The 540,984-nt window shown below is 40.2% G+C and overlaps 15 protein-coding genes across 29 annotated transcripts; 8 read left to right on the forward strand and 7 right to left on the reverse strand.

Moving 5' to 3' along the window:
• The first annotated feature begins 9,610 nt into the window (after positions 1-9,610).
• Positions 9,611-11,517, forward strand: LOC129768082 (UDP-glucose 4-epimerase). The gene is made up of 5 exons (XM_055769497.1): positions 9,611-9,964; positions 10,032-10,279; positions 10,434-10,559; positions 10,628-11,166; positions 11,222-11,517. The coding sequence occupies exons 2-5, from the start codon at positions 10,040-10,042 to the stop codon at positions 11,370-11,372; spliced, it is 1,056 nt and encodes a 351-aa protein (XP_055625472.1). The 5' UTR covers positions 9,611-9,964; positions 10,032-10,039; the 3' UTR covers positions 11,373-11,517.
• Positions 11,518-12,085: 568 nt separating this feature from the next.
• On the forward strand, positions 12,086-55,557 carry LOC129771239 (homeobox protein 5-like). 9 transcript variants are annotated; one of them, XM_055774682.1, is made up of 11 exons: positions 12,086-12,587; positions 33,413-34,518; positions 34,798-37,043; positions 37,113-37,224; positions 52,264-52,451; positions 52,564-52,681; positions 53,146-53,618; positions 53,683-53,820; positions 53,882-54,131; positions 54,191-54,660; positions 54,724-55,557. In XM_055774682.1, exons 2-11 carry the CDS (start codon positions 33,573-33,575, stop codon positions 54,802-54,804), a joined length of 5,022 nt encoding a protein of 1,673 aa, XP_055630657.1. In that variant the 5' UTR covers positions 12,086-12,587; positions 33,413-33,572; the 3' UTR covers positions 54,805-55,557. The 9 variants fall into 9 exon arrangements, with proteins under 9 accessions (XP_055630657.1, XP_055630654.1, XP_055630655.1 ...); XM_055774681.1 differs by having other exon boundaries at positions 12,087-12,587; positions 37,110-37,224; XM_055774679.1 differs by having other exon boundaries at positions 34,798-37,224.
• Positions 15,591-20,251, forward strand: LOC129771241 (uncharacterized protein K02A2.6-like). The gene has a single exon (XM_055774686.1). It carries the CDS (start codon positions 15,914-15,916, stop codon positions 20,066-20,068), a length of 4,155 nt encoding a protein of 1,384 aa, XP_055630661.1. The 5' UTR covers positions 15,591-15,913; the 3' UTR covers positions 20,069-20,251.
• LOC129771243 (uncharacterized) lies at positions 55,519-57,032 on the reverse strand. The gene has a single exon (XM_055774688.1). The coding sequence runs from the start codon at positions 56,928-56,930 to the stop codon at positions 55,626-55,628; it is 1,305 nt and encodes a 434-aa protein (XP_055630663.1). The 5' UTR covers positions 56,931-57,032; the 3' UTR covers positions 55,519-55,625.
• A 1,675-nt stretch (positions 57,033-58,707) lies between these two features.
• LOC129771910 (signal transducer and activator of transcription C-like) lies at positions 58,708-62,475 on the forward strand. Its single transcript, XM_055776046.1, has 8 exons — positions 58,708-58,735; positions 59,184-59,371; positions 59,483-59,600; positions 60,064-60,536; positions 60,601-60,738; positions 60,800-61,049; positions 61,109-61,578; positions 61,642-62,475. Exons 1-8 carry the CDS (start codon positions 58,708-58,710, stop codon positions 61,720-61,722), a joined length of 1,746 nt encoding a protein of 581 aa, XP_055632021.1. The 3' UTR covers positions 61,723-62,475.
• Positions 62,417-80,627, reverse strand: LOC129771242 (uncharacterized). Its single transcript, XM_055774687.1, has 3 exons — positions 80,610-80,627; positions 79,957-80,183; positions 62,417-63,851 (listed from the first exon to the last, which is right to left on the reverse strand). The coding sequence occupies exons 2-3, from the start codon at positions 80,170-80,172 to the stop codon at positions 62,544-62,546; spliced, it is 1,524 nt and encodes a 507-aa protein (XP_055630662.1). The 5' UTR covers positions 80,173-80,183; positions 80,610-80,627; the 3' UTR covers positions 62,417-62,543.
• Positions 80,628-81,865: 1,238 nt separating this feature from the next.
• On the forward strand, positions 81,866-83,432 carry LOC129771911 (tyrosine--tRNA ligase, cytoplasmic-like). Its single transcript, XM_055776047.1, has 2 exons — positions 81,866-82,015; positions 82,842-83,432. The coding sequence occupies exons 1-2, from the start codon at positions 81,866-81,868 to the stop codon at positions 83,430-83,432; spliced, it is 741 nt and encodes a 246-aa protein (XP_055632022.1).
• A 7,409-nt stretch (positions 83,433-90,841) lies between these two features.
• Positions 90,842-92,341, forward strand: LOC129768315 (mitochondrial import receptor subunit TOM20 homolog). The gene is made up of 4 exons (XM_055769871.1): positions 90,842-91,113; positions 91,254-91,338; positions 91,772-91,892; positions 91,953-92,341. Exons 1-4 carry the CDS (start codon positions 90,987-90,989, stop codon positions 92,082-92,084), a joined length of 465 nt encoding a protein of 154 aa, XP_055625846.1. The 5' UTR covers positions 90,842-90,986; the 3' UTR covers positions 92,085-92,341.
• Positions 92,342-92,909: 568 nt separating this feature from the next.
• On the reverse strand, positions 92,910-120,749 carry LOC129767765 (roundabout homolog 1-like). 2 transcript variants are annotated; one of them, XM_055768947.1, is made up of 7 exons: positions 120,680-120,699; positions 119,643-120,027; positions 101,382-101,568; positions 99,638-101,318; positions 99,431-99,572; positions 99,323-99,374; positions 92,910-99,258 (listed from the first exon to the last, which is right to left on the reverse strand). In XM_055768947.1, the coding sequence occupies exons 2-7, from the start codon at positions 119,719-119,721 to the stop codon at positions 98,115-98,117; spliced, it is 3,285 nt and encodes a 1,094-aa protein (XP_055624922.1). In that variant the 5' UTR covers positions 119,722-120,027; positions 120,680-120,699; the 3' UTR covers positions 92,910-98,114. The 2 variants fall into 2 exon arrangements, with proteins under 2 accessions (XP_055624922.1, XP_055624921.1); XM_055768946.1 differs by having other exon boundaries at positions 119,643-120,749.
• A 1,544-nt stretch (positions 120,750-122,293) lies between these two features.
• LOC129771917 (uncharacterized) lies at positions 122,294-128,267 on the forward strand. Its single transcript, XM_055776053.1, has 3 exons — positions 122,294-126,244; positions 126,321-127,029; positions 127,078-128,267. The coding sequence occupies exons 1-3, from the start codon at positions 122,294-122,296 to the stop codon at positions 128,265-128,267; spliced, it is 5,850 nt and encodes a 1,949-aa protein (XP_055632028.1).
• Positions 128,268-137,468: 9,201 nt separating this feature from the next.
• On the forward strand, positions 137,469-141,198 carry LOC129769110 (transmembrane protein 145-like). Of its 2 annotated transcripts, XM_055771146.1 has the most exons (7): positions 137,469-137,704; positions 138,323-138,461; positions 138,560-138,715; positions 138,773-139,278; positions 139,331-139,455; positions 139,529-140,366; positions 140,432-141,198. In XM_055771146.1, the coding sequence occupies exons 2-7, from the start codon at positions 138,375-138,377 to the stop codon at positions 141,114-141,116; spliced, it is 2,397 nt and encodes a 798-aa protein (XP_055627121.1). In that variant the 5' UTR covers positions 137,469-137,704; positions 138,323-138,374; the 3' UTR covers positions 141,117-141,198. The 2 variants fall into 2 exon arrangements, with proteins under 2 accessions (XP_055627121.1, XP_055627120.1); XM_055771145.1 differs by lacking the exon at positions 137,469-137,704 and having other exon boundaries at positions 138,297-138,461.
• Positions 141,199-162,398: 21,200 nt separating this feature from the next.
• LOC129771931 (ecdysone-inducible protein E75) lies at positions 162,399-384,401 on the reverse strand. 3 transcript variants are annotated; one of them, XM_055776077.1, is made up of 6 exons: positions 383,787-384,401; positions 371,235-373,427; positions 242,448-242,536; positions 190,030-190,174; positions 172,833-173,068; positions 162,399-166,638 (listed from the first exon to the last, which is right to left on the reverse strand). In XM_055776077.1, exons 2-6 carry the CDS (start codon positions 372,001-372,003, stop codon positions 164,377-164,379), a joined length of 3,501 nt encoding a protein of 1,166 aa, XP_055632052.1. In that variant the 5' UTR covers positions 372,004-373,427; positions 383,787-384,401; the 3' UTR covers positions 162,399-164,376. The 3 variants fall into 3 exon arrangements, with proteins under 3 accessions (XP_055632052.1, XP_055632054.1, XP_055632053.1); XM_055776079.1 differs by lacking the exons at positions 371,235-373,427; positions 383,787-384,401 and adding an exon at positions 266,685-267,791; XM_055776078.1 differs by lacking the exons at positions 242,448-242,536; positions 371,235-373,427; positions 383,787-384,401 and adding an exon at positions 190,305-191,535.
• LOC129771933 (uncharacterized) lies at positions 326,891-331,000 on the reverse strand. Of its 2 annotated transcripts, XM_055776081.1 has the most exons (3): positions 330,515-331,000; positions 329,375-330,424; positions 326,891-329,290 (listed from the first exon to the last, which is right to left on the reverse strand). In XM_055776081.1, the coding sequence occupies exons 1-2, from the start codon at positions 330,898-330,900 to the stop codon at positions 329,524-329,526; spliced, it is 1,287 nt and encodes a 428-aa protein (XP_055632056.1). In that variant the 5' UTR covers positions 330,901-331,000; the 3' UTR covers positions 326,891-329,290; positions 329,375-329,523. The 2 variants fall into 2 exon arrangements, with proteins under 2 accessions (XP_055632056.1, XP_055632055.1); XM_055776080.1 differs by having other exon boundaries at positions 329,375-331,000.
• Positions 384,402-481,910: 97,509 nt separating the features above from the next.
• On the reverse strand, positions 481,911-487,790 carry LOC129771106 (uncharacterized). Of its 2 annotated transcripts, XM_055774439.1 has the most exons (3): positions 487,314-487,790; positions 482,028-484,510; positions 481,911-481,970 (listed from the first exon to the last, which is right to left on the reverse strand). In XM_055774439.1, the coding sequence occupies exons 1-2, from the start codon at positions 487,331-487,333 to the stop codon at positions 482,908-482,910; spliced, it is 1,623 nt and encodes a 540-aa protein (XP_055630414.1). In that variant the 5' UTR covers positions 487,334-487,790; the 3' UTR covers positions 481,911-481,970; positions 482,028-482,907. The 2 variants fall into 2 exon arrangements, with proteins under 2 accessions (XP_055630414.1, XP_055630413.1); XM_055774438.1 differs by having other exon boundaries at positions 482,028-487,790.
• Positions 487,791-523,745: 35,955 nt separating this feature from the next.
• On the reverse strand, positions 523,746-524,372 carry LOC129771929 (uncharacterized). The gene has a single exon (XM_055776075.1). The coding sequence runs from the start codon at positions 524,370-524,372 to the stop codon at positions 523,746-523,748; it is 627 nt and encodes a 208-aa protein (XP_055632050.1).
• Between the last annotated feature and the right edge of the window lie 16,612 nt (positions 524,373-540,984).

Here is a 540,984-nt window from a genome sequence, read left to right on the forward strand (position 1 = left end):
TAAATTTCAGCTCACTCGGAAATGATTTAGGGGTGCCTCAAAGCACTCAATTTTCATTTTTTGGCCACACAGGTTTTTCGGTCAAAAATTTTTATTCGAGATAACACCAGATCTCGACGTTTTATGCATTTTTAAGTCATTTGACATCGAAAAAAATTACCGAGCTCAACATTGAAAAACTCCTAAAACGTTGTAACGTTTCATCCCCTCTTTCACCATCACATTGTCAGTTTACTTTGACGTTTTGATTTGTATCGCGTAAAGTACAGTATTTTGCTATTACAAGTGAGTTTCCTACAATTTCAGAAGTTTATAAATTTTTTGTTTGCAATCGCAAAAAAGACTAACAAAAATAAAATGTCCGCTTGTAACACTGGCATCTCAGTCTCGGAGTCCGAGAAGTAAAACGTCAACATCATGCATTTATATGAAATGTCACGATATTGATGCTCGAAAATCAGAAAATCCAGATTTCTGCGTCGTCGGCTGTGTTCAGCTGTCACTATGCTCTCAATGTTATCATCATATTGTCAATAATATTTACCGTGTAAGGTCCGCTTGAGAGTAGTTTATTCTTTTCTATTACATTATGGTAAATTACACAGTAATAGCCATTTAGGCGTAAGGGTATTATATCTGTTCTTACAGCAGACCGGACAGCGGAGACAGTTGATATGATCATTTTTGTGATATTAATAGCACGATTCCCCGATGTTCCCTGCAGAGCAGAGCAGTTGTATGGATGAATCGATCTCAATCGCTGATGATCGTTCCGTGGACGTAGTTATTCTATAACAACACAAAGATGGTCTATTGACCGCGCAACCAATGTGGCTACGATGACTCCCCTACAAAATTTAAAAAAAAATAGAAAAAAATCGATTTCTTTTTCTTTCTAATATTGTTATCCACTCCACTCCACTCCACTATTATTCTATATTCTGACCTTCGTTTAGATTTTTCGAAAATTAACCATAATGGGAACACTTATTGCGCTCCCGTGGCCGAGTGGTTAGCATCATAACTAACATGCCGGGTGTTCGGGTTCGATTCCCGTTCTGGTCGGGGGAATTTTTCGTCAAAGAAATTTCCTCCGACTTGCACTGTGATCACGCGTATTCTAGAGCTTGCCACTGAGAATGCATTCAAGGCGTGTTATTTGGTATAGAAATCTCAACTAAGTACTAATAAAAATGACGCAAGTAATACTACGTTGAGACGGCGAAGTTCCTCTAGGAACGTTAGTGCCATTGAAGAAGAAGAAGAAGAAGAAGGGTACACTTATGATGAAACTCCAGGAACATTATTTCCATAATTGGTACATAGAAGTGACATTTTCAAACAAGCTTCTCATACAAATAGGCGATTAATCATCGAAATATATACACGTTCAATTTTATTGCACAACCAGCAAACATTAAATCGTACAAGTTTTGCGCATGCTAGGTCGCATACAAATTCGTATCAAATTACAATCGTATAAAATACAAGAACACGATTTTCTATTAGCGAATTCGTTTTTAAAACTGAGTCAGTGCCAAACTGACTCTGTAATAAAAAAACGTTTTCAGTTTCACGAATATGGTGGTTTGTTGGTCTGATTTATTTATATTTGCGACGAAAAATGTACAGTGTCGACGACTGGTGGCGATATTAGTGCTTGGGAGGTAAATTATTCTCTATCAGATCAGAAGGGCTAACTGCAGTGTAAAAATATAACAGTTTGAATGAAAATTTTTACTTCATATTGTTTGATTACCTAACACATGTAGTTTTGACACTCACTTAACCATTTGTCGATGCATTTTCTGTTTGTTCCATAAATAATTACTATTATTATATAAAATCATCATTAGACACAGTTTTTGTTCAATATGTTTCGGCGATATCGGAAAAAAAACCTCTTATTTCATCACATAAAATAAATATTCAATACGTTAAAGTAAATTTTCATTCATAATTTTGATTTGGAAAGCAGGTTTATTCAACCTGAATATCCATAATTATTTTCGCCTCCCAATGAAAGCGCACGTAGCTTCCCAGCGAACATTAAATCGCATAACAAGCGTATATATAACATCATATGTCCTAAAATTTGGTTGGCATATAATGCGCCTATGCATGCAAAAGTGGAGGCCATATACATACATAGCAAATGCTTACCGAATTTGTTTGGATGAATATGCAACTTTGACCGGCTATAAAGCGACTTTTGCCATACTCATATACGATTTATTACAGGCATAGGAAAAAAACAGGAAGTGGGTTATATCTATGGTATAACCGCAAGGGTGACGTAGGACTATCGTTGATTTAGAGATCATTTGTTTGAAGTTGAATCTAAATCCATTATGAATGAATGAATAAATGAATATTTGGAGGACTTCGAAAACGAGAGCGTTACGTTGGAAGCAAAAGGTTTTATGCATCCAACATTGGATACAAAAAAAACCTTGTTCTGAAGAATAATCTTCAGAAACTTTCCTGCTAACTGCACTTGATTGACAAATCACAAAACCAAATGTATGTGTTTGCAGTATTGTATGGATAGAAAACATGAAAATAAACTCTTTCGCTTGAATGTAATTTTCAATTCCAAGGGAAACTGGCAGATTATTTTTCAGCAACGATCACTTCTTTCCAGGTTTCTTCTCGATAACCAACAAACGAAAAGAGTTGCGCGCGTGTATGTGTGTGTATGGCGGCTGCTTCGATGTCTTCCCGGGGAACCGTTTTTCGTTGCTGATGCTCTCTTGGTCACCTTCTCTTCTCCTTCTGATCGATCGGCTTTTCTGCGCTCCCTCACAGTTAAAACAAACTGATTGCGTTTCAGGTCAGGTCAGGCCAGGTAATGAATCCCTCGATTCCTCGCCGTCCAGCTCGTTCAGTAATGATTTTGTCTTGTCGATGCCCTCTCGAAAAATGAATGCGTTTCACCACCAAAATATCGCTTAAGTATGCTTTTTGTGCGTGATCGAATCGAGAGTAGGTGTGGTTTACGATGGTAATTTGGAAGGCAAACTAGAGGTGAATGAACTTTCTGAGTTTGAAACTTTCGGCGAGTGAGCAACAATCAATTGAAAATTATATAATTTTCGCGACGCGAAACATTCTCCGTTGCGCGCGCATACAATATTGGATACGAAAATATCCTACTGATGGGGAAGAATAATCTTCAGAAGCTTTCCTGCTAATTATACTTGATTGAAAAATTACAAAATCGAATGTATTTGGTCGCTGTGTTATATGGTTAGAAAACATTAAAATAAACTCTTTCACATGAATGAATTTTTCAATTCCCAGGGGAACTGGCAAATTATTTTTCAGCAACGATTAGATCTTTCCAGAATTTTCTCGATGCTGAATGGCATTCAAACGAAGAGTTCCGCGCTTGTATGTGTGTGTGTGGCGGCTGCTCCGATGTCTTCCCGGGGAACCGTTTGTGGCATCACTCTCCTCCTGATGGATTCCCTTCTGGCCTAAGGTGCACGAACAGGCTCTTAGTGACAGCGTTCATCCGCGCTTTCATGATAAACGAAGAGCTTCACCACAACAGCGACAACATGCTCCAATTGCTGTTCAAAATTCAATGTTTTGAAAGCAATTTCAAGGCTATTGAAACAAGTTTTTGGTTCAAAAAGTAACAAGTATATAACGCGTAGACATTTTATCTTTCGAATGAAGTGTGTATAATACAATTTCGTTCAGTTGTTTAGGAGCTATTAACGCTCAAAATCTCGGTTTCCGGCGTAACGCTTTCGTTTTCGAAACTTTGATTTTACACCCCGGTATAGAAATGAAAGACGTAGTCCTACGTCAAAACAAATGGCGCAAAATATTTTCGTGAAATGTTTATTATAGCCTCACGAATCGCCATTTTTTTATATGAGTATTTATGTTTGTAGAAATAATAATTGTTTGATTGACTTGTGTTGGGAGTGGAATATGAATGTTTGAAACGGCACAGATTGATATTTGGTGAAAACTGCTCCGATGTGGGTTCGAACTCCGGTCGTCTGGATTATCATCCACCAGCTATCTCGCGCGGCTATCTGAAATTTAATTCAACAGCGGTTAATACTTTCGAGTGCATCAGCATTTCATTGACATTTCAATATGAAGTAATACGTTCTTTATTAGGATCTAATATGATTCACTGTTTCTTGATTTTCTTCAGCATGCAACACGATTGATTACAGTACTGAATCGATTTAAATTATACGCTTATACGACACACAAACTGCATCAGCGTAATATACGCATATGATGCGGCTTAAATATATTTTACGACAATGTGCATCATAAAATTGATGTTTATTATACCGAATTGCGACTTAATTTGATAATGGTATTTAAAATCGAGTTTTTACATTTAATGCGATTTCAAATATACACGATACATACTTTGATTGATATTATATGCGATTATGATTTATTCGGATTTCTTGTAAGACTTGGCACGTGCAAAATTATACGATTTAATGTTTGCTGGGTTAATACCGTCTACTCGAATATACTCTTCAAAATCAGAATCCGAATTGGATCACGATTCCAATAATACAAAAGCAAAAGCAGCTGGTTTTCCATTTATATTTCCATTTATTTTTAGATTTTCCAAAACAATACTCGGAACTTGACAGTTAGTATAGTTGTATTGGTGAACCCGAGTGCCAACTCATGAAACATCCCAGTGCGAAGCTAAAAGCTTTCGATTCGAACTAGTGTATACACACATTCTATTCATTTTATATAGCATTGTCGGGTCAAATCTCATATCAGTGGAATAAGCATCGTATATCGTTATATACGAATTTATATGCGTATAAAATGCGTATAAATTTATATGCGTAAAAAAAATCGATAATTCGATTCGAGTGCGATGTGTAGAGCAAGTGGTTGATTTGCCGGTCGTGGTTGATTGAAGTTTTTTCCTGTGTTTAAACCACTGCGCGCAACGTTAAACGCTCTATTTCTTTTCGCGATCTGATGCTCTAGCCGCGAAACGTGAAGTGTGGCTGCCTTGGAGGCTGTTTTTGTGCTGAACATAGAATTTGTTTTGTAACAAATTGTATCTCCAACGTCCTCCATTGTGTGGCATTGTGTGCAGTATAAAAGTTCATCTGCTCGAATTCGGATTTGTCAACCGAATGAACACTCGCAAACTCGCCAAAATGAACAAAGAAAAAACTCCATTGTCGCTCAGTGTCAACAACAAAAACAAAAACACAAAACGATCTCGAGAAGACTTGGATCATATGGAAGACCAAATGGAGAGCTTTGATGATCTACTGGCGAAGATGAAGGTGCTTATTGACGAGGGGAACACAAGAATCGAGCAACGTATTGATGCTGCAAATGGTGCTTTGGCGCAGGAAATCTCCTCCCTCCGTGAAGATGTAAAGAAGCTGAAAGCCGACTGTACCCGTGATTTCAACCGTCTGACTGAATCGTTCGCGAACACGGAAATCGACGTTCGTCAGAACAGGAATTCTATAAATCGCATTGAGAAGTGTAAGGAACTAATCATCGTTGGAGTACCCTACAGCCCAGCAGAGAAGTTAGACGTGCTCTTCAAAAATGTTGCTGCCTCTGTGGACTATTCGGAATCGGATGTCCCAGTTGTCTATCCCAAGCGGTTGGCCCGGTTCCCCGTCGCAGTAGGCGCTACACCTCCGATTTTGATTGAGTTCGCATTCAAAGCAGTCAGAGACGAGTTTTTTCACCGCTACCTATCGAAGAGGAATCTCAATCTTCGTCACTTTGGATTTGATGTCAATAAACGGGTATTCATCAATGAAAATCTATCCGTGTCTGTGCGTCATCTCAAGGGAAGTGCAGTGAAAATGATGAAGAATGGATTGCTTCGTAACGTTTTCACCAAGGACGGTACACTTTACGTCAAGCCGAACGGAGATGTTCCTGCAAAACCAATCTACGATGTCGACCAGCTACGAGTTTTTGAAGCCAAGCCGAATTAACCTTTCCTTGCTTTTTCCCTTTCCTACCGTATAAATCCATGCATCCTTTCCCGAAGATTCCCTTGTTTTCATCCTCGCCTTAAAGTTATTCAGTTTATAACCTTTCCTACAAATTTCTCCTCTTCCTTCCTCAACGTATCCATGTTTCACATCCTTATGAATCCATGTTATCTTCCCTCCTAAAAGTAAAAAACTTTGTTGAGCGGATGAATTACTGCTGCTGTTGCTTATGAAGCTGCTGCTGTTGTTGCTGTTGGGATTGGCCGTGGAAAGCTGTCGACTGGTTCGGTGTGCTGCTGTTGCATTTAAGCTCAATCTTCAATTGACTACGTTTGCGTAAAAACTTAATGGTTTAGTATTGAACAAAAAAAAAAAAAAAAAAAAAATGATTATGAATTTGTATATCTTCCCATTAGATTATTTCTTCCAATTCGCCAGCCAGACCTCACGATTGTTCTCTCTTCTGTTTTTCGATGTCGGTTAATCTATTTGATGATGTTGTTAGTATGAATGTAGGTATTGCGAATATCCCACGAGCTGTTATGAGTGCGGCACTTAGAAATGATAAAATCAATGTATGTCACATGAATATTCAAAGCTTGTGTGCCCGGCATATGAGTAAATTTCATGAATTTAAACTATGCTTTATTGATAGCAAGATCGACATCATTTGTCTAACAGAAACTTGGCTAAATGAATCGATTTCTGACAGCATGATAGCTCTTGAAGGATACAGCCTTCTTAGACATGATCGTAGTTACAGTAGAGGTGGTGGAATATGTGTATATTTTAAATCTGATTTAAAATGCAGGGTTATGTCTTCTTCGAACTTTTTGGGTGGGGTAGATGACAGCAATCGTGTAGAATATATCTTCGTAGAAGTGCAGGTAAATCATGAAAAAATTCTTCTTTCAGTCTTCTATTGTCCGCCAAGAGTTGATTGTGCTGAAACTTTGGAACGTAAGCTTGTTGAGTTATCACTTCGTTACTCGAACATAATTTTATTGGGAGATTTCAACACGGATCTAAGAAAAACATGTGCCAAAACAATCCGCTTTCGCAATGCGTTTGAAAACCTCGGCCTTAGTTGCGTTAACCAGGAACCAACTCATTTTTATCCTGGTGGATGTTCGTTAATTGATTTGCTGCTTACTAACAACAGTGATCTTATTCTCAATTTCAATCAAGTTTCTGCACCTGGATTTTCGAAGCACGATGTAATTTTTTCATCAATAAACATTTCTCGTGAAACTTTAATGAAATCTACATTTTTCCGTGATTATGGACGTATTAATTTCGACTCCTTGCAAAATGCCATGAATTCTCTTGATTGGAGCTCACTATACAGCATGAACGATTCAGATCTAGCAACTGACTTTTTAAACTCACGCCTATTAGACCTTTTTGATAGGTTCGTCCCTATACGTGTTTTAAGACAAAGGCGTACGACTTTTCACATGAATGATGAAATACTTAATACAATGATTTCCAGGAATATAGCATACAGACAATGGTTAATTACTAGAAATGCTTCTGATCACTCTCACTACAAAAGACTTCGCAATCGTGTTACCCATCTGATCAATCAAGCCAAGTCGGACTATCTCTCTTCGGTATTTAGAACTACTGATTCTAGCAAAGCGCTTTGGAAAAAATTGAAACAGATAAATGTTTCCAACTCTTCCATCAATTGTGAACAACTCTCCAGCACATGTGAGGAAATCAATGAACATTTTAGTGAAAATTTTACGCGTGATGATGAGCTCTTACCAATTTTTCCGACTAATGACAATGGGTTGAAATTCAACATGTGTAATGAGTTAGATGTATCTTCTGCAATTTTTTCCATATCTTCTAATGCTGTTGGGCTAGATGGGTTACCTTTGAAGTTTGTAAAGTTAATCTTGCCATATGTCATTTCTCCTATTACTTACGTCTTCAACCTGGTCATTTCAACCTCTAAATACCCTCGTATATGGAAATCTTCTAAAGTTATTCCAATTCGTAAACGACCCAGAGGTTCTGATCTAAATAACCTTCGTCCGATAAGCATTCTTTGCTCCCTATCGAAAGCATTTGAAAAAATTGTTAAAAACCAAATTCAATCATTCATTAATAGCTTTGATTTGATCAGTCCTTACCAATCGGGTTTCCGTTCAAATCATAGCACTACTACAGCACTTCTAAAGGTTTATGATGACATTCATCGAACCATTGATAAGAAAGGTACAGCATTTCTGATACTGATCGATTTTTCCAAAGCATTCGACAGGGTTTCTCACGTAAAACTTCTGAAAAAATTATCCAGTCAATTTGGATTCTCTAGTGCTGCCGTGACTCTCATTGAATCATACCTGTCTCGAAGGACTCAAGTCGTAGAAAGTGACGGTAAGCTCTCAAGTCAAACCAACATTTTATCAGGTGTTCCCCAAGGATCGGTCCTGGGACCATTATTATTTTCATTATTCATTAATGACTTACCGGCCGTGCTTAGAGTGTGCATGATACACATGTTTGCTGATGACGTACAGCTATACTTCTCCGCTCTCAGTTCATCTGTAGTTGAGATGTCTCAACTTATTAATGCTGACCTAAAACAAGTCTTCATTTGGTCAAAGTGTAATCTTCTCCCCATTAACACGTCTAAAACTAAAGTAATGTTTATAACTCGTCAGCCGAGGCCTTCAAGTTTACCAAATATTACTCTGGGAAATGATATTTTAGATTACGTTGATTATGCTACCAATCTTGGAGTAATATTTCAAAATAATTTAGAATGGGATAAACAAATTAATTACCAATGTTCGAAAATATACGCTAGTTTACGCCATTTAAGGCTCACGGCTGGGATGTTGAAAATTCCAGTAAAAATAATGCTTTTTAAATCGCTGCTCCTCCCCCATATTACATACGGCATGGAATTGACTTCGAATGTATCAATAACAACATTGGACAGACTGAGGGTGGCTGTGAACTGCTGTGTCCGATGGGTATTTAATTTATCTAGGTTCTCAAGAATCACTTCATTTCAAAGCAAACTTCTTAGCTGCCCTTTTAATGATTTTATTAAACTCCGTTATTATTTGACAACCTATAATATCATTCTCAAAGGGCCTCGGTATCTATTGGAAAAGTTTGAGCCTTTTAGAAATACAAGAACCAGAAATTTTAGTCTGCCACATTTCAGCACATCTAATTATCGCAATGCCTTCATTGTACGAGCAACTATTTTGTGGAACCAACTTCCCGTCGCTATTAAAAATATTCAGTCTCGAAGAAGGTTCCATCTTGAGTGTCTTGGTTGGTTAAATGGAAGAAATTAGTTGTCTTGAAATTATGTATACCTTAGTAATAGAATTGATAGTATAAGTTAGTTTCTTTTTCGCACAAACATGCAACTTATTGTAGAAATTGAAAAGGAGTAGTCCTTAATCTACAAGTATTGTCCAATGAAATAAATATAAATAAATAAATATGTTTAAACTAAAATGTGGCATATAAGTATACAAAAAGTGTACATAATCATTACCCTTCATTTTTTATTTACCGGCCACACTCTCCTAGATACAGTGCCTCAACCGTGGATTTTGATTGTCTCTCAAACGTCATTGCTCATTTTGTTTACACATCCATTCCTCTTCATCAGCGAATTTGCACGCTAGTGAAGTGGCTGCAGCGGTCTTCTGCAGCGGCAGTTAGTATTATTTTTCTTCCAGTCAAAAATTTGTGCTATGTTCGTTCATTATCAGCAAAAGAGAGCAATTGTACATTCGTCTGTTTCGGTGGCAAATACTTGCATTTACAAGAAGCAACATCGGCAGTGATATTTTTGTAGTTGTTTACTTGATAAGATAGCGGGCGTTTTTGCTCCCATGATGAAACTAGGCACGAGTCAGCAATGAGTCAAGTGATTATACGTGTCGTTCGTTTGTTCAGTACTCACCCTTCTGCTTGTCCAGAACACATGCGGATTTAGTGTGGAATTTGTGAGAATGTTTTTATTAATATATAACTTTTCATTTATATTCACATTATGTGTTTTCCGTTGCACAGGCGCAGCAATGGTTCTCAATATTCTTGTGACCGGCGGAGCTGGTTTCGTTGGATCGCATACGGTGCTGGAATTGCTGAACGCAGGTCATCGGGTAATCTGTGTGGACAACCTGTGCAATGCGTATGAAGCGGCCAATTCTAAGCTGCCGGAATCGCTGAAACGGGTAGAAAAGATTACGGGTAAAACCGTCGATTTCTATGACGTGGACATCCGCGACAAAGACGCACTAAACGAGATATTCAAGAAGGTGCGCTAACTGAACGTGAATTTAAACAAACATCGCATGTCTAAACAGCTACATGAAGGTCATAAACTGCAAGCTATCATCATTATATTGCTGTCGGATTGATAACAATGATTGTTTGATAATATGACACACACCATTAACTTTTTTTTTTCAGAATAAAGTTGATGTGGTAGCGCATTTTGCGGCACTGAAAGCGGTTGGGGAATCATGTCGCATTCCACTTCAATATTATCAGAACAATATAACCGGAACAAGTGTCCTACTAGAAGTGATGGCAGAGGTAATCAGTATTCTCTAATGGGCATGACTTGAAATTTAACTAAAGGACCTGTTTTATCTTTAATTCAGGCGAACGTATTCAACTTTGTGTACAGTTCTAGTGCCACTGTTTATGGCGAACCACAAAAGCTTCCACTGGACGAAAACCATCCAACCGGTAGCTGCACCAATCCGTACGGGAAGAGTAAATATTTCACCGAAGAAATACTTAAAGATCTGTGCAGTTCGGATCCCCGCTGGAAGGTAATATCGCTACGATATTTCAACCCCGTCGGAGCCCACAAATCGGGGCTCATCGGGGAGGATCCTAATGGTGAACCCAACAATCTGATGCCATACATTGCACAAGTGGCTGTTGGGCGCCGAGCCTGTTTAAAGGTATTCGGCAACGATTATGATACCCCGGATGGAACTGGAGTACGGGATTACATTCATATTGTGGACTTGGCCGAGGGTCACGTTAGTGCCATTGGCAAGCTAATGAGTGGTAACTTAACGGGTTTTGTTGTGTACAATCTTGGCACAGGCCACGGGTACTCGGTACTAAAGGTGGTAGAAGCTTTTTCCAAAGCATCAGCTAAGACCATCAAATACGAAATCGTGGAGAGGTAATCAATTAGAGAAAAATGCACATATATGCTTATTTTAAAATTCTTTTATCAGACGCCCCGGAGACATAGCAACAAGTTATGCTGATGTAAGATTAGCTGCGAAGGAACTTGGATGGAAAGCTAAACGTGGGCTAAAGGAAATGTGCGAAGATGCCTGGAATTGGCAAAACATGAATCCAAACGGGTTTGCTGGCGCGAGCTAGAATCGTATAGGCTATCGAATGACCAAAGTGGAGGCTTTTTTACAACGAGCAATTTGCATTTTCTCTAAGCTTTTCCTGTAAACAGATGCCATATTTTAATTTAAAAAGTAAATTTAATTGGACCAAATAAATATAGCGTAATTTATTAAGTATGTCTAATAATGTAATGAAAAGAATAACGGGAATTAAAACAAAATGTGTTAAATAAAAATAAACGTTCTTATCGGCAAGCAAATGTTGCTGAAAATAAATATAAATATTTTATTCTGAAACATTTTTCTCTTATTTTAAGCACACAAAAAATGTTTAAATGTATTTATTCCTAATTCAAATTTTCAGTTTGCCTTTATTTTGCTCAGCTAAATCTCGTGTAGCAATGCAGGATCGTCTCCACCGGCAATCAAACCCAAAATTCGTGTGATTTGTATTGAGACCGCTAGATATTCGATCATTCGATTATTCAATGCTAATGATTAAATTATTTTAGTATAGCATAGAATACGGGCATCAGTGAATTGCATCAACAATTATCGCACTGTTTTGTTTTGGAAGCCGCATTATCGCTCATGTCAGCGGCATCCATGACACATTGGCTTCTCTCAACCACCACGAGGTGTCGCTCCACAAACTCAATCGGAATGAAAATTATCGCAAGGAGCATTCGTTTCAAGCCATTCGCCTTGCGGGTGCTACTTGCGTGAATGTGACTGGCGAGAAAGAGACATAAGCGAGAAATGGAAAAATCGCGGCGGACATTTTGAAGGCAAAAGTGAGTTTGAAGGAAATTTACTGCGCTCGCAGTCGGATAAATATACGCCAAAACTGGAACAGATATCAACCAATTAAAGCTGAAATGTGCGAAGAATCTGTGGAGTATGTTAGTTTGTTCACAAGTGAAGTAATTAGAACGAAAATTTGAACAAAAGAAAAAGCCAGCAGGATCGTTTGTCGCGGATTCAGTCGACGACGCAAAGATTTTTTTTCTCATCACTTTTCCGCTCGCGCCCGTTCTGTTATGTGTGTGTTGAGTGTAGCGAAGTATTCTTGAAGCAGCCTAATCAATCAAAAAGTAAAGACTTGAAGACGATTCAACGAGAAAACGACCGGGCGAGGCAATTTTTAAATTCAGACGCCAAGCCAAGGATACATCCCCGGTCCCGAGGAGACATCGAACGTAGAAGATCGTTTCTCACAACAGCCAGTGTCCGAGAAAAGGTGACTATTTTCAAACGCGAAGCAATTAATCAAATCATACACATACAAAATATGCTCACGACTGATTTGAGCTGCCAAAATGCGGGAGATGGTGCATATATGAACGCAAAACACCGATAACCCTTCCCGTTCTTACCCATGGGAGGCTCCGTTTAGTGTATCAAGTGGCTCCTCGAATGGCCATAATATAGTTCTGTGTGTTTGTGCATCGTATGTGCGAGCGCGAGTATGGGTGAGAGACATTTTGCGTGATCTAGTGCGACCCCAACTCGCGGTTCGTCTTTTTTTTTGCGCTGTGGTACGAATACGCGAACTAAGCGAAGGGATGGGGAAAAGCAGCGCGACATAAAAAGGAAAACAACAACAGCAACAAGAAAAACAAGCATTGTTGGGGATGGGGACGCTTTGTGGGAAAGAATAAAGGATGGCAAAATATATGCTGTTATGTGGAATCGGTTTATGCGAGTGCGAATATGTGTGGAGACAAATATAGGTGTTTGTATGCCCAGAAAGGTATAGAGTGAGCAGAAGTATGTGTGTGAGACATTGTTTGAACAAGAATGAAATGCATCCAGATCAATAGTGGCAAGAGAACCGATAAAAGTTACGGCGAAAGATAACAAAATGTGCATCGAGGTTGATCACAGTAAGAAAAATTTCCGATGCTGCGATTTATTAAAAGTGATTTTTTAACCACGACAAATTGTGAAATGAACACCTTACAAACATTACGCAAAACAACGTTGTCTTTCAACGAAAGTTGTCTAACATATAAACGGAGCAAATATTAGAACGACTCTGAATTGTTGCAGAAGTATCTTATTCAAAACCTCTTCTGTTTGTTTCCAGGGATTGATTCTAAAAATTCAGTCTCCTTAGCACGAATCGTTTTCAGAATGCCATAATCTCCGTATTAAAAATATTTCTGTCTAAAAAAGTAACCCTATCAAATAGATTTCGACTGAACCAATTTTCAGTACATCATCTAAAGTTCAAGATTTACATCTTCTATCCTTTCATGAATGTGTGCAACTTGAAGCGGAAAAGGGTGCTTATAGGCTTAAATTTGCAAAACATTTCCAAGGAGACTTCAATGAATGTTCACAAATCTTGAAAGATTGTCAACTGAACACTATAGTAAGCTTCAATAAAGACTGGACCGAAACAAAGACTAAATTCAGTGTTCACTTCAAAGTGATTGAATTCAATCCCAACGTTTGGGAAGAAGGTGGTCCCTAAACTCGTCTAGGATCACTCGTGTTTTTTTTGGTACCGATGAATCTTTGGGAAAGTATTCTAACCTTGAAACAACTAATTGCAACTAACGATCTTTATCTATACTGGGATGCGATCTTTTATCAGGACTTAATTCATCAACTAAATTTCGTCCAGCCTAAGCCATTTCTAGATTATCTACATGCTGTCTGAATCGGAGCTCAGAACCTGGGAAATACCGATGATTGGTGCCAATTGTAGGACTCTATATACACCAATAGCACGAAAACAAGAGGTGGTGGAGTACTTATCGCCGTCTCAGTTTCGCTGAACTGCTGCTGACCATCGACACTGACCATCCCGCCTTATCAGTCGAGCTTGAAGTTCCTATTCCAACCGTATTCGAGCAATATACAAACGAACCCGAGTTGAACTACCAAAAAGCTGACTATAACACGCTGAGCGAAGTTTTTCACAAAACAAATTGGACGTTTTTAGAACAATCAACCAACATCGATCAGGCTGTGAGTCTTTTTTCATGTATCGTTAACACTGCTTTAGCAGAAAATGTACCTACACGCAGACCATCTCAAAAGCCACTCTGGGGAAATGCACGTTTGCGATGCCTGAAACGTACAAGGTCGAGAACACTTCGGAAGTATTGTAGAACTCGTTGTCCCTTCTATAAGCTACAGTTTGCACGCGCCAGCAACGATTACCGAATTTACAACCGATATCTGTACAAACGTTACACTATTCGTGCACAAGACAACCTACGGAGTAATCCGAAGCGGTTTTGGTATTTCGTAAACACTAAACGGAAAGAAAGTGGACTACCGGTAGAAATGTTCCTGGATTCCGAATCAGCTCGATCCCCTTCTGAAAAAAGCGAGTTTTTCGCTACACATTTCAAAAGCGCAATCAATTGCTCCATCGCTACCGATGAACAGGCAGATGTTGCTTGTAGAGACACACCAAACAATGTCTGTGAACTGACAGGTATTACTGTTACCCATGAACAGGTAGAATCTGCTATTGCCAAGATGAAATACTATACATCAGCTAGCCCGGATGGAATTCCCTCCTGCGTTTTGAAACGTTGTTCAAGCGCATTGGTGCATCCATTAACACTGATTTTTAATATGTCGCTTCAAGAAGGCAGATTTCCATTTAGTTGGAAGTTGTCTGTGATGTTCCCCGTCCACAAAAAAGGTGATAAGCAGAATGTTGAAAATTATCGAGGCATCACCTCTCTATGCGCTTGCTCGAAAGTATTTGAGATAATAGTTAATGATATATTGTTCCGGAGCTGTAAAAATTATATATCAGTTGATCAACATGGATTCTACCCTAAAAGATCTGTTTCCACAAATCTGGTGCAGTTCACTTCATTTTGCTTAAGTAGTCTAGATGCCGGTTCACAAGTTGACGTGATATATACTGTTGGGGTTAACTGGCCACCCTAACCAAACATAACCACTAGGCTCTCCGCTGACAGCCTCGACTGTCTGTTCGGTTGACGTCAAGAGGTAGAAAGCCATTATGTATTATTGTATTGTGATGTAGAATTATATAGTCACGTTTTATCGTTCTAAATACAGTTTAGTTTTAACCCGCGATTTTATTGCCCTAATGGGCCACCTGAGCAACATCACAAAAGTGGCGACGAGTGTAAACGTTTTTTTTTTGTCGGTTTCTCCGGTTTCGAGTAGCGAAAACGCGTCCGAAAATTCACCACCACCACGACGCCTCCAAGGAAGAGGAGAAAGCGCACATATAGCGTAATGGAGGAGCAGCAGCAGCAGCAAGCTTCGGGAGTCAATTCACTCGGACAGGACCAGAATGGGCATCACCAGCAGCAGCATCCTCCACCGCAGCAACAGCTTCCTCCGCATCAACAGCAGCATCCTTTACCGCCTCAGCAACATCCAGCACCTCTCCACAATCAACCGCAGCTTGGCCTTCCACACGATGCCCTCATTCTGCAAATATTGCAGCAACTGCAGCATCAGCAAGCCATAACCAACCAGCTCCTTCAGCAGCAGCGAGAGTCGCAACAGCAACAACAACAGGGAGCTTTCCAGCAGCAGCAGGAAATCTTTCGGAGCGCGATGCAATCCATCCAAGTGAACGTTCCTCCCAATCCGGAAATCATCCTGGACTCGTTGGCTGCAAACATTAAAGAGTTTCTGTACGACCCAGAAACTCATTCCACATTTGGTTCGTGGTTTGCGAGATATGAAGACCTATTCGCGAAAGATGCGGAACGAATTGACGACAGTGCAAAGGTACGATTGCTTCTCCGTCGGTTGGGAACTCAGGAACATTATCGATATGTCAGCTACATCCTGCCAAACACACCGAAAAATTTCTCGTTTTTGGAAACAGTGGAGAAGTTACGAGGTCTATTCGGTACAAAGGAGTCAGCAGTGAAAAAGCGGTACTCCACACTCACCATCACGAAATCACCCACGGAGGATTATGTGTCGTACGCCTGCCGGGTGAACAAGATGTGTGTGGAATTTGAACTGTCCAAGATGTCAGAAGCACAGTTCAAATGCCTAATGTTTGTTTGTGGCCTTAAATCCGAGCGCGATTCGGAAGTGCGAATGAGACTGCTTTCCAAGATCGAGGATAGCAATAATGCCACCCTGGACACGCTCATCGAGGAATGTCAACGGTTGATGAACCTCAAAAGTGATACAGCCATGATTGAGAATCCGGTTCCCTCTACAGTTCAAGCCATCAAGGGAAACCAGCAACACCGGAAGACATTCAAGAAGCCGTTCGACAATCAGCGTAGTTACCAACAGCAACAGCATCAGCAGCGGAAGAGTGGTCCGGCATCACCTTGCTGGAATTGTGGTGCGATGCACTACGCAAAAGAATGTAGCTTCATCAACCACAAGTGCTCGTCCTGCAATCAGTCGGGGCACAAAGAAGGATATTGCTCCAGTGCCAAGAGATCAGCGAAGAGAAGAAAACCCTACAATAAGCAGTTTTCCACCAAAACCGTGGTGTCCGTCAACAGTGTGCAAGGCAAGCGGCGTTTCGTTTGGGTGAAGCTGAACGATATTCCGGTTCGTCTTCAATTAGACACAGCATCAGACATCACGATTGTGTCGAAGCAGATATGGGAGAGAATCGGTAGGCCAGCGGCAGTGCCGACAGTTCAAAGTGCCAAAACTGCATCAGGAGAGGACCTTCGTCTCGAATTTGAGTTCTCTTGCACAGTTTCTCTAAACGAGTCCGTGAGTACTGGTCATATTTACGTTTCTAATAACTCCTTGAATCTTCTGGGAATCGATTTTATCGACAAGCTGAACCTCTGGTCTTTACCGATGAACAAATTCTGCAATCTCGTTAGCGGTGAGGGACCAATCGATGCAGCTTCATTGCAGAGGGACTATCCCAGACTATTCAGTTCAACTCTGGGACTCTGCACCAAGACAAAAGTTAGTTTGGCACTCAAGGAGGCATGCAAACCAGTTTTTCGACCTAAACGACCAGTCTCCTATGCGATGCTACCCATCGTCGATGCAGAGCTAAATCGTCTAGAAGGCCTGAACATAATCTCTCCTGTAGATTTCTCGGAGTGGGCGGCTCCAATTGTCGTGGTGAGAAAATCAAATGGTAGTATCCGTATATGTGGCGATTATTCTACCGGTCTAAACGATCGCCTACTACCGCATCAGTACCCGCTACCCTTGCCACAGGACATTTTCTCGAAGTTGACTGGCTGTACAGTTTTCAGCCAGATCGACTTATCAGACGCTTTTCTGCAAATGGAGGTCGACGAAAGCAGTCGGAAACTACTCACCGTTAATACTCATCGGGGCTTGTACCAATATAACAGGCTCCCTCCCGGAGTGAAGGCAGCTCCTGGCGCATTCCAGCAAATGATAGACATCATGTTGGCAGGACTTAGCTTCACGTCGGGCTATCTGGATGATGTTGTCGTCGGTGGTAGGACCCCTGAAGAACATCAGCAAAACTTGCACGCAGTACTTCAGCGCATTCAAGAATTCGGGTTTACGATTCGACCAGAAAAGTGCTCTTTTGGACGGGAACAACTCGGATATTTGGGCCTTTTGCTCGATAAAGACGGACTTCGCCCGGATCCGAATAAAATCAAGGCAATCCAGGACATGCCTCCTCCTCGCGATCTGACCGGTGTCCGTTCATTCCTGGGAGCCGTGAATTATTACGGCAAGTTTGTCCCGAATATGCGCTCACTGAGATACCCGTTAGACGAACTCCTCAAGACATCGTCACCCTTCAAGTGGACAAAAGAGTGTCAAAAGGCTTTCGACGACTTTAAAGCGATTCTGTCTTCTGATCTTCTGTTGGCACACTATGATCCACAACGAGAAATTGTTGTAGCAGCTGATGCATCATCAATCGGCATCGGAGCTACTATCAGCCACAAGTACCCGGATGGCAAAATGAAGGTGATACAGCATGCTTCGCGAGCACTAACATCCACCGAACAAAAGTACTCGCAACCAGACCGTGAAGGATTAGCAATTGTATTTGCGGTAACTAAGTTTCACAAATTCATCTTCGGCAGACGGTTTCGTCTACAAACGGATCATGCTCCACTATTGCGGATCTTCGAATCAAAGAAGGGTATACCGGTGTATACAGCTAATCGCCTCCAACGCTGGGCCCTTACACTGTTGTCCTATGACTTCTCAATGGAATATGTCGCAACGGATAAATTCGGGAATGCGGATGTATTGTCGCGTTTAATTGATCAGCACATCAAACCCGATGAAGATTTTGTAGTAGCCTGCACAAACCTCGAAGAAGACCTAAAATCTGTAGCCAACAGCACAATCAGTCAGCTTCCACTCAGTTTTCGGATGGTGGAGCAAGCCACAAATTCCGATCCAGTTCTTCGGAAAGTCTACCGTTTCATCAAACACGGATGGCCGAAAAATCGTGCCGAAATCAAGGACCAAGAGTTATTGCGCTACTACGACCGCCAGGAAGCGCTGTCCATCGTCGAAGGTAGTATTATGTTCAGCGACAGGTTGGTTATACCAGCACTCTACAGAAAGCGATGCCTGAATCAACTGCATAAGGGACATCCAGGAGTCCAACGGATGAAGGCCATCGCGCGCAGCTTTGTATACTGGCATTGTATGGACGACGAAATCACTAGCTACGTTCGAGCTTGTAACAGTTGCGCCTCCGTAGCAAGATCTCCGCCAAAAGCAACACCAGTGCCATGGCCAAAGCCCACGGTTCCATGGCAGAGAATTCACGTCGATTATGCTGGCCCACTGGAGGGCGAGTACTATCTCATCGTAGTGGATGCATATAGTAAATGGCCGGAAATTCTTCCGACTGAGTCCATCACAGCGAAGGCTACAATTAACCTGCTACGAAGTGTGTTCACCAACAAGGGGATGCCAGAAGTCTTAGTGTCCGATAATGGCACGCAGTTCACAAGCGCCGAATTCAAGGAGTTCTGCGTTGAAAATGGAGTGGAACACATGACAACAGCACCATTCCACCCACAATCCAACGGCCAAGCCGAAAGATTTGTGGACACCTTTAAGCGGGCGGTCAGGAAGATTCAGGAGGGAGAAGTTTCCATCAGAATGGCATTGGATACATTCCTACTTACCTACAGAACCACGCCAAATCTGAATACGCCAAATGGAAGATCACCTGCGGAGCTGATGTACAATCGTCGACTCAGAACATCTTTGGAACTTCTACGTGTACCGCACAACCAAGCACAACCAATGCAGACTGATGCTAATCCTCAATCCAGGTCGTTCGTTCCGAAGGATACCGTTTACGCCAAAGTGTACATCAACAATAAGTGGACTTGGGCGCCAGGCACGGTAGTGGAAAGGATCGGCTGTGTAATGTATAACGTATGGGTCGATAATAGGAAGTTGATCCGTTCTCACATAAACCAGTTGAAGAGCCGAGGTGCAATGACCCATCAAGGAAGCAAGAAGCAAAGTATACCGCTAGACATCCTGCTGAGTGAGTGCGACGTGAACACGCCTGCAGCAATGCGTACTCCGATTCAGGACACACCCTCGCTGGAACACCGATTGGAACCATCGGATCGGGTATCGTCCAGTTTGAAGTCATTTCCGTTACCAAACGAAACAAATTCGTCCTGTTCAACAGCGACGTCATCGACGACAGCAGCTGAATCTTTGCCAGTGGTCCAGGCCCCTCGACGATCTTCTCGTGTCAGAAGAGCGCCGCAGTGGTTCAACGCTTACCAGCGAATTTAAGGAGGGAGATGTTGGGGTTAACTGGCCACCCTAACCAAACATAACCACTAGGCTCTCCGCTGACAGCCTCGACTGTCTGTTCGGTTGACGTCAAGAGGTAGAAAGCCATTATGTATTATTGTATTGTGATGTAGAATTATATAGTCACGTTTTATCGTTCTAAATACAGTTTAGTTTTAACCCGCGATTTTATTGCCCTAATGGGCCACCTGAGCAACATCACAAAATATACCGATCTCAAAGCAGCGTTCGACCGAGTCGATCATAGGATACTACTTTTAAAACTGAATAAACTCGGAATCTCTAGTGATCTCATCAAATGGTTCGAATCATACCTTACAAACCGCAGACTATGTGTCAAAATTGGATCGGAATCGTCAGAATATTTTTCCAACAAATCCGGCGTTCCACAGAGAAGCAATTTAGGCCCACTCCTTTTCTCAATTTTTATGAATGAATTATCGGAATTACTACCGCCAGGATGCCGCCTTTTCTACGCAGACGATGTCAAGATATACATAATAGTAAACAATATTGAAGATTGTCTTCTCTTGCAACAATGGATTAATACTTTTGAAGAATGGTGCTCCAAAAACCTATTAATTATAAGCATTTCGAAATGCAATGTAATATCGTTTCATCGGAAATTGAATCCGATTACCTACGACTACAACATCTCCAGCCAACCTCTTGTACGCGTTAATCATATACGTGACCTGGGAGTTATCCTTGATTCAGGACTCACGTTCCGCCTTCATTACGATGGAATCATCGCAAAAGCCAATAGACAATTAGGTTTCATTTTTAAAATAGCCAACGAATTTCGCGATCCTCATTGCCTTCGATCACTGTATTGTGCACTTGTACGCTCGATTTTAGATTCAAATGCTATCGTGTGGTGTCCATATCATAGCACCTGGATAAATAGAATCGAGTCAGTACAAAGAAAGTTCGTGAGATATGCTCTACGCAACCTTCCTTGGCGAGATCCCGTTAATTTACCACCGTATGAACATCGATGTAGGCTGCTTGGACTTGATACACTGGAACGTAGGAGATCTGTCGCTCAAACTGTATTTGTTGCAAAAATTTTGTTGGGCGAAACCGATGCAGCGGAAATATTGTCACAATTCAACGTTTACGCACCGGAGAGAGTTCTAAGACGAAGAGACTTCCTACTACTTGATGCACGTAATGCAGGTTATGGACAACACGACCCAATCAGATTTATGGCGGCAAGGTTTAACGAAGTTTATGAGCATTTCGACTTCAATACTTCAGCGGCAATATTTCAGCGCAGACTGTTGAGCAGAAGATATTAACTCTACCGTTTGATTTTATTTTTTGATCACTTGATGTGCAATATGTTTTTATGTATGTTCTAGTTCAACTTAACTGTTTATTGTAAATTTATTGTTATTTTATTGTTTTTCAAACACGAAAAGATATGAGGTTTTTATGCCCTCATGAGTACGTTAACTCGAAAGGGCTTTTCCTCATCATGAAACATTTCATTAAGGCATCAAGCTAGATGGAAATAAATAAATAAATAAAATAAATAAAACAATCCACATTGTTCATTACACATTGTAAAAGAGTTATACACAGACTACCCAGTTGGAATAAGGCAGATTTGAATATATTGACCGGACACTATCCCATCACCCAAAAATATAAAAAACTTGATAAATTTTGTAATTTTGAAGCTGAAACTTCGGAACATTCACTGTGTCAACGCAGTGTATTGAGTCAGCGGAGACACCAGATTCTTGGAAAGATGTTCTGACGCCTGAATTAAAAATAGGTAAGGATCTACATAAACGAAGCCATACCTTCCTGGAGGGAGATCCTAGTGTGACTGTCAATTATTCCCTCAGTGATGGAACGAACTGGCCGAAAGCAATAGATCAAACTAATGTTCGCAGTGGTTCTAAGCTCATACAGAAGAGTAAAAAGATTAAATTATTTTTTCATGAGTAACATTCGGAATGTCAATGCTCATTGAACGATAAAACAGTTAAATTCGTATCAAATCAACATAGACTTGTTGTACTCACAATTATACGTTCTACACAAATACGTACGTAGTGTTCATAAATATGAACAACTAAACGATAATATTGTATTAGGTACATAACATTACTCTTGCTTATACCCACAGATGGCTTTAGCGTACAATATACAGCAAAACTGGGCATCTGTCAACATTATTCCAAATACAGGCAAACTAGTTTTTTGGCGATCCAAGTTTCGATTCGAGATACCAAGATACCAATAATTTCTAATTACATCTGACATTTTTTGTAGCTCATGGAATGACATTTTTTTCATTTGAATTAGAAGCACACCATCCTACGCGAATATTCTGAGGTGGTGGAATCTTGGAATTGACCCATCTGGTCATAGGAATCATTTTAAAATTTCAATAAATTTACGAACATGGTCATTTTTTTTTCTCCAAATATATATTATATTAAGGCACATGTGGCGTTAGCCTGACGGGGCCGGGAGTCCAATATTTTGACAATTTTTGTCTTACAACTATGTTAGTAATATGTAACCGATTACTCGCGGTTGGCTCGAGGTTAGTATTACAAGTGTTCTCATAATTGGTATGTTGCAGTCTTCGATGCTCTGTACGTGTGCCCGACACGGGATACTTCCTATTGGGATGCAGCTAACCATTAATCAACAACGCCCCCCCTAGTCTGTACCCCATATCTAGCGTGTACGTCTTTCTCGACTCGAGGAATCCAGGATAGAATGGTCACTAGCCGGCGCAAACATCAGCTCGTGTAGAGTTGTCATGAGCGGTACAACCTTTGGCTCTTGTTGAATGATCAGTGGACTGCACAACCTTCGGCCCGTGCATCTGTAAAGAGTGTGTGTATGTATTGCCGCGACTAAGTAAAAGTTTATCGATCGGATAGGAGGGATATGAAACGGGGACGCAACGAAGGAAACATCATTAAACGTTGACATCGGCGTTTCTGAGGAACAGGTATAGATGAAACAGAAGATCAGAATCACGGCTACCTAAGATATCCCGGACGGGGATATCCGATTGTCTGCCTTGTGCTCTCAGTGCTCTAGAGAGCTGAGAGCGAGCAGCATGGAACCGGATACACGACCAGACAACATGCTCGATGTCGTGGTAGCCGTCGCCACAATCACAAAGATTGTTTGCTGCGAGCCCAATGCGATAGAGATGCGCGTTTAGGTTGTAGTGATTGGACATAAACCGAGATATCACGCGAATGAAATCACGACATACATTCAATCCCTTGAACCATGCCCTCGTCGAGACCTTAGGGATAATCGTGTGTAACCAACGACCGAACTCATCTCCACTCCACATGCGCTGCCAACTTACGAGCGTATACTGACGAGGAATGTGGAAAAATTCATTGTAAGCAATTTGCCTTTCAAAAAGTGTGCCTTCTAAAGCGCCCACCTTAGCTAGCGAGTCCGCTTTCTCATTCCCCGGAATCGAGCAATGAGAGGGAACCCATGCTAAGGTAATCTTGAATAATTTTTCGACCAAAACACTCAATAGTTGTCTTATTCTTGTTAGGAAATAAGATGAGCGTTTACCAACTTTCATTGAGCGGATTGCCTCTATTGAGCTGAGGCTGTCTGAAAAAATTAAATAGTGGTCGATGGGCAATGTTTCAATGATCCCTAATGCGTAATATATCGCACCCAGTTCAGCGACATACACGGAACAAGGATCTTTGAGTTTGAAAGAGGCACTGGAATGTTCATTGAAGATGCCGAAGCCAGTGGACCCGTTTATGAATGAACCGTCAGTAAAGCACATTTTATCAGATCCAACTTTCCCATATTCTGCCGAAAATATCGGCGGAATAGAATCGGAGCGTAGGTGATCTGGGATTCCATGGATTTTTTGTCGCATGGACAGATCAAAAATGACAGAGGAATTGCAGAAGTGAGGGAAGCAAACTTGGTTGGAGATGCCTGGTGAAGGGTGCACGTCGTGGGTAAGGTACTCATGGTATAAAGACATAAAACTTGACTGAGGAGTCAGTTGGAATAGATTTTCGAAGTTATCAATCACCAATGGATTCATGATCTTGCAACGGATGAGAAATCTGTAGGATAGTTCTGTGAACCGAAGAGTAAGCGGGGGTACTCCTGCCAAAACTTCGAGACTCATCGTATGTGTCGAATGCAAACACCCCATTGCTATACGCAAGCAACGATATTGTATTCTCTCCAGCTTGAGAATATGAATCCTGGCAGCTGATCGGAAGCAAAAACTGCCATATTCTAACACTGATAATATCGTTGTTTTGTACAACTGAATGAGGTCTCCTGGATGGGCACCCCACCATGTTCCGGTAATTGTTTGGAGAAAATTGATTCTTTGCTGGCATTTCTGTTTCAAATACGCAATGTGTCTCCCCCAGGTACACTTAGAATCAAAATATACACCCAGGTATTTGAAAAACATAGAGTGTTGGATCGTTTTGCCGGATAGGTGAAGCTGGAATTGGGCGGGTTCGTGCTTCCTAGAAAAAACGACCATTTCAGCTTTCTCCGTAGAGAATTCGATACCCAGCTTGAGGGCCCACGTGAACAGATTGTTCAGGGTATCTTGCAACGACTTTTGCAGAACGACGGGATTAGTACCCGTGATGGAAATAACTCCATCGTCTGCAAGTTGTCTCAGCGTGCAGTCTCTAGTTAGACAATCATCCATATCATTGACGTAAAAACTGTACAAGAGGGGGCTTAGGCAGGAGCCTGGTGGTAGGCCCATAAAACTGTAACGAGAAGATTTCGAGCTGCCATGAGAGAAAATCATGTGCTTTTCTTACAGGAAATTGTTGAGAATTGGTGAAAGTCCACGATTATGAAGCTTCTCTGAGAGAATTTCCATGGAAACTGAATCAAATGCCCCTTTGATATCGAGAAAAACGGAAGCCATTTGTTCTTTGCGAGCAAATGCGATTTGGATTTCAGAAGATAGCAGCGCGAGACAATCGTTCGTCCCTTTACCTCGGCGGAAGCCAAACTGCGTATTTGACAGCAAATTGTTCGTTTCGACCCACTTGTCCAAACGAAGTAGAATCATTTTCTCTAACAATTTACGAATACAGGATAACATTGCAATCGGCCTATACGAGTTGTGATCGCAAGCCGGCTTGTTGGGTTTCCGTATGGCTATCACTCTCACTTGTCTCCAGTCATGCGGGACAATATTCAGCTCCAGAAACTTGTTGAACAAGTTCAGCAAACGCTGTTTTGCCAAGTCGGGAAGATTCTTCAACAAGTTGAATTTAATCTTGTCCGACCCCGGAACTGAATTGTTACATGAGAGAAGGGCAATTGAGAATTCCACCATCGAAAAATTCTCATAATCGCTTTGAAGTGGAATGTCGCGTACGACGTTTTGTGCAGGAACGGTGTCGGGGCAAACCTTCCTTGCAAAGTTAAAAATTCAACGGTCAGAGTATTCCTCACTTTCGTTTGTATGGTTCCAGCCACGCATTTTCCTAGCCGTATTCCAAAGAGTGCTCATAGCGGTCTCCCTTGACAAACCATTGACGAACTTCCGCCAATATCCACGCTTTTTTGCTTTAATCAGACCTTTTAGTTTGGCTTCTAGAGCTTGCTACTTTCGAAACCATTCCACTAATCCAGTTTTCCTGAATTTTTTGAAAGCGGATGATTTTTCAAGGTAGACTTTTGAACACTCCTTGTCCCACCAAAGTGATGGAGGACGACGTCGGAAAGTGGTAGCCGCTACACGTTTCTTTTGAGCTTGAAGTGCGCTTTCGTAAATCAAACTCGATATAAAGTTATACTCTTCGAGTGGAGGAAGTTCATGCATTGAAACAATTGCTTCAGATATTATTTCCGCAAATGTTCTCCAGTCAATATTCTTCGTGAGGTCATACGAAATATTGACTGGCTCACGAGAGCTTGATTCATTAGCGATCGATAAAATTATTGGTAGTTGATCACTACCGTGGGGATCTTGGATTAATGGTCATGTCCTATGGCAATTATTTTTTGTAACCGATGGAATGACAATTTTTTCATTTGACAATTTCTAATTAGAAATTATTGATATCTTGGTTCTTTCTTGCCTTTGCGAGAACAATACACTAATTGGTCATATGTCGCAATTTGTTTTTTTTTTATAAATGCACGCATTGCACTGAGTATTTAACGAGAGGCATCTCCCGTGCATCGTCAGTCAACAAGCTTCAAACACGCTTCTAACAGATGCACACAGTTGCAGCGATAAAAAGGAAACATCGCGAGAATGACCGTTTATGAAAAATCGTTTCTCGACTCTCGGTCAAAACCGTCAACAAAGCTAGGAGCTTGTCGCATCAAAACCAGGGGTTAGACATCAATTGAATATAGGCTACCCAAAATCAAAATCAATATGGCATCATTTGTTTGCCAACATATCATTTGCGAGGATGGAGGCTATCTGACCTAGTGGTCACATCCATGCCTCTCACGCTAAAGGTCATGAGTTCAATTCTCATTCCCGACATTCTTCCAAAAATGGAAGTAAAAGTGACGAACCAGCCAAATGAGTTGAAAATCACTATGTGGCAGTATTTCCCTTTTCCATATTCTTTCTCACATCTTCATCCCATTATCCCTATCCATAAATAGTCCTTCTCATTTCACATTAAATGAACCCAATCTCCCAAACCCTCTTTAAGCGCAGGCCATAAAGTATTAGTCATCCGCTATACGATTTATGACTGCGATGCAACATTCCCATGCTGTAAATAAACACCGCACTTGTATCAACATGTTACGCAAGTGGCGGTTGTATTATTTACATTCCATTGAGGCTACGTTTGCGCTAGGCAAAGCCTACTTTTCCTCATCCTCACTTTTTCTCTTATACGTAATTCACCAAATGCGATGCTCCGCCCAGCTGAAAATGTTTGAAGAGACAGGGTCTCATCAGAAGCAGTGATAGTTTGAAGTTGAAGGCAGACCACGGTTCGTGTTGGACCGGGGTCCTGCGCTTTATATAAATAAAGAGATCTTTATTTTGGCAGTCAAACACGGTGTTTCATTAAGGATGTTACAACTATAATACAGATAAAAAAAATTGAGGGGTTGTATTCGAGATACGACCGCTTTGGACGTAGAACTACGCAATGTTTTTTTTTAAATTTGTTGGTTTATCATTTCGGATGTTATTTGCGAATACATCGAAATTTCATAAATAATTCTTTAGTAAAAAGTTCCGAGGACCCTGAAAAGGTTTAATGGCTTGCGTGGTTTTGTAGAATCATTTCGAGAAAACGATTCTTTCTTGCCTTTGCGAGATTAATATACTAATTGGTCGTATGTTGCATTTTGTTTCTTTTTATCAATGCACGCATTGCACTAAGTATTTCACGAGAGCCATTTTCCGTGCGTCGCCATTCAACAAGCATTCGCTAGCGTTCATAACTCGGAGGGAAACATAAAACACAAAAACACATAAAGCAGAATGAGCGACCTTTGTTGTTTCGGGCACAGAAAGATAATGAGAATTTTTCTCAAAGGAGATGCAATACTTATACGCTAACGACAGCTTACTTACTATGCAAAGGTCGAGCTTACTTCCCAAATATTCTCTTTTCGCTTTTCACTAAGTTGCCCGTTATTGACAGCCCTGTTCGGGAAGGCACATGGACAGGACAAATTTATGGGGAAATGAGAATGCTTCCAATTTTCATCAATTTAAACCATATACGGACTGTGGGATTGTAATGTATAGCATATAAAACAAATCTTAGAAAATTTCCGATTCGATTGGTATGCAAATCGGTAAAATCCGTTCGCAGCAAAAGTAGTTATTAACGTTAACTTTATTTCATAAATACGCGACTTGTTTTCTGATTTGGTACCCTTAATGTAAGACGTAGTCCTACGTCAAAAAAGCCTAGAAGCACGAACGGAAAAGTGACGTAGGACTTTGAGAACATTTGCTTTTGAATTGAGTTCAATTATCTTCGATATCACCAACGTACTCAATATTATGATAGAACATGATAGAGACGTGTTTTGAGCATGATATGATTAAACAACAACCTTTCTAATAAAATCTTGATCGACGTTTTACTCTTTAAACCAGGCTCTCGTCGAAACTTTTGGGATAATAAGGTGTCGCCATCTCCCAAGTCATCTCATCTCCTTTGATTCTGATAAGTGCTTGCTATCGGCAAATGGAGAATTATTTTTAATATACAACGACTCACTTTGTCTGTCACGAAAAAACAAGTACAGGGGAATTTCGATATAACGTACACATTTCCAAAGTGTAAAGGAGAAATTTTTTGAATTTTTTTTTCTGAAAGAACAAAGAATTATCTTTATTGTGATGCTAAAACATGTTTTGTACTTTTGATCAAACAGCTGGTTTTGTGATTCCGGATTTTAACTGAATCAAGCTTTAATCAACAGTACGAAGGGAAACATCATGAAAGAGGCCAGGTTCGTCTTTTATTTGATTTTTTTTTATTGAATTTATTCAGTGTGTTATAGACTACGTTTGTGAAAACTTTATTACGCTTCGATATAACGTACAATTTTGAAAGTAAAATACGTACGTTATATCGAAGTTACCCTGTATGAACGTATAAGAAAACCAGACCACGGAGTAGAGCTATTCAGTTCACTTTGATGAACGGCACAGTCACTAACTGTTCACCTGAGTGAATCAGGTCGTTTGAACCATTATTTCGATCTTTCGTTCAGCGGTATCAATACTGGCAACAAGAACAACATAGAATGTTAGCTAAAACCCTACAACCATAGACAGCTAAACAGATATCCATGTCCTGGCATTGATATTTTTAGATCAGATAGGACATTTTCTAATTTTAGTGGATTTTTTTAGTTACTGGAGAAAGAGAAGGTGCTTCTTTTCTCGTATATTGCATGTAAAAATATGATTCCCACCCGATAATGCTGTGTGTAATTATTTAATTCGCTTCATTTAAAAACTTTGCTGCACCTTCAATTGTGACAGTGCAAACGCAGTCAGCTGTATGTGAAGCGATCACTATTACTAATACGCTGTGTTGTGCAGAAATGATATTTGATGTTCAAAGTTTTCTGCTGAACGAAGTCGATGGAAACGATAGAAAACACATACCATTGTTGATTGAACAGGTAGCTCACTTGGTCACGCGTCCCCCTGATTCCCTTGAAGTCATTGATACCAACTTGCTATCATTTTCAAGATAGGATTGCATTGACCATGAAGATATAGAGTGTAAACAAAACACTGGAAAGAAGACATGTAACGAAGAATAAGAGATTTTGAACGCTTGTTTCTCGAGCATTTTTTGATAGATCGCAGACATGTGTGTTCGATTGGAAACATCACGATCACTTCTATCAAGATGACAAAAAAATATGTTTATTGAAACAAACTATTCAAATGATAACATGTGAGGCATTATCTAAACGGGAATCCCGCGTTCTGATTGGTCCATTGGCACGAATTATTTGTGCGCCCCCAGCAAGTTTCGTAGCGATTGAATCAATTCCAAATGGTCACTTTCTATTAGCCAAACCGAACAGGACATTATTCGGAAATTGTTGAGAGCCCATATTGGTATTTTTTTAACAGTTTCGACCAGCGGAAGTTGAGTATAGATCTCTGAGGCTATTGTGAAATCCATTGAGTATATAATCCCCCTTATTCTACGCGGCGAGTGACGTGACATAGCAAAGTTTCTCGCTTCATTGTGGAAGCTACCTTTTTTTTCAACTTATTTTTAATATCCGAGTCGATAACACATGAGGACATGACTTCAAATCTCACCTAGTGACAAACTATAGTTACGCCGTTCGCCTACGGGAATGCAGTGACTTGAGCCATCTCACCTCATTCTCGCCGCGCGGAATAAAGGGGAATTTGTATGTTTTTAGAATCGGCTCAATCGGATGAAGTTGTGTATCGATCTCTGAGGTCATTTTAGAACCCAAAATTGCGACCTCTGGTGGTTAAATAAAACGAACCATAGTCGGAAATGGCTGCGTAAAAAAAATAATTTTTCGAAATGAAAAATTTCGAAAAAATAATTTTTACTTTACTAAGAATAAAAGGGGAAACTTCTGGTACACTGGCTTAAACAGGACAGGAAATAAACTAAAAATCTAGTCATATTATGGAAGCCTTACTCGACGACTATAGCATGAGCAAGAGGAATAATTTCAGGTACAATACCCGATTAGTTTAGCTGGTGGGATAGCACATTCCAGCCAGACTCCAAAATAAATTTTCGTGTTGTCATTGAGACATGAAGTTTGGCGTTGCTCTAATGGAACACGACGGCTATCGCATTGGCTAATTTTGGAAGTTCCTTTAGTTTGTTGCGAACAGTAGTTGTAGGATTTTATCGATTGTTTGATTAGTAGAAGCTCATAATGGAGCTTCGAGAATAATGAATAAGTTCAGTTTCGAGATCAACTTCGAAAGCTTATGCTAATGATGATGAGTTTTCACAGTAAGAATGAGAACTACGTGTTTTAAGTATTCAAAAAATAACAGTAATTATTTTCATTCAAAATATAACGTTTTGAAATTGCCTTTTGGGTGTGCTAATTTAATAGAGTATCTTTTTTTCACGCCAAATTCAACTTTAAGCAATGTCGATAGGGTATCTTCGATAAAGCGATTCGCTTCGGAACATATAGATAATAAACAAAAAAAAAAAGATTAAAAATTATACAAGTGCGTACTGGAGACACTTTTATGTAAGCTATTATGACAATTCTCATTTCCAACCAGGATAACTTCGTATTACGGATTATTTTCATTATAATAAAGTAAAAAATACAAAATCTGGGAAAATCAGGGTCATTTCAGAAAAATCAGGCAAAATTGAATGTTTGTCTGGGAAATCCTGAAAAATCAGGAAGGTTGGCATCTCTGCTTGTAACACACCCTGGTCAGATCTGCGACAGCTGCACCAATATGATTGAGGCACTTTCTATTCGTGAAGACTTTCCATGCGTCCGAAGTACTAAGCGGTGGATAATTTTCGATCCTTTCCAAAATATATCGCATGACCAGAAATGGTATCCTGGCCAAGAGGCTTTATCGAGCATTTCGTCAATCAACTGCTGAAATACAGTCAGTGCACTAATGGTAAATCATAGTCTGCCTCCTACAACGCATGAGGTTGCAACAAACGGTGAATCACTAAGGGTTTCAAAAGTCCATCACCGATGCATTGCTGCAGACGCGATTTGTACATACAAGATGGGCTTTTCTTTCAGTAAAGCCCACTTATGTCAAAGTTGAAGACTTGATAAAAATTGTATCCCCTTTTCTGAAAAATACTATACGGATATCGATCTCGATTGCTGAAGTCCCCACAAGTTTCCACATTGTGAAGAGAGTCTTTTCAAAAAATAAAAAAGACACCCAGATCTAGCATTAAACGACTTATTTCTGTCACTCTTGCTCGAAGATGTTTTTTGTTTAACAATGACGTTGTATAGACGTAATACCTTTTCCCTGATAATTGAACAACCCTGTGAATGTCTTCTCAGAGTGTGTTCTTCCACAGATTCAGCGCCTTTTCCATCTTTTCAACCAAGGATCTTGAATATACAATGAATTCGTTGCCATCACTACATCGTTAATTGTTTTCTCATTCTTTTTTTATCGTTCTTATAGTAGAATCGTTCAGGTTGAAGTTCTTTCTGATAAAGTTTCAAGATTTCTGCCAGAAATGCTTACCTACAGTCTCAGTAGCAATAGGCAATAGCGTGCCTTTATCGCCTGGGCTATTAATAAGGAATGGGTTTTAATTGAGAGCTCAACGCTTTTCCGAGAGCTTCCGGAACATACATAGATAAGGAAATAAGCACTTGAGCTGACCGCGCCCAAATATCTGAATCCCAGAATAATTATAGAGTCACATGGTGAATTTTGTACGACTAAATGTATGTAGAATTTCTACCGAAACATCGCTTGTTGAATTTATTCAATCGGTTTCTGGAACATAATATTGTTCCAGATGATTGGAGACAAGTACGAGTTATAGCTATTCAAAAACCTGGAAAGCCCGCGTCCGACTTCAATTCGTACCGCCCAATAGCAATGCTGTCTTGTATACGGAAATTGTTGGAGAAAATGATCTTGTTTCGCCTTGATCGATGGGTTGAAACGAATGGCTTACTCTCAGATACACAATATGGGTTCCGCAGGGGCAAGGGGACGAATGATTGTCTTGCGTAGCTTTCTTCAGAAATATATGTTTTCCTTAAAGATATCGATCTTCGAGTGTGATTGTTCTTACATTCTTTCCCCCCCCCATTTTCCCCTCCTTTTCGTCCTTCGCGAGCTATCGGTTCCCTAACATTAGAATAAGTTAAATTGTTAATACATATTAGATGTGAGGATAGTTTAAGAATTCAGTGTGATGTGTGAGTATGAATGTGAAAGTGAGTGTGAGTGTGAGTGTGAACATGGTTACAATCTCCTTACATCCCATCCTTTTCCTAAGGAAAATGTGTCACCCTTCTAAACTCGAGTCGACCGCGAGTAATCGGTTTCCTATTTCATTAACCGTAGAATTAAGAAAACATGTTAATAGTAAATGTATAGTTGAGAGTTTGGCTTCTTTAAACCTATGTAACTGAGCCTGTACAAATAAACGAATTATAAAAAAAAGAAACATCTAGAAATATGTTTCTTTAGTTTTTCGAATACCGATTGATTTCCTTCCGTAAACCATAACAAGGTTCGTAGTGTAACATTTCCTGAAAATAAGATGTTATTTGCGATTACTATTCCTAGAGGCGAATTTCAGTATCACTCCAGCCAGCGGATGCCAACAGTTTTGTTAGGTCTGAGAGTTAATTTGAAAAAAATCAAATTGATTTTCTGTTTCTGCGCCGTTTTGCTTTGCGTTCGCGTGGCTCCACTAAAGAGTTAATTATGATATTTAATTTATTTCTGAGACAATACTCGAAGTGATGAACAGGTGAATTGGATAACATAAGTTTACTCTTTATATTTTTATTAGAATTGAGTTAAGCGACATGTTGACACAAGCACAGCCAAGTCCTTGCTTCAACAAGTTTAATAACCATGTAATGGTTGAGGCTTCATCATACTCTTAAAATATTTTTTTCTGATTAAATATAAAACCCTATTATTCTCCAAGAGATTCTCGAAAAGCTGTAAAAGCTAACGTCCTGTAATTATAACTTATAAAAGCATAACAATGTTGATATCTAATGTTTGGCAATGTATAGTGCCGTGTGATGTTTTGTTCCCATATACAATATATGACCAAACATTAACATATATATTTTGTTGATTCACAGATAACTCGATGTCCCTCCGCCTCTCCATATGAAGCCATCAACTTCATTTTGGTTCAGCAAAGATTTCGGACGGATGAAATACCGACGCAGACAACGTATCACCTAAACTAAGAAGCAGTGGCGACATTGTGAGTTCATTTCAACTTATTCTCAATCTAAAATGGATCCAGTAGGTCCATGGTCGTACACCTACAACCGGCAGCCAGGTGCTGCCGGTGGCGAATTCCACCACCACCTGGCGACGGCAGCCGCAGCTGGTGGTATTGGATTGGCTGCTCATAACACAACCGTTGGCGTCCCATCGACTACATCGCAACTTCTGCTACAAGCGGCACATACGACATCCCTTGGAACCTCGACGGGTCCCTTCAATCCACCCAGTTTCCTATCACCGCCAGGAGTAAGTTATGATGCGGTTTTTACGCCGCTGTTTCACCCAGCAGCCAATCCAAAGCCAGCACACTACAGTTCAACCATAAATCAGCACCGTGTACTGGCACAAGCGCAGGCCCAAGCTGCAGTTAAACAAGCCAGTGAGTCAGAGGTGTTACGAGACAATTACACAACCCATCAAACATTAGCTGCAGCTGCCCAAGCGGCTAATTTTTTTGAACAACAACAGCAGCAACAGCAACAACAACAACAAACTTCGAATACCAGTGCAGCCAGCAGTGGATCTACTCCTAGCAGTGGCGCTTGGCAAGGAAACAACCAGCTTCCAAGTCCGTTCGGTATTATGCCACACGAGAACGTCGTCCAGTCGAGTCCTGTAACATCGACCACCTCGAAAACCACCAACTCTACGTACGAGAATTTTAACGCACACTTCACCAATCTGAACCAACAGCTGAACTCGCAGCTAGCAGCTAAAACGTCAGCACGGTCGGCATCTCCAGCAGTGAATAGTAGCAGTACTGGCCCAAGTAAACCCACTACCAACTATTTTGCATCATCAAATCCTAGCAGCAACTCACAGCAATACGGTAGTGTGAATGAAACATTATCAAACTATTCCAACCCACAACTGCAGCAACAACAACAAGCCAGCAAACAGCACCTGGACTATGGCAGTGCTAGTAAGTCATTGTCGTCTACATCTGGTACAGGTAGCGGTTCGTCTTCGCTTCAGCAGACTTCTTCATCTTCTTGCATTGTTATTACTCCGGTTTCTAGCTCCGCAAATTCCACACCTTCTTCCCTGTCATCTCCTACTTCTTCCGCGACACAAAGCTCGAAGGGATACAAGTATGAATCCCGTATCATACCATCCCAAACGCCACTTGTTAACTCTTCAATTATCTACACGTCTCGTAACCACAACGCACATCACGCATCAGTCGCAATCAGCAGTCAGACTGATTCGAAAACTCGATTGTTATCGCCAGGTCCACAGCATCAGCCTCAACAACATCAGCAGCAACAACAGCATCCACAACAAATATCGCACCATCAGCAGCCACAACATCATCCACATAATTTGCTGCAGATGAACAGCTTTATTGTGCCTCCGACTGCTGGATCACCGCCAACATCGCTCAACAGTAGCGCAGTTGTTCAAAGGCCACCATCACAATCGAAAACAATCGGTGGAGGCGTGGGTGGAAGTGGATCGGTTCTCACAGCTATCATCAAAAGTGATGGACAGCACATAGTGATCAGTCATCAACCACAATCGTCACCGATTAGCTATTCAATCACTGACAACAATGGACGGATGAGCAGCTCGTCTGTTTCGTCGTCCTCATCTTCCACGACGGCTACTAGATTAAGTAGTCCCATTAATCGTGTCAATAACGGTAGTAGTAGTAATATATCTAGGACTAATAGTAACAGTAGTAGTAATCAGCAGCAGCACCAGCAGCAATATCAACTAAACAGTGCCTCTAGTAGCTATAGAACTAATTATAATCAGTTGAATGTATCTGGTAGCAGCACAGAGTCTGTCGATTACGGTCGAATTAAACGCGAACCTCAACAGCCACAACAACAGCAGCAACAGCAACCCCCGCCCCAACAACAACAGTATTCAAACGGTCCCATCTTGTCAGTACCTCGCAATCATATGCCGCCATCATCTCCTGCTGCATCCGATTACAGCAGCTCTTCATCCGCAACAATTGCAAGACGTCCATCTCCCCCAGTTCACCCTCATTCTCAAGCTTCCCCCATTAGTCACGTGTCCAGTCCCGTTTATCCCATGTATCATAGCCCCATGAGCAACACCTTATCATCCCCGCAACATCACAGTCAAGTGTCTTCTCTTCAATCGTCGGCAGCAAGATCACCATCTGCCAATCTTTCACGGCAAGCTCAAACTCAATCTCAATCCCAACAACAAATACAGCAGCAGCATCAGCAGCAGCAACATCCTCCACCACAGCAAGTAGCATATCCATCGGTTATAACGCGTACCCAACAACATCCGATTCAAGTATCCACACATAACACACATTGGGACAATCGATGTACGAATGAGCGACTACAACCGGAGCGTAGTGACCCAATGGTCATAGTGAAAAATTTGCAGCAACCGAGTATTATATCGCCCCCACCACAAGAACGTCACGTTGCTCCATCGACAGCAGCTGAGAAGACTGAATCTAAATCGAGACGTAAGAAATCCGACACTCCGACGAGAATTGTGCCGGTAGCGAGCGTAGCTAATGGAGAGTTTAATGCGAACTCAGCGGTAACAGCTGTATCCCCCAGCGCTGCAGGATCTTCTCTAAGTGGTGCGAATGCGAAAGATCAGTCGCTGAATGGCAATGCGTTGGACTTTGATCGGTGGACTTTGGCACCTCCTCCAGCAGGAACTACTAAAATGTTTCCCAATAGTAATTTTATCTCTCAGCCACCCTCTACTTCGTTCATTCCCCCACCCCATCCCATCTACTATCCCACGTTTCATGGTCCCATCCCATTGATACCAAACGAGATTATCAGCAATACCCTGGCGGCGACTGCTGGAAGTAATCTTGAGATTCCAACCTATACCACTTTGTTAAGTGCCTCTGATAGCACTAGTAGAACCATACCCGGTAATGGTACAAATACAAGTCGCGGCAGCGAAGACGAACGACCTCCAACCAATGTTGATAATAACAGCAATAAGGTCGTAGTTCCCAATATAGAGGAAGAACTTGGATTTCTTACAGAAACCTCGAGGCAGCCACAACAGCAACAACAGCAGTCTCATCAACCGCATTCCCAACATCAGCAACAAACGAGCTCGGCATCATCTGAAGGCGCTACGGCAGCAGTCTCAGGGAACAATGGACTTGCGAATAATCCGACCAAAAAATTCAATGTTCCTGCCAAGGATAGCAAAGGATTCATGGGCAGCTATCTGAAGTTTTTGCAGGGCGAGCGGGACACATCCCCACCACCGGCCGCAAGAAGCAATCGCAAGACAACTTGGTCGCGACCTGCAGGTAACAATGCAAATGCAGCTAATAAGAATACCGCTGCTAACAACGCTGCAAATAACGCAAATAAGCAGACGGCTTCCAGTCAGCAGCAGCAGCAGCCACAGCCCCAAGCACAACAGCAAACGCAAGCAACTCAACCACAACAGGCGCTTCAGTCGCAGCAAACGCCGCAAGCTCAGCAGACACAGTCAATAAATCAAAACGTTAGTAACGGTATGTCACCTGCTGAACAATACATGTCTAATTTCCATATTCCAAATCATCTGCAGCAGAAACAATCGGACCATTTACAGCAAACGCAACCGCAGCAGCAACCGGATCCAAGATATGCTTCATATCCGCTTGCAAAGGATAATCGAAAGCGCAAATTCGACGCAAGCGAAGGTAATAATTTAACATTCAACAGCACTGCTAGCGAAGCTACTGCAACCTATAACTCAGTTCGCAATAATAACACAGCAGTAGCGGCGGCCACCGCGGTGGCTGCAGCAGCTGCCGCAGCAGCCGAGTTACAGCTGCAGGTGGAGCGAAATCAAAAGAAAATGCAAAGTCCCCAACAACAGCTGCATCATCATCAGCAACAGTTGCAACAACATATGCAAACACAATCTCAACAATCGATGGCTAAAACGACAAAAGCCCTCTATCCGGGTGTCTCGCGTTCGCCTACCGCTGCACAGCATCAAACATCATCAACAGTCACACCCTCAACTTCATCCACACCATCTTCTGCGTCATCTCAGCAAACACAACAACAGCAACTTTCCCAACACGCGCAGCATCAGAGTCAGCAGCAAAATATTATCATGACTCCAACGGCTCAACATCTTCTCACATCCGCAGCCGCAGCGGCCGCTCTCAATCCCAGTAATCTCCCAGTAACTCATCCTTCCCATCCCCATCATCAACAGCTGCAGCAACAATCGTACTATCATCATGCCGCAGCTGCTCCCCAACCCGATGAAGGCGCTTTCAGTTTGTTTGATCTACATCTCAGGCGACAACGGTGGTAACTTTCCCGTCAATCAAATCATTCGCACTCGCCTCCCTCCCTTGGTTCTTTCACATTGTAACCTCTCACATTTCGCGTTCGTTGAGTGAATCGTGCCATTAGAGTTGTTTTTCCTCTCAACCATTTTCTGAGTGGGGAATGTTGTGTACAAAATGGAAAAAGTAACACGCAAAGAAGAGTACTGATTTGTTTTAGTTGTGCTGTAAAAAATATCCTTCAAAAGGATGTAGTTATGTATGGATAGAAGTAGTAAGATGTCGGCCGGGGTGCTACCAGATTGTGTATTTTCTCTTATTTTAGATGTGCATATGTAACACTTTTTACCTTAACCATAGGCAGAAATTAATGAATTTGTAGAAACTGAACTCACGATATGATATGAATTGCAAAGTTATTTTCTCAGAAATGCAACGCAGTTAAGCAGAAGCAACCAAATATCGTGTGACCATAGCGATGTATCAATGCAATAGCGAATATCAAACATTTCAATCGTAAAAGTTCGCCAAAACACATGAATCATTTTCACCATCGTTCGCTACATGCTAGAAGGGTGGTTGGTATCGACAATAATTATTAACATCATGGTTTTAAAGTAACTCCAATTTTCCACTTGTAAGCATCTTCATCGGTTGTCACCACCAATTCAGATACAATTGAACCCAGTCTATTGTTTTCTTCCTGTATTCGCATTTTTCAATTAAGAATCTCTTGCAAACATAATTGGTAAGTGCTCAAAACATACGAGGCATGGTAGATGAGATGAGAAATATATCGATAGTAAAAAAAAATTCAAATGAAGCAAAAATTAACACTCGTAATTTTAGCGGGTAGTCTCTGTGATATGAAACTCTAGGTTTGCGCTTAGATTCAAAATCAAAACTTGGAAATGGAGAAGTTATATACATACAAAGGCACAAACACAAGAGAATGAAAGGTCCCGCTGTTGTAATGCTACTGTTACTGTTGATCAGTCAAGGTCGGAATCGGTTTTGATAGGCAGGAAGAGAAAGCGAGAAATGACAATTTTGTAAATAGTTTGTATCATATTATATATAGTATATATAAAAAATATTACTCTCACACAGGAAAGGACAATGTTAGTAGTAGTTGAACACAATTTTTAGTTCATTGAAGCTCCCTTTCTGTTGTTCAGCAGTTGGCAGGAAATAATTGAGTAACAATAGTGCGTAACATATTTTGTATAAAGCAGAAAACCACAACAAAATAGATGACAGAGAAATTGAAGTAATTTTTTTCACCACAGAGGAATTTTGTTACACAGGAAACGACAGTGGACACAAAAAAACGCAAATATTATGAATATGCCACTGTGTAATGACAACAGTTAATTTAGGATATTTCTAAGATCCAAGAGCTATGCTGCAGTGAGGATGACTTTTTCTTCTGTGGCACAATGCGATAATCAGTTTACGTAAAATGAGTTGTGATGTAAGATTGCATTGGAAAATGTGGCTAACAAACAAATAGATTATATTTTTCCATCGGAGCAACAGTTTCATTTGTACTCAAAACAGCTTTAAAACTTTGAATTTTACTCAACATAAGCAGCAACGGCCGGGTAGAATACTAACAGATACATTTGCGTTTTGAAAAGTCCACAATCAAAATAAAAAATGGAATGAAAAAAATGCAGAATATAAATTACTTTATTACCGAAGAGCAACGTTTGTTTTTCTTTCATATATCCCTTTTCAGCCTGTATTATTATTGGTTTAGTTTTTAAGGAAAAAGAGAGTAGCACAGAGGTAGCACCCACGACTTGGCACTTATGCAATTGATAAAAGCAAAAACATTGCTGATGGAATTTAAAAACGAGAAATTGTTAAACTCAATGTCAAACGACATGTTATACAATTAATATAAAGAATTTGTAGCTGGAAGCGCATACAATTATTTGCCTTCAGCGTGGAACAACAGCTCTGGTGTACACCCACAGCTGATTTCAATTTCAGTCAATGATGGCATTTGCGACAAAAATAAACTAAAAACAAAGTGCGATTATCGCCTAATTCACGAACGACTCTGAATGAATGATCAAACAAACTGGAATGCCTCTGTCTGCGCCCTTTTTTCTGTGCGTGGTTTATTTTCCAACAAACCGAACGAATCCGACTAACTTATTCAGTCTCAATGAGTTGTGTGTTGCACATGGTGAAGCAAATCAGCTGCTGCGGGTGAAAACGAGTGGGATGTGAGTTGATAACAACTGTTGCTGATGATATGCATTGAAAGTAGATTACCTGAATATTGAAAAGGACTTTGCGTGAATGTTATGTAGAGAATACATATGGAAGCTCAGCCTGCTAGTAATACAATTGCCAAATGTAAAAAGTTGAATTTGTTCAACCGTGATAGATTCTTTTTCATATAACACCGTATTGAACCTTACGAAAGTCGTTTTAAAAGTCGCGTATTTAGGTTATGTACAGTTAGTAGCATCTTTTGGAAGAACACATCAAGTTTCAGCCTGATCGGTCTGTTTCTTTTTTTTTTCATTTGCTCGGATCATGAAAGTCGATTGTTTTTGTTACCAACAAGCTTGGATCCTATCCCACAGTTGCTGCTTATTCTTCGACTTCTCCGTGTGCACCCATCTTTTCACGACATCTCTATAAGGTTCAGATCCGGTGACTGCACTGGCCACTTCATGACGTCGACTTTGTTATCCTGAAACCACTTTTGGTCTTGATGGTGTGCTTCGGATCGTTATCTTGCATGAACTGTCATTTCAGGGGCATCTCCAACTCGGCGTGTGGGATAATAACATCCCTTAGGATTTAGGCGTAGATGTACTGATTCATGATCTTATCCACCCAGTACAGGGCAACCCCGTACCAGGAGAAGCACTCCCATACCGTAATGTTCCCACATCCATGCTTGAATGTCTTCGTGGTATACTGTGACATGTAAGCCCAGCCTATTGGGCGATTGACCCAAGTTTTTCCGTCCTGTCCGATGAGGTTTACCTTCGTCTCATTCGACCACAGTATACTTCACCACTGCTTTTCCTTCTTCGGATCGATCCAATCGAAGTGGTCTTTCGGGAACTTCAGCCGCGCCTTCAGATGCTTCGACGTCAACATAGGGACCTTCCGGGGGCTTTTACCGCCTAGCTCTGCTGCACCAGCCGGCGCTGAACTGCCCGGGACAAGTTCAGTACGTCCCGGTTCTTTTTCGAGTTTTTGAAGGGATTTTTCTTGGAGGCACGCTTTATGGCTGAGTCATTCTTCGCTGTCGTTTTCCTTGGGCGTCCAGTAGTTTCGGTCATAGAGGGCATTAAACACGAAGGTTTTGGATCGTCCAAAGTACTCCGCGATTTGGCGTTGGCTGCTGCTTGCTTCGGACATTTTGCGGATGACCATCCGCTGTGTTTCTTTTTTTTAATCTGTATTATAGTGATTTTTAACTCATTTGACTTGTAGAGTGAAAATCAAACACGTCTGTCTTTAGTAACAGTTAACAGTGGAATGAATCATTATTGAAAAATTCAGAACGTCAAAGCCTCGGATTATCAGCGGTTGCTGTGATCTTCAACACTCCTCCCTAATCCGAGACACCCACAAGTTCGCAAAAACGATGCTGCTTCTGGACGGCCAAGGGCTTCGTAAAACCATCAGCTGGCTGCTCGGTCGTCGATACGTAGGACAGCTGCGCCACTCCTTCCTGTAGGCTATCGTGCACGAAGTGATAGCGAATGCTCACGTGCTTCGTGCGAGGGTTGTATGATCCATTTGTCGCCATGCTGATTGCATATTGGTTGTCGCAATTTAGAGATATCGGATGCTGTTCCTCGAATATCTGCGACTGCAAGTTGTTCCACCACATGGCCACCTGAATTGTACGCGACAGGGCCATATATTCTGCTTCACAGGATGACAAAGCGACGGTTGGCTGCTTTTTAACATTCCACGATATGGCTCCTCCTTGTAGCGTGAAAACGTAGCCCGTCGTCGATTTCCGGGTATCTGTATCTCCTCCCCAATCGGCATCTCTGTAGCCAACTAGCTCGGTAGATCCTTGCTTGGAATACTCCAACTTCTTCGTCGACGTTCCCTTCAAGTAGCGAATTATCTTCTTCACGGCTTCCCAATGTTGACGACCTGGACAGGCACTGAACTGACTAACAGTATTCACCGCAAAAACAATGTCCGGACGAGTCACCTGAGCCACGAAAGTCAGACATCCAACGGCCTCCTTGAATGGAATTTTCTTCGTCTCCTCGACTTCCAGCGGATTCTTTGGTCCCATCGATTTGTCCAGTCGTACCCTTGGATCTGCAGGCGTTGAAACAGGGTGCGCTTCGCTCATGCCAAACCGTTCGATGATTTCCTCAACGTACGCTTGCTGATCGAGTCCTAGCTATCCTTCTGCTTGATCTCTCGTAATTCGGATACCCAAACAGAACTTGGCTTCACCGAGATCCTTCATTTTGAACTGCTGGCACAAATACTTCTTCAGCTTCCGTTTCAGATTCCGATCGTTGGTGAAGATCAGAAAATCGTCAACGTAAATGGTGACGAACATCAGTTTGTTTCCACGAATCATCTAGTACAAGCAACGGTCAACTGAAGAACGATTCAGCCCGAACTTCTGGAGCACGCTATCCAGCTGCGCATTCTATACTCGGCTTGACTGCTTCAAGCCATAGAGCGCTTTCTTCAAACGGCACACCTTTCCATTTCGTTGGTCGATCCCCTGCGGCTGCATCTTGTAGATCTCCTCATCGTTCAATTCTCCTTGCAAAAATGCCGTAACGGCGTCCATCTGATCGATGTCCAGATCGTATCTGACCGCCAGCGCCATGAGGTAACGAATCGTCGCATATCGCACCACGGGAGAGTACACCTCGTCGTAATCCATACCTGACCTCTGCGAGCATCCTTTCACGACGAGACGAACTTTGTACCGTTGAATGGTCCTATCAGGACCACGCTTCGTCTTGAACACCCATTTGTTCCGAATAGCTTTTCGCCCTTCCGGTAGATCCGCCAATACCCACGTGTTGTTATCGCTCAGTGACACCAACTCATCGTTCATCGCTTGAATCCAATGGTCCCTGTCAGGCCTTTGCAGAACTTCGTCGTAGGATTTCGGGTCGTCCATCTCAAGTTCCCCGTCGGTTTTATCAGGAGGCAACTGGGGGGAAAGGCTATCACCAGAATATGCTCCATAGCTAATAAAATCATTGTACTTGCCTGGATAACAGCGCTTCCGACCGCTGCGCCTTGGCCCTTGCTGCAAATCAGCTGGCCTTTCGAGTTGCGGCGGAAGCGCATTTTCAGCTGCATCTGCAACCTCTTCGTTGTGGATAGTATCGTCGGCGTCCTGGTATTCATCGTCCGAAATTCCACCAACTGGTGCTTCTTGCTGGTCTTGTAATTCTTGCTGACCTTCATCGGCTGCACCCACAGTGCTTCGTGGTACCAGCAGGTCTTCAAACTGAAGCTCCATGAACTCCACCGGCTGTAGATCTTGGTCACACGCTGCTCTCGCATTCATCGCACCTTCTGCAAGGACCACAATATCTCGACTGATTTCGAACTCACCATTCTCCGGATTATAGAGACGGCAGCCTTTGGTGTCCTCACAATAGCCGACGAAGATAACCTTTCTGGCTTTGGGGTCGAACTTCCTCCGCTTTATTTTGGGCACGTGCTTCATTACCTGAGAACCAAATACCTTCAGGTGCTGTAAATTTGGCTTGCTTCCGGTCCACGCTTCCTCCGGCGTTTTGTTACCCAATCGGGCAACGATTCACCAGATAGGCAGCTGTTGAGATTGCTTCCGCCCAAAACTGCTTACTAAGCTTGGCATCGTTAAGCATACATCGTGCTTTCTCCACCAATATCCGGTTCATACGTTCCGCAACCCCATTCTGTTCGGGCGTTTATGGACATGTGGTTTGATGCCGGATACCTTCACTTTCCAGGAGATCACGGAAACCTCGGTTGATGTACTCCGTCCCATTATCTGTACGCAGAATCTTCAACTTTTTTCCGCTTTGTCTCTCAATTTTAGCTTTGAATTTCCGGAACGCACCTAAGGCCTGGTCCTTCCGTTCGAGAAAGTACACGCCTACCTTCTTACTGGCATCGTCCACAAAGGTGATGAAGTAGCGACTGCCTCCAAACGATGGCACCTCTACCGGGCCGCACAGATCGGAGTGCACCAGTTCCAGCAATTCCTCCGATCTTGAGTCACTGGAAGGAAACGGAAATCGTGCCTGCTTACCCGTGAGACACGATTCGCAATCAGCGAGGGCTTCATTCTTGAAGTCGATTCCATCTGCCACTTCCTTGAGTTTCTTCAAGCTTCCGACATTCAAATGGCCGAGACGTCTGTGCCATAGCTCCACGCTGTTGACCAAAAACGATTTCTCCGACCCGCTCACACGATAGAGACCACCTTCTTCTATTCCGGTGATGACAAGCTCTCCGCTTTCATCCCAGACTTCGAATCTGTCCGCCATGAACACCACCTTGTTTCCGCGCTTGCAGATGGTGCTAACCGACAGCAGGTTGGTTGCTAGGTCCGGAATTTTTAAAACATTGACAACGTCCACACTTCCTTCCAAAGTTTCCATCGAAACCGTTCCCTTAGCAACGGCCTTCATGTTGCTGTTGTTTGCTGTTCCGACATCGTGATCCATATCAACCGTGTCAACGAAAATCTGGTCCGCCCGCGCCATATGCATGGTGGCACCGGAATCGAGATACCATTCGTCGGTCCTAACATCTCCCATAGCGAGGACACTGCACAAACCTTTCGACTTTCCTGCCTTCACCGTCGACTTCTTGGCATTGGGACATTTGGCTGCAAAATGCCCGGGTTTTTCGCAATTGTAGCACAATTTCTCACCTTTTCCACCGTCCTTTGGTTCTGTGGGCTTCTTCCGACTTGCCTTGCTGTACAGAGCACCTTCTGTGCTGCTGCTGACCGGACCGCGGTCAAGTTTTACGTCTTGTAAAATTTTCGTCTTAACTGCGTCCGCCGTCAAAGCCGTTCCAGAGGCCTCGAGGCTCATGATCATGGGTTCGTACTGCTCAGGAAGACCCATCAGCAAAATAGCCGCAAGCCCGGAGTCGTCCACCTTAAAACCAACGGATGCTAGCTTGTGACTCGTGGTCATCAATTCGTCCACGTATGCCTCAACGCTAGTGCAGTTGATCAGCCGGACCGACGTGAACTTCCGGAGCAGTCCGATCTTTCTGGTCAACCCGCTGTCCTGGAAAGCGGATGCCAGTTTCCTCCATGCTTCCTTCGCGTCCACTGCGTCCTGCACCAGGCTGTAGTTATAGCTCTCCAGACTTAAACAAATCGTGGCCAAAGCCTGTAACTTCACGTCCTCGGGAACGCCTTCATCATCGCCATCAACTGCAGACCAACTTCCTTCGCGGATTAAAATCATCCGCATAGCAAAAGACCACGTCGAATAGTTCTCCCTTCCTCTGAGCTTTTCAATTGCCGGCAGCGCAACGGAACCTCTGCCGACTCGAACGTTTCCAGCTTCAGCCCTGCCTCTTCCGTTGCCATCTCCAGCTCCAGATCCAGCACCGGGAACGGAACTTCTGGCCGTGGATTTTTTTTTTTTGCTTCAAATTAAAATAATCTTGAAAAATTTCCGTGCTCTGGGTCCATAACCACTTTTAGAGTGAAAATCAAACACGTCTGTCTTTAGTACCAGTTAACCAAGGAGCTGGAATTGACAGGTGGTTCGTTTTCGACAGTATGATGATAAGGCATGGAAGATGCGAGAGGGGATAAAAAATGACAGCGACTATTTTTGTTTATAAACAAAGCAGGTCTAATTTTTATGCTACATAGCGGTCCACACCAACATATACATACGCTGGGCCGGTTTCAATCGAACTAGCTGTTCTGTCTCACAACCCGTACGATCAGGTGAGTCTCCAACTAAAGCAGCTGTCGCCGGGAAACGATATGCATGGATATCCACAGCGTATCGCTATCACTCAATCCTAATGGGTCGCCAACGACTAATTCCACCAAAGCGAATGGAACTTAGAGCAGTACGGCACAAGCCCGCCGGTAGTGACCCTTTCATATACCCACTAGCAAAGCTCCCACAATCGCTCCAATCCCAGCAGCAACAGCAACAACCCTCACGTTCCGTAAAACAGCAATGCAGACAACAACTTGCAGCAGTCACCGAAACACAACAATGATGCCAACAGCGTAAACAAAACCAACGTTTATGCGCAGCAAACACATAGCGGTATGCACTCATCATTGCATGCCATTTGTTATCCTCTTTCTCGGAAAACTCTAGCCGTTCGTTTGGTCGCTGTCAATTCGAACTCAAGTAATGGCTGAACAGCAGTTCTGACATAACGTTCCACCTTACTATACCGCCTTGCAGTTAACAGTGGAATGAATCTTTATTGAAAAATTCAGAACGTCAAAGCCTCGGATTATTAGCGGTTGCTGTGATCTTCAACAATTTGGCTGGTTCGTCACTTTTTCTTCCATTTTTGGAAGAATGTCGGGAGTGAGAATTGAACTCGTGACCTTTAGCGTGAGAGGCATGGATGTTACCACTACGCCAGATCGCCTCCACAACCGCTGTGTTTCCGCGTGACCCATTTTTCGTTTAATTATTATTTAATTAAAACCTTACATACTTCTTGTTTACATGATAACTACTTACCAGAATCTGAAAAACACAAAATACCACCGAAATACATTCAATTTTTTTCAAAAATCGGTCGAAACAACAATCGAAACAGCCGAAACGAAGAATTGGCTCTAAATTTTGTCGCGTCATTTTGGTTGTTAATTATGCTTGAAACGCACTTTTTATTGAATAATTATTGTTTCAACTAAAGATGTTATAAATTTCTTCGAATAATGCAAATAAATTATTGGATTGGATTATTTTTTCTCGAAGTTTTGTCACTTTCTTTCTTTGCTTGAGCAGCGGTCTTAATGCTTTGTCCGACACTGTATATATGAATCGTTCAGGCTCTGTAAAAATTAGTGCTACATTCTGATTATAACTCTATTGCACATTTACGTGTTTACTTAGTCTTCGGTTAACAAAGTGGGGAATCGATTACCCGCGGACGCATCGAGGTTAGTAGGGTGACATAGGGCCCTATTCCAGAAAACAAGACGATAGGACGAGCACTCGTCTCGTTTGTTTTCATGTGCCAGAAGCCGTGCTCGACTAATAACAGACGAATAGCTCGTCTGACCCGACCCTTCGGCTGCGCTCACTGAAGAATCGGTCGAGTCGTTGTCTGGGTTGGTTTGATGTGTTTTCGCCTTGTTGAACTTCATAACCAGGGATGCCAGGTGTTTGTTTCAAATCTATTAACACGGCACGAAAAGTGTCTGCATAATTATATTGAACAAAAAAGAATAATTCATGAGTCAATCTCTGTGATGTTTCACAGTTTATTGCTATGCAATAAAATGTATTTCTCAGAATAAAAACATGTCTTCACATCTGACATCACTGATCATACCGAGATGCAGATCTTCCAATGCAGTCTTGAATAACCGAGCACATAGCAGAGCAGTTTTTATAGCAGAAATATTTGACGGAGCATTTGCATTTTTGAATCAATAAAACAAATCTTATTTTCATTGACATTACCCAACTGGGAACAACTGTATTTCGGTTGCGCATCGCAGTTACACTACATCTGAACCGGAGAAAACAGAATAAATCACTATATGTCCAATGAAATTAAATTTAAGAATGTTTTTCATCAAGGCGGGCTTTTAAGTGGGAGCATTTGCTATAAATTCGCGGAGCACAAATTTGCCGCGGAGCACCATTTGAAACCCCCTGCTATAGAGGTTTTAAACTTGAAAGTTCAATCACCTCTAGTATCTGAAATGACGATTTTCCCAGGCTCCTCAACTTAGTACTAGGGGAAAGACGGACACCCCTGTGTAATTGATAAATTACATTTTTGTTTTAAATTTTAATGATGTACAAACTTGCAATACAATGTATCAATACCTTTGACACTTACTGTGTACACCTAGCTGGCTTTGTTAAAATTTTCAATAAAAAACAAGAAGTGGGTTATATCTGTGATATAACCGCAAGGTAGACGTAGGACTACCGTTGGCTAAGTAATCATTTATTTGAAATTTCATCTGAATCAATTCCTAATGAATGAATGAATGAATATTTTGAAAGATTGCTGAAAGTTTTTCTTGTTAGTGTGTGTATGTATGGAATTGTTATTAGCACAAAATTCAACTCTTTCGAACTTGTTGGTGGTCTCGAAACGAACCGATGGAATTTGAGTAGCCTTGTAAAAGCAACTGAAGATGTTGGATACATGATTCATTTTTGTTTTCGTGAGAATAACACGAGATTTTTCATGATCACTCCATGCGCAGAATAGAAACTGAGGGCGCCATTTCACGGTGAAAACGAGATAAAGTATATATAACCTTGCATAAAATTCATTTCGTTTTTATCGTGATGTGGCAATTTTTCATGACTGTTCCATGCGAAAGCAGAAAGAAACTAATGCTATTGGATTGCATCACGGGAACACCAAGTCGAATGCGTAAATGGGTGCGAATATTCCTTAGCTCCGACGCATTCACACGCAAACAATTTTTCAAGGCTGTTCCATGCGAAAGCAGAACAGAAACTGATGCGAGTAAAACTACTCACGCCTTGCATATGTCCGCTATGGTTTCCCAAACACTAATGCAAACGAGCGAAAAAAACCACAGCTTGCATGTATTCGCTATGATGGTTTTATTTTTTGCGTCCGTGTTCGGGAACACATTGCGATCATCAATCATCATCAATGAGCTAGATTGTTATGATTTCAATAGCTTACTTTCAAAGCAATTTTTAAGCTATTAAAACGATTTTTTGGACCAATAAGTGACAATCATAAAACTCGTTGACATTTTATCTTTCGCATGAAGTGATTATTATACCACTCCATTCAGCCGGTGAAGAGGTATTAACGTTCAAACCCTTGCAGTCCAGCGTCACTCTTTCGTTTCCCAAACTTTGAACTTATAACCCGGTACAGAAATTAAAGACGTAGTCCTACGTCAAAACAAAAAACTAATCTACAAAGAGCAGCTCGATTTAAATTTTCGTCTGCAAAAAATTAGGTTCTCATTCTTATCGAGTAATTTTTGGTGTATTTTTCGATACGTGAGTGTTTTACCATCACTTCTCTTCCAGATTGAAATTTTTTCATTTTTACTCCAGAAATATTGATGAAAATAAAATACTAATCAAGCGGGTAAGATGGACACCACCGAAGGGAAAGGCAAACATTTTGTTTTGAAAACAATTTGATTGTATCCTTCTTTTTTAACAGATGCTCACTAACTACGTTTTCAGGTGCAACCATATATCATGGACGAATCAGCAGAGCGGTTTTTTAAACGTAATCTGAATTTGTCATTCCGAATACCGGAAGCTATTTTAGACAACAAAAATCAGAAAAGTTACAAGCCCTTATAGGTGATTTTAGTCTAGCCTTCTTGTTCGATCATTTTGAAGGCCAAAAGTTATCGAGTTCATAAAATTGAATTTTCAGTTAATGCCCATCTTTCCCACCCCAGGTGTCCATCTTTCCCGGCAAGTGTCCGTCTTTCCCAACTAAATCTAATTTTTCTCAAAAATGCCGGACACATTCATTTTGCCAAATGTCTGCCTCAAAGACAAATTTTATTATAAAAGAAGACCTAGACTATCAATTTGTGGTGAGATAGCTATATATTTTTTGGGAAATTCACGAAAAAAACCAACGTTTACTTAAGGTGTCCCTTCCCCTACTGTTAGTGAAACATATTTTGGTCTGCAAGCGAGCGAGTACAGAAGTACCCGCCGCCTGAATTTGCAAAGCAGATTTCCTCAGGCACCTTGGTTTTGAAGTCTATGTTAGGGAACACGTTTCGGTGGGAACAAAATTACCCCGTAGTTGCATGTATTTGCAATGCCGATTTCCATAGACTCCTTGGTTTTGACGTCTGTGTTGGGGAAACCTTAAACCGGTAAAGGTTACTCAATTGTTCATCTCATTAAAGATAACATTTTATTAATTGGGATGAATGCGTATTGATATTTCCTATCAATTGATGCAAACATCTTTTCGATCTATTAAGAAATGTTCGAGTTATAAGCATTCGAAATATTTAATTTAGGTATTCATTTTACCCCCCATATATTCCGGTGAGACGTAGCAGATGTTGACAAATAAAACGGATTTAACCCAAACAGTTCAGTAGTTTGTAGTTACGCATGGGCTTTTCAAACGACCCTCGTATTTTCACACGGGCTTGGAATAGAGTGTTGGAAATCAATGCATAATATTTTTCAAATTAATTACGATACGAGATTTAAATGCTCTTAGGCGCCGTGCACAAATTACGTAACGCGATAAGGGTTGGGAGGGGGGTCGAGGTTGCGTTACTTTCTGTCTAAAGGGTGTGTCACATCAAACTGCATCACGGAAAAAACGCTGTAGAAATTTAATTTTTAGGAATTATATCTTCAGCTTTCGCTTATAATCAGATAAGAGTGTATAGATCACGTTGGCCATGCTTCACTGTCAATTTTTCGTAAATTTGGAAAAATGTCGTCGAACGAAAAAGAGCGCCGTGAATTAATCCTGTGCACTCATTTCGAGAATCCGGAGTTGTCACATCGGGACATCGATAAGATGCTGGGAATCGTCCAATCCACGGTCAGCAGAGTACTAAAATGATACTTCGAGAACCTAACCATCGACTGGAAGGTGAAGAACGGCAAAAATGGATGCTCCGTCAGTGAAAAAGATCACAACGGCGTAGTTAAGCAGTTTAGACGTGATCCGAGAAGTTCGGTCCGGGATGTCGCCAATATGCTGAATTTGTCAAGTTCATTCGTCCAGCGGACCAAGCAGCGGGAGGGCCTGCGTACATACAAGGTTCAGAAAGCTCCTAACCGCGACGAAAGGCAAAACATGGTGGGGAAGACGCGAGCCCGGAAGCTGTACACCGAAATGCTGACGAAGCCGCATTGCCTGGTAATGGACTACGAAACCTACGTCAAAGCGGACTTTCGTCAGCTGCCGGGCCTGTTGTTCCTCTCCGCAGAGGACAAATTCAGCGTTCCGGAGGAGATTCGCAAGCAGAAACTATCCAAGTTTGCCAAAAAGTACATGGTGTGGCAAGCGATCTGCTCTTGCGGAAAGCGGAGCGCCCGCTTCGTGATGACCGGCACGGTAAACGGGTAGGTTTACCTTAAGGAGTGCCTACAGAAGCGCTTACTACCACTATTGAAGCAGCACGAGGGCCCGACCATCTTCTGGCCGGATCTCGCTTCGTGCCACTATTCAAAGGACGTGTTGGAGTGGTACGAAGCCAACGGGGTCACCTTCGTGCCAAAGGAAATGAACCCGCTCAACGCGCCGGAGCTTCGCCCAATAGAGAAATATTGGGCGATTATGAAGCAGGCCCTCCGGAAGAACCCAAAAGTTGTCAAATCGGAGGCGGACTTCAAGAGAAAATGGATTTCTGTTCAAAAAAAACTACAACCTGACGTTGTACAGAACCTTATGGACGGGGTAAAGAGGAAGGTGCGAGCATACGGGCTTGGGCTCGAAGTATGAATAAAAAGAAAATGCCAAAAGTTGTTTAATAGTTTTTATTTTACTGTCTAAAATTTTCAAAAGGATCGGTCTCCTGGGCGAATTTCTACAGCGTTTTTTCCGTGATACAATTTGATGTGACACACCCTTTATTAGAGATAGAAAATTGCGTTACGAAGGGGGGTAGGGGGTCCCAAATCCGGATTTTAGCGTTACGTAATTTGTGCACGACGCCTTATCAAAATATGTGGTTTAACTCTAAACAACAGCACATATTGGTAACTATATTTACGAGAAATGGGAAAATCCCAAAAACATAGGCTTAATGATGAACGGGGACAAATACACCTGCAGTAATAATTTATATCTCAAACAATAATATTCAATGATTCAGCATGGTATTTCAAAGAATTTAACATCGTACGAAACAACAGATTAATCTATAACCTAGAAATCAACAAGTATTGGTCTATGTATGGGAGGAAGCTTTTATTTCAACCCTATTCTAACTGTCGAAAAATTTGTAATCATCTATATTCCAACGGATTGTTAGGGAGTGTCCATCGTTGTTGTAAAAATCTCGTAAATCCATCAAGAAAAGACTGAGCAATAAACGCTCAAAATTGAACAATTATCGTTACTCGACCGATATTCAACTTTTCAATTTGTACCCTCAATATGTTTAACTTAACTTATAGAATAGTGACGTTCGACAGAACCAATATTCGACGATTTATTGTTTTCATATTCCGCAAACCTCATGTTGAGTTTCTTTTCCAACTTCATCACCGACCGGTTCAGTTGCCGATCCTTTAAATGTCCCTCAGCGTCGACAGACTTCGAACAGGAAGGCCAAATCTAAAACTACCAACATCCAGCAGTTGATCGGACGTAGTCCAGGTAGTACCGCTGGGTTGGAACAAGTGGAGGAACCGACGGATTTCGCAACCGACTCCGACTCCGATCCTGCGTGGACGCCCCAAGAAAAAGTATGTTATAATATAAATCGACACTTTTTTTTTTTGCTTCCATTACTTCAAAACTGTTCTTTCTCTCTTTTTGTCTGTCGATTATCGAAACATTCGTCCTTTCATCTAATAGCAGGAAGATGATGAAGAAGAACAAGATATGATGGGACGCAAGAAAGCGAAAAAGCCCAAAAATGTTGTAGGAAACCCACGTGGCAAACAACAACGGCCACGATCAAACATCTTATCAGGTGTGTACTAAAAAAACTGAAAAAAATAGCTCACTATCATTCTCTCCTATTTGTCAGAAAAAAATCCATACTTCATTTATCTGATTACCATTCCATGCTGTGTATATATTTCATTGTTGAATGCTTGTTATTTCTGTATTGTTTCGTATGAAATCTTTGTCATTGTGCATATGTGCTCTTTTTACCCATTTTATGTATGAAAACAAACGCCAACACCATTCAAACGATATCCCATCTATTTCTCATCCCGTCGTGCCATGCCACCTCAAATGTTCAAAAATCATCGCCAAACATACTCGGACCACTAACCCAACCGAAATAATGCCGCATTGAAACTCTTTAAATCACCAAACCAATGGTAATTGCCATCACAATTATAATGCTACTCGTATATTCCATTACGATCACATGCTCACGGTTTTGAATATCGAGAAACTTAACGCTGAGTGTATATACTTTTCTAGTGGCAGCTGCCGGTGCCGGAATTGCAGATTATGATTACGAAAGTGAAGAGGGGAATAATGCGCTAACGGCGGGAACAGGTAGAGGGGGACCGACTTCGGCAGGTATTATTCATCCTATCAGCAATCCGTCACCCCAGCAACAGCAGCAACAACATCATCAGCAGCAGCAGCAGCAGCAACAGCAACAGCTTCAGCAACCTTCAATACAACAACCAATGATTCAACAGCAGCTGCAGCATCAACAAATAATTCAACACCAACAGCAGCAACATCAGCAACAACAGCAACAGCAAATATACCAACAGACAACGGCTATCGGTGGTAATCAAATCATACAGAATCAATACATTCAGCAGCAGCAACAGCAACACCAACAAATTCAGCAGTATAATTCCGGAGCCATGGTTAACCAACAACAGCCTCAATCACATTCGCAGCAACAACAAGCCGTCAACAGCAACGATGAGTTTCAGGTATTTGTTTAACATATAGTTGCGGATATTAGCATGGATGTCAATCTAATGTACATCGTTATAGACTGGCGACTTCGTTGTAATCCGCTCGGAACTAGTACAGGACTATCCTTCCATCTGGAGGGTGGACGGAAAAACACTACTGCAGAAGTACGAGCCTTTCGATCAGAACGGCAAAACGCTTCATCGCAATGTATCGACGGTGAGTTTGACGCGTACCTATTTGATTCTCTATATTCGACTGGTTGATTTCCAATTCCCAGTATGCTGCATGGAATGCCGAAAGTAAAAAGCTGTACGTGAAAATACCGGTCCGTTTTCGGGTGCACAACCACATGGAATCGGTGGTTGAGTTCATGCGGAACGAGATGTCCATCGACGACACCGAGCAGTTCCTGGAGAAGTCGATGAACGAAACTAAAATCTATCAGGATGTGTTCGAAGTGTACATTCAAACATTGATATCGCAAGCGCTTGATTCCAACTTCTTGAAGGAGATCTTCCAAGAGCAAGGTAATTTGACCTACATGGAATGTACTCGTTGACTGTTTGATTTATTCCTCTGTTCATAGACGACTACTTCCTGTCGCGGGTACAGACGATCGATAGTCTCACAGACGATCGGAAGCGACGATTAATTCAGATAACGCCGTGGTCTCGGAATATGATCACCTCAATAGCAACGTTCCCCGCGTACGATATCATGACCGAGCTTGGCCATACCAACATGAATCATCCGGTGTGTGTCGCGTGCCATCAGCCAGGAATTTCGGTCCGAATTGTACTGCAGGGCCAAACCTACAATACCGCAACGTTGGCTCCATGCCAACTTCAGGACACTCGCATTCAGTACGAGAAAAACTTCCTTCTCTGTCGCATTTGTTCGTCGCGATTCGAGCTGTTGCACAAGATTTGCCACCAGAAGTACATGATGTTTGTGGAATGCGCAAAGCGCGTCAACCAACAGATTTCACATGATTCGTCCAAAGCTGCAACCATTATTCTAAACGAACTGTTAGCAGATGAACACTGGCTGACGATGGTGGGTTTTGACATAGTATTCATTGCATTGTGATAATCATCAAATCGTTTTAATTTTTCACAGCTTTTCAAAGAGGTTCGCGGAATTTGGGCCGAGATCGAAAATATGGAACGTCAATACCGATTCCATGTGGCCTCACAATGAGGAAAGGATATTAAAATGCAATAAAATTTAAGCATACTGTAGAAGCACCGAGTATGCCCATAGGACAAAACGTCCTGTAAGTCATCCAAGATGAACGTAGAATGCATAACTGCAACAAGTGAAAAGAGCCCATATTATCCTTTTTTTATGAGAACGTACGATAGTCATTATCTCCCCCCTTAGTGCTCCCCATATGTAGGTTTAACGATACACTCATACACTCACAATACTAACAAAAGAAACCACATTTAAAGGAGCCGAGCTTGTGAACGGCAAGCTAAACTAGTATTTGTAGTAGGATTTAAACATACAAACGAGATATAGCAAATAGCAGCAGCAGCCTTACTTTGGAAAAATATTCTATTTTTGAATTCACAGCTGTTTTTAAGTTGCTCGGTCAAGTATTTGCTTCCATTCTCCATTTGCTACACATGTATAATTTTTCATCTTTGTACTAGACTCTGGATAGGGATAGCTTTTGTTACGAAAATTCTTTTCTCGGATGAACTGAACGCGAGCGTAAATACTGAATTCGCTTATCGTTAGGTATTTTTATACGAAAACAAAACAGAAATCCTAAACTCGTCTATGTCCTGTAAAAAGTATAGTATATAAAACCAAGAAACTCAAGATAACTATGAGCAGGAGACTGTGAGGGACCTTTCTTTCCGATGATGTATCACTCCCCCAGACATTCAGCATAGCTGGTATAAATAGAGCTTTTATTATAATAATGATAAACTTAACAATTAACTATATAGTTCACTGTTGATCGCAGAATTCACATTCGTCCCTTCTCTAATCAACCAACCCAGCATAATTCACTTATTTACAACCTTCAGCTGTCCGTTCTCTACGATATCAATCTTGATGTCTCTCATGTTAATATTCTCGAAGAAGAGACCTTTCTTCGTAACACCAACCGTGCTCGTCTTCACTGCCGTATCGGGATAATTGTTCGGAGCATTGGCCAGTTCTTTCGCGAAACTGACATACGATTTATCAGCTGACCCGTCACACGGCTGTCCATTTTGTGCTGCACCGAGCTGCTCTCGTTCTGCTTCCCTCTGCTCTGCTTGTTCAAGATCCGTGAGGATGCGGAAAACGGGTTTGGTAACTGGTGATGAGTAGGGGCTATCACTGGATTTAGCTTGCCGAGAGGTGTAACGACCGAGCGTAAAGCTTGCCTTTGGATGGGAAATCAAAAGCTTTTTCGAGTGTGTATTGCTTTCAATATTCGGAGATTTGATGGGAGCAGTTTTGCCGAACTTACTGTCTAGAATGACAGTTCTGGTTGTTGGCGGTATTGGGGAACTTTGATTGCTTTTCGAAGGAATCGAGTTACTGGACTGTGGTGACAGTTGAGCTGATTGCGATGGTTCTACTAACAGAACTGGGCTTTTTGTGACTGTTTTTGGTCCATCAACAATATCTATATGTGAAACATAGCTTCCTTGTCGTGTAAGGGTCTTTATTCGAGAAGGTCTTATGGCTGCATATCCACTTTTCACCTCTGGTGATAGTATTTCATTCCTAACGCTACCGCTCCGGTTCACGTTGACATCGATTTTCAGCGGACCAAGGGGCTTAACCTTCCTCAAGGTGCCATACAGAGCAGCTCTCGAATTCTCAAACGTGCTAATTTCTACTTTTAGTGGTTCTTTAAGTTCCTTTTTCAGCAGATCATCCTTTTTCGTATTATTGAAATGCATTGCTCGTTGCGGCTTAGCTGGCGGTCTTTGTAAATCGGTGGTGTTTACAAGGTCCAACTTTTTCGTACTCATATCAGCTTTCTCATCAATGCTCGGTCCGTACCTAGAAAGTGTTTTCAACAGGACAGGGCTGGATAGAGCTGGTTTATCATCAACTATATTTTTCCGTGCAGGAGTAGGTGACAACTTCGGTGGGTTAGTGTTGAGCTTCAATTTAACCTCCGTTCGATTATTTTGCATCGTTTTCTCGATCTCCAGCTGTTTTGTGCAATCGCCTCGCTCAACGTCTTGTACTTTGACCTTGCGACTTAGTGTGTTTCGTAGTTCGTTCTGAAGAGCGTCCTTCATTTCACCAGCGGCTTCAGAACACTCGCTTGTGGACTGCAACGACGGTGTGGATGGTGTCGATTTCATGCCCTGAAATGGTGATACAAAGAGGAATGTTGAGTATATTGAGTGTTTCACGACGTCGTTCGAATAACTGAATGCTGTTAACTTAGTCAAGCCGTAGGTGACGAATGATAATATAATCTAATCTTTCTTCGTTCTCATATCATGTCGGTATTTTTTGCTTGGAGTCTCCTACATTCAATCACACACATATAAAAACAATCAACATGATATTACTCACTAATCATCAAATGTGCCTCTACAATGTTTCATTTGTTTCGGAATTGGATTAAAGGGTGTGTCACATCAAATTGCATCACGGAAAAAACGCTGTAGAAATTTATTTTTTAGGAATTATATCTTCAGCTTTCGCTTATAATCAGATAAGAGTGTATAGATCACGTTGGCCATGCTTCACTGTCAATTTTTCGTAAATTTGGAAAAATGTCGTCGAACGAAAAAGAGCGTCGTGAATTAATCCTGTGCACTCATTTCGAGTATCCGGAGTTGTCACATCGGGACATCGGTAAGATGCTGGGAATCGTCCAATCCACGGTCAGCAGAGTACTAAAACGATACTTCGAGAACCTAACCATCGACCGGAAGGTGAAGAACGGCAAAAATGGATGCTCCGTCAGTGAAAAAGATCACAAGCGCGTAGTTAAGCAGTTTAGACGTGATCCGAGAAGTTCGGTCCGGGATGTCGCCAATATGCTGAATTTGTCAAGTTCATTCGTCCAGCGGACCAAGCAGCGGGAGGGCCTGCGTACATACAAGGTTCAGAAAGCTCCTAACCGCGACGAAAGGCAAAACATGGTGGGGAAGACGCGAGCCCGGAAGCTGTACACCGAAATGCTGACGAAGCCGCATTGCCTGGTAATGGACTACGAAACCTACGTCAAAGCGGACTTTCGTCAGCTGCCGGGCCTGTTGTTCCTCTCCGCAGAGGACAAATTCAGCGTTCCGGAGGAGATTCGCAAGCAGAAACTATCCAAGTTTGCCAAAAAGTACATGGTGTGGCAAGCGATCTGCTCTTGCGGAAAGCGGAGCGCCCGCTTCGTGATGACCGGCACGGTAAACGGGTAGGTTTACCTTAAGGAGTGCCTACAGAAGCGCTTACTACCACTATTGAAGCAGCACGAGGGCCCGACCATCTTCTGGCCGGATCTCGCTTCGTGCCACTATTCAAAGGACGTGTTGGAGTGGTACGAAGCCAACGGGGTCACCTTCGTGCCAAAGGAAATGAACCCGCTCAACGCGCCGGAGCTTCGCCCAATAGAGAAATATTGGGCGATTATGAAGCAGGCCCTCCGGAAGAACCCAAAAGTTGTCAAATCGGAGGCGGACTTCAAGAGAAAATGGATTTCTGTTCAAAAAAAAACTACAACCTGACGTTGTACAGAACCTTATGGACGGGGTAAAGAGGAAGGTGCGAGCATACGGGCTTGGACTCGAAGTATGAATAAAAAGAAAATGCCAAAAGTTGTTTAATAGTTTTTATTTTACTGTCTAAAATTTTCAAAAGGATCGGTCTCCTGGGCGAATTTCTACAGCGTTTTTTCCGTGATACAATTTTATGTGACACACCCTTTATTAGAGATAGAAAATTGCGTTACGAAGGGGGGTAGGGGGTCCCAAATCCGGATTTTAGCGTTACGTAATTTGTGCACGACGCCTTATCAAAATATGTGGTTTAACTCTAAACAACAGCACATATTGGTAACTATATTTTATCGTCGTAGTTGTTCTAAATTTACCATTTTAAAACGAGAAATGGGAAAATCCCAAAAACATAGGCTTAATGATGAACGGGGACAAATACACCTGCAGTAATAATTTATATCTCAAACAATAATATTCAATGATTCAGCATGGTATTTCAAAGAATTTAACATCGTACGAAACAACAGATTAATCTATAACCTAGAAATCAACAAGTATTGGTCCATGTATGGGAGGAAGCTTTTATTTCAACCCTATTCTAACTGTCGAAAAATTTGTAATCATCTATATTCCAACGGATTGTTAGGGAGTGTCCATCGTTGTTGTAAAAATCTCGTAAATCCATCAAGAAAAGACTGAGCAATAAACGCTCAAAATTGAACAATTATCGTTACTCGACCGATATTCAACTTTTCAATTTGTACCCTCAATATGTTTAACTTAACTTATAGAATAGTGACGTTCGACGGAACCAATATTCGACGATTTATTGTTTTCATATTCCGCAAACCTCATGTTGAGTTTCTTTTCCAACTTCATCACCGACCGGTTCAGTTGCCGATCCTTTAAATGTCCCTCAGCGTCGACAGACTTCGAACAGGAAGGCCAAATCTAAAACTACCAACATCCAGCAGTTGATCGGACGTAGTCCAGGTAGTACCGCTGGGTTGGAACAAGTGGAGGAACCGACGGATTTCGCAACCGACTCCGACTCCGATCCTGCGTGGACGCCCCAAGAAAAAGTATGTTATAATATAAATCGACACTTTTTTTTTTGCTTCCATTACTTCAAAACTGTTCTTTCTCTCTTTTTGTCTGTCGATTATCGAAACATTCGTCCTTTCATCTAATAGCAGGAAGATGATGAAGAAGAACAAGATATGATGGGACGCAAGAAAGCGAAAAAGCCCAAAAATGTTGTAGGAAACCCACGTGGCAAACAACAACGGCCACGATCTAACATCTTATCAGGTGTGTACTAAAAAAACTGAAAAAATAGCTCACTATCATTCTCTCCTATTTGTCAGAAAAAAATCCATACTTCATTTATCTGATTACCATTCCATGCTGTGTATATATTTCATTGTTGAATGCTTGTTATTTCTGTATTGTTTCGTATGAAATCTTTGTCATTGTGCATATGTGCTCTTTTTACCCATTTTATGTATGAAAACAAACGCCAACACCATTCAAACGATATCCCATCTATTTCTCATCCCGTCGTGCCATGCCACCTCAAATGTTCAAAAATCATCGCCAAACATACTCGGACCACTAACCCAACCGAAATAATGCCGCATTGAAACTCTTTAAATCACCAAACCAATGGTAATTGCCATCACAATTATAATGCTACTCGTATATTCCATTACGATCACATGCTCACGGTTTTGAATATCGAGAAACTTAACGCTGAGTGTATATACTTTTCTAGTGGCAGCTGCCGGTGCCGGAATTGCAGATTATGATTACGAAAGTGAAGAGGGGAATAATGCGCTAACGGCGGGAACAGGTAGAGGGGGACCGACTTCGGCAGGTATTATTCATCCTATCAGCAATCCGTCACCCCAGCAACAGCAGCAACAACATCATCAGCAGCAGCAGCAGCAGCAACAGCAACAGCTTCAGCAACCTTCAATACAACAACCAATGATTCAACAGCAGCTGCAGCATCAACAAATAATTCAACACCAACAGCAGCAACATCAGCAACAACAGCAACAGCAAATATACCAACAGACAACGGCTATCGGTGGTAATCAAATCATACAGAATCAATACATTCAGCAGCAGCAACAGCAACACCAACAAATTCAGCAGTATAATTCCGGAGCCATGGTTAACCAACAACAGCCTCAATCACATTCGCAGCAACAACAAGCCGTCAACAGCAACGATGAGTTTCAGGTATTTGTTTAACATATAGTTGAGGATATTAGCATGGATGTCAATCTAATGTACATCGTTATAGACTGGCGACTTCGTTGTAATCCGCTCGGAACTAGTACAGGACTATCCTTCCATCTGGAGGGTGGACGGAAAAACACTACTGCAGAAGTACGAGCCTTTCGATCAGAACGGCAAAACGCTTCATCGCAATGTATCGACGGTGAGTTTGACGCGTACCTATTTGATTCTCTATATTCGACTGGTTGATTTCCAATTCCCAGTATGCTGCATGGAATGCCGAAAGTAAAAAGCTGTACGTGAAAATACCGGTCCGTTTTCGGGTGCACAACCACATGGAATCGGTGGTTGAGTTCATGCGGAACGAGATGTCCATCGATGACACCGAGCAGTTCCTGGAGAAGTCGATGAACGAAACTAAAATCTATCAGGATGTGTTCGAAGTGTACATTCAAACATTGATATCGCAAGCGCTTGATTCCAACTTCTTGAAGGAGATCTTCCAAGAGCAAGGTAATTTGACCTACATGGAATGTACTCGTTGACTGTTTGATTTATTCCTCTGTTCATAGACGACTACTTCCTGTCGCGGGTACAGACGATCGATAGTCTCACAGACGATCGGAAGCGACGATTAATTCAGATAACGCCATGGTCTCGGAATATGATCACCTCAATAGCAACGTTCCCCGCGTACGATATCATGACCGAGCTTGGCCATACCAACATGAATCATCCGGTGTGTGTCGCGTGCCATCAGCCAGGAATTTCGGTCCGAATTGTACTGCAGGGCCAAACCTACAATACCGCAACGTTGGCTCCATGCCAACTTCAGGACACTCGCATTCAGTACGAGAAAAACTTCCTTCTCTGTCGCATTTGTTCGTCGCGATTCGAGCTGTTGCACAAGATTTGCCACCAGAAGTACATGATGTTTGTGGAATGCGCAAAGCGCGTCAACCAACAGATTTCACATGATTCGTCCAAAGCTGCAACCATTATTCTAAACGAACTGTTAGCAGATGAACACTGGCTGACGATGGTGGGTTTTGACATAGTATTCATTGCATTGTGATAATTATCAAATCGTTTTAATTTTTCACAGCTTTTCAAAGAGGTTCGCGGAATTTGGGCCGAGATCGAAAATATGGAACGTCAATACCGATTCCATGTGGCCTCACAATGAGGAAAGGATATTAAAATGCAATAAAATTTAAGCATACTGTAGAAGCACCGAGTATGCCCATAGGACAAAACGTCCTGTAAGTCATCCAAGATGAACGTAGAATGCATAACTGCAACAAGTGAAAAGAGCCCATATTATCCTTTTTTTATGAGAACGTACGATAGTCATTATCTCCCCCCTTAGTGCTCCCCATATGTAGGTTTAACGATACACTCATACACTCACAATACTAACAAAAGAAACCACATTTAAAGGAGCCGAGCTTGTGAACGGCAAGCTAAACTAGTATTTGTAGTAGGATTTAAACATACAAACGAGATATAGCAAATAGCAGCAGCAGCCTTACTTTGGAAAAATATTCTATTTTTGAATTCACAGCTGTTTTTAAGTTGCTCGGTCAAGTATTTGCTTCCATTCTCCATTTGCTACACATGTATAATTTTTCATCTTTGTACTAGACTCTGGATAGGGATAGCTTTTGTTACGAAAATTCTTTTCTCGGATGAACTGAATGCGAGCGTAAATACTGAATTCGCTTATCGTTAGGTATTTTTATACGAAAACAAAACAGAAATCCTAAACTCGTCTATGTCCTGTAAAAAGTATAGTATATAAAACCAAGAAACTCAAGATAACTATGAGCAGGAGACTGTGAGGGACCTTTCTTTCCGATGATGTATCACTCCCCCAGACATTCAGCATAGCTGGTATAAATAGAGCTTTTATTATAATAATGATAAACTTAACAATTAACTATATAGTTCACTGTTGGTCGCAGAATTCACAATCGTCCCTTCTCTAATCAACCAACCCAGCATAATTCACTTATTTACAACCTTCAGCTGTCCGTTCTCTACGATATCAATCTTGATGTCTCTCATGTTAATATTCTCGAAGAAGAGACCTTTCTTCGTAACACCAACCGTGCTCGTCTTCACTGCCGTATCGGGATAATTGTTCGGAGCATTGGCCAGTTCTTTCGCGAAACTGACATACGATTTATCAGCTGACCCGTCACACGGCTGTCCATTTTGTGCTGCACCGAGCTGCTCTCGTTCTGCTTCCCTCTGCTCTGCTTGTTCAAGATCCGTGAGGATGCGGAAAACGGGTTTGGTAACTGGTGATGAGTAGGGGCTATCACTGGATTTAGCTTGCCGAGAGGTGTAACGACCGAGCGTAAAGCTTGCCTTTGGATGGGAAATCAAAAGCTTTTTCGAGTGTGTATTGCTTTCAATATTCGGAGATTTGATGGGAGCAGTTTTGCCGAACTTACTGTCTAGAATGACAGTTCTGGTTGTTGGCGGTATTGGGGAACTTTGATTGCTTTTCGAAGGAATCGAGTTACTGGACTGTGGTGACAGTTGAGCTGATTGCGATGGTTCTACTAACAGAACTGGGCTTTTTGTGACTGTTTTTGGTCCATCAACAATATCTATATGTGAAACATAGCTTCCTTGTCGTGTAAGGGTCTTTATTCGAGAAGGTCTTATGGCTGCATATCCACTTTTCACCTCTGGTGATAGTATTTCATTCCTAACGCTACCGCTCCGGTTCACGTTGACATCGATTTTCAGCGGACCAAGGGGCTTAACCTTCCTCAAGGTGCCATACAGAGCAGCTCTCGAATTCTCAAACGTGCTAATTTCTACTTTTAGTGGTTCTTTAAGTTCCTTTTTCAGCAGATCATCCTTTTTCGTATTATTGAAATGCATTGCTCGTTGCGGCTTAGCTGGCGGTCTTTGTAAATCGGTGGTGTTTACAAGGTCCAACTTTTTCGTACTCATATCAGCTTTCTCATCAATGCTCGGTCCGTACCTAGAAAGTGTTTTCAACAGGACAGGGCTGGATAGAGCTGGTTTATCATCAACTATATTTTTCCGTGCAGGAGTAGGTGACAACTTCGGTGGGTTAGTGTTGAGCTTCAATTTAACCTCCGTTCGATTATTTTGCATCGTTTTCTCGATCTCCAGCTGTTTTGTGCAATCGCCTCGCTCAACGTCTTGTACTTTGACCTTGCGACTTAGTGTGTTTCGTAGTTCGTTCTGAAGAGCGTCCTTCATTTCACCAGCGGCTTCAGAACACTCGCTTGTGGACTGCAACGACGGTGTGGATGGTGTCGATTTCATGCCCTGAAATGGTGATACAAAGAGGAATGTTGAGTATATTGAGTGTTTCACGACGTCGTTCGAATAACTGAATGCTGTTAACTTAGTCAAGCCGTAGGTGACGAATGATAATATAATCTAATCTTTCTTCGTTCTCATATCATGTCGGTATTTTTTGCTTGGAGTCTCCTACATTCAATCACACACATATAAAAACAATCAACATGATATTACTCACTAATCATCAAATGTGCCTCTACAATGTTTCATTTGTTTCGGAATTGGATTAAAGGGTGTGTCACATCAAATTGCATCACGGAAAAAACGCTGTAGAAATTTATTTTTTAGGAATTATATCTTCAGCTTTCGCTTATAATCAGATAAGAGTGTATAGATCACGTTGGCCATGCTTCACTGTCAATTTTTCGTAAATTTGGAAAAATGTCGTCGAACGAAAAAGAGCGTCGTGAATTAATCCTGTGCACTCATTTCGAGTATCCGGAGTTGTCACATCGGGACATCGGTAAGATGCTGGGAATCGTCCAATCCACGGTCAGCAGAGTACTAAAACGATACTTCGAGAACCTAACCATCGACCGGAAGGTGAAGAACGGCAAAAATGGATGCTCCGTCAGTGAAAAAGATCACAAGCGCGTAGTTAAGCAGTTTAGACGTGATCCGAGAAGTTCGGTCCGGGATGTCGCCAATATGCTGAATTTGTCAAGTTCATTCGTCCAGCGGACCAAGCAGCGGGAGGGCCTGCGTACATACAAGGTTCAGAAGGCTCCTAACCGCGACGAAAGGCAAAACATGGTGGGGAAGACGCGAGCCCGGAAGCTGTACACCGAAATGCTGACGAAGCCGCATTGCCTGGTAATGGACGACGAAACCTACGTCAAAGCGGACTTTCGTCAGCTGCCGGGCCTGTTGTTCTTCTCCGCAGAGGACAAATTCAGCGTTCTGGAGGAGATTCGCAAGCAGAAACTATCCAAGTTTGCCAAAAGGTACATGGTGTGGCAAGCGATCTGCTCTTGCGGAAAGCGGAGCGCCCGCTTCGTGATGACCGGCACAGTAAACGGGTAGGTTTACCTTAAGGAGTGCCTACAGAAGCGCTTACTACCACTATTGAAGCAGCACGAGGGCCCGACCATCTGCTGGCCGGATCTCGCTTCGTGCCACTATTCAAAGGACGTGTTGGAGTGGTACGAAGCCAACGGGGTCACCTTCGTGCCAAAGGAAATGAACCCGCTCAACGCGCCGGAGCTTCGCCCAATAGAGAAATATTGGGCGATTATGAAGCAGGCCCTCCGGAAGAACCCAAAAGTTGTCAATTCGGAGGCGGACTTCAAGAGAAAATGGATTTCTGTTCAAAAAAAACTACAACCTGACGTTGTACAGAACCTTATGGACGGGGTAAAGAGGAAGGTACGAGCATACGGGCTTGGGCTCGAAGTATGAATAAAAAGAAAATGCCAAAAGTTGTTTAATAGTTTTTATTTTACTGTCTAAAATTTTCAAAAGGATCGGTCTACTGGGCGAATTTCTACAACGTTTTTTCCGTGATGCAATTTGATGTGACACACCCTTTATATGGCGACGATTCAACTTTTTCCTTAAACGCAGAAGACGGTACAATGGAGAGCATTTGTCCATTAGGAACGTTCTGTCGCACTAGATAAAACATTTTTCGAGAATAGTGTGGCTTTCGGATAACGCTTTAGGACAGTAACGTAGAAAAAAACAGATCAACGATTTAGAACTACTTTCCTGTAAAAAGGCTAGCGCGTGTACTGACTCCCAAGTAGAAGATGTTGAAAAGAAAAGAAAAACTGCGTCCACTATAGGCTGACTTCTCTGAAAGCCTGTCCACGTTAAATTTCGGACACCAAGAACAAAAATTTACGTAATACAACAAAACCGATTGTTTATTTCAGTAAAATAGACTTATATCTAAAATAAGGAAAGCTTACTTCGATGTTAATTACGTTGTCTGTAAAATTCACGAACTTTCTTGGGAACATCTGCCATTAGGTTCCGTACGGTATCCTCAGATATGCTGGCGGTGGCGCTTTTCCATCTCCTCTTGAAATCATTAATGCCATTCGCTTTCTTCTTAGTTTCGAATAGCTTTCGTTTAATCAGAGCCCAGTACTTTTCCACTGGGCGAAGTTCTGGACAGCTCGTCGGATTTGCTATTTTTGGCACATATTTGACCCCATGTGCATTATACCATTCCAGGATGAATTTTGCATAGTGACAAGAGGCAAAATCTGGCCAAAACAACGCTGGAGAGTCGTGGCTTCTTGTGAATGGTGCAACCGCCCCTGGAGACATTCCTTCTCATAGACATCTTTGTTAATAGTGCCGGTAGAAACGAAAGAATTGGATTTTCTGCCACAACTGCATATGGCCTGCCAAACCAAGTACTTTTTGGGGAACTTAGACTGCTTCTTGATCCGGAAACACTCGGCTACGGCATTCCCTCGCATTGCAGTATAAAAAGCGATACCCGGAAGCTGTTTGAAGTCTTCGAGAACATAAGTTTCATCGTCCATTATGGTGCATGAACATTTTTGCAAAAACTGGGTGTAGAGCACCTTAGCACGGCTTTTTGCAGTAAAACTTTGCTTATCATCACGATTGGGCACCTTTTTCACTTTGTACGCCTTCAGTCCATGCCTTTGCCATGCCTCTTTGTACATATGATTTTGATTTTCCAACCTTTTGAGCCACATTTCTAACTGAAAGTTTGGGATGTTTCTCAATAATGGCAACCACCTTTCGGTCCATCTGTCGGGAGCAAACTTTTCGATTTGTTCCGCTTCCAACCTTCCGATCCACAGTTAAGCGCTGGTCAAACGATTTGCACACACTAAACACGGTACTCTTCGGCAGTTTTAGCTTTTTGGCGAGATCGCGAACCGACAGTGTTGGATTTTGCGCAAATGCGTTTGCGTATTTCCACTTGATTCGACTCCATTTTACCAAACTGAAGAAGTATGTAAACATGTTGGACATCGAAATAAAGAGGAGGATTTCAGCTGTCATGTAAGTGAAATATTTCATTGATTTGTGAAATATTTCATAAACTACCCTGAAAGAAAAGAGACTGAACGACCTAACTTGACTTGAGCACTTAGAGCAATTTTGTCGATACGTGGTGCCAAAAACGGCAAATATCCTATACTCAATCTGTAGGCATCTAGTTATTCAAGTAATATTATGTCGAAACGGTAAGGTTCTTCTGAAAAATGTTGGTGCCAATGAGAAAATAATTACTTCAAGACATCTTTATAGTAGAATAATGACTGATTTATAAGATTCCTATGCACATAAATTTTAAACAAGTGAATATAACAATACTATATAACAACAATAACAATGCTGTCGAACAGACCAAGTTCCCTCGAATGCTTGGGGAAGGAGCCACCATATTTTGTAAGTGGATGGCACTACTCTTAGCGATCCGACAGATACAGCGAACACGCTTGGGGAATATTTTACGGAATTGTCCTCAATCTCCGGATATTATCCCGAGTTTATTCGGCGACAAAGAGTGGGCACTAGTGCTATCAGTAGCTTCGTGGTCCCGGTGATTCCTTATCCTGATAAACCCTACAACAGAAGTTTCTCCATTGATGAGTATAGCACGGTACTGATTTCGACTTTTGGAAGCCCCTCGTTTCGTTATTTTGATATTCAGAAACACAATCTCTCCTGTGTGGATCTGATATTCTCTCTTCTTTCTATGTATTGGATGTATGGCAACGCGAGTGCTTCTCCTCTTTTTAGATTTAAACAACTTGCCATAATGGACACCCTCATACCAATACACCCGAAAAACTCATGCTTTCCTTTTTTTCATTTTTTTTTTCGTTTGGATATTCCCCCAAACAGCATAGCCTTTCGGCGGGGGTTTTCTTGTTCTTGGAACCACAAAAACCTGGCAAGCGACTCGATTTGAACTGCACTCGGGACGTTACAGGTGGTCACCCGAGAATATTTGGATATGAGACCGATGTAGGGACAAGGGCCGTAGAACGCTGAAGATTCGTGGTATATCGCTCGACCACAACCTAAGCTTCCAGCGCTAATTGGAGGAAGTTAAGAAGAACTTGCTTGAACAATCCCCAAGTTTAATCAGAGCGTGGATCTGAGAATTCGTGCAAAAAGAACAAGCTTCTATAAAGAGCTTCGCAATTCTGTTTGATCTTCATCACATTCCTTGTGTGGACACCGACTGGACAACATCGTTGCTGGACGGGCTGGACGGCGAGGGATCGTGTGCCTTTCTCAAGGCAAGAGGGCGGAGGTGGTAGCGCTGGAGTAAAATAGAGTAGTGTTTTCAAAGGGCCTTTCTCAAGGCTAGAGACGAATGAACTGAAAAAGTTTAAAGTCTCTATAATACAATACCATTACCATTACCATTTGATCTTGATCTTGTAAAATCTGAAACTCTATAAATGAATTCCATACAAACGACCTATTTCAACTTCCGGAGTTTTGAAGAAGTTTTCTACTTATGTATTTGAATCAAATTAAAAATAATATGCTGTCGTTTTGAGGTCAAACAAACAAACTACAAAGTTAACGGAATTACAGGAATTTACGTTTACACCAGGAAAAACTGGATAGACGATCAAAAATACTCGCGTGCTTTCCGAACAATTAACGACCACAAGTTTGACATCGTAACGCTGCAGGAAATCTGCTGGAGAGGATCAACAACATATTTTTTTCGTTATGGCCATACCAGAGCTGCAGCAGCATTATTAACACGTTGAGTGCCATGGTTTTATAGCGAATCTATAGACAATTTAAGCGTTTGTAGCGTTTTAGAAAATTATGGATTTACCGTCGTCAACAATGAGCCAACACACTTTTATTCGAGTGGAAGTTCATTAATTGATTTATTGATAACAAATGACACTGATTTCGTACTAAATTTCAATCAAGTTGCTGCTCCTGGTTTCTCTCAACACGATATTATTTTCTCATCCCTCAACATAATTCGTAGTGATGAAGGTCATCAGAAGTTTTTTAGAGATTATAATCGCATTGATTATTCTTTGTTACAAACCACGCTGGTAAATTTTGATTGGTCCCGACTATATAGTATTACTGATTCCGACTTAGCTCTTGACTTTTTTAATACGAATATGGTAAGTTTCTTTGAATTTTTTGTCCCTCTACGACCAGTGAGGATCAACTCAAGAGCAAAGTGGTTTAACAATGACATATTGAACGCAATGATTGAGAGAGATGTTGCGTACAGACTTTGGGTCACTTCAAAAAATGAACAAGATCACATGCAGTTTAGAAGGTTACGTAATCGTGTAACTCATTTGATAAACAAGGCTAAACGTAACTACTTAAGTACTTTCATGGAATCTGCTAACTCTAGCAAAGAGATGTGGAAAAAAGTAAAGCATTTGAATGTTGTTAGTAGCTCTAATTACAGCATAAAGTTTAACAATTCTCCCGATGAAGTAAATACATTTTTTGGGGAAAACTTCACTATAGACTGCGAATTACCAGCGATACCATATGAGAACGCTGATGGTTTCAATTTTTCTCCTTTTAGTAACTCGGAAATTGTGGCGGCTCTCTCATCTATAACTTCCAATGCTATTGGCTTAGATGGAATTCCCTTAAAATTTATTAAGCTAATCCTGCCCTTCGTTATAGCTCCAATTTCCTATCTGTTTAATTTGATTATATCAAGTGGTAAATTTCCTCGGGCGTGGAAGATCGCGAAAGTAATTCCAATTAGGAAAAAAGCAACAGGCACAAATTTGAATAATCTTCGTCCCATTAGCATCCTTTGCTCTTTGTCTAAGGCTTTCGAAAAGATCCTTAAAAACCAGGTTCAAGAGTATATAAATCGATTTGACCTGCTCAGTCCCTACCAATCAGGTTTCCGATCAGGGCACAGTACAACTTCTTCATTGCTCAAAGTTCACGATGATATACACAAATTTATTGATAGAAGGGGAGTTGCCTTCTTAATAACTATTGACTTTGCCAAAGCATTTGACAGGGTTTCTCACGTCAAACTACTGGAAAAATTATCCCACCAGTTCGGATTCTCTCGTAAGGCTGTATATTTGGTTAAATCTTATTTAAGTGCTCGTTCTCAGGTGGTTGATATAGATGGTAAACTCTCTGCACCCATCAGTATACTATCAGGTGTTCCTCAAGGATCAGTGTTGGGTCCAATTTTTTTCTCTATTCATCAATGACCTTCCCTCAGTGCTACAAACCTGCAGGATTCACATGTTTGCAGATGATGTTCAATTATATCATTGCTCAATTGATGCATCTGTCGACGAAATGATCTGTTCAATCAACAATGATTTGAGAAATGTTTCGCTATGGTCATTAAGGAATCTTCTTCCAATAAATTCATCCAAAACGAAAGCCATGTTCATTTCCAGACGGCATCTACGTATTGAATTACCAAGCCTAATTAATAATGATATTATTGAATATGTTAATAAAGTTTCTAATCTCGGTATAATTTTTCAGCGTGATTTAGAATGGGATTCCCAAGTTAACTCCCAATACGCGAAAATCTATGCCGGATTGAGACATTTAAGGCTTACGGCTCGTATGTTATCCATTTCAACAAACGTGAAGCTTTTCAGTTCACTTTTGAGGCCACACTTTTTTTTACGGATCAGAGTTAATTTTGAATGCCTCTGCTAGTGCTCTAAATCGTTTAAGAGTTGCCTTGAATCATTGCGTGCGTTGGGTTTTTAACTTATCAATATATGACAGTGTAAGCCACCTACAACAGCAGCTTCTGGGCTGTTCATTCTTTGATTTCATTAAAGTTAGAAGTTGTGTTACCTTATTCAAAATTATCCATCAAGGTCCAAACTACCTCTCTGAAAAGTTGCAACCATTCAGAAGCTCTCGAGTAAGACACTACATCGTACCGCAACATAACTCCTCTCACTACAGTAGTACCTTCTTCGTTCGTGCAATTACTTTGTGGAATCAGCCTCCAACCTACATTAAAACTATACAATCAGCTGCCAAATTCTATCGTGAATGTATGGAATGGATAGGCAGAAGGAATTAGGCAGAATGGAACGGGCATATATGATATATTTAGTTGTTTAATTGTTTATATGTATATTTAATTGTAATCAGTTAAGAGTTTTTTTTTTATTTGAAATAATGTGGTTAGAACAACATAGACACCGATTGTAGAAATTTACAAGATAAAAAATCTTACTTTACAAGTATAGCAATGAATAAAATGAAATGAAATTTAAAACATATTAGGGCCAACGTTTCTCATCGTAGTGGAAGGTTTTTTTGTTCGAAAGGGAATGCTTTTAAGCTTATATGCTTATAGGTAACTAACTTCATTATCATACGTTATACTGTCAGTCACCGGTTACAGATGCAGCCTGAGCGAAAACTCGGTGCCAGTCACCGGTGACTGTGGCGGTCAACGGTCAACATTTGCAACAATAAAACACCAATATTAATTTATCAGTCCATATATAAAACGCGAGGGAAACATCTTGAAACGATAGGAAGAAACATTTTCTAGTTGAAAAACATGTTTAAACACAATTCATATTGATAAAAGTGGATTAATTCAATATTTCACAACGATTGTGAATTTCCACCGTGGAATCGAGATGTTGGTGAACTCACCATAGTTCACCGACTTCGGTGAACGTGAACGTGAAAACAGTGGTGAATATAGACGTCAAAATGTTTCCCCGTTCATGTTCACGTTTGAATGTCCCAAGCCATTCTGAAAATTATTCCACCGTGAACTGTAAAAGGATATATTTAGCGATTCTCAAGTTTTCAATGAAAATTTTGATATGGATACAATTTTATGCAATCGGATCTTTGCGCGGGTTGAAAAACTTCGTTGGTTCGGGTTGATTCGTGAACCACTGTATTTTTTATCCGAATTACTTTATTGAAGATCGATGTTTATTTACTTCTCGTTTACTGCCGAACTTTTAATATGAACGTGAACGTGAACAAAATCATTCTATTCACCACGATTTTTTGAGTTTGTTCGCAATGTAGTTCACCGTGCAATGATCGTACTATTCCACCACCTGTTCAACTTCACGTTCACGGGAACTCTAAACCAGGCTTGATGGGGTAGCACTTCGATGAACAAGCATAAGGACCAAGCAGAGGACCAAGATAAAGATGGAAGTAATAACGTTGGTGGGGTAAATAATGAAGATGTATCACCCCCATGTATGATTCAATAACGAAAACCATTACGCTTTCCAAAAATTGGACCTTTATGTGGACTATTCAGTGAATCTTGCCTGTACCTCGAGCTATGAAGAATAAGAGATGAAAATGACTTCCCCGGGAAGCCGATCACATTTTTTTTTTTTTTTTTATCCCAAATATATATTTTATTAAGGCTCATATGGCGTCAGCCTAACGGGGCCGGGAGTTCAATATTTTGACAATGTTTGCTTAGACTATGTTAGTAATATGTAACCGATTACTCGCGGTTGACTCGAGGTTAGTATTACAGGTGTTCTCATAATTGGTATGTCGCAGTCTTCGATGCTCTGTACGTGTGCCCGACACGGGATACTTCCTATTGGGATGCAGCTGACCATTAATCAGCAACGCCCCCCTAGTCTGTACCCCATATCTAGCGTGGTGCGTCTTTCTCGACTCGAGGAATCCAGGATAGAATGGTCACTAGCCGGCGCAATCATCAGCTCGTGTAGAGTTGTCATCAGTGGACTGCACAACCTTTGGCCCGTGTATCTGTAAATAGTGTGTGTATGTATTGCCGCGACTAAGTAAAAGTTTATAGATCGGATAGGAGGGATATGAAACGGGGACGCAACGAAGGAAACATCATTAAACGTTGACATCGGCGTTTCTGAGGAACAGGTATAGATGAAACAGAAGATCAGGATCACGGCTACCTAAGATATCCCGGACGGGGATCTCCGATTGTCTGCCTTGTGCTCTCAGTGCTCTAGAGAGCTGAGAGCGAGCAGCATGGAACCGGATACACGACCAGACAACATGCTCGATGTCGTGGTAGCCGTCGCCACAATCACAAAGATTGTTTGCTGCGAGCCCAATGCGATAGAGATGCGCGTTTAGGTTGTAGTGATTGGACATAAACCGAGATATCACGCGAATGAAATCACGACATACATTCAATCCCTTGAACCATGCCCTCGTCGAGACCTTAGGGATAATCGTGTGTAACCAACGACCGAACTCATCTCCACTCCACATGCGCTGCCAACTTACGAGCGTATACTGACGAGGAATGTGGAAAAATTCATTATAGGCAATTTGCCTTTCAAAAAGTGTGCCTTCTAAAGCGCCCACCTTAGCTAGCGAGTCCGCTTTCTCATTCCCCGGAATCGAGCAATGAGAGGGAACCCATGCTAAGGTAATCTTGAATAATTTTTCGACCAAAACACTCAATAGTTGTCTTATTCTTGTTAGGAAATAAGATGAGCGTTTATCAACCTTCATTGAGCGGATTGCCTCTATTGAGCTGAGACTGTCTGAAAAAATAAAATAGTGGTCGATGGGCAATGTTTCAATGATCCCTAATGCGTAATATATCGCACCCAGTTCAGCGACATACACGGAACAAGGATCTTTGAGTTTGAAAGAGGCACTGGAATGTTCATTGAAGAAGCCGCAGCCAGTGGACCCGTTTATGTATGAACCGTCAGTAAAGCACATTTTATCAGATCCAACTTTCCCATATTCTGCCGAAAATATCGGCGGAATAGAATCGGAGCGTAGGTGATCTGGGATTCCATGGATTTTTTGTCGCATGGACAGATCAAAAATGACAGAGGAATTGCAGAAGTATGGGAAGCAAACTTGGTTGGAGATGCCTGGTGAAGGGTGCACGTCGTGGGTACGGTACTCATGGTATAAAGACATAAAACTTGACTGAGGAGTCAGTTGGAATAGATTTTCGAAGTTATCAATCACCAATGGATTCATGATCTTGCAACGGATGAGAAATCTGTAGGATAGTTCTGTGAACCGAAGAGTAAGCGGGGGTACTCCTGCCAAAACTTCGAGACTCGTCGTATGTGTCGAATGCAAACACCCCATTGCTATACGCAAGCAACGATATTGTATTCTCTCCAGCTTGAGAATATGAATCCTGGCAGCTGATCGGAAGCAAAAACTGCCATATTCCAACACTGATAATATCGTTGTTTTGTATAACTGAATGAGGTCTCCTGGATGGGCACCCCACCATGTTCCGGTTATTGTTTGGAGAAAATTGATTCTTTGCTGGCATTTCTGTTTCAAATACGCAATGTGTCTCCCCCAGGTACATTTAGAATCAAAATATACACCCAGGTATTTGAAAAACATAGAGTGTTGGATCGTTTTGCCGGATAGGTGAAGCTGGAATTGGGCGGGTTCGTGCTTCCTAGAAAAAACGACCATTTCAGTTTTCTCCGTAGAGAATTCGATACCCAGCTTGAGGGCCCACGTGAACAGATTGTTCAGGGTATCTTGCAACGACTTTTGCAGAACGACGGGATTAGTACCCGTGATGGAAATAACTCCATCGTCTGCAAGTTGTCTCAGCGTGCAGTCTCTAGTTAGACAATCATCCATATCATTGACGTAAAAACTGTACAAGAGGGGGCTTAGGCAGGAGCCTTGTGGTAGGCCCATAAAACTGTAACGAGAAGATTTCGAGCTGCCATGAGAGAAAATCATGTGCTTTTCTGACAGGAAATTGTTGAGAATTGGTGAAAGTCCACGATTATGAAGCTTCTCTGAGAGAATTTCCATGGAAACTGAATCAAATGCCCCTTTGATATCGAGAAAAACGGAAGCCATCTGTTCTTTGCGAGCAAATGCGATTTGGATTTCAGAAGATAGCAGCGCGAGACAATCATTTGTCCCTTTACCTCGGCGGAAGCCAAACTGCGTATTTGACAGCAAATTGTTCGTTTCGACCCAAGTGTTGAACAAGTTCAGCAAACGCTGTTTTGCCAAGTCGGGAAGATTCTTCAACAAGTTGAATTTAATCTTGTCCGACCCCGGAGCTGAATTGTTACATGAGAGGAGGGCAATTGAGAATTCCACCATCGAAAAATTCTCATAATCGCTTTGAAGTGGAATGTCGCGTACGACGTTTTGTGCAGGAACGGTGTCGGGGCAAACCTTCCTTGCAAAGTTAAAAATCCAACGGTCAGAGTATTCCTCACTTTCGTTTGTATGGTTCCAGCCACGCATTCTCCTAGCCGTATTCCAAAGAGTGCTCATAGCGGTCTCCCTTGACAAACCATTGACGAACTTCCGCCAATATCCACGCTTTTTTGCTTTAATCAAACCTTTTAGTTTGGCTTCTAGAGCTTGGTACTTTCGAAACCATTCCACTAATCCAGTTTTCCTGAATTTTTTGAAAGCGGATGATTTTTCAAGGTAGACCTTTGAACACTCCTTGTCCCACCAAAGTGATGGAGGACGACGTCGGAAAGTGGTAGCAGGAACACGTTTCTTTTGAGCTTGAAGTGCGCTTTCGTAAATCAAACTCGATATAAAGTTATACTCTTCGAGTGGAGGAAGTTCATGCATTGAAACAATTGCTTCAGATATTATTTCCGCAAATGTTCTCCAGTCAATATTCTTCGTGAGGTCATACGAAATATTGACTGACTCACGAGAGCTTGATTCATTAGCGATCGATCAAATTATTGGTAGGTGATCACTACCGTGGGGATCTTGGATTACCTTCCACATGCAATCCAGGGATAACGAAGAAGAGCATAGAGATATGTCTAGCATGCTTTCCCGTGCAGGAGGGTTGGCTATCCTAGTTGCTTCCCCAGTATTCAAAACTGTCAATTTGAAGTTGTCGCACAGATCATAAATCAAAGTGGCACGGTTGTCATCGTAGAGTGATCCCCATGCTGTTCCATGGGAGTTGAAATCACCTAAGATTAACCGCGGCTCCGGCATTGCCTCGATAGTATCAAAGAACTGATGGCGGCCTATCGTAGTTCTGGGAGGGATATATATCGAAGCAATGCAGAGGTCTTTGCCATTGATTTGTGTCTGGCAAGCAACAACTTCAATGCCTGTCATCGATGGGAGAGTGACTCTATAGAAGGAGTGACATTTTTTAATCCCCAATAGTACGCCACCAAACGAGTCATTTCGATCGAGGCGAATAATGTTGAAATCGTGGAAATTCAGCTCATCGGCTGAAGAAAGCCATGTTTCACAGAGAGAAAATACATCACAGTTAGAGCTGTGAACTAAAAATTTAAACTGATCTAGTTTAGGAATGATGCTTCTGCAATTCCACTGTATTACAGTGGTCAAATCCTTGACCTCTTGCACTGAATCAGGCATCGAGGGAAATGAACGCTGCCAAAAAACCACATTTTTCTTTCAAAAATGTTCTCACAATCGGAAGCAAACATAATACTGTGCTTTTAAGAGGGTCGTTTATATTTAAAGCATTTAAAATGTTGTCCACCAGGTCAGAAAGCGCAAGCAAGCCAGATTGTGGCTGTGCCTCGACCGCGAAAAAGGAGCAGACGTGTTGGGTGCTGCTCCGGGAAGTGCTGAGGACCCCTGGTTAGTAGAAGAACCGCTTTAACCAGGAGGTACTTGCTTCGGTCTGTTCTCAGCACGTTCGATTCGAGTTTTCATTCCAACTTGGGAAGTTTCGGTTTTCTTTCTGGGGAGTGATGGAAAGTAGGTAATTTTTCTTTTCCTGATGGCACCCTGCGATGTACCAGAACATCCTGCATTGGGAGCGTCAGCGACAGGCTCGTCGTTCTGCAGAATGGAGTAGGGATTGTCCTGAGTCGTTGGAACGGGACTCTTAAGCATTTCTGCATAAGTCCGCTTGGAACGTTCTTTTAAGGAACGCTTGATTTTTTCCCCTCGTTGTATGTACACCGGGCATTGAGTAAGATCATGAGGAGTCCCGCCGCAATGAAGACACTTGCGTTCTTTCGGGCAAGGATTCTCATCATGGCTCTCTCCACAATCTGCGCAACGTTTTTTGTTGCAACAATAGGCGGCCGTGTGACCGAGTTGCATACATTTGTTGCATTTCATTACCCGGGGTACAAACAACCGAACAGGTAAACGAAGTGCACCTATTGCAACATAGTTAGGAAGGGCGGAACCCTCAAATGTCACACGAAAAGAGTTTGTCCGATTGAGGACTCTTTTGTCATTTTTAAGTGACACAGATTTCAGTCGATCGCATGCAAAAATCTTCACACTTTTAAGTGAAGAGTTCTTGAAGCGACCGACACCATCGAGTATCTCTTTTCGAGTCAAACCCTTTTCGTTTACTACACCGTCTATTTCAACGTTGCAACAGGGTACGTATACGCGATACTCGATCGCAAAGAGATCACAGCGCGTTATTTCATTCGCTTGGGTTCTGCTGGAGACGACAACTCGTAATTTGTCTGGCCCCATCCGTGTAATCTCGGTAACTTCGGAAAATTTCTGTGTCAACTCTTTTGAGATGCGAATGACGTTAAGAGGTTTGGATTTTCGTCTAAAGTATACGATAAATGGGCCCTTGGCGCCATCAGGGTATTCTTTTAGACGAAAATCCTGCTTCTCGTCTTTTTCCTCATCTTCAGAGCTTTCTATCTCGTAAACAGAATTTTCCTCCTCATCTTCTGTTTCATCTTCCTGCTCTTCAGGAGGAGGTTCATTATCTGATATATTCTTTGGCGTGGATGGGGGATCCTCCCCGCCCTCTGCCATATTAATAAAAACGAAGAAGTAGACAACCGTTCGATATGAACAGAATATAATAATTTGGAAAATATAAATTAGTAAAAGAAATTATATTTTTATATTAGTTATTGTTGAAAATTTTATTTATTTCAATTTTTGTTATTATGTGTAATTTGAAAATGAAAAAAGTTCCAATAATAGTTCAACAGTGATGTATCAAAATGGACACCCCTAATGCCAACGCTTGCCGATTTGGTAAACACAAAGTTTAAACAATGGTATAAATCGAGCACAGAAGCTATACAGAATGATGGAAGAAGAAAGAGGAAAATAAACTTCTACTTGCCGCCGCTGTGTAGCGTGTGTGATGATGTGTCTTGCTGCCGGATTTTCTCGATAGCGCACCACTTTTTATGAGCTTTACTTCGCTCGCAGCGCACCAGATGAAAAAATACACACTAGAAACGGATGTAAAAAAAAAACACCTGTATCGGATCAAATATAGGTTCGACCGATCTGAATTGATGTTTGTAGAAAAAAAGTTATTTTAACAATGAATGAACGTATGTGGGCTGCGATTTTAGCTTAAACCGACGCGGTTTCAAAGCTGCAACTTTGGAATGAAGAGTAAAAATCGGCCAGGCTCCCTTGACAAGTTTGAATACGTAAAATATCAAGTGTTATCAGATAGAGATTCCTAAGTAGCGCCATCGTAAACGATGAGCAACCACTTATGTGTAGAAAAGTATAAGTAAACACTTTAGTTTGTCGTCTTGGAGGTGGACGAGTGGACGACGAACTTTGAGAAGTAAGATGGACAATAAGATCTAAATTGATTTTGAAAACTTTGAGAAAGTAACACCAATGCTAATGCAATCAAAACCTATCCCACGATCAAGAGCGTGAAAACAAATCGATTGAATCACTACCTTTTCATCGCGACCCTGTTGCTGCTTCCAACAGTTAAGTCATTGAATGCTTTCCCAACAGAAACTAGATAAATTGGCTGGCTCATGAATTGTTAAAAGTGGATTGTCAAACACCTCGAATGGGTCAGAAAAGGCGAGTTTACACTTGCCGCAGTATTACTGTTTTCCATCGCAAACAAAAAAAAACAGAGTTGATTCGTTACAACGACTGATAAAATACAATGGAACTAGCTTTTTCTTTGCAAATATTGTGACTGTACAGATGAAAATAGCTTGTGTCAAGTAGTAAACATTAGTCTATTTGAAGATTATTGCAATTTACGCATATATAAAAGGCCTTATCGCGCACAATGTGCTGAATCAATGACACATTTCAAATAATCGAGGTCGAATTATGGTTTATCTGCGTCGATACTTGGCGAAATGTGTGATAAACAGCCTTTTATCTAATGGCAATCAAGAACCCGTGTATTTACATCAAGATGTGATCGATTTAATTGAACTAGAATTGTGATTTCATTGAACACATTCCCCAGCGATGTAAACATTTCCACAAATTGACTGTCTTTCGTTGGTTGAGGACTGATAAAAATGGCAAAATGTTTGGGGGATATGTATCTCTATAAAGGCTTTCGTTTATTTTGATACGCACCACGTAATGATTATATGTTTTGGAGACTGTTATCTTAAACGTGATGTAGGTGGTTGAGATTTTCCAAAATCTCATGCTATGAAAGCAATTCAATTCTCAGGGCTTATCAACTTAGATGACATTGGAACAAGACTTATGAGCAGCTATTAAAACATATACTTTATAACATGTCAAGAGAAAGGAGTCTGACATCGCTCTAATGTCTTCATTGTCAACTTCAAACTGTGAAAATTTGCAAATTATACCACAGTGAACAGAATCATAATTAGTGTGACAATAGTTTGAAATATACAGAAGCAACAAAACAACGAACCAACTGGACCAAATGTTTGCTACAGTCTGCTTTCCCATTGCATTGCGCACTAATTGCCACCTTCATCGAATAAATCTCTCAAATTTTGAGTGATTTCGCTAATCACTGCCTTTCACGGCATCTTAAACGATCAACAAAGTGGTCCAATGAGCGATGATAAACTGAGACCGAAATGAGATACGGTTACAAAAAATGACTGTTTTTTCTCTTCTCATTATACTCCGCCGTCAATAACACACAATCACAATTTCAATTCATCCGAACCGTGAAGCGCGGAAAAGAGCGACAAGACACCTGTATAATACCGCGTATAGAAAACAAAAAGTTCCCACCGAATTCGCGCATCATGTGATGACATTGAGCTCGACGATAGATAATAAGAAAAACCTTAACATAAACTCTCTTAACTTGCGTTTGTGTGTAGTTTGCTAAGCCATTGAAGACGAATTCTCAACAATAAAAAATCTTCGATAGTATCTAGAACTGATGAGAACTTACGTTGTGTTTTTTAATGTAAGCCGGTGTACTTTTATCTCTAGTTTTAGTCGGTTTCAATGCGATTCCGTGGCGGATATCCGCTAGCAGTTGATCATGTCCAGTTCCTTGCGTGTTTCTAGATTTTCTCGAGCTCGATTTCACTGACAAGAACGTTGGGAGTGGTGGAGGAGGTGGCGCTTGCTCTCCTCCACATTCTCCTCTATCGGAAACCACCATATCGATGAAATCTACAAAATCTACAACAATCACAAATAATGCGCACCTTATCGGAATTGAATGATCAAGCAAACTAAGTTAGTTATCTACATCAAGCGCTGAATCAGCCACCAATGCGATCTTGCGGTCTTATCTTATCTAAATACGCGATTTCGCTAGCAAATGTTTATCGCATTCCAGCCACATAGAGATGGTTCTATTTCTAGTCGACTTGCAGCACGATCAAGCATCCGCACGAAAAATGAATCAATGACACGTGCCACTCTGGACCACACCGAAAGTTAAACTGCGATCGGCGCTCCCTTTAATGAGCCAATTAACTGACCACGGGTTTGCAGAAGAAATGACTCAGCAGCGAGTTGGTTTGATTTTTAGGCTATTGGCCATGGTGTCATAACTTCACCGCGCGGACGTTCGCTTGGAACCGTGTGACTCACAATCGCGACTAAGCACTTGCACCTTGCCTCGACCAAGTGTATTGATATACTACGATATTGATGCGGTGTGACCGCAGCGATACGCGAACTGATTCCGTTGAGCGGCTTGACGAGTCAGTAAACGTGAGATGGATGGGGTGCATCAAGGTGTAGATTAATGAACGAACTCATTGAATGAGTAGTCGTTGAGCAAAGAGACTATCTGGCGTAGCTACTAGCTTCGATTAAATTTAAGCAATAATTGTAATCGAGGTTCAAAATACGCTGTCACTAGATAAGAAGGACTCTAGTGCTGTGTTCATTCAAAAACAACAAAATCAACTGCGAACGAGTCGAATGATTAAGTGGATGTTACGGAAGGAATAGGGGAGGCTATTAAGTGTGTGGTCGATGACGTAATTTGTCATGCTGTACGTGAATCCTCTACTACAAGTATATATATATTCTCTTGACATTGGAGACTCTGACCACAGAATGTCTGATTAGTTATTGTTTTTGTTATTGCTCGGTTCAATAATGTTCCACTTGCAAATTAAGATGATTCAACTTGAACTGACTAAGTTGAGCTCTATGAGAGAACAGGAACTCGCAATTAATTGCTTTGGGTGACATTTTGTATAGTGGGAAGATAAGTTCCAATTTTTTCATCTGTCTGAGAACATAATTATTATTATGTGCAGCAAATGTTTCTCTTTGCTGTAAATTCCTAACAAGTAGTGCAAACTTTTCGCATACATATTTGAAAACCTTATCAGTATCTGATATCAAAAAAGATTTTGATAAAACATCAGATGAGTCTGCATTATCGTATGCGATTGTTCGTATTTAGGTCGGTAAACTTAAGCGTGGTCGCACAAGTGTTTTGGATGGTGAACGCACTGGAAGCCCAAATAATGTGACACTACCAGAAATGGCCCATTCCGATCATCTCTGAGACTTAAAACGCAATTCCATTGAGACGACACAGGCCAACATTTGATATGATACTTGTTGATTCTTGGGCATTTTTTTATTTTGTTTCTCACCTCAGCCTCCGTACAGTAGCATATGATCGTCAATAAATGACATAGATCCTTTAATATTTTTGTACACGTCGTGCTAAGATCAGTTCGAATCCGAAATCACTGTTCATTTCATAGCCGCGGTCGTAGTAGGCGTATCTGGAATCTTTTGACAGGAAATTGTTTGAATTACTTGTTTCTTTTGACTGTAAATATTTCACGTTGATCCGTTCTGTTTTGAAAAGGTTATGCAATATGGAAGCCGACATCGTCAAAATCACAACTATAATCCAGGTACCATCCGGAGAATCTGTATACGAACAGGTTATCGCAATTTCCGTGCCCGCAAGCAACAAAACAGATGCTGAGGCAAAATCTGAAGGCCAAAAGATGCTCTCGGAAATTGTACGACAAGGTTTTGACGAAATACGAAGAATACATACAGCTCCCATGCCTGAAATTCTATAAGACCACTGTCATAGAGGAAGCGCCATGCAAATTTGAGTTCGTTTTCGCTGAAAAATTTGCCAGGAAGTTCTTGATTTGGCAAGGGATTTGCAGCTGTGGACAGAAAACCGAAGTTTTCGTCAAAAACAAGACAATGAAATCGAAAATGTATAGGGAAGAGTGCCTGCAGAAACGTCTCTTTCCGTTTATTAAGGCTCACTAAGCTCCGATGGAGTTCTGGCCAGATTTGGCAAGCTTCCACTAAAGTCGTGAGGTACTTCAGTGGTTCCGTGACAATGGGGTTGATTACATTGAAAAATCAATCCTCCCAATTGCCCCCGATTCCGTCCAATCTAAAACTGTTGGGCAATTGTTAAGCGGATATTTAAGAATGGTGCTAAGTGACTTGGGATGCAGTAGACATAAAGAGATCGTTGAATAAAATGGCCGCTTAGGTTGACAGAGAGCCCAAACTTCGATGGAGGGTATCCGAACAGGAGTACGAAAATTCATCAAAACTGTAACGGAATAGTTTTTTTTCTGAAAAAAAAAAACAATAAATTATCTGCATTTAAATATAAAAAAACATTTTTGTACCTCTAACTACTCCCGAGATGCAACTGGTTTTGTGATTTCGGATTCTAAATGAAGCAAGCGCCACACCGATCCACAGACTATTGGATCATGCCGACATTGCTCGACAAGACCGGTTATGTCAAAAAATGATGCACTCCAAGAAACAACAATTGACTTATAGCATACATCAAGTTGCTTTTTTTTTTAGGCATTCGATAATGATTTTCATAGGAAGCTCACCGAACGAGCTTACCCCACCAGAGGTGGTGGAAATAAGAAGGCAGCTGCGCAAGCTACCGGTGATAATACGCCGGACAAGATGGAACTTAAGGTTGGTAAAATCATGGAGGCGAATATACATCCCGACGCCGATACGCTTTGCATCTTGAGTGTGGATATAGGCAGCGACACGAAGAAATCGATCGTTAGCAATTTAATGGCTTACTACGGGTTGGAGGATCTGAGAAGTCGCACCGTGGTGACACTCACCAACATGAAATCATCCAAAATAAGGGGCGTGGAAAGTGAGGGTCTTGTGCTGTGCGCCTTCAACCAGGACAAGTACGAACCACTGATCGTTCCGGAGAGTGCAAAGATTGGTGAACGGATTATCGCGGAAGGATTCAATAATACTAAAGCCGAGGTTGCACAATTGAATCCAAAAAAGAAGGTCTGGGAAAAAATCCAAGCAGAACTAAAAACCAACTCGGACGGAGATGCGTTGTGGAAGGATTTCTCCCTGCTAACAATGAATGGCGATAAGATAACCAGTTCACTTAAAGAGTGCAACATAAAGTGAAAACTCACATATGGATGTTAAAGTTCGACTATATTAGTTTCCGCCCACGCCACTCTATCAACTGTTACGGACACGAGTTATTTAGTTTATTTTGCATTTATGTTACGTAATAAATCTCTACCTGCAAATATTAAAAAAAAAAAATCAAGTTGCTTTGATGGAATCACGGCTTTATTTCGTCTTCTCTGATGGAAGAAATATAATGAATAAGAAGAAATTAGCGAGACAAACTCTGCACGAATCACTTTTTGTGAAGTACATTAAGAACAACATTTTATTTTACTTTTTGTATTAAAAAGGCAGTTATAATTTACAGTGCATTCGGCTTTGAAAAAAGCACAGACCATTAAAAATAAAAAAGGATTCCCATTGGTCGCGTCATAACTAGTTGGTTGTTTATCTCAAACACACCCTATATCACACAGGGTTACAGCAATATTGTTTTCACATTGGAAAGTTCAATGTGAAAATTGTCGTCCGGTTCACGTGTCAATTATTTAGTGACCTCTGGAAACGCATACCAATTTTTTATCTGGATAGAAATGTGGCATTTGAAGTTATATTTTGCGTCAAAACACTGTGACTGTTCGTGGAGGTGAACGTGTGAGACATACGAAATTCCCAGCAAACATTAAATCGCATAACAAGCGTATATATAACATCATATGCCCTAAAATTTGGTTGGCATATAATGCGCCTAACTGGCATATGCATGCAAAAGTGGAGGCCATATACATACATGGCAAATGCTTACCGAATTTGTTTGGATGAATATGCAACTTTGACCGGCTATAATAGCGACTTGTGCCATACTCATATACGATTTATTACAGACATAGAAAAAAAAACAAATGGCGCAAAATATTTTCGTGAAATGTTTATTATAGCCTCACGAATCGCCATTTTTATATATGAGTATTTATGTTTGTAGAAATAATAATTGTTTGATTGACTTGTGTTGGGAGTGGAATTGAATGTTTAAAATGGCACAGATTGATGTTTGGTGAAAACTGCTCCGATATGGGTTCGAACTCCGGTCGTCTGGATTATCATCCACCAGCTATCTCGCGCGGCTATCTGCAATTTAATTCAACAGCGGTTAAAACTTTCGAGTGCATCAGCATTTCATTGACATTTCAATATGATGTAATATGTCCTTTATTAGGATCTAATATGATTTACTGTTTCATGATTTTCTTCAGCATGCAACACGATTTACTACAGTACTGAATCGATTTAAATTATACGCTTATACGACACACAAACTGCATCAGCATAATATACGCATATGATGCGGATTAAATATATTTTACGACAATGTACATCATAAAATTGATGTTTATTATACCGATATGCGACTTAATTTGATAATGGTATATAAAATCGAGTTTTTACATTTTATGCGATTTCAAATATACACGATACACACTTTGATTGATATTATATGCGATTATGATTTATTCGGATTTCTTGTAAGACTTGGCACGTGCAAAATTATACGATTTAATGTTTGCTGGGATTAGCGCGTTTTAGTTCGCGAATTTCGATAAATCACCGTCAAGAAAAAGCTAAGCCAATCAATAAATCACCGTCAAGAAAAAGCTAAGATGCCAACACCCGCCAACAGATGTCATTGGCCTTGGCCTGGATAGGTCCGAAAATGTGAATTCGGACCTGTAGTGAGGGATCATAAGGGTAATGACCGGGTCGAGAGGTTGACGACCACGATTTAATAAGTATAAAGGGAACTTGGAAAGAAACCTTCAAACGGGACGGTCGAGTTTTTTGGAGTTTCGCGTGCGAAAGCCGATTGTTCACGCGAATAATAGGAAATATTCGAGAAAAAAGTGGCGGAATCAATCCAGTTTGAAGAGGAAAAAGGTGCGATCGTGCGTTTACCGCGAGTGCTTGCGGAAAATTAGGAAAGTACAGAAACTCGCGAGTGGAATTTCCCAGAAGACGGCCAGCAAGGCCTGTACAAGTACCCCTTGACTAGCGGCCTGATTCTACGCGGCGTGTGAGGTGAGATGACAATTGTCACATCACCATCACGCAACTTTCCTCACTTTATTCCTACAGTCGTATCGGATGCCGTGAGAGGTTCATTTTATGTATGTGAGAGGATGAACAGCAAGTGACAAGGTATTCATTCTGCTGGTTGCCAAATCAGATCAGAGATGCTGCATTCGCACATATGTCTAAGAATTTGCAAACATTTAACTTTTGTCACAACCTTTTATTCCTGCTTTAGGCTGTTTAAAATAGTAACAAAACATTATTGGTTTCAAATGATAAACGAAACTGGCCAGTTTTGCAGACGCTAGTACATATTTACAGATATTTCAGATTTTCATCGCATAAATTGGAGAAAAAAGCACCTGGCATCCCAGAATTTTATTTATTTCGCTCAGAGAGATCAGACCATTTGTTTAGGATTTAGTTCGTCCAACAAGCAGACGGAAACGGTTGTTAGCATCATACAGAGTTTAACGCTTTCGTTTGTTTTGATCGTAATTGCTGCTGCTTCCTGCGTACTCACTGTTTAATTGTTGCTCCGGCTCCGGCTTCGATGTTTGCCACGGCTTCTGGAATGGATATGTAGTTCGGTGTTGATGGCTCGCTACTAGATAGATTAAACATAACACCCATGTAATAAATATATTGTAGAAAAAATAAATTCATTTCATATAATGGAAAGATTTCCGGAGTGCTCATTCTCCCGATCGAGAGATACTCACTACCGCTTTCACAAGAAATACAAACTGCTCGCAATTCGTCACACGTATTGTGAAAATTAAATAAAAATGGAATATATACAATCGGCCTGATTCTACGCGGCGTGTGAGGTGAGATGACAATTGTCACATCACCATCACGCAACTCTCCTCACTCTATTCCTACAGTCGTTTCGGATGCCGTGAGAGGTTCATTTGATGTATGTGAGAGGATGAACAGCAAGTGACAAGGCGTTCATTCTGCTGGTTGCCAAATCTGATCAAAGATGCCACATTCGCACATGTGTTCACGAATTTGCAGACATTTAACTTTTATCACAACCTTTTATTCCTGCTGCAGGCTATTTAAAATAGTGACAAAACATTATTGATTCCATATGATAAACGAAGCTGGTCAGTATGTCAGACATTAGCACATATTTACAAATATTTCAAATTTTTATCGAATATATTTGAGAAAAAACATCTGGCATCCCAGAATTTTATTTGTTTCGCTCAGAGAGGTCAGATATTTGTTTTACTGCAGTCAGTACCGTATCTATAGATCTGATTTAACCTGGCCTGTTGTTAGTGTATCAGGACATTCTGCCGAATTTGCAGGTATTTGATTTAGATTTGGTGAAACAGTTGATTGCATCCTGTAAAGTTTAGCAATTTTGTTTGTTTTGGTCGTAGTTGCTGCTGCTCTCTGCACTCTCAGTGTTAAATTGTTGCTCTGGCTCCGGCTCGGGCATATACCACGGCTTCTGAAATGGATATGCAGTTCGGTGACGATGACTCGCGGATAGATAGATGAAACACAAGATCCATGTGATAGATACATTTTAGAGAAAATAAATAGATTTCATGAAATGAAAATAATTTCGGTGTGCTTATTCGTCCAATTGAGGAATAACAGACTCACTACCGCTTTCACAACAAAAAAAAAACAAACTACTTGCAATTTGTCTCTCGTACTGTGAAAATTGAAGATAAATTGAATTTATTGATACATATAATACCATTACAATCGATTCTATACGACCCAAAAAACACTTATTATTCCTCTTCAATTTTTCATTTGTTTTCATGCACTGTCGACACCTCAAGACATGTCGACGATTGTCACCTAGAAATCCCAGTTCATGTGACAATCGTCACGTATATTTGAGAGCGGGAATAAAGTGAGAGTTCATTCAAGTGAGATTTCTCACGGCATACGCCTGGTGGAATCGCGTGACATAAGTGACAATTGTCATCTCACCTCACACGCCACGCAGAATAAGGCCGTAGGAAGTGGGTAGTAAGGCAACGTAGCCTAACGCGAGGTTTTTCCCCGAGCAAATAACAGAGCGTATGCCGAGCCTGAGGCATTTTTTAAGGGAGCTTCTTCCGTTCCACTGAGCACTGAACCCTCAGTTACAACACTGAAATGTGCGGAACTATCATAACTAGTCAACCACACCGAAGATAATTTTTTCATTCACGATAATGAAGAGTGACGATGATAAGATAAAATATTTCCTCGCACTACCAATTACGCATATAAAGTTGGGTAGGACTGCATCGTACAAAAATCTACACACGGAATTTTATATTGCGCTTCGATAAGGATGACTGTCGTAAAGTGGAGAAAAGTAATTCTCAAAATTCGCTGGCTTGCCCAAAGGTAATCCGAAGTTCGATGACGTGGTCTGAATATGATCTGTCGTCATGGGTACCATATTATTGCCGACCAACAGCAGATTCTGTTAGTTACTTGTTCATTTTGGCTTAAAGTCTTTACAACATGGCCTGATTCACAATTTTCCTCCAACTAACTCGGTTCGTGACTGTCTCTCTCTACAATTCCGCAGGCACCATGCCCGTGCTCACCACTTCACCCGTGTTCCACTTGGTCTATCCTCCTTGCTCGCTGTGATCCTTGTCTCGTATCAGTCACATTTCCGATGAACACAATTTTTGCAGGGTAGTTGTCCGGCATTCTTGCAACATGTCCTGATCAGCGTATTGTTCCAGGTAAATAGGATAAATAACCACATCTTTCTACTCCTCCGAAAGCTGTTCTGGTTTCTCAAAAGAACCTTGATGCAGACCATTAGCCAACTTTTCCGGGCCCATCTTGATATATTCCACTAGGATACTAACTTTTCCAGTTGATTTGTTGTTTTTCAGCTGTTTGATGACATTCTTAACTTTATGGATCGATAACTAGATTATTCATGGCACCAACCTAATCGCTTCCATTGTTATCTCGTTATCCTCTGCCTGTACGCCACTCGTCCCGTTGTCTTTGTTTCAGGTGTCCTAGGATGTTCTCTGCTACGCTGTTGATGGCTGTCTTGACCATGTTTCAGCAGTCCTCAAGACGAGCTTGGTTAAGTTCGTCCGCAGCATCGAGTGAATGCGTGTTCTTTCGGTGACATCTGCTTGTTTCAATCGCGTAAGATTTTATCGTCGCGAGCATCGGTCCCGAATGTTGAGTTTTAGGCGTATCTTAACCCACACTAGGTAGTGGCCCGAACGTCGCTAGGTAGTGGTCTAAGTAGTGGAACCTTCACTAGGTAGTAGTCCAGCTATGGGTTGATGGGCCACCACTCAATAACACGCTTCTACGTATTGCCCATCACAATGAAAGCAGTGCCGAGTCTCTCCAGCATACATCCGGTAGCACTACGTTGTTAAACCTAAAAAATCGACGGCTTGTATCCGAGACACGACCGCTTAGGACATAGGACTACGCAATCTTTTTTTAAAATTTGTTGGTTTATTATTTCAAATATTATTTGCGAATACGTCGAAATTTCATAAATAACTCTTTAATAAAAAGTTCCGGGGACTCTGAAAGGGTTTAATGGCTTGCGTGGCTTTGTAGAATCATTTCGAGAAGCAACGATTCTTTCTTGCCTTTGCGGGAACAATACACTAACTGGTCATATGTCGCAATTTGTTTTTTATATCAATGCACGCATTGCACTGAGTATTTAACGAGAGGCCATACAACAAGCATCAAACACGCGTCTAAGAGATGCACACAGTTGCAGCGATAAACTTCAAGTGAATATTCGCTAGCGTTCACAGCTCGAGGGGAAACATAAAACACAAAACGAGCAGAATAAGCGTCCTTTGTTGATTCGGGCACAGAAATATTCTGAGAATTTTACTTCTTCTTCTTCTTCTCCTGCCTCTTCTTCTTGAATCAAAGAGACTTTAAACTCATAGAGTTCATTCGTCTCTCCAAGAATTTTCCTCAGAGGAGATGCAATACTTATACGCTAGCGACAGCTTACTTACTTCGCAAATTTTCTCTTTTCGCTATTCCCCTTCGTTGTTTCTATTCTTCTTCTTCTTCTTCTTCTTCTTTTCCTTTGTTTACGGAGACTTGAAATCCAACGGTTCATTCGTCTCCGACTGTTTCTATTCTAGTGGCTGCAAAATTGCTCGTTATTGACAGCTCTGTTTGGGAAAGCACACAAGTGGATAGAACAAATGTATGGGGAAATTGGAATGCTCCCAATTTTCATCAATTTAAACCATATAAAGACTATGGGATTGTAGCGGAAATTTTCTAAGATTATATGCTATACATCATATAATCTTAGAAAATTTCCGCTTCGATTGGTATGCAAATCGTTAAAATCCATTCGCAGCAAAAAATAGTTATTAACGTTAATTTTATTTCATAAAAATGTGAACTGTTTTCTGATTTGGCACCCTTAATGTAAGACGTAGTCCTACGTCAAAAGACAATTCCACAATTCCTAGAAACACTCTCGAATTTCCAATCGTTAGTTCATTTTCGTTCGATTTCGATTAGTACGATTCAAATCTTCTTGTGTATCGTTCGTAACTTGCGGTTCCTGTAGTGCGGCTGGCAAGGCCTGCAACCAACCCCACTATCTCGCAGGAGGACCATTGTGTCTGTTGTATGTCTCGAGTACCACCAGGACTGGTCAAAGAAGCCTATCTTGAATGGTGGTAATTTTGGTAATTTTTTGGAATACGCATGAGCTCAATGCAAGTCGGAAGAAATTTCTTTAACGATTCCTTAAACGACCAAACCACCAGTACGATATGTGTGACGCTATTAATTCGCATACAGGAGCTGTTTTCGGGCTTTTGTGGCTCTTCTTGGACTGACAATACATAATACAATTCACTATTTCTACCGCACACGAAACATACTTCTTTTATTCGTTAAATTGTTCGCTTGTTTTGACTATCTTCTTATGTGGAAAAATAAAAATACCTACGTGAAATTTTTGTTTAATAATCAAAAAAATATATCGTAAGAACTATTTTGAGTAATGAGCTTTTGAAATCTCTTAAACTTTACGTTACATACCCGTTTTGGGTGGCACCCATATATAAAAATTTTAAGATGTAATTCGCGAATTATATACAATCGTTTTTTGAAGTCGATAAAAATATTTGTTTACGTTTTCGTTTGTATGATTTTGAAAATAATCGAAAAACGAGTAGTATTTGTAAAAACCTTAGAGAGGCGTCATTTGCTAGAAAAATATACATCTAAAAAAAAACACTTCACAGAATATATCACTTTCTTATTTATCAGTCGATATTTTTAATCGGGCTAGCTGTTGTTTTTATCGTGAAACACGGAGCACATATTTTTTTCGCATTGGGCTTTCGTTGTCAGCGACAACACGAGGCGACGGCTGTCAAAGTTACATACAAATCGGTGAAAAAAAAGTGTAGTGTTACGCGAGTGAGAGTTGATCGTAGTTCGATTTTCGGAGGAAAGAAAAAATATTTTCTGTTTCCTTCGCGGTTTAGCCCTTGGATATCATTCGCTTGTGGTTGGAAACGACTCGGAATAATGGAGATCAGCAAAACAACGATTGGAATAGCGGCCGGTGTAGCCGGAACGCTATTCCTCGGTTATTGCCTTTACTTCGATCAGAAGCGCCGCAAAGATCCGGACTTCAAGAAGAAATTGCGTGAGAGTGAGTTGAGATAATAGAATTATTTCATCCTCTTGTTTGCTCGAGAGTGATAATGTTACAGGGAGTGATGTTGGTTTCTAACGGTGATTCTTTTTTTTTTGTTTCTGCACCATGTCCGGTCATTTGAATGATATTTACAGGGAGGAAAGCGAAGAAAGCGGCCTCGGCTGCTGGAGGACCACGGTCCAATATGCCCAACATGGCTGATCATGAAGAAGTGCAGAGGTAAGTTTTGCGACTTATCAAATTCGATATGCGGGACGAAGAAGTCCTTCTATTGATTTTTCCTCCACACTTCCCCTTTCCTTGAAAACTTGTTATGTTTTTGAGCGTTTATGTAATCATGTTTTCTAAGAACGGAAAGAGTGCACAGCAAAAACTTAAATTGATCAGTATACCATGGCGTTGGCGATGAGACTTGCATTCGTTTTACCATCAATATATAGCTAATATTTATCGTCATACTGATTGTGTAGATTATATTCTGTTTATAGTTGTCTTTCGATAATTTGAAGTGTATAGCATTTTCGATCGATCAAAAAAGTTTTTCGACTGCTTTACAAGACACTTACTCTTATTTCTGATTCATTAGAATTGTAGTATATTCACTGAAGTATGAATCATATTTTATTTACTCTCCTCTATTGCCTGTTTTTAGATTCTTCCTACAGGAAATCCAAATGGGCGAAGCCCTCATCTCGTCCGGTGACATTGAGAATGGCGTGGAACATTTGGCCAATGCAGTTATCGTGTGTGGCCAACCTGCACAACTTCTACAAGTAAGACCTATCTAGTTCACTATCGATAATGCGGATAATTGCTCTCGGTTTATTTTATAGGTCCTCCAACAAACCTTACCAGCCCAAGTGTTCACACTGCTTATCAGTCGCATGCGACAGTACGGAAATCAGAGCAGTGGAGGCGAAAGTGAGCGCGCCAAACTGCAGGACCTGAATGATGATCTGGAATAGTTTGCGAATACAACTGTTGCGGATTACTAAATGGTGATACCAAAAATCTGGCAATAGCGCATGCAGTTGAATGTACCGATAGCATAGAGAGAACAGCAATAACAAAATGAAAAGTCCTTCTAGATGGATACAAAACAGAAGATAAATCCATTACAATGAAGATGAATTTGAGCAAAGAATGAAACAGGCTCCTGTATGAATATGTTTTGTTCTTTCTCCACCCAATACATTCAAAATCCTCACGTTAGAAAACCAAACATTTTTGTTTCATTTTACATATTCTGTGCTTGAATTTTTGCTGATATTGAGCTCATGCTCATTTCTTCTTCGATGTTTCGAAATATATGTTCATGCAGTTCCTCAAATCAACGAATGACGGTCTCTACCAACAACATCGAATGTGAAGGGAATTTGCATACATTTCTATTTGGAAAAAGTTAGTGATTCACAGAAATATAATAGCTTATATTGTAACAAAAAAGTGTTGAAATTTTACTGAACAAAGATTCAATAAAACGGGTTTTAATAATAAAAGAAAATCAGACATTTCTTTCGCAAAATGAATTCTAAGATGCGAATTTAAACCCGAATCCAAAATATGAGCACATACTTTTCCATGGCCATCAAATTGCGTTAAAGTGGAAATGTTGTATGCTATTATTCCATGAGGTTTATACAATGCCGCGACATCTATACGTGACATTTGAACAAACTTCCATTTGACTCATGCCATCTGGCTCTAAAAACCTTAAAAAGGGAATTTCTTTTGCTCTATTTTAAAAAAATTGGTTATAAAAGTTGTTAATTTATCAATGGAAAACTGCTAACCTGCTCATTTTATTTCTATTTTATTTGTTTCACTTGTTTTAAATGTTTTTTTCCTCTTTCAAAAACTAGTCTCTAAAATTTCTCAAACACAAAATCAAAAGTAAAATATGGCCAAAAACCCTCTAGCTTTGTGTTCTTTTTTTGTTTTTTCTTTTTTCCCCTACTTATCTAATATTCTTCCTCGTTTTTTTCGTCCTTTACTTTTGTTTATGGGTTTACTATATATATTCAATAGAGATAGCGTTTAAAGCGAACAAATGCGAATAATATGGCTTCGAGATACATACGCGCGTATTGGTTTTTTGTTTTCTCCCCATTCCTCTCCTCATGAGTAGATTCTGTCGACATATGAATGTATTAACTGATAACTTTTGCTTAAAAACTAATTTAGATGTTTGTCGGTTTATTGGGTCTGTGTGTTCATTCAAACCTGCCTCCGAAACAGAAATCATTGGCTTTTGGTGAGCTTTTCTCTTCTTTCCCTTTCATTTTTTCTTCTTTATCTTTGGTGAGAAACTTTTTTTTTACTTCTACTGATCAACAAAATGTCAATAGCAAGTAGTTTTTCATCTTGCTTGTCAACCTTACTTAAGTGGAAATTATTGTTTTGTTATTTGGTTCCTCGCCGGTTCCTTTCTTCTTCTCCGCCCGTTGCGAAATAAGTTTTTCTTTGCTAAACGACACGCTAAGTTTTTGTTTGTTTGTTTGCTAAACGGCGCGCTATTGGATTATGAAGAGAGATAAAAATGTGTGTATGAGTTTTGGTGTTGCTACGCGTTATGACCACCGATGATTCGTTTTGATGAGTGAATGAATGGATTGAGAGTAGTTAGGAAATGGCTTCGTGGCTAGCATTTTGCTACTGCGGGAGTATATAGATAGTCGATTTTGGTTGGTTTGTTTGTTTGTTCGTTTTTTCTTGAATAATAGAATTAAATTGTTTGTTTTGTTATCTTCTTTTTAGTTTAGTTTTGTATTGTTTTGTTTTCTTGTTTGTTGTTTTATCGTCTAAGAATCTAATATCGCTAATGATATCCGCTAATAATAATGTAAAATAAGTCTTCTCAAGTTTTTTCTCTCTTTTTACTTCCTATACTGGCTTACATGTTATTTTGTCGTACGCTATAATTAATAAGTTGATTATGCTTGGATTATTGCGTTTAATACATATAATTTTGCTGCTTTGTATTCTGTTTCCCCTCATTTCTCCCCACTTGTTAATGTGTCGTAATAGCTACTGTTAAGGCAATAAATTAATTAATATAATTATAATGCATTGTTATGTCCTCCAGTTCTCCTCATATATATATATGTATATATATAATATTTTACTTTCTTGTCTTCCTTACTCTTTACAATAATATCCTTCAATAATGTGCAATAAAAATCTTTGTGAAGTGAGATCAGAGTCCTGTGTAACATTAAACTCCTGTACTTTACTCATTTTGCCCGTTTTCCTTGCATGTGAGTGAATGGATGTGTTATTTTTACCTTGTGTACTTTGTAAGTGTAGTAAGTGTTTTATGTGCTTGTTTTCACTTCTTGATTTTGCCTCCCTTCGTCCTTTAAAGTTAGATATAGTTACTCAATTATTTGTGTTTTTCTTCATTATTTTAGTTTTTTCTTATCACAGTTGATATTTTTGCGTCATTTGTGTCATATGTTTTGATTTTTTTCCGTTCGCTTGCGTCAGAATTTTGAATGTGGATCTGTTTGTTTTACACTGGCTTGCTTGCTCGCTCGCACTTTGCTTTGTTTGTAAACATCAAAACTCGAAACTGAAATACCTGCCCGAACCGAACATTTCCCCTTCCATTTACAGAAAACCACAAAAATGAAGACACATTTTTCTGCCCGTTTTTTCACTCCTTCTTCATTCCATTGTCTTACTCGTGACACTATCAACTTATCGCAATAAAAATAAATATGCTTTGTTTTCTGTTCTTCTTTCGTTTCATGTAATTCAATTTATACTACTAACAACGATATTTTCATATCTTCTTACCTTTGTTCCACTGCGTTTCCACCTGTTAGTTTCTTGTTTTGTTCCGGTCACCGTCTACTCTCTTGCTCAAGGGTTTCTCTGTACACTTAGTACTCGTTCTATGTGGGGTTGGATGTTTGCTCATACAACAATCCACAGCTCACGTGATTTTCATGGCACAATTTGACTGTTAGTTTTTGTTTACTACTAAGTTGTTCTGTTTGTGAGTGAATGTTTTGTTTTTTGGTATGATAGTGAGAAATTAGTTTTATTATAGGGGTTCTTATTGTTGTGAGTTGTTAATCGATAGTTCTACTACGGCTTGGCTACATTTTGTTCCTCTGGTGATCGGCTCCAACGACAAAAGGGAGAATGTAAGTTGGCTCAAGTCTTGCGGAATTTGTATATACGCTTATCATCTAATTACTCGCAAATTGTATATGAGGCGCACTTCAACTCTTCGATCGTACTTTCACGAACATTAAGTATAATAATTTTGTACAAATATGTCGACGGCAGTAAAATGTTGAACGAATAAGGTTGGATTCAGTTAGATCCGGAATCATTGCGACGATCGTGTTTTACTGTGTGAACCAAATGCTGAACCAGGAGCACCGATTCTGGTTTCTTTCACACCATCTGTCCTCCAGTCGATTCAAAGAGATTGGTTTTCGTCTCATCAGTATAAATGACCTTGTTCCATAACTCCTTAGGTCTGTTCAGATATGCCTTGGCAAACTCTAGTCGTTTTTTCATATTCACCTTTGAGATGAAAGACTTTTCACTGCCAACACGACCGCTCAGATTGTTCCTGTATGATACTCTCCGGACAGTGTCTGCGCTGGCAGGACTGTCAATGGTGCCGGCTACTTCGGTAGTCAATTTAGGAATGTTTGTTTCAGGGTTCTTTCGAAATGTTCGCATAATTTGTTTGTGTCCTCTACCCGAGAGATTTTCCGTGGTTCCTTCGTACTTCCACTTGTATATAATTCTTTTTACTGTAGAGTGGATTCTTCCGACAGTAGCTGTTATTAATCGCAATGGTTTTACTCGGCAAGTTATACTTGTTAGTATTGTATTTGTAACAATATCTATTTCTTTCCTCTCACTTGTCATTTTGATAAAAAAAACTTTTTCAAACATCAATAAAGGGCAAAAACCAACACTGCCTAAGCAGTGGTCGGGTATCGTATCGTCAAGTAGCATGTGTATACTCAATTTTGCAACATGTGTTAATAAGAAAAAAGAAAAAGGAACGCTATGAAATGATCTAATATTTTTAAATTATTCGAATTGGGAGTTTTTCCTGTGTATTTTATGCGCATTACTTTCACCTCAGATAACTGACACTTCCCAATGGGTTCATGTATATTAAATTATTCGGACTTTTCGATGAAATGTGCGTAGAATTGTTTTGACTTATCATAAATCCCAGTTTCCACCACTATACGTGATAAACTTTGTTCAAAGTAAATACAGTAGGACCCCGATTATACCCCGGAATAGTCTAGCAAGATCACCGCGTTTAACAAAAATCGCGGATAAAGCAATAAAGGACTAAAATCGAAATGAAAACACGCAATAAAGATATTTTACCACAAAAACTATGCTTTATCAATACAGAAAATATTAAACAATCCATCTATAAGGTCGTGTACACCGCTGGCAAGATAAGGCGAAATCCATGGCCAAAACAAAAGAGCCTACCCTTCACTGACATATTTCACATATTCGCAAAATGGATAAGTTCATAGATCAATACCGCTACACTACAGAGTCTAACGAGTAGTAGTTTGTGTGGAAAGCAAAAAATAAGAACCATACAAACGACCAAAAATGTCCAATCTGGCTAGCAGAAGTTCATGTATTAATTTCTGTTCGCTTAAATACCTAAAACGTAACCTAAAATTTTGAATTACTACAAAAAAGGTGCCTTCTACATATCAGTTCTAGATCAACATGTCAAAAGGGCATACTTCTTTGGTCGATTCTCTTCATCTACATTCTCTTTCATTAATAACTCGCCAGTAATAGCATTTCCTGATATGTTTGACGATAAGGAGTATGGAAGGGAACCTCGATTATCAAACTACATGGCAAAACTGGAGCGAAATCTGTCTGGGAGCCCATGATTAACGAAAGAGAAAGTCGATGAAGAGAATTGATCAAAGAAGATAGACCCTTTTGACATGTTGATCTAAAGTTTTAAATGCTGGAGATGCGTTGAAACGATAATTGTCGCTTCTGAGACTACGTTGTGAATGAAGTGATGTAATTTTTTACAATTCTGTAAAAAAAATAACTTTAAATTTCGTTCAAAATTGTTTGTCTAAAAATTGCATGTTTTAGTGTTCTTTTAGTTCATCCAAAGACTTCCACACTCTACCTCAGTTCGTTAATCGAAGAATTGAAGGGCAACAACATTCCCGCTATAGCTAAAGGAAGAGTAATCGAACCTTCGGCCATCCTTTGATGTTACCTATCTTAGCTTAATTAAAATATTTTTTCTTCAAAACCCTACTGCGCTATTCAGGAACAATTAAACATTTGTAACCACCCCTAGTCTATCTACATTATGCGCCGCAGCGCATCCTATCCGAAAAAGAGTGCTATATATTCATGTCAATCAGTCATTTGCACATAAAACCTACTCATATTGAACCTAAATTGTGCGCACTGCATAAACTAGAACAAACGAAAAAATAAATAAGCGGAATAATTAAACCTCTCTTAACCTATCACTTTGAGCCTCTGGTTGCTTGTCGGAACTTCCAGCAAGCCTGAAAGCCAACTTTCAACTATCCCTTCCGTGGATTTGGAGCCGCGACGCCCGCTAGAGCTTTCGGTTATTTTCCTAGCAACTGTCCGCTGATTTTGTGAGGAAATCTGCCTCTCTTACAGTTTCACCGTTCATCTTCCGGCTACTGGCCCTCTAAACACACCAAAGAGGGGGTTATGAAGCGTGTGTGAGAATGAGAGATTTTAGCTCCAATAGGGTTTGCTTTCGTTACGTGTTTTTTGTTTGTTTGTTATATTTTAAAGGTAAAAGGTAATGATGCTACTAAGAGAGATAGTTTTTTTTTTGCTTTTGCCGTTTTCGCACGCTGCTTTGTTTGATTACTTAGAGAGAGATGAAATTTTACGCCTTATTCGTTTATGTTTGATAGAGCTTAAGTTTAGTTTTTGTTTGTTTTAGGTGTGGTATAGAGTGGGTTATTTTATCGAATGAGAGTTCGATTGTATTTTCTATCGCTACTTTTCGACCTACTTCTACTGCGTTTCGTCCGGGCCGGAGCCCATCGGTTGTCACTGTCACTTTCGGAGCTTTGGCCAGCGCTGTGCTGACTATTGTAATTATTGCTATTGCTGGTCACACTGTTCGGGTGGTGTCCCCGAGTTGTTGTGTTTACACCTACCTTACGCGATATGATGGGACTGTCCGCGGCACCACCTGCCAAGTATTTGCTATTGAAGGGAGTTTCAGGACATGGCGCCGGTGGACTGGCCGGTTCGAAACCGATGTCCTGAGCAAACTCCATATTCATGTGGCGGTAGAACTCCTCCGTTGGTTCACCGGCATGGCTGAAAAAATGACTGCTGTTGCTGGGTGGTGGAACCAGTGGAGGCATCTGATCTGGCCGGTAGCACTGTTCGTACAGTACCGACCCACTCTCGTAATCGTTCTCCGAGTACATCTCGGCATTGTTCATCGTGAGGGCCGGATTCATGTGATGTGGGCGGATCCAGTTTTGTGGGAAGCTCGGAATCGGCGGCGGCATTGTATCCCAACGATTCGACATTGGTGGTGGAGCATGATTTTTGCGCATCATTTGAGGCGATAAAGCAGCCGGATTAGTTCGGATCGTCATGCTGGTCGGTGGGCGATATGTACCATACGGATGATCCGGTGGAGGTGGCAGTACGTCTGATATGTTGATTGGTTCTCTAAGCGGTGCATTATACTCGCTGGACACTGGACTGTTGGCACACTTCATGCACGATTCTTCAGCGATAGTTCCACCCCTTTGAAGGGTCACAGTTGCATACGGCTCGGGAGGGATGCTGTTGCTAGCCTTAATATGTTGGGTGTTATTTGTTAACTCGGCATATTCCGAGGTACTTGGAGGATCCAAAGAGTGCGAGGGTTTCACAAGAGTGTTTCCATGCAGCCAAAGTGTATGCTGTTTATCGGGAATGATAGTGGGTACGGATGGACCCGTGTAGGAAGCTTTGACGCTTTGTTTCTTCCTTACAGTCCAGAAGATAGCAAAGACAGCCCCACCAATCAGACACACACAAAGTATCACCAGCGCCGTGCCGGACATCCAGGAAGACATCCAATAACTTGGAGTAGGATCCGTTCTAGAAGCAAAAAAAATCTCATCAGTATTCAATTGACTAGCGGAAAAGTGTGTATTTTGGGTACCTGACGATGTTCTGCGGATCCATGTGTAGTGGTATGGGCGAACTGTAGGGACCTACAAGAAAATTATGTTTAAAATATTTCTTGCGTGAATTTCAACCAAAAACGAACCGATTCCGCCTGCTGTTAAACTGGCCACCTTGGCAATATACATCGCTCCGGGAGTCAAACTGTTAATAACCACTGATTGGGTTGTCGAATTTAGCACCATCTGACCGAGGACTTTATTTGTAGCATTCGATTTGATTTGAATCTACAAGCAATTTATTCATTTTGTCAACACAAATAACCAACATGGAAAAAAATTATTGATATTACCTTATAACCGGTCAACTCCCCATTGAGCAAATGCGTCGGTGGCGGAGACCACCGCACGAACGCCGCGGTGGTATTTATCACTCCCACTCTCACATCTGTGGGTGGCGCCGACGGAGGACCATCCAATGTTTTCCCCCGTCTAATGTTTGAAACTGAACCGGATAGCCCTTCCGGTATGCTAGCAAATATTTCATACTCCGTATAGGGTCGCAAATCGTTCAGTGTGAACTCCTTCAAATTACTCGTAGTCACTTCGCTATCGAAGGATGAATTGTAGAGAAAGTGACTCATCGGTTCGTTGGCAATTCGATAGTACATCCGAAGAGGCATCTTGGTCGCACTATCCGTCACATCCCACGATATTCCAATCGAGCTGGCTGAGATTGTGAACACATTATTTAACACTATAAACTGCTCGCTAACCCAGAGACCCTGGTCGTAGGTGTGAATTTGCTCCTTCCTGGCCTCTAACGATTCGTCTTTGTCAAGAACCTTAATGAAAATTTTCTTCACAATACTGCCGGCTTCGTTAAGAGCGGCACAAGCATACCATCCCTCGTCCGCTTTGCTAACAGCTTTCAACGTAAGTCCTCCATTATCTTCAAATTGGATAACACTGTTGCTAATCAGAGATGGAATTGTGCTCGAAATTGCTTCCAATTCTATATTGCTCTCAACAGATTCTCGTTTGCTTCGAACGAGATGCGAAGTGTGCGGCAATTGGAACAATTGCTTCTCCGACACTGGTTCTATCTTTATCGTCCAATTGCCAATGGACTCTGGTGCAAATGAACGCACGCGATTCTCCGATCCCTTCAATGAAACGCTTCGCTTGGATTTCTCCGCTGGCTTATCGATCGGTTGCTCTTGGATTGATTGCTTATTTGCACTATTATTTACATGAGCTTTATCTATTCGGTCCCAAAATATGCGCACACCGGGTCGACCCTTCGCTCGACAAGGCAGTGTGATTCCCTCTCCTTCCCTGATGACAACATCAACTGGTGCTTCCATGAATGTGGGAGCTTCATAAACGTAGAGATACACGGAAATAGTCACGTTACCGCCTTCGTTGTGACCCTCGCAGATGTACTTCCCTTCGTCATCCTGACGAGCATCCTCTATCCGCAGTGTATTGTCTAACAGTTTTCTTGATCTTCCCTCTGGAAGACGTCCGCTCTCCTTACGCCACGTAACAACCGGCTTAGGATCTCCTGCTAACTCACATGGAAGATCAAAACCTTCCCCTTCCAACACCTCCGTGTCGTGTGGACTCTTCAGAATCGTAGGCGGAGCCAGTACCTTCAGATACGCCGGTGCGGTAGTCTTGGTACCGGCCATACTTTGTGCCGAGCACTCATATTTCCCCGTATCGTTTGGCTGAATCTCCGATATCATTAAACTGCCCGAATCCACCATTGACAATCGTTTCCCACTGATATCCAACAGTTTTCCGTCCTTTATCCATAGCACCGATGGTTCTGGAATGCCTCGAGGAGGCGTACAGTTCAGAATAACCGGCCCACCAACCAACGCTACGGTGTCCTTCGGAACAGCTCGAAAGTCATCCTTCAGCATCGCAATCTGAAGGGTGGCGTTCCGACTCACAGCCACACCTGCTGAATTTTGAGCTTCACAGTGGTACACGCCAGCGTCCTGCTCGCGCTTATTTTGCATAACTCTGCAAGATAAAACGAAAACGTTATGTTGTGAACAATATTTTAGAACGCAGTGTGAGAAATACTTCAAAAAGAATAGCGATCCTTCTGGGAGGATCACTCGTCGGTCCGAGGGTCCCAGCGGGGAGCCGTTGTGGTACCAGGTGATTTCTGGCGGTGGCCGACCGGCGGCTTTGCAGTTGAGTGTGAGGGGTTCCTCCTTGGCGGCGACTGCATCTGCAGGATGCTCCAGTATTCGTGGCCGGAGTTGGGCTACGTTTAGGGGAAAGGAAAAAACATAATATTAACGAAATGAATGACAAATTTTGCAAATTGAACCTATCTCAACATGCTTGACAAACATGGGAAGACAAATCTTTGTATTCAGAAAACTAGCCCAGAATTCCTATTTTCGTTTCTGTCTGTTGTTTCTGGGTTGTTATAATTTGCTGTTCTTATTTCCGTTTGGGGAAGCGAAAGCACAAATATTACACACAGCATGAATGAGGCTAGATTAAATATTTAAGTTTCATCTAATCTCCTCATGTATCATTGCAATTCAGTTTGTTAAATGAATGATGATTTTTAGAAGATTCGTTTTTCATTTTCAAATAAAAACACACACACACACACAAATTGCACAATGGACGTAAAAATTTCGGTTTAAGTATTTATTATGGTTTGGAAGAACGAACTAATTCTCAAACAAACAAAGTTCAACAGAGAACAGAGCACACCTGTTAGCGAATGCTATTGAACTGCAGTTTTATGCATAGTTCTAACATGTTACTTTTTGGCAAATTTCACTTTTCCTCATAAAACGATGTTTGTTGTTAACAGTTTTTAGAAAAACAACATCAAGTTCAATTGTCCCACGTTGATATTCTAGGCATAACTGTCCCACCTTGAATTTTAAGTCCGTAATCAAGCTTTATTGATTCAATCTTTTCACATTTCATTAAACACTAGTTCAGCGCTTATAACCCCGGTGTATTGCTAACCTGAAATGCTTGAAGCTTCTGGTAGACAAATATGGCAGGAAACTTAGATTGCGTTTTTCTCAGTTGCTGATTTTGGTACATGGGACAACTATGCGTGGAACGGCAGTATAGGTGTCAAATCACAGGATCCAGAGGCCCAATTTATACACAACACAACTTTAAACAACTTGAGGAAGCGATCGTTCAGCTTCAGTTCTTGAACGGGAGGCCTTATGATTGATTCATACAAAACAAAAATTATCTATGCGGTCGAGTGATACAATCCCAATTATTGAGAACGGCGATGAGTCGACAATTCACGGTCCTCAAACAATACTGACGGCTACTAACAATATTCTCCTTCTCTGTACATAGTTTGCGAACACGAGTCGATAGTTTGATGTCCAACAGAGAGAAAAAATTTGAAGCACTGTGGCTCGAATGGTTTCAGTTAGCGTAACACATTTTCCATAAAGCTCACATTTTCATAATGAAATTCAATGATTTATAAACGTTACTCAAATGTAAGTCTCTTCACGATGAAACGACATTACAAATTGAGCATTGTTTACTATGGCACATGTCACAAATCATGCGTTTTATCTCTTCGGTTCCTCATCCGGTGTATGGTTATGAACCCATTGGTGATCGGAAATTTTGAGCAACTGATCGAGCTTAATTTTCAATCTGGATTCATGAATTCATCTCAATGCAGGTTGATCCTTCTTCGTATATTTCCAAACAAACCTGACTACATCAATTCATCTGTGCATTTTGATCTGTCCATGGAGCAGGATATTCATGGAAATCCGATTATCTTCGATCGAGGATCGTTCCAACGATTTTCAATGCAAAGTATGGGGGTATCAATTGTGATACTATGTACTTTACTGATGGGTCCTCTATGAATAAGTCCACAGGATTTGGAGTGTTCAACGATTTTTTAGCACCTCTCACAACCTTCAGTATCCTTGCTTAGTGTATATTGCTGAATTGGAAGCGATTCACTGGGCGCTGGACAGCGTCGCCTCAAGACCTGTTGAACACTATTACATTGTAACGGATAGTCTTAGCTCTGTCGAAGTTATCCGTTCAGTGAGGCCGGAAGAGCACTCGCCGTACTTCCTTGAGAGAATACGAGAAATTTTGAGTGCTTTATCCAAACGCTGTTATGTCATTATCTTTGTCTGGGTCCCTTCACATTGCTCAATTCCGGGTAATGAAAGAGCTGACTCATTAGCAAAGGTAGGTGCAATTGAAGGCGATATTTATCAGCGTCAAATCGCCTTCAATGAATTTTATTCTTTAGTCCGTAAAAACACCATCGCTAACTGGCAGCGCAAATGGAATGAAGATGAATTGGGCCGGTGGCTTCACTCGATTTCACCTAAGGTTAGCATCAAACCGTGGTTCAAAAGTCTGGACTTGAGTCGGGATTTTATTCATACCTTCTCCCGATTCATGTCCAATCACTGTTCGTTAATGCACTACTCTTTCGCTTCACTCCTGCCAGCAGCAATCTTTGTGGCAAAGGTGGCAAAGGTTATCGAACACGTTGTTTGGCCGTGCGAGGTGTGTCTTGTCGCCAGATCGAATTTAGAAAACTCCCTTCGGGCCCGAGAAAGACAGCCCAATGTGTCGGAGAGAGATGTGTTGACTTGGCTAGGCCTTCATTACATGTCCCAAATATATGTTTTGCTTGAAGCTATCGATCTTCGTGTGTGATTGTCCTTAAACCCTTATCCCCTCCTTTTCTTCCTTCGCGAGCAATCGGTTCTCTTCTTACTAACAATAGAATAAGTTGAAATGTAAACACATAGTAGATATAAGATAGGTTTAAGAATTGAGTGTGATCAACAACTTTGTTACAATCTCCTTATATGCCATCCTTTTCCTGATAAAAATATGTCACCCTTCTAACTCGAGTCAACCGCAAGTAATCGGTTTTCTATCTTATTAACGATAGAATTAGGGTAAATTGTTCATAGATATATAGATATATTCATATGTTTAGTTAAGAAATGGGCTCCTTTAAACTTATGTAACTGAGCCTGTAAAAATAAACGAATTAATAAAGAAAAAAACAAATCATGCGTTTCGCAATATTGGAAAAAACGAATTCCTGAAAACACTCACTCTGTAGGGGAAGTAGGGACATAGTGGTCACCATTAGGAATACGCCCATTTCCTGGGTCCATAAACCGCTTCAATCCTCGTTTTTCGAAGAACATAACTTAAGTTATCGTTATTCAAGATACAAACGGTTTTCACTATAAACATTAAAAATATTACATTTTTCATGAATAGAAGAAAAATGAAAATCGATTTTTTTTTGTGGGTGGAGGTGGAGTGGTCACTTGCACAAAACATGCTAAATGGGATAGATTTATGCGTTTTTCGGTCCAAATGTGTTTAAATCATTATTAAAATAGTAGGTACATGTATGAAATAAGTTTGGCCTATTAATCTAGAGTCGTAATTGAATTTTTTTCATACATGCAAAAACTTTGTAAGAAACACATAACGTTTCAAATAATAAGGTTTGGTATTGATTGGTGTGGCATATTTTCCAGGGTCAGAACAAAAAAGGGACCCCTTCAAGAGTAGAATGTGATAAAATATATATCAGCTTCAGTAAACAGAACATTGTAAGTCGTTACCCAGTGGTGGCCCATTTTGCCACCAAACATGAAAATAATTTGTATGCGAATAATTCGCTGAGATTGTACAAAATATCTATTCACCTCTCCTAGAATATGTGAACAGTCGTCCAAGCTGATAATTTGTCCAAGATATTAGATTGAATAAACTAAATTTTCTTGTAACCTATGCGCACAAAACAACGGCCGAATTATTGCCATCGATATAATATCTCAATAGTTCAATAGTTCTATTACAAAACAAGCAGATGACCACTTTGCCGGCGTTTACTGGGTCGATTTCATGACGATTCAGCTAAGGTACCCAATGAGGAACATCCGAGGTAAGATTATTGATAATTGAAGAAATACAATTGATTACTAAGTCAACGGCAGTCCTACGTCAACCTTGCGGTTATATCATAGGTATAACCCATCCATAGTTTTTCGATAAAATCCGATAGAATCCTTATTCCGGAATTCGATTAGATTTGAAATTAGCACAATGTTGCATCCTTCAGTCTGATCGAGCCAAATCCTAACGGGTTGTACAAATGTTGCAACCTTGGATTGCAGAATGCAAAAGTTGATATCGTTCGGATTGCGATATGTCAAATCCAATCGGGTATCAAAATATTGGTTAATAGGTAGTTCATACATGGAAACGTTTTTCGTACCCATACTTATCAGATGCTCATGAATGGTGGTTTTATACAACGAATCTGCTAATTTATTTGTCGTGTACCAATGATTATTCTTAAGAAGTGTTTCGATTTGTTTGTCATTAGTAACAGCATGGACTTTTCAGACAACCCAAGAAACAGATCTCCAGAGATACGGTCCGTGCACCTATGGAATATTTTTTTGTTCGTTTCAAAACCTTGAGAGATGTGGAAAAATGAAAACGAAGCCGTTTTAAGAGCGGAAGCTGAATCGAAACCCGCACTTAAGTCTTGATTTTCAATACTACTAAAATTCCACAATTTTTTGTATCTTTGGAAGTATTTATCCTGACGCAATCTATGGTCCTCTATTACCGATTAAAATAAATTGACCGATCCCAGTTTATGTGCGTTTCTTTCAGAATATACATTTCAGGGAAAAAGTTAAATCTTATGAAAAAATGTGGATGTTTGACCAGTCAGCACTCTCAGTCAACTCAGTCTTTATATTGATGAATACAGAATGTCCAGGCTGGGCATATAGTTTAAATAATATTATAAATACAGAACAGATTTACTTAAAAATGTATTTGAAGATTCCACGTGGACATTATCTAAACCTTTGTTGTTTTATTGCAACCAGTCTTTTTAAAGATCTGAAATATCGTGCGTGAAAAAACTACTTTCGAAAAAAAGGTGTTTGAAGTTTTGAGTCAAGGCCGTACTAGATAAGATACCGCATCACTGATATAGTTATTATTCGGTAAACATTGTAAACAACTAGAATACCCCCTTAAGAGCGCTCGATTTTGATATAAAAAAGTCGGCGATCACGGCCCTCTAGCGATCACCATTGACGTTGATTGGCTATTATTCGTTAAAATTCGATTGTAAATATTCTGTGTTTTATTTGTTCAGAGCTCGAAAGAGCGTTCGAATTTCGTACATCTACAAAAGGATACCCTTAATGTGGGTTTCAACAAGACGGTGCACATGCCACGCCGTTGGACTATTTTTCGTGGAGCTATGTAAACCTTCTGGTCTACGTCGATATATCGCAAATAATGGAACCTTCGGGGGGCACCCACGTTATCAGTAGTCTCCATTGCTACAAGGAAGATCTGAACTTGACCCACTGATTGACTTTCATCTGACCCAGCCGAGATAGCAATATAACAGAAGTTGTATTCAAATGAAAATGGCAAAGAATTATATTTCTAATAAAATCAAATTCCTAACCACCAAAGCATTTATCTTTTTTTTCCTTCCAATAAGTCTGGGTTAAAAACTCTTCGAAAGCTGTGAGCAATGTGAAACTCACAACGTGATGCTCTCCGATCTGTTATCACTTTTACTATCGCTTCAATTTCGTTTAGAAGCGAAGCGTTTCCCAGCAAGTACTTGTGTCATCGATCAAAATAGATGGTAATCGGATGAAACTAAACATAGCTGGTGGTCTACTATACGAAGACGCCTCAGTCGTTTCCTCGTCCGGACGGAGTGATATTTGAATTTCCTTTGCTAGTTTCCGTTTGATTTTCACGCAAAGCTTAACACAAATAGACCATTTACATGGGTAGTCAACATCGTGATGGAGAATTAGCATCATATGCCGGAAATCATATTGAAATAAAAATGGCAACGAATTCTCTTTGAAATGAAGCCACATTCATGACAACCAGGGTTGCCACATATACAGAGTATTCTGTATTTTACAGATTTTTAGCCAAATTTCAAATACAGAATCTGTATATACAGAATTACAGATTTTCAGTAAAAATACAGAATTTACAGATTTTTTTTATAAATTCAATTTTAAATATTGAATAAATTACAGCGCATACATAGAAACCTTGATTTATGAAAAAAGCAGAACGCAACGGAACGAGTAGTGATCCCCGATAATCGTTCGATTAATCGAATACTTCCAACAGAAATCGATTATTAATCGAACGAATACTGCGCAACCAATAATCGAAGCGAACGAATAATTTACGACGATTAATCGATTCAAACCCACAGAAAAAAAACGTACGGCCGCTGCAGTTTTATCCTGAAATTCAATCATAATCTTCGACGCTCCCTTAAACTCGTAAACGAAACTCAATGCGGTCAACGCGAATTAAGCTTCGTTTACAAGTTCAGGGGAGCGTAAACGATAATAATTGAATTTCAGGTGGAATGAACACTTTTAGATTCCAGATGGCTTTTTAGCAAATGAGAAATATTAGTCTAACTAATTATTCCTCTCAGTATGATGATTAATCGATTAATCGAATATTTGGAGCGAATAATCGTATCGAATAACAAACTGCTAGAAGTATTCGATTAGCTGATGAACGATTAATTTAAAAAATCGGGGATCACTAGGAACGAGATGATTTTCATAGCAGGTAGTTATTAGTCGAAATCTTGAGCTATTTTAAGAGCTCAAACTATTCTTCTCGTTCCAAGATAAGTATGACCATAATCAGTCCACCAATCGTATATTGACACAATTAAACGATCCTATGACTAAACCGGTTATGCTGTTCCTAAACTTTGTTCTACCCCTAATCAATGATGACAATTGCACTTTGCAATCAGAAAGTTCTCAATTTTGCGAACTTTATAATGAGACAAGAATGTTGTTGTTGTTGATCGTGTTGAGTAATTTATGTTTGGAGAGCTACGTGCAACGATTCGCTAATGCTGACTTTGATGTGAAAGATGTTGAAAACATTCTGGAGAAGCCTGAGGATGTTTGCGTTGGTATCAATGCAGAAGCAGCTGAAAAAGGATCGGATGCAGCTAGAAAGTTGATCTTCAAATCGATTTGTCGTGCCTTCTATATTGAATTGGTGAAACATAACTGCGGACTTGATAAACCCTCAAAATTTCCTCACTTCGTTGAAGCAAGTAATAGACAATGCTTGGATGGCAAATTCAGACTACTCAAGTCGAATCTTATGGGGCAAATAATGAGTGACTCGGATATAACATGGTCCCGGCTGTTGGATGTCAAAAGGCGTGATGAGAAATTTTTGTTTCCATTGCTATGGTCGTTTGTAAGACTCTTTTTCAGCGTGTGTTGAGCGAATATTCACGCTTTACAATGCCAACAAAATAAAGGCCAGAGATCGGTTGACACCCAAAATTATAAAGCTTCAAGAATGAAATTGATGAAAAATTTAAAGGCACAGTTCAACTAAACTTATTGATAAATACGAAATATAAGTTCAAAGTGAAAATAAACCTTTATTTTCATTTTTTTCCCTTAACTTTTCGATACAGATTTTTTATACAGATTTTTTGGCTAAAAATACAGCTATACAGATTTTTTTAGAAAATTTTACAGAATTAAATGTGGTAACCCTGATTACAACTGACCCTATATAAAAACACTCTGTAGTGCCCGGAGTTTTGATATCATTTACGAATATGAAAAACATATTTGAGTATACAAGTACAGAAGATTCGTAAGAGCCTATATACGTCTTTCTTTCTAAAAGAGTTGAATTTATGGAACTGTGTTTTGTTCATGATCTTTAATCTTCAATCATCTACAAAAAACACGTCTTCAGCCAATTTATATCAGCCAACACCCAATGTTTTTGGCGTAATTGATGGTGGAGGAAATGTGTTGTTCACCTTATAACCCCATTTTATGATTTTGATACGCCTCTTCAACCCACAAAAAGCGTAACACGCATACTAACCGATATGCATACAATTATTATCACACTTCTGTAAGTGTCTCGTTATCCAGTTGAACGCAACGGTTAATTGAATCGTTTTTCATTCGCTGGAGGACAGCTCTCTACATTCGCCCATTTACCCATTTATGCATGCGTATGTCCCGGCTGCGTATGACGATGAGGAGATCGGCCACTCAAAATGTTGAAATTTCCTCATCATATCATAAACATACAACATTAATAGTATGCAACCGAGAGCACCGCAACGGGTTGCCACTACCGCCAATAATCGGCCTCGCCAACCGAAACGAGTAGCCATTGCATTGCATTTATATGGCGCGTCAAGAGCATCAGAGAGCATCGAAAGCATGATTGCAATCGAACCAACAAACGAGGAAAGTGAAGTGTGTGTTGTGTGCTGTGTTGCATGTTTTCGTAGGAGGATGCGAGCGAGGATGCAAGAGGAAGACAGATAGAATCGGAGCAGCACTCCCGAAAATGGTGCCGAAATTTATGATATAAGGTATAAATATTTTTTTTCTCCATGTGTGTTTTGGCTGTCCTTTTTTTTGGTCTCTGCCGTTTTGAGAACTCGGTTGTGTCGGGTAATGTGGTCTTTTTCGGGAAAAACCTCTTCATCGCACCATATGTCTCTCATGATGAGATGTTGCCGGCTCCACTACCATCATGCTCTCTGTTGTGGTCTCCGGCTCCGTTGATGCGCTCTCTATATGGGCTAAATGGCTATGGGTGAACATTGGATAGAGGTAGATCGAGTGGGGCAATGGGAGGACACACGAAGGGGGTTTATATCTAGAAAGGGAATACGATGTGGTGGGTGTTTAATTGTACGAAACGATCCGTCTGAGACCGCTGGAGTGTTATATGCTTGCTTTTCGGGATGCTAACAAAACCTGTGACAAAATGTTGAATAACATTGCAGATAGCTAATATACGGTTGCGTCGTAAGATGGAAGGTGTATGAGGTGTACCTAAACATTCGAATACCATACTATTCCAAACGAAATAATTGAATTATAAATTCCAGATGGGTTATCGGTTAACAATTTATTGGGCGAATATGTTGGGAAATGTTCAAAAATGGAAAGAAGTATTGTGAAATTGACATGCCATTGAACAGAGGGCACATTTTTTATTAGTTTGTAGGGAAAGGTGGTCCTAAGCAAACCATGGATCTAATGACTATGTTGCCTACAGAATGTTCAGCATTGTCGAATGAAAGGTGTCAATTTGGTTGTATAGTGACATTTTTCCTGCTTCCTTTTATCTATAGTTTTAGCGTCATCTCGTGTTTCAACAAGGGAAATAATTGATTTCTGACCTTATAGAACTTGAGTTAAGTGTGCTGTTAGATTGCGAAAAATTCCGTATTAAGGCATTTTTGAATTCTAACGGAATATTCGGCAACACACGATATTTAAATTGAATGGGCTCATTGGCTTCGCTACATGGCAGGTCGATGCATGGAAAATACGGAGTTGTGCGAAATCAATCCCCTATTTTGTGATTTCTATTATTTTTGAGAGGCAAAGTGTAATGGAAGTGAGTCTAAATAATCTCTGACGATATTTGATCATGGATTTTCAGACATGGGACAAATATTCAAGCGAAAAGCGAATTTACAACCCCCAAGATGCAAATTATGACGCTAAATCTATAGAGTGAAGGAAGCAGGTTACATACAGCCAAATTCTGTCCTTTGTGACATATTTTCTCCGGCACTTTTGAAATATGGTAGGAAATATCATTCCTGAGAGTAGTAAAAGATCGGCTTAGAACCTTTTTATTCTGAAAAAATTATACTGATTGGGCCTTTTTATTACCTGTTATTCAGTCTCCATAAAACAAATATATAAATACAGGGTTTTCCATTTCGGGCCCTGCGCTGACAACCGTTTGACATAGCTGTCAACCAAAGCGTCATATCGTTAGTTGAATGTCTGCCATTTTACAATATGGATCGTTTTAGCATCGCACAACGTGTTAATTTTGTTAAGTTATACTATAAAAATGATGAAAAACCGACAAATGTTTTTCGAGCATTACGGACGGATTTTGGTCGTCATGGACGGCCTACAGAGCACACAATCGCTAATGTAGTGCGTAAATTCGAACAAACTGGATCCGTAGCGGATATCCTGTGCATCATCGTAATGTGCGTTCGGCCGAAAATATTGCTGCTGTTGCTGCCAGTGTGGAGGATGACCCGAATGTTTCGATTCCACGGCGTGCTCAGCAATTGGGCCTGTCAAACACATCATTGTGGCGAATTTTGCATTTGGACTTGCACCTACATCCATATAAAGTCCAACTGTTACAAAAATTAGAGCGTGGTGACCATGGCATGCGTCGGGCATACGTCGATTGGGTGAACGAACAACAGCAGCAAAATGCTGAATTTTCGCATCAAATTTTGCCTTCAGCGATGAGGCACATTTCGAGCTCGGTGGCTATGTGAACACCCAAAATTTCCGTATATGGGGCTCAGAAAATCCACACGTGATTGTTGAGAGGCCATTGCATCCGCCAAAAGTCACTGTTTGGTGCGCATTATGGTGTGGTGGAGTCATCGGGCTGTATTTCTTTGAAAATGAGGACGGCGAGACGGTAACTGTGAATGGTGAGCGCTATGGCCGCATGTTAACCGATTTTTTTTTTGCCACAAATTGAAGATATGGATGCGGATGACATGTGGTTTCAGCAGGACGGCGTCACGTGCCACACAACACGACCGAACATGGCCATATTGCGAACGAAATTTGAGGGACGCATAATTTCGCGTTTTGGTGATGCCAATTGGCCGTCCAGATCATGCGATTTGAACCCGTTAGACTTTTTTTGTGGGGTTATGCGAAAGACCGTGTCTATGCCAACTCTCCGCAAACTCTTGAACATTTGATAGACAACATTCGTGAAGTTATGACCGAGAGACCGCCCCATATGTGCCGAAAAGTCATCGAAAATTACCTTTTCCGGATCAAGGTGTGCGAGGAAGCCCTAGGTGGACATTTGAATGATGTTGTATTTCACACATAATGGCATAAACCAAACTTTAATTTGGAATAAAAGTTTCATCGAAATTCGAATTCTAAGTGTGTTTTTTTTCAATTTACTTTCGGAATTTAAAGTTGGAAAACCCTGTACTTTAAAGCCTTTTCAACCCCTTTTGTTTTATTGCTACGATTGATCTCTCCGACAGTATACCCCACAATAACCATCTCTTCCATTCCATGGTGCACATAGTTTCTAGTTAAACCTCTAAAACAGCTAGAGAGAAATTCCTCTTTGAGATCACAATTTATTATAGGGAACAAAAAGAAGTCGCCAATATAACAAATAGGTAAATTTATTAATTTTAGAATTGGTTTCACGTTATTTCTGGTAATTAGACTTTACCTTCAATGAACTGCATCTGTCCAAAAAAAAAAACAAAATATACAAACATGCAAGACATAGTATCAATGAATTTTTCCAACATTTTTGTCGGTTCTGTCCTCAATCTTCTGATTCGATCAAATATCATTTAACGGCATCATCTTTGTACACGGATTGAAGCATTTCAAACTCTTCAATTCCTGATTTCCCGAGCCGGATGCAAAACTAAGCGTCATCGCCGTATATTTTCCCCCTTTCACCAGAAAAAATCATGAGAAAAAAAAGTAAACTTCCCTGAATTTCGTCAAGACTGTATAAGATTACAGCGGGCATTTTTCTGAGGAGGCTTTACGAGAAAATGCGGAATACAGGTGGATGTTAAAACGTAGTACAAGGTCATTCGAATAAACTCCTGGACAAAAATTGTATACCTTCGAACGGCAAAGTGCTCTAAAAAACTGCAATTTTAAAATGAAAAGTTCCTATTTTTTTCATGTTCAGCATTGTCATTCAATCTCAAAGGGGACGTGGACATCGAAAAAGTGAAGAAACTTTACCAAACCCAAATCAACGATCAGAAAACAGAGAACTCGAGCAGACAGTGGTTTTATAAAGCTATTTAGTTGATACGGTTTGTTGTAGGAAGATTGATGCTGAAAATACGTTTATGTTATCTGAGGCAAGATTTCCAGAACTGCGATCAGGGCTTATTCATTTCGGAACTAAGACTAAAAGATTGTTTTACTTGTTCCTTTCACTTCAGCCACAGTCATTATCGAATTATTTATTTCAGTCTATCGGGATGAAGTGAAATCGGTATATAACTGCAGAAATATCGATTCTCCTGTTTCGTTTCCATTGAATTTGACTCGAATTGATTTGAACTTCCTCGAATTGGCAATACTCATTATCATCATCAATGAGCTCATTTCGCATGCGGAAAAATGCTCGTAGCATTTCACAAGAATGGATTGTCCCTGACTGTCTTCCAAAAAATATTATGGGCCTAATCACGAACGCCACTTCATGGTGAAAACGAAATGAAGTGTATATAACCTTGCATACAATTCATTTCGTTTCCACCGTGAAGTGACATTCGTGGCTATGTATTAACACGTTGAGCCCCGAAATGTTCTTGCTGCGCCTTCCATTCAGCCCGCATCAAAAGCGTTTGCACTATATCAGTGCAGGTTTCAGCTTCCAAAGATACTTATTATATCAATAGGAAATAGTGAGAAATTCGACTAGAAAGTAGTCACATTTTGTAAAACATCCGAAAACAAACCATATATATTTTTAATTTCTTATTTTTTACCTGTCACTCCCAGTCAGTCAGCGATTTCCTACCAAAAAACGTGTTATAGGAGACATAAGAAGGCATAGCAGTCACGCTTACCGTTACAACACCAGCGCCGGTAACCCACTACTCATACTGGCTTACTACCAAACTTTTCACTTCGTCGTTTTTATACGTTTCAGTGGTACGTTTCGAATACAAAAACGAAATATCTACTTCTTGAATATACACTGATGGGTGTGAAAATCCACCTTCATTTGAAATCAAAGTATTCCATTGTTAAAAGTTTCGAACTTTTCGATATTCCAGGAAATACTACGTTAAAGTAAATAATTAGTAGACCATTTTGCCACTTTTTAGGGTATGACATAAAAGAAGCCACCTGCGTAAATTTTTTTTATCGTGTTCTCTTCATCGATGCACCCTTCGGTTTTGAAAGCTGGTTGTTTACATCTGACACAAAAATAATTTGCGTAGCCGTTCAAAAAAAAACACGAGGGTATCACGGGCACGGTGGTGGAAGAATCATGGTATTGGGTTGTTTCTCGTGGTGTAGAGGACCGAACAATCTTGGGCTTTTCTTTGGGCAACTAAAACACGATCGATCCTCTTAACCCTCTACAGCCCAAGCCCGCCTTCATACGGGCTTCGCGGATTCTCTTTTTTGAAATTATTCAGACATTATTTTCATAGTTCGCCCCCACTTGAACGTCTTTAGAATATTTTCATCTATCAAACATACACATTGTTTTTATGCTGGCAGCTTTCTGCTAGGAGTATTTTATGTTGAAAGTCGGAATTCGAGATAAAAGTGGAGTAGGTTTTTTTAGATAAATAAAAAACTTAGGTGGTAGAGGGTTAAAATTAACCTAACACTATACATTTTATCAAATTAAGTCGCGCCTGGAAAAAGGTAAGGATTGTATCCTCCAAGTACCTTTACAAAATGTTTAAGATTAGGGGCGCTTCAGTGGGCTGGAGGATGACTACACCTTCCAGCAAAATAAAGCAAGCATTCTTCCGATCGGTCCGGATCAAACCAATGGTGTGGCCACCCCATCTATCGAGAATTTATGGGCAAATTTGGACAACAAGGTGGACAAAACTGATGTTACGAACAAGCAAAACTATGGTGCTGCGTTGAAGTAGCTTGAGGCGAGCTGGACTCCCAACACCTCCGGTGGAGTGTATGCTAAAGCGATGTCAGTTAGTTATCGAGGCCGAAGGGGGTCATAATGACTATAAATTATTTGTTTTTAAATAAATAAGTGTGGTTTTTTATATCATACCCTAAAACTACCCATTTGGGAACAAAAGGATAGATAGATGCAGAAATATATTGAGGCAGCATGAGAAAACTGCAGACTGGTTCATTACGCATTTTTTTACTACTTTAGACTCCCTTTTCTCTATCTACATGTAACAAATGGTAATTTGCATAAAAATGTTTATATTCAGTTGGATTTATTTCTAAACAAGTAGTATTCTTGATGTTATTGTTTCGTATATTAATTCCTAGTATGTAGTGACCACTTCGTGTGTATTAAACTACTCTCCCACATCTCAGGGTATCAAAACCCTTTTTCCTAAATGTTTATATGTAAACCGTTCAATTTAGTGTTTCATAAATCTGTTGTAGGTCGTTCGAAAAGCAAAATTGCACATTTAACTTATGATAGTTCCGAGTTTCTACTTATCCCGCTCTTTGGACAAGTTCAAACAATGCGTATGAAAACTAAACGTTTTCAAAATAGATATTTTTCGAAACATCTAGTGTATATCCCTATTTTATATCGAAAGTCATCTGTTACACCTGGTATATGCTGCAAACAGATTTCAATTTAGTGATATACTGATTTTTTATGATAATATTCAAGTTGAACTTCGAAACAATCGTTTCAACTTGCCCCGGTGTACCTTATACTTTTATTTCTCAAACCGTGGTTTGACAGAGACAATACTGTATGGCAATCCGTACCGATCCGTTGACAGTCGGACAAGAGGCGACACTTTTCGAGACATCAGTTATGTAGAAGGATTGGATTGTCGCATCACATTGCCTCGATGGAAAGACTATTTGTCGCGTGCGGAAATGCCTCAGGCTTCAAATTTCCCAAAAGTTACTTCATTGGAATCCAGAATGTATATATGTACTTGCGTTGAACATGATTTGTTATTTCAAGACATATCATAGTTTTTTTTTTTTTTTTATCCAGTTCATTTATTTGTAAGGCTCAATCGCATAAGCTTTGCGGAGCCGCTAATTCAAGGTTTGTTTATACAAAGTTTCAACTAATTTCTATGTTTAGTAGGATTCGACCGAATACTCGCGGTTTACTCGAGGTTAAAAGGGCAACATTTTTGTGGGACGGGTCAGGTTGGGGATATGGATATGAGGTATCGTTGTCTCAACCGAGGGTTGCCGCACGCACTGTAGCATTGTGCATAATGACCAGGGATAGCATCTGGTGTTCGACTAGCTGTCGAGGGTGGGCGACGGTGAGATGGGGGGACAAGACAAACAAACTAATAACGAAAAAGAAAAATACAAAAGCATTAAATACTTATACTAGACCGTTTCACAAACATATAGATCAACTGCATATAGCAGATGTCGCGAGTTCCCAACACGTCTCTAACAGGAACATAGGGTTGTCTTCCTTGGACCTCAAGGGCATTCAAAAGGTACTCTCTGGCTGCGTAATTATCCGTACATTGCCAAACTGCGTGATCGATGTCATCGTAACCGTTTCCACACCGACAGACATTGCTTTGAACAAGATTTATTCTGTGGAGATGCACATCTAGCGAGTAGTGGTTGGACATAAGTCTACTCATTACACGAATGAAGTCACGACTTAAGTCCAAACCTTTGAACCACGCTCTCGGTGAAATCTTTGGAATAATTGAATATAACCACCGCCCAAGAATTCCAGTGTCCCAATCGGTTTGCCAACTCAAGAGGGAACTCTGACGCAGTAATTGGAAAAATTCATCGTATGAAATCTGTCTATCAAACAATTCGCCTTCCTGGGCACCCACCTTTGCGAGAGTGTCCGCCTTCTCATTGCCAGGAATTGAGCAATGAGAGGGGACCCAAACAAAGGTTAACTTATAAGATCTTTCGATCAGTGCACTCATCTGCTGTCTCACTTTTGTGAGGAAATAAGATGGGTGCCTACTAGTTTTCATCGACTGGAGAGCCTCAAGCGAACTGAGACTATCCGAGAAAATGAAGTAATGGTCTGCAGGCTTGTTGGAGATCATCCCCAATGCGAAGTCGATTGCTGCCAGCTCAGCAACATAAACAGAACAAGGTTCCTGCAGTTTACGGAAGGCGCTTGAATTTTCATTGAAAACACCGAAGCCAGTGGATCCATTGAGGCGAGACCCATCAGTGAAGTATCTTTTCATGCAATTGACTTTTTGGTACTTTCGGTTAAAAATACGGGGAATGAAAGTTGGTCGAAGCTGATCTGAAATCCCAAGTATTGCTTGTTTCATCGACAGATCGTATTCAATTGAGGAACTGTTGATGGTGAAGTGAGCACGGTCTGGAGTAAACGATGGAAGACAAATATCTGATGAAATATAGTGATGATAAATTCTCATAAACCGAGATTGTATATTTAGATGAAGCATTTTATCAAAGTTTTCAATCACAAGTGTGTTCGTGACACCGCATTTCACCAGTATTCTGAGAGAAAGTTCCCAGAATTGGTTCTGTAGAGGAGTTACTCCTGCCAGAACCTCGAGACTCATGTTATGCGTTGAGTGCATACAGCCGAGAGCTATACGCAGACAATGATATTGAATTCGTTCCAATTTTAGAAGGTGACTTTTAGCTGCTGAGAGAAAGCAGAAAGAGCCATACTCCAGAATAGATAGAATAGTTGTTTTATAAAGCGTTATGAGATCTCCCGGATGAGCTCCCCACCACGTGCCGCAAATCGAGCGGAGAAAGTTGACTCTTTTTTGACATTTTTGCTTCAAATACGTAATGTGGGTATTCCAAGTGCATTTTGAATCAAACCAGACACCAAGGTAATTGAAGGTCAATGATTGGGTAATGTTTCTCCCCAAAAGCTTAAGTTGCAATTGGGCTGGGGACCGCTTTCGAGTAAACACTACCAGTTCTGTTTTCTGCGGCGAGAATTCTATCCCTAAGTTCCTTGCCCAAGAAGACAAGTTATCTAGGGAATTTTGCAATGGTCTTTGCAAGTTTTCGGCATGGGGACCTCTGACAGAAACCACACCATCATCTGCAAGTTGTCTTAGCGTGCATTGTACTGCCAAACAACTGTCAATATCTTTCACATAAAAATTATAAAGAAGGGGGCTGAGACATGAGCCTTGGGGTAGACCCATATAACTATTTCTGGAAGTTGTCAGCTGTCCAAGGGTGAAGTTCATTTGCTTTTCTGACAACAAATTGTACAAGAAGTTATTCAAAATTCCAGGAAGTCCACATCTGTTCAGATTGTCTGACAGAATTTCTATGGAAACTGAATCAAAAGCTCCCTTAATATCCAAGAATACTGAAGCCAGTTGCTCCTTGTGCGCAAAGGCCAGTTGAATATCTGTAGAAAGCAACGCTAGACAATCGTTTGTTCCTTTGTTCTTGCGAAACCCAAATTGTATAGTTGATAGCAAATTATTTGTCTCGATCCATTGATCGAGTCTTCGAAGGATCATTTTCTCCAGCAATTTTCTAATGCACGAGAGCATAGCAATCGGACGGTATGAGTTATGATCAGACGCTGGTTTGCCAGGCTTTTGAATTGCTATCACTTTGACCTGTCTCCATTCGGGTGGCACAATATTGTTTTCTAGTAGAGTATTGAATAAGTCTAGCAAGCGTCTTTTCGCGATATCGGGAAGATTTTTTAGAAGAACGAATTTAATCATATCGCTTCCGGGTGAAGAGTTATTCAATGAAAGAAGAGCCATAGAAAATTCCAGCATTGAGAATGGTCTGTCCAGAGGTCCACCGCTCGGAGACGTTTCTCGAAGAATATGTTGGGCTGGAACGACATATCATAGTTAGGATATTCTACGCTTTAAGATCTGCGAAAAATAGCGAACAAAAAAGAATTCCAGCGACCAGGTTGTATATCAATTTGAAATGATCTTATAGATTCTGTTTAAGCAATTAACAATTAACGTATACCTAATTATTTCATACGGTTGGCTTATGCAACACTGGTATCATTTTCGAACAAACCGCTATCAACTAGAGGCTATCTAATCAACAACCAAATAACAAAACACAAATTTTAGAAGAGGAAATGCTCAGATTGTGGCAATAAAAGTATGAATAACGTCTAGGTAATTACAGCTCTTCGTCTCCAGTCCGATCTTTACCAATACGCAAAACAGTCCTTTATTCGCTTCACAAATGACTCCATTCGGTAAATCTCCTGCCACCCATTTTCCGCTTTGCACATTTCTTGTTTTGTCATACATTTTGAAAGCACACCGATAAAATATCGATTTTCGGCGAGTGGTTGAGGCTGTGCTGGTTTATCTCCCCTTTTGGGTTTTTTTTCTACCCCAAAACGGGTGAGTCAAGGAAAAAAACATTCGCGGGCGAAACAATGCTTTCGTCACTGCGGAATATGCTTCCACTGTATGTACCCCACCCGACACAAGATTGACTTTTAAGTTTGATGAAAAATATGAATTAGTTTCATTACCTTCAACTGGATTATATAAACCGCCGAGGATAATCGCGCTGAACAGAGCAGACACGAGCAGACTTGAGCATTGATCCATATTTTCTGCTGATTTTGTTGTTGCTGCTTCTAAATAGTGCTCCTTGGGGCTTTTCCCCTTGAATGTGTTTTCCGTCTCAACGAGATCTCTTGACTAATGTTGCGGCGAGCACACAATATGATAACTTTTCTTTTCGCTAAGATGTGTTTTCACTTAAGATATGTAGGATACACCATTTTTTTGTAAACTTCAGACTTCCTCATAACCAATTGCGTGGGCGTGGAAGGGAAACAAACTTTTGCTTATTCCGTTTGATTCAGCTTAAGCTCACTATTTTTGTCACTCACATTTTCGTGATGTTTTCATCTAGCCATTTAAACAGCATTCATAATTGGTTTAGGGAAATTAGAAAAGTAGATCGTTTGAAACGCCCGAAAAATAGTCACACACCACACACTGACGGTAGGGAGTTCGAGAATTCCCGAATAGAGACACATAAGCAAATTTAGCAACGGACCGAAAAAATAGCTGCTCATCGAGGAAGGATGGTTTCTGCCCTTGCAAGTGCTGAAAGTTAGAAAGCAACTCGAACAGCTATTTGAACTCTTTCCGCCGTCTCTCAAACGTGGGGAAACATGAATCTAGGAACGATACACAGCAGCGATGGAAGAAAACTATCAAACGAGAAGACACCCCAACAATATGCTCATAATGCTGGTAATGCTGCTGCTGCTGCTGTCGAACATTTGCCCTTTTTCCTTAAATTTGTCTCCTCTCACACACTTTCCCCACCGCACTTTCTTTCACTGCTCACTCGAAAAAAATAAACTTCCTATGCGACTGGAGTGTGGCCGAAAAAGTTTTCCAGCATCGAATTCATGCATCAATTTTTCACGATTTTCACACTCTTTTCAACCGAACTTGGCACTATTCAACTCGTTTCGGTAAACGCGTTTTTGGCGAAACTAATGGTACCATTTTAGTGGTCTAATTTATGACTAAATAGTGAAATATCTACTTTTGAAGGAAACACTCCCAAAACAACATGAACACTCTTTTTCGCAGTCAAAATTGTTCTACGAACAGAATAGGAGGGCGCCCTGAGTGAAAATGTGTTGGTGTACCAGTTGTGAAGAGACACAACATGGCAGCATAAGCATTGCCGATGTGTTTGTATTGATTTGAGCATCATGCTTGTTTATTCTTGACAATAGTGTGACAGACAAGGGTGTTCAAAAACCATAGTTGAACTGTGTGAGAAGTTGTCTAGAGCAAAAATAAATGAAAATATTTTTCGTAGGGTGTTCATACACTGTTTGACCGAAGCCAAATATTTTACTTTTAACACTTCTCGGTTGAATTATTGTTGGACATTTATATCTTACAGTCCGTCATTTCTTCCGGATATTTATATATTTATTTATTTTGGTTTAAAGTCTTTGCAACATGGTCTGATTCACAATTTTTCTCCAATTAACTCGGTTCGGTTCTCACCATGTCATGCTCGACCTGGTCTAACTTGGAAAAGGAAGAGAAGGAGGAGAGAAATAGTGAGAGAGGAGAAAATATCTAAGAGAAGAGAGATGAAAATGAAGAGAAGAAAGAAGGATTCGAGCTTTGAAGGAAAGAAGGAGGACTCGACTCCTTCTTGGCTCACGGACCGTCGAAGAAATTGAAGTTACTTGGAAGTTGGAAGTGGAAGTGGAAATGCGAGAGAAAATAGGGGCCGGAAAGTCGCAGCTCCTAGGAACCGTCCACACCGAGTGACATCCGCCCTCCTCGCAAATATCCGACGGTGGAGGTACCTCGAAAAAGTGCCGGTGGGCAACGAGCCCCAAACGTCATCGTTAACCCAAACGCGTTCGGGTGGGTCGATCGGAAGTTTTGGAGGTAACAGTGCGGTGAAAACCGGGCTAAACCGATGAGATCGATCACCATCTGCTCTCTCTCTTCTCCGTATCCGACAACTTACCTGCGTTCCAGCAGCTCCTGTTCGGCCGCATCGTTGAACTAATCCTATTAACCTGGAAAAAATAAAAACCCTAAAAACAATATATACATATAATACTTACCATTCTTTTCTTATTATACACAAATCCTATGATATAGTTATTCTACCTTCTACCGCATAAGCCGTGTGTACACACCGCTACGCACAGTCGACTAAGGCCTACCTGCATGAGCTAACCATCTTGCGACGAAATGTCAAAAAGGCACCAGAGTGAATAAAAACAGTATAGAAAGGAGAAAATAGATAAACAAAAGGCAAACGGATGAATTGAGTTGGATAGTTTTTGAAAGTGTATTGAAATTTACAGAGAAATCGTTAGAATTTATAAAAGGAATTTATTGGTAATATTTTAAAAATTGTATAATTAAAGAATAATGTTGACCAATCGATGTTTTGATAGCCGCTGATAGCCAAATAACTGCTGGATCCTGAGAGACATGAAAAAAAGAAAAATATTGTAAAATTAATAAAGAAACTGTAAAATGTAAGTAGAACCTGAAAAGAAAAGAAATGAGATTAATTAAATACATAAAATTTCAGTTTCAAGCTGCGAAACAAGAAAATTGCTGCTTTGAAAATTAGTTTGTTGTGACGACCCCGAACAAACTTGAAAATTTTACAATGGCAGAATTGACCCTTTCACCCGAAGCTGCCGAAAAGACGGGTTACAATTGTGCCGCTTGTGAGCGACCGGATCACGCAGAGAAGGATATGGTGTTTTGTGACCAATGTCAAAACTGGTATCATTTTGGATGTGCCGGTGTAACGAATGCGGTAAAGGACGATTCATCGTGGATATGCGGCAAGTGCATGAAAAATGCCGCTGGTAGTTCCGTGACGTCAGAGTTGGAGCAAGAATTGAAAAGGCTCGAGGAAGAAAAAAGAGTCCAACAGCTAGCTATGGAGAAGGAAAGAGTCCTGCATAAACGGCGCCTGGAGCTGCAGCAGGAAATGTTTCTGATGCGACAAAAACTGGAACAGGAGAAACGCGAAATGGAGTTAGCCTTCGAAAAAGAGCAGTTGGAGAAGGAAATCGCTGAGGAAGAATCGTTCCAGAAGAAAAGTGAGCAGATGAGAAAGGAGATGCACGGTAAATTGAATAAGCTTAGACAGCAACGGAGCAAGGATTTCGATAGTGGTGTGAAAGAAAAAATGGAAGAAGCTGTAGGTTGTGAAGATGATTGCTCGAGTGACAAAGAAAAGCCGAAGCAGTCGGGACTGGAGAAAACAAAGCCAGGAAAAGCAGAAACCGAAAAAAAAAGGTCGGAAAAAGGCAAACCTGGGAAAATGGATCTGGTCGAGACTGGCAACGGAGATTTTCGAGGAGCATATCAAAAATACTCCACTCCAAAAACATGTTTAGTTCCGTTAGTCACATCGCCATCATTGGAGGAAATTCCGCCTGTCGACGCGGAATCCGTAAAAGGTGATACACAGGAAAAGATCGAAAGTAAGAAGAACGACGCGGTTTCAAATGACGTGCGAGAAGCAAATGAGGACGATAGTGAATCCAGCGAATCAAATGAGGATCACGAATCGGTGACAGTACAAGCTGGCCAAAACAAGCAACAAAGATGTCGTCGAGGACCTACCAAAGCTCAGCTGTCCGCCAGGCAGTTCCTGTCGAAGAAGTTGCCGGTATTTTCCGGAAAGTTAGAGGACTGGCCGATGTTCATCTGCAGCTACGAAACATCTAGCGAAGCTTGTGGGTTTTCGAATGTCGAGAACCTGGCTCGACTACAAGAGTGCTTGAAGGGCCAAGCATTGGAAGCAGTTCGTAGTAGGCTCCTACTTCCAGACGCAGTTCCACAGATCATTGAGACTCTCCGGATGTTGTACGGTCGCCCGGAGCACCTTCTAAATATGCTATTGGTGAAGGTGAGAAAGGCTCTCCCACCGAGAGCAGATCGTTTGATAACGTTCATCAATTTCGGGATGATTGTCCAGCAGCTTGCAGATCACCTGGAAGCAACGAAGCTTACTTCTCATCTTCTGAATCCCATGCTGATTCAGGAGATTACCGAAAAGTTGCCCGCAAGTACACAACTTGAGTGGGTGCGGTATAGAAGGAGAGACCGTGTAGTCACGATTCGAACTTTAGCCAACTTTCTGTCCGCAATCGTGAAAGACGCCAGCGAGGTGACGTCATACTGTGAAGCACCTGTAGTTGTAGACCACGCCAATCGAAAGTCCAGAGGAAAGGATAAAGAGCACGAAGGTTTCCTCCATGCCCACTGTGGACAAGAAAACGCCAACAAAACTCAGGCGCCGAGGGTGAGAAAGCCATGTATGATTTGCGACCGTACTGATCACCGGGTAAGAAATTGTGTAGCCTTCCGGAACCTCTCCGTACTACATCGTTTGGAAGCGGTGCGTAAATGGAAGTTGTGCTCGATGTGTCTCAATGAGCATGGAAATGCCCGCTGTAAGCTGAATTTCCGCTGTAATGTCGGGACCTGTAGAGAGCCTCACCATCCTTTACTCCACGCGGCAGGCCCGGAATCGGGATCGAACTGCAACTTTCATTCGTTTCAACGCAAGCAATCGGTGATTTTTCGAATGATTCCGGTCACATTGCACTGGGGAAATCATACAGTGAACACAGTGGCTTTCCTGGACGAGGGGTCGTCCTACACATTGGTGGAGAAGTCGGTGGCTAGCGCTCTTAGGACGAATGGTGTAACGCAACCACTTCGTGTGACGTGGACGGCTGGAATGTCCCAATTGGAAAGGGACTCGCAGAAAGTAGAACTGTATATTTCGGCTCGAGGTTCAAGTCGCCGGTTCCACATAAAAGCAGCTCATACCGTGGATAACTTGAGGCTTCCCCAGTCGACGCTAGCCCTGACGGAAGTAGTCAAGCAGTATCCCCATCTTCAAGATCTATCCGTGGTGGATTTCCAACATACTGTTCCGCAAATTCTGATCGGACTGAAAGACGTTCACCTGTGTGCACCGTTAGAATCACGAATCGGGAAAGCGGAAGAGCCAATCGCTGTGCGGTCCAAGCTTGGTTGGACCATATTCGGACCTGCAAGCGGTGGTATTGAGTCGAGCATCGTTGGTCATCATGCGTGCAGCAGTGTTTCGAACGAGGACCTCCACGATCTGTTGAAGAGCCACTACACGCTAGAAGAGTCTGGCATTTCGGTTGCGCTGCTACCGGAAAGCGAAGAGGATAGGAGAGCGAAAGATATCCTGACGCAAACGACGGTAAGAGTAGGTGATCGTTTTGAGACGGGGTTATTATGGAGATATGATAGTCCGTGCTTCCCCGACAGCTATCCTATGGCTGTGAAAAGGCTCAAGAGTTTAGAGAGACGTTTATTGAAGGACAATGAACTGTACGATAAAGTACGGTGCATGGTCTCGGAGTACCTAACCAAGGGCTATGCGCACAAAGCTTCAGAGTTGGAGCTAGCAGACACCAACCAGAGTAAGGTGTGGTATTTGCCATTGAACGTGGTTATTAATCCGAAGAAACCGGGTAAAGTCCGCCTTGTTTGGGACGCAGCTGCGGCTGTAGCTGGGGTGTCCCTGAATTCAAAACTCTTGAAGGGTCCCGATATGCTGACTGCTCTCCCAGCAGTTATTTGCAAGTTTCGAGAGAAAAAAGTGGGTTTTGGTGCAGACATCAAAGAGATGTATCATCAGTTGAAAATTCGAAAAGAAGATAAGCAAGCGCAGAGGTTCCTGTTCCGAGAGAATCCAGCCAGCGCTCCGGAGGTATTTATTATGGACGTTGCTACCTTTGGGGCGACCAGTTCACCTTGCTCCACCCAGTTTGTGAAGAACATGAATGCAAAGGAGTTCGCAGGGCGGTTTCCAGAGGCAGCGAGAGCGATTCTAGAGAACTATTACGTCGATGATTATTTCGATAGCACGGAGACAGTCGAGGAAGCAGTGAAGCTGGCGAAGGAGGTAACGTTTGTTCATTCAAAGGGCGGCTTCGAGCTTCGAAATTGGGTCTCTAGTTCAGAGGTGTTCCTGCGAGAAATGGGGGAGACAAAAGAAAATCAATGTGTTCATTTTAATCAAGACAAGGAAACAGGGCAAGAAAGGGTCTTGGGAATAGTGTGGAATTCAGTAAGCGACGAGTTTACGTTCTCAGCAAGGTTACGTGAAGATTTGCTGCCGTACCTGATAGGAGAGAGGCGGCCCACGAAAAGGGGGGTCATGAGCTGCATCATGAGCTTGTTCGATCCCATTGGGTTTTTGGCTTCCTTCACTATTTATGGAAAAATGCTTATTCAAGATCTTTGGCGCAGTGGATGTGCCTGGGACCAGCAGATCAACGACGAGTGTAGCGAGAAATGGAATCGTTGGGTCGGTCGGCTTCCAGAAATCGAAAGAGTGCGGATCCCTCGTTATCACTTCACGGGAGGATTATCTGTGGACTACAGTACGTTGCAACTACACGTTCTTGTCGATGCTAGTGAGAATGCATATGGTGCTGTTGCATATTTCCGTGTCATGACTGCTTCTGGTCCTATTTGTTCGCTTGTGATGGCACGTTCCAAGGTTGCACCTTTGAAGCAGCTGTCAATTCCGCGCCTGGAACTACAGGCCGCGGTACTAGGTTCTAGATTGCTAAATTCCATCATCGATAACCATTCCGTAGAGGTGAAACAGCGGTTTATTTGGACAGATTCGAGGACAGTACTTTCTTGGATCCACTCGGATCAGCGATCGGATCTACAAGCAATTCGTTGCTTTCCGAATTGGTGAAATCCTTAGTCTCACGAAGCTCGATGAATGGCGGTGGGTTTCCACTAGAAACAACATCGCTGACGACCTAACCAAATGGGATCGAGGACACAATCTAAATTCGAACGGTCCTTGGTTTCGGGGTCCACATTTCCTGTTCCATCAGGAAGATTCCTGGCCAGAACAGAAGCGCGTAACACCGAATGTGCCTGAAGAGATACGTGCCCACATACTGTTCCACGACATTTCACTGTCAGAACCTGTAATCGATCCGTTGCGTTTTTCAAGATGGAAGGTCTTAGTTCGAACGATAGCCTGCGTCTACCGGTTTGTTTCGAACTGCAAGCGAAAAAAGGAAGGATTGGCCATCGAAGGTGTACCAACGACCGATGCTCTCAAGAGAAAAGTAAGGGCAAAAATTGCATCTACGGTAGTTCCTTTGCAACGAGACGAATACCAAAAATCAGAAGCATATTTGTGGCGATTCGCACAAGCGGAAGCATACGGGGATGAGGTGAAAACTCTCCAGAAAAATCTTAAAGTGGGGAACGAGAAACAACGACAGCTGGAAAAATCGAGCAGTCTATACAGTCTGAGCCCATTTTTGGATGCACAGAACGTTCTTCGGATGGAAGGGAGAACCGCACAAGGTACGTTCTTACCGTTCGAACTACGTTTCCCAATTATACTCCCTAAAGGACATCCAGTTACCGTTAAACTTCTGGAACATTATCATCAGAGAGTGGCACACGGCAATCAAGAAACGGCGGTAAATGAAATACGACAAAGGTTTTGGATTCCCAATCTCCGAGCGGAACTCAAACGTATTTCAAGAGCTTGCATGCGATGCAAGGTGAGGAAATGTGAGCCAGGTCATCCGAGAATGGTTCCTCTTCCGATTTCGCGGATCTCGCCTGGGTTGCAGCCGTTCAGCTACACAGGGGTGGATTATTGTGGTCCATTGACTGTCTCCGTCGGGCGCAGATCAGAAAAAAGGTGGATTTGTTTGTTCACGTGTTTGACGACGAGAGCTATTCACATTGAGGTTGCTCATAGTCTGACGACTCAATCGTGCCTGATGGTCATACGGCGATTCGTGAGCTACAGAGGAGGTCCTCTTGAATTCTTCTCAGATAATGGGACGAATTTCCATGGCGCCAGCAAAGAAATTGTTAAGCAGATGGAGATTAATTGTGAAGATGTGTTCACCGATTCGAGAACCAGATGGAATTTCAATCCGCCTTCCGCACCTCATATGGGTGGGGTGTGGGAGCGAATGGTGCGCTCCGTTAAGACGGCGTTGAAAGCGTTGGATGATGGCCGCCGAATGACGGACGAAGTACTTCTGACCGTGTTGGCAGAAGCGGTGGATTTAATCAATTCTCGGCCACTGACATACGCTGGCCTGGAACCTGATGCAAAGGAAGCGCTAACACCAAACCATTTTGTTCGCGGCGTAGGACTAATGAGTTCTGAGTCGTTTATAAGACCTACCAATGAAGCAGAGGCACTGCGGGACAGCTTCAAGCGGTCACAGTTTTTGGCTGATTGTTTGTGGAAACGATGGACTTCTGAGTATCTCCCGACGATCAATTATCGCAGCAAATGGCACTCTGAAATGCCTCCTATTGCAAAAGGTGATCTTGTGTATATTGCGGACGAGAATATCCGAAAGCATTGGGTTAGAGGGGTTGTAACCGAGGTATTCAGTGGTGCTGATGGTAGGATCAGACAGGCTTTGGTGAAAACAGCAAAGGGTGAGTTCAGGCGGCCGGTGGTGAAGCTTGCGGTGCTTGAAGTCCAGGGTCGTAAATCTACTGCGGCTGACGCTTTCGCACCAGAGTTATGGGGAGGGGCTATGTACACACAGCTACGCACAGTCGACTAAGGCCTACCTGCATGAGCTAACCATCTTGCGACGAAATGTCAAAAAGGCACCAGAGTGAATAAAAACAGTATAGAAAGGAGAAAATAGATAAACAAAAGGCAAACGGATGAATTGAGTTGGATAGTTTTTGAAAGTGTATTGAAATTTACAGAGAAATCGTTAGAATTTATAAAACGAATTTATTGGTAATATTTTAAAAATTGTATAATTAAAGAATAATGTTGACCAATCGATGTTTTGATAGCCGCTGATAGCCAAATAACTGCTGGATCCTGAGAGACCTGAAAAAAAGAAAAATATTGTAAAATTAATAAAGAAACTGTAAAATGTAAGTAGAACCTGAAAAGAAAAGAAATGAGATTAATTAAATACATAAAATTTCAGTTTCAAGCTGCGAAACAAGAAAATTGCTGCTTTGAAAATTAGTTTGTTGTGACGACCCCGAACACCGTGAGTCCGTTTCGTGTTTCTGGTGAAGTGCCGACCCTGAGGTAACAATAGCCTCTGAGCTAGCCGCTACCACAAGACTGTTTTTCTCAGCTAGTCGTGAATTGATTTTGACTGAGAAATTTGAAACTGGGAGATATGTTGGCATAAAAAATGTAGCCAAAATCAATACAAAAGCCGAGACACAAAGCCCAGACAAAAACCTAACGAGCCGTCCGTCTCCGTCAATTATTCTTTTTCTACAAATCCTGCGGGCCGTTTTCGTTAAACGTATGCTGAAGGGTCGTTACGTTGCCGGTGTATGTGAATGTTTTCATATGAATTGCATGGTAGAATAACTGACGTTACGGAACGTGACAGGACGTGAACAGGGAAGCCGTTTTTGTCCATGATTCTCCATAGCTCTTTTCGTGTTATTGAATCGTATGCGGCTTTATAGTCGATGAATAGATGGTGCGTGGGGACTCGGTACTCATTGCATTTCTGGAGGATCTGCCGCAAGGTGAAGATTTGGTCAGTAGTAGACCGACCTTGTCAGCGGCGATAGACGACAGAAGATGATTTGGGAAAGCACTTTGTAGGCGGCATTCAGGACGGTGATTGCACGAAAGTTGTCACAGTCTAGTTTGTCCCCTTTCTTGAAGATAGGGCAAATAACCCCATCTTTCCACTCCTGTTCTGTTTCCCAAATTCTGACAATTAGCCGATGCAGTGTATTGCCGATCCAAGTGTATTGGTGTAGGGATTTGTGTTGGAAGAAGGTACTGCGTACAGTCATATTAGAGGTGGCGAAATCTATGAGTCTTAATCGTTAGTCGTTTTCATTTGTCAACTGGTGTGCACTGTACATACCGATACAGGTTTGAACTCCTCCTCTTTACCGATCTGGGCATTGAAATCTCCGATGATGATCTTGATGTCATGTTTTGGGCAGCGTTCGTATTTGCGTTCCAGCTGCGCGTAGTATTCGTCTTTGTCATCATCGGGACTTGCAAGGTGAGGGCTATGCACGTTAATGATGCTGATGTTGAAGAATCGGCCCTTAATCCTCAATCTGCACATTCTTGGGTTGATTGACTACCAACCAATCATTCGCTTCTGCATATTGCCCAACACGATGAAAGCTGTACCTGACTCGTTAGTGTTGCCGCAGCTCTGGTAGATGGTACGACCATCGCAAAATGTTCGTACTGTAGATCTTCTCCAACACACTTTCTGCAGCGCTACGATGTCAAACTTGCGGTTTTTCAATAGTTCGGAAAGTATACGAGTTTTTCCGATGAAATTGAGAGATCGACAATTCCACGTCCCGAGTTTCCAATCGTTAGTCCGTTCTCGTCGCCTGAGTCTATGTTGATGAGTCCGGTTCAAATCTTCTTGTGTATCGTTCGTTGCTTGGTGTTTTAGTGGTGCGGCTTGCAAGACCTGCGACCAACCCCACTATCTCGCAGAAGGACAATCGTGATACTGCTGTTTTACGTCCCGAGTACCACCAGGACTGGGCAAAGACGCTTATAGCGGCGTCAATTCGCTTAAAGGAGCTGTTTCCGGGTTTTTGTGGCTTTTTTGGGGACTGGCAATGCCCAATGCTCATCCCACCACACCCTAGACAGTTCCCTTTTACCAGTGCAAGCCAGAAAAACGATATATGACGATAGAATTTCTGACCCTAACGGGAATCGAACCCGAAGCCCCCATCTTGGCAAGCGCAACACTTACCACTAGGCCATGGGGACCATATCTTCCGGATATGCCACATTTATGATTCGGGTACTTAGGTATTAACGCCACCGGAGGGCAATTCCGTCAACTATTCTCTCGAACTTTTTTTGCCGACGTCGAAGTTGCCGTTGATGGCGTATGTGAATGCGACCATACGATTTACATAGGAAAATGTTTGATGTTTCATTACTTTACGTTGACTTCACTGTGACGGGACGTTGTATGTGTAGCGCACGTAATGCTTACCTTACAAATCTGCAGGTGCAGATGAGTTTTTTCATCCTTGATTCAAAATAGAGTATCAGAGCTAACTCCACATCCAATCGAAATTTTTAAGGCAAGTCTGATACTAGAGCACATTCCCAGCAAACATTAAATCGTATAAATTTGCACGTGCTAAGTCTTACAAGAAATCAGAATAAATCATAATCGCATATCATATCAATCAAAGTATGTATCGTGTATATTCAAAATCGCATAAAATGTAAAAACTCGATTTTATATATCATTATCAAATTAAGTCGCAATTCGGTATAATAAACATCAATTTTATGATATACATGATATACATTGTCATAAAATATATTTAATCTGATGCAGTTTGTGTGTCGTATAAGCGTATAATTTAAATCGATTCAGTACTGCAGTAAATCGTGTTGCATGCTGAAGAAAATCATGAAACAGTAAATCATATTAGCTCCTAATAAAGATCATATTACTTCATATTGAAATATCAATGAAATGCTTTAACATTGACAAGTTTCATTTCATAACAGCAATGTCTGAACACATACGAAAGAATAAAATAATTAAATTTAAAAAGACGGGTGGGTAATGTCGGGGACATAACCGGAGTGACGTAGGACTATACAAAGGGGACAGCTTTTGTTAAATATATATTTTAAATATATTGTTTTATTTTCTTCTCTTACGTGAATACCTACCTATCTACCTGAAAAATGGATTAGTTTACTGTTTACTCTTTATGAATATGTTGATGGTTCTGAAAAGAACCTTTGGTGTTGTGTTTTTGTTATCACTCGATATTCCCATCTTGTTCGGTTAAACCTTCCGGTTTAGCTATTGCGTTTGTCACTCGCCACAGCTTTCACAGTTGAAAAATTTCTTCCCATCCAGCTTGTGACATGTTGTTCAGTAAATTACATTTAATGCAACGTGCCGGAGAAACACTTTGCCACTCACTGAAACTAATTGTTGCCTTGATGAGCGCCGAACCGAAGCTGCTCTGTTCTTGATGCGGGTTTTCTGATTGTCGTGAGCAGCTTTGCAAGCCAACTCGAGCACTCCAACGGCCGAAACTCTATAATCGCTGTTAGGTATACTGATGCTCCGGCACCAATCCGTTCGGCCTAGTTACCCTTGCGGAGCAATCAGTGAATGCGAGCAACAGGGAACTGGAGACTTGCACGGTTCGAGTGAGACTTTGCCTTTCCCTTAACTTGTCCTCCTTTGTTACGTCCACGATGCCGATGCCGTACAACCACACGGGTTTACGGTTTGAAAGAAAATAAGATATTTTTTTGGGGTCCGCGTGTTTTATATTCTAGCGGTACACACTCACAGGATAGAGACAAATCGGCAGACTCAGCCAGAGGGGCGAGTCCAACGAGACGAACGAGTGAGCGTTAAAAGGGAGCGATGGCAAAAAAATACATTCATTACGATTTGTTCGCTCGTTGGATTCACATGCAGGCTAAAAAGGGTCCTTTTCAGGATCACAAAATTATCTTCAATCTAAAGAGTTTATTGTTTTGTTATCACTCGATATCCCCATCTTGTTCGGCTAAACCTTTCTGTTCAGCGATTGCATTTGCCACTCGCCACAGCTTTCACAGTTGGAAAATTTCTTCCCAGCTTGTGACATATTTTACAGTAAATTACATTCAATGGCACGCCGCATTACCACCACTCAGTATCGGATTGGAGGTAATTTTAACCTGTAATTGAACATTTGCGATGACAGTGGTACAGTGTCGACTTTCAATGTGGGGTCATAATTTGGACCCCGAACTCTATGTTTACAAAAATGTCCAACTAAATATGTCGCATTACAGGTCCGTCCAATTAGCTAAATGTCGAGATAAGTGTAAATTACTGTACTTTCAATCTAGAAGCAATTTAAGAATTGGTGAAAATCAATAAGCTCAGAACAACTGCCAAATTAACATACTCATCATATCCTGGCAAACAAATTATGAAAAAATCAATTTGTGTTTTATTATTATTTTGGATATTGTTTTAGAAAGCATTGAACTGTATTTCCTAAACTCTTTTTTGGAAGGTTTAATGGCCCTGAAAAGCGCCTTGTTTTATGGAATGGTTCCAATTTAGAAAACTTAGTACTCGTGGTTTTGAAAAAACCCATTTCGAACGCCCTCGTTGCCGCCTTGTTCTGGATTTGCCACCAAAGCAGTTTGTATGAAGAACAAACTTTTTTCTTCTGCTACCTGATGCCGTTTTGCGATTGCGTTTGCCACTCGCCCCTCGCTGCAACTGCCTGTTGTCTTGATGTCCACCGAACCGAATGTGTTCTGTTCCGAATGCGGGTTTTCTTATCATCACAAGCAGCTTTGCCGGCTAACTCGATCACTTCGGCGGCCGAAACTATATAACGCCGGCTAGGTGGACTGGTGCACTGGTACTAACGCGCTCGGCCTAGCTACCCTTGCGGGGAACTCCAGATCAACACGGTTCGAGCGGGATTTTGCCTTTCCCTTCACTTTTCCTCCTTTACCATGTCCAGACATGACTGCTTGGGTTGGTTTGTTGATGTGTTGTGATGCGAACCGATGTGGTGTACGGTTTGAATGAGAATGATCGTTACGGCAGCGGAGCGGGGATTTTTAAGCTGACTGGCTGGCTCGAGAATTACGCATGTGTGAGACTGCGACCAATGTTTCGTTCATTTTTTTCTTTTTCCTTTCCAATCGTGCTTCATTCTATTTCGCTGCTGCTCTGGTTGCCCGTTTTGGTCGGTACGATTTGAGGAGCACAAAATGGACCAATCAAAAATGGGCACATAGTGCATTTTGACAATGCTTGATATTTCACAATTATTCAATTATTTATCTCAAGAAAAATGAAATGTTATTCATTATGATAGATGCGTAGATATATTTCCTATCAATTGATGCAAAAACCTTTGCGATCTATTGAGAAATGCTTGAGTTATAAGCGTTCCAAATCTTGCATTTTTTCCTACTTGTTCAGTGCCTAGATTTCCATTTCACCCCCTATATCTTCCGGTTAGACGTAGTCCTACGTCAAAAAAGTGGCTCTTATATGGCTCGGAAACCAGGAATGATTAATCCTACTGCATATAATGTATCAGGTTATATCATATCGAATCATATGTATGAATTTTAACCGCTGTTGAATTAAATTTCAGATAACCGCGCGAGATAGTTGGTGGATGATAATCCAGACGACCGGAGTTCGAACCCACATCGGAGCAATTTTCACCAAACATCAATCTGTGCCATTTTAAACATTCATATTCCGCTCCCAACACAAGTCAATCAAACAATTTTTATTTCTACAAACAAATACTCATATATAAAAATGGCGATTCGTGAGGCTATAATGAACATTTTACGAAAATATTTTGCGCCATTTGTTTTTTTTTCTATGTCTGTAATAAATCGTATATGAGTATGGCAAAAGTCGTATTTGGTGCTTTGACAATTCATGAATATATTCATATTAGATCGCAATTCAATTTCAATATAATCGCTATTATAGCCGGTCAAAGTTGCATATTCATCCAAACAAATTCGGTAAGCATTTGTCATGTCATGATGTATACGCTTGTTATGCGATTTAATGTTTGCTGGGTTCCTTCTATATGGAGGCTTGTTGAAGTGGTTTTCATTCCAAAAACGGGGAAGCATGATTGAAACGATTTTTTCGAGGTTCAACTTGAAAGTTATCTTAAGAAATCACTTCAAGGTATGACAGATGTCTTTAGATTAAAAATAGGGATTCACACTGGATGTTCAAAAAATATCAATTTTGGAAATGTTTAGTTTTCAGATACATTGCTTCAACTCATCCCGTAGAGCGGGTTATGTTGGAACGCGTAATTTTCATGAGTTCAATATGTGGTTTTGCTTCTCGAACTATCTACTATCTATCTGATTTATGGAACACTGAATTAAAGGAATTACAAACAAGCAATTGGAAAAAAGGGTTTTGGTACACGTGAGATGTGGAGGAGTGGTCTGATAAATGCAAAATGGACACTACATACTAGGAATTCATATATATGAGTTACTACAAATTTTTTGATTTTACTCACACTCACATCCCTCTAAAACGACAAAAACAGCGTTTGGCGTTCGCATCAGGGATGCCAGAAGTAAAGACATGTCTCCATTTCTAGAATATTTAAAAATATGTGAAGATATTGATAGACTTTTGAAAATTGTTGGAAAAACTAATAAAAGCATACTATTTTATCGTGATTATCTTCAAATATTACTAAACGCAATCGAGGTTATTTGGTTTTGCAGGCTAGCGTGACACACACACGATTTTTTTTCTTGAAAACAAGAATATATACCATTCATGGGTTAAAAAATTAGAAGACACTTCCATATGCCCTGTGGCGTTATCATAAATTGCCACCCTAATTCGCATCATGGAAGGTAGAATGTCTACATCAATTGGAGATCAAGTATTTGTAAGCAAATTTCTATATCAGACTAGTATGCTCGTATGTTTCGATGTTATTTGACTACATGGTCCTAACCTTTATCTAACCATTTTTCTTTAAATTTTGTGATATTTCTTATTATTATTATTTCATATTACTCATATCACTTATCATTATAATATAAAATCATTATCAGGCACAGTATTCGTTCAAAATCATCGCTTGCAAGGAAGTATTGTTCTATGAAATAGAATATAATGAAAATCCACTAACATTTTCGGGCTGTTTTTGTGACCTGCCTATAGAGTAGTCGATATCTTCGCTAAATCATCAGTTTGGATGACTGTCCAAATATTTCAGGTGAGGTGAAAAGATATTTTGTTTAATTTCTGTGATTAGTTCGCATAGGAATAACAAAGTGGGCAGTGGTGGATAACGACATAAAATGTTATGTTTGCTCACATTCTGTTCTGGAAGGGACCCCATTTGTGGTTTTGACCCTGGAAAAATATGCCACGCCTACTAAACCAAGCCTCATTATGTGAAACGTTATGTGTTTCTTACAACGTTTTTGTATGTATGAGAAAATTTGAAATGCGACTCTCGGTGAATAGCTGAAGGTTGTTTCATACATGTACCTACTATCTCAATAATGATTTAAACAAATTCGCACAAAAAGAAAACATAAATCTATCCCATTTAGCATGATATGTGTGAGTGACCACTTTGTCTCCAATAGGTGACCACTCTACCTCCACGCCAAAGAAATGTTCGATTTTTCAACTTTAAAAAAAAATATTTTTTTTAAATTTTTATAGTAAAAACCGTGTGCTATCTTGAATGACAATAAGTTGAACTACAATATTCTTCCAAAAAAGGTGGTTGAAGCGGTATGTGGGCGCAGGTAATGGGCATATTCCTAAGGGTGACCACTATGCCCCCACTTCCCCTACTCTGCAATTGCGAAGCTCTAACAAAACGCAGACTTCAACATGTTGATAAGGCTATTCTGGAGCCCAAGGAGGTTTGGTTATATTGGCGATCAGGATAATGAATTTCCTCAGACAGATTATTCTTAATTGACATCTATCTCGCTATAGCTTTTAGGCTACTCCTTCATCAATAAGCAGTGGATAAGCTTGAAAAGTAGTAGAAAAAATGGGGCATACCACAATAATTCAAAACAATGGACAAAGTGGTTCACACCCAACAAGGGAAAAAAGTACATCATGTACAAAGCCGAGAGTGAGCGAGACGAACTTGTACCAAGTCACTGACTGAACTATTTTCTTCCAAGAAAATGATGTACACAGATGTAGAGTTGTATGATAAGAGAGCTTTTATGACCCATTTCTGGCTTTATATAATGCGACGATACCAATAATCACAGGAAATAGATGAATTCAATATAATCTGTAATATTCAAGCTGGTATTATTGAAGTTTATTGGATCCGATTTTATTCTAAGATTGATAGCATGCACTGAATACTATTTCTAAATAGACGATCGTATAAAAAATGCAATATCAAACATAGCCGTTTTGTCATTGTTCATAGTTCTCTTTGACTAACCCATGATCCCTGATGCTATTCTCCAACTGCATTCGATGGAGATTGTATAACTATTTGATAAGTGAACTGCAAATAGCAATCATTAGAACGATCGACATGTTCAACATATTAAAAACTGTGCAATTTGACGGTAACTACATGGATAGGACATGAAATCTGTTCGCTACTAACCATTCAACCACAACCAGGTCAATGCTAGTCTTCGCTTTTTAAAAGAAGGGGAATAGGCAAACATTTGTATTACATTTATTGTTCATTTTGAATATTTGGACAGTTAATATACTTTATTTAATTCATAGAACTATTGAATTCAATCCAATCTCCTGAGATATATAAGAGCTCTGTTGAAATGATGCTTATATGGTAGGTAAGTAAATATCTTCATAAATGAGAGTAGTCCAGTAACCTTTATTGTTTTGATCATACCAACGCAAACGTTATCAAATCACACCAGGAGCCAATGGTTATAGTACCAATTAGCATAGGGGAACCACGGGTAAGACGGACAGTGGGGGTATGGGGGTATATTTCAAAAGCCAGTATATTGAACTGTAAGAAACTGCTTTTATGTTTTGGAAAACATGAGTTTCCAAAGATACAATTGAAGTTTTCCTTAACATGTCCGTCGTACCCCCATCTCCCCTACGAAAAGTTTTGTTAGGAAAAAGTTGTGGCAGAAATCGGCGTGCGAGTGGAAATCACGAAATCAAATTCAATAGAGCGCTGTTAGTTGAAGTTTATACAACTATTTATAGTACATTTCATATCAATAACATAATCTAGGTTAACTCATATCGAATGACCAGGGTTCCGAAGACTCTACACTGAATTTGTGAATAGATATTAGAGAATTATAGTTACAACAACGTACGTGAATTAAAACGTACAAACTATTGTTTCTTCAGCTTTCAAGCGTCGTTTATAATTTGTTTGTTCTGACGATTGGATAACTGATTCACAGTATAAACACGAAACATTCATAAAAACGAAATAAAGGTTGTTCATAGCTATAGAACCGGATGTAAGTTTATCACTTCTTCACTAAATCAACGCCAATTTCGCATGATTTGGAGCAAGTTAATAATTCTCTCCCAGATTGATTTTCTCCCCATTAGTTCATTTAACAGTAGTTTCAGATTCTGAACCGGGCAGCCTGCTCAACAGATCAAAATCCAATCGAGGTTAATGGATTAATGGATGAAGGTAATCTGATTGAGAACAGACGTGTTGGCCGACACTTCACGCACTTACTAACTCAAGCGAAATTGTGGTTCTATAGATGAGAAATATCGTGTAGTTGTAGGAATATTTCCAATGTTAGTATTTATAACCTCATTATTTCCCTATAAAACACTTTTATAGTAACGGATGCTAAACAATCTTCTTCAAACTATTCTGTTTATAAAAACAAACATATGCAAATTACTGCCGAATCCAATGTAAACCTCCTTTCCTCGTCCATCCCCCGAACCCATTCGGTTCGTACCGACGGTCAATGCCGTCCTAGTTTCATTACACAAGGATAAATAATGCAACGTGTCCCTAACAACGGTTTCGCCGAAACAGGCAAACAAATCACTCCTTCCCATCAGTGGTCTAGCGAACTAAGTGAAGAGAGTATATTCAGTAATCTTTTTAGTGAATCGTGATTATTTGTCTTGATATTTAGCAATTTTTGATAGAGAAAAATTATGCGCACTTTAACTCTCCTCAGCCTGCTTTGGTTATCGAAAGGAATTGTAGCAAAGTATGTTGAGGGACACTTGAAAACGAGTGCTGTAAGTACCAAAAACTCGATTTGTGTCGATCGAATGTGATTTTTTCCACTGTTTCATTTGAATAAGTGATTGTCTATCGTTGTGGTTTTTATTTTAAGGATTGGGCATTCCTAGCGAGATTCTGCTTTCTGTCCAACCACGGGAGATATCAATACGAGATCGAGTATGAAAAACGCTACGGCGAGTTGAAACTTTTGCTCTACTATGACGACAAAACGCAATGGCCCGCAGTGTATAAAACCGATAACCCGTTGGTATGAGTGCACCTCGGAAACAAAGCTATGGTTACTAACGAAATTGTCTTCCCGTAGACTTGTAACGAGAAACTATCCGTTCTGAGTGTGGTGGATAATCAGATCGTTCCACTGTCACCCAGGAACCATGTTTACTCTGGCTGCACTCTGCTGACCCAAGGCTCGAAGGATGGCGGAAGTGTAGTGAAACGACCAGCTCCGCCAGATGGCAGTACCGGACGAACATCGCCTAAAGAGGATGATGATGGATTTACGTATGACCACTTCTTGAAAACAAGCACCACTGAAACGAGTGCAGCAACTGAGAGTTATGAGTTCAACATAACCGAGATTGATTTCTCGACAGTAGAAACTAATGGAAGCACCGTAGATGGGGGTGGTGTTGTGATTCAAACCATTAATAGTTTGGAAAACGGTACCGATTATAAGGTGTTTGTAGAGGAACTTTTTCAGGATTTCGAGGAAGGAATGAATAAGACCAGAATCAGGCGATCAGCGAAATTTGAAAATAAATTGATTGTTAGTTGTTCTAATCATGGAACGTTCACAAGTTCTCGACAAAGGTATGTCCTGCGGTGATAATTTGGATGCGTATTTAATTCATTACCATTCCAGGTGGTGGTATATTGCAATTTCTAACTGTGGTAGTAACAAAGGATTGGATGTTTGGTACAGATTCAAAATGACCAATGGTGCTCCAGGAGATTTCTGGAACGAACATTTTTCTGCCGATGAAATATGTGGGTATTCAAGGATGAAATCGTAATATTAATGAATGAGTTGATTCAATGCGTTTTCCATTTTGGTTTTCAGATATTCCACCCCTTCTGCTGGTAGAATCAATCGCCTATACCTTACTATTGCTTGCCGTGTTTCTTTGTGCGGTTGAACTGAAAACTCGTCATTTGTATCACTGTACCTACCGATTGTTCGCCCTGAGTGTGTTGTTACAGTGGTTTGGATTTCTGCTGCTAAGTGTTACTTGGGCTAAGTACGCCATTTCTGGAATCGGTCCTTTCACGACATTCGGAGGATTCTTCACCAGTGCAAGTGAGATAACATTCCTCCTTCTGTTGTTACTGATGGCCAAAGGATATACAATCACTCGTGCTCGTTTGAAGACGTGTGCCACGGTGAAGATTACCGTGTTCACAAATTTATACGTAATTGTTTACATTTCATTGTATTTGTATCAATTGGAAGCTTTTGACCCAGGAGAAGTATTAAATTTGTACGAGTCCCCAGCAGGATTTGGTCTCGCCGGACTTCGCTGTGTCAGTTGGTGTTTCTTCATCTACTCGTGTGCCGCCACTATTCGGAAGTTCACCGAGAAGGGACCCTTTTATTACCCTTTCAGTCTATTGGGTTCTATCTGGATAATGAGCGGTCCAATATTGACGGTCGTGGGTGTCAATGTGCTCGATCCTTGGGTGAGAGAAAGTGTTATGCATGGAGCTTTGGGTTTGGTGGCATTTTGTGGTCATTCCGTATTCCTATGGTTAACTTGGCCTTCAAGAGCGAACAAGAGTTTTCCGTACCATGTGAGAACCAATCATGTTGGCATTTCAACCATCGATGACGGGGCAAACTATCCTAGACATACATATGAACCAGCCCCGCCAGATGCTGGAATAATTATTCCACTATCAGGGTAATGTTTCGATAAAATACAATATGAACTGGAGACATATTTATTCTTGGTATTTTACATTTTAGGAACACTGCTACACTCAATGGAATATATGACCAATATTTACGCGAGCGGGATGTCTACAATAGTACGTCATCTCCAGTCAGCTATGTGTCATTTCCAGCAAGCGCTAAATCCGTCAACCAACCAAACCACTACCCTAACAATCATAGTTTTGCGAGACAACGGCCAGCAATCAGTGGAGACTCGACAGCGATTGAGGACAATCAACGCACTATCTACAGTCCACCCGATAGTGCCCCGCAAAGTTTGGCCATTAATCACAACACGCATGGCAATCGCAGCTACAACGGCAATGACGGAAACAATAACTATGGTAACGACACTTTGGTCGACTCGGGACATCCCTCACTGGATATATCAATTTCTGCGAGTCCACCGAAGGTTGATTCGACAGAGTCGCTGAATAACAGCTCAGGAAGTGTCGACAAAATTACCCGACCGTCATCGGGGACGGATAGCATTGTACCTTCTGCTCCACCCCTGCCTGAGGATCATCGAGGTAACAGTCCGAAAGTGGAGCCAAAACCTTTCAATCCATTCATCGTTGGCGCTTCGTTCGCGGCCGCAGCCGAGGAGAGACGAAAGCTGTCGAAAAAGATTATATTGCCTAGTTTGGAGGGGCAGCATACTGAAGGAACTGTTCCGAAGCACCTGTTCGCTGCCAAGAGGGAGGAGAGAGCTAGTTAAATCGGTTATGAAACAAAAAATAAAAATTTAAGTTTCTAAACCTTGCAACACGTGTGTTTTAATAGCATATATTTTCACCAGGTTAAGCACACGTATGAATAAATTTAGCAAACAATTAGTAAGTCATTTCTCATGAATTCGAATGTGGATATCACCATGTCAATAGTTTTCCTGAGGTTGAAGCAGTGTTCAAGAACTCGCATTTTTTTTCCAAAATTAAAAAAAAATTATGCTTGCTTTTGAACACTGCTCATAGATTTGAACATAGTCATAAACATCTAATTTTACAATAACTTTTTTAGATTTCCTTCTTATCGCTAGATGAGCTTTGTCGAAGCGTGATTGAAGTCGAATTGATTCAATATCCTATCGTGTAAGCCGATTCGATTACATTGAATCCAACAACTTTCATTCATAGCATGATTAACTACACAATGCTGATCTTTTTCAATTTCTAACTTGCCAACGAAATAATTTGGAGAAATTTGCGTTATCCGATTGCTGGAGACAACAACGAACCGGTTCGATGATGAATTCGCCTTTGAATCTGTAGAGTTGTTTGTAATCTCAAAATTGGTGAGTGAAGTATACGAGGTCTGTTCAAAAAGTTACGCGACTTTCGAATTTACGCGGGTTACGTATATTCGATTCTAGTTTTTTTTGTGGCTAAAGATAGGCAATATGCAAAAATCGAAGATAAAACAAAACACATGTAAGAAAAGCAGTGGTGGTGTGCTGTGGAATTTTTCAACAATTTTTTTGAATAGTATCTCGATTAGATTCATTTAAAATATTTTTATAATTTTAATGTTCATACTGCGATAGATCATGTCAGAAGTCTTCAAAAAAACTCTTTCGATAGAATGTCATTTCCAGTGATTCTATTGTCAAACAAGTTTCTTCAGATGTTATTTCATACATTGTTCGATTATGGGTTATTGATTCAGCTGTTCCAATACAACTGAACAGTGGAAGGAAGGTATTGTATTATAGTAACGTGACCAGACGTCCCGCATTTCAACAAAATGTCCCGCGTAAGATTACGTCCCGCGAAACGTCCCGCATTTGGCAAAAGAAACGAAAATGTCCCGCGATATCAGTATATTTCAATATCACAATTTGATCATGTTGATTTTCTTAAATGGATGAACCTCAAAAAAACTTTTATTTGGCAGACTATTTAAGAGCGCTTCTAATGCATCCTAAGACTAATACGTTGAGCTGGTTTCATCGCACCGACGGTGGGCTTTTTGTTTAGAGAGTGTCAACTGGATGCGACAGCAACAAAAATGGAAAATGATTTTTATAATAGTCCCCTATTGATCCGCAGGGACCAACCAGGGGTATGACTAAACCATCAAATCCCTCATATTGCCAGTGTACCCAATATTGCTGCGGTTCACTGACATTTTGGTTCTTTTTTTTTCCAAAATATATATTTTTATCAAGGCTCATATGGCGTTAGCCTCACGGGGCCGGGAGTTCAATACTTTGACAATTTTTCTTATTATCCATGTTAGTAATATGTAACCGATTACTCGCGGTTGGCTCGAGGTTAGTATTACAAGTGTTTTCGTAATTCGGATGTTGCTGTCTCCAATGCTCTGTACGTGTGCCCGACACGGGATACTTCCTTTTGGGATGCAGCTGACCCTTAATCAGCAACGCCCCCCTAGTCTGTACCTCATATCTAGCGTGGTGCGTCTTTCTCGACTCGAGGAATCCAGGATAGATATTTTGGTTCTGTCAATTACTGTTGGTTACAGCTCGGTCCGGTTATATAGTCGAATAGTGGCTAACTTTAAACTCCATGTTAAATGTGAACACCTCCACCTCCAAACCGAAATATGAAAATCGCTCATGCAGTTAGGAATAAAGCAGCACTATCTCCGTGATTTCAACGATTTCTATCCTCGCAAATGATATGTTGGTAAACACGCCATATTGATTTTGATTTTGGGTATATTCAATTGATGTCTAGCCCCTGGGACCAACGCGAGCCAGACGAAAAGATCATCGTTGGTCCCCTAGCTCGGTCAGGGCTTAACGTTTTAAATAAGCCGGAAGAACTAGTGTATACTCGACAGGAAGAGGGAAGGTTGTTTGATGAAGTATCGTGAATGAAGCGCTGGGCGGTCTTACGGAAGTTGGCCGGACCTCAACCATGGCCGATGAAAAGATGTATGTCGGCGCGCTTTCTTTTACATTTTCGTGGCTTTGGTGGTCGACTGTCTCTCCATTTTGGCCATTTGCCCAAAAGTTTTAAACGGTCGCAGCTGGGAAGTGTTGAGAAGGTTGACGGTCTTCGCGATAATGTTTATCTCCAGCCGTTCCATCCTCTAGTGATCTTTTGGCATAATGGGTTGATCCCAGGTTCGGCATAAAGAACACAACCACCTTCGCAACTTCCGGCAATAACTTCGTACTATATATCTCCCCGTTCACCATATGACTCGAAAGAAGAGCGGCTTGGACATTCCTTTCACATCTGTCAGAGAAGGACCTTCTTCGAGAACTTGATGTGGATGATATATTCGAAGTCATCGCTTACTTGGAGAACGTAAAGATCCCGATCCCCTGCCATTCGTTAGCTTCAAGTACGTCTCGTCTTTCATTATAAGCACGGAAACTTCTATCGCCGGAAAGAAGTTTTTCACCAGCACCTCAAGCTACTCCTTCTGAGTGATTGCCTGCTGCTCAGATACGGCCGGTCTCGTCTGACGCTTCCACATAAAAATGTCCAGTTTGGCCAGATTCTCCTTCATCGTTTGGCCGGTTGCTTCGATCTCCCGGCTTAAGGAGCAGCAGGGAGATGATGTTGTGAATACTAGATCAGCTATATCTGGCGGACACAAAGTGCCTCAGGATGTCCAACTCCTTCGCTGTGGGGTGGAGCTTGCAGTATGAAAAAATCATCAAGCTGCTTGACAGTGCTGCTGCGAATCAACAGCCTTGAATCATTTTTGTAGTAGGCTTAATAAACGTAAGATTTGAGAAAAATTTGTACCATTAAATTATCTTTCATCGTCATCCGAAATTAGTCCACTTTTTTTGAATGCATACGTTAACACTAAAATCGATGAAAAATGGAATGGAATTCTCGAGCATTCCATTCGGTAATATTCGTAATTTTTTTTTCAAAGAAAATTGTAGAATTCGAATCGTGCTTGCCAGGCGTAAATGCTCTGATTGGGCGAGTGATTTTCAGGCGTATACAAAATCTAAACCACCGAAAAATCACAACTGAGTGCCGATACTTAGAAATAAATAATACATATCACTCGCTAATCTATCGTATATGTTCACATAACGTATATACATAACGTTTTGTTATTTGTGTCCCGCGTTAGACCTCTGACCATCTGGTCACTTTAATTATAGAGACTTTAAACTTTTGCAGTTCATTCGTCTCTAGCCTTGAGAAAGGCCCTTTGAAAACTCTACTCTACTCTACTCCAGCGCTACCACCTCCACCCTCTTGCCTTGAGAAAGGCACTCGATCCCTCGCCGTCCAGCTCATCCAGCAACGATGTTGTCCAGTCGGTGTCCACACAAAGAATGTGAACAGTGGTACGGAAGAAATATACTCATAAAGGGAGACCCCAGTCAGGAAGGTAGAAAAAATCCAATTTTTTATTTTTGCATTTTTGGGAATCTTATGCCCTCAGGAATGTTGTCCTAAAAGGATTTTTCGATATTTGATTAGATTTAGAAAGTTAGGAAAAGTTAGCCGTCCTGCACAAATTACGTAAAGCGAGTAGGGGGGAGGGGAGATCGAGGTTGCGTTACTTAATATGACAAAGGGGGGGCGGTGGGTGCTTAGCCGTGATCGTTACGTAACAAAATTTCGTTTCTATTCCTAAATAAACTCACGGGCCCCTTTATGCTTGAGCAGCTGGCTTTGATTCTTTGACCGAATGAGATGTGTTTCCTGAACCAAGATAATAAAGCACGTGTTTAAATGGGTTTAACAGTAGCCAGCAAGCAAGCACCGATAGATCGAACAGGGTTACCATATCTACATAATAATCTGTATTTCTACAGATTGTTTAGACTTTTTTAAACCAAGAATCTGTAGATACATATTACAATGTTTTCGGGTATCATACAGAATTTACAGATTTTTTTCAAAATGACGTTGCAATAATGACTTGAGATTAGTAATATTTTTTCTCATCTCACCTAATTCATTTATATAGTGTTACGATAAATTACGTTTATCTTTTTCTTACAAAGAGAATGTAAATTCCAAAAGTGCACTCATACTGTCGTGAAAACTCATTTTCTTCGAATGTTTATTTTTCAAATGAATTGAAAATGCACAGCCTCAAGCGAAAAGAAGGAATTAAATCAGTTCAGGAAATATTGAAGCTCGAACCATTGAAAATGCCGAATTCGCCCGCTCTCGCCGGAATTCGTCGTTAAACATAACCGAAACAGATTCAACTACGACTAGAATCCTATTTTACCGTTTTTTAACTATGTTTTGCTATTGATTGTTGAATTGAGCAAAACAAACTTGTTGATCACAGCGACAATGAAACAACATTCGATGAACTTCTATCTCTACGTGGTTTATTTCAATGAACAGAAGTTATAAAATTCCTGTGTATAAATTAAGATAGTTAAGCTAGGCTAATTAATCATAATTTCAAATTTACTTTTAGTGTTTTTCGCTGTATTAACCTTGTATACAAATGTGCGTTTTGTGATTTTGTGAGTGGTTTCGGTACAGAAGAACTTGTTTGTATATCTGTTTAGTTGTAGGAATATATCATAAATTACGTTTAGGATTATGCTTTAGTTTTAAGTTATTTTCTCACCTATTTTTCCGAAATGCAGAAAAGATGGCGGTATGCTAGTATCAACACTAGAGTTGATAGATTTTAGATTGCTATTTTGAAGTTTAAGTTCATTCATAGGTTAATAATCAAACTTATTTACTATTTCGCATATTTCTCTTAGTATAGCAAATAAGATAGATAATAAGATAAATTGTATATATTTTCACTAGTTTTAAGAAGTAGTTTCAATGTAGTTTAAGGAGTTAGCTATTTCGATTGTTTCCTGATGTTTTTTGACTTTCTTTGTGTTTTTATATGTGTTTGTAAATCAGGCTTCATTGCACAATAGTCGCGTGAGATCCCTCGCATGTGAATGGGTGTGGTACTTTCAGCGGTCGATAGTGTAGATTGGCGTAGGGTGCAGCCGGAGCACTTTCCGACGTGGCGTAAATAACAAAACTGAAACACCTGTATTCACTCAGATTAATTCGGACACCAGAACACTCTATTTCCCTTTCTTGAGTAATATATGCCAAGAATAACACATCAAATCTGATGTTCCAGGACCAGACCTTGAAGATTTAGAAAAGCATTTGAAGATGTCTACGTAGGAATTGAAGATATAGAAATAGAAACTACTGAACCGGGCGAAAACAAAACAATGGCTTTGAGGACCATCTGCTGAACCATCAAATGGTTGGACGACTAAAGTTTGAATAAAAAATAGAAATTTAAATAAAAACATACCCGATTACATTGTTTGGAGTGAAAAATTCCTGTCCTGTCTATAACCTAACCATTAGCTATATAAAAACATTATGTGCCCTTCTCAAGCGTTGACAGTTCTCCAGTTTAGCCTTATTATCCTAGCTTTTAATTAATTACTAGCATTATATTTTTGTGTGTACGTTGCCCAATGTGAACAAGCATCTCACTTTTTGTAAAAGATGCCCAATACGCAAACTCGATTGATGCGAAGGAATCAACCATGTGAATCTGGATGGGCACTTTACTGGGCTGAAGTAAGAAAAAGTGTCGAGTGAATTACCCTTGTTCCTGGAACAAACTGAATTAACTGCCTTCGCACTAATTCCCTACGGAACGAGCCACGAACGGAAGCTAACCAGTGTTATTCCTTTCAACAAATTGAACTGACTGCCTTCGCACTAATTCCGTACGGAACGATCAACGAACGGGAAGGAAGGAAGGTATTGTATTATAGAGACTTTAAACTTTTGCAGTTCATTCGTCTCTAGCCTTGAGAAAGGCCCTTTGAAAACTCTACTCTACTCTACTCCAGCGCTACCACCTCCGCCCTCTTGCCTTGAGAAAGGCACTCGATCCCTCGCCGTCCAGCTCGTCCAGCAACGATGTTGTCCAGTCGGTGTCCACACAAAGAATGGTGAACGAACGGGTAATCGGTTATCGGTAATGAATTAGAGAGACTTTAAACTCTGAGAGTTCATTCGTCTCTTGCCCTTGAGGGCGGGAAATTTGATAGAAAGGAAAACTAAGAAAAAATTACTGCAAAATTCATTATTCTCGCTCGACCCAGTACTAGCAACCGCTATGGATGTATGTCGTGTTGCCGCACCCTACACGGCTCTGGGGTCAAAAACACAACCAAACAAATGGAGCAGGGAAAAAGCCCCTTTTAGTGTGCTTGACGAGCTCGCTTCTAAAAAGGGCGTAAAAAACCTGCTCATCTTTTGCTGAAATTAGAAGAGAAAACAAACGTAGTTTTATCAGTATAGGTAGATTTAATAATTTGACATTAGATCTGATCGAATAAACCTGTATCCTTTAGGAACTCGATGGTCCTTTTTTGCTCGACGGCGTCGTCCGATAGTGCTGTCCTTATGGTGTCTGCAGCCTGAAACTTTATTCTTGAAGCATTAAATTTAGGGCATGTGATTAATATGTGTTCCACCGTGAGTCTTACATGGCACGACTCACATAGTGTTGGTTCCAATCTACGCATGATAAATTTGTGTGTTAAAGATGTATGCCCGATACGTAAACGTGTCAGACATACTTGAGTAGATCGGAGAATACTATCCTTCCAGGGAAGGGTAGTATTCTTGATCCTTCTTAAGAAGAGGTCCGGGAAAAAAACCAACTGTTCTCCCAGCTCAATCTGAGGGATTGCATGACCCATTTGATGGTGTCATTTGCTGGGTGGGAGGTGGTCCATAGTTCGGAGAGCCTACCCTCCTTGGCGAGACGATCAGCCTGTTTATTACCCTGGATTCCGCAGTGCCCTGGGACCCAGCAGAAAGTGATGTCCTTCCCTGTAATTTTTTCCTCAATGCTTTGAATCCAAGGGTGTTTACTATCGTCGCTTTGTAGCGCCCGTAATGCACTATAGGAATCCGAGAAGATCACCACTTTACTGTCGTTATCACAAGGAGAGCGACAAGGAGAGCGGCAATTTCGGCGGAGTATACCGAACATATGGAAGGCAGTTGGAATTTTAGCTCCGTGTTATTGGCAAAAACTCCAAACCCTGTTAGGTTTCCATCAAAAGACCCATCTGTGAAGATTTTGTGGTGGGTGTGATACTTGTTATGTAGGTGGTTATTAAAACAGGCCGTGACAATGCTGCTGGCTTCCCCAGCCCTAACAGCATTTTTGATTGACCAGTCTATCTTTGGCGGATGTGCATGCCATGGGCGTTGACCGACTCTGCTTAATGGGGCAATAGTCGGGAGGGTGACTTGGTTAATATTTTGCAGTCAAATGTTGGCTCTGGAGTAATTGGATAGAAGATCCGGGTATTTCTCGGACGTCCGGATGGCTTTAGTGGCTAGGATATTTGTGAGGAAGTGTTCGAAAGGAACTACGCCAGCCTCCACAAGCAGAGCGTTTATTGGGCTGGTCTGAAGGGCTCCTGATGCATATCTAATCACATTATGGTAGACAGGTAATTCAAGTGAGCCCAAGAGGCACGGCTGAAAAGTTCGATGCCGTAACGAATTTTAGAGAAGATAATGCTTTTGCCTATGTTGCAGATGGTTTTACGAGAACTCAAGCGGCATCGGCCACCTAAAGCTTTCACCAGCCGCAGGCGGCACTTCATACTAGCTTTAGCATTTCTGAGGTTATGTCCGAAGGATAGTTTACTGTCAACTAGCACTCCAAAAATTCGGGCTGAGCTGACTCTCTTAATAGGCCTGCCATTGATTAGACATGTTCTAAACCTTTTCCTATGACCTTTACATTTGCAGCAGTGCATTATATTGGACTTCTCTGCAGAAAACTTAAACCCAATGGAATTTGCCCAGTTACTAACAGCCGAGATTCCTTCCTGCAGTCTTCTGCGGGCCATTTCTGGGAAAACATTTCTTGCCATCAGCAGTAGATCGTCTGCATAGGCCAGTACCTCGGTGTTTTTAGGGATAACCTCTAGAACCGACTGCATAGCAACGAGGAAGAGGGAAACTGATAGAACCGAACCTTGTGGTACTCCGTTTTCTAGGCAACGGTGATCCGAAAGTACTCCTCCGAAGTAAACTTGAAAACCTCGATTGGTGAGGAAACAGCGAAGAATGTTGAAGAGGGAGCCTTCAAAACCCCATCGGTGGAGTTGATCGATAATGTTATGGCGCCATGTGGTATCGTAGGCTTTGGCTAGATCAAGGGAAGCGATTTCGCTGTGTTGGCCCCTTTTCGATAGTTTCTTGAAGGAAATGATCGAGTTGACTGAAGTAGGTGCCCGTACCTTTACCTCGGCGGAAGCCATGCTGTCTGGGGTCTAATAGTTGGCATTCTTCAAGGGCCGTCCTAAGTCTTCGATTGATCATTCTTTCGAAGACTTTCCCTAAGCAGTTGAGAAGGGTTATGGGACGGAAGTTGTTCGCGGTCCGTTTACTCTCCTTCACCTTTGGGATAGGTATTACCAAGCCCGTTTTCCATGTATTTGGGAAATAGCTGTTAGCCCAACATTCGTTGTATATCTGAAGGAGTAGAATTTTTGCATGAAGAGGTAGATGCTTGATCATCGGATATTCGATTCCGTCTGGGCCAGCTGATTTGCTTTTGGATATTTTTATTGCCCATAACAACTCGTCCAAAGAGAATTTATCGTTTGATTTGTGGACCTGTTCCGAAGCAGGAGGAAAAACTTTAAGTTCCGCCTCCGCCTTAATAGCCTTGAATTCGTTAGTGTAGTTGGAGGTGGCTGAAATAGTGGCAAAGTGTTCGGCTAGGTGGTCGGCTATGATGCCTGGATCTTCGGTGAAGGTGCCATTAATCTCGAAGGAATAGCAATTTGAAGCTTTCTTGCCACTAAGAGAGTTGACCTTGTTCCAAAGTTCAGATGACGAAGTATTAGGGTTGATGCCATCAAGAAATTCCATCCAACTGTTTTGCTTGGCTTCGGTTATTACCTTCCTGGCTAGAGCTCTAGCCGTTTGGAAGTTGGTTAGGGCAATCATTTTGCAAGCGCTTCCATCAGGAAGGCGTCGTAGGAGGAATTTTCTTCTCCTTTTGATGGCCTGTGCAACTGCATCGTTCCACCATGGGACAGCCTTTCGGCCGGGTTTCCCACTGGTACGGTGGATATTTTGTTCAGCCGCCAAAACGATTGCGTGGGTAAATTCTTCCACGGAGCAGCTTTCATGTTCAGAAAGTAAACTGTTGATTGTGGATTCGAAGCCTTCCCAGTCGGCCGACTGGTATATCCACTTCCTGCGCAAACGATTGTTTGGGTTTCTTGACAGGGTTCGGATGTGGATGGGGAAATGATCAGTACCTCTGAGGTCACTATCAACGGTCCAGCTCAACCTGGGGGCGAGATCCCAGGAAGCAATCGTGATGTCAATGGCCGATGATGATCCGCGATGGATATCTATCCTGGTATGACGGTGATCGTTAAGTATGATGAGGTTTAGCTTTTGGACGATTCCCAAAATTGTTTTACCTCTTTTGTCACATTTGTTTCCTCCCCATGAAGAGTGGGAGGCGTTAAAGTCACCCATCAGGACGAATGGGTGCGGTAACTGTTTGATGGCATCCGTAAGTTGCGTTTCAATGTCATTACTGTGCAATGGGGGAATATAAATGGAAGCAAGGGTTACCTGTAGAGGTCCCTTCAGTTGTATCGCACATATTTGTAATGATGATGTTATGGGGATGACGGTATGAGGAAGGTCCCTCAGGACAGCGAGGCAGGCTCCAAAAAGCCCCGAGGATGGCCCTTCCTTAAAATACCATGAAAATTTGCCGCTAAACGCCCGCTCTAAGAGCGATACGTTGATTTTTTTAGCTTCTTGAAAAGCCAGTGCTAGTGGGAGATGTTGTTCCTCAGCTAACATTAGCTTAATTTCGTTCATGGAAGTGGATAGACCACGCAAGTTCCATTGAATAGCAAGTTTTCGGTTGGGTGTTTGGTTACAGGACGAAGGGTTGCTGTTACTAGCTAGAGGAGAGAATTTTAAAAAAGAGAACAAGGTAAGTGGGCTGAGGTAAGTAAATGGGGGTTCGAAGATGGGAGAAGGGTATGAGATTAGGAATGGGTAGATTTACCGGATTTGTTCTTCAGTCTAGGATCATTTTTGGAAACGTTGGCAGTTGGTTTGTTGCCAAGTGGGGTGGGTTTGTTTGAATGGTTGGATTGGTTGGAGGTTTTAGTTTTGGATGCGGTGGTTGGTTGGAATGAAGTGGATGGTTGGGGGGAAGTGGATGGTTGGAGGGAAGTGGATGGTTTGGGTTCGTTGGATGGTTGGGTTGAGTTGTATTTTTGGTTCTTGGATTTCTTCCTATTGGATTCTTTTCCTCGAAAAATTTCCTCTTCTGATGATTTGAATTCATCTGAGGTTGATCTTTTGTTGGTATTTTTCCTCTTGTTGGAGGGGGTTGTTTCAATTTCCATTGAAATGTCTGGGTCGGATTCTGAATCTGACGAGGAGGTGCTGAGTTCCGATTCCTGTGGATTACTGGACGGGATTGGAACTGCTTTTACGGAAGAAATTGGCTTAGCCTGAGTGCAGTTGCACTTGCATTGAGAACAACCAGTATTCTGAATTTTCTCTAGTCTTTCTTGCAGCTTACTTGCAAAGGAAGGACCATTTTTGTTCTCAAAAATGGATTTAGCTTCCTTGTAAGACACACCTTGGTCAATTCGGACTCTGGTGATGTTATCCTCTGCGATCCACGCTAGGCACTTCCTACTGGTTGAGGCGTGATTTCCCTTGCAGTTCACACAAGAGGCAGGTGCATTGCAAATAAAATTTTTGATTTTGTCTTTATCATTAGTATTTGTGTTAAGTTCGGGGTGGGCTACACCACAGTTGCGACAATGTTGGATTTTTTTAGCGCACTTTTTGGAAGTGTGGCCGAAAGCGAAGCATCCGAAGCATTGCATCGGGTTTGGATAAAAATTTCTGGTTGGCGCACGGAGGAATCCGAAGTTAATTGCTTCAGGGATCACTGTTCCGTTTATGGTAAGGATCATGGTAGAAGTAGGAACTCTTTCCTTCATGACTGGGTCAAACCTTAAAATTTTCTTAACACCGATCACATTTTGGTCGGCTAGTTCAGATAGGAGGATATCTCCATTTAAAAACATAACGTCACGACAGGACACAACACATTTGCGTTGGTTCAAGGTGGGATGGTATATAATTTCAATGGGTGTTTCGTCGATCAGCGACTTTGTACCCAGAAGCAATTGGACGAGTTTTTCATCTCGTAGATGTAGCGCATATTGAAGGCGATTTTTATCGTCGCGTTGAGGTTTAGCATCTTTGAATTCCTTAACGATCACTCCTTGGATCGATTTGGAAACCGTAAAAGGATTCGATGGAAGAAGATTGCCTTCAGTGGCTCTCAAAAGTAAAATTTGTAAATTGCCACCAAAAGGGTCAGCCCATCTGGGCAAGGTACGAGTGGTGGTAACACCGCTGTAAATATTGGTTGGCCTTCCGGCGCCGGAGCTGCTGGAAGCCATGATCGGGGCCTGGCTATATCGAAATACAGCCAGGCGCGGAAAAATATTCACGAACCAAAGTAGACTATACGACGTGCGACGGGGGACGAAAACGGCGGAGGACAGTAACGGCGGGGGACAATGCCAACGCAGTTACAAGAAACAAACACCGAAATCACTTGGCGGAAAAACACTGTTTTTAAAAACACTTGGAAAAAATCACTTTTAAATGTCTGTTAAATTAAAATCAATTTGGGATATGTAGTAAAAAAAAAAAGTTTAACCTATACCCTTTGGGCGTCCTATTTCTCAGTAGCTCCTGGTATAAAGAAAGGTTTGGTCACTCACCGATCGTGTTGAAGAACCACTCCGAATTCACCACCTAATGGTAGTGGGGTAGCGGGGAAGGGACCGGATACCGCCGACGGCAGGGCAATCGCCGCAGCGATTCGAAGCGACGAAGCGAAGAAGACCTCCTTTCACACCGCCTGAGTTGCTGATGGCTGAAGAGCAGAAATTGCGCCAAAATCGCGCGTCACTGGCAGGAAAACGATGTAGATGAGACGGGTGCAAACAGCGGGACACGCAAGGGGCAGTGAAAACTGCCGGTCAAAGTGGCCAATCCGACCGAACCAACTTCCTGAATGGCCGTTGGGGGCTTCTCGGCTGCTTCCTCCTTTCCTGGTATCCGGACAACTGTTGCTGAAAAAAAAACGTTATATTTAGGACCGAAAATAGCTTTGAGAAAAGCTTTGCATCCGATTGTAGGAGAAAACTTGTATTTCTATTATTCTCTTTTAGAATGGCGCTAAAAACATAACCGTTCAGATCGAGTGTCAGTAGCACCTTGTGTGGGCAGATACATGGAAGGAAGGTAGGAAGGTATTGAATTAGAGAGACTTTAAACTCTGAGAGTTCATTCGTCTCTTGCCCTTGAGGGCGGGAAATTTAACTAAAGGAAAACTAAGAAAAACTATTGCAAAATTCGTTATTCTCGCTCGACTCAGTCTTAGTAACCGCTATGGACGTATGTCGTATCGCCGCACCCTACACGGCTCTGGGGCCAAAAACACAACCAAACAATTGGAGCAGGGAAAAAGCCCATTTTAGTGTGCTTGAAGAGCTTGCTTCTAAAATGGGCGTAAAAACCTGCTCATCTTTTGCTGAAAATAAAAGAACAGAAAAGGAAAATACTTTTAATGTGTATTCATTTCGATATTATATTATTAAATTCTGTCGAATAAACCTGTATCCTTTAAGAATTTTATGGTCCGGTCCTCTTCGATGTTGTCTCTTGCTAATGCAGTTCTGATGCTGTCTCCAACCTGAAATTTTGTTCTAGAGATGTTAAAAACTGGGCAATTGATTAACAAATGCTCTACTGTGAGCCTTACATTGCACCATGTGCAGCGCGGTTGATTTGCGATCAAGAAATTATGTGTTAAGAGAGTATGTCCGATACGCAAGCGTGTCAGGCATACTTGAATGGGGCGCTTAGTACTGTCCATCCAAGGATGGGTGGTATTCTTTATCTTTCTTAGAAAGAAGTCATTAGAGGTGTTCCAATTTATATCCCAACACGATCGTAGGTTGTTATCAACCCATCTGATGATGTCTTCGGACGGGGGGATATCAGTCCATAGTTCAGAATTTCTTCCCTCTTTGGCAAGACGATCAGCTAATTCATTTCCTTGAATTCCGCAGTGTCCCGGGATCCAACAGAAAACGATGTCCTTTCCCTTGATTCCAGCTTCAATGCTTTGGGTCCAGGGGTGCTTATTTTCGCCACTCTGGAGTGCAAGCAGGGAGCTGTAGGAATCGGAGAAAATCACCGTTTTCGTGTTATCATCACATAGTGATATCGCAACGAGGAGGGCAGCTGTTTCTGCTGAGAAAATTGAACAGATGGATGGTAATTGGAATTTTATCTGAGCATTGTCGGAAAATATGCCAAATCCTACTTTATCACCATCAACAGATCCATCTGTGAAGATTTTGCGATGGAAGGGGAACTGTTTATGTATGTGATTGTTGAAGATAGCTGTGACTATACTGTTGGCTTCACCAGCTCTAACAGAGTTTTTAATAGTCCAGTCAAATTTTGGTCCTTGGTCGTACCATGGTCGAGGGCCTTCTCTAGTTAGAGGAGCGGCTCCCGGGAGAGTGATATTGCAAATGTCTTGAAGCCATTTGCTAGCTCTCGTGGTGGTTGATGTGAGATTTGGATATTTCTGTGAGATTCGGATGGCTCGATTGGCCAAGGCTCTGGTGATGAACATTTCGAAGGGAACTTGGCCAGCCTCCACAAGCAAAGCTTTTATTGGGCTGGACTTACAGGCTCCTGAGGCATATCTGATTACGCTATGGTAGCAAGGTTTTAAATGATCAATTGATTTCCAGGATGCACTGCTGAAGAGTTCAATCCCGTATAGCATTTTTGTGAAGACGATACTTCTACCGATTTTATAAATGGTTTTACGCGCGCTTAAGCGGCTGCGACCACTTATTACCATCGTTAACCGGATACGGCTTTTGATATCTGCTTTTGTCTTTTTGATGTGGTCTGTGAATGAAAGATTTTTATCTATTGTAACACCTAGAATTCGAGCTGATTTAACTCGTTTCACAAGTGCACCATTAATTTTGCATGGTTTGAATTTTTTCTTGTGACCTTTTAGACTGCAGCAATGAAGTATATTGGATTTTTGTGCTGAAATTTTGAAACCAATTGAATCTGCCCAGCTGCTGATAGCAGAGATTCCTATCTGGAGTCTTCTGCGTGCAAGTTCAGTGAATGATGCTCGGGCCATAAGCAGTATATCGTCAGCATATGCCAGTATTTCGATGTTTGGTGGAATAACATCGAAAACTGATTGCATTGCTATTAAGAAGAGAGTTGCCGAAAGAACAGAGCCCTGTGGTACTCCGTTTTCTTGAACTCGGCTTTCAGATATTGACCCTCCGAAGAAAACTTGAAAACTTCGGTTGAGGAGGAAACTTTGAATGATTTCGAAGAGGTACCCTTCGAATCCCCATTGGTGGAGTTGATCTATGATATTATGCTTCCAGGTGGTATCGAATGCTTTGGAAAGATCAAGCAAAGCAAGTTCATTGTGTTGTCTCTTCTGTGTGGAGTCATGAAGAAATTGGTTGAGATGGCAGAAATATGTACTTGTGCCTTTTCCTCGACGGTAAGCATGTTGTCTGGGGTCTAGTAGTTGTTGTTCTTCGAGGGTTGTTATCAGTCTTCGGTTAATCATCCTTTCAAAAAGTTTCCCTAAGCAGCTGAGGAGCGTGATAGGGCGATAGCTATTCACATCACGTTTGTCCTCCTTTGCTTTGGGGATCGGGATTACCATGCCAGCTTTCCATGAATCTGGAAAGTATCTGTTTGTCCAGCACTCGTTGAAAATCTGCAAAAGCAGGATTTTCGCATGGTGGGGCAGGTGTCTTATCATCGGGTATTCGATATTATCCGGGCCGGCTGACTTACCTTTGGACCTTTTAAGGGCCCAGAGCAGCTCGTCCATGGAGAAAGGTTTGTTGTATTCGTGCTGTTGACCTGTAGCAGAGGGAAACACTTCTAGTTCTGCTTTGGCTTTGATATTCTTAAAGGCATTGGTGTAATTCGAAGTGGATGAAGATTTGGCGAAATGATCTGCCAGATGTTCGGCTATGGTACCAGGGTCTTCGGTAGTAATACCGTTGATCTCAATGGAATAGCAGTTAGAAGCTTTCTTGCCACTGAGAGCGTTGACCTTGTTCCATAGTTCTTTTGAAGATGTTGAAGGATTAAATTCATCAAGAAATTCAGTCCAGCTTTGGGTTTTTGCTTCGGCTATTGCTTTTCTGGCATTAGCTCTAGCTTCCTGAAAATTGGATAAAGCAATCCTTTTGCTGTTGTTTCCATCTGGAAGACGTCTGAGAAGACGAAGCAGTTTTCTTCTTTTTTTGATGGCAAGAGCTACTTCGTTATTCCACCAGGGGACAGCCTTACGACCGGGGTTCCCACTTGTTCTGTAGATATTTACTTCTGCAGCGGAGAGAATGGCTTGAGTAAAGTCATCAACAGAGTAGCTTATGTGTGCTTGAAGTAAGCTGTCAATTGTAGATTCGAAGCCTTCCCAGTTGGCTGATTGGTATTTCCATTTTCTGCGAAGAGTAATATTGGGATTCCTTGTTAATGTTCTGATGTGAATTGGGAAGTGATCACTTCCTCTGAGGTCATTGTCAACAAACCAATTTAGTCTGGGTGCCAGTTCCCATGATGCGATCGTGAGATCGAGGGCAGACGTTGATCCATAACGTGGATCGAGTCTGGTATGTTGATGATCGTTGATGATAATGAGGTTCAGTTTTTGGATGATTCTAAGAATCGTATGACCTCTTGCGTCACATTTTTTTCCTCCCCAGGAAGTATGGTGTGCGTTGAAGTCACCCATGATAATAAATGGGTGTGGTAATTGTTTGAAAGCATTTACCAAATCAACTTCAAAATCATTGATATTGTGCTGAAGGGATATGTATATTGAAGCAAGGGTTACCTGGAAAGGTCCCTTGAGTTGGACTGCACATATTTGTAGTGGTGATGTTATGGGGATCACAGTATGAGAAAGGTGACTTAGGACAGCGAGGCATGTTCCTCCTTGTTGTGAAGATAGTCCGTCACAAAAATACCATTTGAATTTGCCTCCTAGGGCACTATTCATGTCTGTACCAGTCGGTACTTTAGTTTCTTGGAAAGCTAGGGTTAGTGGGAGATGTTTCTCTTCCGCTAACATTAATTTTATTTCGTTCATTGAACTGTAAAGCCCACGCAAGTTCCATTGAATGGAAAGTTTGCGATTAGGGATAGGGTCTCGAGACGATGGTGTATGATTAGGTGGGGGATTGAATGTTAAGATTGGAAGGAGGGAAGTGGGCTGAGGTGTGGAGGATAAATTGGAGATTGGTGGAGTAGAAATCAGTTGAAATTAGTTGTGGTTGGGTTTTTCACCCTTGGATTGTTTGAGTTTTAGTCTCGGATCATTTTTGGAAACATTAACAATTGGTTTGTTGGTAGTAGGATTGGGTTTGTGTTGGGTAGTAGGTGGATTGGATCCAATTGGTTGGGTTGAAGTGCTGGGTTGTGATAGGTAGTTCTGGTGGGATTGGGTCTTCTGTAGGGTTGGGGTCGATTTCTTATTTTTAGGTTTCTTCCTAGAAGATTCCTTCTCAATTGGTTGTTCATCTTCCGATGATTTGAATTCATCTGAAGTTGTTGTTTTCGAGATGATTTTTCTTTTGTTTGAGTAAGTTGATTCAGAATCTTCCTCAGAGTCAATTGGTATGATGCTGGATCCCTGTTCAGATTTTTTATTGGCCTGAATAGAAACAGTCTTATTCGATTTAATAGGAGCTGACTTTGTTTGTGTACAGTTGCACTTGCATTGTTGGCATCCTGTGTTTTGGATATTGTCAAGCCGCTCTTTTAATTTACTAGCGAAGGAAGAACCATTATTGTTTTCACAAATGGATTTAGCTTCCTTGTAGGAGATTCCTTCATCAATCCTAACTCGCGTTATCTTGTCCTCGGCGATCCAAGCTGGGCACTTCCTGCTAGTGGAGGAGTGATTTCCCTTGCAGTTCACGCATGAGGCAGGTGCATTGCATTGAAAATTCTTCGCCTTGTCTTTATCGGTTTGGTTTAGTTCTGGGTGTGCTACACCACAGTTACGGCATAACTGTATTTTCTTCATACACTTCTTGAAAGTATGTCCATAATTATAGCATCCGAAGCATTGCATCGGGCTAGGATAGTAGTTTCTGGTTGGTGCGCGAATGAAACCAAAGTTAATCGCTTCGGGAATGACTGTTCCGTTGATGGTTAGGATTAGGGTAGAAGTTGCTACCTTTTCCTTTTTAATTGTATCGTATCTAAATATTCTTTTGACACCGATAACTTTTTGCTCAGAGAGTTCAGTAAGAAGTACATCCTCTGGCATGGAAACAACATCCCAGCAAGATACAACACACTTGCGTTGATTAAGAGTGGGATGAAAAATTATTTCAATTGGGGTCGAGTCAGTTAGCGACTTCATACCCAGTAAAGGTTCAACCTGTTTGACGTTGCGTATTTGTAGAACATATTGAAGGCGACCTTTATCATCGCGTTGAGGTTTTGCATCTTTAAATTTATCTCCGATCACACCTTGGATCGATTTCGATACAACGAAGGGGTTGGGTGGAAGAATATTACCATCAGTTGCTCTTAACAGTAAAATTTGCAAATTTCCGCCAAAGGGATCAGCCCATTTGGGGGAAGTGTGGGTGGTGGGAACACCATTGTATATATTTGTTGGCCTTCCGGCGCCGGAGCTGCTGGAAGCCATGTTCAAGGCTGGCTATACCTAGGTACAGCCAGGTAAAAAGTTTTTAAATTTTCTTATTCTATGTACGTTGTGCGTCGGGGGACAATAACAGCGGGGACGAAAACGGCGGAGGACGGTAACGGCGGGGGACAATGCCAACGCAGTTACAAGGACGAACACCGCAATTACTTGGCTGAAAAACACTTGGGGCAGAAAAGCACTGTTTTAAAAACACTTGGAAAAGTCACTTTTAAATGTCTGTTATATAAAATTAATTTGGGATATGTAATAAAAATTTCCTAACCTATACCCTTTGGGCGTCCTATCTTTCACTAACTCCTGGTAAAATGAAAAGTTTGGTCACTCACCGATCGTGTTGAAGGACCTCCTCGAAGATCACCACCTAATGGTAGTGGGGTAGCGGGGAAGGGACCGGACACCGCCGACGGCAGGGCAACAGCCGCAGCGGCTCGAAACGACGAAGCGAAAATAACCCCCTTTCACACCTTACACCTCCTGAGCTGCTGATGACTGATGAGAAGAAGATTGCGCCAAAATCGCGCGTCACTGGCAGGGAAAACGCCGCTGATGAAACGGGCGCAAACAGCGGGACACGCAAGGGGCAGTGAAAACTGCCGGTCAAAGTGGCCAATCCGACCGAACCAACTTCCTGAATGGCTGTTGGGGGCTTCTCGGCTGCTTCCTCCTTTCCTGATGTCCGGACAACTGTTGCTGAAAAAGAACGCTTTATTTAGTACCGAAGACAGCTTTGAAAAACGCTATGCAGCAGATACATGAAAGTAGGGGGAGCTTTTATTCTCACCGACATGTATTCCCTAACAGAGATTTCAAATCCAAGGTGTCTGGGGGAAATCAGCATGTAAATACCCTCGTGGTCGATAGTTTAACTAACGACGCGCACAAATGGATAGTGCTCATGTCAAGCAAACCATTTGTCATGACAATTGTCATGCGAAATTGCGAAAACAGAATAGAAACTGAGAGAGGTTGGCGTCGACATCATGCCTCATACCGTTTGTTTCTATTCTGTTTTCGCATTTACGCATGACAAATGGTTTGCTTGCTCATTGTAACTAGCGTGGGCATTGCTGATTGCATACGTGCTGGCGGATAAGTTCGGAGTGATGAACGAGTTTTTTTTTTTGTTATTTTCGTTCCAATAAGAATCTATCGATAGGTAGATTGAAGAATGATGTTTCAATGAGCTGAATAGATCTTATGCTAGATGGAATATAAATAAAATTAAAATTTGGAACTTTTATGTTGGTTGCTTCGTGAAATTTCATATCAATGACCGATCATGTATTTTGAAACTTTTAGCAGAACTGTAAGCGTAAAATTGTATATGGTAGCTATTGTGTTAAAATGACTTGAAATATGAAACTTTTTTTTTCTCCCAACGAAAGTTCATGCGACAAGCAAAATTGGAAAAATGAAGGAGTATTCGAAAAAGTGATTCCACATATGCTCTATATATCGTATTGGGTGCTGTTCGCTCAATTGAAATTCGCCTTGAGGCATGTAGAATCGTGTTCCGTTGGGTTTAAAGCGAAAAGGAAATGGGTTGAATAAACACTCAGAAAAAAAAATTATAAATGAAATTACCTTTTCCATTTCAAATATATTTTCTCTATACTAAAGTAACACTTTTTTTCTGGTGATAAAATTTGTGTTCGATGATGATTGATGAGCTTTTTTTTCTTTATTTCATCCATACATTACACAGGAGCCATCTCGTCCAGGAATACAGAGGGCGGCTTTGGTACGTGATACGCACTATCTAATGACTAATCACCATCCTTCTATCATTACCACTCGGTTATGGACACTGGTGGAGTGAACAAACATTTCCTAACAACCAGACAAAACTGACCCAAACCATCGAACGTAAATTGAAGAATGATGTTTCAATGAGCTGAATAGAACTTATGCTAGATGGAATATAAATAAAATCGAAGAGTTTTACAATTTATCCAAAATCAGCATGCAGCAGATAGCCTAACGGAATCCTACGTCAACTATGCGGTCGTGTCTTGGACGCAACCCTCCTGTGAATTTTTTGGTGTATTCAGAAGGAATACTCTATTTTTTCATCAATTGGTTTTCAAAATCGCTATTTTTAGAAATTTAATGGTTTCTAAATTTCCTACACAGATAACTTCCTCCGTTTTTTACTGGGATTGATGTCGGAAGATTGTGGAGGAATCTCAATAACTTTTGAGCAATTGTAATCTAACCAAAAACTTGAATCCTCGATTCCAACCCATTTTGTTGACACTTTGCATAATATTTTTCCCTCCAGGATTCGAATTTGAGTCATTGTAAGGTTATACGTTCCGGAAGATGACACTTGAGTGTTATTGTCATTTGCATCACTTTCGTCAACAAACACTGCAACCTATCAGCCACGATGTTAACGAGTGCAAGCAAATGCAGTGTAGGAGCGTAGAAAACGATGTAATCCGGAGTTTAATGCTTCAGTAAAATCATTAAATTCTGTAAAACAAAGTAACTTTCATCTGCTATGTTCAAATATATGTAGCCCGATATTAAAATCGTTTTATCACCGACGATAATAGACTGCCTTGTTTTGTATGCCGAGTGAACCACTTCCGTTCCGTTGACGATAATAACCTACAGAAAAGCACGTGGTTTCTTAAACCCAACTTCCCACTGGGATTTGATTTTTGCCTCTACTGTCAAAGTTGGAGGGGAAGTTCGTTTCGTTCAAGTCTGTGGAATATTGCTTGCAACATGTGACGACAGAAACTTGTGTACTGTTTCGTTTCGTTTAATTTTGTTCTAGTTCTAGCAAGTGCACACAGATGTCGTTGAATTTGGGCGACGACTAAAGCCGACACAAAACTTTAACCTATCCATGACGCCAGCCAGTCTGACCAAATTTTACCACATTCTACAATCAGACTACATTCAGAAAAAAAGTTCAGCAGTGGACTATACGAAAAGGAAAAAATTTCTTTCACTGTTCCAATAAAAACTCATTGCATTTTTTTTTCATATTAATTGCAACAATGAAGCAATATTTAATACTTTATTTCGTTCAATCATTCCTCAATTCAACTGATTTTCTTTATTCTGTGTGTTTGTGTTTTGTTGTTTTGTTACCTGTTCTGCAAAATGTGTTCAGTATCCGGATTTTCTGTCCTGCACATTACTATCTGCTTGGGTGTCCTCTCTGTTTCTTACTTTTTATTATCCTTGTTTTCGTATTATTTACTTGTTATATGGTTGTTTGTTTTTTTAAATACAATAATATGAATTTGAGTTGTTTTTTTTGTTTTTTTTTTTGCTTATATTTTTTTATATTCGCCCGCTTTGCCTCTTTTTTGTGTGTGTTTTTTTCTTCAATTTTCAATTGTTTTTCTTCATTGTTCTCCTTTAAAGTTACACAGCTATACTTCTAATTCTATGCCTTCCTGCTTACACTTGTAGGTTTTTTTTACTGTTGCACATTTTTCACGATTTGTTTTCTGTATTTCTCTTCTGTATTCTCTCATTTGCTTTCATTCTCTGCTCAGTAGTAATATAAATTGATAGAATCACTCCACATTTTCATGCTTTTTTATTCCGCGATCGCATTCAAGTTTTTAAACTTAATTCTTTTTTGTGTTATTTTAAAATCATTGATCCTTATGTCATACTTTTGATAAAGGTATTTCTGCTTCCTTTAATAAAAAAAATAACCATAATAATAAGAAAAGGAAAAAACTAATTGTCTTGATTAAAATGGTTCTGTTTTAAATTAAAACTTGGTCTCGTTTGTGTATCTATGTGTGTGTTTTTTAACCCTAACATGTTATATTTAACATTTTCTATTTACAGTTGCTTGTTGTTTTTTGGAGGAAAACACAAAAGACAAAATGATGGAGAATAATAAGAAGGATAATAAGCAAGTGTTTCAATAAATAAAAATCTGCACGTTTCATTAAAAATAATCATCTAATTACACTATTTACAACGTTAATTCGCTCCCTTCCTCTCAATGATCGATAGTTTTCCACCCAAGAATATGATGGATGGAAAAGGAGAGCTCCTCGAGTCACTTAACTTGCTAGCCTTATGTAAAAGTAGTTCCGAATAATAATTCTCTTTTGCGATGAAATTAATAAGAACGGATTGTGTATTCCACTTACTTCAAAGTACGATCTTCTGTAATTCATCTTTGCTTAAAACAAATTCTTCTCACTTTTAGTTTCATTGTTTTTTTCTATCTTTCTTTGCAAATCATTTCCTCAAACATTCTGACACACACACACACACATAAACGCTCGCAGCACACTGAAAATTGTGTTTGGTAAAATTTGGAATTTTACATCCTGCTTCCATTCCCCCTCTGACCGATCTCTTTTCTCAAGATTACGCTCCACCAACTAAATTTGTTGCGATAAATTCCTTCTTGAGGCTGTTGTTTTTGTTTGTTTGTTTATAACTATTTACAATTACAGCTTCCCTATTGTTCCATTCGAATGTAATGCTAGATCATTCAAACTTGGTATTTTGTTGCTGATAAAGGGCCTTCCGCCGCCCGCTCTCAATGGATGCAATTTTAATTGGAACATCTTTGTCGCATCCCTGTTCTCATTTGCCCTATCTGCTAAAACGTATTTTACTTTCGTCTGTGTTTGGCTTGGTTTTATGTTTTTTTTTGTTGCATACTCCCGTTTTTTATTTCACGCACAATGATTCTAAAAATGGGAGGGAATCCGGTTCTGTCCCCGCCGCGTTTCGCTCGGCCAGCCAGCCAGCCAGCTTTGTTCCTATACTCTCGTTCGCTTCAAACGCTTCAAACGCTTCAAAGTAGAATTTAAGGGGGGAAAATAGAGATCTTCATTTTGTTATAGCTTTGTTTGTTTGTTTTTTTTTTGTTATAAAATATCATCCATTTCCATTTTGTGTTACACACATCATTGCCATTCCCAGATTGATTTCCTCCTCCTGCATCACATCATTCACACACCCACACAGCAGCATTCTGTTTGAGTTGGGTTCTGTTTCTGCCTTTGAGTTATAAAATACTATCATACTAGAATAATAGTTGTTACTCTTACAGTTTAAGCTTTGTACAGTTTGTGTGTGTAAACTGATTTGCCTCTTTATCTGCTTGTTTGTTTTTTGTTGTTGTGTTGTGAGTTGGTTCGTGTCTCCACTCCACTCTCTTATGCTTCCAGTAGCACTTTGTGGATGGTGCTTGTTGCGGTGGCATTCGCCGAGGCATTGCTGCGGGCGGGCGAGGGAGAAGGGGATTTCTTGGAGAGGTTCAGCGGGGCATCGGTGTGGCCCACCGATGCGGTGCCTCCAGCAATGTCAACTTGAAGCTCCAGCAGACGAGGTGATGGGGAAGGAGCAGACACTGCTGCCAAGGGTTGTGGGGAACCGATCGAACCGGTGGTCGTGCTAGCCGGTGCCATCGCTGCTACTGGTGGGGAGATCGATGTCGAATGTGGCGACTGGAAGTAGCGAATCGAGCTACAGCTGGAGCTACTACTGGAAGAGGACGAAGTGTCAGCACTGCCGGTGGAATTTAGCGATGGGGAAGGCGTCTGTTGACGAGTCGTGGTGATGACACTTGCTGGGCCACTCTGCCATCGGTTGACGACGACGTTGCTGTTACTGCTGCCGTTTGCGTTTGAGGAGGTGAACGGACAGCCCCCATTCGAGCTGCTGCTGCTACTGCTACTGCTACTCGAAGTCAGTGGCGATACGGAGGACGAACGTGGACTGCACACCAACAGACCACTACGGTACGGACCGTGGGATTCCGGATGCTGTTGTTGCGGCTGCTGCTGGTGGTGTTGGTGATTATGCTGAGCATGTTGCGATTCCCGCATGATGTAGTTGTGGATGATGTCGGAACGTTTCATCTGTTCCGGTGTCATCGTTGGTTGTTCCATCAATGATTTGGCCAGAACTGAGTGCGTGCTGGAGAGGGAAGACGACTGATGATGGCTTGCGGGGGGTGTTAACTGATGATTGTGAAGATGGTGATGGTGATGATGAAGGCTTTGGTGTGGCGATTGATGCATTGGCCTTGTTAAATGCATGTGAAGTTGGGATTGTGGCTGCTGAGGAGGGGATTGAGCTGCTCCCGAACTGCTGCTATGCGACGAAACCACCGCCACCGAACTTGGCGATGATGACGACGAGGATGATGGTTTGGGAGAATGTGATGAAAGTGTAATTGTTGATGAGGACGAAGAGCTTGGAGCGGGTTCGGCTTCACTCTCCCGATGACGCATTGCTCGGAACTTCTTGTGGGGTTTGTATGCTTCGTCCATTAGGCTGTTGGTATCGTACAGTGGAGGCGCCTGAAGGACTCGCTTCAACACTGGCATATTTTCCACAATGTGACGCTTATCGTCCGATTGGTCCTCCAGCGAAGATCGCGGACTGGAGCAAGAAGATGATCCACTGCTGACCGGTTTATGATCGTGCTTCTCGTTACCGGATTCGATGCCAGAATCGGTGGGCGAATCCAGCTTCCTGTACCGCACATGGTGAGTTCCGCCTACCGAACGTATCACTGGAGTAATCGTCAGTCCATTTTGCGCGAGATGCGCTGCGCCCCCGATAATATCGTCTTCAGCCGATGATCCGGAACTGGCCCGATGCCGGATTGGGCACTGTCCCGAAAGTGTTGCGGCCAGTAAAGGTGCCGAAGCGCTTAACGAAGATGTTGTGTGCGAATAATCGGACGTAGTTTCAGCCGATTCGGTGCTTGACACCGAACTCATCGGACTCTTCGCCACATCTTCCACGTTATTGCCATCACAACTCCATGTGTTTGAGCCCGGACTTTTGGCGAGTTCTTCCTCGGCACTCCACATCTGCTGTCGCAACAATTCTTTGTGTTCCGTCCGAAACACTACCAGCTTCTCGGTGTGCAGAGTGCTCAATGTTCTCAAATCTGGAAGTGTTCTCAGCAGTTCCTGCATGAATTCCGGTTTGTCTGGTCGGTTCTGCGAAACGATGGACTGCAGACAGGCCTTCAGCTTGCTGTACATCCTCTCGATCAGCTCCACATTCCGCAGACCCGGTCTGTCGGGCGTGATCAGCACAATGGCACAGAACAAACCAATCTCCGCATCGGTCAAGTTCATCGAGTTCATTCTCTCCGCAAAGTTGAACGTCGAGTCCACTAGGAAGCGCGCATTGGCACCATTCTGGATCGTATCCCGGCGCATCACCTGACCATTGAGACAGATGATCGAATTGATCTGCGAGTCGAACATACATATCAGCCGCACAAACAGCGCATCGAACAAACCCGCTTTCAGCAGCGTGAATTTATCGTCCTGGGTTAACAGCTGGAAGCCGGGGATCATACCGGCGAAGTCGATCACACCCCGAATAACGTGTGCGAACCGCTGGCTAAACTCCTGCTCCGATTGCAGCTCTGGGGCCGGATTTAATGGACAAGCCTGGAAAAGATAGAGAAAGAAAAAGAACTTCTTAGACATGCTTAACAAGAACAAGAAACATAATTTCTACGTAAGGAATCAAGGGAAGGGGAGTTCAACTGACGCAATCAACCGAAGACGACAGCCTCACGGAAGTCCCGTTAATCAAAGTATTGCATAAACTTTTTCCCTCGGTGCGAAAACCATTGACGTGCGTCGTTTGTTCTGCTTACGTACTCACTCTTACTCATTCTTCCACCCGGAGAAAAGTGATTGCGCTCACCCGTTGAGACATGTGTGCGTGTGTTGGTGAGCAAAACGCTTCCTCATGCTGACCTTGAAAATAATTGATACGCTCTGTGTGTGGCTGTTTTCCCCCTTCCCCCCTTCATTGCGAGGAGGAATTCTGCCAGCGAAAACTATTTTTGACCGTAGCAAGGTCAGCGCGGCTACAATGTCAGCGCCGCGAAGACGTAACAACTCTTCTAGCAGACGACGACAAACAGCGATATTGCGCCGCAAGAATTTTCAATTTTTGTTTTGTTTTTGTTTTTGTCTCTTGCAGCAGGCTGTGATTAATTATCAACACCCGATAAAGCGCTATTTACTCCGTATGCGGTGTGGTGTTTTCATCAGAACACACAGTAGGCGCGCGCTCCTGTTGATGACCGCCGCCCCGTTGCTGCTGCTCGGCTCTGGTGAGTGATCTTCCAAGTATTGGTGCGGATCGATATGACGTCGACCTCGCGCGAACAGTGTGGGCAACCCAAGCGCGCGCGTGTGTCTGATCTTCTTCCCGCGCGTCCCACCGCCGCCGCCGCCGCCACAGCTGGTGCTCTAATCGCTGACAATCAAGCTGTGTGTGAATGTTCTTCTTCTGCAGCTCCTGCCCCGCCAAACACACGTTGGTGTTTTGTATCATTTTTTTCTGCTCTGTTCCTTCGCATTTTGTTATTCCGTTCGGAGAGTGCGCGAAAATACCAAACACGTCAAGGTCGACGAACTGAGTTCAAGGTTTCGGGGCAATTTGACGGAGCGGCATTCTGGGGAAGCGCTTCTGTGTTTTTTTTTCTCCTAGGCAGAAGGATGGGGAGTGTTGGGAGAATGATGATGCATTTTTTTCTGTCTCATCACTGGCTTTTCTTAGAACGTGTATGTTTAGAAAGCGAGGTAATTTTTTCTTGATTTTATAATCGGCTGAATTACTGCTGCTCGTGGCAAATTTCAGGGAATATTCCAAACAGGAAACCAATATCAGACTGAACGGGAAATACATTGATTAATCAATGGAGGACTTATTGAGCAAATTCTTCTTACACCACTTCCTAATAATCAATGCCTGAAGCAGAAACGACGCAGAATCCTTTTGAAGACACAAACTTTTTTCTCCAAATAATTCCTTGGCACGGCGCAGCGAACGGTCCTTGATGATGTGTTATAAGTAGTAGTCTTTGTTAATTTTCACACCTCTATTGATTCGTCAATTCATTCATAGCACTGGCAACTATGGTTTTTCTATGGTGGGTATTGCTCTCCAAATCATCAATGCTGAAGCATTCTGAAATCGTTCCTCTTCTCTTTTATCAGCCGGAATATCACGAAGAGGTGTTTATTTTTCTTGTTCAATGCAGCAATTTTTCATCCGAAGAAAAATATTATGTGAGCAGCGTGCGCCTTCAGCAGAAACCGTGAAACTGGCAACCCTGTCGGCAATATTTTTGTGATAATTCATGAATCTTTTGTTTCTTAAATTTATAATGATACTACATCCCATTGAGAGATTAAATCTTCTTAACAATTTTTCGCCAATAATCCCGATCCATGGCTGCAGTTCGACGACTGCTAAGATTCTTGCTAAGTCCTTCTCCACTCCCCGGCAATCTTGCCCTGCCCAGCGCACTCGTCTATCCTTGGTGACTTTCTGCTGGGTTGCTGGATTCGCCGTAGAGTTGCGCCAGTTCGTGGTTCATTCTCCTTCTCTATACTCCGTTTTCCTGTACACCACCGTAGATCATCGTTCTGAGCGCTCGGCGTCCGAAAGCACCAAGAGCTTGGTTCGTGCCCATAGATAACAACCGGTCGAATTAGGGATTTGTACATGGTACACTTCGTACGGGGTCGGAGTTCTTTGGACCTTGAGCATTTGCGGAGCCCATAGTAGACACGACTTCCATTGACTATGCGTCTTCGAATTTCACGGCCTTTGTTGATGTCAGTTGTTATCAACGAGCTAAGGTAGACAAATTCCTCTACCATCTCGAACTCGTCGCCGTCGATCACAACACTACTACCAAGAATAATCGGACCGTGAAGAAATTATCACCATTGAAAAGGCATCACAGAAATGGCCACTACTGGGTCCACCGCTGATTTGCGTAAGCTTGTGGTTCATCCTTCGCCTCCATACGCCGTGCTTCTGCACACCACCAAATGTGGTTCCTAACAAACGTCGTTCAAGGATTTCGATTGTTTCTGCGAGCATCATTCCCCTTTAGAGGATAACCGGTCTTATGAACGTTTCGCCCAGGGAACACTTCGCACGATTTCTAAATCTTTTGACTTCCTGTGTTTGTAGAGACCATAAAAAGGAGTGTATCGAAAAGTAACCCAGTAACGTTCAATTGGCCGCAGCTGGGGACAGTTAGGTGGGTTGAGGTCTTTTTCGACGACATGATGTTGTTTTTCGAAAACCATTGTATAATTGGCCGATGCCAAATCCGACCAGAATAAAGAAGGAATCTCGTGCTTTCTATAAAATGAAAGCAATCTCTTCTTCAAGCATTCTTCCACATAAATTTAAGCATTTATAGTCCCTTTTGTGAAAATAGTTGACGATCGCATGCCACACGTGCAAATGGCTTACCAAACGAGCCCTTTTCGGCCGAATTTTCCCATCGCAACAGTCGTAGCCGCTAATGGTGCACTCTCTCCAATCGATTTGGTATGAAATTGAAGTCCCGGCAGCGTTCTGGAATCTTCTTTGACATATGTCTCGTCATCCATGGGAATACACTGGTTAGGATTGTTCAAAATACGCTCATATAGCTTTCAAGCTCATGTTTTAGCGCAATCTTGCTGCTCCGGTGTTTGTTTGGCTACTTTTTGCTTTTTATAGATCTTTAGACCATGTCTCTGTTTAATCCCAACACTGGTTTTGAACTTCTTGACCAGATCACGTATAAATGCAGACCTGTTCTTCTGAATATAATTTACAACTTTTCGATCCAATTCGGGATTACTTGATCCGGGGTTTCGTCTACTTCTGCTGAGATCCTTGAAAGAACACTCATTATTGAACTTTGCGACGTTCAGTTTAACACTTTCTGGTCAAACTTCGAATTTTTTTCTATTTTGTGGTATGTAACACCATTTTCGGTGCACCAATTGTGCAGTATTTTTCATTTTAGTTTCCGCAATCTGTGACATTTCGGAAACAACTTTATGACCGCAACTAAATGACTTGTATTTCGAAGTTCGACATATAAACAAAGCGTGCTCTGATTACACGACAGAAAAGTTCACCCGTTTGTGTGTAATAACGTGTTAAATGTTTAAGACTACTTTTCGATACACCCCTTAGGCACGACTGCCATTGATGATGCGTCTCCGGTTGTCAGTCATTACCATCGAGCCTAGGTAGATAAATTGATCTACTACCTCGAACTCATCGTCTTCAATCCACGAACTACTGCCTCAGCGGGCCCTTGTCGTGCTCAAATCCGGAAGCCAGCATATATTTGGTTTTACATGCATTAATTCTCAGTCCAACTCTCTCTACTTCGTACCTAAGTCTAATGTTATGTCCAGCTACCGTCTCAAGTGTTCTGCTGATGATGTTCATGTTATCAGCGAAGCAGATTAATTGACTGGATCTGTTGAAAAGCGTTCCATGCTCATCTCATAGCTCCCACTAGCGCAATGTTGAATGACAGACAAAACAGCCCATCACATTGCGGAGTCACTCTGCAAGTCTGGAATATCCCGACAATCCACCTGAGATTCACGAACAGCACTGTATTCTATCAATCGTAGCCTTAATCAGTCTTGTCAGCTTCCCAGGGAAGCTGTTTTCGTTGATGATTCTCTATAGCTCGTCTCGTGTTATTGAATCATATGCGGATTTAACGCTGATGAATAGATGGTGCGTAGGGGCTCCACTCGCATTTGTGCTCACGGCATTTCTGGGGGATCTGCTATAAGGTGAAGATTCGGTTAGTAGTAGACCGACCTTCGATGAACCTGGTCTGATAACTTCCCACGAATCTGTTCGTTAATGGCGATAGATGATTTAGGGAAGCAGCATTCAGGACGGTGTTAGCACGAAAGTTTTTACAGTCAATCTAGTTTCTCGTCTTTCTAACTCAACCTTTCCTCTCCTCTGGTAGTTGTTCTGTTTCCCAGATTCTGACAATCAGTCGATTTGTTGATCTTCAGCTATTTGATGGCATTCTGAACATCTTCTATCGTCGGGGGTGAAACGTCTTTTTTTTACTGCACCAACGTTATTGCTTCCGGCGTTATCTTGCTCGTCTGGTATTTATCGAAGTGTTGTCTCCACCTTTCGGTCGCTTCACAATCGTTCGTCGAGATACTTCCTTTCTAGTGAAATTATATTGCATTAATATAGGTCTAACTATTTTGATACAGTTACTAATTCGCCAGCAAAGCTAGAGTTTGGAAGTAAATTAATCATCAATTCGTAAAATAATCGTTTGAGTACCCAAAAATAATGCCCAAATATTTCGGAAAGTCGGAGATCTTGGACCGGAACAGGTGTGATTTGAATTCATGGTCACTTCGTCATATGATTGTTTTTGAAAAAGACCGAAAATGCGCTCAACGGGCTTCGAAAGGGGTCAAATTTCTCGTTTACCCAGCCACTCGCAATCGAGGGCAGTGAAATTCCACGAGACAAATGATAAATTGATGCGATGATTTCTCTGCCGTGGTTTGGTAATTTCACAGTTTGACTTTCTTTGCTGCTCGAAAATACAACCACTAAAGGTCGATCCAAATCAACGGCTTAGCGGTATTTGTCAATGGGAGATCCTCGTCGTCCGGTGTCCTTTGTTTTCAGCTGTCTCTTCCTTCGGCCACGCGCAGCGTAATTGACAAATTGTGCGACATTCAATCGCGATCAATCGATCGCGTTCGACCGATCATGAACCTGGACGCCACGAGGTTCCCCCGGTCTATTCTCACCCCTTGGTTTCGAGTTCAACTTAAACTCTCAAAACCTCAGTCTGACATTTAGTGGATGAGGGGGAAAAAATCAGACGGCGTCACTCACTCCAACCATTCTCAATACCGATATTCACGTATACATGTGTATGAGGCAGCGTTCGCAGCAACGTGTTTTTAAATTAATAGGCAGCGTCAGCATCCATTCGAACATGCATTTCAAGGCCCTATAACCGTATATTCTAGCAGTAGCTATTTATTTCCGCATTATTCGTCTGGCAAGGTGTTGCGCGTTTCGCCTCTCATATATTTTTTTTTACTGCTGCCCCATGATTATGGCAAATAGCTAGCAAATCGTAGCAAAGCAAGCGCTGGCGGCAGCGGCGAGTGAGCGCTCGGAGAGCACGTGGAGCCGCCGCCGTCGACATCGACATCGAAGCGCGCGCACTCATCATCACCTCGTAAAGTATTCGCGTATTGCACGGCTTATTTTGCTTGCTTGCTTACTTCCGTACCCGCGCGCAACGATCTCGCTCACCACCACTCTCTCGTTTCTCCACTCGTTCTGCCTTGCCTTGTGCCTTGTGCTGAGAAGTTTGTTCGCCTAGTTCTTGTTTTACTTTTTTTGTGTGTTCGCCACTTCACTGCCGCGCTGTACTCTTCCCGTCTTCAAGGTCAATGCCGACTGGTAGTTATTCTACTACCACTACTACTACTACTATTACTGGGCAAATACGGTGTGGTCAGCGGCCTGAAAGATATGGATAAGCGTTGCTCGGTTGTAGTTGTGAGCGTGCGTTGTTCTGATTGCAAAATATGGCGAAGTTGTGAATGCGAGCGATGACCTTGAAAAAGTTTTTTTTTCTCTTCCGATGACCGATGTGACGACGGCTGCTTGGTGACAAGACAGGGTTTTTTTTCGGAGGGCTATCGCCTTACTGATTAGTTCTAATAATGCGATACAACATTATTATCACACGAGTTCAAATGTTAAAAGGCAGTTTGTTTTTCGTTCGCAAAGAATCGATACTCACCAAAGTAGGCATAGAGTAGGTCGGGCAGTCGCGAGCCCGCTGTCGCATGGCGCCGACTTTTTCTTGGGTAAATTCGCACGTTTCCATATGTGCCCGCAAAACGGCCGCCAGCAGGCGTGGCTGATCGTCCAGTTCGGTGGCCAGTGCCCGCTGGTTCCCTCGGTTCTGGGTGCTTTGCTGCATGGCCGCCAGAATGCGGGCCTTTTCGCGCTTCGGCACCCGACCAAACCTGACGGCTGTAAAGAGAGTAAATGAAAAAAAAAAACTCGTTAGCGATACTTCAACGGACGTTGGGACGTTTCTATCTGAGCGATGACCCACTTCCTCAGCGCATACACACACACACACACACACACACACACACACACACACACACACACACACACACGAAAAAAAACTATCGAATATCAAAGTCAAGCGTGATGACCCCATCCGAATGCAGTAGACCATGACCACGACCATAACGTGACTCACTGGAAAACAGCGCGTTTTCGGTGGCCACCGGAGAACCACCGACAGTGAAAGGGTTAACCCTGTTCTCGTTTTGTGTTTCTGTCGTTCTTCAACTTCACTTCGGATCGGCGGAAGTGTCCTCGAGAACAAACACAACACATCCACACCACCGATTCATTCAATGGTACAAATTTGTGAATGCTCGCTTTTGGCCGCTCTCGGGGTGGCTATGAAGGATACGCAATGGCCTTCTATTGAACTAGCGTGTGTGTGTGTGTGTGTGTGTGTGTGTGTGTGTGTGTGCAGTCTGCTTATTCCTCAGCCATGGTTTGTCGCAGCACCTCTGATTCGCAAACAAAAAAGAAAACAAAACACAAACAAAGGCGACAAGACGATGAGGTCGACTTTGGCATCGTTTTCTCGGTGCGTTATAACCAATTTAAGTCATTCAGTTCCGTGTCATTCGCGAGAAGCGAAAGCCTACTATGACCTACTAAACGAGCAAGCGCGCGCTCGCGCCCATTCGCTCTCCTTTCCACTCCGTCTGCTTGATGCTGTGCGCAAGGCTGTGCTGACTCTGTTGGCTACAAGAGTCGTCCGCCGTGAGGAGGTTGAACGACCCCCAAACAATCAGCATTGGTGCGCGGCGGATCTACTCCCGAAAAAAAAAGGCCGATAACACACTTAGCCTTAACGAGGCTCTTTTCACCCCAAACGGGGGGGAATTAAATCGCGTTTCATCACGTGCAGTGAGATGAGACGAGGCGATAGACTCGTTCGTCGTGGTTTCAAAATTCACTTTTATTTATCCTCTTTTCGTCTTGAAGCAGAGCGACCGCTCGGTGGAGAACGGGTGCAAGTGGAAAGTGAAAAGCTGCCTCTGCTACTACTAGCCCAAAATAAACCAGCCAACCAGGCCAGCTCGAGCTCGAGGCGCCCCCTCGCAGCGGCGGCGGACCCAAGTGGAGGTGGATATTGAGGAAGGACGCAGCGCGGAGATAAATAAAAGAAAAGTGTGTTACTTTCACGCGCGCCGCGCAGCTGATTTGCGCGCGCACGGTGGCGAGGGGGAGGAGTTCGCGATGCGAGAAATCGAAAAGAAATGCACGAATAATGAAACAAGGTAGACGACGGCGACGACGACGACCAATCGACTACGCGCCGCTGTGGAAGAGTTCAAATTTGGAACTCTCGACGCACACCCCGGGCGCGATGGACGCTTCGATGATGGAACAAACAGCGCGCGGCGCGAGAGAAATGGGGGTATGCGCTTAATGGAGAAATTATAAACAGTGCCCCGAGAAGTAGGCACTGTTATTTTGGGGATCCCAATTTCGATCCACAGTGCTCCGTGATGCGGGTCCGTGGGTTCCGCCAGTTTTTCACACGGCGAACCAGGCAGGCTGCTATGCATGTAATGAAACGAAGGCGAGAGTTATGCGTTTCCTCGTTTCACTTTCGTCTACGAGGCCGCACGGCGATAGCATGCATAGTAGTAGGCTAAGCGTGAGAAACGCAAAAGACACAATTCGAGCAGCGGAGGAAAGTGATATTGACTCATTGGAATGGGGTGAATATGGTGCGGGAAAGAACTTTTATCCGAAAAAAAAAAAAGGAATGATTCAAACTTTCCCCCCCGAAATTTTATGCGTTATAGGATTTATTTTTTTTTTTCGCAAAGACCGCTTTCCCTCTCCCAATACTATCCGGTCGTTTGTTCTCTGAATGCGGCACCGAAAATGCTCTCATTCGCTCACCCGGCGAAAAGTACAACCACCGCCTGCTGCCTTGACAGAGACTGAAGAATCAAGGTCAAAGATCACAATTATGCACACAAACACACGCACACACTTTCCACAGCGAAAAGGTCAAGTGCCGGGGTGAGGATGGGGGCACTTGGAAGTAGAGAAGTACAAACGCCTACTCGGATTTGCTCATCCCCCGGGCGGGAAGAAGCTTTTGTTATCGGTGAAATGATGGCGAAATGATATCGATGAGTGGATAGAAATTATATATATATATATATATATATTTATATTCCTCCGAATCAACCTACGTGCGTTGTGATAGGAGACAACTCCCTTCAGGATGCCTTTCAATATTGGTAATTCTTCGCTCATTTTTTCTTCCTTGAATTTGTGTTTGCTTGTGCTTCCGCTTGCAATTGGAACTTTTTCTTTGGTACAATTTTCACTGTGCTATTTAGTAATTATTTCCTATATATATATATATACTTCTTGTTTTGCGTTTTTTTTTCTCACTAGTGCACACTTAACAGACTTGTGTTGTCGTCAATTTTGTGCTTTTCATATTGTTTCACTTGAAAATTGATTTTCACCGTCGCCACCGCCGTAAACGTCGAATTGCGTTTCCAATTGCGATCCATCCAGTGCGAAGGAGAGGAGGCGCTGGGGGAATTTATGCGGTACACTCTCTAGCCGCAGTAACCCATGCCAACCAACCAGCCAGCACACTTTCACTAGCTGCTGCCGCTGCAAAGCCTACTTGTTTCAACTGCTCTGCTTTTCCCTCGTGCACACACTCTCTCTTCACGGGGTTTGTGTATTTTCACTATGTGAGAGTGGCTGTGGCAGCGGCTTCTTCTCTAGTGGCTTGTTTTCATTTGCTAACTCACTACTAATCACAGTATGCTTAGGGACACGTTTTCCCTTTATTTTGCTTTTCCCCCGCGACAACGGAACACGATGCGATATCGTACAGGTTGCTTCGAGCGCAGGAACTTATCTAGAACAAACACTAGCAGCACACACGCACAAATGACACCACACTTCCTCCTCAACTCAACTATAATGAAGTATTTTTTGGCTCCGAAATTTGTACCCTTGAGAATCTATCACTTCCTATTGTCCTCGCGACGCAAGCGAGAGATCGATTTCTGGTGGTCGATCGCGCGGCGATCGTGATCACGTTTCTACGAGCAAAAGCGCGTCGTACACTTGTATCCAGCGGAGCGACGATTGAAATGCGACCGCCGACACCAACGAACTAACTGTAAAGCTCTGTGACTTGCCTTGCCGAGCACCAAAAGAGCCCTCGTATCGATACTCACTCCGGATCACTCACTCGCACACACACACGCACAAACACACCAAACATTCGAAACATGGTTCACTCGCGAGTTACGATATCAACATGCGGAGAATAAAAGCAGCCGAAAGCCGGAATCCATCAAACATGGCTGAAATTCGGCGCCTCAAGCGGCAGTTTAACTAATGGAGACTGCTTACGGCCCTGAAACGGCGCAAATGGTTGACCCTGAGCGAACAAGCGATGCCGTCGAGTGCCGAATTCTTGGGACATAGAACCCTCGCCACAGCGGGACACTCACCGCACACACACACACACACACACACACATTGCAAGCACAACGACGGTGGTGACGATGATGGCGTGCGCACACATTTTTGCGCATCTGGAGTCTCCGTGCGGCGGCAGCGAAGAGCTGCCACAGTTGGCCTTGAACTTATCCGAATTGAATGTTACCACCGGGTATAGCTATGTACACACACACACACACACTTCTCCCATCTCTCCTCTTCTGCGCCCCGCTATCCTATCGTTCCTTGACCGTGTGCTTTGCTGCTGCTGCTGTGGAGTGGTTTATTTTTGTACATACGACGCGCATACATACAACTCCCACACCCACACCCGGCAGCGGTGGGTTGTTGTTACCTTGTTCTTGACACTGTGCTAATGCTTTCCTGCCATCGCCCTATCTCTCTACCGCGCTAAACAAATCGATTATCCGATCGTAGCTTATTTCGGATGTTATCGGGTGGTGATAACCTCGAGCATAAAAAAAGATATGTAATTGGCGATCATTATCTTCTGATCCCAACCAGCTCGCGTGTGAGCAATCATACAACAATAGCAGCAGCAGCAGCAGCAGCAGCAGTCGGAATTGATACACATCTGACGGAACAAAATCATTCTATCGCAATAACCTCGCGCCTCGGAAGAATGAACGCAAACCGAATTGATGGGGAGCGATGGACGGTGGTCGTAGGTGGGGGGTGGGAGGTAAGAGCGAAAAAAAGCGCTGTCCTTGACTCGTGATAACCTTGATTCACCCCCTATATTTATTTCATATTTGCGCTCGCCGCCTGCTGCTGCTCTCTTCTATGTATCGAAACAACAAACGTCAGCGTCTGAAACACGGGGGAAAGAGCACACGATATGATGGTGTTATTGCACTCGCGAGCATGAGTTCAAGCAGCGAGTGCAAGCATCTGTGTGCGTGTGTGTTGACTCCAACGATGGTGAGCGCTGCACTCAGCTAAGATAGCGCCATCGAGAAGCTCTGTTGCGTGTTTCGCTGTTTGCAGCAATCGAGGCAAACTTGAAAGCAGCCGCAGCGAGCTTACGTCAGCTCGGCATGTTCGCTCCGTAAGCACGGGTAAGCTTTCGAGCAGTTTTACGGGGAAGCTTTCCCACGGCTCAAATTGTGCTGCCATGTGTGTGTGTGTGTGTGTGCGTGCGTGCAAAAAGGTCGCTCATTCGGGCTCGATTGGTTGAACTTTTGCTTCCATCGCGAAGTAGAACATTCTACTCCGTTGAACCCTAGGCTCTCTGGTTGCTCGATGTGGGGTTCGTTGACTGCTGACTATGCCGGGCACCGTGGCAACGCTGATGGCTGCGCTGAGTGGGGGTGCGGAGGCTTTTGTGGGTTAATGTGTGTGGAGTGAATAATTTCTATGCTGTTTCAACTGCAAATCCGGGTGGGGGAAAAAGGTTCTTGACTTTTTTCGTTTTTCCATGTTTTATTGTTGAAATGAAGGCGCTACTGGAATGAAGCGGAAATACACTCGAAGATAGCCATGATTTTTCTAGAACTCTTCGCGCTGGTCGCGGATTACTTTGTAGTAAAATGCATTTGGAAGAAAATGAGGCTAAAGATAGCAAGTTTCCACGAAGTGCTTATCGCTTCGACAGCTGTAAATTCGCGAAAAAAGCCCAAATATATTATATGACAATGGAATGCCCAACCATACCGTTGTTCTGCGGACATCGACCTCTGCCGAATCCGTTAACCTAATTTCGTCTGTGTGTAAACACAAAGACATGTTTTCGATATTTTCACACTTTTATCACTGCTGGCAATTGGCAGCACATAATATTACATGATTAAGCTTTGTTCGGTACACACACACACACACACACACACACACGACATACGTGTTAAAAACATTCAATCTGGCGTGTCTCTTCTCCCGGCCCCGCGTCTGAATCTGGATGGTTGTTGTTAATATGGCGATTACGACACAACGTGTCTCATACGTTTTATATAGCTGCGCTGCCCAATCGCCGCGCGCCGAATATCCAATTGCAGCCGCCGCCGCCGAGCCGAGAAGTGAGAGTGAGAGTGACGGTTCCGGTTCGAGCTATGGGTGGGAAAAGTGGCCCACTTTTCGGTGTGTCTTCCATTGCAGCAAAAACAACGACTCGCAGTACGTATCATCACATGGTATCCGAATTTGGAAAGTGTCCAACTTTTAAATCACTCCCCGCGCGTTTGTGCACTCGAAGCTAACGGCAGAGACAGTGGAGAGGGTCGAAGTGAAATTGTGTCTATGACCCCGTCGACGACGTTTCACTACACAACATTCAAATCTGTCCGCTTTCCGCTTCTGTTTGGTCCGATGGTGGTGGGGCGGTGGGTCTGTGTAAAAATGCCATCAACCGCCAAAGAGTTCAGTCACCCGATGCCGCCGCGCCGGTTTTCGAAACGAAATCGAAACTGAAAAACACTTTCACCAGCCACAACAGCAACTGCGGTGGAGCTCGTGCTCTACGCCACCGCGCTGAGAGGTCCGGATTCGTAAATTTCGTTCGGGGTATCGTAAAATACCAATAACAATAATAATAATAACAATAACAACAACAACAGCGATGGAGACGAAGACGGGGCGCGTAACAATGAAGAAAAGTGCGCTAATTGGGAAGGAAAGTGAGGGTCTGTTTTCACAATCGCGCGAGCTCTTCGGCGGAGTAATAGTAGACGATCGTGAGATGTTTGTTCGTTCCAATTAATTAGCGCCCCGAGAAAGGGAAGGTGATCTTCAAATCGCCCTGGGAACGTGCTTCGATTTATGCTGTTTTTTTTTCGCGATGCTCTGAATGTAATGTCGTGTCATAGAAATGGTGAAATGTGGTGGGTAAATTTCTATCACGTTTTTAGAGTGGATTAATCATTGGAAATTCCAACGTAAGCTGTCGAAGAAAATAATGCAATGCCTACTGCGAGCAATTCTATAGAAATGAACAGGAGCATCCAGTCGGAATCGTACACTAAAGTTAATATGTTCATTAGAAAATTCATTCGACAAACGGCATTTTTTGTAAATGGTTCAGAAAATATACGGTAATGGGATGGTATACAAATTGTTAAACGAAGGCAAAGAAATGAAATCATTTTGCAAATATCATCTGACTCAGTAAATGAATACTGAATAAATAAAACAGGATTTTCAAATGAGCCTATTTTTTAAAATTAAAAAAAAAACAATTATGTATACACACATAAAAAATAAATTCGATTGTTCGACGGAAAACGGGGAGGATCAAAATCAATGTTCGAAACGCTTGTGGTACATTTAGGGTATGTTCGTAAATTTATTTGAAAAAAGGGGGTAAAAATATCGTTTCTTTGAGCGCTGGGAAAGTTGTACACGTAAGTGCTCTCTAAAAGACGGTACAACACTGGCGGGACAATTTTCCCGGAAACTATACGGTCGACTCAGCTGAAATTTGTCTGCAATACTTAGAAATTTATTTTCTAACACGTAGCATAGAGATTTTTCAAAATTAAAAAAAAAATCAAAATAACTTGTCTTGGAAGGCGCTCACGTTCCGATAGGAAGTTTTGACGTCTAAACGTAGTTACCAACTGGCGTCGTTTATTAACACTTAGTTGCGTTTTCTCCCGACAAATAAAACGCATTGAATGTATACTGAGTGGCAAGCTCTAGAATACGCGTGACCACAGTGCAAGTCGGAAGAAATTTCATTGACGACAAATCTCTCGACCAGAACGGGAACCCCCGGGATATACCTAAGCAAATATCGAAAAATCTCTTCAACACAACATTTTTGAAGGTTATAAACAACATGAAAATAGAGGCAATCCGCTCAATGAAAGTTGATAAACGCTCATCTTATTTCCTAACAAGAATAAGACAACTATTGAGTGTTTTGGTCGAAAAATTATTCAAGATTACCATAGCATGGATTCCCTCTCATTGCTCGATTCCGGGGAATGAGAAAGCGGACTCGCTAGCTAAGGTGGGCGCTTCAGAAGGCACACTTTTTGAAAGGCAAATTGCTTATAACGAATTTTTTCACATTCCTCGTCAGGACACACTCGTTAGTTGGCAGCGCATGTGGAGTGAAGATGAGTTCGGTCGTTGGTTACACACGATTATCCCTAAGGTTTCGACGAAAGCTTGATTTAAGGGATTGAATGTCGGTCGTGATTTCATTCGCGTGATATCTCGGCTTATGTCCAATCACTACAACCTAAACGCGCATCTCTATCGCATTGGGCTCGCAGCAAACAATCTTTGTGATTGTGGCGTTGGCTACCACGACATCGAGCATATTGTCTGGTCGTGTATCCGGTTCCATGCTGCTCGCTCTCAGCTCTCTAGAGCACTGAGAGCAAAAGGCAGACAATCGGATATCCCCGTCCGGGATATCTTAGGTAGCCGGGATCCTGATCTTCTGCTTCATCTATACCTGTTCCTCAGAAACGCCGATGTCAACGTTTAATGATGTTTCCTTCGTTGTGTCCCTGTTTCATATCCCTCCTATCCGATCTATAAACTTTTACTTAGTCGCGGCAATACATACACACACTCTTTACAGATGCACGGGCCGAAGGTTGTGCAGTCCACTGATCATTCAACAAGAGCCAAAGGTTGTACCGCTCATGACAACTCTACACGAGCTGATGATTGCGCCGGCTAGTGACCATTCTATCCTGGATTCCTCGAGTCGAGAAAGACGCACCACGCTAGATATGGGGTACAGACTAGGGGGGCGTTGCTGATTAATGGTCAGCTGCCCCCCAACAGGAAGTATCCCGTGTCGGGCACAGGTACAGATCATTGAAGACAGCAACATCACAATTACGAAAACACTTGTAATACTAACCTCGAGCCAACCGCGAGTAATCGGTTACACATTACTAACATAGTTATAAGGCAAACATTGTCGAAATATTGAACTCCCGGCCCCGTCAGGTTGACGCCATATGAGCCTTAATAAAAATATATATTTTGGATAAAAAAAAACATGAAAATGCAAAAATTAAATTTTTTTTTTCGATTTTCCAGGTCGATTTTCCATTTGGTGGAAGTCGGCAGACAAATCCAGTTATCAATGCCTCTGCGGCAATAATAACTGGCAGTGAAAGAAGGAACTTTTTGAAACTTTGTTTCTAATAACCCAGAGTAAAGTTATGCATGATCCGTAATTTTTAAAAATTGATGAACACTCAAATAGTTTGGTCGTTTGAAACTAATCTATGCTGTTTTGTTTTGATATATTGAAGCCGAATTAGTAAAATGTTATTAAAAATGAAATAAAATGATACAATTTCTGAAAAAAAAAATGTATGTGCGAGAAGTTTTAGAGTTATAACATATTGTAAAGCTGTTGATAATTGTACAACACAATATTTCTATTATTCTTGAGTAGATTCGGGAGTCAGAGTAGAATATACACTGGAGTCGCTATTTACGCGGGGGATACGTGCCGCGAAAATTTCAAAATTCGTGTAAAAATCTAACAAACAGTGAATTATTAGTTTAAAATGCAACCTATATTCTAACAATTTATTAACTGGTTTCTGGCATACTACAATCAAATACTATACTATAGGAATTTCACCGTCTCAACGTAGCATTTTGCGTCATTTCTATAAGGACTTAGTTGAGATTTCTATGCCAAATAACACACCTCGAATGCATTTTGAGTGGTAAGAATTAAAACACGCGTGACCACAGTGCAAGCCGGAGCAAATTTCTTTGATGATAAATCCCCCGACCAGAACGGGAATCGAAGCCGAACTTCCGGCATGATAATGTGTGACGCTAATCACTCGGCCACGGGAGCACTTAGAGTGAAAGAGCAGTTCAAGTATTTTTTGTCAGCTGTTTTTTTATGTTATAATTTATAATCATCAAGGGAAAGTCAATAAATAAAGGATCTAATTTAATTGTATATTTTTAGCCGCGTGAGTAGAAATGTTGAATTTTTGAGTAAGCCTTGTTGCAATTGTATTGTATTCATAGTATAGTTCTCTTATAAACTGAGGAGGCGCTATGGTGTAGTGGTAGCATGGAATGTTTTTTTTTTGTCAATTAGGGATGTCTTTGAGGATGACGCACTTCATTAGTTACCATATTGTATCTTGAACATAAAAGACAAATGTCTTAAGTTTGTGAGAATAAATGATAATAATAATAATAATAATAATCCGTTCCCCTCATGCTAAAGATCACGAGTTCAATTTCTACTCTCAACTTTCTTCCGAATTGGAAATAAGTGTCGAACCTGCCAAAAGTGTTGTAAAACAGAAAAAAAACATGAATAACAGTTATGTTTTCGAAACAGTAAATCAATTGAAAGAAAAAATAAAGAAGCGTCTCTTGCCTTTTTTTAAGAATCACAAAGATCTAAATTCATTTTGAACTAATCTAGTGTCCTGCCAATACGCTCGAAACGTGTTTTATTTATTTATCCTCGTCTTCGATTTAAAATCGTACAGACTGAAACTTAAATTATGCAATTATCAAGGAAATCATTGCCCGAAGCGCGGGTTTTAACGAGAGACTACACATTTCACACCGCATTAAAATTAAATTTTATTTTTTGCACTGCGTCGGTTGTAACACAATCATACGGAGAGTGTTTGTGTATGAGAGAATCACACGTAGGCAGTGTCAATTCCATGCGTTTTCAATGTTAGATGATGGTGGTGGAACAAATCTAGAATTCCATGTGACTGCAGTGTATGTCATCTGTGTATCTAGCAGATACTGAGAAACAAGGATAAACATCTCAACATATTACACGCTTCTGTTTTGTTCTCGCGAGAATAGGAATGAATAATTAATCAAACATCTTAGCTGTTTCCCCATAAGAACGCAAAACATCGGCCCTTTTAGGGCAAGACTTTCTACTAACACTAGTCATTTTGACTGCTTTCCTATTTCAATTAGAAAAAAAATATGACACAATTTCTTAAAAAGCTGTGACTTCTTGTACAACTTATTGAGAAACGTATTAATAAGTTGTACAACAAATCACAATTTTTTGACAAATTGTGTCATAATGTGTCATCATTATTTTTCCAATTGAAATTGAAAAGCAGTCAAAATGACTTGCATGGGCAATCTAGTGTTAAAAAGTTAGTTCAAAAATATCGATGCATTCTAAAATAATGCTCGAAGTAATGAGAAACGAATTGATTGAAATAACTCTGTAGTCCTACTTCAACAATGCGGTTGTGTCCTGGACATCATCTACAGTATTTTTTTCCTTTTCGTATGATGATTAACAAATTTTAATCATGCTTAATTTTGTTATTCATTAAAAAAAAAGGTTGACCCAAAAAATTGCTTTGATTTTGGTCAAATCTTGGATATTGTTTCCTATTAAAAAAAAATCAGACAGGCGTTTTTTTTTAATTTGCCCCTAGGAACATAATTCAGAATTGGGGTGGCCTGAAAACTTCGCTATTTTGCCAATACGAAATACGCCAATACCGCTCAACGAATTTATGTGCAAGCCATGCTTAAGTGACAACCAGATTAAGCGCAAACGAAATATATTCGAATAGAATTCTCTGAAAAAAATTAATAACATTTGGGGGTACGTCTATTTTTCAACGAAAACTTCAGAAACTTCGACAAAAAATAGTGGAACAGAGTGCGAAGTCGAAATTTTTTAGTGTTTTTTTTAAAACGTTGTGACTTCGTGAAGAACCAATGCACATCATTTAATCTTCAAGATTGAAATTTTGGAATATTGTACGAACACATTTTTATTTTAGTGTGTGTAGTGGACAAAAATATTGGGAAGAAATAAAAATCGGTTTATTTCTATTTTTCGAATACACAATTTATCAAACAGCTTTTATTTGATTCCTAGAACGTTTCTGTAAGACCTTTTAATACAGAGATAATCAAATTAAGAAAGATAGAAGTTAGGCGTCAATGAATAAATTGTAGAGCGGTTGAAGAACTTCAATTTAGTTGATAGAAGCAGTCTAGTTTAATATAAATTTTTGGGATAAAATTAATAATAACACATTAAAAATTATTAGCTTTTAAGTTTTTCACTTCCAAAATGTTATTAAAATCCACTAATTTAGTTGTTCCACTACTATATCCTGTACTAAATTTTCTCATCTTTCAAATGAAAGCATCAGAATCGTCTTCCGTAGCATAATTTTTAATGTAGAGCTAGTTTGAGGCAACAGAGTCTGAAACAAAAAAAAATTCTATAACTCTGTCATTGTTGAAATTCGAACATATGCGTATGAGGATTTTTTTTTCATCAAATATGATCGTCTATCACCTCCTGAGATAATCTGGATAAATTTTTTTTTTCATCTGAGAAAGGTGTTTTCTGACTTTAAAGGGGATGAATCAAAAATCAAATTCTTCTTTTATTTTCAAAAATCGAAAAATACATTAAAAAAAATAAACAAAAAAATTTTTTTTTCGATTCGATTATATACAGTGAAAAGAAATCAAAAACTGTATATAATCGAGTCCGCGCTGTATATGAATTATTTTTTAAGCACTACTTCTACACCAGATATTTTAAATTTAAGATATAATATGAAAGTAAAAAAATCTCATTTTTAAAATTTTATATTTTGCTCTGCAAAATAAAAAAAAAATTGTCAACCCATATTAGGTCAAGCGTTCGAAAAATCGAACAGCAACTTTGAACATTTTCATGGTTTTGGCATCGAATAATGTTAAGTAAATGAGTTTAGTTTATAAGCTGCCACTATTAATTTCATTCAGTTTAAAAAAAAATGTTTTACAACTTATTCGTTAATAGGTTAATAAACTGCCATTGATGAAGAATAGTATAACGCCATAAAAAAATTAATATCTTATAATGATGTTGTAAAAAGCCGCTTTGTATAGCAGGCCATCTTCGATATAACGAACATTTCACTTTCAAAAATTGTGTGTTGTATCGAATTCTACGTTATATTGAAGCGTAATAAAGAACACAGAAACGTAGCTTATATTATTTTATTGTGTTGCTGTTTAGGTGAGGATAATGAATAAATTCAACTAGAAGAGCCAGCCTTCCTCATGATGTTTCCTTTCGTACTGTTGATTAAAGATTGATTCATTTAGAATCCGGAATCACAACACCAGTTGTATTTCGGGATTGATTAAAGGACAACATGGTTTAGTATCAAAATACAGATAATTTATTGTTCTTTCAGAAAAAAAACCGAAGGAAACGACTTGGGAATCGATACGAGTTTTGATTGGGGATATTCTCGATACGATAATCACTTTTCCTAATTAGTTTTTCCTTCGGCGAAACCAGTAAAAACCAAAAAGCTTATTTATTTTGACCCTGCGTATGCAGAGCATGGGGCCCCGGCTTATCACCCCCACCCTGCCCCGGTAATCTATGCCGAAAGGTCACTGAAACTTGTAATGTCCGGAAAAGAACTAAAGCAGCCACTCGAATACGCTCTAATTAACATCATGAGCACCTTCCCACCCACTTTATTCGGTCACACAATCTCGTCCCACTGATTATCATTAGCATAAGTATCATCATCATCATTACCGTGGGGTTCTCCTTGCTGCCCTGGTCTGGCGTAACGACGACGCTGCTAGCAAATGAGCGCAATTCGCCATGAATATTCCTTCCTCGAGATAAGCCTGTGTGACGTCGTCGTGTATTATACACAATAGCGCGCGCTCACACACACGCTCATTGACCTACAATTGCCGAGCTAGGTGAATAACCTTTGCAGCAGCGGCAGCAGCAGGCACAGAAACGTTCTCTCCACCACAAACTCTGCGTCGAAGACGGCGGCAGTGGCAGCAGCAGCACCCAGCGAGGTGGAATGAAAAGTGAAAACGACCGTCATCCGTCGTTCGTCGACGCACAGAAGTCTGCTGCGCGCGCGACCGGGGGAATAGGCAAACCATTCGGTAAGTTCGTTAACCTCCGGATTTCTATCTCTCGCGTGCTCTCTGCCCGGGGCATTTTTGGGATCTCTCTCTCTCTCTCACGGTCGGTCGGTGAACGACCCCCGGTGGAAATCGCAAATGGCTCCCCGAGAGCCCAAACCAGTAGAGAAGTCAACCTTTTTGTCACCCCACCATCGCACAAAAAAAAAAAAAAAAAATCACGGAAAACGAAAGCTGATAAATTTGGTTCAAAAAACCGCAAAAAGCCCCCCGCTCAAGTGAAAGTTTATTTTCTGGGCAAACGAAACAATTGAGATCTAGTAAGCTGTGATGCGAACAAAAAAAAATGGATGCTTCATCGAAGTACCCATTGTTCGCCTATTTCGCAAAAGAGCAACTACGGTAACGGATGATGATGATGATGATGATGGGTGGCACCTAAAGTGACAAAGGAAATGTGATACACGAAAGCGCCGTCTGTCCGATGACGCATTGTGGCGTCTCGCGTTCGCATGGGGATTTTTTGCACACTCAGTTTCTTAACCTATTAAAACGAAATTGGTAGCGAAGAAACAAACACACCACACGAGTAAAAAAAAAAAAGCGATCTGGGGAGAGGTATCACACCCGAAATGGGAACGCTCGGCGCGGTGAGTGTGCAGAGATAAGAGCCGCGAGCTGCGAGGCAGCAGCGGCGCACAGCACATGTGTGTGCTGGTTTCAATTTTTGAGGTCATTTCCCGTCCAAAATAAGAAGTCGATCAGAGCGGGCAGTGGCAGCGTATCGAAACCCAATTTTGGGACCGTTCAGGACCACGTTTCGCAAGAGCATCAACACTCCCCGCTGTTAGAAGTCTAATCAGAAACTGATTGGCACACTCGCAGCATCACAATATGGTGCTGGTGATGCACAAGAGCATTTGCATGCATGCTGAAAAAAAGTCTGTGAAGGTAAACGTCAAGCAACAGCGCGCGTACAGTGGGAAAGGAAGGGCGCACACACCACCAGCAGCAGCAATGTATAATCGTCTTTTTCATGAATTGTAAAACAAGTGAACGACCGTGCATGACCGAATTAAGAGTCAACGACATTGCGCGCAAATCCATACACACACACACGTACACTACCATTAAACGAGCAGGCAAAGGCTGTCTTGTTCCCTCATTTGCAATCCTGCCTTGCAGGCGGCTGTTGCTCGGTCTCGCTCGGTCCTCGACCCGGAGAGTTTTATGTAAGCAACAGTGAGCGCCCGCTCATTTGGGTGGTGTGAGTGCCTTGAATCTGCTACTACCATCATACACTTTCGAAAGTCAGCCAGCCAGCCAGCAGAAGGCTAGGCCAGCCGCGCGTCCGTGCGCGTTGGTGCGAGCGGGACAGCACTAGGGCAACGACCGCAAAACTGTCCTACGCGGAGGAACAGTTGTTGCGAAATTTATCTCGTTTCGGTCAGTTTCGCGATCAATCAAATATGTATGTGAAGGAATTTAAATAGCAAATTGTGTCGAGGGGCATCCCGTCTCGCTCTGGCCAGTTGCGACATTCGACGATGCTTCCGTCATTGCTGTGCTCTAGCCATGGCTTACTACTGATGAACAACAATGACACACAAACCAGGGGGCTGCTAATTTGTTTTTTTTTTGCTGTCAGTGCATATACATTTCTACTAACTGTAAAATTTGGATGGTGGATAATTCGAAAACGAAAGTTATCGTGACTTTTAGCGCTGTGATGTAATGAAGGTACTAATTTCTAACGGTATAGCGCTGCGCGCGTGTGGTTGTTGAATTTCCGGTACGAAACATAAAATTTGCATTTACCCGGAGCGGCTCCGTACGCCTGAAACCAATGCCTGAGCGAGGGGAGAGGGAGCCTAGATTTGCATTTCACATTCATCGGATGGCGCGCCTGCAATCATCAAAAGGTGATTGACATTGTTCTCTTTCTCCCTCTTTCTCTCGCGTTCCCATCGTTGCTTTCCTTTTGCCACCTTTTCCTTCGGAGACGGTTACGAAACAAGAAAGTGAAATTTTAGGTTCCACACGCACCGTTTTTATGCTCCTCTTCGCTTCAGCCTTCGCACCAATACATAAGCCGCGGCGAGGTGGGGTAGGAATCACGCTAAGCGCACAACTCTTTCATAATAGTGCTGCGCTCGTTTGGATTGGATTTGTATGCTGCCGCTAAAAAAAGTTGGACGAGCTTTCGTGACGAAGCTGTTTGCTGGCTGCTAGTTTTGGTTGAGTGGTGTGTACACACATCACCCACAAAAATTGGACCCGAGGACACCGTGGAGGCCCCAAGAAGACCTCCACCGAGAAAACAAACAGATAGTAAAAAAAATCCGCCACACAACTCGGGGAGGGACAATCGAAAATGTTTACACTGAGCTTGCCCAACAACCAGCAAAACAGCGACGCGATGCTACCTTGAAACAGTAGAAAAAATAAAAGAATGAAACGCAAACATCAAACGCGATGGAGGTCTTTGAAACTTTTAGCTGCACTCGGCAAGAAATGCACACTGAGCCCCACTAGGGTCAGCAACACTTTGGTTCCACAGCCCTTTCATGCTGACTGGACAATGTCAATTAACTTTATGCACTTACGGCGAAAAAGCTTGCGTTAAACAAACAACCAAAAAAGTTTACTCTACACGCTGCCTGCGTTAGCACAAAATTTCGATTCGCACACCCCTCTCAACAATGTGTCAGGGCCTCGAACGCCATCAACAGCAGCATGAAGAAGAAAAAAGCGCGTTCTCCAATGCCCCCAAAACCAAAAAAAAAAAAAAACGCCACACACATCGGCCAGCTCTGGCGCGCAATGCAAACGCCGAGGCAAAAAAGCGAGCGAGCGAACGAAGAGCAGCGGCGGCAGCAGCAGCCAGGCACAAAGCGAGCGAATATTTTTCTGACCTAAATAGAGTTCAAAATGATTATGCCCTAGTTAGACGGTCAATGAACTTCGCTTTAGCCTCGACGACGACGACGACGACATCGTTACCGTCGTCGTCGTCGTCGTCGTCGTCGTCGTCGCTTGTTGCGGTGGTGGTGATATCACTTTCTATTGCGCACGCTCAAAGTGTGCGAAAGCGCAATACGACCTCTCTCGGGCCGTTGGTGGAAGCGAGAGAGCGCACATCACGACGACAATAGTGACGACGTTTTGCTGTGTTACTGTGGTGGTGTGTTTTGTCGCGATTGAACCGTAGCGCTGTGGGATGACAGGGCTGCTGGTAATTGGAACCCAGAGCCGAATGAACGTTTTTCTCTCGTTCGTAACGCTGGGCCTCTGGGTATGCAACAGAACATTAAACTCTTTGTTTCGTAATACCAATTTTCAAGGACTTTCGATGGCTGGCAACACTGTACGCGGCGCGCGCTCATGACGAGCGGGCGCTATTATTTGATCCGACAGGCCTCCTCCCACCCCGAAAAACGACCAACTCAAGCACACGCAATGAATCAAATATATAAAAAAAACTAAATAAATGCAATATAATGAAAAAAAGTAAGGTCCTCTAGGTCTCTATTACTCACCATCGCGACTCATTCCAACGGCGATGCATTTTTTCAGCCTACAATACTGACAGCGATTACGGTTTATTCGTAGTATACTACACTGCTGGTTTTTAGTACAAGGGCGATACTGAATTTTCTGCTGAATCGAGCGCCTGAAGAAGCCCTGTGAGTGAGAGAGAGAAAAAGAGAACGAATTAATTCGAAGGTTGACCACCAACCAGTTGGTTACTATTGCTAGTGGAGCAAATGAAATGTCCGAAGGAAGGTTGTAGGGTGATATGGAGTGAACGTACATGATCTTCGCATAGGTTCTCCTCGAACTGCTTGCAGAGATCATTGATCAAATAGTCTGAGCAACAGTCGCTATTGCTATTGCTGCAACTGTCATCACTGGTGGGCTCGGGGGAAGCTGATAACGACGAATGATCGGAACTTTGGGAGGACTCTCGACTCCGACAGCTAGCGGTGCTGTGGTGTTGTTCAGCTGTTATGGCACAATATCTACGCGTTTCCGCCTCTTCCGTTGCTGATTCTGATGAGGTCTTTTCCTGCTGTTCCTGTTGCTGCTGTTGTTGTTTCTGGAGTTCCTGCTTGCAGGCACTAATCCACTCTTTGGCGATCGTGGTCTTCTTCCACGGACAAAAATCAATCTTCGGAGTCGCTTTAATCTTCATCGCGGGAGTATCTTCCGTTTGACTACTGGTACTGCCACTCTCAGCACCAGGACTATTCGCTAGAACACATATTTTCGTTTCCTCCTTGGAAACAACTACGACTTGACTATTACTATTATTATGATTACTATTATTACTGCCACTACCCCCAGCACCTTCGTTGAAGGGATTTTTCCTAATCGAATTTGAACTATTCAGAGGAGCGGCTTCAAGAATCTTAACTAGTGCACTGTGGGCTTTTTTAAGATTGTTGCTGCTACTACTTTTGCCGCCGACAATGTTGGTTTGGACCATAATGCTGCTACTATTGCTATCATTAGGACTCTTCTTCAAACTGCACTGATTGCTTGGAACTTTGAGACTTTCAGTCTTGAGCCCCGCCGCAGCCGATGATTTTTCGTTGCTGGCGGGCTCCTGCTGCACTGCACATCCCATTTTTTTTGTGTGCTCGTAACTTCCAGTGTCTCTCTCTCTCTCTCTCCGATCGAGCGAAGTATCCTGAAGCGCGCGAACCAACAAGAACCAAAACTGCCTTCTTGAGGGAAATACTTCTTCTATTGCACTTTTAAAAGGGCCATCTTTTCGCGCGGCACACTCATGGAACGTTATTCACCACTTTGCACACTTTCAGCACAAGTTTCAGACGCACAGACGACGACGCACTGACGGCGGCGACGACGACGGAGACGACGACGACAACGGCTGCGACGACTTGTAGCATACGATCGCTCGGCGGACGATGCTCACATTCCAGAGTTTAATTTGCGAATGAAACTTGACGAAAACAGTATACCAAACAACTCACACTCGTCAGTGATTGTGTGCGTGCGTCTCTCAAAGCGCGCTCGAGAAATATGTTTTCGACTCGAGCCAGTATTAGCAGCAGCAGCAGCAGTTTGCGTGTATTTCGTTTGGGGCTTTTACTTCTGCTCCCTCTCTCACTCTGTCGATGCTCGAAGCTCTTGTTCACTCGCTCGCCGTCGTCGTCGTCGTCGTCGTTGGCCGAGGCCATTTGGTTATTTGAGAAGGTAGAGCAGCAGCAGCAGCAGCCCTACCACCGTTATTTCTGATCGCTTGCTTGCTGTATGCTATTTCTACAGCACACATGTTCAGAGGGTAAAGCGACAGCAGCGACACCGTCGCCTCCGTCGCCGTCGTCATCATCTGCTCCGACCCCCTGCTCGGTCCCGGGGAATCGTGGGACAGCACCAGCTGAACGCAAAACGGGTAGCAGCTTCCTAGCACAGCGGGTTCGGCCAGCGCTGGCCGAAAGTGGGTGATATTCTGGTAGACAAACTGTGTTGTTCCAGAATGTTCTGTAGAATGAGACATTCCACAACAATTTTACTACATAACGTTGAACATTTTTCACTCAAAAATTTTCCGCGCTTCAGGTACCGTTCTGAAGCATATTTCGGACGCTTAAGGCATATGATGCAGAAAACAGATCTAAACTTTATGCACAGGTATTATTAGGTTGATATTTTTAATGAAATAGTTCAATATGCTTTTAAACTTTCTGCTTTGGTACCTAAAACATAAAAAAAAACTATCGAATAAAATGCTTTTCAAATGAAGCGAATAAGAATCAAACTTCGGACACTAAATCAAATTTCGGAAACTTTATTTTGTAATTTTTTGGACGAAAATTACATTACACTTGATTATATTTCATAGTCATCTGCGAAACACTTACCAAGCAATCCCAGTAATCTGTTAACGATGATGAGAACTGATGAAACACGGGAGAAATTTAAATATTTATGAACGGGTAAATTCTACGTGCCCACGCTAAGGAAACGTCAAACACAAACGATAATGAGTAGTGTTGTAAGATTTCTGCTGATTATGTTATAATTCAAATGTAGTTCTCATGTGAAATGATAGTGAAACCAAGGGATTACTCTGAAGAAGCAATTGTGATATTAATTTTATAGTTATATCATCAGTGCATTAAGCATTTTAAGATATTAGAACAAAGTGTCCGAAATATGATTCAGAACGGTACTGCTTGTTGTGTTACTGAAATACGAAAATACACCATCGTCCCCCACCAAATCAATTACACGACCAAACGCCTCCTTACTTTGTGTCATTATTTAAAATTCTCAAATCGTTTTTGATGGAGACGCCTAGCCATTAACACGTTGAGCCTCACGTCAGTCCCTTGGGAATGACACTGAGTTTTTCTTCGGGTTCGCACCGGTCTCATCGGATCAACGGTGTACTTTTTGTTTGGAAAGCGTTGGCACAAAGGGCGACAGTAAAAAAATTAGAAAAAGATTTTTAGAAAAATCGGTCGACAGGGACTGATTGACAAGTTCTGCATCGCAAAATGTTGGCATTGACAAGCTCTAAAAGTTGTATAAAAGTAGAGTACAGTTTTGATGTAGACTTTGAAATATAAAAGTTAAAGCAAAAAAACCGTTTTTTCATGGTTACCCTAATGCAACTTAGATAGAAAGCGCCAAAAACAACTTTGTGGGAGATATTTGTTCTTTAGACAAAAACTGTCTTGAGCAAAGTTGTTACATATGATAGAGCGCTCATTTTTATGTTCTCAAAAATAGTGTGACCAAAATTGTCGATGAAATAAAAAATCTAACTTTCTTATCCTTATAGATAGAGATAAACATAGTTCGACAATGTTGTAGCCCAAGTTATTTTAAACAACTTTGTAGAACGAAGTTTTTTTCTATCTTTTGATATAATCGATTTAGCGCTTTTTTTTCTCAGTTACGTTAGGGTCATCATGAAAAAAACTGTTTTATTTTTGCTCTAACTTTTTTTTTAATTCTACATCAAAACTGATTTCGTACGACTTTTAGAGCATATCAATACCAACATTTTGCGATGCAGAACTTGTCAATATCTTTATCCTACTTAAAGTTATTATTTTCTACCCAAAAACTCATGATTTCAATTTTAATTTACTCAAACGCAAAAAATAACATAGTGTTGATAATCACACATCATGTAGAGTGACATATGCTCTTTCAAATGCCGTCAATAAACATTTTTATGTTTGCCCCAGGAAGAACGACAAACAATTGAAGAGAGCGTATTGTCGAGTGCTTGTGGTGAGAAGTTTTGGCGTTGCAATGCTTCAAATAATATCATATCCGAAGTGAACTCCGTTCTCTTACTTGGTGTGCGTTCGTGGGTTCGATCCCACTGATTTTTCTTTTCTTATTTTTCAAGACTACATGCGAAAAAGTTTCGTAATCCAAAGCCTCTATAAAACCAAGGAAATCAATCAATAAATGAATTCCTCAATGACGAACGTACAGTGTCGTGTCTTATCAGACATCAATTCGTGAAGTTCCCGCATTTGCAAAAAAAAAAAAGTGTGTACTGTTAAATCGAATACATAATCGGAAATTTCTTTCCAAACTTTTCTATTTTCCTTCAGAATTAGCACGAATCCGACGATCGTTCTCGAGTGATGCGCGGACTAAGAATAGGGTAATTGTTTTTTTTATATTCAGTAGAACCTCAACTATCCATGAAAGCGAGTTCCATAGTAATTAGATACAGCCATTCCATGCCAAATCGATATAGTGGTTCTCAGATTTTCGTGAAAATTGGTAGTTTTGTTCAAACATTTGACCCGTATTTTCTCATGTTTTCCATTAGGGTGAACATTCCCATTTTAGGGTTGTTTGAAAAATCAGCTTTTTACTCTTTTTCCAAAAATGACTTTTTTTTTAAATTCATAACTTTTGACTAGACCGATTCAGGTGATCGACATATCAAATTAAAGCCAATCATCTGGTCTTTTTTGAAAAAATACTATACCTGCAGAAAATTCTAATTCTGCTCTCGTTATTATTGATTGTATTCGTTTTTTATTGTTTTCATAGTCTCGGGACCAAAGGCGTTATATTTTTTCCTGGAAAGCTGAGGATTTTTCACATAATATATGTCGAAACCAGAGAGGCGTTTTTTTGTTACTGAGTTCTAATTTTTCTAAGTTAACTTTTCTAAGTTGATGGTTCGACAAATCAATTTTCCCTCTTTTTTTCAACACAAAAATTTATAACTTTTGATCTACTGGACCGATTAAGATGATCGATACATAAAATTAAAGCCAGTTAGATAGTCTTTCTTGGAAAATATTAGACTTGCGAAACAAAATGGATTTTGATTTCGTAATTATTTACTGTATAGGCTTTTTATAGTTTACATGGTTTCGGGACCGAGGATGCTATATTTTTTATATTTTTTCTTGAAAGCTGAGTTGTTGTACCTGAAAAAAATGAAAATCGGGGTTTTCGAATTTTTGTTTTATGCCAAATGTCTTAAAATTGCATTACTTGTCAAGATTTATTGTTATCATGCAATTTTAAGTCATTTGGCATCAAATTTTTTTTTTTCGAAAACCCCGATTTCCTTGCGTGATTTTTCGATTTTCAAAAAACTCAAACATTGGCCGTTTTGCGCCACTCTCCCTTAAGTCCGATTGAGCTGAAATTTTGTATAGGGTGTTTTTTCGAGGTGGTGTACATTTTGTATAGGGTAAGTTTTTGAAATTTTAGGATCGATTTTTCCCATACATTCATTGGCACCTCAGAGTGCATTCTGCAGAGCGGTTCCGTGTATGCTAATTCGTCAAGAGAATTATTCTGACCATGAATTCGGGCACGTTTTACAATGAGTACTCAACACACGCATACTTTCGGTTGTGGCTGTAAAATGTTTGGAGCAAAAATCGAAACTTTTTTTAATCTGGTTAAAGTAACTTTAAAGCACAAAAAAAAAAAAAGATTACATATAGTTGTAATACTGCGGAAAACGGTTTAGAAGTTGCATTCTATTTCTTACGTGCCAGAATGCGAATTGTCAGACGTTAATTGCTATCCTAGAAAAAAAAATTGTGGCGACCGTGACGGATTTTGATTTTTCTATCAAAAATTTTCAAGATAGATCATATCCATTCTATCTTGAAATTTTTTTTCCATTCTCGAGATATAATCAAATTGATTATATCTCGAGAATGGCTAGTCTTAGGATAAAACGCTTTATATATTTTTTATAGATTTTTTTTTTACTTTTCTTAAAAAGTTACAATTTCGCAAAGCCCTATGCAAAAAACTAGTTTCTGTCTATTTGTGTTTGGGTGGATCGTATCATGAATCAACATTAGAATTTGGAATTTAGAGCTTTGCTCTTGGACTGTTACATTTGATGACTTAACCACGAAGAATATGATGACTTACTGGATATAATGTCTCCCAAAAAATACTGGTACAGGTAAACTTCGATATAACGTACATTTCACTTTCAAAATTGTACGTTGTATCGAATTGTACGTTATATCGAAGCATAATAAAGTACATCATTGTGATGCTGTTTTAGTGAAGTTAATGAATAACTTCAATCAGAAGACGAAGCCAGCCTTTCTCATGATGTTTCCCTTCGTACTGTTGATTAAAGCTTTATTCATTTAGAATCCGGAATCACAAAACCAGCTGTATTTCTGGATTGATTGAAGGTACAAAACTTGTTTTAGCATCACAATACAGATAGTTCATTGTTCTATCAGGAAAAAAATATTGAAATTTTTTTTTCCTTTACACTTTGGAAATGTGTACGTTATATCGAGGGTACGTTATAACGAAGTTTCCCTGTAATATGATATCGAGAGCAGTTTCTTTTTCACTGTTTTCACTTTCAATCGTAGAGCACTGTGTTTATAGAAATTCGACAAACGAATACTTATGAAAAGCACATATATGTTCATGGACTCGTCCCATACAACACAAGAATCTAAGTAGAACTTTTCAGTTCATTGTCGAAATTCGTATTTTTCGTATTTTTGAGTCATTCGCCTCGGATTCTGGTTTGTCCGAATTGGGATGTTTTTACTCAACTAGTAAATGCAAATCGACTTTCCTTCATGAAAATCACATATAATCGATACGAGTTTGGGTTTGTTGAAAAGCCCCAAGTCTCTAGTTGCTAACACTACCATAAGGCGTTGAAATTTTTCAAATTTTTACGTTTTTTAACGATTTTCCTCAAATAGAAATTATGATCATGGTTTGTCCGGTTTCAGAAATCACAATTGTTTGATGAAAACATTCGAATTCTCAAATAGATGTTGCATTTATCATTGCTTGAGTTTACGGTCATCATATTGATCCATTCATAATTGAGGCATTCTGCAGAATATTGCCTTTTCTTGGGCATCTTAAAAGTGTTCACCTCAACACACTCAACACAGAGACTCTTTATTTCTGCTATGCGCGAAGGACACAATAAACAAACTGCAGCGCGCCAAGCGGTTGCCATAGAAATTATGTGGACAAAACAACATTATTGAATTGGACAACTCATAATCAGAATTGAGTTCATCAAAATGCGTTAATTTAATGGTTTAGCTATGTAAATCTGGTACAAATGGTGTGCAAGCATGATGTTCACAATATTTGTAAGTGTTACAATCCAGAAAAAGTCTGAATACGTGCCAAATAATCATCTGTTGGTTGATTAAAAGTTAACTCAAGTGAGGGGCGCATTGATACCAATAGGATGGTGTATTTTATAATCCCTTTAAAACATGTTATTCCGTAAAAATATACCACAAAAATACTGTAAATCATGAAAAAGACAATTTTATTTATATGTTTTCAAACATTCGAATGCCTGATTTGACAAAGGTGTGCTGAATTAGAGCAATCAAAAATGTGGACAAACCATGATCATATTTTCGACTGGACAAACCAAAATCATTTACCTTAGAAAATCCGATGAAAATTGAAATGATTTCGAAAGCAATTAGGAAAACATTGCCGCGAAAATGCAAACGTCACATGGTGAAACATTTCAGTTACCATCGTATTCTATAAAGGTCCATTTCAAGTGAGTGATCCATTTTATCCTATATTTTATCCTATAACACGACAGTTGAAAACGCGGGTTGACGTATAAGCAAATAAAGTTCAAAAAGTTAGTCTGTTATGATCTGTATCAATGTTCAACATTGTTTATATCGATTTGTTCAAATTCGAACGGCGTGGGTGGTTTTTTGGAAGAAAGTATTTCATAGTTCGATTGTTTTATGGTGACGTATGCGAGTACAAGACAATATTGTGCGAATTTCGCTGTGAGTATAATCAACTGTCCAACAAAGAACACCAATTCGGCCAGTGTTCACGAAGATAATTCGAGCACCGCGCCCGGAATCCGCTCCCTTGATTGATCCCCCTCTCGAGCCCTAGCTCCGGTGGGCTGCCTGGCTTGCTGCTCTACCACACCTCCGACTGGTTCGCTTCGTAACAAAGGCAGTCAACGCAGCCAGGCAAGGAGCAAAAGCAAGGCTCACCAGGTTCAACGACCTGTCATTGCCGTCGCTATGAGCCCTCCACCATCGCTGGCTCCATCTCTTTCATTCTCCCTTTCCCGTACGATTCGCTCTTTCTCGCTCCTGTCCACCCCTAGAGCATCCACTGCATCCTCCCTGACATTATACCTCACAAGCGTTTTTTTTTTCGATGATTCGCACACGCTAGTGGGGTGTTTCACCACCCAGCCACCCACCCAATCGCTCGCACCCCAAACACACTGTTGTTAGCTGCTCTCAACTCGCTCGCTCTCTCGTTTGCTCACTCACTTACTCACTCGCACACACAACCAAGCGCCAGCGACACGGCCATCGCTAGAAAACGGAACGGGGTTGCACGTTTCGAAAAAGCAACCAGACCTCGTGCCACACGTTTCGGCGCTCGCTGGTATAGGTATGCCCTCGGAATGTGACGACTGTGTTGGTAGGTTTTTTTCGTGACCCAATTTTTGGTCATCTACCCCGGCTCGAGTCGAGACTCGCGTAGAGTTCGATCGGTCGGTCGGTCGGTCGCTTGGAGCTTGGAGCTTGGAGCTTGGTCGGTTTGTTGGCTGCCATTTTTTGGTGTGTGATTCAACACCATGCCAGGCACGTCAGTGTTGTTCGTTCGCTGGTGTGTGCGTTGTTATTGCCGATTTATCAGCGAGCGGGGGAAGGAGACCTCTCATGCTGGTCCGTTCGCGCTATGACTGTTTGGCAATGTGCGCGCGCGCGCGCGAGGAAGAGGAAGCAGAAGGGCCCGAGGGTGGAGGGCAGGTTTTTGGCGAAGAGGTTCGAACCAAGCGAGAGGAAAGTGAGAGGAATTCACAATATGTACACAATCCTAGTGTGCCATAGTGGGTGGCGGTGGCGGCAGCAACAACGAGTGCGGGCAAATTGAAGGAGATCAAGCAAATGATGAAGAAACAACTGCCAGGGCAAACAGATAGCAGTGAAACAGAAGAGCCAACAAACAAAATAAAATAGAAGGATAAAAACACAACATTGGGATGTGGACTAAGCCAATGACGAAAAATTTACACTCGCGCGAAGTTTTGGCCACCGTTGGGGATAAAGATACTCTGGTAGGGGTTCATAGATCCCGCGAAGCGCGTGAAGTAATGATGTTGATGGCAGTCTCCTCATCAATTTCAGACCCTTTTCCGTTATGCGCTTGACGCGTTTGAGTGGTGACTGTGTCGTTTAATGAGTTTGTTTTCATATGGTTTATTGTTTGGATCGGGGTATTTAAATTTTCGGAAAGACCTGGGGATCTTACTACTAATTTGTAGTAAAAACCTCAATCCTAGTCAACCCTGTTTTTTCTGGAACCTATTACTGGAATTAGCATGATTGTTAAAACTTGTTCTTGTTAAACACCTACATTGTTAAAAAATTTCACTGTTTGGGTCATCGCTATTGAAATTTTATTGAGATTCTCTCTCTCTCTCTCTCTCTCTCTCCAAATAATGCACCTTCATTGTATTTTGAGTTGTAAGTTCAATGATATGAAGAATTCCCCGGATCTGACAGCGAATCAAGCCCAAAGTTCCTAGCGTGATGTGTATGACACCAAATAATCGATCACTCAAAACAGACACATTACAAAATGTTTAATTTTAAAATATATAAATGATTGATTATCAGGTTTGCACATGATGTTGAATATTAAAATAAATATAAACAACTACTTCAAAGTTAGTGCACATTCAAATTCTTGCTAAACTTTTTGAGAAAAAAGACGGATGGGTAATGTCGGGGACATAACCGGAGTGACGTAGGACTATACAAAGGGGACAGCTTTTGTTAAATATATATTTTAAATATATTGTTTTATTTTCTTCTCCTACGTGAATACCTACCTATCTACCTGAAAAATGGATTAGTTTACTGTTTACTCTATATGAATATGTTGATGGTTCTGAAAAGAACCTTTGGTGTTGTGTTTTTGTTATCACTCGATATTCCCATCTTGTTCGGTTAAACCTTCCTGTTTAGCTATTGCGTTTGCCACTCGCCACAGCTTTCACAGTTGGAAAATTTCTTCCCATCCAGCTTGTGACATGTTGTTCAGTAAATTACATTTAATGCGACGCGCCGGAGAAACACTTTGCCACTCACTGAAACTAATTGTTGCCTTGATGAGCGCCGAACCGAAGCTGCTCTGTTCTTGATGCGGGTTTTCTGATTGTCGTGAGCAGCTTTGCAAGCCAACTCGAGCACTCCGACGGCCGAAACTCTATAATCGCTGTTAGGTATACTGGTGCTCCGGCACCAATCCGTTCGGTCTAGTTACCCTTGCGGAGCAATCAGTGAATGCGACCAACAGGGAACTGGAGACCTGCACGGTTCGAGTGAGACTTTGCCTTTCTCTTAACTTGTCCTCCTTTGTTACGTCCACGATGCCGATGCCGTACAACCACACGGGTTTACGGTTTGAAAGAAAATAAGATATTTTTTTGGGGTCCGCGTGTTTTATACTCTAGCGGTACACACTCACAGGATAGAGACAAATCGGCAGACTCAGCCAGAGGGGCGAGTCCAACGAGACGAACGAATGAGCGTTAAAAGGGAGCGATGGCAAAAAAATACATTCATTACGATTTGTTCGCTCGTTGGATTCACATGCAGGCTAAAAAGGGTCCTTTTCAGGATCACAAAATTATCTTCAATCTAAAGAGTTTATTGTTTTCTTGTCACTCGATATCCCCATCTTGTTCGGCTAAACCTTCCTGTTTAGCGATTTGTTGCCACTCGCCACAGCTTTCACAATTGGAAAATTTCTTCCCATCCAGCTTTGTGACATGTTGTACAGTAAATTACATTCAATGCGACGTGCCGAAGCGCCACTCAGTGTCGCATTGGAGGCGATTTTAACCTGTAATTGAACATTTGTGATGACAGTGGTACAGTGTCGACTTTCAATGTGGGGTCATAATTTGGATCTCTATGTTTACAAAAATGTCCAACTAAATAAGTCGCATTACATGTCCATCCAATTAGCTAAATGTCGAACTAATTGTAAATTACTGTACTTTCAATCTGGAAACAATTTAAGAATTGGTGAAAATTGAATAATCTGGACAGTCCCCAACTATTAATAAGCTCAGAACAACTGCCAAATTCACATACTCATCAGATCCTGGCAAACAAATTATGAAAAAATCAATTTGTGTTTTATTATTATTTTGGATAATGTTTTAGAAAGCATTGAACTGTATTTCGTAAACTCTTTTTTGAAAGGTTTAATGGCCCTGAAAAGCGCCTTGTTTTATGGAATGGTTCCAATTTAGAAAACTTAGTACTCGTGGTTTTGAAAAAAACCATTTCGAACGCCCTCGATGCTGCCTTGTTTTGGATTTGCCACCAAAGCAGTTTGTATAAAGAACAAACTTTTTTCTTCTGCTACCTGATGCCGTTTTGCGATTGCGTTTGCCACTCGCCACTCGCTGCAACTGCCTGTTGTCTTGATGTCCACCGAACCGAATGTGTTCTATTCCGAATGCGGGTTTTCTTATCGTCGCGAGCAGCTTTGCCAGCTAACTCGATCACTTCGGCGGCCGAAACTATATAACGCCGGCTAGGTGGACTGGTGCACTGGTACTAACGCGCTCGGCCTAGCTACCCTTGCGGGGAACTCCAGATCAACACGGTTCGAGCGGGATTTTGCCTTTCCCTTCACTTTTCCTCCTTTACCATGTCCAGACATGGCTGCTTGGGTTGGTTTGTTGATGTGTTGTGATGCGAACCGATGTGGTGTACGGTTTGAACGAGAATGATCGTTACGGCAGCGGAGCGGGGATTTTTAAGCTGACTGGCTGGCTCGAGAATTACGCATGTGTGAGACTGCGACCAATGTTTCGTTCATTTTTTTCTTTTTCCTTTCCAATCGTGCTTCATTCTATTTCGCTGCTGCTCTGGTTGCCCGTTTTGGTCGGTACGATTTGAGGAGCACAAAATGGACCAATCAAAAATGGGCACATAGGGCATTTTGACAATGCTTGATATTTCACAATTATTCAATTATTTATCTCAAGAAAAATTAAATGTTATTCGTTATGATAGATGCGTAGATATATTTCCTATCAATTGATGCAAAAACCTTTGCGATCTATTGAGAAATGCTCGAGTTATAAGCGTTCCAAATCTTGCATTTTTTCCTACTTGTTCAGTGCCTAGATTTCCATTTCACCCCCTATATCTTCCGGTTAGACGTAGTCCTACGTCAAAAAATGAATGACACCTCGAATGTCTTTTTTTTTATACGAAAATTTCAAAAATGTTTTGAAAGAGTTAAAACCCACGATGTTTCAATAAGGAGAAGTGATATACGAGAGCAACACCAAGGTCTGGATGATCTTAATGCTTTTTGAGGAATGGATAATGCAATTTGACGAAAAATTTTCCAATGGAAATCGAAAGGTATTATTTCTGGAATTAAAGGGTGTGTCACATCAAATTGCATCACGGAAAAAACGCTGTAGAAATTCGCCCAGTAGACCGATCCTTTTGAAAATTTTAGACAGTAAAATAAAAACTATTAAACAACTTTTGGCATTTTCTTTTTATTCATACTTCGAGCCCAAGCCCGTATGCTCGCACCTTCCTCCTTACCCCGTCCATAAGGTTCTGTACAACGTCAGGTTGTAGTTTTTTTTTGAACAGAAATCCATTTTCTCTTGAAGTCCGCCTCCGGTTTGACAACTTTTGGGTTCTTCCGGAGGGCCTGCTTCATAATCGTCCAATATTTCTCTATTGGGCGAAGCTACGGCGCGTTGGGCGGGTTCATTTCCATTGGCAAGAAGGTGACCCCGTTGGCTTCGTACCACTCCAACACGTCCTTTGAATAGTGGCACCTCCCGACCGAATACGAGAACGCGAGCTCTTTGAGACACATTGTCAGTCGGTTTTCTCTGTCTTGGAAACCGCTAAAGCAACAGATGAAGTCATCTTAATGGGCGACTTTAATCTTCCAAGAATTTCGTGGAAGAAATCCTGCAACGGCTTCCTTTATCCGGATTTGGCTCATTCGACCATCCCTCCCAATGCTTCTTTCTTGCTTGACAATTACAGCTTAGCCACTCTCTCGCAAATCAATTACGTTACCAATCAGAATGACCGTAGTCTGGATCTCTGCTTTGTGAGTGCGCAGGACACAGCCCCATTCCTATGCAGAGCTCCTGCTCCTCTTGTTAAGCACACTCCTCATCATCCACCTCTGGTGGTTACCGTTGGTACTAAGTTGTCACAGGATTTCGATATCTCACCTGTAGCAATTTCTTATGACTTTCGTAATGCCGACCATTGTGGTATCAGCCAGTTACGCTCTAGCTTCAACTGGGACGATATACTAGACACCGTTAACGTCGAATCTTCAGCTTTAACATTCTCCAACGTTCTGGCATATGTTATCGATAGATATGTGCCGAAAAAGAAATGCCACCATGCATCCCGCAAACCATGGCAGACCTGTGTGCTTCGACGACTGAAATCAATGAAGAGGGCCGCCTTGAGAAATTTCACCACACACCGCACACAAATTCCCTCAATATCAATATGCGCGAATCAATCACGAATATAAACGTGTTGCGAAGCAATCTTTCCTACATTATCAGCGTCGTGTACAGAGAAAACTCAAATCACATCCCAAACAGTTTTGGAAATTTGTCAACGAGCAGCGCCATTCAGCCGGTTTGCCATCGTCTATGGCATTGAATGGAATCGTGGCCTCTACGCAACGGGATATCTGCAACCTTTTCTCAGATAAATTTGCCAGCGTTTTCACCGATGAGAGTTTGAGCGACGAACATATCAGGCATGCTGCTGGCTACGTCCCTCTCTCCAACCAAACCCTGAGTAGAGTTGACATCAGTTTGGAGATGATTTCTAGGTCGTTCTCGAAACTCAAAGCGTCGTTCAATCCGGGACCTGACGGAATCCCATCAGCTTTTCTCAAAACGCACATGAATGACTTGTTGACCCCGCTGCTCCAAATATTCCAGCTTTCCGTGTCTACTGGCGTTTATCCGACCTGTTGGAAACTATCGCATATGTTCCCAGTCCATAAGAAAGGAAATAGACGGGACGTCAATAATTATCGTGGCATTACTTCGCTTTGCGCTTTGGCTAAATTGTTTGAACTCGTTATTATGGAACCGCTCAACGCTCTCAGCAAGCCGTACATTAGCACTGACCAGCACGGATTCACGACGGGTCGCTCCACCACCACAAATTTACTGTGTCTCACCTCCTACATTACCAATTCTATGTTACAATACGCTCAAACGGACGCCATTTATACAGATTTGACTGCGGCCTTTGATAAATTGAACCACCGTATAGCTGTTGCCAAACTCGACAGGCTTGGGATTAACGGCAACCTTCTGCAATGGTTCCAATCATACCTCACTGGCCGCCGACTAGCCGTCGTTATTGGCGACTGTCAATCCTCTCTATTTGCTGCTACTTCTGGCATACCACAAGGTAGTCATCTGGGTCCGCTGATTTTTTTGATCTATTTTAACGACGTAAATTTGGTTATTGAAGGACCACGACTGTCATACGCAGATGATCTGAAAATTTACCTTCGGGTCTGCTCAATTGAAGATTGTCACTTCCTTCAGAGACAGTTGGATGCTTTCGCCGATTGGTGTATGCTCAACCGCATGGATGTAAACCCCGCAAAATGCTCCGTCATCTCGTTCTCGCGCACGAGAAAGAACATATTGTATACGTATGTCTTGCGTGACTCAGAAATCGAGCGCGTTAGTGAAGTCAAAGACCTAGGGGTAATATTGGACACGCAACTCTCGCTCAAACCGCACATCTCGTTCATTGTCAATAAAGCGACCAGAACTCTTGGATTCATCTTCAGAATTGCCAAAAATTTCACTGACATCTACTGCCTCAAATCTCTCTACTGCTCTCTATCTCGCTCTGTTTTAGAGTATGGTTCTGCAGTTTGGACTCCTCACTACAACAATGGCGTCGAAAGAGTTTAGTCTGTTCAACGGAGGTTCGTGAGATATGCACTCCGCAGATTGCCGTGGACGGACCCCTTCCGATTACCGAGTTACGAGAGTCGTTGTCAGTTGATTAACCTGGAACTTTTATCGGTCCGTAGAGATACAGCCAGAGCTCTGTTCATAGCTGATGTTTTGCAAGGACGCATCGACTGTCCCGTTCTCTTGGAGTACATCAATATCAACGTCCGACCTCGAGCTCTCCGGAATAATGCGATGCTAAGATTGCCCGTACAACGTACGAACTACAGCATGTTTGGTGGATTTAGTGGTTTGCAAAGATTATTCAACAGAGTGACCATGTTGTACGACTTCCATTTATCCCGAACGCTTCTTCGCCGGAGGTTTAGCTCTTTTTTTCTGAACTAGTTTAATTTACCATAGGTTTTTAGTTTCGATGTTAGTTTTATTATGTGACGAACTTATGTGGTGTAACATTCATGTTTAGATATAAGTAACATCATTGGGGCCTTCACCAAGGATGGCTCCAATCATATCAACGAGCGCTCGTTCAATTCTCTTATTTGATTCATTCAACGCACACAATAATATGTTTTAAATCACTCATGAAACAGAAAACTGATGTGTCAACGAAAACACTGAATGAACACAGCGTGAGAGTCATCGGTTGGTATTTGTGCGCGTGTTCATCGATGCTTGCTTGTATCATTTTATGATTCGTTCGTTAGTTTCTGCCGTCGCTTTACTTTCGTTTCCTGATCCGATTGGGTGCTTAACCTTGGAACTTTGGATCGAATCGCTTTGTGATAGAGTGGTGTCGCTCTCAGAAAAGAATTGAATCGCAAGGCAAAAATGCGATGCGATGAAAATATAACTTTTCGATGTGCTAATGCTCGCAGGTGCGCACCTAACAGTTGTGGTCTAATAACTTTTAAAAGGAAAGCCAATAGGGTTCAGTTTGCTCACTAAATAGTAACTATATATAACCTTCGAAACGCAATCTATAAATGCTTCGAGTTTTGCTTGTCCAGTATTTATTATAATACAAATTGTCAAAAGCGGATTTTTGTCCAATAGTGGAGGCACAAGTTTGCAGCCTATGGGGCAAACGATCGCACTTATTGAAATAAGCTTTTGAGATAACTTGTATCAAAAATCAATGATTTATCATTGGTAGCGTGTGAAAAAATCATTAATAGCGTGTGTAGGCATCATCCAAGAGGGATGGGTAGTTGATTACTTGCTGGCTAGACTGATTTGTTGTAAATTTCGAAAAGGCATACGATGCATCCTCATGAAGCTAGATCTCGTCCCTCTAGTTTAGTAACCTGGTTGTATCCGCGCTGGACTTTGATGGCTTTCGCAAAAACACAAAATCTTTGAAGAAATCGTTTTGTCCAATGGTCTGCAATGGATGATCAGTTTCTCAGACTGCTCTCGGTAAACGTAAAATAACTATGATTTGCACTGACTTATTTGTACAAAGCAGTATCTTAGCCACAAATTGACTAGCGCCCCATGGGGGAGGAATAATGTTTTGAAATTCGAAAAAAAACATTGCCTTGTTACAGCTCATGAACCAAAATATTATTCAAATGATCAAGTCCAAATACAAGCAAAAGCTTGGCATCGAAGAGCCAAGGAGAGTTCGATGAAATGGTTAAGCGAATCAACATTAGGGATGCTATGTTTTGGGTGGCCGAGGCTTGGGACGAGGTACTGAATGATTCCATTGATCCCGTTGTCGGCTGTAAAAGAACGCATGAACGCATGCACGGTGATTCTATGGTTTTCGGAAGACTCAAACTTTGGCGTCTTTACGACAACAGTAAGTAAAGTCTGAATGAGCTAAAATGTTGTATAGTGTATTTTTTCGAGGTAATCATTTTTTTTCAGGAAGTCCCATTCGTAAATTTGAGATGACCATTCTCATTGGCACTCTAATGCACTCATGAATTTATTTTTAAACCAAAATAAATAAATTTGCAAGAAAAAAATTAAATTAATTTAAATCTATTCTGCGATAATATCGTAACATATGAAGATGCGAAATTGACATCTTTTGAGGATCCAATAAATCAAAGGACTATCCAAGCGGATTCAAAGATTAATCACTTATTTTGTATTCTTTGCAACAATCTCAACACTCCTACCCCAACTTTTCCTTTTCCTTACTACATCCATGATTATTCGAAAGATCATATGATGTACTGTTGATAACCGAATTAAAACATACTAAACAGACACTGCTCATCCTAACTACATCCATGTTTCATTAAATTATCATATTAGGTATGTTTAAATATTAAATCGATGTATTCATTTAAATTTGGAATTGCCAACGTATATTAATTTACTGCAGATAATCGAAACTAGTTGTATAGACCAACCCCTTTTCCAGCTCTCTTCTCTATCTAGCTTCGTACAAATTTGTTCAAATAATCATATTTATAAAGTATATTAACAAATTGTTCAAAACATTCGATCAAAAAAAATCAAAACCAAAATACTCCGGATGATCGAGTCTAAAATTCCGGATGATCGAGCCTCCGGATAATCGAGTCCGACCTGTACTTACTCTTTCTTAACTTATATTAAAATTATTTCAATATAACCCCAAAAAATCATAATTGTAACCTTTTCTGTTATTAAGTTCTTAACAGAAGAAAAGCTGTTCAATATTCCTTGCACCATACGTGATAATCTATTAATATGTGTTCTTCGCCTTAACTCAGTTTTTAAAGTGATTTAATTCATCCTCTTTAAAACAAAATTATTGATTATCGGTCTGGGAGACCATTTGCGCGAGTATATTAGGGTTAAAAACAGGTTAAAAACGTTTTGTAGGGAGAAGTAATGGATACAATCTGGAACGTAACGTTATTTGATGGTGTGAAAAGTTCTTTCGGACTTACATTAGAACTTCGTTTCTTTCCTGAAGAAACATTCCGCAAAAACTGAAATATATATATTCGGAAGATTACTGTATCGTATTTATTTTCCATCGATTGGTGAAACGTTATACTCCATGCGAAAACTGGTAAATATTGACCATCCGGATAACATAAAAATTCATGCTATCAATGCCATATCATATCTGTGTGTATATTCTCATGCACCATCCTTTTTTATTCGATGTTTTCTTCTTTACGTTACGTTTTTTTTTGGTCGTTAAAGTTACTTGCTGGTGGTTTTCCAATGTCCTTTATGCTGCTATTCTTCGGAAGCAAACTACCACAAGCATTTACAAATCATAACATCTTTTATCGCATATACAATTAACCCACATTAATCTGAAATATGTATTACCCCTGATAAATTTAAAGAATAAGTAGGGGACATTTAAAAACAACTGATCGAATAAAAATCGCCGCTTTGTTCCCTGCTTATAAATATTTGTGCGGTATGCATCACAATATACAGACATTTGCTGCATTAGCCCTTAAAACGCTTGCTGTCGGTATGATAATTGTTCAAATGAGTACAATCACGGGAAAATTATCGCTTGGCGAACCTTCTCTGTCTCATCCGCACACAAATCCGTTCGACGGAGAGTGAATCATTGGTCGACAGAGCTGCTGTTCTATCTACTTACGAGACAGAATGAACTTGTCTACCACATGTTTGGATTCGCTCACTCACTGAGTGGTATCGTATGATGCGAGACGAACACATTGATTGAAGAAGTTGTTTTCACATGCTGAAAAAAGTTGGATGCTTTCGTCGATTCTCTCGTCAATCACCAACATTGGCCTTCACAGCCTGTTGATGAATAGACAATAAACAATGAAGAAATGTGACGAAGCGAGATCCGGCCAGAAGATGGTCGGGCCCTCGTGCTGCTTCAATAGTGATAGTAAGCGCTTCTGTAGGCACTCCTTAAGGTAAACCTGCCCGTTTACCGTGCCGGTCATCACGAAGGGGGCGCTCCGCTTTCCGCAAGAGCAGATCGCTTGCCACACCATATACTTTTTGGCAAACTTGGACAGTTTCTGCTTGCGAATCTCCTCCGGAACGCTGAATTTGTCCTCTGCGGAGAAGAACAACAGGCCCGGCAGCTGACGAAAGTCCGCTTTGACGTAGGTTTCGTCGTCCATTACCAGGCAATGCGGCTTCGTCAGCATTTCGGTGTACATCTTCCGGGCTCGCGTCTTCCCCACCATGTTTTGCCTTTCGTCGCGGTTAGGAGCCTTCTGAACCTTGTATGTGCGCAGGCCCTCCCGCTGCTTGGTCCGCTGGACGAATGAACTTGACAAATTCAGCTTATTGGCGACATCCCGGACCGAACTTCTCGGATCACGTCTAATCTGCTTAACTACGCGCTTGTGATCTTTTTCACTGACGGAGCATCCATTTTTGCCGTTCTTCACCTTCCGGTCGATGGTTAGGTTCTCGAAGTATCGTTTTAGTACTCTGCTGACCGTGGATTGGACGATTCCCAGCATCTTACCGATGTCCCGATGTGACAACTCCGGATTCTCGAAATGAGTGCACAGGATTAATTCACGACGCACTTTTTCGTTCGTCGATATTTTTCCAAATTTACGAAAAATTTACAGTGAAGCATGGCCAACGTGATCTATACACTCTTATCTGATTATAAGCGAAAGCTGAAGATATAATTCCTAAAAATTAAATTTCTACAGCGTTTTTTCCGTGATGCAATTTGATGTGACACACCCTTTATGGCCGATTTTGAATTACTTTTTCACGTTGTATTGATTTGACTTTATCTATTATCAGGATATTAACCAACATTTATAGGTATCAAAACAACATTGATGTTCAGTAAATTTGTTTTTTTTTATAATGAAGCGTTCGGAATATGAGTTAGAACGGTAAATATTACATTTAGGTTTTTCGACATTCGACATTCGACATCCGTTTCCATGTTCTATTGGAGTAAATAGTATCCGGGTCGCCATGTTTCTCGTATATACTCTGGAATCTCGCTGTGTTGTATAGATTTTTCATCTCCGATCAATTGAGTTAAAACTATTGAAATTGGGTTTCGATATTCGTTCCGATGGATAATTTTCCGTGAATGAACTCTTTTGTGGACTACCATGAGTTCTCGCTAGTGTGAATACCACTTCATCCATGGGATACCCAATGATTGGAGTAAGTTTATAGTCGGAGTAGATAGTTCATCATAACCCTTAGTAGAAATCAATTCAAAAATTCCTTCTAATAATAAACCTTGGGTACTTTTCAAGTGAGTAGTACATTCGAATTTATAGGACACTAGCTAACCCGGCAAACTTCGTCCCGCCCATTTACTTGATTAATTCTCGAGTAATGCAGAAATTTGTGTTTATTTTGTATGGCAGCCACCCCATAAGAGAGGGGGGAGGGGTATCTAACCACCATAGAAACATTCATTGCACCCTAAAGTGTCCATATGCCTAATTTGGTTTAATTTGCTTGATTAATTCTCGGGTAATGCAAAAATTTGTGTTTCATTTGTACGGCAGCCCCCTCCAAGAGAGCGGGAAGGAGTATCTTAACACCATAGAAACATTTATTGCATCCTAAAAGCTCCACATGCCAAATTTGGTTTCATTTGCTTGATTAATTCTCGAGTAATGCAGAAATTTGTGTTTCATTTGTATGGCAGCCCCCCCTTTGAGTGGGGGAAGGACTGTCTAACCATCATAGAAGCATTTATTGCACCCTAAAACTTTCACATGCCAACTTTGGTTTCGTTTGCTTGGTTAATTTCCGAGTAATGCAAAAAATTGTGTTTCATTTGTATGGCAGCCCCCCCTTTGAGTGGGGGAAGGGGTCTCAAAATATCACGAAAACCTTCCCCGGCCCCAAAAACCCCTACATACCAATTTTCATGTCGATCGGTTCAGTAGTTTCCGAGTCTATAAGAATCAGACAGACAGACAGACAACTTTGCAGTTCATTCGCCTCTAAGGATGTCTTTCTGACTTTTGTGAATGAGTTGCTGGTAGATGTTATAGAATTGATCAGAAAGTCAAACTGTCGTAAATACTTTTGCATATTAAGTATTAAAATTAGCGATTTGTAATTAATTACTTTACGTTTCCTCTAGGCCTTTAAACCTATAATTGAGTATTCAAATCTGGCGAATGATAACCAAAAATCACCCAATATATCAAATGATACCAATTGAAAACAGTGTGGAATACTAGAAAACATGAACTTTCTCATTGAACGCATCTTTCCGGTTTATTCACCCTTTACACTGCTTTCCCAAAACTGCAAATAAGTGTTGACTTGAATGTAGGCAAATTCTAGCAAAATATTCATCGTCGCTAATTCCCCGCTCGATGAATCACTCTTCGCGGATAGCGCCCCCCAACCGAGGACTTTATCCCCCAGTATTAATAGACCTCTCTTGAGGAATCCTTACCCAACCGACAAATTATTCCACATCATGGGACAAACAGAGCCACACAAACACACACACCCACATCCAGAAGAGTCTAAATAGTTTAAATTTATTCACATTTCCTCCCATTTCCCCCCCGTTGTGATCGCCTCGATCACCCTTTTTTCCTTCCCGCCCCATGCGCAACATTAACATACGATACGCGTCCGGGAGAATGACTCTAACGAAACTCAGTCAATCATCACATGTCGCGCGCTGGGTCTCCGGTCGAACGGTCGAACGGTCGAAACCCCGGGCGGGGACGGATAGTTTTGAGCCCCAGGCCCCAGGAGTCCGCGAGTCCAATTCCAACAGTTATTTTATTTCAACATTATGCAACACACCTTCGCGACTCACACTGCACACCGTTTCCGCCACTTCACCTCTCTCTGTCTCTAGGGTTCCACTTCGGTGTTACCCACGAAAGCTTGTTGCATGACTGGAGTAGCTCGACTCGATTCGAGAGAAAGAAAGAGAGAAAGAGAGGGAGCGGGTGAAAGATATGTTCTGTTTGTGTTTTATAAAGGTTCATTAACCCGAGCATCGCAGTGTTTTTTTCTCCACCTTTCTCGTCGGTGTTTTGGGTTCAGGCTTTGGGGAGGGAGACGCTGTTTAGTATTTCCTGGGAATTTCTTCAATATTTTCCCTTGTGCAATCGACCTATTGATGAGTCATGAGACATTACATAAGTTTATTTTTTTTTTTGCAAAAATAAACCTAAAATATGTTATGACCGTGGTATGCGAAAAAATGTACTGAATCCCAAATGTGACCCAAAAACAAACAAATAAATAAATAGGTCGACCTCAATTCTATCAGCTCGAATCGGTGGTTTTATGCGGGAAGTGATTAAGCATTAGCTCGATGATCGCAAGCAACGACGAAGAAATGGGAATGCGAGATCAGAAGGAAAAATGTAAAGATCGACGGTGAAAAAGGCAGATAGAGGAAGACCCATCAGGGTAAGAGCAGTGACGACGGACAGTGGCGGGCAGAGGGGAGGTGGGGGTGAACGGTGGAACTCAGACTGGGTTAGGCTGTTGTTTAACAACTTCTCGTTCCCCTTCCCTCTCGTCGGGAGCTCCTCCCTAGTGCACTTGTCTTTTCTGTGCTCTGTGTCCCCTCTTGTTGTTTTCCCTGCTCATTCTCTGTTGACTGTCAGTTCATTGACCCTGCTATGTGAAGAATCGCATCACACAACGGCGCGCAAAACCAGGAAATCGGAATGACGTCATGTTTCGGGGCTTTCGTCGTCGTTTCGTGCTTTTCTTTTTCATCACACTTCGCGAGGGAGCAGTTCAGCACAACACCGCCGCCGTCGCTTCGTTCGTTTTTGTCGTCAAAGTCGCAAATGTGTGTGGCGTGTGGCCGGTCAGGACAGGACGGGTGGAGGGGACACTATCAGAGGCCAACGACCAGAGAAATTTGCAGCGCGAGAGGGATCAACACCGTCGGTGGGGGTGGCGCAGTGGCGGGCGGTCGTAAAATCGCGACTCGATGTGTTACAATTTATCTTTCGAATGCACTCCGTCAGTCCCTTTGTTGAATGCAACTCGCCGAGGGCGAGAGATAGGGCTTAAAAAAACGTTCGACCGCACTTTCTGCACTTTGTCGTTTTTTCGGGGGGAAGTCCAGAATGTTCACGATAACAGGTTTTTTTTTCCTTTCTGGCCGACTGCATTCTCTCCAGCGGTTCGCTTCGAGAACTTTCTTCTCGAGTTGTGAGATTTGCTGCACACGCGGAATGAATGTTCCAGTGTGCATTTTCACTGCTTTTCTTTGTTGGCGATGAACCCTTTTCTGAGGTCTCTACTACTAATACTTTTTTGGCATCAAACTCGCAAAAAATAAAACCAAAAATGCCATTTTCTTGCTCAACGTCAAATATCCAAGGCAACAACATCTAACGACAGAGAGATTCATTTTGGAACTGCTGCCGATTCTCAACTACGGAGTGAGTTGAAAAGATATGCCTGAACGATTTAGCGTTTTCATTGCCTTCATAAATATTCATCACTAGCTAACCCGGCAAACTTCGTCCCGCCCATTTACTTGATTAATTCTCGAGTAATGCAGAAATTTGTGTTTTATTTGTATGGCAGCCACCCCTAACAGAGGGGGGAGGGGTATCTAATCACCATAGAAACATTCATTGCACCCTAAAGTTTCCATATGCCTAATTTGGTTTAATTTGCTTGATTAATTCTCGGGTAATGCAAAAATTTGTGTTTCATTTGTACGGCAGCCCCCTCTAAGAGAGGGGGAAGGAGTATCTTAACATCATAGAAACATTTATTGCATCCTAAAACCTCCACATGCCAAATTTGGTTTCATTTGCTTGATTAATTCTCGAGTAATGCAGAAATTTGTGTTTCATTTGTATGGCAGCCCCCCCTTAGAGAGGGGGGGAGGGGTCTCAAAATATCACGAAAACCTTCCCCGGCCCCAAAAACCCCTACATACCAATTTTCATGTCGATCGGTTCAGTAGTTTCCGAGTCTATAAGAGTCAGACAGACAGACAAACATCACTCCATTTATATATATATATATATATATATATATATATATATATATATATATATATATATATATATATATATATATATATATATAGATAGATAGATAGATAGATTTCACGTTATTTCGTAGAATTTTTTTTAAAGGCGTCTCACATTTCTTCTGGTATGAAAAAGAATGAAATATATCGGGAGATGAATATAAATTAGCGTTTTCATTGCCTTCATAAATATTCATCACTAGCTAACCCGGCAAACTTCGTCCCGCCCATTTACTTGATTAATTCTCGAGTAATGCATACAAATATAAAAAATTTGTGTTTCATTTGTACGGCAGCCCCCTCTAAGAGAGGGGGAAGGAGTATCTTAACACCATAGAAACATTTATTGCATCCTAAAACCTCCACATGCCAAATTTGGTTTCATTTGCTTGATTAATTCTCGAGTAATGCAGAAATTTGTGTTTCATTTGTATGGCAGCCCCCCCTTAGAGAGGGGGGAGGGGTCTCAAAATATCACGAAAACCTTCCCCGGCCCCAAAAACCCCTACATACCAATTTTCATGTCGATCGGTTCAGTAGTTTCCGAGTCTATAAGAGTCAGACAGACAGACAGACATCACTCCATTTATATATATATATATATATATATATATATATATATATATATATATATATATATATAGATAGATAGATAGATAGATAGATAGATAGATTTCACGTTATTTCGTAGAATTTTTTTTAAAGGCGTCTCACATTTCTTCTGGTATGAAAAAGAATGAAATATATCGGGAGATGAATATAAATTTTATCATAAATAATCCAACAATATTATGAATTTATTTTGATGATTTTACTATCGAACATATTTTCTCTCGTTCTTTTTTCACTTTTTCCAACATTTCAACTGATTGCAATAATTATTCTAGGTTCATCGAAAAATAGTATGTATCTGTCGAACAAGTCTTGAGCGATTTAAACCCTTTATCAATGTAAAGTTGTAAACTGTATGACCTTTGTTTCGCCCTCAGGGCTCTATCTCTATCTCTATCTCTATCTCTATCTCTATCTCTATCTCTATCTCTATCTCTATCTCTATCTCTATCTCTATCTCTATCTCTATCTCTAGCTTTGTATATTTCTGCAAAATGTAAATGCGATCCAGCCTTGATCAGGTGCTATAAACTAGTTCGTCAAAATAGGGAGGATAGTAGACCGATAACTTTTATATCGTTCAAATTGAATGTGCCTGAATTGTTGGAAAGCTTGATAAATTCCAAGAATTTCTGGCCATCCGGTATTTCGATTAGTCCTTTTTTAGAGCATCCGCCAGTGCGTGCTCGCAGAAATCTAACGACTCCTTAAACTCAACATCAAATCAATGTCCAACAAGTCCGTCGGTTGAGCCCGAACAGTACCCCAGCGCATTCGGAACCATTGGCCAATCTAGACCCGCAACGCGCTCTCCCTCGAAGAGTACCACCCCCTCCACCGCAACTGAACATTTTGAGAGTAACGAGAACGAGTCTGGTGTGAGCTATCAACTTCTGATTTATTATCAGAATGTAGGTGGTATGAATACTTCAACGGCTGATTACTATCTCGCCTGCTCCGATACCTTAAAGGGTGCGTCACATCAAATTGCATCACGGAAAAAACGCTGTAGAAATTCGCCCAGTAGACCGATCCTTTTGAAAATTTTAGACAGTAAAACAAAAACTATTAAACAACTTTTGGCATTTTCTTTTTATTCATACTTCGAGCCCAAGCCCGTATGCTCGCACCTTCCTCTTTACCCCGTCCATAAGGTTCTGTACAACGTCAGGTTGTAGTTTTTTTTTTAACAGAAATCCATTTTCTCTTGAAGTCCGCCTCCGGTTTGACAACTTTTGGGTTCTTCCGGAGGGCCTGCTTCATAATCGCCCAATATTTCTCTATTGGGCGAAGCTCCGGTGCGTTGGGCGGGTTCATTTCCTTTGGCACGAAGGTGACCCCGTTGGCTTCGTACCACTCCAACACGTCCTTTGAATAGTGGCACGAAGCGAGATCCGGCCAGAAGATGGTTGGACCCTCGTGCTGCTTCAATAGTGGTAGTAAGCGCTTCTGTAGGCACTCCTTAAGGTAAACCTACCCGTTTACCGTGCCGGTAATCACGAAGGGGGCGCTCCGCTTTCCGCAAGAGCAGATCGCTTGCCACACCATGTACTTTTTGGCAAATTTGGATAGTTTCTGCTTGCGAATCTCCTCCGGAACGCTGAATTTGTCCTCTGCGGAGAAGAAAAACAGACCCGGCAGCTGACGAAAGTCCGCTTTGACGTAGGTTTCGTCGTCCATTACCAGGCAATGCGGCTTCGTCAGCATTTCGGTGTACAGCTTCCGGGCTCGCGTCTTCCCCACCATGTTTTGCCTTTCGTCGCGGTTAGGAGCCTTCTGAACCTTGTATGTACGCAGGCCCTCCCGCTGCTTGGTCCGCTGGACGAATGAACTTGACAAATTCAGCTTATTGGCGACATCCCGGACCGAACTTCTCGGATCACGTCTAAACTGCTTAACTACGCGCTTGTGATCTTTTTCACTGACGGAGCATCCATTTTTGCCGTTCTTCACCTTCCGGTCGATGGTTGGGTTCTCGAAGTATTGTTTTAGTACTCTGCTGACCGTGGATTGGACGATTCCCAGCATCTTACCGATGTCCCGATGTGACAACTCCGGATTCTCGAAATGAGTGCACAGGATTAATTCACGACGCTCTTTTTCGTTCGACGACATTTTTCCAAATTTACGAAAAATTGACAGTGAAGCATGGCCAACGTGATCTATACACTCTTATCTGATTATAAGCGAAAGCTGAAGATATAATTCCTAAAAATTAAATTTCTACAGCGTTTTTTCCGTGATGCAATTTGATGTGACACACCCTTTATTTGATGTATTCGCTTTCACTGAAACGTGGCTCAACGATAACACGCTGTCGCAACAAATTTTTGATTCTTCGTACATGGTATACCGTTCAGATCGATCTGCTGAGAACAGCAAGAAAATAACTGGGGGTGGAGTTCTGCTGGCAGTCCGCTCAAATATAAAATCCCGTGAATTATTCCCCCCCGATGGGCGCACTATTGAGCAAGTTTGGGCAGCTGTTTCGTTGCACAACCGTACGATTTTTATTGGTGCAGTTTACATCCCTCCTGATCGAACCAATGATTCAGCTGTAATAGATCAGCATATCGTGTCGCTTCGCTGGATCACACAACAAATGGAATTAAGTGACAACATAGTCTTGCTCGGAGATTTTAATTTACCCGGTATCGATTGGACACAGAGCGCCTCGGATTACTTGTATCCAGTTCATTCACATTCTACTCTGAATCGTTTGTCGGAACGGCTTCTTGATAGTGTCAGCACGGCCGGTTTATGTCAGAAGAATCATATCTTCAATAACAACAACCGCATTCTTGATTTGTGTTTCATCAGTTCAGAACTCGCTCACAACACGGTAGTCATTGAAGCACCCGCTCCTCTGGTGAAATTATGTCGACATCATCCCCCACTTCTGATATCTATATCTATTTCGCCACCGCTCATCTTCGCCAACACTGCTGAATCAACTTATTGCAATTATCGAATAGCTGATTACTCGTCAATGAACCGTTATTTTCTTGGTATCAACTGGAATGATATTTTGGAGAACGTCAAAGCGGACTTTCGTCAGCTGCCGGGCCTGTTGTTCTTCTCCGCAGAGGACAAATTCAGCGTTCCGGAGGAGATTCGCAAGCAGAAACTATCCAAGTTTGCCAAAAAGCACATGGTGTGGCAAGCGATCTGCTCTTGCGGAAAGCGGAGCGCCCCCTTCGTGATGACCGGCACGGCAAACGGGCAGGTTTACCTTAAGGAGTGCCTACAGAAGCGCTTACTACCACTATTGAAGCAGCACGAGGGCCCGACCATCTTCTGGCCGGATCTCGCTTCGTGCCACTATTCAAAGGACGTGTTGGAGTGGTACGAAGCCAACGGGGTCACCTTCATGCCAAAGGAAATGAACCCGCCCAACGCGCCGGAGCTTCGCCCAATAGAGAAATATTGGGCAATTATGAAGCAGGCCCTCCGGAAGAACCCAAAAGTTGTCAAATCGGAGGCGAACTTCAAGAGAAAATGGATTTCTGTTCAAAAAAAAAACTACAACCTGACGTTGTACAGAACCTTATGGACGGGGTAAAGAGGAAGGTGCGAGCATACGGGCTTGGGCTCGAAGTATGAATAAAAAGAAAATGCCAAAAGTTGTTTAATAGTTTTTGTTTTACTGTCTAAAATTTTCAAAAGGATCGGTCTACTGGGCGAATTTCTACAGCGTTTTTTCCGTGATGCAATTTGATGTGACACACCCTTTATATGAATAAACATGTAAGGCCAAATGTGTTGCTAAGCGCGAAACCCGATAAACGAATCGTCCGATTCGAGCCATCTTTATCTTGATGTATTCGACTCTGCCCGCAGATCAATGTTATGGAGAGAAAAATCGGAAAATTTTCGGAAAAAATCCTGAAGGAAGTTTGTAAAATTCGGTAAATTGAATTCCCATATGTTCGAAAATTACATCATGACAAGCGTTGTTAGTCCATTCGATGTTTGCGCTAACAAAATTGATCTTTGTTTGAGAGTGGAACTGGATTTTCAGACGAAATAATGCTTTCTATATAAATAAAAAGGAAGGACAAATGTGTTGCTTATCGCAAAATCCGAAGAAGGAAAAGTCCCTTTTGAGCCGTCTTCATTTTGTTGTATTTGTTGTATTCCGCTCATAGAACAATGTTATGGCAAGGAAAGGTTAGAAATTTGTTCTAAAGAATTCATATCAAAACAATAATTTGGGGCGGAACGAAGTTCGCCGGGTCAGCTAGTACAAAATTCAAGTATCCAAAATTAGCATTGCTTTAAGCACAGCCCATCAGAACAATTTTACAAACGATAAGAAATTATATTCGATACTCTTACGATCTCACCTCTAACATAACTTCAAATAAAACCCGATCGTTTGTAAGAGTATGCATCTTTCGCGGTAAATTTGGGATAGCGTAGCTTTTTTTTTTTTTTTTTTACAACTTAAATGCATTTTTATTCAGATGTTTTGCTATTTGAATACATATTTTACAGTTCAAGTGACACAGTCTGGGCTTTACATCTTTGGTTCAGCTTTTGGATTTAAAATCATACTGTTGAGCAAAAGTACCTTATTTTTAATTTGACAGTTGTTCACCATTTTAATGGTATTGTTTGAAATTAAATTTGAAAGAGACTACTTATAAACTACTAACTAACTAACTAATAACCAACTAACTAATCTACTATATACAAATTTTTTATCAGGTCAAATTCAGAGGATCTAGATTTCTCAACAAATTTAGCTTTTGTTTCATACATAATTGCATCTAGTTTTTGGATATTAGCCTCTTGGTGTAGATCCGAGATCCTTGTGTCAAAAGGACGATCAAGAATCAGCCTCAATGCACGATTTTGCGCCACTTGGAGTCTGTTCCTGTGAGTCTGAGCACATGACCCCCACACCACAATTGCATAAAGGATGGCAGGAGCTATGATTTGATTGTAGACGGCCAGTTTGTTCACCTTTGAGAGACGGGATCGGCGACAGATCAGAGGGTACAGAGATCGAACCAAAGCGGAACACCTATTCAAATTCTTCTCCACGTGCTGACGGAAGAGGAGTTTCTGATCTATCACTAGCCCCAAATATGTTACTTCAGCGGACCACTCAACCCTTGTGCCATTCATCACCACAACGCAAGATGGAGGAGGTTTGAGTTTGGGAGACTGCCTGTGCAGGAACATGATTGCTTGGGTTTTGGAGGCATTGATTTTAATTTTCCATATGTTAGCATATTCAACAAAGGCGTCAAGGCATCGTTGAAGCCTGTTTGTAATTTCACGAGGCATCCTCCCCTTGACGGCAATTGCGGTGTCATCTGCGAACAGAAAGGACGCGCAGCCATCTCCCAGGGGAGGAGTGTCAGAGGTGTAAAGGCTGTACAGCAAAGGTCCCAGCAGACTTCCCTGCGGGACCCCTGCCTGGATGGAAAATGTGTTTGACAAACAGCCATTCAACGATACCCTGAACGACCTTTGCTGAAGGTAACACCGGATGATTTTCACGAGATAAATTGGAATGTTAAAGGAACAGAGCTTATATACAAGCCCGTCATGCCAGACACAGTCGAAAGCCTTTTCGACATCCAACAGTGCCAAGGCTGTGGACTTGGATACAGCCCTGTTCCTTTGGATGGTGTTCATCACTCTCACTAGTTGGTGGATAGTCGAATGCCCCCGTCTAAACCCAAACTGTTCAGGCAGGAGGATGTTGTTGACCTCAACAAATTTTTGCAATCGGAATAAAATGATTTTTTCAAAAAGTTTGCCCAGCGCTAAAAGGAGGCTGATAGGTCTGTAGCTTGAAGGTAGAGTTGGATCCTTCCCGGGTTTGCGGATCAGCACGATCTTCGCTTCTTTCCAGATGCTTGGATAATAGTGCAATTCCAAGCATCGATTGAAGATGTTGCTGAGCAGCGAGTAGACTTTGGGAGTGAGCCTTTTCAGGATCAGGTTGAAGATTCCATCAAACCCGGGAGCCTTCATATTCTTAGTGGCCTTCAGCGCTGAGCAAACTTGTTCTGCATTGACCTTATCTTCCCGAGGTATGGCACAAGGGGAGGTAGGATAACGTAGCTTTACGTCATCTTATTATTATTTGCACTTTTCTCTATTTACTGTCGTAAATTACGACTATTCTAACTCGCTAACGCTAACTCAGCTTCTTTATCATCGTGCCTAGGAAAATTGCAACAAAAAAATGAATAAAACGTTCGAAAGAAAATACAGAAATCGATGATCTTAGGATTTCCGTGAAATTGTATCGAACATGTTGTAGGAAAGGGGATGACACATACTAAGAATGAAGACGACCACATGAAAACGACAAATTCCGGGGTAAATTTAAAAATCCATCTCACTCTAGAAATCCCAGAATCCAGTGTCAACATTTGTCTTTCGTTCCCCGTAACCCAAAACACGTGCCATCACTTGCCCGAAATTCCCATTCTGATGACAGAGCAACGTTTCTTAGAATGCGAACCGCGCGCAAAAAAAAAAAAATCTAGGTCAACTCCCCCAAACGTGCCACGAGCCTCTTCTCTTCTGGACCGGGCCACACTCCACTCTCGCCCCCTTCCGACCGATGGAATCAAAACAACGCACAAAGTTCAAAGACCCGGAACACTAGAATACCATCACAGGCCAGGCGCTTTCATCATCGCTATCACCGTCATTATCAACACCACCACCGAGTGCTCTCACTCCCTCTTTCTCCTCTCTGTTTGGGAATCGAGAGTATTCTTGGCTCCTGCCAATAGCTCGGTTCGCCCGCCGTCTTTTGTCTTGACTGTGTGTGAAGACAAGAACGAACCGCGCGAAAAATGACGACGATCTCCATCATTGTCATCGCGATCATCATCGTCACTGTTGCTGCTGCCGTCAGATGATAATAGGGTGGAATGGTGGAATCGAGAGCCGAGAGTTCAGTGACACATGCGCACATCGTTTCTCGGTGCCCCGGTGAGTATGCAACTCCGATGACGACGATGATGATGATGATGATGAGCAGCAGCAGCAGGGAGCAGTATGAGCACACAATAATAGCAGTCAACAATGATGAGCCCTCGTCGTGATAAAATTTACTTGGCCTACTACTGTGCGCGCGTATCTTGTGCGAGGGGCGAATACGAGTGTGTGTGCGAATTTCAAAGTGCCCTCCGAAGGTGGCTGGGGGGTGAGAAGGAGGTGAAAGTGGGCCGCGCGCAGTGCGAGACGTCGATAAAACAAAGACAGCATGCGTGTGTGTGTACGGATGAATCCCGTCATATCTTCACCGTCATTGCCAAATGTGGCTCGGTTCGAGAGGGTGGTGACAGGAGCAGAGTGCACGAGGGGTGCACGAGATGGCGGGTGGGAAGACGTGTGTGTGTGTGTGTATGTGTGTGTGAAAACGTTTGTTTTTTTTTCTCGTGCTCATTCGTGTGTTCTTTTGGTACCTTTTGGTACCGCGCGCGCGTTGCAAAAGATCTTTGTACCGAGAGAAGCACGTTTACGAAAACGGGGGGAAACAATAATAGCGAAAAGTCATTGCTCTCTCTTGACATCGGTGCATCGGCCAGGTCGCGGGGGCCACAATGGGACGCGAGTGACAACCTTGGGGAAGACGGGTTCGGAAGAATGTGCGTAACTTGCGAAGAAGAAGGCGAAGAAGGAAAAAAATGGGGGAATGAGTTCTTGTTTGCTTTTTCATCCCGACATTTCTTTCTTCTTTTCTGGAGCTCCGGAACGTTGTTGGGTTGATTTATTCCGAAATTATTCACTTCACCTATTTTTTGAGGAGTGGTTTATTTTCGGAGAACACATTCCAACGTAAAGTTTTTTTTTTGTTATATTCAGGTATGCTTTCCGTCGTTCTATTTTCGTCACATTGAGGGCCAATTACCGTCACCAGAGAGGCGATCTCTTCCTATCAGATTCATCAACACACGGGATGGGGTTGAAAACAGGTCACCTGAGAGGTGTACGGAAATATCTAGGTTGGATCGGAATGATTTTCAGGATAAGAAGCTCTGGGCCAGCACTGAAATCCATTGACGTAAACGCGATTCGGAGCGAACAGCGCACAATAGGCGCCCACCCCCCCCCCCCCCATCGGATGGGTGATTGAACTCTTGCTTCGTTTGTTTACATTTGTGTTTCAGTATCTTCAGCACAGTGCATCGGTAAAAATAAACATTGTGTTCGTTTTTCAATGTCTGTAAAATTTAGCATGAACGCGAGTGATTCGTTCACCCAAATCGGGGTGGAGAGGGTGGTGGGATTTCGAAATCGCTATGTTCCTAAGCCAAGATCAATACCCTCTCAGCAGGGAACAAAAACCCCATTATGCGGTTCGCAAGACTGACATTCCATATGTTTGTTTAAGAATAACTGTCTACCGTCATCACTATACACGGTGCAGCATTATGAAACCGCTCAGGCTGTTTTTTTTTGTGTCGGTTTCACCCATTTTGGCGTATTTATGCGCCTTTGATATGAATTCATTGCTAACCAAGTGACACAACAGTTACAAGTCAATAGCCTCTGACTGTGGCTGGCAGAATGTGTTGTGTCCACTCCGTCTCTGTCGCACGCGTTGTTGTGTGTGAGCTTCTCGCTCGTGCGCCCGAGTCCGACAGTTCGAAGCCCACTCTCTATGGTAACCTTCCAGCGAACCAACCAGCTGACGACAACTTCTAGAAGGCGAATCGTTCTCGCATTTCGAACCAGTCAGCCAGCCCGAACTGCCCACGTGACCCACACGGCTGGGTTTTCAAAACCACTCACATTGCTCGCTGCAGCGTCCCATCCACCCCCTCTACCCCCCACTCAAAGTGACAACATTAGCCCAAGTTCTAGAAAAGTCATATTTATCCGTACTATAACCTAGTATAACTGCTCCCCGATACTGCCCCTGCCCTTTCACGCCCTTGTTGTGAACATAAACCGAAAACAAACTGCAGCCAACATTCGAGCGTTCCTCCACTGGGCCATAGTTTGCCTTTCTTGCGAAACTTCATTGAAGGTTCATTGCACCTTCGAACTAGTTATACACACAAAGCATACGGCCAATGGGACAGAGTGAGAAGCAAAATGTACCATCGCTTCACACGCTGCTGCTAGTGTTCGTGACATCGGGTGATTCCGTTCGACTGTGTTGGTAGCCGTGCAGCCGGTTGTCTCGCTCTGGCGGACGGCTCGCGAAAAAAGAACGCTGTGACTGAATATTTATATCTGTTTATGTATACAAATATAGCATTGACACATTAACAGCGCATAGACCTTTCGGTTAACCCCCACGATAGCGAACGTACTTTTTGTACCTTGTGTCACCGAATGCCCTTGCTTTTTAAATGACAAGTGATCTTATCAGTGTTCAAACAATTGGTCGATTCTATTGCAGCAGCTATGGTTGTGGGGACTTTTCGCAACAAGCACTGAACTTCAATTTGGCATGTGACACAATTACTTCCGAATTCATATGTTATTTACGAAATAAATGTCAACACCCATTCGCAGAACCCAGTGCTGATTGAAACATTTCCACTTGCAGTTCAGTTTATTAACATCGGTAACCTATATGTAAGGTTGATGACCTAAATTGCTCGATTGTATCTCCCTGGCCGACTACCCCCCGGCGCACCCTCTTGCTCCATCGACGAAATCAGAATTGTAGAACATTCGCATGTATCAACATTAAAAATGGCCACATGCTCTGTCTTCTTCGCTCGTTCATGTCGCGCAGAAACGCGTACAAGGCTAGCTGCGGTTGTGAAAGTATGCTGTTGAATGAGAATGCTACTATCCTCACACACACACTCCTCTTTCACCCAATTCATCTTCCATCTCTGTTCACCCTATCGACGTCCGAGCGAGAGGGAGCATGTTCCCGAAGAACGTACGAACTCGTCGTGTCGTTCTTTACTGCATCTAGCTCGCGGGGCTCTCGGTCGGTCGACCGTTTTTCCGCCTCTCGTCAACCAAACCCGCTGCACCACAGTAACGTATGAAGAAGGCGAAGATGACGACGACGTCGGGCGCACATGTGCACACACTTGATCGTCGTCGTCATTGCACGAACGACGGGGCGCGCGCTATTTTAAGCTCTCGTCACTCGCCGCGGCCTGAAGAATAGTAGAACAAAACAAAAAGGAAGGTGATGAAATAGAAGAAAAGTAGCATCAGGGGGCATTGCACTTATCAGCGCGCAGCGCTAGTATTGCGATTGGCTTGTGGTGACTGCTACTGCTGGTTTCTTCGATCTAAAAAAGTTAAACTAAATTGATCATTCTGTTTAACCAGGTTTTTTTTTTCACAATTTAGGTAGTTTCAGCTTCGAGAACGTTTTCAAGGACACATTCGCGACTCGCGCGGTCCATAAAGATTTTTTTTGTCTCTCTCGCTCTCTCATTGGCTAATGCCGAGCGTGTTTGTGCGATCCGGATCTTAAACGCTTGCCTCTCGTGGTTTCTAGTTTCGCTACCGAATGTAGAACGAACACCGGTTCGTCGTTCTCTACTCGTGCGATGGGGTGTGCAGAGAGGGGAGGCGGGGGTCGACGGCTCACATTCGGACCGGGTCAGTGTACTATACAATGTCAAACTCGAGAAGAATAAGAAGGAGGAGGAAAGAAAACTCGCTCCCTCCGGTTTGAGTGCCCATTTACCTCCTTATGGTATCGCACAGCTGTGCAATCAAGAGTTCGTCGCGATGGACACGAGAAGATGTGGTGATTGGCTTTTTTATTCTATTTGATTATACACACATTTTATGAAATTTATTTTGAAACATTTGACATCCGTTTTTTTTCCAAATGGATTTGAGAGTCTTGAAAAAATCTCTTTTCTTATGCCAAGACGAGTATACTCGTTCTACTTCAATAATATTACAACATGTAGGCTTTTGAATTAGCAAATTTTTTGTGGCCACAAACATAAATATAAATATTTTGGTTTTCCGCTTGTAAATGATTATGTATGATAATATGTCCTCTTACCAAGAAATAACAGGGTTTTGGTAAACAATAACACTCAAAATATAAATGGCAATGGGGATGACTTCATATAATTTAGGTTTGGTATCGAGTGAGTTAAAAGGCTTTTCCTTAAGAATATTTCTGAGGAAGTAAATATATATGTTAATAACAAAAAAAAAAAAAAATCAAATGAGGCTTATATTTAATAGCCTATTTTTATTTTCGCTGTTTCCAAAATTTGTTATCTAATATTTTTTCGAACTATTCACACATCCAGAGTGTGTCAATTCAATTTGGACTGTAAAAATGAACTTCTGAACAAATTATTTTAATATTTGTTGTCTTTACTGTTCGGAATAGTTTCCTCGAGCTTCAATATACTTTCTACGTTGATTCAATAGCTGTTCCAATGTGTTTTCAAGCTCATTTTAAGGAATTGCGCTTAACGATTCGTTTGAATGGTCCTAATGTTGTCAAACAATGTTCTTTTCGTTTATCGTTCAATGTTGGGAAGAGAGAAAGGTCACCAGATGCACTTTTGCCTAGTGTCGAGTTAATTTGAATAACTTCTTCATGTTCCGTGTTAAGTTTTCAACATTAATGAAAAAACGTATTTCCGGAAAATACCTAGCAAACATTAAATCGCATAGCTTGGCATATTCTAAGTCGCATATAAAGTGGGATCGAATCAAAATCATATTTAATGTCGATTTGTATCCTTTATTTGTATGTATTTTTGTGCACACCTAGAATCGTATAAAATGTGAGAACCTCGATTTTAATCATCACCACAGATTAAGTCTCAATTCGGTGTAGCAAGTATCGCTTTTATGACATACACTGCCGTATAATCGATCTATACAAAATCATATATGCATATCAGGCTGATGCAGTTTGTGATTGTGATTGTACAGTGTCGTCGCCTGGTGGTGATATGGTGATTTAGGGAGGCAAATTAGTCTCTATCAGATCAGCTGGCACGAAAGCAGCTGTAAATTGGTAAAATTTGAATGAAAAGTTTTTCTTCAAGTAATTTGATTACTTAAAACACGTAATACTGAACCTTACTTGACCAATTATATATATACATTTCATAGCTGTTGCTTATCATCCTTACAACCGGAGTTCGAATCCCATCGCAACAATTTTCTTAACCATCACCACCACTCATTTTAAATATTTGTTCTTCCCTCCTACTAAAAGTCAATAAAATATACCATACCATTCAAAACATGAGATATATGATGCTGCATATACGCTAGTTATACGATTTAATGTTTGCTGGACATTGATACGTTTGTTATATGACAAGAAACTTTAATTGATGGCACACCTGATTGAACTCTCAATAATTGATATTTAAATACGTTAGAACTTCTGGTTGGTGAGATATATCTGAATCGGTCCAGTAGTTCAAAAGTAATACATTTTTGACAAAAAACATTTTTGGGTAAAAAGGGAAAATGATTTTTTGGACCATCGGTTAACTTTGAAAAATCATAACTCAAAAACGGAAATAAAAGCCTCCCTGATTTCGGGATATAATTTGTGAATTATATGTGATTCGATTATATACAATTTTGGACTCGATTATATACACTTTGAAAAAAAATTATTGTTTTTAAAGTTCAAATATGACTTATTTCAAGAAAACATGTAACTTATCAACGTTAAAGTGAAATTTAAGTGACTATTATAAGTACAGTGGGGTAAAAATCGCTATTTTTAAAGATTTTGCTTGAATTTTCACCAGAAATTGTTTATATCGATATTGCATCGAAATTAAGAAAGATAGAAGTTGGGCGTCAAAGAACAAATTGTAGAGTGGTTTGAGAGCTTTAATTTGATTGATAGAAACAATCATGTTTAATATGAGTTTTTGGGATAAAATTAATAACTATGCATTAAAAATTACTAACTTTTATATTTTTCACTTCCAAAATGTTATTTAAATACACTAATTTAGATAATACTACATCCTGTACTAAATTTACTCATCTTTCAAATGAAAGCAACATAATTGGCTTTCGTAGCGTACTTTTTAGTGTAGAGCAATAGCTCTGCGAAAAATATTGAGGCAACAGAGTCTGAAACAAAAAAAAAAGTTCTATGATTCAGTCAGTGTTGAAATTCGAACCGTAGAAGGATTTTCTCCATCAAATATGATCATCTTCCACCTCCTGAGAGATTCTGGAAAAAAATTATAATTCTTAAAAATTGGTTTGGTGACAATATAAATGAGGTAAATTTATTCAAACGACAAGACAAATTTAATCTCATATATAAAACAATGTTCTTTTCGTACGTATAAATCAACATCGCAAGAAAAAGAAAGATAAGATTTGAGTTATCGCTATTTCATTGTGTTCGTCTCCAACCGAATTAGAATAATGCTGAAGTAAAATAAGAAAATTCAAGAAAACAAATTATATCGCATATGTTCTGTGGTGAAGAGTTTGTTCAATTGCAATTCATTCCTCCAATTGGAACTTACATTGACGACATTGAGCTTCGTGTTCCGTTATGGTGAAAATAACAAGATTACATGCCGTAATAAGATTAATAGAATCACACACAAATATACATATTCAAAGGCAAATTCCCCATCGAACTGGGTCGTTAATCTTGGTCAGGAAACAGAGAACACAAATTTATTTATATAAAAATTTCTTAAAATTTACGAACTTCACGAACACAATACCTAGGTCCTGCTGTACCAAAACGACACTTAAAAATCTCAGTGTCCTTATCAGAGTGAATAAACGTTCGACTGAAGGTCATGAACGTCAATGTGATGCCCCCACAATTGATCTAACATTTGATTGGCTCGAACTCTTAACTCTACTTTGTAAGATAAAAGGTGTTTAAGAATATAAATTTGACAGTTATCACTTGAATTGGCTTAAAATTCTTCGTCATACATGGATGACGTTAAGTATACCCTACTGTTATTAGATCTGATAAATATTACATACTGAAACGGAAACCAAAGTACACAACTGCGAAATTGAAGAATTTGACCGCAATTTTCTAGACTTTTCAAATTCTGGGGCCTTCTCATTCCTGCCTAAAACGAAGGCTGATGTATTTGAATGTTTTTCAAGTAGTTTTTTTAGGTTTTCGGTAACAGTAAAGCTGATCAGAAATATTGGCATTTTGCTTGCAGTCAGAGTAAATCGAATACTTAAAATCAAATAGTTGAAACATTCGGAGTTCTCCGAATTAATGAAATCGTTTTTGGAATAAAAATATTATCTTTTGAAAGCAACAATATAATTGCGTGTAGTTTCATAAGAAAATTTAAAAATTATTGATAGTTTTCTACAATTGCCGTTTTATGTTACACTGATTGATACTGTTTATGTCTTACGTTACATTGATTGTTATAGATGAATAAAATCTATTTCAAAATTTATTGGACGAAATTACGAAATTAAATCTAAAAATAATGTTTGATATTTTTCAGTTCGTTCAGTTACAGGGTACCAAATACTCATAGGTAATCGAAGGTCTACAGTAGTCACCCAATAAATGCGTTTCTTTTTGCAATCGTAATATTTTGAGACATTGCTGAGGGGCTATTGCGAGTGCAAGTAGAAGAACGAGGAAGTTTTTGAAAATGAAAAAATACAGAAAAAAATGTTTTAACTGATTTTAAAATGATGTAACTCTCAAGCACCACAATTAATCGTGTCCGTAAACCTCGCTCCCATAGCACATTTTCCTACCAACGTGAGCGCGAGGCGAAGTCGAAACAACTTTTCATCGTCGGTTGTATTTTCTTGCTGCTGATAACAAAGCAGGCTAATAATAATGGATCCGAGCATGTGCAGCGAGAAAGGGATATGCGAATTTAAGAAAAAAATGCAATAGAGCGGGCGGGCGCGAGTGCGACAATCGCAGGCGAACGTGAAGTGCGAACAACAGTTGCGGGAACAAACAAAACTCGGGCGGTTATGCTACGGAACTCGTTTCAGCGCCAACTGTGCGCTCGACTCGGTTCTGTGGTAGTGAACTCAAAAATACCAAGATGGCAATGGCTGGTGCGATGTGCCCCCCGCGCACTAACTGCTCACTCGGTTCACTCACTCGCAGCACTCGGTTGCGCGCTCGGCTGCTAGGCTGCTATGTTGCAGAGCTAGTTCCAGTCAATGACCGATCAATGAAGTTTATCGGCCTTTGAGTTTTTTCACTTTTGACTTTTGCTGGGTTTAGAAGAAGTTGTGGTGGAGCAAGAGCAAGCGAGCGAACGAGTGCCCAACTAAAGTCCGGTTGTTGTGCGTTATTAGGCAGCGGGTGTGCGTGCGTGTGTGTGTGTGTGTGTGTGCGCGAGGGTCGAAGCCTGTGGGCATTCAGTCATTGAACTATGAGTTGGTGGAAAAACTATACACTATTAGTAGAATGAGATATCGCACATTCAGTGGTCAATAAATAAACATAATTTTGATGGTCACCTGCAAGATACCATACCACAGTAGGCGATGGGTAGGTTTCTTCGCGGCCTCGAGTTAAGCGAGGATTGATTGGGTAACTCTAATTTTGCACGCATTTGGCTCTAGCAAATGTGTGGCCACCGATTCGTCGGAGGAAATTGCGATGGCTGAGCTTGCCTAAAGATGGTGTGGTGTTCGATGGAACGGAATGTGCAGATAAAGATCGCTTCGGGGGTACGAGAGTCACGCCAAAAGGTTTGGTGCCTTCAGCGCTTCCGAAACTTTGCTTTATAGTGTGGTTTTCGGCTTTTTTTTTTTGAAAAAACTGTTGAAATCGAATAAGGAAAATGTAACATGTATAAAACTTCGGTTGACAATTTTCACGAATTAGTTGTTTCAATAGAATTTGGCCTTTCCATTCACTCTTAGCTGAAACCTGAACTTCCCCATCATTTTTCATAAACCAGTTTATTTTTAAAGACCCAGTTACATAGGTTTTTATGAGCCAAATTCGTGGCTATAATTCTAAAGCTATTATACACTCGACAAAAAAATAAGAGGAACGAAGTGCGAAGTCGGAAATTTTAAGTGATTTTTGACATGCTGTAACTTCGTGAAAAATCAACGCATATATATACTTTCAGGTTTTAGAGTATTTTACGTACATGCTTCTATCTTGGTGTGTGTAGGTGTGGTGGGCAACAATATCGGGAAGACATGAAAAATGAATTTTTCTTTGTTTGTTTTAGAATATTCTGGGCTAACAAAATTTCTTGCTAACCAAATCAATAGCAAATCCAGTTAACCCTATCAATCAGCTTCCATTTGGTTCCAAGAACGTTCCTGTACGACCTTCCCACACAGATATATTCCAGTTTGAATGAAAAATTACCCCTAAAATTATCAGTCTTTGATGATGAATCATTCAATAAACAACCATCGTATCGCAAATCGAAAGGTAGTTTTGAAAACTCCAATAAATTCTGCACAAGGATATTTTGTTACTTTGACGAAAAAAAATTATCTTAATTTTCTGCATCGATTTCAAAAAAAGTGTAAAAAACAGAATTTCTATAGTGCTTCACAAATTTACTGTAATTCTGCAAATATCGCAGTAAGTTCTATTGTTTGCAGGCAAATTTTTAGCCTAGTGTATTCCCTAAACATTATATATTATTCGAATACCTGAAAGTTGTAGCTGCAAAATAGTGCGCATCCCATCGATATGCGTTGATTTTTCACAAAGTTACAGCATGTCAGAAATCACTTAAAACTTCACACTCTGTTCCTCTAATTTTTTTGTCGAGTGTATATTATCATTTTTACTTAATTCTAGGGTAAACTCGCGGTATAACCTATAGCATTAATATTGTACAGAAGGAATATGAGAATAAGTAATTAATTTGGATTTTTATACCCATCAACAATTTTTATCATACCTGGTATCATAAATATTCGAGAAAAAAAAAACAAAATAACTACTTCTGGCAACACTTTCGATAAAAATGTCCGCTGAAAAGTCTTTTAGTTTTTTTGGTGCCATATGTGGAGCGCAGATCTGGGAAATCGAACGATACGATTTAACGCTATTTTTTTATTTTTTGCATAAATATTCCGACTAGACGTGTTTTGACACCTCTGCGTTCTAGTGAAAATAGTAGTAGGAAAACAAAATTTGAAAATATATATATCCAGATTCTTGACTTCAGTTCCGGAGACAAATTTGCAAATTTCGGTAGCAATTGTAAACTTCAGATTTTTCGCTTTTGTATTCAAGTAAACACATTTGATTCTAAAGGGTGTGTCACATCAAATTGCATCACGGAAAAAACGCTGTAGAAATTTAATTTTTAGGAATTATATCTTCAGCTTTCGCTTATAATCAGATAAGAGTGTATAGATCACGTTGGCCATGCTTCACTGTCAATTTTTTCGTAAATTTGGAAAAATGTCGTCGAACGAAAAAGAGCGTCGTGAATTAATCCTGTGCACTCATTTCGAGAATCCGGAGTTGTCAAATCGGGACATCGGTAAGATGCTGGAAATCGTTCAATCAACGGTCAGCAGAGTACTAAAACGATACTTCGAGAACCTAACCATCGACCGGAAGGTGAAGAACGGCAAAAATAGATGCTCCGTCAGTGAAAAAGATCACAAGCGTGTAGTTAAGCAGTTTAGACGTGATCCGAGAAGTTCGGTCCGGGATGTCGCCAATAAGCTGAATTTGTCAAGTTCATTCGTACAGCGGACCAAGCAGCGGGAGGGCATGCGTACATACAAGGTTCAGAAGGCTCCTAACCGCGACGAAAGGCAAAACATGATGGGGAAAACGCGAGCCCGGAAGCTGTACACCGAAATGCTGACGAAGCCGCATTGCCTGGTAATGGACGACGAAACCTACATCAAAGCGGACTTTCGTCAGCTGCCGGGCCTGTTGTTCTTCTCCGAGGACAAATTCAGCGTTCCGGAGGAGATTCGCCAGCAGAAACTATCCAAGTTTGCCAAAAAGTACATGGTGTGGCAAGCGATCTGCTCTTGCGGAAAGCAGAGCGCCCCCTTCGTGATGACCGGCACGGTAAACGGGCAGGTTTACCTTAAGGAGTGCCTACAGAAGCGCTTACTACCACTATTGAAGCAGCACGAGGGCCCGACCATCTTCTGGCCGGATCTCGCTTCGTGGCACTATTCAAAGGATGTGTTGGAGTGGTACGAAGCCAACGGGGTCAACTTCGTGCCAAAGGAAATGAACCCGCCCAACGCGCCGGAGCTTCGCCCAATAGAGAAATATTGGGCGATTATGAAGCGGCCCCTCCGGAAGAACCCAAAAGTTGTCAAACCGGAGGCGGACTTCAAGAGAAAATGGATTTCTGTTCAAAAAAAACTACAACCTGACGTTGTACAGAACCTTATGGGCGGGGTAAAGAGGAAGGTGCAAGCATACGGGCTTGGGCTCGAAGTATGAATGAAAAGAAAATGCCAAAAGTTGTTTAATAGTTTTTATTTTACTGTCTAAAATTTTCAAAAGGATCGGTCTACTGGGCGAATTTCTACAGCGTTTTTTCCGTGATGCAATTTGATGTGACACACCCTTTAGACTGTTGAATTTCATGTTGTACATTTGAAGTGTTTGAGACAGTTTCGTAGTCTAATCTAAATATGGAATTTGGCTTCTCCAAAAATAAAAATTTCAAAACTATATTAGACGTTCTATTCACTTCACTTCAGATTCTAGAAATACATTTTTGCACATGTTAACGCTGTTTGTATCCCGATTTTATGCACAACCAAGCGCCGTTTGACACCTGTGCGTTTCAGTAAAAATAGCTACAAAAATATTTGTATAAAAACAGCATATTTTTTTCATAAAACAATTTCATGTTTTATTCGCAAAGTTTGTCTTCACTCCTTTGATAGCAATGTAGTCTATTGATTCATTCGTTCATTTCAAAGTTTGTGATGCAAAGCTCCCAAACCCAGAATCCAGATTGTGGAAACAGATATGAAAATTCATTCTCCAGATCCAAATATGTGGATTCACGATCCGTATATTTCCAGATAATAGATTCCATAGTCCAGAAGCAGATCGTAGCCTTTGATTGCAGTTATAGTTTCTGGTCTTGACTTGTAGATCACTGATCCGCATCTCGGAACGCAATATTTCAGATTCTCGATTCGATATACTGATCCCAGATTTCGAACGTCAATTGGAGATATAAAAGCACATTGAGAGTCCGGATTTAAGAGATTTGATTCATTGAAAATTTTAGATTCCAGAGCTAGATTCGGATACTGTAATTTCATTGTTTTATTTTATTTTTTACGTTTTAATTCCACTTTTTTTTTACACAAAATTTCACAAGATTTTTTGAGACTCTCGTGATCTCGAATTCAGTCCAGCAGTTGAATCGCAGTGATACAAACGTAGCTTTGAATTAACCTCACAAAATACGTTGGACTTGTGTTATTTTTCATGGAATTCCAAGTAAGTTCTGATTTGAACATGGATACTTTAAGAAGGCAAAGTTTGTTCAAGAATGTTAATACAATTTGAGAAGAAAAAGAAGCAGAAAAAACTCCCTAATCGTGAATGTATATTCAATTTGTAGTCGAGCTTCATATTTAGTTTCCAGATTCGGATGCATATTCTATTTTGAATTTACGAATTTACTTTAGAGGCGAATGAACTGCAGTGTTAAAAACTCTTAAAAATAAAGAAAGAATCAAAGAATTTACTTGAAATATTTGCTTGGATTCAGGGTCACAATTCATATTTCATATCCAAATGTAGATTAGAGATTAATTCAGATCTCAGCTCGCAGATTCTCTATCCGCAACTCGAACACAGATTAATGATTCTGATTGATCTCAGATCGATGGATTCCACTTTCAGACTCAACATTTCGGTCTCAGAATACATAGAATAATTTTGCATTTTCTGATTTGTTGATTAGAATGATTCAATGCACTTTTCTTCCAATGGAAACAGAAAATCATAACTTCCCACGGATGGTGCTTATTTGCAACGAAACTCGACGTTTTCAACGCAGTAAGAAATGAACTTGTTGTGCAAAGCTTGTGAACTTGTGAACAATATTTGGTTGGCAGATGTCAACATTTCACGATTCAGAAAAAATCAGCTGTTTCCGTGGACTATTTATATCACTTTGGGCCATCTTGTGGAAAAGGAAGGAACTAAATTGCAAACCCAATCCGAAGTGATAAACAAGTTAATTGAATCAAAGAAGTTTGTAGTCCTGGGTCGATAATGCGGCCGTGTCTTGGATTTAAACAACTGTGTTTTTTTCGGAAGCTTCGGCTTTTTTTGCGTAACAAGTTGATCAGGAAACCAATTTTTTCTTTTTTGAGATGTATCATTTTCCTAATTTCTATGTTGATTTTAGAAGTATAAAAGAAAACTTTAACGGATCCTTCGATCTTTTCACAAAAAAAAAAGAATCCATCGAGACCATCGAAAATGTTTGTTTTTTAGGGTTTCCGAAATGTCGGACTTAAAAATCTGTTAGGTGGTTGGAGAGATACAATTTCAAAAATGAGTATATTTTTCAGAATCATTTTGTAGGTCTTAAAGTTTCTGAGTTAAGATTTTTCGAAAAAAAATTTGAAAAAAACTAAAAATTTCAAAACTTAAAACTATAAGACCTACAAAATGTTGATTAAGGATTGTAATGTAGGAAATTATTTAAGTTTTCATTAAAAATATCAACCATATTTTTTTAGTTCTGAAAAAACTGATGTGAATAGCCCTTTAAATTACCAACAAGCCATCCATACATTGGAAGATGGGCTATTTTACAGGGGAAGAGATTATCCAACAACAACTTTGTCATGTTTTTTTAAAATTACTTTTCATGTTCAACTCGTTACATTTTTATGTATAAGTTATCGCGATTTACATGTTCTGAAAAACTTTTTTTTTCCATGTAGAAACATGTCAACAACATTTCAAACGCGAAAATTCAAACACCAAAATGTAAAACATTATTTTTTCAGGAGTCTCTATACAAAAATGTCGTGTATTCCAAAAGCTATAAAGGATAGCAAGTTGATGTCTTTGACAAAAGTTCATATTTCAATAACATCTAAAACTTTGTTGAATGAGCTATATAGCTATCTTGACTTTCAACAAAATTGGGATTGGTAGTATCTTTTTCAAACAAGACATGAAAAAGTTGTTGGAAAAACTTTTTCCATGTAAGAGTGCCCATCTTCCGATGTATGGGTGACTTGTTGATAATTGCAAGGGCTATTCACATAACTTGTTTTAAAAATTAAAAAAAAAACGTTTTTGAGAAAAAAATAATTACAATTTTTAAAATATTTTTTTAGTGTAATTTTTCTCTAAAATTTATTTAGTATTTTTCAATGAAAATTCTATAACTTTAATTTTGTATCTATATATATATAAATGGATTTCTATCTGTCTGTCTGTCTGTCTATCTGTCTGATTCTTATGGACTCGGAAACTACTGAACCGATTGAAATTGAAACTAAATTGGGCATATGGAGGTTTTAGGGTACATTAAATGATTCTATGGTGGTTAGACTCTCCACCCTCCTCTCTAAGGCGGGGCTGCCATACAAATAAAACTCAAATTTCTGCATTACTCGAGATATAATCAAGCAAATGAAACACAAATTTCTGCATAACTCGAGAATTAATCAAGCAAATGAAACCAAATTTGGCATATGGAGGTTTTAGGGTACATTAAATGATTCTATGGTGGTTAGACTCTCCACCCCCCTCTCTAAGGCGGGGCTGCCATACAAATGAAACACAAATTTCTGCATAACTCGAGAATTAATCAAGCAAATGAAACCAAATGTGGCATGTGAAGGTTCTAGGGTGCAATAAATAATTCTAGGGTGGAGCTACCATACAAAATTAAACGGGGTCGATTAGAAGTTCAATCATTGAACAGTTCTGCGATTAGACCCATGAACTTGCTCATAGTAGGATTACGTTAATGTTTGAAGGTATTGATAACAAAAAAAAAATTTTGGCGGGACGAAGTTTGCCGGGTCAGCTAGTATATTATAGTTTTTAAGTTATTTTTTTTTTGTAAAAATAAAATGAAAAAAAAGGCCCTTTTCAAAAAGTAGTCTAATTCTCTTTCGAAGATTTCAAGTATGCAAAGTTGCTTAAATGACCAATGTCTTTAAACCCACAAGCAGAGATACAAACCTTCCTGATTTTTCAGGATTTCCCAGACTTTTTTATACGTTCCCTGATATCCTGACAAACACTCAATGTTGCCTGATTTTGCTTAAATGATCCTGATTTATCCTGATTTTGCACTTTTTACTTTATTAGAATGAAAATTATCCGTAATAACTATACGAAGTTTTCCTGGTTGGAAATGAGAATTGTCATAATAGCCTACATAAAAAAGCTCTCCAGTCCGCACTTGTTCAATCTTTTTTTGTTTATTATTTATATATTCCGAAGCGATTCATTTTATCGATGATACCCTGTCGACATTTATTAAAGCTTGAAGTTGGCCGGAAAGAAAGATACTCTATCAGACTAGTATTCCCGAAGAGAATTTCAAATCGTTATATTTTGAATGAAAATAATTACTTGTTTCTTGAATACTCAAAACACGTAGTCCTAATTCTTACTTTGCGACTTTGTTTATACATTTCCTGATATTTCCACAAAAACTCATCATCATTAGCATAATCTTTCTAAATCGATCTCGAAGCTGAACTTATTCATTATTTTCGAAGCTCCATGATAAAATGTTTAAGCAGAAAGATCGTGGAACAAAACTGTGCACATCAACTTGAATAGATGTATGTTTGCCTATAGAAATCATGCGTTTGTGTTGCCAAAAATCGGTTCATACTTTCCGGACAACACAATATGCGCTATCCTGATTTCTCCTGATTTTTATTTTAACTTTCCCTGATTTTTGAAAATAATAGTTGGCAACCCTGCCCACAACGTTTCACTGCTATCTGAGATGGTGCTGCCAACTCCTATCACGAGTTGGCATGAAATTTGTCGAGCAAAAGCGTTAACGACATACTGTAATGTTGATTGAATTTTGGTTGAATGATTATTCCTTTTCCGTTTGATATTGTTTAGGGAAAGGTTCGCAAAAGAGATATTTTTTTTTATAAATATCCAAAGTTCCGAAACTAGATCTATTATCACTGGTTAGATAGTAAGTACTACATGATATGATTGTGAAGCTTTATTAGAAATCAAATTTAATTTATACAGATTAATTTCAAACTCTCATGAAATGCTTTATTATGGAAGACATTGATGGCGGTCTTATAGAAGTTGGACAAAGTGTGGTAAACTCATTAATTAGTTTTGTATTATCGCAATTGCAAGAAAAATTGCGGAAGTTGAATTATATAATGTCAAAAAAGAGCCCGGAATCGATCGAATTCGGAACGAAAACTGAATTCGATTCCGGAAAAAAGGCGTTTGAAAAATGTTTCAACGGCTCGATTGTCGGCATTGAAGTACGGTTTCAGAAGGGAAAATATTTGGAGACGGTGTCATGAATTTTCACTCTGGGCCTTATTCCCGAATACACTACACGTGAAAACAATGTGTAGTGAGTACAACCTTATTCCGGAATACACGCCACTGTAAACATTTGGTAGAATTCATTATCAATACACCGAGTTCATCCACCGATGTTATTCTGATTTACACTTCACGCTCTCTTTTGTGTAAACAGTCATACACTCTCCCGAAAAGTTGGTATATATGACGAGCTTTTTGGTAAATATTACCAATATTTAATAAATGTTTGCAATACGAATTCTTCGTACATATTACACGATATGATGTCAAATCGGCCAGTATAACCCTAGTATAAGCAGTCGGTTCAACGTTCGTTTAACATATACAACATGTTATATTAACCCTACCTTTATGCATATATTGTTATGAATTTATTGAGCTTTTGTATGCATCTTTATTCATTTATTGAACTATCTGAACTATTTAAAATATTTATTGAACTATCTAAATTATTTATTGAACTATCTAAACTATCGACATCTGATCCTGCTTCGATTGGGTCTGATTCATGGCTACAAATTAGGAAAAAATACACAGTTATTACTATGAATAGCTACGACAGACTACTCAATTCTCACCATTACCCTCTCCCAGGACCAGCTTGTAATTACTTCTCAGCCAAACACATTCGGGAGATATCATGACACTGACAAAACCCAGATGGCATTAAGTGAAGCTAGCTTTATGCCCCGTTGCAACATTGACTTGACGCGCAGGATACGGAACCTGCGTCGTGACGAATCCGGAAAACATCTAATTGATTGAACCACCGATCACAATCGTTTGCAAAACGTTTATGAAGTTGTCCTTGACCGAATCCAACAGGTAGAACTAGGACTCGACAGGGCTCGTTTTTGTGTATCGAAGTACCCAGATTCCTTACTATTGAAGTAATGTCTTCGCATTCTCCCGCAGCAGACGAGCACAAATCATTGCTATCCAATATGTATAAATATCAATTAAAGAACATAAATTGAATTGATTTTCACGAATATTACTTACCTATCCCGAATCTGAGTTAATACGACCTTCTTCTGTGATGAAATCAATATCGGAAAGTAGTGCCTTGCAACTCAATTAACAACTCGGTAATTACGCTAATAAATTTATTTTCTTCGCGGTTGCCAGTAATGACAATCGTAAAAGTTACTAACACCGCGAAGTAAAATGAATCAATCGTTGGTAGGGATGTGTATTGCATCTGACATTCATTTTACAAACGATTGGTAATATTTACAGAAAATATGTACATTCTACTGTTTGAATTACAAAAGATTTGGAAGCTTTTTTTTAGTAATCCATTTTCTGGGTGTATCGACACAACTCGAGGATAAACAAAACAAAATACTACTGACGTTTCTATTATGGTGGGTATAGACAAGTGTGAAAAAATAGGATGTGATTTATAGAAATCTCATCAACCGTTTACACTTACGCGAACTTACATGCTGAATATATTCATATTTTCGATGAATTTATTCACCTGAAGTAGAACTGTATCCAACTTTAGTGATTTCTCACCAAAGAGAAATTCACCAGCGTTTACATATGCCTGAATTTATTCTATTCATAGTGGTTATATATACCTCGAAGAACTGTATCATATATATTCTCACCCGTTTACATCTATTTTCGTGTGAATAAATCCATCTATAGCTATAGATCTACCAAATGTAAGCGCGCCATTAGAAACGACATCGGAAATGAACACAGGGTCATTTTGGTATCCACTCCACATTCTACACGAAGTTCATTTTTACACTTCACGATCGGTGGAAACGCAAAAAAGTGAAGTGAGATGTAAGCGTAGTGGAAACGTAAGTGTAAGTGGATACGGGAATAAGGCCCTCTATATGTAAACTGTAAGTAGGCGATGAAAATTATATTCGTATTGAAAAAAAAACAAAATCCAGACGTTTTTCTTCGCTCTGAAGAAGAATCTAGAATCAAGTTTGAAAATTGAGGAAACTTGTTCGGTTTGAGCGACAGTTTTCCGAAGATTCGTAACCCATTCAGCTAAGCTAAGAGCTACTACGAGCTAAGAAAACCCTCTTACCGGCAGTGGAAAACCGAAAAAGAACGGGTAATTCCAATGAGGTACATATAGAGGTGAAGCAGTAGGCGAAGTGTATCTGTATTGGCAAGCCAACTATCGTGTCGTAATTATTTGCATTCAATATGGAATGTATATGGAAGAAACAAAACAATGTTGAAAGTACTTACGGTTGCATGATAATTCGAGCCAAAATTCTCATGAAATCATTCAACTGGTTGGTTTTTAACAGATGACAATTATACCGTGGCTTATTTCGATTATTCATGTGGTAAAAAGGTCCAGAGAGCAGTCGTATACTTAGTTCTCGAAAGCAGTAACATTTTCGGTGAAATTTTGATTAATTGGCGATTATTATCTCACAACACACACACCGACACTGAGAGCCTTCGAAACATCAACTTCATAACGGTGAAATAACGAAACTTCGTTTGTTTCTATGAACGTGGGGGAGTGAAAATGGCACATGGAAATATCACTTCTATCCGTCTTTTTCGACGTGATTTAAAAAATTTTCACTTCACGCTATCACATTAGCCTCATATTCAGCGGGAGCTCTACAAAAATGTATGTTTTTAATTGATAAATTATTTCCTGGAAATAGCAATTTTACATGGGCAATGCGGTGGGCAATCAAAGATAAACACAACGACTGACGTCACTATTTGCGGGATAGTTATGGCAGCGCATGCTATGTCGCTCGAAACTCGACCATCTTCATTACGTTTTTTCTAGGACATTGGGGTAATTCCCAATCAAGAAGATATGATGAGGTGAAGCAGTAGGCAGAGTATGTTTGGATTGGTAAACAAAATATGGTGTCGTCATTATTTGCATGCAATATGGAATGTATATGGAAGAAACAAAACAATGTTAAAATAACTCACGGTTTGCTGATTTAATGAGCTAATTTCCCATGAAATCTGTATTCTGAGTTCTAAGGAATAGCAGCAGTGCTTACTGGTAACGTGGGGATAACAAACTTCAGTAGCCTCTAGGCGAATATTGGAGAATACTTTTAGAGTTTAGTTTCTTTGGACGCATTTTTGATAGAATATGTGAATTCATTATTCTTCAAATGAGCTTTCCGGAATTGAAAACTTCGATTATCTGTTACTTCAATATTTTTTAAATGAAATTATTGCCATTCTAGTCCATAGAAGCTATCGTTCGTTTCGATTGTTGAATCTTACGAAGATAGATTAGAGGCCCAAATTCTTAGAAGACGTTCCAGTTTGGTCCTCGGACTTGGGAAACAATTGGAACTTCCAGCGCGAAGCATAACGTTAACGATTCCACAGAACGCGAGCCAACACCAGAATCTTGATAGGTGCTTCGAGACTTCCGGTCAAGACCCTCACATTTTCTATCCGCATCCACTCAGCACAACTCCGCTCAACTCCGGGGGTGAACGAACACAACACAACTGGAGAAAACGCAAAAGAAAAGTGGGAAAAAAGCAGCAGCAGCGGCGGCGGCGGCAGGTTCATTGGTGGCCACGGCAAACGCGGGGCCGGTCACTAACCTACGCGCAGAAGTCAACAAACTGTGATTAAACAAAGTAGAAGCAACTATACCTCACTGTTGGCTCCGATCCTCTCTCTCTCTCTCCCTCCCTCTCGCGGTATTTCGTGTCGTTCCGCCTTTTGCACAGCCGCCTAGCGTCGAAAAAATCCGCGTCCCAAAGCACCTCATCCAATCCACCTAACCGCGTGCTGCGTAACCTCGATTCTGCTCAGTAAACACACCATCAGAACTCGCGCGCGCCATAGCAGCATTAAGCGAAATAATGTGAAGCAAAAAAAAAACCTTCGCTTGATTTGAGGCCAGTTTCAAAACAACGCACGTCTAATGATTCATTCAAGGGTATTTCCATTCGTTCACCCCGTTTCGGGCGGTTCAATCATCGTCATTGGCCGAGGCTTTGGCGCTGCGTAATGCGTTTCTTGCGTTGGTTCAAACGCCGCGCAAACATCTGGGGTTCCCATCGTCTTCCTCCTCCCTTGAACCCAACCAAACACGACCCTCGAGGGTCCATATGTTTGCGTGTGTCAGTCGGTAGAATGCGTTCTTCGCCCCCGACCGTCATCGACATATTTTCTGTTCCTTGTTCATGCCGTATGCGCGAGCGAGGAGCCGACACATCGTTAAGCAATAAGTCATCCAATCCACTGTTGAAGCAGGCCATCAGTCGGTCAATGTGCTCATTTTCTTCGCGGACTTCTACCTCTGTTATTTCCCCCCTCCGATGATGGTGATGATGAGGATGATGATGATGATGATATGCATTCGTCATCGTTCGTTATTCCCTTGAACCGTGTTATAGCGGTTCGTCGCTAATTTGTTTGTTTCGATACACAACAGCACACTTACCTTGCAACCTTCACAGGAATGCACACCGTAATGGAAACCGGAAGCTTTGTCCCCACACACACGACACAACACGGTGGTTCCGTCAAACTCTGCAGGTGAGAAAGAGAAGAAGAGGAAACAAATTAGGAAAGGTTAAACGCAAAGTTCAAAGACCTGTAGATCGGAGATTTGGCATATATTAGGACAGAGGGAAAAGAGCGCGGCAAAATTGCACGAATCGACATTTGCGCCTTCCGCAGCCGTGGTCATTCAACTTTGTGCCTCGGCCTCGGCTATGGTCGTACCCCCCTCCGCGGTGGAAAGTAAGTTTCACTTATTTTATGGGTCCATTTGGGACATGTTTGAAATCAGTGAAAGCTAGGTGTAATTATCAAAAAAAAAAAAAAATAGTGTTGCTAAAGATGATCAAATATTCTCATGTCTCATGTAGTCGAGTGCATTGTCCCTGGTTACCCTCAGCTATGCACTTCCGCTTTGGCAATGCAATGCGTTCATTGAAAGTTGCTACCGAAGATTATGCATTAGTCGAAAGGCTGTAATAATAGCGAAAGTGAAAATTGCTGCAAGAGATGCAATTGCGAACAAACACATCCCTCCCCTTCCGAATGCACCGCACCTCTCATTCACTTGGCGGCTTTGTGTGCAACGTTGTGTGGCGTAGAATCAATATCAGTGCAATGTGTATTATTTTTTTTTTTTTTGGTTTCTTTTGCTCGGGGTCACTGATGCAATGCAGCGGACGTTGTGAACACACATAGTAGGCTGATGTGATTGAACTGTACCAAACCACATTCCACTCCCCCCTATTGTCCCCTTATCCATCACCACCGCCGCAACAACGATTCACTACGGTTACTATGATCGCACGATCGCAACGACGAAACAGTGAGAGAGAGAGCGCGCGCGGTCATTCACACGCTTCGAAGAGTCAAGTCTATCCGCGCAACCACCGGTGAAAGTGAAACGAAAAAAAAAAAACGAACGAAAAGAAAGTGGAGAAATTTCTTCCTCCGCCATTCCCTGCCCCAGTCTGGGCTCTCTTGGGGAAGGGTCCACGCGGTTTCTGTTTTTTTCTGTGATCCGTCTCACATTCATCTTCACCCAACCCGACCCCGATCCTCATCATCCTCATCGATCCTCCTCCTTCATCTCGTATGCTGCTGTGGTGCACAGGTATAGAGTAGTAGTTACTCATAGCTCTACAGTTTCCCCTCCGCTCTCCGTTGTTCAACTTTCTTCTGCTCCACAGCGTCCCTTCCGTCGGCGGTGAAGATCGCTTCCTCTCGGTTTGTGCTTTTTTATATAACCATCATATCTCGCAGTGGCAGCAGCTGTGCCTGGGGGGTTTGGATCTTATATAACATTGTATAACGAACGAACGAGCGCACATGCGATCGCGATCGCGAGCGTGTTCGAGAGAGAGAGCGAGAGAGAAAGAGATAAACAACTTTCACCGCAGTTTGGAAATTCTCCGTCCCGTCTTCGGGATCGATCGTGCGCGCTAATTGAGTGATAAATCAGCGTGTGCGCACTCACTCACTCGCTGGGGTCGGATAGTGCTTTCTCCTCTTTCTTTCTCCTTCTTCTTCTTCTTCTTCTTCTCCTGAACTGAACGCTCGATCAATTTCCCGATCCACCACCGAGGAGTAGCGCTGAGTGCTCTAATCATTTTCGGAGAAAAGTAATCGGAAGAAAGTGATTTGTAATTAGGGTAGTAGTGTGTGCAAATAGGGTGGCTTTTCATTTCATTTCGCGGGCGCGCGCTGTGATCGCATCCAATCACTCTCTCGAATTGATTGTGTATTTGGGGTCGCCTCCAAGCAAAATGTTCTTCATTTTGCTTTGGTCGCATTCTTCGAATTGGCCGAGATTTGATGGAATTCGTTGATGATGATGTTCGTTCGTTCAATGTGAGGTGATTTTGGAAAATCGCGAGGAAAGTCACTTTCTTCGGCTGGGTGGCGGTTTCACTTTCTGTGCGATTGGAGTTGAATTGGGTGTTTTCGTGAGTGGCATTGAGACAATACAAGCCGAGAGACAATACAATTGTTGTCAATAAATTGTTCGTTAGTTTTTATTGCGTTTAAGCTCACGATAAAATAAATCATTGATCTAATTGGTTGATTCACTCTGTCCAATTTCCAGTTGAATTTCGCCTATCAGCTGTCACGTGAGACAAAAACATTTTCAATTCAAAACTACAGGGTGGGCCATTTAAAGTGGAAGGATTTGTTTTTGCAATAGCGAAGTAAAGAAGTGGAATTTAAAATATTTTTTTTTGAAATTCATTTATTTTGGTCCAAGGAGATTTGTTCTAACTACTTTTTGATTATGATATCTCGCAAATGACCGCCTCTGGCCTTGACCGCAAAATGTGCCCTTTTTTCGGCATTTTCCATCACTTTGCCCAATGTTTCGGCCGATATGGCAGCAATTTCTTGTCGGATATTGTCTTTCAGCGCAGCCAGGGTCCTTGGTTTACCAGTGTATACCTTGGATTTTAAATATCCCCATAAAAAAAAGTCAGGAGGCGTCAAATCAGGTGATCTCGGTGGCCAGTCATAATCGCCGTTTTTCGATATTAATCTTCCGGGGAACATTTCGCGCAATAATTTGGTCGTGGCAGCCGCTGTATGGCATGTAGCGCCGTCCTGTTGGAACCAGTAATTGTCCAATTCATTTTCACGAACAAATGGCAATAAAAAATCGGTTATCATTGTCCGATAACGCTCCCCATTCACTGTTACCGTTGCTCCATTTTCGTTTTCAAAGAAGTACGGGCCGATGACTTTATCGGCATAAATGCCACACCACACAGTAACTTTTTGGTCGTAAAGAGGTTGCGTTTCGATGGATTGAGGGTTTTCAGTAGCATAAAACCGACAATTTTGTTTATTCACTCCTCCATTCAAGTTGAAATGCGCCTCATCAGACATTATGATTTTTTGCCAAAAGCCACGTTCATTTTTGGCCATTTCGATGGTCCATTTCGCAAAATCAAGTCGACGTGGTAAGTCAGATGGGTTAAGTTGTTGAGCCATTTTAATTTTATACGGAAACATTTTCAAATCAACACGAATTATGCGTCGGAGAGTGGTTCGAGCGATGCCTAACTCTTGCGAACGATGGCGACCTGATGTCGATGGAGTCTCTGCAACACTGGCTCGAACGGCATCAATATTCTCGTCGAAACGTCTTGGTCGTTGTCTGGACAGATGACTGGCATTACCAACACTACCAGACGATATAAATTTGGCATATAATCGACGTGTAGTGTTGTCTCCAGGCGATGTTTTAACTTTATTTTTATTTTTCCACGCACGTTTAGTTAACACAATTGAGAAGTTATTTTGAATGTACAGCTGAACAATTTCAGCGCGTTTGTTTAGGTGTGTATTGTTCCATGGTTAAAATTGTACTGAAATGACGCTTCCAACGCGGTATGACATTTGTTAATCTGACATCTCTGTCAAAAGTTATGGGGTTGCCAGATGCTTCCACTTTAAATGGCCCACCCTGTAGATGTGTTTGCACTGGTGCCAACAAACGAATTTGTACTGGTGCGCGGCATAAACGAATGTTTTCGGTTGTTTTGTATAAGACTACTTATCTGTTACATCGTTACAAATTGTTTTTGAATGAGAAATTTTCAAAATTCCAAAGGTAAATGTGTTTGCGGAGATAAAAAAGTCACAGGAGGGTTGTGTCTGAGACACGACCGCATAGTTGACGTCCTTTAGGCTATCTGTTGATTTTGGATATGTTTGAAGAATTAAACTCTTTGATTTTGATTTGGTGGTCCTGAAAAGAGCCGTTTTGTTTGTGAGTGTTTATTCAACCCAATGCGAATTCAAATTGGACTAACAACACCTAATACTATATGTAGGGCACTTTTCTAATTTTTCTCGCCTTATAAACTTTCCTTGGGTGAAAATGAACACAACAAAACAGACAGCTTAAACCAAACGACCTGTTCTCGAGCGGGAACACACCTTGGTTTTTACTTATGAAAGTTGAAACAAATAGTTTCATATATGAAGTCATTTCTAACACAACTGCTACAATATACAATTATACACTTACACTTGTGAAAAATTTTTCACAATACAGGAAAACCTTTTTTTGTGCCGGGAATAGGGACCGCACAAAAAAGTCGCATAAAAAAATCGTGCAAAACTTCACCAGCAGCTTTAAAAAATCGTGTTCGGTACCGTTTTGAAAAAAACTTTTTTTGTGCGGTAGATAGGGACCGCAGAAAAAAAGTTTCCCCCAAGAAAATAACTCAAATCCACGCCATTCACCGTTCAATTTCTTTTTGTTTCCCTGCTTTTCGATGGGACACTTTGCCTTTTCGGTTGCGCGTGACTGTTTTGTGCTTTTAGTTGCATGTCGAAACGTGGTACTGTTAGAAATCATGTCATGCAAAAACTTAGAGCATTTGTTGAGCGGAGGGGAATGATTTCAGAAGTGGATAATTGAGATGCAAATATGCTTTTTTCGCACAGAAATGCATATAAACCTTCGAAAAAAAAACTAAATGGACGATAACTTCGTCAAATATGCTTCTTTTCATACACCGCACAAAAAAATCGCACAAAAAAAATTCGCACAAAAAAAAAACCGCACAAAAACACGATCGGTCATTGATATGAAAGTTAATCGTATCATTTACTTCACTTGAAATATCAAAAAGGTTGGTTTTGATGTCTCTGTTGGGGAACACATTTCGGTAGGAACAGAAGTTCCCCCTTCTTTTATGTATTTGCAATGCCGAATTCCACCAGGCAGATTGATTTTTGATGTCTCTGTTTGGGACCCGCCGCATGGGTCGTCAATTTCAACCAATCAAAAGTGAGTGAAATATGCTCTTTCAAATGCCACCAATAAACTTTGCTTACGTTTGCCCCAGAAAGAATGACAAACAATTGAAAAGAGCATGTTTTTTGGGAAGAAATATCAATAACTTTGAGTAAAGTTGAGATATTGAAAAGTTCTGCATCGAAAAATGTTTGTATTAGTTAGCTCTAAAATTCTTTCGAAGACAGTTTGCATGTAAAATTTGAAATATAAAAGTTAGAGCAAAAAAACAATTTTTTTCATGGTGACCCTAACGTAACTTAGAAAAAAGTCGCTATGTCGGTTATTTCAAGAGAGAAATTTTGTTCTACAAAGATGTCTCAATTAATTGAAGCTACAACATTGTCGAACTATGTTTACTTCTATCTATAAAGATAAGAAAGTTAGATTTTTTATTTCATCGACAATTTGGGTCACCCTATATTTTGACAACATAAAATCGAGCGCTCTATCATGAGTAACAACTTTGTCTAAGACAGTTTTTGTCTAGAGAATAACTGTCGAGCTCTAAATGCTAATTTCCACTTAAATGCATTTCCTGGACCATTGTGCAATGGCGACAACGTACCTAGAGAAACTTCGCCAAGTCAAAGCAGCATTACCTGCGTCATTTTTAGAAGAACTTCGTGGAGATTTCTATGATACACTAGCTGACCCGACAAACTTCGTCCCGTCCAAAATTTGTTTTTTGTTATCAATACCTTCAAACATTCACGTTTTCTTACTATGAGCAAGTTCATGGGTCTAATCGTTGAACCGTTCATTGATTGATCTTCTAATCAACCCCATTAAATTTACCTTTTATTATAAAATTCCTAGTATTTCTAACAAAACTCATCATTATAATATCAGATTATTTTCAGACACAATTCTCGCTCAAGATTTTTCAACCACTTGCCAATAACATGTTTCTCCGTTACATGGAATAAATGTTTTATACAGAAAATATGATAGAATAAAGACAGCCCTAAATCGGACAATTCCTTCCTCGAGTTCTGCTCTTATCAACACATTCGGCGATACTTTCCGAAAAATTTCAATTGTCGTGTTTGGTTGTATTTGGTATGTATGCAGAAATTGGTGTTTGTGTGCCCCCTGTAATTTGTGTTTCATTTATATGGCAGCACCCCTCATCCACCCCCCCCCCCTTAGAGAGGGGGGTGAAGTGTTTAACCACCATAGAAACATTTATTGTACCCTAAAACCTCCATATGCCTAATTTGTTTCCATTTTCTTGATTAGTTCTCGAGTTATGCGGAAATTTGTGTTTCATTTCTATGGCAGCCCCCCTCAGAAAGGTGGGAGAAGTGATGAACCACTTTAGAATTGTTTCTTGCCCCCAAAAAACCTCCACATGCCAAATTTGGTTCATTTTGCTTGATTAGTTCTTGAATTATGCAGAAATGTATGGTTCTTTTCTATGGCAGCCCTTAGAGAGGTGGGGGGGGGGGGTATTAGTCTAATCAACATAGAAACATTTATTGTACCCTAAAACCTCCATATGCCTATAATGCCTAAACGCCGTTTCATTTGCTTGATTAATTCCCGATTAATGTAGAAATTTGTGTTTAATTTGTATGGTAACCGTCGCATTTGAAGAACCCACAATTTCGCTATTTCAGCATTATATCCGCCCTAATGTTCTATGCGCTCCTACAAATAGTATTGATTAAGGGCAATTACTTAGTGCTTACTGGTTACTTGGTTCGAAAATTGTGCTCTCTATCTGGTGGATATCACTTCGAGCTTTCGATTATGACATTACTAATTTATTTGAGTCATGTATTGCGCGAAAAACGGGCGGAATACAATAAAAGTCACAACGAAGTTATCCGTCGTCATGACAATGCTCGGCTTCATGTCGAAAAAGTTCTAAATGTGAAAGTTTTACTGCCCCACCGTATTTTTCGGACATTGTGTTCCGAAGGAAGCGGCATAATTCAACAGGTTACCCTTCAATTTCTCCATTTTTCTCATTTCACGCCTTGAGTGGCGAATTCGATTCCTATGACGAAAAATCAGTCTTCGAACAGAACGAGGATCTATCCCGTGTTTCGTAGAGAACCGAGTAAAATTGGTTCAAAGATGAGTTATTTTTTTTCAAGATGAATTTCGAAAAGCGCTCAAGCGATGAAAAAAAAGGTAGTAACAATTTATTTGTTGCTTTATCTTGTTCTAAGAACGAAATAGGGAAAACTTTACTTGACGGAAATCGAGGGAAAGTGCGACTTCAGAACACCTAAATGATTATAAAACGCTGCAACTTCTTTATAAATGAACTAGCTAACCCGGCAAACTTCGTCCCGCCCATTTACTTGATTAATTCTCGAGTAATGCAGAAATTTGTGTTTTATTTGTATGGCAGCCACCCCTAAGAGAGGGGGGAGGGGTATCTAACCACCATAGAAACATTCATTGCACCCTAAAGTTTCCATATGCCTAATTTGGTTTAATTTGCTTGATTAATTCTCGGGTAATGCAAGAATTTGTGTTTCATTTGTACGGCAGCCCCCTCTAAGAGAGGGGGAAGGAGTATCTTAACACCATAGAAACATTTATTGCATCCTAAAACCTCCACATGCCAAATTTGGTTTCATTTGCTTGATTAATTCTCGAGTAATGCAGAAATTTGTGTTTCATTTGTATGGCAGCCCCCCCTTTGAGTGGGGGAAGGACTGTCTAACCATCATAGAAACATTTATTGCACCCTAAAACTTTCACATGCCAACTTTGGTTTCGTTTGCTTGGTTAATTTCCGAGTAATGCAGAAATTTGTGTTTCATTTGTATGGCAGCCCCCCCTTAGAGAGGGGGGGGGGTCTCAAAATATCACGAAAACCTTCCCCGGCCCCAAAAACCCCTACATACCAATTTTCATGTGGATCGGTTCAGTAGTTTCCGAGTCTATAAGAATCAGACAGACAGACAGACATCACTCCATTTTTATATATATATATATATAAGATTATTTTTACATTCATTGCCTTCAACCAGCCTTCGAAGCCTCCACCGAGTTTTTTGAAATGTAATTTGACACAAACGTTCTGTCAATACATTTTCATCATGCGGTTTTTTAACGTAAGACTGCATTTTTCAGTAAGGGTGCCAAATCGGAAAACAAGCCATGTTTTTATGAAACAAAGTTAACCTATTTTAGCTGTGAAATGAATTTCGATGATTTGTATCCCAATCGAATTGTAAATTTTCTTAAATTTGTTTTATATGCGTTTCCGCAGTCCAAATATCGTTCAAATTGACCGAAACTGAAATCATTCTCATTTTTCCCTACATTCGTTTTGTTCATTTTTGTACTGCAGAAATTCATTGTCCTTCTGTAGAATTTTTTTCTTTAACTTTGTGACGCAATATTCCTGCTAACACTCTGCTGAGGAACGAAATTTTTAAATCCTTTGCCAGTTTCAATAGTCATACCTAGCTGCCACTATTTGAAGCGTTTTTTTCATTAAATCATTCGGTGTCAATGATTTAATGAAAAAAACGCTTCAAATAGTTTTTCGGATCGAATACGAAAAACCTTTGGAAAATGAAAAAAAAACAAAGTACCGGAACATACTATTTAAGTATTTTTGCATTGATACCGATTGTTTGTCTTTGAATTGTTGAAATGTCGTAATTTGAGTAATTCGTATCGTTTAGTTGTTTTAATGGACGAAAAAAGATCAAAAAATATAATTCTAATATTAATAATATAGAACATCTATAATACAGGTCGGACTCGATTATCCGGAGTATTTTATTTTTGTTTTTCGGAAATTTGAATAGCTAATATGAGTATCAAACGAAAGGGCTTGACTAGTAGAACACAGTTATTTATGAAAAATGCAAATCCAAGATGGCGTCCACTACAAAATGGCGTATTTCATATTTTCTCAGAACCCCATCAATATGGGTATCAAATGAAAGGACTTGACTAGTAGAACACAGTTATTTATGAGAAATGGAAATTCAAAATGGCCGCCATCACAAAATAGCGAAATATGTATTTTTTTCAAAACCCCATCAATATGGGTATCAAATGAAAGGACTTGACTGGTATATTTATGTAACATGAAAATCCAAGACGGCTTCGGATTATGATTTCATCATATACTCAACGATTTTATTTGAGTCTCATTAATGTTTTATATAAGGGATTCTCAGACTATTTTGAGCAAGAGACCCCTTTATAGAATGAAGTGATATCATCGACCTCTATAGCCAAATTTCTCTAAAAATTGTATCTTTTTCTCGTTCATACAAAATACTTATAGGCATAAAATTCAGTAAAAATCAAGTGTAATTAATAATTATTAATACAAATTACAACATTAATATTTCTACTAAAATATTTGTCATTCTTATAACAGGTTGGTTCATGTAACATTCTACCCTAAGGGGTCAATATCGATCTCTTCTAGATTAACCCTTTCACCTACAAAATCGAATTTTACTCGTGGTGTACTTGCATATCATAGGGCGCTAGTACGCTCAGAAAAGTAGTGAAATTATTCGATGTGGACCCATCGAATTGTTTGCATTTGGTCCATTATTTTGGAAATTCAATCATAGGCCGAGGGGTTAATAAAGGAAGAGGTTACTTGTCTAATAATTTCTTAGCTTTCAGTACATTATTTGTTTGTTTTTATGTTGAATCACAATGAAACCGTTTAGCTTAAGTTTGTTCTACTTATTTTTCAATAATATGTTTGCTACAAGAGCTCATTTGTTACAACGTCTTTGTTAGCCAGCTAACGACCAGCTGTTCGAAAAATCTAACAGCAACATTAATAATTTTTCATGTCTTTGGAAAGCAATCATATTATAAAGTTTTTGCACCAAATGATAGTTTAATTTCTTAGCTACCAAATACCATCAATTTAATTTCGAATAACTTTATTGGGCAATAAATTCGATTTCAAGCAATGAAGTACGGAAGAAGTTTCAATTTCAATAAAAGAAACCTAATAAAATGCAAAAATACCACAGCACTTCTTCGATGAAAAAAACACACATTGTGATGTAGGACAAAACCATTCGATTAAACCTCCTATAGAAAAAATTGGTGGAAAAATAAAATGTTCGATAGATCAAACAATGACATTTTGTTTCTGTTGACTAATAACCAAAAAATCTGCGACCGCAGCGCATTCAAGATTATTTACTTCGAAAGATTTTTTCATTTGTTTTTGCATTTCCTATTGTGAATATTTATATGCATCGATAAATCTAAAAAAAAAATTGATGAAAAGTTACGTTTTCGTTCGCAATAGCCTTAGGTAATGGCGTTCCGTACAATTTAGAATGTGGTGGAGCTGGAAGAAATCATTGGGACAAGGAACGATGGTTTCAATAAGATTGTTGGTGCGAGTATTCTTCCGCCGGTCCCGGTGGGCCATCTCACTGATGAATATTTCAGCTCAATGCTGAGAAGTGCCATAACTCTATAATAATAATAATAATAATAAATAATAATAATAATAATAACACGTTTTTAAAATTGAAATTATGAATGAAAATTAACTTTTCCGTATAGACAAAATTAGTATTCTATTGCAATGAAAAACACTTTTTTGCAGGTGGTGAAAAATTCTCATACGAAAATTGTGTTTGAAGGCAATTTTATATCCTAATGGAAAGTTTCTATAAAACTGTCGGGAATGTATAGCGTTATAGTCAGGAAGTAGTGTTTCGAGTAGTTAAATAACATGATGTAGAAATTTTCTTCAACTGTTAAGATTTTTAAATTGCCTTCGTTCCTGATGATCTGACAGAAATTAGACTATCGAGTTTGGGACCCGAATTAAAGGTCGCCACCAGACGCCGACACTGTACCACTGTCATCACGAATGTGATCAACGAAAGTGTAAACAGAAATGAATAAATGAACCTAACGATTGATTCTCATTCTAACAATCCTCTTCAAGTACAGGGTGAAAGAGATGGGAGTAGTTAGTGTGAAAGTATGTAGGAATGAGATGCAAATCAAGCATTGAGCGTGTTCCTTCAACAATTAAATCTCCCGACTGATGATTCGTCATGTTCATGTTCGTCATGATGATCAGTTCCCGTGATTATAAAAAAGCTGTGTAATGAAATTGATTTCGGAGCTGGTAAAACGATTTGCAGATCTTGAGTCAGACGAATTGGTAGCCCAATCAATACTGCTAGATCCGCGCTTCAAGCAGCAAGGTTTTGGGGATAATATAAAGTACAACAATGCATACCAGTCGTTGATAAGGACGCTAAAAATGACATCCATAGAATACACGCCTGCAGAACCAGCACCAATCGTTGGTGATGAAGCGCGGTCATCTGTATGGGAGGAGTTTGATGCATTGGTTGGCAATCTTCAAGCTCCACATGATCCAGAAGCTGCTGCAATAGCTGAGTTAGATAAATATTTAGTGGAGCCATATTTGCTGAGAACAAGCGACCCTTTGCTTTGGTGGGAGGTAGGGAAATCTATCTATCCGCGGCTCTACGAAATTGCTTTGAAAATATTATGTATTCCGGCGACTTCAGTACCATGTGAGCGAATTTTTTCGAAAGCAGGACAAGTTTGTAGTGAAAGACGTAGTAGACTTACGTCAGGAAACATTGAAAAAATAATGTTCATAAATCAAAATGTTTAATGAAGATTTTTTAATTGAAATATATATGAGAAAACCTTCTGTGAAATATTATTTTTTCTATTCTCTGCACTAATTATTGTTTCAAGCTTAATTTTTTACGTCCCATACCCGAATAAACTGCTTCTTGAAAAGAGCCGCCGAGCCGCTCAAATGAGCCGGCTCTTTTCATTGAGCGCACGGCTCTGAGCCGCTCACTGAAATGAACCGTTTTGCCCTAGGTAGTGCGGACTGAATCAAAACGGCTGTCAAAAAAGATCCAATTGAAATGTCAAAAGAGATCCAACGATTAGGAGTGTTATTTTTCTTATGATAATCAACACTATAAAAGAGGTATTGTTGTCAAGGGCAAAAATAATTAAAATTATAAAATGAACGAACTACATTTTTCCGTCAATTGTTCAATTAACCATTGCATCTCTGAAAGAGCGTCTCAGCCTTTCACTGAGCAACGCATTTTTAATGTCCCCTCTCTTTGACATAACGTTTTTCCGAACGAAATAAAAACAAACGAAGTCAGAGTCACGTAAATGTTTACTCCTGCGATTTGAAAATATTCGATAAAAAGTGGAAGGAAGAGATGCCAGATGATTTTAAAAAAAAGTCTGTAAAAATATGTGAATGTCTGTTAAAAATGTGGAAAAGTCTGTAAAAGTGTGCAGATCTATAGAAATGTCTTTTAACGTTAATTTTCACATATTCATTAATACTTTGTACATCGCGATGCACGTAAGATTGTATTTTGTATACATATACAGCCATTCCATGCCAAACCAATATAGTGGTTCTCAGATCTTCGTCAAAAGTGGTAATTTTGTTCTTTATCGCAAAACATTAAACTCGTGTTTTTTTATTTTTTTCATTCGGGTGCCCATTTCCATTTTAGGGTGATCCAAAAAATTATTTTTTCCACTTTTCCCAAAATGACTTTTTTCAAAAATTTATAACTTTCGAACCACTTAAATCGGTTAAGTGGTTCGAAAGTTATAAATTTGATCGACATATCAAACACATATCAAATGTGATTGACATATCAAATTGAAGCCAATGAGCTTTAATTGAGAAATATTGAACTTGCAGATAATATGGATCCTATTGTCGTAATTATTGATTGTAGTCGTTTTTTAATGTTTTCATGGCTTTGGACTTGGGGGCGCTATATTTTTTTATATGTTTTCTTGAAAGCTGAGAGTTTTTTACATAAAATATCTCAATATCAGAGATGCTATTTTTTTCGTTTTTGAAATATTCAGAACTAATCGATGGTTCGAAAAACAATTTTCCCCATTTTTCCCACTACAAAAAGTCATAACTTCTGAACTATTGGACCGATTCATATCATCGACATATCAAATTGAAGCTGACGAGTTATTTTTCTTTGAAAAAATATTACTTTTGAGAAAAATTTAATTTTTGTTTTTGTAATTATTGATTGAGTTAGTTTTTCATAGTTTTCTCGGTTAAAGATAGGAGCGCTCTATTTTTTCTTATATTTTTTTATGGAAAGCTGAGGATTATTTACCAAACATATCTCGACATCCGAGATGCTGCAATTATCGTTTTTAAGTTATAATTTTGTAAATTTAACATGTTTTAAGTCTTCGATCAATATTCATATGTGACTAAACTAGACCTATGCTACTAGAATCCAATCTTCCCGCAAGTGTGATATTTTTCAAATTATGCTTATTGGCTTCAATTTAATATATCGATCATCTAAATCGGTTCAGTAGTTCAGATGTTATGATTTTTTGCGGAAAGTTATTTTTGGACAAAGGGGGAAAAATGATTTTTCGAACCACCGGTTAACTTTGAAAAAATCATATCTAAAAAACGAAAAAATAGCATCTCTGATATCGAGATATGATATGTAAAAAATCCTCAGCTTTCAAGAAAAAATATAAAAAAATATAGCGCCCTCTAGTCCAGAGTCATAAAAAAATAAAAAACGACTACAATCAATAATTACTAAAATATAATAATTTTTTCGCAAGTTAAATATTTTCCAATAAAAAAATTGTCATTAGTTTCAATTTTATATGTCGATCATCTAAATCGGTTCGGTGATTCAAAAGTTAATAATTTTCATTTGTCATTTTTGGGAAAATGTGAAAAGAAATTGATTTTTCGGACCACTTAATAACTTATGTGTTGTAAGTGTGTTTAAATATTTCAACGATCTACACATACATACGCGCTGTTAATTTTTATAAAAATCAGTATTTCTTCGTTGATATATTGGACATCCACCAAGGCTTGCGGTCTTATCGTTGATGAAATTTATAAGAAAATGCAGTGTATATTTTCCATCCGCCATGCAAGGCTATACAAGTTTTAGATCACCACACGGCCATGAATCATGTCTGTGGTTACAATATCGAACAGTAACCCATATTTCGTCATAAGCAGACCCGAAAGCGAATGTAAGTTGTTGAAAATAGAATGAAAATTTTTATTCGATGTTGTTAAAATACTCAGAAGACATAGTCCTGACCCTAACTTAACTATTTTTCAATAAATCACCTTGCATTTCAGCAAAACAATCTTATCTAGAACAGAATATAATTATCAGAGACAATTTTCGTTCAAGATTTTTCCTTACCTGCAGAGAATGAAATTTTCCATTAATTGTGAATAACCGTATACTCTCTTTCTTCTGTAATAATGTCAGGGCAAAAGTACTTATGTGTGTGAGTTCCAAACTAAACTATGGAAAAATGTCATATGGTGAGTGAAATATCTTTGATGTGATGAATAGAGCCTCTTATTTTTTCAAAAACCTGTGAAATATTGTTATATCCAAAAAGTCTACAACAAAAATAAGTGTTTTACAGATATGTCTGTAAATTTACAAACATGTTTGTAAATCTGGCATCCCTGGTGGTCTGAAAATTTATTGCAAGAAATCGCTTGAAAACATGCATGAATTTGCTTGAAAATGAAGTGGATTGAGTCCGCACCACTTAGTTGGGTACACTGGCAATATGAGGGATTTGACGTTTTAGTCGTACCCCTGGGAATTACAAGGCTTTCATCGGCTATTTGACAGCGCGAGCCTTGTAATTAGTCGTTATATACCGCAAGCGAATGCTTTTCGTTTCGCTCCAATTTCAATATCCGCCGAGCCGCGAAAATTCGCTTTCGTCGGGTCATAATGTTGTTGTTGTTGTTGTTATTGTGTGTGGAAAGTGAAAATTTCCCATGGCTAAGTTCGGTATCACTAGGTTAGCCCGCTTAATCGTCGTCGTCGTCGTCGTCGTCGATGCCGATTCGTTGTTCGCTGGGAAGGCGGGGTGAATGCATTCCCATGGTGCTGTCTCTCTGCCACTTTTGATGAGATGAATGACCCAGCTGCTGCTGCTTTTCACAAAACGGTCAACGAACCCCGCTCAGCAGAAAGCCGATTTCACTAGAGCCGTGTACCACCTTGTTACTACATTACAGAAAGAGCAAAAAACAACAACATTTCGGTAGCAAGTGGTGAAAACTGTGAAACCGAGAGTTTTTCGACACCCAAATTGGAGAAATAAAATGATTTCCATCCATCATAATTACCCGAAAATAATAGTAGTACACGAAAATAAACACACAAAAAAGCGAAACCCACAAATATGTATCCCAATAAAAATATGTTCGTCTCGCTAGGTACCACTAGCCCAAATAGCATCCATCACTGCTATCGCAGCCGCCGGGTGTCTCCGAAATATAAACCCACCACCAACCCGAAGATTGGTGTCATTACCCTCGCTTCGCTTATTCTTCTTCCTCTCACCTCGCTCTTTTCTTCGCGCGCTCGGCTCGCTTTCATTCAGTCGCTGTCTGCGGCAATGCGATCGTCTCCAATTTCCAATAGACCATAGCAAAAACAACAACAACAACAACAAAAACGCAGAGCCTAAATGAAAGTGAAAAGTAAAAGTTTTTTTTTTTATATTTCGTTCCGACTCTCCGAAATATGCACAACCGCCGCAGCCGCAACAGCAGAGGCAGCACCCGGCCGACCGGCTTCAGATCTGACCCTCCCCCCATTTTGTGTGGCTGTTACTGCTGCTGCTTCTGTGGGCTTCTCGCAGTTTATGTTGACTTTCGTTTTTTTATGTATTCCGCCGAAGTGCGACTCAACGGACACCGAGGTCTTTGACATCACAATGGCCTCCGGCCAATGATGGTTTTTGCGCGCTGCTGAGAGATAGCCCAATCGCTCAATCGTCCCAAACCGGATCAAGCTGGGCTCTCTAGGTGTCTCTCGGAGGAAATGGACACGTGCAAAACGTTGCCAATTTTTTTTTTCGAAGACGAAGGCACATATCCCTTTCTTATCAGGAGGAACGTTTTCCACCCTACTCTACCCTGCAAGAAGCCAATGACTCTCTTCCCCTTCTCTGGAAAGTTCGTGGGTAAGATGAGTCACCACCAAGATCTGCATCTGTATCGGCAGAGGAAAACGTGAGTGAGAGCAGTGTCGGCCAACAATGTTTCCGAGGGTCATTGACTTGCAGCATTTTCACTGGCGTTTGGAGATCCCCTTGCCCATACCTAAAGACACAATCGTGGGTGTCACGGGTATTCGTGTGGTGGTGGCGGCGGCGGCGGTGAAGACAGGGAAAACTAGAAGCATAGTTGAAAGGCAAGAGTGACAGGGGGAGAGATTAGATGCACCCTAGGTCTATCGAACCTCGCGTCGTTCGGATTGTAACTTGGTGTAAAACATCGTGAGCGAGTATTGAAAGTTGAAAGATCGAAGGAAAATCGAGGAATTGAACGAATAAAGTTGAATGTTTGAGATTTGTTTGTGAAAGTTGCTTACTATGATTGCGGGTTCATCGTTTTTCGTGTCACAAGCTGCCGTTTTGCCTGCGAGAAGCGATTTCACTTTCACCCTGTTCCGTGCGAAATGTTTTTCGGTGTTTCGAAGTCATCATGACAAAATTCTCACATTATCAGGCCAAATCAAACATAAGTATTTCCTGTTTCCTCGGTTGCCGCTGTAACGAGATAGCCGAAAACGGTCGTCCGTGACTCGGGTGGAGACCTTCAGTCAGTCAAAAAAAAAAAAACATGGGTCCGATAAAATCCGCAACCTTCCAGCTTCGGTATTCAAATTGACTTTTGGTTATCAGCGCGCTCGAGGAGCACCGTTAATTTTGCGCGCGGCTGCGACTGATAATTCGGAGCAGCCTTGATTCGTTTCGTTCCGAATCGTGTGTTGCGTATCAGGAAGATCATTGGCAAGGGTGAACGTCTTTTGAATGCCAAGGCAGAATCGATGTCGATGTTCATCACACGGGACAGGGATGGAGGGAGGAAACAATAAAACTGTACATATCAGCGCACTAAACGGCGACAACGCGTTAGCGTCAACGTCCCGTGCCAAGTTCAACGCGTGCACTTGAAATCGTCTGTTTACAATATGTCACAAAACAACGGTCTGACTGACTCTCGCTCTCTCTCTCTCTCTCCCACTCATTCATACTCGCGCGAATGGGTGACATTCTCACCACTCCCGCTCTCATTCTCGCGCGAGAAATTCTGACTCTTCCGGCTGGCTATCCGTGAACCCGTCGTCTTCTTCCTTCTCTCGCAAGGAGAGTTAACTGGCGTTCATGATCGGTTCTTGCAGTGCTGTTGCTGCTGCTGCTTCTACACGCATTCTTTGCACGCGGCAAACGACCTCACTCTCGCTCACATGGTCATTCGCAGCACCAGCAGCAGCAGCAGCAGCCAATCGCCTGCTTATCCCAATATGCAATGACTAGGGATGTCTGGTAGTCATTCGACAATTCGTTTGAACGAATACTTTCTACGAAAATTGATTAACAATCGAACAAACACTGCACTATGGTCCAGGAGGTGCATTTAAGTGGAAATTAACATCTAGAGCTCGACAGTGATTCTCTAGACAAAAACTGTCTTCGACAAAGTTGTTACATATAATAGAGCGCTCATTTTTATGTTATCAAAAATAGGGTGACCAAAATTTACGATGAAATAAAAAATCCAACTTTCTTATCTTTATAGATAGAGGTAAACATAGTTCGACAATATTGTAGCTCTGGTTATTTTAAGTAACTTTGTGGAACAATATTTCTTTCTATCTCTTCAAATAACCGATATAGCGCTTTTTCTCTAAGTTGAGTTAGGGTTACCATGAAAAAAACGGTTTTTTTGCTCTAACTTTTATATGTAAAATTCTACATCAAAACTGTCTTCGAATGACTTTTAGAGCTTTCCAATCCACGCATTTTACGATACATAACTTGTATGTATCTTAATTCTACTGAAAGTTATGGATGTTTTTTCCCCGAAAACACGACTTTTTCATTTGCTAGTCGTTCTTTTTGGGGCAAACATAATAAAAAATTATTGATGGCATTTTAAAGAGCACATTTGATTCTACATAAGGTGTAACTTTCAAAAGAGTGTTATTTTTTGTATTTGAGTAAATTAAATTTTAAATTATGAGTTTTTGCATATAAATGAACAAGATGCAATTTTTAAATGCATATAGTAAGCGTAGACTTTAAAGCAGCATCACTTCAGTTCAGTCTTATAGCCACTCAACATATGGAGGTTCAAAGAAGACACATTTTTGTTTTTGTTTTTGGTGGACGAAATATAGAAGACGTTATACAATCATTACGAGAAAAATGCCAAGATATATGTGTTTTGAGTGCCAGAAAGTGCCTGAAATTTGAGAAGTTAAAGTTCTCAACACGGTGGTCGAAATGTGCTCGTACACGCTCCCGATTTGAACGGCAAAATGCCACGTGGCTCGAAGTAGTCTTGGTTTTCTCAAAAATTACCTTTTCTAATACTGCTAGAAGGCAAGAAAGAAAGCTGAGTAAGAAAGGAAGCTCTGAGCTGGGCCAAAAGAATGAAGTGTAACCGTGTTCGGGAGATTACAGAAAAAAAATCTGCTGAAGAACTGGGCTTCGCAACAGCTTCCGATCCAGTATTATCTCATAGTAATAGGCAAACACCAGAGTATTCCGATCCTCTGATTCCGGAAAATGCTAAGCATTTGATTTTGTAGTTTTTTATTTGTATGATTTTTAATTATTACTATGAACTTAATTTCCATTATAACAACTAAAACAGGTTAATATGTACATACGGAACATTATAAAAATAAATTTAAATAAAACAATAGGAACAACAAAAGTTTGGTAAAATAATGTCATCAATCAACTCATCGCCAGTAAAATATGTCAATACATTACTAAAAAATAACACGTCGAGCCCCGAGTTGTTCTTTATACGGTTTCTATTCAGGAAGCATTTGATAATTTGTCGGTCTCCGCTTTTCTTTTTATACAATAAATATATTTTATTGTAGAAAAAGAAAATACAGGGAAACTTCGATATAACGTACCCTCGTTACAACGTACCCTCGATATAACGTCACTCGATATAACGTACATTTTACCTCGATATAACGTACACATTTCCAAAGTGTAAAGGAAAAAAAATTTCAATATATTTTTTCTGATAGAACAATGAATTATCTGTATTGTGATGCTGAAACAAGTTTTGTACCTTTAATCAATCCCGAAATACAGCCGGTTTTGTAATTCCGGATTCTAAATGAATCAATCTTTAATCAACAATACGAAGGGAAACATCATGAGAAAGGCTGGCTTCGTTTTCTGATTGAAGTTATTCATTAACTTTACTAAAACAGCAACACAATAATGTATTATAGACTACGTTTGTGAGTACTTTATTATGCTTCGATATAACGTACAATTCGATACAACGTACAATTTTGAAAGTGAAATGTACGTTATATCGAAGTTTACCTGTAGTCAGAAATTTTATTTCGTCCACCGAAAAATGAAATCAACAATGTGTCTTCTTTGAATCTCCATGTTGAGTGGCTTTAAAACTGAACTGAAGTGATGCTGCTTTAAAGTCTACGCTTACTATATGCATTTAAAAATTGCAACTTGTTCATTTATATGCAAAAACTCATAATTTCAAATTTAATTTACTCAAATACAAAAAATAACACTCTTTTGAAAGTTACACCTTATGTAGAATCAAATGTGGTCTTGAAAATGCCATCAATAATTTTTTTTTATGTTCGCCCCAAAAAGAACGACTAGCAAATGAAAAAGTCGTGTTTTCGGGGAAAAAACATCCATAACTTTCAGTAGAATTAAGATACATACAAGTTATGTATCGTAAAATGCGTGGATTGGAAAGCTCTAAAAGTCATTCGAAGACAGTTTTGATGTAGAATTTTACATATAAAAGTTAGAGCAAAAAAACCGTTTTTTTCATGGTAACCCTAACTCAACTTAGAGAAAAAGCGCTATATCGGTTATTTGAAGAGATAGAAAGAAATATTGTTCCACAAAGTTACTTAAAATAACAGAGCTACAATATTGTCGAACTATGTTTACCTCTATCTATAAAGATAAGAAAGTTGGATTTTTTATTTCATCGTAAATTTTGGTCACCCTATTTTTGATAACATAAAAATGAGCGCTCTATTATATGTAACAACTTTGTCGAAGACAGTTTTTATCTAGAGAATCACTGTCGAGCTCTAGATGCTAATTTCCACTTAAATGCACCTCCTGGACCATAGTGCACTGTGCAACCGACAATCGAAGCGAACGAATAATTTCCGTCGATTAATCGATCGAAATTCAGAGAAAAATAAATATTGAATTTCCCATATAGCGTCTAATTCCTCCTCGGTTTGCAAGTTTCTTGTAATTTGACTTTTACTTTGTCATTCGTTATTTCGTGATGATGGCACTGACTTCGTTTGCACCATTTGGGAAGCGAAAATTGATTTTTACACGAGTAATGAATTTAATTTCATGAACAGTAAAATAGCGATCTGCAGCGCAAATATTTTCACACATTTGGTCCCGTCTAAGTCGATCGCAGTGACCTGCGATGCAATTATGGCATTACAGGTGTTTGAATGGTTTTTCATGGACTAGAATATCTAGTTGATGGTAGAAACGTTAACTCAAACGCGAACGTTATAAGCTCGGAATCAGCAAACAACTCTCCAATATCAACGGTTTCAAATTAAGTTCAAAACGGCTGGCCTAGTCACGTTAAAGATAAAAATATCAAAAAATTATTATTCGAAAAGACATGAACTTAATTCTGAGTCAGGAAGCTTCAAGACAGAATAGTTATAACACCTTAAAATCACTCCGATTATTACACTCGATCCATAGGGGAATTCAAAAAATGAAACAAACCGCCAGAAGAGTTTTGAAAAATATATGTTAATTCATATAAAAAAATGTCAAATTTCAGAAAGTGGCAGATGTCCTCGGATTTATGGGAACTGGCCAGTAGCAAAGAAGCCTTTCGAAAGGGTTCACATATATATTTTTCGTAAATTCAATCGTTCTTTTCTTATACTAGATGATACCTACTCTAGATGGGGAGGCGATCAGGCGTAGTGGTAACATCCATACTTCTCACGCTGAGATCACGAGTTCAATTCTCACTCCCGACATTCTTCCAAAAATGGAAGTAAAAGTGACGAACCAGCCAAAAGTGCTGAAAATCACTATAATACAGATTGAAAAAAATACTCTAGATGGATTGAAATACACAAAATGACCAAAACTAACGCAGAAAATGTTGCAAGAGCTCGATATTTTCGCTATATAAGGATTTGCCGCGGTTTTAGTAAGCAACAATGGGCCACCATTCAACTGTTTCCATTTCAGTAAATATTGTGAATCACGAAACATTGGACATGTTCTCATTCCACCCTACCACCCTGCAATGGGCTGGCAGAAAGAGCAGTGTAAACCACAAAGGCTGTGTTAAACAAACTAATCGAGAGCAATCTTTTTCACAATTACAGATAGCAATGAAGTAAACAAATTCTTGCACCATCATCGACAAACACCTACCACGAAAGACAACATAATCCCCAAAAGAACGCATATTTTCTTTTTTCCCCTCGAAAAGAATTATTAACCCTGAAACCAAGTAAAAAATTGTTCAGTGGAGTTAAAAATTCTCAAGTCAATACAGAAGATTAATTATTAATGATGAAGATTAATGAAAAAGTAGTTTACCCTTACAAGGCAAATGGACGAGCAATAGTATTGAAAAAAAATTCAAATCTAACGTATTCAATCAAGATAAATAATGATACCCGAACTGCACACAAAAATCAGCTGAAGTGGACTTCTCAAACTCCATTTATTTTGAAAAATTCTGTAGATAAAAATTCATCAAATAATAAACAATTTTTGTAATGTTAGGTATAAAAGAAATGTATAAGATTTCGCAGAGCTAATTGGACTGAATTACACAAGGTCGGCAACGTAAGAAACATCTTTTTTTTTTTGCTGTATAAAATGACGCTTCCTCTGCGGCGGGAAAAAGAAACACATCTTCAGGAACAAAATTATGAATGAAAAACAAATTCTCCGTATCAAATTATTATTCTATGTAAAAGTGTAACGAGTTTTCTTGACGTTTAATTTGCTAAAGCTAAAGCGAAAATAGTGCCTAACAATGATTTTTCTCTCGTTTTCTCAGGAGCCATTATTGGGAGAAAATGCAACCTGCAGTGTACTTGTAGATCTGGTGAATATTTTAAACTTCGCTGCCGAAGCAAACCGTTTAATGTAATTTACTTGGTGGAAGGAAATTAAACGCGCCGATATGAAGATTTCACACACGATTGCTTATCACTGGCTAGAGCTTTATCCTTGACCATTGAAGTCATTCGAGGTTTTCGATGAAAGGTTACCATATGCCAGGTCAATATTTTGATTTATAATCAGGAACAAATACACAACTCGAGCGACACTTGGGTTCAGTGTTATGTTCATATTTTTTAGTATCATTAACATAAGCAATTTCCTTATTGTTTGGGAAATTGGGGGTCCTTCTAATAATGTTAATATACGGGTCAGGACTATGTAACCTGTCAATGCAAACAAAATTGCAAACAAAATAATTTTTATTCAATGTTTTAAAATTTACAACTGCACTCGAGCATGCCAATCATAATGAAGATACTCTTATGTGGTTCTGTATTGTGTATCGGAAAATAAAACATCGCTTCAGTAAATTCGACTCTACCACAACTTGTTTGTATGCTTCATAAACTCCAATAGAATTCATGAAAAACACGGCACTCAGAGTACGATTGGAAAAAAACACGTTTGGTTTACAATTGCATCATACAACCATACAATTCGATAGCTAGCGACACCGTACCTTCTATGCCTCGAATTCACTTCTGACCTTTGTGGATAGTAGAGAAAAGTTGAACACCAATGAAATAAAATAATCAAAAATTTTCTCCACCCTAAATAAAATCAACAGATATTTTATTTTGCCTTTTTTGGTTGAACCATTTCTATAATTTTCTGCGGTTTTTATCATCAAGTTAACCCAGACAAAAACAAATTGAAAAAATAAACAGATAACGTTGCCTTTTTTTGGAATCCCTTTTGAAAGCGCTGATAGCTATACTATTCATAACAGTTTTTGGATAAATTTCGCAATATTCAAGAATTTTGCATCAACTGCAAGGAACGTTATATCCTATAACAACGAATACATGTTGATACGTAAAAGTCAACTTCCATCCATAAATTTCAATTTTTATATAATTATTTTATTGGGAATAAAAATAATCATAACGGTCAAAAATTATAGGAAATAAGTACCGTTAGTCTAACTAATCATTTCCCTCAATGTGGCGATTTGTCGATTTGGCGATTAATCGTATCGAGTACCAAACAGCTAAAATATATTCGATTAGTTGATGAGCGATTAATTTACAAAATCGGACATCACTAGAAATGGCTTTGAGCGCGAGGCCAATCCGCCTCTCGGTGTAGAGCAAAATGCAGACATTTGGGCGTTTTTCTCCCTCTTTCACCCACTGCCTCCCACGGGGAAGAAAATGTTGGATTTGTGCGTCTCGACTGCAGCGCATAAGGAAGGGAAAATCAAGGGCATCTCGTCCCATACACTGTGCTTCACTTCCTCTCGTGTGAGCGCATCCATGGCAAAGGAGGCGGGGGGGTTGAGAGAAAGGTGGGCGCAATTATGTTGTATTTGATGAGGGGAGGGTTCATTCTCTCGCAAGAATTTAAGCGAGGGACTGTGGGCTGATGCAATCAAGCAGCGCAGTGATCAATTTTATGAAACGATGCATTCCGGAAGTGAGTGTCGGCGAGGCTGCAGTGCGGGAAGCTAAACATAATTGAAAGTGCTGCAGAACTTTTTTTTTCTCGATTCAGTTTGGTTGCCCACTGTTGGGAACATTGCATCCAGCAAGCAAGCAAGCAAGCAAGCAGGCAGGCAGACATACATAAGCAAACATACAACAAACTGTGTGAGTCTCCGGTCTCCGGTTTGCTCACTGCCATAGAGCGAGCAGTGGATGGATGGAGTTGGAAGAGAAAGGTCAACGACTCACGGCTACGAGGGCATTGGCTTAGCGCGCTCGCTTGCTCGCGAATGAATGGAAGGGCAATGCACTGGTGACCGTGTACCGACTTGCCGCCGCTACTTCTGCAGAGTAGTTTTCTGCTGCTGCTGCTGCTGCTGCTGCTGTTGCTGTTGTTGGCCGAGGTGAAATTTTTCGAGCAATTTCGATCAGATCAGATCCACGCGATCATCTCATCGTTTTGGCCCTTTAAAAGATTTCATTTGGGACTCAGACTCTCGCGCTCGAGAGATAGAGATTGACAATAGAAAGGGAAAGCATTTCTTTTTCTAATCGGTTCAGACATTACCTATGTTAAGATCTGGTTCGCCCTTGGAACTGCTAGCAACACTATTATCCATAATAAGCGGTTGTTTCACTGGAGAGGATGGAACCGCCGCTTGATGATGAGTTGGAACTGCTGATGCTCCTGAGAGCATATGATGGGTTGTGGGTTGTTGCGGCTGATGATGCTGTAAATGGTGGCTGCTTGGCGAAGAAGGTGTAGGATGCGAATATCGGACACTATCCTCACCGCTCTTCTGGACGTACACAACAGGTCCCTTGGGATACTGAAGTTGATGGGGCTGAGGGAAATAATCTCCCACAGTTCCGAGCATTTGCTTGTGCTGCGGAGTATTCTCCAGCACGATATTTTTCATGCTGTTGATAATCTTAGGATGGTTGGTATAGGTTGATTGCACTACTGTAAACTCCTTCGGCGGTCGAACCTCCTCGATTCGGCCCACCGTGGTACTGTTCGGGATACACGGTTCCCCCGTTGCCGAGCGGTAACTGATCACCGGTGTCTGCGATTGGGAACACTTTTGCACCTGTACCACACTCATCGTATTCTCCTTGATCACCGAGTTTTGATACGATACGTCTGATAACATATTTCCTCCGTAAATTTAACTTTTCTCTCCTCACAAACTCATATCACCAGTATTTTTCACTTTCCATTAATTCCAACTGCTTCTTTGACAAACACAAAAACAATATATTCTCCCTTTTTGTTTTCCAAATCCTCAAAATACCTGCTTCCGCTGGGTAACGACTAATCCACATATACACAATTTCCAATTTTTCCAATTATTTTCTCACAAATCCGGGCCAAACTTAAACAACAAATCGCACTGCTCGTCGGGGCGTCGAAGGCTTCGTAGGCTCGAGTTCGAAGCGCGCCGCCATCGGAAGGAACCCGTCGTCGTGACAACCAAAAAACATCGACCGCCGATTGTCGAGCGATATCTTCGAATAAAATCACACGACGCAACGTAACGCGGACCTACCGCGGCTTGGAATCGCGACGACGACGACGACGACGATGATGACGAGTAGCAGCAGCAAGCAGCGCGAATGTGAATCGCAAACCCAAATAAAAAAGCACCAAGCACAAGAGAAGCAGCACGCGCGCTGAGATACTAACTGGTGCTGGCGTTTTTTCAGCCCAAGACCAATGAAAGGAAAATTTGTACTGGTCGAGCCTACGTCTAAGCGGCAGCGTAAAACATCAACATCACACACCGCACATCAGAAATTGAAGGTCATGTGGTGGGGGATATTGAATGGACGGAAAGAGTGTAAATAAACATCCGAGAAGGTGAGCACCGAGAGCGAGAAAACGGTTCTCCCATGCTCCCGGAAAGGAAAACTATTGCACGATATCGCTCGACGCCGAGGCGGAGAGCGAGAGATTCATCACGCGTTCTGTCTCCGTGGCTCTCACAGTTGCGGCTCGCGGCGCTCAGAACGCAGAGCGCAATTGGGAGTGAGGAAATGATCGCGCGTTCCACTGGCCGCCATCGATGACGTTGTTGACGTTGGGTTCTGAATTCTTCCCCTTTTAGCAACAAGTCGCATGGGGAAAACTTTTTCTTTCGCACATACACACACACACACACACACACACACACACACACACGGGTACACACAAACTACGCAAAGTTTGCATAAATGTTACATTCGCAAGACTCGTTATGAAATCTTGGATGAGACGTTTGACAGATGACAGAGTGCCGCAGCAGCAGAATTCCAAGACACGGAGGAGAACTTGTTTTTTCGGTTGCATAAAAGGCAATGGATTTGTATGTTTGTAATCCGGCTACGATGTAGGTTCAAAGACATGTGGCCATCAATGGCTATGTGAATGAGCTCATTACAAGGAATGACGGTTTGACGGATTAGCAGATTTTAGGTTTTTTACTACATTGAGAGAAGTAGGGAAGGTGGGGATAAAACGGACATGTTAAGGTGAAGGTGGAAGCTAGCCACAAATGGCTGCCACAATGGCGCTCATTTCTTTCATCTCCCTCCCTCACCCCTCGCCCGAAAATCAATAATTTTGCGAAACAGTGTGAAGAAAATGATCGTTTTCGCACACTTCCCATGAAGTAATATCAACCAAACTCTAATCGATTACTCACAAGATATTAAATTTTCACCTGCTGTCGCACTGTATAGTGAAAAACGTCGGAAAACTCGAGCAAGTGCTCTGAAAGTTAAATTTTCATTTTTCAATCTTCGGCAATGGTTTTGTTTGTGTTGGTGAAAGCATCGTTATTTTTTTGACACTGATGCCAGACAACATCATCGAAACAGCTATCAAAACCACTCAATAAAATGTTATTCCTGAGTCATAGCCTTTCATGTCATGAAAATCAATAGAATAAAATAGTGTTGATATCAATACAATCATTATTTTTACGTTTAATGGGTCTATAATGTAAGTTTTAGCAACTTTAACATTGGGTAAGAAAATTGTATTGCAGAGCTCGGAACACTGCCACGGCTGCCTATGCTTTCAAAAACAATAAACGGAAAAGTATTACATTCAATCAAAATGTCTCAGCCAACGAAGAGAAGGGTTAAGGTTCTCCAACGTGAATATGTGAAAACAATACGACCAACGAAGGAAAATATTGAGGAATTATCAGCATCGAGTTACTATGCGGAAGAACTTGTCAATATCAAAAGAGTCCCAATTCGCATGTGTTATAAATTTGCTCATGTTACGCTCGCGTATAATCAGAATTTTACTTCATATTCAAATGCACCTTCCATATATATTTATGTTTGCAATCGTTCATCGGAACATATCGTTCATACATTTAACTTCAGTGTTGAATTGTTATTTTTTTTCAAATGTATTCAAAGACTCGTGTCAATGAAGCGCCACCAATGTACTGGAAAAAAGGTAATGAAGATGGTAGAGTTTCGAGCGACATAGCATGCGCTGCCATAACTATTTCTCAAATAGTGACGTCAGACGCGGTGTTTATCTTTGATTGCCCACCGCATCCATGTGAAAATGCTATTTTCAGGGCGTAATTTATCAATTAAAAACGTATATTTTATTAGAGTTCTCGCTGAATATGAGGCTATTGTGATAGCGTGCAGTGAATATTTGTGAAATTACGTCGAAAAAGACGGATAAAAGTGATATTTCCATGTGCCATGTTTACTCCCCCACGTTCATACAAACAAACGAAGCTTCTTTATATTAACGTTATGAAGTTGATGTTTCGGAGGTTCTCAGTGTCGGTGTGTATGATGTGAGAGAATGATCGCCAGTTAATCAAAATTTCACCGAAAATGTTACTGCTTTCGAGAACTAAGAAAACGACTGCTCTCTGGACCTTTTTACCACATAAATAATCGAAATAAGCCACGATACAATTGTCATCTGTTAAAAACAAACAGTTGAATGATTTCATGTGAATTTAGGCTCAAATTATCATGCAACCGTGAGTACTTTCAACATTGTTTTGTTTCTTCCATATGAATTCCACGTTGAGTGCAAATAATGACGACACGATATTTTGCTTGACAATACAGATATTCTTCGCCTACTGCGCCTGCTGCATGTATCTCATTGAAGCGCCACACAGTCTGATAAGTGAATTGATCTATTTACATGTGCTTTGCTCTTCTCTCACAAACACTATTACCCCATTTTTACACGTGGGTTTACCTATACTACTACAATGGCTAGCTTCCACCTTCACCTTAAGAAGAACTTCAATTATATCTTTGGAAACTCATGTTTCCCAAAACTTTGATGCAGTTTCTTGCAGTTCAATATACTGTTTCTCTATCTAATTGGTCAAATATTTTACAAAAAAGGGTTTTCCAATGTTTTTACTGAAATTAAAACAGACCGAAAAGTACAACACTTTTTTCGATGCGGATAATATGGACATTTTTTTTTTGTACTAAATTTATTTTCAAATGGCTCAGCAACATTAAGTAACAATGAGCCGAGTTAATGAATAGGGAAAAGCCTATTTGAGTAGAACAATTCCAATGTTCTTTCTCAAAAAGGCATAAAAACCCTATTATCTTTTCGCAAAATGTTACAATATGGATAATGACAAAATTCACAATAACATAATATTATAGGCTTCTTGTTACAGAGATGTCCATCTCCTAGGAACTTGCTATCTCCTTGGGACTGAGGAAGGGATGAAAATCTGCTCACTTTTCGAATTCTAAAGAAGAAAGTTGCAATAGAGAAAAGGAAACGCTAATAATAAAAATCAAAACAATAAAGGAAAACTAAACATATATATTCATATTTGAAAGTGTATGGATTTGAGAAAATCATAAATTAAAGAAATAGCATCAATATTACGAGTAGCCAGAACGTCGCGAATCGGAAAATTAAGTGGCATTCCCTTATTGCGAAAATTTTCTATTAAAGATAACCTGTCATTTTGAAACTCAGAACAAAACCACACAATATGATCAATATCCTGATATCCTATACCACACACGCATAGGTTACTATCACTGATGTTAATTCGAAAAAGATGTGCATTCGAAGAATAATGGTTAGACATGAGTCTGAACACTACCCGTATAAAATCACGAGAAAAATTATATCCTTTAAACTATGGTTTGAGAGAAACCCTAGGAATGATAGAATATAGCCATCGGCCTTTATCACTACTATTCCAACTTGACTGCCAAGATACAAGTGCCCGTTCACGAGGAAAATGAAGATATTCATCGAAAGTAATAGGCCTATAGAATAAGTCTCCTTCTATAGCGCCCTTCTTAGCAAGAAAGTCTGCTTTCTCATTTCCTGATATCTAACAATGAGACGGAATCCATACAAAAGTGATATTAAATGAACTAGTTATCAGAGCACTTAAAAGTTGATGGATTTCAGATGAGAAATACGACGCATATCTAGTTCTCACTGAACGGAGTACCTCTAAAGAGCTGAGACTATCAGAAAAAATGAAAAAGTGATCTGGGGCCAAGGTCTGAATATGGAGTAAGGCCATGTATATTGCAGCCAATTCTGCAACAAACACCGAACAGGGTAAACTAAGCCTACGGAAAGTGAAGAAGTTGATATTGAATATACCAAAGCCTGTGGATCCATTAAGACTAGATCCATCAGTAAAAAAAGATTTGGTTGGGTCAATATGTTTATACCTTGACAGGAATATCGCAGGTATAACTAAATGGCGGAGATCATCTGAAATATTATGCACATAATCCTTCATTGACAGGTCAATAGTAATAGAGGAATTGAACAAAATTGAAGGAATGATCTGGAAACCAGATAAAGTAGATGGACTTTCCAAAGTCATAAATTCATGATATAGAGACATTCGCCTAGATCGAAAGCCTGAGCTCAACATTTTTTCAAAGTTTGCTATCACCTTCGGATTAAGTCTTTCACACCGTATTAAAAAACGGAATGATAACTCGAAAAAACGTACGGAAAGAGGAAGTATGCCAGCTAGAATTTCTAGGCTCATTGTATGTGTTGACTGCATACATCCTAGAGCAATACGCAAACAGCGATATTGAATCCTTTCCAGATGCAAAATATGCGAACAGGCAGCGGACCTGAAGCAAAAACTACCATACTCCATAACAGATAAAATGGTTGTTTTATACAACCTAATCAAATCCTCAGGATGAGCTCCCCACCAAGTTCCTGTTATGGATCGAAGAAAATTTATTCTTTTCTGACATTTTTGTTTCAAGTAGCCTATGTGTTTACCCCATGTTCCTTTGGAGTCAAACACAACACCTAAATACTTGAATGACATCGAGCGACGAATAGGTCTATCCAAAAGTTTAAGCTGTATTTGTGCAGTATTATGTTTTCTTGAGAATACAACCATCGCTGTCTTCTCAGTAGAAAATTCAATACTCAATCTACAGGCCCAATCAACCAAATTGTTAAGAGAATCTTGCAAAGGATTATGAAGATCGGTGCTGTCTTTGCCCATTACCGATACTACACAATCATCTGCAAACTGTCTCAAAGTACAATTTCCCGATAAACAAACATCAATATCATTTACATAGAAGTTGTAAAGAACTGGACTAAGACATGAGCCTTGAGGAAGACCCATAAACAGAAAACTATTTAATTTCTGGGAAAACCCATTTCGACGAAGTTTTTTAAAAAGAACTTCAATGGAAACAGAATCAAACGCACCTTTGATATCTAGGAACACTGATGCCATTTGTTGCTTACTACACAAGGCAAAGTCAACCTCTGATGAAAGAAGCGCAAGACAATCATTGGTTCCTTTGCCTCTACGAAACCCGAACTGCGAAGGCGAGAGAAGATTATTAGATTCAACCCAGCTGTCTAAACGATGGAGAATCATTTTTTCTAGTAATTTGCGAATGCAAGATAGCATTGCAATTGGTCTATAAGAATTATAATCAGACGCAGGTTTACCAGGTTTCAGAATAGCTATAACTTTAATTTGTCGCCACTCATGCGGAACAATATTCTGCTCAAGGAAAGCATTGAACAGTTTCAACAAACGTCTCTTCGCATTATCAGGTAGATTTTTCAACAAATTAAATTTGATCCTATCTGACCCTGGAGCCGTGTTGTTGCAAGAAAGAAGAGCAAGAGAAAAATCAGTCATACTGAACGGAGGCTCAACCTCATCAGATGTCTCTAAGAAGGGAGAAGGTGCGGGGGCAGAGTCTGGACATATCTTCTTGGCAAAGTCAAAAATCCACCTTTCTGAATATCCAACTTCTTCATTTGAATGAGATGAATTTCTCATTTGTCTGGCAACTCTCCAAAGAGTGCTCAAGGAAGTCTCTCGTGAAAGCCCATTTACAAAATGACGCCAATAGCCTCTCTTTTTAGCTTTAATGAAGCTTTTGAATTTACGCTCCAGATAAATGTAGTTATCATAACGTTCAAGGGTGCCCAATTTTCGCCAATCCTTGAACGCATTCGATTTATATTTATAGAGATTTGTACATTCTTGGTCCCACCATAGATTAGGAGGACGTCTACGAAACGAATTACCAGGAAAGCGCTTCGTCTGAGCATCAATAGCACTGTCAAGAATTAAACCAGTTAGAAAATTATATTCTTCCAGCGGGGGTAACTCATGAACTAATGCCACCGATTCTGAAATAATTGAAGAAAATCTCTTCCAATCAATGTTTCTAGATAAATCATGCTGAATATTTGTTGTTTCAGACGATTTTGAATTATTTGAAATGGAAATAGTGATTGGCAAATGATCACTTCCATGTGGATCTTGGATGACATTCCAATAACATAACAATCTAAAGAAAAAGAGGAAGAACACAGGGACAAATCTAAGCAACTAGAGCGGCCTGAAGATGGAGCAATTCTTGTTACATCACCTGTATTCAAAATTGCCATGTTGAAGTCCTCACAAAGATCATAAATCAAATTGGTCCTTCGATCATCAAAAGACTCACCCCATCCAATTCCATGAGAGTTGAAATCTCCCAAAATAAGATTAGGTTGCGGTAAAAGTTCAACAATATTCACAAGATTTCTATAATTATGCATAGTTCTTGGAGGAATATAAATAGAAGCAATGCATAAATCTTTACCCCTGATACGAGCCTGACACGCAAGAATTTCAATTCCTGTGACTAAAGGCAGGGGAATCCTGTAAAATGGGTAGCATTTTCTAATACCTATGAGAACTCCTCCATAGAAATCATCACGGTCTAAACGAATAATATTGAAATCATGGATGTTTAACACATTGTCCGAACGAAGCCATGTCTCAGAAAGAGCAAACGCATCACAATTCAAAAAATGGAGCATTTGCTTGAAAGAATCAAGTTTAGGAAGAATACTTCTACAATTCCACTGCAAAATAGAGGATTTTCGTGGCTCATCCAATAAATTAGACATCGAAATTAATGATCGAGAGGAGGGGCCATTTTGAAGTCATTTGTTTAGCTATCTGGCTGATAGAAGGAAGCCAAGCAAAAATTAAACCTTTCATTGAATCTGATATACCGAAAAAATCAAGAATCCATTGAACAATTGATGAAAAGGATATACCTCCTGAAAAAGATGAGGATTCAGGAACCGATTGAGAAGTAAATTGAGAATGGCTTGACAATTCAGGGAAATGAACGTCATAATTTGAAGATCTCCAATCAGGAGGGTTATTCTTGGGTGGAGCAGAATAATTTGAAGATTCTGGCTTGTTAGAGATCCTCTTTTTTTAGATGGCTTAGAGGAAGAAGCAATTTTCCTCTTCCTGACTCTTCCTGTGATTACTGGATCAAATTGAGAATCCTAATCATCATCCTCTGATAAAACAGAGAAAGGATTTTCTGAAGCCTCGGGTACCTGAGGTGAAGCTGCCTTGAGCATATCAGCGAAGGATCGATTAGAACGATCCTTAAGTGATTGCTTGAGTTTCATCGAACGTAATTTGTATTTCGGACAATCCTTAATTGTATGAGGAACATCTCCACAAAAAATACATTTATCAGCATCTTTGTTACAAGTGACTTCGTCATGGTCGTCACCACATTTTGAGCATTTCATTTTATTACAACAGTAGGTTTTAGTGTGACCTAACTGATTGCAATTTAAGCAAGTCATTATTTTAGGGGTATATAACCGAACTGGAAGACGAAGTTTGTCGATAAGCACATAATTTGGAAGTGCTGTGCCTTCGAAGGAAATTCTAAAAGAGCCAGATGGATAATACTTTTTTTCTGTATCCTCAGATATCAAAGAGCTCAGAGATCTCACCTCCAAAACTTAAATATGTGGAATATTTGCATTGTGAAAGATACCCTTAGCTTTTACAAAATCTTGAAGTTGAAGAGATTTTTCCGTAACTACACCATCGATTTCAACAATGTGAGCCGGAATATAAACTCTATATTCATTAGTGAACAAGGAGTTTTTCACTATCGCGTTAGCGTCTTTGTAATTTGAGAGCACAACACGATGTTTATCTTTATTGACTTTCGTCATTTCTAAGACACCTGAGTAGTTAGACGTCAGGTCTTTGCAAATTTGAGATACTCTTAGAGGTTTCCCTTTCGGACGGAAAAATACCACCCAACGGTTTTTCGATGATGCCGGGGCGTTCTGGTATTGTCTAATACGTGGAAGTTGAGCAGAATTAGGCAGAGATTGTGTCGAAGAGTGAGGAACAGAGTCACTATTTGGTACAGACGAAGAGTTTGACTGCGATTGTTTTTGTTTTTTTCCTGAAGAAACCGTAAAATCATCTGGAGGAGGGTCTAAGACCCTCATTTCAGCATCGGAGGGTTCATTACCCTCCATTTTAAAAGAAAAAGAGTCGAAAGAGTCGTAAAAATGAGAGAGAAGATTCTTTAGAACACGTAAATATTAAATGATAAAATTAAAAAAAAAATAATAAAATGAAATATGTGTATGTATATGTATATGTATACGTATGCGTGAAAGAAAAATAAAACGAAAACTTATCTTAAATGTATCTAGATGAATGATAGAGAACTTCTAAAATCCTTGAAGCGGGTCCAATGGCAACTTCACACTCCAAAAAAACACTTGAAAAATAATTCCGACTTCAAGAAAATTCCTTTCTTCTCAGTATATCGTCCCGGCTTCTTTCGAAATACCGTCAAAAATAGTCTTGAATATAACTGAAAATCACAGAAAAAAAAGGAACGGAAAATACGTTTTTATTCGTGATGATTTGAAACATACGTCACCTTATTCCCAAGGCTTGCTGCTATATCAATATGGACATATAGTGGGGAAATATGAACAGGTTTGTAATATATGAAGCGTAGAGGTTTATCGATCGCGAGAGGAATTATTTTACCCAACCAAGGTCTGAACTCATTACGAATGTCTGTAAAATTATGAAAAAATCGAAATAATCTACCTAAAAGTGATATCGTGCTTTTCAGCAGTATAAACGAACAGACCCTCAAATATTTTTCTTTTGGTTCCATTTAAAGACGCAGAGCATTCCTTAGGAACACATTAAACAGACTTTTCACAGTCCATCTCACTCCCACTGGCAACTGACCGTTTTACCCCACCAGTACAATTATTTCAATATTTTAATTTACATACCTAATATCGCTTCTCTGTTAACTCACAAACCGAAATATAACCATCAGCGAATTGAATTTTGATATCAAACCACTCAAAATGCTTAATATCGAAGCAGCTAAAATTACATCCACACGCGGAATCATGTATGATTTTCGGTTTTTGTTTCCCATTTTTTTCCACTTTTGATCAGTGTTCATTGCCATGGGGTGGCTTAAATATCATAGAATAACATGTAGAAGGTGTTCTCATTAACAGAAATCTGAAATTCAAAATGTAACTATACAAATCAACCACCTGTCCATATTACCTCCACTGTCCGTATTACCCGCGGTTCCCTTACATTAAAGGGTGTGTCACATCAAATTGCATCACGGAAAAAACGCTGTAGAAATTCGCCCAGTAGACTGATCCTTTTGAGAATTTTAGACAGTAAAATAAAAACTATTAAACAACTTTTGGCATTTTCTTTTTATTCATACTTCGAGCCCAAGCCCGTATGCTCGCACCTTCCTCTTTACCCCGTCCATAAGGTTCTGTACAACGTCAGGTTGTAGTTTTTTTTGAACAGAAATCCATTTTCTCTTGAAGTCCGCCTCCGATTTGACAACTTTTGGGTTCTTCCGGAAGGCCTGCTTCATAATCGCCCAATATTTCTCTATTGGGCGAAGCTCCGGTGCGTTGGGCGGGTTCATTTCCTTTGGCACGAAGGTGACCCCGTTGGCTTCGTACCACTCCAACACGTCCTTTGAATAGTGGCACGAAGCGAGATCCGGCCAGAAGATGGTCGGGTCCTCGTGCTGCTTCAATAGTGGTAGTAAGCGCTTCTGTAGGCACTCCTTAAGGTAAACCTGCCCGTTTACCGTGCCGGTCATCACGAAGGGGGCGCTCCGCTTTCCGCAAGAGCAGATCGCTTGCCACACCATGTACTTTTTGGCAAACTTGGATAGTTTCTGCTTGCGAATCTCCTCCGGAACGCTGAATTTGTCCTCTGCGGAGAAGAACAATAGACTCGGCAGCTGACGAAAGTCCGCTTTGACGTAGGTTTCGTCGTCCATTACCAGGCAATGCGGCTTCGTCAGCATTTCGGTGTACAGCTTCCGGGCTCGCGTCTTCCCCACCATGTTTTGCCTTTCGTCGCGGTTAGGAGCCTTCTGAACCTTGTATGTACGCAGGCCCTCCCGCTGCTTGGTCCGCTGGACGAATGAACTTGACAAATTCAGCTTATTGGCGACATCCCGGACCGAACTTCTCGGATCACGTCTAAACTGCTTAACTACGCGCTTGTGATCTTTTTCACTGACGGAGCATCCATTTTTGCCGTTCTTCACCTTCCGGTCGATGGTTAGGTTCTCGAAGTATCGTTTTAGTACTCTGCTGACCGTGGATTGGACGATTCCCAGCATCTTACCGATGTCCCGATGTGACAACTCCGGATTCTCGAAATGAGTGCGCAGGATTAATTCACGACGCTCTTTTTCGTTCGACGACATTTTTCCAAATTTACGAAAAATTGACAGTGAGGCATGGCCAACGTGATCTATACACTCTTATCTGATTATAAGCGAAAGCTGAAGATATAATTCCTAAAAATAAATTTCTACAGCGTTTTTTCCGTGATGCAATTTGATGTGACACACCCTTTATTTCATCCAAAACATAACTCATTAGTAGCCGGATGTAGACTACGTAGAATTTTTGGCAGCATTTCCAGTTGTCAGAACTGGAACCTTTTGATAGTGTTTCGTTCCTTGTAAACAGACCTTCATCGTCAATTTTTCAGTTGTCAATATAAGCACGGCATAAATTTGCGGAAAAAAAGTTGATTTGATAAGAGAACTAAAATTGTGGCAAGAAAATTGAAGTTTGATAAAAAAAAAAAATTGAATAAGGAACCGGAAGTGGCATACGTTGGGTCTTGAGTCACTAGGCTTCAAAATAAAGATCATTGGCGCTCAAAGCAGGGATCACTCAATAATATACGCTCGAAACGAGAATATGTTTTTGAGTAGGGGTAGTGGGGGCAAATTGGTCTCCTGCTTGTTTGGTAGTATAACTATGAACTATTTTTTTTTATTTATTATTTTATTTTATTGTCGTCAATCTAAATTGTAGACCGATACATTCTTAATACTACTTAAAACTACTTACTTAAAACTAAAAATCTAAAGAGAGCTGGCTGGATAATTTATTCGTTTAGTTTAAAAGACGATTTTAACAAGTTACAGAATCATTTTTTTTTTATTTATTTCGTCAAACAAGCGTAGACTAAATATGCTGCCCAAATATTACAGTGAAATTTAACGATATCTTATGCTATTCAGATAGTCTTTGAGCATTAATCTTGACATGGTTACATCAATTGTTTCACTGTGTTCCTTAAAGCTATCGATCTTCGTGTGTGATTGTACCTATGTCCTTATACCCTCCTTTTCATCCATTGCGAGCGATTGGCCCCCTTGGTATAAACAGTAAAATAAGTTGAAATGTAAATATACAATAGATATACGAATAGATTTAAGAATCGAGTGTGATCATCAACATTGTAACAATTCCCTTATATCCCATCCCTTTCCTGAAAGATGTCACCCTCTAAACTCGAGTAAACCGCGAGTAATCGGTTTTCCACCTTACTAACCATAGTGTTAGGAAAATTATTTATGTATAGTTTTAAAACATATACTTAAGAATTCGGCTCCTTTAAACTAATGTAACTGAGCCTGTAAAAATAAACGATTTATATAAAAAAAAATATATATATACAGGATTTGGTTGAATACAGTAAAAATAAATCGGAGACCTTGGTGACACAGTGGCACAAGTAATACCTATGTTGAGACGACGAAAGTTCCACTGGGAACGTTAGTGCCATTCAAGAAGTGGGGGCTTCTGTCGTGAGCAATAATCGCAATGATTTGAAATTATTACTAATTATTAAATATGTTTCTAGTATAATTTGTTATTGTTGAAAGAAACCTTTGCTGCACCTCAACTCAAAACTTTGGTACCTTCGATATCGCGAATGTACATTATAATGATTTCGGCTTCATAATTATTGGTCCCAACCAACCTCTCATGGGAAAGAAACCCAGCTAATCATTTACTCCCATCAAATTCGCCAAAGCGCACCGCAATTGCTGATTTTTTTTTGCGCTGCTTTCATTTCCAGAGTTCATTGGAAACCTCTTACTCTCGTGCTATGCTATGCGGACCGCCGCTGCTCCAAGTGTCATCAACCCTTAATCCGGAGCACAATTTCTCAAAATGTGAACGTACGCAGATCGGTCTCAGGAGACATTGACTTTTCTGTATGCACACCACGTCCTCATCGTCATCGTCGTCGTCGTCGTCGTCGTCGTCGTAGTCTTCGGCCAATGCTCAGTACTCAACAGCAGCAGCGGCAGCAATCCTTCCTTTGCGTTTCCCATCCGCGCGTACAATTGTTGTTGTTATTGTGGTTGTCTTGGAGATCTTGGTGCACTTATATTTTGGTACACGCACTCCAAACGAAACGATGCAAAAATCTGTTTTTCAAAATGAAAACAGCAAGAAAACAATCGGATGCGTGAAAGAGAAGGCGAGAGAGAAAGGGAAACATGCGCGCTGTGGCATCAGCGTTCACATGACTTGTTTCACTTACTATTTCCAAACTCATGCCGGGGTCGAGATTCTCGTGTTCGAAGGGGGTGGTGCGGTGCGGGGAGATTCCATCCGCCCAACACATTGCCCGCATGTAAATATGTTGGCAGGGAAATGGTTCATGAACGAAAAGCCGACGTGAAAACGCCGAACCAGATTGACAAAGGGAGAAAGAGCGAACGAAAGAAAGAACAGAGGAGAAGAAAAGCGCAGCAAAAGTAAATAAACTGTGGTACATTAACCCATCGACCGACCGCGCGCTGCAGAGGAGAGCTCAACAATAATCGCGTTCATACTTCACTTTACCAACACAACACAACACACAGCGTAGATTAATAATAACGATAATATTAATAATAGCGACAGCGAACACTCGAGCCAAATAAATTCCATTCCCGCACACAGACACAGCCGTAGACGAATATTATTGTTAGATCGCGCAGACAGTGGATCGAATTGTTTTCCACTGCACAGGCAGCAGCAAGAGGGGAAGGAAGGCACGGGCGGCGGGCGGATGAGATAAGGAAAAGTGAAGTGCTTTAAAGGGAAAGCAGTGCTGTCAGCGGAGAGCATATTTTTTATTTTGACGTAGGACTACGTCTAACCGGAAGATATAGGGGGTGAAATGGAAATCTAGGCACTGAACAAGTAGGAAAAAATGCAAGATTTGGAACGCTTATAACTCGAGCATTTCTCAATAGATCGCAAAGGTTTTTGCATCAATTGATAGGAAATATATCTACGCATCTATCATAACGAATAACATTTCATTTTTCTTGAGATAAATAATTGAATAATTGTGAAATATCAAGCATTGTCAAAATGCACTATGTGCCCATTTTTGATTGGTCCATTTTGTGCTCCTCAAATCGTACCGACCAAAACGGGCAACCAGAGCAGCAGCGAAATAGAATGAAGCACGATTGGAAAGGAAAAAGAAAAAAATGAACGAAACATTGGTCGCAGTCTCACACATCCGTAATTCTCGAGCCAGCCAGTCAGCTTAAAAATCCCCGCTCCGCTGCCGTAACGATCATTCTCATTCAAACCGTACACCACAGCGGTTCGCATCACAACACATCAACAAACCAACCCAAGCAGCCATGTCTGGACATGGTATAGGAGGAAAAGTGAAGGGAAAGGCAAAATCCCGCTCGAACCGTGTTGATCTGGAGTTCCCCGCAAGGGTAGCTAGGCCGAGCGCGTTAGTACCAGTGCACCAGTCCACCTAGCCAGCGTTATATAGTTTCGGCCGCCGAAGTGATCGAGTTAGCTGGCAAAGCTGCTCGCGACGATAAGAAAACCTGCATTCGGAACAGAACACATTCGGTTCGGTGGACATCAAGACAACAGGCAGTTGCAGAGAGTGGCGAGTGGCAAACGCAATCGCAAAACGGCATCAGGTAGCAGAAGAAAAATGTTTGTTCTTTATACAAACTGCTTTGGTGGCATATCCAGAACAAGGCGGCATCGAGGGCGTTCGAAATGGTTTTTTTTTCAGAACCACGAGTACTAAGTTTTCTAAATTGGAACCATTCAATAAAACAATGCGCTTTTCAGGGCCATTAAACCTTCCAAAAAAGAGTTTAGGAAATACAGTTCAATGCTTTCTAAAACATTATCCAAAATAATAATAAAACATAAATTGATTTTTTCATAATTTGTTTGCCAGGATCTGATGAGTATGTGAATTTGGCAGTTGTTCTGAGCTTATTAACTATCAATAAGCTCAGGGACTTTCCTGATTATTCAATTTTCACCAATTCTTAAATTGTTTCCAGGTTGAAAGTACAGTAATTTACAATTAGTTCGACATTTAGCTAATTGGACGGACATGTAATGCGACTTATTTAGTTGGACATTTTTGTAAACATAGAGATCCAAATTATGACCCCACATTGAAAGTCGACACTGTACCACTGTCATCGCAAATGTTCAATTACAGGTTAAAATCGCCTCCAATGCGACACTGAGTGGCGCTTCGGCACGTCGCATTGAATGTAATTTACTGTACAACATGTCACAAAGCTGGATGGGAAGAAATTTTCCAACTGTGAAAGCTGTGGCGAGTGGCAACAAATCGCTAAACAGGAAGGTTTAGCCGAACAAGATGGGAATATCGAGTGATAACAAAACAATAAACTCTTTACATTGAAGATAATTTTGTGATCCTGAAAAGGACCCTTTTTAGCCTGCATGTGAATCCAACGAGCGAACGAATCGTAATGAATGTATTTTTTTGCCATCGCTCCCTTTTAACGCTCATTCGTTCGTCTCGTTGGACTCGCCCCTCTGGCTGAGTCTGCCGATTTGTCTCTATCCTGTGAGTGTGTACCGCTAGAGTATAAAACACGCGGACCCCAAAAAAATATCTTATTTTCTTTCAAACCGTAAACCCGTGTGGTTGTACGGCATCGGTATCGTGGACGTAACAAAGGAGGACAAGTTAAGGGAAAGGCAAAGTCTCACTCGAACCGTGCAGGTCTCCAGTTCCCTGTTGGTCGCATTCACTGATTGCTCCGCAAGGGTAACTAGGCCGAACGGATTGGTGCCGGAGCACCAGTATACCTAACAGTGATTATAGAGTTTCGGCCATCGGAGTGCTCGAGTTGGCTTGCAAAGCTGCTCACGACAATCAGAAAACCCGCATCAAGAACAGAGCAGCTTCGGTTCGGCGCTCATCAAGGCAACAATTAGTTTCAGTGAGTGGCAAAGTGTTTCTCCGGCACGTCGCATTAAATGTAATTTACTGAACAACATGTCACAAGCTGGATGGGAAGAAATTTTCCAACTGTGAAAGCTGTGGCGAGTGGCAAACGCAATAGCTAAACAGGAAGGTTTAACCGAACAAGATGGGAATATCGAGTGATAACAAAAACACAACACCAAAGGTTCTTTTCAGAACCATCAACATATTCATAAAGAGTAAACAGTGAACTAATCCATTTTTCAGGTAGATAGGTAGATATTCACGTAGGAGATGAAAATGAAACAATATATTTAAAATATATATTTAACAAAAGCTGTCCCCTTTGTATAGTCCTACGTCACTCCGGTTATGTCCCCGACATTACCCACCCGTCTTTTTTTTATTTTTATTTATTTATTCAAGATGCGGAGCACATTTACGGCTATTTGCATCTAAACCAAGATGGATAATACAATACATTTTATACATTTATAAAAAAAAATCACTTAATTCTACCTAGATATAACAATATACTAAATTACATTATAAAGATTTGATTCTTTAAGGAATTTCAGAAGATCATTTACTCTGTCAAAATTATTCCTCAAACTCTGGCTATTGATTTTATATTTTAGTCGAAAAATTGCATATTTTGGACAGTGATCCATTATGTGTTCTACAGTTAGTTGTGTTTTGCAATCCATACACTGTGGAGGAGCCTCACGCTTAAAAATATATTTATTCGTCAGTTTTGTATGACCGATTCTAAGTCTAGTAATGACAACTGAGTCCTTTCTTTGCAAGGAGTACGATGTGTTCCACTGTGATGTGTTTGATTTTATTAAGCGTAGTTTATTGTTTTGAATGTTTTCCCAGAATTGCTTCCATTTGCCTCTCACAGCGTGTTTTGAAGCGCTCATTAGATCACTATGTGTGGTTCTTGTTTGCGTTTGAGAAAGATTTGTGGTCTCTTTGGCCAGTTCATCTACAGTTTCATTTCCAGGTATTCCCATGTGGCTTGGAATCCATAGGAATTTAACTGTCTTTTGACTGTGATTGACGCGTAGCAATAGTCCATGTATTTTTTGGATCAATGCATTTTCAGAAAATGGATCTTGTATTGCTTTAAGAGAACTCATAGAATCTGATATGATTAGGAATTTATAATGAGAATTATTTTCAATAGCATATTCAATGGCACTTTTTATTGCGAATAGTTCTGCTGAGAAAATTGATGTTTGATTGGCCAAGCGTTCCTGCTTTCGATGTTGTAAGCTAAATACAGCATAGCCAACGTTACTGGCGAGTTTCGAGCCATCTGTATAGATAAAATAGAAACCATCATATTTGGAGGCTTGGACCAAAAATTCTTTTTGGGCCATCAGTGGAGTTGCACTTGTTTTAAACGCCATTTTTAAGGATAAATTTATTTCAAGTTCTCCCACAATCCATGGAGGTTCAACGTGGAATCTACGTTCGTAGATATTTCCAGTCTCTGTACTGTATGAATTGCATAAGCTTTTGAATCGGTGTATTAAGGATTTGGTCCTTCCTGATGGGCTCCATCTATTTGAATCAGTCAGTTTTGTGTTTAAGGGATGTGAAGATGAGGCAATTGATTTGATTCCATATGCTAATGTTTGGGAGTCTCTCCTGAAAGATAATGGCATCATACCTGCATCACAAGGGATACTAACAGACGGGCTTGTATTGTAAGCTCCAGTTGCTAATCTTATACCTAGGTGATGAACTGGGTCTAATTGCTTCAAGCGTGTATTTGATGCCGAGTTATAAATAACGCTTCCGTATTCCAGTCTTGACAGAACAAGTGAGTTGTGTAAGGTAAGGAGAATTTTTCTATTCGATCCCCAGTTTGTATTGGATAATGTGCGAATTATTTTTACTGCTCCCATGGATCTTACTTTAGCATTTTTCAAATGTCGAACCCAGTTCAGTTTTCTATCGAATGTCATTCCCAGAAACTTGTGGGTATTCACCACTTCTATTTCCTGTCCATATAGAGTCAAGTAAGATTCGGTGTTACAACTAGTTTTACGACAAAAATGGATGACCTTCGTTATACTAACCGAAAAACGAAAACCAGTGACTTTGCTCCAATTTTCTAAATTTTATAATGTAGTCTGCAAAAGTCGTTGTACTTCAACTAGAGTTTTCCCGGATGTATATGCTGCTACGTCATCAGCAAATTTGTAATTCTTAACATTCATTGGAATAAAGTTTTTCAAGCGATTCATTGCCACTAAGAACAAGGTTACGCTTAAAACAGACCCTTGCGGAACTCCGTTTTCTTGTGTAAATTTTGACGAGTACGTATTTCCAATTGCTACACAAAAGGATCTATCTTGGAGAAAATTATTGATGAACCACAACATATTGCCTCTAACTCCGTAAGAGGAAAGTGTTTTCACTATTTCAAATCTCCATGCAGTATCATATGCCTTTTCTAGATCGAAAAAGATACATACCAGGTGTTCTTTATTTTGAAAAGCTTCGTGGATATCATTTTCCAAAACAGCCAAATTATCAATCGTGCTACGATGTTTTCTAAAACCAGTTTGAGTGTTATCTAGTAAACCATTGGATTCGAGATACCACGTTAGCCTACGATTAACCAAACCATCAAAGACTTTGCATATGCAGCATGTCAACGATATTGGTCGATAATTCGTAGGGTTCAATGGGCTTTTATTGGTCTTTTTAATTGCAATGACTATAGATTCTCTCCATTGTGCGGGGAACTTGCGTTGGGTCCAGATATTGTTGAGCATTTGTAGGAGGTAGAAGTATGCATCAATCGGTAAGTTTTTAAGCATTTCGTAATGAATATTGTCCGGTCCAGTAGAGCATCCCTTGCAGCTCTTCAAGGCCATTTGCAATTCTTGCATTGTAAAATTCATGTTCAATTCTTCAAACAGAACAATATCATTATTTTCCGTGTAGTTCTTGTATTGGATGAATTCTGGGGAATAAGATGAAGAGCTGGCAATCAATGAGAAATTTTCACCCAATTTATTAGCAATAGCTATTGGAGAATGAATCAATCCTGACTCGGATCTAAGGCAAGTTATCCCTTGAAATTTTGTTTTTCCTGAAATTTTTTGTACTTTGGACCAAACTTCTTTCATCGGTGTTGAGTTATCGATTGTAGATGCATATTTCTGCCAAGAGTTTCGTTTATGTCGACGAATGGTACGTCGGGCTGTAGCTCTTGCGATTTTATATATTTTTTCCGATTCGGGGTCCATTTTCCAGTTGAAAACCTTGAGAGCCTTTTTCCGAGCCCTGATGCAATCTGATATTTCTTTACACCACCAGGGAGGTTTACATTTTTTAACAACATTCGATGTCTGTGGAATTGATTGCTTTGCGGCGTTTAAAATGCTTGAAGTGAAATGATCGACTTGATGCAATGAATCTGTGGGTTGTTGTTCGTTCAAATTTGAGTTTACATAATTCTGATATTCATTCCAATTAGCGAATGATGTTAACCATCGAGGGCGTCTCGTGGTATTTAACATTCTTGAAAGCGGAGAAATGATAATAGGAAAATGATCGCTTGAACATAAATCAGTGTGTACAGTCCAATTAAAATGGTTTGATAGGCAGGCAGAACCAAACGAGATATCAATATTCTGTCATAGCTATTGTTTCCAACACTGAAGTGAGTAGGTGAGCCATCGTTGAAAATATTCAAGTTCCAGTCATTTATTATTAATTCGAGTATTTTCCCACGTGAATTATTCTGACAGCTTCCCCATAAAATATTATGGGCGTTGCAATCGGTGCAAACCAGAAACGGAGTAGTAAGTTGATGAAAAAGGTCATCTATGTCTGCTCTTTGGATCTGTTGGTCGGGAGGTAAATATAGTGACACAAGTGTAAATTCAAGTGGATTGAACATTTTGACTGCTACAACTTGAAGATTTGTGTTAAGATTCAATTCTTCCGCATGAAATCCATTTTTTACACATATAGCAACTCCTCCTGATGCTCGTGTATGGAAATGGTCTAGTTTATAGTAAATTGAATAGTTTTTAAGCGTGGGTTTCCTTGTATGGTTGAAATGACTCTCTTGGATGCAAATAGCGAATGGGTTGAAATCATTCATGATCATCTTTAACTCGTTATAATTATTATAAAATCCGTTAATATTCCATTGTAATATGCAATTATCCATAATGAATATATGTATAAAGTATGCCAAGAGATATGATTGTTTATAACTGAATATCATCTGTTTCAATATCATCAACGAAGATCGACTGTGAGATTGCTTGTGACAAGGTATGGAGATTTCTAGTTTCTGTCGTTGCGTTTGTAGTATTGGATTCATCTGTGTTTTTCTGAAGCTTATGGCTATTGTTAGTTGGGTTAGTACTATCATCGAACTTATCGAACTGATTTGCGAATTATTCATTGGACTTTCATTGGACTGGTGGAGATTATCTGCATTAGCTGTGGGGTTTTTCATCTCGTTGCTGTTAGTATTAGTCGTTGAGTTCTCTTCGACTTGGTTAGTGGTCATTGTAGTATTCATTTGAGTTTCTCTTTCCATTGTTTCACCTGTTACGCATGGTTGTATTTGTTGAACATTTTGTGAGTTCTCGTTGGTTTTTCCTGTATTATTGTCTCTAGTAGTGTTCACTTTCTTGGGTTCGCCTTCAGATGTATTTTTATAATAATAAGATGATGATGGTCCCACCTCATAACCCTACAATGGTTTGAGCAGGACGATTTATCATTAAGATAATTTTTAAAGTTTAACAAAGCACATCTGGAACCAGTATGCAAAATAAAACGAACTGGTTCTGTTGCAGACATAAATTGATATCATAAGAACATTAAAAAAAGACGGAAACCGAAAAGTAAAGATATAATCCCAAGGCATGTCGAGCAAATTTCCAACCCGGGAAGATCCTTGACTGATCGGGAATCGAACCCGATATCCTCAAGTTTCCACTAGATACTTACACTGAGATCTGCCGCGGTACAGAAAAAAACTCGATATAACCATCTGCTAATACGATAGTTTACAAGTATTCCGTCTGGGCTATCCCTGGTTCGAATCCGGTTTCCACTGAAGACCCTAGAACATTTCATTGTATAACGATTTTTGCCAGTGTTCAAAATCAAGTTATCTATGTCTACCGAAACGCGCGCGTGGCTCAAGCTTTTGTAGACTACTCATTTATTTTTTTTTTTTCAAATCTAACTTACAACAACAATAATGTAACAAAAATCCATCATCATCAATACGAACATGATAGCTTATGCAAACATAGAAACATTGAAACATTTTTACAAGTTCATAACACAGATTTCACATGTGACAGACACAATTCTTTGAACTCAGCTATTGTTGCCGCTCGTTTGATATTTCTGGGCATCGAATTGAAGAATTTTAATCCTTTATACAATAGTGAATTTTGGGACCTGCTAAATAAAAAGTTAGGTGTTCTTGCATCAATCGCGTTTCTTGTATTATATCTATGCAAATCACTTCCTCGTTCAATTCGATCACACAAGTATCGAGGCAGCATATCATTCAAAATTTTAAAGATGAACACCATTGTCAAGTAATAAATCCTTTGCTTCACAGATAACCACTGTAGCGCGTCCAACATTATGACAGAGGAAGTGTACCTATGACATCTTAAAATTAATCGCATGATTTTATTTTGTAACCGCTGCAATCGCAATAGTTGTGTATTATTTGCAAGAAACAGGATGGATGAGCAGAAATCTATGTGTGGTGAGACGAGTGATTTATATAGTTTGACTTTACTAATTGCGTTTAACTCATTCTTCAAACGACAAATGACGCCGTACTTTTTAGCAACCTTTTTGATGACATTATCAATGTGAGACTTAAAAGTTAGTCTGTCATCAATAACTACTCCCAGATATTTTATTTCTTTAACCCGTTCAATAGTCTCACCATCGATTTCAAAATTACCGTTATATCTGGAGTTTGCTGAAGAAATGAGCATGTATTTTGTTTTATTAACATTCAACTTTAATTGTTTGAATTTCAACCACCGAGCGAGAGAATGAAGATCTTCGTTCAAGTGCTCCGCGATTACATTCAACTCCTTAGCTGCGATGAACAGAACAGTGTCATCCGCGAACAAGTTGATATCACAAAAACGTAAAACCCGCCGCATATCATTAATATATAAAATGAATAAAATGGGCCCTAACACACTTCCCTGTGGTACACCAAGTGTGTTATCGATGGGAGTAGAAATAAAATCGTTGAAACGAGTCTTTTGAGTTCTATCACACAAGTAGCTTTCAAACCATTTGTATGATGTCCCTACAATTCCAAAGCGCTTCAATGTTTGCAACAATAAGGCCCTAGAAATTGTTTCGAAAGCGCGTTTCAAATCCAAGAACACCGCAAAAATAGTTTCTTTAGCCTCGATATTCTCTTTCCATTTTGCCAACACCAGATTTAGTGCGGTCTCACAAGAGTGTCCCTCTCGATATCCCGACTGTTCCGGTATCAGCAAACTGTTATTGTCAATAAATTTCATCAGCTGGCCTTTCACAACAAGTTCTAAAATTTTTTCTAATGTGTGCAACATGTTAATGGGGCGGAACTCTTCGGCTTTATCCGTCCCATTAACTTTGGGGATGGGAACCACAAGAGATTCCTTCCAAACTTCAGGCACGTGCCCAGTTTGCAATGATTCATTTATCAGGCCTAGCAATTCGTGTCCAATAACATGAAAGCAATCTTGTATCACTTTTGCGTTGACATTGTCGATACCAGCCGATTTATGCAAAGAAAAACAAATATCTCTCAACTCTGCAAATGTGATGGGTAGAAAACATTCTAATCTGCAATTGCTGCTTATCGGCTGTATTATTTCGTATGGCTCACTGACCAATTCAATACTTTGATTGATCAATTGAACACTATTCACGAAATAACTGTTGAATTTTTCCGCAATGATTTGTTCCGAATGTTCTTCTGAACCTTCAAAAGTTATGGACCGCGATAAACTATTTTTAGTGTTAAGTAAACTTTTTAGTATTTTCCATAACTCCTTGCTGTTATTCTGATGTTGATCGATTTTCCTCTGTATATATTCACATCTTGTCTTTTTCAAGGCTTGTGAATATATATTCCGCGCGCAGGTGTACCTTTTCCAATCGTTTTCTATATTACTTCTACAAAATTTTGAGTACATTTTATCTCGTTTACGTTTGAGACGCAAGAGTGATAAAGTGTACCAGCTGTTCGAATTTTTCAAATTGATTTGTTTCTCAAAAACTAGGCTATTGGTACACACTTTCAAGATATTAGTGAGAACAGCTGCTTTCAAATCCAGATTGTCCGTTATTGCAGTAAAATCCAGGTTTCTAGCAACAAGATGAGACAGTGCTTCCTTTGAATACTTGTTCCAGCACTTGATTTTAACTCTATTTTCTTCACGTTCACTCTGTTCGTTCTCAATATAAATAAAAATTGTCTCATGATCCGATATTTTCAATTTGGCCTCTATCAAAGAATGAACTGTATTAAAATTAGAGAAAACGTGGTCTATCAAAGATCTACTGTTTTTCGAAATTCTTGTAACTTCTGTTACAGTCTGTTTCAAGTTGTAAAAATCAGATAGTTGCTTCAATTGCTTCGAATTCTGCACGTTGAGCCAGTCAATATTGAAGTCACCAGCAATTACATTCAATTTACTGGAGTCAATGAAACTCTCCCACCAGTTTTCTAAAATTTCTAAAAATCGCTGATCACTAGAACTGGGGGAATGATACAAAATTCCAAAATTTCCCATCTGCATACCTCTTTCAACTGAAATTGCCAAGAACCAATTATTTTCAACAGATTCGTTTAACCGAATGTTGAATTTAATCGATTCTTTTGCGTAAATAGCAACTCCTCCAGTGTGTCTGGAATGTGAAAGGCAAAAAGCAACTTTGTAACCCGGGATGCCATATTGATCAAATGAATTCTCATCAACAATATGAGTTTCAGAAAGAAAGACTAATCGTGGACGGAAATTTTCTACAAGTTGGCGCATTGCCACATAATTTGTAGAAAGCCCAGCTATATTGAAGTACAACATTTCAAACTTCCTATCACATCTTCTTTCCTTGGGTTGCTATTTACTAGAAAAAATGTTGCTTTTTTTCTTTTCTAACAGCCTCCGATACACTGGACACTGTGTACTATAAGCTGGGTGGTTTATGTCCAATTTAAATTTTTGCTCTTGATTCACTTTTAAACAATTTACGCACTTAAACTCAGTTGACGAGCATCCAGATGTTATATGTTGTTCATTACATCTTGAGCATTTATCTTCATTACTACAAACTTTGCTCTTGTGCCCGAATTCTCCACATTTGAAACAACGTAGAACAATAAAGGCCTCAGCAACTGAACACTTATCCCATCCGATGCTTACTTTACGAGTACTCATCAGACATCCATAAGTGTCATGATCTACTTCAATAATCGTATTATATTTGTTGTACTTTAAACGTGGATTTTCATATTCTGCAACAATTTTAACATCGCCAATCTTGATGTCATCATTTTGACTTTTTAAAAGATCTACGAAAACGTCTGAGGAATATCGATCACTCATTCCTAATATCTTCAATCTTGGTTTTAATGGTTTGGGAACAACAGCGCTAAACTTTTCTCCCAGATTACTTTCTATGTTATTTTTCAAGTTTTCAATGTTATCCCCTGCCGCACACTCAACAATAATCGAGCCGTCTTTCCCGTTCCTAAAATTGCTAATTTTATGGATTCTTGGATTTAATTTTTCTTTTAAAAATTTTCTGGTTTCGTCATTATTTTGCGACTCGACAGGTTTAATCACGATAACAGGGCAAACCTTACGTTTTTTTACGGATTTTGAACTCTTTAATACACTTGCATACGAGCGTGCATTGTTTTCAACCTTTTCGTCATTTCGTCATTGAAGTGACTAGAGAACAACTGTCTCAGTCGTGGTGGGTTAGGGTCCGGTGCTTGTAGTCTTCTCTTTTGTCTGGCTTCACGATAGGTAATCTTTTCGGTGGTCTTCATACGTTGAATTTCGAGTTCATCGGTGTACACTGGGCAGTCTTTAGATAAGGTGTGGTGTCCTCCACGGCAGACAACACATCTTCTCTCTTGCTGGCATTCAGTTTTGTCATGGTATAAATTCGCGCAGTTGGCACAAGTCTGATTTCCTTTGCAAACATCTTTCTTATGACCAAATTTTAGGCATTTCATGCACCGCAGTGGGGGTGGGATGTACTGTCGAACCCTGCACAGATGAAAACCTACATCAATAGAATTTGGGAGGGTTCCCAAGTTGAAGGTAAGGATGAATGCTCCTGAGTCTTCCAGCTTTGCACCGTTCCGCCGCTTGATTCGTTTTACATTGATAACATGTGCGTGTTTCAACTCCTCTGTGATTTCCTCGTCTTTATGCATATTCAGATCTGGACAGAAGATGGTTCCACGGGTTGTGTTCATTGTAGGATGTTCCATTATTGTTGCATTCCAAGTTGAATCTGTTTCAAGAGCTTTACTGCTTGCTGTCTGTTTATGGTTTTCAGTAGCAGTCCACCATCCTTCGTTCTTCCTATCGTGATATTGGATGTGATACTGTCCATTGCCTTTCTGATGAAAAACGGGGAAACAGTAGCCATTGTCTTTCCTTCGTCCGTGCGTTTTAAAATCAGATAACGTGGTCCATTGTGAACAGCTATTGTGTCCACTTTTTGTTGTTTAGTAAATTGATATTCCTGGTGTGTTGCTCGAACAGCTGTCCTTTTGTTTCCTTTGTTTCCTCTATTGTTTCCTTTTGTAAGCGTTTGTGTGTTATCCAATTCCTGTTGATCCACGTCCAAACTACTGAACCTAGATCCAAAGGTCCAGGATGGCCCTCCGCCATCTGAATCCTCCGTCATTGTCCAACGACCTCCCTCGTGACTTCTTTTTAAATTCTCCTGCTACGCGTGAAACTTAATAGAAATCGACTATGATCTGACGAGCTACAGTGGAACGATGCTTCTCTCTCGGTAGCTTAGATCGAACTGAGAGCATATTTTTACGATGACATTCCGTAGTTGCGCTTGCATTCTGTTATTGATCAGCAAAAGTGAAATTGTGCAATGTAATGAACAACAAAGAAGCGGAAAAATGTGGAACTCTACTGGAAGTGTACTAATTTTGGTCCCTTTATGTTAAATAATGGAACTATGCACAAAAAAACACTATTTGAAGTAGAAATTGATTTTTTTATAATTCGTTTAGTTTTACAGACTCAGTTACATAAGTTTTAAGGAACCGAATTCTTAAATATATTTTTATTCCTATACATAAACAATTTTCCTCAATTCTATGATTAGTAAGGTAGAAAACCGATTACTCGCAGTCGACCCGTGACTTATTTTCTTCAGGAAAAGGAGGGGATACAAGGATATTGTAACAATGTTGATGATCAAATTCAATTCGTTAATCTAAATAGTTGGATATCTATTGTGTATTCACATTTCAAATTATTTTATTTTTTATAGCTAAGGGACCAATTACTCGCAAAATCTGTAAGGAAAAGAAGGGTATGAGGATATAGGGACAATCAAACACGAAGATCGACAGCATGAAGAAAAAAAATATATATTTAGAACATGTGATCAAGGTTTGACCGAGTCAACACATCTCTCACTGGCACATTGGGTTGTCTTCCTCGGACCCGAAGAGAATTATAATTAATAGAAGAAGCCATGAAACCATGAAACATCTCTTATTAATTCTTCGAATCAAGAAATCAGAATGAATAGTTTGCAAGAATTTTTGAAACAGCTCAGAAGATGGTCAACATTTCTCTGAATTCTCTCGTATTACAAGCTCTACAAGCTCCTATAATATTTTGAAGGTAAGATTGGAACATTCAAACTTTTGCCAATGTGTTTCTCACGGCAAAAACTAATTAGAACATTCTTTCACATCTTCTAATTAATTTATCAACGTCTATGCTAAAGTACCGAAATTGAATGTTCGATGTCAATTACTACAGCCATCCGGAACTTTGAAGTACTTTGAAGTTGTTACATTAGTTTTATGTTTTGTTGAATTGAAATTTGGAAAAATAGTGATGGTTTTTTATTTTTTTATTTTTGAATGGCGTTAACGTTCCCTGTGGAACTTTTGCCGTCTCAACATATGCATTAACTAGCGTCATTCATTAATACTTAGTTGAGATTTCTTAAGCCAAATAACACGCCTTGAATGTATTCCGAGGGGCAAGCTCTAGAATACGCGTGACCACAGTGCAAGTCTGAGGAAATTTCTTTGACGAAAAATCCTCCGGCCAGAACGGGAATCGAACCCGCACACCCGGCATGATAATATGAGACGCTAACCACTCGGCCACGGGTGATGGTGGAACAATTATATAGTTGCCTGTGACCGAGTATGTGTCAACTGAGAAAAAGACCGCCACGATAGCTGTTATAACTATAATATAAAAATACTTAATGCAGAACTGGCAATGACCAGGTTGTGTGCTTCTCTCGCGAGGAAAAGAATGAGTCATAACATCTTCAGCTGATTGTACACACACTCTACCCACTTTTTCCGCAGCACTAAGAATAGTTTCAAAAGAGTAATTTCTAAAATTTCAAGGCATGCTAACATAATATCCACACGATTTGAATAAACTATTTTCGTAGACCTACGGTAACAATGTGGTCTTACGTTGGACAAAATCTCCTATAACCATTAATGGAACAGTGAGCTTCATCAATAGTTTAGGTGACACCTTTTCAATGTTTTGTAGCGGCAATCCACAAATAGGTCTCCGATTTCTTTTCACTGTATATTATCGAATCCTGTATATAATCTGTTGGTGATAATTCAATTAAAATCTTCGAAAATCGCGATTTTTGCTCCTCTCACTGTATATAATCGATTTCAAAATTGTATTCAATCGAATCATTTATAATCGAGTCCGACCTGTATACTCAATACAACATAAAGGAGCAAAAAACAAACGAAGTGAAATGCAAAAAAATGGGATGATAAATTAAAAAAAATAATACCGTAGAATCAATATGCCTCCTGCTTTGATTCTCGTGCTGCTCTCGAAGATGAAGACACCATTAATACATTAACAGGGTCTTGTCTTTCGTATTTGTATGATGTGATTGTAACACAAAAAAAATTAAAAATTTTAATGTTTGAGGCTCGAAAATGCGATTGAAAGAAAACATGGTGTAGTATTTTATAGAAGTTTTTCTTCGCCGAATGTGAGCTGTTTTTTCGCGTTTATATGTTTCGTTTGAGATATTAGAGTTGAAAATTTGGTAAATATGAAAATTCAATACTTTAAGGAAATATTTCTTTCTGTGATAAATGAGCTGCTCTTTCACGCTGCATCGAATTGATTTTTTTATTTACCATTCTCTCCGAACAAAATATGGTGTCGTCATTATTTGCATTCAATATGGAATGTATATGGAAGAAACAAAACATGTTTAAATAACTCACGGTTACACGATGTTATGAGCAAAATCTTTCATGGAATCTTGTAACTGATTGTTTTTTTTAATAAATGACAATTGTATTGTGACTTATTTGCATCATTTAAAAAAGGTCTATCGAACAATCGTATTCTTAGATCTCAGGAATAGCAACATTTTCAATGAAATGTTGCTTAATTGTTAATTTGTTTGTTTCAATGAAGATGAGAGAGTGAGAAATACACGCAAAAATATCATTTTCATCTTCATTGACATGATTCTACAAATATCCACTACACAATGCCACATTATACTCATATTCAACGAGAACTCCAATAAAATATCTATTTTTAATTGATAACAAACTTACTGAATATAGCGTTTTTACATGGATGTGGAAGGCAATTGAATATAAACACAAAAGTTGACGTCACTATTCGAGAAGTAGCTATGGCAGCGCATGCTATCACGCACACGACAGTCGCAAACCATCTACCATCTGCTCCACTTATAATTCCTGCTCATGGCATTCTTTTTTTCGCGAAAATATTACACGGTTCAGTGAGTGAGTGAGCGAGTGACTGAATGAATCAGTAATAGAGTGAGTGACTGATCGTCTGAATCATTTCCGCCTTCTGCCATTATCTGCAAAAGCGTTGATATGAATTCTAAGAAGAATAAAATTATTTTGCAACCTCTTTTATCCAGTTGAACCTCAAGAAACTCTTGCGCAAACTTCGGTTCAATATATTGTCATTTTGACTTTTAACAAAGAGCTACGTTAAATAGGAAGACAGGATGAATTGAACATGTAACGAAATGAAGAAAGATTTCAAACACTTAGAGCTCGACCATTTCTTGGTAGATCGCAGAGATGTTTAAGTCGATCCATTGTAAATATTTATAAGCAACTATCACAATAAAAACATTATTTGTTGTTGAAACAAACTATTGAATAATTTGATGTAAAGCATTACCTAAATGAAAATACGCTCTGATTGGTGTAATTGGTCCAAACAGTGCCGATCGTAGCAGTGAGGTACAATTTGAATCTATATTATTACGAACAAAAAAATTTAGCTAGCCATCGTGTATGATTCTATCCATCAGATAAAAAAAAGAACACAATTAATACTGCCTTCGCTCAGTTTCTGTTTAGTTTGTTTCATGATGCATTCTCAGAATATATCCAAAGCAAGCTCAATACAGATTTTGCGGTGATGTGCAGAAACAAAGCAGAAGAGAAATATTAACTAGACTACGCGTGTATAAAAGAAATCCTTTGAGTTTTTAACTCTAGGTTCGCTTTAGCAAACAATCACACACAAAGGTTCAACGCGCGATTACTCTAGCCATCAATTCCAGAGATGGTTTGCCTCCATTGGAGGAGTATAACTTCCTTTCTCGTTTGATATATGACAGCGCGGTTCGCGCTCAAACGAAACCCATCCCAGGTTCCACCATTCGCCGAAGGCCTCCCAATCCATGGTGGGATAGCCAATGTTCCAAGCTTTATCAGGATAAATCAAATGCATTTAAAGCTTTTCGAAAACGTGGAATCCCTGAAAATTTTCAAACGTATTTAGCCCTTGAGAATCAGTTCAAAAATTTGATCAAAGGGAAAAAACGTGCTTATTGGCGAAATTTCGTGGGAGGTTTGTCACGAGAAACGTCAATGAAAAATATACGGAAGGTTTGTCCCGATTCCGCTCCTGTACAAAAAATTGTTCGAGATAAAGGGTGTGTCACATCAAATTGCATCACGGAAAAAACGCTGTAGAAATTTGATTTTTAGGAATTATATCTTCAGCTTTCGCTTATAATCAGATAAGAGTGTATAGATCACGTTGGCCATGCTTCACTGTCAATTTTTCGTAAATTTGGAAAAATGTCGTCGAACGAAAAAGAGCGTCGTGAATTAATCCTGCGCATTCATTTCGAGAATCCGGAGTTGTCACATCGGGACATCGGTAAGATGCTGGGAATCGTCCAATCCACGGTCAGCAGAGTACTAAAACGATACTTCGAGAACCTAACCATCGACCGGAAGGTGAAGAACGGCAAAAATGGATGCTCCGTCAGTGAAAAAGATCACAAGCGCGTAGTTAAGCAGTTTAGACGTGATCCGAGAAGTTCGGTCCGGGATGTCGCCAATAAGCTGAATTTGTCAAGTTCATTCGTCCAGCGGACCAAGCAGCGGGAGGGCCTGCGTACATACAAGGTTCAGAAGGCTCCTAACCGCGACGAAAGGCAAAACATGGTGGGGAAGACGCGAGCCCGGAAGCTGTACACCGAAATGCTGACGAAGCCGCATTGCCTGGTAATGGACGACGAAACCTACGTCAAAGCGGACTTTCGTCAGCTGCCGGGCCTGTTGTTCTTCTCCGCAGAGGACAAATTTAGCGTTCCGGAGGAGATTCGCAAGCAGAAACTATCCAAGTTTGCCAAAAAGTACATGGTGTGGCAAGCGATCTGCTCTTGCGGAAAGCGGAGCGCCCCTTTCGTGATGACCGGCACGGTAAACGGGCAGGTTTACCTTAAGGAGTGCCTACAGAAGCGCTTACTACCACTATTGAAGCAGCACGAGGGCCCGACCATCTTCTGGCCGGATTTCGCTTCGTGCCACTATTCAAAGGACGTGTTGGAGTGGTACGAAGCCAACGGGGTCACCTTCGTGCCAAAAGAAAATGAACCCGCCCAACGCGCCGGAGCTTCGCCCAATAGAGAAATATTGGGCGATTATGAAGCAGGCCCTCCGGAAGAACCCAAAAGTTGTCAAATCGGAGGCGGACTTCAAGAGAAAATGGATTTCTGTTCAAAAAAAACTACAACCTGACGTTGTACAGAACCTTATGGACGGGGTAAAGAGGGCTTGGGCTCGAAGTATGAATAAAAAGAAAATGCCAAAAGTTGTTTAATAGTTTTTATTTTACTGTCTAAAATTTTCAAAATGATCGATCTACTGGGCGAATTTCTACAGCGTTTTTTCCGTGATGCAATTTGATGTGACACACCCTTTATACCACAAGATAGGCGCGATCTTGATTCCGAGTTTTCGATGGTAGAATTCTCTCTTGCTCTTCTTTCATGTAACAATTCTGCTCCGGGATCGGATAGAATTAAGTTCAACTTGCTGAAAAACCTCCCTTATGTGGCGAAACATCGCTTGTTGAATTTATTCAATCGGTTCCTGGAGCATAATATTGTTCCAGATGATTGGAGACAAGTACGAGTTATAGCTATTCAAAAACCCGGAAAGCCCGCGTCCGACTTCAATTCGTACCGCCCAATAGCAATGATGTCTTGTATACGGAAATTGTTGGAGAAAATGATCTTGTTTCGCCTTGATCGTTGGGTTGAAACGAATGGCTTACTCTCAGATACACAATATGGGTTCCGCAGGGGCAAGGGGACGAATGATTGTCTTGCGTTGCTTTCTTCAGAAATTCAAATGGCTTACGCCGAAAAAAAAAACAAATGGCTTCAGTATTCTTGGACATAGAGGGGGCCTTTGATTCTGTTTCAATAGAGGTTTTGTCAGACAAATTACACTCTCGGGGTCTGCCGCCTCTATTGAATAATATGTTATATAACTTGCTTTGTGAGAAACATTTGAACTTTTCTCACGGAGATTCGGCAGTAAGTCGGTTCTCTTACATGGGCCTCCCCCAGGGCTCATGTTTAAGCCCCCTTTTGTACAACTTCTATGTAAGCGACATCGAAAATTGCCTTACACAAAATTGCAGCCTAAGACAACTTGCAGATGACGGAGTGGTGTCTGCCGTAGGATCAAACGAATCCGACCTGCAAGGACCCTTACAAGATACTTTGAACAATTTTTCAACCTGGGCCATTGGGCTAGGGATCGAATTCTCCACGGAGAAAACAGAGATGGTGGTTTTTTCTAGGAAGCAAAGACCAGCAAAACCAAAGCTTCAACTTTTGGGTAAACCGATCACTCATGCTATGTCATTCAAGTATCTTGGGGTCTGGTTCGACTCCAAATGTACTTGGGGGGCCCATATTAGGTATCTGAGTAAAAAATGCCAACGAAGAATAAACTTTCTCCGTACAATTACCGGCACCTGGTGGGGAGCCCATCCCGAAGATCTTATAATGTTGTATCGAACAACTATTCTCTCAGTGATGGAGTATGGCAGTTTCTGTTTTCAATCAGCTGTCAAAACACACCTCATCAAACTCGAGCGAATTCAGTATCTTTGTCTCCGTATCGCGTTGGGATGTATGCCCTCAACGCATACCATGAGCCTCGAGGTTTTGGCAGGCGTAATCCCACTAAAAGATCGCTTCAATTTATTATCTCTTCGGTTCTTCATCCGGTGTAAGGTTAGGAACCCATTGGTGATCGGAAATTTTGAGCAGCTGATCGAGCTAAATTTTCATTCTGGATTCATGAGCTCATATCATGAATTCGTCTCCATGCAGGTTAATCCTTCTTCGTATATTCCCAATCGTGTTTGTTTTCCTGACTACATCAATTCCTCTGTGCATTTTGATCTGTCCATGAAGCAGGATATCCATGGAACATCAGATTATCTTCGATCGAGGATCGTTCCAACGATCTTCGATGCAAAGTATGGGGATATCAATTGTGATAATATGTACTTTACTGATGGGTCCTCTATGAATGAGTCCACAGGATTTGGAGTGTTCAACGAATTTTTTAGCACCTCACACAGTCTTCAGAATCCTTGCTCAGTGTATATTGCTGAATTGGCAGCAATTCATTGGGCGCTGGACAGCGTCGCCTCACGACCTGTTGAACACTATTACATTGTAACGGATAGTCTTAGCTCTGTCGAAGCTATCCGTTCAGTGAGGCCGGAAAAGCACTCGCCGTACTTCCTTGAGAGAATACGAGAAATTTTGAGTGCTTTATCCAGACGCTGTTATGTCATTACCTTTGTCTGGGTCCCTTCACATTGCTCAATTCCGGGTAATGAAAGGGCTGACTCATTAGCAAAGGTAGGTGCAATTGAAAGCGATATTTATCAGCGTCAAATCGCCTTCAATGAATTTTATTCTTTAGTCCGCAAAAATACCATCGCTAATTGGCAACGCAAATGGAATGAAGATGAATTGGGCCGGTGGCTCTACTCAATTATCCCTAAGATTAGCCTCAATCCGTGGTTCAAAAGTCTGGACTTGAGTCGGGACTTTATTCGCACCTTCTCCCGACTCATGTCCAATCACTGTTCGTTAGATGCGCTACTCTTTCGTTTCAATCTTACCAGTAGCAATCTGTGTTTGTGGCCAAGGTTACCACGACATCGAGCACGTTGTTTGGTCGTGCGAGGTGTATCTTGTTGCCAGATCGAATTTAGAAAACTTCCTTCGGACCCGAGGTAGACAGCCAAATGTACCGGTGAGAGATGTGTTGGCTCGGTTAGACCTCGAGTACATGTCTCTAATATATGTTTTCCTTAAAACTATCGATCTTCGTGTGTGATTGTCCGTACACCCTTATCCTCTCCTTTTTTTCCTTCGCGAGCGACTGTTTCCCTTCTGACTAACTATAGAATAAGCTGAAATGTATATACATAATAGATATAATAATAGATTTAAGAATTGAGTATGATGAGCGTGAATGCGAGTGTGAACATTGTACAATATCCTTATATCCCCTCCTTTTCCAAAAGAAACTATGTCACCCTTCTAATCTCGAGTCGACCGCGGGTAGTCCCACGTCAGCCTTGCGGTTATATCATAGATATCACCCACCCAATTTTTATTACACATTACACTATTCCGTTTTGCAAAAATTTCCCCAGCTTCAAATAGAGACCGTTCTGTATGCAAGCATTCGATTAATGATCACATACATTGATTGCTTCGAAGCATTTTAGCTTTCTTTCAATGAGGTGAAATAAATATTTCCCTCTCGTAAAATAACCGCCGACAACACTGCCCTCCAGCCCCGTGGAAAGCGAAAATCGTAACTTTTTCCTCTTCTGCCCGCTGCTTGCTGCTCGTTAGAGAGTTTGGCTGTTACTCCATTGGAATGATTGTGGCCCCGGCGCGACACACCGCGAGTCGCTGTGAAAGCACCATTTGAAGCACCACCAATACCGACCCGAAAACATAATGGATGGAAACCCAACGACGAAATCAACAAACGGCGGCCGTTCCGTTCCGTTTGGTCGGTCGGTCGGTCGGTCGGGAGTTTGTATGCGTTAGAAGGAAGCAATGGGGAATGGGGAAGTCGGCCGGCGGAGGGCACCGCGTCATGATGATAGGGCTATGACCTTGGTTTATTTTATACTTTGCTTATTTAGCTCGCGCCACGTTCGGGTTTCGCCTCGCAAGTCAAGGTTTTACGGCAGTCCAGTGCAAAGCCCTCGGTGTGAAACGCGCGTTGGCTGAAACTCCGTTCTCGGCTGCTACTTTGCTGTATTTATATGTACATTTATTAAAACTCATGTGCACTGTTGCTGCTGCTGCTGCTGCTGCTGTTATTGGGGTTGTTCTGGACTCTTTTGTCTTTCCTTCCTTTTTTTTTTGCTTACGTGACTTGGAGCCATTTTTGCTACCCACATTCGATGATGCTCGTATTATTACCGCGCTGGAGTTGTCTGGTTCATTTGACTTCCACTTCGTTCTACTTATGTGGTTGCGCTTGTTTGAATTTTTGCTCGCTTGTTTTCCCAACCGTTGAAACTGAGCCAGGAGAATGGTTAAAATTCAGCCTGTATATACATGTAGCCACATACACACAGACAGAACGAGAAATTCGTTCTAATTGAGCAATTTCTTGGTCGATATTCGGGCTAATTCCTGAGGCGTAAATAACACTTCCTCGAAATGGTTTCTTCTTCCATGGCGTGCCGATGGGAATAAGCTTACAGGTGGTGTTGGGATTTTTCGTTCCATTTCGTCTGAGATGAATCATTTGACAACAGTAGTCTTAGTAGAACATAGTGTAGGTGTACTTTTTGCTGCATTCCACAGAAAAGTTAATCTTCCCAAGATCAAACAACGGATTCTGATACGATGAGTTGAGAAACCTCCGAAAGGATTACCTCCTACACCGCTGTCAAAAACCGTCCTTCACAGGTGTCATTCTTCCCCAGCAGGGCAAACAAACTAAAGCCCCATTATTCCGCTGCCATACACCCAAATCGATAAGCGCTAAAAATGCGGCAATCGTGATTTCAGCGTGCCATACATGGCCATCTTGGTTGAATCGATCGCAAGAATTTCTGCCTTCTCTAGGATTAAACTAACGGCGGCCAGTCAAAAGGCTCTCGCAGTAGGCCGCGTACGAATGAGTGAACGAACGCGCGCGCGCGCGGTTGTTGACGCGAGGAAGCGAGATTAATAAACGCGGAAAGGTCGCCAACCGATTCCAAAGTTGCGCGCGCGGACTGAACTGAGCACCCACATTATGGCGCACGCGGTGCGATCCTGCCTAACGGCTCTCATTCCCGTTCCAAAGCTTGCCGCCGCGATATGATGATGATATTGATGACGCGGCGAATGACACACACTCACACGTGTGTGTGTGTGTGTGTGTGTGTGTGTGCGATTCACAGCTCACTTCCTTGATCCTTCCTCTTAGCGAGCGGAGCGGTTATGACGGTTTGTCCGACTTCAGGGTCAAACCCGTGACTGCTACTAGTGCCATTGTATTATTAGGTTTCTTCTTGCGTTCGAGAATTCACGCCTCGCAAACGAGAATATCGCTGAGGAGAACACACCACATTTCGAGCGTTCGTACGGAACCACGTTCATGGTCGTTCAAATTAGATTAAATCTGCCTCTGTTGTTCGATGACAACAGAGAATGGCTGCTGCAGAGAAGATGTTTGTTACCATGACGGCGGTGGTTTTTCCGCACAGCATTTTCGGGTGAACGCCAATTCGAATTCAAGGACTTTGCCTTTGCCCCGAGATGAGAGAAAATAAGTAGAAAACGGAAGAAACGTGCGGTTAATCGTAGTCGCCTATATCCTGGGGGGAGACTCGTTAAACCTTTCAAGGTCGTGTGGGGTGCCTACGAGAAGCTCGTTCGTGTTGAGTAACATTGATGACGTTACGTGTGGCGGTTTAGGAGAGTTTTGGTTAGTTCAGTTCTAGCATGGTATTTTTTTTTATCTGTCATAAAACATGAATGGTAACATACAGTATGAACGAGTGAATTTTGCATCAATGCGTCCGAAGCATTGCAAATTGTTGAGTAGTTCAGGTAATCATAACGTTTGTGTTTGTGCATTCCATGAAAATGTAAATCTCAAGCTTCATAGTCTCAAAAAAATATTCCTTTAACATTGAATGCAAAGAATATATGGAAAAAATACTATGTAACATATCAAATTTATCAAAATACTGTTACCTTCGTCAATGTAAAAAATGCCCAACAATGGACGAGTTTGGAAACTGGTTTCTAGATGAGCTTCCGGAACGCAATTTAATTGAAATCACTTATGCACAATGGATTTCTACTGATCGATGCGACATAGAAACTCATGTGAAACCGGTGGAAGAATTAGTATCTTATTTTTGCGAAAAAAATAGAAAAATTGCTTACTCATGATTACATTAAAACACAACAGTCCACATTTCTTAACAATATAAAAGCTAATTTGCAAGAAAATGAGGTTGTTGTGATTTACGATTTTTCCGAAAATTATTCATTTGTGTTTCAAGATGAAGTTCAAAGTCATCACTGGAACAATGATCAATCAACAGTCCATCCATTCGTTGTTTATTATAGAGATGAAAAAGGTTCTCTGGCAAATTTAAGCTTTGTAGTTATATCTGAAGTTTTAAGTCATGACACAATAGCTGTGCAAGTATTTATTTCTAAATTGGTAACATTTTTGAAACAACAAATGCAGGTAAAAAGAATAAAATTCATGTCGGGTGGTGCTGCATCATAGTATAAAAATAGGAAAAATTTTGCGAGTTCATGTCAGTTTAAATCGAAATACGACATTGACGATGAATGACGTTTTTTTGCAACATCACACGGCAAACGACCTTGTGATGCAATTGGTTGTAAAGGGTTTTCCAACTTTAAATTCCGAAAGTAAATTGAAATAAAACACACTTAGAATTCGAACTTCGATGAAACTTTTATTTCAAATTAAAGTTTGGTTTATGCCATTATGTGTGAAATACAACATCATTCAAATGTCCACCTAAGGCTTCCTCGCACACCTTGATCCGGAACAACAATTTTCGATGACTTTTCGGCACATATGGGGCGGTATCTCGATCATAACTTCACGAATGTTGTCTTTCAAATGTTCAAGAGTTTGCGGAGAGTTGGCATAGACAAGGTATTTCGCATAACCCCACAAAAAAAAAGTCTAGCGGGTTCAGATCGCATGATCTGGACGGCCAATTGTCATCACCAAAACGCGAAATTATGCGTCCCTCAAATTTCGTTCGCAATATGGCCATGTTCCTTCAATTACCTTCAATTACCATACCTTCAATTTGTGGCGAAAAAAATCGGTTAACATGCGGCCATAGCGCTCACCATTCACAGTTACCGTCTCGCCGTCCTCATTTTCAAAGAAATTCGGCCCGATGACTCCACCAGACCATAATGCGCACCAAACAATGACTTTTTGGCGGATGCAATGGCCTCTCAACAATCACGTGTGGATTTTCTGATCCCCATATACGGAAATTTTGGGTGTTCACATAGCCACCGAGCTCGAAATGTGCCTCATCGCTGAAGAAAATTTGATGCGAAAATTCAGCATTTTGCTGCTGTTGTTCGTTCACCCAATCGACGTATGCCCGACGCATTCCATGGTCACCACGCTCTAATATTTGTACCAGTTGGACTTTATATGGATGTAGGTGCAAGTCCAAATGCAAAATTCGCCACAATGATGTGTTTGACAAGCCCAATTGCTGAGCACGCCGTGGAATCGAAACATTCGGGTCATCCTCCACACTGGCAGCAACAGCAGCAATATTTTCGGCCGAACGCACATTACGATGATGCACAGGTCTCACAATATCCGCTACGGATCCAGTTTGTTCGAATTTACGCACTACATTAGCGATTGTGTGCTCTGTAGGCCGTCAATGACGACCAAAATCCGTCCGTAATGCTCGAAAAACATTTGTCGGTTTTGCATCATTTTTATAGTATAATTTAACAAAATTAACACGTTGTGCGATGGCAGACATTCAACTAACGATATGACGCTTTGGTTGACAGCTATGTCAAACGGTTGTCAGCGCAGGGCTGTATACTTTCGGAAGCCCGAAATGGAAAACCCTGTATATTAAAACGGATGGCAACAAGAGCTAGTTTGGCTAGGCAGCATGAACATCCGATTACGAGTGCAAAAACGTTATTTGACTGGGCTAGCAAGCGAGAAGAAGACTATCTTACAAAATTATCATTTTCATATATGTCACAAGAAGTATATGATCAGTGTGTGAAAGAGTTGAGTAGCATGTATGATAACACCAAACAAATTCCAGGTACCCAAAAGTATCATTCTTTTGTATCTGTATCCGAGAATGAAGTAGCAGCAAAGTTGCACTCTAACGACAATGCAGCAAGTTATCATAATGTATATAGAAATATAAAAAAATAATGAAAAAGATAAATTATATACAACAAAATTGTTAGTTGATAAAAGTAAATGTTGATAAAAAATAAATCCAAAAAATTCTAGTATTATTATTAGTATCTCTTAAACTCCGATAAATATAGGAATTATTTGATCAAATTGTAGAGAATTATATTTTTTCCTTTTATAAATATTGTGTTCTGTTGGCGCAACATGTATAACATGTTAAAAGTTGTATTAAGATAAAAAAAACATTTTTTAATATCGCTACGTTTTATATTAACCCACATGTGTTCAAATGATTTTCAACGTAACTCCTAAACATATATTTTTACCATAATGATGTATTTGGAAAAGTTGTTGGAAATTATAAGCAAATTCATAAAATTTCCTGAACATGACGGTATAACACGACAAACATATTAAAAGGGAATATTTACTATAAAAAAGACAATAAATTGGAAATATGTTTCAAAATATATCGAGAATGGCTGCATTTAGAAGGAGATTTATAATGAGCTTTTTTATTCTAAATCACATCAGGAACCATAATTTGTGGCTAAAAATGATTGTTAACATACAAAAATTCGAAGTTTCGGAAATTCATAAAAATTCGATGTTCCACAAAGTTCGTCAAAAATAGTTTTACCATCAACCCAAACGGAATACAAACTTTCATTCAATTCAAAAATACTCATGTTTTGTCATTTGTCGATTTAATTTGGAATTGCTCAGATGCCTTCTCAACGTAGTCTTACTCGCGTCATTTTTAATAAGTTCTTAGTTGAGATTTATTTGTCGAATACCACGCCTTTAAGGGGTATTCTAGTGTTGAGGCACGTTTGTCGAATTCTGAACAAATAATTGCACAGTAGCTATTTAGGCCTAAGAGTATTCCTTCTGTTCTTCCATTGTTCAGTTAGACCACCGAACAGCGGAGACGGATGATATGATCAATGTTGTGTTTTTAATAGAACAACAGCCAGATGTTTCTTGCAGAGCAGAACAGTTGTGTGGATGAATCGGTACTATTTCGACCGTGAACCGATTTCCATCGATGATGATTGTTGCGTGGACGTAGTTATTCTGTAACAACACAAATATGGTCAATTGAGGGCTCTGAGGTTTGAACTCACGATCGATCGCTTACTAAGCGAACGCGCAACCATAATTAATAATTATTGTATGAAAAGAAAATAGTCAGAAATTCGACGAGTGACACCTTACACATCGTAAAACATCCTACAACAAACCATTTTTATGTATTTCCTTATTTTGTAACTGTCAACCCTAGTGATCTGAGTTTTCCTAATGAAAAGTTCAATGTCATTGGTTACTTCACAGATCGCGGTAACAAAGGAGATGGGAGTAGCTTTTCCAAATTCGTAGTGTCCTTTATTGTTCAAAGTTCGGATCACTTTAAATTCCTGTTCATAATACAATGTTTTTTTCATACATCAGCAAGCCGTGGAATAAAGACATTTCAGCGTTTTGAAAACTTTTTCCGGAAGAAATAGTGCAGTAACTGGACCCATTTGTTCAGCGAGTGAAATTCCTCGAAGAAGATATTCGATTTTTGCATTCTCAAGTACTTTTCGGTGTGTGAAGCTGTATTGAACCTTGGAACAGGATTTTTGAAGATCTCTGGAAAATTTAAACAGCTAAGTTTTTGTTTTGTTTTATTCTATTTATCTGTTTCTTTATTTATTTATTTATTTATTTTTTTAATACATATATAATTATTTTATCTTCTGTACGTGTTAGACATTTTATGCTCTTTCTACTCTCAGTTTAGTTTCATAAATTTTTCTAAATGGAGGGGAACGAAACCTCCGATGTTGATATGTCCATCGTAGATACTCCTCATGATTGTTTTTCTGAAGTTCGTCCTTCAAAGAAAAAGAAGAACCAATCACTGTCAAATTCGACACCCAACCCAACAAAAAATTCGACACAACCAACAAATGATCCTGTTTCACTCAATTCGGTTCAAAATCCAATTAATTCTCTTCAGCATTCAATCATTGAGAATGTTCCTTCCAAGAATCTTTTTCGCATTCGACAATACCAGAACGTTTCGGGATCATCGAAAACACGTTGGGTGGTATTCTTCCTTTAAGGGTGACCCAAATTTGCAAAGACTTGAAGTCTAAGTACTCAAGTGTCTTGGAAATTACAAAAGTGAATAAAGACAAACTTCGTGTTGTGCTCTCGGATTGCAAAGACGCTAATGCGATTGTTAATCATTCTTTGTTCACTGCTGAATATCGAGTGTATATTCCGGCACACATTGTTGAAATCGATGGTGTGGTTTCGGAAAAATCTCTCCAACTAAAAGATTTCGAAAACGCAGAGGGTATTTTTCATGATGTAAAACTTCCTCATGTGAAAATTTTGGAAGTAAGATCCCTGAATTCATTTTTAATGGATGGTAACAAAAAGAAATATTTCCCATCTGGTTCTTTCAGAATCTCCTTTGAGGGCACAGCTCTTCCAAATTATGTGCTCATTGATAAGCTTCGTCTTCCAGTTCGATTATTTACTCCCAAAATTATGACATGCACTAATTGCAAACAGTTAGGTCACACTAAAACCTTCTGTTGCAATAAAATTAAATGTTCTAAATGTGGAGTCGACCATGATGAAAGCACTTGCAATAAGGATGCTGATAAATGCATTCTTTGTGGAGGTGTTCCTCACACAGTTAAGGAATGTCCAAATTCAAATCCCGTTCTATTAAACTTAAACAATCACTTAAGGATCGTTCTAAGCGAACCTTTGCTGATATTCTTAAGGCATCTTCACCTCAGGTATCCGAGGTTTCTGAAAATCGTTTCTCTGTTTTATCAGAGGATGATGAATCGGACACTACTTTCGATCCAATAATCGCGAGAAGAGCTAGAAAGAGAAAAAATACTTCCTCCTCCAAGCCTGCTAAAAAAAGAGGGTTATCCTCTAATCAACCAGAAGCTTCTTCTCATTTTTCTGCTCCTTCCAACAATAACCCTCCTGGTTGGGGATCCTCTAACTATGACGTTCATTTCCCTGAATTGTCATGTCATTCCAGATTCGCTTCTCAATCGGCTCCTGAACCCCAATCATTTACAGGAGGTATTTCTTTTTCTTCGATTGTTGGATGGATCTTTGATATTTTCGGAATTTCAGATTCAATGAAATGTCTCATTTCTGCTTGGCTCCCTACTATCAGTCAGTTAGCTAAGCAAATGCAAATGGTTTCAAAGTGGCCCCTCCTCTCCTTCATTAATTTCGATGCCTAATTCATTGAATGAGTCAGAGAAATCTACTATTTTACAGTGGAATTGTAGAAGTCTTCTACCAAAACTTGACTCTTTCAAGCAAATGCTCCATTTTTTGAATTGTGATGTGTTTGCTTTATCTGAAACATGGCTTCGTTCGGACAATGTGTTAAACATCCATGATTTCAATATTATTCGTTTAGACCGTGATGATTCCTATGGAGGAGTTCTCATAGGTATTAAAAAATGCTATCCATTTTACAGGATTCCCTTGCCTTTAGTCACAGGAATTGAAATTCTTGCGTGTCAGGCACGTATCAAGGGTAGAGATTTGTGCATTGCTTCTATTTATATTCCACCAAATACAATGCTTAATTATCGAAACCTTGTGAATATAATTGAGCTTCTACCGCAACCTCATCTTATTTTGGGAGATTTCAACTCACATGGAATTGGCTGGGGTGAGTCTTTTGACGATCGCAGAGCTAATTCTATTTATGATCTATGCGATGAATTCAACATGACAATTTTGAACACAGGTGATATAACAAGAATTGCTCCATCACCAGGCCGCGCAAGTCGCTTAGATCTATCCCTTTGTTCTTCCTCTTTATCATTAGATTGTTATTGGAAGGTTATTCAAGATCCACATGGAAGTGATCATTTGCCAATCACCGTTTCTATTTCGAATTATTCTGAATCGTCAGGAACTATGAATGTTCAGCATGATTTATCTAGAAACATTGATTGGAAGAGATATTCTTATTTCAGATATAATTATTTCAGAATCAGTGGCATTAGTTCATGAGTTACCCCCGTTAGAAGAGTATAATTTTCTAGCTGGATTAATTCATGATAGTGCTATTGATGCTCAGACGAAACGTTTTCCTGGGAATTCGTTTCGCAGTCGTCCTCCTAATCTGTGGTGGGATCAAGATTGCACAGATCTTTCTAAAGAAAAATCGAATGCGTTCAAGGATTGGCGTAAATCGGGTTCCTGCGAACGTTACGACAATTACATTCATCTGGAGCGTAAATTCAAAAGTTTCATAAAAGCCAAAAAAAGAGGTTATTGGCGTAATTTTGTGAATGGGCTTTCCCGAGAGTCTTCTTTGAGCACTCTTTGGAGAGTTGCCAGACAAATGAGAAATTCTTCTCATTCAAATGAACAAGTTGAATATTCTGAAAGGTGGATCTATGCCTTTGCCAAGAAGATATGCCCAGATTCAGCCCCCGCTCCACCTCCCTTCCTGGAGACATCTGATGATATTGCTCCTCCATTCAGTATGGCTGAATTTTCGCTTGCACTTCTGTCATGTAACAATTCGGCTCCGGGGTCAGATAGGATCATAATGCGAAGAAACGTTTGTTAAAATTGTTCAACGTTTTTCTTGAGCAGAACGTTGTTCCACATGAGTGGCGACAGATTAAAGTTATAGCTATTCTGAAACCTGGTAAACCTGCGTCTGATTATAATTCTTATAGACCAATAGCAATGCTTTGTTGCATTCGCAAATTATCAGAGAAAATGATTCTAAGTCGCTTAGACAGCTGGATAGAATCCAACAACCTTCTCTCACCTTCGCAGTTCGGGTTTCGTAGAGGCAAAGGAACTAATGATTGTCTTGCTCTGCTTTCATCATAGGTTGACATCGCCTTATGTAAAAAGCAACAAATGGCATCAGTGTTCCTTGATATCAAGGGTGCGTTTGATTCAGTTTCCATTGAGGCTCTTTTTGAGAAACTTCATCTAAATGGGGTTGCTCCAAAATTAAATAGTTTTCTGTTTAACCTAATGCGTGAAAAACATATGAGTTTTTCCCATGGTTCTTCACCAGTTTTACGGATTAGCTACATGGGTCTCCCTCAAGGCTCATGTCTTAGTTCAATCCTTTACAACCTTTATGTAAATGACATTGATGTTTGTTTATCAGGTAATTGTACTTTGAGACAATATGCAGATGATTGCGTAGTGTCGGTAATGGGCAAAGACAGTATTGATCTGTATAATCCCTTGCAGATTTCTCTTGATAATTTGGTTGATTGGGCTTGTAAATTGGGTTTTGAGTTTTCTACTGAAAAGTCAGAGATGGTTGTGTTTTCAAGAAAACACCATCCTGCTCAACTGCAACTTAAACTTTTGGGTAGAACAATTAGGCTCTCTTTGTCATTCAAGTATTTAGGAGTTGTGTTTGACTCCAGAGGCACATGGGGTAAACACATAGGCTACTTGAAACAAAAATGTCAGAAACGAATAAATTATCTTCGATCCATAACAGGGACTTGGTGGGGGGCCCATCCTGACGACTTAATTAGATAAAACAACCGTTCTATCTGTTATGGAGTATGGAAGTTTTTGCTTCAGATCCGCTGCCCGTACTCATATTCTGCAACTGGAGAGAATTCAATATCGCTGTTTGCGTATTGCTCTAGGATGTATGCAGTCAACGCATACAATGAGCCTAGAAATTTTAGCTGGCATCCTTCCTCTTTCTGTGCGCTTTTTCGAGTTATCATTCCGTTTTTTGATACGTTGTGAAACACTCAATCCGATAGTGATAGCAAACTTTGAAAAAATGCTAACCTTAGGTACTCAATCTAAGCGAATGTTACTATATCATGAATTTCTGACCCTGGAAAGCCCATCGGATTCATCTGGTTTCCAATCCATTCCTTCAATTTTGTTCAATCCTTCTATTAATTTTGACTTGACAATGAAAGTTTATGTTAGTGGTATTTCAGGTGATCTCCGCCAAATAGTTATGCCTGCAATATTCTTGTCAAGATATAAACATATTGACTCAACCAAAACTTTTTTTACTGATGGATCCAGTTTTCATGGTTCCACAGGCTTTGGGGTATTTAATATTGACTTTTCCACATTCCGTAAGCTTAGTTTACCTTGTTCGGTGTTTGTTGCGGAATTGGCTGCGATATACACTGCTTTACAACATATTCAGTCCTTGTCACCCGAACATTTTTACATCTTTTCTGATAGTCTCAGTTCTTTAGAGGCACTTCGTTCGGTAAGGTCTAGATATTCTTCGCATTTCTTGTCTGGAATCCAACAGCTTTTAAGTGTTTTGATGAGTAGATCATTTAATATCACTTTTGTATGGATTCCCTCTCATTGTTCGATACCAGGAAATGAAAAAGCAGATTTTCTAGCTTAGAAGGGCGCTATGGAAGGAGTCTTATTTCATAGGCCCATTACTTTTGATGAATATCTCAATATTCCTCGTGAACGTGCACTTGAATCTTGGCAGACAAGTTGGAATGGAAGTGATAAAGGTCGGTGGCTGTATTCTATCATTCGAGTTAGGGAGAGAAGAATGGATGTAAAATCAAAGGTGCCATGAAATTCATCGAGTTAGGGAAAATATCGAATAATCGAGGAAAATATTGACTGTATATTAGGGTGCCAATGAAAATGGCCATCTCGAATTTCAAAAAGTTACCCCATAAAATATGTTCACCACCTCGAAAAAACGCCCTATGCAAAATATCAGCTCAATAGGACTTGAGGAAGAGTGGCGCAAAGCGGTCAAAGTTTGAGTTTTTGGAAATCGAAATACCATCCAAGGGGGGAGTAAAGAAAATCGGGGTTTTCGTAAAAAAATTGTTGATGCCAAATGTCTTAAAATTGCATAAAACGTCGAGATCTAGTGTCATCTCTAAATTTTTTTTTTGTCAAAAATCGGCACTCTGGGACACGATTTTTTTAGGAGTATGAAATGTATTGTATTGGGTGCCAATAAAAATAGTTATCTCGATTTTTCATTCGGAACTTGCTGCGAAGTGTTGATTTGCACGATAATATACCCTATGAAAAATATTAGCTCATTCGGACTTCATTTACTGGTGTCGCTGATGCTTAAATTTGAGTTTTTTTTTTTAAAACAAAAAATCACCGAAAATGTAGGTTTTCAAAAAAAAGTCCCAGAGTGCCGGTTTTGAAAAAAAAATTCGAGATGACACTAGATCTCAACGTTTCATGCAATTTTAAGACACTTGGCATAAACGTTTTTTTTTCGAAAACGCTGATTTCCTTTACTCCCCCCTTGGTTGATTTATCGATTTTCGAAAAACTCAAATCTTGGCCACTTTGCACCACTCTCCCTTAAGTCAGATTGAGCTTAAATTTGGCATAGGGTGTTTTTTCGAGGTGGTAACTTTTTAAAATTTTGAGTGGGATATACAAAAAAAAAGCATACAACTTCATTTATTTTTTCACCTACGGCCATTTCAATGATAATTGAAGAGTTTGAGGATACATAAAACCCGAGAGAGCATCCGGGTTTTCCTTTTTTGCAAAATTGATTTTCTCACTTGTTTCAATAGTAATTGCTGCTATTTCATAGCTATTTAAACTCGTAAAGTATAGGCTGAGTGTGAATTGTTATGTGTAGCGTCTAAAAATTTTATTTTGATTCGTTGAAAGTATGTTTCTTCACCACGCTTAAAAAGAACACGAAAATGCTATTCAGAAAAATAATAATTTTTATGCGATAAGCGATTCGTTGAGAATCATTGACGAAAATGAACATCAGAATTATTGAACATGTCATTCAAAAAAGGTTATAAACTTGATTACATAAACCCTCCAAAAATTTATGTTTGTTTTCAGTAATACGTTTCATCAATTTCACCCCGGTGATCTATTGACGTAGGATTACGTCTTTCGGGAACATATTGGGGTACAAATTGAAAATCGAAAATCGAGCGCACCGTGAAAATTGTCCAATTTCAAATGCTTATTGTTCAGCCATTTCATGATGGATTGATGAGATTTTTGCGTCAATCAATTTCGGCACTCCATAACAATTTTTTACATTGAATAAAATAATATATGTCATGAAACTAACTATCGAACAATTGAAAAATCCCAACCCATATCCTAACGGAAATACTCACTTCTGATAGGTCGAAATTGACGACATATGCGGCGGGTCCCAAACAGAGACATCAAAACCAAGCTGCCTAGGGGAAATTGGCATTGCAGATACATGAAAGTAGGGGGAGATTTTGCTCTCACCGACATGTATTCCCTAGCTGAGATTTCAAATCCATGGTGTCTGGGAGAAATCAGCATGTAAAAACCCTGGACAGTTTAACTAACGACGCGCACAAATGAATAGTGCTTATTGTAACTAGCGTGGGCATTGCTGATTGCATACGTGCTGGCGAATAAGTTGGGAGCGATGAACAAGTGTTTTTTTCCGTTCCAATAAGAATCTTTCGATTGAAGAATAATGTTTCAATGAACTGAATAGAACTTATGCTTGATAGAATATAAATAAAAATTAAATTTGGAACTTTTATGTTGGTTGCTTCGTAAAACTTTTAGCACAACTGTAAGTGTAAAATTGTGTATGGTAGCTATTGTGTTAAAATGACTTGAAATATGAAACGATTTTTTTTTCTCCCAAGGAAAGCTCATGGGACGAGCAAAATTGGAAAAATGAAGGAATATTCGAAAAGGTGATTTCACATATGCTCTACATTACATGGGACTCCCCCAGGGCTCATGTTTAAGCCCCCTTTTGTACAACTTCTACGTATGCGACATTGACAATTGCCTTACACAAAATTGCAGCCTAAGACAACTGATGGAGTGATGGATGTGGTGTCTGTCGTAGGATCAAACGAAACCGACCTGCAAGAATCCTTACAAGATACTTTGAACAATTTTTCAACCTGGGCCATTGGGCTAGGGATCGAATTCTCCACGGAGAAAACAGAGATGGTGGTTTTTTCTAGGAAGCATAAACCAGCAAAACCAAAGCTTCAACTTTTGGGTAAACCGATCACTCATGCTATGTCAATCAAGTATCTTGCGGTCTGGTTCGACTCTAAATGTACTTGGGGGGCCCATATTAGGTATCTGAGTAAAAAATGTCAACAAAGAATAAACTTTCTCCGTACAATTACCGGCACCTGGTGGGGAGCCCATCCCGAAGATCTTATAATGTTGTATCGAACAACTATTCTCTCAGTGATGGAGTATGGCAGTTTCTGTTTTCAATCAGCTGCCAAGACACACCTCATTAAACTCGAGCGAATTCAGTATCTTTGTCTCCGTATCGCGTTGGGATGTATGCCCTCAACGCATACCATGAGCCTCGAGGTTTTGGCAGGCGTAATCCCACTAAAAGATCGCTTCAATTTATTATCTCTTCGGTTCTTCATCCGGTGTAAGGTTAGGAACCCATTGGTGATCGGAAATTTTGAGCAGCTGATCGAGCTAAATTTTCATTCTGGATTCATGAGCTCATATCATGAATTCGTCTCCATGCAGGTTAATCCTTCTTCGTATATTCCCAATCGTGTTTGTTTTCCTGACTACATCAATTCCTCTGTGCATTTTGATCTGTCCATGAAGCAGGATATCCATGGAACATCAGATTATCTTCGATCGAGGATCGTTCCAACGATATTCGATGAAAAGTATGGGGGTATCAATTGTGATAATATGTACTTTACTGATGGGTCCACTATAAACGAGTCCACAGGATTTGGAGTGTTCAACGAATTTTTTAGCACCTCACACAGTCTTCAGAATCCTTGCTCAGTGTATATTGCTGAATTGGCAGCAATTCATTGGCGCTGGACAGCGTCGCCTCACGACCTGTTGAACACTATTACATTGTAACGGATAGTCTTAGTTTTGTCGAAGCTATCCGTTCAGTGAGGCCGGAAAAGCACTCGCCGTACTTCCTTGAGAGAATACGAGAAATTTTGAGTGCTTTATCCAGACGCTGTTATGTCATTACCTTTGTCTGGGTCCCTTCACATTGCTCAATTCCGGGTAATGAGAGGGCTGACTCATTAGCAAAGGTAGGTGCAATTGAAGGCGATATTTATCAGCGTCAAATCGCCTTCAATGAATTTTATTCTTTAGTCCGCAAAAATACCATAGTTAACTGGCAACGCAAATGGAACGAAGATGAATTGGGCCGGTGGCTCCACTCGATTATCCCTAAGGTTAGCCTCAAACCATGGTTCAAAAGTCTGGACTTGAGTCGGGACTTTATTCGCACCTTCTCCCGACTCATGTCCAATCACTGTTCGTTAGATGCGCTACTCTTTCGTATTAATCTTGCCGGCAACAATCTTTGTGTTTGTGGCCAAGGTTACCACGACATCGAGCACGTTGTTTGGTCGTGCGAGCTGTATCTTGTCGCCAGATCGAATTTAGAAGACACCCTTCGGGCCCAAGGAAGGCAGCCCATGGTGCCGGTGAGAGACGTGTTGGCTCGGTTAGACCTTGATTACATGTCCCAAATATATGTATTCCTTAAAGCTATCGATCTTCGTGTGTGATTGTCCTTATACCCTTAGTTTTTCCTTTTCCTTTTCCTTTGTGAGAGATCGGATCCCTTCTTAAGAATAAGATGAAATGTAAATACATATTAGATATAAGATAGGTTTAAGAATTGAGTGTGATGAGTGTGATTGAGAGTGTGAGTGTGATCATTGTCAACATATCCTCATATCCCCTCCTTTTCCTGAAGAAAATATGTCACCCTTCTAAACTCGAGTTGACCGCGAGTAATCGGTTTCCTATATTATTAACATTAGAATTGAGGAAAAATGTATATATCCTAGTAACAATACAGTAAGGAGTTCGGCTCCTTTAAACCTATGTAACTGAGCCAGTAAAAATAAACGATTTAAATAAAAAAAAAAATATGCTCTACATATCGTATTGGGTGCTGTTAGCCCAATTGAAATTCGCATTGAGGCATGTAGCATCGTGTTCCGTTGGATTTAAAGCGAAAAGGAAATGGGTTGAATAAACACTCAGAAAATAAAAAATAATGAATGAAATTACTTGTCATTTCAAATATATTTTTTCTATACTTAAGTAACACTTTTTTTCTGGCGAGAAAAATTGGGTTCGATAATGATAATTATCTTATATTGCTTTGATGAGCTTTTTTTCTTTATTTAATCCATACATAACACAGGCGCCATCTCGTACAGGACCACAGAGGGCGGCTATGGTACGTGATACGCACCATCGAATGCCTAATCACCATCCTTCTATCATTATCACTCGGTTATGGACACTGGTGGAGTGAACAAACAATACCTAACAACCAGACAAAACGGACCCAAATCATTATCGAAGAGTTTAACAATGTAATTCTTCAAACATATCCAAAATCAGCGTGCAGCAGATAGCCTAACGGAATCCTACGTCAACTATGCGGTCGTGTCTTGGACGCAACCCTCGTGTGACTTTTTTTTGCCCTCGGATAACGGAACGGCTAAGAATTTCCCATGATTGGTTCAATTCACTCTATAAAATGGTTCAAAAATATGATGTCTTTTCGTTTTTTTTCTTATGTGTCCGTTTTTACTCTTGAACTATTTGGTCAGCCTACCTATGTATTTAGATTTAACTGTAGATCTTTATCATAATTTTTTGGTAAGTGGCCACCCAAAGCAACACTCGATGCGTTCAAATTACTGCTAGGATTCTCTTTCCCAAACAAGTTGATGAAATCTGAAGATTAAGTATTTGTTCCACGCATCCACGCAGTTATTGTCTACGTGACGAATTAGGTCCCCACATTCACGTGATGCGGGAACAACAGAGATCGTTAATCAAACTATCGCAGTGTGCTGACCTCTCCGATGCAGTTTACATTGTCTGACTCCTTCTCCCTCTTATCAGCTGACTCGGGCTAATAAAAATAATGAATCTCGCGATAACAGCGTGGGCTGATTCCAGCGAATGCATAATTCCGAAAATTTCACTTTCACGATCAACAATTGTGTCGGTTCGTTTTCATCTACGAAATTCCCCTTTCCATTGCGTTTTCTGTTCGTAAATAGACCAAACGAAATTATGAAAATCATTTATACGCCGAAGCGTGAATCAATCATCGCATCCGAGCGTACAAGCGCGAACGGGGGTGCGTGCGATGGGGCGTTTTTTTTGTTTCTCATGCGAATTCCTCGCCCAGTCTCGCCGTCTCATCCTCCCACACCACATGTTTTTCGACTTCCTGCTTTGTCCCACAAACAGTGGAACGAATTTTTATTACGCAAAAACACAGTCGTAACAAAAATTCGCGTAATACATCTTCTCCTTCTCCCTCCGTAGCTCCCACACACGCACGCACACCCACACATATGTGGACCCGAAATATTCGAATTTTGGGCGTTCTTCACAACACAACAAAAAAAAAAACATAGAACTCATTTACGTGTCCATGGGGAGCACAATGCTCCCCATGTGGTGAGAACCCACGTTCCAGAAGTTCCGCCGGCCTCCACTCATCTCTTCGGCCATCTCAAGAAAAAAGCTGTAATCACACAAGCCAAGACTCAACAACCATCGACCGAACGACCTACCCCCCCCCCCCTCCCCCCGTTCCAGCCTCCCTCCGGGTACCCACCAGAGGACGTAAGTGGAAGTAAAGAAGTTGTGAGTGAGTGAGTGAGTGTCAGTGTGAGTTCGTTTGTTCGATTGCTTACTCGCGCTTGCTTTGGATGGCGCAGAGGAGGCAAAGTCAATGACCGACTAACCTTGAATTTATATAAAGGCAGTCCTCACGCTGCTGCTGCTGCCGTGGAGGAGAGCGCGCAAAATGAAAACAACAGCAAGAACAAGAACCGAAATCGGAAGGTGATTCGTTGGGTAGCCGAAAATATATTCTTTTTGTTTCCTTTCTTGTGAGAAAGAAAAATAAATACCACCATTTGTTGTTTTCGCTGTTGACTGTTGATGATAATATGTGCATAAATATTCTCGCAATTAGATTATGGCTATCGAGTGCGGTGTATACAAATGCGGTGATGCAGCTCGAATTACGAAACGCAAGCTGTCATTATCGCGGGTGGAAGAGAAATGGGTCACTAGGGAAGAACCTAACCACTTTTGGGGAACCAAGTTCTTTTTCCACGTTCAGCTTTCGCTTCGCATCGCAACACGGGTAGGCAAACGCTTAAGGAACGCGGTGCGATAGAGTAGAAAGTGGGGAGCGGCGGAAATTGCGTGTGCTCCCATGACATACTTCGTGCGCCGAAAAATGTGTGTGCGTTGGAATTGAAAATCGATAGCTCCAGCAGCTATCGCGCTATGCTTCCTCGTTTCGTCTACGCAGGCAGGAAAATGTAGTTCACCCACCATCACGGTCTACTGAAGATAGAAGAATGGGTGCGCGCACGTGACAAGAGCGCGCGGGGCGGCGATCGTTGGTGGCTGCGTGCGATTAGGGAAACGCTCTCTCTCTCTCTCTCTCTCTCTCTCTCTCTCTCTCTCTCTCTCTCTCTCTCTCTCTCTCTCTCTCTCTCTCTCTCTCTCTCTCTCTCGAAGGGACCTTGATAATGAATGTCGCGTGTTAGAATTCTATCGAGATCACATGCATCATTTGGATTAAAGTCTGCTTCATTTAATATTGGAACAAATCCTTTTGCTCATTGTGGCGCTCCTAGTGGACGGATTTGGAAACTTTTTTCACCCACGTGTCGGGAAATTCATTACCTTTCACCATGTATTTATGTCAAAACACCAAACGATAGCATTTTGTAAACAACCGCCATGGAAGCCGAACGGAGAGATAAAAGTTTTCTTGAAAATCCATTGTTGTCGGCATCTAAGCTAGCTAAACAGCTTAAAATGCCCAGAAATACCGTATGGCGTGTTATCAAGCAGTACAAGGAAACATTGACGACGGCTCGGAAGCCGCATTCGAAGCGTCGGAGTGGAACTGTCGACCGGAAACAGCGTGGGAAAGTCATCAAGGCCGTCAAGAGGAATCCCAATTTTTCAGACCGCGATTTGGCCAATAAGTTCCAGGCCGCTCACAGTATGGTGCGACGAATTCGTCTCCGGGAAGGAATAAGGCCATTCCGAGCCAGCAAACAGCCAAATCGGACGCTGAAGCAGAACAATGTGGCCGGAATCCGTGCTCGAAAGCTGTACGACCAAGTGCTGACCAAGTTCGACGGATGTATTCTGATGGACGATGAGACCTACGTGAAGGCGGACTTTGGGCAAATCCCAGGTCAAAAATTTTATGTGGCGACGGCTCGGGGGGATGTACCTGCAAAATTTATGATATGCAGTTGTGGACAGAAAACCAAAGTCTTTCTCACTGACAAGACAATGACATCAGAAGTCTACAAAAAAGCGTGCCTACAGAAACGGATTCTGCCGTTTATTCGTGCCCACGACCGTCCAGTAATGTTTTGGCCGGACCTCGCAAGCTGCCATTACAGCAAAACGGTTATGGAATGGTACGCAACGAACGGGGTCAGCGTAATACCGAAGGACCTCAACCCCCCAAACTGCCCCCAGTTCCGGCCGATAGAGAAATACTGGGCAATCACGAAGCGGAGGCTTAAGGCAAAGGGAAAACTTGTTAGGAACATGACTCAAACGAAGAACTGGTGGAATCAAATCGCCAAAACGGTGGACGAAAAGGGTGTGCGCCGCCTAATGTGCCGTATTACGGGAAAAGTACGAGAATTTCTTCGAAACAGCAATGAATAATTTTTTTTTATGAAAGAGTAAAGAAAATGCTACATTTGTATGAAAAACAAATTATGAATTCGTTAATAAATGACTAAACTACACGCAATTGTTTGTGTTCCAATATTAAATGAAGCAGACTTTAGAGATGGGCAAAACGGTTCACTTCAATGAACCGTTCAGTTACCAACCGTTCACTTAAGTGAACTAGTTCTTTTGAGCAGTTCACTCACTTTTTCGTACATTAGAGGAATATGCCAGAGCAAGTATAAAAAAAAAGACGGGTGGGTAATGTCGGGGACATAACCGGAGTGACGTAGGACTATACAAAGGGGACAGCTTTTGTTAAATATATATTTTAAATATATTGTTTTATTTTCTTCTCCTACGTGAATACCTACCTATCTACCTGAAAAATGGATTAGTTTACTGTTTTCTCTTTATGAATATGTTGATGGTTCTGAAAAGAACCTTTGGTGTTGTGTTTTTGTTATCACTCGATATTCCCATCTTGTTCGGTAAAACCAGTGATTTTCAACCGGTGGGGAATTCCCCCCCTAGTGGGGAATTTGATCATTCCGCCATCACCATTGTCCCGGTCCTGTGGTCGGTGTTGGTCCAGGGAGCTTCCGGCCTGTAAGTTCAGGCAAGTATACTGATAATTCTGAACTTTCGGCACCTGAAATCCCTTCGATTTCCAGTTACTGCGATCGACGCTGCTCGAACCTCCGGATTTATTATCAAAATGTGCGTGGATTGAGGACCAAAATAGATGCTTTCTTCTTGTCTGTTTCCGAAGAAGAGTTTGATTTGATTGTCCTGACTGAAACATGGCTGGATGATCGCATTTTCTCAACGCAGCTTTTTGGACCTTCGTACGCCGTATACCGAACCGATAGAAGTCATCTGAATAGTCATAAATCTCGTGGTGGAGGAGTACTGATTGCTATCACGAGGCGACTAACCAGTTATCTTGATCCCGCCCCTATTTCTCTCCTACTTGAGCAACTGTGGGTTTTGGTGGAAGTTAATCACAACACTATAAGTATCGGCGTTATTTATCTCCCGCCTAACAGGAAAAACGATAGTACGGCGATCGACGAACACGTGGAATCCATTGGTTCAGTTTCAGCTCGTTTGAAAGTTCACTCTCCTGCTCTTCTGTTCGGTGACTATAATCAAGCAGGTTTGCAGTGGTGTTTCCCCGAAAGTAGTACACCAGTCATCGATCCATTGACATCGCATATATCCGAGGTCTGCTGTGCTCTCCTGGACGGATTCAACCTTCACGGTTTTTCTCATGCCAACACACATCTGAATAGAAATGGTAGATTACTGGACCTTGTCCTGGCCAATAATGCTGCATTACCCATTTCTTCGATTGCTTTGGCGGCTGATCCCCTAATTGATCTCGATGCTGATCACCCTGCTCTCGTCACGTTAATAAGCTTGCACACTCCGATCGTTTATGTTGCACCATCTGAACAAACATCTCTGAACTTCCGTCGAGCCAACTACGCTTTATTGAGTGATGAACTCGCCAATATTGACTGGAATTTCATCGAATCTACCGATAGTGTCAATGTCGCCGTGGAGTACTTCTGTACAGCAGTAGTGGATGCAATCTTTCGTGTTGTTCCTGCTCGACGACCACCTCATAATCCTCCTTGGTCCAATCGCCGCTTACGCGAGCTGAAGCGAAAACGATCAACCGCTCTGCGAAGTTACATAAACTGCCGGTCATCTTACTTCAAACGACAGTTCAATTTGGCCAGTCGTTGTTACCGTCAATATAACCGTTTTCTCTATAATCGGTACGTAAAACGAACGGAAGCGAATCTACGCACCAACCCTCGTGGGTTCTGGTCATTTGTGAATACCAAACGAAAAGAAGCTGGACTGCCTTGTTCTATGTTTTTTGGAAATAGCACGGCTAATAATGATCCTGAGAAATGCAATTTGTTTGCACGTCATTTCAAACGAGTGTTCAACAATTCCTCAACCTCTGCTATGCAAGTTGCAGAAGCTACCAGCGGACTGCCTTGTGATGAATTCAACTTCGACATTCCTCACTTTACAGAAGAGATGACGAAAGCCGCAATGCGTAAATTAACGCTCTCGTATGCCGCTGGGCCCGACGGAATACCCTCAGCAGTCTTGAAGCTTTGTGCAGATGTTCTTTGCTCTCCGTTAACAACGATATTCAATCTGTCGGTTCAGCAAAGCGAATTTCCAACCCGGTGGAAATTTTCATATATGTTTCCGGTGCATAAAAAAGGCGACAAACGCGATGTTGGTAATTACTAGAGGTGGGCGATCCGCTCTCGAACTGATCTAAAGAGCTGGTTCTTTAAAGTGAGTGAGCGAACTACCACTCTTTTATAAAGAGCGGTAACTCACCGCTCACTTCAGGAAAAAAACTGATACATGAATTTGTTGATTAGGCTGAGCGCGAGCGAGAGCTATGTAAAAGATCTTAGCATTACCGCGCGCCAGCCAAGCCACGCGAGTAGTGATCCCCGATAATCGTTCGATTAATCGAATACTTCCTACAGAAATCGATTATAAATCGAACGAATACTGCGCAACCAATAATCGAAGCGAACGAATAATTTACGTCGATTAATCGATACAAACCCAGAGAAAAAAAAAACGTTATCTTTGACGCTCCCCTAAACTGGTAAATGAAGCCCAATGCCGTCAACGCGAATTGAGCTTTGTTTACAAGTTTAGGTAAGAGTAAGAGATAATACAGTAGAACCTCGATTTTCCGCGAGCGGATGATCCGCGACTACGAGTTCCTTAGTAAATCTATAAACCTTCCCGAAATTTGTCAGTGAGTGGTAGACTCATGCTCTTTTGTTTTGGTCATGGCTTTCACATTATCTGATCACTGATGTACACGACCATACAGATGGATAGTTCAATATTTTCTGTATTGATAAAACATGGTGTCCATGCTAAAAATATATTTTTTCAATGCTTGCACCTCACGTTTAGCACGTTAGTTGCGTTATCCGCGATTTTCGTTATACGCGGTGATCTAGCCCGACTATTCCGCGGATAATCGGGGTTCTACTGTAATTGATTTTCAGGCAGAATGAACACTTTTTTGATTCCAGAATGCTTTCTCGCAAATGAGAAAATCAGTCTAACAAATTATTTCTCTCAGTGTGACGATTAATCGATTAATCGATTATTTGAGGCGAATAATCGTATCGAATAACAAACTGATGAAAAGTATTCGATTAGCTGATGAACGATTAGTTTCAAAAATCGGGGATCACTACACGCGAGCTACTGAACTAGAACCCCTGATCCCTGAATGGGAGCTGGGCGTTGGAAGTTGGCATACGAACGACCAAGATAGAGCTGATCGAGAGCGAGAGCGAAAACGCTTGCAAGCGCATGCCACGTGCTGTTTGCTGTATGTATTCCATCCACTGATCTGAGTACTGACTACTGACCGTGGCAGCGAGCGAAAATTGAGCGAACGAGAGTTGTTCTGAGCGGTATTGAGAGCGGGACGGTTTTGCCCACAAACACAAACAACCGAAATCATTTATTATTGCTCGGATTATGCTTTTCTGTCAACAATGAAATTGCAAAATCATTTAATCTCCTAGTTTGGTGGTACGTATCCACGCTTGAGTTTGCTCTGCTGTTTTTTCAGTAAAATTAAATTGGATATTCCGTTTATCTGAATGGTAAGCTTAAATAGAAAAACGGAGCACGATTCATTAGTAATCATCTTTATTCTTTTTTTTTTAGCCAAAATGTTACCGCAAGGAAGAACGCAGAGTGATATTTGGTACCATTTTTCCAAGGAAGACGGTAAAGGTTTATGCCGGTACTGCAAAGCCCGTGTCGCTATGTCTGCGGGATCTGTAAGCAACTTAAAGAGGCACCTTAAAACGAAGCACCCCATGATTCCTCTGAAAAGAGTAGATGGTGCATCGAAAGAGCAGACGGAGCCACGTTCTGAACCCGCAGCAGAAACTGTTGAAACTTCAGGTGATGTACAAACTCAACCTCTTCCCAGCAATCAAGACCGAAAATCTGCAACGACATCCGACACTAGTACCTCTGGGTCAAACTTTACGCGGTTCATCCCGCAGTCTTCGATGACACAATTCGTCGAGATCGTTAAACCGATATCACCTCACAAAAGCCGGCTTATTGACATCCAGCTATTAAAAATGATTTGTAAGGAATTCCATCCTTTTTCAATTGTTGAGGATGAGGAATTCAAGAAGTTTATACATCTTCTTAATCCGTCCTACACACTTCCAAGCAGCAAAACATTGTCTAATGGGCTTATGCTTGCTACTTATAATGAGTTGGTAGCAAAAGTAAAATCAGAGGTGCTGGAAGCTCCGGCTGTCTGTGTAACTTGTGACGGTTGGACCAGCATTACCAACACTGGTTTTTATGCACTCACTGCACATTTTATTGATAAAAATGGTACGTTAAAATCATACCTGCTGGAGTGCTCAGAGTTCACGCCAAGGCATACCGGTGAGAATATAGCGAAGTGGGTGAGTGATGTGCTTCGTATGTTTGGGATTGAAAGTAAAACGATTGTAATTGTTACTGATAACGCTTCCAATATGAAGTCAGCAGCAAAAATATTGAACATGAGACAGCTGGGCTGCTTTGCACATTCCTTGAGCTTAGTTGTGTAGAGCGCGATTAAAAACTCCATACAACAAGTTGTCGATAAGTGCAAGACTATAATTAAATTTTTCAAAAAAAGTAGCCATGCTGCCTCAAAACTGACCGAAATGCAGGAAAAGCTTGGTAAACCGGCTCTAAGACTAAAGCAGGATGTTCCAACGAGGTGGAACTCTACATTTTATATGTTAGAGCGAATGATGGTGAATAAAGAGTCTGTAATTTCAACATTGGCCTTCTTCTTCTGTAGGAGCATTGAACCACTGCGACCATTAGTTTGATCTATTGTGGTGCACTCCAGTTTACTATATATGCGCTGTCAGTTCGTTCCATCACTCAAGGAATAAGTGATAGTCGCACTAGGACTTTGCATCTCCCCCCAAGAAGGTATGACTTCTTTTAAGAAGTTTCTTACCTTTTTTGGTTCAGCAGACCATATCTCGTTAGGCATAAGAATTCCCTTTCCAAGAATCCGCAGTCTTTGCTGAATCAATACACTGCATTGACACAGTAAATGTTCCGAAGTTTCAGCATCAAAATTGCAGAAACGACATTTATCATCCGTTATTTTCCCAATTTTTTTGAGATGATACCTGCTCGGACAATGTCCGGTCAATAGCCCAGTCAACATACTCAGATCGGCTTTATTCAAGCTGAGTAGGCTGCGTGTTATTCTATTACAAGGTGTAATGAATGATCTTGATTGTCGTGATGTTGATAGAGCTCTCCAGTTGGCTTCAATCATCGATATTTTCCAGGATTTGAGCTCGGATTTCAGACAGGATGTAGATAATCCGCAAAATGGCTCAGGTCCGACGAATTTAGTTGAAGATCCTAATCTTGCTAGAAGATCAGCTTTTTCATTACCTTCTATACCGCAGTGACCAGGCACCCAGTATAGATTAACGTCATTAGTTACAGCTAGTTTTTTTAAAGAAAGAATACATTCCCAAACTAGCTTTGACTGACAAGTATATGCTTTCAATGCATTTAGAGCTGCTTGGCTATCTGAGAAAATACAGATACTGGCATACCTGTGTTTCCTAGCCAAACAAATGTTTGTACATGTTAGAATAGCATGTATTTCTGCTTGAAAAACTGTAGGCCACTGTCCCATTGGAATTGAGACATCTATCCCTGGTCCAGTAATCCCAGCTCCTGTAGATTTTCCAATTTTTGACCCATCTGTGTAAAACACGAGTGATCCCGGACGAGTTATTGGACCACCTTCTTCCCATACGCTGCGATTGAATTCAATCACTTTGAAAGGAACGCTGAAGTTAGTCTCTGTTTCCATCCAGTCTTCGTTCATGATTAATATAGGATTCAGTTGAAAATCTTTCAGGATTTGCAAGTGCCCCTTAAGATCTCCTTGTTGGAATTGTTTCGTACGTTTAAGCCTAAGAGCACCCTTTTCCGCTTCAAGTTGCACATATTGGTGCAGGGGTAGAAGGTATAAAAGAGCATCTAGGGCTTTGGAAGGAATACTGGGCATTGCTCCAGTTATTGATAGGCATGCCAGACGTTGTAGTTTATCAAGCTTTTTCTGAGCTGATATTTGTGTTGTTTTAGGCCACCACACTAACGAAGCATAACTTAACCTGGGTCTCACAATTGCCGAGTATACCCAGTGAATCATTCTCGGTTTTAGACCCCATTTTTTTCCGAATATACTACTACATGCCCAAAGAGCAGTTCGGGCTTTAGAAATAGCATACTCTAGGTGGTCGTTCCAGTTTAGCTTTTGATCAAGTATGACACCTAAATATTTTGTTCGTTTGGAAAGCTCCAATTGTACACCTCCTAATCTAAGATTTGCAATCTTGTACTTTCTTTTCCTGGTGAATGGAATTATAACTGTTTTAGAAGGATTGACGCTGAGTCCTTCCAGTTTGCACCATTTGAGTGTGTAGTTTAGGGCTGTCTGCATTCTGTTGGAAATAGTATGCTCACATATACCCCTAACTAAAATAGTTATGTCATCGGCAAATCCAATGACTTCGTACCCCTGGTTGGTCAGATTGTTGAGAAGTTCATCAACAACAAGAGACCACAGCAAAGGAGACAGAACTCCTCCTTGAGGGCAGCCTCTTGTTGGTTTCGTCGTTAGAGTTGATCCTCCTAATTTGGCTGTTATCATTCGGTTGGCTAACATAGCATGTATCCATTTGGAGATGCACATGTCAAAACCACATTTTTTCATAGCTCTACTTATAGAATTGTGTGAAGCATTATCAAATGCTCCCTCAATATCAAGAAAAGCTGTAAGTGAGATTTCTCTTGCGTCTAAAGACTTCTCTAGTTTTGAAATTAACGTGTGAAGCGCTGTTTCAGTTGATTTATTCGCTTGATAGGCAAATTGAGATTTGTTTAATGGTCTCCTGTTCAAATATGATGATTTGATATGGAGATCAATAATCTTTTCCATCATTTTTAAGATGACAGATGTTAGACTAATTGGTCTATACGCTTTGGGAGTTGTCCTGTCACGATTGCCAGCTTTGGGAATAAATATAACCCGGACTTCTCGCCATTTACTAGGAATGTAGCTTAGTACCATACTAGCTCTAAACATCTCCGTTAGAAGAGGGACAGTGATATCCTTGCATTTTTGTAACAGCACCGGATAAATCCCGTCTGGTCCTGGAGATTTAAAGGGCTTCAAGGAATCCACTGCCCACTCAACCCTTGACTTCGTGAAGACCGCCCTAGCCATTTCATTAGCTCTATTCTCGTCTCTGATTGGACAAGATTGAGCTGTATTGAGGACCTGTGCGTTTCCCGAAGTCATTTGGATTGATCCTGGGAAGTGTGTTTCCATCATGATACTAAGTGTCTCCTGAGAATCGGTTGTGAACTGTCCATTTTCTTTTCTTAGACTACCAAGATCATTGGTATGATCCTTTGAGAGGGCTTTATGGAGTCTTGCTACAGCAGGTATGTTTTCAACTTGCTCACAAGTGAGCTTCCAAGTCCTTCTTTTGGATTTGCGAATTTCTTTATTATATTCCGTTAGACAGTTTTTGTACTCTGTCCAATTAGAAGTAATTTTTGCCTTGTTGAAAAGTTTTCTAGATAATTTCCTAAGCTTTTCGAGTTTTTTGTTCCACCAAGATGCATCCTTACTTGATGTTTTCCGCGTTAGTGGACAGCTTTCTTCAAATGTTGATGAAATATTGGTTCCATATTCCGACGAAACTAGCTCAAGCTGTTCAGTGGAAGAAATAATTTTCAATGACATCGAATTATTGTCGAGAAGTTTGGAATGATAAATATCCCAGTTTGTTTTTCTAGGGTCTCTGAATTGTTCTATCAGAAGATCTCCTGAATTATAATTAAACATTATATGTTTGTGATCAGATAGCGATTCTTCACTTGACACATGCCAATTCTTTAACGTATCTGATAATTTAGAGCTACAGAGTGTTAGATCAAGAACTTCTTGTCTAACTGAGTTAACGAATGTTGGATCGTTTCCCTGGTTACAAATGTTAATATTATGCGACATTAAATATTCAAGCAAACACTCACCTCTAGTATTGACGTCGCTACTACCCCAGACCGTATGATGGGCATTAGCGTCACATCCTATTATGAATTGTTTGTTCTTCAATTTACAGTGTTGAACCAACGCAGCAACTTCTAATGGGGGAATTTCAACGTTGTCTCCTGGAAAATAAGCTGATGCGATGATGATGGCGGTTTTCCCTCGGGTCGTTGGTACCTCCAATTGTATTGCCACGATGTCTCTATTGATGAATTCTGTAAAGGGTACATGTTCAATGTTATCCCGTAGAAGAATTGCTGCCCTTGGTGCAGTTTGTGTGCTATCGTAAATGAGCTTACTTTTTGGTGTAGAAATTCCTCGGATTCTATGATTGTTGAACCAAGGCTCTTGAATAAGAGCCACGTCCAAATTCTCGTGAATGAACCTTCTGCATAGGACACTACTTGCTCCCTTGGCGTGGTGAAGGTTCACCTGAATGAGTTTTACATTATTCTGTATTTTGTGGGTTTTGTTGGTTACCATTCTTCAGGGGCATGAGATTATCCCTCTGATTGGAGTGGCTTCCAATTGTCTTTGTGCTGGTCTGCTTCTGAACATTCGTAGTGGTATCATTGAAGCTTTTTGAACAGCCAGCAGTGATTTCAGGTCTTCTTGATGAAGTGCTTGAACTCTCCCTCTGGAACAAACAGGCACTGATCTTGTTTGACCCTGAGTTCTGTATACCGCTGACGCATTTGACGCCTTTGGTTTTGCCCTCTAGGTCTGAACAAGTGGAGCCCGTTTGTCCAGAGTTTGGATTCTTCCCTTCATCAGAGACCTCTGGGTCTTTTGTTTTGGGTTTGCCTGAACTTCTATTTGATTTTCTGAACGAAATTTGCCCAAATTTATAATTGATGGTCATGCCTCGGTTAACTAGCGTCTTCATTGATGCTCCGTCGACCGTGAGTGCCCACTCGATGTGCAAATTATTGATCACTGAGCGTTTTAGGATTCTCCACGCGTCAGTGTTGATGTTGTTATTTTGGCTCTCTATAAGCGCTTTAATTATGTTGTTATCGTATTTTACACTCTTCGGAAAGATTGTAACAAGAATGTCTGGCTTTGGAATGTTGCTCTCATCGACAGCCAGAAGCTCCGCGTCTTTCCACGGAACTAGGGAAGGGACCAATTTCATCAACCACTCAGACGTAGGTTTGTCGAGACAGTTGATAATCATGTACCCTGGTTTGTAGGTGCAATTGGCAAATTTTGGTTTCAGTTGTTCTTTCCGCTGAAGTAGAACAGCATCAAAAATTGCATCTTCAATAAGATTTTGTTGATCTGTGCTTAGCTCAACTACTGGATAGTTTTTTGGGAGTATTCCCACCTTCACACGAATGGTTACATCGCTGTAAGAGAGTTGGTTAGTTTGTGTACAATTTTTAGCACCCTCCAGGTTCTTGGAAAGCCCGGAAGTGCAGTTTTTTGCATTAACAAACCTTTGGTTCGCAGATTTTGAACCAGTGGGTAACGAGAAAGTTTTTCCTATTCCAGCGTTATACGGCCTAGCTTTGCAAGTGTCCTTAATTCGCTTTGGTTCAGGTTTACCGTCACTAGAGCCACTCAAGTCCATTGCATTGCTAGGTCTTTTCGCCGGAACATCAGATGGAGGCTTCTCAAGAGCCATTTCACGGGCTTGTTGTTTGTCATAGCCTCGTTGAATGAATCTTTTCATGCGCCTCCTCGTCGCTCCACTCATTTTGTTGTTCGATTTGTCGAATGTCTTCGTCTGGCGTTCGACCAAAGACTCCATCCGATTAGTATCACTCATTCCTTGGCGAATTTCTTTGATGGTGATATTTATTTTGTCATCCTCACCGCTCATCTCTTCATCAAGGGTGTCATGATTTGGAGAGTTAAGAATGGACGAAGAACAAGAAGCAATGTCTTCCAGCGATTTGCTGTGAAGTCCTTCGTCGTTCGAGTTTTCATCAATTTGAATCTTGATGGAATTCAATTCGGTTGAGTTGGACGGTTGCATATTTATATCCAATCTTTTGTGAGTTAAACTTGTTTAATTCACTAAGAAAACGATAAAACTTTCACGAGCTGTATAGGCACTACAGAACACTATGGAAGCAGAGTTGCCATGGCAACATTGGCCTTACTGGATCCGAAACGCTGTACGCTGAAGACTGGGAAATCATCGAGTCAAGCATGGACATTCTTCGTACTTTCAATGAAGTAACTGTTGAAATATCTGCTGAAAAATCCGTCACCTTGTCCAAAAGTGCAGTACTTGCACGAATGATGATTGATCAAACTAAACTGAAACAGAAATCATCCGATTCGCTTCCACCAATTGTCAAAAAGCTGGTTGATGAGTTACATAGTGGTCTTGTAAAACGATTTGGAGATAGAGAATCGAATGATCTTATCCCTGAAGCTATTTTTCTAGACCCAAGATTTAAAAAACAAGGTTTTTCTGACCAGGCGATGTTCAACGAAACATACCATGCTCTTTTGCAAAAGATGCAACAAAATTGTACTGCAACGTATGAGGAACAACAACCTGAGCTCCAGCCTTCTGCTGCTAAGTCATCTATTTGGGAGCAGTTCGACGAAACCATCAGCAAAGTACAAACAACACAAGATCCAAGGACTGCCTGCATCATGGAACTGGACAAATACCAACCAACCGTATTTATCCAGACATGGAGACCCGCTGGAGACCGTGGAATTCAAGGAAACATGTCTACCCAAATCTATATCGGATTATGCTTACCAGGCTATGCATCATTGCTACGTCTGTTCCATGTGAGCGAATCTTCTCGAAGACGGGACAGCTCATTAGTGAGCGGCGAAGTGCACTATCTCCCAAGAATGTTGCGAAGATCATGTTTTTAAATGTAAATCTAACTTAAAATATATTCAAAACATACTTTTCAACCATTTATTAATAAATTGAACATTTTAACAGTAATACCAATAAATTTCTTAAGCTTTTTACTAAATTGATCGAATTCTCTAAGAAAAATCAAACGAAATGAAAAGAGCGAGTGAGCTGTTGAAAAGAGCTAGTTCACCTTAGTGAGCGGAACCGCTCTGATCCGCTCACTAAAAAGAACCATTTTGCCCACCTCTAGTAATTACCGCGGTATCACGTCCTTGTGCGCATGTTCTAAGCTGTTCGAGATAATAGTAAATGGGTCTTTGTTTGCTTGTTGCAAATACTATATCGACATACAACAGCACGGTTTCTACCCAAAGCGATCGGTATCCACCAACTTGGTGCAGTTCACATCGTTTTGTTTACGAAGTATGGACTCGGGATGGCAAGTTGATGCTGCATACATGGATTTGAAAGCTGCTTTCGATTCAGTGAACCACGAAATTCTCCTCGCTAAACTGGATAAACTCGGTGTTTCATCAAGAAGTGTTAATTGGTTCAGATCCTACTTATTAGATCGCTCAGTTCGGATCAAGATTGGCCTCTCAGAATCGGAGACGTTTTCCAACAATTCTGGAGTCCCGCAAGGCAGTAACCTCGGGCCGCTATTATTTTCATTATTTTTGAATGATGTTTCGTTGCTGATACCTCCGGAATGCCGTTTCTTTTTTGCTGACGATGCAAAAATATTCAAATTAGTCAAATGCCATTCGGACTGCCAGGATCTGCAAACTTTGGTATGTACCTTTGCAGATTGGTGTTCCAGAAACATGCTGAGTGTCAGTGTCAAAAAATGTAACGTGATCTGATTGAAGTGCATGGGGCTACGGTTTCAGGTTATAGATCACTACATCGAACCATACCTCTGTTCTTTTTCTTCTGAGGCGACATTTTGACATTTCTGTAGTGTTTCTTTTGACCATTTTCGTTGCTAGCTTTTCGCACTCACGAAAAACGTACAAAAAAAAAAACAATATATTTATGCACGGAGCCTAACCTTACCTTTCGTTTGAGGTTTTTGCGTGGTTTGCTTTAGCTCCCATCCGTTAACATTTGAATAAGGACATATGAAAATTCCAACGAATGGGAACTGAAACTGTTGCAAAATGTTGTCAACAAAACTATATGCAGGTTTTCTGATTTCATAAATTTCCTTTATTCCACAGGACAAAAAAATTATAAAATTCCTAGAATCAATTGATCCATATTATTTGTAGGTATAAATATAGAAATTCCTTCTTACATTTAGTCTCCTAGGTATGAGTTGTCCTGCATACAATTAGACAGACTCTTATGTTTATCAATAGCCTATAAATTCAGAAATTATTTAATATTTTTACATTTTTTATAAAAATAATAATTTCGTTTCTTACTCAGAATGACAAGAAATAATTCAACGAATTATTTAAATTAATTTCGACTGCAATTATCTGCGTATTCAATTCACTCGCGCACAATGGTATCTTTATAATCTAGATAAATTTCACAATGCCTCGAATGATCTCTAGATCTCTTTATTGTTTATACATTTCAAGGGGTTCTGATGTAAGGTGCGACGAAATGTAATACATTTCGGTAACACTCCCCCCCAGTACAGCGAGGAAGATCGGTTTACTGACCGACGCGCCGTACATCCAGAACAGCGAGTTTAACTGCCGGTCTCTCGTAAATGCCCGACGATGTTTGGACCGTAGCACGTCGAACTTGACCATCTTGGCTGCAACTTGTAGAGATTACACGGCCTTTAGGCCAACAGTTTCGGGGAAACCTTGGATCCACTATTATCACAATATCACCAACTTCGATTGGCTTCACATTCGAGAACCATTTAGTCCGTCTCGTGAGTGTGGGAAGATAGTCCTGAACCCAACGCTTCCAAAACGAATTCGCTACTACATGAGAGGTATGCCATGAGCGTTGTAGAACAGCGTCAGAATCATCAAATGGAACGGCCGGTTTGGTTCCGTTAGACGACCCCAAAATAAAATGATTCGGGGTTAATGCTGGGGCGGATTCATTATCGATCGGTACATTCGTGAGTGGTCGTGAATTCACGGTGTTCTCAATTTCCGTTAAAATATTCTTTAAGATCTCATCGTTGATAGACCTTCCAGGCTGAATTTGATTTAAATTCTTTTTCACAGTCTGGATTAACCTTTCCCAGCTACCTCCCATGTGTGGGGAGGCAGGAGGGATAAATTTCCATGTGGTAACCGTACTTGTGAATTCTTTCATTAATTTCTCTTGGTCAACATTCTTCCAGGTTTGCATAAGTTCTTTGCTAGCGCCCTGAAAGTTAGTACCACAGTCGCTGTGAATTTCGATCGGTGTCCCTCTACGTGCAATAAAATTTTGTATCGCCATAATGCATGATGCTGTACTCAGACTGTATGCGATTTCAATATGAATGGCACGTGTCGAAAGGCATGTAATCAGGACTCCCCAACGTTTTTCTGAGCTTCTTCTGACAACTACCATTATAGGGCCAAAATAGTCTATACCCACGTAAGAAAACGGGCGACAGTACGCAGCCAACCGTGCCTCGGGTAAACTACCCATTAGAGGGGGAACGGGATTAGCATGGGTTATCTTGCATAACTGACAGTCTGCTTTTACCTGCTTGTATATGCGTCGTATTCGGGGAATTATAAATTTCTGGCGTAATTCATTGAGTGTCGTTTCATGATTACGGTGGTAATATTTTTCGTGGTACATCTGCACTATGAGTTTAGTACCAGAATGCTTGCCTGGTAATATTATCGGGGCTTTCGTTTCGTTCGTAGCAAATTTACAAGCGTCAATGCGTCCGCGCATACGAATAATGTCGTCGTGGTCTACGAAGGGATTTAATTTATATAGAACGCTGGTTTTCGGCAGTGAAAATTCTTTTTTATTAGCGTTTGAACTTCTTAGAATCGCCAGTTCGTGGGTAAATGCTTCTCGCTGTATTTGACGGTAGATGTGTCTTTCCGCTCGAATCAGTTCCGGTGATGTAAGAGGGCCGAGGATCTTGGTTCGTTTCTCGGAACTAGCTCGTATATTGAAAACAAAACGTAATATATATGCTTCCACTGAGATCAGCCGCTTCCACGACGAGAAGTCATCTATGTTGAGGACAGGTGCGGCGGAGGTCACGTGTAACAGAATATGAGGACGCAGCTCTTCTTCAGTTTGTCTGGATCCTAGTTGATGCCATGGCCAGTGAGTTTTAGGTGTTCCTAGAAATTCTGGTCCGCAGAACCATTTACCCTCACTTCGGAGATCAGGGGGTCGATGCCATTTTGTGCCATTGTCTGCGATATTTATTTTTGTAGAAATCCAACTCCATTCTGAAATGTTGGTAAGATCCAATATTTCGCTCACTCTGTGAGCGACAAATTGGCTGTATTTCCTATGGTCGGAACGCAGCCAACAAATCACGTCTCGTGAGTCACTCCAGAAATATCGCCTAGCTATTTTTGTAGAAAGCGATTTACCGAATGTGTCGGCCAGTCGAGCGCCTATTACAGCTGCTTGAAGTTCAAGGCGTGGTGTTGGAGTGTACTTAAGGGGTGCGACTCGTGTTTTGGCCGCTGAGATTGTAGTTTCAATTTTATCATTTTCTTGAAACCGTAGATATATCACTGCTGCAATGCCATTTTGGCTTGCGTCCACGAAAGTATGAAGCTCGACTTCGTTACAACTCGTGATGGATGTGCATATTCGATAGCACCTTGGGATTTGAATCTTCTCCACGAGGGGCAACCAGGAGAGCCATGTAGTCCAATTACTGAATTGTTCATCCGAGATCGGATCATCCCATCCGATCTGACTGCGCCACACGTCTTGGAGAATTACCTTCAAATACATCAGGAAATGCGAGATTAATCCTAAAGGATCAAAAATCGTCATTAGTACCCGCAGCAATTCACGCTTTGACGGTACCCGACTTCCATTGAGTATACTCTTGTCGAAACGATTGTAATTTATTTTATACGTGAAACGGTCGGTTCTCGTACACCACCACATACCGAGAACTTTTTCAGTGGATAGTTCAGTGGATAAGTCGAGACATTTTTCGGTAGTGCTACCTTCGCTAAGAGCTTCAAGCACTCGTGAGGAGTTTGAGATAAAGTTGCGAATCTCGAACCCTCCTTGTGCATGTATATATTTTACGTTCTTGGCTAATTCGATAGCCTCTACTTCACTTTCCACACTGACTAACATGTCATCGACATAGTGTTTCCGTGTAATTACATCCACTGCAGCAGGAAATTGTTGAGCGAATCGTGCGGCATTCTTGTTCATAACATATTGTGCGCTTGATGGAGAACAACATGCTCCAAATGTCATGACTTGCATGATATAAACTGTCAATTCACCACCATTCTCCGGCCAGAAAAATCTCTGGCAGTGTTGATCGCTTGAATTTATTCCAATCTGGTGGAACATTTCGCGGATGTCACCACTCAGTGCTATGCGAAATTCGCGGAATTGATACAATATACTAACCAAAGACGTTAGCAAATCTGGCCCCTTAAGTAGGAGTGCGTTCAGAGAGATGCCATGAACTTTAGCCGCCGCATCCCAAACCAGGCGAACTTTATCCGGCTTATTAGGGTTGGTGACAGGGAATACTGGGAGGTACCAGACCCGATTACGTGGCTCCTGTAGTTCAGTGGATGTGAGTTTCCTAACAGAGCCGCGTTCTATGTACTCTTTCATTTTACGATCCAGAATTTTAGCCAGTATCGTATCTTTCAGCATACGTTTCTGAAGACATTGTGTCCGGCGAATCGCAAGTTGTCTACTATCGGTTATCGTATCTCCAAAGGAGGCCCGTTTCATATCGATTATCATGTTACTTGGTTAAACCTTCCAGCAACTCCCTAGCCCGTTCTTCTTCCGACGATATCAGAATTCTCTCCGGCTTTCTTATACCCAAGCTCTCCCATGCGAAGAACTGTTTCATAGCGTTGTGTAGATCGTCAACCGGGGTCTCACATATATGACAGCAATGATGTGCGACGTCTTCGGTTACCTTCGTTACTCTCCCACCATAAATCGTCCACCCAAGTCTTGTTTTCACGGCGATGGGATCGTGCGAATTTCCTTCTTTGCTTTTTATTGTGTTTATTAGAAACGCATTATTGGCGCCAATCAACATCCTCGGACGTATACTACGATATGATTGGAGTGGTAATCGACGTAGGTGATGATAATTTTCTTTGAGAACGGTGACATCCATCGACTGCTCCGGCAGCAAGAGCTCATTTACAGTTTGTACATTTCTAATAGTGTACCTCTTCCCTGGGTTTCCGTGATTGGCGATCTGTAAATCAGTCAACCGGGAGTCTTTTTCATACCGGCAGGTCCCACCGGTCCATTTCAACCATAGTGGGGAAGTGATCCCTTTCGCTTTCAATTCATCCGCCAAATTCTGCTCTAGCAGTGTTACAGATGACCCATCATCCAACAGCGCGTAAATCTCTGCTCGAGTGCCAACACCGTAGAGGACAATTTTAACAATTTTGAAAAGTACCGAGCTCGCCACACTCTGATGACTATAGTTTTGAGCGACTTGACTGGTGGATGGTTGCGGTTCAAATTGAGGATTCGTTGGTTCGACGTTTCTATTTTGATATTGATCCCTTTGATCATTGTGCAATAGTTCGTGGTGTTTGAAACTACATCCGTTTATTCCACAAAGTTTATTTATTCTGCAGCCGCCTTTATGTGGTTTTAAGCATTTTCTACAGAGATTGCATTCTTTAACAGTTGCCCAACGAGCATCGTAGCTCAACTCTAAAAATCGTTTACATTTTTCGATTGTAGTGCAATTGGCTTAGCACACGATGCACGATGGGGATGATCCAGCTTATGATGGCTTATTCGTATTATGATTTATGTGTTTGTCATATTGGTCCGGCAGGCTGACGTTACTGTGCGTGTTCACGAAGGTAGTGGGTTTCCTAATTGATTTTACATCTGATGGTGGGATACTCGGTAAGTTGACTGAGCTAGCGGCTTCTGCAAGTTTAAAAATCCATGCAGCAAATGCATCAAGATTGGCTACTGGTAATGATTGTTTATGTAATGCCCAGGACAATTTCATTGATGTTGGTAATTTATCAACAAGGTTGTGAAGCAAAGATAGGTTACAGCTGTATTCGTGAATTCCACAAGCTTCAATCGTCGCGTAGAGATTTTGAACAGAAATAGCGAAGTCCACGAGTGTCTGAAGTTTATCCTCACGCAGTGCAGGTATATTAGATATGTTGTTGATAAGGCTGAGAATTATAGCCTCTGGTTGTCCAAACAACATTTTTAGGGTTGATATGATGCGAGGAACATTCGTTGGAAACAATAAGAACCGTTTAACTGCATCATATGCCTTGCCCTTAAGGCATCTTTGTAGGCGAAATAGATTTTCGTCGTTTGAGAATCCGCAGAGCTGGGTGGTATTATTGAACGTGGCCAGAAAGATTGGCCATTCTTCTGGGTTACCAGAGAATGTTGGCAGCTCTTTTGATACCGCTTGTCTCGCGGCCAGTTGTCTACGGGTGAGAAGACAATCCGTTGGATACTCTTCCGGACTAAGCAGTGAATTTTTTACACTGGGAACGACGGTTTCTTGACGGACTGATGCATCAGGTCGAACTGATTCACGTTCCGGTGGGTTAGCTACTATATGCTCTTCTAAGCTCTGATTCGCGGTAGCTAAATCGGTTTTTTCGAGCCATTCCTGGACCTTTTCAAAGGAATGTTCTTCTTCGTTGTTGAATGGAGGTTCCTCATTTTCGATTTCCTTCAATAGAGCGTATTTTGTTGCTAAATATTTCCGCTTATTTGCCTCCTCCTCTAACTGCAATTTTCGTTCCTCTTCTAATAGTTTAAGCTGTAGTTGTTTCGTTTTATTCGACTTTACGGATTTCGCTTTCGATGGTGCCTTTTCGTGTTGTAAATTCCGTTCATATTCCAATGGTTGATTTTGGGTTATCTTCAATTTTTCCGATTGAGCGGACATCGCTTTCGATTGTGCCTTCTCGAGTTGCTCGTGTGATCTTAATGTCCACGCGTTTACGCATTTTGGACACTTCCAATCCTGGCTTTCTACTTGTTGCGATACTCCTACACAAGAGAAATGAAACCACTTATCACAGTGGTCACACTGCACCATCTCCATATCGTCGTTTCCTCGACAAATCTGACAACTGCGACCCATTGCAGAGAGATTGAGGTAGGTCTGCTTGTCTTGCTCTGGAACATCATCAGTGTTCGTTTTGCCTTTCTTTTGTGGTACTCCCTTCTTGGATGACGATGAAGCTGTGGCGTTTGTCGACTTCTTAATGCTTGAGCTTTTTTCAGCCATGTTTGATCTCAGTAAATGAATTTTATAAATTGTTGCAAAATGTTGTCAACAAAACTATATGCAGGTTTTCTGATTTCATAAATTTCCTTTATTCCACAGGACAAAAAAATTATAAAATTCCTAGAATCAATTGATCCATATTATTTGTAGGTATAAATATAGAAATTCCTTCTTACATTTAGTCTCCTAGGTATGAGTTGTCCTGCATACAATTAGACAGACTCTTATGTTTATCAATAGCCTATAAATTCAGAAATTATTTAATATTTTTACATTTTTTATAAAAATAATAATTTCGTTTCTTACTCAGAATGACAAGAAATAATTCAACGAATTATTTAAATTAATTTCGACTGCAATTATCTGCGTATTCAATTCACTCGCGCACAATGGTATCTTTATAATCTAGATGAATTTCACAATGCCTCGAATGATCTCTAGATCTCTTTATTGTTTATACATTTCAAGGGGTTCTGATGTAAGGTGCGACGAAATGTAATACATTTCGGTAACAGAAACAAAATACTCAAAACTGTCAAACTGACGCCTCCGTGTACTGATTTATGCAGTGATCTATGTGTAAAAATACTGGAATAATATTTGATTGGGTCCCACAATACTATTTCATCACTAAAATGAGCACATCCAATATCTAAACAACATTGCTCAAGTATTACTTTGATATTGAAATTATCAAATTTTGGTATTGAAAAACTACTTCTCTCCACCTTTTTGGTATTTTACTTTTTGTACCAGATTTGCTCAAACAAAATTTTGGTATCAAGATCAAAAGGAGGTATCCTCAAGTATTTTGAAAAAATATACATTCTGTCAAATATATCTGTATTTGTAATTTCAAATCTTCCCGCTGATTATTTTTTCATTTTTTAAGTTGGTACTGCTGTCAGTGGTCTTAATGTCAATTTTGAGCATGATCTGTCATTTAGTTTGTTTACACCTTCATTTTTTTTTCTCTGCAATTTTTGGTATAAATATTTCTGTTGGTCAAAGATATCATGTGAAATTTTGTGTTGTGCCAAAACGTTGGGAATTTTGCGGAATACATTTGGTGACTCAACTATGTCGAAAACACGGGTGTATGAATGGTATAAGGAATTCAAAGACGACCGAGAAGAGATAAACGATTTTCCACGTCAAGGACAACCATCCTCCTTTGCAACTGAAGAAAACAAGGACAAAATAGAAGGAATGGTGCTCGGAAATCGTCATTTAAGTTTGAGAGTGCTAGCTTTTGAATAAAATATCTGTCATGAGACCGTTCGTCATATTTTGGTTAATGTTTTGGGCATGAGAAAAGTCGCAGCACGATTAGTGTCAAAAGAGCTCAATTTTCATCAAAAATTTCATCGCGATCAAGTGGCTGAAGACATCTTTAAACGATCCAATTGTGATACCACGTTCATCCAACGCATAATTACTGGCGATATGGCCCGTGGCACTTTTACTTACTCAAATTACCGCTTCGTGGGATTGTTGTTTTGTTTTGAAGGCGATAATATAAATTTAGATGACAAATAAATTATTTTATTTAAAAACACAAAACCAATATCCTTTTGAAATAAACGGAAGCAAGATCGAATGGAGCACATCGACTCTATAATTTTCTGAACTCATTTGGAGGACCTATACCATCTGATGTTTATATTAATTCAAAGCCAGCATAGAACGTGGGCTCAATGAACTATTTTGGGTAAGATTTCTCGCTATGTACATAACACCAGTTGTGGTCGAAATGGTAGTTCAAAAAGCACTGCGCGCTAACCGTTATGAGCTCAGAAGTGTAAGCAGGAAATAACATTGAATGAAGAAAGATCAATCCAATCCAATATACTTTGGATCTAACGAATGATGAATGTCAAAAAACAAAATTCGTCAGGGGATAGGAAGGGTGGAAAGGGATAATATTAATACATTGTGAATTTATTTTACACAAAATGGGTAAAACTGAAGACCATATATAAAAAACTGGATAAAAGTGGGTAATATATGAAAAACTGGAAGATTTCAGGATTTAACTGTTTGACTGGATCGAGTAAAAAAATTGGAAGAATCCAGTTTAAACTGGAACATTGGCAACGCTGGTTACGAGTGTTGTTATCTTTTGCGTACGAGTTATGTGAATCTGGATTACCTACTATGCTGCTGATGGGAACAAAACACCGTAACAGAGTGAATATCGAAGACATGAGGTGTGCTTTTCGACAAAGTTCTCAAGAATTACGATTTTGGCGGAAATCGTTCAGGCTCAGGTACCATACTGACTTTCCAAACCTTATATACCTTTTTGTAGTCAGATACAAGTATAAAATCAAATTTGTTGCGAATATAACTTGAACACTGTTTGTATTCTTACATTACTTTACTGATATACTACAATTTTTTTTGCAAAATACTGATAGGGGTGAAGCACTGGAATTAATTTTCGTAAAGGGGGCAAATTTTTTCGTAAAGTCCTGGCAAACAAATTATGAAAAAATCAATTGGTGTTTTATTATTATTTTGGATAATGTTTTAGAAAGCATTGAACTGTATTTCCTAAACCCTTTTTTTGGAAGGTTTAATGGCTCTGAAAAGCGCCTTGTTTTATGGAATGGTTCCAATTTAGAAAACTTTGTACTCGTGGTATTGAAAAAAACCCATTTCGAACGCCCTCGATGCCGCCTTGTTCTAGATTTGCCACCAAAGCAGTTTGTATAAAGAACAAACTTTTTTCTTTTCTGCAACTGCCTGTTGTCTTGATGTCCATCGAACCGAATGTGTTCTGTTCCGAATGCGGGTTTTCTTATCGTCGCGAGCAGCTTTGCCAGCTAACTCGATCACTTCGGCGGCCGAAACTATATAACGCCGGCTAGGTGTACTGGTGCACTGGTACTAACGCGCTCGGCCTAGCTACCCTTGCGGGGAACTCCAGATCAACACGGTTCGAGCGGGATTTTGCCTTTCCCTTCACTTTTCCTCCTTTACCATGTCCAGACATGGCTGCTTGGGTTGGTTTGTTGATGTGTTGTGATGCGAACTGATGTGGTGTACGGTTTGTATGAGAATGATCGTTACGGAAGGAAGGAAGGTATTGTATTATAGAGACTTTAAACTTTTGCAGTTCATTCGTCTCTAGCCTTGAGAAAGGCTCTTTGAAAACTCTACTCTATTCTACTCCAGCGCTACCACCTCCGCCCTCTTGCCTTGAGAAAGGCACTCGATCCCTCGCCGTCCAGCCCGTCCAGCAACGATGTTGTCCAGTCGGTGTCCACACAAAGAATGTGATCGTTACGGCAGCGGAGCGGGGATTTTTAAGCTGACTGGCTGGCTCGAGAATTACGCATGTGTGAGACTGCGACCAATGTTTCGTTCATTTTTTTCTTTTTCCTTTCCAATCGTGCTTCATTCTATTTCGCTGCTGCTCTGGTTGCCCGTTTTGGTCGGTACGATTTGAGGAGCACAAAATGGACCAATCAAAAATGGGCACATAGGGCATTTTGACAATGCTTGATATTTCACAATTATTCAATTATTTATCTCATGAAAAATGAAATGTTATTCGTTATGATACATGCGTAGATATATTTCCTATCAATTGATGCAAAAACCTTTGCGATCTATTGAGAAATGCTCGAGTTATAAGCGTTCCAAATCTTGCATTTTTTCCTACTTGTTCAGTGCCTAGATTTCCATTTCACCCCCTATATCTTCCGGTTAGACGTAGTCCTACGTCAAAAAGTGTGAGATGTTATGTAGGACTGTTCTTTTTATTCATAAAATGCTGTTTGTTAGCAATAATTAGATTAGAAACTATGATTCTGAAATTTTGATTTAGTTTGAGTCGTGATTCATTCTTATCAGCACAAATTAGCGTTGCGCTGCTTTTTTCAATGTTTTGCAATAACTGCTATGGCAAAACTGTACCAAAAACGTGGAAGACTTTCTCGAAATTATCGAGCATAATATGGTATAATATAAAAACATTTCATATCAGCGACATCTATTTTTATTTACTACTGAAAAATACTGTTTCAATCGTTTCACTTTCAACTGTATTTTTTTTTTGTGGGGTAGATTTGCATATCTTACTAAGATATTTACCCTCAACTTAAAAATATGAAATTAAAATTTTATTTGATAAATAATCGAACAGTCCAATTTAAGGACCATCGTTTTCTTAAATATTGCGTTTTATTACGAACACGACAATACCGACATCTCACAGTTCCTTCCCTGATCTCATCGGAGAAGGACGTGTTTTTCTTTCGCTGCAGAGTGGAAAGGAAGTAGAACCCCGATCCACCATCAAAAACAGGCCCTCGGATTAAGTCCTATCCTGAAGATTCCGATGGACTTTACCATGTTTATTTTCGCCCCCGTCAGAAAGCTCTGCGAATTTTGACAATAGCCAGAGAACTCAAAAAGAATTTCAGCACGGTCGATTCGATAAAACTTATTAGACAGAACAAGCTTCGCGTGGTTGTCGAAGACGGCAAGCAAGCCACTGAGATTACGCAATGCAAACTTTTTACGGAGGAATATTTTGTTTATATTCCTTCAAAAGACGTTGAAATTGATGGTGTCATCACCGACCCTAGTCTAACGTGTGATGAAATATTAAACGAAGGAAAAGGTCGATTCAAGAATGCCAATATTGATCATCTGAAGATACTTGCTTGCAAGAAATTGCATTCGGTATCTCATTCCGAAAAAGGGAAAGAGTACTTCGAATCAGGTTCGTTTCGAGTAACCTTTCCCGGAAAAGCTCTTCCACAATTTGTGGAAATTGAAAAGGTTTTGCTTCCGGTGCGCCTTCACGTACCTAAAGTGATGAGTTGTATGAAATGCAAGCAATTGGGGCATACAGACTCCCACTGCAGCAACAAGATACGTTGTGCAAAATGTGGAGGGATGCATGAGGATAAACCATGCTCTGAAGACGCCGATAACTGCATTTTTTGCAAAGGGGAAGTTCACGATCTTTCTGCGTGTCCAGCGTTTAAATCGCGGGAGGCAAAAGTTAAGAACTCTCTCAAACAACGATCCAAGACGACCTATGCTGAAATGCTCGAAAGGGCTGTGGCAAAAGAGACCCCTAATCCTGGAGCACAAGAGAACCCTTATGCAATTCTGCCAACCGATGATTGCGAAAATTTTACTTCCATTGAAGAAGCATTCATGTCAATACCGGGAGGCTCAAGAAAAAGAAAAATTTCTGCTCCTCTTACTCCTCCGACTCCTCGTAAGAAGCAAGAAAACGTTAAACCAATTGAGAAATCCTCTGGAAGTGATAAAACTCCAAAACAAACACCTCCAAAGCAAACACCTCCTGGTTTTACTTCCGCGAGAACACAAAAAGACGTGAACACTCCGTCCGGGTCTTCCAAAGCTGGGTTATTTTCCCTTCCAAGTATTGCGAGTCACATTCTAGATGCTTTAAACGGGAGAGAATCTTGGTCATTCGTCGTGAGCAGACGTGTTTTCGGTAGCTCCGTTTTTGCTGTGGAAATATAGCGTTCTCCGGTGAAAAAGTGTGGTTCCACTTACAGGAAATCTACTACTTAAGTAGGAAGTGTCTTTTCCTGCAATAGTGTAGTGTCGTCATGTGGAATTTCATAAAATGATTCCGAATTTCAAGTTTTTTTTTTCATGACGAAGACCGCTGATGTAATCATTTGTCGAACCGGTTGAAGCATGTTCGTTCAGTTCTGTATATGTGTTTTACTTCGTGCTAATCGAGGTGCGTGATGGTATGCGTATCGTAGTGAAACCATATTAGTGAATACCACCATAAGAGAAATTGCAGGAAGTGCAACATGATGAGTTGGTGCTGGAGCTAAGTTTTCAATTATTTTCATTCTCATACACATACTACAATACATGTAAATGCAGGGGTTCTGTTGCCATATGATGGATTTGGATTTGTATCCAGCCGTACATTAACCCTTTCCCGTACAATATCGAGTCTCACTCGTGGGTACTTGCATAACATAGGGCGCTAGAACGCTCAGCAGGCTAGTGAAATCACTTGATGTGTGACGTATTAAATAAAACGAGGTTCTAAGCTTGGGAAAGCTTTTATCGTGGTGCTGTGTTTGTTTTCTTTCAGTGTTTGAATTGCTAGTGGGATGAACTTTGAACGATATAAATATTTTGTACACATGCATCCAAAGATTTCTAAGACACTTTAATAATGATAAGTATATATTCGATTGTCGAAAACTCATACTTGCCTCAAGAAATACATACTTGTTATTGGGATTTTATGTTTTAAATTTGTCATTTACGTCTCATATTTTTTGCGTCAATTATTGGAATTCAGTGGCTTGAGTTTTGTTTTGTGTATTGTTCTTTAAATTTTCGTGTTTTAGAGAAGTTTCATCGACTACCTTCTCAGGTTTCCCAGAATTCCAATTAAAAATACGTGCGATGAATAGTAGAATATATAGATGATCCAATGAATTTTACAACTTTTCCTTTTTAGGATACATAAAGATAATCTACGTGGCAGTGTCACATGAGATTTTTGGATTTTCGTTTCGTCGAATGGTCGATAGTTTCCGTTTACATAATCACATCACTTACCACAGTGAATCCTGATTGTTCTTAACCATTCCCACTAACAACTATCCCTTCCATGATAAACGCTAGGGAACCACGCTATAGAGGCGACCCTTCTGGCCTTCGGGCGGCGAATATCATACTAACATTCCTTCCCTTCCCCTGGTGACTGTAAGGACGTGGCCGGCGTCGTTATTGACCATTTAAAGCTCGAATCACCGAGAATTGCACAACGAGAATGATTTGCTAGTCCCAAGCGTCATTCTGTGTGTTCTTTGTGCAATTTGGTTGGTTCAGGTCAATCACGGAGAGCAACTACGAATTGTACAGTCTACCCAAGCTCAAGCTCAAGCTCACATTCTAGATGCTTTAAACATTCCCGAGCCCCTCAAAAGTATTATCGTTAGTTTGGTTCCTGCATTGTTTGCATTCTTGACAGAAAAATGGCCCCTCCTTGCAACCATTTTCTCACTCGATGCCTAATTGTTCTATAAGCGATATAGATACAATTAAAGTTATTCAATGGAACTGCAGAAGTATTAAACCCAAAATCGAATCGTTAAAATTTTTAGTCAACAATATAAATTCTGACGTATTTGCTCTTTGTGAAACATGGCTTACTCCTGACGAGGACTTGAATTTTCATGATTTTAACATTATGCGGTTAGACCGAAGAGACTCACACGGTGGCGTTCTTTTGGGGATCAGAAAATGCCATTCCTTCTATAAAATCCCATTACCATCGCTTCTAGGAATCGAGGTAGTTGCTGGTCAAACCACAATAAGGGGAAAAGATCTATGCATTGCTTCTGTATATATTCCTCCCAGAGTTGGAATTTCACGAAACCAACTCGATGGAATTATCGAGATTTTACCTGAACCCAAGTTAATCTTGGGTGATTTCAATTCACATGGTGTGGCCTGGGGGGCACTCTATGATGATAACCGTTCCTCAATCATCTACGATCTATGCGATAATTTCAATTTATCAATTTTGAACACTGGCGAAGCTACAAGAGTACCCAAACCCCCTGCAAGAGAAAGTACACTAGACTTGTCACTCTGTTCGTCTACTTTATCTTTAGATTGTATGTGGGAAGTAATCCAAGATCCTCACGGTAGCGATCACTTACCAATCCTTGTTTCTATTGCCAATGAGATGTGTCCCCAGAAATTGGTCGAAGTTGTATACGATCTTACCCATAATATTGACTGGGAGAAATTTGCTAGTATTATATCAGAGAGCATCAATTCGACTCCTGAACTTCCACCTCTCGAAGAATATGATTTCATTGCTAGTTTGTTTTACCACACTGCCATCCAAGCTCAAACGAAACGTTTCCCTGGTGCAAATCTTCGCCGACGCCCTGGTGCTCCTTAGTGGGACAAAGAGTGCTCGGATGCTTATTTCAATAAATCCTCTGCTTTCAAAATTTTTCGCAAAATTGGCTCAATGGAAAATTTTGATAAGTAAAGGGTGTGTCACATCAAATTGCATCACGGAAAAAACGCTGTAGAAATTTAATTTTTAGGAATTATACCTTCAGCTTTCGCTTATAATCAGATACGAGTGTATAGATCACGTTGGCCATGCTTCACTGTCAATTTTTCGTAAATTTGGAAAAATGTCGTTGAACGAAAAAGAGCGTCGTGAATTAATCCTGTGCACTCATTTCGAGAATCCGGAGTTGTCACATCGGGACATCGGTAAGATGCTGGGAATCATCCAATCCACGGTCAGCAGAGTACTAAAACGATACTTCGAGAACCTAACCATCGACCGGAAGGTGAAGAACGGCAAAAATGGATGCTCCGTCAGTGAAAAAGATCACAAGCGCGTAGTTAAGCAGTTTAGACGTGATCCGAGAAGTTCGGTCCGGGATGTCGCCAATAAGCTGAATTTGTCAAGTTCATTCGTCCAGCGGACCAAGCAGCGGGAGGGCCTGCGTACATACAAGGTTCAGAAGGCTCCTAACCGCGACGAAAGGCAAAACATGGTGGGGAAGACGCGAGCCCGGAAGCTGTACACCGAAATGCTGACGAAGCCGCATTGCCTGGTAATGAACGACGAAACCTAGGTCAAAGCGGACTTTCGTCAGCTGCCGGGCCTGTTGTTCTTCTCCGCAGAGGACAAATTCAGCGTTCCGGAGGAGATTCGCAAGCAGAAACTGTCCAAGTTTGCCAAATAGTACATGGTGTGGCAAGCGATCTGCTCTTGCGGAAAGCGGAGCGCCCCCTTCGTGATGACCGGCACGGTAAACGGGCAGGTTTACCTTAAGGAGTGCCTACAGAAGCGCTTACTACCACTATTGAAGCAGCACGAGGGCCCGACCATCTTCTGGCCGGATCTCGCTTCGTGCCACTATTCAAAGGACGTGTTGGAGTGGTACGAAGCCAACGGGGTCACCTTCGTGCCAAAGGAAATTAACCCGCCCAACGCGCCGGAGCTTCGCCCAATAGAGAAATATTGGGCGATTATGAAGCGGGCCCTCCGGAAGAACCCAAAAGTTGTCAAATCGGAGGCGGACTTCAAGAGAAAATGGATTTCTGTTCAAAAAAAACTACAACCTGACGTTGTACAGAACACCCATTTCTCGTTTGAGAAATTGTTGAGTAAACATCGTTTGCCAGTGCGTGTAGAGCGGGAATTCCTTAAGATTCATTGCACCTCTAATAAATTGCCGAAAGACGTGGTCTTACTTTGATCGCACTTGATTGAAATATCCAAAACGAAATGTATTTGGTCGCAGCATTATATGAGTAGGAAGCAAATAATCGCTCGAAAATTACATGACTTTCGCGATGTGAAAAATTTTCCGTTTTTCATGTTATGCATCCAATAACGGATACGAAAATTATCTACTAAAGGGGGAAAATAATATTCAGAAGCTTTCCTGTCAATTGCGATTGATTGAAAAATCACAAAACCAAATGTATTTGGTTGCAGTGTTGTATGGATAGAAAACATCAAAATAAACTCTTTCGCATGAATGTATTATTCGCATGAATGTATTATTATTAAGACAGTCTCAGCTCAATAGAGGCAATTCGTTCAATGAAAGTTGATAAACGCTCATCTTATTTCCTAACAAGAATAAGACATCTATTGAGTGTTTTGGTCGAAAAATTATTCAAGATTACCTTAGCATGGGTTCCCTCTCATTGCTCGATTCCGGGGAATGAGAAAGCGGACTCGCTAGCTAAGGTAGGCGCTTCAGAAGGCACACTTTTTGAAAGGCAAATTGCTTATAACGATTTTTTTTCAGATTCCTCGTCAGGACACACTCGTTAGTTGGCAGCGCATGTGAAGTGAAGATGAGTTCGGTCGCTGGTTACACACGATTATCCCTAAGGTTTCGACGAAAGCTTGGTTTAAGGGATTGAATGTAGGTCGTGATTTCATTCGCGTGATATCGTTTTCGAAACTTTGATTTTACACCCCGGTATAGAAATGAAAGACGTAGTCCTACGTCAAAAACGCTTCTAAAAAGCAATGAAATAGTTATGCCAATTGGTCACCCTTAATCCACACGGTTGTACTAAAGGCAACACAGTCTCTCTCTTTCGCAACAATGATCGCTCGTTCGCTGTTAGCCAATAGGAGAATTGTTCTATATTCTCCACTAACCATTGGTATCGTATAAAATACCAGTGAAAGTGGTAGTGGAGTCATTCGAAGATAGGAAATCGGATAGGTCACACGAACTTCGAATTTATTAAACCTAGTTATACTAGTTTCGAAATACAGTGTTGTTTTGAACCACGAAATCAATTTTTTCCCAATTGTGGAATTCAACGGCTAGATCTAATCGTGAACAGAGTTACTCCATACCTTTTTTTTTTTAATATTTTGTCCTTAGGGTGCATGATTTAGGTTTAACACTCCTGTACTCGCGTATAGGTCTGAGAGACCGAGAAATCAATAATTCGTTCATTTCTCAGAAAATATCAACACTACGACTTTGCGATTATCTCTAGCTTCGTTTTTCGTCGTTCGTCATCGTTTAGCGTATCGCATATGTTGGTACAAAGGGGACGTGTGTCACTTTTTTTAACACTTTCGGTCTGAGACACCGACGCGAGTATAGAAGTATTTTTTGGACAAGTGACTTTTTCATATTCCACAATATTGTTGAGTGAAATATATAAATTAATGTTAGCGGCGTGGAATATTGATTGAATATAATGCAAAAGATCATTACCGGACTATTCTTATTTGATTTTAGTTCTTTTTGTCACCGAATTGAACGGATTCATATATGAATTATTTGTCGTTAAATTCATACGTGCAAAAGCAAAATAGGGGTAGTGGGGGCAAATTGGTCACCTGCTTGTTTGGTACTAAAACTAATGACTATAGATGCCGTATTGATAATCACCTTATGTTTAAAGCATTTAATGACTTTTGAGACACCCTGTACATTAGTAGAGCTGTCACATGTCAAAATATAAATAAAAACAGAAATTGCTCTCTCGATAGCCATTCGGACGTAGTTTTGTCCACATAGTACAGGGTGGGCCATTTAAAGTGGAAGGATTTGTTTTTGCAATAGCCAAGTAAAGAAGTGGAATTTAAAATATTTTTTTTTGAAATTCATTTATTTTGGTCCAAGGAGATTTGTTCTAACTACTTTTTGATTATGATATCTCGCAAATGACCGCCTCTGGCCTTGACCGCAAAATGTGCCCTTTTTTCGGCATTTTCCATCACTTTGCCCAATGTTTCGGCCGATATGGCAGCAATTTCTTGTCGGATATTGTCTTTCAGCGCAGCCAGGGTCCTTGGTTTACCAGTGTATACCTTGGATTTTAAATATCCCCATAAAAAAAAAGTCAGGAGGCGTCAAATCAGGTGATCTCGGTGGCCAGTCATAATCGCCGTTTTTCGATATTAATCTTCCGGGGAACATTTCGCGCAATAATTTGGTCGTGGCAGCCGCTGTATGGCATGTAGCGCCGTCCTGTTGGAACCAGTAATTGTCCAATTCATTTTCACGAACAAATGGCAATAAAAAATCGGTTATCATTGTCCGATAACGCTCCCCATTCACGGTTACCGTTGCTCCTTTTTCGTTTTCAAAGAAGTACGGGCCGATGACTTTATCGGCATAAATGCCACACCACACAGTAACTTTTTGGTCGTAAAGAGGTTGCGTTTCGATGGATTGAGGGTTTTCAGTAGCATAAAACCGACAATTTTGTTTATTCACTCCTCCATTCAAGTTGAAATGCCCCTCATCAGACATTATGATTTTTTGCCAAAAGCCACGTTCATTTTTGGCCATTTCGATGGTCCATTTCGCAAAATCAAGTCGACGTGGTAAGTCAGATGGGTTAAGTTGTTGAGCCATTTGAAATTTATACGGGAACATTTTCAAATCAACACGAATCATGCGTCGGAGAGTGGTTCGAGCGATGCCTAACTCTTGCGAACGATGGCGACCTGATGTCGATGGAGTCTCTGCAACACTGGCTCGAACGGCATCAATATTCTCGTCGAAACGTCTTGGCCGTTGTCTGGACAGATGACTGGCATTACCAACACTACCAGACGATATAAATTTGGCATATAATCGACGTATAGTGTTGTCTCCAGGCGATGTTTTAACTTTATTTTTATTTTTCCACGCACGTTTAGTTAACACAATTGAGAAGTTATTTTGAATGTACAGCTGAACAATTTCAGCGCGTTTGTTTAGGTGTGTATTGTTCCATGGTTAAAACTGTACTGAAATGACGCTTCCAACGCGGTGTGACATTTGTTAATCTGACATCTCTGTCAAAAGTTATGGGGTTGCCAGATGCTTCCACTTTAAATGGCCCACCCTGTATCTAACGAATTTCTCGTGAAATTTAGTTTATTCAATCTTATATGTTGGACAAATCATCAGTTTGGACAACTGTTCACAAATTCTAGGAGAACTGAACAGATATTTTCTTTAATCTCAGCGATTAATTAGCATAGCACTCACTTTGATGTTTGGGGGCAAAGTGGTCATAGGTGAATAACAACTTACAATGTTCTGTTTACTAAAGCTGATATACCTCATCGCATTCTGCTCTTGAAGAGCTTTTCTTTTGTGGCTTTGACCATATGCCAAAAATATGACACTCCAACAAAACCAAGCCTCATTACGCAGAACGTTATGTGTTTCTTACTACGTTTTTGTATGCATGAGAAAATTTTAATTGGGACTATAGGTGAATAGGCTAAGCTTATTTCATGCATGTACCTATTATATCACATATGATTTGAGCAAATTTGTACGAAAAAACGCATAAATCTATCCCATTTAGCTTGTTATGTGCGAGTGACCACTTTGTCCCCTTCTAGGTGACCACTTTACTTCCAAGCAAAAAAAAGTTCGATTTTTCACCTTTTTTTCTAATGATGAATAATGTACTATTTTGATTTTTTATAGTAAAAGCCGTTTGCTATCTTGAACAACAATGAGTTGAACTATAATATTCTTCGAAAAACGCGAATTGAAATGGTATGTGGACGCCGGAAATGGGCATATTCCTTAGGGTGACCACTATGCCCCCACTTCCCCTACAAATATTTAACTTTCGTATAATTATTCGCAAAATACAATGGTCACACATATACACACTTGGGAAAGAATTGCACTTGTGGAAGAATTGTAAGCTGTAAACTATAAACTAAACTAGAAATCCTTTTGTATCATTTTTTTATGCAACATCTAAAAAAGCGCTAATTCTTGGCTTACCAAGAATACAGCGACAAAGAATTTTAGAAATATTTCAAACTTTATATTTCAGAACCTTTATCATCTGGCAATTATCTGAAAGGTCGTTATACATTCTTCTCTTCGATGAAAGACCCGACAAACACGCTACAACTGCATGAAACATAAAAGATATGTTTGTCTCGAGCATGCAGTTATGGTATGTTCTTATTCTTACGCCAATGGAACCACAATCGATTAATACGTTTCTATGTTATTTTATAGCTCTTTATACTTTCATCAATTATATTAAGTTCCTTTTTTTTCAATTAATAACAGGAAAAAAGTCGGATTTCGTTATTTGTGTTGAAGTGTCAAAAAGTGCTCTGTTTTGGAGTAGCTGAATTGGATAACTATTAAAACTGAATACAAACGGAGAAAACATATTTGCTGGAGTTTTTTCATAGAATTGCACTCTTTTCTTCAAATAAATACCAATGAAGCCTTAAAAATACACAATAGCAATATTGCAGAGAAGCTCAACTTTCGGCCTGTGACACCGTGCGCGAGTATACGAGTTATGATTTTGCACGAAAATACACCCTCACATCCCAAATTTGGCTCAATTTCCTTGATTATTTCTCGAGTTATGCAGAAGTTTGTGTTTTATTTGTATGGCACGCTCGCTAACGCTCGGTCAGACCTAACTAAAGGATCGTCTCCTATGTTTTAGACTGGCCGGGCAATCGATGGAACACAGGTTTGTTGTCGAAAGGCCGCCGTATCCGACGGCGGGTCGGCGGCCGACTCGGTTTGCGTCACCACGGCGGTTTAGGGCCGTCTCTGCTCCTTATCCTCAATTGATGGGGACTACGTCCCCATTACGTTGACCTCAGAATAAATTTAATTAAGAAAAACCAATTCATAATTAAAATTGCGCTCCGGTGGCATTTATACTTGAATTGCTCAAATCCGAAATACGCATTTTCGTAGCACTAAACAATGACAAAACACTGCATACAACAAGGCAACAACAATAAAAATAATATTTGAATGCCAGTGCTATATGATAAAAATGCTATCTATTGTATTTCGGCTCCGGTGACGCTAATACGAAAGTACCGAAGTATCTTTCCATTAGGAACTATTAATACCGTATAAACACTGCGAATGACATCATTCAAAATTAGGAACGATCGTCAGTGATGTGTGGTAATACTTCTCTAATCAATCCAAATAAAGACGCCTACCGTCCAAAAGCCATCCAGAAGTGTTCTAATCACTCATTCTCATTCAGCATCAAAATTAGCTTCACACGTCACGGCGCAACTTGTTCAATATTCAACTCATCTCCTGTCCGCCCACGGTTTGACGCAAAAATCTTTACACCCGCGATCATGGCGGTTGTCGGGGTGGGGCTCCCTACCCATCATCGGAGCTGCCATCATTACCTACTTCTTCTTTTTCTTCTTCGTGTCCACCCCTGTTATAGAGTTATCATCTCTCAATCAAAGCAAGCTTCTCCTTCTCCCCGTAGCAAAACAAAGCGAGAAGCGAAGAAGTAGACCAGAACAAAAAAAAATCGAGTTCTGCGCGGTGGCTAATTTCGCAGTAACGAAGAATCCAAGCAACCGGGTTAACAACGCATACATCCAACTTCCTTGAATTTGTTTTGTTCTGATTCTTCTCGCCCATTCGCTCCGCGTTCTGAAAGCAGAAAAAGAGAACTCCCGAGCATATTTTTATGTGCAAATTCGCAAATGATTACTCGCTGTTGCTGGTGTTGGTGGCTGGAAAATTGCGATCAACGTTCTCCGGGGCGTTTCTCCTTTCCCAATTGTGGGGCTCTCTCGCTTGTTTTCTTTTATCGTGCTTATTCCACACGTTACTACTCCTCGGGTCATAAACCTCCGATCAACTCCATTCGTGTTGCTGCTGCTGCTGCTGCTTTGCTGCTTGCTGGTCCAATATTTATACAATCTGCGATGTTCTGCGTTCTTCTCTGCGTATGGCTCCGCGCAAGTGGCGAGTGTTTCTCGAGTCCACCACGAGTAATCGGTTTCCCACATTACTAACCATAGATTTAAGAAAATTGTTCATATATATAGTTTTAAAAATATATTTAAGATTTCGGCTCCTTTAAACTTACGTAACTGAGCCTGTAAAAATAAACGAATTTATAAAAAAAAAAAAGTGGCGAGTGAGCGTCAGAACATTGACTCCATGTGTTCGGCCGGTTCTCCGGTTTGGCCCAATACAAAGTATGCCATGATCACCATGAAGCACGCGTGAAAACTGCGCGGCCGGTGGGGTGTTGTGGGCGAGGAATGGACGAGGTGGAAAATCAAGTAGGCAGCTGCTATTGCTGCTGACGAAGCCTCAATCGCAGGAATTGGGAGAATGTTGGAGTGTGTTTTGGTTCAAGCAACGACAAGAAGAAAATTATCTCTCGAATCGTGTTTTCTTCTCGCGAACGTTCGAGTGCGTTCTCGAGCGTTGCGTTGCTCGAGTTCTGAAGAAAGAAAGTGGAAGCACAATGGATGCGCGGTACGCGAAATTGGGTCATAAAACATGATGTAAAATCCATACACGAGATTCATTCTCTGATTCTTTTGAGGAAGCAGTTGTATACAAAAGAAAATCATGTCCATATACATTGAACATGTATAAAAATATTATTGTTCATTTCGGATGAATTCGTCCACAGAGGGTTAATTATTTTTCTCGCATTTTGACCTCTGCCATTTACACATGAAGTGTAGATCAATATAACTTCAAATATTAGAAATTATGTAACTGGAAACGTTTGCAGAACGAAGTGTTCATGTTTCCATCGATCTTGCACAGATCGGAAAATGTGATCCATAATTCAGTTGGCATGAGCATTTTTCTACATTTCTACATTCGAACATCGAGAAAAGAAGTCGTTAACGAGAGTAATACCAACAGGATCAACAAGTCTTCATTTTGCGATTTAATACCATATTTCCAGTGTTTAAAAAAGGTGATAAACGTGAGATTTCCAACTATAGAGGAATCGCTGCTTTGTGTGCCACGTCAAAGCTATTTGAACTAGTTGTTTTGGACTTTCTCATGCATAACTGTCTAAGCTACGTGTCTGAAACTCAACATGGGTTTATGCCCAAAAGATCCACTTGCACCAATCTGCTCACCTACACATCCTTCATCATCAAAACCATTGAAGATCGCAAACAGGTCGATGCTATCTACACCGATTTTTCAGCTGCCTTCGATAAACTGAATCATGAAATCATGATAGCAAAATTCGAACGTCTCGGTTGCTCTAGTACTCTACTCAGCTGACTCAATTCCTACCTGGTTGGTCGCTCAATGTCTGTCAAGATCGGTGACACTATATCGGAACCAATCTCAGTCACATCGGGTGTTCCACAGGGCAGCCATATCGGACCTTTCCTATTTTTACTATACCGGAATGATGTGAACCTTACACTTAAATGTTTCAAGCTCTCATACGCCGACGATTTTAAACTTTACTGCGTAATAACCTGTCCAGAAGACGCACTTTATCTTCAACACGAACTTAATATTTTCTCCGAATGGTGCTCAACTAATCGGATGAGTTGGAATGCCGACAAATGTTCTGTCAATTCATTTGCTCGTAAACGCTCCCCATATTACTTCAGTTATACCATCGCCAATACATCTCTCAAACGTGAAACCATCGTAAAGGATTTGGGTATTCTCCTAGATTCACGCCTAACCTTCAAAGATCACGTAGGTTATATAACCACTAAAGCCTCAAGAAGTCTTGGCTTCATCTTTCGTGCTGCAAGACAATTTACTGATGTCCACTACCTGAAGGTTTTGTATTGCTTGTTGGTTCGATCCTCACTGGAGTATGCAGCAGTTGTATGGGCACCACACTACCAAAACGGTATACAACAAATAGAGGCCATTCAACGCAAGTTTATCCGCTTTGCTCTCAGACGTTTGCCTTGGAACAATCCTTTCAATCTCCCACGATATGAGGATCGTTGCCAGTTAATCGATCTGGATCTTCTTTTGAATCGAAGAAGCAATCCCACATCGACTGCTCTGCTTTGTTAAACGCGTTCAATTTTGATATTCGTCGTCGTACCCTTCGTTCGCACGATTTCCTTCGAATTCCGACATTCCGCACGAACTACGGCCACAATGAGCCAACCAGTAGTATGTATCGTGTGTTTAATCGTTGTTATTGTGTTTTTGATTTCCATTTGTCCCGCTCTGCTAATAAAAGTAGGTTTCGTGAAGTGCTCCGTTAGTTTAGTTTAGCTTATAATATTGTGTCCCATTAGTTTAGTCTAGGTTTACAATTTTCACTTCCAGTTTTCAACCGAAGAACACAGCTCTCACCGCTGGAAAATACCTTATTCATATTCGACTTGAGCACCCGTGTCCGAGTGGTTAGCGTCTCACATTATCATGCCGGGTGTTCGGGTTCGATTCCCGTTCTGGCCGGGGGATTTTTCGTCAAGGAAATTTCCTTCGACTTGCACTGTGGTCACGCGTATTCTAGAGCTTGCCCCTCGGAATACATTCAAGGCGTGTTATTTGGCTTAAGAAATTTCAACTAAGTATTAATTAATGACGCTAGTTAAAGCATACGTTGAGACGGCAAAAGTTTCATAGACAACGTTAACGCCATTCAATATATAAAGGGTGTGTCACATCAAATTGCATCACGGAAAAAACGCTGTAGAAATTTAATTTTTAGGAATTATATCTTCAGCTTTCGCTTATAATCAGATACGAGTGTATAGATCACGTTGGCCATGCTTCACTGTCAATTTTTCGTAAATTTGGAAAAATGTCGTCGAACGAAAAAGAGCGTCGTGAATTAATCCTGTGCACTCATTTCGAGAATCCGGAGTTGTCACATCGGGACATCGGTAAGATGCTGGGAATCGTCCAATCCACGGTCAGCAGAGTACTAAAACGATACTTCGAGAACCTAACCATCGACCGGAAGGTGAAGAACGGCAAAAATGGATGCTCCGTCAGTGAAAAAGATCACAAGCGCGTAGTTAAGCAGTTTAGACGTGATCCGAGAAGTTCGGTCCGGGATGTCGCCAATAAGCTGAATTTGTCAAGTTCATTCGTCCAGCGGACCAAGCAGCGGGAGGGCCTGCGTACATACAAGGTTCAGAAGGCTCCTAACCGCGACGAAAGGCAAAAGATGGTGGGGAAGACGCGAGCCCGGAAGCTGTACACTGACGAAGCCGCATTGCCTGGTAATGGACGACGAAACCTACGTCAAAGCGGACTTTCGTCAGCTGCCGGGCCTGTTGTTCTTCTCCGCAGAGGACAAATTCAGCGTTCCGGAGGAGATTCGCAAGCAGAAAATATCCAAGTTTGCCAAAAAGTACATGGTGTGGCAAGCGTTCTGCTCTTGCGGAAAGCGGAGCGCCCCCTTCGTGATGACCGGCACGGTAAACGGGCAGGTTTACCTTAAGGAGTGCCTACAGAAGCGCTTACTACCACTATTGAAGCAGCACGAGGGCCCGACCATCTTCTGGCCGGATCTCGCTTCGTGCCACTATTCAAAGGACGTGTTGCCAACGGGGTCACCTTCGTGCCAAAGGAAATTGACCCGCCCAACGCGCCGGAGCTTCGCCCAATAGAGAAATATTGGGCGATTATGAAGCAGGCCCTCCGGAAGAACCCAAAAGTTGTCAAATCGGAGGCGGACTTCAAGAGAAAATGGATTTCTGTTCAAAAAAACTACAACCTGACGTTGTACAGAACCTTATGGACGGGGTAAAGAGGAAGGTGCGAGCATACGGGCTTGGGCTCGAAGTATGAATAAAAAGAAAATGCCAAAAGTTGTTTAATAGTTTTTATTTTACTGTCTAAAATTTTCAAAAGGATCGGTCTACTGGGCGAATTTCTACAGCGTTTTTTCCGTGATGCAATTTGATGTGACACACCCTTTATAATATATTCGACTTGAAATCCGGTGCACTTTGGCGCCAGTTTCAACCCGTAAACATATTAATCTCAAAAACACTCCTAAATTCACAAAAGCTGTCTTTTGGATTGTTTGATTGAAGTGTAAACAACCAATATCTTTATCACATTGAAAATGTCATATTTGTACGGGATAAGGTCATTTGCGGGAAGTTTATTTCATTTTTTTTATTCTAAAGAAAAGATTAGCTGTTAGTTATCGATTGTTCGAAGCTTGCAAAGAATGTGCTACATCGGAAAGCATGTGTGAAAAGAAAAAGTAAGGAAAACCAGCGAGAAAAAATCCAGACACACATTTGGAAGCCCCTTCCCTTGTCTAAAAATATCACTGGTGAACGATGCCAACTACAATCAATACGTTTGAATTTCTGAGTGAAAATCAAGCGAAATGGGAGAATAGATACGACGAGATTATTTTACAGCATGACAACGCCAGATCACATGTTCATGGATTTATCAAAAATTATATAGAGGCAGTGAGCTGAGAGGTGCTACATCACCCTCCATATTTCCATTTTCCTCCATTTTTGCTCCCGCTGGACATTGCTTGACAGCTGGATCGTTTCAAACCAACCAAACTTCTACCAGCTCGGGATTAGTGGCCACGCGTATTTCAGAGCTTGTCACTCAGATAGAAGTGCTTATGTTAGGACGACAAGTTTCTCTGAGAAAATTAGTGCCATCTAAAAACACAAAATCGCACATTTGAGCGCAATATAACCAAATCCGATTTTTTATGACTCTTCAAAGCTTGGCATATTGACGATCTTTGACAATTTTTGGAAAGAAAGTCTATTACTTTGAAACGCTCTGCAGCTTAAATGACAGCTTGGATTTTTTTTGGCGTCAAAGGAAAAATTGTCCGAAAAACTATACAAAACAAATCTCTTTCATTGGGTGTTGTAAAATTTGATCATAATAGGCCTGACCCAAAACAAAACATGAAAAACTGTGATTTTTTGTAGAAACATAAGCTTTTAATTAGACACTGTCCGACGCTACGCAAATTGTTGTTTTAGTGAGAAAAGCGATAGCAAGTTTTTTTTTCACTTTTTTTTATTAATGTGTAAATTTTATCTAGGATCAAATTAAATCAAAATCATAATAATCCATTGATGAAACATTTTCGTATCACAGTAATCTGTAGAGGATCAAAATATAAATTTGTGCTAAACGTCACAAAATTATCATTGCAAAGCTAAAAAAGTGTGTAATTGTAAAAGGAATAAAAGTAGGGTAGAGTAAGAAAAAAATTAAGAAATTGAGATCATATCAAACCGATTTATCACTCAGAGCATATTAAAAACAATATCTATTGAAAACACTTAGTCCTTTTCAATTGTTGAACAAGATTTGCTATCACACAAACTGAAAAAAAAAACAAATTAAACAAATTGAAATACATGAATTGCTTTTTTATCATTCACAATCTGAGCAATTTTATTACATATGATTTGCAACTATCCCCCTATCCCTACTCAAAGGTTCCCCATAGATATAGAAAGCTAAATTTCGCCGTATTTCGTCCAATTTGATCCCTTACGTCCTGACAGTCCTACTGCAGCCTTCATTGTATCGCACATTGACATTTCGAGACTCTTCGAACCTTTTCAAGATACGGAAGACTAAAGCGGCTTATGAATCATTACCTGATATGTTTTCAAATAGGACTAGAGTCTTTCAGTTATGGTGCTAAATCGGAAACCAGAATACGTTTTTATGGAATAGAAAAATAATAATAAATAGTAAAATAATAATAAAAAACGTGTGTGGAGAGAATATTTCAGTTTATGCTCCGTCCGTTTTGATTGTTTGATTGAGAATTAACAAGCTATTCTCAATTTCACAGCATTCGCGATTGACCAGTCATCCAGCTAGCAACCAGACGGCAACGAGGTTTTCCAAATGGTCTCTGTCGAGACCGAATGTTTAGTTTAGTTTTCCAAATTGGCCATCATCTCCAGCTCCAGCTAGTAGAAAACAGTTTTTCTCAATGCTGATGTTGGATACAACTGTTTCGCTCGATTCAAAGAAAGAATGGAAAATAGATATCGCCCACAATGGTGTGATTTTGCTCACAGGAGGCACCGCATCGAGTTTCATGCCATCTGCATCATCAGCATCTGTATTAATACTGTGCTCGCCCTGGCCAAACATAGTTTCTATTTCTCTACCGTGTGCGAAATTCTTCGCCTTAGAATGCATTCTCAGAATATGCGCGAAATAGGCATAGTGCAGATCTTGCACTGACGAGCAGAAACAAAGCAGAAGAGTACTGCGTCATTTTATATGCCGTTATGTTGTTATGTAGAGATTGGTTGTGTATGACTGAATCACACGTACGAATTGTTGATTGTATGCGTGATCAAATAGATGGAACAAATATGTAATCGCCTCTGGCCGTGTTGTGTCTAGCTCGAAAAATATTCGCGATGCACACGTATATTGTGCTCGCGAGAACATCATGAATCATGAATCACCCATCTTCAACTGCTTCTACAAAAGGGATTTTCGGTCCTTTTTGGGACCACCAAATCTTTCGGCTAAAATGTTATTTTGAAAATTTCGATGCATTTTAAAATAATCACTAAAAAATCGGATTTGTTGGTGTAATGATGATGATGTTTAGAATTATGTAGGCTTCCTTAGACTCTCAGACTTTCTCAGTTCATTGGCCAAAATTCAAAGGTTATTTGAAAAACTAAACTAAACACTCGGCATCGAGAAGGACCATTTTGAAAGCCTCACCGCCGCTGTTATCTGATCGCTGGATACCTGATAAATCGTGAATGACTTACTGGTGACTTTTTCCTATCGATCAATTAATTTTCGTGAATTCACTTTGTTTCCGAGTCGAACGTGGCGTTTCAAGCCGGATGTGAACGAGATATTTTTCAGCGGTGAGAACAGCGTTATTTGGTGGAAATTTATTCCGCAGCAGTTCCTGTCAACGTCGTCACTCCATCACACACGATTCAGTTTGAATTTTCTGTTTGCCGTTCTGAATGTTCTTTGGAGCATTGTTTTAGGGAGCATTGGAAATGTATTTTTGCCAAGAGATACTGAAAAACTACTTCATTATTCAGTAAGTTTTGTGTTCCAGTATCACTCTAGACAGCGAGCTGTTGATTGTATTTAATTTGGAAATCTACTGGAGCTTGAGCTTGGGTAAACTGTACAATTCGTAGTTGCTCTCTGCGATTGACCTGAACCGACCAAATTGCCCAAAGAACACACAGAATGACGCTTGGGACTAGCAAATCATTCTCGTTGTGCAATTTTCGGTGATTCGAGTTGAAAATCTACTGAAACTGGAGGTTTATTGCTTCGCGAAACGTTCGCGCCTTACACTCAGTTATATCATTCATTCATCGACCTTATCAGTGCTACCAAATGTTTGTACTAAACAGTTTCATTCTTGAATTTCTATAATGTTTGTTTCTCACCGGTAATAATCTTCTTAATTCATTTTTTGCGGACCGCGACACCATGACTAACACAAGGTTGTAGCCCCTTTGGTGGTTTGGGAAAAAGCTTGAGTACCACTGCTGTAGAGTATTCCAAATCGCTTTAAATCACTTAAACTGTAATATCGAACGCAAATGGAAAATGGTAACGCTTATTTTGGAACAGACTGTAGAGTATTTCATATCGCTTTAATATTATGAGACTTCTGAATTCACTATTTTTTGCTGAGTGTGCATGAATATTACCATTCCTATACTATACACTAATATGAGAATTTTCATTTATGCCTAATCTTCTTAATCTATCTTATCAATAATTTAGAATTTGGATCGTTTGTCAAAGCATTTCTCAATTCCGCTTTGAATGCATCTACTGACATGATTTTTCGAAACAATTCCGTCGATGCAGTGTACCGCCCGAAAAATAATTTCTAACCACCAAAGAACAAAACAGGGGGTCTCCGTAGCCACATTGGTTGCGCGTTCGCTTAGTAAGCGATCGATCGTGAGTTCAAAACTCAGAGCCCTCAATTGACCATCTTTGTGTTGTTACAGAATAGCTACGTCCACGCAACAATCATCAGCGATGGAGATCGATCCACGGTCGAAATAAGATCGATTCATCCATACAACTGCTCTGCTCTGCCAGATACATCGGGCTACTGTTCTATAAATAACTCAACAATGATCAAACAACTGTCTCCGCTGTCCGGTGGTCCAACTGGATAATGGAAGAACAGAAAGAATACCCTTACGCCTAAATGGCTACTGTGTGAATGTACCATATGTAATGGTATAGAAGGAATACTGGCGAATGGCAACTGTGTAATGTGCTAATTATAGATATGATAACCATGTGACATGTACACGATTAAAATTCGGCTCTGTTACAGCTCAAATGCTAATGAGCCTTAAATAAATAAATGGGATAAAAAAAAGAACAAAACAAAATCCCAAAAAAAACCGAATTTCTTTTCGAAACTTTCTCCCACTGTGTCCGGTCCCGACAATCATAGCAGCCGCTGCCGGGTCTCCCCTGATATGGACGCGCGCGCAGAAATGTAAACGAACTCTGGCGAGTCAAACGAGCTAGTTCAGGGTCATCGCGCGACGCCTTTGGAAAAACAACGCGCAAAGCGAGGAAGAGAAAATAAAGGAAAACAGAGTGGCAAGAACACTCACAGTTAGCTCCACACCGCAGCCCACTCTTCACTTGTGCGCTGTGCTCTTCACGTTTGTACGTGAAGTGGAGTTGTTTTCATTGCCAGAACAAAACCCGAAACCTGGGGGAACCCATTCTACACGCCTTAGTAGGCCAGGGGGTTCTGTCGCGTTCCCGTGCCGGACTGGAACCGGTAGAGCCATCTAATAGAAAGTAGCATAAATAGTGTTCTCGGTCGTTCTTCGTCGGGCATGCGCAAGATGGCGACTGTGTTGCCCATCCGCTCGGGTGGATGGTTTACCACAATAGATGAGCGGGGTTGTGAGAGTGAGTGGGATATACCAACTATCATTGGCCTCGCAATGCAACCGGCTGAGAGTACATTCAACCTTCGTTCCAAAGGGGCGCTGAGAGGATGATAGGAATGAACTTTCAATGCTATACACTCTCTTTTTACCCACCACCCATCGAGCGCCGAGCATTTACTTATGTATGTATCTGAATCGCAGCAGCATCGCGGCATGGTTTTTCCATGGCAATGACTGAGAGTGAACCTGCCGCATGAAAATTTTACTGCCTCCGTGTGGCAGTGGGGCTGTGCATGGTAACCGAGAAACATTCTTCTTCTTCTGCTTCTTTTTTCGCTACTTCCCAAAGTAAAGCGAACGAAGAAAATAAGTGAAAAACGAAAGCTGAAAATGTTTTGCTGTTTCGCTATTGCGTCGTTTTCTCGTTTCTACCTTCATTATCATTGTTATTGGTGCATTTATATTTATTTATACATATAAATTTGGAAGAAAGTTTGGCCCCGGCGGCCGCTGTTTTACAGGCGGAGTGGTTCGGGGATTGTGTTTTAATTTGTGCACTTTCATGCGATGAAAAGTGAAGCTCGTGCGTTTTTATTTCGTTTCAATTTTATACACAACGAACACCACATGGTCGGGTCTGCGATTTCCAGCCAACGTTGGGATATTAATCGACGAGAGGAGGAAAGTTGTTAGAAAGGAAGCGCCACAAATGCATTCACTGCTCACTGATGCAACACGTTGAAAAATGAGTTATTAAAGAGCAATCTAATGCCACATGCATTCGTCACATTCGTAAATGTCTACCAGTTATCCCCCATTCCTCCCGACAAAAGCGGTACCGGGGTCTGGGTGATTGTGGGCTCGAACTAAGAACCAATCCCACTGTTGAGCAACGCAACGGCAGCGAAGTAATGCGCTCACTCGGCGGCTCCGTTCTGTGTCTGTGTCACAAGGTCAAACATACAGTCGAAACACAAAAGCACTGCTGCTGCTGACAGTACTAAAGAAAAAAAAAAAACAACAATAAATAAATATAAAATAAAACAAACGGCAACCAGTCGGATTGCCTGTCATCCAAGCAAATCAAATGACGTCGTCGAAAACAAACGTTTCCGCATGGCATGGCACACTCTGAGCGACAACCAGCGGCTTGACTAGTTGTTCTGGTTCTACACAACGAACACACGCATCACACATACACACATACACACACACGCGCGCTCACACATATGAGCAGAACAAAATAACGTTCTGAAAGGTGAATCGGAGTGGACGGCGCGCGAGAATGTAATATCAAAAAGGTGGAAATAAACAGACAGAGAGTCACAAACAAACAGACAAAGTGGAAGTCGACAACAACACCAAACCCCAAAAAAAGTGGTTCTTTTTTGTCAATTGACCCCGTTGAAGGTTGCCGGCTGGTAGAGAGCGCGCGCGATGTTTTGGTCACTTGTCACGGGATGTTGACCAAAGTGGGACGGGTGGTGGTTTCGTGTTTCGATTTTTGGGTAGATGTTCTAGTCGAGACAGGCGACAAACAAAAAAAAAATCTTGCTGCTATTGCGACGCGTCTATACGGCCAGTTCCAGATTCACGAAGCATTCAGTTTCTGTCAATTCTTGTTTGTTCACTGCTAAATGTCAAGTCAACCTGGCTCTCTTCTCAAAATGATCTCTCTTTCCACGATTTTAATATAATACGCTTGGACCGCGATGACAGATACGGAGGGGTACTATTGGGGATCAATAAGTGTCACTCTTTTTTTAGAATTGACCTTCCACCTATTGGAGGGATCGAAGCTGTTGCTTGTCATGCAAACATCAGAGGCAAAGACCTCTGTATAGTCAGCTTGTATTGGACTCCGAGAGCTGCGGTTAGCCGCAAGCAACTTGTTCACATGTGCTCACTCCTTCCTGAGCCACGATTGATCTTGGGAGACTTCAACTCTCACGGAACTGCCTGGGGGGAACAGTATGACGACAATCGTTCATCGCTGATATATGACCTTTGTAACAGCTTCAATATGACCGTTTTGAACACTGGGGAAACAACACGTGTACCTAAACCTCCTGCTAACCCAAGTGCTCTTGACCTCTCGCTTTGCTCGAATTCACTATCGTTAGATTGCGAGTGGAATGTAATCCAGGACCCCAATGGTAGTGATCACTTGCCAATCAAAATTTCCATCACCATTGGGTCGAATTCTTCTGAATCTATAAACATGGCATATGACCTCACAAGACACATTGACTGGAAAAAATATGCGGACGCGATTACTCTAGCCATCAATTCCAGAGATGGTTTACCTCCATTGGAGGAGTATAACTTCCTTTCTCGTTTGATCTATGACAGCGCGGTTCGCGCTCAAACGAAATCCATCCCAGGTTCCACCATTCGCCGAAGGCCTCCCAATCCATGGTGGGATAGCCAATGTTCCAAGCTTTATCAGGATAAATCGAACGCATTCAAAGCTTTTCGGAAACGTGGAACCATTGAGAATTTTCAAACGTATTTGGACCTTGAAAATCAATTTAAAAACTTGATCAAAGGGAAAAAACGTGCTTATTGGCGAAATTTCGTGGAAGGTTTGTCACGAGAAACGTCAATGAAAAAATTATGGAAAGTGGCTCGAAACATGAGAAATAACTCTTCATCGAATGAAGAGCGAAGAATATTCACATCGATGGATTTTTAATTTTGCACGGAAGGTTTGTCCCGATTCCGCTCCTGTGCAAAAAATTGTTCGAGATGTACCACAAGATAGGTGCGATCTTGATTCCGGGTTTTCGATGGTAGAATTCTCTCTTGCTCTCCTTTCATGTAACAATTCTGCTCCGGGATCGGATAGAATTAAGTGCAACTTGTTGAAAAACCTCCCTGATGTGGCGAAACATCGCTTGTTGAATTTATTCAATCGGTTTCTGGAACATAATATTGTTCCGGATGATTGGAGACAAGTACGAGTTATAGCTATTCAAAAACCCGGAAAACCCGCGTTCGACTTCAATTCGTACCGCCCAATAGCAATGCTGTCTTGTATACGAAAATTGTTGGAGAAAATGATCTTGTTTCGCCTTGATCGATGGGTTGAAACGAATGGCCTACTCTCAGATACACAATATGGGTTCCGCAGGGGCAAGGGGACGAATGATTGTCTTGCGTTGCTTTCTTCAGAAATTCAAATGGCTTACGCCGAAAAAAAAAAACAAATGGCTTCAGTATTCTTGGACATAGAGGGGGCCTTTGATTCTGTTTCAATAGAGGTTTTGTCAGACAAATTACACTCTCGGGGTCTGCCGCCTCTATTGAATAATATGTTATATAACTTGCTTTGTGAGAAACATTTGAACTTTTCTCACGGAGATTCGGCAGTAAGTCGGGTCTCTTACATGGGCCTCCCCCAGGGCTCATGTTTAAGCCCCCTTTTGTACAACTTCTATGTAAGCGACATCGACAATTGCGGAGATTCGGCAGTAAGTCGGGTCTCTTACATGGGCCTCCCCCAGGGCTCATGTTTAAGCCCCCTTTTGTACAACTTCTATGTAAGCGACATCGACAATTGCCTTACACAAAATTGCAGCCTAAGACAACTTGCAGATGATGGAGTGGTGTCTGTCGTAGGATCAAACGAATCCGACCTGCAAGGACCCTTACAAGATACATTGAACAATTTTTCAACCTGGGCCATTGGGCTAGGGATCGAATTCTCCACGGAGAAAACAGAGATGGTGGTTTTTTCTAGGAAGCATAGACCAGCAAAACCAAAGCTTCAACTTTTGGGTAAACCGATCACTCATGCTATGTCATTCAAGTATCTTGGGGTCTGGTTCGACTCCAAATGTACTTGGGGGGCCCATATTAGGTATCTGAGTAAAAAATGCCAACAAAGAATAAACTTTCTCCGTACAATTACCGGCACCTGGTGGGGAGCCCATCCAGAAGATCTTATAATGTTGTATCGAACAACTATTCTCTCAGTGATGGAGTATGGCAGTTTCTGTTTTCAATCAGCTGCCAAGACACACCTCATTAAACTCGAGCGAATTCAGTATCTTTGTCTCCGTATCGCGTTGGGATGTATGCCCTCAACGCATACCATGAGTCTCGAGGTTTTGGCAGGCCTACTCCCACTAAAAGATCGCTTAAATTTATTATCTCTTCGGTTCCTCATCCGGTGTAAGGTTATGAACCCATTGGTGATCGGAAATTTTGAACAGCTGATCGAGCTAAATTTTCAATCTGGGTTCATGAGTCCATATCATGAATTCATCTCCATGCAGGTTGATCCTTCTTCGTATATTCCCAACCGTGTTTGTTTTCCTGACTACATCAACTCCTCTGTGCATTTTGATCTGTCCATGAAGCAGGATATCCATGGAACATCAGATTATCTTCGATCGAGGATCGTTCCAACGATCTTCGATGCAAAGTATGGGGATATCAATTGTGATAATATGTACTTTACTGATGGGTCCTCTATGAATGATTCCACAGGGTTTGGAGGGTTCAACGAATTTTTTAGCACCTCCCACAGTCTTCAGAATCCTTGCTCAGTGTATATTGCTGAATTGGCAGCGATACACTGGGCGCTGGACAGCGTCGCCTCACGACCTGTTGAACACTATTACATTGTAACGGATAGTCTTAGCTCTGTCGAAGCTATCCGTTCAGTGAGGCCGGAAAAGCACTCGCCGTACTTCCTTGAGAGAATACGAGAAATTTTGAGTGCTTTATCAAGACGCTGTTATGTCATTACCTTTGTCTGGGTCTCTTCATATTGCTCAATTCCGGGTAATGAGAGGGCTGACTCATTAGCAAAGGTAGGTGCAATTGAAGGCGATATTTATCAGCGTCAAATCGCCTTCAATGAATTTTATTCTTTAGTCCGCAAAAATACCATAGTTAACTGGCAACGCAAATGGAACGAAGATGAATTGGGCCGGTGGCTCCACTCGATTATCCCTAAGGTTAGCCTCAAACCGTGGTTCAAAAGTCTGGACTTGAGTCGGGACTTTATTCGCACCTTCTCCCGACTCATGTCCAATCACTGTTCGTTAGATGCGCTACTCTTTCGTATTAATCTTGCCGACAACAATCTTTGTGTTTGTGGCCAAGGTTACCACGACATCGAGCACGTTGTTTGGTCGTGCGAGCTGTATCTTGTCGCCAGATCGAATTTAGAAGACACCCTTCGGGCCCGAGGAAGGCAGCCCATGGTGCCGGTGAGAGACGTGTTGGCTCGGTTAGACCTTGATTACATGTCCCAAATATATGTATTCCTTAAAGCTATCGATCTTCGTGTGTGATTGTCCTTATACCCTTAGTTTTTCCTTTTCCTTTTCCTTTGTGAGAGATCGGATCCCTTCTTAAGAATAAGATGAAATGTAAATACATATTAGATATAAGATAGGTTTAAGAATTGAATGTGATGAGTGTGATTGAGTGTGTGAGTGTGATCATTATATCCTCAATATATCCTCAATCCCCTCCTTTTCCTGAAGAAAATATGTCACCCTTCTAAACTCGAGTCGACCGCGAGTAATCGGTTTCCTATATTATTAACATTAGAATTAAGGAAAAATGTATATATACTAGTAACAGCCTGTAGTGTGAGCCTGTAAAAATAAACGATTTAAATTTAAAAAAAAATCCCATCCTTTTCCTGATAAAAATATGTCACCCTTCTAAACTCGAGTCATCCGCGAGTAATCGGTTTTCTACCTTATTAACAATAGAATTAAGGAAAATTGTTCATAGATATATAGATATAGTTAATATGTTTAGTTAAGAATTCGGCTCCTTTAAACTTATGTAACTGAGCCTGTAAAAATAAACGAATTAATTAAATAAAAATGTCAAGTCCATTGGACGCATTGGTGTCAGTTCGTTCCATCACTCAGGGAATAAGTGATAGTCGCACCAGGACTTTGCATATCCCCCGACGAAGGTATGACTTCCTTTATGAAGTTCCTTACCTGTTTTGGTTCAGCAGACCAAATCTCGTTAGGCATAAGAATGCCCTTTCCAAGAATTCGCAGTCTTCGCTGAATTAGTGTACTGTATTGACACAGTAAATGTTCCGAAGTCTCAGCTTCGAAATTGCCGAAACGAAAGTTGTCATCTGCCAGTTTTCCGATTTTTTTAAGGTGATACCTGCTCGGACAGTGTCCGGTCAATAGCTGTGTTATTCAAGCTGTGTAGGTTGCGTGTTATTCTGTTACAAGGTGTAATGAATAATCTGGATTGTCTCGGTGTTGATAGAGCCCTCCAGTTGGCCTAAATCATTGATATTTCCCAGGTTTTGAGCTCAGATTTCATGCGTGATGTTGATAGTCCACAAAATGGCTCAGGTCCGACGAATTTAGTTGAAGATCCTAACCTTTCTAAGAGATCGGCTTTCTCATTACCTCCTATACCGCAGTGACCAGGCACCCAGTATAGGTTAACTTCGTTAGTAGCAGCCTGTTGGAACCAGTAATTGTCCAATTCATTTTCACGAACAAATGGCAATAAAAAATCGGTTATCATTGTCCGATAACGCTCCCCATTCACGGTTACCGTTGCTCCTTTTTCGTTTTCAAAGAAGTACGGGCCGATGACTTTATCGGCATAAATGCCACACCACACAGTAACTTTTTGGTCGTAAAGAGGTTGCGTTTCGATGGATTGAGGGTTTTCAGTAGCATAAAACCGACAATTTTGTTTATTCACTCCTCCATTCAAGTTGAAATGCGCCTCATCAGACATTATGATTTTTTGCCAAAAGCCACGTTCATTTTTGGCCATTTCGATGGTCCATTTCGCAAAATCAAGTCGACGTGGTAAGTCAGATGGGTTAAGTTGTTGAGCCATTTTAATTTTATACGGAAACATTTTCAAATCAACACGAATTATGCGCCGGAGAGTGGTTCGAGCGATGCCTAACTCTTGCGAACGATGGCGACCTGATGTCGATGGAGTCTCTGCAACACTGGCTCGAACGGCATCAATATTCTCGTCGAAACGTCTTGGTCGTTGTCTGGACAGATGACTGGCATGACCAACACTACCAGACGATATAACTTTGGCATATAATCGACGTATAGTGTTGTCTCCAGGCAATGTTTTAACTTTATTTTTATTTTTCCACGCACGTTTAGTTAACACAATTGAGAAGTTATTTTGAATGTACAGCTGAACAATTTCAGCGCGTTGTTTAGGTGTGTATTGTTCCATGGTTAAAATTGTACTGAAATGACGCTTCCAACGCGGTATGACATTTGTTAATCTGACATCTCTATCAAAAGTTATGGGGTTGCCAGATGCTTCCACTTTAAATGGCCCACCCTGTACTAAAGATGAATGTCATTATTTTATCATTGAACATAGCTAATTTCAACTGTTTTTACAACTATTCCCATTTTCAGGTAGATATTTCCCTGCATTCGTGAAATAATTCAAATAGGTACAATCGTTCGATTTTTTACCTATTCATACCTAGAAAGAATATTATCCGATCCGGAAGGATAAAATTTGTTTTTTTGAATAATAACAACTACGAATTGGAGACGAATAGAGATGAACTGGCAAATCTCTTTTCACACTTTCAATACCAGGAATTCTGAGGGATAAAATGGTCCATAGCGCGCCCCCATCAGCTAAACACAGTTGGGTGCAGATAGATGTATGCAATTGCGTGCACTCGATGGAATAAACGGTCTGAGAGGGAATGATCTTATCAACAGATTAAACAACACTCACCCAAATCAGGCATCGAACTGGAAGGCTCCTCGTGTGCGCTCTTCATCTTCTGGATGATGGTGACTCCGCCGCCACCCCCGCCCATATTATTGCTCCCGTTGGCACCAGGAGGTGGCGGAGGCGGAGGAGGCTGCATCGAGGTCACATGGTGTTGTTGCTGCTGCTGGTGGTGTTGGTGGTGTTGTTGCTGGACAACCATGAGCGTCGAGGATGGTGGAGGCAGATGCTGTTTACTGCTGGACACCACAGAATGCGAAGAAGCATCGATTATGATAGTATTGGCAGCGGTGGGAAGATGCAGTGGAGGTGGAGGACGACTCGAAATACTCTCGCCGCCCCCACCCGCACCGTTTGTTATGATAAGGCTGCTAGGATTCGGTGAAGATGGCAGAATGGGACGATGGGGAGAGTCCGGATGGTGGGATGAAGGAGTGTTGTTATGATGAAGGTCATAGAAGCGACCATCTCGGATAACGTGCACTTCTTGGGCTTGTATGGGCGCCACATTTTCACACGGTTTGTTCGAGGGCTTCGTGATGATTTGAATCCTGGCACGGTCCTGTTGCTGATGATGATGGCTATTGGAGGTCACCACGGAGGACGAAGATGACGCCGATGCCATATGAGGAACGGCTATCGCCAGTTTGACCGTCTTCCTCGCATCCACACTGCGCGGTGAATACATTATTCGCTGGTTGTCACCAATCACGAAAGTCCTTATCTCCAGCGAATCCTTCTCGTCCTGTGCAAGTTTATCCAAGCACTGCATTTCTTATTTCTTTTTTTTTTTTTTTGAAAAACTCTCAACACTTGCTCCACTGTCACGAAACGACACACTGTTCTACATACTCCTTTGCTTTCTCACTCCTTCGTAACCGACAAAATTATTGATAAATTAGAGGCATTTCGTGTCGAAAAAGCAGCTGAACTTGGCCTCTGTTCGTTTCGGCGAATATAATCCAAACACACACACTCACGATTGCGAGTGTTTTTTTTCTCTTCTCACCTCACTCACCACCACATTGCCGTAGGCACGGATAAATCGAATATTTTCACCCTACTTTGCTTTTCTCGACTCCCCTTCCTGCTCGCTTGCTGTGATGAGCGAACCGAGCGCGCGAGTTCAAGGTCAATATTTTCGGAAACTCAAAATAAGATCTGCCGCCTGTGTGCATACCAAAACAAACACACCGATGTCAGAGTGCTATTGACTTGGAAATCACGCATTAAAACACAAAATAAAACCAGCACATAAACACACCGAGCCAGCCAACAACTCAGCCCGCTTGGGTGAACATTGAACGAGGGAGAGCACGTAAATACAGAACGAAACCCAAAAGCCGTGTATATGTGTCACTGACACTGAGAGGCAGAGAAAAACACTCATAAAACAAAAACAACATGCTCCACTGGCCACTCACTACTACATGCTCAACTGGGATTACCACCCATCGCACAATGTGGAGCACTAATAGACTGTACAAACTGCCATTCCCTTTCGGGTATGACACAGGAGCAGCAGTTCACTCGGTTACTGGCACTGGCAGCGTGGTTCGGCACAGTTCGCATGCCGTGAGTTGGTGCTGCTGCTGCTGCTGCCGCTGTTGCTGCCACAGTCACACAGTCACTGAAAAGGGCTCTCACGTCGGGGCTCGCGAGTGTTGTTGCTATGACGTTGGTCCTTGGACGTATCCTTTGGGTTTCAAGGCCTTCTGCGCGCTCATTTCAAACACACTTTTCTCCACCAAACCGAACCAGCTTGTCCGTGAGCAGGTTCACGTCCAATGTCAACTTTGAAAACTGTTCTGCTCTTCGATTTAATCGCTTTTCCCCCATTCAGAGCCCAAATTTATTTTTATCACGCTCGCAATTACATCGTTTGCTCCTGTGAAACCTGTTTGCGCCGCTGCTGCTGCTGTTGCTGTATAGAATCACCATTTATTATTATTCCCTCGTACAGTTGAAATAACTCATCCACAATTGGTTCGTTTGATGTTCCTGATCGCAACCTCAACACACATTGAGCAACACAGCAGTGTGTCGCTGTTGTTATTTTGTTGTTTTTTTTTCGGGAATCCACTTTATTTCTTATCCTCGCTTTATATGCTTCGAATATGGTGAGCCAAAAATTTCGCGCTCCGCTTCCCTACCGATGACTGGCTGGCAGCGATTGACTGTGCAGAGTACGAAATTCTAAAAAAAGACACGGGAAACAATTTTCATGGTCAACATTTCACCTTGAATAAGTTTATTACTTTTATGATTGAATTCGCGAGTGCAAGAATATACATGCGGAGAAGAGCACACAACACACATCCACAGCTGGGGCGCAGAGCGGCGCAAACGAGTCGCCAATCGTGAACGGCCTGCTGCGGTAATCGCCGCCACTCGGTGTATAGTGAGCATATGAGTGTAAAGAGCCCCGCCGCACTCAGGGTTGTAGCCGAATGGGATTGTTACGATTTTGCATGCACGTCATTGCTGAATGAAACCGGAGGAGGTGATTGTCGATTGGCATATCAAATTAAACTATTAGTTGTGAATTCAATTTATAATCAGTGACTGGCACAAACTCACTAAGGAACTAGGATGGGTATTGCTTTAACCCTCCTGTACTCGCGTGCAAAATCATAACACGTATACTCGCGCACGGTGTCACAGACCGAAAATTGAACTTCTCTGTAATGTTGCCATCGTGTATTCTTCAGGCTTTATTGGCATTTATATTAAGAAGAGGGTATGATTAAATGAAAAAACCCCAAAAAATATGTTTTCTTCGTCTTTATTATGTTTTAATAGTCATCTAATTCAGCCTCCTCAAAATAGAGTAATTTTTGATACTCCAACACAAATAACGAAATTTGAATTTTTCACTGTTATTAACTGAAAGTAAGTGCACCCGTGGCCGAGTGGTTAGCGTCCCACACTATCATGCCGGGTGTTCGGGTTCGATTCCCGTTCTGGTTGGGGGATTTTTCGTCAAAGAAAATTCTTCCGGCTTGCACTGTGGTCACGCGTATTCTAGAGCTTGCCACTTTAGAGTACATTCAAGGCGTGTTATTCGGCATAGAAATCTCAACCAAGTATTAATGAACGACGCTAGTTAATGAATACGTTGAGACGGCAAAAGTTCCACAGGGAACGTTAACGCCATTCAAGAAGAAGAAGAACTGAAAGTAAGCAACTGAACATAATTTATGGAAGTATATAATAATATAAAATAATATAAAATCGTATTGCTTGATTGTGGTTTCATTGGAGTAAGAATCAGAACATAGCATAACTGCATGCTCGAAACAAACTTTTTTTTTTCATTTCATGCAGTTGTTGCGTGTTTTCGGGTCTTTTATCGGAGAGAAGAATGTATACTGACCTTCTAGATAATCACCAGATGATAAAGGGTCTGGAATATAAAGTTCGCATATTTCTAATATTCTTTGTCTCTGTATTCTTGGTAAACTAAGAATTAATACCTTTTTATAGATAGGGCATAAAAAGATGATATAAAAGGATTTCTAGGAACTTCCTTTTCTTTCTCTTGTTTTTTTGTTGATATTTTTCATTATAAAAAAATATCCCCGAAACTGTAACTGTTGAAAATTACCATAAGCCACCGATTAGTTTATAGTTTACTTTTTTTTTTTTCCAAAATATATATTTTATTAAGGCACATGTGGCGTTAGCCTGACGGGGCCGGGAGTCCAATATTTTGACAATTTTTGTCTTACAACTATGTTAGTAATATGTAACTGATTACTCGCGGTTGGCTCGAGGTTAGTATTACAAGTGTTCTCATAATTGGTATGTTGCAGTCTTCGATGCTCTGTACGTGTGCCCGACACGGGATACTTCCTATTGGGATGCAGCTGACCATTAATCAGCAACGCCCCCCTAGTCTGTACCCCATATCTAGCGTGGTGCGTCTTTCTCGCCTCGAGGAATCCAGGATAGAATGGTCACTAGCCGGCGCAATCATCAGCTCGTGTAGAGTTGTCATGAGCGGTACAACCTTTGGCTCTTGTTGAATGATCAGTGGACTGCACAACCTTCGGCCCGTGCATCTGTAAAGAGTGTGTGTATGTATTGCCGCGACTAAGTAAAAGTTTATCGATCGGATAGGAGGGATATGAAACGGGGGCACAACGAAGGAAACATCATTAAACGTTGACATCGGCGTTTCTGAGGAACAGGTATAGATGAAGCAGAAGATCAGGATCCCGGCTACCTAAGATATCCCGGACGGGGATGTGTATCTACAATTCTTCCACAAGTGAAATTCTTTCGAAAGTCTGTATATGTATGACCATTATATTTAGCGAATAACTATACGAAAGTCAAACATTTATATTTTGCTTTTGAGCGTATGAATCTAACGACGAATATATCGACGAATAGTTAATTTATGGATCCGTTCAATGCAGTTACAAAAAGGGACTGAAATCAAATAAGAATAGTCCGGTAATGATCTTAAGAATTATATTCAATAAATATCCCACGCCACTAACATTAATTTATACATTTCATTCAACAATATTCTAGAATATGAAAAAAGGCACTTGTCCAAAAAATTTACTCCTATGCTCGCGTCGGTGTGTCAGACCGAAAGTGTTAAAAAAGTGGCACACGTCCCCTTTGTACCAACACATGCGATACGCTAAACGATGACGAACGACGAATCACGAAGCTAGAGAGGAACGCAAAGTGGTTGTGTTGATATTTTCTGAGAAATGAACGAATTATTGATTTCTCGGTCTGACAGACCAATGCGCGAGTATAGGAGTGTTAATGTATGTCAATATAAGAGGATTATACGAGCAGAGGAACACGTAGACGATATCCTATTGCGTCCAACAGTTCATAATGAAGGCTATAAACACAGATGCAGATAAAGCACAAGGATGAGATGACAAATTACAAGACCCACATTCTCTGCATAAGTTATGGGAAACTGTTTCTCGTGGACATTGTACCTATTGATCCTTTTTTTATGGAGGCGATCTGGCGTAGTGATAAAATTCATACCTAACACGGTAATGGTCACGAGTCCAATTTTCACTCCCGACATTCTTCCGAAATGGCGAACTAGCCCAAAGTGTGGAAAGTCTCTATAGTACAGAAAAAAAACGTAAGGGGTTGTATCTAGGACACGACCGCATATTTCCAACGTAGAACTACGCAATTATATTATGCAATCCACTTGTTTACCACTTTGAATATTATTTTAGAATGAATCGAAATTTTTGTAATTGATTATGTTCTTCGTTACAAATAAATTTGATGAACGTCCTTTTACGTTTGATATGATGCCTGGGACTACAAAAATATGTAAACGGAAGAATTGTCAAACGATCAGTATACTTTACATTTCCCTCTGAAATTATTGCACATCTCATGTTTACGTAGTTCTCGAACCGCGAATGTTCATTCACCTCTAGTATCTGAAATGACGATTTTCCCAGGCTTCTCAGTTTAAAATTGCGTTTTAGGGAAATATAGTCTGCACAACGACAAGCGAGTACAAAAGTACTCAACACCAAAAAATACCCCCGACTTGCATGTATTTGTTAAGCGGATTCCCCTAGGCACATTGATTTTGAAGTCCGTGTTAGGGAAACACAGCTCAAGTTCAAAAGTGCATTTTAGGGAAACATATTCCGGTCTGCATAACGACAAGCGAGTACAAAAGTACTCAACACCAAAAAATACCCCTTACTTGCATGTATTTGTTAAGCGGATTCCCCTAGGCACATTGATTTTGAAGTCTGTGTTGGGGAAACCGTAAATCGGGCCAATCAAAACTTGGCAGTTACGGCGTTTAGATAAGGCTTGACATTTTACAAAAATAACATTTTATAAATTGTGATAGACGCGTAGAAATATTTCCTATCAATTGATGCAAACATCTTTCCGATCTGCTAAGAAATGTTCGAGTTATAAGCATTCGAAATACGGGTAGGGTTAGCACAAATGTATGAGAAAAAAGGAAGTTCTTCCAGTTTTCATGAATTTAAACCGTTTAGAGATTAGCGAATTGCAATGTATAGCATATCAAACAAATCTTAGAAAATTTCCGATTCGATTGGTATGCAAATCATGAGAATTCGCTCACAGTGAAAATAGTTATTAATGTTAACTCTATTTCATAAACACATGACCTATTTTCTGATTTGGCACCCTTCCTGAAAGACGTAGTTCTACGTCAAAATCTTCTTTTATCTCCCGAAGGATCATCACATGGTCCCCTAAAATTCCCGTTTAAGAACTGTGATCTGATTCCAATGGGTCATCAATAGTTTTGAGAGAAAAATAAATCATCTTCCGGGTTTTTTAGAAGGCCACATTGAGAGCTCCTAAGGTTCCCATCGAGGTCCATTGTCTTTGAACTTCGAAAAGTCAATGTTGTTTTTGTTTAAAATATATCAATTGAAAACTCCGCTCAATTTCGCCACAGAAATCATAAGGCAAACGTAGACAATAAAGTAAATCCTGGTGTCGTCACCGTGTTTCAAGAACTCTGAGTAGTTGGTGATTTTATCTGATCCTGAGCTGTTTTCGTGTCGAAATAAAATGATTATTAAAAAACCCGTTACTGCTAAACGTTTCCTGCTCAACACACCCGGAAAATTGATATAAAATTATATTCCGAAATCGAAAGTAATAACCTGTTTGATAATTGTGTTTTGTTAACGTCGTCTAGAGACAAGCTGGTGTGTCCCTCATCGAAACGACTGTGTCACTCGTGCAATTCTATCAAAATAGCAAAACACTCTGAAAATTTTGCATAGTCACACCGCAATTTACAAATTCTTTCAATGCAATCGATGTTATGTACATTATGGGTCTATCAGTATTGGTAAAACATATACTTCGCATTTCGCACGTGTATCCGCAGCATGTGTCAATAACGTACGTTTTTAACATTTTGAACATCCACATTCTATAACAGCACAGAGAGTTTTGCTTCGGTTCCTTTTTGCGGATTTTACTCAAACAGATAACTTCAAAAGGCCAAAAGGAAGATTTAAGTGAGATGAGAAGGGTTTGATTGAAGCCTATCAGGAGGAACATGTTCTTATTATTCAAGTCAGACGTAGACTCACAAAATCGGATAAAGTTATACGGAGTTATTTGAAGGATCCACAAAAGTATGAAATCGTTCAGCGAAGGTCGAAAAATCAAAGTAACGGCGGAGGACAAACGGAACTGTGAAACTGGCTTGAAATTTCACCATATCACATTCAGAAATCAAATCACCGATGAGTCTTCCAGAGTACAATGAGACGGTTCGCAGGATTTTGCAAACCAGCTTTACACAACTCGGTTAAAAATAAACAAACAAGACACCAAAACTCACTTCCAATCTCACCAGTATCGTCTGAATTTTACCAGACTCAACATGGCATGATATGATCGTTTTTTTATGAAGACAACGTTTCCATTCTGAATCTGAATCTGAAAACATATCACGTTGTTATGAGATCATTTCAGCGTACATTACATCTTTTTCTGTGCATTTCTGTGCTTATCTATCCGTCCCGTCGTTGTATAGTTGCATTTTTATATACTACTGAGCCGCATGTAAATCGCTCGCTCGTCAAATGCAATGCTCGCTTCACGGACACTAAGGAGAATGGAAATACTACAACATAAGCTTCACCCCTTCGCAACCTATTGCAATGCGCGACAGTATAGAATATTTGCCTTTTTGAATTGCTGGTGTTACACACAAAAATTTTGCCGAATGTTAAATGCTTCGGAGGGTAGATAGTGTGCTGTGAATTGGAGACGGCACATACCATAGTATGATTTTTCTTTTTCAGAATTATCAAAACTTTCCACTGAAGCGTTGATTCTAAAATTTCGATGTGATTTTGCAGTCCTACGTCAACAAGACAGTTGTGTTCTGGGCATTACATTCTATATATTTTTGTTGTTGTTTTTGTTCAGTACGCAATCATTCGCATAAACTGCAGGTTATGTTTAGAATATCTCAGGAATCCTTGCTAGAGTGATCTACGCTTATAAGAAGGGATACAACACAACTGATGAGTTCAAAGAGGTCCTCGCAAAATCGCGGCGGAATATCGAACCGAGTATTTTGAAGAATATGGTCAACGGGGTTTTTCAGGTTATTGCAGGGAAGACAACTAATAATTCAAACTTATAACATATTCATAACATTGAATATTTGACCATGTATCGATTATTGGAGTAAGTGCGACTATAGAAAATAGCCGAATTCGAAATTAATCAAAACTTGCTATTTGTCCAAAATATTATTATTAGTTAGTACTGAAAATGACCAAGTGGTGAATTATGGTGTATAAATACTCAATTTTCAGCATTTGGTGCAGGAGCGATTCCGCTTTGCTTCGTAACCTAAGGCTACTTGAGAAAAAAAATCTTCCGTTGTTAACGGTACTGCAAGGGCCACAAAGAATTAACTCTAGCAAATCTGATCAATTGTGCTGTTTCTGACCATCTGACCATCAGATGTAAGGGTCGTGATGGAGATCGATTCGAGATATAGTCCTAGCATTAGCAATGGGATCATTTTCTTGGTCGTGACTGATTGATATTTTCTATTCTAGTTGTTTGGTGCCGTAAGCTTCGTATGAAACGTTCAATTTAATTTCAGGTTATTTGTTTCGTTACTGTTAACTGTGTTACTGTAAACTCGTCGTGAGACATTTAATATACATTATGAAAAACTTCTTTCGGACTCATTGCATTTCAAGAACTTCTAAAAAATTTCATTTCAGCCTTGTGTCTAGAAAGTTTATAAGAAGATTTTTAGGATCTTCTCGGTTACTGTAGCTTGTCACAATAAGTGATACAATAGGTCACTACTACAAATTTGAACTACTATCCAATGTATATTTATTTTCATTATTTTCAAATCATCGATCCGATTTTTCAAATTAGTATTTGAATTTTGCAGCGAACTGCTCACTCTCACTATTTCCATGGCCCACGTGTGACTTTTTATCGTTCGGAGAAATACATTTGTTTAGGACTTCTAGGACTTCCGCCGTCAAACAAAACTCTGCGCATGTAACCCAAACCGGATTACTCTATCATAAATGAGGCCTTCAATTACATACAAAACTAATGGGTTTCTTTATACTACGTTTTGTATAAGATTGAGTACCAATTATGGGCGTTTCTTTCAATTAACTTCTAGTCTGATTTTTATCTTTTTTTTTCAAAAGAACCACAATATGATGAAACATTTGAATTTCAAGCTTATATATTTTGGTTTGACAAACCAATCATGCAGTGTTGGACCAGCATGCAGTTGGAGAAGATGATGTGCTACGATGGTCGATCTCAAAGATGACATACACTGGTCGGTATTATTTGAGACACTTTGGCCTAGATCAGATACCTACAGTTTTACTACCCCCATATCTGGTGTGAACAAATGAAGAAAAAGAAGATTCATATCGTTTGTTCACAACGTCTGAAACTATTTTACTATTTTGTATCTAACATTATTGATCACAAATTTTCATTTCTATACCGGGGTGTAAAATCAAAGTTTCGAAAAACGAAAGCGTTACGCCGGAGACCGAGATTTCGAGCGTTAATAGCTCCTAAACAACCGAACGAAATGGTATGATGAACACTTCATTCGAAAGATAAAATGTTCTCCAAAAACTTATTTCAATAGCCTTAAAATTGCTTTCGAAACAGGCTATTGAAATCATCAATCGGTATGTAAGCGAGAGTAGCTCGGAAATCCATTCAGTTATAATTGAACAGCGATTGGAGCATGTCGTCGCTGTTGTGGTGAAGCTAACTTCGTTTATCATGAAAGCGCTAATGAACGGTGTCACTAAGCGCCTGTTTGTGCACCTCACGCCAGAAGGGAATCCATCAGGACGGTTCCGCTTGAGACATCGGAGCAGCCACCACACACACACACATATACATGCGCGGAACTATTTTCGTTTGGTTGCAATTCAGCATCGAGAAGATTCCGGAAAGATGTCATCGTTGCTGAAAAATAATTTACCAGTTCCTCTTGGAATCGAAAAAAACATTCATGCGAAAGAGTTTATTTTAATGTTTTCTATCCATATAACACTGCAACCAAATACATTTGGTTTTGGGATTTTTCAATCAAGTGCGATCAACGTAAGATCACGTCTTTCGACGATTTATTAGAGGTGTAATGAATCTTAAAAAGAAATTCCCGCTCTACGCGCGCAAACGATGTTTACTCGACAATTTCTCGAACGAGAAATGGGTGTTGTGAGAAAGGATGAGCGAACGCAAAATTTATGTAGACTGATTTGATGCAACAGATATTTTGTCTATTGGTAATGGAATACAAATCATATCACAATACAAGCAATGTTTTACGTATTATACAACTTTCGTGTGATTGCTTCTTTTGCTGAATATTGTGCCTCCAACGTAACGCTCTCGTTTTCGAAGTCCCCCAAATATTCATTTATTCATTCATTCAGAATTGATACAGATGCAACTGAAAACAAATGATCACTAAATCAAAGATAGTTCTACGTCACCCTTGCGGTTATACCACAGATATAACCCACTTCCTGTTTTATTTTTTTTAAGTTGTTCGTTCGTGCACCCGTGGCCGAGTGGTTAGCGTCTCACATTGTGTTCGTCGTTCGGGTTCGATTCCCTTTCTGGCCGGGGGATTTTTCAACAGAGAAATTTCCTTCGACTAGAGCTTGCCCCTCAGAATACATTCAAGGCATGTTATTTGGCTTAAGAAATCTCAACTAAGTATTAATAAATGACGCTAGTTAATACATACGTTGAGACGGCAAAAGTTCCACAGGGAACGTTAACGCCATTCAAGAAAAAGTTGTTCGTTCGACGCCGTAAATCTATATATATAAAAATGGAGTGATGTCTGTCTGTCTGTCTGATTATTATAGACTCGGAAACTACTGAACCGATCTACATGAAAATTGGTATGTAGGGGTTTTTGGGGCCGGGGAAGGTTTTCGTGATATTTTGAGGCCCCTCCCCCCTCTCTAAGGGGGGGCTGCCATACAAATGAAACACAAATTTCTGCATTACTCGGAAATTAACCAAGCAAATGAAACCAAAGTTGGCATGTGAAAGTTTTAGGGTACAATAAATGTTTCTATGATGGTTAGACAGTCCTTCCCCCACTCAAAGGGGGGGCTGCCATACAAATGAAACACAAATTTCTGCATTACTCGAGAATTAATCAAGCAAATGAAACCAAATTTGGCATGTGGAGGTTTTAGGATGCAATAAATGTTTCTATGGTGTTAAGATACTCCTTCCCCCTCTCTTAGAGGGGGCTGCCGTACAAATGAAACACAAATTTTTGCATTACCCGAGAATTAATCAAGCAAATTAAACCAAATTAGGCATATGGAAACTTTAGGGTGCAATGAATGTTTCTATGGTGGTTAGATACCCCTCCACCCTCTCTTAGAGGTGGTTGCCATACAAATAAAACACAAATTTCTGCATTACTCGAGAATTAATCAAGTAAATGGGCGGGACGAAGTTTGCCGGGTTAGCTAGTTCAACATAAAAGTTTAATTCCGCGCTTTCACCCATACATATCACAGTGAAACTCCTTTTCAAGTACTAAAGGATGGTGTTTTCATTTAGCTCACACGCATGAAGACAGAATTAATGGTTGCATACGGTTCACATAAATGTGAACACAGCACTCATCGAACTATTATTTTTAAGAAGTTTGATCCACCTGCCCAATGACAGAAGAAATTCATACCATACCTTTGAATCATTTTACGGCCAAAATGTGCCGAATTCGACCTGAATATCACAATCCAGAAAGTTGGACTCTTCAACACGGTAATGTGTTGAGTCCCGGCTGGGGTACCGTCCGTCAATCTTTGGCTTAAAATCCGTTTCCTGAATTATTCCTAATACACCTGATTTGACACACTGTATTCCAATAATTTGAGAAGCATTAAAATATATTTTTTTGAAAACGTTAGAATTTGAACGGTTTCAACATAAATGTGCCGAACGTCATTGCTCAGTACGAGTATTTGACGCATTTGAATTGCTAATAAATTGATACAAAATTGCATTGAAGCTGCAGGAATTATCTTTGAAATCAACGAATGTCAAAATAACTCTCTCCGTCAACAAAGAAAAAGAAGAACTCGTTTGAAAGTTCATTTTCATTACCAGTTACCGAACCTTGATTGACCCAGTGTGTATATTCCGAAGAAAGAGAATTACATCATAAAAATAATAAAAATAAGATCCTGCGTTTAAGGACAAAAAAATCGATCATGCGTCCTCTAAAATTTCCAGAGTCACGTGAAACCGTTGATCGCCGCGAGGTTAACACGATAGAACTATCTACATTCCTCATCCCAACAATCACTCATCCAGCTACAACCCTGGCAATGAGTGCTTCGACCACTAAAATAGAGAGCATAATTTTGACGTTTGACTTTGCTGCTCTACTCTTCGGTGCTTCTCTTCGCTAATGTTTTGCACTTCGCGATCTTCGCACAGTTTGTCGTCGAACTGGAACACCCCTCTTCGCCTCACCTCAACACGTTTAGCGCGTTCCAACAAAGCTAGTAGCAAGCCTCCCACCTTCCACCCAACAAACATGCGTTGTGATGTGTGTTGTTTACACTAATTGACGTAGTCACAGTCCGCGCGGCACAACACTTGACTCATTAGCATAATTGTCCGCGCTTTCGCACCGTCCGTTAATTCCTGGAGTTTTGGAGCGGCTCTCCCTCATAGATCGATTTGAGTAGTCCTCCAACGCACACGCTTCACACGCCAAGTCCATGAAAGTCCAAGGACACACGCGCTCCCTGCTTCCGGCAGCAGCACACGGCACAGAATGGGCTGATGAATATCCAGGAAATGTGTTCACTCTTGAAGTTCCGACGCTAAGTTGCTAAGAATTGAAGCACTGTATCCTAGAGTAATAGTCCTTTGAGTCAACCTTGGACCCGAGTGTTGTGCTGTTGTGGATGTTATTTACAATCCAGAAAAAATAATCATTCGACCTTCGCACAGAAAACCCTGGAACGTGAAAACACACGTAGAACAACGAGACGGAACAGGAATTGTTTTCTAGTTACAAGTGGATTTTTAAAAGAAAAACGCGAACGTTGTCGACGAGACCAACCAAAGCACCAACCAATTCACCCAAAAGATTTCCCTTTACTGTCGCTTTCATTGGGAGTGAATAGGTGATGTACCACCACACAGTCTGACCGACCTAACAAACATTCCGGTTCCTCACTTGCCGGAGACAATGGCAAAACATACGGAGAGAACTCGGAATCATTTCCTTCTCTCGCTCTCATTCTGCTCGCGTGCGAAATAATACATAAGAACAATTCCCTCAGCCAGCGCCGGTGGGTTGCGGTGGGTCGGCTGGCGGTGCGCCAGACGATCCGATTCAGTGGGATCAGGAGGGAGTTTTCGGGAGCACTAACACTGTTCCAGAAATAGTAGTATGTGCCATCCCAACTATAACCTCTAAATAACACCGCGTCAGTACCGGCCGGGAGAGTGTGTGGTATGGGAACTCACTGCTTGGACCGGGCGGGAGTCGCGCAGCTTGTGTGTGCGAGGAGGTTTTTACTTTTCTTTCGACCGGAAAGCGAAAGGGAGAAATTTTGCGCGATGCCTGCGATGTGGGTCTGTTTTTGTTTTGATTGCATCACTGTTTTTCTTCTACGCGCTGCGTCTAGTGTGCGGATTCGGCTTCGGCTACGACTTGCCTGGCATGGCCTACTAGACCCTTCCGACTGGAGCGATTTGTTGTGCACTTGGCTTAATGCGCACGTGCTATGAGTGCAGCTTCTATTTCCCCGATTTTCCGGCTGGCGGAAATGGCCTCCAGAATGTTTTGATTGATTGGACTGAATTTGTTTTACTTTGACTGATGAAACTGTAGGCGTAGGTCGTGCGATATGTGATTTCGTTGCGAAATATGTACTCGATGTGGGCGTTTTAACGCCGAAGGGGTTGAATTAATCATATATGAAATTTTTCAATATAAAAAAAAACCATTACTTCCGGTACTTCATTTTTGGTTTTTCCTTTATTTCCCATATCTCATTGAACAGAAACAGGAAAAAAACATTACACAGTGCCAAGTCAGGTAAATGGAGTGGTTGTGTTGTTTTTGGCATGGAACTCACGAAAAAAACAACGCACTTTTTCATACAAAATGCTATAAATTCTTCTGCTTCTTCTTGAATGTTACTAACGTTCGCAGTGGAACTTTCGCTGTCTCACCGTAAGTATAACTAGCGTCGTTTTATTAGATAGTTAGTTGTGATTTCTTATGCCAAATATCACGTCTTGAATGTATTCTAAATGGCAAGCTTTAGAATGCTCGCGACCACAGTGCAAGTCGGGAGATTTTTTTTTTTACTTATTTGAGACACCTTCAATTCCCAAAACGATGAAAACCTCTTGGATCTCCGAAAACCCCAAATCAAACGCAATTTCGTCAATTTTCAAATCGATTGTAATCCAATCGATCCCCAAATAGATCATTGTCCTGCGTATTCTCAAATCGTAAATCCCGTACTCACTTATTCCATCGAATTTAACAACACTAAGCGGACCCTTTTTCCATTCTTTCTTTTCGTGTTCTAATCCTCCAGCTATGAGGCACATAAATCCTCACACACTCGTACAGCTGGAGTGCTCAAGCTCAAGTTTTATTTTTCACTAGCTGACCCGGCAAACTTCGTCCCGCCCAATTTTTTTTTGTTATCAATACCTTCAAACATTCACGTTTTCTTACTAATCGCAAGTTCATGAGTCCAATCGCCGAACTGTTCATTGATTGATTTTCTAATCGACCTCGTTGAATTTACCTTTTACTAAAAAAATCCTAGTACTTCTACCAAAACTCATCATTATAATATCAGATTATTTTCAGACACAATTCTCGTTCAAGATTTTTCAACCACTTGCAAATAACATGTTTCTCCGTTACATGGAATGAATGTTTGATACAGAAAATATGATAGAATAAAGACAGACCCCTCCCCTCTTCGCCCGTTAGAGAGAGGGGAGGAGTGTTTTGTCACCACAGAAACGTTTCGTGTCCCCTAAAATTTTAACATGCCAAATTTGGCTCCATTTGCTTGATTAGTTTTCGAGTTATGCATAAATTTTATTTTCGTTTGCATGATAGCGCACCCTAAGAGGGGGGGAGGAGTCTCGAACCACCATAGAAACATTTATTGCACCCTAAAACTTCCATATATATATATATATATATATATATATATATATATATATATATATATATATATATATATATATATATATATATATATATATATATAAATGGAGTGATGTCTGTCTGTCTGTCTGATTCTTATACACTCGGAAACTACTGAACCGATCGACATGAAAATTGGTATGTAGGGGTTTTTGGGGCCGGGGAAGGTTTTCGTGAAATTTTGAGACCCCTCCCCCCTCTCTAAGGGGGGGCTGCCATACAAATGAAACACAAATTTCTGCATTACTCGGAAATTAACCAAGCAAACGAAACCAAAGTTGGTATGTGGAGGTTTTAGGAAGCAATAAATGTTTCTATGGTGATAAGATACTCCTTCCCCCTCTCTTAGAGGGGGCTGCCATACAAATGAAACACAATTTTTTGCATTACTCGGAAATTAATCAATCAAACGAAACCAAAGTTGGCATGTGAAAGTTTTAGGGTGCAATAAATGTTTCTATGATGGTTAGACAGTCCTTCCCCCACTCAAAGGGGGGGGCTGCCATACAAATAAAACACAAATTTCTGCATTACTCGAGAATTAATCAAGCAAATGAAACCAAATTTGGCATGTGGAGGTTTTAGGATGCAATAAATGTTTCTATGGTGTTAAGATACTCCTTCCCCCTCTCTTAGAGGGGGCTGCCGTACAAATGAAACACAAATTTTTGCATTACCCGAGAATTAGTCAAGCAAATTAAACCAAATTAGGCATATGGAAACTTTAGGGTGCAATGAATGTTTCTATGGTGGTTAGATACCCCTCCCCCCTCTCTTAGGGGCGGCTGCCATACAAATAAAACACAAATTTCTGCATTACTCGAGAAATAATCAAGTAAATGGGCGGGACGAAGTTTGCCGGGTTAGCTAGTATATATATATATATATATATATATATATATATATATATATATATATATATATATATATATATATATATATATATATATTATATATAAGTATAAAAAAGCAGCACATTTTGAACACAACAAATATAAAAAAGTAAATAATAACAGGCGTCAACTGTGGTCAAATCATAAAAAAAAATTATAGGAGGTTGTGTTCAAGACACGACCGCATTGTTGACGTAGAACTACGCGGTAGTTTAATTCAAGTGCATCGTTACAGGGCCAATGCACACGGGAGCAGATACAAATAGAGATTCAGTGTAGCGAAGATGCACTATTATTACGTACGGGTTATGAATACAAATGGCTTGAAGCAACTAAATATACACACACTTACCTCCGTTTTGCGGTCTTCTAAACAGAAGCCCTTTCCGTCAATATAGGCAGTCTAGATTAGCTTAGCTGTCATCCTTCCGTCATGCGAAACCAAATCACTGACAAAATTCCAGAACATTTATTTTCTTGGTGAGCTGACGATAGCTTGGTAGATAGACGATAGCTTGATGATTACCTACATAATTGTGTAGCTCAGAACTTTAATGCAATGGCGTCAGTTTGATGATCGCCCAGTACCGATGTTGTTCAGTCGATTTCCTCACGAAGAATGAAAGTTTGCCTCAGCGAGATCCACTGTTTATACACTAGGCTAATATTCCCCTTCGTTCTTGTTCTTTTCCTTTGTTCACGGAGACTTTATACGGAGACGATTTCCCCTTCGTTGCTCGTTATTGACAGCTCTGTTCGGGAAAGCACACAAATGAACAGAACAAATGTATGAGGAAATGGGAATGCTTCCAAATTTCATTAATTTAAACCACATACTATGAGATTATAATGTACACGGAACATGCTAACGCTAAGCATTCATAAATGCAACGTTATCACGTTCCACCGCAAGCTCAATCCGACAGAAAACGATTACGCAATTGACGGACAGTCTCTCGATCGTGTATATCAAGTTCATGATCTCGGGATCATCCTAGACTCAGCATTCACCTTCCGATCACACTACAACGACATTATTTCTAGAGCTAACCGCCAGCTGGGATTCATGTTTAAAATATCCCAAGAGTTTAACGACCCACTTTGCCTCCGGTCTCTATACTGCACTCTGGTGCGATCGATTCTGGAGTTTAACTCTGTAGTTTGGTGCCCATATCAGTCAACATGGACCGCAAGAGTCGAAGCAATACAGAGGAAATTCGTTAGATATGCCCTCCGACGACTTCCGTGGCGAGATCCGTTAAACCTTCCCCGATACGAAGATCGATGCAGATTGCTGGGATTGCAGACACTGGAACAGAGAAGGAGTATTGACCAAGCTGTGTTTGTTGCAAAAATTTTCAACGGAGAAGCTGACGCACCGGAATTATTAGGCCCTGTGCGATTCATGTCGGCAAGTTTCAATGAAGTCTTTGCTCACTTTGATTTTGACTCTACTGCGTCCGCATTCAAACACAGACTCACAGAACTGAATAGGATGAACCACTGACAACGACATTAACAATGGACAAGGGCCCAGTTCTCAATCAGTTTTATTTTATTTTTTTTTTATGATTTGACCACAGTTGACGCCTATTATTATTTACTTTTTTATATTTGTTGTGTTCAAAATGTGCTGCTTTTTTATACTTATATATGTTTTGCATGTGAATGAAAAGATATGGGGTTAGCTCTTTTTGGTTTTTCCCCATCTTAATTCATTAAGACAACAAAAAGTCAGATGAATAAATATACAAATAAATAAATAAATAAATAAATAAATACATGATATATTTATACTGTCAGACAAAGCGAATTCTTAGCACGGACTGACAGCACAGATGCAGTGAAAATATTTGTTTTTGGAGCAAGAAGGTAAATTCGTATTGATGAATTGAACTTTGAATCCATGTTTAGGAAGCGACAAGTGTAAATCAAGCGGATTGAATAATATAATTCCGTAGTTCTACGTCTAACATGCAGTCGAGTCCAGTGTTGCCACATTTTAATTTATACCAGAGGGGTTAAAAATCGTTCTCATCTGTACTTTTTCTTCCAAAAATTTGTACCAAAAGTCTGTACCATCGAAAATTTTCATTGTAGAGAAAAATCTATTTTATTAGCATGAAAAAAAAAACTCATTTTTTAACTTCGAATACTACATTTACATTTGAAAGTCATTCGTGTGTTTGATGATGCTTACACAGAGTTTTTCTGAATCTAGATTAGAGCCTCTAAATCGGCAACCAGTTTAATTCTTTCATTGCAAAATTCATTACATGACCAAACAACGTGCTCGATGTCATGATATCCTTGACCACAATTGCATAAATTGTTAGTAGTAAGACCTATGCGGAAGAGATGCGCATTTAGCGCCGAATGATTGGACATCAATCTGGACATAGTTCTAATAAAATTTCTGTCAAGATCTAACCCTTTAAACCAGGCCTTCGTTGAAACTTTGGGGATAATAGAGTATAGCCATCTCCCAAGGTCATCTCTGTTCCATTGGTTTTGCCAACTGGTGAGTGACTGCTGTCGGGAAATGGAGAAGAATTCCCGATACGCTATTTGGCCTTCAAAAACTGTGCCCTGCATACTACCCATCTTTGCGAGTGTATCCGCTTTCTCATTACCAGGAATAGAGCAATGGGAAGGAATCCAAATGAAAGTGATTCGAATACTTTTATCAACAAGAGAATTCAATGCATTCCTAATTTCGATAAGAAAATATGATGCTTTCGTCTGTTGTTTCAAGGATTGAATGTCTTGTATACTGCTAAGACTATCCGAGAAAATAAAATAGTGATCAGGTGGTAAGGACTCAATGGTCTTAATTGCATGATATATTGCAGCCAGTTCGGCAACATACACTGAACAAGGGTCTTCAAGTTTATGAAAGCTAGTGTAATGTTCATTAAAGATACCAAAACCAGTGGATCCGTTGATTCTTGAACCATCAGTGAAAAACATTCTTGAAGAATTGATATGGTTATATTTTGAAGCGAAAATATTAGGGATTAACGATGATCGAAGATGATCTGAAATGTCTCGAGTTTCGTCCTTCATAGAAAGATCGAAATCAACGGAAGATCTGCAAAAGTTCGGAAAGCTTACATTATTGACTGCTGAAGGTTTTATTTCTTGAGAAATGTAATGAGCGTACAGATCCATGGATCTCGACCGTTGGTTCAACTCGAGAAGCTTCTTACAATTCTCAATTACTAATGGGTTCATGATTTCGCTTCGGATTAAGAAGCGATAGGACAGTTCCTAAAACCGAAGGCTAAACGCAAGCAACGATACTGTATCCTCTCCAGTTTAATGATGTGGGTTTTAGCAGCCGAACGGAAACAAAACGAACCATATTCCATGACTGACAGAATTGTAGTTTTGTACAGCCGTATTAGGTCTTCTGGATGAGCACCCCACCATGTTCCAGTAACTGTCCGGAGAAAATTTGTTCTCTGTTGACATTTTTTTATTCAGATACGCAATATGTTTTCCCCATGTACATTTAGCATCAAACCAAACTCCAAGATATTTGAAGCTTGTGGATTGAACGATGGTTTTGTTGAACAATTGAAGCAGAAGTTCGGGTGGTTGGTGCTTCCTAGTAAAAACAACCATTTCTGTTTTCTCAGTTGAGAATTCAATACCTAGATTCACAGCCCATGTAGATAAATTATTTAAGGAAATTTGCAGCGGTCTTTGCAAATCAATAGTTCTAGTACCTGATATGGATACAACACTATCATCTGCCAGTTGCCTCAAAGTACATCCATCTGCAAGATGATCATCTATATCATTAATATAGAAATTATACAGAAGAGGACTTAAGCAAGAACCTTGAGGGAGACCTATGTAGCTAGTCCTAGAAACGGCACAATTTCCATGAGAAAAGTGCATGTGCTTTTCGGATAACAGATTAAACAAAAAGTTGTTTAAAATTGGTGAAAATCCATGGTTGTGAAGTTTATCGGATAAAATTCTTATTGATACTGAGTCAAACGCCCCTTTAATGTCTAAGAAAACAGAAGCCATCTGTTTTTTATTACCAAAGGTCGTCTGAATTTCCGAAGCAAGTAACGCAAGACAATCATTTGTCCCTTTGCCCTTGCGGAAACCGAACTGCGTATCTGATAAAAAGTTATTCTCTTCAACCCATTCGTCTAAACGTCGGAGTATCATTTTTTCCAATAACTTACGGATGCAAGATAGCATGGCTATTGGTCTGTATGAGTTATGGTGGGAAGCTGGCTTTTTCGGTTTTTGAATGGCTATTACTCTCACTTGTTTCCACTCGATAGGGATAACTCAATAAACTTTTTAAATAACCTTAACCCTTTCAGGACCATAAGGTTACGGTACCTTATTAAATCAATTTAGCTATATGTTATGAATCAATAGGCACCCTAAAAACATAATTTATACTAAAAATTCAAAAAACTTTTACCTTTTTTTTTGTTAAATTTATGGCACAAATATGTCCCTATGGTCGCTATTATGTATTGCCAGTAAAAATAATAAAAAGGTACATTCCGAAATATTAAAATAAAAAAATAATTTACAATGGTTACGTGAATATTTAATTAATCCATGATTTTTGCTTGGGACATCGGCGTCCCCGTGGTCGTGAAAGGGTTAATAAACGTTTCTGTGCAAGTGCAAGTGAGAATTCAGTCATAGAAAACAATGTCTCGTTATTACTATTGGAAGACGATGTATTACGAGATATGTCTTCTGCAGGGACAAAATCTGGACATACTTTTTTGGCAAAATCAAGAATCCATCGGTCTGAATACTCTTTGTTTTCGTTTGTATGGTTTTTGTTTCGCAAACACCTGGCTGTGTTCCACAGGGTACTCATAGATGTTTCCCTTGACAAACCATTGACATATCGTCGCCAATAACTGCGTTTTTTCGCTCCAATAAGATTTTTGAATTTGGTCTCCAAAAGTTCATACTTATCAAAATTTTCCATTGAGCCATTTTTGCGAAAAATTTTGAAAGCAGAGGATTTATTGAAATAAGCATCCGAGCACTCTTTGTCCCACCAAGGAGCACCAGGTCGTCGGCGAAGTTTTGCACCAGGGAAACGTTTCGTTTGAGCTTGAATGGCAGTGTGGTAAATCAAACTAGCAATGAAATCATATTCTTCTAGAGGTGGAAGTTCAGGAGTCGAATTGATGCTCTCTGATATAGTACTAGCAAATTTCTCCCAGTCAATATTATGGGTAAGATCGTATACAACTTCGACCAATTTCTGTGGACACATCTCATTGGCAATAGAAACAAGGAGATTCACAATTTTTCTTGTGTATCGTTCGTTGCTTGGTGTTTTAGTGGTGCGGCTGGCAAGGCCTGCGACCAACCTCACTATCTCGCAGCAGGGCCATCGTGATACTACTGCTTTACGTCCCGAGTACCACCAGGACTGGGTGAAGACGCTTATAGCGGCGTCAATTCGCTTAGAGGAGCTGTTTCCGGGTTTTGTGGCTTTTCTTGGGGACTGGCAATGCCCAATGCTCATCCCACCACACCCTAGACAGTTCCCCTTTACCAGTGCAAGCCAGAAAAACGATCTATGACGATAGAATTTCTGACCCAAACGGGAATCGAACCCGAAGCACCCATCTTGGCAAGCGCAACGCTTACCACTAGGCCATGGGGACCACCTTTTGTTCTGATTATGTTCAGAAAAAATTCTCTCGACAATTGTCAAGGATAGTGAGAACGTTACAAACAAGGCATCGAAGCGCCGGAAATGCGAGCGAACCGTGAATTCTTTTTGATCGATTTTTATCGGCTTTGAATCGATTTTTATCAAGCGCATTACGGAATTCGAAGCCCTAATCTCACCGTCCGATGCGAATCCTTTCAGACGATCCTTGTAAGTAATTCCGTCTTTAAGAAACTGATCAGTTACTGCATTGTAAATCCTTTTGTGTTCAGCAGCACCAAGCGGTACTGCGGTGTAAAAGTTATCATGTACCTCAATGTAGCTATAATGAGAAATTTCACACGTGGAAAAAATCTTTACCAATCTGTACTTTTTGACAAAAAAATTAGTATTCTGTACCGAACAGAATCTGTAAAAAAATAAGGAAAAAATCTGTACGTGTGGCAACACTGGCCGTGTCCTAGACACAACCCCTTATAAATCTGACTTGATTTAAAACTTCGCTCGTTTATTTTTGCCGCTAAATTAACTGAAAAGGAAGGCAACCTAAATGGGCATTACAGCCGAACAAAGATCTAAAAACATTGTTGGTGAGCGAAATGACCAATCGAGAAACCCCTCAACTTGATGTATCGTCATCATCGCGTGATAGCAATGCAACAACGATTGCTACCAACAAAATGAGTATATATACTGGTATCATTCTATTGTTCACACACATACACACACACACCTTTTGGAATACTGAAATCAGTTAGAGAAATCGAGAAAGTTTTTTTGTATTATTTAAATTTATTAATAAAGTTATCAATTTGTTGTGAAGTGATTTCTATTAAAACCGCGCTTTTACTCGTGTACTGAAAATATCCACGATCTAACGGATACGCAAGGACTGCGTTGGAGTTCAACCCACATTTCAGCAGGGTATCCAACCGAATCGGCAGGACTGCATCGGCGATTAACGCTAATACTTTGGCGGGGCATCATCCAGTCGGATCCCAGTCGGCAACCCCATCCAGCTATCGAACAAACTTTGTTTCGAAAGAAGATTTAGATTTTCAAGGGTGATACGAACAAAATTTGGTGTGTTTTCGGTAGACAGAACCATTCTACGACATCTCGGCTGTAATAGTAGCTGACTAAGTCGGGTCACGGGACCTTCGTACGATCACAGACACTTCTACTTGTAAAATTGTTCATTTATAGTTGCTCCAGCGATGAAAACCTTTCTTTTCTTTCCACAGCTACCGATGCTTGCCAAGTCATCAACATGCGTGCGAATTTATCTACGGAGACTAATTGGTACTCACCCGGAGAATCTTCCTTACGTTTAGGTAATACTTTTGACCTGATATTTGCCCAAAGTCCATTTTGTCGTATGTTTCATCGTTCATCAAAATTCTTCTCGCATACAAATTTACCGAACTGTGCGCCGAATTGAACCTTTTCTCCAAATCACGTCCTACTTCGATGATCTTCGCTCGTAGTTTCCGGTCATATGTTTCACGATTGGTTTGCTCTGTGTGATCAAACGTCAATGTTTCCCGGTAATGTTTGAGCACGGTATTTACAAACAGTTTTGACGTAGGACTACGTCTTTCATTTCTGTACCAGGGTGTAAGTTCAAAGTTACGAAAACGAGAGAGTGACGCTGGACTGCATGGTTTTGAACGTTGATACCTATTTACCGGCTGAATGGAGTGGTATAATAATCACTTCATCCGAAAGAGAAAATGTCAACGAATTATATGAATTAAATTAAATGTCACTTATTGGTTCAAAAAATCGTTTCAATAGCTTAAAAATTGCTTTGAAAGCAAGCTATTGAAATCATTACAATCTAGCTCATTGATGATGATTGGTGATCGCAGTGTGTTCCCGAACATGGACGCAAAATCTAGGCACCTGGAGAAACCGTCATAGCGAATACATGCAAGCTGTGATTTGTTTCGCTTGCTTGCATTAGTGTTTGGAAAACCATAGTGGACACACGCAAGGCGTGAGTACCTCCACTCGCATCAGTTTCTGTTCTGCTTTCGCATGGAACAGTTATGAAAAATTGTCTGTGTGTGAGTGCGTCCGAGCGAAGGAATTTTCGCACCCATTTACTCATTCGGCTTGGTGTTCCCGTGATGCAATCCAATAGCATCAGTTTCTGTTCTGCTTTCGCGTGAACTAGTCATGAAAAATTGTTCCCGTGTGAATGCGTCCGAGTGAAGGAATATTCGCACCCATTTACGCATTCGACTTGGTGTCCCCGTGATACAATCCAATTGGCGATCTAACGTACAAATCTACACCTAGGCGGCGCTGCGGTGAAAGTGATGATGGTTTTAAATTTTGCCATATGAGCTTATGGAAGGTTTGTAGTTCTTTTCATAAATTACAATGTTATAATAATAAAAGATTATTTGATTGCGATGAGTTTGTAAGAAATTTAATTCTGCGCAATTTTATATATAACATGTTATTTATTTACCTCTTTCAGTAGTGAAAACTATAAAAATGTTGACAATGGTTGAATTGAAGAAGGACATTTGAGAGCACAATCAAACACAAGTAGAAAAATGCACGATTCCTGCATGTGAGAACTACCTTGGAAAGCCCAGAAGAAAAATATACGTGATTTGTTTTTGAGTTTTAGGTTACATTAGCATCATTTTCTTAGTTCAAAAACAAAATCCAGATGTCTCACCGATCGTTTACGTTTTGCGTTAGATCGCCAATAGCATCAGTTTCTATTCTGCTTTCGCATGGAACAGTCATGAACAATTGCCACATCACGATAAAAACGAAATGAATTTTGTGCAAGGTTATATAGACTTAATTTCGTTTTCATCGTGTAATGGCGCCCTCAGTTTCTATTCTGCGCATGGAGTGATCATGAAAAATCTTGTGTTATTCTCACGAAAACAAAAATGAATCATGTATCAAACATCTTCAGTCGTTTTTACAAGGCCACTCAAATTCCATCGGTTCGTTTCGGGACCACCAACAAGTTCGAAAGAGTTGAATATTATGCTAATAACAATTCCATACTTATGAATATAAGCCCCACACTAACAAGAAAAACTTTCAGGAATCTTTCAGAACATTCATTCATTCATTCATTAAGAATTGATTCAGATGCAATTTCAAATAAATGATTACCGAGCCAACGGTAGTCCTACGTCTACCTTGCGGTTATGTCACAGATATAACCCACTTCTTGTTTTTAAACTTTGAGAGCCCTGGTGAGTGTGTAGTATTTTTTCACGTCCTGATCACGTCCATCCTGATGAGATTTTTACTACTAAGTGAACAATGTTTCCAGATCAAAACGTTGTCATTAGTTTCTATAAAAAAGTACTATAAAAACGCTGCCAAATACTAAAACCGACTTAAGTGTGAACAAGAACACTTTTGACGTAGAACTACGTCTTTCATTAAGGGTGCCAAATCAGAAAACAGGTCACGTTTTTATGAAATAAAGTTAACGTTAATAACTATTTTTGCCGCGAACGGATTTTGGCGATTTACACACTAAACGAATCGGAAATTCCGTAAGATTTGTTTTATATGCTATACGTTAGAATCCCCTGGTTTGTAAATGGTTAAAATTCATGAAAACTTTAAGCGTTTCCATTTTCCCATACATTTGTTCTGTCCATTTGTGTGCTTTCCCGAACAGAGCTTTCAATAACGAGCAAGTTATCGATGACCAACGGAGGGGAAATCGTAGGATTTCAAGTCTCCGTGAACAAAGGAAAAGTAGAAGAATGAAGGGGAATATTTTCCTAGAGTATATTTTCCTATATTTTCCTAGAGTATAAACATCGGACTGTTGAGCAATCCAGTTCACTTTGCTTTCGCTGCGCTTCGATCTAAGATTGGACCCCACCAGTGGTAATCCAACTTTGATATCGTCGTTTGGTTTTTCTGTTCATTTTTCGCGTTATTCGTATTGTGTGCTTGTCTTTCCGCGTCATAAATTGGACGCTTCGTGTAGTGTGTGATGAGCAAGAAGGAAAGGAAAGCAGGCTTGAGCCCTGCAAAAAACGAATGCATTGCCAGGGACAATAAAATTTCGAGGCAAGCGTCATCTAATGATGCACGCGGTGTTGGTACAGTGAAAAGCGCTCGCACTGAACCGAGCCTTCGCGAATGTGACACCGCACCGAACAACAGCGAAGTAGGCGATTTCGGCGCGTCGGTCGAAAATGTAAACGCCCAGGCAGCAACCAAAATCAAGCTCCCCCCGCTGGTGGTGAAGGCGGTCGCTCTTGACAAACTCATCAGCGAATTCGCATCGATGGGTGTTACAGCAGAGTACAAGCTGTGTGGCATAATTCAGTCTTTTTCCAAGCAGTTAACATTGTTTGTTTTCCGTCATTATAAGGGCTTCGTTGGTGCCTTTGAGAATGCATAATGCATTAAACTGACGTTATGGCGAATCAGGCGTAAAGGTCGTGCGCCAAAAATTATTTGGGGAAAACCAAACATATTGAATGTCTTACTGGAATGCTATAAGTTATTTGGGTTCGCGTGCCAGTCGCAAAACTGCCTTCAACTAGGATTGCATTTGCGCTAATATTGATCATAATGAAGCATTGCTACTGTTTTCGAGGTTGTTATTAACAAAAAGAGTTTATTTCGCTTGTTTAGTCACAAAGAAAGTAGATGTCGTTCTGGAATTTTGTATGTGATTAGATTTCGCTTGCCAGTGGCAAAACTTCCTCCACTAAGGGTGACAGCTGCGCTTCTGCTTCTTATATTCCTAGTAGTTTCAAGCCACCAATGTATGGCTCTGTATGCATGCTATGGCGAACGCTTGTTTGGCGCTTGGTTTGCGTTGTACGAACGATGCCTAGAGGTGCGATTCCTTTGAGACAATACTATTTCAGAGATTATTCTACTAAGCAGTTGTTTCTAAAATTTCACAGCATTATAGAATAATATCCGAAGGTATAAACAAGCGACTTATATAAAATAACAGCGTAGTTCTACGTCAACAATGCGGTCGTATCTTGGACACAACCTCCTATAATTTTTTTTAATTGAAATTTGTTTATATTTGTTCAAATTCAATTCATCAGAAATTGTCAACAATTTCCAACATTATTTAAAAATCTAATTCATTTACGTTCATTTTATTTTTATTTTATTTCCATTCAGAACTGCTAGGTAATACCGTCAAGGTACTTTACAGCAGTCATCGGTCGAAGGGAACCAGGCGACCTCGCCCTATCCCACCGTCAGGCTGCTGCGCCGACACCACGGATCCTTCCGCGACCTTCCTCACCGCGTGGATGTGCGCCTCAAAATTTCAATATCACGGCTGCAACTTCGGTGGCAATGATTATATGTGCTGTAGGCCATCGCCGTCCACATCGCATCCATGTCCTGACAAACACACACACACAAACACACGAGAAGGGCAAAAGAGGGATGCAGTGCATAGAACACGAGAGAACGCTCGTTCCAAATTCTCCGCTCTCTGTATATCAGACGTGTTCTCTCGGAGCTACTTCAAGGATACACGCTCGCTGCACACGCAGACGAAATCCTTAGGGGAATACTCTTTCTCTCTCTCTCTCTATGGAAGTGCTCTCCTTCGAACCGCGCACTTCAACTCTTCAATGTCGAGGACTTTTCGCTTTTTATGCTGCTGATACCCTACTCTTTCTCACTTCCCATTCCATTATTCTATATGTGTTCAATACTATTCCGTATTCCACCGGTCTTGCGAACCGGGCGATATGTCCCAGAACCAAATATTGTGTACATTTCCTGGATTATTATTCTCCAGCCTTTTTTTTTTTTTTTCTATTTTGTCGACGGCGGCGACGGAGTCTCCTTCCCCCGATGTATTCATAATCTGCAATTCCTCCCCTTTCAAAGTTCTAGGTCTATAATTGCAAAGCCAGAACAAAAATTGAAAGGAATGGGAGACCAGACACCGGTGGTATGATGACATCGCCTCTTTTGTGTACTTTTGTATGCTTCAGTCTGGATATTAGAGTTGAAAGTTTAACGATCGGCTGAATAATTTAGACTTATTAGACCAGGTTCCTCTTCCTGTTTATTCTTGATGCGGATTGCGTGTGTGTATCCTTTGACGCGCAATTATCGCTTGTCAATAATCGTGTGTTTGAGGTTTGTCCTCGTGGACATCGATTCAATGTATCACCGAAGGTTGTGAAGAATTGTTGTTGGGTCGGTTAATGTATCCTGGAATGGGGGTAAAATTATCCGATTATTTGCTCCGAAACAAAAGCTAACCTTTCCAATTTTAATTGTACAATTCGATACTTTTTGTCGTTTGTAGGAATCCAATGCTCAATTGTTACCTTCATTAAGGTTGTATCCATAAATAGTTTGTGTGCTACCGATTTTCGTGAAGCGGAAAATCTCAGGTTAATATCCTAGAAAATAATTGCTCCCGAGAATCGAATCATGCTGCTTTCTCCCGGTGCTGCAGTCGTGGAGCATGCTCTCCATCCGCCAACTCGTCTACATAAGCGCTAGAATCAATGACATTTGAACCCATGCTTCAGATTCTCACTCTACACCACGGACCAGATAAGCGGTGGTAATGGAAGAAGCGCGCATAAATCGGTGCCGAATCAGCCGCAGAAGTCCAGCATAACAACATGGGGCAAACATAAACGAGTCCCTCTCAGCATAATGCGTTCCAGTCTCGCCGGCTAACCAGAAATCAGCCCACATTGGGAAGGGATCCTCTCCAGTCGCTATTGTTTCGTCGTCCCCACCGGCGCTTATGTAGAGTGTGCATACCCTTCCCTAGCATCTCCACTGTCCCCGCTGTCGCTAGTAGGTCGTCGCCGGGTATGAGTTGCACTAACCGTCATCGGAAAAACACTTCTTCCTCCTCGCTTGTGTACATAGGAAAATGTGCAAGATAAATGCCCCAGACGCATCCACTGCGCATGTTTGATATGTCCTTGCCCTTGGAAGTCCGCCTCTGAAAATGGGGTCCCGCTGCTACTGCTTTTCCTTCGAGAAACCATTCCCATCCCCAGATTCCCGTTCCAACGATTTCCCGGTGTACAGCCAGGATCCTGCTATCCCTGTGCTTCCCAATTTTGTGTGGAGGGAAACGGAAGTAGAAAAGCGGACAGAAAAGCACAATTTACAGTGACAACAACACGTAAATGACGGCGTTGACTACATCAACCATACGATTGCACACTGGGGGAATACTTTCGCTATGTTTGGCAATACAGATTTTTTTCTTTCTGCGATGCATTCTTTGTATGTTCAATATTCTGATCTACTATAATACTGTATTGCTCAGAGACAGTTAAAAGGCACAACACTCAGAATAAAATGTGATAATAAACATCACTACAATCCCACTGTGCCGATGTTGTGGTGTTTTAGTGTATTGGATGATGAATCATGTTGCTGGTCACAAGCGAAACAAAAAAAATGAACTTTGCCAGAGAATTGCCAGAGATCGAGGTTTTTTTTTGAAATTTGTTAGCTTCACATTTGGTCGGTGTTAAGTCAGAGCGGACCAAGTCGCAAAATTAAAAATTTCGAGTTATTGATTGCATTAGGTCAAACATTTTGTAAGCTACATTCCACATTTATCAGATTTGTAAAATCACGCGTACAGCAGGAATAACTTATCGAAATTGTTTTGAGCGCTCAATGAAAACCCTTTATAGAACCAAATTTTAAGCGCGTTCTTCTCGAAATCATAAAACTGTCTTAACACCGACCGTTTGTTCTTAAGACCATCGTTTGACTTTAATGCTTCTGATTAATCTCTCGTTGAGCGTTTTAAAACATCGTCCTCATTTCACTACTGCTTGTCTAGTTCTGAGACGAGACCTGCCAATTCGCGCTGCCAGAAGTCTGGTGGCGACATTTTTTTTTTTTTTTTAATGATGATGGTCCCACCTCTTTCCCCTCCATAGGTTTGAGCTGGACGAGTTATCTTGTGGATAATTATATGGAGGAGTTTCTTTGTAATATCAAATCAACCAGTAAGCTAGTTAAAAACAAAAAACGGTCCGGTTGTACCACTGGCATAGATTGTTTATCAAAAGAACAAGTAAGGGCATTATCTAAACGCTAAATATTCCATGGCATGTCAAGAGAATTTCCAATCCGGGAAGACACTTGACCGATCGGGAATCGAACCCAATGCCTATATCAGCATTAGCCATGAATTTACAAGGGATTTCCCGCTTTACTAGATTCCCGAGAACGATCTACTAATGCTAATGTCAAGAGAATTTCCAACCCGGGAAGACCCTTGACCGATCAGGAATTGAACCTAATACCTATGTCAGTACCAGCCTTGAATTTACAAAGGAAATCCCGCTTTACTGGATACCCGACAACGATCTGTTAATCGTTTTCGAGACCAGACAGCTGAGCAAACCTAAGCCTAATTCCAGCCGATACTTCAGGCCCTTCATTTAACCTGGGGTATTTTTTTTTTTTATTAATTCGTTTATTTTTACAGGCTCAGTTACTTAAGTTTAAAGGAGCCGAATTCTTAAATATATTTTTAAAACTATATATATATATAAAAAAATTTCTTACATCTATGGTTAGTAAGGTGGAAAACCGATTACTCGCGGTGTACTCGAGTTTAGAAGGGTGACATATTTTTAGGAGAAGGATGGGATATAAGGAAATTGTAACAATGTTGATGAGCACTCAATTCTTAAATCTATTCGTATATCTATAGTTTATTTACATTTCAACTTATTCTACTATTTATAGCAAGGGGACGAATTATCCGCAAAGGAAGGAAAGGAGGGTATAAGGATGTAGGGACAATCACACACGAAGATCTATAGCTTTAAGGAAAACATATATATGGGACATGTAATCAAGGTCTAACCGAGCCAACACATCTCTCACCGGCACATTGGGCTGTCTTCCTCGGGCCCGAAGGGAGTTTTCTAAATTCGATCTGGCGACCAGATACACCTCGCACGACCAAACAACGTGCTCAATGTCGTGATAACCTTGGCCACAAACGCAGAGATTGCTGCTGGCAAGATTGAAACGGAAGAGTAGTGCATCTAACGAACAGTGATTGGACATGAGTCGGGAGAAGGTGCGAATAAAGTCCCGACTCAAGTCCAGACTTTTGAACCACGGTTTGAGGCTAACCTTAGGGGAAATTGAGTGAAACCACCGGCCCAATTCATCTTCATTCCATTTGCGTTGCCAATTAGCGATGGTATTTTTGCGGACTAAAGAATAAAATTCATTGAAAGCGATTTGACGCTGATAAATATCGCCTTCAATTGCACCTACCTTTGCCAATGAGTCAGCCCTCTCGTTACCCGGAATTGAGCAATGTGAAGGGACCCAGACAAAGGTAATGACATAACAGCGTCTGGATAAAGCACTCAAAATTTCTCGTATTCTCTCAAGGAAGTACGGCGAGTGCTTTTCCGGCCTCACTGAACGGATAGCTTCGACAGAGCTAAGACTATCCGTTACAATGTAATAGTGTTCAACAGGTCGTGAGGCGACGCTGTCCAGCGCCCAGTATATCGCTGCCAATTCAGCAATATATACCGAGCAAGGATTCTGAAGACTGTGTGAGGTGCTAAAAAATACGTTGAACAATCCAAATCCTGTGGACTCATTCATAGAGGACCCATCAGTAAAGTACATATTATCACAATTGACACGTCCATACTTTGCATTGAAGATTGTAGGAACGAACCCCAATCTAAGATAATCTGGATTTTCATGGATTTTCTCCTTCATGAACAGATCGAAATGTACAGAGGAATTGATGTAGTCAGGAAAACAAACACGGTTGGGAATATACGAAGAAGGAACAACCTGCATAGAGGTGAATTCATGATATGAATTCATGAATCCAGAATGAAAATTTAGCTCGATCAATTGTTCAAAATTTCCGATCACCAATGGATTCATAACCTTACACCGGATGAGGAACCGAAGAGATAATAAATTGAAGCGATCTTTTAGTGGGAGTACGCCTGCCAAAACCTCGAGACTCATGGTATGCGTTGAGGGCATACATCCCAACGCTATACGGAGACAAAGATACTGAATTCGCTCGAGTTTAATGAGGTGTGTTTTGGCAGCTGATTGAAAACAGAAACTGCCATACTCCATCACTGAGAGAATAGTTGTTCGATACAACATAATAAGATCTTCGGGATGGGCTCCCCACCAGGTGCCGGTAATTGTACGGAGAAAGTTTATTCTTTGTTGACATTTTTTATTTAGATACCTAATATGGGCCCCCCAAGTACATTTGGAGTCGAACCAGACCCCAAGATACTTGAATGACATAGCATGAGTGATCGGTTTACCCAAAAGTTGAAGCTTTGCTGGTTTATTCTTCCTAGAAAAAACCACCATCTCTGTTTTCTCCGTGGAGAATTCGATCCCTAGCCCAATGGCCCAGGTTGAAAAATTGTTCAATGTATCTTGTAAGGGTCCTTGCAGGTCGGATTCGTTTGATCCTACGGCAGACACCACTCCGTCATCTGCAAGTTGTCTTAGGCTGCAATTTTGTGTAAGACAATTGTCGATGTCGTTTACATAGAAGTTGTACAAAAGGGGGCTTAAACATGAGCCCTGGGGGAGGCCCATGTAGGAGACCCGATTCACTGTCGAATCCCCGTGAGAAAAGTTCAAATGTTTCTCACAAAGCAAGTTATATAACATATTATTCAATAGAGGCGGCAGACCCCGAGAGTGTAATTTGTCTGACAAAACCTCTATTGAAACTGAATCAAAGACCCCCTTTATGTCCAAGAATACTGAAGCCATTTGTTTTTTTTCGGCGTAAGCCATTTGAATTTCTGAAGAAAGCAACGCAAGACAATCATTTGTCCCCTTGCCCCTGCGGAACCCATATTGTGTATCTGAGAGTAGGCCATTCATTTCAACCCAACGATCAAGGCGAAACAAGATCATTTTCTCCAACAATTTCCGTATACAAGACAGCATTGCTATTGGGCGGTACGAATTGAAGTCGGACGCGGGTTTTCCGGGTTTTTGAATAGCTATAACTCGTACTTGTCTCCAATCATCTGGAACAATATTATGCTCCAGAAACCGATTGAATAAGTTCAACAAGCGATGTTTCGCCACATCAGGGAGATTTTTCAGCAAGTTGAACTTAATTCGATCCGATCCCGGAGCAGAATTGTTACATGAAAGCAGAGCAAGAGAGAATTCTACCATCGAAAACCCGGAATCAAGATCGCACCTATCTTGTGGTATATCTCGAACAATTTTTTGCACAGGAGCGGAATCGGGACAAACCTTCCGTGCAAAATTAAAAATCCATCGATGTGAATATTCTTCGCTTTCATTCGTTGAAGAGCGATTTCTCATGTTTCGAGCCACTTTCCATAATTTTTTCATTGACGTTTCTCGTGACAAACCTCCCACGAAATTTCGCCAATAAGCACGTTTTTTCCCTTTGATCAAGTTTTTAAATTGATTTTCAAGGTCCAAATACGTCTGAAAATTTTCAGGGGTTCCACGTTTCCGAAAAGCTTTAAATGCATTCGATTTTTCTACATAAAGCTTGGAACATATGCTATCCCACCATAGATTGGGAGGCCTTCGACGAATAGTGGAACCTGGGATGGGTTTCGTTTGAGCGCGAACCGCGCTGTCATAGATCAAACGAGAAAGGAAGTTATACTCCTCCAATGGAGGTAAACCATCTCTGGAATTGATGGCTAGAGCAATCGCGTCCGCATATTTTTTCCAGTCAATGTGTCTTGTGAGGTCATATGCCATGTTTATAGATTCAGAAGAATTCGACCCAATGGTGATGGAAATTTTGATTGGCAAGTGATCACTACCGTTGGGGTCCTGGATTACATTCCACTTGCAATCTAACGATAGTGAATTCGAGCAAAGCGAGAGGTCAAGAGCACTTGGGTTAGCAGGAGGTTTAGGCACACGTGTTGTTTCCCCAATGTTCAAAACGGTCATATTGAAGTTGTTACAAAGGTCATATATCATCGATGAACGATTGTCGTCGTACTGTTCCCCCCAGGCAGTTCCGTGAGAGTTGAAGTCTCCCAAGATCAATCGTGGCTCAGGAAGAAGTGAGCACATGTCATCAAGTTGTTTGCGGCTAACCACAGCTCTCGGAGGCCAATACAAGCTGACAATACAGAGGTCTTTACCTCTGATGTTTGCATGACAAGCAACAGCTTCGATCCCTCCAATAGGTGGAAGGTCAATTCGAAAAAATGAGTGGCACTTATTGATCCCCAATAGTACCCCTCCGTATCTGTCATCGCGGTCCAAGCGTATAATATAAAAATCGTGGAAAGAGAGATCATCTCGCGAAGAAAGCCAAGTTTCGGACAGAGCAAAAACATCACAATTGAAGTTATGAATTAAAAATTTGAATGTATCCAATTTAGGGATAAGACTACGACAATTCCACTGAAAAACAGTGATATCTCCGACCTCTCTATCTAAATTAGACATCAAGAGAGATAATCATTGCAAGGAGGTGTCTTTAATACTGGAAGCATTGAAATGACAATGGTTCTGATGGAATCGGAAACATTAAAACACTTGAAGATTTGGTCCAAAAGGTCAAACAACTTTATAAATCCCGATTGGGAAGTTGAGCTGGACGGAAAAACAGGGACAGTTGGGGTTTTTGATGTCCCCTCGAGTGCTGGGTCGTTCGAAGGTGAACTATTCCCACGGAAGCCAGGAGAAACCTGATTTTGCTTGTCCGCTGCACTCGATTTTTTAGGCAAGCTAACTGGGGGTATCACCGGGGGGACTTGTTCTTGAACTTTGGGAGTGGTCACATTTTTGCGCCGGGGATTCCCTTTGAAAATAAACGGTGTGCCCCCGCTAGCTGTGTCCGCTTCCATTTCATCAACTGGCAACGTGGAAAAGATATTGTGTGTTGAGATTGGTTGTTGTTGTTGTTGGGCCAGTGGAGAAGCGCCCTTTAAAATTTCCGCAAAAGTGCGCTTCGAGCGTTCCTTTAAAGAGCGCTTCTGTTTCTCCCAGCGACTCTTGTAAGTTTCACAAGCTGAGAGCGCGTGTGGGGATCCTCCGCAATATGGACACTTATGCTCAGTCGCACTGCAGGATTTCCCCTCATGTTGCTCTCCGCAAGTGGCACAGCGCTCCTTGTTGGCACAATAATCTGAAGTGTGACCAACTGACTTGCATTTGTTGCAAGTCATGGGCTTTGGCACGAAGAGTCGCACAGGTAGTCTCAATTTGTCCACCATAACGTAGTCAGGGAGGGCGGCACCAGCAAAGGTGACTCGAAACGAGTCTGACGGCGTAAATTTAGTTTGGTCCCCATCATGGGAGAGTTTCCCGAGTTGGCGACAGTCCAAGATCTTTACTTCCATTGAGGGAAGCTTCTTGAACTTGCCTTTTCCTTCTTTTTTTATTTGTTCGCTCGTCAGACCCGTTTCAGTTATCACCCCCTCAATTTCTACGTTATGGGAGGGTATAAATGTTCTGTATTCGAGAGTGAAGTGTTGGTCAGCAACAATCTCGTTTGCGTGTTTCCGTTCATTCACGACAACCCGCAATTTGTTCGGTCTAACCCTGCGAATTTCAGATACAGAAGTGTATCTGGCCAGATCTTTCATGATCTGAATCACGTTAAGGCTTTTTCCTTTTGGTTTTGGCCGGAGGAAAACAACCCACGGGCCAGTTCCAGGTGCATCTTCTGGATAAACTCTGACACGTGGAGCGGAAACAACAGAGGGAGAAGACGAGGACGAGGACGAGGACGAGGATTGGGTTGGATCGGAAACATCAGAAGGGTGAAGCGAAATCGATGATGGGAGAGGGGGAGTGGAAGTAACAGTCGGTTCAGAAGGGAGGCTTGCTATTTTCTTAGAGGGGGGCTTGGAAGGATGAGCAGATTCGTCCCCAGAAGAATTATCTTCTTTTTGAGGGACTCGTTTATGTTTTTTCCCAGATCTTAAATGGGATTCATTATCGGAGATCTCCATCTCTGGAGATCCTCCACTATCCTCCATCTTACAAAAATTTCTGTCTTATTTCTAATATATTATTGATTTTAACAATAATCTCGAAAAAAAAATTACAAAACAAAAATAAATTATGATAATAATATTAAACAATGAACAAATGAGTTGAATAATAATATTAATATTAAATATGTGTACCTTAAAATAAAAGTTGTTCCGATACTGCGCTCTACTGCCCTAACCAGGGAGAGACAGAGGCTACGCGCTATGGATCAACACAATAGCGCAAGAATAGCTCACACGGTCACGTTAACGACAGCCACACGATGGCGATCCCGTTATGCCGATGTTCAACAGCCGCCAAGGGCTGCAAGCTGCAAGAGCGCTGCTTCCTTTGTTCCACTTCACAAATGGTCAATTCGAAAGCGGACAGCAATGACCTTCACTCGTACACTATACCAATCGCACAATAGTAAAAGTGGCAACGCACAATAACGACACTGAACTTTACTCGTCAAGAGTTGGATAGCGAATGAACCTGGGGTATAATCGCGTCAATCTGAATCTGCAATGAGATCTGCCACAACACAGAAAGATCTCGTCAATCATCTGTCAAAAGGATGAATTTACAAGTATTCCGGTTGAGCTATCCCTAGCTTCTTTTCAGTTTCCACTTTCAATCCCTTGGAATGGATCGATCTTATTAAACAAAACAAAAACAAAGAAAAAAATCACTTTTGCCAATGTTCAATTTCAAATTTTACTATGCTGGTTCACGCGCGCGATGCTCAAACTCTTGTAGACTTGACAATTATTGTTAAACAAATCTAATAACTAAAATTATTAAACATTGAAGAAAACAAAATAATAAAAACAACATACCATCATCATCATAGTCTAAAGATAAAAAAAACACACACACATGCACCTACACCTAAAACAGTACTCTATTCATTATGTAATAATGATGACGGTCCCACTTTATTTTCCTACAACGATTTGAGCTGGACGAATTTTCTTTGATAACTATATATATATATGGATTTCTTTTATAATACAAACAAAACCAGTATATTAGTTAAGAGCATATACATAGATTGTCACTCGAAAGAGCAAGTGAAGGCATTATAGCATTATATGAACGCTAGATATTGCAAGGCATGTCAAGAGAATTTCCAATCCGGGAAGACCCTTGACCGATCAGGAATCGAACCTAATACCTATATCCATACCAGCTTTGAATTTACAAAGGAAATCCCGCTTTACTGGATACCCGACAACGATCTGTTAATCGTTTTCGAGACCAGACAGCTGAGCAAACCTCAGCCTAATTCCAACCGATACTTCAGGCCCTTCATTCAACCTGGGGTATAATCGCGTCAATCTGAATCTGCAATGAGATCTGCAACAACACAGAAAGATCTCGTCAATCATCTGTAAAAAAGAAAAATTTACAAGAATTCCGGTTGAGCTATCCCTAGCTTGTTCGCAATTTCCACTTTCAATCCCTTAGAATATGATTTTCTTAAAAACAGAACCATTTTTTTAGCCAATGCTCAATGTTAAGCTTCTCTATGCCGTTTCACGTGCACGATGCTCAAACTGTTGTAGACTAGCCGAAATTGCATCTGTCTAGCGAATTCTTTGCATCTGTCTCTTATTTGCAAGAAATAGTACAGATGCACAATAATCAAAATGTGGAGCGATCAGCGCTTTGTAGATCGTTATTTTGCTTTCAAAAGTCAAGAAACGATTTATTCTACAAAGCACTCCATATTTTTGAGCTGCCTTCTTTATAGTATAATTAATGTTCTCTTCAAAAAGCAGCGTTTCGTCTAGAATAACGCCAAGATATTTGATTGATGATACTCTTTCTACGGGTTGCCCATCTATACTTATACTTAGATTGCCACTATCAAGACTGCGTGCCGACACTACCATGTATTTCGTTTTACTTATATTTAATTTCAATTTTTTCCATTTTAACCAGTCATCTAAGTTTTGTAGTTCAAGATTCATTTTTCTGTAACAGTCTTGCAATGTATCTGCCACAACAAATATCGCTGTGTCGTCAGCGAACAAATTCACTTCGCTGTCATTTAACACATGTTTGATATAAAGCATAAAATATATTGACATATTGATATAAAGCAAGAAATGTAACGGCCCCAGAACACTTCCTTGAGGCACACCCAGATTCACTGATCCCGCCGATGATTTACTGTCCCTATGAATAGTGATTTGTGATCGCCGGCTTAAGTAGCTTTCAAACCACGTCAATACAGGTCCAGTTACATCATAACTGGAAAGTAGTTTTATCAATTTACACCGGTCTACTGTCTCGAAGGCCCTTTTCAAATCAATAAATACCGTCAAAATAACTTTCTTCTCCTCTATAGCCTGTTTCCATTTTAGAAACAACAAATTAAGAGCCGTTTCACAAGAGTGGTTTTTCCTAAATCCAGACTGTTCATCTACCAGTATTTCATTTTCCGTTATATGTTCCAGAAGTTGATCTTTGACAACGATTTCTAGGATTTTTTCGTACATTGGTAATATCAAAATTGAGATGGCGAACCAATCAAGTCAACCCTGTGCGAGGTGCAAGAAAAATATAAATTCGCGAACCGGAAAGCCTTTACAGTGCGACGGAAGGTGTAAACAGTGGTTTCACAAGGCCTGCACATCGTTATCTGATGCGGAATATCAGGAAATCCAGACGGTTCCTGATAAATTTTGGTTTTGCATTCCTTGCAAGGAAAACCGAAATAGGAGCAGAAGAAGTACGATCAACATGGCTGACCCACCGTTGTTGTCTACACCACGCAATACTGAAAGAGATGCTGATTCGTCTAATCTGGAAATTGGAATTGGGAGGATTGAATCAAAGCTGGATAAACTGATTGGCTGGCAGCAAGAAGTGATATCGGAGGTGCGCAATATCCAAGTTGCACTTAATGAACTACGTACCACAACTGAAACCCTAATGGATGAGCAGCAACAGTTACGTGAACAAAATGATGAGCTGCGAAAGAAAGTAGAATGGTGTGAAATTGAAATCGACAAACAAAAGCAAGAAAAATTGAGCCATTCTCTGGAAATGTCGAACATTCCGGACATGGAAGGTGAAGATCTATTTAAAATTGTAAATACTATTTGCGGAGAGATTGGAGTCGAACTACGAAAGGATGAAGTCAAGGAGATCTTCCGGACGCCTGCCTATGCGTCCACGAAATCTCAATTGCCTCCATCTATTCAGGTTAGATTCCATAGTAAGGAGAAAAGGGACGATATAATTGCAAAAAAGAGGAGCAAGAGAGACCTAACTACTGCTGTGTTGAAAATGAATACCGGGAATTTACGCGTTGTAAACATTTACATCAATGAGGTGATGACAAAGCGAAATCGGTATTTGTTCAAATTATCGAGAGATCTAAAACGTGACGGTAAAATCAAGTTTGCCTGGTTCAGAGACGGTAGATTGTTGGTGCGGAAAACCGAAAAAGGTAGAGTCACAGAAGTCTTATCGTGTGACGCCCTGAATGAATACATCAAATGATCAGAACCTTCAACTACCGTCTCAATCGAACACACGATCATTAACCACTATTAAATCTCTCAAAATCAACAAAACGAATAGTCTCAAACTGTTCTACTTCAACGCTAGAAGTCTACGAGATAAACTTACCGAGCTAGAAGTACTACTGGATGATGCCCCATGCCGAATGGATGTTCTTCTGATAACAGAAACATGGTCCCGAGGTGATGTCGAAACATCCATGTCACTTCTAAACTACAATTGCTTCTTCGCTTCGCGATCATCAAGGCGAGGAGGAGGTTCAGCAATATTCGTTCACAAAGATATCAATGCCAAACTTGTGGAATCGTATTGCGACGAATACAACAGTATTGTTGCTGTGGAAATTGGATATCCACAAAAGATTGTTTTGACCTGTGTATATAGGCCACCCCAAACACTTGCCACCGCTGTGGATGGATTCATAGAATTACTAGATGAATTTCTCACTCGACGAGGAAAATACACCATGATCTTATGCGGAGATTTCAACATCGACTTGTTGCGAACTAACACTACCGTGCAGAAATATACGACTACGGTTCACTCAAATGGATTTAACTTCTGCGACACTACTCCGACCCGATATGAAGCGTGTCTGGATCACATATCTACTAACAACACAGCAATCCACACAACAGTACAACATCTGCAGTACAGTTTATTCGACCACGATGCTATCTTCATTGAAGCCGACTACAAGATAACTAGCCTGCCACAAATGCGAGAAGTTTACCCAAAAATTAACATTAACAGTTTCCGTGAGATCCTGCTACAGCACCCTATAGTGACGAGCCGTAGTGTCGGTGTGGAAACTAACTACACTTCGTTCATCTCAAGATTTCAACAAGCACAGGGAAATTCATCGAAACGCATACTAGTGTCAACAGTAACTCGCAGACATTCGAAACCGTGGATGGATTACGAAGTAGTGGTGTGTATACGGGCCAAAAATTACTGGTATGCAAAACATCGCAAAAATAGATCCGATAACTTCGTCCGAAACGTATATTATGACTGGTGTAGAAAAGTGACATACATGAAGCGAAGCAAAATGAAACAATACTATGCTAATAAGTTTGAACGAGCTAAGGGAAGTGTATCGAAAACTTGGGACACTATAAAGCAAGTTATAGGTACGATCAAAAACTGTGATGCAATTACCGGAAAGTGTGATACCTTAGAAGATAGACTATGTGTGCTTGAAAATGCGAACAACTACTTCGCCAGGGCTGGCGCGCAACTAGCGAAGAAGATACCATATGTGGATCTGGGACCATTCTGCGAACAAACCAATATTTCGCTCAACTTCACCACTGTTGGGCTATCAAATGTAAAAGAGTTTATTAATGCACTCCCAGCAACAGCATCAGCTGGCTATGATGGAATCCAGTCAACAATTCTCAAGGAACTCTGTGAAGAACTGTCGCCGAACATATGTGACATAGTTAACTCCTCAATCCTACAAGCTCGAATACCAGCTGAACTGAAAGTAGCGAAAGTGGTTGCAATTCCGAAATCGTCAACCCCTAGTAATATCTCAGAATTCAGGCCAATCTCAATTCCTTGTGTAGTCGACAAAATTCTTCAAAAAGCTATTAACAAACAGCTCATGGAACACCTTGAGAATCACAGTCTTCTCTCATCTCGGCAATACGGATTTCGGCCGAGTTCTAATACGAAAGCTGCTTTATTCGATGTCGTTTCAACAATCCAATCGCTATGTGATCGGAAGGAAAAGGTTGCGGCGGTGTTTCTTGATCTAAGCAAGGCTTTTGATACCTGTAATCGAAAAATTCTTCTCCGTCGTTTGAATGAGCTTGGAGTGAAAGGAAAGAGTTGTAAGTGGTTCAGAGATTTTCTCGACAATCGTAAACAATATCTTTACGATAAAGGTATCAGTAGTTCGCAGCATCCTATTGACTTTGGAGTTGTTCAAGGTAGCACATTAGGACCAACGTTGTTCAACTGTTACATCAACAACCTAAAAGACCTACCTCTTCATGGAATCTTGTTTATGTATGCTGACGACATCGTGCAAACTGTAATGAACTCCAGCAGCAAACTGTAATGAACTCCAGCAGCTGATTAACCAGGACCAGATAGCGCTTCATAGGTGGATGAACCAGCATAAACTTACAGTAAATATTTCGAAAACGAAATACATGTTGTTCAACGTTCCTGAAACAAACAACGTCGAGATTCGCTACGGAGGTAACATCATCGAAAGGGTTAATGCATTCAAATATCTAGGTGTATTACTTGATGAAAAAATTAAATGGAATGAACACATTAGTAAGCTGAGCTCTAAACTTGCTCAAGTTGCTGGTATCTTCAGGAGAATTGCGGATCTCGTACCTCTAGAAACGAAACGGTACCTGTACTTCACTTTATTCCATTGCCACCTCACGTACGGCATACTAGTATGGGGAACTGCCAGTATTACAGCACTGAAATCCTTGCAAACGATTCAGAATAAGGCGATCAAGAATTTGTTTGGTTATCATCGAAGGACTTCAACTGCGTTCATCCACTCGAAACATGATATACTGACCGTTAAAAATGTGTATATTCATGCAGCTTGTATGCATATCCATCGTATCCTACATGGCACTGTTCATACAAATATAACTCTCAGTCGGCTATCTGAACAACATCAATATAACACCAGAGGAAGAGATCGTTTGCTATCCCTCAGACGATATACGACGACATTTGGACAGAACTCTGCGGTCAATAGGGCAACTGCTCTGTACAACAATCTCCAGCAAGAACTAAAAGTGCTTCAAGAAAATAATTTCAAATCCAAATTGAAAGCTTTGTTTCTTATTGAACAGTCCTCTGCATAAGTTTGTAAGTTTGAAATGTCTTTTAATTTTTGTTATTAGTTTGTCAATCAAATTCAAATAGTAAGATACTTGTACTCCTGTAATAATACGCCTACATGTTGGCATATATATAGACAGTCTCTAAGAGCCATGCGCTCAAAGACAAACAAGGTGATTTAAATATAAAAATATATATAAATATTAACTGGTCTACGGTCTTCTGGTTTGGTCGATTTCGGATTTTTTGGAATCGGTATGACAACGGATTTCTTCCAACTATGTGGGCATCCACCTCGAATCATCGACTCATTTACTATACATAGTAGATTCTCTTTGATTAAATCAAATGCATCTACTAATACCGTTTTATTGATATCGTCAACATCCGCACAGTTTCTTAAATCCATCACAACCTTCCTCAGTGTTTCCATACTGATGGTTCTAAAGCATCTCCATTGTGAAGACAAACTAGGAAAAGCAAGATTTAGTCGATTTGTAGGAGGCACAATACCATTGTGGATTTCCTCCACACTTGACGTGAAAAATTTGTTCAATTTTTCAGCTGATATGAAATTACATTCTGTATTACCGTCAAATTCAATGTCGATATCTTTACTTCCGCATGGATTACACAAATCTTTTATTTTTTTCCACAGCTTCTTTGGATCATGTTGAACTGCCATTATTTCACTTTGAATTAATTTATTTTTGGAATTCTTTAGTTCACGTTTAGTACTTTGTACATGTCCCAATATTTAATACTGTTTGTACGTTTAGCTATTATTAGGTAATGATCCCGTTTTCTTCTGATGGAAGCTAGCGTAGTGGTATACCAAGCTTTGTCTCCGCTCTGTCTTTGTGCTGGAATGCCCGATCCTCTAGGGGTCAATATCTTTTTCATTGAAGAGCAAAGTGCTTCCTCAAGATTTTTTGCAACATCATGAAGAGAGGAGTGTTCTCCAATCGGCATTATTTTGTTCTGTAAAACAGATTCCAATTTGCGTTTCGAATAATTGTTCCAGCACTTATATAACTTGTCCTTTATTTCGATAAACTCAACATCAGAGAAGTTATAGATCATACCAATTGTTTCATGATCCGAGATTTTGCTGTCATGAAGAATCTCGATAACACCATCGTCAAAATTAGTAAAAACTAAATCAATAGTCGTCGAAGTTGTCCTTGTTACTCTGGTGTGATCATTAATTCTCTGTTTGAATCCAGCGGCTTGTGTGATTGCTTTCAATTCATGAGATTTCTTACGTTCGGCCCAATCAATATTAAAATCACCAGTAATGATTATGCTCTTTTGTTCATGAATTTGAATGTGTTGCAGCCACAAATCTACCAGAAATTCTAAAAAGTCCCTATCGCTACTACTAGGCGAATGGTATATGCCAGCGTATATCCCAGCCATTTTGCATCCTCTGACTTCTACAGCTAGAAACCAATTGTCCCCGTATGTATCATTATAGATTTCTTTAAATTTCATAAGGTTCGAAATGTACATAGATACACCTCCAGTATGTACAGATCTCGACAAGCAATTTACCATTGAATACCCAGCTACATTGAATCCATTTAGATCGGTTGAAACCGTCAAGTGTGTTTCAACCAATATTAGTATTTTCGGTTTTTTGTTGGATACCAAGATTTCAATTTCGTCGAAATGTGTGCGTAATCCTGCCACATTCAGGTAAAGTATATCATATGCTCCTTTCTTGGATGGCTAGATGGAGAAATCCACCTGCCCCTTTTTCCTTTCGTAGTTGCGAAGGAACATAGGGCAGTTAGTACTCCAAGCAAAATGCTTTGTATCTATGTCTAATCTTCGCTCATTTTTAATTTTGGTGCAATTGGAACATTGAAATTCTTCGGATTTACAATCTTTGAATTGATGATTTTCACCGCATTTTGGGCATACACTAAGCTCTGATTTGCAATCGACAATTTTATATATATGGATTTGTATGGATTTCTTTTATAATACAAACAAAACCAGTATATTAGTTAAGAGCATATACATAGATTGTCACTCGAAAGAGCAAGTGAAGGCATTATATGAACGCTAGATATTGCAAGGCATGTCAAGAGAATTTCCAATCCGGGAAGACCCTTGACCGACCAGGAATCGAACCTAATACCTATATCCATACCAGCTTTGAATTTACAAAGGAAATCCCGCTTTACTGGATACCCGACAACGATCTGTTAATCGTTTTCGAGACCAGACAGCTGAGCAAACCTCAGCCTAATTCCAACCGATACTTCAGGCCCTTCATTCAACCTGGGGTATAATCGCGTCAATCTGAATCTGCAATGAGATCTGCCACAACACATTTCATTTTTAATTTTGGTGCAATTGGAACATTGAATTTCTTCGGATTTACAATCTTTGAATTGATGATTTTTACCGCATTTTGGGCATACACTAAGCTCTGATTTGCAATCGACAATTTTATGGCCATATTCGCAACACTTGAAACATCTAAGAACCATCAACCCATCAACTACCCGACATTTTTCGAAACCACAAAATACTGACTTGGCTTCCATAATTTTATTATATGTATCGCCATCGACTTCTATAATTGCACTGTATTTATTGTATTTCATAGCGTTGTTACCGTAAATTTTTCTCACTTGAAAATGCTTATTTTTATGCAACAAAGGGTTTTGCTTCATCAACGTTATTTTTAAATCATTTTCATTTAATTCCTCGCTAAAGGAAAAGGAAAAGGAAAAGGAAAAGGAAAAGGAAAAGGAAAAGGAAAAGGAAAAGGAAAAGGAAAAGGAAAAGGAAAAGGAAAAGGAAAAGGAAAAGGAAAAGGAAAAGGAAAAGGAAAAGGAAAAGGAAAAGGAAAAGGAAAAGGAAAAGGAAAAGGAAACGTCCACACACAGGTACACGCATATTCACACACAGACACAAATACAAGCTTTAACACGCTCACGGGAGTTAATCAAAGGCGTATACAGCCATTCCATGCCAAACCGATATACAGGGAAACTTCGATATAACGAACATTTTACCTCCATATAACGTACACATGTTCAATGTGTAAAAAATATTTTCCGAAATAGGTACTGAGAGTTTCATGTCAATCTCACAGGTTCAACAAAGGTCACTTGGTGACCTGTACTTTTAGCCAATCTCTAGATACAACTGGTTTTATGATTCCGGATTCTAAATGAATCAAGCAGTATGAAGGGAAACATCATAAGAAAGGTTGGCTTCATCTTTTAGTTGAACTTTTTCATCATTATTTATTTAACTTACCCAAACAACAACACAAAAAAGTAATATAAGCTGTGTTCCTGAGTTCATTATTTTGCTTCGATATAACGTACACTTCGATACAACGTATAATTTTGAAAGAGAATTGTACGTTATATCGAAGTTTACCTGTAGTGGTTCTCAGTTTTTCGTCAAAAGTGGTAATTTTGTTCTTTATCGCAGAACATTCGACCAGTATTTTTTTATTAGGGTGCCCATTTCCAAATCGAATCTTTTGTCAAAAATTCATATCTTTCGAACTCATAGACCGATTCAGACGATCGACATATTCAATTAAAGCTAGCTGGTCTTTTTAGGAAAAATACTATACTTGCAGAAAATTTGAATTTTGTTTTCATAATTATTTATTGTATCTATTTTTTATAGTTTATTTATTTCGGGACCAAGAGCTATATATTTTTTTTTGGTTTTTTTCTTGAAAGCTGATAAAATATCTCAAAATCAGATATCTGTTCTTTTTCTTTTTTAAGTTATGTTTTTTCAAAGCTAACCCATGGTTCAGAATATTAATTGTTTCCCCTTTTTCGTATTCTTAGAAATTCAGAACTTTTGAATCAATTGACCAATTCGGATGATCGATATAATCGAAGTCAATGAGCTAGAGTTCTCTGGATTCTTTGTATTTTTTATATATTTTTTGAAAGCTGACGATTTTTTATAACATCAAAAAATCAGAGAGGAACGTTCTTTTTCGTTTTCGAGTTATAATTTTTCAAAATTAACATGTTTTTAGTCTTCGTTCGATATTCCTATGCGACTGGACTAGATCTATGCGAAAAGAATTTCATTTTACTGCGTATTATTTTTACAAAGAAGACTAGCTCATTGACTTCAATATATTATGTCGATCATCTGAATCGGTGCAGTAGTCCGAATGTTATGAATTTTTGAATAACATCATTTTTGAGAAAAGGGAAAAAATGATTTTTCAGACCATCGGTTAGCTTTGAAAAATCATTATTAAAAAAACGAAAAATATCAGATCTCTGATTATTGGATATGTTATGTGAAATATCCCCATATCTCAGCAAAAAAAAAATATAAAAAAATATAGCGCCCATGGTCCCGAGACCATAAAAACTAAAAAAACAAATACAATCAATAATTGCGAAGATAAAATTCAAATTTTCTGCAAGCATGGTTTTTTTAAACAAGATCAGCTAACTGGCTTTAATTTGATATGTCGATCGTCTGAATCGGTCTAGTAGTTCGAAAGATATAATGGAAATGGTCACCTTAACGAAAAAATAAAAAAAAGATACAGGTCTATTATTTTGCGATAGGAAACAAAACTACCAATTTTGATGGAAATCTGAGAATCCCCATATCGATTTGGTATGGAATAGCTGTATATAGTGTTCGCGCCCGACGCTCCGAGTGCCGAACAAAACCACGCCCACCGAACATGCGCAACAATGCAATCCGCTATAAAAGTGGCGAGCACGATGCGCTCCACAACAGTATTTCAACCGTGTTTCGATAACCATCGTCCAGGTTTCCTCCGGCCACCGAGCAGTTAAATGCAGAATTTCTTCAACCACGAGGCAATTTTCCTACCTTCACCAAGCAGTAACCAGTATGACATCGACACACTGCGCAATAAGCAGCAGCAGGAACGACAACAACAGCAGCAGCAGCAAAAGAATGCAGAATGCAGAATGAAAAATATCATTTTGTAAATCGAGACATCATTCGTTGTTCCTTTTTGCGCAAGTTTTGCGCAATTATCACAAGCAGTTCTTTTCAGAATTACTTGTTAAGAGTTTATGATTTCCCGCGAGTGATGATTGCCAATTTATTCTGATGGGTTGCGCCTGCGCCCGGACATATAGCACAATCGAATGCGTTCTCCCTGTAGTGAACGCCGCCCGATGAACCAGGCTTGTGCGAGCCATCGATGGTAAGCACCTGGGTGAACGTGTTTAATAACTCCGTAGCAAAAACAGAGGGACGGTTCCGGACCACGTCGATTATTTTCAAATAACAGTATACCGTGTACTTCTGGGAACAGGTAAATCCAATTTATATAGCTTGTTTTGATGAACCAACAATGAGCAATCGGATCGCGATTTTTTGCCACCTAAAAGAGCATTTGATTCATTTTCCGCACAGGTCAAAAATCTTTTTTTTTTTTTTGAAGAAAAAATTCCCCCGACCAGAACAGGAATCGAACCCGAACCCCCGTCATGTTAGGTGTGACGCAAACCACTCGGCCACGGGAGCACATAGTCAGCTATACATAGAATTAATGATAAGAAAGACATAAGGTCGGTAACTAGTCAGACCGGACTAAGCAACATAATTATGATTTCAAGTAAATCGAACTCAAAGTTTGAGGCTCTGTAGCTTTAGAAGCTTTCATTCATTCTCCCCTATTGGTTTTCTACAGCTCTTAGTTACTGTTTGGCATGGTCATATAATGGTATTATTGCAAAAAAAACTTGGTCAAGGTCAATCGAGAGGGTTTTACGATTGGCTATGTGCACTTGGTTCACTCTGACTGAACCAAACAATATTTTTCAGAGACTTGCTCCACTATAGCTAAACAATTTGATAATTTGATGATGAATATAGTATATAGAATAAACCAAACCGGTTTTATGGCTTGAAACAGTATTTTTCTTACAAAAATAATCGATTAGTATGTACAGGGTTTTCCAACTTCAAATTCCGAAAGTAAATTGAATTCGAATTTCGATGAAACTTTTATTTCAAATTAAAGTTTGGTTTATGCCATTATGTGTGAAATACAACATCATTCAAATGTCCACCTAGGGCTTCCTCGCACACCTTGATCCGGAACAGGTAATTTTCGATGACTTTTCGGCACATATGGGGCGATATCTCGGTCATAACTTCACGAATGTTGTCTTTCAAATGTTCAAGAGTTTGCGGAGAGTTGGCATAGACACGGTCTTTCGCATAACCCCACAAAAAAAAAGTCTAGCGGGTTCAAATCGCATGATCTGGACGGCCAATTGGCATCACCAAAACGCGAAATTATGCGTCCCTCAAATTTCGTTCGCAATATGGCCATGTTCGGTCGTGTTGTGTGGCACGTGGCGCCAATTCGATGATGCACAGGTTTCACAATATCCGCTACGGATCCAGTTTGTTCGAATTTACGCACTACATTAGCGATTGTGTGCTCTGTAGGCCGTCCATGACGACCAAAATCCGTCCGTAATGCTCGAAAAACATTTGCCGGTTTTTCATCATTTTTATAGTATAATTTAACCAAATTAACACGTTGTGCGACGCTAAAACGATCCATATTGTAAAATGGCAGACATTCAACTAGCGATATGACGCTTTGGTTGACAGCTATGTCAAACGGTTGTCAGCGCAGGGCTGTATACTTTCGGAAGCCCGAAATGGAAAACCCTGTGTTATATTCTGATTTTCCAGAAAAATATGTTTCAACGACAAACGGTTCAGCGTGTTTTAGAAAAAGAGTACTTACTGTTAATAATAAACCACGGTTGGATTTGAAATCGATCAAGGAAAATTTAGTATTTACAATGTTTTACTCTCTGGCACTTGATCCACTCTATCTTAACAAGATATTAGGTTAGGGAAAAAATAATCCATTATTTTTGCGTTAAATTCAAAACTTTATTTAATATGCTTCAGATTGTCCGATTTCGGTTAAATATGTACTGTATTGTTGTAAAATTTGTTGCCATTCTAAAGCTAGCTTCATTATGCCTCTCTCGTAGAAATCTTGGTCTTCATTGGGCCTTATTAAAACTCTAAGAATCGATTTTTGCAATCTTCTCTCGATCCCAATTACTCAGGAAGTTTTTCAATTCGAATGGAAGGAAAAGGTGATGATCGCTTGGTGCCAAGTCCGGACGATATGGTAGTTGCATTTAAATATCCCAATCAAGCTCAATCAAGTTTCTGGCGAGTCACCTCTTCTGTTGGCCAATTCTGGATGTTTCTGGTCAATCGTTAGCTTCAAACGGCCAAGTTGTTGACAGTAGAGATTTGAATTTAATGTATTAAAAATATATTTCGTTTTAAAGTTGAAAAAATAAAATTTATATAAATTAGAATAAAAAAAATTAATTACACGTATTAGCTGTTACAGTATCAGCACCATAGATATCATTTAAAATTTCAGCGGTCTGGTTTGCATTTTCGCCTTTATAAAAGAATGTGAAAAGTACTTATTTTTAGTTGACTTTCATTGTTACCTTCCTGTAATTCACAACTGAATGGAACAAATAAAAAACAGTGAGATTTTTTTTAGTGTGCTTTTTAGTGTTAAGGGGGGGGGGGGTGGTTAAGACGGACATGTTAAGGAAAACTACAATTGTATCTTTGGAAACTCATGTTCTCTAATTAAAAGCAGTTTCTTACAGTTCAATAAACTGGTTTTCGAAATAACTGGCCAAATGTTTTATAAAAATGTGTTTTTCCATGTTTTTTTACTGAAAATAAAGCAAGCCGAAAAGTAGAACATTTTTGTCGGTGCGGGTATAATGGAAATGTAGTGGGAGGGAGGGAGGTATACAGTGTTCATAATATACGAAGCGTAGAGGTTTATCGCTCGCGAGAGGAATAATTTCACTCTCTCTGTGTTTGTGCGTCCAGTAACTGAAATAGAACAAAAAGAGAAAGCAATAAAAAAAAAGACTTCAATATTCTTCCCTTCACTTTCCATCGTGCATTGGATGTGATTAGAGATGTCTGAATTTTTCGTTTATTCGATTATCGATTAATCGTGGGGACATTTTTAAATATTCGATTGATTTGAATAATTGTCTGTCAGTGATCGATTAATCGAGCGAATATTTTTTTATTGTGATCAAAATGAACAGACATTTAAAATAAAAAAGATTATTTTTATTAAAGTTAATTTTAAAAGTTACCTCAAATATAGTTTTGAAATAAACATGGTGCAGAATAATGGGTTTTGAATGAAATTGTATTTCAGTATATTGATAAATTTACTATTTCATGATTTTTAACGGACGAATGAAAAAAGAGTACATCATGAAAATGTTTTCGTTGCACCAACATACAATTTTTTTTTCAAAACTATCTGTTCTTTGAATGCTGTTAAAATAGCAAATTTGTTTGAAAATTTCTGCTTGATCCCCATAACTACTACTGCAAATTTTCTTTGGCACTCTGAATTTGAATACTACCACTATAGTACGGGAGCCTAGACCACCTCCCTCAATTCCTCCTTTCACTCCCGCAGACGCTGAATTCTTCTTCCCAGTCTCCTTCACCACCAGAATTATTTTTATGCTTCAACCATAAATTGTTTAGCATATTCGATGAATTTCGACAAAACATCATGACGGTTAAATAAATTTTGCACTGTATTTTTTGTCCCCTTTTTCATTAATCGCGATTACTGTGTTAATTATTCGATGTATTCATATTTTGATTTTTTGTTATTCGATACAAAATTACTCGATAAAAATTGCAGATATTCGATTATTTGAATTTATCGAACGATTAACCGACGTCTCTAGATGTGATTATGGATTCTTTTTTTTAAATCATTTATTTTCAATTGGCTCAGCAACATTAAGCATCAATGAGCCGTGTTTGTGAATAGGGAAAAGCCCTTGTGAGTAGAACTATGCAAATGTTCTTTCTCAAAAAGGCATAAAAACCCTATAGTTTTTTCAAGAAATGATACAATATAAATAATTATATAACAATACATAATAAAATAATATTTGAGGCTTCTTCTTGAGGATTTTTTGATAGAGATAACCACCTCCTTGAAGATTGCGTGCGAATGCGTGAATCTGAATGTGTTTAAGTTCTGAAGGAAATAGTTGGAGAAAAATGAAAACATTAAAACTATAGATTATTGGTAAATAATATAATTATTAATAACAAAAAACAAAAAAGTTGGAGATGTAAACGATAATTAAAAATAACAGAAAAAATACACACATACTCATACTTGAAAGTGTATGGACTTGAGGAAATAATATATCAACGAAATAGCATCGAGATTGCGTGTAGCCAGAACGTCGCGGATCGAAACATAGGGGGTCATTCCCTTTTCGCGGAAATTTTCTATTAAAGATAACCTGTTATTTTGAAAATCAGAGCAATACCACACAATGTGATCAATATCGTGATAACCTATACCGCAAACACATAAGTTACTATCACTAATATTAATTCGGAAAATATGTGCATTCGAGGAATAATGATTAGACATTAGTCTGCACACTACCCGTATGAAATCACGAGAATAATTATATCCTTTGAACCATGATTTGAGGGAAACTTTAGGAATGATAGAATACAGCCACCGACCTTTATCACTTCCATTCCAACTTGTCTGCCAAGATTCAAGTGCACGTTCACGAGGAATATTGAGATATTCATCAAAAGTAATGGGCCTATGAAATAAGACTCCTTCCATTGCGCCCTTTTTAGCTAGAAAATCTGCTTTTTCATTTCCTGGTATCGAACAATGAGAGGGAATCCATACAAAAGTGATATTAAATGATCTACTCATTAAAACACTTAAAAGCTGTTGGATTCCAGACAAGAAATGCGAAGAATATCTAGACCTTACCGAACGAAGTGCCTCTAAAGAACTGAGACTATCAGAAAAGATGTAAAAATGTTCGGGTGACAAGGACTGAATATGTTGTAAAGCAGTGTATATCGCAGCCAATTCCGCAACAAACACCGAACAAGGTAAACTAAGCTTACGGAATGTGGAGAAGTTAATATTAAATACCCCAAAGCCTGTGGAACCATGAAGACTGGATCCATCAGTGAAAAAAGTTTTGGTTGAGTCAATATGTTTATATCTTGACAAGAATATTGCAGGCATAACTATTTGGCGGAGATCACCTGAAATACCACTAACATAAACTTTCATTGTCAAGTCAAAATTAATAGAAGGATTGAACAAAATTGAAGGAATGGATTGGAAACCAGATGAATCCGGTGGGCTTTCCAGGGTCAGAAATTCATGATATAGTAACATTCGCTTAGATTGAGTACCTAAGGTTAGCATTTTTTCAAAGTTTGCTATCACTATCGGATTGAGTGTTTCACAACGTATCAAAAAACGGAATGATAACTCGAAAAAGCGCACAGAAAGAGGAAGGATGCCAGCTAAAATTTCTAGGCTCATTGTATGCGTTGACTGCATACATCCTAGAGCAATACGCAAACAGCGATATTGAATTCTCTCCAGTTGCAGAATATGAGTACGGGCAGCGGATCTGAAGCAAAAACTTCCATACTCCATAACAGATAGAACGGATGTTTTATACAACCTAATTAACTCGTCAGGATGGGCCCCCCACCAAGTCCCTGTTATGGATCGAAGATAATTTATTCGTTTCTGACATTTTTGTTTCAAGTAGCCTATGTGTTTACCCCATGTGCCTCTGGAGTCAAACACAACTCCTAAATACTTGAATGACAAAGAGAGCCTAATTGTTCTACCCAAAAGTTTAAGTTGCAGTTGAGCAGGATGGTGTTTTCTTGAAAACACAACCATCTCTGACTTTTCAGTAGAAAACTCAAAACCCAATTTACAAGCCCAATCAACCAAATTATCAAGAGAAATCTGCAAGGGATTATACAGATCAATACTGTCTTTGCCCATTACCGACACTACGCAATCATCTGCATATTGTCTCAAAGTACAGTTACCTGATAAACAAACATCAATGTCATCAATGTCAATGTCAATGTCAATGTCAATGTCAATGTCAATGTAAAGGATTGGACTAAGACATGAGCCTTGAGGGAGACCCATGTAGCTAATTCGTAAAACTGACGAAGAACCATGGGAAAAACTCATATGTTTTTCACGCATTAGCTTAAACAGAAAACTATTTAATTTTGGAGAAAACCCATTTAGATGAAGTTTTTCAAAAAGAACCTCAATGGAAACTGAATCAAAGGCACCCTTGATGTCTAGGAACACTGATGCCATTTGTTGCTTTTTACTCAAGGCGATGTCAACCTCTGATGAAAGCAGGGCAAGACAATCATTAGTTCCTTTGCCTCTACGAAACCCGAACTGCGAAGGTGAGAGAAGGTTGTTGGATTCTATCCAGCTGTCTAAGCGACTTAGAATCATTTTCTCTAATAATTTGCGAATGCAAGAAAGCATTGCTATTGGTCTATAAGAATTATAATCAGACGCAGGTTTACCAGGTTTCAGAATAGCTATAACTTTAATCTGTCGCCACTCATGTGGAACAACGTTCTGCTCAAGAAAAACATTGAACAATTTTAACAAACATTTCTTCGCATTATCAGGAAGGTTTTTCAATAAGTTGAATTTGATCCTATCTGACCCCGGAGCCGAATTGTTACATGACAGAAGTGCAAGCGAAAATTCAGCCATACTGAATGGAGGAGCAATATCATCAGATGTCTCCAGGAAGGGAGGTGGAGCGGGGGCTGAATCTGGGCATATCTTCTTGGCAAAGTCAAAAATCCACCTTTCAGAATATTCAATCTGTTCATTTGAATGAGAAGAATTTCTCATTTGTCTGGCAACTCTCCAAAGAGTGCTCAAAGAAGACTCTCGGGAAAGCCCATTCACAAAATTACGCCAATAACCTCTTTTTTTGGCTTTTATGAAACTTTTGAATTTACGCTCCAGATGAATGTAATTGTCGTAACGTTCGCAGGAACCCGATTTACGCCAATCCTTGAACGCACTCGATTTTTCTTTATAAACCTTTGATCCCACCACAGATTAGGAGGACGACTGCGAAACGAATTCCCAGGAAAACGTTTCGTCTGAGCATCAATAGCACTATCATGAATTAATCCAGCTAGAAAATTATACTCTTCTAACGGGGGTAACTCATGAACTAATGCCACTGATTCTGAAATAATTGAAGAATATCTCTTCCAATCAATGTTTCTAGATAAATCATGCTGAACATTCATAGTTCCTGACGTTTCAGAATAATTCGAAATAGAAACGGTGATTGGCAAATGATCACTTCCATGTGGATCTTGGATAACCTTCCAATAACAATCTAATGATAAAGAGGAAGAACAAAGGGATAGATCTAAGCGACTTGCGCGGCCTGGTGATGGAGCAATTCTTGTTATATCACCTGTGTTCAAAATTGTCATGTTGAATTCATCGCATAGATCATAAATAGAATTAGCTCTGCGATCGTCAAAAGACTCACCCCAGCCAATTCCATGTGAGTTGAAATCTCCCAAAATAAGATGAGGTTGCGGTAGAAGCTCAATTATATTCACAAGGTTTCGATAATTAAGCATTGTATTTGGTGGAATATAAATAGAAGCAATGCACAAATCTCTACCCTTGATGCGTGCCTGACACGCAAGAATTTCAATTCCTGTGACTAAAGGCAGGGGAATCCTGTAAAATGGATAACATTTTCTAATACCTATGAGAACTCCTCCATAGGAATCATCACGGTCTAAACGAATAATGTTGAAATCATGGATGTTTAATATATTGTCCGAACGAAGCCATGTTTCAGATAGAGCAAACACATCGCAATTCAAAAAATGGAGCATTTGCTTGAAAGAGTCAAGTTTTGGAAGAAGACTTCTACAATTCCACTGTAGAATAGTAGAATTATCTGACTCATCCAATAAATTAGGCATCGAAATTAATGAAGGAGAGGAGGGGCCACTTTGAAACCATTTGTTTAGCTAACTGACTGATAGTAGGAAGCCAAGCAGAAATGAGACATTTCAATGAATCTGAAATTCCGAAAATATCAAAGATCCATCTAACAATTGAAGAAAAGCAAATACCTCCTGAAAATGATTGGGGTTCAGGAACCGATCGAGAAGCAAATCTGGGATGACTTGACAATTCAGGGAAATGAACGTCATAGTTAGAGGATCCCCAACCAGGAGGGTTACTGTTGGAAGGAGCAGAAAAATGAGAAGAAGCTTCTGGTTGATTAGAGGATAATCCTCTTTTTTTAGCAGGCTTGGAGAAGGAAGTATTTTTTCTCTTCCTGGTTCTTCCCGCGATTATTGGATCGAAAGTAGTATCCGATTCATCATCCTCTGATAAAGCAGAGAAACGATTTTCTGAAATCTCGGATACCTGAGCTGCCTTGAGTATATCAGCAAAGGATCGCTTAGAACGATCTTTAAGTGACTGTTTAAGTTTAATTGAACGGGATTTGTATTTTGGACAGTCTTTAACTGTGTGAGGAACACCTCCACAAAGAATGCATTTATCAGCATCCTTGTTGCAAATACTTTCATCATGATCGACTCCACACTTAGAACATTTAATTTTATTGCAACAGAAGGTTTTAGTGTGACCTAACTGTTTGCAATTAGTGCATGACATTATTTTGGGAGTAAATAATCGAACTGGAAGACGAAGCTTATCAATGAGCACATAATTTGGAAGAGCTGTGCCCTCGAAGGTGATTCTAAAAGAACCAGATGGGAAATATTTCTTCTCGTTGCCATCAATTATAAATGAATTCAGCGATCGAACTTTTAAAATTTTCACATGAGGAAGTTTTACATCATGAAAAATACCCTCTGCTTTTTCGAAATCTGCTAGTTGGAGAGATTTTTCCGAAACCACACCATCGATTTCAACAATGTGTGCCGGAATATACACTCGATATTCAGCAGTGAACAAAGAATTATTTACAACTGCGTTAGCGTCTTTACAATCCGAGAGCACAACACGAAGTTTGTCTTTATTAACTTTTGTAATCTCCAAGAGACTTGAGTAATTAGATTTCAAGTCTTTACAAATTTGGGTCACTCTTAACGATTTCCCTTTGGGACGGAAGAATACCACCCAACGATTTTTCGATGAACCCGAAACGTTCTGGTATTGTCGTATTCGAGAAAGATTCTTGGGAAGAATATTCTCAATGATTGGATGTTGAGGAGAATTAATTAGATTTTGAACCGAACTGAGTGAAACAGAATCAATTGTTGGCTGTGTCGAATTTAACTGTGATTGTTTTTTATTTTTCTTCGAAGGACGAACTTCAGAAAAACAATTACTAGGAGAAGCTACGATGCTCATATCAACATCGGAGGGTTCGTTCCCCTCCATTTAGATAGAATTGTGTAATAAAAATGAGAGCAGAGAGAGCATAAAATGCCTAACACTCACAGAAAATAAAACTATTATTTTTGTATATATAAAAAAAAATAAAATAAAATTAATTAATTAATTAAGTAACACAAAACAAAAACTGAGCTGTTTTATATTTTCCAGAGGCAGGGAATCTTCAGAAATCCTGCACCAAGGTTCAATACAGCGGGAAACTTCACACACACCGAAAAACACTTGAAAATTCAAAATTCGTATATCTTCTTCGGGGAATTCCACTCGCTAAACAAATGGCTCCAATAACTTCACAACTTCTTCGAGAAATAGTCTTCAAAACACTGAAATGACCTACAAAAAAAAATCACGCAGAAAATCTGCAATATTCGTTTTGATGAAAATTATACGTCACCTTTATTCCACGGCTTGCTGATGTATATGACCATATTTGTTGACGAGGTTTATTTAGATGAATTGTAAAGATCCTCTGAGTTTCTTTAATAACACGCTAATCCCTTTTATTATGGATAGAACAATCATACAATGGAATGCAAACGGTTTTTATAATAATTTTGATGAACTCAAATTACTCATAAGTGAATATAACCCGTATGTAATCTCGATTCAAGAAACTCATTTCGATCATAGTCGTAGACCTACTTTAAAAATTTTCAATATGTATTATAAACTTGATCAATCCCATTTAAGAGCATCAGGAGGTGTAGCAATCGCGGTTCATGAAACCTTCTTCTCTGAAGAAATTAACGTCGATACAGAACTTCAGGCTGTAGCTGTAGCGATCACTTTTCCAATCCAAATGACTGTTTGTAGCCTTTATTTACCACCAAACAAACCAGTTACTGATACCGAACTTAACGATCTCCTGAAACAGCTTCCTGTGCCATATTTGATTTCAACCGATTGTAATGCACATAACGTAATTTGGGGTTCTGGCAATACAAGTTCAAAGGGCAGACTTATCGAATCTATAATTGATCAACACAATTTAAATATTTTAAATGATGGTTCTCCTACGCATTATAGTGTTGCCAATAACTCATATTCAGCTATCGATTTGTCATTCGGTTCTCCTTGTCTCCTCTTCCACTTTTCGTGGCAGGTACATTCAGACCTTTGCTCGAGTGATCACTTCCCTATTATACTGACACCTCTCCAACGTAATCTCAATATTACGAGACGCCCTCGTTGGGTCACGCAAGCAGCTGACTGGGCGAACTATCAACATTTAGTATCCTTAAATGCTGATTATGATCAGCCTGGCGATGTGTTGCATAAAATAGAACAGTTTTCCTCTTGTCTCGTACATGCTGCCAAGCGGTCTATTCCGATGACTTCTAGTGAAATCAAAAAAGTTAAGCCACCATGGTGGTCAAAGGACATAATAAAGTGCATCGAAGCCCGAAAGAAGGCTTTAAAGAGATTCAACAGAAAACGAAGCTGAATATAAAATCTTGCGGGCAAGGGCCAGGCGAAAAATAAGAAAAGCGCAATATGAATCATGGTCTAAATTCGTACCAAGTATAAATCTAAACACACATGTTCGAGAAGTGTGGGCAAAAATACAAAAAGTGAGTGGAAAAGGGAAACCTCGAACAATTACGACATTGAAAGTTGATAATAATGTCCTAACAAATCAAAGTGAGATTGCTGAAACACTTGCAAACACATTCTCATCTACATCTAGCTCAGAAAACTATTCCCCCGAATTTTTGGAACACAAAATTCAATGTGAACAACATAATACTATAATATATGAAATTGGAGGTGTCAATGAACTCAATTCGCCGTTTACTTTCGCTGAGCTTGAACGGGCATTATATAGCTGCAAGGGAGGATCCACTGGACCTGATAACATCCATTATGACATGATTAAAAAATTTCCTTTGGAAGGTCTGTACCACCTACTAAAATTGTACAATGAGATTTGGGAACAACGAGTTTTCTCAGATCAGTGGAAAGAATCAATCGTTATAGCTATTCTGAAACCGTTGAAAAGTTCTTTGAATCCTCTTAACTATCGTCCGATATCGTTAACGTGCTGTCTCTGCAAACTTATGGAAAAAATGGTCAACAAAAGATTGATGTGGTATCTAGAATCTAATGAGATACTAGATTCGGTACAATCCGGATTTCGTAAATATCGAAATACGATGGATAATTTGATCACTCTAGAATCAGCTATTCAAGAGGCTTTTGTCAACAAGGAACACTTAGTGTGCATCTTTTTCGATATTGAAAAAGCGTACGATACTTCGTGGAAATGCTTGATTATTCAACTATTATCTGACTATGGCGTCAGAGGAAATATGCTTAAATTCGTAGATAATTTCCTCCGTGATCGACAATTCCGAGTAAACGTCGGGAACAGTTTCTCATCGCTACATAATCAACAAAATGGAGTCCCCCAGGGAGCAGTGCTAAGTGTAACGTTATTTTTGGTTGCAATGAATTCCATAAAGAGATACTTCACCCCTTCTATAAGAAAACTTATCTTTGCTGACGATTTAGTAGCTTTCCTCCGCAAGAAATCTTTAAGAGAAATTCAACAAAATTTGCAGTCATTGTTGAATAGCCTCCAACAATGGAGCAATCATACTGGATTCAGATTTTCAATCCTAAAAACAAAAGTCATGCATTTTTGCAAACAAACATCATGCTCGTCCCATCCATCGCTCTTCTTAAATGGGCAAACACTGAATGTTGTGGATTCTCACAAATTTTTGGGAATGACTCTGGATTCAAAACTCAGTTGGAATAACCCTATTAAACAATTGAAGGCTCGTTCAATGGCAGCAGTCAAAGTCATACGTACTCTGTCAAACACAAACTGGGGATCAGATCGAAAAACACTTCTTACATTACACAAAACTCTAGTCCTGTCGAGATTGGATTACGGATCAATGCTATATTCTACAGCTCGAAAGAACATTCTTAAGCAACTCGACCCTGTTCATAATTCCGGAATAAGATTAGCCATAGGAGCATTCAGAACAAGCCCGATTTCCAGCATTCTTGCTGATTCTGGAATGATTCCATTGACGTTGCGAAGAGACGTACAGACTGTTACATATGGAATAAGAATCCAATCACAAGCGAACCACCCTCTGTTTCCTTACATGAGTAATTCGGAAATCACAAATCACTACTCATCTCGACCTCGGCTAGCACGACCATTCCATGTAAGGTACTTTGAAACACTAGATAAATATCAATTAAACATTGAAAGTATTTCTCGTCGTGGTTTTCATACGATTTGTCCATGGACTGGAACGAAACCAAACATAGATTTATCATTAGCTCGTTTTGAAAAATCTAGTACTTCAGATGATCAATATCGTATGCTTTTTAGAGAAATAGAAAACAAGTTCTGTGATTTTTTATTTGTGTATACTGATGGGTCTCAGTCTGGCGACTTCACCGGATTCGCAGTATTTAGTTCGTCGTATCAGTACCAAGAACATCTCGCACCAGGATCAACGATTTTCTGCGCAGAATTAAAAGCAATACATCATGCGATTAAATATCTATTTCAAGCACATTTTATCTCCAAAGCCTTAATTGCATCCGATTCCCTGAGTTCTCTGAAAGCTATTGAGAATATTTTCAGTGATAATCCAATTATCCAAAATATCCAAGACTATTTAAAAACCGCAAATGGCTATGGCAAAGTAATCAACTTTTTATGGATTCCAAGTCATTCTCGAATACATGGAAATGAAACGGTAGATGAACTGGCCAAACAAACTTATGTGTTGCATATTAATGATCCAGCTCTAGACATATCTAGTGGTAAAGCTCAAATAAAGGCAAAAATAAAAGAGTGTTGGTTGAAAACCTGGAATGATATCACCGAGAACAAATTACGAACTATAAAAACTGTGCCTTATGAATGGCTCACGTCATATCGGCAATCACGAAAAGAGGCAGTGATTTTAACGAGAATGAGAATTGGCCACACACACAGTTACCTTCTCGATAAGTCCCCTCGCCCACTATGTACAAAATGTAATTCATATCCTTCAATCATACACATTCTAGATGATTGCGTTCTATATGCAAAAGCGAGACAAAAGTTCGGTATCAGTACTTCAAACTTAGGAGACGATCTCACTGGTGTTGAAAATTTGTTAAAGTTCATTAAAGAAGCAAAATTAGATAACAAAATTTAGACATTAAATTAAATCAGATTAAAGTTATTTATAAGTAGGATGATTTGTTAGGATTATAATATGTGATAGCTTGTATATGTAAGAATTGTGTAGTTGGGTACAAAAAGCCATATTTGTGCTATGTGCCATTTACTTGAATAAAAAAAAAATAAAATAAAATTTGCGCCTGTTTGCAACATAAGCGTGATCTGATAAAAGTAGTATGTAGGTTGAGAAACTCCTGACTGTTTGCTATTATTAACTCATTTTTTTCTCTTATTTTGTTACTTATTCCAGTATGACTGAACTCCGACCTTATGAAAATAGCAATCGATCCTGTTTAGAGATGAGTCTAAATTCAATTTATTCGAAAACGGAGGAATTTGCTGTGAACGTCGAGAAATCGGTCACACTTAGATCCACTTTATGGCAAACAATCTGTCAAACACGGTGGAGGTAATGACCGACATGTTTACATGCTAAAATACACAAAATATATTTTTTTCAATACGTAAAACAATCAAAAACATGGGAAAAATTGGTGGCAATATAGATGCCCGGCTAGCGAAAAATGTTGCTGGCAATATAGTTGCCACCTGCCCGTCTAGCGGAAAACACTTGATGGTGAAATTGATTTGTTTTGTATTTGAATTTTTGATGTTAGTTTCAACAAAAACAACTAATAAAACTCATGATCAGACACAGCAGGTCCTAAACAATTCATATGCATTGAAAACTTCAGCATAATGACTATTTATCAATGTGTTTACGGGAAATTTGCTCTGGCTGCTCTTAAATGGGAGTTGTTAACACAAAAAGGCTCAAAAATGAATAGTTTTTGATTTTATCGCGCTCAAAAAAATCAGGCATGTTGCTAGACATCAGAACAAGTTACCACATAAGGTTAGAAGTGATAATTTATTGTTAAAGAAGAGAAAAAAATATCGTTGGTGGCAATATAGATGCCGGTACCCGTTAAAGGGTTAATTCTTCGATTCGATAGATTTGCGTGTATAAAGGGTGTGTCACATCAAATTGCATCACGGAAAAAACGCTGTAGAAATTTAATTTTTAAGAATTATATCTTCAGCTTTCGCTTATAATCAGATAAGAGTGTATAGATCACGTTGGCCATGCTTCACTGTCAATTTTTCGTAAATTTGGAAAAATGTCGTCGAACGAAAAAGAGCGTCGTGAATTAATCCTGTGCACTCATTTCGAGAATCCGGAGTTGTCACATCGGGACATCGGTAAGATGCTGGGAATCGTCCAATCCACGGTCAGCAGAGTACTAAAACGATACTTCGAGAACCTAACCATCGACCGGAAGGTGAAGAACGGCAAAAATGGATGCTCCGTCAGTGAAAAAGATCACAAGCGCGTAGTTAGGCAGTTTAGACGTGATCCGAGAAGTTCGGTCCGGGATGTCGCCAATAAGCTGAATTTGTCAAGTTCATTCGTCCAGCGGACCAAGCAGCGGGAGGGCCTGCGTACATACAAGGTTCAGAAGGCTCCTAACCGCGACGAAAGGCAAAACATGGTGGGGAAGACGCGAGCCCGGAAGCTGTACACCGAAATGCTGACGAAGCCGCATTGCCTCGTAATGGACGACGAAACCTACGTCAAAGCGGACTTTCGTCAGCTGCCGGGCCTGTTGTGCTTCTCCGCAGAGGACAAATTCAGCGTTCCGGAGGAGATTCACAAGCAGAAACTATCCAAGTTTGCCAAAAAGTACATGGTGTGGCAAGCGATCTGCTCTTGCGGAAAGCGGAGCACCCCCTTCGTGATGACCGGCACGGTAAACGGGCATGTTTACCTTAAGGAGTGCCTACAGAAGCGCTTACTACCACTATTGAAGCAGCACGAGGGTCCAACCATCTTCTGGCCGGATCTCGCTTCGTGCCACTATTCAAAGGACGTGTTGGAGTGGTACGAAGCCAACGGGGTCACCTTCGTGCCAAAGGAAATGAACCCGCCCAACGCGCCGGAGCTTCGCTCAATAGAGAAATATTGGGCGATTATGAAGCAGGCCCTCCGGAAGAACCCAAAAGTTGTCAAATCGGAGGCGGACTTCAAGAGAAAATGGATTTCTGTTCAAAAAAAACTACAACCTGACGTTGTACAGAACCTTATGGACGGGGTAAAGAGGAAGGTGCGAGCATACGGGCTTGGGCTCGAAGTATGAATAAAGAGAAAATGCCAAAAGTTGTTTAATAGTTTTTATTTTACTGTCTAAAATTTTCAAAAGGATCGGTCTACTGGGCGAATTTCTACAGCGTTTTTTCCGTGATGCAATTTGATGTGATACACCCTTTAATAGCATCCATTTAGATTCTCTAGATTCTGGAATATGCAGACAAGATGGGTTTTTCAACATGATAACTCAAAGCACACCACTATAGTATTTAAAAACTGGTTCAACGATAAGTTGATTAAGTTAATAAAGGCGATTGTATCACCACATCAATCTCTGGATCTTAACGATTTAGAGCATGAGATCGTTGATCACAGAAAAGATCACGAAGATGTCCGCAATAAAGATAAATTAATTAAGATAAAATTAAAAAAAAATTAAAGAACAAATTTCCCATTCCCCAAAGTTTCTTCGACAACCAAATCCAGTCTATGTCCCGATTACGCAAGGAAGTAATCGAATATAAAGAATTCCTCACTTATTTGAAATATATGGCGAATCTGTTTTGCTAATTGCGCGTTTCATTCTAACTTACTTCCGATCAACTCTCCTTCTGCCCCTCCCTCAGGGATCAGTATGCGCATCGAAATCCATCTTTTTATGTTTCAGCCAGTTGCGTCGAGTCAGCCTTGGCGATATTGCCACACACAATACAATTCTCCGTGTCTCGATCCAACCGACAATTTAATAGCCTACTGTGCGTTCCCGGGTTTGTGCAGCCAGTGGTGAAGGACTTTCCCACTGGAGTGTGAAATATGTAACTATCGCCCCTTTCGTTGAGTCATTTTTTTCTTGCTCTACCTTCATTCACACAGTTCAAATTATGTTCGAATAGAGGCGCGCTTTTCCCTTGTTCCCTTCATTTCATGCATTTCGATTTCCCATCATAGTGCTTAATTGCATGATTCATGCACGTCGGAGTTCGGTCGCGAAAAAAAAAGAATATAAATAAAACGCATAAGTAGGTCAACACAAAACGCGAGCTCTCCTCTCGTCAAAACATAATTGAAAACCTGCATCCGGTGCAATTCCAGAAAGCGAAACGATAAAATGTCCAGACAGCCGGGCAGACGGAGCGGACTTGATTGTTATGCTACTGCGCGGTGTAGAAAGCGAATGCCATAAAAATTCGGATGATGCAAACATGGATCGAACCGACGCCACGCCCGATGACCGCGTGGAACCTATTCCTAGAGAAAACGTGATTGTCCCCCTGCATGTTTGCGGCATGTCGAGAACAAATAACTGGGAAGCGGCGTCAATGATTGACTGGCCATCGCCATCCGACCACACCAGGTCGGATGAGATTTTCGTAACCACCTCTTCCCCTTTTCCGCTTCCTTGGCAGCGGAACTTTGAACCATTCTAATGGCGAAGAAACAGGAAATTATCTATATGTTTTTCCAGTACCCTCTACACTGACGAAATATTCATAGAGTCAATCGGAGCGCATCACGACGGGCGAAACGGGTTCCGCGTGGGTCCGAGCCTTTGACAGGGCACGGATGGCATTGACCACCTATCTTTCTCCCGTTCGGTGCGCTCGCAACTTGCGTGAGTGTTCACCATTCCGGGGCATGTGGATTGCAGAGAAGCGATGCAATGTGGCAAAGTACGGATGGATTCCGTTCCTGCGCGCTCATCATCTACTAGGTTATTGGCATGTGACGCAATTATTGCGAGCCGATTTGGTCTTCTCTTATCTGCCTCGTGGTTAGTTCCTGAATACGCAAATGTATTCCTTTCTAGAAATAGAGAATCATTGTTCTGCTAAGGAAGACAAGAACACGTGTTCCGATTATCGATAGCTGAAAATAGCTGAAATGGCTAAAACAATTTGTAAAATAGTTATGTATGCTCTGAAATTGAGGAGAATTGCTGACGGTTTGAATCTAATTCAGAGGGTGGACGAATTCAGGAAAAATAAATGATTTTATCTCTGTCAGACACAAAGAAAGCCATCAAAAACTATAGTATAAAAACGTCCAGACGTCTGTTCTAGACTAATGGTTTCCTTTTCACAATCAAATCAAACCAGATATCTTGAATCTATACTATACAGCGGTTGTATGAGTAATTACAAAAAAAATCAAATGAAATAAAAAATAAATAATAGCGCTATACTGCCCATGTTTGCATAGGAGACGTAATCACCAGCACCATTAGTGTTGGGAAAACGCAATTTTGTTGTTTTTTTGCCTACAAGCGTAACCATGCAAATTTCCAATGAAATAATCTGCCCAGTTGAAGGATATTATCGGTAAAAAGAGGGCCTAGGAGATTTTGCGGATTAAAACATATTTTTTTTTCCATTTGGAAAACGCTTACGTATATTTATGCGGACAATCAATCGTTTCAATGAACATTTGTTCGCATAGCTAGACGTAATCAGCAGGTTGCTCTGTCTGTTGCGTTAGTATTAACATTTTCGATAATAGTCAAAATGTCTCCGTCGGTAGTTTCAGTTGTTCTCGGATAAAATCAAAAAGGTTTGGAAGAAATTTAGTGAAATGTCTGGAAAAGGTGCTCTGAATTTGTTGCGAGTCTAGAATAGTACTTTTTCCTGAATACTCTGATAAGAATAGCAGGTTCGTGTTTTTTCTATTAAATGAATTTGTAAAGGCAATCCGTAATGTTGGTAATTTTAGTAACATGATTTACCAATATCACGATCAATCGCATAAAGATGGTGAAGTGATGGTGGAGTATGATATGAGTACTATATGAGTACGTGGAATAATTCGATGTCGAATCCGAGGAGATGTAATGCTAAGAACCAATACTATTTTAATTTCACTACTGATCTGATTGGTTTATTATCTTGAAGATTCAAATGCAGAAATTAAGGTAGCTTAAACAATCGGTGTTAAGTCAGACCGGACTGATAAATGTGGGGTGTATTTTACGGAATGCTTAGTTTGTGACTTGGTCCCCTCTGACTTAACACCGACCATATATATCTGGAAGACGGCGCCAGTGGTTGTGTGGTTAGCGTAACAGCCTCACAATCCGATCGGCCTGGGTTCAATCCCAGCTGGCGTCGTTGGGAATTTCTGAGGCGAAAAATCTCTGGTTACGTCTTCCTTCGGAAGGGAAGTAAAAGAAGTTGACCCTGCTCATGAGTTGTTGAGTCTGATAGGTAGGAACAGGTGGAGTCGCCTACCTGATGTCGGTGATTGGCACTAAAGTGGCGGAAATAGGCCGACGTGAAATAAGCGAAGATAAAAAAAAATATATACAGGGTTTTCCAACTTTAAATTCCGAAAGTAAATTGAAATAAAACACACTTAGAATTCGAATTTCGATGAAACTTTTATTTCAAATTAAAGTTTGGTTTATGCCATTATGTGTGAAATACAACATCATTCAAATGTCCACCTAGGGCTTCCTCGCACACCTTGATCCGGAACAGGTAATTTAATTTTCGATGACTTTTCGGCACATATGGGGCGGTATCTCGGTCATAACTTCACGAATGTTGTCTTTCAAATGTTCAACAGTTTGCGGAGAGTTGGCATAGACACGGTCTTTCGCATAACCCCACAAAAAAAAGTCTAGCGGGTTCAAATCGCATGACCTGGACGGCCAATAGGCATCACCAAAACGCGAAATTATGCGTCCCTCAAATTTCGTTCGCGATATGGCCATGTTCGGTCGTGTTGTGTGGCACGGGGCGCTGTCCTGCTGAAACCACATGTCATCCGTATCCATATCTTCAATTTGTGGCAAAAAAAATCGGTTAACATGCGGCCATAGCGCTCACCATTCACAGTTACCGTCTCGCCGTCCTCATTTTCAAAGAAATTCGGCCCGATGACTCCACCAGACCATAATGCGCACCAAACAATGACTTTTTGGCGGATGCAATGGCCTCTCAACAATCACGTGTGGATTTTCTGATCCCCATATACGGAAATTTTGGGTGTTCACATAGCCACCGAGCTCCAAATGTGCCTCATCGCTGAAGATAATTTGATGCGAAAATTCAGCATTTTACTGCTATTGTTCATTCACCCAATCGACGTATGCCCGACGCATTCCATGGTCACCAGGCTCTAATTTTTGTACCAGTTGGACTTTATATGGATGTAGGTGCAAGTCCAAATGCAAAATTCGTCACAATGATGTGTTTGACAAGCCCAATTGCTGAGCACGCCGTGGAATCGAAACATTCGGGTCATCCTCCACACTGGCAGCAACAGCAGCAATATTTTCGGCCGAACGCACATTACGATGATGCACAGGTCTCACAATATCCGCTACGGATCCAGTTTGTTCGAATTTACGCACTACATTAGCGATTGTGTGCTCTGTAGGCCGTCCATGACGACCAAAATCCGTCCGTAATGCTCGAAAAACATTTGCCGGTTTTTCATCATTTTTATAGTATAATTTAACCAAATTAACACGTTGTGCGACGCTAAAACGATCCATATTGTAAAATGGCAGACATTCAACTAGCGATATGACGCTTTGGTTGACAGCTATGTCAAACGGTTGTCAGCGCAGGGCTGTATACTTTCGGAAGCCCGAAATGGAAAACCCTGTATATATCTGGTAATAGATAAAATAGTTTTACAGAATTGAAACAAATCGCAATGTTTGCGGATCGTCATTGGGATTCTATACAATATGGGAATATGTTTCGAACTCGAGAGAAGAATAATACCTAACAATTTCAAATATTGCAGCCTCAATTAAGAGCAAATGAATTTCGAGAATTGGAGCTTAGACACATGGTGTCTGTTTGGGTGCAATTACTGTTTAAACGCCCCCATTCGATACCGCGCAAAACTATGACCCACTTGAGGTCATTGCTTTGCCAAATGGCTCATCAACCTCAACCTCTGATAGACAACGAAACCCCACCGAAAGCGACCCACGTGATGTTGTTGGCAGTTTTCAGAACATTCTCAGAGACGCCCAATCTGGTGTGTCTATTGGACTTCGCGCGAGAGCATAGGAACCTTTTACACATAGGCCACTTCAACGAAAATGCTACTGCTGCATTGCCGGCGTATGAGCATGTAGCGATACGTTATTTTTGCTTATTTTCCTCTTTCCTTTAGTAACCCAAAAAATAGAGAGGCGTCGCCCTTTATGTGTCTACCAAAGCTAGCTAGCGCTAGTGATGCTAGCAGAAGGATCAAACCATCAACACCGCAATGATGAGCACGCATCGGACACTTTTACATAAGCGATGAAAATCACGTACCCCTGAAGGATACACAGCAATAACTCCAGCGAGGCAACAACCCCCTCAGTGCAGAACATGGCAAGACTTCCCTTTTAATAGTACACATCACTACATTGACTTTCAACAGCAGGCTTTGCCGCAAGCCTATGACGCTGCTGCCGGCGGGAAGTGGGGCAGAGCAGTCTGGGTTTCCCTGCAACAAACACACCATGGTATCTCACATCCTAGCGGAAAATAAAAATCGATAAATTAAAACAAAAGTCCCGCACCACAGACGATAATGCTGATAATGATGATGGGCAGAGTAGGCAATGGAAAATACGATTAATGCGCTAAACATTGCCCACCATAGCCAGCTTCGCAGAATAATGAGAGCGGGAGAAAAGTCTATTGACCTTGGAAGGTGCCAAGTTGGGTTTTTGCACCAATGTTTGTACCATTTGGCATACAAACACACTCTCCCGTCGTCGCGGTGAAGGTTTTTGCAATTTCCCATCTCGTCGCATACTTGGGGCACTTGGCTTGGATTGTTCGTGGAAATGACGATTGTATGTGTGTAAGAGAATATGCTGCTCTGGCTTCTCGGGACGTGTTGTTATGTGGGGTATGTTATGCTGCTCAACAGGGAGATGGAAAAACAGAGGTTGGAATGGTTTATGGATTTTGATTGTATTGATGAACATTCCAAACCATGCCACTGTTTATGACCTCATAGGTTTGGTTTGCTATGATCAAACTTGGACCATTGAAGGAAATGTTCCCACCTTTTGTTCCCGTTTTGGACATTATTGAAAAATAGAATCATTCTAAATTTCAAAAAGATCCAGAATATGTTATAATTCTTAGTTGCCAGCTGCATCCACATCCGCAAATGGTTTCGTTCATATCTCGCTTTCATCCAGTGCCGTTGTCCGTAATCCGCTTCTTATTTGTCCGCTCCGTCCGCAATGGCAGAAAACTATCGACGGTGGGAAGTCGTCCGATTGGGTACATATTATGTATCCAACAATACAACAGGGCTGAGGAAAACATAGAAAACGCTACGAGAGAAAGAATGAACAGAGAGTATGTGTGGATGGATAGTCGAGCTGACAAAGTTGATTGCTCCGTGGAGTAAGGTCATTGAATAGCTGGAAGGAAGAGTCATACCCAGAACTGCTGAAATCGGGGTTGAGAACGTGACTTCGTTTTTGACGTAGGACTACGTCTAACCGGAAGATATAGGGGGTGAAATGGAAATCTAGGCACTGAACAAGTAGGAAAAAAATGCAAGATTTGGAACGCTTATAACTCGAGCATTTCTCAATAGATCGCAAAGGTTTTTGCATCAATTGATAGGAAATATATCTACGCATCTTTCATAACGAATAACATTTCATTTTTCTTGAGATAAATAATTGAATAATTGTGAAATATCAAGCATTGTCAAAATGCACTATGTGCCCATTTTTGATTGGTCCATTTTGTGCTCCTCAAATCGTACCGACCAAAACGGGCAACCAGAGCAGCAGCGAAATAGAATGAAGCACGATTGGGAAGGAAAAAGAAAAAAATGAACGAAACATTGGTCGCAGTCTCACACATGCGTAACTCTCGAGCCAGCCAGTCAGCTTAAAAATCCCCGCTCCGCTGCCGTAACGATCACATTCTTTGTGTGGACACCGACTGGACAACATCGTTGCTGGACGGGCTGGACGGCGAGGGATCGAGTGCCTTTCTCAAGGCAAGAGGGCGGAGGTGGTAGCGCTGGAGTAGAATAGAGTAGAGTTTTCAAAGAGCCTTTCTCAAGGCTAGAGACGAATGAACTGCAAAAGTTTAAAGTCTCTATAATACAATACCTTCCTTCCTTCCGTAACGATCATTCTCATACAAACCGTACACCACATCAGTTCGCATCACAACACATCAATAAACCAACCCAAGCAGCCATGTCTGGACATGGCGAAGGAGGAAAAGTGAAGGGAAAGGCAAAATCCCGCTCGAACCGTGTTGGTCTGGAGTTTCCCGCAAGGGTAGCTAGGCCGAGCGCGTTAGTACCAGTGTACCAGTCCACCTAGCCGGCGTTATATAGTTTCGGCCGCCGAAGTGATCGAGTTAGCTGGCAAAGCTGCTCGCGACGATAAGAAAACCCGCATTTGGAACAGAACACATTCAGTTCGGTGGACATCAAGACAACAACAGGCAGTTGCAGCGAGTGGCGAGTGGCAAACGCAATCGCAAAACGGCATCAGGTAGCAGAAGAAAAATGTTTGTTCTTTATACAAACTGCTTTGGTGGCAAATCCAGAACAAGGCAGCATCGAGGGCGTTCGAAATGGTTTTTTTTCAAAACCACGAGTACTAAGTTTTCTAAATTGGAACCATTCCATAAAACAAGGCGCTTTTCAGGGCCATTAAACCTTCCAAAAAAGAGTTTAGGAAATACAGTTCAATGCTTTCTAAAACAATATCCAAGATAATAATAAAACACAAATTGATTTTTTCATAATTTGTTTGCCAGGATATGATGAGTATTTGAATTTGGCAGTTGTTCTGAGCTTATTGATTTTCACCAATTCTTAAATTGCTTTTAGATTGAAAGTACAGTAATTTACACTTATCTCGACATTTAGCTAATTGGACGGACATGTAATGCGACATATTTAGTTGGAAATTTTTGTAAACATAGAGTTCGGGGTCCAAATTATGACCCCACATTGAAAGTCGACACTGTACCACTGTCATCGCAAATGTTCAATTACAGGTTAAAATTACCTCCAATCCGATACTGAGTGGTGGTAATGCTACGTGCCATTGAATGTAATTTACTGTAAAATATGTCACAAGCTGGATGGGAAGAAATTTTCCAACTGTGAAAGCTGTGGCGAGTGGCAAATGCAATCGCTAAACAGAAAGGTTTAGCCGAACAAGATGGGGATATCGAGTGATAACAAAACAATAAACTCTTTAGATTGAAGATAATTTTGTGATCCTGAAAAGGACCCTTTTTAGCCTGCATGTGAATCCAACGAGCGAACAAATTGTAATGAATGTATTTTTTTGCCATCGCTCCCTTTGACGCTCATTCGTTCGTCTCGTTGGACTCGCCCCTCTGGCTGAGTCTGCCGATTTTTCTCTATCCTGTGAGTGTGTACCGCTAAAGTATAAAACACGCGGACCCCAAAAAAATATCTTATTTTCTTTCAAACCGTAAACCCGTGTGGTTGTACGGCATCGGTATCGTGGACGTAACAAAGGAGGACAAGTTAAGAGAAAGGCAAAGTCTCACTCGAACCGTGCAGGTCTCCAGTTCCCTGTTGGTCGCATTCACTGATTGCTCCGCAACGGTAACTAGACCGAACGGATTGGTGCCGGAGCACAGAGTTTCGGCCGTCGGAGTGCTTGAGTTGGCTTGCAAAGCTGCTCACGACAATCAGAAAACCCGCATCAAGAACAGAGCAGCTTCGGTTCGGCGCTCATCAAGGCAACAATTAGTTTCAGTGAGTGGCAAAGTGTTTCTCCGGCGCGTCGCATTAAATGTAATTTACTGAACAACATGTCACAAGCTGGATGGGAAGAAATTTTCCAACTGTGAAAGCTGTGGCGAGTGGCAAACGCAATAGCTAAACAGGAAGGTTTAACCGAACAAGATGGGAATATCGAGTGATAACAAAAACACAACACCAAAGGTTCTTTTCAGAACCATCAACATATTCATAAAGAGTAAACAGTAAACTAATCCATTTTTCAGGTAGATAGGTAGGTATTCACGTAGGAGAAGAAAATAAAACAATATATTTAAAATATATATTTAACAAAAGCTGTCCCCTTTGTATAGTCCTACGTCACTCCGGTTATGTCCCCGACATTACCCACCCGTCTTTTACTATTTTCCGCTTTGATCTGTGAATTGTATGATGAACAAGAACATATTTTTAGAGTTATAGAATAATGACAAACTTAAACCATACAACATTGTTTACAATTGTTTTCAAATCATTGTCAAATCATTTTCCAAAAAACCACCACCTAAATTTATTTGAGAGAAAATATAATGAAGAACGTTTACCATATTACATGAATACAGTACGATGAACATCTTTCAAACTCAATTCAATTCAGAATCAATTAGAACTGTATCACAAGTGAAATGAACTTATTTTTGATGTGTGATGTGATTCATTCGAATTGACAAAATTTTATCAAGTTTTCTTCTACTACAGTAATCAGTCGCTAACTGAGTGTACTTTACCAGGACACGTTGAACTCCGAATTGTTCTTGCTACGCTTTTCATTCAGTCCGCATCAAGATAATTTGCACAATATCAGTGTCGGTCCCCGCTCCCAATGATAGGTATTGTATAAAAAGAAAATAGTCAGAAATTCGATTAGAAAGTAGTCACTTATCGTGAAACATCCGAAAACTAACTTTTTTTTATATTTCCTTAATGTGTAACTGTCAGTCCCAGTGATCAACGTTCTTCTAACGAAAACCTCAATGTCAATCCCTAGGGATACATACGGGGCTCAACTTATAAACATAATAGTGAACGTCATATTCGATCCGAATTTTTACTGTCGAAAGATTTGGGAGGCATTCGAACATAATTTGTTATAAAAACTGACATTATTTCCGCATGACAAAAGCACTTAATGGAATTGCATGAAATTTTAGTGGAAACCTTTTGTATAAGGTACACCGGGGCAAGTTGAAATAAGGAATAAGTTAAAACGGAAGCCATAACTTTTACTAGGAATGATTTTTTTTATTAATCCGTTTATTTTTACAGGCTCAGTTACATAAGTTTAAAGGAGCCAAACTCTTAACTATATTTTGAACTAGCATATATCAACATGTTGTTTCCTTAATTCTATGGGTCATGAAATAGGAAACCGATTACTCGCGGTCGACTCGAGTTTAGAAGGGTGACACATTTTCATTAGGAAAAGGATGGGATGTAAGGAGATGTGTGTTTACACTCGCACTCACATTCACATTCACATTCTCATTCACACTGACACTTCACACTCAATTCTTAAAACTATCCTTACATCTAATATGTATTTACAATTTAACTTATTCTAATGTTAGAAGGAAGGGAACCGATAGCTCGCGAAGGACGAAAAGGAGGGGAAAAGGATGTATGAACAATCACACTCGAAGATCGATAGCTTTAAGGAAAACATATATTTGGGACATGTAATCAAGGTCTAACCGAGCCAACACATCTCTCACCGGCACATTGGACTGCTTTCCTCCAGCCCGAAGGGAGTTTTCTAAATTCGATCTGGCGACCAGATACACCTCGCACGACCAAACAACATGTTCGATGTCGTGGTAACCATGGCCACAACCGCAGAGATTGCTGTCGGCAAGATTAAAACGAAAAAGCAGCGCGTCTAACGAACAGTGATTGGACATGAGTCGGGAGAAGGTGCGAATAAAGTCCCGACTCAATTCCAGACTTTTGAACCACGGATTGAGGCTAACCTTAGGGATAATCGAGTGGAGCCACCGGCCCAATTCATCTTCGTTCCATTTACGTTGCCAGTTAACTATGGTATTTTTGCGGACTAAAGAATAAAATTCATTGAAGGCGATTTGACGCTGATAAATATCGCCTTCAATTGCACCTACCTTTGCTAATGAGTCAGCCCTCTCATTACCAGAATTGAGCAATGTGAAGGGACCCAGACAAAGGTAATGACATAACAGCGTCTGGATAAAGCACTCAAATTTTCTCGTATTCTCTCAAGGAAGTACGGCGAGTGCTTTTCCGGCCTCACTGAACGGATAGATTCGACAGAGCTCAGACTATCGGTTACAATGTAATAGTGTTCAACAGGTCGTGAGGCGACGCTGTCCAGCGCCCAATGTATTGCTGCCAATTCAGCAATATACACAGAGCAAGGATACTGAAGACTGTTGGAGGCGCTAAAAAATTCGTTGAACACTCCAAATCCTGTGGACTCATTCATAGAGGACCCATCAGTAAAGTACATATTATCACAATTGACACGCCCATACTTTGCTTCGAAAATCGTAGGAACGATCCCCGATCGATGATAATCTGGAATTCCATGGATATCCTGCTTCATGGACAGATCAAAATGCACAGAGGAATTGATGTAGTCAGGAAAACAAACACGGTTGGGAATATACGAAAAAGGATCAACCTGTATGGAGACGAATTTATGATATGAGCTCATGAATCCAGAATGAAAATTTAGCTCGATCAGCTGCTCAAAATTTTCGATCACCAATGGGTTCATAACCTTACGCCGGATGAGGAACCGAAGAGATAATAAATTGAAGCGATCTTTTAGTGGGAGTACGCCTGCCAAAACCTCGAGACTCATGGTATGCGTTGAGGGCATACATCCCAACGCGATACGGAGACAAAGATACTGAATTCGCTCGATTTTAATGAGGTGTGTTTTGGCAGCTGATTGAAAACAGAAACTGCCGTACTCCATCACTGAGAGAATAGTTGTTCGATACAACATTATAAGATCTTCGGGATGGGCTCCCCACCAGGTGCCGGTAATTGTACGGAGAAAGTTTATTCTTTGTTGACATTTTTTACTCAGATACCTAATATGGGCCCCCCAAGTACATTTGGAGTCGAACCAGACCCCAAGATACTTGAATGACATAGCATGAGTGATCGGTTTACCCAAAAGTTGAAGCTTTGGTATTGCTGGTCTATGCTTCCTAGAAAAAACCACCATCTCTGTTTTCTCCGTGGAGAATTCGATCCCTAGCCCAATGGCCCAGGTTGAAAAAATGTTCAAAGTATCTTGTAAGGGTCCTTGCAGGTCGGATTCGTTTGATCCTACGACAGACACCACTCCATCATCTGCAAGTTGTCTTAGGCTGCAATTTTGTGTAAGGCAATTGTCGATGTCGCTTACATAGAAGTTGTACAAAAGGGGGCTTAAACATGAGCCCTGGGGGAGTCCCATGTAGGATACCCGATTTACTGTCGAATCCCCGTGAGAAAAATTCAACTGTTTCTCACATAGCAAGTTATATAACATATTATTCAACAGAGGCGGCAGACCCCGAGAGTGTAATTTGTCTGACAAAACCTCTATTGAAACAGAATCAAAGGCCCCCTTTATGTCCAAGAATATTGAAGCCAAGCCATTTGATGCCATTTATAGATTGGGTGGCCTTCGGGAAATGGTGGAACCTGGAATGGGTTTCGTTTGAGCGCGAACTGCGCTGTCATAGATCAAACGAGAAAGGAAGTTATACTCCTCCAATGGAGGTAAACCATCTCTGGAATTGATGGCTAGAGTAATCGCGTCCGCATATTTTTTTCCAGTCAATGTGTCTTGTGAGGTCATATGCCATGTTTATAGATTCAGAAGAATTCGACCCAATGGTGATGGAAATTTTGATTGGCAAGTGATCACTACCGTTGGGGTCCTGGATTACATTCCACTTGCAATCTAACGATGGTGAATTCGAGCAAAGCGAGAGGTCAAGAGCACTTGGGTTAGCAGGAGGTTTAGGTACACGTGTTGTTTCCCCAGTGTTCAAAACGGTCATATTGAAGCTGTTACAAAGGTCATATATCAACAATGAACGATTGTCGTCGTACTGTTCCCCCCAGGCAGTTCCGTGAGAGTTGAAGTCTCCCAAGATCAATCGTGGCTCAGGAAGGAGTGAGCACATGTCAACAAGTTGCTTGCGGCTAACCGCAGCTCTCGGAGGCCAATACAAGCTGACAATACAGAGGTCTTTGCCTCTGATGTTTGCATGACAAGCAACAGCTTCGATCCCTCCAATAGGTGGAAGGTCAATTCGAAAAAATGAGTGGCACTTATTGATCCCCAATAGTACCCCTCCGTATCTGTCATCGCGGTCCAAGCGTATAATATTAAAATCGTGGAAAGAGATATCATCTCGCGAAGAAAGCCAAGTTTCGGACAGAGCAAAAACATCACAATTGAAGTTATGAATTAAAAATTTGAATGTATCCAATTTAGGGATAAGACTACGACAATTCCACTGTAAAATAGTGATATCTCCGACCTCTCTATTTAAATTAGACATCAAGAGAGATAATCATTGCAAGGAGGGGCCATGTTTGCATCAATTGTTGCAAAAATACTGGAAGCATTGAAATGACAATGGTTCTGATGGAGTCGGAAACGTTAAAACACTTGAAGATTTGGTCCAAAAGGTCAGACAACTTTATAAATCCCGATTGGGAAGTTGAACTGGACGGAAAAACAGGGTCAGTTGGGGTTTTTGATGCCCCCTCGAGTGCTGGGCCATTCGAAGGTGAATTATTCCCTCGGAAACCAGGAGGAACCTGATTTTGCTTGTCCGCTGCACTCGTTTTTTTAGGCAAGCTAACAGGGGATATCACCGGAGGGACTTGTGATTGAATTTTGGGAGTGGTCACATTTTTGCGCCGGGGATTCCCTTGGGAAATAAACGGTGTACCCCCGTGAGCTGTGTCCGCTTCCATTTCGTCAAATGGCAACGTGGAAAAGATATTGTGTGAGGAGATTGGATGTAGTTGTTGTTGGACCTGTGGAGAAGCGTCCTTTAAAATTTCCGCAAAAGTGCGTTTCGAGCGTTCCTTTAAAGAGCGCTTTTGTTTCTCCCAGCGACTCTTGTAAGTTTCACAAGCTGAGAGCTCATGTGGGGTCCCCCCGCAATATGGACACTTATGCTCAGTCGCACTGCAGGATTTGCCCACATGTTGCTCTCCGCAAGTGGCACAGCGCTCCTTGTTGGCGCAGTAGTCTGCTGTGTGACCAACTGACTTGCATTTGTTGCAAGTCATGGGCTTTGGCACGAAGAGACGCAGCGGAAGCCTCAATTTGTCCACCATAACGTAGTCAGGGAGGGCGGAACCAGCAAAAGTTACTCGAAACGAGTCGGACGGCGTTTAGTTTTTACCTCTTCCTGGGACACTTTTCCTAATTGATGGCAGTCCAAAATTTTAACTTTCGTCAAAGGGAGCTTTTTAAATCTGCCATCTCCCTCTTTTATTAATGCGCTCGTCAGACCCGTTTCTGTAATCACCCCCGAAATTTCTACGTTGTGGCAGGGCACATATACGCGATATTCTAGTACGAACCTATTGTCGACAACAATCTCGTTAGCTTGCTTCCGATCAGCCACGACAACACGCAGTTTGTTCGGTCGAACCTTTCTAATTTCGACCACGGAGGAATAATTTTTTGTCAGATCTTTCATGATCTGAATGACGTTGAGCGATTTCCCGTTGGGTTTTGGCCGGAAGAAAACAACCCATGGGCCAGATCCAGATGCATCTTCTGGATAGACCTTGACACGTGGAGAAGGGACAACTGAGGGGGAGGACGAGGTCGATTGTTGAGCGGGAGCGGGAACAGTTGGGCTGGGAAGCAAGTTCGGGAGATAATCGGAAGCGGGAGCGGGAGATTGAGGGGGCGAAGTGGAAAAGTTTGCCAATTTTCTTGAAGGGGGCTTGTTGAGGTTGATTAACTTTTCCTCTGAAAAAACATCGTCTGAGGGGGGAACGCGTTTAAGCGACTTCCCAGTAGTTAGTGAGGAGGAAACATCAGATTCAATGTCCATATCAAGAGGATCGCACTCTGCCATTGTGGCAGATATACAATTATACTTTTTCTTTTTTTTTTTTAAATCCTTAACCTAATATATATATATATATATATATATATATATATATATATATATATATATATATATATATATATATATATATATATATATATATATATATATATATATATAAACTAAAATACTTGAAGCGCACGGTGCGGATGATTTGTAACGGTGCTCCAATCGAACCACGTGATGATCGCTTGGCACAACAGCAATGGTGTATCGCACCACAATACGATGACGATGGAACGGCACACGCTCACAGCGCCCGCAGTGGAGGACTTCTCCCTCCCGCTGGTTGTGATTACTTATCACTTCACTCTCGCAATAAAGAAAACACCGTTAGGGCGACACAATCACTTCAGCAAAACCGATAACGGTATTGTTCCAACACAATAACGGACCGGCGGCTTCGGACTGCGCGAGCTGACTGACTAGGAATGATGACTTGATAAAAAAAAAAAAATATGTATGTATATATATATATATATATATATATATATATATATATATATATATATATATATATATATATATATATATATATATATATATATATATATACGTTACGACCAGATGTACCCCACACGACCACTTAGAGCAACAACGAATCATAACAACCGATGCAACCAGGATCAGATTGCATCCAGAGGCCTCCCATCAAGACAATCGCGAGCCATAACAACGGCTGACCACGCGACATCATTCAAAGGAACCCGATCTGGAAACAACGCGACCGTACGGATAACAAGGAATCTGCTGACGCGAGATACCGACATTATAAAAAGGCAGGGAACAGAAGATAGCATTTAGTCTTAGTATGAACGTTGATGTGTAATCTTTAAATTTAGCGAAAATAAATTTATTTTTTATATTGTAATCGCCACTTCGGTCATTACTGGCGCAGTCTTTGTGAAAGTGTTGTGTAGTGCTGCTTCCTGGGAAACCATCCGCGAAAGGACATCGCTGGAGTTACGGGAGCTGCCGAACAACTCACGGAACCACGCTCATCGATAACATTAACAGACTCCGGGAATGAGGTTACTGATACTGTAAGTAATTTTCACTCTCGTTATTAATTAACCAAAAAGTGATCAAGTGCAACCATTGCTTCAAGAAGAAAAAATTCTAAACACGAACGGTTTCAACAGCATAGAGACAGCATAATGTCCACGCAAGAGAACCCAACAATGCAAGAAACAGCGCAAGCTGAATTACCAGTGGAAATTACAGCGGAGCAATTAATCGCTCAAATACAAGAGTTAACGAAAAACCAGGCCGCTCTTATTCATACTATAACTAAGTTAGAAAACAAAGCGAAGGATCCATTTTTAAATTTCGTCACGCCGGATCCCGTGAAAAATATTCCGCACTTTAGCGGAAATAGAAAAGAAACGCTCGCGTGGGTGGAAGACACGCAGCAAACACTAGATTTATTCAGTGACTATAAATTCGAGCCAACCTACAAGCAAATCATACGTGTTGTTAGGTCAAAAATTATCGGGGAAGCAAGAGAGGTTTTGATTTCCTCCGGTAACCCTACGGAATGGGACGAAATTAAAGAGGTTCTCTTAAACTCGTTTGGAGACAAGAGAGATATCACCTCACATATCCAATCTCTTTTTTATGTAAAACAAGGGAAAGCATCTCTCACAGAATACTATAACAAAGTTAAGACGATTGATACAGCAATCAAATCGTCTGCTGCACACATGGAAGACTATAAAAATTCCATGGAAGCAGTCATAAAATTAATAAGTTTAATGTCACTTACAAGATACATAGACGGACTGAATGGGGATCAGCTGGCTATGTACGTGCGTAGCTATAGGCCGAATTCGTTAGAAGAGGCCCATGACATAACTATGCAACATTCCAATGCCGCATTCAGGCAAAAATTGGAAAACAAACAAGGTCCTTCGACCTACAGAATTCCCGAGCAGAAGGCTCAGACAATTTCACAAAATCAAAAATCATATAATCCAAAAACCAATCAGAATAATAAACCCGTATCTGAGAGATTCAGATCTCAAAAAGTAAATAATGACGAGGACGTTTCTATGAGGACGTACCAGTCGAAAATGCAGGTTCATAATAATGAAGTGCGCGAACCGGAACCTAAAGCGGATTTGACGTCGAACGATTCAATTTTAGAATCAGAAGACGACGACTATTTTGAAGGCGACGAATTAAATTTTCAGATGGTAAGAAAGGAAAAGCAAAAAACATAAAGAATAATAATTTTATTCCTTATCTGACTATCCAAACAACTAAGGGCAATTTAAAATTTTTAATGGACACAGGTGCCAATAAAAATTATATTTCGCCCAAACATGTTAAACTCGAAAATTGCAAAGATGAAACAGGAATTCACGTCACGAATATCAATGGCAAACATGACATCAATAAATCAGCTTCATTTGACATCTTCCAAATTAGGAAGAAAGTAAAATTTTATGTATTCGATTTCCACGATTTTTTCGATGGATTAATAGGGTACGAAACACTGAGAGACCTCAATGCTCAGTTGGACATCGGCAGAAATAAATTGAAAATTGGTAGAAAAACTTTTAACCTCGAAAAGAAATTTCCAGGAAACCACAAAATCAACATTTCGGAACAAGAGTTCCAATTTGTAGAAATACCAATAAAGCAAAAAGGTAGCTTTCTTGTTGAGGAAGAAACTCCATTTGATTATTTTTCAATTCTCCCCGGTTTATACCAAAGCAAGAATGGCATAGCTATAGTGGGAATAAAAAGTCATTACCCCAATAGAACAGTACAACTGAACTCTAATGAAATTGAAATTGGAACCGATTGTTTTAGATTGAAGGACATTCCGAAAATTTCACCAAAAGGAAAATACTGTTTTAGGAGTGAACACATGAACGATGAGGAGAAAAAAGCTTTAGAAAGGGTTATAGATGCCAACAGAGAAATACTTTATACCGACTCGGATAAATTAACTTTCACCCATAAGATAAAGCACAATATCAGGACTTCAGACAATATACCAATACATACAAAATCCTATAAATACCCACAAATTTTCGAAACAGAAATCCAACAACAAGTGGAAAAAATGCTTAGAGACGGGATAATAAGGGAATCAATATCACCTTATACATCGCCTATATGGGTTGTCCCGAAGAAAACAGACGCTTCTGGGAAGAAAAAGTTTCGTTTAGTTATCGACTATCGAAAACTAAACGAAAAGACAATTAGTGATAAATATCCCATCCCGGAAATAACGGAAATACTTGATAAACTTGGCCGAACTTGTTATTTTTCTACAATTGATTTGGTGTCCGGTTTTCACCAAATTCAACTTGCAAACGAAGATATCGAGAAAACAGCTTTCTCGATTAACTCTGGAAAATATGAATTTACACGCATGCCATTCGGGCTGAAAAATGCTCCAGCAACTTTTCAGCGTGTTATGGACTGCATCTTGAGAGAATTCTTAGGGAAGTGTTGTCTCGTCTATATGGACGATATCATAATCTTCTCAAGTTCCCTAGAGGAACATAAGAAAGATCTCATGAATGTATTGAAAAAACTAAAGGAAGCAAATTTAAAAATCCAGATAGATAAATGTGAATTTTTCAAAAAAGAAGTTCACTATCTTGGACACACTGTTTCAGAAGAAGGCGTTAAACCAAACACCGACAAAATCGAAATAATTAAGAAATGGCCGACTCCAAAAACCGAAAAGGAAATACGTCAATTTCTTGGTACCCTGGGATACTACCGCAGATTCATTAAAGATTTCGCGAAATTGGTGAAGCCTTTAACTGCTCTACTTCGTAAAGACACCGAATTCGTTATATCCCCAGAAACAGTCGAATGTTTTGAGAAATGTAAACAACTTCTTACAATGGACCCTATACTCATTTATCCCGACTTCACGAAGGAATTCATACTAACCACCGATGCCAGCGATTTTGCCATAGGGGCAGTTCTTTCACAAGGACCCATAGGCAAAGATCGACCAATCGCGTACGCATCTAGGACCCTTAACAACACCGAAGAAAATTATTCCACGACGGAGAAGGAATTTCTAGCCATCGTTTGGGCTGTGAAACATTTCCGACCATATCTTTATGGACGAAAATTTAAACTTCTTACGGATCACCAACCACTTACTTACTCCATGACAGACGCTAACAGAAGAATTATAAGGGGGAAAATAGCATTGGAGGAATTTGATTATGAACTCATTTATAAGCCTGGCAACCAAAATGTTGTAGCAGACGCTTTATCGAGGATAAAACCAGAAGAATTAAATAATAATGAACTTGATCTTGAAACTGTTCACTCAGCAGAAACCAGTGATGATTTTTTCATATGGTGTACCGAAAAACCAATCAACAGTTTTAGAACACAAATAATTTTTAAAATAAATCATTTTGATACGACTATACACGAAGAAACATTTCCAAAATACCACCGATTCACTATTGTAAAACCAGAATATACAGAAGCAGACATAGTCGAAATTCTCAAAAGTTACCTTAACCCCAGAGGAATATCTTGTCTAAAAATTCCAATATCATTAGTACAACTCGTTCAGGAAACATACTGTAAACATTTTACTAACAATAAATTCAAAGTTTTCATTTCAGAAAAGCTTCTAGAAGATGTCAGAATAGACGAGCAAAAAGATGCCATAATACGGGAAATACATGACGCAGCACACAGAGGAGCAAAAGAAAACAAAATGCAAATCCTGCAGAAATATTTTTTCCCCGAAATCGAGCGAAAACTGAAAATATTTGTTAACTCCTGTCATATTTGTAAAAGAAGCAAATACGACAGGAAGCCCCCAAAATTAATTCAGAAATCATTTTTCGGCTCAAAACAATTCGAACGGGTTCACATGGACATATTTTTCATGAAAGGCCAAAAATGGCTGACTATCGTGGACTCCTTCTCCAAATTTGCCAACGCCATACCACTGACAACAAGAACGATAATAGACATAAAACGCGCTTTTTCCGAACACATCAGGCACTTCGGTAGACCGCAAACGATAATTTGTGATCAAGAGCCCGCTTTTACATCAATAGATTTCGTCGGCTTTTTAAACGAGCTCGGAATCGAAATTCATTTCGCGAGTAGTTCTAATTCCAACGGAATAGTTGAGAGATTCCACTCAACGATAATCGAGCTTTATAGAACACTAAAAACAAAATATAATGAACTTCCGATCAACGATCGGATGAATATAATTACCGACATCTATAATAATACATTTCACTCCGTGACGAAACGAAAACCACGTGAGCTAATATTTAACACAAATAATGTTACGAACGCGGCTGACATAATTGAACAATCCAACAAAATCCACTCTGCAGTAAAATTGGAACTAGATAAACGTAAACAAGCCTTCGAAAAGAAGCATGAGAATCGTGAAGAACCCAAGCCACTCAACCCTAACGACACGAAATACATAAAAATTAGTCAAAGGTTGAATAAAGATAAAGACATTTATAAACTTTCTACCATAAAAGAAGACAACCATCTAACCTTCAAGGACACAAATAACATTAAAATCCATAAAAATCGCATAAAAAATTAACAAAGACCACTAAAATGAACACCATATTAAAGAAGCCATTTGTTTTTCTTGCAGAATAATATTCATCAAAACAATAAGCACCACCAACTATAAAGAAATAACGAACAGCAATGGATTGGTTGCGTTCAAGATCAAAACAGCAAGGATTAGAATCAGATATGACAGAATGTTGCATAGAATCAACCTAAATACATTAAATGACAATATAGAAAACATAGAAAAAATCATGAAATCGTTTAAAACTATAGAACACCTAGAGCAAACACTACTAGAAAAAACCAAACTAGTAAAAGATAAACTCAGGAGCCTCCTACCACATAGAATAAAAAGGGGACTTATGAACGCATTAGGAACAGCCATTAAATTCATCACGGGAAACCCTGATAACGATGACCTAATAGTCATGCATCAAAGTTTGGGAATATTAAAAACACAAGGAGACAAATTAGTGAACAATCAGATGAAACAAATCCAGATCAATGAACTTTTTCAAAATAAATTGAATAATATTACAGACTCTATTAGTAAAATTGAATCAAAAATTACTAAGGAATACAACACAGTACAGGGAATAAAAACAGATTTAGAATTCGTCAACCTTATCTGGAATATGGACAAAATTATCAGCATATTAGAGGACATCGAGGAGCAAGTAGAATTTTCTAGAGTAGGCTTGATAAACAAAAACATACTCTCATTGGAGGAAAAACAGTTAATTTTAGACAGGCTTAAGACACAAACAATAAAGCTAAATTACTTAGACGAAATTTTCCAATATACCTCAGCGAGTGTCGGTATCAGCAACAATCAAGCAGTCATATTAATAAAGACCCCCATTTTGGATAAAAAGACGTACGATTTGTTAGAAATCCATACTTTGAGAGTTAACAATTCACGGATCGATACGAACATCAACCTGGTAACGAAATATGGCAACACAGTTTATTACCAACCAACAGAATGCGATATTTGCGATGGAAATAACCTAATTGAGGACGATTGCATCTATAAAATATTAACTCACCAAACACCCAAATGCTCGTTTGTAAAATCAAAACAAACAACACAAATCAAAGAAGTCAAGCAAGGAATCATCCTGATCGACACAACAGAAATCGTAGAAGTAAAAGACTCTTGCGGAGATTCAAGGATGGTTAGCGATGCCACAATAATCGAAACCGAAAACTGTACCGTCAAAATACGAAATTTCACATTTTTTGGACAACCTGACGTAACCTACCAGCAAGAATACCTGATCCCAATATACAGCAAGCCCCTCCAAAATGGAAATTTTACAGATCTTGACGATGAAAACGTCATGCTACGAATACAGAACTTGGAAGAACTCAATGAAGTTCAACTTTACTTGAACACCACACAACACCGGGTAACAATTGGAGGTACAACCCTCCTCATAATAACATTTATCTGTTTCTTTTCTGTATATTTCTACAAAAAAGGTAATAAAAGAAATGAAGTAACCAAAAATCCGCCAGAACCTCTCGTGGCTACTCAGGTGGACGAAACTGAAAACAACGGAAGTATTCCATTATCCCTACTTCCGGGGAAGAAGGCAGAGCAAAAATGCATCCCGAAACCATGGATCGAGCTGCCGAAGCTTCAATCGAGGACGCTTGAAACTTAGGGGGGAGACGTTACGACCAGATGTACCCCACACGACCACTTAGAGCAACAACGAATCATAACAACCGATGCAACCAGGATCAGATTGCATCCAGAGGCCTCCCATCAAGACAATCGCGAGCCATAACAACGGCTGACCACGCGACATCATTCAAAGGAACCCGATCTGGAAACAACGCGACCGTACGGATAACAAGGAATCTGCTGACGCGAGATACCGACATTATAAAAAGGCAGGGAACAGAAGATAGCATTTAGTCTTAGTATGAACGTTGATGTGTAATCTTTAAATTTAGCGAAAATAAATTTATTTTTTATATTGTAATCGCCACTTCGGTCATTACTTATATATATATATATACAGCCATTCCATGCCAAACCGATATAGTGGCTCTCTGATTTCCGTCAAAAGCGGTAGTTCTGTTCTTTATCGCAAATTATGAGACCCATATTTTTTTTTTGTTAGGTGACCATTTCCATTTTAGGGTGTCAAAAAAACATTTTTCCGCATTGTTGCCAAAAAAGAGTTGGATTATTCTCTTGAACTTTAACTCACAACGTAGACCACAGATGTTCAATTAGTTTAAGGACAGGAGATTACCAACGCTAATTTGGCTGTCAATTTTGCTGGTGGCATGCTGTTCCGCTATCAGTTTCGGAAATTTATGTTTTTTTTTGGTATTTTGAAGTGAAATACACGAACTTTGATCACGAATCCTTCCACACAAGAAAATAACAACTGTATGCAATGTTTACAATCGACAAAGTGACAGGAACGGCGTAGTACACAACAGATTCAGATATACAGGTCGGACTCGATTATATATGATTCGATTATATACAGTTTGATTTTTTTATAATTCAAATATGACTTATTTCGAGAAAAAATTGTAAATGCTCAAGTTTTAAGGGACTATATTTCACCATGTTTACATCTATATTGCAGCGAAATTAAGAAAAATAGAAGTTTGGTGTTAAAGAACAAATTGTAGAGTGGTTAGAGAACTTTAATTCGATTGATAGAAACAATCAAGTTTAGTATGATTAAAATTAAAATTAATTGATAATTACACATAAAAAAATACTAGCTTTTACATTTTTTACTTCTAATATGCTATTTAAATTAACTAATTTAGATGTTCCACTACTATATTCTGTACTAAATTTTCTCATCTTTCAAATGAAAGCAACAGAATTGGCTTTCATATTTTTTTTCATGTGAGAAAGGTGTTTTCTGACTTTAACATATTGAGCCCCGATTCCATTCTGCCCGCATCCAGAGCGTTTGCACAATCTCGATGTCGGTCCTAGCTCCCAAAAATATTCATTATGGAAGTAAAAAATAGTCCGAAATTCGACTAGAAAGTATGTACATTGTGTAAAACATCCGAAAACAAACCGTATACATTATCTATTTTCTTATTGTGTTACTCTTAGTCCCAGTCAGTCAGCGCTTAAAAAGCTCAACGTCAGCCTCTAGGGACCGACGCGGAGCTTAACGTGTTAAGAGGATGAATCAAAATTTAAATTCTTCTTTCATTTACAAAAAAAAACGAAAAATATTCGATTATATACAGTGAAAAGAAATCCGAGACTGTATATAATCGAGTCCTGTATTTAGGTGCATAACCTATATTTGAGTGTTTTACTTTTGTTCTTAGTTTCTCACAACATAATTTCATAAGATAAGAATAATTTCAAGCAAATTTGATAAGAAAATGATAGGTAATAAAAAAATTACAATACATATAAAAATAACCGAAATCTTATTCCCGTCTTCAAACGAAAAACAGAATATGTGCAAATTAAGAGCAGAGGTGACAGAACCTTTCTTTGCATACTGTATGTATGTATCAATTTTACATTATAACATTATATCGATTACTAAAGATTTAGTTACAAATGTTTTCTTCTACCGTAGAAAACATGAACTACAGTAATGGCGAAAGTATTGTGTGAGTATTTCTTTCATATTTGACAGCATGTTTTTTGACGTGGGGCTACGTCTAACCGGAATATAAGGGGGGTAAAATGAAAACATAAACACTGAACATGCAGGAAAAATTGCAAAATTTCGAATGCTTATAACTCGAACATTTTCTACTGGATCGGAAAGATGTATGCATCAATTGATAGGGAATATTTCTACGCATCTATCGCAATTAATAAAATGTCATTTTTCATTAGATAAATAATTGAATAACTGTAAAATGTTAAGCGTTATCTAAACGCCCTAATTGCCTCGTTTTGATTGGCCCGATTTACGGTTTCCCCAACACAGACTTCAAAACCAAGCAGCGTTGGGGAAATCGGAATTGAAAATACATGACAGTAGGGGAACTTTTGTTCTCTCCGAAATATGTTCCCTAACACAGACTTCAAAACCAAGCAGCATTGGCGAAACCGGCATTGCAAATACATGAAAGTAGGGGCAGCTTTTGTTCCCACCGAAATGCGCTTCTCTTCACAGATTTCAAATCCAAGGAGCGTGGGGAAGTTGGCATTGCAAATACATGCAATTCGGGGGCATTTTTGTTCCGACTGAAATGTGTTTCCCTACCACAGACTTCAAATCCATGGAGCGAGGGAAAATTGGCATTGCTACTACATGCAAGTCGAGGGCAATTTGTTCCGACTAAAATATGTTTCCCCAACACAGGCTTCAGAACCAAGGTGTCTAGGGAAATTGGGATTGCAAATTCATGCAGGTCGGGAGTATTTTTTCTCCGACTGAAATCTGATTACCTATAAAGACTTCTAAACCAAGGTGTCTGGGGAAATCGGCATTGCAAATACATGCAAACTGCGAGTACTTTTATACTCGCTTGCCTTTGTGCAGACTCGAATGCGTTTCCCTAACACGGTCTCTTAAACATAGGTACCTGGTAATATCGTGCAGACACTAGAGACGTGGCATTTGTTCAAACTTTTTACTCACAACGCAAATATATTGAATTCAATTGAATTCGGAAATTGTTTCATTTAATCAAAAATTCAATCAATACATACAAATGATTACTAAGCTAAGGTAGTCCCACGTCAACCTTGCGGTTATATCATAGATATAACCCACCCATTTTTTTTTTTCTATTGGATGCTGTTTTTATTGGTTGTTATATTATTTTTTAGGGACAAAATAGGTATTTCTTTGTATCATCGACTTTCAGAAATTTTTGATGACTGATGTTTTAAAAATGGAATTATTCATTGTTTCAACTAAGTTTTATTTCTCCAGAATGTAATTTTATGATTTTATGTTATAAAGCTTGATTCAAATAAAAAAAGTCACAGGAGGGTTGTGTCTGAGACTCGACCGCATAGATGACGTAGGATTCCGTTAGGCTATCTGATGATTTTGGATATGTTTCAAGAATTACATCGTTAAACTCTTTGATAATGATTTTGTGTTCCTGAAAAGGGCAATTTTATTTGATTGTTGGGTACTGTTTGTTCACTCCAACAGTGTTTACCGAGTGACGATGACAGAAGTATGATAAACAGTCGTTGGGTGGTGCGTATCAGATAAAAGACGCCGAAGTGGAATGAGATATGATGGAAACCGCCCTCTGTGACCCTAGACGAGATGCCTCCTGTTTTATGTATGGATGAAATAAAGAAAAAAAAACTCACCAATGTAATATAAGATAATTATCAACACAATTATCAGTTTTTCTTATCAGTAAAACCATGTTACTTTAATATAGAGAAAACATATTTGAAATGGAAAAAGTTATTTTGCTTTATAATTTTTACTTTTTGAGTGTTTATTCAACCCAATGCGAATTTTAATTGGACTAACAACACATAATACTATATGTAGAGCATATGGGAAATCACTTTTTCGAATATTTCTTCACTTCTCCAATTTTTTCTCGCCGGTTGAACACAACACAACAGACAGCTTAAACCGAATGACCCGTTCTCGGTATTTATTTATGAAAATTGAAATAAATCGTTTCATATAACAAGTAATTTTCAACACAACTGCTACCATATACAATTTTACAATTACACTTGTGCTAAATTTTTCACAATACACGAACGTCATTGATATGAAATTTCACCAAGCAACCAACATTAAAGTTCCAAATTTAAATTTTATTTGCTAGAATTAATCGTATCACTCACCCTAATTTCAATATAAAAATGCCCCCGACTTGCATATATTTGCAATGCCCATTTCCCTCGAGTACCTTGGTTTTGATGTCCCTGTTAGGGAACACATTTCGGTGGGAACAAAAGTTCCCCCTACTTTCATGTATTTGCAATGTCGATCTCCCCCAGGCAGCTTGGTTTTGATGTCTCTGTTAGGGAACCGCCGCATGTGTCGTCAATTTCGATATTTCCGTGGATATTTCCGTTAGGATAGGGGTTGAGATTTTTCAATTGTTCGATAGTTAGTTTCATGACATATATTGTTTTATTCCGTAAATTTTCACGATGTGTTTGATTCTTGATTTTCAATTTGTACCCCAATATGTTCCCGAAAGACGTGATCCTACGCCAAAAATACATTTTTCGTTTTAATCCCATTTGCAGTATTTTAGTTGGTTGTTTGTTTTTGAGAGGATTTGAACTTTTCTGATCATTCGCCTCTATCAATATTTTGTAGCATGTCTACCTTTAATGAAGTGCTTTTCACAAATAGAAACTTCAATAGAATAAGACACTCCCATAAACCAGTTCAAAAACTAGCAGTAAATTGCTGATTGCTCTTTTTCATATACGAAATAAACGTAACTTTTATATTTCTCGGTTGGTGAGTTCAACCCCTCGTGAAGAGGTAGAAATTGCAGCTTTCGCATTAACACTTTCGGTTTTTCGTTGTGCACTGTAAAGGGTGGAACGATATTTTTATTATTCCTGTTATATCCATCGATTCGGCAACACTGTTAGTACAACCATCATCCAGGAAAAAGCTACTGTCAATTTCACTTACAAGCAACACACGTGAAGAACAAGATGTATCTTTTCATACGTTGTTAAAATATGAAGAGAAATTATAATTTTGTATTTTCACGCGTCTATTATACAATACGATTACTCCCGTTACCCGTTGTGGCTTTTGGCATAAAGTTACAACAGGTCCGTGCTCGATTAATTTTTGACGTAGGACTACATCTTTCAGAAGGGGCGCCAAATCAGAAAACGATTTTATGCAATAAAGGTAACGTTCATAACTACTTTCGCCACGAATGAATTTCAATGATTTGCACACCAATCGTAACGGAAGTTCTCTTAGATTTGTACGGTATGCTATACATTTTGATTTCTCGATCCGTAATCTGTTTAGATTGCCGAAAATTGACGGCACTACCATTTTCCCATACATTTGTTCTGTCCATTTGTGTGCTTACCTTCTCGTGCTGTCAATAAGGTCTACGAATCAAATACAAATAAAAAATCAACTTTTATAATTTAAATTCTACATAGCAACTGTCTCCAGGTGACTTTTAGAGCATTTCAAGGGAAACATTTAGCAATGCTAAACATGTCAATATCTCAATCCTACTCAAAGTCATCGATGTTTCTTTACCCAAAAACTCATGATTTCAAATTTAGTTAACTTAAATACAAAAGATAGATTAAACGTTAAAGGTTAAAGATAGAGGGCGATATATTTTTTATACTTTTTCTTAAACGCTGAGATTTTTTTACATAACATAATCAAAATCAGGAAGACTTTTTTTCCGTTTTTTGATTTGTAATCCGGAATTCAATCTAGTTAATTTGTGAGATACAAAAGCTATTATCGAAATTGATGCCTGTTTCTGCGATGGACAAAAATGCGGACACTCAAAGGAAAAAAAAACACTCAAAACGAAAAAAAAACGCCTCTCTGATATCTGGAAATGTTATGTAAAAAAACCTCAGTGTAATGAAAAAAACTAGCTTATTGCCTTCAATTTGATATCTCGATAATCTGAATCGGTTGAGTAGTTCGAAAGTTTTTTTTTTTTTTTTTTTTTTTTTATTCCCTCCTCTCACCCCCATCTCTAAGAAACTCATACTCGAGCTTCCTAGAGTTGGTCTCCTTTTTTTTTTTGTTTCACAGGACGCTACAACACTTAGAGGTAAGAGTACAATACATAACAATTAGTACCTGTTGGATCCCAGTGAAATGATATTCTTTTAAGGGATCCAAAAAGAGTGCACAATTAAACTAATTATTAAGATCAGACTACTGTATGTCTACAATTATGTCTGTCTGTCAGTCTGTCTACATAAAAAATTGAAATATCTATATTAAAAAAGAGTTAATTTTCGTCTCCAGGAGCAATCGCAGCTTTGCCCTGAACAAGTCTATACTGGTTATCGACCTGATATGCGAAGGTAAACTGTTGAATAGCGACGGTCCATTAAAAAGAAAACGCTGTTGACCAATGCTAGATGTTGCTCGAGTTCGTAATAAGTGTTGTGCTTGTCGTGTAACGTAATGATGACTCGCGGTGGGGATTGTCATGTTATGGTGTATGTTGTTATTGTGTAATATGTTATGTATAAGTTTCAAAGACTGAAGTTCCCGCAATCCAATAAGAGGCAAGATACTGTGAGTCTCATTTTGATACAGGTCTAGAGTTGAGTACAAACTCGGTAGCCTATAAATTATTTTAAGACACCTGTTCTGCAATGTTTGTATTTTTTTAAGTCTTGTTTTGCATGCATAGCCCCAAACCAGTAGCCCGTATTGGAGTTGAGAATGGATGCATGCAAAATAGAAGTTAATCAGAGCTTTGTGAGGCAGGAAAGGTGATACTCTCTTCAAGATACCACAAAGGGATGCGAGTTTTTTTTACGACGAAATTTACATGGAAGCTCCACGACAAGGTTGAGTCTAAAATGACACCCAGGTATTTGAAGCTATGCACCTTTTTAATAGGTACATTTAAAATATATGGATCAGCACCTATCGTTATTTTCTTCCTAGGAGAATGGAAGAACATGTATTTAGTCTTCGTCAGGTTGAGTGACAGTAGATTGGACTGAAAGTAATCCCCAAGAAGAACCAGATCATACTCGATATGTGACACTATAGTTCCCGAGTCGGGACTTGGGTAAAATAGAGCTGTATCATCAGCAAACAGTTTTGCAGTTCCTTTTAAAGGTAGATTGCCAATATCGTTCACATACAACAAAAATAACAGAGGTCCAATATTGCTGCCTTGAGGTACCCCAATACTTATAGAACACAATGTGCTTTTGGCATTATTTACTGCTACATATTGTTGCCTATCAGTTAAATAACTTCGCACTATATCATTGGCTATTCCTCGGATTCCGTACGTGTTCAGTTTTTTCAATAATATACTATGATCGATAGTGTCAAAAGCCTTTTTAAGGTCTAGGAAGAGTGCACCAACCATCATTTTTCGATCAATTCCATTAATAATTTCATCTACAAGCTCAGTGACTGCTGTTGTCGTACTACAACCTCGCCTGAAACCGTATTGAAACTTGTAGAAGACTTTATTTATGTCGAAGAATTCGCATAATCTGTTCACAAGCATTCTTTCAAAAATCTTGTTGAATACAGAAAGCGTTGAAATTGGTCGATAATTGCATGGATTCGAGGCTTCACCAGATTTGAAGACTGGCACTACTCTAGCTACTTTGAGGCATTTAGGATAACTACCTGTGGTTAGTATTCTGTTGAACATGTCTGAGCAGATTCTAGCGAAAGCTGACGAGTTCTCTTTAATTAATTGTGCCGGGACGTTATCAGGGCCGCAAGTTTTTTTACTGTTCAGTTCATTTATTATTCTTAAAACTTCATTTGGTGTTGATGGGTGCAGACAGATCGAGTTTTGGACATATCGAGAATGAGTAAGCGGTGAGTGGTCGTTATTTCTGGGAATTTTGTTCGATAATTCCTGCCCAATTTTCGAGAAATAGTTATTGAAAATTTCGCACACTTCCTCATCGTTAGAAATTTTCGCACCGTTGTGGGTTAGTGTAATTTCTGATTTCTGGGTAGAGCGTCCAAGTAAACAATTAATTGTTTTCCACATTTTGGCTTGACTTGAGTAGTTCAACACTTGTTGGAAATATACTCTTTTACATTTACGTTTTTCGGAGAGAACTTTGCTTGTTATGTGTATTAACATCTCTTTCAAGTGCGAGTCATTTGGTCGAGTCTTAACCTTCTTCAGAATTTTGTTTTTCATTTTTATCAATTTCCAAAGGTCAAAAGACATCCAAGGACAGTTTTTTCCTTTGGTTTTTATCTCCACAGAAATAGTTTTGGAGCATTGAGACAACATTGAGTTGTACGTTGACGTAAGATTACTCAAACACAACTCGACGCTCTCCCCGCAAACAACCGTGTTCAGGAAATCTTTGAAGCAGGCGTTAAGACTTCTGCGATCTACAATAGTCTTAGTCAATTTAGTTTTTTCTTTACATCCATATAATTTTAATGAGGAGATTATCAACGAATGATCACTCAAGTCTGAAAAAACCGTGTCGTTACGAAGATATGGCACATCGTCAAGTCTACATACAACATGGTCTAAAATATTATTGCTTACTGTACGTGTTACATAGGTATTCGAACACACGAATCCCAGTGATTGTAGGAGGCTAGTGTACCGTAACACAATGTTATTATGTGACAGATTCACAGGAACATTGATATCACCAACAACGAATAGGGGTCTAGACTTTGAGGCACTTAGTTTATTTTCTAAAATGTCATGAAATTTGTTGAAGTCAAAAGAAGGAGGACGGTATACACTTAGTATTTCAAATAACTGACCATTTATAGACAGCTCGATGTGTATAAAATGAAATCCATTCACAGTCTGATTGTCAATAATTCTATTTCTTATTGAATTGTTCACAAAAACAGCCAACCCACCAGCAGAGACTTCTCAACACGAAAATACAGCTGTATACCCAACAATGTTATAAATCGAACAGTATTCAGCTTTGAGCCATGTCTCACCAATTACAATTACATCTATGGACACATTACATTGGTCAAGAAACAGCTTAATATTGTCAAATTTTGATAAGTCATTTATTCCTCGTAGATTCCATTGGAGAATTCTCAGGTGTTCACCGTTAAGAGTACTCAATCCAATGTTAAAGTCATTAATATCGTCATGATAAAAATTCATAGCTTTATTATTAGTCATTGGAATATACAACGTCAAGTAAGATGATGCTATATTTTGTCATGGATTTTTTAGAGAGCGTCGTTGTTATGAACATACCTTTTCCTCTTTGGAGAAGGAGTAACCATGGCATTTAGATAACGTGTCGTTAGTTTGCTTATGTCGTCCCTATTTTTAATAATCTCTGGTCTATCGCCGTCGTTCTTTTTAACTAGAATAACTCCATTTCTTCCAGGCCAAACATATTTTATTTTCAAAACCTCCTGGGAGTCACGTAATTCACGAAGAAGATCAGAAGAATATTGGGTTAATTCATCGCGTACAGAAACTGAGGTAGGTCTGCCATTTAAGAGCAGCGTCGGATCAATAGCTGTTGACAGCAGTTTCCCTATTTGTTTCTTTTTTTGAAATATAATTTCTTTATCTGCAACATCCTCGAACTCGACTTTGATTGGAATAAGTGGTTTATCAGAGTTATTTTTGGCTTTTAGTCTGGTAACAGACTTTATGGCACCAGATTTCAACTCAATCCCCAGATATTTGATTGTTTTGTCAATGATTTGCAAGGTATTTTCGTTTTGTGTTACTGGAATTCCCATGAAGATGGCATTTTTCTCGTTCATTAATCGGTTAGTTCTGTCATTACACAGCTCAAGTTTGTGGACCGTATCAGTTAACGCAGAATAAGATTTCTTCAGGTTGGAAATTTCGAGCTTCAAATCTTCGTTCTCTAATTTTATTTTATTGAAGTCTTCGGAAATAGCATCAAATTTAGCTGACAAAAACTCTTGGGAACTCTCTATAGCTGTAGTTATTTGCTTCACCTCAGATCTAAAGTTGAGCAATTCAGTACCAATTATGTTATTGACTGTAGATTTCAGTTCATTAGTGAGAGTTTCAGTCAGCGTTTTCTTGTTATCGGACATTTCTACTATGCGTTGATAAATTTTACCACAGTCAGGAGTGCAGAAAAACGGCTTGTCACGAATACGACGACAAGCATTGCCAATAATATTTCTACATTTTAAATGAAAACTAGAAAAACAGTACAAACACGTAAGTATCTTCATGGGGTCATTTTCTTTACGTTCGCAAACAACACAAATGATATCGCTGTCCATATTGAAGGTCAAGTCACGACAATACAAGCCAAAAAAATAATGTTAATAATGTTAAATAATAATGTCAAATAATGTTAAATAATAATAATGTCAAATAATGTTAAATAATAAAAGTCAGACTAATATAAAACAAAAATAAAACAAAACAAAACCAAACGAAGAAAAAAAAAAAAAAAACAAATTTTAAAACCAAATGCACGCATGTGATTTCAGCCAGTTATGCGATCAAGCGCGCAGTGGAATCATTCACAATGTAAACAAATAGTACCTACTCTGTGCCACAATAACATACACATACAATATGAATCTGCTGTATGACGAGCGCCGCGCTAAGTTTCTGTGCTAATCAAATAATGTGAGGCCGGACCGCTTTCAATAATCATTCGACCTACCTCGTCAATCTCTATCCTAAGCAGAATCAACGGGCATACATAGTCTGATTGCCAGCTATGTATACCGCGAATTTTTTTCTGTTAGCTAATCGGTTTTTTTTTTTTTTTTTTTTTTTATTTAAATCGTTTATTTTTACAGGCTCAGTTACATAGGTTTAAAGGAGCCGAACTCCTTACTGTATTGTTACTAGTATATATACATTTTTCCTTAATTCTAATGTTAATAATATAGGAAACCGATTACTCGCGGTCAACTCGAGTTTAGAAGGGTGACATATTTTCTTCAGGAAAAGGAGGGGATATGAGGATATGTTGACAATGATCACACTCACACTCTCAATCACACTCATCACACTCAATTCTTAAACCTATCTTATATCTAATATGTATTTACATTTCATCTTATTCTTAAGAAGGGATCCGATCTCTCACAAAGGAAAAGGAAAAGGAAAAACTAAGGGTATAAGGACAATCACACACGAAGATCGATAGCTTTAAGGAATACATATATTTGGGACATGTAATCAAGGTCTAACCGAGCCAACACATCTCTCACCGGCACCATGGGCTGCCTTCCTCGGGCCCGAAGGGTGACTACTAAATTCGATCTGGCGACAAGATACAGCTCCCACGACCAAACAACGTGCTCGATGTCGTGGTAACCTTGGCCACAAACACAAAGATTGTTGTCGGCAAGATTAATACGAAAGAGTAGCGCATCTAACGAACAGTGATTGGACATGAGTCGGGAGAAGGTGCGAATAAAGTCCCGACTCAAGTCCAGACTTTTGAACCATGGTTTAAGGCTAACCTTAGGGATAATCGAGTGGAGCCACCGGCCCAATTCATCTTCGTTCCATTTGCGTTGCCAGTTAACTATGGTATTTTTGCGGACTAAAGAATAAAATTCATTGAAGGCGATTTGACGCTGATAAATATCGCCTTCAATTGCACCTACCTTTGCTAATGAGTCAGCCCTCTCATTACCCAGAATTGAGCAATGTGAAGGGACCCAAACAAAGGTAATGAAATAACAGCGTCTGGATAAAGCACTCAAAATTTCTCGTATTCTCTCAAGGAAGTACGGCGAGTGCTTTTCCGGCCTCACTGAACGGATAGCTTCGACAGAGCTAAGACTATCCGTTACAATGTAATAGTGTTCAACAGGTCGTGAGGCGACGCTGTCCAGCGCCCAATGTATTGCTGCCAATTCAGCAATATACACTGAGCAAGGATTCTGAAGACTGTGTGAGGTGCTAAAAAATTCGTTGAACACTCCAAATCCTGTGGACTCGTTTATAGTGGACCCATCAGTAAAGTACATATTATCACAATTGATACCCCCATACTTTTCATCGAAGATCGTTGGAGCGATCCTCGATCGTTGGTAATCTGAATATCCATGGATATCTTGCTTCATGGACAGATCAAAATGCACAGAGGAATTGATGTAGTCAGGGAAACAAACACGGTTGGGAATATACGAAGAAGGATCAACCTGCATGGAGATGAATTCATGATATGAACTCATGAATCCGGAGTGAAAATTTAGCTCGATCAGCTGCTCAAAATTTCCGATCACCAATGGGTTCATGACCTTACACCGGATGAAGAACCGAAGAGATAATAAATTGAAGCGATCTTTTAGTGGGAGTAGGCCTGCCAAAACCTCGAGACTCATGGTATGCGTTGAGGGCATACATCCCAACGCGATACGGAGACAAAGATACTGAATTCGCTCGAGTTTAATTAAGTGTGTTTTGGCAGCTGATTGAAAACAGAAACTGCCATACTCCATCACTGAGAGAATAGTTGTTCGATACAACATTATAAGATCTTCGGGATGGGCTCCCCACCAGGTGCCGGTAATTGTACGGAGAAAGTTTATTCTTTGTTGGCATTTTTTACTCAGATACCTAATATGGGCCCCCCAAGTACATTTGGAGTCGAACCAGACCCCAAGATACTTGAATGACATAGCATGAGTGATCGGTTTACCCAAAAGTTGAAGCTTTGGTTTTGCTGGTTTATGCTTCCTAGAAAAAACCACCATCTCTGTTTTCTCCGTGGAGAATTCGATCCCTAGCCCAATGGCCCAGGTTGAAAAATTGTTCAAAGTATCTTGTAAGGATTCTTGCAGGTCGGATTCGTTTGATCCTACGACAGACACCACTCCATCATCTGCAAGTTGTCTTAGGCTGCAATTTTGTGTAAGGCAATTGTCAATGTCGCTTACGTAGAAGTTGTACAAAAGGGGGCTTAAACATGAGCCCTGGGGGAGTCCCATGTAAGAGACCCGACTTACTGCCGAATCTCCGTGAGAAAAGTTCAAATGTTTCTCACAAAGCAAGTTATATAACATATTATTCAATAGAGGCGGCAGACCCCGAGATTGTAATTTGTCTGACAAAACCTCTATTGAAACAGAATCAAAGGCCCCCTTTATGTCCAAGAATACTGAAGCCATTTGTTTTTTTTCGGCGTAAGCCATTTGAATTTCTGAAGAAAGCAACGCAAGACAATCATTCGTCCCCTTGCCCCTGCGGAACCCATATTGTGTATCTGAGAGTAGGCCATTCGTTTCAACCCATCGATCAAGGCGAAACAAGATCATTTTCTCCAACAATTTCCGTATACAAGACAGCATTGCTATTGGGCGGTACGAATTGAAGTCGGACGCGGGTTTTCCGGGTTTTTGAATAGCTATAACTCGTACTTGTCTCCAATCATCTGGAACAATATTATGCTCCAGAAACCGATTGAATAAATTCAACAAGCGATGTTTCGCCACATCAGGGAGGTTTTTCAGCAAGTTGAACTTAATTCTATCCGATCCCGGAGCAGAATTGTTACATGAAAGCAGAGCAAGAGAGAATTCTACCATCGAAAACTCGGAATCAAGATTGCACCTATCATGTGGTATATCTCGAACAATTTTTTGCACAGGAGCGGAATCAGGACAAACCTTCCGTGCAAAATTCAAAATCCATCGATGTGAATATTCCTCGCTTTCATTGGATGAAGAGCGATTTCTCATGTTTCGAGCCACTGTCCATAATTTTTTCATTGACGTTTCTCGTGACAAACCTCCCACGAAATTTCGCCAATAAGCACGTTTTTTCCCTTTGATCAAGTTTTTAAATTGATTTTCAAGGTCCAAATACGTTTGAAAATTCTTAATGGTTCCACGTTTCCGAAAAGCTTTAAATGCATTCGATTTATCTCCATAAAGCTTGGAACACTGGCTATCCCACCATGGATTGGGAGGCCTTCGACGAATAGTGGAACCTGGGATGGGTTTCGTTTGAGCGCGAACCGCGCTGTCATAGATCAAACGAGAAATGAAGTTATACTCCTCCAATGGAGGCAAACCATCTCTGGAATTGATGGCTAGAGCAATCGCGTCCGCATATTTTTTCCAGTCAATGTGTCTTGTGAGGTCGTATGCCATGTTTATTGATTCAGAAGAATTCAACCCATTGGTGATAGTAATTTTGATTGGCAAGTGGTCACTACCGTTGGGATCCTGGATTACATTCCACTTGCAATCTAACGATAGTGAATTCGAGCAAAGCGAGAGGTCAAGAGCACTTGGGTTAGCAGGAGGTTTAGGTACACGTGTTGTTTCCCCAGTGTTCAAAACGGTCATATTGAAGCTGTTACAAAGGTCATATATCAACGACGAACGATTATCGTCGTACGGTTCCCCCCAGGCAGTTCCGTGAGAGTTGAAGTCTCCCAAGATTAATCGTGGCTCAGGAAGGAGTGAGCACATGTCAACAAGTTGCTTGCGGCTAACCGCAGCTCTCGGAGGCCAATACAAGCTGACAATACAGAGGTCTTTGCCTCTGATGTTTGCATGACAAGCAACAGCTTCGATCCCTCCAATAGATGGAAGGTCAATTCGAAAAAATGAGTGGCACTTATTGATCCCCAATAGTACCCCTCCGTATCTGTCATCGCGGTCCAAGCGTATTATATTAAAATCGTGGAAAGAGAGATCATTTTGAGAAGAGAGCCAGGTTTCGGATAGAGCAAAAACATCACAATTGAGTTTATGAATTAGAAATTTGAATGTATCCAATTTAGGGATAAGACTACGACAATTCCACTGTAAAACAGTGATATCTCCGACCTCTCTATTTAAATTAGACATCAAGAGAGATAATCATTGCAAGGAGGGGCCATGTTTGCATCAATTGCTGCAAAATTGTCTTTAGTACTGGAAGCATTGCGGTGACAATGGTTCTGATGGAGTCGGAAACATTAAAACACGTGAAGATTTGATCCACAAGGTCAGACAACTTTATAAATCCCGATTGGGAAGTTGAACTTGACGGAAAAACAGGGACAGTTGGGGTTTTTGATGTCCCCTCGAGTGCTGGGTCGTTCGAAGGTGAACTATTACCACGGAGGCCAGGAGGGACCTGATTTTGCTTATCCGCTGCACTCGATTTTTTGGGCAAGCTAACAGGGGGTATCACCGGAGGGACTTGTCCTTGAACTTTGGGAGTGGTCACATTTTTGCGCCGGGGATTCCCTTGAGAAATAAACGGCGTGCCCCCGTTAGCTGTATCCGCTTCCATTTCGTCAACTGGCAACGTAGCGAAGACATTGTGTGTATTGATTGGTTGTTGTTCTTGAGCCAGTGGAGAAGCGCCCTTCAAAATTTCTGCGAAAGTGCGTTTAGAGCGTTCCCTCAAAGAGCGCTTCTGTTTCTCCCAGCGAGCCTTGTATGTTTCACAAGCTGAGAGCACGTGTGGGGATCCCCCGCAATATGGACACTTATGCTCAGTCGCACTGCAGGATTTCCCCTCATGTTGTTCTCCGCAAGTGGCACATCGTTCTTTATTGGCACAATAAGCAGCCGTGTGACCAACTGACTTGCACTTTACACAAGTCATTGGCTTTGGAATAAAAAGTCGCACGGCTAACCTCAATTTATCTACCATCACGTAGTCAGGGAGAGCTGAACCAGCGAAGGTGACTCGAAACGAGTTGGACGACGTAAATTTTTTTTCTTCTCCTTCATGGGAGACTGTTCCGAGCTGGCGGCAACCCAAGATCTTAACAGTCGTCGAGGGCAGTTGTTTAAAACGGCCGGTACCTTCACTCGTAATGTATTCGCACGTCAAGCCCGTTTCGGTTATCACACCCTCAATTTCGACTATGTGAGAGGGAATGTAGACCCGATACTCAATTGTAAAATGCTGATCGACAACAATCTTGTTTGCGTCTTTTCGATCATTCACGACAACTCGCAATTTGTTTGGTCTAACCTTCGAAATTTCCGAAACGGAGGTATACCTTGCCAGATCTTTCGCGATCTGCATGACTCTCAACGCCTTTCCATTTGGCTTAGGCCTGAAGAAAACAACCCAGGGACCAGTTCCGGGCGCATCTTCTGGATAGACCTTTACACGGGGAGTGGGAATAACAGAGGGGGAAGGCGAGGACGGGGATTGAGAGTGGGAAGGCGAAGGTTGAGAAGGAGCGGGAAGAACAGAGGGAGAAGACGAGGTTGAAGGTAGAGTGGGATCGTTAAGGGCAGATGGGAGATTTGCTAGTTTTTTAGAGGGAGGCTTGGTAGGGTTAGCTGACTCGTCCCCAGAAGAAGTATCTTCCGTATTTGGAACACGTTTGAGTGACTTTTTTTTATCCGTTAGGAGGGAACTAGAGTCAGAGACCTCCATATCCGAAGGTCCCCCACTCTCTGCCATTTTAAATTTTCACTTATATTCTAAGTATTTTTTTAAACAATATTTCACAATAAAATAATTCACAAAAACCAACAAAAAAAAAAACTTATAATTATTAAATATTTTCTCTCAGTATATTTAATGTTATTCACCTATGAACGCACTCCAGTGCAGATGAACGGCAGCGTGCTGAAAGCTCGTTGGTGGTGGGAATGTGCCTACGACACCACTACACACAGTCGTCGGTGAAAGCTTACCCGCACTGTCACTGTTGGCACGATGACTCGGCGAAATCTCCAATGTCGGCGAAGCAGCGACAAAACAAAAACCAATGCTTGGCTTTCCGAGGATGAAAGCCTCTATCCACTTGCAGGCAGGGCACTTCACTCACTATCCAGATAGCGAAATGAACTCTTCAGCGGCAAAAAAACAACAATCACGCTGTAACCGATAACGGAACTTGGACGCGACTTTCCTTCGTCTGGTTACTACGGGCAATCGGCGAAGGAGCTAATCGGTTAGTGTGCTACGATTCCGACAGCTATCCGACACAACCACAGTTTTTCGCACCACAAAACTCGTACAACACAGTACCGTCACAACAAAGAAACACAAAGCAGCGAGGGCGACTGTAAAACAACAGCGTAGGCACTGTAATGTTGAATCGTGTGAATTCGATTCAGGTAAAAACAGATTCAATTCTGCACCAGTCTACAACACTTGATACACAACAGAGAAATCAAAACCTTATCTTCAAACACAATACACTGTGAGGGGGAATATACCCAGAAAAACATATATTATGAACGTTATTTTCAGACAGAAATAGTATCAAAGTTATGGATTTTTGAACGACATTTGTGAAAGAAAGAGGGAAAAATGATTTATCAAACCACCCTATGATGGAAAAGGGCATCCTAATGAAAAAAATGAAAAAAAAAAATCTAATGTCTAATATTTTGTGATAAAGAACAAAACTACCAATTTGCACAATAGTCTGAGAACCACTATATCGGTTTGGCATGGAATGGATGTATACATCATTTCAACCGAGCTTTTCTGTATCTGTGTTTTTGTATTTTCTGAAACCGAAAAAATAATGATTCTAACGTCTTGAATCGTATTGTATTGAATTGTTTCCAGTACTACAGTTACGCAAAGTAAATATGCTTCAGTAATCACAGATTACAGATTTCAAGATAAGTCCTCAATAACAGGAGAGACGTCCACGACAGAAAGTGTCATGAACAAGATGCGGACGCCTCATGTGTAATTTCTCTCTCCGTTGACTCATAGCCCTCTTGTGAAGTGTGTCATTGTCAAGCCCAGTGTACATATGCCTACAAGGAAGAGATTTCCCATCAACCATCAACGCAACAGTAAAGTCTGCGACGGCTCATACATATCCTCATCAACTCCCCTTCTGATGCAAAAAATGTTCCTTTACTTCAGTTGAGCATAGCGACCACCCTCTTCAGTAGGAAGAACGCAAAAATGCAAAGGTTCCATCTTCAGCGTTGATTTTTTTTTCGTTTTTAGAGTCAGAACAAGAAATACAGATTTCTTTCTGATGTAGATTTTGTACGATTAATAAAATTATTGCGTGACAAAAAAAAACAGGTAACCGTCCGGTTATTCAAGAAGCGTATAAGACTTTTCCTTCCTATCCATCGCGCTCTGAATATAGAACCATGCAAAAACCTAGCCCCCTTGGGCAGAAAACAAAAAAAAATTGCCGCGTTGCTGAATCACTTACTTGATGATTGGATCGTCTGGTGGCTGTCTGTTATTGGCTGGTGGAAACTATGGAAGAACAAGAAGAAAAGCTATCCGTGTACAATGACTCAGTCACGTTGAATGCGAAATTAGCGTAATTAAAGGATGGGTAATTGTTTCACTATCTACGGTCTGTCAGTTGTTTGCTATTTATCGTAAGTAATAATGACGGAATATTGATTCACACCGCAGTATAATGCTAGTAGGCTTTGCTAGACTTCCACGCCGAGGGCAGTGTGGCCAGACATGGCTTCATTTTATATGATGTAATTTCAGAAAATAAAATGAAGAATCCGATTGTCAATTTGAATTTGAAAGACTGAAAAATGATTCATTACTCTAAGGTAACAGACTCTCAGTTAGCTCTCAGAAAGTATAAATTTGATCCGATAATTAGGTACGTTTTACTTCGTATTGTTTGAGTTATTTCATATTCCTGTTCTTTGATATTTTTTGAAACCATTAAACCAACTATTGTAGGTTATAATTGCAATTTTAAATTCAATAACTTTTTTTTGATTCTATGAAACCTTTGATTGATTTTGTATTTCTTGACAGAATCATTTTGTATTTATCGAGGGCTTTCGGGGAGAGATATGCTGTTAGGCTGTTAGGGTTTGGAAAATTCTCGTTTAACGAGAGTGAAAGGGACAAATTATAAAAAATAAAGAGCAATACACTCGCGAATTAATCTCTAAAATATATCTAAACTCCGAAAATTTCAATCTGATATCTGAGGTCTGAAGAATATAAAATTGGTAAATTGGCCTTTTTCAAGGCTAGAAACGAGTGAACTGTAATTGTAATTCGAAACCTGTTCAAAAATTAATCAAGTGCGAACCTAAAGAAGATTACGCGCGATTACTCATGATATGTATTGGCGATCTGATCTGTTGGAGAAGAACTTAAGTTGTCTTTCTAGGTTACCCTTCGACATCGTCCGGCGTGTGTTGAGATGATAGAGTAAAGTTCGCGATAGTTCAGAAATATAACATTGGTTCGTTTATTGTAAAGAGGTTCTCTAGTTACCTTCTAAGGTCACCCTTCGATATCTTTGATATTCCTCTCTCCCATCGTATTCGTGCATTTGATTTTGGGCATTTCGTATCGACAAACGGTTGATAGTTCGCGCAGTGAATCCTGATTCTCGACCTTTCCCACTAACATTTATCGCTTCCTTGATAATCACTAGCGATCCACACTATAGAGGCGATCTTTCTGGCTTTCGGGCGGTGAATATCATACTAACATTCCTTCCCTTCCCCTTTTTTTCGAAAGTTAGGAATAAAGTGAAGTATTCGGGTATTTTGTATTTTGATTTTGTATATTTGAAGCAGTGCCACAAATTATCAAAATCTGTTCACAAATGAAGACATTAGCTTTTTCCCAGTATCGGATGAATTTTCTTCTGTTGAAACTCAACGCCATATCTGTCATAATGAGTATAACACAAGAGTCGAGACGCGTGAACTTTGTCTGGTATACTGAACGAATAGAGCATGAACGAATTTCGGAAAGCCTGCATTCAGGCACTTCCATTACTGTCAATAATTTCAGGTGATTATCACGAACGTTAAGTTGATCCTCATCGCTTGCAGTGAATTTTTATTGAAAACGTGTTTGATTTCCTTATTTAGAAACAAAGGAATCCGAAGAAGGCAACATTAGCTTTCGTTGAGTGTTGACCGTTGTGCGGTGTTGAGCGGTTGAGCGACATCTTGCGTTGAACGGCGTTGAGCGTTCCGTTTCCGTTTCCGTTTCTTTTTCTTTTTTATACTGTATTATAATGACTTTCAACACCTTTTTGGCTGGCTTGTCACTTCCATTTTTGGAAGAATGTCGGGAGGGAGAATTCAACTCGCGATCTTTACCGTGATGGTTACGGTCCGTTCCCGTTTCCGTTTCCGCTTTATATGATCTTTTACTATCGCCATTTCGCTCTAACACGATCTTAGTTTCTAACACTTTCTTTATCTAACTCCATTTCACTAACTCCATTTCACTAACTCCATTTCATTAACTCCATTTCACTAACTCCATTTCACTAACTCCATTTTCGGTCTCCTAGGGCGGTTTTCAATGCACCGGAAGCCACCGGAATACGATATTCGACTTCCGTTGTTTAAGCCCTTCCATCCAATACCCATATCGTAGGGGTTTTATATGATTGCTAGTCATTTATAGCCAGTATCATTAAACCGGAAATCAAAACAAGATTATGTTCGTTTTTCGCTCGTCTGTTATTGTCACCCATTGCCCACATAATTGGGGTGTACGCCATTTCTGGCCCATCGGGAGTAGATTCATAAAATATAGCTAGAGTTATACCATACATTTCATTGCCAATGTCGTCAAAAACAAGAATTTTGTATAATAAATGGCTATCCTTTACCATTAATCGATTTTACTCTCAATTAGTTGACGTTGAATTTTACGAATATCATGGCGAAAATGAATATGCAAATGAAAAATGAACTTTATGGCAAGCTGATGTTGATGTTCATTGCACAGGTGTTCATTGATAGTGTTGTTCCATATTTATCGACTCTCGCTTGAGCAGTAGGTTGTCAATACAAGGCAGGCTGAAATTCGCCGTATTTGAATGCCGTGAACGTGAATATTTTCAGCACTGATTTGAAGACGTGTTTTCCATTTTTGAGTGCGCGAGTGCAGTGCAGTGCAGTGAATATGAAGATATCTAAAAGTATCGGTTCTGAAGCAAAGGGGCGTCGCAGAACGAATTCCAATAAATATTTTGAAACTTTAGGACAAATACCTAAAACGTCACATAATGGTTTTTGAGAAATTCGAAAAATGCCAAAATGGCGGCTTTTTTTTGTTGAAAATTAGTTTTTTTTATCCCATTTATTTATTTTAGGCTCAGTAGCATTTTAGCTGTAACAGAGCCGAATTTGAATCGTGTACATGTCACATGGTTAACGGCTATATAATCAAAACTTGGCAGTTAGGGTGTTTAGATAACGCTTGACATTCTACAGTTATTCAATTGTTCATTTCATGAAAAATATTGTTTTATTAGTTGTGATAGACGCGTAGAAATATTCCCTATCAATTGATGCAAACATCTTTCTGATCTATTGAGAAATGTTCGAGTTATAAGCATTCGAAATACGGGTAGGGATAGCACACAAATCGGCAGAACATTTGTATGGGAAAAAAGGAAGTTCTACACGTTTTCATGAATTTAAACCGTTTAGAGATTGGCGGATCGTAATGTATAGCATATCAAACAAATCTTAGAGAATTTACGATTCGATTGGTATGCAAATCATGCGAATTCGTTCACAGTGAAAATAGTTATTAACTTCAACTTTATTTCATAAAAACGTGACCTGTTTTCTGATTTGGCACCCTTCCTGAAAGACGTAGTTCTACGTCAAAAGTCGCAATTATACAATTATACGTAGAACAGAAGCTAAAAGTAAAAATTTGGATGAGATACTGATAGAAAGTATTGATGATTTCCGGTTACTATTGTTACAAATCGAATTCCTACGAATCAACTGATACCGCATAGTTATGTGTATCCATAAGGATGTGTTTACAGGATATGTCTAATAAAGAAGCATTTTGAACAATTTTTTATCAATGAAGGGACAAACAACTTGTCAAAATATATATACAACTCGTTCTAGTCCTTCATCGCTAAAACATGAATTCCAATACAAAAATTGGGATCGATTACGACTGATGGAGCTCCTTGCACGGTTTGAAGTCATAATGAATTTATGAATCCTTGCAACAAGGATGATAATATTCGAAATTTTATCAGTTACTATATCCATCAGCAAATACTGTGCACAAAAATATTGAAATCTGATGATGTGAGGAACTTGGCACTCAAAATAGTCAATATAGTTAGTTAAAATAGTGAACTATGTATAGGAAGCAATACGTAAAAACGCAAATTCAGCAAGAGAATTGTGAATCAAATATCGGAGAATTATTATTACACCCCGAGGCGCCAAGTTTTGTTTTTGGAGAATTAATGACAACTGCCAAGAAATCATATCCCAAATAAATGATTATAAGTGGGTGCATGGTCTCGTTTTTCATTGTATTATCATAGCGAAACAAAATGAATCATGAATGAATTTGAAACATCAAGCAAAAAACTGAAAACACTCCTAGAAGCACAATTTAGAAGACGAGATTTGAAGCAATTTGAAAATATTGCGGCAAAATCAGCAGATTAAAACACATGAATACGATCGTTATTCATGTTAAATTTCTTCGTTACGAAATAAGTTCGACAGAACATTTGAAGATATTCCGAAACTAATATAATTCATGTCGTTTCCATTCAAGAAATATCAATGAAATTAAAAATCATTGACAGTGAAATCTTCAATTTTAACAGCGATATATTTTAAAAGGGGGTCTCCGTAGCCACATTGGTTGCTCGTTCGCTTAGTAAGCGATCGATCGTGAGTTCAAAACTCAGGACCCTCATTGACCATCTTTGTGTTGTTACAGAATAGCTACGTCCACGCAACAATCATCAGCGATGGAGATCGATCCACGGTCGAAATAAGATCGATTCATCCATACAACTGCTCTGCTCTGCAAGACACATCGGGCTGCTGTTCTATAAATAACTCAACAATGATCAATCAACTGTCTCCGCTGTCCGGTGGTCCAACTGGATAATGGAAGAACAGAAAGAATACTCTTACGCCTAAATAGCTACTGCGTGAATGTACCATATGTAATGGTATAGAAGAAATACTGGCGAACGGCAACTGTGTAATGTGCTAACTATAGATATGATAACCATGTGACATGTATTAAAATTCGGCTCTATTTACAGCTGAAATGCTAATGAGCCTTAAATGAATAAATGGGATAAAAAAAAATATTTTAAAAATCAAAAGAGCTCTTGATATCAAAAGTATTTCAATTTCAAAAATATATACTTATTGGGATTTACTTTGCGAGGAAATGTGTTGTTGATAACTTTTTTCGGGTATACGTTTACCCGGAAACAGTATTTATGAATGCAATCGAAACAAAACATCGCTTTCCCTTGACAGATTACTATGTGGCAGCCCGTCACAAATAAATTCGAGTACAATTGAACAAAAATATGAAAAATATGTCGAAAAGTTACAACCTAATGTTTCCAGCGCTTTATCAGATACCAAAAAAAACAATAACTAATTAGTTTTTGAGAAGAAATCATTATTCTCGCTACCTAAAACAACATTCAACATAACAATTACAATCAAACTACTACTTATTAACGGTCATTTAAAAAAAAATTGTCTGCTGTCTGTTTTTGAAAAAAAAGCGCACGTGGTGGTGAAAAGTTTGGCCACCCCTGCTATAGCGGATATAACATCGGATTTTTCATTTATAACGAGAGACTGACTAGCATCTATGAACATGGATCAATTGAAGCAGGTTGCGTCAAATTTCACCCTCATTCCGGTTCACGATCGGCGATTGGACTGATTGGATTTCACAACCCGATCGAGTTCGAATATTTTGCATTCTACCCGTTCGCCTCATATCCTAAAGGGCGGCGAATTTCGAATATCGAACTTTCATCGCAGCAGTCAGACAACTGTGAAACCAAAACAAAAACAAAAACGACAAATTGTTGCGAAGTGTTTAATGCTTTAATGCTTTTTCCAGATACAGCATTCGTCGAGCCATACGAATCCTTTTTTCGAGCGGATAGTGCGTTGTTTTTGAATGTGAGATGTAAGTATTTTAGTACAGGTATTTTGGACAAGGGCATATACGATACACGAATTAAAATTGATTTCTTCATATTCAACTACAGGTCTGCTTTGTCAACTGTAATCCCATGGAAAAAATGGCGACGCCAACATTTTCACTCCAATGAAAAAATTGAGGAGGCACCAGCAATCTTAAGCAATGTTCATAGTTATGAGAATCATAGCCGCAATCCTATAGTGTACGAATTCAGGTGCGTAAAATCCGCGTAAGTTTCTGCTGACGAGCAAACTTGGTGACAACGTGATAATTTTTGACGTGGGACTACGTCTAACCGGAGTATATGGGGGATAAAATGAAAACCTAAACACAGAACATGCAGGAAAAAATGAAAGATTCTGAATGCTTATAACTCGAACATTTCTTACTGGATCGGAAAGATGTTTGCATCAATTGATAGCGAATATTTCTACGCTCTAATCGCAATTAATAAAATGTTATTTTATATTAGATAAACAATTGAATAACTGTAAAATGTTAAGCGATATCTAAACGCCCTAACTGCCTCGTTTTGATTGGCCCGATTTACGGTTTCCCCAACACAGACTTCAAAACCAAGCAGCGTTGGGGAAATCGGAATCGAAAATACATGACAGTAGGGGAACTTTTGTTCTCTCCGAAATATGTTCCCTAACACAGACTTCAAAACCAGCATTGGCGAAACCGACATTGCAAATACATGAAAGTAGGGGCAGCTTTTGTTCCCACCGAAATGCGCTTCTCTTCATAGATTTCAAATCCAAGGAGTGTGGGGAAATTGACATTGCAAATACATGAAAGTCGGGGGCATTTTTGTTCCGACTGAAATGAGTTTACCTAATACAGACTTCTAAACCAAGGTGTCATCATACCAAACGTAAAAGGACTGTCATTAAATTTACTTGTAACGAAGAAAATGATCTATCACAAATCATGAATTGACCTTACATGGCATTATACAATCTTTTTACTCACAAAGCAAATACATTAGATTCAATTGAATTCGGAAATTGTTTCATTCAATCAAAAATTTAGTCAATACAAACAAATGACTGCTAAGCTAAGGTAGTCCCACGTCAACCTTGCGGTTATATCATAGATATAACCCACCCATTTTTTTCCTTCCTTTCATTGTAGTAATTAAGGAATGAAATATCCTGGCTATTCGAAACTTATGCGATGACAATTTAGAGAATCAAAAATTTATTGCTTCTTTAGCGATGGTCGGTAATGCGGAAAATTCTTTAGTAACCGATTTTACCAGTGGAGGAGGAACAATTCGGATCAGTGATGGTTCTTCAACATCGGAAACAAAATGATAATAGTGAATAATTTATTCGTTGCCTTCAATAATAAAACATTTCAAATTATCACGTGTATATCACCACACGGATAGTTGACTAGAGTTGTACATACTTTACTTGGGAACTGTTCGACGAAAGTTTTCGCATTTGGTTTGTTAATTTGTTTTACTCCAAGAGTTCTTCCTATTGAAATTACTTACAGTGTTTCGGGGATGGTTTAAAGGGTTATATTTTTGGCGGGAATGAATAGAAATCGAAAATGTACTGAACACCGTGCGACGGTTGAGAAACTTCTACAGCGTGTGCTGCTTAGGACGACGATACGAAACGGCTACGTTCGCTCCACAGGCCTATCGCTGCGATTCACTCTGAATTATTTTCCTCTGTTCCATCGCTGTTTTCGCCGACATGTAAAAACAAACCAAAATAGTAAAATTAAACATGCCCTTTGTTATCTCTTATTTAAACATCCTACCCTTTGAGGCTTTTCTTCGAATGCTTTCTTAATAGTTTTTCTATTTTTCTTGGGTTCATCATTTCCGCTGTCATTATTTTCTACGTCCGTGCCATTACTACTGCTCCCATTAGATCGAGTTTCCTTGTCACTGAGGTCAAGATTCAACTTAAATTGAGAATAATTTCAAAACCACTGAGAGATTTGAAATATATTTAAACTTACATTTGCCAACAAGCCATTTGGAATTTGCATTTTTCTTAGCATTTGTGCGTTCTTTCTTAGTTTTAAGTTTTGTCTTCTTTTGCATCACATCAATCAATCAATCAATCAATCAATGTTTATTTCAGTAATTGTGGTTTTTACAGAGTTTACACAATGATTTTTCTTGTTTTGAGACCAGCTACAGCTATACAACAAACAATTGATACTAATAAAGTCGAAGCAATTTATGAATCATATAATACAATGAAAATTTTCTAAGGGAAAAACGAATTAACAAAAAACCCTAAACTATTGAGCAAAAAAAAAAAAAAAATTTAACTGACTTACGAACTAAAGACAAACACAACAATAATTAATCATAAAGCTCACGAATGAGCTCATGGTCGGATGCTACACATTTCCTCAAGAAATTTTGAAAAAATTTAAAATTTTTAAATTAAATTTTCAGTACCAAACCAGTATGGGAGGTCGTATATCAATTTTAAACATTTGTTCTGAATAATTTGCAACATTCTTTTGTGTGTTCTGGCACAATCCTTCCATGCCGGATAAGCATATGTCAGTTATGTAGCTTCCGTACGGGAAAGCATAAAAAATAAATTTATTCACGATTTCACTTATCGCTATAACATCATACTTAGAACTAACTTATATTTTAGCATCGAACCCATTATAAAGACTACAGACTGCTGAGTCTGCGTTCATCCCGGTGGCTTGGTATTTATGCAAGGTGATACCTTGTTTTCCTTTCTGGCGAATTCTCGCGCGCATCATCGTTAATCTGGCGCGCGTGCAATGGGCCAGGCTCGGTTGCATGTTTTTACTATGGGCTCAAATGAATGTGTGGGAGGGACTTTTCATAACGTCTCCCCCCTAAGAGTCAAGCGTCCTCGGTTGATTTTCTGGATCCCTTGGTAAGGACAAATCTGGGTGCCGGAAGGAAGGATTTCGTTAGGCAGGTTGGCTCGTCCTTCAGGATATCGGTTACTGTTCCTTTCTGATTGTTTTCCGGGGAGCTGATGTCGAACTTCTTGTTGGTAATTTGTGAGGTGACGATGTCCTCTTTTTTATCCTGTTGGGGTTGACTTCTAGTTTGGGATTTGTATCTGCGAATGCATAAGATGATTACTATTGACAGGATGGTAGAGGCTATCGCTAGTCCTCCGAGCGTTTGAGAGCTGATCATGTGAAGCTTAAGTCTCTGAATTTCCTCCAAATTTTCGATATTCATCTGGTGTATTTCTTCGATGTCTGGTTTTTGTTTAATGGTTTCTATCTCTTTTCCAAATATGGGTGTGAGATATTCAGATTTATTTATAGTTTTAGAGTTGCTTCTGAAGGTTACATTCTGCACTGTAACTGTGCAGTTACCTGTATCAATAATAGTTGGAGCGGAAATGATTTGTGATTCTCCACATGAGTCTAAAATGTAGACTGCTTTATTTGTGTCGATGAGAATTGTTCCGACACTGATTTCCTTGATTATTGGACGTTCTGGTTGTTTATGCATCGGACACTTGGCTTTTTGATTTGTCAGGATATTGGAGATGCAACCGTCGTTCACTGGCAAGTTATTGTCGCAAATGAAACACCTCTCACTCTGCTCGTATAATGACTGCTGATACTTGGCCACATAGTGGATGTTCGTGTCGATTCTGGTTCCATTCACGTTGACAGGTTCTAACTGCATCAATGAGTACTCGTTCGGTTCAATGATGGGGAGTTTGACTATAATGATTATGTGATTATTTTGTAGCGATACAACTGATCTTACGAATTTATAAATTTCATCTTCAAATTTAATAGCAATATGTTGGCTTTCTAAAAATTTCAAAATATAATCTTTTTCAGCCATACTGAGAATGTTTTTGTTCAAGCTATTAGATTTTGAAAAGGCAATCTGTTCTTCGAGGTCTTCTAAGGTTTTTATCAGGATATCAGTATTCAAAATAAGATTTATGAGTTCCAAGTCTTTTCTAATTATCGTGTCTTGAGATTTTACATGTTCCTTAATTGATCTTATGGTTTTTGAGACTTTATTAATAGTAGCTTGAAGTACATTGTTGATTTTTACTTGTTTTATTTGATTATCTATGATTTTGTTGCTATTAGTTTCAAGCATCTCTAAATTTTGATTGATTAAGTCGAGGTCTTCCTGGTCGGGGTTGCCTGCTATAAATTTTATCACGTTTCCTAAAGCATTAATAAGTCCTCTTTTTGCACGTTTTGGGTAAAATCCTGTCAACTTTTCATAAGCCTTTTTAATTTTAAACTGGATTGTTTGTTGTAAGTGATCCGTTACATTAAGGTTATTTGCTAATTTTTCGATATAGTTTATATTTTGTCCTATTTCATCTAGGTTAATTTTATGTATTATACGGTCGTATCCTAATTTTATCTTAACCGAGTCTAATTTTAAGGTCAAAAGTCCGTTATTTGTCGATACGTCGTGGTAAAATGTCGCTGAAGTAAGTGGAATGATCCTGAAACAGACCGAAAAGAAAAAGAAAAAAAAATCATTTTTTGATCCTATTTTTATGAATTTTTACTCCGTAAGTATCTTTAAATGTTAATTCGTTATCGTCCACGACTTTTGAAACCTTGAATGGGTCTTTGTCCTTTGTTATTCTCTGATTAACTTTTACGTATACATTTTCTCCTGGTTCTAAAGTTTTTGGCAAGGTTTTTACCTTGTTTTCATTTTCTATTTGCTTTCTGCGTTTTTCCATTAGAACCTTAATGGCAGACTGAATTTTACTGTAATTTTGAAAAATTTCTTCCGCGCTTGTTTCATTATGGTGGTTAAAGACTACTTGCTTTGGCTTTGGCCGGTCGCTGAGTGAATTGTGTTATTATAAATATCCACAAGAATGTTAATTTTGTCGAAGAATTCCATGTCTTTGTATTTCGAATTTAAAGTTCTATATAGTTCAATGAGTGTAGAGTGGAATCGTTCCACTATTCCGTTTGAGTTACTTGAACTCGCAAAATGAATTTCAATATCCAAATCCTGCATGAATCCAATGAAGGCGAGCGATGTCAAGCTTGGTTCTTGATCGCAAGTTATCGATTTTGGTTTGCCGAAAATTCTGATGTGCTCTGTGATTGCCCTTTTAAGGTCTACGATAGTCCTTGTTTCAAGAGCGATCACGTTTGCAAATTTGGAAAAAGCGTCTACTATAGTTAGCATTTTTCTTCCACTCATAAAAAATATATCCATATGAATCCTTTCAAATGTATTTTCTGCGGGGTTAGTTTTTTGAACCAATTTCGGAGGTTTTCTGTCGTACTTACATTTTTTGCAAGTAGGACAGTTATTTATATAAACTTTCAATTTTTTATCAATTTCGGGGAAGAAAAATTCTAACAGGATTTGAGCTTTATTCTCTTTGATCCCTCTATGGGCATAGTCGTGAGTTTTGCGCACGATTTCGTCCTGTTCCTCTGGTAGCCTTATGTCCTGGAGCTTGAAGATTTTGTTATGAGAAAAATGTTTGCGATATGTTTCCTGAATTAATTGTGTTAGCATTAAAGGGCAATAGATGCAATTTATACCGTTTGGATTAAGTTTTTCTTTAAAAATAGTTACTATGTCTTGTTCTGTGTAGTTTGGTTTTGAGATTATAAATCTGTGGTATTTTGTGAAGATTTGTTCGTGAGCTTCTATGTCTGTAGGAGAAATTTTAAATATGATCTGGTTTTTGAATGAATTTGTTGGTCTTTCTGTTGTCCAAATATAATGATCGTTGCTGGTGTCTGCTAAATGTACTGTCATGCCGTCGGTGTCGGGTTCGTCTTGATTTTCCTGTATGTCATTGGAGTTTATTTCTGCTGGTTTTATTCCTTGTGCTTGTTCTACCACGTGAAAATTTAGCTCCTCGTCGACAAAATAATCGTCGTCCTCCGAGTTTAAGATTGACTCTTCGAGCTGTTGGGAGGTGTCGTGTTCATCCCCACAATTTTTGCCGTCGTCCCTTTTTTGTCTTTGCCCAGTTTCGTGGTTGTTAACCTCCGTCCGAGATTTTGCTGTTCTCATGGAAACATCGTCGTCTGGTAGCGGCTCTCTATTCTTAAATCTACCGGACCCATTTGACTTTGCAATAGGATAGGATGGTTTCGTATTCGAAGATCCACCGTTGTTAAAATTGTTTGGTTTTTGATTGAACGGGTTGAGGTTCAAGTTGGAATTTTTGTTGGTGCTATCGGATGGTTTAAAGTTGTTTGCTTTGGTCGTCTTTTGATCTATTGTTTGTTTGTTGAGTCTTTGTCTATATGCTGCATTAGAATATTGCATAGTTATGGAGTAAGCGTCCTCAAGGGATTGCGGTCTATAACTCCTAACGTGCATTGATAGCTCGTCGTTTAGCCCGTCGATGAATCTTGTTAAAGCCATAAGACTTATTAAACTATTTATAGCTTTAGTGGATGATTTGTAGTCGTCCATCAAAGCTGCTGTCGCCTTAATTGACGTATCAATTTTCTTAACTTGGTTGTAAAACTCAGTTAGAGTCTTCTTTCCCTGGTTAACATAGAAAAGGGATTGAATATGAGATGTAAGATCTAATCTGTCCCCATAAGAATTTAGGATTATTTCTTTGATTTGTTCCCACTGATTTGGGTTGCCAGCCGCTATTAATATTTCTTTGACATCGCCAATAATTTTATTTTTAACAGCTCTCACTAATTGGCTGTAAATGGGTTCATTTTTGTATGACTGGAAGAGTGCGAGTGTATTCTCCGCATCTTCTAACCAAGCATGTGTTTCTTTTTTGTTACCCGCAAAAGTGGCCAGATTTTTAATCGGGTCTGGTGTTCGGAACTGTAAGAAGGGATCTTCTGATTTCGATCGCAATCTATGGAGTTCGTCAATCAAAGCGTTTTGATTGCTCGTTAATGTTTTTATATGACCCAACAAACTTTCAACTGTGACTTGTTGTGGGTTCTCCTGAGGTTCTTGTTCAATAATTATTCTCCCGTCCAGCTCTGGTGCTGGCATAAGGTCGGGTGAAATCATAAATTCGCGTTGATCCATTTTACCAATGATAATCTTGCTTATAATTTGCACACACAAGAATACACTGCTATGATATTCGCTCACACTGCACTGCACCTCGCGGTTTGTGGGTGTTAGTTTCGCTCGCTTTTAAAATTGCTGAACGTTGTATTTTGTGCCGCTTGCCTCCGTGCTTTACTTTTGCTTACGGGGCAGCTGATTTTTGTTGCGAGAGTTATGTTACTTTTTTCACTTTAACACTCACTTAGGAAGAAATAAAAAAAAATACTTACAAGAGGATGATGGTGATCATCTCCTGGAGTTTCTAAGTTGATGATTTGGTTCGATGGTAGTTCCTCGCTTCTGGGCTACGCTAATCGGTGATATTCCCTCACCGGTGGTTTCCCGGTAGTCCAGATGTTTCCAATAAACGTTGCTCGGTCGTGCACTTTACTGCACTTTACTTCCACTTCACTATGACTGCGCCAGTTATGTAGCTTCCGTACGGGAAAGCATAAAAAATAAATTTATTCACGATTTCACTTATCGCTATAACATCATACTTAGAACTAACTTATATTTTAGCATCGAACCCATTATAAAGACTACAGACTGCTGAGTCTGCGTTCATCCCGGTGGCTTGGTATTTATGCAAGGTGATACCTTGTTTTCCTTTCTGGCGAATTCTCGCGCGCATCATCGTTAATCTGGCGCGCGTGCAATGGGCCAGGCTCGGTTGCATGTTCTTACTATGGGCTCAAATGAATGTGTGGGAGGGACTTTTCATAACGTGTCAATATCGGTCGAAATATGGCTTTATACAATAATAACTTATTAATAGTGTTAAGTTTCGATCTTCTATTTATGAAGCTGTATAGCATTTTGATGAGCTTCTTGCTTTTCTCACGGATATATTGAGTGTTTTTGTGGAACGTAAGTCGTTTATCCAAGACCATACCTAGATATTTTACGTCATCTTTCCATGCAACTTCAGTACCGTCTACTGATAGACATCTACTTGGGAGTTTTCTAGACGCTGTGAACCTCGTGAAGTAGATGCATTCTGTCTTGTTCGCATTCACTTTGATTTTCCATTTATTGCAATAATCAATATAATGAGCAGTTGCTTGATTCAATCGGCTAATTACGTCCCTCGGTCTTTTTGCAAACGATGTTAAAGCGAAATCGTCGGCAAAGTGATATCTAACACAGTTTTGAAAGTTAGGAATATCACAAGTAAACAGATTATACAGAACTGGTGATAAAACACTACCCTGAGGAACACCTGCATGGATAGGATAGATGTCGGATAATGTGTTGTTTATGCGGAGTTGAAACGTACGATTTTCCAAAAATGAAGCACAAAACTTTACTAAGTATGAAGGGAAGCTCTTATTAATCATTTTGTAAATTAAACCTTTGTGCCATACTGTGTCAAAAGCTTTCTCTGTGTCTAGAAGAACCATGCCAGTGGATAAACGATTATTTCTATGAGCTTTTATGTTTCGTACAATTCTACAAAGTTGGTGTACTGTGGAATGTTCACTTCGGAATCCGAACTGTTCGGCAGGTATTATATTTCTATCTTCCATGTGCAAATTTAACCTTTTTTGTACAATCCTTTCGAAAATTTTACTCAAGGAACTTAAAAGGCTGATAGGTCTATAATTAGAGTGTGCACCCGTGGCCGAGTGGTTAGCGTCATAACTAACATGCCGGGTGTTCGGGTTCGATTCCCGTTCTGGTCGGGGGAATTTTTCGTCAAAGAAATTTCCTCCGACTTGCACTGTGATCACGCGTATTCTAGAGCTTGCCACTCAGAATGCATTCAAGGCGTGTTATTTGGCATAGAAATCTTAACTAAGTACTAATAAAAAATGACGCAAGTACTACTACGTTAAACGGCGAAGTTCCTCTAGGAACGTTAGTGCCATTGAAGAAGAAGAAGAAGTCTATAATCAGAAGGGTTGCTTATGTCCTTATTGGGTTTAGGTATAGCAATCACATTGGCATGTTTCCATGCCAATGGATGATATCCTAATTTAAAGCAACAGTTGAAAATATAAGCTATGTAAACAATTGTGGTGTCCCGAGTAACGGTAGGCTTACAATTTTTTACCTCATAATCTTGTTCTTGTACAATAAAAGTGTTTATGATATTGTTTGTTTGCAGAATAATTATTAACTATAACTAATTATGTAGTATATATATATTCGTTTGTTTTATTCTATTTTTTATTATTTTATTTCTTCAATCTCTTACTTCTGTTCCGTATCCACCACACGACCAACTCTATACCTTTTTATTCTGTCTTTATGCACAATATCTGATTTCTTATTTAATTCAATCTTTACATTTTCACCCAAATCATCAAGTATTTTAAATGGGCCTCTATATTTCGCTTCCAGTTTTTTGGAATTTTCGTTCTTGATGAGAACAAGTTCTCCTACTTTAAAATCAGTTTGTTTTTTATTTTCGTCATAATTTGCTTTTCGTTTGCATTTTTGGTGTAATAATTGTTTCCTTGCAGCATCATGAGAATGTCGTAGCTTTAATCTCAAATATGTAGACTAGTCATCCAGATTGTAGTCAGGTTTTTCTGATATTTCCGTTAAATTTGTGGGTAAATTTGCTAGTTTTCCATACACCAGATAAAAGGGTGTAAATCCTGTGGCAGAATGTACTGTGTTATTGTATGAGAATTCATAGAACGGTAGCCATTCAGACCAAGTGAATAGTTTCCCGTCGCATTGTATTCTCAGATATGTACTCAGTGTTTTATGGGAATTTTCTAAAGCTCCAATGGATTGATGGTGATATGCCGTTGAATTAACTTTCTGTATTTCAAGTATCTTTGCAATATTAGTGAATAGCTCCGACATAAACTCAGTTCCTCTATAAGATGCAATCACTTTTGGTACTCCGTATTTCAAAATTACATTAGTTACAAAAGCGTTTGCAACAGTTTGAGTGCTCTTGTCAGGTATTGGTGTTGCAGTAATGAATTTTGATAATTCGCACTGCGTAGTCAGAATGTATTCAAATCCTTCTGATTTAATCATTGGACCTACTATGTCCAGATAAACTTTTTCAAATGCAGTTTCTGCAGTCGTTGTGATTTTCATAGGAATCTTTGTATTGGTTAGTTTATTCATTTGACATTGTTTACAACGTTTTACAAATTCCTCTATATCTTTGCTCATACCTCTCCAATAGTATCTCTGTTGGATAGTGTTGAGCGTTCTTTTGATTCCTGCATGGCCTGCAGTTGGCAATAAATGAAAATCATTCATAATAAGTAATTTTTCATTTTCGTCCTTGACTTGTGTTTTCCAATTATATATATTTCCGGCATGCCTTTTAATTTTAATGCATTGATGTTTTTTATTAATTCATTTATCGTTGCAACGTTATTTTTTACAATCAATGCTCCTATTTTTTCTTTTTCAGTAAATTCAATGATTCGGTTCATCATTCCCCGTAGGTGAATTGATGTCGTCATCAAAGGGATTACTATTTTGTTTTTGGAAAACTTTACGTCCTTTGTTTTTTGGTCTATCTCAAGTTCTACACTGTCTATGACGGATGGTGAAGGGTGATCAATCCTTTCTTCACTCGTCATTTCAGATGAACTTTGTTTCGTCGATCGTTCCATAGAACGTGTTGTTATTAGACAATTCTTGTTATTTAGTGATTTAAGTTCTTGGATCGAAATTCGCGATAACGCGTCCGCTATCACATTTTCCGCTCCACGTTTGTAAACCACCTCGAAATCATATTCTTCTAAAGCCAATCTAAATTTTGTTAATCGGCTTGAAGGGTCATTAAGAGAAAAAAGATATACTAAAGGTCTATGGTCAGTATATACTATAAACTTCCTTCCCCATAGGTAAGGTCGAAAATGTCGTATACCCCATACCATAGCCAATAGTTCTTTCCCAATAGTAGGATAATTTTTCTCTGCTTGATTGAGCATTTTACTGGCGTACGCAACCGGTCTGTCATTACTATTAGATAGAACAGCTCCAATCGCAATACCAGATGCATCAGTGTGCAGAGAGAATGTATTGTCATTTGAAAAATTCGGAAAATCTAATATCGGTGGGTTCATAAATCTTTTTCTAAGTTCATTGAAAGATGTTTCGCACTCATTCGTCCAGACAAATTGCATATGTTTCCTGGTGAGAAGATTTAAAGGTGCACACAAGAAAGCAAAATTCTTTATATGCTTTCTATAGTAGTTTGCAAATGCCACAAACCTTTTCACTTCGTCAGCAGTGACAGGTCTAGGCCAATTTTTTATAGCGTCCACTTTAGCAGGATCTGGTTTGATTCCGTTCGCTGAAATAAAATGTCCTAGATAGACTAATTGTTCTTGTAGAAAGTTACACTTCGCTGGGTTTAGCTTTAAGTTAACTTCCCGTAATCTTTCAAATATCGTGATTAAGTTCTTGTTATGTTCCTCAAATGTATTACCAAATATAATAAGATCATCAAGGTAAACTAAACATTGTGTTCCATTGAGACCTGACATTGCAGTCGTCATGAGTCTTGAAAAAGTAGATGGGCTTGTTTTCAATCCCATCGGCAATCTGGTCATTTGGTATTGTCCAGTTGCTGTAGAAAATGCCGTCACAGGTCTATCTTCTGTTCTTAATTGACATTGATAGTATCCTTGTGACAAATCTAAGTGCGTAAAGTATTTAGCTCCTGCTAAGGAGTCGATCACTTCTTCAATATTTGGAAGTGGAAACTTGTCATTCTCGAGAATATTGTTGAGTTTTCGATAATCAACAACCAGTCTCCATTTTTTAGAATCATCATCCGATTTTTTGGGTACAAGTAAAATCGGGCAGTTCCATTCAGAACGAGTTTTTTCAATAATCCCGTCTGATAACATTTTCCCAATTTGTTTATCAATCTCCTTCTTTTGAGATTGCGGCAACCTGTATTGTTTTGAATATATTGGCTTCGCATCTTTTTTTAGATTTATTGTTGGCGTAAATATATCTGTTTTTGTTAGCTTATCATCCTTCAAACAAAAGATGTCCGCGTACTTCATACAAATTTTTCTTATCATCTGCTTCTCCTTAGTTTGCAGATGTGTCATATTAAGTTCCTTGAGCAATTCGCTTGCCCTATTTGTGTCATACTTAGGAAAATTTATATTTTCGATTTGATTATAATTCTTCAAAGGTTTGACCTCAATGTCTAATGATTTGATACATGTTGGTTTGTCCGCTATATTCACTAACCTTACTGGTATCTTACCTTGTTTAGGTGTAGCTAGTGAGTTAGCTATAAAAACTGAAGTTGTGATCTGTTTATTTAAAACCAAACAGTCTTCTTTATATTTAGTCATTACATATGTGATTATTTCTGAACGAGGAGGTATAGTTGCAAAAGCACGATTATTAGATATGAAGGGAATTACTATTGTTGTGGGATTGTTTCTCAATTCTAAAGTTAAAGAGTTGAAATTGATGATTGCGTCATTTTGTCGTAGAAAATCTGTACCGAGTAAAGCTGGAACGCTTTCTGGTAGTTTCTCTATAACATGTAACGTAATAGGAAATTTAAATTTCTTGTGTCCTAAATTCACATCAATTGTTCCAATGGAACAAGATGTACCATTTATGCCATTAACTTTCAATGAATTATCCTTACAAATTGGTATATTATCTGGCACAAGTCTTTTTGATATTATTGAACAACTTGCTCCAGTATCAATAATAAAATTAATTGGATCATCTAGTAAGTTCAACGGTATTCGTAGTAATCCATTACATGAGTTAGTCACGAAAAAGTTCGCCAACCACATTGACTTCTTCTTCTTCATTCCGCTGTTGCCTAGTATTGTTCTGTTCTGCTACATTCACGTGAGCATTATTTTGTCTGTTGCGGTTGTTAGTGTTACTATTATTGTTATTGTTGTTGTAATTGTTGCCTCTGTTCCCATTGTTATTATAATTCTGAAAATTTCCTCTGCGGAAATTTCCACGTCCCCTGAAAAATCCGCGGCCTCGCCTGAATCCAGACGCGCGACCTCTCCAATTATTGTAGTTTCCTCTCCAATTATTGTTATGTTCTCCTCTAGTGTATTGCTGAAAATTGCACCATAAAGCCATTTCATTTCTTGGTTTCGATGTACCTGGGTTGCACTCTAAGGCGTCAGAGATAGCTTTGTTTAGGTTAGTGGGATTTCTAGCCCTCAGCAGAAATTGCGTAGTCGGATCGTTACGTCCTTCCACAAAAGCTCTGACTGCTATCGGTTGAACAATATTCGTAGCAGCCGCTTCTGATACAAATGTGCCTTGCGACACATGTGCCGAAGCTAATTTCGTTGCCAAATTCTCTATCTCTGTCCCGAAATCCGTAATATTTTTATTCTGTTGCTTTTTTGAAAGCATTTCACTTTCCACGGCTCTTGGTGTAATTTTTACTGCAAATTTATTTTTTAATGTTAAAAAAGCTTCATCTACCGTTTTTGTATTGTCTATGGTACCGTGAGCAGCACCAGATAAAGTAATTTTCATGAATTTTATTATATCTGCCTCTGGTACTTCGGAGGAATAGTCTTTTAAGAGTTGAACACTCTCTATGTAGCTTGCTAAAGTGTTTGCCGATCCATCGAAAGGTTTAACTACTTTAAGGGCTAGCACTAAATCAAGTTTATTCGCCATCTTATTATTATCTTCAAATAAAACGGAAATATTTACATCTATCTGGTTGTCAATGTCTTTATCTAATTTTAATAACTGAAAACTCTCTTTTATAATATGACCCAAAAATCTTATTTTCTCTATAAATAATTTGTCTTTGCTTAGATCTTTGTTCTTATAAATCAATTTATTAATATCTTCACGTATTTTAATTAGTCGATTTCTCTTTAAAATTTTAGTCTCTTTTTTGTGTTTGTTGAATTTCTTCAAGTTGCTGTGCAATCTGACAACTTTTTCATACAGTATAAAAAATTGTTCCATTCCACTCACCAACCTCTCTACGTATCAAAAATTTATGTTCCATAATTTTTCAATTCCAGCCTCCGATGCCAGTCCGATGTGAAAAACTTTCATAGCTGCATCCTCTCCTTCCAGTTGAAGTATCTTTTGGAATTCCTTGAAGTGACGAGTCTGTTGACTATTGTTGAATTACCCTCGTTTAATCGTACTATTTCTATCTCCAATCAATCGCTCACTGTATGCACAATTTCTAAACGGAAATCACAATTTCTGTATCCTTGCTTTGTCCATAACTGCATAATCACAATTTCTGTATCCATGCTTTGTCCATAACTTCACTTAGTCCATAAATCTTCTTATTTACTATTGGCTCTAAATTCATATCATCGTTTAGTCCACAATTTTCCGCGTTTTTCCGGCACCCACTACTTTCATATTTGCGCTGATAGTTGTGCGAGCGGCTCGTTCAGCTACTCTTTCCGTGTGTTGCCGATTCATTTTAATCACTGCTCTTAGCACAATATATCCGGCGAAGAATAGAGCCAACACACATAGCGCCACCGTTTGTGCTGTTTGGTGGGCCTCGCTACTACTCGACGAGGTTGCCGCTACAACCTCATCGGCACTAAAAAAACCCATTTTTCTATCACTTTAACTTATCACAAAATTGGCAGGATCGCCATGTGGTGTCCCGAGTAACGGAAGTGATATTTTGTATTTAAAAGACTCGACTGCACGTCTCCGCAGTTGGAGTTAAAGGGTGTGTCACATCAAATTGCATCACGGAAAAAACGCTGTAGAAATTTTATGTTTAGGAATTATATCTTCAGCTTTGGTTTTATAATCAGATAAGAGTGTATAGATCACGTTGGCCATGCTTCACTGTCAATTTTTCGTAAATTTGGAAAAATGTCGTCGAACGAAAAAGAGCGTCGTGAATTAATCTTGTACACTCATTTCGAGAATCCGGAGTTGTCACATCGGGACATCGGTAAGATGCTGGGAATCGTCCAATCCACGGTCAGCAGAGTACTAAAACGATACTTCGAGAACCTAACCATCGAGCGGAAGGTGAAGAACGGCAAAAATGGATGCTCCGTCAGTGAAAAAGATCACAAGCGCGTAGTTAAGCAGTTTAGACGTGATCCGAGAAGTTCGGTCCGGGATGTCGCCAATAAGCTGAATTTGTCAAGTTCATTCGTCCAGCGGACCAAGCAGCGGGAGGGCCTGCGTACATACAAGGTTCAGAAGGCTCCTAACCGCGACGAAAGGCGAAACATGGTGGGGAAGACGCGAGCCCGGAAGCTGTACACCGAAATGCTGACGAAGCCGCATTGCCTGGTAATGGACGACGAAACCTACGTCAAAGTGGACTTTCGTCAGCTGCCGGGCCTGTTGTTCTTCTCCGCAGAGGACAAATTCAGCGTTCCGGAGGAGATTCGCAAGCAGAAACTATCCAAGTTTGCCAAAAAGTACATGGTGTGGCAAGCGATCTGCTCTTGCGGAAAGCGGAGCGCCCCCTTCGTGATGACCGGCACGGTAAACGGGCAGGTTTACCTTAAGGAGTGCCTACAGAAGCGCTTACTACCACTATTGAAGCAGCACGAGGGCCCGACCATCTTCTAGCCGGATCTCGCTTCGTGCCACTATCCAAAGGACGTGTTGGAGTGGTACGAAGCCAACGGGGTCACCTTCGTGCCAAAGGAAATGAACCCGCCCAACGCGCCGGAGCTTCGCCCAATAGAGAAATATTGGGCGATTATGAAGCAGGCCCTCCGGAAGAACCCAAAATTTGTCAAATCGGAGACGGACTTCAAGAGAAAATGGATTTGCACACGTTGTACAAAACCTTATGGACGGGGTAAAGAGGAAGGTGCGAGCATACGGGCTTGGGCTCGAAGTATGATTAAAAAGAAAATGCCAAAAGTTGTTTAATAGTTTTTATTTTACTGTCTAAAATATTCAAAAGGATCGGTCTACTGGGCGAATTTCTACAGCGTTTTTTCCGTGATGCAATTTGATGTGACACACCCTTTATTCTCAATTATATTGTTTCGCTTCTCTCTTCGTACGGCTAACTCGTGTGGTGGCTACGTGACCCTTTACGCTTACTCAGCACACACGCGTTCATCGCCTGGGTGGCGTGATCGCGTTATTGCTGATCATTATGTTTGCATAAATATGATGCTTATTGCTTCTTTCGGAAGGGCCGTATCCACCACACAATAGCTTTCTTAGGAAGCATTTTAAGAACTCGATTGCTTATTCCATCAACCCCTGGGCTCTTTCTGTTTTTTGTCCTTTTGATTAGATTAGTGACTTGTCGTGGGCTCGTAAGACTCAGCTGATCTTTATTATCGGGAACGAAATTTTGTAAGAAATTATTCACGGTTGTATTTACTGTTTCTTCAATAGAACTGATATTGTTTAATGTAAGTTCATGAGCAGCCGCGAAATGACTGCCAACAGCTTGTACTTTTTCCTGATCAGTGAGCAATATTTTGTCATCTGCTTTCAAGGGAGGCAAAAAACGTTGTTTATTTCTTAGTAATTTTGTAAACTTCCAAAGCCTTTGACGATTATTCAAATTTCGATTCATTTCGAGTAAGTTCTTTGACCAAATTTTATTTCTTAAAGTTTCAATTTCTGTGTTTACTTGTTTAGCTAGCGAGGCGTAAACAGCTTTCCATAGAAAGTTACGACGATTTCTTTGCCATTGTCTTCTGCAATGATTACGAAGTCTGATTAGTGATTTTATATCCGGTGTCAGACTAAGTTTATATCTATGTGGCACAGATTTGGGGATGAATAAATTGTTCGCTTCCAATATGATTGACTCTAAGTTTTGTAGTAAAGCGTCGACTTCTGAAGTTTCGTTTATTCTACTCAGGTCTAGATTGGTCAAATCGATTCTATCATGAATATACGATTTGAAGCCATTCCAATCTGCCCTGCTATAATCAGGTATAGCATGCGGAGGGATGAAGATCGGGGTACCAACATTTATTTGCATGAATACTGGCAAATGATCCGAGGTCAATTTACTTCAAGCTGAGATGTCTTCAACATTATGAAGACCGTTACTTGGGGCAATATCAATAGTAGAAGGTAAACGATTAGGGTCGCTGGGTGTTTACGTTGATGTGGGAGGATTGTGTAAATTGAATGAACCTGTCCCCAATTCATCAAATAACAAATTACCAGCTGAATTTGCACGAGAGCAGTTCCAAAAACGGTGTCTGGCGTTCAAGTCGCCGCATATGAAAAAACTTTCTCTCATCCTGGTCAGTTTTCGTACATCGCTAATGAAAGATTGAGTATCGTTGTTACTGCCGGGATTGTATACTGAGACAAAATTGATTTTTCCCGATGCACAGTCAACTGACACGCCAACTGATTCTATGATGGCAGTTTCGAAACTTGGAAGGGGAGAATGAGAGATATCTTTACGAATGACTATAGCGACTCCTCCCTTTGGTCCTTCGACCCGGTCAAAACGGTATATAGTGAAATCAGCATGAGAAAATGTCGTACTCGGTTTTAAAAATGTTTCAGATAATAAAGCTATTTGAATGTCTTTTTCAATCAATAAATTGAAAAATTCATGGCTCTTTGAGATAACGCTATTCGCGTTCCAGAACAACACTTTCAGTAGATTGTAATTATCCATCACGTGGGAAACAGTAAAATGATATTATTTCAAGTATGACTTTAACTTGATCTTGTTTAGTTCTACAGACCGACAGTTTTGCGAATGAATCATTGATAATTCGGACTACCTCGGAATGCGAGAAGAGATCTGAGCCAATGTTAGTCCTAAAACTATGGTTAGTATTAGTGTATGCCATACCCGCTTGCTGAACACGGTTCAAAGGACTCAACCCGGAACGCACTTTACTGGCGTAAGAACACTCGGGCTGTTGGGCATCATGTATCTTAGTGGACAGTTTAGCTTCAAGGGAAGGGAACTGATCTTGGCGAAGCTTGAAGGTGTTCTTTGTCGAGACTTTCCGTTGGTTGATGGAACTTCTTGCTTTGATGAATTCAATACGTTTAGCGCACTCTGAATAATTCGCCGTGTGGTTGAGTTTACAGTTGGCACACTTCAGTACTTCTTGGGATAGTTTATCTTCCTTGCTGGAGCGATTGGCTGTTAGAGGACATTTCTCTGTTGAATGAGTTTCACCACACTTTACACATCTTGGAGGTCTGAAACAATTTGTTGAACCATGCCCAAACATTTGGCAGTTGTGGCACTGGATAGGTACGTTATTTTTTTCTGGAGTAATATTCCCAATTGACGATGCTGTGGTGAACGGACTTGATTTTCCTGAGGTCGTTGATTTGGATTGATCCTTTACGAAAGTAAAGTAGGTACAGTGCATGATCAGTGTACTTCTGTTTTGTGAGCATCATCTTGCGAATCTGGAACGGTTTAACCTCCACTTTAACTAATGCTGAGGCAACATCATCGACTTCCATGTCATGTAATCCTGATAGTACGATTTTGGTCGTTTTCTCCTCGTCAAGGACATATGTGAAAAAGTGAACCTTTTTCTTTTTCAGATGATCAATTAGCATCTTGTAGTCTCCTGTCGAATAGACATACACGTTGATTCCGGACGAAGTTCGTTTGGTGTTGAATATGGAAACACCAGAATGCAGGATCTTTCCATGTGCATCAGGAAGACTAAGCTCCGTCAATGTAATAAGCGGAATCTTAACCTTTTTGGTCGAACTCGGCTTGGGAGAATGGTTATTGGGAACTTCTTTGTCACCAATGTCTTGAAGCGGCGAATATCCATTGTTCACACTCACCGAAGAGAGGTTATGTGAACTTTTGCTCACCTCGTGGCGTGGTGATACTGTGTCGTTATAGTCCATTTCGGAGTCTCGTGACGGATCACAATATTTCTGCTTCGGCATTCTGTCTAGAACATCGGATTCTGAATTGTTGGCGGGTTGAACCCGCTTTTTGGACTTTCTCAGTGTATTTTCACTATCCGTTTTTCGTAACACACGAGAAAATGTTAAGTCGAAAAACAATAGAGTGCTATATAATAAACCACACAATAGAGCTCAGCACAACGAACTGTTCACTACAGCAGTCACGAGAGGAGTGTTTGCATCACATCAGTTTCCGGCTCTTCATCTGAGGTGACCGAATCAGAGTCAATTAGCGTTTTCAGCCGATTCATCGGTTGTTCAATTTGATCTCCTATGACATCGATTTCCTCTGCTTCTTCAGACGCTCGTCAACAGAATTATCTGACTAAGGATTGCTATCCACGATAGGAGAAACCTTCTCCTGGACTGGCTTGCAGATTGATCGTTCCCCCTCCGATCAACTGTCAATGAGTTGTCATTTTTTTGGTTCAATTCACAATTCACTATTCTCCTCTTCAGGGTCATCGTTAACTATAGCATCGATTTTTTCTCGGACTACTCTGAACGGTCACATTTAGACGGTGACGATGGTATCACGTTGCCACTGCTTAGTTCCTCATCAGGAATTAACACATCCCCATCGGGATCTTCCAGACGGAGCTTATAAAGGGTGTGTCACATCAAATTGCATCACGGAAAAAACGCTGTAGAAATTCGCCCAGTAGACCGATCCTTTTGAAAATGTTAGACAGTAAAATAAAAACTAATAAACAATTTTTGGCATTTTTTTTTATTCATACTTCGAGCCCAAGCCCGTATGCTCGCACCTTCCTCTTTACCCCGTCCATAAGGTTCTGTACAACGTCAGTTTGTAGTTTTTTTTTTGAACAGAAATCTATTTTCTCTTGAAGTCCGCCTCCGATTTGACAACTTTTGGGTTCTTCCGGAGGGCCTGCCTCATAATCGGCCAATATTTCTCTATTGGGTTAAGCTCCGACGCGTTGGGCGGGTTCATTTCCTTTGGCACGAAGGTGACCCCGTTGGCTTCGTACCACTCCAACACGTCCTTTGAATAGTGGCACGAAGCGAGATCCGGCCAGAAGATGGTCGGGCCCTCGTGCTGCTTCAATAGTGGTAGTAAGCGCTTCTGTAGGCACTCCTTGAGGTAAACCTGCCCGTTTACCGTGCCGGTCATCACGAAGGGGGCGCTCCGCTTTCCGCAAGAGCAGATCGCTTGCCACACCATGTACTTTTTGGCAAACTTGGATAGTTTCTGCTTGCGAATCTCCTCCGGAACGCTGAATTTGTCCTCTGCGGAGAAGAAAAACAGGCCCGGCAGCTGACGAAAGTCCGCTTTGACGTAGGTTTCGTAGTCCATTACCAGGCAATGCGGCTTCGTCAGCATTTCGGTGTACAGCTTCCGGGCTCGCGTCTTCCCCACCATGTTTTGCCTTTCGTCGCGGTTAGGAGCCTTCTGAACCTTGTATGTACGCAGGCCCTCCCGCTGCTTGGTCCGCTGGACGAATGAACTTGACAAATTCAGCTTATTGGCGACATCCCGGACCGAACTTCTCGGATCACGTCAAAACTGCTTAACTACGCGCTTGTGATCTTTTTCACTGACGGAGCATCCATTTTTGCCGTTCTTCACCTTCCGGTCGATGGTTAGGTTCTCGAAGTATCGTTTTAGTACTCTGCTGACCGTGGATTGGACGATTCCCAGCATCTTACCGATGTCCCGATGTGACAACTCCGGATACTCGAAATGAGTGCACAGGATTAATTCACGACGCTCTTTTTCGTTCGACGACATTTTTCCAAATTTACGAAAAATTGACAGTGAAGCATGGCCAACGTGATCTATACACTCTTATCTGATTATGAGCGAAAGCTGAAGATATAATTCCTAAAAATTAAATTTCTACAGCGTTTTTTCCGTGATGCAATTTGATGTGACACACCCTTTAATTTACAAGCAGCTCCGAATCAGAATCATACTTCTCTCTGCGGGTATTAGCAAGTTGGTTGAAAGTTATACTTTATACATGTTTTCGTGTTTCTATGCTATTTAATTTTCTCATTGTTGTTTCAGTTTTGGACTATGTCAGTGTAAATGCCATCACATCCAGCGATGCCAGATGATTTTTTTTTAAATGTTGATGTGTATAAAAGTCTGCCAGCTACCTTTGTAACACTGAGAGTCGCAAAGTAATGTCTAAAAAAAGAGGTTGTTAACGCAGGGAACTGAACCAAGCCATTAAGAGAAGAAATACCATATCCCTGCAGTCTGCAATAGAATAGAGTTTGTGACAAAAATTGAATATCAGTAAAATTGCGAACATGTCTGCAAATTTGGCATCCTTGCAATGATGAAGAACAAATTTCGAAATAATTCGAAGACGAACGGATTGATAAATGTGCTTAATCGAAGTCGAACGGGTTACAAAATGCATCATTTTGCTAGTTTCAAACCCGATCGGGATCCGGAACAGAGGAACTTGTATCAGAGGTGGAAGTGCTCGAGACGCAGATGAAGGACCTATTCCCTGATCTGAACTCTTCGACGCCTATAGGCTTCTTGAACATAATTCTCAGATATTCTTTCAAAGCATTTTATCTTAACAACGAGACGGCGCTACGAATTTTACTAACGCTTTCAGTTACAGTGGCATCGTTCGATCGAGAAAGAATCGTTAAGACCTTGATTCAAATGCAATTGTGGATCATATTGCTTCAGCCAAAGAGCGCAAATCGAAAAAATCGAAAAAGTGGTACTTTTTGGGGCACCATTTTCATAGTTTGCCGGGGGCGCTGTCTACCCTCACTACGCCGCTGTTCCCAAGTATTATTCAGTGTGTTCTCTAAGCAAATTTCGCTGGGTCAAGTCATAACGGAGAGCAACTACGAGTTGCACAGTCTGCCCAAGCTCAAGAAACATTTTGTTTTTTGAATCCTAGAGTCTGCAAGCTGTAACATTACTTTACTGATGGAAAACATCAAGACATAGCGAGTTGATGGAAGTTTGACGATGCGATGAAATACGAAAGATAATTTGACAAATGGAATAATAAAAAAAAAACATTAGTATATTCACTATTTTTTCTAGCAACACTATCCGGCGCATCGCCACCGTCAGTGGCGGCATATAAACTTTTGAAATTCGGTCGCTTCTGCCCGTGGTGCTCCATTCCTCAACCGAGGACACCGCCCCGTTACGTACGAGAAAGGACGAGACGAACAATTTTAAACCAGGCTTGTAAGAACACAACAAACGTATATAATCTATGACAGTACAATGGTACAAAGTGACACGCAAGGAGAATAACCCCCTTCGTACAGCCCTACAGGTTTCATTTAGGCACGTCCATGGCCTACTACTCGTCTAGCTACCCCAGTCTCAGACGGCACTTTGCAGGGTGTGTAAAAAGTGCCTACGCCGAAACAATTGTGCACTTTACCACCCCTTACACTCCGAGGCCGGAGAGAAGTGAACCTGTCGGCGGAATACCGGCACCAGGAGAGGATGAGTGCATCAGACAGACCCCCCAGTCCCATCATCATCCTCGCGTCGAGTTTTCTCACCCTTATTTACACACTCGTCTTCCACCCCATTGATGGACGGTCGAACAGAAAAAAAAAACATGCAGCAGTCGTTACCCATAGCAATGGCAGTGGCAGTGGCAGTGGCAGTGAGAGTGCACATCAGCCTGTGCTACACGATGGTTGTTTGCTGGCGTGGTGGGGTAGGTATGGGAAGGACGAACCGGGCCGGGTGCCCAAGAGTCCTTTTGCCGACCCGACGCGAGTATATTTCCGCAACATTTATGTTATGTACTTGCGTTCGCCGACCTTGCAATTCCAAGTACACAAACCGACGCCTGCGCAGACGGGACTGTCTGCAAAATTCCTAGCCCAGATTCAGAACATGGGAAGGGACGGAGCGGAGGGGTTGAGTTGCACTACTTTTGCGATACGCCAGCATAATTTTGTTGGTGTTGTTGTTGGTGTTGGTAACGATGACGGCGGATGGTCCTGCCTGTTCCTCGACACATTTGATCGTCAGAATGAACCGTTCAAAAAGAGGGTCGATTTCGGTATTTCAGGATTTCCAACGGCTTCACATATTTTGATCCGGGTGATGAAAAATCTATTTTCATTATCTATTTCTTTAGTAAGAATTCGGACCTTAATAGTGCCCTAAATACGGAACGGACAGCCGTTGGAATGTTGATAATCACTTCCGGCTAGTCACGTACCAACACAGTTGTTTGAGTATGCTACTGATTGGAAACATTGTCTTCTATTGTTTTTTTTTTGTTCAGATTTGACAATATCAATATGCTGACGAAAAACGTTTTGTAAATTTAATTTTTATAAGAATCGTTCGTCAGATGAAATTTGCGGAATAACACTACCAGGCAAATCAGATGGACAATGTTAAAAAATAGCTAAAAAGTCGGTTGAATTCAGTGCAACTTTTCCTTTTTTCATATTTGGTACCGTTTTCCATGAAACTCACTAAAGATTGCTTCTTACTTGGTCTGAACGATGATTATAAATTTCAGCAAGACAATGATGAATCTCGTGGATCTCATGAATCTCGTATAATAATGGTATAATTACATCTCCAGTCACCGTATCTCGAACCAATCTGAAATCTACGCTCTCTAGTTGAATGAAAGTTACATCACCAACGTAGTTCGACCGAAAAGGACTTTGGGAGAACATTGCTCATAATTTCTTCGAAAACTGGTATATTTTACTCATAAAATTGTTCTCGATGTTTTCTTCATTCAACTTTTATTTTTTAACAATCAAAAATTGTCGGATGACAATTTTTTTATCATTCTTTTCTTGACGTATTGTTATTCTTACTATAAATAGAATCGCTAAAAAATAAAGCGCGGTCGTCGTGAACAGTCGTAAACGGTCGTAAATGTTCGTATTCTTGACGTAAACACAAACATAGTGAGAGAGTGAGCAGTGAGCAGCTGCGATGCGTTTTTTTGTGTGAGAGAGTGTGTGCGTCTGCGTTGTTGCGAGAGTCTGTTTGAGTGCAACAGCAAAGCTATTCCAATGACTTTGCGGTAAACTTATTAAAACATAGAATTGGGCCGCTAGTTCTTACTATAAATAAAATCGCTAAAAAATAAAGCGCGGTCGTCGTGAACAGTCGTAAACGGTCGTATTCTCGACGTAAACACAAATAGAGTGAGACAGTGAGCAGCTGCGTTGTGTTTTTTGTGTGAGAGAGTGTGCGCGTCTGCGTGCGTGTATGTGTTTGAGTATAGTAGAGAGTTGAGAGAGTACAGAGTACAGAGTACAAAGAGTAGAGAGTAGAAAGAGTAGAAAGTAGAAAGAGTAGAAAGAGTAGAAAGAGTAGAGAATAGAGAGTAGAGAGTAGAGAGTAGAGAGTAGAGAGTAGAGAGTAGAGAGTAGAGAGTAGAGAGTAGAGAGTAGAGAGTAGAGAGTAGAGAGTAGAGAGTAGAGAGTAGAGAGTAGAGAGTAGAAAGTAGAGAGTAGAGAGTAGAGAGTAGAGAGTAGAGAGTAGAGAGTAGAGAGTAGAGAGTAGAGAGTAGAGAGTAGAGAGTAGAGAGTAGCGAGTAGCGAGTAGCGAGTAGCGAGTAGAGAGTAGAGAGTAGAGTGTACAGAGTAGAGAATAGAGAGAGCAGAGAGCAAAGAGAGTAGAGAGTAGAGAGAGTAGAGGGTAGGAAGCAGGTAGTTGATAGTAGAGAGTAGACAGAGCAGAGAGGCCTATATGCCTGCTGGATACTCTTGGGAAACTCTTGGAAAGGATTATCCTCAACAGACTGACGAAATGTACGGAGAGTGACCATGGTCTGTCAAAGATGCAGTTTGGATTCCGGAAAGGTAGGTCCACCGTTGATGCTATCCGGACAGTGGTTGAAAAGGCAGAGAAGGCGTCACAGCAAAAGCGGAGGGGCGACCGACATTGTGCTATAGTAACGATCGACGTGAGGAATGCTTTCAACAGCGCTAGCTGGGAAGCCATTGCCGAGTCCCTACACCGTATGAAGGTTCCTGGGTACCTGTGCAGAATTCTAGGAAGCTACTTCCAGAACCGCGTCCTAGTCTACGAGACGAGCACGGGGCAGACAACGTTGAATATAACGGCCGGAGTACCACAAGGCTCTATCCTGGGCCCAACGCTCTGGAACGTAATGTATAACGGAGTACTGAATCTGAAACTTCCCAAAGGCGTGGGCTTCGCGGATGATATCGCTCTCACAGTGGCAGGCGAGACACTCGAAGAGGTGAAGATGCTTGCAATCGAGTCCATCGTCTCAGTAGAGAACTGGATGCAAGCAGCGAAACTGCAGATTGCTCATAATAAAACGGAAGTATTGTTGGTGAGTAACTGCAAAGCCGTGCAGCGAGCGGAAATCACAGTCGGGGAACACGTGATAACTTCTAAGCGTAGGTTGAAATACTTGGGAGTTATGATCGACGACCGGCTGAATTTCAACAACCACGTCGACTACGTCTGCGAGAAAGCAGAGAAGTCCATTAGCGCGATAGCGAGAATAATGCCGAATAACGCAGGACCTTGCAGTAGCAAAAGGCGTCTCCTGGCTGCTGTATCCTCGTCCATACTGCGGTACGGAGCACCAGCCTGGTCGGCGGCTCTCGAAACCCACCGGAATCGTAGAAAACTGGACCGTACGTTTCGGCTCATGGCGATGAGAGTTGCGAGCGCGTATAGGACGATCTCGTTGGAGGCAGTCTGCGTTATCGCCGGCATGATCCCTATTGGCATCACTCTGGCGGAAGACAGAGAGTGCTACAGACGAAAGGAAATCAGGGGTATCCGGAAAACAGCGAGAGTAGAATCACTCTTGAAGTGGCAGCAGGAATGGGACACGGCGGAGAAAGGCAGGTGGACGTATGGGCTCATACCGGTACTATCGACCTGGCTGAACAGGAAGCACGGGGAGGTGAATTTTCATCTGACACAGTTCCTGTCTGGACATGGCTGCTTCAGGCAATATTTGCACCGGTTCGGGCACGCAACGTCGCCACTCTGTCCGGAGTGTGAAGATGTGGAGGAAACACCAGAACACGTGGTATTTGTGTGTCCCAGGTTCACCGCAAGACGCGAGGGGCTGCCTGCCCTTCATGCCGGGAACATAGTAGAGAAAATGTGTCGCGACGAGGGCACCTGGAACGCTGTGAACAGTGTAATCATACACATCATGTCCGAGCTACAGCGGAAGTGGAGGGCCGACCAGCGTAGTAATAACCCCTAACCATAGAAGAGGAACAAATGCGAGGGCTGTTGCAAAGTGTAGTACCCCACGAGAGTCGTTGTGACGGAGTGCGCGTTATGTTGGAGGGCACTGCCTAATCGGCGCTCCGTTGGGAGAGAAATCCTGCGAGGGTGGCTGTGACGGGGCGCGCGTCAAGTTGGAGGGCGCTTCCTAATCGGTTCACGTCTCGACAGGTGAGAAACCCCGCGAGGGTGACTGTGACGGGTTGCGCGTCAAGCTGGAGGGCAATTCCTAATCGGTACACGTCTCGACGGATAAGCGGAATCTGGAGAGCAGGGTCAAGAAAATGCTGGCAATGCCTGTTGGTGGATTGAGAGAGGAACATTGCGAGGGTCGTTTCGGCGGAGCGAGAGCCTAGGAGAGCATCATAAAATCGGTGGGTACCCCCACGAGAGTTGCTGTGACGGAGTGCGCGTTATGTTGGAGGGCACTGCCTAATCGGCGCTCCGTTGGGAAGAGAAATCCTGCGAGGGTGGCTGTGACGGGGCGCGCGTCAAGATGGAGGGCGATTCCTAATCGGTTCACGTCTCGACAGGTGAGAAACCCCGCGAGGGTGACTGTGACGGGTTGCGCGTCAAGTTGGAGGGCAATTCCTAATCGGTACACGTCTCGACGGGTAAAAGGAAGCCTGTGCTGCGGATGTGCGTGGCGGAGTACAACGGAAACGTAAATGAGATGTATAGAGAAAAAGGGAAGGATCAACGCTAGTTAGCGTTGAAAACTCGTGAAGTGCATGAGCACAGCCGCCCCCTGAAGTAGTCGCCTAGATGTGGTCCCGGGGGGAATGAGGCTACGAGTAGAGGGCTTGGTTTTTGTGGGTGCGATCCCCACTCGACGTCTGGGTTATCCCTTCCCAGATAAGGCTGGAAGAGCGTTCCTCACCTCTATAAAAAAAAAAAAAAAAAAAAGACAGAGCAGAGAGAGTAGAGAGAGTAGAGAAAAGCGAGAGGAGAGAGTAGAGAGTAGAGAGTAGAGAGAGTAGAGAGTAGAGAGAGAGTAGACAGAGCAAGGAGAGTAGAGAGAGCAGAGAGTAGAGAGTAGAAAGAGTAGAGAGTTGAGAGAGTACAGAGTAGAGAGTAGAGAGAGTAGAGAGAGTGGAGAGTAGAGAGTAGAGAGTAGAGAGAGTAGAGAGTAGAAAGAGAAGAGAGTAGGGAGAGTAGAGAGTAGAAAGTTGAGAGTAGAGAGTAAAAAGCAGAGAGTGGAGAGTAGAGAATTTAAAGTGAAAAGCAGAGAGTAGAGAGAAGAGGGAACAAAGTATAGAGTAGATAGTAGGAAATGAAAAGTAGAGAGTTGAAAGTTAAAGTAAAATTGAAAGAGCAACAATTGATCGCAGAGAAAGAGTAGAAGTTTTAGACATAGAAACATTTGGACTGAAAAAGAAACATTGAATAAATGAAAAGAAAAAAAGTTACGAGAGTCTGTTCGAGTGCAACAGCAATGCTATTCCAATGACTTTGCGGTAAACTTATTGAAACATGAAATTGGGTCGCTATTATATTCTCAATAACGGTCAATAAAAAAATGACAAAATGAACAAATACTCAATTTGTTAAAAAATCAGGAAAAGTACCAAAAGTGAGTTTAAGTTCAGTGAGAGAAGACACAAACACTACAATAGCAAATGAAAACTTTTTCAATATACAGTAACGTCTCGATTATATCACTGGGCGTTTTTATCACGTCTCGTTTATCACTGAAAATGTTTCGTTTATACGAGGGTCGTTCAAAAAATAAGCTTCAGTGCCTCAGAAATCGTGGAATAATAAAGTTAGGACAAAAAACAAGGTGATTTTCGTAATCTTCGTTTCATTTTCTATTTTTCTACATAATCGTCGTAAAGTTCGAGGCATTTTTCATAGCGTGGCCCGAGTTTTTCTATTCCGAGCGCGGAGTGCGTAGCGTCCAACTTTTTGAAGTACGATGGAACTGCGTCACGAATTTCTTCAGTGTTATCGAATTGTTGGCCGCCGAACGCCTGTTTCATCACCGTACTATTGTCAGAACAGTCTTCCGAAAAACACTTAGACATGTCCACGCGATGTGAAAATTCCATGTTTTTGTTTGAATTCGAACATGATTCTCGCTAGTGTTGAGTGTCTATCCCCAACACGAACAATGATACACAAACATAGACATGTGAAAACAAACACGATGTTTATAATTCAAGAACATCATGTACAAACATATCACCCGATGTCGCAGTATTCATTGCTTTCGTTTCGTTTCTTTTCATACACGGAAAGAAATTATTCATCCCAAAACATTTCTTCGTAGAATACTTTTTCACAGAAACGAACTTGAAATTTAGTTCGCATTTCAAAAATTGTACGAACTAAGAGGCTATAAGTTCATGCACCAAAATATATATTTTTATTAAGGCTCATATGGCGTCAGCCTAACGGGGCCGGGAGTTCAATATTTTGACAATGTTTGCTTACAACTATGTTAGTAATATGTAACCGATTACTCGTGGTTGGCTTGAGGTTAGTATTACAAGTTGCTCTGTACGTGTGCCCGACATGGGATACTTCCTATTGGGATGCAGCTGACCGTTAATCAGCAACGCCCTCCTAGTCTGCACCTCATATCTAGCATGGCGCGTCTTTCTCGAACCGAGGAATCCAGGATCGAATGATCACTAGCCGGCGCAATCATCAGCTCGTGTAGAGTTGTCATGAGCGGTACAACTTTTGGCTCTTGTTGAATCATCAGTGGACTGCACAACCTTCGGCCCGTGTATCTGTAAAGAGTGTGTGTATGCAAGCAAACCATTTGTCATGACAATTGTCATGCGAAAATGCGAAAACAGAATAGAAACTGAGAGAGGTTGGCGTCGACATCATGCCTCATACCGTATGTTTCTATTCTGTTTTCGCATTTACGCATGACAATTGTCATGACAAATGGTTTGCTTGTGTGTATGTATTGCCGCGACTAAGTAGATTTATAGGTCGTTCATGCACATTTTGCAAGTCCGATTAAATAATCCTTGGTTTCGTTCAAAGAAAACATTCTCTAAATAGAAATAAGCTTTCTATTTTTTTTTGCGTGCATGTTGGCAATTAAAGTCTGGGGAGCCGACTGCATAGCGGGCGACGTCGTACAAATGCTGACCAAAAAAATAAATACCCAAAAGTTAGTTTTAGATGCAACCTTCAGCGGCACACAGCAGAACCAGCAGAGAAATTTCAGCGGCTAAAACACACCATTAATTTCTCGATGTTATCACAAACTGAATGAAGGAAAAAACTAAAAGCTACACTTACACTGCACTACATATGCTATGTGTGCATGCGATTGCATCATCCTTTCTTCTCCTCTTCTCCGGCCGTTTTATAGCTCGGGTCGCGATCGTCGCGAACAAGCAGTATTGGCCATTTGTATTCAAAGATCCAGCCAAAATTGTTGCTCCCGTGGTCGAGTGGTTAGCGTCACGCCTAACATGTCACTGCTGAATAATTCAATTTTAGTACTTGTTCAAATAGACAGGCTTGCGGTAATCTGAAGAAATCTACTAATGCTGGACCCGACAATATCCCATCTGTAATTTTGAAGATGTGCTCTAACAGCCTCTCGTTACCGCTGAGCATCTTGTTCAGCCGCTCCATCCTTAGTGGTACCTTTCCGAATGCATGGAAAAAATCATTCATATTTCCTGTTTTCAAAAAAGGATGCAAGAAGGATGTTAAGAATTATAGAGGAATCGCATGCCTATGTGCTTTCTCGAAGCTTTTCGAGGTTATTGTGTTAGACTTCATTTCTCATGCTTGCAATAATTACATCGCCGAGGAACAACACGGCTTCATGCCCAAACGATCAACTGCAACAAATGTTGTTTTGTATACCTCGTTCATAGCTCGTTCACTTGAAAGGAGACAGCAGATCGACGCAATATACACTGATTTCTCTGCGGCGTTTGACAAAATCAACCATAACATCGCTGTAGCTAAGCTTCAGCGCCTTGGTTTCAACGGCTCTTTTCTCAGCTGGCTGCGTTCTTATCTAACCGACCGTTTCATGTCGGTGAAGATCGGTGATACCCTATCTACTCCATTTCCTGTAACATCCGGTGTTCCGCAAGGGAGTCATCTCGGTCCGTACATATTCCTTCTGTATCTTAACGACATCAATTTATGTTTTAATTGCTTGAAACTTTCATACGCAGATGATTTCAAATTATTCCTTCCTGTGAATTCCACTGTAAACGCCGAGTTTCTTCAAAAACAGTTGGATATTTTCGACGAATGGTGTGTGAATAACAGAATGGCTCTAAATCCATCGAAGTGTTCTGTGATATCGTTTTCCCGCAAGCGCTCTTCAATAATCTTCGATTATAAGCTGCATGGTGTAATATTGGAACGTGTCAACACCATTAAAGACCTTGGCGTCATGTTGGACTCCAAACTGACATTTCGTGCCCACATTTCCTACATCAAGTCCAAAGCATCCAAATCGCTTGGCTTCATTTTCCGCGTTTCAAAGCAGTTTAAAGATGTGCATTGCATAAAGGCACTCTACTGCGCATTGGTACGTTCAATTCTCGAGTACGCTAGTGTAGTATGGTCACCATACTACCAAAATAGCATTGAGCGAATCGAATCAATTCAACGGAAATTTGTCCGATTCGCCTTGCGCAATTTGCCGTGGAATGATCCTCTCAATCTTCCAAGCTATGAGGACCGTTGTAGACTGATTGTGTTGGACTGATTACGTTCTCGAAGAGATGTTGCCAAGGTCCTATTTACGTCAGATTTGATTTTATCAAACATTGATTGTCCTGAACTTCTTCGGTTGATAAATTTCAACATTAGCCGGCGATATTTGCGTACCAATAATTTCTTGTTCCTCCCATCATCACGCACTAATTACGGTTATAATGAACCCGTTTCTAGTATGTGTCGTGTGTTTAACCGATGTAGTTCCTGTTTCGATTGTCATCTTTCTCGTTCGTCCCTTAAAGCTCTGTACTCTGTAGTCCTCACATAGATTTAGTTTACCAATAAGTTAGTTTTAAGAAGTATTTGTAGATTAGTAGTAAGGTCGATCATTAGGGCACTTATGTAAAGCCTGTTGACGTTTTTGAATAAATTAAATAAAATTAAATTAAATTAAATAGCTAATTATAGCGAATGTTACATTAATTCAGTATATAAATTGATGCGTGCACTAAATAATGATATCAAATGTGAAAAACTCTCATATCAATCGATGTTTATTTTGTTCAGAACAGAAAAAGAGGTTTATTTTATTTGCCCAATATTTTTGATGAAGCACCCATTGTCATGAAAGGAGAGCATTTTTTCCATGTCAACATACCAACACACCACGCGTTGAGTGGTGGTGGTGTGGTGTCCGATTCGCTTCTTCTACTCTACGCACTGCCGGTGCTTGGGAGTGCGGTTTAGGCATCGGTTCGCGATAGACGTGTGGTTCCACGCTCGTCTCATTGTTACGGATTGTGGTGGTTAAATACGAGCCCTGTGCGTGGAAGTGACCATCATTGATAGCCTGTCCGCCAGCCTGCCGCGATTCAATGAGATAGTCCCGTTTCGTTTAGATGTTCCGTGATTTTTGCTTTGAAAGTGTGGTTTTGTTATACCATTTTAGGTATCGACGAGAAAATAACTCCGCGTTACTTGCCCGGTTTCAATGTGCTCGTGTTTACAGACGGGCCGCGTGTGCATGTGTTAGAATTGAGTGCAGCGAGAGAAGCAGTTCTCTTGGAATGATTTTCTTGCAGCGGTACTATCGTAGCAATAAGCCGGCAATTATGCAAAGGAGACAAGACTATCGAGAGGAAACGTTTTCTCTTACTCTTTGTTAAGTTTTGTTGTGTTGGTAGAAAATGTAAACTGTATGTAAACTGTAAACTGTGTTCGAGAACAGTTAAGGTTTCTGACCTTGGCTGCAGTGAGAATATCACCGAAAAAAGACTCCACATGACAAAAGCATTACGGAGCCGCGAGAGACGAAAGGTCCAACGTTCCGGTGTGTTCAAACACACATACACAACGCTAACGTCAACAACACCCCCTAAGATAAATAGTGTATATATTTGTATTTTTGTTTTTTTTTTCTTAAACTAGGTGATTACGCTAATGGTTCATATGCCCGAACTCCCGAACTCACTGCTTAGGGCGCTCATACACCATTTGGCCGGAGTCAAGTGCTTGACTCTTTTTGGCAGATAAAATTTGATCAACGTGTACTGATCAAATATATTCGACACAAAACAGGACAAGCAAATATTCAGTTTATGGATGCCTAAAATATATTTTTTCGATCTGTTCGTCAAACCTATCGATACATGGCTAGGTTACATAAAATATGTCAGTCGATTTTTTTTTCCATATTTGATGTTTGACATTGTTTGCCACTGTTGATAATTGAAGAGTGCCAATCAAAATAGTGTTTGTACAAATTTCAAATTAAGCTTTATCTGTCATAGAGTGTCAAATGTGTAACCTCCGGACAGACGGTGTACGGTCGCCTTTACACTTTCTCGTATGTTATATTTATGAATGTACTGAATGGTGCCTGTTGGAAGGGGGCCGATGGTTCCGAAAAATATGTCTCTTTTAGTGTTTTTGTGAATTTTGGTGCAGTAAAAACATTCCGAACTGTGAAATTTTGTGTTTTTTGAAGACATGAAAAAGAAAGTGGATTATAGTGCAAATACTAAAACCACAACAAATCTCCATCTTTTCATTTATAAATTCAGAAATTCAAAAACATGTGAAATTCAAGCATTCAAGCAATTAAACATTCAAAAATTTAAAATCCAAAAATAGAAATTAAAAAATCAAAAACTTAAAAAATCGGAAGGTGTGATTCCTGAATTATACCCTGAAGGTATTTGGAGAGGTTCTCTCGGTTGCATTCTCGAGTTTCCCGCGGAAGGCTCTCCGACGTCGCAATTAGATTACCAATCGCGACGGCGAGGGATGTCTTTGCGAGAGGCCTGGGGGAGTGACCGGGAGGGCTCATCTGGAACCAATAGGATCGGCGAAAAGGCGTACACGCGGTGAATAATAGAATAAATCGCCGGGACGATTGTTACTAGAGAGGTTTTCTTAGTGACCTTCTGAGGTTTCCCAAAAATAAAAATAGGCTCAGAGAAGGTGTGATGAATAACGGAACATATAGCCGGATCGGTTGACCTTGGAGGAGTTTTCTCGGTTACTTTCTCAGGTTTCCTACTATTGAATCTCCACCAACGCGATTGAATTTGATGAAAAGTACATGCGATGAATACTAGAATATGTTATATAATATATCATATAAAATATATCAATTTTACAGGTTTTCCTTCTCAGGATACCTGAAGAAAATCTCTGCCGCGTGTTGTAACACATGAGATTTTCGGATTTTTGTTTTGTCGAGAGGTCAATTGTTCGCATTTTCATAATCACATCACTTACCGCAGTGAATCCTGATTTTTCTTAACCATTCCCACTAACAACTATCCCTTCCTTGATAAACGCTAGGGAACCACGCTATAGAGGCGACCCTTCTGGCCTTCGGGCGGCGAATAGCATACTAACATTCCTTCCCTTCCCCTGGTGACTGTAAGGACGTGGCCGGCGTCGTTATTGACCATTTAAAGCTCGAATCACCGAAAATTGTACAACGAGAATGATTTGCGTCATTCTGTGTGTTCTTTGTGCAATTTGGTTGGTTCAGGTCAATCACGGAGAGCAACTACGAATTGTACAGTCTACCCAAGCTCAATCTCAAGCTCAAGCTCTACGCACTGCCGGTGCTTGGGGTAAAAAATGCAAGAGAAACTGTACACCATGTTCGAACATCATGTGAAACATTGGGATTAAACATCGTATGTCCAAACATACCACGAATACAAACATGTCACATTTTCTAACATAGGTACGAAAAAATCATGTTTGCACTCAAACACAAAACTGTGAACAGCAGCGTGGACATGTTTATTCCGGACGTAGTGTTTTTTTGTGAAACATGGAAGATTGATTGTGATGTTTTGGACCGATTAAGAACCGCGATTAAGAACAAAAGCCCAGGTTTATTGACGAAAGGAGTGTTCCTCATCCACGATAATGCGTGACCCCATTCTGCTCGCGTAACTCAAGAGCAATTGAGAAAATTCGAATGGACTGTGTTCGAGCATCCTTCTTACTCCCGAGACCTCGCCCCTAGCGACTATCAGTTATTCCTGGTGCTGAAACAGGCGTTCGGCGGTAAACGATTCGATAACACTGAAGAAATTCGTGGCGCAGTTACATCGTACTTCAAAAAGTTGGACGCTACACACTTCGCGCTCGGAATAGAAAAACTCGGGCCACGCTATGAAAAATGCCTCGAACGTCACGGCGATTATGTAGAAAAATAGAAAATAAAACGTAGATTACGAAAATCACCTTGTTTTTTGTTCTAATTTTGTCCTTATTTTTTGAACGACTCTCGTATCACGTTTTTCGAAACATAAGAAATAATATGCAAATTTCAATTCATCGTTCAAAAAATGATGTTCAAAAAATGAGAATTAAGCAAAAAAATGATTTTTAAGTGTTCATATCGCCTCTAGTGATCAGCCGTATTCATCCGTGAAAGAATCAGTAATACAGTATTCTATTTCGTCAATTGTTGAAATTCCATTGGATTGTAGCTAGTGAAACATTTTTACGATAGCTTTTGCGAATTGAAGTTTTTATTTATTCCTTTGGAACGACAAATAGGCGAGAAAAAAAATCTTTAGGGACGTGAATCGAATCGATGGTATGTTTAAATAAGTGTGATTAAACATAATTATAATACAGATAATGTATTAAAGGTAGAGAATAATTAGACAAATATCATTTATTAGTTATCCCACCCCTTCCTTCAATCATATAGGGTGTTGATGAGATAGAAATAAAATCGTGTGACCGTTTAACACTTTGAGCTTTTTGGTACCCTTAGAAAAATCCTCGGTCGAAAACTACTAAATACATTTGGTAATGCAAAATTAGTAGAATGTACAAATTTTTTGTACATATTGTCAACAAACCCGCATCCCTACCAGAGATTAGTATATTTTACTCGATAACATTAGTAAGCTATCCAATTGTCATTTCTGAAAATTGGTGAGAAAAGCGCGTATTAACCATTTTCATTGTTCCCATAAGGCAATACGGAGGTATAATAAGGATATAATTCTGATACGTGCATTTTCGGCGAGAAAATGTAGCCGATATTGGGCTTCCGAATCATGGTTCTGCTTGACATATGTGTTTATTAGTACGGTCGAAAATGACTATAGATTGGTAGTATTTACCAAAAAATTCGTTATATTTACTAATTATTTCTCTCAGTGTAGGAAAGCGCTGACTGACTAGGACTGACAGTTACAAAATAATAAAATAAAAACATATAGGGTAGGGCGGGGCTAGTTGGTCATTTTTGAATAAATTTGGTTATAACTTTGTAGTACGAAGTTTTGCGTTAGAATGTTATGTACCACAATGAAGCTTACCTTTTACCCTTTCAATAAAAAATAACCAGAGATTCAATTATTTGACATTTTTCTTTTATTTAACGTCTTTGTATTTCAGAATAAATTGACCAACTAACCCCACACACGGGGTAAATTGGTCAATAATAGGCATGTTATTTTTGAGCAAATAATAAGCGTTTTTCCATTAGAAGTTTCCTTCATTATAAATAAATTAATTAAATCAAAACAAAAATAGTTAACTAATATAATGTAGCAAGTAATAAAACAAATTAATGAAAATTTCAAATTATCATCGTTGAAAATTAGTCAGACAATCTTTACTAGCGATTTCGTCTCTCTTCCACTTTGTGGCGAACCAGAGATGCCAGGTTTGAAGACATGTCTCCATTTTGAAGACATTTTGACGATATTATGAGATATGTGAAGAAATTTCAGTATGATAGCGTACGTGATTTGTAAAAGATATTATTTCCATGAAATTCTAACTATTGGCCGCAAATATCGTCAAAAAGATAGAGCTTTAGTCTCAGCGATCGAAGCGGTCCGAATACATAGTCTCTCTAGGAGACATTAGATAATTTGCGCTCGAAAATTCGAATGATTTTGACATTGAATTTCTATTATTTTGGCCCTACTATACAATAGATTAACCTAGATCTTTCAAACGATCACTTCACAAATCGAAGGTCTTCCGGTTACATGCCTTTTCTACAATTAGTTTCATGGATATGGTTTGAGTTACAACCAAAATTGCAAAGCTAAAATATGCAAATAGAGTTATCACAGTTCCGTTTTTGTGTGAAGAACTTTCCTCCGATATTATGATGAAGACATTTTCTCGTACCATGTTAAGATTTTTGGAAAAAAAATCACCTGGCATCCCTGCGACGCACAACCGCTTGCATTCTTGCTTGCTTTTGTTTTGATGACGTTTGTACCGTTCGCCCCAAAGTATATAGAAATAGGCTCCAGGTATGCTACATGACTCAATGCATTATTGTGAGTTCTAATAAGCTTTGTTTTGCGTTTGAGCCGATTTTTTTCATGGTTTTCATGGCCAGTTTTAGAACACATTTTATTATACGCAAACCGTGAGTGATTTTTGGCGATATCGGAACCATGTCCGTATTTTTTAACCTACTCAATAAAAAGTTTTACAGTTTTGCTTATTTTTTTGTATCAGCAATTCGCTATTTTTCATCCATAGATCGCTAATTTTTTGGACGCTCAGATTCCAAGATATCGTCACTGACCAACTTACCCATATGACCAACTAGCCCCACCCTACCCTACGGTTTGTTTTCGGATGTTTTACAAAATGCGACTGGTTTCTAGTCGAATTGCTGACTATTTTCTATTTATACAATAAGTATCTTTGGGAACTGGGACCGGCACTGATATTGTGCAAACGCTTTTGATGCGGGTTGAATGGAAATCGCAGCAAGAAGCTTAACGTGTTAACTAGTTAACGGTATCCGACTTATACGCTATAGGAAGTGACCACTTCCATAACAAGACTTACGTAAACAAAGAAAAAAGTTGAAAATAAAAGATTATATTTTTTTTAAGTTTGAAAACTAAAAAATGATTCACTTGTTAACTAAGAAATTTGTACGTAATTTTGGAGCACATGCGTCATTCTAGTTTAGTAGTGCCTTAATTTTTTTAAATATTACATGTGGCGGAATGTTTTCGGCCGATTATCGAATAATAGATATTTTCAACCAGGTCTATTAATGCGACGAATTTAGTTTACTTTTCAAAACATTGAAACATGACATTAACTTATTCGGAGAAAAAAGTCTTGCTGGAATTAATACTGGAAAAACCAAATAACTTTCATATCGTGTTCCTAGTTCTCCGATACTCTTAAGCTGCCATTGATAATAATTGAAAGATCGAATAATCCTCGATGTTTTGAAAAATTGTCACTTCCAAAGTACTACCGAGTTTCTGCTGTTGTTTTGATGAACCGGCAACTATTTCATTTCAATGGTTCCAAAATCAGTTTCTTCCGGATTTCATCAGTTTTTAACAAAAAAAAACTACAACCTAAAGCCGTTTTATTAATATGGCGGATAACTGCACTGCGCACCATTGAGGGGAATACATTTTATCTGATAATAAATTAATATGAGCTTTTTCTGCAAATGCCGAATGCAGCTTCTATTGCTCAACCAATGGACCAAGGAACAATTTGAAATATAAAACTTATCAACCGAGAAAAATTAGCAACGGCAATAATGCTCTATTCAGAAACACTGAACAAGACACTGAAGAACGTTGAAAGATGTATTACTTTTGATTTTTTTAGACTATTCGAGTCTTGGCACCACAATTAACAATCAACAAATCTTGAAAGCGAGTAGGTGTGGTGCAGTTAACAAAAAGGAAATTTCACTGTACAACTTTATAAATATTTAATTAAAGCTCCTGAGACTCAAATTGTTGTACCGGTACTTGAAGAAGAAAGAATGAGTCACAGTGTCACATGTTATCAGTGTAGAGAATTGGCGACTAGAAAGGAATGAAAGGAATGAAAGGAATGAATGAAGTATGCAATTAGAAGTGAATCAACTGGAAATAACAAGTTTGAATTATGTGATCAAATATCATCAGCAGAAGGCAGTTCATACAAAATAACAGTAAATAATTTGAGTTCCAAGATTGAATGCACAGAACAAATAACTTTTTTTTAAATCTTATACTGTTTTTAAGAAATATGCGAGAAATTGCTGTGAGAAACGCTTTGCAACAATAATTTCGATATGTAATGTTGCATAGAGTAATAATATATTGTACTAGCTAACCCGGCAAACTTCGTTCCGCCCATTTACTTGATTAATTCTCGAGTAATGCAGAAATTTGTGTTTTATTTGTATGGCAGTCACCCCTAAGAGAGGGGGGAGGGGTATCTAACCACCATAGAAACATTCATTGCACCCTAAAGTTTCCATATGCCTAATTTGGTTTAATTTGCTTGATTAATTCTCGGGTAATGCAAAAATTTGTGTTTCATTTGTACGGCAGCCCCCTCTAAGAGAGGGGGAAGGAGTATCTTAACACCATAGAAACATTTATTGCATCCTAAAACCTCCACATGCCAAATTTGGTTTCATTTGCTTGATTAATTCTCGAGTAATGCAGAAATTTGTGTTTCATTTGTATGGCAGCCCCCCCTTTGAGTGGGGGAAGGACTGTCTAACCATCATAGAAGCATTTATTGTACCCTAAAACTTTCACATGCCAACTTTGGTTTCGTTTGATTGATTAATTTCCGAGTAATGCAAAAAATTGTGTTTCATTTGTATGGCAGCCCCTTCTAAGAGAGGGGGAAGGAGTATATTATCACCATAGAAACATTTATTGCATCCTAAAACCTCCACATGCCAAATTTGGTTTCATTTGCTTGATTAATTCTCGAGTAATGCAGAAATTTGTGTTTCATTTGTACGGCAGCCCCTTCAAAGAGAGGGGGAAGGAGTATCTTAACACCATAGAAACATTTATTGCATCCTAAAACCTCCACATGCCAAATTTGGTTTCATTTGCTTGATTAATTCTCGGGTAATGCAAAAATTTGTGTTTCATTTGTACGGCAGCCCCTTCTAAGAGAGGGGGAAGGAGTATCTTAACACCATAGAAACATTTATTGCATCCTAAAACCTCCACATGCCAAATTTGGTTTCATTTGCTTGATTAATTCTCGGGTAATGCAAAAAATTGTGTTTCATTTGTACGGCAGCCCCTTCAAAGAGAGGGGGAAGGAGTATCTTAACACCATAGAAACATTTATTGCATCCTAAAACCTCCACATGCCAAATTTGGTTTCATTTGCTTGATTAATTCTCGGGTAATGCAAAAATTTGTGTTTCATTTGTACGGCATCCCCTTCTAAGAGAGGGGGAAGGAGTATCTTATCACCATAGAAACATTTATTGCATCCTAAAACCTCCACATGCCAAATTTGGTTTCATTTGCTTGATTAATTCTCGGGTAATGCAAAAATTTGTGTTTCATTTGTACGGCAGCCCCTTCTAAGAGAGGGGGAAGGAGTATCTTAACACCATAGAAACATTTATTGCATCCTAAAACCTCCACATGCCAAATTTGGTTTCATTTGCTTGACTAATTCTCGAGTAATGCAGAAATTTGTGTTTCATTTGTACGGCAGCCCCTTCTAAGAGAGGGGGAAGGAGTATCTTAACACCATAGAAACATTTATTGCATCCTAAAACCTCCACATGCCAACTTTAGTTTCATTTGCTTGGCTAATTTCCGAGTAATGCAGAAATTTGTGTTTCATTTGTATGGCAGCCCCCCCCCTAGAGAGGGGGGAGGGGTCTCAAAATATCACGAAAACCTTCCCCGGTCCCAAAAACCCCTACATACCAATTTCGGTATCAGTAGTTTCCGAGTCTATAAGAATCAGACAGACAGAGAGACATCACTCCATTTATATATATATATATATATATATATATATATATATGGTTCCCGGAATAAATCGCCACAGAAAACGACTGCAACAGAAACCACCGCTTATAAAATGTGTAGTAGGCTATAAATATTGTGGCGCGGTATTGTATTTCAAAACAAGAATTAACCGGGCAAACGTATCGCCCCAGGCAAACGTAACGCCCCGGGCAGACGTATACCGTCCGACGCTCGCTAGAGCTCGGTCGGACATTGCTAAAGGATCGTATCCTATGTTTCAAACTAACCGGGCAATCAGTGGATCCCAGGTTTGCGTGCGAGACACCGCCGCTTCCGACGGCGGGTCGGCGGTGGACTCGGATTGCGTCATCTTGGCGGCATGGGCCGCCTCGATTCCTTATCCTCGCCAAATGGGGACTTCGTCCCCATTACATTGTCCTCAGAATAAATTTCGAAAAACGAGAACAAGAGAATAAATTTATAATAGAAATGTGAGGCACATGATGTTTTTCCCGCGCCAAATATTTCTAGCCTACTACACTTTTTCTAAGCGGTTGTTTCTGTTGCAGTTGTTTACTGTGGCGATTTATTCCGGTCACCATATATATATATATATATATATATATATATATTTATATATATATATATATATATATATATATATATATATATATATATATATATATATATATATATATATATATATATATATATATATATATATATATATATATATATATATATATATATATATATATATATATATAAAGGGGGTCTTCGTAGCCACTTGGCTACGTGTTCGCTTATTAAGCGATCGATCGTGAGTTCAAACTCAGGGCCCTCAATTGTGACCATCTTTGTGTTCTTATAGAATAACTACGTCCACGCAACCATCATCAGCTATGGAGATCGATCCACGGTGGAACAAAGATCGATTCATCCATACAACTGCTCTGCTCTGCAAGAAACACCGGGCTGCTGTTCTACAAATAACTCAATAATAATCAATATCAACTGTCTCCGCTGTCCGGTGTGCTGAACAATGGAAGAACAGATAGAATACCCTTACGCCTAAATGGCTACTACAGTGTAATTTACCATAATGTAATGGAACAGAAAACCTAACGCCTAAATGGCTACTTACTACTACTGTGTAATTTACAATTTATAGAAACATTAACATATGTACATGTACACGATAAAAACCCGGCTCTGTTACAGATGAAATGCTAATGAGCCTGATAAATAAATAAATGGGATAAAAATATATATATATATATATATATATATATATATATATATATATAGATTACAACTCATATGATAAATAACGTATTAAATGTTTTCCTATACATTATGCATTTATTTTACACGAATAAAGTGTTTAAATTATACATATTGGAGAAAAAATACAGATTTTTTATTAGGAAAAAAAATGGTTTCCAATTACCACGTTTCCATTATATCACGCGAAGAAAACGGAACGATGTGGGAGAATATATTGATCGGAAAAAAACAAGACTTCCTACCGAGTGAACCACAGATATGTCCCATGAAAACAAGTTTCCCATAGACCAGATATCAGAAAACACAACTGATGAAAATATGATAACATTTATATCACAAATCTGATAAATAAAAATGATTTAAAAAATATGTATGCTGTTAAGTTTAAGCCATAAATTTCAAGCACCTTTGCGAAGGAAAGTCGTAACAATAAATTACAGATTGTTTCTAGAAATCAACTTGAAATCATTATTTATTTCGTGTCTGGGAAATGATTTCAGTAAAAGAATGAACGACATTAACCTTAAAATTCTCACAATTGATTTCGACTGAAGCCACCTTTTACTCTTATCCAGCCTACTGAACAAAATAATACAAACCTAATGCGATATTATTAAATATCGCATAAATAATTACACAGGCGTTTCCCACTCCTTATTGAAACAAATAAAAGTGAATTCTGAAGCCCCTCTCAACTCCCTCAATTCCAACACCAAAGGGCCAAACTCCACATAAACCGAAACAACGTTGTGAAACTACCCATCTCCTCATGGAAGCCATTTCTGGAACATTCGAACCCCATTGCTAGCAAAACCATCGCCCCCACCACCCCCCCTCCCTTTTCGATTGCAAGTCTGTTCCACCCAGACAGACCCTCGAAAATTTCCGCAGTGCCAACAGGAGTCAAAGCACTCCGGAAAAGTCTTCCCAGCCACAGCCGGCATATAGAATATTTATCTTTTGGCTGCCTGCCGCGTAGTGTTGCAAGCGTTGCAGGACTGACGGGGAAATGACTTTTCCGGCAACCGTCGCCACTGTTCCCATAACGGTACATAGGAAGTCGATCGAGTCGCCCGGGGGGAGAGGGAGGAGGGGAGCACGAGGGAGGAACGGCAGTACATACTAAGCTGCACCTCCCCAATGTCTGCCGAGAAGTGACGGCGACAGTCACTGTAAAATATGTCAAGCCATTAAACTCGTCCTCGCAGTCTCGGTGGCGGCTACTGTGCTGCACCAGTAGCATAAAAACATAGCACGAAAGGCTTGCGGTGGGAACAACTGCGCTGTGGGAAGAAGGATGCGGACGAACAACCGGTGAATAAGGGAAGTAGGGGATGATAACCATGAAAAACTAACTTACTGGCAGAAATTTTGTGCTAATATATTATTTTTTTATTTCTAATACTACTGAAATGCATTCCAGCGCCGATAGGTTCGTCATGTTTCTTAAAATTACAATATACAATGAACATGATTTCATCCATCTTTGACCGCAGAAGACTTTTGGAGCTTAAAAGACCAATTTATATTATTCTAATGATATAAACTCCTCAAAAATATCATCATAGTTTCGATCCGACAATCGATGGTAAAACGTGAAATTAAATCGATTGATGGTGAACTTAGGTGAAATTAACAGTCATGGAAATTATCGGATGTGCAACTTAGTTCGTTCGGTTTTCACAATATAGCTCAAGGTGCAATAAATAATCATGCTCCATACGAATTGAAAGCAAGAGAAGAACTGGAATCGTGTACGCCATGGCACAACTTTTCTTGAACCCCTTCACTTCAGCAGCATGCAATTATTCTAATTTTGTATATTATTTATCTGTATAGAGCTCGAAAAAACGTCCGAAATTCGTGCCTTTACACTAGAATACACCTTTGATTTATTTTATTATTCAAATAAGTGTGTTTTTCACGCAAAAAACAGAACAAATTAAGTTGCAAACACAATAAAAAGCAAAATTGTATGATGAATATGAAAGTAATACATCTGTTCGAACTGCAATGGCCGAGTAAAAACTTCTCTGTAGCGGATTTTCTCTAATGCGCTCAAAGCTAAAACATATTTATTTTATAGTAAATTTTCATAAATTATTAACAAATGCTTACATTTTTAGTTTTATTACTAAGTCCTATTTTCTCTTCTCCGGCACGGATTTAAATTGCCTTTGGGACTATACGCCTGTCGCCTTCACTTCAAGACATCAATGGGATAAGTTCATTCTTGGAACTACGCGTGTATTCAACAGCCCGAAAATCACTTGAATAATCGACGTTTTTCATTCCGCCTACCTAGACTCGTAATCGTTGAACAACGGAATTCTCTACAGTCTACTAGATATTTCGCGGTTCCAACATTCCCCAGCCCATAAACCCTGGTCGTATTACTCTTTTGTACGGTCAACAGGTTTATCTCCTAACTCCAGAACCGCTAGTTTAGCCACAGGTTTTCGAAAGCATCCATTAGTCATTCTAGTCAAGGCTTGACGAACACGACCATCCTGTCCGATGAATACTTCGTCTACGATGCCCCTGATAATTGTACCCGCTTTACCATCATCCATCATTAATGACAAGTATCCTACTCCCAGTGTCCGACTATCCTCGTAACACCTACTACATTGGTTCAGTGTTGCAGAGTATTCTTTGCACCAACAGTCCCAGAACTCCTTGGCTAGTACTTGCATTCGCTTGTAACTACTTCTCAGTTCTTCCGCCAGCGTAATTGATACATGGAATGGGTGATGCTGTTCAGATGAGTTTCCATGGAAGAAATATTTTGTTGTGATCGTTTCCAGTTCTTTGTTATCTGTTCCGGAGTATGTCAGCGGGCGAGAATTTATTATATGTTCTATTTCGGCCATTGTTGTCATGAAGATGTCGTCGTTCATTTCACGTTCATCACCCAATGAAACCACTATGTCCGGTCCCTTGCGCAGCATGTCATTGAGAGATATCCCCCCTGCCTTCGCCGCTGCACCTAACGTCAGTCGAATTCTTCGCGGTTTCATGGTGTTGGTTACCCCATTCAATGGTAAATCCCATGGTTTGCCCGGTTCTACTTTGGAGATCTCCTCTGATGCTGCTTCGTGAGTGTACCCCTTCTCGATGAAGTCCTCGAATGCATGCTTCACCTTTCTCTCGCAAATTCAGTTCTATCTTGAATTGAGCCCTTTGGTCCTCATCAGATTCAACCCGATATGCACAATTAATTACGGCTTCTTCCGTTGTAAAGTATTTTACCAACACTTGATCCATCACTTCGTCACACCGATGTATGCCGCAATACTCCTCGCTGGCCGCGCTGCACCCGCGCCGGTCCGGAAATCGTCCACCCGAGTTTGCCACGCAATCCAACTGGTTCGCCTGCTTTTCCGATTCTCGATTCAATAGGTGCCATTAGGTCCATGTTATCCAACCCGATCAATATCGCCGGTACAACATTTTTTAAATCAGCAACGATCAAATCTTGCAAATGTTGAAACTCACGAACCACCTCTCCGAAATTCGTACTCTGTCTTTGGCAAATCCAAATGTTCGATAGTGTGCACATCTTTCAATGAATACTGTTCAGACAACCCTTTTCCAGCTACGGTCAAATTAACCCTCATCGATGTCTTCTCGGTTCGAGTCACCCCCGATGTCCACTTCAAATCTAGAGGCCTAACGGTTCCTTTAAGTCCTAGCTTCATTGCCACGTCTTTTTCCAATAACGTTTTGGATGAACCCTCATCGAGAAAAGCGTACGTGTCGACACGCTTGTTCCCGTTAATCAGTGAGCCCGGTATGACGCGAAATGTAACGAAAGACGTCGATATCTTATGGTGCACCATGCAGCTCGATTCCTCCCCGCTATCAGATCGATGCAACAGGTAATGATGTTTGCCGTTACAACCTGCTACATTGCACTGGAACTTGTTCCGGCATCGCATGCTACCGTGATTGTAAAGACACAAGGCACAAAGCCTCCGGGTTTCCACCAATCGAAGACGTTGCGGGAGAGACAGCTTTTTAAACTCCTCACAGTTGCGCGCTCGATGCCCCGGCTTGGAGCATATCGCACATGGCTTGTCATCCTTCACAACCGAAGAACCTGGTTTCGATCTGCCTCCTGGTTCCATCTGCGTACCATTATGAGTGTGCACAAATCCTTTTTCCTTTGTTTGGTTCTTCTCAAATTTGTTCGAACCCGTTTGATTTAAGAATGTCACCTCGCTTGCATCTTCAACCAATTGCTCCATGAAATTTCCAAAAGTCCGCATTGTCACTGGACAGAAGGCTCTCTTAAAACGTACCCACTCCAGCTTGAAACTAGGGGGAAGTTTATCTACCATTTCTTGGAGTAAAACGGGATTGCATAGAAGTTCTCGTTGATTGGCAGCCTCCAGATGGTCACACAATTGTTGTACTGCCATACCAAACCTGATGACAGTATCAAGACGTTCTGGTTTTGGTGGATCTATTCCCCGTACTTTCGAAATTAACGAACGGATCAAAATTTCTGGTTTCCCGAAAACTCTTCGTAATGTTTCCATTACCTTCGGTACGTTTGCGGGCAGCACCAATCTACTTCGAACAGTATCGAGGGCCGCACCCTTCAGACTTTCCTGCAACCTTATCAAATTTTCCACATCAGAAAATCCACACGCTGCATTTGAATTCTCGTATGAACTGATGAAAATCGGCCATTCATCAGGTGCTCCTGAAAACGCAGGAAGTTTGTTTGGCCACACTTGTCTAGCCATAATTCGAACCGGATTAGGTCCCAACATTCTGGGTTCCATAGGATCGGACTGAGGAATCGATGACTGTCCATTTGTCAACGGAAAACTTGTTTGAGGGTAACTGCTCGGGACTGGATTCTGATTGCTTCTTCTTGATTCTTCAGGATGATGTTTCGATGGTGTTGGTAATGACGGTGTTACATGCGGTTCTCCCTTCACTGACGGCACGGGTTGATAACGTGACGGAATACATGACTTCGGACGACCAAATGACGTTAACGGTTGGTTCTCCTCGAATCTTTCATTGTTACTTTCCCTAGCGGTCGGGATTGGGTCAAGCCTATGAGCCTTGGACGGAACAGGGTTTTCCTCCGCTCCTGAATGCTTGTCGATCCACGCTTTGGTCCTATTAACACTACTCACATTCGAGCTCCGAGCGCTCTCTCTACCATCGTCGTCGTCGTCGCTTTCTTCGCCGAGATACGACGCCATTATTTTGTATTTTTTCCGCATGTACTCCTGTTGCAAGGCAAGTTCCTCTTGCAAACGCCTGAGTTCCAGATCTCTGCTCTTTTTCTGCCCTGATGACACGGTGTTGCTTCCCCTACAGCTTCGGAATCGCTTTTTGAGGCATTTGTGACAGAACCATGTATGATGTTCTGTTGATTCATCCTCCTCTACACAGCAATAGTGGAACCAGATTCCACAATCATCACATGATGGCTTGTGATCGCACGCTCGATAGAGGGCGCCTGCTGACATATTCCACATGGTGTGACTCTATCGTCCATAGAAGCCGGAGTTGACATCTTGCGACCTTCCGAACAAGATTTAAAAATCTTTGAGAAATGTTCGAACTGCAATGGCCGAGTAAAAACTTCTCTGTAGCGGATTTTCTCTAATGCGCTCAAAGCTAAAACATATTTATTTTATAGTAAATTTTCATAAATTATTAACAAATGCTTACATTTTTAGTTTTATTACTAAGTCCTATTTTCTCTTCTCCGGCACGGATTTAAATTGCCTTTGGGACTATACGCCTGTCGCCTTCACTTCAAGACATCAATGGGATAAGTTCTAGACATTCTTGGAACTACGCGTGTATTCAACAGCCCGAAAATCACTTGAATAATTGACGTTTTTCATTCCGCCTACCTAGACTCGTAATTGTTGAACAACGGAATTCTCTACAGTCTACTAGATATTTCGCGGTTCCGCGGTTCTATATGTATGAAAATGAATTTCTGTCTGTCTGTCTGATTCTTATGGACTCGGAAACTACTAAACCGATCGACATGGAAACTGGTATGTAGGAGTTTTTGGGACTGGGGAAGGTTCTTATGATAGTTCGACATCCCTTCCCCTCTCTAAGGAGGGGTTGCCATACGAAAGAAACGCAAATTCCTGCATAACTCGAGAACTAATCAAGCAAATGGAAACAAATCTAGCATATGGCGGTTTTAAGGGCCAATAAATGTTTATATGGTTGTTTGTCCCTCCTCCCTCTTTCTAAGAGGAGGCTATCATACAAATGAAACACAAATTTCTGCATAACCTGAGAACTTATCAAGCAAATGGAGCCAAATTTGGGATGTGAGAGTTTTTAGGTACCAGAAATGTTTGTATGTTGGTATGAAACCCCTCCCTCCTCTGCAACAGAGAGAGGGTCCCGTAAAAATAATAAGGGAAAATTCGGAAAATTCAATTCCCATATGTTCTACAATTACATAAAAATTGATCTTTGTTCGAAATGGAATATTAATGCGTTTTATCGCACTTATATATTTTTATATAAATAAAAATAGATCGCCGAATGTGTTGATAAGAGCAAAACTCGAGAAGGGAGTTGTCCGATTCAGGGCTGTCTTTATTCTATCATATTTTCTGCATCAAACATTCATTCCATGTAACGGAGAAACATGTTATTTGCAAATGGTTGAAAAGTCTTGAACGAGAGTTGTATCTGAAAACATTCTGATATTATAATGACGAATTTTGGTAGAAGTACTAGGAATTTTATAGTAAAAGGTTATTTTAAAGGGTAGATTAGAAGATCAATCAATGAACAGTTCTGCGATTGGACCCATGAACGTGCGCTTAGTAAGAAAACATACATGTGATAACGAAAACTAAATTTTAGGCGGGACGAAGTTTGCCGGAGCAGCTAGTATATGATAAGGGTGAAAAGAAGAAAAATTATAGAGAAGAATATGGTATGGCAATTTGTCTGTCGTTGGGAAATTTCATGAATAGTTTTAAGCTGCCACTAAAAAGGGCTGCTTTAAAAAAATTCGGTTAAATACATTGCTATTCTGGATTTATGTCATACAAAAAATAACGAAAACGTTTTATTTTTTTTATTACGTTTATACGTTATTAAACCGGGGGCAAATTGATCACTAATTTCAGAAAAATGTGAATATTTCCGATTTTTTATGTTAGATTTATACCCAATTATTTTTAAAATCAGTACTGGTGCTAACACTACAAAACGTTATGGAAAATTTTGTTCGAAAAAATCCTTGGGCATTAATTTGGAAATTTCAAAATGTAGCTTCGGGGTGAAATTGATCAATCTATGTTTTATAGGATTTTCTAGTATCATATGCACAATATTGTATAGAAAATCAATTATTTCTTCACCTACGGTCATTTTAATTATAATTCAAGGGTTTGAGGATACAAAAACCTGATTTAATCCACCTAAAGGTGTGGTCATGCCTTTCCATAATTCGATTTGAACACTGATCTGCGGGTCACCGGAGACCATTAGGGTTATCCAATTGTGGCCAAAAACCCTTTGAATAGTCACCAACAGTGTAACTCAACCTTTTTTCGATAGATCGCAGATATGTTCGCATCATTCAACTCATCAAGTTTCGGCTAGAAGTGAATTAATGCGTTTAACGTCTATAAATATTGCTTTGGTGTGTTGAAATTATGTTTCTTTACAATAGTTAAAAATGGAAACGAAAATGCTATTCTATTAATGTTAATTTCCATGCAATTTAATAAGTGATTCGTTAAGAGCCATTGACAAAAAAAAACCTTCCGATGATTATCGAACATGTCAGATTAAAAAAGTTTAAAATTAAATTGGATAATACCTCTGAAAATTTGTGTTTGTTTTCAGTAATACGATTGATCAATTTCACCCCGGTGATTAATTTGCCCCCGGATGACGGTACTAAAATTCATCTATAATTGCAAATGATGCAAACTCTGTTAACTCTTAAATACTTATTATCCATTTTTCTGAGATTTTCTGATAATAATACGTGCTGCTGTATTACATATAAAACACGTTCGATACAGGAAAGTCAATTTTCATTCGCGGTTTCCCTTCTTAAAATGTGTTCATCATAAGTCCTAAACACCCATTATTTTCCCTTCACAACTTCGGAACGCCAACGGGTACTATTGTATCTCATCAAGTGCAGATAACGTGTGAATTTATTACTTAGAATATTTATTTCATACTAGCTAACCCGGCAAACTTCGTCCCGCCCATTTACTTGATTAATTCTCGAGTAATGCAGAAATTTGTGTTTTATTTGTATGGCAGCCACCCCTAACAGAGGGGGGAGGGGTATCTAATCACCATAGAAACATTCATTGCACCCTAAAGTTTCCATATGCCTAATTTGGTTTAATTTGCTTGATTAATTCTCGGGTAATGCAAAAATTAGTGTTTCATTTGTACGGCAGCCCCCTCTAAGAGAGCGGGAAGGAGTATCTTAACATCATAGAAACATTTATTGCATCCTAAAACCTCCACATGCCAAATTTGGTTTCATTTGCTTGATTAATTCTCGAGTAATGCAGAAATTTGTGTTTCATTTGTATGGCAGCCCCCCCTTTGAGTGGGGGAAGGACTGTCTAACCATCATAGAAACATTTATTGCACCCTAAAACTTTCACATGCCAACTTTGGTTTCGTTTGATTGATTAATTTCCGAGTAATGCAAAAAATTGTGTTTCATTTGTATGGCAGCCCCCCCTTTGAGTGGGGGAAGGGGTCTCAAAATATCACGAAAACCTTCCCCGGCCCCAAAAACCCCTACATACCAATTTTCATGTCGATCGGTTCAGTGGTTTCCGAGTCTATAAGAATCAGACAGACAGACAGACACTCCATTTATATATATATATATATATATATATATATATATATATATATATATGTATATATATATATATATATTCGTCAGCATTTCGGTGTACAGCTTCCGGGCTCGCGTCTTCCCCACCATGTTTTGCCTTTCGTCGCGGTTAGGAGCCTTCTGAACCTTGTATGTACGCAGGCCCTCCCGCTGCTTGGTTGTCGCGCTGGACGAATGAACTTGACAAATTCAGCTTATTGGCGACATCCCGGACCGAACTTCTCGGATCACGTCTAAACTGCTTAACTACGCGCTTGTGATCTTTTTCACTGACGGAGCATCCATTTTTGCCATTCTTCACCTTCCGGTCGATGGTTAGGTTCTTGAAGAATCGTTTTAGTACTCTGCTGACCGTGGATTGGACGATTCCCAGCATCTTACCGATGTCCCGATGTGACAACTCCGGATTCTCGAAATGAGTGCAATTTACGAAAAATTGTCAGTGAAGCATGGCCAACGTGATCTATACACTCTTATCTGATTATAAGCGAAAGCTGAAGATATAATTCCTAAAAATTAAATTTCTACAGCGTTTTTTCCGTGATGCAATTTGATGTGACACACCCTTTACGTATCAAATTAGTATTCAATGTGAATGGGAAGCTTTGTTTTCTTCATGTGGTAAAATAATCTCTTACAAAAATTGTATCTGAAGATAATTTTATATTATAATGATAAGTTTTAGTGAGAATATCGGAAGGTGTATAGGAAATAGGTTAAGTTAGGGTAAAAAAATTGCTTCAAGTAAATAAATAACGCCAAGTAAAAATTTTCAATCAGATTTTAGCAATTTAAAAGCGCCTTCGGGCCGACTAATCTGATAGAGAGTAGTAAGATTTGTCAAAAACTTATTTCTTATCCCGATGTCGAGAACGTATCGTTTTCATCGCGGATACACTTCATTTCGTGAAGTCACCGTGAAGATCTTATAATTCAACCCTGATATCGTTCAAATACTAACAGTAGTTTAATATTGATAAAATGATGCATTCCCAAAATATTCAGTTTTTATCTGTATGTATGTACGGTTCATTAAGGTTCCAACATTATTATAAATATTTTTTCTGTTCGTGGAGCCGATCTGGCGTAGTGGTAACATCCATACCTCTCACGCTAAAGGTCACGAGTTTAATTCTCACTCCCGACATTCTTCCAAAAATGGAAGCAAAGTGACGAACCAACCAAATGAAAGTCACTAAAATACAGATAAAACAAAACATTTTCTGTTGCCTCGGAAGATATTTGTTATTTGGTTCTAATTTTATTGCTAACTGCTTTACGGTTGTAAAAAAAAAAATAATACTCTTCTCCGTTAGGCCGATGCTATTATGCTATGCTAGATGGCAGGAGAATTACAAAAAGGTGTAGGGTGGAAATTCCGATGCAATGTTTCCCTTTCTTCGGGAACTGAACACAGGACATAATAGAAACGAAAATATACAAACAATCGATAATAGAAATTTCCGTTAAGTTGAAATGTGAATGCAATTATTATTCAATTTGAAATATATTTGGCAACACTGTAAAAATGATAAAAATCCCATTTATGTATATTTACTTTGTGAATTAATTTCCTAATCGACCAATCAGGAGCCGAGTTGCAAGTGGTCCGAGTTTTACAGTTAAAGTGGTCCGGAATGGGCCCCCTATTGTCATGTCTCGTCTCAGGTTAAAACATGCCACAAAACTACTTAATGTACCCCAGCATCCCCTTACACTTTCGTCGTCATCGCTGAATAGGAAGGAAATGTAGTTCAACAAACATACACTTTCTCCTTGTGCTGCCCATGTTGCCGACTTCACAGGGGTTTATATGGGCATTGAATGAACCGGGGCGAAACCGGGGTTCGCCTCCGACGCTATTTCTCCATCCCAATTGCGCCATGTGACCGACCCCCATTCGAGGAGTTATTTCCCTGTTTTCTGCTTAAAATTATTACGCGGTCATTCTATCCGTCAAAACAGTCAAGCTTATGTGGGATTATATTAATCAGTGTTTTGAAAATTTATGAACAATTTGTCATGAAATGAATGTCAGATATAGTTTATACTCAAGAATAAGTAATACATATATTCTACATATATTTCAAATTCGATTTTATTCATTTGTTATTAGTTAATAAAACTTAACAAATGTTATTGGAACCTAGTTTTCCGCATAAGTATAAGACTCCGATTCAGGTGATTCAAGGTCTGAATCATAAAATACATCAATAACAATAATCGATAAATTAAATAAGTCTGACACCTCACAAGACGAAAGCCAGAACCTAGTTTGCTAAACGTTCATGGTCACTTTAGAGATTGATAAACGTTTCTATGGTGGTTCGACACTCCTCCCCCTCTTCAAGGGGAGGCTGCCATACAAATGAAACACAAAATGTTTGCGCTAACGAAATTGATCTTCGTTCGAAAATGGAAATGGATTTTAATGTGATAAAACGAACTCCTATATCGTCTTCTATCTATATAAATAAAAATGGATCGCCGAATGTGCTGATAAGAGTAAAACTCGAGAGAGGAATTTTCTGATTTAGGGCTGTCTTTATTCTGTCATATTTTCTGTATCAAACATTTATTCCATGTAACGGAGAAACATGTTATTTGCAAGTGGTTGAAATATCTTGAACGAGAATTGTGTCTGAAAATAATCTGATATTAAAATGACGAGTTCTGGTAGAAGTACTAGGAATTTTATAGTAAAAAGTAATTTTAAAGGGTGCACCCAAAGTTAATTTTTAGCACATTTTCTGGCATCCCGATTTATTACATTAAATGAGCTGAAAGATAACATAAAATGTTCTACTCCTCAATACATGTATATCATTTGTATAATATACTAGCTAACCCGGCAAACTTCGTCCCGCCCATTTACTTGATTAATTCTCGAGTAATGCAGAAATTTGTGTTTTATTTGTATGGCAGCCACCCCTAAGAGAGGGGGGAGGGGTATCTAACCACCATAGAAACATTCATTGCACCCTAAAGTTTCCATATGCCTAATTTGGTTTAATTTGCTTGATTAATTCTCGGGTAATGCAAAAATTTGTGTTTCATTTGTACGGCAGCCCCCTCTAAGAGAGGGGGAAGGAGTATCTTAACATCATAGAAACATTTATTGCATCCTAAAACCTCCACATGCCAAATTTGGTTTCATTTGCTTGATTAATTCTCGAGTAATGCAGAAATTTGTGTTTCATTTGTATGGCAGCCCCCCCTTTGAGTGGGGGAAGGACTGTCTAACCACCATAGAAACATTTATTGCACCCTAAAACTTTCACATGCCAACTTTGGTTTCGTTTGATTGATTAATTTCCGAGTAATGCAAAAAATTGTGTTTCATTTGTATGGCAGCCCCCTCTAAGAGAGGGGGAAGGAGTATCTTATCACCATAGAAACATTTATTGCATCCTAAAACCTCCACATGCCAAATTTGGTTTCAGTTGCTTGATTAATTCTCGAGTAATGCAGAAATTTGTGTTTCATTTGTATGGCAGCCCCCCCTTTGAGTGGGGGAAGGACTTTCTAACCATCATAGAAACATTTATTGCACCCTAAAACTTTCACATGCCAACTTTGGTTTCGTTTGATTGATTAATTTCCGAGTAATGCAAAAAATTGTGTTTCATTTGTATGGCAGCCCCCTCTAAGAGAGGGGGAAGGAGTATCTTATCACCATAGAAACATTTATTGCATCCTAAAACCTCCACATGCCAAATTTGGTTTCATTTGCTTGATTAATTCTCGAGTAATGCAGAAATTTGTGTTTCATTTGTATGGCAGCCCCCTCTTTGAGTGGGGGAAGGACTGTCTAACCATCATAGAAACATTTATTGCATCCTAAAACCTCCACATGCCAACTTTGGTTTCGTTTGATTGATTAATTTCCGAGTAATGCAAAAAATTGTGTTTCATTTGTATGGCAGCCCCCTCTAAGAGAGGGGGAAGGAATATCTTATCACCATAGAAACATTTATTGCATCCTAAAACCTCCACATGCCAAATTTGGTTTCAGTTGCTTGATTAATTCTCGAGTAATGCAGAAATTTGTGTTTCATTTGTATGGCAGCCCCCCCTTTGAGTGGGGGAAGGACTTTCTAACCATCATAGAAACATTTATTGCACCCTAAAACTTTCACATGCCAACTTTGGTTTCGTTTGCTTGGTTAATTTCCGAGTAATGCAGAAATTTGTGTTTCATTTGTATGGCAGCCCCCCCTTAGAGAGGGGGGGGGGTCTCAAAATATCACGAAAACCTTCCCCGGCCCCAAAAACAGGGGTTTTACCAATTTTCATGTCGATCGGTTCAGTAGTTTCCGAGTCTATAAGAATCAGACAGACAGACAGACATCACTCCATTTTTATATATATAGATATGCTAGAGCCAATATGAGGGAGCGAAACAGGAGACACATTTAAATGAAAGCTTTTCGTATAGTTTGCCAAATACACGGCCCAGACCGAGAAAAATATATATTCTCGTTCATGTTCTTCTTTATCGGCTTAGAAAACACCTTCAAACTTCATTTTATGATGTGGTGTAATATTATCACGCTCCTTTATAATAGCGTGGTCGTGTAAAGTAACTTCGCATTCCAGCCGGCCTTGGTTCGATCCCCATTGACGTCGTATGGACTTTTTTTTTGCACAATCCCAAAAAAAAAGAAAAGAAAACTGAAAGAGATGTCTGCACGCATACATACAAACCATTTTTAAGCTTCGAAATAGCTCATTATTTGCGCATTTGACTCTCATGACCAGGAAATGGCATCTTTTCTGCCAAAGATGGCATGTTTTCTGCCAACGCTAGTTTGGGTGTAGTATTAGCGCTTAGTAAGAAAACGTGGATGTGATAACGAAAAAAATAAATTTTGGGCGGGAAGAAGTTTGCCGGGTCAGCTAGTAGTTTATAAGTAATAGAAGATTTCGATTTCAGATACAGATGATACATTACATGCTAAGAGTTGGGATCCAGATCCTTAGTGTAGATTCCAAACATAGGGCTTGGAATTCACGAGATCATATTTATTTTATTCATTACACTAGCTAACCCGTCAAACTTCGTCCCGCCCATTTACTTGATTAATTCTCGAGTAATGCAGAAATTTGTGTTTTATTTGTATGGTAGCCACCCCTAAGAGAGGGGGGAGGGGTATCTAACCACCATAGAAACATTCATTGTACTCTAAAGTTTCCATATGCCTAATTTGGTTTAATTTGCTTGATTAATTCTCGGGTAATGCAAAAATTTGTGTTTCATTTGTACGGCAGCCCCCTCCAAGAGAGCGGGAAGGAGTATCTTAACACCATAGAAACATTTATTGCATCCTAAAACCTCCACATGCCAACTTTGGTTTCGTTTGCTTGGTTAATTTCCGAGTAATGCAGAAATTTGTGTTTCATTTGTATGGCAGCCCCCCCTTAGAGAGGGGGGGGCCTCAAAATATCACGAAAACCTTCCCCGGCCACAAAAACCCCTACATACCAATTTTCATGTCGATCGGTTCAGTAGTTTCCGAGTCTATAAGAGTTAGACAGACAGACAGACATCACTCCATTTATATATATATATATATATATATATATATATATATATATATATATATATATATATATATATATATATATATATATATATATATATATATATATATATATATATAGATTAAACATATTCAAAATTTGTTTTTCTTTAACTGAGATTTGGAATTCCTTTCAACAGTATATGAATCTTCCTCAATATGATGGTTATCTTAAGTACTAGTGTGCAAAATTAACATTAAAGGAAAACTAAGTTACATAAAAAACCTTTACAAGTTATAAAAAGTAAAAAATCACATCAGAGATGGAGAGATGTTATGCAGTAAGGGGTTCGGAGATGAGTTGCAGCTTGTCCAGAATTTAGGCAACAGACTGCTAGTCTATGAAGATCCTCGGTCGGATGGAAGGGGTCTAAGTTTAACATCATTTTCAGTAAACGATTTTGTTTGATTTGTAGTTTCTTGCGATGAGTTCTTGCACATTTGCACCATGCTGGGAAACCATAGGTGATGATTGGACGAATTATAGCTTTGTACAACAGAAGTTTATTGACAATGCTCAAGCGGGAATGACGACAGATCAGTGGATATAAACTTTTGACAAGTCTATCGCATTTTTGCAGTGATTTCTGGATGTGAACTCCAAATTTTAGTTTTTCATCCAGGTATAGTCCTAAATATGTTACGTCTTTGGACCATTCTACTTCGTGCCCGCAAGTAACAACACCACGGTTCGGGAGGAATCTCGAGTTTCGTCGATTTGTGAAAAAGATCGCCTGGGTTTTGGTAGGATTGATTTTCACTTTCAATTTTTTTTTTTGGAACTCGTCCACGGCATTTTGAGCGGCTTGTAGATTGTTTATAATTTTATCCGGATCTGAATCGGTGGACAAGAATGCGGTATCGTCTGCAAATATGTAGTACTGGACACCATCAATCATAACTATGTCAGCTGTAAAAATATTATAAAGTGTTGGGCTTATAACTGAGCCTTGTGGTACTCCATATGGTATGCTTCTCATTTCAGAAAGTATCCCATCGACCATTACTTGGAAACTGCGATTTTTGACGAACGATTTGATAATTTTGATGAGTTGAATTGGAAATCCTGAGACAACCATTTTATGAAGTATGGCCTCCTGCCAAACGGAATCATACGCCTTTTCAACATCTAAAAGCAGCATTCCCGAGGATTTCTTGGAACCAAAACCAGATCTAACGTCTTTTATTAGCCGAAACAGTTGATGGTTCGTAGAGTGTCTCCGCTTGAATCCAAATTGTTGATCAGGAATCACTTGAGCCGCCTCACAATGTCGCTCTAAAGGGTGTGTCACATCAAATTGAATCACAGAAAAAACCCTGTAGAAATTTAATTTTTAGGAATTATATCTTCAGCTTTCGTTTATAATCAGATAAGAGTGTATAGATCACGTTGGCCATGCTTCACTGTCAATTTTTCGTAAATTTGGAAAAATGTCGTCGAACGAAAAAGAGCGTCGTGAATTAATCCTGTGCACTCATTTCGAGAATCCGGAGTTGTCACATCGGGACATCGGTAAGATGCTGGGAATCGTCCAATCCACGGTCAGCAGAGTACTAAAATGATACTTCGAGAACCTAACCATCGACCGGAAGGTGAATAACGGCAAAAATGGATGCTCCGTCAGTGAAAAAGATCACAAGCGCGTAGTTAAGCAGTTTTGACGTGATCCGAGAAGTTCGGTCCGGGATGTCGCCAATAAGCTGAATTTGTCAAGTTCATTCGTCCAGCGGACCAAGCAGCGGGAGGGCCTGCGTACATACAAGGTTCAGAAGGCTCCTAACCGCGACGAAAGGCAAAACATGGTGGGGAAGACGCGAGCCCGGAAGCTGTACATCGAAATGCTGACGAAGCCGCATTGCCTGGTAATGGACGACGAAACCTACGTCAAAGCGGACTTTCGTCAGCTGCCGGGCCTGTTGTTCTTCTCCGCAGAGGACAAATTCAGCGTTCCGGAAGAGATTCGCAAGCAGAAACTATGCAAGTTTACCAAAAAGTACATGGTGTGGCAAACGATCTGCTCTTGCGGAAAGCGAAGCGCCCCCTTCGTGATGACCGGCACGGTAAACGGGCAGGTTTACCTTAAGGAGTGCCTACAGAAGCGCTTACTATCACTATTGAAGCAGCACGAGGGCCCGACCATCTTCTGGCCGGATCTCGCTTCGTGCCACTTTTCAAAGGACGTGTTGGAGTGTTACTAAGCCAACGGGGTCACCTTCGTGCCAAAGGAAATGAACCCGCCCAACGCGCCGGGGCTTCGCTCAATAGAGAAATATTGGGCGATTATGGAGCAGGCCCTCCGGAAGAACCCAAAAGTTGTCAAATCGGAGGCGGACTTCAAGAGAAAATAGATTTCTGTTACAAAAAACTACAACCTGACGTTGTACAGAACCTTATGGACGGGGTAAAGAGGAAGGTGCGAGCATACGGGCTTGGGCTCGAAGTATGAATAAAAAGAAAATGCCAAAAGTTGTTTAATAGTTTTTATTTTACTGTCTAAAATTTTCAAAAGGATCGGTCTACTGGAATTTCTACAGCGTTTTTTCCGTGATGCAATTTGATGTGATACACCCTTTACTCGTTTTAGAATTATACGTTCTAAAAGCTTGCTTAGGGTTGAGAGCAAGCTGATGGGTCTGAAGTTCGCTGGATTTGTTACATCTTTTCTAGGTTTTGGGATCGCAATAATAACAGCATGTTTCCAGGCATCCGGGAAATAGCAAATACGTACTCATGCTGTGAATATTTTTGCTAGGAAAATCAGAGCCTTACGTGGCAGGCGATTCATCAATTGATTGCGGATTTTGTCATCTCCATTTTTTGTTTTTCAAGAGTCTCACAAGCTGTCTTATTTCTTTTGGTCTCACCAGATATGAGGTGTCAAAAGGGTTTGATAGTTCGCTAATATGACGGATCGAGTCCGCAACCGCATTAGAAGTTCAAAGATCGGTTTCTAGAGTGTTGTTATGCGCTTTCAAGAAATTCTCAGCTAAAACCTCTGCTTTGGAATAAGGAGACGCTATCAGGAGTCCATCGTTATTCAGTGGGGGACTATACTTGCAATTTTTACGAAGAGCATCTCTAAGTTCTAATGTATTCAGTGTATCACTGAATTTCTGGAAACGCGTCTTTGCACACTCTTCACGGATCCGATTGTTGAGAGATTCTACGATGGCCTTGAAAAAAGGATCTTTTGTTCTGATCCATTGTCGCCTACGACGATTTCGGAGGCTGATTAATGCTTTCGTATATGGCGTGATTTCTGGAACATCGTGGGACCGAATTGGAACTTTCGGTACGGTTATGGTTTCTGCATTCAGAATAGTGGAAGAAAAATTTTCTATGGCAGCATCTATTGATGCCGGATCATTGAGTTCCGTGATTATTGGGGCATTAAGATCGAAACTGTTGTTAATAATTCTTTGGTATCTTGGCCAGTTGGCACGGGAATAGCAGTATGTCGATTTCACAACTGGTATAAACGGAATCCTTGAATCAATCGTAAATATAACAGGCATATGGTCCGAAGACAGTTCATTATGAACCACTGGATTTGTCATGTCCACAAGATTGTTAGATAAGGTCAGGTCTAGTGTAGATGATCTACCTCTTCCTGTTGATATCATCCAACATCCATGGTGTATCTGGTACGTGGATGTAATAATTTCTTGCAGACATCACTTGAGTGAGTTGAGTTCCAGCTTTGTTACTTCGGTGGCAATTCCATTGACGACTGCGAGCGTTCAAGTCCCCTATTATGAACGTAGGGATATCATCTTGGGTAAGCAACCGTAGATCGTTGCGAAACTGATGCCATTCGTTCCTACGTTTAGCTCCCGGGAAGTAAGCAACAACGATCTTTATTGCAGTGCCATTATCGTTCAAAAGAATTCCGCATGTTTCGATGACCTTTGTGTTGATGTCGATTTGTTTGAAAATCAGTCCTTTTCTAATATTAAGCATGACTCCACCACCCCTGTCAGTGTCCTCTCGCAATCTATTTGAGCGAAGGCTATGGTAGTTCGAGTGAAAGAAAGAGTTTGATGGTCTCAGCCAGGTTTCTGTAACACTCGCAACATCGATGTTATGACGGTTTAAAAATTCGAAATATTCTAGTTGCTTACGAAGAATTGATCTACCGTTCCAATTAAGCATTCTAAGTTTGAGCTGGTCAGTCATTATGAATATATTTGATCATAAGCTCCGATAGAGCTAGAAATTGTTGCTGTTTATTTCTGCACCCTTGCAGTCTCTGAAACATGTCACGTGCCAAACAGAGGAATTCTGAGATTGAGAATAGGTCTGAAGTTATTTCTCCATGTAGCTGTTGATTTTGCTTGCGAATGACATCTGAATAGAGAGGTTTGTGCTTTTGGAAGTTTGTATCACTTTGTACCAAGCTTCCTAATCGGACCTCATGATAACTACTTCTATTGCTTTCGTTGCGATGTGGTGTTTTGCTCAAATTATGTCCCTTATTCTTTGACGCAAGTTCCTCAATCTGCTTCAGATTTTCTATTCTGGTAGGACAACCACGAAAATTAGCCGTATGGTTTCCGCTACAGTTGGCACATTTCACGTGAGCTCGGTTTGCACGGTCTTTCTCCTGCAGAGCGGCTTTCGCAGGCAGTTTACAGTTGGTGGTTTCGTGTTTTTCTCCACATTTAACGCACAGAGGAATCATGTTACAACGGCTTTTTCCGTGTCCATAACGCTGGCAACGATGGCATTGAACGACATCTGAAGTTTTCTTGACGAAGTATCTCCACTTAACGACGACGTTGAAAAGTGTTTTGATTTTGCTCAACCCTTGGAGTTTCACTGTCCCCTTACGGAAATGTAGAAGATACAAAGCATTATCCTCCACATTGTTGTTCTTCACCGACAGTATTTTAACGTCGATGGGATGAATGTCACAATCAATAAGCTCTTTCTTTAACTCAGCGAGATCGAATAGAGATAAACCAGACAGCACTATCTTCACTGGTACTTCCTCGGAAGGCACATAGGTGTAATATTGAACTTGGGCTTGTTTTAGTGTGCTGACTGTGTTGTATATACAAACAGTGTTAGATTATCCTAAAATCGTTCTGGCGCCACTGCCTGCAGTTATAAAAATATAGATCGAATAAAAGCTACACACGGTTCTCTTTATC

This window comes from Toxorhynchites rutilus, chromosome 2, assembly GCF_029784135.1.
Source record: "Toxorhynchites rutilus septentrionalis strain SRP chromosome 2, ASM2978413v1, whole genome shotgun sequence".
Taxonomy (NCBI): domain Eukaryota; kingdom Metazoa; phylum Arthropoda; class Insecta; order Diptera; family Culicidae; genus Toxorhynchites; species Toxorhynchites rutilus.

What these genes read in the sequence shown, in the direction of transcription:
- LOC129771239 (XM_055774676.1), top strand. Translation starts at nt 33,573, where the DNA reads ATGGATCCAGTAGGTCCATGGTCGTACACCTACAACCGGCAGCCAGGT. An exon ending in CAAATTCGACGCAAGCGAAG is followed by an intron (nt 37,225 to 52,263) that starts GTAATAATTTAA and finishes CGACCGGTTCAG; the next exon opens with TTGCCGATCCTTTAAATGTC. An exon ending in ATGAACACTGGCTGACGATG is followed by an intron (nt 54,661 to 54,723) that starts GTGGGTTTTGAC and finishes AATTTTTCACAG; the next exon opens with CTTTTCAAAGAGGTTCGCGG.
- LOC129771933 (XM_055776080.1), bottom strand. Translation starts at nt 330,900, where the DNA reads ATGAGCGGTGAGGATGACAAAATAAATATCACCATCAAAGAAATTCGC.
- LOC129769110 (XM_055771146.1), top strand. Translation starts at nt 138,375, where the DNA reads ATGCGCACTTTAACTCTCCTCAGCCTGCTTTGGTTATCGAAAGGAATT. An exon ending in ATAAAACCGATAACCCGTTG is followed by an intron (nt 138,716 to 138,772) that starts GTATGAGTGCAC and finishes GTCTTCCCGTAG; the next exon opens with ACTTGTAACGAGAAACTATC. An exon ending in ATAATTATTCCACTATCAGG is followed by an intron (nt 140,367 to 140,431) that starts GTAATGTTTCGA and finishes TTTACATTTTAG; the next exon opens with GAACACTGCTACACTCAATG.
- LOC129771241 (XM_055774686.1), top strand. Translation starts at nt 15,914, where the DNA reads ATGCAATCCATCCAAGTGAACGTTCCTCCCAATCCGGAAATCATCCTG.
- LOC129771911 (XM_055776047.1), top strand. Translation starts at nt 81,866, where the DNA reads ATGGAAGCCGACATCGTCAAAATCACAACTATAATCCAGGTACCATCC. An exon ending in AAAAGATGCTCTCGGAAATT is followed by an intron (nt 82,016 to 82,841) that starts GTACGACAAGGT and finishes TTTTTTTTTTAG; the next exon opens with GCATTCGATAATGATTTTCA.
- LOC129771931 (XM_055776077.1), bottom strand. Translation starts at nt 372,003, where the DNA reads ATGCAGTGCTTGGATAAACTTGCACAGGACGAGAAGGATTCGCTGGAG. An exon ending in CGTTGGAATGAGTCGCGATG is followed by an intron (nt 173,069 to 190,029) that starts GTGAGTAATAGA and finishes CTCTCTTTACAG; the next exon opens with CCGTCAGGTTTGGTCGGGTG. An exon ending in CCTACTCTATGCCTACTTTG is followed by an intron (nt 166,639 to 172,832) that starts GTGAGTATCGAT and finishes TATCTTTTCCAG; the next exon opens with GCTTGTCCATTAAATCCGGC.
- LOC129771243 (XM_055774688.1), bottom strand. Translation starts at nt 56,930, where the DNA reads ATGAAATCGACACCATCCACACCGTCGTTGCAGTCCACAAGCGAGTGT.
- LOC129768082 (XM_055769497.1), top strand. Translation starts at nt 10,040, where the DNA reads ATGGTTCTCAATATTCTTGTGACCGGCGGAGCTGGTTTCGTTGGATCG. An exon ending in TACTAGAAGTGATGGCAGAG is followed by an intron (nt 10,560 to 10,627) that starts GTAATCAGTATT and finishes TCTTTAATTCAG; the next exon opens with GCGAACGTATTCAACTTTGT. An exon ending in AAATACGAAATCGTGGAGAG is followed by an intron (nt 11,167 to 11,221) that starts GTAATCAATTAG and finishes TTCTTTTATCAG; the next exon opens with ACGCCCCGGAGACATAGCAA.
- LOC129771242 (XM_055774687.1), bottom strand. Translation starts at nt 80,172, where the DNA reads ATGGTGGTTTCCGATAGAGGAGAATGTGGAGGAGAGCAAGCGCCACCT. An exon ending in CTTACATTAAAAAACACAAC is followed by an intron (nt 63,852 to 79,956) that starts GTAAGTTCTCAT and finishes TCACCATTTCAG; the next exon opens with GGCATGAAATCGACACCATC.
- LOC129771106 (XM_055774438.1), bottom strand. Translation starts at nt 487,059, where the DNA reads ATGGATCAACGCGAATTTATGATTTCACCCGACCTTATGCCAGCACCA.
- LOC129768315 (XM_055769871.1), top strand. Translation starts at nt 90,987, where the DNA reads ATGGAGATCAGCAAAACAACGATTGGAATAGCGGCCGGTGTAGCCGGA. An exon ending in GATCATGAAGAAGTGCAGAG is followed by an intron (nt 91,339 to 91,771) that starts GTAAGTTTTGCG and finishes GCCTGTTTTTAG; the next exon opens with ATTCTTCCTACAGGAAATCC. An exon ending in AACCTGCACAACTTCTACAA is followed by an intron (nt 91,893 to 91,952) that starts GTAAGACCTATC and finishes TTTATTTTATAG; the next exon opens with GTCCTCCAACAAACCTTACC.
- LOC129771917 (XM_055776053.1), top strand. Translation starts at nt 122,294, where the DNA reads ATGGCAGAATTGACCCTTTCACCCGAAGCTGCCGAAAAGACGGGTTAC. An exon ending in GCCTGGAACTACAGGCCGCG is followed by an intron (nt 126,245 to 126,320) that starts GTACTAGGTTCT and finishes TTATTTGGACAG; the next exon opens with ATTCGAGGACAGTACTTTCT. An exon ending in GGAAGGGAGAACCGCACAAG is followed by an intron (nt 127,030 to 127,077) that starts GTACGTTCTTAC and finishes TACTCCCTAAAG; the next exon opens with GACATCCAGTTACCGTTAAA.
- LOC129767765 (XM_055768946.1), bottom strand. Translation starts at nt 119,721, where the DNA reads ATGGATCAATGCTCAAGTCTGCTCGTGTCTGCTCTGTTCAGCGCGATT. An exon ending in TTTATATAATCCAGTTGAAG is followed by an intron (nt 101,569 to 119,642) that starts GTAATGAAACTA and finishes CCCTAAACGTAG; the next exon opens with CCCAACTCCGGCCACGAATA. An exon ending in TTTAACAGCAGGCGGAATCG is followed by an intron (nt 99,375 to 99,430) that starts GTTCGTTTTTGG and finishes ATTTTCTTGTAG; the next exon opens with GTCCCTACAGTTCGCCCATA.
- LOC129771910 (XM_055776046.1), top strand. Translation starts at nt 58,708, where the DNA reads ATGATGAACGGGGACAAATACACCTGCA. An exon ending in CGGGGACAAATACACCTGCA is followed by an intron (nt 58,736 to 59,183) that starts GTAATAATTTAT and finishes CGACCGGTTCAG; the next exon opens with TTGCCGATCCTTTAAATGTC. An exon ending in GGAGATCTTCCAAGAGCAAG is followed by an intron (nt 61,050 to 61,108) that starts GTAATTTGACCT and finishes CTCTGTTCATAG; the next exon opens with ACGACTACTTCCTGTCGCGG.
- LOC129771929 (XM_055776075.1), bottom strand. Translation starts at nt 524,372, where the DNA reads ATGAAACCGCGAAGAATTCGACTGACGTTAGGTGCAGCGGCGAAGGCA.